Source organism: Cervus elaphus, chromosome 19 (genome assembly GCF_910594005.1).
Source record: "Cervus elaphus chromosome 19, mCerEla1.1, whole genome shotgun sequence".
In the NCBI taxonomy this organism is placed as follows: Eukaryota; Metazoa; Chordata; class Mammalia; order Artiodactyla; family Cervidae; genus Cervus; species Cervus elaphus.
The window spans coordinates 35,305,336-35,843,878 of NC_057833.1; the positions used below are offsets into that span (position 1 = coordinate 35,305,336).

Genomic DNA, 538,543 nt, shown 5'->3' on the forward strand with positions numbered 1-538,543 from the left:
TTTACAATGGTGCTAGCAAGTCACCACCTCAAATGAAGTTAAATTATCTAACTGTACACAGATGAAGAAAATGAGAAACACACAAAGGTTCATCTCAAGTGAAATAGTTTCCTGATCAGAAACAGTAAGAAGCAGCTAAGCATAGCCTTAGATCTGGGCTTACTGAATTTTAAGGTGTATCAAACTCTTACCTGGAGACCTTGTTAAAACACATGGCTGGGTCCCCTTCCCAGAGTTTCTGATTCTGTAGGTGTAGGGTGGGGCTGAGGCTTTGTATTTCTAAGAGGTCCTCAGCTATTGTCCATTCTGCTGGCCTGGCATGCTTTCTGAGAACCACTGAAGCATGCTACTCAAAATGCGATCCCTTGGCTAGGTGCCTGGGAGTCTGTTAGGAACAGAGAATCTCAGGCCCTCTCTAGACCAGTGGGATCAGGATCTGCAGTGGTTTGTAGGAACATTACACAGATGCACTGGACTAACTTGTCACTCCCAAAGCTTCCTGGGGCCTTTGTTAACTATGAAGAATGCCAGTCCTTTCCCTTAGAAATTTATTCAGAAATCTGTTCTTGTCAAGGGCTCCAAGTGATTCTTATCAGGAAAGTTTAGGGAAAATAGACTAATAGCGGTATTAACAAATCCAAAGAAAGAATATATTTAAAAAAAAATAGGAATGAGCAAATGAAAAATTTTTAAGTGGGAAATCCCAGGGGAGGAAATTGGTAGCTTGTCTTCAACCTTTTGGGGCTTTGGAGCCAACAGTATACATTGCTTTTGTGGAGAGAGACACATTAAATTGTCAGGTCTTTTACCATGCAACAAACTCCTTTCTTCTGGGTTCTTGCTCAACAAGAAGCTTCAACATTATGATTTGGCTTCCAAGTGTTTTTCACACCAGGAGAAACACACCAGTCAAATCAATACACATATTCTGATTTGTGACAGGTATATTTCTGTGAATCAAAAAATAATTAAGGTATTGATACATTTTTCTGTGGTTTCTCTTAGTGTCTCTAAGAGATCAAACCACTTTTGTTTTAATAACAAAATTAAATTTCTGGGCACATGTGTATGCTATTCTGTTGGAGGAAGGGACAAATATTTTTGCCCATAGGCAGGGGTTTGTGCTCAGTCGTATCTGATTCTTTGCAACCCCATGGCTCCTCTGTCCATGGGATTTTTCAGGCGAGGATACTGGCGTGGGTTGCCATTTTCTCCTCCAGAGAATCTTCCTGACCCAGCGATTGCAGGCAGATTCTTTACTCGCTGAGCCATCGAAGAAGCCCCTTTGCCTATAAAGTTTTCTTATATGTAGATTCCACTGTGTAGTTTTAATATTTTAAATGTTTTCATATATTTAAGCAAGTCAGATTTTTTTTGAAAGGAGAATCACATTAGCAAATAATAAAAGTATGCAAACTAAATAAGAAACAAACATTTTTAAAAGTTAAGAGTTAAAGAAATTGTCTTAAATTTTAATTCTTTCAGTTTTATAAGTGAAATGCTGGACTTGGTGAGTCCTATGTTTTCCCTTAATCTGTTTTCACATTCTCTAGGAAAAGGGTGAAATTCTACCCTTCTGCTTAGAAGACCTAAACTGTTACTGAATCTACCTACATTTTCCCCCAAATGTCAGATGTTTCCAAAGTCCTTTCAAGGATCATAAATCTCGGAGAACTGTGGACCTCATTGCCTCCATCTACTGTCCAATCCCACAGTTTTCAACTGGGAAATTAACAAATTGCTTGTCAATGTTGAAACATGGTATTTCTATTAAGGTTTCAAGTGGATAATCTTATTCTAGAAATGAGGCCATCAGAGGATCCGTTTGTTTGGAGGATATTTTAATGTTAACCCCCATTCGGAATAGAATAGTTTTTATTTCCAAGGTTTCAATTCCACCTTAAGTTACACTGAGTTTTTAAAGGCATCTGGCCAGTTGCATGACTGGGATCCTCTGGTCAAGCAAACATGAGGGCCCTGGTACCATTAAGTTCTCTGGGTGGAGATTGGAAAGCATGAAAAAATACTCAGCCAAGGAGGAAAGGTTTTCAGAAAATGGGTAAGAGTGTAACTGTGCAAGACCCTATGGGCACTTCGGGGGACAGACTCCTCTCCCATATCCTCTGCTTTACTCCTCTCTGGAGTACCTAGATAGTAGTGTCTGAGGCACATTTCCTGAGTTATTTTACATTGTAAAAGTCAGTTCAGTTGCTCAGTCCTGTCTGACTCTGTGACCCCATTGACTGCAGCACACCAGGCCTCCCTGTCCATCACCAACTCCTGGGAGTCCACCCAAACCCATGTCCGTCACGTCGGTGATGCCATCCAACCATCTCATCCTCTGTCATCCCCTTCTCCTCCTGCCTTCAATCTTTCCCAGCATCAGGGTCTTTTCCAACTAGTCAGTTCTTCACATCAGGTGGCCAAAGTATTGGAGTTTCAGCATCAGTCCTTCCAATGAATACTCAGGACTAATTTCTTTTAGAATGGACTGGTTGGATCTCCTTGCAGTCCAAGGGACTCTCAACAGTCTTCTCCAACACCACAGTTCAAAAGCATCAATTCTTTAGCACTCTGCTTTCTTTATAGTCCAACTCTCACATCCATACATGATTACTGGAAAAACCATAGCTGTGACTAGACGGACCTTTGTTGGCAAAGTAATGTCTCTGCTTTTTAATATACTGTCTAGGTTGGTCATAACTTTTCTTCCAAGGAGCAAGCATCTTTTAATTTCATGGCTGCAGTCACCATCTGCTGTGATTTTGGAGCCCAAAAAAATAAAGTCTGTCACTCTTTCCACTGTTTCCCCATCTATTTGCCTTGAAGTGATGGGACTAGATGCCATGATCTTAGTTTCCTGAATGTTGAGATTTAAGACAATTTTTTCACTCTCCTCTTTCACTTTCATCAAGAGGCTCTTTAGTTCTTCGCTTTCTGCCATAAGGGTGGTGTCATCTGCCTATCTGAGGTTGTTGATATTTGTTCTGGCAATTTTGATTCCAGCTTGTGCTTCATCCAGCCTGGCATTTCTCATGATGTACTCTGCATATAAGTTAAATAGGTGATGTATTCCTTTCCTGATTTGGAACCAGTCTGTTGTTCCATGTCCAGTTCTAACTGTTGCTTCTTGACCTTTATACAGATTTCTCAGGAGGAGGAAACCCTTCAGGGAGCTTTAAATTGGCACCTTTACAATAAATGCTGAGCTTTCCTTCACTGCAAACCAGTGTCAGTAGATTAACTTTACTGCAAATTGACGAGCAGACCCCAGTTTGGTGTGGTAATAAGGGGAATGTAAGTTTTTGATGAACAAAACTGCTAACCCACCCCACTCCCCCAGAAGATAGCATTATATAGTTAACAAAGAATTTTGGAACGAAAAGTCTTGGTTTCAGTTTTGGTCCCAACAACTACTGAAAATATGATTGTGTTGAAGTTTCTCATCATCTCAGTCCCTTCAAATTTTTATGAGGATAATAGTGGTGATGTGAGAGTTGGACCATAAAGTGGGTTGAGCGCCAAAAAATTGATGCTTTTGAACTGTGGTGTTTGAGAAGACTTTTGAGAGTCCCGTGGACTGCAAGGAGATAAAACCAGTCAATCCTAAAGGAAACCAACCCTGAATATTCATTGGAAGGAATGATGCTGAAGCTGAAGCTCCAATGCTCTGGCCACCTGATCGAAGAGCCAACTCATCGTAAAAGACCCTGATGCTGGGAAAGATTGATGGCAGGAGGAGAAGGGGATGACAGAGGATGAGATGGCTGGATGGCATCACCAACTTATTGGACATGAGTTTGAGCAAGCTCCAGGAGATGGTGAAGAACAGGGAAGCCTGGCATGCTGTAGTCAATGGGGTTGCAAAGAGTTGGACACGACTGACTGACTGAACAACAACAAAACAGTGGCGGTACCTCTCGGTGATGAAATGTCACTACATCCTAAAATGGGCTTTATAAATGTGAGTTGTTACTTGTGGGCACAGTAATAATACCTTCAACTATTTGGTGTTTTTAACTTAATTTTTCAATACTTCATTATTAGTCTTTGACCCAGCAATTCACTTCTGGGAATTTATCCTAACAGATATAATTGAGTACGGGAAAAAAAGATATTGTCACATTATTCACTGCAGCACTTCTTAATAATGCTAAAATGTTGAAAACAACCTAGATGCCTGCCAATAAGCATCTGGTTGAATAAATTATATCCATTTGGTGGAACAAATGGAATACCATGCAGCTGTAAAAATAAGGAAACTCCCTATATTTGGTTAAGGAAGGCTCTCTAACACACATGACTAAATAAAAAAGCTAAGTGCAGAACTTGACTTTTACTGTAGAAGAGAGGAATAAAGGGAAAGCAGTCAATAAACAGTTGTCAACAGAGTGCTCCTCAAGAGAATGTACTAACAATCTGATATATATCTTTGAGTTGTTTGCAGGAACTCTGGTCCTCACCCAGGTGATCCCAGACTAGTTGGAATCTAGGGAATGATGATGTTGACCTTTTCTGACCCTCATGACTTCAATTAACTAAAGCTTGGCCTGTCAATCTTTGCTCCAGTTCTATGCTGAAACTGCTCCGGCCCCTTCGTGAATAATGCATATACCACATAAGCCCCTTCATGCGTATGTAGTACACTGTTAGCTTAAAAATTCCCCAGGGACTTCCTTGGAGCTCCAGTGGTTAACACTTCATCTTCTAATGCACGGGGTGCAGGTTCGATCCCTGGTAGGGGAACTAAGATCCCACATGGCTCACAGCCAAAAAACCAAAACATAAAACTGAAGCGATATTGTAACAAATTCAGCAAAGACTTTAAAAATGGTCCACATTAAAAAAAAAATTTTCCCCAATTTTGTTGTTTGGGAGAGACACTGTTTTGGGAGAGATCCTGGTGGTCTCCTTAGTTGCTGAAAGTGAAAAATCCTTCCTTCTCCCAGTCTCTGGCTTGGTTGTATCTTTTGGAGGTGAACTCCATTTTCAGGTAATAAAGGATACACAACAAACAATAGTGGTTAACTAGGGAATTTCCTGGTGGTCCACTGGTTAGGATCTACTCTTTCACTACCCAGGGCACAGATTTGATCCTGCAAGGTAAGTAGTGCAGCCAAAAAAGAAAAAGTAGTGGCTACTACTGGTAGAGGTGACGGGGCTGTGTGGGTGGGAAGGAGATTTTCACTGTATATCTTTTAATATATATTCTTGGATTTTGAAGCATGGGAATATATCCAGTTCAGTTCAGTCACTCAGTCATGTCCAGCTCTTTGCAATCCCATAGACTGCAGCATGCCAGGCTTCCCTGTCCATTACCAACTCCTGGAGCCTACCCAAACTCATGTCCATCACGTCGGTGATGCCATCCAACCATCTCATCCTCTGTCATCCCCTTCTCCCACCTTCAAATCTTTCCCAGCATCAGGGTCTTTTCAAATGAGTCGGTTCTTTGCATCAGGTGGTCAAAGTACTGGAGTTTCAGCTTCAGCATCAGTCCTTCCAATGAATATTCAGGACTGATTTCCTTTAGGATGGACTGGTTGGATCTCCTTGCAGTCCAAGGGACTCTCAACAGTCTTCTCCAACACCACAGTTCAAAAGCATCAATTCTTTAGCACTCTGCTTTCTTTATAGTCCAACTCTCACATCCATACATGATTACTGGAAAAACCATAGCTGTGACTAGACGGACCTTTGTTGGCAAAGTAATGTCTCTGCTTTTTATATGCTGTCTAGGTTGGTCATAACTTTTCTTCCAAGGAGCAAGCATCTTTTAATTTCATGGCTGCAGTCACCATCTGCTGTGATTTTGGAGCCCAAAAAAATAAAGTCTGTCACTCTTTCCACTGTTTCCCCATCTATTTGCCTTGAAGTGATGGGACTAGATGCCATGATCTTAGTTTCCTGAATGTTGAGCTTTAAGACAATTTTTTCACTCTCCTCTTTCACTTTCATCAAGAGGCTCTTTAGTTCTTCGCTTTCTGCCATAAGGGTGGTGTCATCTGCCTATCTGAGGTTGTTGATATTTGTTCTGGCAATTTTGATTCCAGCTTGTGCTTCATCCAGCCTGGCATTTCTCATGATGTACTCTGCATATAAGTTAAATAGGCAGAGTGACAATACACAGCCTTGATGTATTCCTTTCCTGATTGGAATCAGTCTGTTGTTCCATGTCTAGTTCTAACTGTTGCTTCTTGACCTGCATACAGATTTTTCCACAGTTTCTTGTGATCCACACAGTCAAAGGCTTTGGCATAGTCAATAAAGCAAAAGTAGATGTTCCAAAATTAAATATTTATTTGAGAAGAGACTAATAATATTTACATGGCTGAGGAACTAAAGATCTATCTATGGCTTATCTTGCGTATACGATAGCAAGGAATGACTTCAGCAGGGGTCAGTTCTGGGAGAGGAGCAGGGAAGGTCAAGGGCAACTGTGGGTGAGAAGTCTGTTTAGACGGAGACATCAAAAAAGGAAGCTGTGTGTGTGGCCAAATATGTAACAGGAACAAACTTAGGCAGGTGCCAGTCTGCATGAAAATTAACACGAAGCCTGCTTTCAGTAATGGAGAAAACCATATGGCTTTTATGATATAGGAGGTAATGAAAAAGGAATAAAAACAATTGGGAAGACAGAGACATCCCAGGTTACCTTTGTTGTTGTTAGTGATTTTGAAAATTTTTTTCTGGTAGTGGGAGTGGTGTATGTGGAATGAGAGTTATTTCAAATGTAATCAAAGGGTTTAGGAAAATGCTAACCAGCAGTGGTAAGAACAGAGAATGTTAGCCTTCTTGGGAGGGAGGAAGTTACATACAGGCTGTGGCTGGAGGCTTCAGGGAGGGCAACTCAGTGCAGGAGACTGAGTCCGAACTAGAGGCACCAAGTCATTCTGCTTCCTGGAATCCAGTAGGTGGGGAGACAAATGTCAGGTTGACAGGGTAATCATTGGTATCAGGGCTATGATATCTGCTAATGGTCCAGGCACTCGCAGAAGAAATAGTGTCTCCAGGGTTACTCACAGGGTGTGGGGGTAGATAGGCAAGACTGCTCGTACCCAGCCAGAGACTGAGAGTTGTGAGCAGGGCCTCCTGGGATGCCCTATACTGAGTACAGTCTAACTTATACTCGGAGACTCAGACTCTGAGTCTACCCAGACTCTGAATTAGTAGTTAGACTACTAATCCCAAGGCTGCAGCTCCCTGGGGCCAGCCCTCAGGGAGCAGGGTGTCATTAGCAGGAAGGGACTAATGACCCAAGACTCCCTGCTCTGGGCTTGGAGCAAAGTACTTGGGGACAGCCATCTCCTCCAGTCTCACCATGCAGTTTAAATCACATTTTCCTCTTCCTGGGTATTTTGAAGCTTAGTGTGAATATCTACGAGTGCTTTTTGAGATCCTCCGATGAAAGGTGCAACAGAAATGCAAAGTATTACTATCAACACTGTAAATATTTTAACGGCAACAGCAGAAGTGCTATGTGTAGGCAGAAGATAGATGCACATTCCGACACCCAATATTCCTAAGGGAACCACTGGGGAGTCAAAAATGGTATTTGTGCAAGAGAAGAGAAGCCAGTGATAGTGGGGGAAAAAAAGATAGTTGAATTAAGTAAGAGCCCTCTCTACAATGCTGCCCAGTGGAATGGTAATGCCCACTCAAACAGGCTTCAGCCAGATACCATGATTTCCCCTCCAAGTATCAGCCACAAACATGAGTGACAACTGATGCGGACGGTGGAGCAGGTCCAGGCCCAGCCTTTGCGCAAGAGGCAAGCTGCTTCTGGAAGCACTGTTGTCCCATTAGCAGGCAGACAGGCTCTGGGACAAGCCAGCCTGGCAGCTGACTGTTGTAGAGGGAGGGGCTGATGGAGGCTTCCCCTGATAGCACCAATCTGCCTGAGGTCGACAGGTGCCTGGCTGACCCTGGAGCGGGCTAGAGCTGAGGGAGTGGGGAGAGGGGACAGAGTGGTGCATGACCAGGCAGGATTTTTCCTCCACCACAGGTCCTGGGAATTTTGCTGGCAAGAATAACCAGCTGGGCTTAATTTAGTGCAGTTTCTTAATTGCTCTTACGCAGTAACTGAAGTTAGAAATTACTAATAACTGCCAGGTGAGTATAAATGATGTTTCAAGCCCAGTGCTATAGTCAGCCTCTATATTTTCTCATTTAATCTTCACAACAACTCTGGGAGGTAGTGCTACTACCCTCATTCACAGGCAGAGCTCAGAGAAGTTGAAGGACATGCCCAAGATACTACAGTAAGTAGTCAGGCTAGGACCTGAATGCAGGAACTGTCACTCCAAAGCTGTTTTGTCTACAACGCTATATGTCTTCCTCAGTGGTTAAAAAGCAACCATCAGGGCTCTGAAATTTTGTTTTGTTATTATAGTCCTAAAACACTGCATCCAGAATGTTATGGTCAAAGATAAGGTAGCAAACAGCTTTCTTCCAACTAACAATATGGCTCAGGTTTTGATCCACGCCTACAAATGGATCTTATCCAAAAAAGAGCTACTTTGAAGTCAAGGAGACATGAACATGGACCCCCCACCCCGGCCAGGCTTCCATATTTGGTGCCTCTTTCGGACTCACTGTCTCCAGCCTCTTTCCACTTTCCAATCTATATTCCAGACCGTGGCCAGAAATAACTCTGAAAAACCTGTCTGTTTGAAAATCTCCAGGGCTCCCAACTGTGTTCAGAATAGAGCCCGTCCCCGATGGGCAGCCCTGCTCGGCCACGCCCACCGTGGCCCAGCCCCTGCTGGATCACCCTGTGCCCCAGTGTGCACCTTCACACCTCGCTGTTATTATTAGCCCTGCTAGTTCCTTTCCCTGCAATGGCCTGGTCTTACCTTCTTTCTGCGTCTGGCAAATGGCTTTCCTCCAAAGGCTGGTTCAAATGTCACTGCTGCTCCCTCAGCTTCCTGACCCAAAGTAGAATTTATTACTCCAGTCGCTTGACCCTCCCCCCTGAGGGCACCTGGTGCCCAAGCATATTATACTACTTACCATCAATTACAGTACATTACTGGATACAGCTGGATCTTGTTTCCCGTTAATTGAGGCAAGGGCAAAAACCATTTCTTACCATCTTTGCTTTCAGAGGCCCGGGTATACAGCAAATGCCCTAGTGTTTTAGAAGAAATAGATGTAGTCATGTGCAAAGGAAATACTCACACAGCACCACAGCAGTGATCTCAAAGAATGTCTCCAGTTTATGGGTAACTGGGGTAGCTGGCTTCCAATTCCTTCTCTACACATCATTACTTGTGATCCACAGAGCTCCTCCACCATGAAATAGAAAAGAACTTGTGCCCCTGAAGGGTATGAAGGGGGCCATACAGCAACCCCAAATTTCTACCAAAGCACCTTTGCTCTTCCCTCTCGTCAAAATAGGAAGTTTTGTTTACACAAGGGAAAAGGCTGTGTTGCTAAAAGTATAGTTAAAAGCACTGGTTTAGGATATTCCCTGGCTGTCCGGTGATTAGGACTCAATGCTTTCATTGCTGAGAGTGCTGTGGCACCACCAAAAAAAGCCCTGGTTTTGATGGTCTCTTCCTTTACTTCCTCATGACTATCTGTAAGCATCTCTTCCTAACTGGTTTTCCAGCCTCTAGTCCTTTTCTCTTCCATCCAACTTGCAAATTACTGCCAGAATAAATTTTCTAAAATATTACTTGAATCATATGTAATGTATGTGATCAACCAAACATCCAGCCGTACAACTAGGACACTAAACAGTAACCTGCATCTACCTGTACATACTTCATACATGTCAACCCCTTGCTTAATTACCTGGAGCTAATCACTGTCTTAATTTTTAATTCTACTTTTTAAAGAATGTTTTATTAAAGGGGAAATGGTGGGGGAGGGGTAAACTAGGAGCATGGGATTAACAGATATAAACTACTGTACATAAAATAGATAAGGACTTACTGTATAATACAGGGAACTATATTTGATAATCTGTAATAACCTATAATGGGAAACAATCTGAAAATAATAGATATAAAACTGAACCACTTTGCTGTATACCCGAAACTAACACATTATAAATCAACCATACCTTAACAAAAAAATATAGTTTTATTATATATACATATGAATATAGTTGATTTTGCAAATCTGTAAAGATAGTACCATACTGTGTATATCTCCTGGTACATGCTATTTCACTATTATGAATTCAAGATTCATCCATGTTGATGCTCTTAACTTGTTTATTTTGCTGTTACATAGTATTCCACTGTGTGCCATACCAGTGATTTATTCCTTCTCCTGCCAACCAACTCGGATCCTTTCCAACGCTTTGCTATTACGGGTAACGTGGCTATCAACATTCTTGGTGCACAAGTGTGTTTGTGCATTTCTGAACTGGGATGTTAGGTCATAAGGTATACAAATGTTCACCCTTATAAAATAATGTCAAAGTTTTTTTTTTTAAACAGACTCTAATAAACCAGATAAAATTTTCCAAAATCACTGCTTTCCCTGCTGAAAAATAATTCAGTGGATAACTACAACTTGCAAGATAAAATCTAAACCTGTCATTCCATGCCAGTTACCTTCTGGTCCCAACCTAAATTTCATACTTTATCTCTTATTGTCCCTACTCGCCCATCCAAGCACCTCCCTCTCCAGTTGGGCAGATTTGCTCCTGAATATACCCAACTTGCTCATTTTCAAGTGTGGGCTCTGCTCCTTCCTTTCTAGTGTATAATTTCCATGCACTCCTGCTACTGCCCTTGGGTTCTCCTTCCTTAAAAAAAACCTACCCTGAGCACACCTGCCCACTGAAGTCTCTTCCCCCAGCTCCTGAAGACCTGTATTCTGCACATCATATGCCATCAGCCTTCACCCAGACCCACATCTTAGTGTATTGAGTTTCCTGCTGCCTTGTTGGAAAAATGGATGTTCTAACTACTGTGTGATCAGATTTACTTGGGAACTCAGCATTTCCAAATTTAGTATCTAGTACCTTTCTCACCCTTCTCTTGACAATGGAATTACTTAATTTTGGATCTGATTGTTTTCCACATGATGTTTCACATGATTATCTTATTTTCCCAATTAGGTCATCAGCATTTTAAAGTACAAAGACCATATTTTAAAATTTCATTGTAGTCTCTACAACATTTAATGCAGTCTCATCTGTGCAGCAAGAACTCAATTCAACAAATATTTAACACTTCAGAAGATACCTGAAAATGCAGAGGCTTGAAAGTGTGTTTCTAGAAAAATTATGTTCTAGCATACAATTTAAATATTATATATACGTGCATAAAATACATATACACAAAAGCTTAAGTGTGTCTATATACATTTGTACAAGCTTAGCAAGTACAATAAAGGCAAAGGCGGTCTGGATAGAAACTTTCCAATCACAAAAACAAGAAACAAATAACAACCAAGCCTTTAAACTGCCTAAGAAGTTACTCTTTGGCAAAAAACTCTTAGGTTGAGTTTAGTGCTATGGCATCTGTCTCTGAAATATGTTAATATTCATTTTTCTCATGACTGTGATCGGGAGATAACTCATTCAGTTATGTGACCTTTTCTCTCTCAGTTCTCTTTTCATCAAGTTGCTGCACACCTGCCTAAAAACAATACATGGTAAAATATTTGAGGCAGAAACAAACCATACTGTCTCCCAATTTTAAAAGTATACTCTAATTTTATTAGTATGAAATATTTTGAGAGAATTTATTGTATTTGTGACCCAAGTACATGATTTTTAAACATGAAAGGGTTTTAAGTAGAATCATACAATCATTTAGTAAAAGTGCTAGTCGTCAGATCCCGAGAAAAGCAGGAAGGCACTTTCTCTTTTTGGTGTGGATACTGTACTGAGCATGTTGCTTAACTGGCTGTTTATTTGATGGAGTTTAATCTGCTTCCCTTTTGTCAGAGTCTTCCTCCTCGAACTCGACTAACTGAGCGTGTCTGTTCGCCTGAGAACCTTCTCCGTAGAATACCTTCTTGATCGTGCCATCCTTTGGTGCCTTTATGGTATGCTGTAGAGACACAAGGCATGACGGACAATGGCTGTGATACTAACGAGGGTTGAGCACACACCAAGTCAAGACACAGGAAGAGTGAAAAATGAAGTCAGCTGCTTTGATGTTTCGTCATGTATCAATGCTTCCTGACCTTTCTCACATCACAGCACACTGAGAAAATAAAAACATGTTTATGGTGCACTTGGGGGTTGAGAGGAGTCATTACCTTGATACACCTGTAAACCGTTCAAGGTCAGTAATTGGGAAGCTCTGGATTAGCTAGTAATTCTCAGCCCAAGCTTCACAGTAGACTCTCAGCTGGGAAGCTTTTAAAAACTACTGATCCTTGGGCTCCCCTACAGGAAACCCCAAATCAACTGGGCTGGGGAAGGACTTTTTTCCCCCTGATATTTAAAATGGTCTTAACTTACAAAATAAAACAAAAGAAAAATTGGGACTGATAGCTCCCAAAGTTTACTTGGCAAGTGAACCCATGAATTTCACTTACTTCCATCTTCATGGCAATCATAACCATCAGAGAGTCTCCAGCTTTTACTCTGTCTCCAGCTTTCACAAACACCTAGAGATTCAGAGTGACAGGTTAATATTTAAAAACACAGAGGTCCTTTGTGATGGTCCACATGTGGTCTGAAAACCAGGTAAATTATACACCTGATTTGTGGTGCACAGAGTTGGTATATAAACGTACAGAGAAGTATGTGTCTATGTGCTTGTCTTGTCCGCCTTTTTTTTTTCCCTTTTTAAGAGATTGAAGGTTTGTGGCAACTTCATCAAGCCAAGACTATGGGTGCCATTTTCCCAATAGCATTTGCTCACTTTGTGCCTCAGTGTCACATTTTGGTAATTCTTGCAATATTTCAATATTCCTCCACCAGTAAAAAGATTATAACTTACTGAGATCAGTGATGATGGTTAGCATTTCTCAGCAATAAAGATTTTTAAAAAATTTTTATTTTATATTGGCGTATAGTTGATTTACAATGTTGTGTTAGTTTCAGGTGTATAGCAAAGTGATTCAGTTACACATATATCTAAGTATTTTTTAATTACGGTATGTACATTGTTTTTTTTTCTAGACATGATGCTATCGCACACTTGACACACTACAGTGTAATCATAACTTTTATATGCACCGGGAAACCAAGAAATTCATGTGACTTGCTGTACTGTACTTGGTGGTAGCTGCTGCTGCTGCTAAGTCGCTTCAGTCGTGTCCAACTCTGTGCGACCCCACAGATGGCAGTTCATCAGGCTCCCCCATCTCTGGGATTCTCCAGGCAAGAACACTGGAGTGGGTTGCCATTTCCTTCTCCAATGCATGAAAGTGAAAAGTGAAAGTGAAGTTGCTCAGTCGTGTCCGACTCTTAGCGACCCCATGGACTGAAGCCCACCGGGCTCCTCCGTCCATGGGATTTTCCAGGCAAGAGTACTGGAGTCGGGTGCCATCGCCTTCTCCGGTACTTGGTGGTAGGGAGCCTCACAAGTAGAGATACTGCAGTATCTCTACAGTGTGCCTGTACTGCACTTAAATGTCTGCATGATAGGCAGAGTGCAGGGTCTTGCCTGGCTTTCTAGTTTTTAGGTTGTTAAAAGAATTAAACTGAAAAAAAAAAAAAAAGAATTAAACTGGTTGGCAACCCAGAAAAAAAATCTCTATTTTCCTTTTTTCAAGTATAAATGAAATCATATATACCATATGGTTTTACTATCTTCTTGGTTAACATGGTTTTAAGTAGTTTTTAGAAACATCATACAGTAGAATTAGGTTCTGAAGTCAATGTGTTCAGGCAAAATTGTGAAAAATGAGAAACACGTCTCAAAGCCCCAAGATCACCCAATGCTGAATGATAGTTTAGTAGCATTCAATGAAATCAACAATCTGGGTTTAGGCCAGTTATGGGGGAAAAACTTTTTTAATCGTAAAACCTGTGTAGGGATGCCCACATTACGAGAGGCCTGTCGGGAACTGAGACTGAATGAGTGAAAGGCAAATGCAAGCTCCCCAGTCCACTGCCCTTCTGGGGTGAACATTTCCAGACAGGAGTAGTAGGTGATATTATTCACACTACTTAAGTAGTTGTTTTCTTCTTCTATTTGTTGGTCCCAAGGATTTTTATGACTTAAATGCAGTTGAGGGGACTCTATTGTATGCAAGTATATAAAAGGAGACTACTGATCTACCACCACTGGAAGTCATTATTAGTATGGATCTTATATCTGAATATATACCAAACATTCTTCACCAATACCTTTCAAATTTGGGATAATGCTTGGTGAATGTTCCATTTTAGTCAACTGAAGACAACCTGGGTTATTTGTACTTTGGTGGAAATTCCCACTTCAAAGAAAAGTGCTTATCATAAATTAGGTAAATTTATGATTCACTGATGACTGTAATATAGAACTTGAATCTTTGATAGATCTTCTTGTTTTCTTGAAATGGATGCTTTCCAATGAGCAAGATTTAGAGAGGGGGAGAAGGATATATACAACAAAGCTCAACAAAGACATTTATTGGGACTTACTGGACATCATTCTACATACATTCACGTCAATACCTTTTCAATAGTTCCAGTCATAGGAGCTATAGCACCCCCTTGGGTTTCTCCCGAGCTTGCTGAAGACAAGTATCGGGGGACTGGAATGCCAATCTGAATACTTCCATCCTATAAACAGAAATTATATTTACAGGATATATATAGGATATATATTTATAACATAAATTAGAAATGAAGTTAAGATCTTATCACTGTAGTTTGATGAATAGACCTGAGGTGATGATTATTTTCAAGCTATTTGTTAAATATTAGTCATATTTAATACCAGGGTTCCAACTAGCTTTGTGAAAGTGAAAGTCGCTCAGTCATGTCCAAATCTTTGCAACCCTCCATGGAATTATCCAGGCCAGAATACTGGAGTGGGTACCCTTTCCCTTCTCCAGAGGATCTTCCCAAGACAGGGATCAAACCCAGGTCTCCCACATTGTAGGCAGATTCTTTACCAGCTGAGCCACAAGGGAAGCCCAAGAATACTGGAGCAGGTAGCCTATCCCTTCTCTAGCAGATCTTCCTGACCCAGGAATTAAACGGGGATCTCCTGCATTGCAGGCAGATTCTTTACCAACTGAGCTCTTAAGCAAATTACTAAACCCCTTTCAGTCTTGATTTCCACTATAAAGAAGTAATGGCATATATACCACAGAGGGGATTAAAAGAATTAAGTACATAACTGTTGGTAAAAGACAGCCACTGATTACAAGCCAGCTTTAGTAGCATCTCCACTCTCAGGTCCTTAGTCTAAGCCAGGAATTCTTCGTAAGAATTATATATAAAATGTCCTTGATGGTCTCAATAACGTTATGAGGTGGGTATTGTTACTTATTCCTGTTTATAAATGGGAGAACTGAAACCTAGAGAGTTTAACTTGCTCAAGGTCAAGCAGATGCTGGTAGGGCCAGAATGTGAAACCAAACAGATTCACACTTCAAAACTCATCAGTTCAATTCAGTTCAGTCACTCAGTCATGTCCGACTCTTTGAGACCCCATGGACAGCAGCATGCCAGGCCTCCCTGCCCATCACCAACTCCTGGAGTTTACTCAAGCTGATGTCCATTGAGTCGGTGATGCCATCCAAACATCTCATCCTCTGTCGTCCCCTTCTCCTCCTGCCTTCAATCTTTCCCAGCATCAAGGTCTTTTCCAATGAGTCACCTCTTTGCATCAGGTGGCCAAAGTATTGGAGCTTCAGCTTCAGAATCAGTCCTTCCAATGAATATTCAGGACTGACTCCCTTTAGGATGGACTGGTTGGATCTCCTTGCAGTCCAAGGGACTCTCAACAGTCTTCTCCAACACCACAGTTCAAAAGCATCAATTCTTCGGCGCTCAGCTTTCTTTACCGTCCAACTCTCACATCCATACATAACTACTGGAAAAACCATACCCTTGACTAGATGGACCTTTGTTGGCAAAGTAATGTCTCTGCTTCTTATATGCTGTTTAGGTTGGTCATAACTTTTCTTCCGAGGAGCAAGCATCTTTTAATTTCATGGCTGCAATCACCATCTGCAGTGATTTTGGAGCCCAAAAAATAAGTCTGCCACTGTTTCCATTGTTTCACCATCTATCTGCCTTGAAGTGATGGGACTAGATGCCATGATCCTAGTTTTCTGAATGTTGAACTTTAAGCCAACGTTTTCACTCTCCTCTTTCACTTTCATCGAGAGGCTCTTTAAAAAAAAAAAAAACAACAAACAGACAAAAAAAAGAGGCTCTTTAGTTCTGCTTCACTTTCTGCCATAAGGATGGTGTCATCTGCCTGTCTGAGGTTATTGATATTTGTCCCGGCAATCTTGATTCCAGCTTGTGCTTCATCCAGCCCAGCATTTCTCATAATGTACTCTGCATATAAGTTAAATAAGCAGGATGACAATATACAGCCTTGACGTACTCTTTTTCCTATTAGGAACCAGTCTGTTGTTACATGTCCAGTTCTAACTATTGCTTCCTGACCTGCATACAGATTTCTCAGGAGGCAGGTCAGGTGGTCTGGTACTCCCATCTCTTTAAGAATTTCCACAGTTTATTGTGATCCACACAGTCAAAGGCTTTGGCGTAGTCAATAAAGCAGAAGTAGGTGTTTATTTTGAACTCTCTTGCTTTTTTGATGATCCAATGGGTGTTGGCAATTTGATCTCTGGTTCCTCTGACTTTTCTAAATCCAGCTTGAACATCTGGAAGTTCACAGATCACGTTCTGTTGAAGCCTGACTTGGAGAATTTTGAGCATCACTTTGCTAGCGTGTGAGATGAGTGCAATTGTGTGGTAGTTTGAGCATTCTTTGGCATTGCCTCTGTTTGGGAATGGAATGAAAACTGACCTTTTCCAGTCCTGTGGCCACTGCTGAGTTTTCCAAATTTGCTGGCATATTGAGTGCGACACTTTCACAGCATCATCTTTTAGGATTTGAAATAGCTCAGCTGGAATTCCATCACCTCCACTAGCTTTGTTCGTAGTGATGCTTCCTAAGGCCCACCTGACTTCACACTCCAGGATGTCTGGCTCTAGATGAGTGATCACACCATCATGGTTATCTGGGTCATGAAGATCTTTTTTGTATAATTCTTCTGTGTATTCTTGCCACCTCTTCTTAATATTTTCTGCTTCTGTGAGGTCCATACCATATCTGTCCTTTATCATGCCCATCTTTGCATGAAATATTCCCTTGGTATCTCTAATTTTCTTGAAGAGATCTCTAGTCTTCCCATTCTGTTGTTTTCCTCTATTTCTTTGCATTGATTGCTGAGGAAGGCTTTCTTATCTCTCCTTGCTATTCTTTGGAACTCTGCATTCAAATAGGTATATCTTTCCTTTTCTCCTTTGCTTTTTGCTTCTCTTCTTTTCACAGCTATTTGTAAGGCTTCCTCAGACAACCATTTTGCCTTTTTGCATTTCTTTTTCTTGGGGATGTTCTTGATCACTGCCTCCTGTACAATGTCACTAACCAGAACTCATGCTCTTCACCAATCCACTCTACTGCCTCTGCCATTATACTGTTATAGCACATAGACTATGGAAAGCAATGCCTGGCAAAATGAGATCATCCTTGACTCCAAATATACAGTTTAATTACTGGAATACTGAAGGCAGCTCATCACAAAGTACTCAGTCTGGAAGGTGGTTCTCAAGTGTGAGAACCTCTGAAGAGGTCACAGGAAATTTGATAATCCACTGCCTTTCTTCACCCATGCAGAACGCCAAGGTCTCCTAACAAGCTCCTAATCATATCCATGCCAAGCCTACCTCAACCATCCTTCAACTGCCAAGAGACCACCACTAACCCACATCCACCTCCCCTGTAAGGAACATCTGGTCCACAGACTCCTCCCACAATGGTCACCTCCTCCCAAGTCTCCATGATTCCCAGTGCCAGGAGGACAGTGGTTGGGGGAAGTGTTTAGGGTATTTGAGAATTAAAGCAAGAAATGGATATGTGTCTGTCAGTGAGAATCTGTGAGAACAAATGGGGTGAATGGAGAAATAGGGAGGTAGAAATGTGACAAAGATTCAGACTGAAAGGGAGATAGACAAAAAGTCACAGCAGTGAGAAAAGGACAGGATGTGTTGTTCGCCCTCATACCCCTGACTGCACTGTGTGGCATGTAGGATCTCTGACTAGAGATTAAAACCATGCCCCCTGCATTGGAAGCACAGAGTCTTAACCACTGGACTGCCAGGGAAGTTCCAAAACAGGATCTTTCTAATTTCTCAGTGGAATACTTCTGGTCAAGCAATTTTCTCCCAAACTCCAATAGTATTATTATAAAACAAAGACATTACCATGGAAAATAGGTAAATAGTGTTTTCCAGGATAATTAGCTTAGTTTTACTAGCAACTCCATTAACAGAAGATTTCAGATAAGTGCAGTCTCCCTCACTGCAAAGATCACCAAGGACATGGAAAGTTTTATCTTCAATCTGAAAAAACAGAAAATTAAGATCCTTAAAGTAAATGAACAACCTTAGAGAATTAAAATCAAAATCAATTCTTTACTGTTAATAGTTTCAAAAGGAAATAGGTAAAAACATTTTTTTAAATCATGCAGGAAATTTCCTAAGATTCATAAACAAAATAGTCTAGAAAGAAACAGCAGTAAGATAATTAAAAGAAAAAAAGTTATGTAACATATCTATAGTAGCACCATAATGCTACAGATAAAGGTTCCTTTAAGAACAGTAATAAGAAAGTGAAATAGAAATACGAATTAAAGTAAGAAAAATTATTAAAATTCAGTTGAGTATATTATATGTTAATACTCATTTCTGAGTATCCAAAGTCAAATTGAGTTTTACTGTGCAAAAGTTAGTGATGAATAAAGCCAGAATCTCATAATTAGATTGATTTCTTTTATCTCATCAACATGGAGATTGAATTTATGGGTTTTCAGTTATGATTTAAGAAGATAAGTTAGCTGGAGATTGAGCACAGTTTTCTTACTCTGAGAGACAGAGTACCAAAGAACAGATTTCACACTTAATCTTTTCAAGGTAGCTGACAAAAGGACATGAAATCATGCTGTTCTAAAGGATGTTTTCTCATTTATATACACAAGAAAAAATTTCCCTTATACACATAAAATTCATTTAAATCTTCTTTATTTTTCAATTCCCCTGTTAGAATCAGTCCTGTGGCTATTCTTTTCAAATATATTATACAGGTTAAAGTGAAATAGGTCACACTGCAGTATTTATACATGGTTCTCATCTATCCTAAGTTAAATATGACATTTCACTCTGCTTTGCAACCTACTAAGACAGCCATTTGAATGTCTGTGGAATACTCAGGATATAAAGGTTAGATTGGGAACAGTTTTGTTTAAAGACTTATAGAAGTGCATTCTAAATTTGTTAAGGTAGTTCCACGAGCAGATCAGAACAAATCTGCAATTTACTTTACCATTTACCAAGGGATAAGAAGGGGTCCCTAAACCAGAGGTACCAATACGAATTTCAACTCATATACTTAAGTAGATTTCCCATCATTTGTCTGAATCACAGAGAAGAGAAATCAATGTGTCTCAAAGTGTTGGGGAATCTAAAGAGCATCATCGATAAATTCATTTTGCTGGATTTGAAATCTTTTAGCTCATAGGAACAATGATTTATTCTATTCTCTGAATTTTATACTTACTATAGGAATTTGGTTGAGTTCTCACACTGGTTTTCAATCCTTTTGGCATTTTATTTTGCCAATGTAATGGATTTTTAAAAATCAAGGTCTATCACAAAAATTTTTACTAAAGAGCCTCAAAGTATGACCTGTGGATCCCCTGGGGTCCTCCAAGCCCTTTAAGGAGTTCCACAAAGTCAAACAATTTCTTAATAACATAATATTGTCTTTTTTATACCCTCATTCTCTTACAAGTATATAGTGGAATTTTCTAGAGATTGTAGGACACATGATAATGATATTACTCTGATGGCTAATGGAATGTGTGCTTGGTGATAATCTTTTCTCAGTTTATCCTGCAACTCAACAACAAAAACCCAGCCAGATTTTTTTAGAAAGGCAAATAACTTGAATAGATATTTCTCTAAAGAAGATAAACAAATAGGCAATTAGCACATGAAAAGATGCTTAACATCATTAGTCATTATGGAAATACAAATCAAAACTAAAGTAAGATACTACTTCTATACCTTAGGGTTTTTTGTTTTTAATAAAAACAACAACAAAACAAAGTAGCTAGAATATAAGTGTTGGCAAGGAAGGATGTGGAGAAATTGGATTTTTTGTGCACTGCTGATGGGAATGTAAAATGGTATGGACACTATGGAAGAGTATGGTAGTTCCCCCCAAAATTAAAAAGAGAATTACCATATGATACAGGAATTCTACTTCTTTGGGTACATGCCTAAAAGAATTGAAAACAGGGTCTCAAAGAGATATTTGTATACAGATGTTCACAGAAGCATTATTTAGAATAGGCAAAACCTGGAGGCAACCCAAGTGTCCACTATTCATCTATGTAATTAGATTGGATAAACAGTGTGATACATATATACAATGGAATATTATTCAGGCTTAAAAAGAAAGGGAATTTGGATGGATACTACAACAATGGAAGGGCCTCAAAGACATTATGCTAAGTGAAATTAGCTAGTTACAAAAGGAGTAAATGCTGAATGATTCCACTTATATGAGGTACCTAGAGCAGTTCAATCTGCAGAGACAAAGTAGAATGGTGATTGCCAGGGCCCAGGAGGGGTGGGTGGAGAAGGGGGAGTGGACTCTTTTACTGTTTAATTGGTCCATAATTTCAGTTCTGCAGGAGAACAGTTCTGCAGATGGATGGTGGTGATGATTGCACAACAATGTGAATGTATTTAATGCCATTAAATTGTATGCATAAAAATGGTTAAAATAACAAATACATATTATGTACATTTTAAAAACATTCATTAAAACAATAACAAATTTTTTTCTCAGTGTAATTTTCTAAATAGTAAATATTACTAGGTGTAACTAATACAAACAAAAACTCTTTGGGGAATCTCAATAACTTTTAAGAGTGTACAGAGGTCTTGAGACCAAACATTTGAGAACTGTTGCTTTAGATATAAATACATTCCCATAATTTAGGGGCTTTTTAGGTGTCTTATTCAAATATTATTATCATTTTTTTTTTAAATTTTTATTTTTTTTATCATTATTTTTTTAACCAAGTATTTATTCTTAAGGAAATTACAGCCAAACTGAGTAAATAATCAGAAACTGTATAGGGGATAATTTTTCCAAATTGGTCTGAAATAAAAGCTCATGACATTCTCCTAACTATAGTTATGATAATCAATGGCTTCAAAGAAAGTAGAGAGTGGAAACATACTCTACTCAGTATGAGAGAAATCAGATTCAGCTCTGAGCTGTAGAATAAAACCAAGGAGGCTTACCTGCATGCTATATGATCCATCACGGTTATATGTTACAGCTATGGCTACATCTTTATGGAAAAAGTGGGGAAATTGAAGAAAAGTTAGAAGACATTCATTTATTCAGTAACTGAGGTTCTGAAAACCTCACTTTCAAACTAAGGAAAACTGGTTTTTAGGGATATCAACATCTTTTAACGCCCTGACAATAAAGTTAAAAAAAATTAAAAAATCAGACAGGTTTCAATAAAGGTGAATTGCAAACTTTTCTTGTTTAAAACTGAAGTTTTAACTCTTTTACAGTTACAGGATATTTCAGATATTTCCCCCTCAACAAGAAAGGCTGTAGTGTCATAGTAGAAAACGTAATTAATTGGGAAAGAGAAGTTCTGGCTTAAGGCCCAAATCTGCCATCCATGGTATCATCATCTCTGTGATCCTAAGACATTTTAAAATCCTGCTTTTCTTAAAAGTTATATATGACAAACTCACAGCAAACATTATCCTCAATGGTGAAAAATTGAAAGCATTTCCCCTAAAGTCAGGAACAAGACAAGGGTGCCCACTCTCACCACTACTATTCAACATAGTTTTGGAAGTTTTGGCCACAGCAATCAGAGCAGAAAAGGAAATAAAAGGAATCCAGACTGGAAAAGAAGAAGTAAAGCTCTCCCTGTTTGCAGATGACACGATCCTCTACATAGAAAACCCTAAAGACTCTACCAGAAAATTACTAGAGCTAATCAATGAATATAGTAAAGTTGCAGGATATAAAATTAACACACAGAAATCCCTTGCATTCCTATACACTAACAATGAGAAAACAGAAAGAGAAATTAAGGAAACAATTCCATTCACCATTGCAATGAAAAGAATAAAATACTTAGGAATATATCTACCTAAAGAAACAAAAGACCTATATATAAAAAAACTATAAAACACTGGTGAAAGAAATCAAAGAGGACACAAATAGATGGAGAAATATATCATGTTCATGGATTGGAAGAATCAATATAGTGAAAATGAGTATACTACCCAAAGCCATCTATAGATTCAATGCAATCCCTATCAAGCTACCAACAGTATTTATCACAGAACTAGAACAAATAATTTCACAATTTGTACCTCAAATAGCCAAAGTAATCTTGAGAAAGAAAAATGGAACTGGAGGAAATCAATCTGCCTGACTTTAGGCTATACTACAAAGCTACAGTCATCAAGACAGTATGGTACTGGCACAAAGACAGAAATATAGATCAATGGAACAAAATAGAAAGCCCAGAGATAAATCCATGCACCTATGGACACCTTATCTTTGACAAAGGAGGCAAGAATATACAATGGAGAAAAGACAATCTCTTTAACAAGTGGTGCTGGGAAAACTGGTCAACCACTTGTAAAAGAACGAAACTAGAACACTATACACAAAAATAAACTCAAAATGGATTAAAGATCTAAACGTAAGACCAGAAACTATAAAACTCCTAGAGGAAAACATAGGCAAAACACTCTCTGACATAAATCACAGCAGGATCCTCTATGACCCACCTCCGACAGTAATGGAAATAAAAGCAAAAATAAACAAATGGGACCTAATTAAACTTAAAAGCTTTTGCACAACGAAGGAAACTATAAGCAAAGTGAAAAGACAGCCTTCAGAATGGCAGAAAACAGCAAACAAAGCAACTGACAATGAATTAATCTCAAAAATATACAAGCAACCCCTGCAGCTCAATTCCAGAAAAAAAAAACGACCCAATCAAAAAATAGGCCAAAGAACTAAACAGACATTTCTCCAAAGAAGACATACAGATGGCTAACAAACACATGAAAAGATGCTCAACATCACTCATTATCAGAGAAATGCAAATCAAAACCACAATGAGGTACCATCTCACGCTGGTCAGAATGGCTGCTATCCAAAAATCTACAAACAATAAATGCTGGAGAGGGTGTGGTGAAAAGGGAACCCTCTTACACTGTTGGTGGGAATGCAAACTAGTACAGCCACTATGGAGAACAGTATGGAGATTCCTTAAAACACTGGAAACAGAACTGCCATATGACCCAGCAATCCCACTCCTGGGCATACACACCAAGGAAACCAGAATTGAAAGAGACACGTATACCCCAATGTTCATCGCAGTACTGTTTATAATAGCCAGGACATGGAAGCAACCTAGATGTCCATCAGCAGACAAATGAATAAGAAAGCTGTGGTACATATACACAATGGAGTATTACTCAGCCATTAAAAAGAATACATTTGAATCAGTTCTAATGAGGTGGATGAAACTGGAGTCTATTATACAGAGTGAAGTAAGCCAGAAAGAAAAACACCAATACAGTATACTAATGCATATATATGGAATTTAGAAAGATGGTAGTGATAACCCTATATTCGAGACAGCAAAAGAGACATAGATGTACAGAACAGTCTTTTGGACTCTGTGGGAGAAGGTGAGGGTGGGATGATCTGAGAGAATAGCATTGAAACATGTATATTATCATATATGAAACAGATCGCCAGTCCAGGTTTGATTCATGAGACAGGGTGCTCAGGGCTGGTGCACTGGGATGATCAAGAGGGATGGGATGGGGAGGGAAGTGGGAGGGGGGTTCAGGATGGGGAATACATGTGAACCCATGGCTGATTCAAGTCAATGTATGGCAAAAGTCACTACAATACTGTAAAGTAATTAGCCTCCAATTAAAATAAATAAAATAAAATAAAATCCTGCTTTTCTGGTCCATTCTGATCCATTAACTGGGTATGAGAATGTAAATGATTGAATGAATGTGAAAGCACTTTATGAACTGTAACAGACTATAGAAATATAATGCAAAATGTACTTATATCATTATGTGACTAGAGAATAGGTTAAAGACTACCCTAGGACATGGAAACTTTGTGGGGTAGAGCATGCAGACCAAAGTCATTTCACCTACACCTGACACATTAACCAGCATTCTGAGGCTCCCAGCTCAAATCTGTTTCCAGCCTTGACCTTCCTACTCCAGAACTCTGGTTAGTCATTCCCAGCAGGATCCTCCACTGGCATCTTAAAGTAAACCTAGTGGGGCCAACAAGTCATCTCCCCCTTCCTCCTGCCTTCCCTCCTGACCTGTGAACTCCATGACTGACACCATTTTTCTCATCATCCAGGTTTATAACCTGTCATTCTTGCCTTATCCTCCTCCTTCGCTTTTCACCTCCAATAGTCACCAAAAAGCTGCCAAGTTCATCCCCCTGAAGACTTGTCCTTTACATTTCTTCCTGTCCATTCCCATCACTCTACTCTAATTCAGGCCCATGGCTTCTGGCCTGGCTGACTTAGAAGGGCCTCCCTCCCTAAATTTCCTGCTTCCTGTCTCAACTGTTCCAGCTGATGTGGCCCAGCATGGCCCCCCAACACTCAAAGTACTTGGCCTGTTATGGAAGGCACCAAACTCCCAGCCTTATTACCCACCATTCTTCTATATAGCCCTGTGTTACAAACAAATGGGAAAATGGGCCAATTCATATTCTCCACATGTGCCTCTGGCCTTCTCCACAATTGTGCATCTTTGCTAATGTGCCTCCTTCCCACTTTGCTGGTCCCCAGCCACACCACCTGAGGCTCCATCTGTCATTCACATCATACTCACAGTCCTTGGGAAAAGTCTGTTTAGGTAGAACAAATCCTCTCTCCTGTGAGTATTTAGACTTCTGCATATAAAGTGCCATTATGATTCTCCCCTCATCCAATTTTACATGACAGTGATTTTTCTCTTTATCAGTTGTTTTTTAAAATTGCAAAAAATATTCACAAAAGTTAAATACTGAGGTATATAAAAAGTGAAAGTCCCCTTTACTGCCCAGATGTACTATTAAACACTTTATTGTGTGAATCCTTGTAGACCTTTTTGAATGCATAAACTTATATTTTTCTTTTATAAAAATAAGATATTGCTATACATATTGTTCAGCAACCAGTTTTTAAAAATTAACATGTGACATACATATCTACTTTGCTCTTTCCATAGTAATGAAGAGATAATTTAATAGTAATGATTTTGATGGTGATAGCTACTGTTGACTGCTTGCTCTAGGTCATTCAACGAGCTAAAATGCTTTTATGTGTGTTGTCTCATTTAATATACACAACAACCCAAGGAAGCAACTGCCATGAGTATCTCCACTTACAGCTGTGGACACTAGATGCTTAGAGATTGTGACTTTCCAAGGGTCACAGACAAGAGGGGAGCAGAATTCAACCCATAGAATCTGATTCCTGGGCCTGCCGGAATCATCCTGCAGCACTACACCATCCATATTGTCAACATATATAACTTCTCCTTTGCCAAATGGTAAATGTCTTAACATCTTTTTTTACTTCTTTACATTACTCAGAATATTTTGTGTTTTCAAAAACTTTGTACTGAGTGTATGAATGAATGAAAGTTTACCTCCCTATATCTTATCAATATCTTTAAACTTTCTTAAGAGAAAATATATCCAATTACACCAGATCAGTTTTCTTTTAATTTATAAGATATGAAAAGTGTTTAACTGACAGGAATGCCAAAAGAATCATAGTCAAGACATTGCCAGGAAAACTATTTTATACATTATAGAGTAACCAAATTTGTTCCTCTCTCCTCTTGATACTTCTTAACCCCACAAGAGAACCTTAAATATCCTCTTGTAAATTTAATATGTGTTTAATATCCTCTTATATAATTATATAAGGTATATAAATTTAGCATGGTGCAGTGTTAGGTAAGCACATGTACCCTAGAGTGTGGGTTCAAATTCTGGCTCCACCAATTAATTTTAGTGTGACTTCCAGAAAACTATTAATCTCTCTAAGCTTTGGTTCCCAATTTATAAAGTTGACACTAATAATAACATTGACCTCACTGGCCTATTCTGAAAGTGCAAATGAAATAATCCATGGAAAGTGCTTAACAAAGGGCCTGATTTATATCAAACACTCAATAAATCTTAGCTACTATTATTGAGGGTAGGGCAGGGTTCTGTGAAACACGGCCATAATAACAAAGGAAGATTATTTTTCAAACTTTAAATATTTAAAATGCTGGGTTGTTCTTACTGAGAAGCTGGTTCTCCTTTAGATTCACAAATGCTTTTGGGCCCTTAGACTTCCTGTTTGGAGCATTCTCTTACTCAACCATGGTCACTACTGATTAGCATATATAAGAGACTCAGCATAACAGTTCTGAAAGCTGTTATATTCAGACCTGGATTATCATTGAAAAATACTACAAAAAGGATGTAGTGAACATAGCTCATAATGATTTCTCAATTATATATTTATTTTAAAACTGAAATGCAACGTAATTCAAAATACTGCTTAGTAAAAATTCACACCAAGTAATACCATTGGCTCATATGAGTTATAATCACACATGTGATTTTTCTGTTTAATTCAGGTTGAAGAGGCCACTGAAACTTTGCTGCTGATACCTATGTCCAGCACAGGGGAGTCTAGGGTAAGATACTCCCAGATTTTGCTGTTTTTTAGGATGAAATGAATAACTACAACAGCATAAAATGGATAGGTTAACCACTCACAGAAGGCTACTTAATAAGGGATCTTTGCAAATGTTCTTTCCATGTAGTCAGTGCAAATAGGGCAATGACCATCTAGGTTCAGAATGAAAAAATGCCTAAAGAGCTACTTATTAATGAGTGACTGGTATCTACCCAGAGTTGAGGGAAACAAAACCCTATTCTGTCCAGGGAGGAGGGTGCTGTGATGATCTGTTCTACTTGGTAGGCACATTCTGACAGTGGAGCTCCTGCAGTTCAATGAACCTCACACTCAAGCCCTCCCAGCTCTGGCTCTGCACCCCTCTGACTTCCCAGGTGAACTGTCCTGAAACAAAAGAGATATAGCCAGTTGTTGTCACAGGATTCTGGTTCCTCTGGAATACTGTTCCAGCCATAAGTTTACAAACCACCTTCTAGCTTAAGTGTCATCTCTTCCAGACTACAGTTACAATAAATCAGACCCCATCCTGGGCCCATCAATTAGTTGGCAATCAAAAATCAATTTTCTACTGGAAAAGTGGTGGAAACAGCACAGGGGTGAAGGCCAAAAAGACTGGGTGTCAGTCTTGGCTCTGCTACTTAATAGCCTTGAGTAACTGCACCTCCCCTGTCTCGGTTTCATCAGCAATAAGTGGGTCTAACAGTGACTCCCCCTCGTTAATGCTGCCTGGTGAGCGGTGGGGTGGGCAATCCTCCTTCCCTAGAGAAGTTTTGGTTATTTTCTTCTTTAAAAGTCATACACACTCACAGAAGAAAAATGGCAGAGCCATGAAAGTACAAAGAAGAGGAGGGAAAGAAGTGCCTCAAATCCCAGCATCCAATGGTAATCTCACTAATGCTTTGTATATTTCATTTCATTTTCCTATGTATGTTTTATGACCTATTTTTAAAATATTTACCAAGTATAGAACACGTGTGAAAAAGAAAACAAATATCATTAACTCTACCACCCAGAGCCAATCAATTGTATTATTTTGGCATGCTTTCTTCTAATGTTTAGGCTAGGGATCTTTAAAAATGTAATTGATCATGGCCAGGCTGAATTCTTTTTTTTCCAGTAAATGTGATGTATTTCTATGAAGCACATTTCTTTTTTAATAAAACATTACTTACTGTTTTTACCATCCCTAAGAGTCATGTTTCTAGAGTAACAGATATTCAGTCTTCTTCCACTGCTGGATGCAAAAGGAGAGTATTGATCTAGAAAAAATTTAAAATTCAACAACAAATTTATGAACATCAAGCCTACTAACAAAAGAAAACATAAAACAGAGGTCCGATACTGACAGCTCAAATATGCTTTCTTTATTCTATGCAATGCTTTAAATTTAGACACTTTTATTCACATCTCAGGAAATTTTACATGAAAAAAATCCCAGTTTCTCTTGAAAAATCAGAATATTTACAACCTCAACTTTCCACCTGTGGCAGCATAAACTGCACAGTGGTCACAAGTTTGACAGGGCAAATGCATTCCAGGTCACCCTAATCCTCACTACTCACTAGTTTTCTTTCACCTGGCCTCTTCTGCTCTTCTCTGTTACTGGTCTTCCCCTAGAGACTTGTGTGTTCACACTCTGTTAGACAGTCTCCAGGAGCTACGGAGTAGCTAAATTGAAGCAATTTATTCTGCAACTCCTCTCTGGGCTGCTTATAAATTTTAATTTAAAAAGGAAAGTGAGGGTAAGAGGACACTCCATTCTAAAAAAGCTAAGTCCAGGCTTAGGAATACCAGATGGGGTACAGGTAGATGAATTTATTTAATGTAAAAGGACAAAATGAGGACAGAGAACAAATCTCCAAATATAGCTGTATATTTTAACCTTTCAATATAACTTAAAATTTTACTTATTAATTTATTTATGGCTGTGCTGGGTCTTTATTGCTGTGTGGGCTTTTCTCGTAGTGGAGAGCAGGGGCTACTCTCTAGTTGCGGTGGGCGGGCTTCTCATTGTAGTGGCTTCTCTTGTAGAACACAGGGCTCTAGGGTGCAGAGGCTTCAGTAGTTGCAACATACGGGCTTAGGAGCTGCGGCTGCCAGGCTCTAGAGCACAGGCTCAATAGCGGTGGTGCACAGGTTTAGTTGTTTCACAGCCTGTGGGATCTTCTTGGACCAAGGATTGAAACGGCATCTCCTGAATTGGCAGGCAGGTTCTTTACCACTCAGCCACCAGGGGAGCCCTCAATATCACTTTCTTGAATGAATCTAGAAATTAAAGATCCCAATAATAGGATCCTATAATAATATAACAATCCTAATAATAATGAAGGGATAAATGGATTCAGGTGTTTTTTTTCTTTTTCCTGTTTGCTTCAAAGATTAGAGGTAGCCTGAGGAAATATTATGAAGCAAATGTGGGAGAGCTCAGATTTTGCTTAACCAAGTGGGAAGAACTTCTTAATGGAGAAGTGACTTAAACTGTAATTAACTAATGAATTTTCATCATGAATTTCCAGCTTCCTGAGGTGTTAGGAAGATGCTGGGCAACAATTCAGTGGGAACGCTGATGCAGGGATGCACACATATGGCAGCTAGGATGAATTTCTGTCATAGTCCCAGATCCTATGATATGCTCAGATTCTATGATATGATGAAACACCTAGGTCTCTAGCTAGTCAGAAATCTCATCTCAGAATAGAAAAAGAGAGGAATGGGACTTCCCTGGTGGTCTAGTGGTTCAGAATCTGCCTTGCAATGCAAGATACTCAAGTTTGATCCCTGGTCAGGGAACAAAGATCCCACACACCGCAGAGCAACTAGGTCCAATTGTGGCAACTATTGAGCCCACACACTCTGGAGCCTGTGTGCCACAACTAGAGAGTCCGTGTACCACAATGAAAGAGCGCATGTGCCACAACTAAAACCTGACTCAGCCAAATAAATAAATAATTAAATATTTTTTAAAAAGAGAGAGCAGAACTAACTTAATCAATTATGGGTAACTTAAGGGACTCTGAGCATCTCCAGCGCTCTCTTGTCTCTAGGACCAAGAAAGCTGCTGCAGGTATGGAGGATACAACAGAGCAGGGAGTGGTCAATAAAAGAAGTTGGAAGGAAATAAAAAGTGAATTAGAAAAAACAAAACAAAAAGAAGTTGTAAGGGATATCAGCATGAGATGTGGGGAGAACTAGTGTTTTCTTGAAAATAAGTCCATGTCTACGTTGTTTAGGTGACAGGTTAAGTTACACTGAATGGGTTAAAGCATGCTGTTGGGTGCATCCATATTATGTAAAGAGCTCTACTTGATACTAAAAAACACTTTAGCAGAGGATGGTGTCAATCACTGAAGGAAGAAAAGGGAGGCAGGAGTGGCAACAAAAGAAAGAAAACCGGGAGTTTCTGGTTGCCTAGTGGTTAGGATTCTGGACTTTCACTGCTGTGGCCTGGGTTCAATCCCTGGCTGGAGAATTGAGATCCCATTAGCCATGAGGCATGGCCAAAGAAAAAAAAAAATGCATGTTCAATGATTGTTCATAAAATTTTGCTAAGCAGAAGAAATAGAAAAATATTCCATACCTTGTGTCTGAATTTTGAAAACATCAGACACAGCCTTCTCCTTGAGGATGAGGCCCAGAGCTGCCTGGCATAAAAACTCCTTGGCTGTGTTCTTCCGGTCAGGCAACAGTTCTTTGCGGTGTTGAGGGATGAAATCAGTGTGCACATTCCCAGCTTCAAATTCCGGGTGGCCAGACAGGCTAATGAGGAAGTCAATGTTGGTATGCAGTCCAACAATCTAGGGAGGGAAAAAATGTGATGTCCCCAGTGAGTGGAGAAAACAACACACTCAGGAAAACATTTCTATGGCATCAGCTCTTTCTACTAAGTATTTTCGACCATGACTAACTCTCAGGAAAAATAAAACAAATTCATTTCACCATCATTAAGCATTTGCACTTCACATTACATTAATTTACTATGACAAACAGGATGTAGGAAATGGTGTTGGGGAGGTAGTGTGGAGATGTTTAATTGACTTAGGTTAGGAGAGCAAGTAAACATTAAGAAACTTAAATGAGATTTACATGCAAGATACTGAAGACTTGCTTCTCAGAACACTCCCATGAACGAGGAAGACTGCAGACAGAACAGGATTGCTACACACGGGAGGGGTAGGATTATATGACCCAAAAAGAGCTTCTTCTGAACACTAAAATTCAACTTGTACACACTGATATAAAAATAAGAAAAGGTATAGAATTAACCCAAATCCACCCAATAAATGGGATCTGAGACAAAACCAGCTGTCTGAGCTCTTAGGTTCATTCATTCATTTTCTCATTCATCCATTTATTTAATAGCCATTTACTGAGAGCCTTTTAGGTGCCAGGCTCTGACCCCAGTACTGGGGACACAGTGAGGAACAGAACAAAGTCCTTGCCATCACAAAGCTTACATCAAGGGACAAATAACAATATCTATAAATAAATATCTAATATAATGTCAGATGATATGAAGAAAAATAAGGCTGGCTAAAGGAACAGAGAGCAGCAAAGGGTCCTGTGGGGAGGTCTGGGAAGGACTCTAAGGATCACAGTGAGCAGGGCTGAGGGCGGTGAGGAGGGAATCACGGGGGGCAAGAAAATTCTGGAGGGAGAAAGGGAACATGTGGCTCCATGCTGGGTGTGTCAAAGGAGTCACAAGGAGGCCAGTGTGGGTGGAGCCACAGAAACTGAAGGTTTGATCAAATTCACAAAATATAGTAACTTGAATATCATGGGTTAATAAGAAATCCTTCTATGACACTAAATCAGTATGGTATAGGACTTAATTGCACCAAGGCAATGCATAGCTACAGAAAAGCAACAAACACTTTCAAATGGATAAAACTGAACATAATTATTTTCCTTGGCGGAAAATAACATCAGAGGATTGGCACACTTGTGTTGCTGGCCTTATCTACAGGTTGAATAGAAATTTCACATCGAATCCCATGAGGTTAACACTGATGCTAATAGTTTTAGTCCTGCAATCTTTCCTTTCTAGTTGAAATCAAGAAGTCTTTAAACTTTATTCTGACCCATGGGAAATCCTCCCATGTGAAATAATTTTGTTGTGACATATGGGTAATTGGTGGAAATAAGTTGACAAGGACAAAGGTCGACCAGTCGTAACGGACACGCTTGGCTGTAGAGATCCAGAGATCATCAGGGTCACTAACACAGCCCCAGCACACTCACATTGTACTGCCGAAGGCTGTACTTCAGTTTCGTCAAGGCTGCCTGGCGATCAGCAGCCCACACAACCAGCTTTGCAATCATGGGGTCGTAATGCACTGAAACTTCATCTCCTGAAGTTGAAAAACCACAGAAACTAAAGTTAAAACTTAAAAGAGAGAAAATATGATAAGCAAGACATTCTCCTGGGGCTTTCTGTACATTTCACACTTAATCCTCATGACAGATAGCATTACCACCACTTTATTCACGAGGAGCTGAGGCTCAAAGGGATTTAAAAACAGAAGTTGAAGGAGGGTATGGCTATCCAAGAGCACCATGCCCCAAAAGAGTTATCCCATGACACACAGGCTGGTTTCCCCATCCTAACTTCTTCTGAATCTTCTTTTCCCTTCTTATTTTGGAAGTCAGTGAAAACCCTCATATCACAATCACTTCTGTCCTTGGCGTTTCCTTGCCTCCAGCCCCTCAGTTTCCTCATCAGAAAAATAAAGAAAATAATTCCTCTATTCTATATGCTTGCTGGGAGGATTGACAATCAAGTGCCAAATGCCATACCTGGCAGAGCTGATAAACAGCAGCTATCATTACTGTGTCAGAGTCTCAGAGAACAAGAAACTGAACTATGCACATCTCACTGGTTAGAAATGGTCCAAGTCAAAAGGATGAGGTATATTACAAAGAATACAATTCAGAGACGTTTTTGTGATTTTGGCAGATCACTTGACCCCTCTGAATCCTAGAGTCTTCATCTGTACAATCAAGAGGTTAGATTACACTCCCTTATCCACCCATCCATCCATCCACCAACACATACGAAACACCTTCTAGGCCTCAGTTTGAGCAAAGCCCTGCAAATATAACATAAAAGACCTAGTTCCTCTTGTAAGACTCCTAGTCTAATGGAGAAATTAGACAAGGAGCAAGAGATCGTCACGAGATGATATAAAGGGGGAATGCCAAGGAATACACAAGGGGACACAAAAGAGGGTTGGGGAAAGCTTCCTGCACTCGATTATCCTTCCCAGTGTCAGGATGAATCAGGGAGTCTGTCTGAGAATTATATCTGTTATCCTTTGAGCACTTTCATTAAATTATACGGCAAGCTTTGCTTGCCTTAAATTCCTTTTCTTTCCTATTACAAGTTCCCTCTTCTCTCTGAAGTTTCACTGATATGCTAAAAAATTTACTGACTACCAAACTTGCTGTAGGTTATCTAGAGCTCTCAAAATGCTGCCAGTTTATTGTTGTAGTTATTGTTCAGTCACTAAGTCATATCTGACTCTGCAACCCCATTGATTGCAGCATGCCAGGCTTCCCTGTCCTTCACTATCTCCTGGAGGTTGCTCAGACCCATGTCCATTGAGTTGGTGATGCCATCCAACAATCTCATCCTCTGACACCCCTTTCTCCTCCTGCCCTCAATCTTTCCCAGTATCACAGTCTTTTCCAATGAGTTGGCTCCTTGCATTAGGTGCCCAAAGTATTGCAGCTTCAGCATCAGTCCTTCCAATGAATATTAAGGGTTGATTTCCTTTAGGATTGATTGGTTTGATCTCCTCACTGTCCAAAGGACTCTCAAGGGTCTTCACCACCATAATTTGAATGCATCAATTCTTTGGCACTCAGCCTTCTTTACGATCCAACTCTGACATCCATACATGAATACTGGAAAGACCACAGCTTTGACTAATATGGACTTTTGTCAGCAAAGTGATGTCTCTGCTTTTTAAAATGCTGTCTAGATTTGTCATAGCTTTCCTTCCAAAGAGCAAGTGTCTTTTAATTTCATGGCTACAGTCACCATCTGCAGTGATTTTGGAGCCCCCCAAAATAAAATCTGTCACTGTTTCCACTTTTTTCCCCAACTATTTGCCATAAAGTGATGGGACCAGTTGCCATGATCTTTGTTTTTTGAATGCTGAGTTTTAAGCCATTTTTTAATTCTCTGCTTTCACCCTCATCAAGAGGCTCTCTAGTTCCTCTCCACTTTCTGCCATTAGAGGGGTAGCACCTGCAATTTATTGTTAAGAAGTCCTAATTCCTCGTTTTGGCTTTCTAGACCCTATACGATTTGCTCTTATTCTATATCTCCAGCCACATCTCCAATTACTCACCACCCTGAATCCTCTTCTCCAGCCACATATTCTCTCAGTTCTTCAAACACACCTTTTGTTAAATCCTGTTTTCTTCACTTTTCTGTATGCTTTTAAATATGCCTCTTCAAATTCACTCTACACTTCCTCTTAGAAACATGTCCCGATTACACCAGCCTAACATAACTGCTATTCCTGAGAATTTCTATATTTTATCACGCACCATCTGTATAACTTCTCTGGCAACTAAAGTTAAGGTGGCAATAGATGGTAGTGGCTCAGATCATAGACCCTGGAGCCAGAATGCCTGAGTCTAAATCTTGGCTCCAATGGTGACCTTGGAGAAGTCACTTCTCTGTGCCCTGGTTTCCCCATCTGGAAAATGGAGGTGATCATAGGGTAGTAAAGGAGCCCATGTAGAAAAAACACCTAGAACAGTACCTGTACATAGTAAGTGCTAAATAACTGTTATGACCATGGTTATTAATCATATGCGAACTGTACTAGCTCTTGCATTGTTATTTTTTAACTTTTTAAAATTACTGCTTAGCTTGCACTAGGTTTATTAATTTTTCAGTTTGACTTTTAGTACCTTGAAGGCAGAGTGCCTTGGGCGGAGCAGATATCAGTCACCTTAAATTATATTTGGAACTAGGCAAAATAAAAATATAAAACAATACCAGAAAAATATTTGTTGCTTAGGTTTGACTAAGTGCTGCTGCATTTCAAAAAAGACTGCAGTACTGCTTAAAAATACTAGTTCTTCTTTTTTAAAAAAAATAAATATGTTTAGCCATCTGTTTTATTTTTATTTTTTATTTTATTCTTCATAATCAGCTGCAATGGGTCTTAGTTGCAGTATGCAGGATCTAGTTCTCCAACCAGGGATCAAACCCCAGTCCCCTGCATTGGGAACTTAAAGTCTTAGCCACTGGACCACCAGGGAAGCCCCAATACTAGTTATTCTTTAAAAATGACTATTCCAAAAGGAAAAGATTACTGAGAAATCAAAGAAATCCTTCATTTTGAAAACATACTAGATACATCCATAAGACACAGGAAAAGACTCTATCCAAAACCAATAATGTACCAAAAAATTTTAACCACTGAGACTTTGTCCTTTAATTTCACTTTACCTTGCCGTACTCCAGTTTCGATCCTAGTGGTAAGGTCTGCTCGAGGGGTGGAGAGATGCACTAGTGGTCCGGCCCCCGGCATGAAGTTATTGTTAGGATCTTCTGCATATATTCTAGCTTCAAAGGCATGGCCCCGCAGAGTTATTTCTTCCTGGCTCAAAGGAATCTTCTCTCCTGCTGCAATCTGGTAAAAGAAGAGTATGTGCTTCTCATGAAAATCCACCTGATAGCAGCTATGAGACTGCATAAATGGTCTTGCCTTTTTCTACGTAAAGTGGACATTTGGACTTTATAATGAAACCAATTAAAAACTCTTATTTTGTCCACCCACTTGGGTATTAAGCAAAAGCAAAAATAGATTAAAAAACAGATGCAGCCTGGAAATACTGCATTAATTACAATGGGTCTCTACAATTTTTAAATAGAGAAAACAGGCAAACTGATGACTAAGTTATAAATATCAGTATCAGTGCTTTATCAATATAATGAAAACTAAAATTTCTTACTGGCAAGATAGTCTTAGTTTTCACTTAAAATATTAGCACTCAGTTACCCTGTCAATATTTTCTTATAGTAAACTGTTAGTTGGTGTTTAGGACTATATTCACAGCTATGGCTAAAGTATGGCATTCATCATCTTTGTTATCTTCACCACCAAGTGATCAAGCAAAACAGGCAGGGGAACACGATGCTTTTAAATTTTGTTTTTTTACATATATTGCAGGACATCAGATTATAAACAGGATAATCGGCATTGTTAATCACTACTCTAATTATTATTATTTTGGCTCTTATATACCGATACAACAAAACTCTCTCTTCAACTAGAATAATTTGGAAAAGGCTATTGGAGGGCACACTGTCACTCTTCACTCTCCCCTTGAGTTTTCCTCCAAGATAAGGAAATGACAAATTGAAACGGCAAAAGATACAGGGAAAAACTCTAGTAACTTAGCAGCACACTGCACTCAATAGGTTAGCATAAAACAAGCAAAGCTTTCATCTCTCAAAATCTGTAAGTAAGAAAAATCAGGAACTACAACAGTGAAAATGAAAGGAAAATGGACTAAACTGCATGCCTTTATGGCATAGTGTTTGAAATCAGAGACTTTGCAGCCCTACTGCCTGGGTTCAGATTCTGTCTCTATACTTTTCCTGTTTCAGGCATACTCAATTCTGGGTAAGTTTCTGTAACCTCTTAATGCTTCAGAGAAAAATGCCTGGCATACAGTAGATACTTGGTGTTAGCTTTTATTTTTTCATTCCTACCCTTTATAATAAAATCCTCTGTAATGTTTTGGTAAGGAATTCTATTTGTTTTAGTATAAAAAAGAAAAAGAACGGCTATATGTTCCTATTCGAAGATGTGATTTTATTTCTGACTATATAGTTCAATTTCAACCTGACTTATCTTTATCTGTTTTCCTCTGAAGTTGGCTTCTATCTGGACCCAGAAGAGACTGGCCTAACCATGTTTCTGAGTACTTGGAAATCTGTACCATCTGAGTTCACTCAGGCTTAGACATTGACTCTTTGGAATCCCTTGGACATTTGGACCTTCAGCCCCTTGGACCTTGGACATTTCACCAGGCTCTCCTAACACTGGTAACCATCTGAGCCTGCAGCCAGGGTGCTCACATCACTGCACACTCACTCCAGGAAGCTGGTGACTCGAGAGATAGGCCCTGGAGCTTGAGCTCTTGATTCACCACATGGTGAGACCCATTGTTTTACCTCTGCTTGGAAGCCAGATTCCAAAGTGTCTTGAACATCATAAATAAGGTCCAGTGGCATCCCTAAGCTCGAGAAACCTTCCCCAGATAACAAAAGCCTATTTCTCTTTCTAAAGCTCTTACAGTTTCTCAACTTGCAGAAATAAATGCCTGCTGGTTCCCCCTAATGTCCAAAAGCTTTCTTTTTCTTCATTCTTAGAAACACTTACTCCCCATGATTTAAAAATCCTGAACTCTCCTGGTTACTACTCAAGAAAAATTATTTTCCTTGAATTCTGGAAACATAAGCACTCTTTCCAAAATTTCTAAACCCAATACAGTTTTCCTGACACTTACTAACACTTACTAGCCTGATGTGTAGCTCCTAAGGCTACAAAGGCCAGAAGAATCTTATGGCTCAAATAAAACCACCAATCATCCCCAAGGAACCAGCAAAAGGAATGTTATATTATTGTCCACAGAAATTTTGCAAAGATAAAATTATCAAAGTAATCAAGACTTTAGCATCACAACACTGAAAAAGTAATCTAGATTCAGGATATATAGAGAACAAAGAACCCTACAGAGATTAAGAACATTCATACTACTTAAAGACATTATTATATTAAAAAATAGACTGTAAAAATCTGTTTTTAATAAAGAGCACAAAACAGTCTAAGTTATTATCATTAATATTTGAAGCAATATGCTTTGTAAAACTCTGATTTAAGCCTATGAGGAGAAGCTGTAGATATAAAAGTTCAGTAGAATACAATAGATGTGTCATAGCAATGTCAAAGTGCTTTGACATTTTTTAGACATTTACTCTAAATGGCCACACTCATCCCTTTATGGGCCATCAACAGTGTGTCAGAACTTGCACAGAGACCACTCTGCAAATCTGAACTGTTCCTTTAGCTCTTCATTCTCAACTCTTCCTTAGCTTATTTCACCTTGGCAAGCATCTGTCCTGCCTCTAAAATCTAATGATGGCCTGGTCCTGAATGATGTGGCCTCAGGTAGAATGACAAGGCTTTGTGAGACAATGTGGTCACAAGTAAGTGACAGACTAGAAATCTGAGTCCATAAAGTACATCAAATGTAACGTCACCATTAACCTCCCATTTTCCTATACTTATGGCAACCACAAAGAATTGAACCCTTATCCAAAGTGACTCCTTCTGTTAAGAGGCCAGAAGGGAACATATTCTCAACACTGATCTTTTACAGAAAAAATACTCCCACCCTAAGCTGCCATTCCACCAAGTCAGTTCCTGTGATCATTTCAGTGACAGGATGTTCCACTTGCAGCCTTGTATTCATCTCCATAAAGTAGAAATTGTGCTTTGAGTCCATGATAAACTCCACGGTTCCTAAAATATAAAATACAGTGGTCACATTTCAATAGCATTCAGTCAGTAAGAATCAAAATCTTTCACAAAAGATCATATCAAGTTTTATGGCTACCTTCATTCAATGGTAGACAATTTGCTTTTCATGAAGAAAACATCTCACATTTTGCAGCAGCAAATGATTCTCAAAAATAGGGAGCCACATGAAATTTAACAATAGAAAAGTACACTCGAGGTTTTGAGCAAATGGCCAGCCCAAATTATGAATCAGTCTCAGCTTTCATAGCAGTGAGAATATGACTGGACCATGTGTTACTGCTCCTGTGCACCAATTCCCTAGAAACCTCACACTCTGACATCCCACCTCACTCTAACTTCGTGGAGAAAAATACATTTTTTTCTCTTGACTGTGGGCTTTGGAAGTGTCTTTTAAAAAGTCCTTCTTCTAGTGACCCACTGGGAGATTACTCAGTAACTAAACATTATGTTAATGTCTTTTTTTTTTAATAGAAATTTTCCTTTATTATTTTAAACTTTAAAAAAAATTATTGAGAAGAACTAAATAAATGGAGAAAAGTTCATGGATAGGAAGACTCAACATTATCAAAATGTCAGTTCTTCCCAACTTGTCACATAACGTTATCAGGGAAATGCACATTAAAACACTGAGATACACACCTATTGGAATGGCCATAACCTGGAACATTGACAACACCAAACGCAGGTAAGGATGTAGAGCAACAGAAGCTCTCACACACTGCTGGTGTCAATGCAACATGGTACAACCACTTTTGAACAGTCTGGTAGTTTCTTCCAAAATCAAACATACTCTTACCATGTGATCTAGCAATCATACTTCTTAGTATTTACCCAGATGAACTGAAACTGTGTCCACACAAAACCCTGTACATAGCTGTGTATAGCAGCTTTATTTATAATTCAGAAATGAGCTATCAAGCTATGAAAACATATGGAGGAAACTTAAATACGTATTACTAAGTGAAAGAAGCCAACCTGAACCATGTGAAAAGGCTATGTACTGTAAGATTCATTCAGGAAAAGACAAAACTATGGAGGCAATAAAACAATCAGTGATTGTCAGGGACTGGAGACAGGGAAGAGTATATTCAGGGCACTGAAACTCTTCTGTAAGATGCTACAATGGTGGATAAATGTTGGATGCATGTCATTATCTATTTCTCCAAACTCACAGAATGTACATCAAGAGTGAACCCAAATTGTAAACTATGGGCCCCGGCTGATAAAGATATGTATAAGCAGGTTCATCAGTTGTAACAAAAGAGCTGTTCTGGTACAGGATATTGCTAGAAGAGGAGGCTCTGTGTGTAGGGGGCATGGGAACTCTCTCAACTTGCTGCTCAATTTTTCTTTGAACCTAAAACTGCTCTAAAAAACTAAAGTTTACTAATTTTAAAAATTGCAAAAATATCATTTTAATGATTTTATTTTAAAATAGGGTAGAAAACATCAAATAGCATTAAATATAATTAGGCTAAGTACTGTTTAAATGATTTTTCCCCCAAATATACATGCATATAAACCAACACTTACGTTCACATACCGGATCTCAATGTAAAATGTATTTCTTAATCTGGATATAGTCAAAAGTTTGAAAGTCAATGATTTAAAAGCTATATATTTCACTTGCCTTTCAAAACACAAATAATTTTTCCTCCCCCTCTATTAGAAGCAAATCTTAACATACCTGCACCAACATAATTTACAGCTTTAGCAGCTCTGACTGCAGCTTCTCCGAGCTTTTTTCTTACTTCAGGTTTAATACCAGGCTATGAAAAAATATTTGAAATAAATTTCCATTAGTACTTTGTTCTACTAGAGGTTTCCATTAAGATTCAATGTTACATTTCTATGTCTCAAATACTACATTAAAGAGATAATAAGGATAAATATTTCATCATGAAATACTGTCTTATACCACAGTTCAACTGTCTGTATACCAAACTATAATGATTCTGTTAGTAATTTCTATGAACTGCAGATATTACTTAGAACCTACTAAATAACCATCTTTTCTTTCTTTTGAGCTGCGCTTTTTGGCTTGTGCGATCTTAGTTCTCTGACCAGAGACAGAACCTGGGCCCATGGAAGTGAAAGTGCAAAGTCCTAACTACTAGACCACGAGGGAATTCCCCAAAATAACCTTCATGACCATGTGTTCACTTAAAATTACTTGTATCAATATTAAAAATTGAACAATTTCTTTTTGTTTCAAGATGAATAAAGCAATATGGGTCATATGCCCCCATATTACTTTGGAATAAAGGTAAACCTTGAGATTGCAAGTTAATAAGAAATGTTCAAGGACTTCCCTGGCAGTCAGTGGTTAAGACTCTGCACTTCCACTTCAGGAGGTATGGGTTCAATCCCTGGTTGGGGAACTGAGATGCCACATGGCACAGCCAAAAAAAAAAAAAGGTTCATAAAGAGAAATATGTATCAAAAGTAGGCAAAACGTATTAACATTGTTCAGTGGTGCTCAACAGATTTCTATTTAAGCAATCACTGCTTGAAAATAAGGCTTTATTGAAATTGTTGACAATTACTTCAGACAGTTGTGCTCATTTCACATGCTAATAAGGTTATGCTCAAAATCCTTCAGCTAGGCTTCAGCAGTATGTGAACTGAGAACTTCCAGATGTACAAGCTAGATTTAGAAAAGGTAGAAGAACCAGAGATCAAATTGCCAACATTCATTGGGTCATAGAAAAAGCAAGAGAATTCCAGAAAAACATCTACTTCTGCTTCATTGGTTATGCTAAAGCCTTTGACTGTATGGATCACAACAAACTGTGGAAAATTCTTCAACAGATGGGAATATCAGACCACCTTACCTGCCTCCTCAGAAATCTGTATGAAGATCAAGAAGCAACAGTTAGAACCAGACATGGAACAGACTGGTTCCAAATTGGGAAAGGAGTACGTCAAGGCTGTACATTGTCACCCTGCTTACTTAATTTATATGCAGACTACATCATGTGAAATGCCAGGCTGGATGAATTACAAGCTGGAATCAAGATTACCAGGAGAAATATTAACAACCTCAGATACACAGATGATACCACTCTAACAGCAGAAAATGAAGAGAAACTAAAGAACCTTTTGATGAGGGTGAAAGAGGATAGTGAAAAAGCTGACTTAAAACTCAACATTGAAAAACTAAGATCATGGCATCAAGTCCCATCACTTCAGGGCAAATAAAAGGGGAAAAAGTGGAAGCCGTGACAGATCTTATTTTGGGGCGCTCTAAAATCACTGTGGATGGTGACTGCAGCCATGAAATTAAAAGATGCTTGCTCCTTGGAAGGAAAGGACAAACTTAGCATATTAAAAAGCAGACATGTTACTTTGCTGACAAAGGTTTATATAGCCAAAACTATGGTTTTTCTAGTAGTCATGTAAGGATGTGAAATTTGGACCATAAAGAAGGCCAAGTGCCAAAAAAATTGACGCTTTCAAATTGTGATGCTGGAGAAGACTCTTGAGAGTCCCTTGGACTGCAAGATCAAACCAGTCAATCCTAAAGGAAACCAACCCTGAATATTCATTGGAAGGACTGATGCTGAAGCTGAAGCTCCAATACTTCAGCCACCTGATGCAAAGAGCGGACTCACTGGAAAAGACCCTGATGATGGGAAAGATTGAAGGCTAGAGGAGAAGGAGACGATAGAAGATGAGGTGGTTGGATGGCATCACCGACTAAAAGGACATGAGTTTGAGCAAACTCTGGAAGATAGTAAAGGACAGGGAAGCCTGTTGTGCAGCAATTCATAGGGTCTCAAAGAGTCAGACATGACTTAGTGACTGAACAACAACTTGAAACAGTACAACATATTCTGCAACAGAAATTAAAGTTTGAATATAGTATGAGAATAACAAACTGATTAACCAGAAACTTTAGATCCCTGATCTTTTAGAAATACATATTTAAAAAATTCATATATAACTTTGGACAAAAAAGAGGTCTATAGCAGTAGCAGGTTGCAGAGAAATGTAAATCCCAAAATAGGTAATTCTAGGAGTAGGCCATGACCCAGAAAACAAGCTGAGCTAATTAAGAGGTAGTTTCAAAGAGATGTAAACAAAAAATTTGAAGGGGGCAAAGTTGCCAAATAAGAGCAAATAGCTCTCTTATACAATATAACGTTTAAGTTGGGAATACCATTAGTGTATTTTAGGAACATCTGAAGTAGCAGTTAAGGAGTCTTCTTCATAAAGAATACATCCAATTAACAAGACCCTTCCATTCCTCAAACATGCTAGTTAATTACAATTTAAAATCTGCATGGAAACAGTAGTTGTTCACTGTTAAGTCAGGTACCAAGTGGATCAGAGCAGCTTTTTCTAGACACTATCCAGAAGGATCCAAGCCCTAGTGTGCTCTCTGAACACCAACCTGCTCCTCATTCCCAGCACCACAGTGAAATCGGATTACTACAACTGAAGAGTGGCTACTCAGCAGCACTTTGGGGGAGACAGGAGCTTCACAGACTTCTCACGTGAAAGTCTGGGGTTTACAATATAGAAAAGTTGACAAATTTCTTTACAAGAGCCTTACCCCTGGGGCCTCTTCAATGATCTTCTGATGTCTCCTCTGCACACTACAGTCTCTTTCAAACAAGTACACGGCATTGCCATGGTGGTCACCAAACACCTGCACTTCTACATGCCTATTTAAAAACCCAATGAAAAGTTTCTATTTGTAGGCTGAACATTCAAGAAAAAAAAATTGAGTGAGAAATAAGAAAACTCAGAAAACACTGGAGACCATATCTATGACTTCACAGTAGGAGCAAGTAGCAAATACAAACTGACAAAGAAAAAACTGACAAAGAAAAAATCTGACTATGTCAAAATTACAAATTATAGCCGCATGTCATGTATCCTCAAAAAGTCAGTGACAACATTTTTTTAATGATTGGAGGATTTTTAAAAAGCAACTCTTACAGTCAGATTTTAAACTACAGCAGACTGAAAATTACAAGGGCTTATCCATTGAAAGGTTAGGAAATAAATTTACATAGATCATTAGTTTTTTAGAACATATTAACATTAAATCAAAAAATGAAAAAAGGCACTTTAATGTTGAGTGTAACATAGTATAATTATCAGGAATCATATTAAGAGTAAATGCATATAACACTTAAAAAAAGAAGGGTAACCCAGATCATTTGGTGAACATGAAAGCATTCTTCCCAGGAGATTCATTTTGATATGTTCACACTGTAGTTCATCTCACACATTCACCACTATAATACAGAAATGTTTTTTTCAGTTGAATTTTCGTTATTTAGTTGCTAAATTGTGTCTCACTCTCTTCCAGCCTGCCAGGCTCTTCTGTCCATGAGATTTCCCAGGCAAGAATACTGGAGTGGGTAGGCATTTCCTACTTCAGGGGATCTTCCTTACTCAAGGATCAAACTGGCGTCTCCTGTACTAGCAACTGAATTCTTTCCCTGAGCCATCAGGGAAGCCCTCGGTTGAGTTTTTAGAATAAAAAGTATCAAACATACAGGAAATTTTTTAAAAATCCAGGAAGTCTTATGATGTGCTATTTCAGCACAATGGCTCATTTCCCTTCCTTTTTGTTCACCTCATGGAACACTTCATTAAACCACTTGGAAGATATTTTTTTCCTTGATATATCACTTCTACTGAATGTTCTATTTAAAAATGTCCCAATTTGTCCAACATATTCTCTTGACAAAATAATAGGAGCTGATTTCTTCCTTTTGGATTTGCCTCCTTGATCTTCCGTTTTTATTTACTCGTAAGCTACCAACACCAAACTCATTCTTGCTATCATTATTTTGAATAAACTTATCTGTGAGATCAATTAAGAATCAAAAGCCCAAGAGATTCTATTTTTCCCCTAGCATTCTTCCTTTCATTATAGAGATCCAAGTTCCTGACTTTACCACATCCACTGACTCCCCCTTATCCTTTAACTGTTCCAGGAAAGGAAACACTAGAGCAGGAAATCCAGGTTCTGAAAGGAACACTTGAGGCCACACCAAGAACACAGAACAGCTCTTTTCTGACTTCTCAGAAATTGGAAACATTTTCCCTTGGCTCTTTACAAAGGATGCCCACTGAGGATCTGTGTTCTGTGAGGATTCCTACAGTTGTCAAATCACTCTTGCTATTTCCCTTTTTCTGATGATCCTTTTCTGTGTTGTTTTATCTAACGGAGAGATTCTGGAGCACCATGTCTGAGAACCAGGAAGTGCATCAAATCCCAGTCACTCCAATTCAGTCATTGCCGGGAGGGGGGGCGGGTCAGGCTAGATACACAGGTGCAGCTGGTTTCTAGTAGGAATGCCTTGATATTTTCTAAGAGTTCTAAAGTTTTTATTTTCCTATTTACACTTTTAATCCATCTAGAAGGTATACTGAATATAAAGTGAGGAAGGAGTTCTGATTTTTTTTTTAGATAAAATAATACACTTTGAAGATTGTTACCTATCCCAACCTTTCAAATAAGCTCAATAGTTCTAATCAGATATATAATACATTTTGATTTCTACTTTTCTCAGTTATTGGCACCACATTCTGCTGCTGCTGCTGCTGCTAAGTTGCTTCGGTCGTGTCCGACTCTGTGCGACCCCACAGATGGCAGCCCACCAGGCTCCGCCGTCCCTGGGATTCTCCAGGCAAGAACACTGGAGTGGGCTGCCATTTCCTTCTCCATGGCCCTCCATTAATTCAACAGATAATTATTTAGCAGAATACAAAATAGTGTGATTACCATGATATTGAAATGTTATTACTAGAATACACAGAAGACAAATATGTAGAAATGCTAATACTTATAATGATTTTGTTTTCCATCTCTTGTATTTTTCAAGTCTGTAATGTATTCATATTACTTTTCCTGATGCCTATCATGAAGATAATATTTTAAGACTGACTTTTTTTAAACTGTCACATTCTAAATGAATTTAATTTACTGTGCCATGCTCAGGGACAATTCTAAGTTTTGTAAGGCTTGAAACAAAAACAGTTTGGGAGCCCACTTTAAGAAAAGTACAAAAATAGGTATAGAATCTTCAAAGATGCCCATACAAGAGAAGGGACTAAAGCTTTAGCTCATCACCTTCAAGGTAAATCTCTTTCTGGTTATTGTTGCAAAATGAATTATTCTTGATAAAGTCACTTTTGACTTACAGACTTACAGGTTTGTATATGTGCGTGTCTGTATATTTAACACAAAAACTATGAAACAAGAAGCTTTTATAATCAGTATCTTATTTTAAGCAATACACATGAAAATAAAATTTCTAATAAAATAAATTAGAAATGCACATGGTATTTGCTATAGTGGTACCCAGAGAAGCAGTTTAGTGTGGTCACTGGGAGTGTGAATTCCGGAGTCAAATTGCCTGGGTTCAAACCTCACCAATTCCTAACTGGGAGACCTCAGGCAATTCAGATGACCACTCTGCTGCTCAGTATATTCACCTGAAAAAAGAGAACAGGGCCTACCTAATGGGACCATTGCGGGAATTAGATTAGAAATGGAAGAACAGCAAGATTACTACTTGTTTCCCTGGTGGCTCAGTGGTAAAGGATCTGCCTGTAATGCAGGAGACCTGGGTTCGAACCCTGGGTTGGGAAGATCCTGTGGAGAAGGGAATGGCAAGCCACTCCAGTATTCTTGCCTGGAGAATCCCCATGGACAGAGGAGCCTGGCAAGCTATAGTTCACGGAGTTGCAAAGAGTCTTAGTAAAATACTAAGATTACTACTTAGTACATGTAAAATACTTAAACCCTGGCACATGGTTAAGTGCAAAATAAGGGTGAACTATTAGTATTATTTGTTAACATATCACTTACAATTACAATTCAAGTTGGGTAACTATTTCCATTTTCTGAACATCTCAGATGATGCTTACAGAGTTCTGTAATATAAAGCTTAACTTCTTACAAGAATTTTACTTTGAAAAGACTAAATTCCATCAATAAGAAATGCAATGAATGAATTAATGATATATCTTTATCATGAAACCAATAAACAGCCAATAAAAGAATGAGGTATATCTATATTTACTGACAGAGAAAGATGTCTACCATATAATATTAGGATATATTATTAAGGTTCTATTTACTGTTCTTCTCTATGTATCTTGTATTCTGTGTGTCTATGTATAAATGTTTCTATTCATGTAGAAAATGCCTGGAGGAACACATACCTTAATATAGGTGGAGTGGAACTGAGGAACTTAATGTACTCATGCACTCTTAGAACTTTATATTTTACACAACGTGCTTGCATTTCTAACTTAATTTTAAAATTTGAGTCAGAAAAAAAGAGCTGAACCTACCTTGGTGTGTCCACAAACTTCTCAATCAGCATGGCATCATCATTGAAAGACTTCTTAGCTTCTCTCCGTGCTGATTCTAACTGCTCTTGAAATTCTTTTTCAGATCTAATGATCCTCATACCCTAAGATGGAAAGATAGTTATGACTATAGCATAAGTGAAACAACTTAGACTAGTCCAAAACGGAATACAACACTCACAACCTTACTTTTCCTCCTCCACCACGGACGGCCTTAATCATGACGGGGTAACCAATTGTCCTAGCGTGCTCTTTCAGGCATTGGTCTGACTGGTCCTCCCCGTGATAACCCTCCACAACAGGCACTCCAGCAGCAGCCATGATGGATTTGGATGTGCTTTAGAATAAAAAAATCGATATGCCCCAAAGCTATGAATTATTTCATACAAGAAAAACACAAATACTGCCAAGTCTATAAAATACAAAGGAACTTTAAAAAGAAAACACTCCATAGGAAAGGAAGGACTATAGTCTGAGACAACTAATATTAATACAATTGTTAAAATATCTACTAGCTTTTTCAATCCAGTTTTCACATGGTAGTTCATTCCATCCTGTTTTTTAATCCCCGAAAAACTGATCAACATATTGATTACCAACACAAATTATTATACTTGATACTTGAATGTTTTCTGTAATGCATTGTAGTGGCATGTAAATAAGTTATGCCTATGATGACATAAAGATATATTAACCTATTAACTAGGTCTATTGTAGGTAAAATAAACCATTCCAATTAACCTTCTTATGGCTGTATTTAAAAGATATAAACTCATACCTCTTTATACCCATGTCTCTAATTGCTGATGAAGGAGGACCTACAAAAATAATTCCTTCTTGCTTACACAGTTCGGCAAATTCCATGTTTTCTGAGAGAAAGCCATATCCTGGATGGATAGCCTAGAAGGGAGAAATGAATTGATAAGCTTTCTAGTGTTCCACTGGCAGACTGTGATACAGGTGATGGCATCTTCCTCTGAGGAGGCCTCTCCCTATGCTGCTGATAGGTACATATGGTCTCTAACAGAATATGTTTCCAAAGAGACGTCTGAACTTTATTTTTCTAATATATTTTTTAATGGAAGCATATTTGATTTACAATTGAATTTTCATACTAAAGTTCTGAAGCCTTACCTGAAACAGAAAAACCAATATTTCTTTTTATTGTGGTAATATCATATCAAATTTACATTTTAACCACTTTCAGTGTATAGTTCAGTGGCATTAAGTATGCTCACAATGTTGTGCAACCATCACCATCATCCATCAACCCCCAAATTCTATACCTATTAAATAATAATTTCCCATTCCCTGATAACCTCTATTTTATTTTCCATCTTCTCTGTACCCAATAAAAGGGAATCAAACAATATTTGTCCATTTGTCTCTGGCTTATTTAGCATGCTATTTTCAAGTATCAGAACTTCATTCCTTTTTATGGCTGCATAATGGTCCACTGCAGTTATAGTCTACATTTTGTTCATCCCTGCATCTGTTGATGGACATGCGGACTGCTTTCACCTTTTGGTTCTGTGAATACTGCTGCTATGAACATTAGTATACAAGTATCCTGCTTTAAATTCTTTCAGGTGTATATGAAATGTCAAGGAATATTTGCAGTTAGGAGTAAAGAACTTCAGGGTGGTGAGGCGGGTGGGTGGTGGTTTGCTCGGTCTCTCTACAAAGCTGGCCTAGAACTGAAACCATGTGCCCAAAAGTTGCAAAGAGCACCTTTCCACAATACTAACTCATTTAGCTTCAGGTCACTATCTGCTGATGCTGCCCTTCCAGAAAAAAAGCTAAGAATCAAAAAGTCGTATAATCAAATAGCATTAAAGTCTGTATATACTTCAGTGAAAAAGGACCCTCTCAGATTTTAACCTAATCACTTGCAACTTACTCAGAGTTTTAAGAAATTTACTTGGCTGTCTATCCCACAGAAGAGGAAAATCAGTAACTGAATGACAGCAAGATTTCTAAGAGAAACATGCTGACAGTGAAAAGGGACGAAAGAGGAGAGTAAGAAGTGAAACAGGCTTATGTGGTTTAGCAAGGAGTAAGGCAACTCTCCAACTTCAACAGTTCTGAGGGCATTTGTGTCCTTTTAAAATAATAATTAAGTATGTTAAATTATAACCAAGAGAATGTGAAAAGAAAAAAGCTTATCCAACCCTATTTCTAAAGAGTTATGTCCAAAGAACCTTTCAAAATAAAAGGGGTAAGCTTTAGACGTCTGGGAAACTCCTGTGACTAAAAAAACCCACATCTTAGTAACAGCAAATAGCAATATGCTAGATACTGAACACAAATAATCACATTTTGATGTCAGTTCAGAGTTTTGTTCCTTTTAAACCAAAGTTCGATTTGAGTCATTTTATGTGAAATGTCAAATATTATTTATGTCAGGCAAAATAAAACAGGTCTACATGCCAGTCCTACCTGATTTTTTAACAGCTTTTTTAAAGGTACAATTTACAATATGAAACATTCACCCATTTAATTTGATGAATCAAGTACATTTACATAACTGTGCTGTAACTGGACTGTGACTATACCCCAGCTTTAGGACACTTCTACCAGAATTCCTACATGCCCATGTGCATAAATGATGAATCCTTGCTCACAGAACCAGGCAACTACTGACTTGCTTTCTTTCCACATAATTTTACCTCTTTTAGAAGTCTCACATAATGGAACCATATAGTCCACAATTTTATATGTCTGGCTTAAACTTACTGTAATTTTCTGTGGTTCACCAGCAAAAAGAAAAAAAAGAAAGAGTACTGATGCATGCCACAACATGGATATATATACCACTTTGGTTTATAGACTATATGGCTATATCACATTTTTTAAAATAATTTTATTTATTTTTATTTAACTTTTGGCTGTACTGGGTCTTCGGGCTGCCTGGGCTTTTCTCTAGTTGTGGTGAGCAGGGGCTAATCTCTAGCTGTGGTGCACACACTTCTCACCGCAGTGGCTTCTCCTGTTGTGGAGCACAGGCTTCAGTAGTCGTGGCCACGTGCTCAGTAGTTTTGGCTGCCAGGCTCTGGAACACAGGCATAGCTGCTTCCCAGCATGTGGGATCTTCTTGACCAGGGATTGAACCTGTGTCTCCTACATTGGCAGGTAGATTCTTTACCACTGAGCTACCAGGGAAGCCCACACATTTTGTTTTTTATTAATTTGGGTTTTTCCCAGTTTTTGCCCGTTATGACTAACGTTATTATAAACATGCATGTACAGGTCTTTAATTTTTCTCAGAAATGTTTCATAGTTTTCAGTAGATAGGTCTTGAACTAACTTTTTACTAAGTATTTGACTTTCATTGATGTTATTGCAAATACAACTGATTCCTTAATTTCATTTTCAAAGTGTTTGTTGCTAGCCTCCCTTTTTGGGGAACAGATACTTAATTCAACAGAACACTGATTAACTAGATAAATACTCTCTCTTTGTAATTAAGAAAAGCAGCTGTCTCTTTGCAAACAATAATGTTCAAACACAGTATGGGAATGGCCTCAAGGAATTTAGCCAATTTCTTTTAGGGTGAACACTAATATATACAAACCACAGTATCCTCGAGCATTTGAATGGATTGAAAAGGAAACCTAACAATGCTACTACCACCAGTGGGCTAATTTTCCAGCCGTCAGGCAGGGGTTTAGCTGCTGACGCACCCTGGTGCCACACAGGCTACTGCTGCTAAGTCACTTCAGTCGTGTCTGACTCTGCGCGACCCCATAGACGGCAGCCCACCAGGATCCCGCGTCCATGGGATTTTCCAGACAAGAGTACTGGAGTGGAGTGCCATAGCCTTCTCCAGTGTGACTCAGGATTGCAAGCCTTTTTAGACTGTTCATCCTTTGGTAGTAATACACGAATAATACACGAAATAATACACGAAAGACAGAAAACTGGTATCATCTCCTACCCTTAAATCTCTGCCAAAATAATTTCTTCTATGTTTATAGTTTGTGTCTATTCTGCTCTGTGCTTGTTCAAGCATATGCATGGATACAAGGTTGTTGTTGTTATTACTGGCTCTGTCTTCAGCAAAATTGAGATGTATAAGCTTTCCATGGTGGAGCAGACAATTCATACTCCTCAAATTCTTTTTTGTGTGTGTATGATTTTGAAATGTCTCTAATAAAGTTATTTATTCCTTGTGGCACATTAAAAGAAATTGGAGCACCTTCACAAAACATTCGTGTTTAGGAGCTAATCCAGGTAACCAAGGGGATGGGTGAGGCCTGGCAAAAGCTTTTCACTAAATAATAATATACTTACAAAAAAGTAAGTAAGTTGCTCAGTCGTGTCTGACTCTTTGCAACCCTATGGACTGTATAGTCCATGGAATTCTCCAGGCCAGAATACTGGAGTGGGTAGCTGGTCCCTTCTCCAGGGGATCTTCCCAACCCAGGGATCAAACCCAGGTCTCCTGCATTGCAGGCAGATTCTTTACCAGCTGAATCACAAAGGAAGCCCCTTTACAAAAAAGTACACATTGTAAGTATACAGCTTTTTTAAACATAGTTTTCATAAACACTCATTTCAAGAAACAAATAATCACTGACATTTCATCAGACAGCAGAAAGCTCCCTTCCAGGTAATTTTAAGTCCTGCCCAAGGTACTACATCAACATTTCCTTTAAAAGGCTCCTCAGTGATTCTAATCTTCAGCCAGAGCTTACTACTCCTACCTCTTTCCCAGCCAGAGCAGCCCTGAGACAATTGACAATCAAGAGGACCAGTCGAATGAGCATGCTTACCACTGTATCTTCTAGATTCTCACAATACAGCCATGTCACTGAACAAATTACCAGAAATTTAGCTCATGAGTAAATTTTACTCTAGTATCTATAAAAATGCCTATGTCAAAATGGCCACATTTAGAATTCTACATGGAAACACAAAAGACTTCAAATAGCCAAACAATTTTAAGAAAGAAGAACAGAGCTGGAGGAACCACACTCTCTGGCTTCAGACTATACTACAAAGCTATAGTAGTCAAACAGTATGGTACTGGTATAAAAACAGACATACGTCAGTGGGACAGGATAGAGCCCCGAGGAAAAAAATCTACATACTTATGTCCAACCTACAACAAAGGAGGCAAACATTTACAATGGAGAAAAGGCAGTCTCTTCAATAAGTGGTACATATATAGCCCCATGTAAAAGAATAAAATTAGAACACTTTCTAACATCATACACAAAGATAAACTCAAAACGGATTAAAGACCTAAATGTAAGACCAGATACTATAAAACTCCTGGAGGAAAACACAGGCAGAACAAGCTTTGACATAAATTGCAGCAATATATTTTTTTTGATCAGTCTCCTAAAGAAAAGGAAATAAAAGCAAAAATAAACAAAAGGAGCCAAATTAAACTTCAAAACTTTTGGTCGGAAAAGGAAACCATTGCCAAAACTAAAAGACAATCTACTGAATGGGAGAAAATGTTTGCAAATGATATGAACTGATAAGGGATTAACACGCAACATATAAACAACTCATACAATTCAACATCAAAAAAACAAACAACCTGATTAAAAAATGGGCAGAAGAACCCAAAGGTCATTTTTCCAAAAAGGAAATGCAGATGACCAACAGGCACATGAAAAGATGCTCAACATCACTAATTATCAGGGAAATGCAAATCAAAACCACAATGAGATATCACCTCACAACTGTCAGAGTGGCTACCATCAAAAAGAACAGAAATAACAAATGCTGGAAAGGACATGGACAAAAGGGGACACTTCTGCACTGTTGGTGGGAATGTAAATTGGTGCAGCCACTGTGGAGGCTTCTCAAAAATCTGAAAAGAGAACTACCATATAACCCAGCAATTCTACTCCTGGGTATATATATGGAAAAAAAAAAAAATGAAAACACTAGTTCAAAAAGATACATGCAGCCCAATGTTCATAGAAGCATTATTTACAATTGCTAGGATCTGGAAGCAACCTAAATGCCCATCAATAGATGAATGGACAAAGAAGATCTGGTATATGTACACAATGGAATACTACTCAGCCATAAAAAAGAATGAAATGTTGCCATTTGCAGCAACATGAACGGACTTGGAAGGCATTATGTTAAGTAAAATAAGTCAGACAGAGGAAGACAAATATGATGTCACTTATATGAAGAATCTAAAAAATACAACAAACTAGTGAATACAACAAAAAAGAAACAGGGAATTCCCTGGCAGTCCAGTAGTTAGGACTCAGTACTCTCACTGCCAGGGTCGCAAGTTCAATCTCTGGCCAGGAAACTAAGATGCCACAAGCTACGCTGCATGACCAGGAAAAAAAAAAGCAGACTCACAGATACATAGAACTACCAGTGCGGAGAGGGAAAAAGGGAGGGGCAAAATAGGGGTAGGAGACTAAGCAGTATAAACTATTATGTTTAAAACAAGCTACAAGAATGTATTCTACAACATGGGGAATATAGCCAATATTTTGTAATAACTGCAAGTGAAATGTATCCTTTAAAAATTATATAAAAATTTTAAAAAAGAATTCTACATCTTTTGCAAACTTCTTTTAATATCACTATGCACACATTATTCAGTGTCCTTTATTAAAATGATCAATACGGTTCTTGTCAAAATGAGGGCAAGGTTTGCTCCCCTAATTGGCAAATAGCCTTTCAGTGAAGAACCATGTGGGCTTCCCAGGTGGCGCTAGGGGTAAAATACCTGCCTGCCAATGCAGGAGATGTAAGAGACACGGGTTTGATCCCTGGGTTGGGAACATCCCCTGGAGGAGGACATGGCAACACACTCCAGTATTCTTGCCTGGAAAAACCCATGGACAGAGGAGCCTGGCAAGCTATAGTCCATAGGGTCACAAAGAGTTAGATGTGACTTAGCATGCATGCAAGCAAGCAAAGAGCCCTATAAATTGTAACCTACCAAACTTCCTTTTTGATCAGGCAGCTTTCACTGGCCTAAGTTTTCTGACTTAATTCCAATCACTATGCCCCAATAATAGTCCCATATTACTTATTTCTTGCTTTTACTCTTAACCACTATCTGTAATGCTTGCAATTCACCTCAAATCTTAAATATCCAGGCAAAATGTGTGAAAATTATTTGTGTTACTGTAACACTATTTGTGTTCTTACAGGATCTAACGTAATACTAATCCAGATAGACATGGCATTGACAAACTCCCCAGAATTAACATATGATACATTTGCTATAGAGTCATTACTTACACTGAAAAATGGTCTCAGTGAACTGCCATTAAAAAGGAAAAGGATTTTCACCTCTTTGATTAGCAAGCAAAGATAAAATAAGGAAGCTGACTGGCTTACAAGAAGTTATTTCTGAAATTTCTGATTAAATAATACCTTCCTCTTTTCCAAAATGCCAGGCAAGGCTCAACCTGGTCTATTAAACAGAAGCTGAGAGTCAGGAAACTTTTGTTTAAATCTTTCTCTTTCAGTGATAAGACAAGTTTTGCTTTCAAAGTACCTGGGGACCTTGGGGGGGAAATGCAAATTATGCATAAAAATGTAAATTATAGCTGGCTAGGAGTGAGACCTAACAGCCTACATTTCAACCAAATGAAGCCATGGACCACACTTTGAATAGTGAGACTGGATGATTTTGGGTATCATGTATCCTGTGCATTAGATTTTACATTTGTAAAATGGTGGTAATAATACTGTATCATGTAAGCTCAAACACGCAATAGATACAAAGTGACAATTATGTTAAAGTGCCTGGATTCCTAAGGGCCTTTTACTCCAATTGATAATTAAAAAGTTTTAGAAACAAGCAAAATTACAGAAGAGCTGTGCCTTTCTTGGACCATTCCATTTTCAATTCTCAATAAAACAAGTAAGAAATATTTGAGATTGATCTAATGTGGTACCTTACAAGAATGTGTTTTTCTACTTCTATTTTTTGTATTAATAAAACATTTTGAATCAAAAAAAAAAGAAACAAGCAAATTTTAAATACCTGTGTTTACAAATTAATGTCTACATTGTTCAGTCTAGAAACTCTGATTCTAAAGAAGAGAACACTGATGCAGAAACACATAAACACAAAACAACTGCATACATTCATTAATTCAAATTAATGACTCCCTGTGCCAGGTAACAGGAATGTTGGGAGGTAGAGAATATAAGTCTCAGATGTGGGTTCTTGTTTTAAGCAGAGCACAGTGGAGTCAAGGAGTCGTGGCGTGCATTAAAATTATTAAACAAGAAAATAGCTAATTAAATCTAAAGATGACTGGAACTGGAAAGCAAATGCTAAAGGAAAAGGCAGACATCAATGTGACTAGAGGAGTCATGAAAGTAATTGTTAGAGGCAGGAATTCGGGTGCTAGTGAAGAGCAAGCCTATAGCAATGGACTCCTAATTATCCTGACTGCTGCCTTTGTTCTCACCCCACCTTTGCCCCCTTCCAAAGGCTGATTCCCCACCAGCAGCCACAAAGATCTTATTAAAATATAAATCAAATCACCTCCCTCCTCTGCTTAAAATCCTCCAATAGCTATTTAGAATGAAATGCAAACTCCTTACTAATGCTCTGAATAAGTCCTATAGTAGTCTAAAAGATGCTGCCTCTACCCTTCTCAGCTTCATCATCTACCACTTTCCTCCTGAGTCTTGCTGGTTTTCCAGCTCCAAACCCGACCTTCCACTGAGTTTGGCGACCAGCCTCTGCCAATTACCATTCTGGACAGCTGGTTCTCTATCAGGTTCTACCAGCAGGGGTCACTGTAGGGAAACTGGCAGCCAGGGAAGCTCTCTGTTCTTCCATAGCCCTCACCAGCAGTTGCGGTGATGAGCCTCTCCTGGAATTTTCGAAACCAGACTCAAGCTCCTAGGTAGGGCCCCTCCATAGAGAAACTGAGGAAGAGCTGTAGAAGGTCCTTCCTCCAACCTCTTCCCTGGTCAAAGAGGTAAGTTTTTATCACTAGGTAATTTCAACATACTTTTTTTCTCTTCTAGTCCTTCTAGACAACTGGTGGAACTAAACCCTAACTTAATTCCCCTCTGTTGAAATATCTAGTGAAATTTGTTTTACTAACTTGATCCTGAATGACACAGCTCTTCACTGCCTTCCCTCCATCCACACCGAGTATTTCTGTCTCTTGAACACCAACTTTATACTCATCTCAGTGTCCTGGCAGTCCCGTTTGACTGAACTTCTATGGCTGGCTCCTTCTCTTCTGGCAGGTCTCTGTTCAACTGGCACCTCTTCAGAGAGGCCTCTGCTGATCGCACTTTTAAATAAATATTTAAAAGCATTTCCTAACCAGTCTTGAACCCCTTATCCGGTTTTATTTTCTTCCTACCACTTACAACATTCCTAGTTATAGTAGTACTTTACTTGTTTCATTCACTGGAAAGGGTGAATTTAACTCAGATGACCCTTATATCTACTACTGTGGACAAGAATCCCTTAGAAGAAATGGAGTAGCCACCATAGTCAACAAAAGAGTCCGAAATGCAGTACTTGGGTGCAATCTCAAAAACGACAGAATGATTTCTGTTCATTTTCAAGGCAAACCATTCAATATCACAGTAATCCTAGTCTATACCCTGACCAGAAATGCTGAAGAAGCTGAAGTTGAATGGTTCTATGAAGACCTACAAGACCTTCAAGAACTAACACCCAAAAAAGAAGTCCTTTTCATTAGAGAGGACTGGAATGCAAAAGTTGGAAGTCAAGAAATACCTGGAGTAACAGGCAAATTTGGCTTTGAAGTACAGAATGAAACAGAGCAAAGGCTAATAGAGTTTTGCCAAGAGAATGCACTGGTCATAGCAAACATTCACTTCCGACAACACAAGAGAAGACTCTACACATGGACATCACCAGATGGTCAACACTGAATTCAGATTGATTATATTCTTTGCAGTCAAAGATGAAGAAGCTCTATACAGCCAGCAAAAACAAGACTGGGAGCTGACTGTGGCTCAGATCTAAATGCCTTAATGCCAAATTCAGACTTAAATTGAAGAAAGTAGAGAAAACCATTCAGGTATGACCACAGACCATTCAGGTTATGACCTAAATCAAATCCCTTACAATTATATAGTGTGGAAGTGAGAAATAGATCCAAGGGATTAGATCTGATAGACAGAGTGCCTGAAGAACTATGGATGGAGGTTCATGACATTGTAAAGGAGGCAGGGATCAAGACCATCCCCAAGAAAAAGAAACGCAAAAAGGCTAAATGGTTGTCTGAGAAGGCCTTACAAATAGCTGTGAAAAGAAAAGAAGCAAAAAGCAATGGAGAAAAGGAAAGATATACCCATTTGAATTCAAAGTTCCAAAGAACAGCAAGGAGAGATAAGAAAGCCTTGCTCAGTGATCAGTGCAAAGAAATAGAGGAAAACAATAAAATGGGAAAGACTAGAGATCTCGTCAAGAAAATTAGAGATAACAAGGGAACATTTCATGCAAAGATGGGCACAATAAAGGACAGAAATGGTATGGAACTAACAGTAGCAGAAGATATTAAGAAGAGGTGGCAAGAATGCACAGAAGAACTGTACAAAAAGATCTTCACGACCCAGGTAATCACAATGGTGTGATCGCTTACCTAGAGCCAGGCATCCTGGAATGCGAAGTCAAGTGGGCCTTAGGAAGGGTCACTACGAACAAAGCTAGTGGAGGTGATGGAATTCCAGTTGAGCTATTTCAAATCCTAAAAGATGATGCTGTGAAAGGGCTGCACTCAATATGCCAACAAATTTGGAAAACTCAGCAGTGGCCACAGGATTGGAAAAGGTCAGTTTTCATTCCAATCCCAAAGAAAGGCAATGCCAAAGATTGCTCAAACAACCACACAATTGCATTCATCTCACAAACTAGTAAAGTAATGCTCAAAATTCACCAAGCCAGGTTTCAACAGTATGTGAACTGTGAATTTCCAGATGTTCAAGCTGGATTTAGAAAAGGCAGAGGAACCAGAGATCAAATTGCCAACATCTGCTGGATCATTGAAAAAGCAAGAGAGTTCCAGAAACACATCTACTTCTGCTTTACTGACATTGCTAAAGCCTTTGACTGTGTGGATCACAACAAACTGTGGAAAATTCTGAAAGAGATGGGAATACCAGACCACCTGACCTGCCTCCTGAGAAACCTGTATGCAGGTCAGGAAGCAACAGTTAGAACTGGACATGGAACAACAGACTGGTTCCAAATAGGAAAAGGAGTACGTCAAGGCTGTATATTGTCACCCTGCTTATTTAACTTATATGCAGAGTACATCATGAGAAACGCTGGGCTGGATGAAGCACAAGCTGGAATCAAGACTGCCGGGAGAAATATCAGTAATCTCAGATATGCAGATGACACCACACTTATGGCAGAAAGCGAAGAAGAACTAAAGAGCCTCTTGATGAAGCTGAAAGAGGAGAGTGAAAAAGTTGACTTAAAACTCAACATTAAGAAAACTAAGATCAAGGAATCTGGTCCCATCACTTCATGGCAAATAGATGGGAAAACCATGGAAACAGTGACAGACTTTATTTTCTTGGGCTCCAAAATCACTGCAGATGGTGACTGCAGCCAAGAAGTTAAAAGATGCCTGCTTCTTAGAAGAAAAGTTATAACCAACTTAGACAGCATATTAAAAAGCAGAGACATTACTTTGCCAACAAAGGTCCATCTAATCAAAGCTATGGTTTTCCCAGTAGTCATGTATGGATGTGAGAGTTGGACTATAAAGAAAGCTGAGCGCCGAAGAATTGATGCTTTGGACTGCGGTGTTGGAGAAGACTCTTGAGAGTCCCTTGGACTGCAAGGAGATCCAACCAGTCCTCCTAAAGGAGATCAGTCCTGGGTGTTCATTGGAAAGACTGATGCTGAAACTGAAATTCCAATACTTTGGCCACCTGATGCAAAGAGCTGACTCATTGGAAAAGACCCTGATGCTGGGAAAGATTGAAAGCGGGAGGAGAAGGGGACGACAGAGGATGAGATGGTTGGATGCCATCACCGACTCGAGGGACATGAGCTTGAGTAAACTCTGGGAGTTGGTGATGGACAGGGAGGCCTGGCATGCTACAGTCCATGGGGTGGCAAAGAGTCAGACGTGACTGAACAACTGAACTGAACTGAACTGTTTCATTATTTTCTGCCTCACCTACCAGAGTGTAGCTTTAGACACAGGGTATAAACTCTGTCAGTCATTGCTGCACTCATACTTAGAAGCTGGCACAAAGCAGGAGACCAAATAGTGCTTGCTGAGCGAATAAATGCATGAATGAGATGTCAAGGGGGAAAGAGTACTTTAGGCACATAGAACAATATAAGCAAATGCTCAGAGAAATAAGCATGATGTGTTAAGATGGAGAAAAGTTCACTGTAGCCATAATAAAGAACTGGTGATGAGAGGTTAAGTTTTACAAATACTGGAGAAACTCTCAAATGCTAGGCTGAAGAGTTTGAACTTTATCGTGTAACCACTGGGAAATAGGATGAGACAGGGGGTAAGTTATTGAGAAAAAAATAAAGAGTAGGTGGTATTGATGAAACAAGTGTTTAAGAAACATCTGTCTATAGTAAAAGCAACTGCTAGCAGTGATCTGCCTAGCACAACTCATTGGATGGGCAGGGGATTTAGAAGTAGGGAAATCAGATGAGAATCAGAAAATCCAGATAAGAGATTGTAAGGACTGGCTGTGTGATTTAAAAGAACAACTTCTGGAGACAATTCAAAGAAAGATTCAAGAAAAGTTGGCTCCTGTTTTATTTTGAAGGATGAGCGACGTAATAACAGTGAAGTTTTGAGCCTGAGATATTGAAAAACCAGGGAGCAGGGCCCTGGAACGAGACTGGGAAGTCAAGATGGAAAAAGAATCCTTTTTTGATTCTACTTTTCCTTATAATTTAAAGCACCATCTATTTCTCCCAAAGAATCTGATGTTCCTAGGACCTGTCTTGGAAGATAGAGGATTTCTTGGAAGACAGAGGATCTCCCTCTTAAATATGTAATTAAAACCTCCCTCTACCTGTTTCCCCAAAGATCTAAAGTGCACAGGATTCAGTAAGAAGGTAGAGTGGCTGATGAGTGAGAAGGGACACGTTTTATTTACAATAACCCCATAATCAAATGTAAAAACATTAGGAATAGTTAAAAAGAGAGAATGAGTTCTATAAATAATAAGTAACTTTGTGTAAACTGTACAAAACTTATTCCTCTTGCAATGCAGATTTCTTCATGACTCTATTACCTGTGCGGCAGAGAGCTTGGCCACTTGAATGATTTTTTCCATAGAAAGGTAGCTCTGCTGAGAGGGAGCGGGGCCAATGAGATAGGCTTCATCTGCCTGTGGAAGGAATATTACAGGCTTAACAGACCACACAGCTAGGAAACATGAGTACACTGCACGGAACTGCCGGCTGCCTAAGAACAACGCAAGAACTGAGAAAGCAGCAGCAGCTCGTGTCTATGTTACAAAAATTAGCCAGTTTGGAATTTTTTCCATGAGATACCAAAACTTGGCTTTTTATGAATAAAACACACAGAGTGAAATTAAAAGTGCCCTGGATTAGGAAACAAGAGGCATTAGTCACAGCATTATTATTAGCAACAACAGTAACCTTAAATGTAGATAATGCCAAAAATGCAGTTTGAAAACAGACAAAATATACAACAGATGTATACAGCAAGAAATAAAATTACAAAGTTTTCTGAAGTTTATATAATTATTACAGTATGATAATACTCCTTCTATACATTTGTGAACTATTTTATACTGTCCCTTAAAACTGTCACATAATCATAGCATCTCTTGAAGCAGACCAGAAGTAACCCCTGTGGACATAACTTTCCATTTCCACATTCCTATTTATTTGAACATATTTATATAACCATACAACAGTTTTAGTTTTTGTTTTTACACAAATAGGGTTAAACTCTAGAGTCATTGTCTGCAATTCTTTTTTTCATTAACAGAACATCTTTCCTTGCTAGTACACACATCTACCTCATTTTCTGAAACAACTGCATAAAGTTCCACAGTAGGGAGGTACCTTAGTTCATTTAATCAGGTACCTCTTAACAGACATTTAAGCCATAATGGCAAATGGATGCCAGCAACATCTTGTACTTGACTCTGGGGGCACATGTATGAGTGTATCTCTGGACGGAGATCTAGAGGAGTGTTTGCAGGGTTGGGTGAAAGACGTGACATTTTAATCACTCCTGGTTAATCACCCTTTGAAATGGTGTCATTAATATACATTTATATCAGCAAATTAATTTCTAACCACATTAACCAACACTGAATAGTATCCATCTTGCATACAAGTAACATGAAAATCTGCTTTTCAAGCTATCAATCTGGCTGAAGTGTAGAAAATACTGTGGGAGGGGGTCAAGAGTAGAAGTAGGCAAACCATGTACAAGGCTACAGCATCTGACCAGGTGAAGACGACAGTGGTTCTGACTTAAGGTGCAGGTGGTAGAGGGCAGAGAGGAGTGGAAAGAAATGTTTGAGAAGCAGAATTAACAACAACTGGGGATTGTCTGGATGGGGCAGGGGGAATGATGTAGACTGGGAGTGAGGATGGGAGGTATTCAAACAACCCCCGAATCTCTGGCATTATTAGTTTTATAAGCAATGGTATTGTGATCTACTGGGTTAAGGAAGTCGGTTAAGAAAAGCAGCTTCAGTAGAGATGAAAGGTGATGAGTTCAATTTCGGACATACTGATTTGGTGCCCATCCAGGGGGAGCTGGACAGACACGTGTCACATTCATAAGGAAGGCTGGGCTAGAAACTCACTTTTGGAAGTTTTTACCAACAGAGCTGATGATACGATCTAGAGTGAGAGTGCAGTGAGAAAAGGAGAAAGTGGAAGATTCCTGGTAGGAGACAGAAGGATTCCACAGCACAGGGAGACAACTGGCCACGGATGGGGAGAGGACAGGTGCAGACGCAGTGGAAGCTCGTCCTGCATTCTCTGGGAACGGGGATCAGGTGATAACAGGTGGCAGAGGGAGACTCTGAGGCCAGAAGGGAGCAAGATGGGTTCCAGATAGGATCTGAGGGGAAAGTAGCCAGAGAGCTGCATGGGCCTGCTGTGCAGCGTGGACAGCCCAGGTGAAGCTGGTCACCAGGAATTTCTGTCAGTCTTTGGAGTCTTGCTGCAGCCAGAAAGAAGGCCAGTAGCTAAACTCATCCATGGTTGGGTTCTGTCTGGTGTTAATAGCTAATAACAATCAATAACAATCACAAACCTCAGGGGAGTAAGGTCCTTTAATTTATAGTTAAGTCAAGGCTCAGAAACATTAAGTGAATTGTCCAATATCCCTTGGCCAGTAAGTGGCAGTTGTGGAGTCTGACCTCAGTCCTTCCCCTGGTAAATCAAGGATCTGGATGTGCGCCACTGACAGTGGGGTCTGTGGGTCAGCCGCATTCTCTGAATCAACCCTTGATGAAACAGGACCTTGCCTATAAGTCAACGGCACTGCTGAGCACACAGTTTAGTTCCACTGGTGCATGTTTGGTTCCCAAGATAAATTATTACTGAGCAGGTTGAACTTACCTACTTAGACACTGTTAACACTAGCAAATATAAACTGTCAACCAAGAAGTAAAATACTGACACAATAAACAAATAAGTCACTTACAAAATTTGACTTCTGGTTTTTAAAAACGTACCATGTCAACATGCATGGAATTCCTGTCGGCCTCACTATAAACAGCCACAGACTGTACACCCATTTTTTTGGCTGTCCGTATCACCCTGCAGGCAATTTCTCCTCTGTTTGCAATGAGGACCTTGGAAATGTTTTGTCCTGTTTAAAATACCATGAAAACCATATACAAATATTACTAGGGAATTAAGGAATGAGAATGCAAAGTATAGTTGTCCCTCAGTATCTGTGCGGGACTAGTTAATTTCTTGGTGACCATGAGTACATAACCCCAGGCCTCCTAGAGCCTCAGGGCTGATAATGTGACATCACCCTGTGGCATCACCCTGTTTCCTCACCATCAGCCAGAGACTTGAGCACAAGCTCATCACATATCCTAAGACCCATCTCCCTCATCTGACTTCTGGGTGAAAGATGCTGTGCTGAAACTCTTCTGGGGAGCTTGGGGCTTTTTGAGGCATAAGCCCTGCAATAAACCTTTCTCTGCTCCAAACTTCAATGTTTTGGTTTATTTGGCCTCACTGTGGGGCACACAAACTTGGGCTAACGATTCAGCTAACAGAAATGCTAGCTCCAGGATTTGATCCAGGTTAGCTTCACTCCACAATGAGAGAAGCGCTTCGTCACTCTGCTCCATTGCTTCTATCCCTCTGTACACAGGGGTGTGGGTTAAGTATATAAAAATATTCTATTATGCACACATTAAATAATTAAACCTTTCCTTTTCTTACTTCACAATCTGAAACAAAGTCAAACAGAAGACACTGTCAGTACCTGTGGTTGTTGCATACTTCCTTGTTCTTTGCTTCCAAGCCCATCCCCTATAAAATGAATCCAAATGGAATTATAATTAAACAGGATATATAAGATCTGTCATTGCTTTTCCAGAAGAATCTCAATTTTTAAGAACCTGAAATCAAGTCCAGATAAGACCTTAGTTAAATCTAAAGCCTACAACATGATTTAATAAGATATTCTTTGTAGGAAGAAAACAAATCTAGAAATCAAAAATTACAGTTCTGACTGATTCCCCTGACACTCCATGTCCTTGACCAGACCACCTAACCTGCTCTGCTCACTCCTGAGTCTGGCAAAAGAACCTGGAGTCAGAGACAATTAGAAAGCTAAGGTACTTCAAGATCATCCAGTTGAGCTTTTTTTCCAAACTCTTCACTAGAACCCAAAGTAAAAACTATGTTCAACTTTACAATCCAATACACACAAAGAAGTTTCAAGAAAAATTTCCCTATGTTTCAGTAGTTCCTGTTCTATTCCATTTTATTAAATAAAACATTGATCAAAGTACAGTTGAAAAAATACTGATCTAATTCACTCCTCTGGTAAGACAGGTTTGCACAACTAAGCCCAGGGAAATAAAGGGAACGAGCTGAGCAAAGGCAGTAGAAAGAGTGCTGGTGACGCCAAGCAAGTCACTTACATCAGCGTTTCTCAATCTTTTTTTCATTACTCCCCCCTAAAAAAAAATATAAATCCTAAGGAAAAAGATTTTGTAGGAGGGGTTGAGCTTTGCAGAGCCACTAACAATAGTAATTAACATTGAAGATTTTTTCACTCTCTCAAGAAACAATTTTTATATAAATAAGAAATGGAAAAGCAGGGAGCCTAATGATTTGTGTTAACCAGGGAGAAGTTCATTAATGTCTAAAACAACTTTAAGTTCTAGGATACCTATTGATACAGTAACTTAACATTGAAACTAACCAAGAACTGATAGAAAGCAGGCCAGATTGATACAATGCCTATTAGGTGTCAGTTAAAAAGAATACACTGAGAAACCAACAAACCGCAGAAGTAATTCTACTTTCGTCCTTTCTGTCCATATCTGGAAGATCTGGCAAAACTATGGTTATAAAGAACTACCCATTTTATTTATTTACTCTTTTGGCCACACCACAAAGCACAGGGGATCTTCCCCAATCAGGAACAGAGCTCATGCTCCCTGAAGCGGAAGCAGTCTTGTGACCACTGGACCACAAGGGAATATTTATTTATGTGTTTGGCTGTGCTGGGTCCTTTTTGCAGCATGAAGGATCTAGTTTCCCAACCAGGGATCCAAACTAGGACCCCTGCATTGGGAGTACAGATTCTTAACCACTGGGCCACCAAGGAAGTCCCAAAAACTAAACATTTTAGATCCTTTACAAAGCAGGCCATAAAAAAGCACAACATATATCAGATACCAAAGAATGTTCAAACTACTGCACAATTGCACTCATCTCACACGATACCAAAGTAATGCTCAAAATTCACCAAGCCAGGCTTCAACAGTATGTGAACTGAGAACTTCCAAATGTTCAAGCTGGATTTAGAAAAGGCAGGGAAACCAGAGATCAAATTGCCAACTCTGCTGGATCACTGAAAAAGCAAGCGAGTTCCAGAAAAACATCTACTTTTGCTTTACTGACATTGCCAACGCCTTTGAACGTGTTCAGTTCAGTCACTCAGTCGTGTCCAGCTCTTTGCGACCCCACGGACTGAAGCACGCCAGGCCTCCCTGTCCATCACCAACTCCGAGAGTTTACTCAGACTCATGTCCAGTGAGTTGGTGATGCCATCCAAACATCTCATCCTCTGTCGTCCCCTGATCCTCCTGCCTTTAATCTTTCCTAGCATCAGGGTCTTTTCAAATGAGTCAGCTCTTTGCATCAGGTATTGGAGTTTCAGCTTCAACATCAGTCCTTCCAATGAACATACAGGACTGATTTCTTTAGGATGGACTGGTTGGATCTCCTTGCAGTCCAAGGGACTCTCAAGAGTCTTCTCCAACACCACATTTCAAAAGAATCAATTCTTCGGTGCTCAGCTTTCTTTATAGTACAACTCTCACATCCATACATGACTATTGGAAAAACCATAGCCTTGACTAGACAGACCTTTGTTGGTAGAGTAATGTCTTTGCTTTTTAATATGCTGTCTAGGATGGTCATAACTTTCCTTCCAAGGAGTAAGCGTCTTAATTTCATGGCTGCAATCACCATCTGCAGTGATTTTGGAGCCCCAAAAAATAAAGTCTGCCACTGTTTCCACTGTTTCTCCATCTATTTGCCATGAAGTGATAGGACCGGATGCCATGATCTTAGTTTTCTGAATGTTGAGCTTTAAGCCAACTTTTTCACTCTCCTCTTTCACTTTCATCACGAGGCTCTTTAGTTTTTCTTCGCTTTCTGCCATAAGGGTAGTGTCATCTACATATCTGAGATTACTGATATTTCTCCCAGCAATCTTGATTCCAGCTTGTGCTTCATCCAGCCCAGCGTTTCTCATGATGTACTCTGCATATAAGTTAAATAAGTAGGGTGACAATATACAGCCTTGACGTACTCCTTTTCCTATTTGGAACCAGTCTGTTGTTCCATGTCCAGTTCTAACTGTTGCTTCCTGACCTGCATACAGATTTCTCAGGAGGCAGGTCAGGTGGTCTGGTATTCCCATCTCTTTCAGAATTTTCCACAGTTTGTTGTGATGCACACAGTCAAAGGCTTTGATGTAGTCAATAAAGCAGATGTTTTTCTGGAACTCTCTTGCTTTTTTGATGATCCAGTGAATATTGGCAATTTGATCTCTGGTTCCTCTGCCTTTTCTAAAACCAGCTTGAACATCTGGAAGTTCACAGTTCACGTACTGTTGAAGCCTGTCTTGGTGAATTTCGAGCATTACTTTGCTAGCCTGTGAGATGAGTGCCAATTGTGCAGTAGTTGGAGCATTCTTTGGCATTGCCTTTCTTTGGGATTGGAATGAAAACTGACCTTTTCCAGTCCTGTGGCCACTGCTGAGTTTTCCAAATTTGCTGGCATATTGAGGGCAGCCCTTTCACAGCATCATCTTTCAGGATTTGAAATAGCTCAACTGGAATTCCATCACCTCCACTAGCTTTGTTCATAGTGATGCTTCCTAAGGCCCACCTGACTTCGCATTCCAGGATGTCTGGCTCTAGGTGAGTGATCACACCATCATGATTATCTGGGTCATGAAGATCTTTTTTGTACGGTTCTTCTGTGTATTCTTGCCACCTCTTCTTAATATTTTCTGCTTCTGTTAGGTCCATACCATTTCTGTCCTTTATTGAGCCCATCTTTGCATGCAATGTTTTCTTGGTAGCTCTAACTTTCTTGAAGAGATCTGTAGTCTTTCCCATTCTATTTTTTCCCTCTATTTCTTTGCACTGATCACTGAGCAAGGCTTTCTTATCTCTCCTTGCTATTCTTTGGAACTTTGAATTCAAATGGGTATATCTTTCCTTTTCTCCTTTGCTTTTCGCTTCTCTTCTTTTCACATATGTTTGTTAGGCCTCCTCAGACAGCCATTTGGCCTTTTTGCGTTTCTTTTTCTTGGGCATGGTCTTGCTTCCTGTCTCCTATACAATGTCACAAACCTCCGTTCATAGTTCATCAGGCACTCTGTCTATCAGATCTAGTCCTTAAATCTAGAGAGTTGGACTATAAAGAAGGCTGAGCACTGAAGAATTGATGCTTTTGAACTGTGGTGTTGGAGAAGACTCTCGAGAGTCCCTTGGACTGCAAGGAGATCAAACTAGTCAATCCTAAAGGAAATCAGTCCTGAATATTCATTAGAAGGACTGATGCTGACGATGAAACTCCAATACTTAGGCCACCTGATGCAAAGCACCGACTCGTTGGAAAGATCCTGATGCTGGGAAAGATTGAAGGCAGGAGAAGGGGATGACAGAGGATGAGATGGTTGGATGACATCACCAACTCAATGGACATGAGTTTGAGTAGGTTCTAGAAGTTGGTGATGGACAACGAAGCCTGGCGTGCTATACAGTCCATGGGGTCACAGACAGGACTGAGTGACTGAACTGAACTGATATTAGATACTGTGTAACTCATATGTGTAGCATATACGTATATCAATAGTATGTATAGAAATGTAATTGAATAGGACTAGCCTTTCACTGGGGCAGAGATGCAGGAGGCTAGATTGTTAGAGTGGACAACCAGAATTCATTGCCCTCTGATGAGCACTCGGTCAGAAGCTGACATCCACGAAGGGAAGGGTTCCTGGGAAGACCCATAGCTTTGGCACTTGAGTTCCACAAGACAGTTTTCTCAGGATGTTACTGCTTTCCCACATCTTCCCAATCACCTGACAGCTTTCTTCAGCTTCAATGGTGAGGCCAGGATCAAAGCCTCTTCCTATCGCAGTCTTCAGATAGGTTTACTGATAAGATTCAAGGCCTGTTCTGAACAAGTGTCTATAAAATTGCAATTTTTTAGTAAATCCAGCTAAAACTCTGAATCTGTTTTAAGGACATTGCTGAACTAAAGTTTTATTCTGCCATTTTCCAGGGTAGACATTTTCCAGTATAGACCCCACACACATCACTTAACTATAATCTTCTATCCCAACAATATTCTGACTGGTCTACTCCACCATTTTTCACCATTTACAATTTAAAATGGCTTAAAAAAGTTAAGAAGTTGCTTCATGTGATTATTGTACCCTGATTCAAGAATTTCTACACTAGTTTATCCTCATTTAAAAAATATTACCACTAGACTAGATTTCTTTTCTGAGTTACTACAAAATCATGACATAAAAAGATATGTAAATGCAAACTCATGGCTGATTCATGTGAATGTATGGCAAAAACCACCGCAATATTGTAAAGTAATTAGCCTCCAGTTAAAAAAAAAAAGATATGTAAAGAAGGACTTCCTTGGTGGTCCAGTGGCTAAGACTTGGTGCTCTCAATACAGGCCTGGGTTCGACCCCTGGTCAGGGAACTAGATTCTGCATGCTCCAACTAAAAGATTCTGCATGTTGCAACTAAGACCTGGCACAGCCAAGTAAATATTTTTTAAAAACGGAAATAAAATCTTTAAAAAAATAACAAATAAATAAATCAGATCATGGCACTCCCTGCTCAACTCCTCCTCCAATTGTTTCCCAGTGTCACCTAGAAGGAAATTCCAATTCTTAAAAAAGAAAGAAAGAAAGAAAAGACATGTAAACACCCTATATACTGCTAAGATTTTAGTTCTGCATGCCATTAACAACTCTAACATTTTCCAGGGTGGCAACTATTTGAGAATAGTTCTATACCTAATAGGTAAGGAATTCTGTTTGCTAAATTTGAGAGGGAGAGGGAAGTGAGAGAAAATGAGTCTGTGTAATATCCTGAAGAGTCCCGGAAACTTAAGAAAAAATCAGGAGAAAGAGAAGAGCACTAACACTGCTTTCACCATCATATTTTACTTTGGGGCTAGTCCTACACAATTAAATAACTGAAAATCTACATATATACAATAACTTTGGGACAATAAGAGAAAACAAAAAACTTGGGACTTAAATCATTGAGTCTGCAAAGGCTACATCTATGGATGGATTTATATGCATCAGATTCTATTTAAGAATAAACAAACAGTTCTTATTCTATTTAAGCCTCTTTACATTAATGTTAATTCATTTAATAAGCATAGTCCAAGATACTAGTATTGTTTCTTCTAGGGATAGTATCATCAGCTCCTCCTAGATAAAGAAATTGATGCACTGAAGTAGGTAACTTGCCCAAGATTACACACACCCAGTGGAGAGCAAAGCTCAGTCCTCTGCACTCTGACTGCATAGAGTCTGTCCCCTTAAGCAATACTATCTTTCCAGAATGATAAACGAGGAGAAAGCGGAGGAGGTGGGAAGAGAAGGCAAAGGAAGTTAAAGTCTGCTACCTGGAAACCTGGGGGTATCTTCACTGCCAAAGTTATTGTCGTGGGTGCGTGCTAAGTCGCTTCAGTCGCATCCGACTCTGTGAGACCCTATGGCCTGTAGCCTGCCAGCCTCCTCTGTCCATGGGATTCTCCAGGCAGGAATACTGGAGTGGGTTTCCAGTGCCCTCCTCCAGGGGATTCCGCCCCCCCACCCTCCACGCCCCACAAGGATCATGCACTGGCAGGCGGGTTCTTTACCATAAGCGCCAAAGCTTAAACTTTGAAACTCATCAGCAGTCTGGTTTGCTAGAGTGAGTCGTATCTGATATGTACAAAGCTGTTGACAAAATCTCTCAGCCCCCGGACGATAAATCTGCTGTTTTTAACTTGATTTATCTCAGCGAAGGGCAAGAACTCCAAGAGCCCTTAGCATCTTGGCGCCATTTCTTATTAAGAGTCGGACACGACTGACCAACTAACATACACAGCTGCAGCGCAATCTAGGGCAAGTCGTTGGCTCCTTCGGTCTTCACCAGAAGCGGGATTATAACAAAGCTCGCCGCAGACTGAAAGCAGTGAAAGCACAGTGTGAATGGTTAGCAGCCGTACAAGCGTTCTTCTCGCCCCTGTGGCGAGGGGAGCATGGAGATGGCAAGCCCAGCTCCACCCCCTACAAAATGGACAGAAGGCTGAAGGGTGGATGTGTGGAAGAGACACAGAAGGGAATCCCCCTGGGATGGGCTAGAATTTTTCTTCCTTCCTTCCTCCCCCTCGACCCCTTGGTTCCTCTGCGCCTCTCACAGCGCGCACGAGTCCATTCACTTCCGGCCGCGACAATGATCCACAGCCCCTCCGCCCCTCCGGCCGCCGTTACCTCGGCGGCAGCAGCAAGCGCGGGACTCGCTGCCACCGGTGCCTCTCCGCCGCCACGAGCAGCACCGACACCGCAGAGGCCGCTGCCATGTCCGGGCAGCGGCGTCGCTCTCTGACGCCTTAAGCTACGAGCTAATGCCCCTTCACTACAAAAACTTGTCTCGGCTGCGCAGCTCTGTTGTCCTCCGCCGGCCACCGTACAAGTCAACGCCAAGCAATAGGCCGACCGAAGTGTGGTGGGGGCGTCTCCACCAAAACCAATCAAACAACAGAGCAGGGCTTGGGGGCGGTGATTGGCCAGTCGGGTCTCCTGCCGCGGGGGTGTGGGAGGGTGGTTCTCCGCCCTTTGCACCAGTTCGTGGAGGGATCGCTGCTTCCTCAGTTTGTCTGGAATCAGGGTTGCTGTCCCTTCCCTTGGCCCTCGGCGTTCCTTGGTTCTGGAAGCCTCCTCCTGACCTTTATTATTAAAACCGCGAGGAAGCTGGTGAGGCAGAGTCATGGGAAAAAAATCAAATGGAGTGGAGAGCAAGATAAAATTCTCTAGTAGTCTCGAGAACGGTTAAAATAAATAAGATAATTAGCTAAAATTTAAAACAACCCGAGCTTTTTCAAAAGTGTTTTAATTATTGAAAAGAGGAAGTCAGAATAGAAATGAAGAATAGCTAGAAAATAAAAGTACTGAAAAGACTACATATAGATGCTTATTTGAGACAGCTAAAATCCGCGATTACAGGAAGATTATAGTGAAAGCAAGCCATCCTATTCAAGGGTTAGGGAAAAAATACATCAGCAGGGCAGAATAAAGTCATTAGTAAAGATTAAAAGAGAAATAAATGAATTTAAAAACTACTATCCAGGCCTCTATGCAGGTCAGGAAGTAACAATTAGAAATGGACATGGAACAAGACTGGTTCCAAATAGGAAAAGGAGTACATCAAGGCTGTATATTGTCACCCTGCTTATTTAACTTATATGCAGAGTACATGGTGAGAAACACTGGGCTGGAGGAGGCACAAGCTGGAATCAAGATTGCCAGGAGAAATAGCAATCGCCTCAGATATGCAGATGACACCACCCTTATGGCAGAAAGTGAAGAAGAACTAAAGAGTCTCTTGATGAAAGTGAAAGAGGAGAGTGAAAAGGTTGGCTTATGCTCAACATTCCAAAAACTAAGATCATGGCATCGGGTACCATCACTTCATGGAAAATAGAAGGGGAAACAGTGGAAACAATGGCTGACTTTATTTTTTGGGCTCCAAAATCACTGCAGATGGTGTTTGCAGCCATGAAATTAAAAGACGCTTACTCCTTGGAAGAAAAGTTATGGCCAACCTAGACAGCGTATTAAAAAGCAGAGATGTTACTTTGTCAACAAAGATCTGTCTAGTCAAGGCTATGGTTTTTCCAGTAGTCAAGTATGGATGTGAGAGTTGGACTATAAAGAAAGCTGAGCGCAAAAGAATTGATGCTTTTGAACTGTGGTGTTGGAGAAGACTCTTGAGAGTCCCTTGGACTGCAAGGAGGTCCAACCAGTCCATCCTAAAGGAGATCAGTCCTGGGTGTTCACTGGAAGGACAGATATTGAAGCTGATTGGTCACCTGATGTGAAGAGCTGACTCACTTGAAAAGACCCTGATGCTGAGAACCATTGAGGACAGGGGGAGAAGGGGATGACAGAGGATGAGATGGTTGTATGGCATCACCAACTCAGTGGACATGGGTTTGGGTAGACTCTGGGAGTTGGTGATGGACAGGGAGGCCTGGCGTGCTGTGGTTCATGGGGTCGCAAAGGGTCGGACACGACTGAGCAATTGAACTGAACTGAACTATCGAGGTACTAAGTCCAGAAGTTCAAATAAATCAATAAAAATTGTTAACCAATTAGAAGTAAAGGGGGAAACTGCACATGTGCTATGATTTTTTTTTTAAGTGAGGGAAAGGTGCATGTATAGAAAAAAAATTGTGAGACTATTTTGCTCAATTTTTATCAAAGTTTGAAAACCTGGATGAACTGGATGATATTTAAGACAAGAAAATAAAATGTACCCAAACAGGTTCGGAGATCAAAAATCTATGTACAAGCAATACCAGAGAAGAACAAGAGAATATTATCAAAGGCTTAATGTTCCTACTACCTTCATTTCCACTTCCAAAGCATGAGACTCACCTTATCTTACAAGGAAAGGCCACCAAAATAGTGAATATTAGTTGACCTCAATGCTATTGAGTCTGACTCATCAGTTCAGTTCAGTTCAGTTGCTCAGTTGTGTCTGACTCTTTGCGACCCCATGGCCTGAAGCACCGCAGGCCTCCGTATCCATCACCAACTCCCAGAGTTAGCTCAAGCTCATGTCCATCGAGTCAGTGATGCCATCCAACCATCTCATCCTCTGTTGTCCCCTTCTCATCGCCCCCCCGCCCCCTTTCCCAGCATCAGGGTCTTTTCAAATGAGTCAGCTCTTTGCATCAGTTGGCCAAAGTATTGGAGTTTCAGCTTCAGCATCAGTCTTTCCAGTGAACACCTAAGGACTGATCTCCTTTAGATTGGATTGGTTGGATCTCCTTGCAGTCCAAGGGACTCTCAAGAGTCTTCTCCATCACCACACTTCAAAAGCATCAATTTTTCAGTGCTTAGCTTTCCTCACAGTCCAATTCTCACATCCATACATGACTATTGGAAAAACCATAGCCTTGACCAGATGGACCTTTGTTGGCAAAGTAATGTCTCTGCTTTTTTGAACATCTGGAAGTTCATGGTTCACGTACTGTTGAAGCCTGGCTTGGATAATTTTGAGCATTACTTTACCAGTATGTGAGATGAATGCAATTGAGCAGTAGTTTGAGCATTCTTTGACCTTGCCTTTCTGTGGGATTGGAATGAAAACTGACCTTTTCCAGTCCTGTGGCCACTGCTGAGTTTTCCAAATTTGCTGGCATTTTGAGGGCAGCCCTTTCACGGCATCATCTTTTAGGATTTGAAATAGTTCAGCTGGAATTCCATCGCCTCTGCTAGCTCTGTTTGTAGTGATGCTTCCTAAGGCCCACTTGACTTCGCATTCCAGGATATCTGGCTCTAGGTGAGTGATCACACCACCGTGATTATCTGGATCATGAGGAATTTTTTGGATAGGTCTTCTGTGTATTCTTGCCACCTCTTCTTAACATCTTCTGCTTCTGTTAGGTCCATACCATTTCTGTCCTTTATTTTGCCCATCTTTGCATGAAATATTCCCTTGGTATCTCTAATTTTTTGACGAGATCTTGTGTTTCCCATTCTGTTGTTTCCCTCTATTTCTTTGCACTGATCACTGAGGAAGGCTCTCTTATCTCTCCTTGCTATTCTTTGGAACTCTGCTTTCAGATGGATAAATCTTTCCTTTCTCCTTTGCTTTTCACCTCTCTTCTTTTCACAGCTATTTGTAAGGCCTCCTCAAACAGCCATTTTGCTTTTTTGCATTTCTTTTTCTTGGGGATGGTCTTGATCCCTGTCTCCTGTACAATGTCATGAACCTCCATCCATAGTTCTTCAGGCACTCTGTCTATCAGATCTAATCCCTTGACTCTACTTGTCACTTCCACTGTATAATCGTAAGGGATTTGATTTAGGTCATATCTGAATGATCTCATGGTTTTCCTTACTTTCTTCAATTTAAGTCTTAATTTGGCAATAAGGAGTTCATGATCTGAGCCACATCAGCTCCTGGTCTTGTTTTTGCTGAGTGTATAGGGCTTCTCCATCTTTGGATGCAAAGAATATAATCAGTCTGATTTCGATATTGACCATCTAGTGATGTTCACATGTAGAGTCTTCTCTTGTGTTGTTGGAAAAGGGTGTTTGCTGTGACCAGTGCATTCTCTTGGCAAAACTCTATTAGCCTTTGCCCTGCCTCATTCTGTACTCCAAGGCCAAATTTGCCTGTTACTCCAGGTATTTCTTGACTTCCTACTTTTGCATTCCAGTTGCCTATAATGAAAAGGACTTCTTTTTTGGGTGTTAGTTCTAGAAGGTCTTGTCGGTGTTCATAGGACCGTTCAACTTCAGCTTCTTCAGCATTACTGCTCGGGACATACACTTGGATTACCATGATATTGAGTGGTTTGCCTTGGAAACAAGCAGAGATCATTCTGTCATTTTTGAGATTGCATCCAAGTACTTACCCATAACAAAGAAAAAATTGGAAGTCTTCCAAACTCTAGTTGTTATGTAGGAAGCTTAGACATGAGCAACTGTGGGGAGGCCTGGCTGAAAGTGATTTAAGCTGATCTCTAAACTCTATCCCAGACACACTCAGGAGAGCTCATAGATATGCTACAAAATACCAGAGAACAGAAACTTCTCAACTCCACACAAGCACCCTGGGCACACAATGGATACAAAATAACCACAGGGGCTTTACCAAGTAACCTTAGGCAGTTAGACAGTTAGGAGTCCATTAAGGGCTCATGAATATTGCACATCTAATTATAACAGACTGAATTAAGTGAAGACATAAACAGCACAGCATGCTGTTATATAACTTGTAATTGTCAATCGGCCTTAAAAAAGAAAAAAAAATTGTCAATCGGCCTTGAGCACGTGCTGTTTGCAGTCCCTTTCATTGATTGGTGGTGGATATAAGCCCTACTTTGCACTGGCGTAATCAAAAGGAGAAGACTGAAAGTATTAAAGGGGGACACCAAGCAGCTTGATCATCAAGAAGGACAAGGAGTGCCCCCTTGGGCAGATAGTATAATATCTGTTTGGTTGAACTGAACTGAATTGTAGCTTGTCTGTTGTTTTAAACTGTTTAGTCCATCACTCTAAATATTTGTTGTGATAAGACAAGAACCAAGGGAGAGGAATAAATCAACCTGATATTTTTATGAAGTGAGCATAACATTGTTACCAAAAACTAACAAAGATAGCACATACAACTATAGTTCAATTTCCTCACTTATGAATATTAATAGAAAAATCCCAAGTATATTATCAACTGAAGTATCTGGTAAGTATCTAGCAAGGTAATGCTCACAATCCTTCAAGCTAAGCTTCAAGAGTATATGAGAACTTCCAGATGTACAAGCTGAATTTAGAAAAGGCAAAAAAACCAGAGATCAAATTGCCAACATCCACTGGATCATAGAAAAAGCAAGGGAATTCCAGAAAAATATCTACTTCTGCTTCATTGACTACGCTAAAGCCTTTGTGCCTATGTGCGTGCTAAACTACTTCAGTCATGTCCGACTCTTTGAGTCCCTATGGACTGTAGCTTACCACACTCCTCTGTCCATGGGATTCTCCAGGCAAGAATATTGGAGTGGGTTGTCAAGCCCTCCTCAAGGGGATCTTCCCAACCCAGGGATCAAACCCACATCTCTTATGTCTCCTGCATTGGCAGGCAGATTCTTTACCACTCACAACAAACTGTGGAAATTCTTAAAGAGATGGGAACACCAGACCACTTTACCTGCCTCCTGAGAAGTCTGTATGCAGGTGAAGAAGCAACAGTTAGAACCGGACATGGACCAACGGACTGACTCAAAATTGGAAAAGAAATGCGACAAGGCTGCATATTGTCACCCTACTTACTTAACTTCTATGCAGAGTACATCATGAGAAACGCTGGGCTGGATGAAGCTCAAGCTGGAATCAAGATTAATGTGAGAAATTTCAATAACCTCAGATAAGCAGATGACACCACCCTAATGGCAGAAAGCGAAGAGGAACTAAAGAACGTCTTGATGAAAGTGAAAGAGGATAGTGAAAAAGCTGAGTTAAAACTCAACATTCCGAAAACTAAGATCATGGCATCTGGTCCCACCATTTCATGGCAAATAGCTGGGGAAACAGTGGAAATGGTGACAGACTTTATTTTCTTGGACTCCAAAATTACTGTGGATGGTGACTGCAGCCATAAAATTGAAAGACACTTGCTCCTTGGAAGAAAAGCTGTGACAAACCTAGACAGCATATTAAAAAGCAGAGACATTACTTTGCCAACAAAGATCCATATAGTCAAAGCTATGGTTTTTCTAGTAGTCATGTATGGATGTGACAGTTGGACCATAAAGAAGGCTAAGCACCAAAAAATTGATGTTTTTGAGCTGTGGTGCTGGAGAAGACTCCTGAGAGTCCCCTGGACAGCAGGGAGATCAAACAAGTCAATCCTAAAAGAAATCAACCCTGAATATTCATTGGAAGGACAATACTAAAGCTGAAGTTCAAATACTTTGACCACCTGATACAAAGAGCCAACTCATTGGAAAAGATCTTGATACTGAGAAATATTGAGGGCAGGAGAAGAAGGGGGAGACAGAGGATGAGATGGTTGGATGGCATCATCAACTCAATGGACATGAGTTTGAGCAAATAGTGAAGGACAGTGAAGCCTGACCTGCCACAGTCCATGGGGTTGCAAAGAGTCGGACATGACTGAGCAACTGAACAGCACCAAAAAAGTATCTGGTAGCATATGGAAAGAGTAATATGCCATGATTAGTAAGGTTTATTTCAGAAATGTAGAAAGATTCAGTATTAATATAAGTAATTAATCTTAATAGCTTAAAAGAGAAACAATCATATCATGTTCATAGTTGCTTAATAGGTCTTTGATAAAATGCAATGTTCATTCTAGATTTTAAGACTCAATAATTCAAGAGTGGTATTAGGACAAGTGGCAAACCCTCTAGGAGGAAAAAAAGTTGAATCTCTACTCACTCCTCACATCTAACATCAAAATAAGTTACAAATGGATAAAAGATTTAACACAAAAGATGAAAGGATAAAAGTGTTAGAAGATATCAAGGGATATCTTAAAGAAGGAAAGGTTTTTCTAAGTGTAACACAATACTCAGAAACTATAACAGAGAAAGAATTGATAAATTCAACTATTTAATACATAATTTTTTTGAAAATCTGCACAGCAAAGCATACATACCGAAAAAAATAAACGGGAAACAATTATATAACTTATCACAGATGGAGGTGTACTTTCCTTAATATGCAAATAACTCCTATAAATCAATAAGGAAAAAAGATCTATAACGCAAGAGAAAAACTTCAAAGAATATGAAGAGACCAAGGGGACAGAATAGAGAGCCCATAGTATATGATCAACTAAGCTTTGACAAGGGCACCAATTACATCCAGTGGGGAAAAGACAGTCCCTTCAATAAACACTATTGGGAAACCTGGATGTCTATATACAAAAGAATGAAACTGGACCTGCCTTACACTACTAGAAGAAAACATAGGGAGAATGCTTCTTGACATTGGTCTTGGCAATGATTTTTTAGATATGAAACCAAAATCAATGGCAACAAAGGCAAAAATGAAGTTGGGAAAACATCAAGCTAAAAGCTTCATCAGCAAAAGAAACAATCAACAAATAAAAAGGCATCCTGCTGAACAGGAAAAAGTATTTGCAAACCATATGTCTGACAGGGGTTAATATCTAAAATATATAATGAACTTATACAGTTCAATAGCAAAAAACAAATAATCCATTTAAAAATTGTGAAAAGACCCAAACAGATATTTTCCCCAAAGAAGACATACAAATACCTAACACCTACATGAAATGCTGCTCAGCATCACGAATCATGAGTGAAATGCAAGTTAGAACCACAATGAGTTATCACCTATTAGGATGGCTATTACAAAAGAGACAAAAGATAACAAGTGTTAGTGAAAATGTGGAGAAAATGGAACATTTGTACACTGTTGATGGGAAAGTAAATTGGACAGTCATTGTGGAAACTGTACTCAGATTCCCCAGAAATTTAAAAATAGAACCACCATATTATTCGGCAATCTCACTTCTGGAAATATATATAAAGGAAACAAAATCACTACCACCATTATTGCAGCTTCATTCACCATAGTCAAGATATGGAACCTAAGTATTTTATCAACTGGATGAATGAATAAAGATTATACACTCACACACATAACTCACACATGGCAATGAAATATAATGCAACCACGAGAAAGAAATTCTGCCATTTGCAACAGCATGGATGAACCGGGAGGACATTATGTTAAGTGATATGAGCCAGATAAAGATAAATACTGCATAATCTCACTTACATTAGGAATTTGAAAAAAAAAGTCAAACATAGAAACAGAGAGTAGAATGGTGGTTACCAGAAGCTGAGGAACTGGGAAAAAAGGAGAGATGCTGGTCAAAGGACTTTCAGTTAAAAGATGAACAGTGAAACAAAAAAAGATGAATAAACTCTGTGGATCTAATGTACAGCCTGCTGACTATAATCATGATATATTGTATATTTGAAATTTATTAGAGAGTATTAAGTATTAAGTATTCTCTTCACCTGAATGTGGTGATAATTTCACAAGGTATACATATACCAAATCATCACATTGTACATGTTAAATATACACAATTTTATTTGTCAGTTATACTTCAGTAAAGCTAAGGGGGGGACCTACAAGTATAAAAGGAGAAAGAGAAGAATGTGAGGAGTTCATAGAATGTGCATGTGTTAGTCGCTCAGTCGTTTCCTACTCTTTATGACTGCATGGACTGTAGCCCGCCAGGCTCCTCTGTCCTTAGGATTCTCCAGGCAAGAATACTGGAGTGGGTTGCCATTCCCTTCTCCATGGGGATCTTCTCAACCCAGGGATAGAAACTGGGTCTCCTGCATTGCAGGCAGATTCTTTACCATCTGAGTCACTGGGGAAATCCATACACAGAATAGGAAATATAAGTATGAAATCAATATAAAAGACATTTGACTTTATTCCAAATCAAAGAAATACAAATTAAAACTATAATGATATACATATCACATCAGCAAATATAAAAAAGTTTAATTATACATTGTAATTAGTGAGGGGCATGAGAATATTATCATTGAGTGAAAATTGGCACAACCATTATACAGAGTATTTTGGTAGTAGTTATCAAAACTGCAAATTCACAAACCTAGCAAAGCTATTTCTTAGAAATCACCTGAGATATAGACATTTGAAATAATGTCTGATTAAGGAAACTTACTGTTACTTTGTTGGAAATAATGAACTGCTTAAAAGAGACTGGTTAAATAAATGTACAGGTGTACATTTAATGGATTATTATGCAATCACTAAAAAAAGAATGAGACAGCCATATATACTCATATATTAAGATTGATTGATGAGTGAAAAAAGCAATGTGCAGAATCGTGGCTATTATTCTATCACTTGTGTAAAAATAGGAGAAAATATACATGCTATGTATGCAGCAATTTGTTGTTTTTGTTGTTGTTTTAGTTGCTATGTCATGTCTGACTCTTGTGACCCTGTGGACTGAAGCCCACCAGGCTCCTCTATCCATGGGACTCCCCAGGCAAGAACACTGGAGTGGGTTGCCATTTTCTTCTCTAGGGGATCTTCCTGAGCCAGAGATCAAACCTGCATCTCCTGCATTGGCAGGTGAATTCTTTACCACTGAGCCACCTGGGAAGCCAGTATGTAGCAATAGCCTCTGGGAAGGAAAAGTTATTCACTCCAGGACAGCAGTAGGATAGTGACACCTTTTTACTATGTACCCTTTTGCATATTCTGAATTTGGTACCTAAGCACATAATGTTTTAAACATTTTTTTTCATTTATTTTTATTAGTTGGATGGGGAATACCTGTAAACATTTTGTTTTGATGTAACTTCAAACTTACAGAAAAGTTGCAAGAATAGCACCCTTCTCCTCTATATCCCAAGTGTTCATGTTTTACAACTTGCTTGCTGTATCTTTTTCTCTCCATGTACCTAAACACACACACACACACTCATATACTCACATTTTAAAAACCCATCTGCAAGTAAGTTGCAGACATGATGCTCTTTTTTACTCCTAATTACTTTAATATGTATTCTGTAAAACACACACTCATATACTCACATTTTAAAAACCCATCTGCAAGTAAGTTGCAGACATGATGCTCTTTTTTACTCCTAATTACTTTAATATGTATTCTGTAAAACAAAGAGATTCTCTTACCTAACTATGCTCTCTAAACCGACTTGGGCTTGATCCTGGATGTCCATTTCTATCCCGCAGTTGATTACTACTAGGCCCATCCAGCTTATTGCTCGGTGAATTTGCCAGAATCCAGCTAAAAAATGATCACTTGTGGATATATGTTTGCTTCGTGTCCCAAGGTCAAGCGTTCCAGGACCCAGTAACATGCCAAGAGCTGCTTTTCAAAGCGGATATATTTTTCTGCTGCAAATGGCATGGTCTTGGCCTTGCTTCAGTTGCCCAGGGACTGTGTCATGATTCTCCCACTAGGGTTTGCCAAAAATTTTGTACTGTACCCTTGCCCACTACAGAAACCTCCACAGCACCATGAGGTCTTTCTAATTGTAAGGCTCAAGCAGCAGAGCTGATTGCACTGTGGCCTGGAGTTGTTGTGCTTGTTCCTGCCCTGGCCCCAAGCAAAACCAATCACTTTCTGTGTCACTTGGTAAATGGACCAGAGGAGTTTTCCTAGCTGTGGAATGTTGCCACCAGAGCCGAAAGAGGCCTAGCTGGCTCTGTGCTTCCTTCTTTGTGGAAAAGGTGCAAGATGAAAAATACCTGTATTTTATCTTGGAGGGGATATTCTGGTACGTCCTTGATCCTCTGGGTCTTTAAATTCTTCAGTGAGGTAGTCAGTCCCTGAATCTTCATACTTCCTGGAACACATGTGTTTAACCAAGGCCTCCAGCATAATAATTGCTTCGAGCTTGTCCTGTCTAATTAGCATGACATCATCAATGTAGGGTTCAGTGTGATATTCCGTGGCATATCTGTGTGGTCCAGATCACTTTGGATTATATTATAACAGAGCATAGGGGAGTTGACAAATTCCTGAAGCAAAGCTACAAATGAATTTTATAGAGCATGGACCAACAGCCTACCTTTGTAGAAAGGCAAATCAACCTGAGCAGCGGCTGGTTCAGACTACCAGCGCCAGGGCTTGACAGGTTGTTCTCCTGGGGGTGTGCTCCATCTGGGGCAGAGTTGGAAGCAGACTGGAAACAGCCCTACTACTGCTACCCTTTGTATAGGTTACTATTAAACAACTTTTCTTGGTATATGTACTGAAATTTCTATACCTGAGTTTCCCCCCCAAATGTAAATCAGTAATTCTGCCTTGACAGTGGGCATGGGGTAGATAGCATCCAAGAAAAGCTCCCTTGATTTCTGCCTCTCCTGGTCTTCACTCCTACATTGTATTAATATCAGGGATAGAGTTGGTGTGACAACAGAATATAGCAGAAGCGATGGCATGTCACTTCTGTGACTAGGTGGTCAGTCTCTCTCTCTTGTATCATTGCTCTGGGGAAAGCCAGCTGCTATGTTGTCAGCATGCCTATGGCTGTGCTACACGGTGTGAACTTTGAAGTGATCCTTCAGCCCCATTTGAACTTTCAGGTGACTGCAGCTCTGGCCAACAGGTGAACTGCCACCTGGAGAGAGACAGTGAGCCAGAACCAGCCACCTAAGCCACTCCAAGACTTCTGACCCTCAGAGACTGTGTGAGATAGTAAAAATTTGCTGATTTAATCTGCTAAGTTTCAGGGCAATTTGTTACATAGCTGTCGATAACTAATACAAGACCTCTTCTTATTTATCTCAGCCTCTGCCAGACTGTCTGTCATTTTGGAAGTCCTTAATCAATGTTGGTTGGACAAATGAATGAATGGTAAATTGTGGCAGCACTTAAATAAACCAGTAAATCAGTCAGGTAGTCTGGACAGAGAGTTGCGAAATTTAATTTGTATCTTCAATGTAGTTTATCTTCTCAGAAATTCAGTTTCTCTCAAATGGGTCTTCATGTCTAGTAATAATGTGGCAATGGAGAATAGAACAAAATAAATTATTGCTAGGAAGATGATTTAGCTTATTGATTGAAGCAACAACCTCCACTAAGGTTGTAAACAAAATTTTTAATAGCACAAAAACCGAATTATAAGAAATGAATGACATGTTAATCTCAAAAATAAGTTTTTATTACCAAAACTTTTAATACAATTCAATATTCTATTAAGACTAAAGTTAGGACTTTGCCAACAGTATTGAGACATAAGAGAGCAAATCAGGAAAGTGACTGTGTCCTCCAGGGTGACTTGAATTATTCATTTACTAATGAATGCTAGGGGTGTGTGGTCTTTTCTGTTAGTATTCTGACTTAGTTCCTTTCTTTGGTAGTAAGAACAAAGAGGAATAAAATTCTTGGTTGCTCTACAGAATAAAATGAACTAGAGTAGAAAATGTGGCCATAAAACTGCAGAAGAAGCAAGTTACCACAAGAGGGGGATCTATGTTCAAGAAAGAAAAGATGGTTAGCTGTTAGATTTCTCATTCAAAGAAATAAAAATACCTTGAAAAGCTTACTCCATTTCTTCATCTTTAGACTCACAGCTTAACAATCCCATAAAAATGGGAAACAAACATTTTACAGAGCCTCTCAATTTTCTTTGAGGGAGTAGAGAACTTCATCGAAGATACTCATTTCATTTTCTATTAAGTCCTCCTTTCATGTATTCTAATTGCTTGTCATTCTGGATAAAATCATTTCCTCTGTAAAAAGGAGCATATACCTGCATGAGTCTTCAGACAGCACTTAGTGTCATCATTCTTGTATGCAATTTGGGGTAGTGGAAAAACTGAGACCTTGGTACCAGACCAGAAGGAAGTCAAATCAAGCTTTCCTACTTGTTAGCTACGTGACACTTACATGGCTCTGCCACCTGTTAGCTGGGAAATTCCTCAAGTCTGAGTTTACTCATATTTAAGTTGTGAAATCAAATAAGATGTATATCAACTGCTTAACCTAGCGTCTGGCATATATGTGTTCAATAGCAAAGGGCCATTACTAATGTTTCTTGCTTCTTATTTAATTCTTTTGTCTGTAGCCACCTAATTCTTAGTCTTCAGTGATTCTGAAGCAGGAGTCAAGACAAAAATATAAGCTGATCTATTCCTCTTGGTGTCACATCAAAAGTCTAGACCACTATGATATGTTGCTCTTTTTGAGGATTTTTAGGAAACATTTAAAGTGGAAAAGGAAGTAAGTCAATTGCCAGGCAGATGTACATCACACAAAACATAGTAAAAGTACTGAAAGTATATTTTTTATGCAAAGCAGAAGCAGCTTTAAAAGTGGAAAAGATCAAGGGTAAAGTAAATTTCCCATGTGAACACAGGTAACATTAATTACAATTGATTCTTTGGTTTATAATATGGAGTATTTACCACCTTACATACATTATTAATTTAATGTATCTCAAGTGTTCAGTTTCTCTCAAGTAGGTTTTCTTACCTAGTAATAATGTGGCAATAGAGAATAGAACAAAATAAATTATTTCTAGCAAGATGATTTAACTTATTGATTCAATCAACAATAATAATTGACTTTGGTTAAAATATTTTCAATGAAACTAGAAATATTCTTAACTCCTCAGATCTTTCGTAAAACAAACAAAAATACTTTTAAATTGACATGCTGCTTGAACTTACATCAGAAATGATTTTTTGTTTTTTGTGAAAGATGATGGTTTACATGGTTGGGAGGATCCACACTCCAAGGGAAGTCCACAACATCCTGGAAACAATGAAAGAGTTCTCTAAACTCCATGCTTTTCTTTTCTCCTGGGCACCAATTAGATTCTCTGGTATCCAGAATATTCATGCTTTAAACGGATTGCATAGACAATACAACCCACAGCGAGGAGACCAACCACGATGGCCGCAATCACAGGAAGCACAACTGTGTAGTCAGATGAACATTCATCCACTAAGAGGAAAAACAAACACAATACAGCCAGTAAGGTTTAGTGAGGATAGACCAGAAAGCAGGCTATAGAGTGAGGAGAATATGAGCTTTAGAGTCAGACCTACGTTTGACTTTTACTTCCTGGGCAGGTTATTTAAACTTGCAATTTACTCATTTATAAAGGAAGCAAATAATATATAAAGTTGTTAAGAGATGAAATAAGATAACCTTCTATTCTCAGCAATTAATGAATGTTTAATAATTGTTAGTCCTGTTTTCCGGAGAAGGCAATGGCAACCCACTCCAGTACTCTTGCCTGGAGAATCCCATGGACGGAGGAGCCTGGTGGGCTGCAGTCCATGGGGTCGCAAAGAGTCGGACACGACTGAGCGACTTTACTTCCACTTTTCACTTTCATGCATTGGAGAAGGAAATGGCAACCCACTCCAATATTCTTGCCTGGAGAATCCCAGGGACGGGGAGCCTGGTGGGCTGCCATCTATGGGGTCACACAGAGTCGGACACGACTGAAGCGACTTAGCAGCAGCAGCAATCCTATTTCTTTCAGGTATTGTTCTCTGCAAAGTGGGTGTGCTTAGTTAAATAGACTGTCACCATAAGCATGATCTGTGGAAAATATGTGTTGTTTCTCCACTTTATTAAACATGTTTGTCACACTTACAGTTCTCTTTCATTGCTTTTAGTGAGAAAAAGCATTAGAAAATAGACCTATTTACGAGAGCTTAAAAGTGAAAGTTTGCAAATTTGTCAAAACTCTTTTCTTTCTTTATTACATCAGAGGGCACTTATTCAGTTCATTTAAAATGTTATCGGTCTTGACTGGAGAAGGATGGAAGGTCCTGGGAATAAAAGGGAACTGAATTGAATACAAAAAAATGAAAAAGTCTATCTATATCTTATTCAAGGATAGATGAGAGGATATACCCTTGAGACCTTCCATGAGCCAGTACTGAAATTGTGTTCTGCACGAATAATCACCATTAACCCAGTTCTCACCTGAGGTCCAAGAAAAAAGAATCAGGAGGACAGGGAAGAGGGAATAGTAATTAGAGACTCTGGGAAAAAAAACAAAATCCATACAAGATGGGAAATGTGCTTGTAGTACGCTATTTGATTTGACGGTGAAAAATATTTATACTATAATGATGCATACCTTATTGATTTAACAAAAAACAGTAATATAATCATAAAAAGGATGGCTTAAGAGTATGAAATCCTTATCTTCCATAGCAAGAGGTTTAAAGTTGATAAATTAAGAAATAGGATAAGCTTTTAATTATTTTTTTAGAGAATTAAGGCAACAGTTACCCTAAGACTGTTAAAGCTAGTTAAAGTACTTTATCTCTTAGAGGAGGGACAAGAAAATGTTGCTTTTCATGAATCCTTTTGGGTATATGATAAGTTTGTTAGTTACATACTTGTTAAAATTATATATAATTTTGTCATATATAATATTGTACACATAAATATCTATAGATTTCTTATATAAGAAAGAACATAATGTAAGAAGTTAAAATAATTTGGAAAAAAAATACAAAATTGTCAGATGTTGAGCTTCAAGTCAGCTTTTTTACTCTCCTCTTTCACCCTTATCAAGAGGCTCTTCAGTTCCTCTTCACTTTCTGTCATTAGAGTGGTATCATCTCATATCTACTTTCCATATAGTTTTATACTATTTAATAGGACACTGTTTAAACATCTTCAAAATACAGAAAAGTTAACAAAATAGTTTTCTAATCACCTTGTTTCTTCCTCTTGAATTAATCACTATAAATCTTTGAGGCATTTGTTTTCTCTGCACATATGTGTGTATGCATGTGTGTGCTCATGTGTATGCTTAAAGAAAAAGTACCATATTTTTAAAAAATGATATATGCTCATTAAAAATAATTAAAATGATTTAGAAAGCAGAGAAAAAGAACAATCTCCCCAAAACCACCTACCCAGAAATTATCATTGCTAAAACACGGACAACATTATTGCAGGCATCTTTCTTTACAACTATAAGAATAAATGGGTAGAAAAATAAATAGAAATAAATAAAATAAATTTAAAAATAAATAAAAATAAAATGGGATCATATGAAATCTATTTTAACCAAAATTGTTCATTGTAATGTTACTTGCATTTCAGAGAAGAAAAAAAATAAAACTAGAGGAATTACTGTGCCTGAAATAAATTTTTCTTTGTCATGGGAAATATTGTTACATAAAAGATGTCTTTAAAGTTCAAAAAAGATATAAAAATACACAATTAAATAAATAAAATATTATGAAAGGCATTAGGAGGTTATAAAATAGAGATGTGTTTTCTAAGTTCTGTGTTTCCAATGTAGATATTATCTATTGATTCTGTTTTGAAAGATTAACACTAACAGATTCTGTTCCATCTCTGTTCTTCCCAACTCAAATTCTGAAGAGCCAGCTATAAACATTTTTAAAAACATTGTTCAGATTTACATTTCAATTTTATTTGATGACTATGATTTCTTTGGTTCCTAAAAATTTGTTTCAAATACAGAACACATTCATTTTTTAAAGTCAAAACAATACAAAATGCTGTACCTTGAGAAGTATCACTTCTACCCTTCTGCCATCTTACTGGTTCCCCCGTCAATATTAGATAACTACTTAGTTTCTTATGTATTTCTAATGTTTCAGATAGAAGCAAAAGTGGAAATATACTTTATTTCCCACTTTTCTCACTATTATGCATCATACATTTTTTATTTAATGATATATATTGGATAATTTTCCTTATACATACATACATACATATGTATGTCATCTTTCTTTTTTTTTTTTTTTTTAGTAACTGTATAGTATTCTGTCGTGGGATGCATCTGTCCCAGATTGATGGACCTTTGGTTGTTTTTAATCTTTTGATATTATAAGTAATGCTGTGATGAAGACCATGTACATATATGATTTCATATATGAGAAGGAATGATAAAATCTCAGATCCATAACTGTTTAATGCTTTTTAAACTTAACTCTTCAAATAGATAAAACACATTAAAAAAACAAAACAAAACTGTGCTTTCTCTGTTCCCGAGAGATGTTTGCTGATATCCTTGTTTGTAATGTGGCTTCTCTCTGACCAAATTTCATTGCCAAGCTATATCTTTAAAGAGAGCTCGTTGGTGCTGTTTCCCTTGAATTACTTCATGTTTGAGGAACTCTGCCTATTAACTTTTTACTCAAATAATATCTTGGGGCCACACTTTCCCTTAGGATTTTTTACACATTGGTCTGTTGTTTGCTGGCTTTAAATGTTATTGCAAAGAAATCTAAAGCCAGTTTCAAATTTCCCCCTTTATAGATTATTTGCTTTTTTCAGAGGAAGGGGGAGTTTGTATGTCTAAAGAATTCTTTAGCTTTAAAGTTCTATGGCTTACTTTGGATATAATATTAATCATTCTGTATCAGACATTTTTTTTCCCCCCTGGGATACATTGTGCACTTTCAATCTCCAACTTCAATTATTTCTTTTAAGGAAACCTATTACATCTTAAAAGATATCATCTTTTTATTTTTGAACTCTGTACCTCAGAGGCAGCAGTTATCCCTACTTTAGATGATCTAAATACCTAGCAGCTTTCCTATAATGTAAGCTTAATTTTTATCTGCATTAACTGATTATCTCAGTCTTTTTCTCTATGAAGATAATTCAATTTTCAGCTCTACCTATTCTGCCTTTTACCTGTTTCTATTTAGTATGTAAGTGTGTTAATTTGATGCTCAATTTGTTTTCTTAGGCATGTAATGTCCTAGTCACCTCACTCTTTCATTACAACTTCTCCTTTACAAGTCCTAGGGCTTCCCAGTTGTCACTAGTGGTAAAGAATCCACCAGCCAATGCAGGAGACACAAGAGGCACCAAAATTCAGGGACACCTTGATACACATTTGTTAATCAATGTTTCGTATGTAATTCATACGTTATTCTTTATTCACATTATCATTGTGAAAACCTAGAAACAGTAAAAATTCCCAGTAATAACAGAATAGTTATGTAAATTATCATATAACGTTGATAGCATATTCAGGATAGCAGCCACAGTAATGACATGTTGTACCTTTAGCAGCACAGAGAAATGCTTATGGAACCAGGTAAAAGGGATACCAAACCATGTCCTCTGTGTGTTTCCAGTTTGTAAAGCAGTGTTCTTGAGAAGGAAATACAGTTGACCCTTGAAGGATACCAATTTGAACTGCACAGGTCTACTTATAGACAGATTATTTTCAATATTAAATATTCCAAATAGGAAAAGGAATACATCAAGGCTGTATATGGTCACCCTGCTTGTTTAACTTATATACAGAGTACGTCATGAGAAACGCTGGGATGGAGGAAGCACAAGCTGGAATCAAGATTGCCAGGAGAAAAAATCAATAACCTCAGATATGCAGATGACACCCTTATGGCAGACAGTGAAGAAGAGCTAAAGAGCCTCTTGATGAAAGTGAAAGAAGAGAGTGGAAAAGTTGGCTTAAAGCTCAACATTCAGAAAACTAATATCATGGCATCTGGTCACATCACTTCATGGTATATAGAAGGGGAAACAGTGGAAACAGTGGCTGACTTTATTTTGGGGGGCTAAAATCACTACAGATGGTGATTGCAGTCATGAAATTAAAAGACGCTTACTCCTTGGAAGGAAAGTTATGACCATCCTAGACAGCATATTAAAAAGCAGAGACATTACTTTGCCAACAAAGGTCCATCTAATCAAGGGTATGGTTTTTTCAGTAGTCATGTATGGATGTGAGAGTTGGACTATAAAGAAAGCTGAGTGCTGAAGAATTGATGCTTTTGAACTGTGGTGTTGGAGAAGACTCTTGAGAGTCCCTTGGACTGCAAGGAGATCCAACCAGTCCATCCTAAAGGAGATCAGTCCTGGGTGTTCATTGGAAGGACTGATGTTGAAGCTGAAACTCCAGTGCTTTGGTCACCTGATGCGAAGAGCTGACTCATTTGAAAAGACCCTGATACTGGGAAAGATTGAGGGCAGGAGGAGAAGGGGACAACAGAGAATGGACCAACACGATGGACATCACCATCGATGGACATGGGTTTGGGTGGACTCCGGGAGTTGGTGATGGACAGGGAGGCCTGGCATGCTGCAGTTCATGCGGTCGCAAAGAGTCGGACACGACTGAGCAACTGAACTGAACTGAACTGAACACTGCTGTTCTACTGGGGATTGTTGGAGAATACAGGTACAGAGGAAACCACCTAAAAGGTGGGCCAACTCTGTTTTACACAGAGATTTTCAGTTGTGGGAAGTAGGACTTCTCTAACCCCTGGCATCCTTCAAGGGTCAAGCGTACATCAAAATTAACAACGGATGGATGTCTCCAGGTGCATGTTAGTGAAGGTTTCTGCTATCTCTAGGTAGGTTGCAGAGAAAGAGGGTAATTTCAGTTCTCCATCAGCTGAAGGGAGAAACCGAGTTGGAACCAGCTGGATGAGCAGGAAGCAGGAGAGCCTAAGGCAAGGGACCAGCGCAGCAAGGGAGGATCAGAGGCCCCCTGTGAGGCTTCCTGGAGCCGGTCACAGCAGCCTACTGTGCCCAGAAGAGGATGAGCAGCCTCTGCAGTAACATGTCAGCTCTAAGAGACAGTGGAGGCAGCAAGAAGTGGAGGCGGGGCAGCCCCAGGGGATGGAGGAGGAGGCCACTTCCAGATGCCCTGTTTACCGCAGTCTCAATCCCAGTACCTTCCCCTGGAAGACCCTCTTGGGACATCACTGCAATAGTGGGCAGAACTGTCAGGCCATCATGCAGCCGGGCATTTATTTGCTAATTATTCAAATAAAACCTGTGTACTTTGTTACTAGAATGTTAATTCAAAGCAGTTTTAAAGATCATAGGTGTGGGGTGGGGGAAGGGATAGATCACAGGAGTCTAAGCAGCAGCCATCACTCTGAGTAACTCATTGAAGGTGGTAGAAAGGGAAATTAAACTCAAGTGAATTGCTTTACCTCTCTCTTTTTTATTTTAATTCAACTTTGTCTTCTATCTGCTGTGGAAGAAATTTCTATGCTAGAACCTTCCTTTAGTCGTTCTACAGGGCGGTTAACGGCATGTTGAATAAACAACCCGTGCTCTGCAGTACAGAACCTAACAAGTACACTTGAGGTTGAACTGGAAATGGGAGTCTGGCGCAGGTATGCGCTGCTGCCTGCTGGAAGGAGGAGATTGAGACAGATGGCATCTCTCCAAGGCCAAGCCCTTGCTGTTCAGCCCAAGTCACTTTGGGGAACACTGGGTCCTCAAGTCCTAGGTTTGCATCAACACCTCCTATTGTAAGGAGGAGACAGGAACTCCTGACCCTCTCTTGGAGAGCTCTTGAAGCTGCGGTATACCCTCCTTATCCCTGTCATTTCTGAGAAAGTGGAGAGAGCTAAAACACCTCAAAGGAAAGCTGTACATGTCCCAGATAAGTGGTGCTATAAAGTGGTTGCCAACTTTCATAAACTTTCTGTTAAAACTCATGAATGACACCTCTGGAAAATGTAGAAACATGACAACCATTTCTGTTAGTAAAAGTAGTTAAAAATATCCAGAAGTCCATTAATCTCCCCTCTCTCTGAAATAACAACCCAGTTCTGCTATTTAAATAGTCAATGTAATAGAAAACTATGAATAACTTTCCAAGCCACATTTTGATATAACTTTTCCTCTAGACACCAATCACTCCCAATCAGGAATTTTCCGATTTACAGTTTTTTGTTTTTTTGGTAAATGTTTGTTAAAAAAGGAAAGTGGGTAATAATCTTTTTAGGGGAAACACTGATTGGAACTGCCACCTGGCACCATAACAACCATTTGCTTGAGTTACTTTACAACAGGAGGATGTGGTAAGGACACGGAGGAACTAACAATCTACTACCAACTGGCAGAACTCCGTAAAGGTCAAAAGGAGACACCACATGTCCTACCAACCTCCCAGAATCCTTCTCACTGGAATCCATCTTGGCTGAACAATGCGTGTACCACCAGGAAGGACCCTGAGTCAGAACGATTAGCCAGAGAAAACCTGGAAACTAATCCTATCATGATAAAATCCCGACTGCGAGCCACGTGGCAGACTAGTTCTCCTAGGTTCCTTTACCCTCCTGCCCTCCACTAGGTGCCCCTTCTCAGCAAAGTCTCTTGCTTTGTCAGCACATGTGTCTCCTTGAACAATTCATTTCTGAATGTTAGACAAGAGCCCGTTCTCGGGCCCTGAAAGGGGTCCCCTTCCTGCAAAAATGGGTAGATCTCTCTCTTCTAGCCATCTCTGGTTGTTTAGATGCTTTGCTTACTTCCTCCTCCTACAATGGCCCAAGGTAACTAGTAAATCTACAAGGAGAGACTAAAATCAAAGAAAAACAGAGACAAAGCAGAAAGAAGATGTTATGCAGGTAGACAACAAATTAAGGTGAAGGAATTGGAGAACTAACCTTTATTAAGACCCTTGTTTGCCAAGATCTTTGGTATATCCTTTACATTAAAAAAATGAAATGTTGGGATGTTTCTAGTTTTTTTTTTTCTTTTTACTAATAATACATTTTAACAGTGTAGAATATGTCCTTTTAAAAGTGATGGTCTATTAAGACCATTGGTAATTTAAGTAAATCAGGAGGTGGGCAAAATTCAGGAGTTTATTTTTATTTTTTATTTTTTTTAATTCAGGAGTTTAAAATCACTTTAGAATTTACTTAGAACTGGATTGGTTTTTTAAAAGTAAAACAAAACAAAAGCCTAGCATTTGAGACTCTTTGAAGCCTATAAGAAAAATCAGCACAGTTTGAAAATGTCTTTCCCACAATTTTTCCTTTGGTGTTTTGCTTTCTCCATCTCACAAGACCCTGCTCACATCCGTGCCTCTTGTCCCTAATTCTCCCAGCCAGGTCCGTATTATCAGGTGTGGATAATGGAACTCAAGCCCATATGGCCTGGGAATAAGTGGGGTGGGGGCTACCCGTAGCTAGCTTTGACAGCCTTTGTTGGAAAGCTGGTTTCCCAGTTGGATTGGGAGGGTGGGGCTGGCAACTAGAAAATGTGATCCCATCACTTCAGGCTAAACATGCAGCCAGCATTTCCAAGGCCTTAACCTTGCACATTTTGAAGAAGGTAGGGCTTTACATGCGTTCATATCCTCTACTGGACCTCTTTCTGGTCACCAGGCATGCTGTTAGCAAAACGGCAAGCAGTACTGCGATACTCAAGCCCACGGCCACAGGGATTTCTCTCCTGTTTCTGTCACTGAAGCATTCATCCGCTGCAATTGAAGTCAGAGTAACAGATGTTACAGGCTGGCCACGACGCTGGGAAGTGATACTGCCCCCACCTGCCTCGGCTTCACAGAGAAGAGAGAGAGATGGAGGGACTGGGCTTGTCCCTGATGCCTTAGAGGCACAGGCAGGTGAAGATGAGAAGCGGAGGGGTCACTGCAACCCTCTGGAACTTGCAGGCCTCTGACCACCTAAGAGGTATATTATATCACAGATCCCTGGGCCTCACACCCAAGTAATTTTGATTCAGTGGGTCAGTCTTGGGACCCAGGTGATTCTGACATGACTGGGAGGCAGATTCAACTTTGAGAAATATTGGTTAGGGCTAGAGGTCAGGATCAGAACTGTGTCTCAGGCCAAGGTAAGCCCAGGAGCCTTGTTTCCCAACGTCAAAATCTGCACCAAATCATGTGGCCAGAGTACTCTACTTAAACTCTGTGGCTCTTAAAAGGGGCTGCCAGACGGCCCTGGCTCCTGACACCAGAGAGAGCTCTTGCAGGCTCCCAGAGTTTAAAGAGAAGGGTTTGAGAAGGGGGGGGGGGGGAGCAGGAGCCTACTGTTTGAGATGACCATTCTCTTTGACAAGGCTGAGCGTTCACACTTGCGGGATTCCTCTCCAGTTCTCTGAGCCCCTGGTGAAGGGCCAGCCATCGGTCAGGGCTTCTCTGACCTCCTCCCCACAATGCTGTGTCACACTGTCCCCTCTGCGCTCCCACAGCTCTTTGTACTTATGTCTTTTATAACACCATACTGTATGGTAACTTTCATTTTTTAACTGATTCCTTTCCCCATCTTCTCTTAGTCTTTGGTAGAAAATATTATTTGCAGGATGACATACGACTTCACACTTGAGCATCTTTAGTGAAATCTGAGGCACAAGGCCTGGGAATAAGGAGCTGAGCTGAAGTAGGGATGGTGGAACCAGAGAAATATTCTGGCGGTAGAACTGACAGGGTTTTGTGACAATTTATATGAGAGGGCAAGGGAGGGAGAGGAAAAAATGATGATAGCTTTCTACATCTCCTCGTGAGCACTAATAGCAGGCCAGGTGTGCTGCTGAAAGGTTTTCATTTCTCACCTCTGCCACTAAGCGGTTTCCCAGACCTGCTCACTTCCTTCTATACACAGGTTCTGAGGGGGAGGAAGAGCAAATGTGTGCACTATTTTTAGGACCACATGATTAAACACAGAGGTGTTTCAAGACTTCATAATGAATTTTTGAAAGAACTTTTCAAACTGGGTATTTTGAGGCAAGATGACAATGTAGGGGCAATACCTACTAGCAAATTTTAATATTTAATCTTAGATTTTAATCTGGACTGTGGTAAAGGTCTGGAATGAAGATAGAAATTGTAGGACTCAGATGAAACCTACAGAAATCAGGGGATCCACAGTAAATAACACTTTACTACTTCCTTTGCTAAATACTTTCACCAAGTGTTAATATATCAGGAGTTTTCTGCCCTCACATCTTCAACTTTACAGAAAATTCAGACTCACATTACAGAAATTTAATTTACAGCTAAATATCTAGCCAAATCAATTTTTGATAGTTGAGAGGTGCTCATATGTCATTGACATATTATGAGAGAGATGTTTTAGAAGCTAAAGTTCAATTCCTGCCCATATATAGAAATCCTTGTAACACTGTTTTCCCAGTGGGGAGAAAAGGACTTTTCTGGAAAGTTACCCTGGGCTGTCCCTGGTCTTCTTGCTACGACCTGCTTCCCTCTGTCGTGGTAAAAACCCAAAACAGAAGTTGCATGAAAACTAAGACTAACTTTGAGGAAGCACTAGTTTGGTGGCACAGCTTGGATTTGAGAAGAGGAGATCCAGTTGAGTGTATTTCTGTCTAGAATTATCACTTTCTCAGAAGTGTGTTTGTGACAACTCACCATTTCCAAAGTGGTCATCTTCAAAATCAAAGGCTTGAAGTTGGACGTTCATTGTTTTCAGCTGAAGGTGGGTTGAGAGCTGGAGGCTCTGTTCACTCACACATTTGAAGGAATGCCCGACCACAGTCTCAAATATCATCATCGCACATTTCATTCCTTGGTAAACTTTCTCTGAAAACACAACGGTGAAATAGAGACATGCAAGAATCCTGGCAAATAGCTGTTGAGCCCCAGCTGTTGCTTGGCGGCCCATGAAGCGTTACATGGCCTTTCTTACATGTGGTTTTCTGGAGTTCTGCCACCTTCGCATCATGAAACCTCACCCAGGTGCTCTCTGGGGACTTTTTCCTGGTGCTCTGTTTGCAGTATTTGAGCGTCATCCCACTTACACTTGAATATGATAACGCTGAAATCAAAACTTTTGGGAATCTTTTCTTCAGCTATTTTAAATCATTGGGGGCAGAGCTGATGCGGACAATTGTCAATGCTTGGGTGCACACACACACAAAAAAGTGCCCACAAAAATTTCAGAAATAAAAGAAGTAAGATTGTTCTCTGAGTCAAAATCACATGAACTCTTTACTAATAATTAATGAGAGTGGAGACATGCAAAGTTACTGAGTTGAATATTTGCATATCATCACACTGAATGCATTAATAGAGCAAAAGGAAGGACTAGGTCCATCATTGGGAGGGGTTGTTGCATCATTCAGGAACGCATGAAAAGGGAGAGGCTCATCTCCAGCCATCTGAGTGCTGATGGAGAGAGGGACCTACTCAAAGACTGGTGCTGTCTCATGCGGGTTACACCCTTTTCAAGGAGGTGAATGCTTAAGGCACATGGGGTTAAACATTTAAATCATATAATAACTCCACATGTTCTAATTCTACCTCCACAAGGTACCTTTCTGAATATACTTGGTTTCCCAAATGGGAGAAAGTTCATTGACCAAGAGGACCTAACTCTCTGGTCCCCTTGCAGTTACAATAAGAAACAATAGCATGATAAATGAACAGATTAGCATTCTGATTTTATACATCAGTTTATAACCTTGGTTTAACACCAGGTTCCTTGAAGAGACAGCTGCTAAGGGTGTGCTAAGGGCTTCTGGGACTGAGGACCAGACTATGAACCTCAGTGAATTCACCCACAGGCTGTTAGTGAAGCAGCCTGGAAGTTCCCTCCTGTCCTGCCACTGCAGGTGCATTCACCTGTGTCTGAGATCACATCACCCAGTGAGGGTCAGTCAGCTCACTGGGTCTGGCACTGTGCAAGTACCTGATGTGCATTTTCCTGTTTAATTCCCATACTAATTTTCCAAGATAGGTACTACTGTCACCATTTACAGATGAGGAAATAGAGGTGAAAACATTTGACCAAAACCAAAGAGCTAATAAATGGTGTTTGGACTCAAGCTGTCCAATTCTAGAGTTTGTTATCTTAACTACTGTGTTATTGTATCTCTGCCTGTTTCTCAAATGCAGCATCACAGATTAGTGAGATGAAAAATGAACTAACCAAAAACATAGCATCATCGCTGGTGGAACAGGCCTCTCCAACTACTTACCTGGATTTGAGACAGTCAAATAGGCTTCCACCTCACTGATGTAGTACGAATTTTCATCCTGTAAAACAGTAACGTGTCAATCTTTGGGTAATCTCTGTTTTTATGTTTAATCCTAGTTTACAGACTGGTTAGGCAGGATTCCAGGTATTAAATCATTGATATGAGAGTTTGGGGGTATGTTGTAATGGAACCATAATTGTGCTTGAAAACTTCCAAAAAAGTAAATGCATCACACAGTAAATAAATAATAAGTAATGGCTTGCCCCAGCTGAAAATTTCTCTACATCATGCTTGTTGCTAGAGCCTGAAATTCAAATTCCACTGGTAAAATCTGAGTCCCTTCAGCTGGGCCAGGTTTTTCCCAGGTAAAATGCAAATATATACGGAAGGTGAGTGGGTTGTGGGGTGAGGAGCAAACATTAAGCTGTTATTAGTAATTAGTATCTTGGGGTAGGGATTTAGACTGAGACCACTCATCCTTAAGGCTACTGTGGGTGGATTTGATGGGGTCCATAAATCCCCTGGCAAAAATAGTGTATGCAAAATAGTGTATGTGTGTGGATTTTCCTGGATAGGTTATCAGTTACTTTAAACAGATTAATGGGTTCATATCTCCAAGTGGTTAGATGGAAACATGAAGGATTCTGGAAAGAAATGGCTAACCTTGAGATTACTGACTACTCCCTAGAAGAGGACCTCAGGCTGTTGTGTTCAGAATTAGAAAGCATTTTATCCAGAGATTGTCTTTTAAGAAAAACAAAACAAACCAAAAAAACCCCTACAGAACAGCCCTATAACTTCCCGAGAGATTCAGAGTATGAAATGTCAAAAGGAATTGAATTGAGATATGAAAAGTTTCATTGGAAAAGGAGTTTTTATTTTTTTAAAGTAGGCTATTTATGCTGTTACCACTTTTAAACATTCATTAGAAAACCATCCACAAGAGTTGCCAAAAATGGTAAAGCAACCAAAATGAGAATCTGAAACAGAATTACTTTTAGTAGCCATCAAAGGAATTTGACAATAATAATCTTGACCACAACTAGTTTATTTGCACATTATTTGTGGATGAAAATGATGATTCCATACACACCAAGGGTTCCAGAGTATAAATTGTCCCAGTAAGGTCACTGCTATTAATGCACTGAACTCTGGTTCACTGAAGCACCTCCACATGCTGGCTTCTCACCTCGTGCCCGGCACTTCGACCTCGTGTGGGAGTCACCTCTGCCTTACACCTTATTTAACCCTCACAACAACTAGGAGAAGAGATGAAGGCTCAGTGACTTGCCCAAGGTCACAACTCTAAAAATAGGTGGCAGGGAAGATATGACCCCAAGCTGCCTGACTAGCCTTTAACTTTTCTTATATCCACCCCAGACCAGGCAGTGCTCTAGGTCCTAGGAGAAGAATAAGACCTAGATGATTCATTCAAGATGCTCAGTCTTGGGTCTCAAAGGCAAGTTGGACCATGTGCTTGGATCATCCATTTGTTTTAGAGAAAAACAACTGTGATCCAGGCCCTTCTTGAGTTGCTTTCAGATATAATTTATTCAGGTTATCAATTTTTTTTTCTCCCTCTTGGCCACACTGTGTGGCTTCTGGGATCTTAGTTCCCTGACCAGAGATTGAATCCAGGCCTTCAGCAGTGAAAGAGCAGAGTCCTAACCACTGGATCACTAGGGAAGCCCCAGATTATTCTTTTATTTGGGGTCTCTTCTAGCCAAAGAGAGTCTAGTACTACATCAGGGCCATGGTCACTGTTATAAGATCTCTGCCCCAACCTAAGGACTGAAATAATTCATTGAAGGGTTTTAAGCAGGGCAGTGATGTTTTTGGAAATTGGGCTGTAGCAAGAGACTGATCTAAGGAGCAGCAGAACAGTGGTGGTGTCAGTCTGAGCTCCCTGGGAGACCTCCTGGAGTCTCTCCTGTGGCAGCTCCTAGATCTATCCTTGTTGTAAAGAAAGGGGGCTTTGCATTTCTTTAAAGGTTTTACAGTTTCCTAAGTGCATTTTTTGCTTTCTTGGATCCTTATAACAACCCCTCGAGGCAGCATAAGTGTTCTTATCCCATTTTACAACTGAGAACAAAGAGGCTCAGAAGAGGCAGGAATCTACCTCTGATTCACAGTGTAGGTGAGTCAAAGGAAGATCTTGTCTATGGGATCTTGCTCAACATTTTCCCTTACAGGATATGGGGTTACAGAGAAAAAAAAATGTTGTGTAAGAATTTCCTTTCACATTCCCTGTAATGTAGTTGCCTGTACATAATCATCTATAGGAAGCAAGACTGGCTATATAATTTATGCATGCACACTCAGTTGCTCAGTGTCTGACTCTTTTTGACCCCATGGATTAAAGTCTACCAGGCTCCTCTGCTCATGGGATTTTCCAGGCAATACTGGGGCAGGTTCCCATTTCCTCTTCCAGAGGATCTTCATGACCCAGAGATCGTACTTGCATCTCCGGCGTCTCCTGCATTGTCAGGCAGATTCTTTACCACTGAGCCATTTGGAAAGCCCATATAATTTGTGGGTCTAGTTCAAAATAAAAATGCAAGATTAAAAATCATTAAAGGACTCTCCTGGTGGTCCAGTGGTTAAGAATCCACCTTGCAATGCAGGGGACGTGGGTTCAATCCCTGGTCCAGGATGATCCCACATACTGCAGGGCAACTAAGCCCATGCAACACAGCTACTAAGCCCACATGCTGGAGACTTCGAGCCACAGCTACTGAGCTCATGAGTCGCAATTACTGAGCCCAGGCATCACAGCTACTGAGGCCCGAGCACTCTAAAGCCTGTGCTCCACAACAAGCAAGGTCACCGCAACGAGAAGCCCGAGCACCACAACTAGAGGGTAAGCCCTGCTTGCCAAAACTAGAGAAAGCCCTGGTACTGCAATGAAAACCCAGCACAGCTAGTAAATGAATAAATAAAATTTTAAAAAATCATTAAGAATTCCAAGAAGGGAGGTGAAGCATTAAAGCAAGCATGGGCCCTCCCCACTGCATGCCCTGATGGGAACGGTTGTTCCTGCTCCAGAAGAACTGGGGCTTTATGGGGCTAGCGCCCATGGTGAGGCCCTCCAGAGCAGATGGCAGTGCCCACACTCACTGCAAGTTCATCCCATGATGTAACAGGACAGAGCCCCAAGCCTATATCCTTCTGTTTTGACTGAGTCAAAATTAGACAAATGTTAACAAAGCTGCTGTCTATCTTCATGGTGAAGGAACAGCATGTGTACGGCAAATTTATATAAACAAAAGATCAGAGGAATGTTTCGTTTCCTTGAGATTTCAAGTTTTATATAATGTATGCTGCCGATATTGAATAAGTCTTATTTAGATCATGGTGCCCACTTTTTCTGTGGAGTGGTGTTAAAGAAAATAGAATTGTCTTTCACTTAAACTGGAGCAAAGCATTTCTTTTGAAAATTCAGCATTTGGCCTAATTTGAATAGCAACAGGACTGAAGCTTATTCTGTAAGAGGGGTTGAAAAGTTGTCTTTTTTCTGCTGTAAAGAGCCATATGGTAAATATTTTAGGCTTTGTGGTTCTCTGTAGCAGCCACTCAACTCTACCATTCTAGCACAAAGGCAGCTGTAGATGACATATACTCAAATAAGTGTGGCCATATTCCAAAAATAAACTTCATTTATGGACACTGAAAATTTGAATCTTATATGATTTCCATGTGTCATAGAATTTTCATTTTTCCCCCCAACCATAAAAAATGTAAAAGCCATTCTTAGCTTGTGGACTGTACATTTTTTCAGTTGTGGGCTGGATTTGGTTGGAGGGAGGGGCATAGTTTGTTGACTCCTGAGTTACACCATCAGTAAAATACAAGGTTGCTGAATACATTAGTTGGTTATGAAATGTTTGAGCGATGAATCTCCTATTTGGGAGAATAAAGTGTTGCTAAGAATTTTTAAATATTATTTTAAAATATGTCTTTGTTCTCATGTAACCTAGTTTGAGTTGTTGAATCTTTGTGAACATTCCAAATATTTAATTTTTTACTTACTCAGTAGAAGAAAGGGGACAATAGTAATGGGCAATAGTAATCATCACATCTTAGGTTGATGTGAAGATTAAATGAAGGAATCATGTAAAAAACCGATCATAAAGTCTCCATTCAAATTTTAACTAGCATTGTTAACAAAAAGATTTTCCCTTCCCAGTAAACCTCTCTTGCTGAGGTCAAAGGATAATTTTTATCTATATCCTAGAGCTCAGATCCACCACCAACAGAAAGAGAGAACAAGCCAGTGAGCTAAGCTTAGTTAGCCCTATGGATTAAAGAACCTGGGTGAAACTTCAGCTCTCAGTGATGGGAACGGGGTGGATACAGAGAAGAGCAGTGGGGGTGCAGGGTAGGTTGAGAGCTTCAAGCAGGTGCTAACCCAAAGCCCAAGGGAAATTACATGCCACACATTATTCAATTTGTAACGTCTGCTTTCTCCTTTGTCACCCATCAGGTTAGTCTCTGCCAGATGGTTTCTCATTTGGGGTTGAGGCTGAAGAATGACAAATATCTACCATGACAGATTCTTGAAGACAAAGTAAAAAGCCTGTGTGTACCTATCAGCATTGATAAAAGGGGGTCAAGGACTCCTAAGATCCAAATATGGTACTTTAGCACTTACAGCATGTCCATTTGAATGAACCATTTTCTAAAGAACCATCTCACTACTCAACCAATGGCTGCTGACAATGTGGCTCCTCACTGTCAGTGTCTCTGCAATATCTCATCAAAAAGAGAACTCTGCAATATCTCATCAGAAAGATTTTAGCTCAAGGAACTTAAACATCCTCCTTAGCAAAGGACAGGGTCCAGAGAAAGCCAGTCTGTCAAGCCTGCCCAGGAAGGCAGCATGCCAATGTCTGTGATGCCCAGGGTCCTCTCCTCAACTTCTGCAAATTGTATCATGGGAGTTTCACGGTCACAGATGTTCAGGATGTGGACATCAATTAGGCCCCTTTTGCTCAAGGTATGGTTACCATGGGGATAGATGGGGGGATAGTTAGGGAGTTTGGGATTGACGTGTACTCACTACTATATTTAAAACAGATAACCAACAAGGATCTACAGTGTAGCAGAGGGAATTCTGCTCATTATGTAATAACTTAAATGGGAAAAGAATTTGAAAAAGAATAGATATATGTATGTGTACTGAGTTTTTGCTGTACACTTGAAACTAACACAACATTGTTAATCAACTATACTCCAATATAAAATAAAAAGTTAAAAGAAAAAAAAAGAAAGAAATCTCTACTCTGAATGTCACAAAAACTAAAGAAGCTGTTTACACAGAGGTGCTAATTTACTTTTTGACCCCTTGGTTCAAAGTTCTCTGTGAAGTTTAGATTTACTCCATATTGACTCCTTCTTTCATCAAACATTTGGTAAAGATATACTGTGTATAAGGACCTCCTTGATGGCTCAGAGGGTAAAGAATCTGCTCGCAACGCAGGAGACACAGGTTTGATCCCTGGGTCGGGAAGATCCCCAGGAGGAGGAAATGGCAATCCACTCCAGTATTCTAGCCTGAAAAATCCCATGGACAGAGGAGCCTGGTGGGCTACAGTCCAAAGGGTTGCAAAGAGTTGGACAGGACTGAGTGACTAAGAATAAGCACACACCATATGTAAAGTCAGGGCTGAGTACTAAAGAGTGTGAATAAGTAAAAATCTTGCCTTCAAGATGGCAAAATGTGTGGCAAGTGCATTAGTGGAGGTCAGGGGATATATGGAGGGTCCAGAAACCAAGAGAGGGAAGTGTCCCAGTTTACCTGGGATGGAGGTGGCAATTGAGGTGGGGAGACTTCCTAGAGTGAAGATGAATTGATATTTCATCTCAAAGGATGAATTAGGGATGGGAGGGGCATTCCAGGCAGAGGGAACCCCACAAAGGAAAGCATGACAGGAATGGTGGGCCACCAACTTGGGAAGCTCTGAACAGTGCCCCCTGAGGGTGTTAGCATATAAATGCTGATAACAGTTCTCAGGAGGCTGTAAGCTAAGACAGCTCCTAATGCCCCGAAAGGCTTTGGGGAAACACCAGGTGGTTGGGCACTCTGCTTTGTCCACACCTCAATGGCTAACACTGTGTCACCCTGGGGCTCCTCCCTCTGGGTGCCTGGTTTCTTCTAGGTCCCAGAGTCAGGGCTGAAGGCTCACAATGCCCTTCCAACCAGGTGGATGAGAAAGGGATAGTACCGAGAACAGAAACATAAAACTCTACACAGAGTTACTGAAAGATGTGTTGTTTTTAAAACAAACAATCCTGAGCAGGAAGGAAATTGTGGGTAGTAGAGGGTGAGAGGAAAAACATTTATCTTGCAGCTGAAGAGTTTGAACAACTCTCAGCATGTCACCTTAATCAAATGAGACATTGACATGGAACGGTTTTCAGTTCTTTAAAAACGAAACAGAGAGAAATGAGAAAGGAAAACCACCTGTCCTGACCCTACATGGGCCAGATGCCCCGCTCAGCTCTTTCACATACACCAGCCCAATTCATCCTCATAGCAGCCCCATCTTGAGAAAACAGGCTCAGAGAGACAGCTGTTGACTTGTCCATGGTCACACAGAAATGATACAGAAAGTAAAGTCTTGACTGAACAACATCAACAACTTCCCTCATAGGAGGGACATTTTTCTTTATGTTTTTGTAGCTGGCAATGTTCAATTTTAAAAGTTATGAGTTGTTGTATACAATTTGAAACCTCAAACTATTACCTATATTTCCTTTATTTCTCCCATTATGTCTAGCTCAGTGTTGGGGACAAAGTAGGTGCTCAGTAAATTCTTATTATTGATAAACTGGCTGAAAAATCAGTCTTGCTAATCAGCATCTATTTATCATTCTACAACTTGGTTCTCCTTTATAACATCTATTTATGGATGTGAGAGTTGAACCGTAAAGAAGGCTGAGCACCAAAGCATTGATGCTTGTAAATGTGGTGTTGGAGGTGACTCTTGAGAGTCCCTTGGATTGTAAGGAGTTCCAACCAGTCCATCCTAAAGGAAATCAACCCTCAATATTTAGTGGAAGGACTGATGCTGAAGCTGAAGCTCAAGACTCTGGCCACCTGATGCGAAGAACTGACTCACTGGGAAAGACCCTGATGCTGGGAAAGATTGATGGCAGGAAGAGAAGGGGATGACAGAGGAAAAGATGGTTAGATGGCATCACAGACTCAACGGGCATGAGTGTGAGCAAACTCCAGGATATGCTGAAGGACAGGGAGGGGAGCCTGGCATGCTACAGTCCATGGGGTCGCAAAGAGTTGGACACGACTGAGCAACTGAACAACAAAAATGATATAACTAACACGTATCCCTATTTTTTTAAGGCTCTTTTTTTCTCTGGCACACTTGTTCTCAATCTGGGGTGATTTTGCCCCTTGGGGGACATTTATTGGTGTCTGGAGACATTTTGGATCATTGCAGCTGGGGTTGGGTGTCACTAATGGCGTTTAGTAGGTGTCGGCCAGGGATGTTACTCAACAACCCACAAAGCACAGGGCAGCCCCCACCACAAAGACTCATCTGTATTAACCCAAGTGTTAATATTGCTGCTGCTGAGGAGCACTGGCGTAGAGGGTAGCAACAAGTGAAAAGTGACTCAACTGTTGAGCGCATTTCTCTTGCGGAAGAATCTAGACTTTCCTGCCTAAAGGCGTTTCACATAGTTCTCCTGTTAGGGCAGAAGGCACAGTGTCAGGGTCCTGAGGCCAAAACACGGGCCTACAACTGTGTTTCACTGGGTCAACAGTGTTCAGTTTTTACAAAATGTGTTGCTGCCTTTAAAAGTCATGTGCTTTTATTAAAAGATGTGGATTTCTGCCTTCTCTTGAACACTGGCAACACTGGATAGAGGTGGTATGTAAAATATTTAACTGGCACAGTAGAGTGGTGGCCGTTCAAGACACCTCACCATCCAGAATGAACGCTCACCATAAAAGACAGTGACAGTCCCCAGGGCTAGATGCCAGCCCTGCCACCAGCCTCCTCAGCTCTGGCTGTCCCCTCTGGGGAGGACTGGAGCTCCTGACCCATCCTTCCCGTCCCCTCACTACTGAGGCTGCTGCTTGTCCCTTCACATGTACTCTAACATTTTTCTTATACAGATTTAATGGAAAAATGAAGTCTTCACCAAAAGTGGGAAAATAAAAAATGATTGCCTATTTCAAGGCAAAAGATATTTTTCCTTTCTCGCTACTTTAGCTACTTCGCAACGAAGACTAAACATACATCAAGCTCTATGCTTAGCCCCTGTAATCTTGGGATATGTGGCCGCCACTTTGGCTGAAACAACTTCTCTTTTAAAATGCAGAAACTGGGACTTCCCTGGTGGTCCAGTGGTAAAGACTTTGCACTCCCAATGCGTGGGGACCTGGTTCCATCCCTGGTGGGGGAACTAGGTCCCATATGCCACAGCTAGAAGTTTGCAGGTTGAAACCAAAGATCCCGCATACGATAACTAAGACCCAACACAGCCAAATAACTTTTTTTCAAAATGCATAAATTCCCCAGAAGGCTAAGACTGGTGGGAACTTTTACTTTCCTTGGGACTTTTTGCCTTCTCCAGGGGCATAGCTAAGGCTGGTTTACAAACGCCATTTCTAATTCTCCCAAGGGTCCCACTAAGTAGCTATAACTAGTTCCATTTTATGGACAAGGAAATATGCCCCAAATTAGTCCAAGGTCATGCAGCTAGTAAGTTTTATGACTGGAAGTCAATCTTGATTTGTCCAATCCCAAAGTCTGTGCTCATTGCCCTCTAAGATCTGCTAACCAAGACCCTCTAACTTCAAGGGTCGGTTAGACAGGTAAGAAAGAGGCCTGCACCAAGTCCCAGCTGCTAAGATCCTCTCGGCCTGTAAGACACTTGGGGGCAATCAGAAAGAGTCTCTCCTTTGAGAGGGGGAATGACCATCACTGTGTCCCCGAGACATTTGCCCATTTCAGTCACTGTAACCGTAGCTACTAGCTAGTGCACACCCACTTTCTATGTATTGGATCAAGCTCTTTACAGGAGTGATCTTTAATTCCTTTCTCCCATTTTTCAAATGATAAAAAAATGAAACAAAAAACTCAAACATATTAGGTTGCCTGCCTGATGTCAAAAGCAGAACAGTAACAGAGTCAAACTGGTAGGCAAGACTCTGACCTCATGACAATGCTCTTCCACTATACTCTGTTGTCTATTCCCTTCCAGGATATGGCCTAGAAAACCCAGCTCCTGGTTAGTCCCTGAATTTTGCCTTCTATGACATTTGACTTTGGTGTTAGATTAATACTGCTTTTTGTGCCCACTGGAAATTTCTGTGGGTCTGTTCGTTTGTACAACTTCCTCCTTTGGGTGGTTTGCATAGAGCAATGTGGTCAGGTTCCCTGAGGCCAAGTTCCCCCCGAGGCCAAGTGCCCGCCAAGAGGCATCAAAGCCCTTCTTGGGCTGCACAGACGAGGCTGAAGGGGGAAGAGAGCAAACAGAAGATGTCGACACTTGCCTCCTCTCCATCTCCATGACCCTCATTCTTATCAGAGAACAACATCTCCAAAGGCTTTGATGTCTATTTCCTCTGGAATTTAAAGTGAAGTGTGGGATTGCACCACTGGCCCTGGTGGGGCTGGGGGTGGGCAGGGAAAGCAATGTTAGAGCCTGTTCGTGTAAGGAGCTCAGCCTCACCTTGGTAAATGTGAGATTCACAAAGCCACCTTGGAAATTCAAAAGGAGGTTGGATTTTCGGGAGCCACAGTTTCCAGAGGCTTGAGTTGCATTGGGGTCGATGTTGAAGTATTTCTGAGGTGAAAAGACCTAAACCAAATAAAATAGATGGCCTCAATGAAGAGAACACTTTAGTTGGGAGACCAGAAACACAGGCTAGAAAGGAGTCTGAGACTCGAGACTAGTGGGTGTTCACTGGGTAATTTCAAAGTCTGTGGAAGACACCTCTCATTTACAATCTGTTAAGATTTTTCCCCCCAATTATTTTTATTAGTTGGAGGCTAATTACTTTACAGTATTGTGGTGGTTTTTGCCATACATTGACATGAATCAGCCATGGATTTACATGTGTTCCCCATCCTGAACCCCCCTCCCACCTCCCTCCCCATCCCATCCCTCTGGGTCATCCCAGTTCACCAGCCCCAAGCCCTTGTCTCATGCATCCAACCTGGACTGGTGATCTGTTTCACACTTGATAATATACATGTTTTGATACTGTTCTCTCAGATCATCCCACCCTCCCCTTCTCCCATAGAGTCCAAAATTCTGTTCTATGTTAAAATTTTTTTAAATGAACGAGTGCTCTCACAGTGAGGAGTTCCTTGAGAGATAATTCGTGGCAGCTATATTCTTGATAAACTGTGTGAAATTTAGTTTTTGTTCAATCAAACATGCTGGGCACTACAGGAAAGGTTTTGCTGTCTAATTAACTTCTGTTTCAAATAAAAACCCAAATGTGGAGGTTTTACTTGCAATCACAAAAATGAAGCAAAATAGGAAGGATTTTTATAGTGATTCTTTCAGTAAATCAAATAATCTTAGCCCCCCACCCCCAACCCCTCCAACCAATCTTCTCATTAATCTGCATTTTTCATATTAATGTCACAGGTGGTTGGAACAACCATTGAATGCAAACCTATCATTTCACAGGAAAGTTGTTGAGGCTTGGAAGTCATCCAGAGGGACAGGGCCCGGCTGTGGTCAATGCTGGACATACCCCACACTCTGCCCATGATGGCTAAAAGTGAGGAGTGTGCATATTTAAAATTTTGGTGTGTGCTTTCCTTTGTTCATACAGTCATTATCAGTGTCTATTTTTATAGGTATTCTAAAACGGGTTCTCTTAATAGAGGACCTTGGAGAAAGAGGAACTCGCAAGTATCTGTTTCATTACAAGATACAGGATGCAGGGGAATGTTCATTTTTAGCAAGGCACTCTCACTCAAACTTTTTGAAGCTGTTGTTATGGTCCTATGGCCCCGACTTACCGACACGGAGTCTTGAACCGTCAGCTGTATCCCCATCTCTGCTTTGATACACAGCTTGCTTCCATTGAGAACTTGATAAATTCCCGTCTTGGGTGACAATGGCTGTGGTGCAAGGGTGGGCCTGGGAGCGATGGTGGCAGGCGAGGCCGTTTGGGTGGTGTTGTGTGCGGCTGTGGTTGGCCCTGGGGTGTGGGTGGGTTGAGTAGGTTTCTGACTGGTTGTGATGTTGTGTGGCAAGGTGGACAAAGTCGCTGGAAGGGTGGTCTGGTTACTGAGTTGGGTGGTTTTCCCTGTTGTGTGGCTGGCAGTCGATGGCCTGTTTCTAGTGGTGTGAGCTGTTGAGTTGACAGTGGCTGGTGGTGAACTGGGACCTACACTGAGGCCAACTTTAGCCTCGGTGACTGGAAAAGTCACGTGTGACTTATTGGATGTGGCCAGGGTTGTGACTAGGGTGTGGGTTGTTGGACTGGTTGGTAGGGTACTCTTTGTAGTTACTGGGGAAGTTGTTGCTAGAACTTCTATGGTTGTGTTTGTGGTTAGGGTCTCAGAGTTGGATGTTTTGGCAACTGTCTGAGAGGTGACATGACCATCTGTCAATCTTGCTGCTGCAGTTTTGTGAGGCACGTGGTTAGTTGGTTGGAGGAGAGAAGGTTTTACTGTGGCCTGTTCTGTTGTAGGTAAAGAGTAACCTGTGATTTCTGGAAACACTTTTGCTTTCCTATGACTGTCATAATACCAAATCGCTGCAAATTAGAAAAAAAATGTTAATATACCAACTAATAGTTCACATTTGCTAGTCCCTCCCCACTCCCACTTTAATGTTTCATTAAAATTAACATGCACTTTTTAGATATGGGGAAAATTTATGAGGATAGAATGGTGAAGTGAAGATCACTCAAAATTCTTCTATGAGGTCACAATTTTAACATTTTGGTTGCACCCATGTTTTCACAGGGTTGTGATCATACTGGGGTCTTTGAAGCAAGGATATTGAAGTGGTTTGCCATTCCCTTCTCCAATGGATCACGTTTTGTCAGAACTTTCCACCATGACCCTTCCATCTTGGGTGGCTCTGTATGGCATGGCTCATAGCTTCATTGGGTTACACAAGACTGTCATCCATGATCATACTGGAGATATTCTTTCCTTTTGTGTGTACAGGGTGTGGTACTAACAGCCCAGAGAGCATGCTCAGCTAGATATCTAAGTGTCAATGTTGCTTCATCTTCCATCTTCAGACATGAATCCGGACAGTTCCTGGGCAGAGTGTGTTCCTGGGTAGTATATTGCTGGGATGATCTGACAGAGCTGGGGCAGCTTGAATAACAGGAATAAAGATTTGCACAGACTTGTACAGTTTTCATAGAATCATATAATCCCAGGCTTGAAAGGGACCTTAAAGATTATCTAATACAAACCCTAATCTAATGTGTGAATTTTACTGTTGGATATTTTGTCATGTGTTCAGCCGATCTATGCATAATTGCCTCCAATGACAAGAGATTCAGTTCCCTTCCATTTTTTATTTTGCCATCAGTTTTCTAATTGTAGCCCAATTTCTATCATTCCCTTACTTAACCTTTAGAGTGGCCCAGTCTTTTCCAGCTAAGAAATTAAATTAACCCATAAAGGCGCTGATATATCTGGTGTGTGTGTCCTTCACAGTTTGGCTTAAATGTCGGCTCCTTAAAGAGTTTTCCCTGCCCTCCCCACAGAGAACAGCTCCCTGTTCCCATAATTCTCCATCATAGTGTTATTTTCACTGCCCTCACTGCACTAATCACAACTTGTAATGATATAAGGGGATGGCATTCAAATATTTAACAATAAGCCTGACCGGACAGTGTGTACCAGCCCTGATGATATGTTTATAGATTGTGCATCTCTCCCACTAGATTAAAGGCAACCTCAAGGTGGGAGCTGTGGGGGTTTTTTTTCCCACCACCAGGGCTTGTACATTGAAGGTATTCAGTGGTTACAGAATGAATGAATAAATAACTGAATGTGTAAGTGGTGGTTATAACACTGTAGACCTCCAACGATTATTCATATATTTATTTGGCTGCTTCTGGCCTTGGTTGTGGCACCCCATCTTGGTTTCCCAACCAGGGATCAAAATCACATCCCCTGCATTGCAAAGTGGACTCTTAACCACTGGATCACCCTCCTCCTATGATTATTAGAAGGCTCAAACAAGGTGGTTTGAGTAAAAGCCTTTCTGAACTATTAAGCAGACCTAGAATGTGTTTTATTGTCATAGGTTCTCTCCCAGGTCACCCTTCAGGGCCAAAGGCCTCTGGCTCTTTTTCAACCAGAAAAGTTCTATCCTTGTCTCCTTCAGGCACAGAGCAAACCTGAAAGTGGACAAGTGCGATGATATCTCAGGATAGCTTATGATCAGGTGCGCTGAGAGATGGTGCTGTTCAGTGCTATGGTTTCATGGTGTTTACCATTGTATTTTCACTCATTGGAGCGGGAGCTGCCCAGTGTCAGGCAGTGACTTGGAAAAACACGGGGAAAATGGAAAGAATGTTCTATGCTGGTGTTTATAGAGTCCTGAATTTCATATCTAATCAAAATAATCCACAGACTCCTTTACTCTTTCTCTTTTTCATCCAATATATTTCTAACTGGGTACTTTCCCCATAATAACAGCAATAAAATTTCAAGTTACTGAACACTTACTACATGGCAGACCTCAGATCAAGGGTTATCTTTCATCAACTCTTCTCAAAAACCCTTTCACAGGTACTAATCTTTCTCTGTTTTTCAGATAAGGAAATTCAGTTTTAGAAAATTCTATTAACTTGACCATAATTGTTCAACTAGTAAATTTTGGAGCTTTAGACCCAAGCCCCTGTCTGAAGCAAAGCCTGCCCTTGGATCTGTGGTTGGGTGGAGGTAGTGTGTATCCCTGGGAAGAACAGTGAGAGAAGAGACAAAATCAGAGGAGAGAAAAAGAGTAGGGTGCCCCTTCAGTGACCCCAGTTCACCAAACTTTCATCATGGTGGTCCTCAGTGAGGCTTTCAAAGGCCCACATGCTAAAACAGTGATCATTTTCCAGAAGAAAAGGCTAACTGTAAGTCCAGTACTAACACTTATCAATTATTTCTGCACAGCTGGTTTGTATAAGACATTATTAATGACATTAAATTACTTGAGACTATTACTAAAGAGTCTTTTCTGTTTCTAAAATGTTTACCTGGACAACTGAAATGTATAATATTTGAGAGTTATATCAATTGATTTTCTGGGTTGTAGGTTTACTTTGCAAATCTTTGTAAAATCACTCCATGTGGAGCCTTTATGCCCATATTGTAGAAGCTGGGGAAGGTTTCTCCATTCAAGATTGTTATGAAGGTTAACAGTTGTTGAAGATTTATCTTCACAATTCACTTGGGCTAAACCTGAGTTGCTGTTTCCTGGGTCAAGAACCCAATAGGAATCCCATTAGGATCATAGTATTATGATGGAGAAATAGAATTCATTCCCAGACATGGTGTCTAGGAATATCTGTAGTAAAAAGCAAAGATTGCTCCAGAGAACTCTGGGAGACTGAGAACCACCTGACTTTTGCTCTCCTGGATGATTAGGTCCTTGATAAAACCCCGCTGTGTTTACCTTATGCTTATAAGCTAAAGTAAATCTTTTCAACTGAGTAGAATTTCCTCAACTGAGTAGCACATGCTTTCAAAGGGGGAACCTTCCTGATAATGCAATTAGAACTCCTCTCTCAGTAGTGAATGAACTCAAATAAAGGGAAAAAACACACTGGCTATTCATGAATGCAGAGCACCCCAAACAGGATAAGAACACTCACGGGACCCTGTCAACTGTACTTGGTGTACAGGAAATCTTTGTGAGGTGCCCGGAAGTGATGGCATCTCCGTATGATACATGACTTTGTGGTGAACAGATGCCTGGGGCTGGTAGGTGACAGGACCAAAAGTGACAGAGTGTGTTACAGTTAAACAACTCTGGGAAATATTGTTCTTATATTCTCCTTCTCCAATCTAGCCCCTCTCCTCCTCTCCTCGTAGGAGTGTGAGGTATAAAAGATGGGCTGATGATTAGACGGAAATTTGACAGGGGTAGCTCTGCTGTGCATTGAAATATGTCCAAGAAACTTCATAAGTTTGTTAGGTACTCAAGGAAATAATACTCTGAAAAATACTCTGTCTTATAAAATCTATGTTTATGACCACACATATATGCCCAATCTTTGTCAAAATTGGGTCATAGTTTTTAAATGGGATCTTTGACCCCTAGAGGTTTAGTTAAGTTCACTGAGACCCACAAAGAGGGAAGTAGGCAGAAGCAAGGGCAGGGCATAACTCAGAATCTCTCAGCCCTCCTCCTGCTCAAAAGAACACAACCAGAAATCTGCACATTGATTTGTCAGACTCTCACTCCCAGAACCTGAGCATCTCCTCTCCAGGATTCAAGAGACTCAGAAAATGAATACCCTAGTGTCTTCACCCCTCTAGATGGTGAGCTGCAATGCAGCAAGCGGTGTGAGAAGGTTTGGATTTCCCTATAGCTCACATGAGGATCTGAGAGATAATCCATCAACGAGGCCCTGGGACAGCCAGTGACCACACAAGTACTACTTCTCTAGGTATTTCCCAGACAGTTGGGGCTTCCTAGAGAGCCTTAGTTTGGTTTTCCTGCCACACCCAATTCAGTGGATACACGGGAGACGTCACTGAGCCAAGCTCCTGGCCAGGCACTGGAGGCAGGTCTGTATTTTTAGGGGCTCAAAACCTTGTGAGGCAGATCCAAAAATGGACTACACACCTCAGTGTGACAGGGGTTATTATCGAAGCAGGCCCTCCGAGTGCTATGGGGTGGGGTGGGGAATCTAACAGAAGAAATTCCTCAGGCAGACAAGAGAGCAGATGGCGTCCTACAGGCAAGAGGAAGAGTTTGTGCAGACACAGGGGCCTCAGAGCCTGGCATGTCTGCAGAGCAGCAAGGGAGTCAACATGAAGGAAACGTGGGAAGGTTTGGGGAGGAGGGAGAGGTGGAAGGCCAGCAGGGAGTGGGCCTGGTGGGTTTTGGAGGCTACACTTTGCACAGCTGTAAGGAACACAGCTGGAGAGTAAATGGAGCCCCAGGGGCCATATCCAGGGACAGGGAACTGGGTATAACGCCCGAGCACTTTCTCTGGCACCTCCCTGGGCAGCAGAAGCAGTCCCAGCTGCATGAGGCAGGAAGACTGTTTCTGGATGTGTAGGGCAGCGGGGTCAGCCCTTGGCAAGAGTCTGCTCACAGTTTCACAGTTTAATCTTAGAGTATTTAGCAAAAGGATGCAAATCCTGTCTCTTGGGGGGACTTTCTGGGGGACTTGAGACTCAAAGAGAACCTTTGAACAGAAGGGGTTCCAGCCCTGTGTTGGAGACGGCTGGCTGACTCCCCCAAATTCAGTCTCTCCTTTTTCCTTCGTAAATAGAACCATGAGTTGAAGCTGAGTGCTTACTGCTTGGAATTCATCCCCAAGCCTCTTTCCAGATGGGAAGGATAGGAATGTGACTGAGTTCAGAGCAAAGCAGTAGAAGAGGTAGGGTCATATGGACCTTCTGGGAAGGCTGCTCGAAGGGAGCTCAGTCCCCCATGGGGCCTCTCTGTTGCCTTCCTCTTTCCTCCTTCAATCAGCCTGCAGGTTGTATGGGATGGCTAGAGCTCTGCAGACAACAAGAGCTGTTAGGAAGCCTCGCAGGTGGAGGTCATACATAGGGTGGTGGGTCCATGAGAATGAGTCCCCACACATCTGCTCTGACTTCCTCTTGACTCATTTTCACTTAAGAGGGAAACAAACATTTATCTTGTTTAATTCACTATTTGGAGCTGGTCTCTTGTGTGCAACTGAATCTAAATTTGATTGATACCAACTTAAATCCCCTTGTTTATTCAGGGGAAGAATTTGAGATCAGGGAAGCAAAGTGACTGGAAAAAGATTACCCAGTAAACTTACTTAAAAGCTATGCCTCTCCAAGCAAAATGTCTAATGCTTTTTGCTCATACCCAATTTAGCGAGTATTTCTTGAATATACGCATGTAGGAGTATAGTGCATAAGTGTAGAACATGGATCCCGATTTGTTAGCTGAGTGCCTGTGTTCACCTCTAAGAATGTGCAGCTCAGAGAGGAAACGGCAATGTGGGCATTTCCCCTCCACCTGCCTGGGCATTTATCACACACTCATTGCATTCTTGAATCCCCCAGTCACCTGCCAGTCATTGAAATTTTGCCCACACATAGCTCACTGAGGGCTCCTACTACACTGAGAACTTATGGTTTTTTATTAGTTTGCTCTGTTAATCATAATAATGACTTTCCATTTTTGCCTCCCAAAGAATGTGAAACTCTAATTCTGAAAGTGCAGCATGAAGGAAAACAGCCTGGATTAGGGCAGCTGGCCTGACTCTTCACCCAACTTTCATGATGAATTGTGTTACACTCCAGGGCAGGTGTGTCCCTCATTTGAGCACGTTAAATGGGGCCGTGTGGACAAAGCTAGTTCCCTTACACATTCAAGTCAGTGGTAGTATAAGGGATTGTGAATCAACAAGCAAGCTTTACAAAGTACATAAGAGGACCCTGTGTCCTAGGGAGAAAACGCTCCTGGTGAAAGCAGGGGATAGGGACATAAAAGGATCATTAAAAGCTTAGCTTCCTAGACAGTCTCTCTGACCTGAAATCCTTACAATTGAAAAATAAATCTTTGATGCCCTGGCTTACATCCTTCTGAGATGGTGCAGTTTGTCAGCCACATCTCATTCATCTTCACAACTTAGTGTTACATAATATAAATGTAGCACTTCATTTGAGAAAAGCAGAAAAACAAAGTTTGACATACTTTCCCCAGAGTGTGTGGCAAAAGCCCCATTTTTAAGTCCTGGCTCAGTTCTTTACCTCTTAAATGGGAGTGATTTCTACAAACTCTCCCTAATCAGGTGCCTAGAATCTATTTGGGAACCACAGGCAGTGTCTCTGCTTCCTGGGTTGATACCTACTCTGCCTGACTCATGGAAAACAATCCAAACAGTGGAAGCCTGTCCCCTTTGGGAAACAATGAAGTGTGCTCCCCATGTAGAGCAATAAAAAGACAGTCCCAAATCAAATACCCACAATAACTGAAGTCACTACAGCTATTTCCAGTCTGCCCTGTCCCATGTTGGTCACCGGCACTAGAATGAATTTACATTTAATAGGACCAGATACGGTGGGGTCACCACGGAAGGTCAGGTGTGTCACTCACCAGCCAGAGACACGAAGAGCACCACCACTGCAGGGATCTGCCAGGACATGACTGGGGAGCACTAGAGCCTTGCCAACAGAGGCTAGGCTCAGCACGGCTGGGTCTTCTGAATGGTGGGAGGCTGATGCCAGGGCAGGCTCCTTCTGCCCTTCACTCAGTTGTGGCAGAGAAACCAAAGTCACTTGTGTTATGAGAAGCAACTGAAAGGCCCTCCCAAGAGATGCACTGAGTGGGCGGGAAACCACAAGTGGCCCTCCGGTGAAAGCAGGCACTTTCGGTTCTGCCTTAAGTGTTTGCAAGGAATGGGGTGGGGGATGGGGCCTGTTCCCCAGCCCAGTTAAGAGCATCTAAGATTATTTTCCACAAGAGGTGGTGGATCTGTGTCAGTACCTGCTTCCTTCTCTCATAAGCTGGGTCTCCATTTTTCTCTAAGATCTTGAATCTACTTCTGTATAAACCCAGAGACTCTTCCCAGCTGAGAGAAAACCAATCCCTCACTCATGAGGAATGAGTAGGAGTCAAAACTCAGTGGTAGACCACTGTCTGTCTCTGTGTGTATTCACAAGAAGTCGGAGACAGCCCTGCTCGCTGCTCAAGGCAGCCTTATCTGGCACCCTCACCTTGCGGGGAGTGGGGAGAGTATGGTCTAAAGAGTTGGGGCGATCTGGGGTTTGAATCTGACCCTGCCAACTCAGCAGTTGTACAACCTTGGGTAACCTCTCTGAGCCTAGATTTCTTCTGTTGTATAATAGGGATAATAATGCCTGCTCCCAGTTGGTTTTTCTGGAACATGAATAATATTCAATGTCTTGGAAAGGTGACCTTTTCATCACTTATCTCCTTCCTCTATTAATTAAATGAAGCAATGATGGTCTCTCAGAGCTGTGAATCCCAGTCTGGAGGAATACGCATATAAGCAGTAGATCAGAGGAATGATGGCTTAACTAACCAACTTTACACTAAAAAATTACCTTGCAATACTGTCTCAAGTTTGCTAAGGAGTTTTAAAAGTTTAAAAATTAGTACTTTTAAAATTTAAAGCATAAATCAGCTCTTAACAATATTGTAGGTGGTCATTTGGGGCTTCCCTGGTAGCTCAGTGGTAAAGAATCCGCCTATCAATCCTGGAGACTCCAGATTCAGGTTTGATCCCTGGTTGGGAAGATCCCCTGGAGAAGGGAATGGCAACCCACTCTAGTATTCTTCCCTGGGCAATCCCATGGACAGAGGAGCCTGGTGAGCTACCGTCCATGGGGTGGCAGAGGCAGACGTGACTGAGACTGAACGACTGAACACACATGGACGGACAACTCCCTTGAGCTCCTGGCAGCGAGTGGCTATAGCCTGATGGCTGTTGGATCACAGGTATTCTCCTTCCAGAGTGCCCTGGAGGGCTAAAATCGCTGATGACTCTGACATCCTTCTTTACTGATACGGCAGGAAATATTCTATTTCTCAAGTCAAAATACTGGATTATAATTGTGGATTTGTTTATTTCTCTTTGCAGTTCTCTTTTTTGCTTTGTGTATTCTGAAGCTCTGTTATTGATGTGTAAACACTTAGGCTTGGTATGTCCTCTTGATAGATTTACCACTTTATTATTTTTAAGTGATTTTTATTTTTGGTCATATTCTTTGTTCTGAGACTCACTTTGTTTTTATATTAACATAGTTATTCTTTCTTTTGATTAGTGTTAGTATGGGATATCTTTTTCCATCCTTTTACTTTTAAACTATTTCTGTCTTTATGTGTGTGTGTGTTAGTCACTCAGTCGTATCCAACTCTTTGCAACCCTATGGACTATAGCCTGCCAGGCTCCTCTATCCATGGAACTCTCCAGTCAAGAATACTGGAGTGGGCTGTAATTCTGTTCTCTCGGGGATATTCCCGGTGCAGGGATCAAACTCTGGTCTCCTGCATTGCAAGCAATTCTTTACCATTTGAGCCACCAGGGAAGCCCTTGTGTCTTTATACTGTTAGATAAAATGAGGCATACTAAAATTTTTTTAAGTTTATTTGAGCAAAACTCAGTTCAAATTGGATAGGGTCAAACCAGAATTAGTTGGGAGAGCTCCACTGATAGAAGCTAGGGGAAAGATTTTTCTAGAGAAGAGGCAGAAGCAAAGCAAGGAAATTATTTGATTGGCTGTAGCTTAAGTGGTTGCATTCTTTGAGAAAGTCAAGCTGGCTGTGTGTGATTGGTTGTCTCTAGGTTTCAGTTTTTTTAGGCATTTCAGGCACAGGCTTTGGTTTGCTTATGTAGGCACTAAGACATTAAAGCCACCTCAATCTAAAGGCCTCCTTGGTTAACAATATTTAAAGTGGGTTTCTTGTAGGTCACAAGGGTGGTCTTTTTTCTTCTTCTTTTCTCTTTAAAATATTCAATTTGACAATAACCTCCTTTTAATTGGGGTGTTCAAACAGTATGATTGCTGATATCAATTCAGTTCAGTCACTCAGTTGTGTCTGACTTTTTGCGACCCCATTAATCACAGCATGCCAGGCTTCCCTGTCCATCACCAACTCCCAGAGTCTACCCAAACCCATGTCCATCGAGTTGGTGATGCCATCCAGCCATCTCATCATCTGTCGTCCTGTTCTCCTCCTGCCCCCAATCCTTCCCAGCATCAGGGTCTTTTCTAATGAGTCAACTCTTCGCAAGAGGTGGCCAAAGTATTGGAGTTTCAGCTTCAACATCAGTCCTTCCAATGAACAGCCATGACTGATTTCCTTTAGGATGGACTGGTTGGATCTTCTTGCAGTCTAAAGGATTCCCAAGAGTCTTCTCCAACACCACAGTTCAAAAGCATCGATTCTTCAGTGCTCAGTTTTCTTCACTGTCCAACTCTCACATCCATACATGGTTACTGGAAAAACCATAGCCTTGACTAGACGGACCTTTGTTGGCAAAGTAATGTGTCTGCTTTTAAATAGGCTATCTAGGTTGGTCATAACTTTCCTTCCAAGGAGTAAGCGTTTCATGGCTGCAGTCACCATCTGCCGTGATTTTGCAACCCAAAAAAATTAAGTCTGCCATTTTTTCCACTGTTTCCCCATCTATTTCCCATGAAGTGATGGAACCGGATGCCATGATCTTAGTTTTCTGAATGTTGAGCTTTAAAGCCAACTTTTTCACTATCCTCTTTCACTTTCATCAAGAGGCTTTTTAGTTCCTCTTCACTTTCTGCCATAAGGGTGGTGGCGTCTGCATATCTGAGGTTATTGATATTACTCCTGGTAATCTTGATTCCAGCTTGTGCTTCTTCCAGCCCAGCATTTCTCCTGATGTACTCTTCATATAAGTTAAATAAGCAGGGTGACAATATACAGCCTTGACATACTCCTTTCCCAATTTGGAACCAGTGTGTTGTTCCATGTCCGGTTCTAACTGTTGCTTCCTGACCTGCATACAGGTTTCTCAAGAGACAGGTCAGATGGTCTGGTAATCCCATCTCTTTAAGAATTTTCCACAGTTTGTTGTGATCCACACAGTCAAAGGCTTTGGCAATGTCAGTAAAGCAGAAGTAGATGTTTTTCTGGGACTCTCTTGCTTTTTTTATGATCCAGCAGATGTTGGCCATTTGATCTCTGGTTCCTCTGCCTTTTCTAAAACCAGCTTGAACATTTGGAAGTTCAAGGTTCATGTATTGCTGAAGCCTGGCTTGGAGAATTTGGAGCATTACTTTACTAGCATGTGAGATGAGTGCAATTGTGCAGTAGTTTGAGCATTCTTTGGCATTGCCTTTCTTTGGGACTGGAATGAATACTGAACTTTTCCAGTCCTGTGGCCACTGCTGAGTTTTCCAAATTTGCTGGCATATTGAGTAAAGCACTTTCACAACATCATCTTTTAGGATTTGAAATAGCTAAACTGGAATTCCATCACCTCCACTAGCTTTGTTCATAGTGATGCTTCCTAAGGACCACTTGACTTCACATTCCAGGATATCTGGCTCTAGGTGAGTGATCACACCATCATGACTATCTGGGTCATGAAGATCTTTTTTGTATAGTTCTTCTGTGTATTCTTGCCAGCTGTTCTTAATATCTTCTGCTTATGTTAGGTCCATACCATTTCTGTCCTTTATTGAGCCATCTTTGCATGAAATGTTCCCTTGTTATCTCTAATTTTCTTGAAGAGATCTCTAATCTTTCCCATTCTGTTGTTTTCCTCTATTTCTTTGCACTGATCACTGAGGAAGGCTTTCTTATCTCTCCTTACTATTCTTTGGAACTCTGCATTCAGATGGGAATATCTTTCCTTTTCTCCTTTGCTTTTCGCTTCTCTTCATTTCACAGCTATTTGTAAGGCCTCCTCAGACAGCCATTTTGCTTTTTTGCATTTCTTTTTCATGGGGGTGGTCTTAATCCCTGTCTCCTATACAATGTCATGAACCTCCGTCCATAGTTCATCAGGCACTCTGTCTATCAGATCTAGTCCCTTAAATCTATTTCTCACTTCCACTGTGTAATCATAAGGAATTTTATTTAGGTCATACCTGAATTGTCTAGTGGTTTTCCCTACTTTCTTCAGTTTAAGTCTGAATTTGGCAATAAGGAGTTCATGATCTGAGCCACAGTCAGCTCCCGGTCTTGTTTTTGCTGACTGTACAGAGCTTCCCCATCTTTGGCTGCAATGAATATAATCAATCTGATTTCGGTGTCAACCATCTGGTGATGTCCATGTGTAGAGTTTTATCTTGTGTTGTTGGAAGAGGGTGTTTGCTATGACCAGTGCGTTCTCTTGGCAAACCTCTATTAATCTTTGCCCTGCTTCATTCTGTACTCCAAGGCCAAATTTGCCTGTTACTCCAGGTGTTTCCTGACTTCCTACTTTTGCATTCCAGTTCCCTATAATGAAAAGGACATCTTTTTTGGGTGTTCTAAAAGGTCTTGTAGGTCTTCATGGAACTGTTCAGCTTCTTCAGCATTACTGATTGGGGTATAGGCTTGGACTACTGTGATACTGAATGGTTTGCCTTGGAAACGAACAGAGATCATTCTGTCATTTTTGAGATTGCATCCAAGTACTGCATTTTGGCCTCTTTTGTTAACCATGATGGCTACTCCATTTTTTCTAAGGGATTCCTGCCCATAGTAATAGATAAAATGGTCATCTGAGTTAAATTCACCCATTCCAGTACATTTTAGTTAGCTGATTCCTAGAATGTTGACATTCACTCTTGCCATCTCCTGTTTGACCACTTCCAATTTGCCTTGATTCATGGACCTAACATTCCAGGTTCCTGTGCAATATTGCTCTTCATAGCATTGGACCTTGCTTCTATCACCAGTCACATCCACAACTGGGTATTGTTTTGCTTTGGCTCCATCACTTCATTCTCTCTGGAGTTATTTCTCCACTGAGCTCCAGTATCATACTGAGTACCTACTGACCTGGGGAGTTCATCTTTCAGTGTCCTATCTTTTTGCCTTTTCATACTGTTCATGGGGTTATTAAGGCAAGAATACTGAAGTGGTTTGCCATTCCCTTCTCCAGTGGACCACATTCTGTCAGACCTCTCCACCATGACCCGTCCGTCTTGGGTGGCCCCACACGGCATGGCTTAGTTTCATTGAGTTAGACAAGACTGTGGTCCTGTGATCAAATTGGCTAGTTTTCTGTGATTGTGGTTTCAGTGTGTCTGCCCTCTGATGCCCTCTCGCAACACCTACCATCTTACTTGAGTTTATCTTACCTTGGATGTGGGGTATCTCTTCACGGCTGCTCCAGCAAAGCACAGCTGCTGCTCCTTACCTTGGATGAGGGGTATCTCCTCACGGCCGATCCTCCTGACCTTGAATGTGGAGTAGCTCCTCTCGGCCCTCCTGAGATTGCTGATATAGTTACCTTTATATCCACCATCTTGGCAACTGTTTTCTATTTTTTCCTGCCCATTCTTGATTTCATTTCTCCTCTTTCTCTATCAACTCTTGGTTAGTTACTTTTTAAAATTCCATGTTATCTCATCTGTTGACTTATTAGTTGTAACGGTCATGTTGTAACTAATATTATCTCATAAAGCAAAAACTCTCGTGTTTGCTTTAGAGTTTAGGGTATATATCTTCAAGGTATCACAGTGTACCTTCACATGATTTTATACCACTTCACACAGAAGAATCTTACAACAGTTTACTTCCATTTCTTCCCTCTTCACTTCTGTTGTCTTATCATACATTTTAATTCAGTAGATGTAATGAATCCCACAACATATTGTTATTCTATTTTTATTTAAATAATCAATTATCTTTTAAGGAGAGGTAAATGATAAGTGGGGGATAAGAGGCTTCCATACTTACTCATTGGGACTTCCCTGGCAGTCCAGAAGTTGAGAATCTGTCTTGCAACTCAGGGGATATGAGTTTGATCCTGGGTTGGGGAAACTAAGGTCCCACAAGCTGCAGAGCAGCTAAGTTTGTATGCGCTGGAGCCCGAGTGCCACTAGAGAGTCCCTGCACTGCAGCGGAAGATCTGCATGCTGCAACTAAGACCCGATGTAGACAAATAGATTAAAAAATAAATAAAATATTAAACAATAATTCTTTAAATTAAAAAAAAAAAACTAACTCATGTGATTACCATTTCTTTCAGTCTTCATTCCTTTTGTCAGTTGTTGCCACAGTTACCCTAAGTACACCACATACATCAAATTACTCAAGTGTTACCTGTGTTTAAGGTATGGCCTTGCTTTCTCAAATGCTTTCTCAGTGTGTGCTCCACCTCAGCTTTAGGTCTTCCCTGGTATGTAGTCTCTTTCTCCAGGCTTTTTAGCTCTCCTGGCAGATTCCACTGTTACTGATAGTCGCTGCTTGTTAGTCTGGTGCTGGGCACTAAGCCAGCAGGTGCTCTGTTCTGATTAAGTCTCAGTCAGGCAGGCACTCTGTCCCTGGGTTTTGAGGGAATGTGACCTTTGAATTGTTTCTATCCTTCCCCCAGCACATATGCCCACCTCTCTCCCAGGATCAGAGGTACGATTTTCATTCTGTTCTCTTTCCCCGACTGCAGTTGGGCTTACCAGCCTGTAAGTCTGTGTTTATCACCCCCGTTCTTGAGCAGTTGGATCTGCCTTTGTTCTGTTAGAAATAGGATCCGAGTATCGTTTCCTGTATTTCCTGCAGCAGCTAGTATTCCTCTCTCCTGGGCTATGCCGTGAAGGATGCTTTCTCAGGACTTTCACTAATTTGTGTGTGTGTGTGTGTGTGTGTGTGTGTTAGAGTGCCCAGTGACACCACTCAGTCTGCTACTGAATGCATATTTTCGTTACATCTGTGGATTTCAATTTTATCTTGCAAGCTTACACTAGGCCACTAACAAATTTAGCTCTCCTTGCCAACATGTAGCACTGCCTGCTCCAAGTAGGCAAGAGCTGGAGTTCTACCTCTCTGTGCAGGTGCCTGTCTTTCCTTGGACTTCAGGTTATATGGCTTCCCTGTGAACTCAGCTCTCTCATGGTCCACAAAAGTTGTGAATTTGCATATTTTCCAGATTTTCTGCTCTTGCAAGTGTGGGGAAATTGCTCTTTCTAGCTTTCTCCATAGTATTATTGTTAATAGCTACATAGAATTTCATTGCATGTCAGTATAATACTTTATCAACCAGTTTTTAAATTATTTAATATATTTTTAATTTATTGTTAACAAAATTTAGGAGCTTAAAACAGCAAACACTTGTTATCTCATGGCCCTCTGGTAATAAATTCAAGGGTGATTTCAGTGGGTTCTTCTGGGTCTGGGTCTCTTATGAAGTTTCAGCCAAGACGTCAGCTAGAGCTGAAGCCATCAGAAGACTCGACTAAGGCTGGAGAATCTAACCTCCCAGGTAGCTCACACATGGCTGCTGGCCGGAGGCTTCAGTTCCTACCACTCAAATCTCTCCTTCAGGCTGTTTCAGTGTCCCCTCCATATGGCAGCTAGCTTCTTCTCCAGTAAGTAATCCAACAGGGAGAAGGAGGAAGAAACCACAATGGCTTTTATAACGCAGTTTTGAAAGGCAACGAGCATCACTCACACCACATTCTGTTTATTACAGTCACTAATACAGCCACACTTCAAGGGAGGGCAATTTTACTGCACTCTTTGAAGGGAGGAGTCTCAACTTGTTGCAAGAAAAAGAGTGAGGTGCAGGAAAATGGTCACATCCCAGGTTACGTCTGAGTCCCTGGGACAGTCACCAAGTGTGGATTCTTGGCTTAGTGCAGGAAAAAATTCAAGAGCAAACCATAGTAAACTGAAAGCAGGTTGCTCATGGAGGAAACACACCCTATATAGAGTATAGACCATCTCAGAAGGCAAGAGAGGAGAGGGAGGCACCAGGGTACAGGGCTGTCAGCTTTTACGGGGTGAATAATTTCATAGGCTGAGTGGGATGAGTATTCCAGCTATTTGGGGGGAGGGGGATTTCCAAGAATTGGGCAAATGCCCACTTTTTGACCTATTAAAGGTCATCTTTAGAGCCATCATGGCACCTGCGATATGTCGTTTAGAGTACTGATGTTACAATGAGCGTACACTAAGGCTCAAGTCAAGTGGAAGTCAACTCACCTGCCATCTTGGATCTAGTTGGTTCTGATCAGTTTATATCATGTCCTCAGGCCATGTCATTCTTTTGGAGGTTGTGCCCCCTTCCTGTTTCAAATTTGGGGATAAAATGTAACACTACCACATTAGGTTGCTTCCCATTTCTCACTACTTGTTTTCCTCTTAAAAGTAAACCTAAGGAGGCAAGAATATACAATGGGAAAAAGACAACCTCTTTAACAAGTGGTGCTGGGAAAACTGGTCAACCACTTGTAAAAGAATGAAACTAGAACACTTTCTAACACCATACACAAAAATAAACTCAAAATGGATTAAAGATCTAAATGTAAGACCAGAAACTGTAAAACTCCTAGAGGAGAACATAGGCAAAACACTCTCCGACATAAATCACAGCAAGATCCTCTATGACCCACCTCCCAGAATATTGGAAATAAAAGCAAAAATAAACAAATGGGACCTCATGAAACTTAAAAGCTTTTGCACAACAAAGGAAACTATAAGCAAGGTGAAAAGACAGCCTTCAGAGTGGGATAAAATAATAGCAAATGAAGAAACAAAGGATTAATCTCAAAAATACACAAGCAACTCCTGCAGTTCAATCCCAGAAAAATAAATGACCCAATCAAAAAATGGGCCAAAGATCTAAACAGACATTTCTCCAAAGAAGACACACAGATGGCTAACAAACACATGAAAAGATGCTCAACATCACTCATTATCAGAGAAATACAAATCAAAACCTCAATGAGGTACCATTACATGCCAGTCAGAATGGCTGCTATCCAAAAGTCTACAAGCAATAAATGCTGGAGAGGGTGTGGAGAAAAGGGAACCCTCTTACACTGTTGGTGGGAATGCAATCTAGTACAGCCACTATGGAGAACAGTGTGGAGATTCCTTAAAAAACTGGAAATAGAACTGCCATATGACCCAGCAATCCCACTCCTGGGCATACACACTGAGGAAACCAGATCTGAAAGAGACACGTGCACCCCAATGTTCGTCACAGCACTGTTTATAATAGCCAGGACATGGAAGCAACCTAGATGCCCATCAGCAGACGAATGGATAAGAAAGCTGTGGTACATATACACAATGGAATATTACTCAGCCATTAAAAAGAATTCATTTGAATCAGTTCTAATGAGATGGATGAAACTGGAGCCCATTATACAGAGTGAAGTAAGCCAGAAAGATAAAGAACATTACAGCATACTAATACATACATATGGAATTTAGAAAGATGGTAATGCTAACCCTATATGCAAAACAGAAAAAGAGACACAGATGTACAGAACAGACTTTTGGACTCTGTGGGAGAAGGCGAGGGTGGGATGTTTCGAGAAAACAGCATCAAAACATGTATATTATCTATAGTGAAACAGATCACCAGCCCAGGTTGGATGCATGAGACAAGTGCTCGGGCCTGGTGCATTGGGAAGACCCAGAGGGATTGGGTAGAGAGGGAGGTGGGAGGGAGGATCGGGATGGGGAATACACATAAATCCATAAATCCACTACAATATTGTAAAGTAATTAGCCTCCAACTAATAAAAATAAATGAAAAAAAAAAAAAAGAATTGGACGCAACTTAGCGACTGAACAACAGCAACAACAAATATAAAGGTATGAATTGGAAAGACATATAAAATATAAAAATCCATAAGAAAAAAAATACATTTGAATCAGTTCTAATGAGGTAGATAAAACTGGACCCCATTATACGGAGTGAAGTAAGCCAGAAAGATAAACACCAATACAGTATACTAATGCATATATATGGAATTTAGAAAGATGGTAACCATAACCCTATATGTGAGACAGCAAAAGAGACACAGATGTATAGAACAGCCTTTTGGACTCTGGGAGAGGGTGAGGGTGGGGTGATCTGAGAGAATAGCATTGAAACATGTATATTATCAAGTGTGAAACAGATTGCCAGTCCAGGTTGGATGCATGAGACAAGTGCTCAGGGCTGGTGCACTGGGATGACCCAGAGGGATGGGATGGGGAGGGAGGTGGGAGGGGGTTCAGGATGGGGAACACATGTAAATCCATGGCTGATTCATGTCAGTGTATGGCAAAAACCACTACAACATTGTAAAGTAATTAGCCTCCAACTAATAAAAATAAAAGAAAAAAAAAAAAAAAGAATTGGACGCGACTTAGCGACTGAACAACAGCAACAACAAATATAAAGATATGAATTGGAAAGACATATAAAATATAAAAATCCATAAGAAAAAAAAAAAACATTTGAATCAGTTCTAATGAGGTAGATAAAACTGTGGGGGGGGGGGGGAAAGTAAACCTAAAATGAGCCCTGTACATATAATTCTTTGTTCATTTGTATGAGTATATCATTAAAATAAATTTCTAGAAGAGGAATTGCTGGATCAAATAATATACTTGTTTTAAATTTCAAAAACTGTCACAAATTGCCTTCTAAAATGCTAGCACTAATTTACACTCCTACCAACAATGCATGAGGGTGCTGGTTTTCCTATACTTTCTCCATCACTGGGTATTATTAAAGTTTTAAATGTTGGGCACTCTGATAATGAAAAATGATATTGTTTGGCCTCTTATCATCTATTTACTGGATTTTGAATTTTTTTCCTATGTATATTCACACCCTTTGCCTATTTCTTTTTCCATTGTTATTGATTTGTAAAAGCTCTTTATATAATACACCAAAGAATTTAGTCTTGTGCCACATGTTTTGAAAATGCATTTACCTTTTGAGTTTCAATTTTTCCTTTTTTCTACATATAAGTTTTTGCCTCTTGCATAGCTTAACTTGTCAAATTTTTCCTTTGTAGCTTCTGGTTTCAGTTTTTGCCTAGAAAGACTTTATTCTATTCAAGATTCTTTTTACAATGTTGTGATTTTCATGATTTCTTTAAGTCACACATTTGAGCAATAGTGAAACCAAGAAAGACCCTGTGGGGCTCCTGGGCATGGAAGCTTTTCAAACAGTTACTATTCAGGGAAAAGGGGATGCAGAGGCAAGAGAGGAGCAGTCAAGAAACTATAGCCTTGAGGCAGGGTCTTGGTTCTATCTCAAGGGATACACATAACAATATCTTTGAGCTCTTTATAGAACTAAAAATACCAGCAAATGGAAGATGTTAGCATTCCTCACCCCAGATTAAAGGGACCAGAGAAGCTCTTCAAAAGACTACCAAAGGCCAGACTAAAGGAGTGTAGGCCCTGCACACACCCTAATCTTTATAAGTAACTCTGTCCTTAAACCATTGCTAAAAACTCCTTACCAAGTCCCTCTGGGTTGGGGACACACAGTTTTTGAGAGGCATGAGCCTGCTGTGTCCCCCTTTGACTGGCAATGCAGTAAAGCTATCCTTTTCTACTTTACCCCAAACTCTTGTCTTAGAGATTTGATTTGGCATTGGTGCACAAAGGCTGAGTTTTGGGCATCAATATGAATGATTATAAGGGCTGAGATAAACTTTTTATTGTTTTTTCCATATTGCTATCCAGAGGTCCAAATACCACTTTTACACAAAATTTATCTTTTTGGTTCAGAACTAATTTGAAGTGCCTTTTTTTGTAGTGTACATTCTGAGATGTATTTGGTTCCATTTCAAGATTCTCTACTCTGTTCCTTTTGTTAATTTCCATGGTATATGGTCTCTGGCAAATTAAAATATTATGGTTGTTGTTGTTGAGTCTCAAAGTTGTGTCCATCTCTTTGCAACCCTATGGACTGTAGTATGCCAGGCTCCTTTGTCCTCCACTATCTCCCTGAGTTTGCTCAAATTCATGTCCATTGAGACTGTGATGCTATCTAACCATCTCACTCTCTACTGTCCCCTTCTCCTTTTGCCTTCAATCTTTCCCAGAATCAGGGTTACTTCCAATGAATCAGCTCTTTGCATCAGGTGGCCAAAGTATTTGTGCTTCAGCTTCAGTATCAGTCCTTCCAATGAGTATTCACGGTTGATTTACTTTAAGATTGACTGGTTTAATTTCCTTGCAGTACAAGGGACTCTCAAGAGTCTTCTCCAGCACCACAATTCAAAAGCATCAATTCTTTGGTGCTCAGCCTTCTTTATGAACCTACTCTCACATCCACACATGACTGGAAAAACCATAGCTTTGATTATACAGGCCTTTGTCAGCAAACTGATGTCTCTGCTTTTTAATACACTGTCTGGATTTGTCACTTCATTGCTTCTAAGGATCGAATGTCTTTTAATTACATGACTGTAGTCACGATCCTACAATTCTTGCTATTAATAATAGCCATATTCGAAAAGCTTATTCATAAAAACTGCTGCCAGATTAAAGATGCAATTGACAAATATTTTATAGAGGATTGGTGAAACTATATTTTAAAAAGCATTCTATTCTTATTTGACAATGAACTTGGAATTCAAGAGACATTTAATGCTTATTGCTGTTTTTGTTCAGTCACTGAGTTGTCTCCAACTCTTTGCAACCCCATGTGCTGCAGCATGCCAGGCTTCCCTGTCCCTCACTATCTCCCAGACAAATTCATGTCCATTAAGTCAGTGATGCTATCCAACCATCTCATCCTCTGCCAACCTCTTTTCCTTTTGCCTTCAATCTTTCCCAGTACCAGAGTCTTCTCCAGTGAGTCGCCTCATACTTGACTGATAAGCAAATGCTGGTGTGGTAACTTAGACTCCTTGCCTAAGAGTTGGAAGACTTGGATTCTAGTTTCTGCTCTGCTGCAGGCTGGCTGGGTGACACAGACACACAGTAGTAATGCTGTAGTTCGGCAGGGGCTTCTCAACCCCCCTTGGAGCTTGGTGTGGCCATTCAATACAGCTTTCACTAAGGGAATATAAGAAAATATTTTGTGTGCTACTTGCAGGCTGGGCCTTAAAACATTGCATATAGATATCCCCCAAGTTTCTTTTTCCTTCCTGCAAGATGGAAGCTGGATATTCCTGAAATTTGCTTTTGACTGTATAGACAAAGACAATGCTCTAGGGGATGGTAGAAAAACCAGAAAGGAGGAGCCTGGGACACTAAATGATCATGTGAAGCAGAGTAGACTGCAAGCTCAACCCAGGCTGTTTCACAGACAGAAATACTCTTTAGTCACTATATTGCTGGATCTCTTTGTTATAGCAGAATCTTTCCTTTTACTAATACACATTGGATGTCGTATTTCACAAAGAAAAGGGTTCTGTGGTCAAATAAGTTTGGGAAATCATGAATTTAACAAAAATATACAGACTTTCTTCTCGAAAGAGTTCTCAGCTCCTTTAATTTACTAGTTGGGATAAACCAAGACAGTAATATGTACTACTTATAAAGTATATTTATTTTTAGATAATCCTTTTTCATTGTGGGATTAACTCATTGAACTCTTATATTCTTCTGCCTATTCTGCAAAATATACTCTGGGAAATGCTGGTTTAGAATATCTCTAACTTTTCTAATCATTTCATAATGCATGGTTGTTCTTTACCGTGGACACAGACTCTGGCCAGATTTTACAGTTCCTATACCAGAGCACTTTCACCGGGGCTACAGCATTCTTTGCCAACAAAGGTCCCTCTAGTCAAGGCTACGGTTTTTCTAGTAGTCATGTATGGATGTGAGAGTTGGACGGTGAAGAAAGCTGAGTGCCGAAGAATTGATGCTTTTGAATTGTGGTGTTGGAGAAGACTCTTGATAGTCCTTTGGACTGCAAGAAGATCCAACCAGTCCATCCTAAAGGAGATCAGTCCTGGGTGTTTACTGGAAGGACTGATGCTGAAGCTGAAACTCCAATACTTTGGCTACCTCATGCAAAGAGTTGACTCATTAGAAAAGACCCGAATGCTGGGAGGGATTGGGGGCAGGAGGAGAAGGGGACGACAGACGATGAGATGACTGGATGGCATCACCGACTCGATGGACATGGGTTTGGGTGGATTCCGGGAGTTGGTGAAGGACAGGGAGGCCTGGCGTGCTGCGATTCATGCATGCGGTCTCAAAGAGTCGGACACGACTGAGCGACTGAACTGAACTGAACAGCATTCCCAATCCTAAGCAACCTGCTGAAATGACGCCCTCTAGTGGGCAACAGGGGACATGATGAATTGAGCAACTAGTATTCATAAAAGGAGGCTGGAGGATTTACCTGAAGGTTTTGGTTCCTTTACCTAAATAGAAAGATGACACAAATTTCATTCACAGAAGATTCAGCCTCTATTATTTTTCTGGTTTTTAAGAAGTCTAAAATTTTCAAAATTGCATTTCAGTTGCAGTAGCTGCAGTTTACCATCTTCCGAACACTTCCATAACTGGCCTCATCACATAGCAGCAGAGTCGTGTGTCACACAGTGTTGTGATCATCTATTTCCACATCTGACTCCCCCAACTGGACCCAGGAACCTCTCACTCATCTTCACAACTCCTTGGTCTTTCCTGATGCCAGCAGAGAAGTTAAAATCTTCATGATATCTGATTATCACTTTTTTCCCCCCATTGAAATTTCCAGTAACTGGATAGTACTTCCTTATATTAAATTCTTTCTGTTAAAATAACTAGTATAGTGTTTCTCTTGATTGGATCCTGACTCATGGATTAAATAATTCTAAAGAAATACTAAATAATTTTGTAAATAAAACTGAAACTAAAGTAATGAAAAATACAAAATAGAAAAAAACCTGAATGACAAAGACATGACTGAAAAGAAACGACTGAGAAAAAGTAACTCTGAAAATAACTCAAAAACTAAATATCTCAAAAGTTCTGAAAGTAAGAGATTCAAAATATAATGCTTAAGATGCAACAACTGAAAATAATTTAAAACCACATATTAATAACTAAAACCCTCCAAACAAATGAGTGTAAAAATAACCCAGACTAAAATAAATGAAAATAAATTACTGTGAATATAGGTAACTCTAAAACTAAATAACCAGGGGGAAAGCCCTAAAATAACTACAGGTATTTTATTCTGAAAATAAATAAAGCAATTAAAAAACTTCCAGTGAATGTTTACTAGTCAAATAAGTAGCTGTAAAAATAAACAATCCCCAAATAGCCAAGAATTAAGAATAGAATAAACATGAAAATAACTCAGATATTAACAATTGCAAAGATAGATAATTAAAAATAAATAATTCTAAAGGTAACTAATTTGGAAATACATAACTCAAAACAAAGTAACTATAAATGAGTAACTGAAAATAACTCAAAAACTAAGGAACTAAGTAAGATCAAATAGTTATAAACAGGTGGCTTTAAAGCTATGAGATTAAATAAAGAGAAAACTAAAAACAAAATGAATATTAACTAATAAAACTAAAAATAAATTACTGAAGATAAATGAAGCTAACTTAAAAACTAACAAATCTAAACGTAAATATCTGAAGTTAACTTGTAGCCAGTCCTCACTAAAAGGAAACAACCCTGGAACAAAGTAACCCAAGTATCACAGTTAACATTCTTGTGGGGATTTGGGGAGAAGAGCGCAGGGCTGCCCTGTGGAGTTTGAGCGGCTCGGATCAGAGGTTCTCAACCTAGCTCCCCACTCCCGCCCCAGCAGAAATTTGGCAATGTCTGAAGGCATTTTTTGATTGTCTTAATTTGGGTGAGTTGGGTGGGAGGTGTCCCTGGCATCTAGGGGATAGAGGCCAGAGATGCCCCTAAACATTCTACAGTGCCCAAGAGAGCCCCCATACCAGTTATCCCAAAGTCAAAAGTGCCAACATTCAGAAACCCTGGGCTCAGCTCTCCAGGACTGGATCCCTAACCTCCGTAGGCGCACGTGTGGAGCAGCTAGAGGTTCTCCGCGAAGTCCGCACTCTAGGCGCGTCTAGAGGGGCGCAAGGTTTTCCACGGACTCTGCGCCGTGTCCCTGCGCGGGCGCGTATCGGCATCTGCAGGTTCTCCAAGGGGTCTGGTCCGAGGCCCTGCGCTCGCGCGGCAGCGCGTAGAATAGCCCGAGGCTCCCCGCGCAGACGTGGACCGCTCCTCAGGCTCCGGGGAGATGGTCCAGTCGCCCCCTGGTAGGACAGCGGATCTGTGGGCTGTGAAATCCCTTTGCTGCTTCTGCTCCGCGCCCACAGAAGCGACTCCCCGGAATACAATCGGCCGGGGCGTCTCGGTGGTCTGGAACGAGTATCAGTTCTCCGCGGAGGGCGGCCTCAGGCTCCCTTCCTGGGCCCGCAATGCCTCTGCTCGGGGGAAACTGGCCTCCCCAGCAGGGACAAGCAAGCCGGTAGACATCCCAAGGCTCTCCTCAGTTTCGTTCATGGCCCTGAAATTCCAAGAAGAAAGTCAGAGGAGCAACTGCTAACAAACTGGCTTACTTTTCTTTCCGCTTTCCACTCACGTGTCCTCCTCTTGGCAGCCCTCTTTCTCTCCCCGGATGCTTTCTCCCTGCTGCTGACCAGACTTGGAGGTCTCGTCGTAACTGTCGTCCAACCGAAAAAGTCCCGAGAGCTGGAAGGGAAGGGACAGCGATGAAGTGTTGGGGAGGTGGGTCAGATGCACAAGGCGATTCCCGCTGGCAGGGTGGGGCCACCCCAACTCTCCCACGGGGTCACTCAGGTCCCACAGCAAGAGCCCTAACTCTGGCCCGAAACCAGCGCATCGCTAAGGAGCCGGTGATGCGGCACATGCTGGGCTGGGCATGGGGGGGGGGGGGGGTAGGGGGTGGGGAGTGGTGTGGGAGCCACCTTGCAGATCCAGTGACCTCAGCTTCCTTGACTAAGCCGGGTCCTTATGGGCGAGAATCGTGAAAGGAGGACGAAAGGAAAAGGGGAGAGAAAGAACGGGCAGTAGACGCTGATGAACAGGAGTGAGGGAGAATACGAAGGAAGTAAGAAGAAAATAAGTTACACTCAAGGCACTGTTCTCCTTTTCCAAATCTTCTGCACCTTCACAATTGACAGAGGTTTCCATGGAGATAAACTCCCTGCTTGAGCAACCTTAGGGAGGGAAAGGGAAGAATCTGGCCTGCTGTGGGGGAGGGTGTGGGAGGACATTCCCCCCCACCCCAACCCACTCCCCCATCCCGTCCCCTCCCCCCAAGCCCCCGCAGCCCAAGGGCAGGATGGAATGGGCAGCACAGGTCCCCAGAAACCCATTCTCCCCATCTCTCCCTCCTCTCCCAGGATAGGACTGCTTCCCCTGGACCAGGAGGAGGGGTACCTGTTCCAGCTCAAAATTCTGTAACTGTGACTGAGAAGAGGTGTCCACTTGGCACTCACAACTCCCTGTCCTCCAAGAAAACTCATTGTCTTTTTGTCTTGAGGACCCTCTTGCCACCGCTCCTTCCCGCCCTCCTGTCTTCCTGACCTCCTTCTCTCCGCTGATAACTGCTTGTTTCCCATCTCCTTGGCAGCCTCTGCGAAATGTCACTGCTCTCCCGGAGGGAAAATGAGAGGGACAGTAAGAACATCCTGCCTCTCTCTCCAGTGAGATTCATTTACCAGTTAGCAGCACCACTGCACCGGTCCTGCCAGGCCTGTTAAAGACACTGTGGGGAACAGCCACTCCCACCAAACACTGAGCCTGCTGTGTCTGCTGGGATGTCAGGCATTTACCAGAAGTGAAGCCTCACACAACTGTATGGACCTTAGCCCCATTTTACAGATGAGAAACTGAGACGAGAGAGATTAGTCACGAGGTTGAGTAAATTCCCTTGGCCTGTAAACACTGCATGAAAGTGAGTGAAAGTCACATCCAACTCTTTACCATCCCATGGAGTATACAGTCCATAGAATTCTCCAGGCCAGAATACTGAAGTGAGTAGCCTTTCCCTTCTCCAGGGGATCTTCCCAACCCAGGGATCGAACCCCGTCTCCTGCATTGCAACTTACCAATTGAGATATCAGGGAAGCGTTGTAAACACTGCAGCTGGAATCTACATATATATATTTTTTTTAATCACACAGCTTGGCTTGTGAAATCTTACGTCCCCAAACAGGGACTGAACCAAGGCCCTGGGCAGTGAGAGCTCAGAGTCCCAACAACTGGACTGCCAGGGATTTCCCTACACATTCCTACTCTTTACCCTATGCTCTAAAAGACATGATCCCTGTCCCCACAGTGCTGCCAAGTCAGCTTAGGTAGGTGAGCATCTGCAGAATGAGCCCACCCGACAGAGCCCCGGGTTGAGCATCAGTTGAGTTCCAGATCCCTCAGGAATCTGTGTACAGGAGAGAGATTTTAGTTCAGGTTAGAATTCAGGGGGAGGGCATTGGGGCAAGGCCCATGGAGGAGGGCCTTCTGGGCAGAGGACTGGCAGAGGAGAGGGAGTGGAAGGAGCCTGCAGTTGGAGTGGGGTGGGGTGGGGCACAGTATCTCTGGGAGCAAGCAGCCAGCAAGTGGGAGCTCCCAACCTACTGTCTGGAGGCCCCCCTAACTGTGTTCTGGGGCCTGGGGTCATCCCCAGAGGAGGGCAGTGGGGGCTGTGCAAGCAACATGGGGAGCAGCAGGGCAGCCTCCAGAAACCCGATGCAAGGGCACAGCCTGGTTTAATTCTGGCTCCTGGGAGGCGGTGGGGAGAGCAGAGGAGAGCCTGGCCCTGGGAGGTGCCTCCCACTGCCCTCCTCCTGATGTGACTTCGGGTCATTCACAGGAATCCCCAGAGATGCTTCTTTAGAGTGATCATCCAGCCTGGGTGCCTTAGACCAGGGGCAGACAGTGAGGACAGAGGGATGGTGGTCTTGCTGGAAGGTTATTAGGGAGGAACAGAGCAGCCATGTTCTTGACCACCCCTCTGTGACCCAAAGAGCTGTGTCTCCAGAGGCCGAGGTGTGAGTGACCCAGACAATGCCAGGTGCCAGGGACCCCAGAATGACCCCAGAGGTACCTGCTGGGGATGGGGCTGGGCCCTGAAGCCTCATCAGCCATAGAACATGGGCAGCCAGCCTGGGGTGATGGCGGGCTGGAAGGAAATATGGGAACTAAAATCCCTGAGGACAAGTTCCAGCCATTCCTCAGGGTAAGCAACTCCTGGGGTGATATGATGACCTGGTGCTGGGCCCCTCTCTGCTGCCAGCCCTGCAGGATGGGTGCGGGCAGGGGGCTTCTGTCACCCACATTCTCCTCACAATACCCTTGGAGGGAGCATTTCTTCTGAGGCAAGCCGCATCTGCCCTGGGTGAGCCCTCACATGTCTTCTTCATGGGCCCTGGGCTCTGGCAGTAGGAGCCACACCCTATTCACCCAGCCCCCCTGTGGCTCCTGGAAGGAACCCAGAACTCTTAGAACCCAGAAGCCTTGGAGAACGTCCCTCAGTCAAAGCCCCTGGTTGTGCAGGGGAGGAAGGTGCAGCTCATGGGCAGTCTTTTACTGTATCTTTGTCTTCTCCATATTTAATCCCTTTCTCCTGGATTCACTGGCCATGGACTCTGTGGTACTAAGAGTCTTGGGTACTAAGTCTTAGTACTCAAGTGGCAACACTGTGGGGACCCCAGAATCAGTCTGGCATGTTCCAGGCACCTCAGTGAATGAATGAGAGGCCCATTGCCTGGGGTAGGAGCAGGGGCTTTGGAGGCAGTCAGACCTCCAAAGTTTTGACTGTGCAGTTTTGACTTTGCCCCTCATTCACTAGCTGTGTGATCTGGTAAGCCACTTAAACTCTCTGAGCATCAGTTTCTAAAATAATATTTCTAAAATAATAATATTTATTTTGCAGTGTTGATATAAGAATTAGCAAAAATGTTTATAAAGCACTGTGGAATTTAATAAATAACACTTGTTACGATTACTGTTAATAGTAATTACAATAATACTAAAGAGAACATCTCTGAACTGCTCTGGGCACTCCAGTGTGCTATTATTACTCACGTTTTGGGGATATTTGTCTGCCATTGTCTTCATCTTCATAAACATCTGAGAGAGGAAACATTATAAAGGTTATAAAAGGGCTTTACCAGGAAGCAGAGCACATGCACACACACACACACACACACACACACACACACACACACACACACACACACACATGAAAAACCAAACCGAACACACAGACCCTTGACAAATATTTAGTTTGAGTACAGCAAAATTTCAAGTGATAGTTGCATTCTTGGAAAATGAACAGAATGACCCTGGTACCAGCACAGGTCCAACAGTATGCTGGGAAGGTTTACCCTGAGTCTGGGACACTCCCAGTCCATGTACAGAATGAGCATAAAGAGTGTTGGTGGAGAAGGAGAAGACAAATAGAACAGGTGAGTCATGAAAATTCATGCTGATAAGGACGGGTGTATTTTCTTTTCCTTCAGTGAATGATCTCTATAGCACATGCCACATAAATCCTAAAATATCTACGGAGTTTAGTTTTAGCACCTAGTTTTTAAAATCCTGATCTTTTATTTTGCTTAAAAAATGAAATTTACTAACAAGTGAGCCCATTAGTGAGTTTAAACTGTCCTCTTCAGATACATGTATATGTATGGCTGAGTCCCTTCACTGTTTATCTGGAACTGTCACAATTGTTAATTGGCTATGCATGCATCCTAAGTCAGTTCAGTAATGTCCAACTCTTTGTGACCCTATGGACTATAGCCCTCCAGGCTCCCCTGTCCATGGGATGGATTCTCCAGGCAAGAATACTGGAGTGGGTTGTTACGCCCTCCTCCAGGGGGATCTTCCTGACCCAGGGATCAAACCCGCATCTCTTATGTCTCCTGCATTGGCAGGCAGATTCTTTACCACTAGCGCCACCTGGGAAGCCCATTAATTGCACCCCAATACAATATAAAAAGTTAAAAAAAAAGAACACATGTTTCTCATAAACTATAGACTTTGAAGATAAAATTAGGGCTTTCCCCTTGCTGTCCACTAAGTGGCATAAAGGGACAACTGTAGGTCCTGCTAGTTCAGGGGCGGCTCTTACTCCATGGACTCCAAAGGGGTAAACTATTTCTTTTTTTTTAAACTGGAGTTTCCTTTATTCCTCTATTCCTTTAAAATAACTATCTCTATCATATAAGTTAAAGTATATCATTTTCACTTGGGGGTTGGGGAGTAGAGAGCTGCCTTAAAGCAATACGTAAGCCCCTGAGCTTTCCTTCCCTTCCCTGAAGGAGCAAACATGGGTAACTAATTGCTATTCAGTATGCTAACAGCAACCTAGGCACCAGCCTAGGAACTTCATCTAATTCTCACAACAAGACCATACAGTATCACTTCCATTTTGTAAAAGAACTGATGAGAGTAATGTAAGCACAAATAAGTTAAATAATTCACACAAAGAGATGGAGCTGAAGTCTGTTAGTCCTCAGTGCTTGGACACCTAACTGTGTGCAGTTTTGATAATGTGCTCTTTCTCTGCCTTCTAGGAGTCAACCAGTGGGGTCATGTTCTGCCTAATTCATCCCAATAGCTCTCCAGAGCTCATGACAGGTGAGATCTCCAGGGTGCTTGCACCAATACTAGGTTGGATTAAGATCTTTTGCTTGGTGCCCCAGAGTATGAACTTGGACACCTACGATGTGATCTCTACTGAAGTGTCCATTTCCTTTGCATACCTGTCTCCGGCCAGGTTTTCATTCCAATCCCAAAGAAAGGCAATGCCAAAGAATGTTCAAACTACCGCAAAATTGCACTCATCTCACACACTAGCAAAGTAATGCTCCAAATTCTCCACGCAAGGCTTCAACAGTATGTGAATCAAGAACTTCCAGATGTTCAAGGTGGATTTAGAAAAGGCGGAGGAACCAGAGATCAAATTGTCAACATCTGTTGGATTATAGAAAAAGCAAGAGAATTCCAGAAAAACATCTACTTCTGCTTTATTGACTACACCAAAGTCTTTGTGTGAATCACAACAAACTGTGGAAAATTCTTAAAGAGATGGGAATACCAGACCACCTTACCTACATCTTGAGAAATCTGTATGCAGGTCAAGAAACAACAGTTAGAACTGGACATGGAACAATGAACTGGTTCCAAATTGGGAAAGGAGTATGTCAAGGTTGTATATTGTCACCTTGCTTATTTAATTTATATGCAGAGTACATCATGTGAAATGCCACACTGGAGGAAGCACAAGCTGGAATCAAGATTGCTGGGAGAAATATCAATAACTTCAGATATGCAAATGACACCAACCTTATGGCAGAAAGTGAAGAGGAACTGAAAGTCTGTTGATGAAAGTGAAAGAGGAGAGTGAAAAAGCTGGGTTAAACCTCAACATTTCAAAAAACTAAGATCATGGCATCCGGTCCCATCACTTCATGGCAAATAGATAAGGAAACAATGAAACAGTGACAGACTTTATTTTCTTGGGCTCCAAAATCACTGCAGATGGTGACTGCAGCCATGAAATTCAAAGACGCTTGCTCCTTGGAAGAAAAGCTATGAAAACCTAGACAGCATATTAAAAAGCAGAAACATTACTTTGCCAACAAAGGTCCATTGAGTCAAAGCTACGGTTTTTCCAGTAGTTATGTATGGAGTGATAGTTGGACTATAAAGAAAGCTGAGCATAAAAGAATTGATGCTTTTGAAATGTGGTGTTGGAGAAGACTCTTGAGAGTCCCTTGGACTGCAAGGAGATCCAAGCAGCCCATCCTAAAGGAGATCGGTCCTGGGTGTTCATTGGAAGGACTGGTGTTGAAGCTGAAACTCCAATACTTTGGCCACCTGATGCGAAGAATTGACTCATTTGAAAAGATCCCGATGCTGGGAAAGATTGAAGGTAGGAGGAGAAGGGGACAACAGAGGACGAGATGGTTGGATGGCATCACTGACTCAATGGACATGGGTTTGGGTGGACTCCAGGAGTTGGTGATGGACAGGGAAGCCTGGTGTGCTGCAGTCTATGGGGTCTCGGTCGGACACGACTGAGCGAATGAACTTAACTGAATTCTGGCCAAGAGGAAGGGAATCACTCAGAAGCATTCAGTTGCTTTCAGTTTTCACATATTCTCACAGTACTTTTCATTTATTTTTGTTTGTTTGTTTTTAGTGCATATTTTGTTGTGGACGTGAGTTTGAGCAAACTCCAGAAGACAGTGAAGGACAGGGAAGCCTGGCATGCTGCAGTCTATGGAGTTGCAAAGAGTTGGACATGACTGAGTGACTGAACAACAACGAATTTTGTTGTCAGAACTCCTGACAGTTTCTAGAGCAGCCTGATCCTGCTGCCTTAGACTTTCAGGGCTGCTAGAAGCTGGGGTCAAAGAAACTTCACAGTTGGGAGACTATCACCTAGCTTAGCAACCAGCTGCCCTCTGAGGTGTCTAGTTGGGTTTAGCTGAAGCCTTGCCCATTTAATCAGAGATTTAGTGAGAATTTTCCCATAAGAATAAAATATAAAGCCCACCAGACAAAGGAAACAGTTGTCACGCTCCAGGAAGTCCTTGATCCTGATCATTAAGAGGCGGTCAGCCTGCTACCTAACAGAGGCAGAGAGGAGCACATCTGGTGCTCCTGTCTTCCACCAGGACATGTCCTAGCACTTCCCTGCCTCACTGTCACTGTAAATGGGCAAGTAAAAGGACAAAAGCCAGACAAGAGTCTGGGATACCCACTGTGTATGCCACCAGCAAAGTGCCAGGTGAGAGGGAAAGGGATGTAGAAGGGATGTGGAGGGAGATAATGACTGAAGGGAACAACCCAAGGACAACTTCAGCAGCAGGCAGCAGACATAGATTTAACTAGAACTCTTACTAAGTCCACTGGTGGAAATGTCTCCCCTTGGGAATTAAGACCTTCAGACCCACTGAGGCTGAAGTAGAAGGAATGGGAGGACAAATTCCCCATGTGGGTCACTTTGGGTGTGACAATGAATAAGGTCACAACTCATTCAACCTCTTGGCTCCCATATCCATATATTCTGCCTCCTGGGGTCCTGGTGCCATAAAGTGGCTGTTGGTTTAAGGTGTATACTGCATCCTGAGGTTAGCACACCAACCCCTCAGTCTCATGTTCAAACTGCTGTTCACAGGTGCCTTCAAGAGGTTCTATCAGGTCAGCAGCATCTGAACATGTGGTAGGATCAGTGGGCTGGTCCTGTGGTCACACGCCCATGGCTGTTCCTCTCTTGCCAGAATGAGTCTCTCAATCAAAGCACTGTTCTATGCTGTGTTGCAAACTGACGCAGATAGAGTAGGACAGGCACAGGTGTCAACCCCACTCACGGTGAATCACTGTAGTCTCCAGCCTGGAGGGCCTGATGAAATCACCTGTTCTCCTCAAGAGCTCAGCATGGGTCTCTGTGCTGGCAGTCAACACTGGCAGCAGCTAGACTGGTCTTGATGATAGGGAGCCCATGCTGCTGGGACCATGCACAGCCTTCCATTCTGCTGCCAAGACTTCTCCATTCATGAGCCCATTGTGCAGGTACTGGGGTGCCAAGGAAGAAGCTGGCTGACACCTCCTGGCTAAGTCATCCAGTCAGCTTGGTTCTTTGGTAACTTCTCTGCAGTGGATGTTCTCTGGGGTTGTTAAAGCATGGCACAAAGATCCTCACATTTTGAGCTCATATCCATATGTCTGTGTGCCTCTTCCCCAGTCAGATCATGTAATTTGATGCTATTTATCATTCAAGAAGGGGTTGGGGAAGGGTGATGGGGATGTATCCTGAGGAGGGCAAGCACTGTCTTGCACTGTAAGTCCTCTACATATGAACCTTCAAGTTGAGAACTTTCAAAGATGTGAACATGCGTTCACATGTCCAGTCACATAAGTTAGTTCATGTCTTTGGCGTACATTGTTGCATGTGTATAGCCTCTGAAAGTAGATGTGCCTTTGGGGACTTCACTCTACAGTACTGTGTAGAGTACAGTAGGACAGTATCTTGATTTCAAGCCCAGGACGTCTGGAAGCAAGTGTAAAAGCAGGGGTCATGTAGCTGGTACTGCTAAGAAGTGTCAAGTGATAATGATGGAAACAAAAGTGAAAGTAATTGCAAGAGTAGAGAGACAAGAGAAAGAACTGAAGAACCAAAGAGTTTCACATTGCAGGAAATGGCAAGGGGATTTTCTTTATTTGAGGAGGCACTGTTAGATTTTAAGACACAGGATCCAAACCTAGAATGGTAACACGAAGATTGCAGCAGCCATTCAGAATGCAATCTAGTGTTACTGTGTCATCTACAATGAAGAAAAAAGAGCTACTACCCAGATATCACTGGATTGTTTTTTGAAGAGGGTAGATCGAATTTAATCCAGCAAGGAACCTGAACCTGTGCCATCAGTCAGGCATGAGTGAAATTACAGTTTGCCTTCCATCTCCTATTGCCGATGATCCTTCAGCTCGACCATCTCCCACCTCCTCTCCCTTTTCCAGTCAGTGACTCTTCTTCACAGTGACTCTTGTTGACTCAAAGCCAGCCCCTGTATGCCAACTGTTGTACTGTACTTTTCAAGGTACTAAGGTTTATTTTTTGTGTGTTTGTTTTTTATGTATTATTTGTGTATAAAGTATTATAAACCTATTACAATACAGTATTATATAGCTGATTGTGTTAGTTTGGTACCTAAGCTGACTTTGTTGCACTTATGAACCAGTTGGATATAACACACTCTTAGAATGGAACCTGTTCATATTAGGGGACTTACTCTATGCCTTATCTGAGACTTCTGCATAATCTTGCAGGGAGGAGAAGGGCTGATCCTCCATCAAGGGGGAATGGCACCCTTCTGCCAGTCCAGGGGAACAAGGGCATGTACCCAGATATTCTCCAGTTTTTCAGTTGCATATCTTCCTTATCAGGGCCCAACTTGCCTGCTTCATCTGTTGCCACTAGGGACCCCAAATAATCAGGTAGAAGACTTGCCTAGGCTGAGAATTCATCCTTCTCTCAAGTATGCCCTCTGCTGTAGGTGATGAGGGGCTGAACACTGGAAAGAGGGCCTTCTGATTCTCACACTGTGCTTTACGTTGGCAGTTACCCTGAGTCTGCCACTGTCTTCACTCTCTTCAATGCACCAGTGGTGCTTAGCAGTACCCTCCCGGTGCCACGTTCCTGAGAGTTAATACCTTTCCCAAACCTCTCGAATGCTAGGGACACTGCGCCTGCCGATGCATCCCTGTCGGCCTGTATCTGAGCCCAGTTCACCACCGGGGAAGGCCTTAGCAATTGAACAGCTACACAGGCCAGTGTCCAGGACTCCCAACATTCCACCTACTGCAGTGATGCCTCATTGCCATCTGGCCGGCAGTGACCCAACACCAGAGTCCCATCCTTTCTAGGACCTCTCCTGGTACTGTCTTAGGTCAGGTTTCCCAGAAGCAGATTGTTGAGGAGAAAGGGCGTTCAACTGAAATGTGTAAGGCAGTGAGGGCAGAAGATAGAGCAAGGAAGAAGCCAGGGCAGATGAGGGTCCAGCCAAGGTCTAGCATCAGCCTGGTCACCTAAGAAATGCTGGGGTATGGATGGCACCACAAGTGTCCCATCTAGAGGTAGAAGGGTTAGCTTTTGTGCCCTGAATCAGCCAGAAAAGCTGTCCCAGAGAGAGGCCTTAAGCACTCACGTACTTCTTGGATGGATGGCTCTGGTTAGTTGAAGATCGCAACTGACTAACAAAAAGGATCAGGATGAGGTCTCAACAGCCTCTAATACACTACTGTGTGTGGGTTTTATAAACTAAAAAAAAAAGTAGGTTTTATTTTTAGAGCAAGTGTAAGCTTATGGAAAAACCGAACAGGAAGTACAGAGTGTTTCCATATGACCCTTCACCATTCTCTGCCCACAGTTTCTCTTATTATTTACATCTTGCGTTAGTGCAGTATGTTCATTACAATAGATAAACAAGTGTTGATACACTATTACTAACTAAAGTCCATAGTTTACATTAGGATTTACTCTTTGTGTTCTACCTTTTGTGGGTTTTGACAGATCCGTAACGCCATGCAGCCACCATTATATCACATAGAACAGTTTCAGTACCCTAAAAATCTCCGGCATTCCACCTACTCATTTACCACCCCCTACACTGAACCCTTGGTAACTGCTGATCTTTTCATTGTCTCTCATTTTTTCTTTTCCTGAAGGTCATATAGTTGGAATCATACAGTATATAACTTTCTCAGAGTGGCTTCTTTCACTTAGCAATATGCATTTGTTTCCTCCATATCATTTTAAGGCTTGACAGCTCATTTCCTTTTGCTGCTGAATAATATCCAATTGTATGGGTGTACCATAGTTTGGTAAATATTTAGGTAAGTACCAAGGAGTATGATCACTGGACCACACGGTAAGATTATTTTAACTGTGTGAAAATCTGCCCAACTCTTTGTACTATTTTGTACTCTCATCAGCAACAAATGACAGTTCCTATTGCTCCACATCCTCACCATATTAGCGTCCTACACTAATTTTTACCATGTTACATGTTTACCGTGTAACTCTCAGTTTTTTGCTGCAACAGCCAATCGTTTGAAGAGCTAACAGGTTTTTGTGAAATTAGCTGGTGAAAAAGTCACCAAAGCTCATGTCAACCTAAGAGTTATTAACATTATATCTTTCTGCCTCCTGAAACCAGCCTGCTTTCCTGGCATTTAAGGTGTGTGCATGCATGTGTATGCACATGCATAAATATATACATAAATACATATGCATAAATATATATGGACACAGCCTACAACCAAGCCTAGACTGGAACACCCTTAACCTAATGTCAGCTGCTTACTTCATGTCTTTGGGTCTGATGACCTCAACTACCTGGAGAGAGACAGAAGGAAGAAAAGAAAGGCACCTGTACAATTTGCATCTTTATGCTTTGGATAAAGGAGGAGTTATAACTTTATTAACAGGTTCATATCTGCTCATTTGTAGATTGTACCAATGTTGACTTGTCTGTCCTCAAGCAAAGGATCTTTTGTTTTCTTCAAGAGATTCTTGAACATGAAACACCTCAAGAACAAAACATACTTTATGACTAGACAAAATTGATAAACTCAATTTTCTAACAGTACTTGATAAACTGGAGTCACCGGTTAAGTGGGCAGCCAAGATATGACTTCACCAGAGATAGTATTGGGGAATAAAGTCAATTATTTAGGAGATGAAAATCTGTTTTTATCTTTTCTTAAAAATGCTTTTTTCCCCATAAGTTAATACAAAGTCTCCACAGTAAAGAAAAACAAAAATTTCATACCGTCATGAAACACCTCAAGAACAAAACATACTTTATGACTAGACAAAATTGATAAACTCAATTTTCTAACAGTACTTGATAAACTGGAGTCACCGGTTAAGTGGGCAGCCAAGATATGACTTCACCAGAGATAGTATTGGGGAATAAAGTCAATTATTTAGGAGATGAAAATCTGTTTTTATCTTTTCTTAAAAATGCTTTTTTCCCCATAAGTTAATACAAAGTCTCCACAGTAAAGAAAAACAAAAATTTCATACCGTCTAGAGATTCTGCTACATGGAGGGACAGGCCTTATCATACAAAGAAAACTTAGGGATTTTATGCTATGAACTTTCATCAGCCATAATTTTTCTCAAGCCTTACTTTTTCTGGTCTGTACTAAGAAGAAAATATGTAATTTTTCATTTTTCAAATATAAAATTTTAGAACACACATATACACCCTAGTTGAGAAGGATTGCCTAATTAAATGCCATTGCCATTAATATTTGTTAACCAAAATGGAATATTCAATTTCTTAATTATGTGGCTATCTTCCTGTTAATTTGCCATTTCATGATTATTAGCATCCAAGGCTCTAGAAGTCTGAATAAGAACATAAACTAGTCAGCCTTGTTCTGGAGTAGGGGTGGGCTATGCATGTTTTGTTAATGGCTTTTTGTAATTTCAGTCAGGCAGTCAGTTTAGTCACTCAGTCGTGTCCGACTCTTTGTGACCCCATGAACCGCAGCACGCACGGCCTCCCTGTCCCTCACCAACTCCTGGAATCCACCCAAGCCCATCGAGTCAGTGATGCCATCCAACCATCTCATCCTCTGTCATCCCCTTCTCCTCCTGCCCTCAATCTTTCCCAGCATCAGGGTCTTTTCAAATGAGTCAGCTCTTTGCGTCAGGTGGCCAAAGTATTGGAGTTTCAGCTTCAGCATCAGTCCTTCCAATGAACACCCAGGACTCATCTCCTTTAGGATGGGCTGCTTGGATCTCCTTGCAGTCCAAGGGACTCTCAAGAGTCTTCTCCAACACCACAGTTCAAAAGCATCAATTCTTTTATGCTCAGCTTTCTTTATAGTCCAACTCTCACATCTATACATGACTACTGGAAAAACCATAGCCTTGACTCGATGGACCTTTGTTGGCAAAGTAATGCCTCTGCTTTTTAATATGCTGTCTAGGTTGGTCATAACTTTCCTTCCAAGGAGTAAGCGTCTTTTAATTTCATGGCTGCAGTCACCATTTGCAGTGATTTTGGAGTCCAGAAAAAGAAAGTCAGCCACTGTTTCCACTGTTTCCCCATCTATTTGCCATGAAGTGATGGGACTGGATGCCATGATCTTAGTTTTCTGAATGTTAAGCTTTAAGCCAACTTTTTCACTCTCCTCTTTCACTTTCATCAAGAGGCTCTTTAGTTCTTCTTCACTTTCTGCCATAAGGGTGGTGTCATCTGCATATCTGAGGTTATTGATATTTCTCCCAGCAATCTTGATTCCAGCTTGTGCTTCCTTCAGCCCAGGGTTTCTCATGATGTACTCTGCATTTAAGTTAAATAAGCAGGGTGACAATATATAGCCTTGACGTACACCTTTTCCTATTTGGAACCAGTATGTTGTTCCATGTCCAGTTCTAACTGTTGCTTCCTGACCTGCATACAGGTTTCTCAAGAGGCAGGTCAGGTGGTCTGGTATTTGTAATTTATAGGTGCTCAATAAATGTATTTTGACCTAAAACTCCTTTTAGAGGCCTTTTCCAAATAAAGTATATGCCTGAAGACGTCCCTCATGTCCCACCGATCTAATCACGTGATAATCTAAAACCAAAGTCTGAAATACTAAATTCCTAATACTTCGATTACAGGCAGTAGAAAAAGCATAAAGAAGGTATTTTGGGATTTTCTTTAAATAGTCAAGGAAAAAAATGACAACAAAAATAGCACATTCAAGCCTCATAGGAGAAGGCAATGGCACCCCACTCCAGTACTCTTGCCTGGAAAATCCCATGGATGGAGGAGCCTGGTGGGCTGCAGTCCATGGGGTCATGAAGAGTTGGACATGACTGCGTGACTTCACTTTCACTTTTCACTCTCATGCACTGGAGAAGGAAATGACAACCCACTCCAGTGTTCTGGCCTGGAGAATCCCAGGGACAGAGGAGCCTGGTAGGCTGCCATCTCTGGGGTCACACAGAGTCAGACACAACTGAAGCAACTTAGCAGCAGCAGCAGCAAGCCCCATAAACACACAATCTATCATGCCATTAAAATACAAAATATAAAAATGCCTCCACATTTCTTTTTGACCCCATGCCCAATTCTGCCTACCAGAAAACTGACTGATCAAGTGTTCCTAACCTTTTCAGGGAAAGCTTTGGGAGGAGGTGAAATCCAAAAACCCTGGATACAGCAAAAAATATAGTGCCCCCATTCAGTGTCTTCTTCCAAAGCAGTGGCATTCTGGCAATGCTCTTAGCCTACAACCATTTCCTTAAGAGGACAGCTCTTCCAATGAGGAAATTACTTCTCAATGTGAAATATTTGCCCTCATTTTCATTCTGGCCTAACTGGATCTATGCAAATGAATAGCAGGAAGTTAATTTTATACCTTTCTTCTTACTCACATGATTAAGGAAGGGCTGAGATTCAGGTACTATCTTCCTCAGCTTCTAAGCAGCTGGTGTCACCCCCATTGATTTCATGCTCCACTCTACTATTGGATCTTACCTTGAATCCTACATGTGCCGGGGACTGAGTCTTCCTTGCTACTGGTAGCTCTTTCTATATTTTCAATCCAGGGTACAAATTCCACTTCACTGCCTTTGCTTTAGAGAAATACACGTGAGCTCCCTACACTGGTTCTCTATGGGAGGAGTGGTATTGACTCACACCAGATTTTCCCCAGCTAAAGCTTTATGGACCTGCTTCCTATTCCTCCTCGACCTGTGGTCTAAGACTTGCCCCAGATCTCTGGATGACATTTAACAAAGGAATGTTAAAGGGATTCCACCTGCCCGATTACATAGTTAACACCTAACTGGCTGCAAATCTTGAAATGAGAGAGGTTCATGCTGTTCTTACAGAGTCGTTTGCTAGCCTGATGTGATTATTCAATCAGTTCTTTCATTTATTCACTAAACATTTACGGAGCATCTAATTGAGTGCCAGGTTCTTGTATAATATGAAGCCTGAGGGAAACTAAAACTAATAAGGCAACCTCTGTGCCCTAGAGAAAACCCATGGTCTAGTGGGGAGAAAAAGTTAAACACATCATAAAATTATAATACAGCACATTCAATACTGTGATAGGGGTACTCCTTAAGGGAGTGAGTAGAGAGAGGAGGGAAAGAGACTCGACTGTCCACCAGAGCCCTCACCCCTTCCCATCACTATCATCTCTCGTTATTTTAGGGGAGCCTCTACTAAACAGGGTGTACCTGAACTGGATCCCAGGCTACAGGTTTATTCAGCAAGTGTTTATTGGGTACTTCCTGAGTGCCTTGGAACAGAGAGAGGAAATAGAGATGGAGAGTTTCTAAGTGGGCAGAAATAGATGGCAGAACTGAACCCTGAAAGAAGTATGAGTGTATCCTCCTCCAGACAAGGAGGAATGCAGAGAGGAAGGACGATGATCAGGAGAGCCCCGAGTAGAAAGAGAGAAGCTGAATGAATAAACATCAGAGGGTACACTTGCCTAGTCAGCAAAGTAGGAGGCAGGGCAGCCAGGTGACAATAGGAGTAGAATTGGAGGTCATAGAAAAGTTACAGAAAACAGCCAGGGGCAAAAGCATTTACAGCAGGTTTCAAAATGGCAGGTATGACTCAACTGCAACTCAGCAACCTAGCATTGGGAAAGATGCCCGAGGCTGGCAGTGGGGCCAGGGAGCTAATATTTTTTAATTAGAAAAGTTAAATTAAATTGAAACTTAATTGGAAATCCCTTGTAATAAGCTAAGTGATGAACAAAATCAATGATAGCAATTATGTAGATGGGGGTGTGGCAGAGGATTAGATGGTTGGATGGCTTCACTGACTCAATGGATATGAGTTTGAGTAAACTCTGAGAGAGAATGAAGGACAGGGAAGCCTGGCATGCTGCAGTTTTGGGGTTGCAGAGTCAGACATGACTTTGCAACTCAGTTCAGTTCAGTTCAGTCACTCAGTCGTGTCCGACTCTTTGCGACCCCATGAACCGCAGCACGCCAGGCCTCCCTGTCCATCACCAACTCCCGGAGTCCACCCAAACCCATGTCCACTTCGCAACTGAACACACACAATTATTTAGAATCAATAGAAACTGTCTGCAACACTGGACACCTCTTAAAAAATGAGTACACACCTAGTGCTTGCTTCAAACTGTAGATTTCCTTGGTATGAAATTTAAAAAAAAACACCAGCACTCTCAAACATAGCTTCCCCGGTAGCTCAACTGGTAAAGAATTCACCTGCAAAGCAGGAGACACAGGTTCCATTCCTGGGTTGGGAAGATCCCTGGAGTAGGAAATGGCAACCCACTCCAATATTCTTGCCTGGAGCATTTCATGGACAGAGGAGCCTGGGGTCGCAGAGCTGGGTATGACTGAGCTACTAACACTTTCACTTTTTAACTCTCAAACATAAGCCAATTTGAATAGATTTTACACATTGATTTTATACACACGCAGACACATAGAATACTATAAAAATTTATTAAAGTGTGTAGGTCTTGGTATTTTCTTAGTCTTTTGGAAAACCTTTCTGCAATCCTGGCTTACTTGGGCCTGGCATCCCTCCCACTTCTCTGGCCATCCTGCCATTCCCTGTGTGCCTTGACTCTTGGTCCATCTAGGTTTCTACAGTGAGCTCCATTAGCACTGAATAAAGGGGTAAACAATGTGCACATTAAGTGCTCATTTTTTCCACCTGAGCCCAAATTAGCTGACTCGGTGAGGGAAACAGCATGAGTTTCTGGGACAGTGCTAAGAATCACATTCTTCATTTGGGTGTTGCTCCAGCCTGTGAGAACAGCACCAGGTCTCAACCTCCAGTGGCCCTCACCCTCACCGCCTACACTTGTGTTAAAGCCTAACCCCTCAGTCTGATACTGGAGGTTTACCTCCCTCTATCTCAACCTCATTTACTTCCACTCTACCCAGGAACCTCTCAAGCCTGGCTGCAGGTCATCACTGAACATGGTCCCTTGGAGGCAGCTTGGTGATTTTCAAAGGTTCCTGGGTCCACCTTCATTACCCATGAGATGGGTGGAAGTTGCCCAGGTGCTAGGATGGGCCTGTGGCCTGGATTTCCTGCTTTGGGCTCTGGAGCCTGCCAGGACAGGGAGAGACCTTATACCAGGCACCATGCTGCCCTGCAAAAGCTGTCTGTGGCCAGAGCCCCTTCCCAGTGAGCCTGATCTTCTTTGGTGTCCCAAGACCTCCTGGTCACAAGGGGTCAGGCCACAAGGGAAGGATGTGCAGAAGTTGTCCCAAAGCACAGTGCCTGCTGCCCTCCTTGACCTGCACTGCTGTGTCCCATGCAAGGGTCACACTCTTCTCTTTCCAGCCCACAGCCTCTCTGACTCTGTAATTCCCTTTAGTTAAGAGAGTGGGGTGTGGCACTGTAGGGATGAAGCAGGGTGCAGAGCTGTATAAAGTTCTGGAGGTGAGGTCCTGACCTTTCTGATCTGACCACCTCCCTGAGGAACCTCCCTCCCCTATTGCCTGATGTCCCTGCATCTATGCTCCACCTGAAGTCTCATCTCCTCGCAGGGACCAGCCCAAGGCCCCACTCCTGCTCACTCAGTCACAGAGTGCAGAGGCCTTTCTGAATTGCTAGAGCCCTTGCTGTTGGCATCACTTGAAGTGACATTTCATCAGACCTTCTTGGTGAGCCAGGCTCAGGGGACTTGGTTCTGCTGCTGGAAAGTTGTGTGAAATTGACCCTCTGTTTGCCTGTCTGAAGATGAAAGGAGCCGGAACCACACCTCTGGGCTGATGCTTCAGTTCAGTTTGATTGGTCTTTTCAGTCTAAACTACTTGCTAGTGTCTGTTTCTGCTTCTTGTCTATACTTTACATTTCTGTCACAACCTAGAGCATAGGGCTTGAGGAAGACTTAAGAAATTTGTTTCTGAGTTATTAACTGAATGAATACCAATATCTTACAACAAACATGTTTTTCTGTGGGGCAAAGAAGAATTGGGTAATCTAGTTAAAATTTAGATTGTAGATTAAGCTCACTATTGTTAAGATATCACTTCTCACCAAATTGATCTATAGATTTTACACAATCCATCAAAACTCCAGCAAGGTTTCTTGTAGAAATTGACAAATGATTCTAAAATATATACAGAAATGTAAAAGATATAGAATAGCCAAAACAACTTTGAAAAGGAAAAACAATGTTGAAAGACTCAAACAATCTGATTTTAGACATTATAAAGCTACAGAAATCTAGGATAGTAAAGTATTGATGTCAAGATAGAAAACTAGATCAATTAAACAGAACAGAGCATCCAGCAATAGATGCACATATATGAATAGCCAGTTGGTGGAAGAAGAGTCTTTTCAACAATGGTATTTAGAGCAATCCTTAATGTGCACAAAACTGAACTTTGATTGACACTTCATAGCCAATACCATAAAAATCCCTCAGAATGGATCAGAGACCTAAGTGCAAAACTTAAACTATAAAACATCTAGGAGAAAACAAGGAGAGAATCTTTGTTATCTTTAAACAAATATTTACTACACATAACACCCACAGTATGATCTGTAATTTAAAAAATATTGGATTTCATAAAAATTAAAATCCTCTTCTCCTAAATAGATCCTCTTAAGAGAATGAAAAACTAAGCTACAAACTGAAGGAAAATATTTGCAAATCACATATCCAATAAATGACTTGTATCCAGAATATATTTTTAAAAAACTCTCAAAACTAAATAATAAGAAAACAATGAACAAAAGATTTGAACAGAGGCTTCACCAAAGAAGATATATGGATGGCAAGGAAGCACACAAAAAGATGCTCAACCATTAATCACAGCAACTTAAAACCTCAGTAACACGCTACTACACACCTATTAGAAGGCTTAAAATGAAAAAAGACTGACAATACCAAGTGTTGGTGAGACATGGAGCAAGTGAAACTTTCATATACTGCTATGGGAGTATAAGATGGTATAACCATATTAGAAAAGAGCTTAGCAATTTCTTTAAAAAGTTAAACATGCACCTGCCATATGACCTAAACATGACACTCTTAGGCATTTACCCAAAAGCAATGAAAACATATGTCTGCAAAATGATTTGTACCCAAATCTTCAAAGCAGCATTAGCACCTCGAAAGTGGAAAGAAACCAAATATACATTAAGAGGTAAAAGGATATGTAAACTGGGGTGCATCCAAACAATGGAACTCTACACAGCAATTAAAAGGAGTATACTATTGCTACACAAAGAAATATGAATGTATCTCAAAATAATTATGCCAAGTGGGAGAAACTAGACCAAAAAAAGTACATGCTATATGTTTCTTTATGGAATTCTAGAAAATTCAAAATAATCTATTGTGATAGAAGATCAGTGATCACTTGGAGAGCTGTAAAGGGATAAGAGAGGTACAAGAGAAAGGTAATAAAAAGAAACATGAGGAAAATTTGGGGGGTGAAAGAGGTGTTCATTATTTTGATTGTGGTGATGCTTTTACAGGTGTGGACATGTGTCAAAATTTACCAAACTGAGTACTTTAAATATGTGCAATTTATTATGTCAACTATGCCTCAATAAAGCTGTATTTTTTAAATAAAGCTCTTTTAAAAATTGTTTAAGGCTTCTTCCCAGAAACTATAATAAACTACAATGCATATTTCCAAGCATAAATCCTAGCAATCCTAATTTTACAGTTCTAGGCTAGGACCCAGAAATCTGCATTTGACCCAAGCTCTTCAAGAAATTCCAGTGCAAGTTGTCCCTAAACCACCCTTCGTGAAACACTGATCTAGAGAGTAAGGACTTCTAGAACAATATTGTAATTAGAATGTTTGTTTCTGGGGAAAATAAGTAACTTTTCCTACTAGGGTTGTTGCATCTTTCTGTATTATGCCTCCAGAGCACTCATATTCTATTACCATAACATGTATTTAGCAAATTATTAATAGTTCAAAGGCAAAATTAAATCATGTCTTTCCCCCCATCTTATCTTTATATAAATTAAAATTAACTTCATGATCTTGTTACATTTCCTGGTAGAGGCCTACAATTTAAATTAAGAACTTAGGTCTCTTGGTCATGACTGAAAACTGATGTGCTAGTTTCCCAATCACACTTTTTAGTTTATCTTTTTTCCACATCTTATGACGCACATCCACCTGCACATCCTCCTGATGAGCTCGCCATCAGAGAAGACACAGAGTGAAAAATGGTTTCATTACTGCTAAATCTCTGAGAACAAAGTTATATTTCTACATTTATATAATTTTCCTCATTAAACAACAAAAACTGTTGCCAGTGTAAGTGATAGGAGATAGGTTTTTCACATGAAACTAGCATGCCTTAACCCTAGCAACATTACCTGAAAGAAATATTGGAACTCAATGGATGAAGCTTGTTTTGGATTTTCCTATCCAATATCACTTGAGAAGACACATGTGAAAGATAAAGCCTACTCGAAGATGATTTTTAGTGATTAAAGGGAATACAGTGAATAACATCTGTGAAAATGGTGTAGGCATAAAAAAAAACCTCCCAAAATTCGTTCCTCAATGAAAGCATGGAAAAAATTTGCAAAAACAGCCACAATATTTTCAGGACCCTGGAAATTAAACAAAGGCTTCAGGAGAGCTTTAGTTCAAGAAGATTGGATGAATCTCAGTATGACCAGTGAGTTTTGTGGTGTTTTAGTTACCTTAGTCCCATTCTACTCCTTTTTCTTAGTGGCAGCCTTGGAAACCAACAGCCTGTAATCATGGTGAAAATTAGCAAGCTGGCAGCTCTAGGAAGGGGCAGAATGGGGACCCCCATCAAAGTCTCATTCCCAGAAAACTGTCATTGTTTGATTGTCTGGGGTTCCTTGGAATATCCTACTTGCAAGGCTGTCTTTATTAACTGACTAAGAGCTTGCTCAGTGTGAAAAGCCTTTTCCCCAGGGCCCTTTGAGAAAATATCTAGAGGTGATTATTTAATTTCTTGGCTGCGTGAGGCACTGGATAACAGCTGGGACAAAAATAAGATAATCAAAAAGGAAAAGGAAAAACATAAGAATGCATAGTGGTTTTGAAAAACTCCAAATATTCTGGAGATTCTAGAAGGCCATTGTGCACATGCCAAGGGTTGTGCACACAGTCAGGAAAAATCTTAGAAGATCATATGCTCTCACCTCAGCTGATTTTGAGACTCTGCACAAAAAATAAGTGAAGGCTAAGGAAATTGTCACCTGTCTGACTATTAAAGTTGTGCTCTAAAGTCCACACAGAATTCCTTGGCAGAGACTGGAATGTTTATTGATTTCAGGTGTTTAAGAAAACCTCTGCCCAATCATGAACCAAGCAGACTTTAGTGACCACACATGCCAATGAATATAGATTTTATAGAATTATTTCATAAAAGTCACTAAATAAACCACAGACAGCAACAATAGCAAACACTGGAGATAAAGGAGAATCTGATTTCCAAAGTTGCCACATTATGTCATTTTAAATGTCCAATTTCCAAAGAAAAATTATGATGCATACAGAGAAATAAGAAAATATAACCCATACACAGGGGGAAAAAAGGAGTCAATAGAAACTGTCCCTGAAGAAGCCAAGATATTGCACTTTCCAGACCAAGAATTTAAGTCAACTTAAAAAAGAATGTTTAGAATGAAAGGAAACCATACATAAAGAACTAAAGTATGAAAACAAACTCTCATCAAATAGAGAATATAAAGAGAGTGAAATTATACTTATATATATACTTATATATTAAAAGGACCAAATAGATATTTTGGATTGAAAAGTATAATAACTGAAGGGAAAAATTCACTACAGTGCTTCAATAGCTGATTTGAGCAGGCAAAGAAAGAATCAGAGAACTTATATATGGATCAATTGAAACTACCCAATTTGAAGAATACAAAGAAAAAGAATGAAAAAAATAAACAGAGCTTTAAAAGCCTGTAGGACACCAACAAGCATATCAACATACACCTAACAGGAGATTCACAGGACAGAAAAAAGGACTGAAAAAATTAATACTTGAAGAAATAATGGCCAAAGACTTCCAAAATTTGAAGAGAACTGCTAATCTACACATCCAAGGTGATCTAAAAACTCCAGAAATAAAAACTCAGAGACCCCCACCTATACATAAAGTGATCAAACTATCAAAAGACAAAGAAAGTAGAGATAGCCAAGATGGCAGATTAGGAAGACAACGAGATCACATCCTTTCATGACTACATCAAAATTACGACTATTTATAGAGCAACTACAGATATGAAACACCTGAAGATGAGCAGAAAAGGTTATCTACAACTAAAGATATGAAGAAAGTAAAATGAGATAAGCAGGAGGGGCAGAAAAGCAGTAGAATTAAAACCCATACCCACTCAGCAGACAACCCACAAACAAGAGGATAATCACAATTGCAGAAGTTCTCCCCAAGGAGCAAGAGGTACAAGCCCCACACTGAGCTCCCTAGCTCAGCAGTCCTGCTCCAGGAAGATGAGCCCCCAGAGTCAATGGCTTTGAAGGCCAGTGGGGATTACTTTAGGGAGAGTTAGAGGGTACTAGAAAATACAGACTCTGCTCTTAAAGAGCATGTACAAAATCTCACATGCTCTAAGACCCAGGGCAGAAGAAATAGTTTGAAAGAATCCTGGGTTAGACCACTTGCTAATCTTGTAGATCTTCCCAGAGAGGTAGGAAGAAACTAGGAACTCCCTGGGAATACAGGTGCTGGCAGCAGCCATATTTAGGAACTCATTCTATCATGAGGATACCGATGCTGGCAAGTGCCATTTTGGAATCTTCCCTCTAGATGATTGGTTCTGGGAAACAGCCCCACTCACCAGCAGGCCTGATGCCCTAAGACCCCATGAATCCCCAAGTCATTCAGGGACCCAGCCTCATCCACCAGAGGGCCCAGGATTCAGACCCACTCACTAGTGGGCCAGCACTAGTCCTGGGAACCCCTGAGTCACAAAGCCAACTACACCAGGACCGAGTACTGCTTGCCAGCAGGCAAGGAGCATCCTCAAAGAGGCAGAGCCTGGCAGCCAGTTGGGATGGGGGCCAGTCCTGGCTACAAGTATGCTTACAGTAGTCAGCCTCACCACAACAGAAAAGTCCATACAGCTCACAGAGGAGGCAGTCTTAGAACACATCACTCTGGTGATCAAAGAGAATTTGGGCCCCATAGAACATCTCCTACATAAGGCACATCTCTGACATTGGGAAACATAACTGATAGAATGTATAGAAATAAAAACAGAAATTTAGGCAAAATGAGGTGACAGAGGAAAATGTTCCAAATGAAAGAACAAGAATAAAACCCTAGAAAAACTATTAAGCAATACTTATTGCTTATTTACCCAATAAAGAGCTCAAGGTGATGATAATAAAATGCTGTGCTGTGCTGTGTTTAGTTTGCTCAGTCGTGTCTGACTCTTTGTGACTCCATGGACCATAGCCCATCAGGCTCCTCTGTACATGGGGATTCTCCCAACAAGAATACTGTAGTGGGTTGCCATATCCTCTGCTGAATGAGCTAAAAAATAGATGAACATATAGAGTAATTTTTTTTTAGTAATTTTTAAAGAGTTAGAAAATATAAAGAACTAAGCAGAGCTAGACAATACAATAACTAAAATTAAATATATATTATAAGGAAACAATAGTAGATTAGATGATATAGAGGAGTGGATCAGCAAACTGGAAGACAGGATACTGGAAATCACCCAAGCTGGCCAGAAAAAAGAAAAAGAACTGTAAAAAATGAGGACAGTTTAAGAGACCTCTGGGACAACATCAAGTATATTAACATTTGTACTCTAGGGGTTCCAGAAGAAGAGAGAGAGAAGTTGGAGACATAATAGCTTAAAACTTTCCTAACTTGGGGAAGGAAACATACATCCAGGTCCAGAAGCACAGAGAGTCCCAAACAAGATGAACCCAAAGATATCCACACTAAGATAGGTTGTAATTAAAACGGCAAAATTAAAAGCATCAAGGAGAAAGCAACTAGTTACATAAAGTTGCAAGATACAAAGGTAATATACACAAATCTGTTGCATTTCTATACACTAACAATGACCTATCAGACAGAGAAATCAAGAAAAAATCTAATTTGCAATTGCATCAAGAAGAATAAAATACCTAGGAATAAATCTAACCAAGGAGAGAAAACTATAAGACATTGATGAAAGAAATTTAAGACAACACAAGCAAATAGAAAGTTATGCCATGCTCACAGACTGGAAGTCAATATTGTTAAAAATGACCAGGCTCCCCAGGGCAATCTACAGATTCAATGCAAGCCCTCTCAAAATACCAATGGCATTTTTTCACAGAAGTAAAAGAAATAATTCTAAATTTGCATAGAAACAAAAGACCTGAATAGCCAAAAGATTCTTGAGAAAGAACAAAGCTGATGGTATCATGAGCTGTGATTTCAAACTATATTACGAAGATACAGTAATCAAAAAATGTAGTAGTGGTACAAAAACAGACACACAGATCAATGGAACAGAATAGAGAGCCCAGAAATAAACCCACACTTATGTAGACAATTAATCTATGACAAAGGAGGCAGTAATATACATTGGGGAAAAGACAGCCTTTCCAACAAATGGTGTTGGAAAACTGGACTGCTACATGCAAGGGAATCAAAATTAACTACTTTCTCACACCATGTACAAAAATAAACTCAAAATAAATTAAAGACTTAAATGTAAGACCTGAAGCCATAAAACTCCTGAAGGAAAACATAGGCAATATACTTTTTTTTTTTTGCCCATGCTGTGTGGCATGCAGGATCTTAGTCCCCTGAACAGGGATTGAACCTGTGCCCCTTGCAGTGGAAGTATGGAGTCTTAGCCACTGCATTGCCAGTGAATTCCCAGACAGTATACCTTTTGACATATATTGTGGCAATATTTTGTGTATATAAATACTGAACTACTATGCTGTGCACCTAGAACAAACATAGTTTGTAGGTCAATGACCCTTTAATTAAAAAAAAAAAAAGAGAGAGAGAGAATCTAGAAAGCAGCAAGAGAAAAGCAACCTGTATCATGCAAATATTTTTAAATAAGTAAATAGCTTAACTCTTATTATAAACTATGGAGGCTACAAAATAGTGGGATGACAAAAGTGCTTTAAGGAAAAGACTGTCAACCAAGAATTCTATATCTATGGCCAACTGATTTTCATCAAGTCTGCTGTCTTAATTCAGGCTGCTGTAACAAAATACCATATCCTGGATGGCTTATAAATGACTGAAGTTTCTTCTTACAGTTCTAGAGGCTGGAAGTCTGAGATAAGGGTGCCAGTCTGGCTGAGCTCTAGTGAGGACCCTCCTCTGGGCTGCATATTGTTGACTTCTGATTGAGAAAATTGGGTCTGGGCAATTGGGCAGGTGAGATCATGTCTAAAAGGGACATACACACAATTACAAAACCCTTACACAATCTAAAGCAAGCACAGGTGCTTCCAGGTACTATGAAAATGTGCCCACAGTTATTTTCTAGGCAAATCATTTTCTTTAACAATATCCCCAATCTCCACACCTCCACACAAAGCTGGAATCAGTATACTCCCCAGACTGAAGTCAGCAGGGGTAACCTTACCTTTAATATTGTTTTGCTGTTTCATCAATAATTTACTTATTTCTGAAAACCAACAATCTCTGATTTCTTTTGAAGCTGCCTGTAATTACAGATAAGAAAATACTGAATATCATCACCTGGTACATTAATTGGACAGGACTTTTATTCTCTGGGTGACTTTTAGAATGAGATAAAAAACACTTGCTGAGTTATGGGAACATGATAGGAAAAGAGGAGAGACACCTATGGGAAAGGCATGAATTTTACCTGTAGGATGTATTTTTCAAGTCCATTTTGGTTGGCAATTTCAAACTTTCTGTTGCTCCCCCTTCCAAGTTGGCGAATTGAAAGTGTCATCAACTATTGTAAACAAAGAAGAAAATTTTCTATGCCGTATCTTCCGATTTAAGAATTATCCCTGTCTGTCACTCCACTTCTTTCTACCCTTGATCTGTTTTCTTCCATCTTTCTTGTAAGTGTTTTTCTGTTCTCTGTTAACAACCCCAAGGAACATAAAACACAATCTTGTGTCATTTATCTTGTGTGTTTCAGAGGACAACACAGATTATATCACTCCACAGGCACAGCTATAGCCTTCAACTTTAAGCAAAATGGTGATCTCTCCTTTAATACCTGAGTATTTCACAAATCTCTACATAATAGTAACTGAATTAGTGTCCACTATGAAACATAAATAAAAAGCACTATGAATACATCAACAATTTTAATCACAAGAGTGTGTATGTGTATATGTGATCGCTAGCTATGAAATATTTCTCATACAAGCAAGAGGCAATGCTTGGTGTGGACAGGGGTCCCTAGACCCCCAGGATCAGGTGTCGCCTACATTTGTATGAAAAGATGCATGGTTGAGAAGATGAAATTCAGCCCTTGCTCTAATCTCCAAGACTTTCAATCCTCTGCCTGGATAAAAGAGGGTACTGTTTAATTAGTTTGTCTAGATAGGCTGCCATAGGGTCCCTTTTCTCAACCTAGTACAAAGGCAACCTGTACCAGACCTGGGCTTATCTAGTGACTGACTATAAGCTCTGACTCTGGAATCAGACCTGGGTGGATTCTCACTCTGTTTGTGGCATCTGACAAGTTAACCTCGCCTCTCCAAGCTTCAGTTTCTTTATCTATTAAGTAAAGATAAAAATATTTCTCTCCACAGGGTTGTGCTGACTCCCAAGCGCAATAGGACAACTTTACCTTCACAGACTTCTTAAAGCTGTAGTGAGGGCACAGGCCCTGGTCACTGGGCTCCATCTGTATCTTACAGAACACTATTCCCTGTTCAAACAGATAGATTTGCCTCTGGCTGGGCTTGAATCGAATTAAATCCTTCATCTTATAACGATCTTTGTGAACTGTCCAAACGTTGAAAGAATCATGCATCAACAACTTGCCGAGTTTTCCAATATCATCCTTTGGGAAACACAGATACACACAAAAAGGAGCTGTTAAATTACTTGATGAAAAAGAAGCTGTCAAATTACAGAGCATGCTTATTTGACGTTTACAATCTTACAAGTGCCAGTCAGGCTAATCTGTCACTTACCAAAACTACAATTTTATGAGCTTCAATGAGCATGGCGTCATTCAGTTAATAAGGAATAGTGCAGCAGTATAAGGTAATAAACAAAAAGCATGTTAGAAATACTTTGAACTAAAGGTATTGGTACTCTGATATTTTTATCTTATAATTAATTTTAGCTAGCAAAATTCCATTTCCTTTTCTTTATTTTTGATATGACACTACCTAATAAGGGCAAGATATTAATATTTCAATTATGTTTGGGAGAGCCAGTATCTTTGGTAATCTGTGGGTTCCATCCTAATTCAGATGTATTTTAACATCTGTTTCAGCAACATGAGAACATAAGAACAAGAGATTTGTTCTGAAAGAGAAAGCTTAGGATGAATTAATCTTTATAACATTGTAAAGGAAATGGTAATTACATTCAACTCTGCATTTTGGGCTTCCCTAGCGGCTCAGTGGTAAAGAATCTGCCTGCCAATACAGGAGATGCAAATTCTATCCTTGAGTCGGGAAGACCTCCTGGAGTAGGAAATGGCAACCCACTCCAGTAATTCTGGACTGGAGAATTCTATGGGCAGAGGAGCCTGGCAGTCTACAGTCTGTGCGGTCTCAAAAGAGTTGGACACAACTTACCGACTAAACAACAACTGGATTTTTCAGAGTGAGTGAACAGTTTACACTGTTAATCCCAAATGACAATTTTTTTTTTTGGTCTAATCTTTTTGGTTCTAAGGCACACACTCACTATGATGCCTCTCCTTCCACCATCAAATGTCTGGCTGAAAGTCCAAATGAGGTGATCCTGCCTTCTCTGAGCTCTCTCTAAAAGTAGCATAATGTGATGAGCTAGAAATGTGGTATTTATAAAAAACTATATCACTAAAGTAGATAATCAAGAATTTATTTCCCCGAATCAAAACACCAAAAGAAAAAATTATTTGAATCAGACCAGGACAGAGATATTTCCCTAGCTAAGATAAATCCTCACAATTCAAAAGTTATTATTAGATATAACGCACATTATGTACTCTTAAATGCAGTGTACATCATGTGAAATGCTGGGCTGGATGAATCACAAGCTGGAATCAAGATTGCTGGGAGAAATATCAACAACCTCAGATATGCCACTTTAACAGCAGAAAATGAAGAGGAACTAAAGAGCCTGTTGATGAAGGTGAAAGAGGAAAGTAAAAAAGCTGGCTTAAAATTCAACATTCAAAAAACAAAGATCATGGCATCCGGCCCTATCATTTCATCACAAATAGATGGGGGAAATGTGGAAACAATGTCAGATTTCATTTTCTTGGGCTCCAAAATCAATGCAGACAGCAATTGCAGCCATGAAATTCAAAGATGCTTGCTCGTTGGAAGAAGAGCTATGACAAACCTAGACAGTGTATTAAAAAGCAGAGACATCATAGTCAAAGCTATGGTTTCTCCAGTAGTCATGGACGGATGTGAGAGTTGGACCATAAAGAAGGCTGAGTGCTGAAGGATTGATGCTTTTGAACTGTGGTGTTGAAGCAGACTCTTGAGAGTCCCTTGGACAGCAAAGAGATCAAATCAGTCAATCCTAAAGGAAAACAACTCCAAATTTTCATTGGAAGGATTGGTGCTAAAGCTGAAGCTCTAATACTTTGGCCACTTGATCAAAGAGCCGAATCATTGGAAAAGACCCTGGTGCTGGGAAAGACAGAGGGCAAGAGGAGATGGGGATGACAGCAGATGAGACGCTTGGATGGCATCACTGAGTCAATGGACAAGAGTTTGAGCAAATTTCAGGAGATAGTGAAGGACAGGGAAGGCTGGTGTGCTGCAGTCCATGAGGTCATAAAGAGGTCATGTCTGACTTAGCGACTAAACAACAACAACATCATGAACCATTAAATAGGCGTTAAAAAATATTATGTATATTGAACTGTAAATACCTTTTAAAAATGACTGTATATCTGAAAGTCTAAAATAGAAACTTCAAGGCAATAAATTCTAGTCATTTTTATGGTGTGTGTGTCATAATTTCAGTACTGTTTTTCTCTTTTTCCTTTATAAAATTTACATGCAGTAAATGTGGTGAGTGAAGTCCTCACTGAGGAGTAAGAATCCCAGTCACAAGGCCTTCTCTCCTAAAAGCATGATGTTCCTGTTGCAGGTTGCACAAACTCAGCTTGACTGTGAACTAAGACAGGTGGGTGATGGGTTCATAAGGATCTGCAAAAAGTTACTCACTCTATCCACATACTTCCTGCACCCACTTAAGTATAACCACTCCAGCCCTCAGTGAGTGCTGTCTTCTTTTACAACCATTTAATTTATATTACTCAGGCATATATAGTGCAGGAAATATGTTTAGTCAAGGCTGGCAAAAGAAGGTGTTTAATACCTGCCACAGGAACAACTGTATTTAAAAACTGATTTATACTCCATCTCATTTCAAAAATTAGATCAGTTCAGTTGCTCAGTTGTGTCTGACTCTTTGCAACCCCATGGACTGCAGCATGCCAGGCCTCCCTGTCCATCACCAACTCCTGGAGTTTACTCAAACTCATGACCATGTCATGAGTCAGTGATGTCATCCAACCATGTCATTCTCTGTCATCCCCTTCTCCTCCCACCTTCAATCTTTCCCAGCATCAGGGTCTTTTCAAATGAGTCAGTTCTTCATATCAGGTGGCCAAAGTATTGGAGTTTCAGCTTCAGCACCAGTCCTTCCAATGAATATTCAGGACTGATTTCCTTTAGGATGGACAGTTTCATCTCCTTGCAGTCCAAGAGACTCTCAAGAGTCTTCTCCAACATCACAGTTCAAAAGCATCAATTCTTTGGCACTCAGTTTTGTTTATAGTCCAACTCTCACACCCATACATGACTATGGAAAAAGCATAGCTTTGACTAGATGTACCTTTGTTAGCAAAGTAATGTCTCTGCTTTCTAATATGCTGTCTAGGTTGGTCATAACTTTCCTTCCAAGGAGTATGCCATCTTTTAATTTCATGGCTGCAATCACCATCTGCAGTGATTTTGGAGCCCCCCAAAATAAAGTTTCTCACTGTTTCCATTGTTTCCCCATCTATTTGTCATGAAGGGAAGGGACCAGATGCCACGATCTTAGTTTTCTGAATGTTGAGTTTTAAGCCAACTTTTTCACTCTCCTCTCTCACTTTCATCAAGAGGCTCTTTAGTTCTTCTTCACTTTCTGCCATAAGGATGGTATCATCTGCATATCTGAGGTTATTGATATTTCTCCTGGCAATCTTGATTCCAGCTTGTGCTTTATCCAGCCCAGTGTTTCTCATGAAGTACTCTGCATGTAAGTTAAATAAGCAGCCTTCACGTACTCCTTTCCCGATTTGGAACCAGTCTGTTGTTCCATGTCCAGTTCTAATAAAATATATATTTTCTGTCTGTCTATGTAAAATAGGCAGACAGAAAATAACCAAGGAGATTAGGGTGAAGAAAAAAATAAAGCTTAAAACAATAAGATGAAGATGTACATAAAACACATACAATAAAGCCATGTGAACTTGCTGCAGACTAGGCTCTAATCTAGCAGGCAGTACACAGGAAATATGGAGAGCTATACAATTCATTATGTCTAAAGACTTACCCAAACCAGTTGTTCAGGAAAAGCATGTCAACTTGTTAATAAGATATGAAAGAAATTTCTCCCATGGGTCTTCATAAAGGATCACTGTGTCAAATGCTGAGCCCACTGCAGTGAACCTGGACTCCCTGCATTGGGAGAGCAGAGCCCTACCCACTGGACCACCAAGGAAGTCCCGGCACAGCCTTTTGTTTTAAAATTAATTTATTTTAATGGGAGGCTAATTCCTTTACAATATCATGATGGCACTTGTCATACATCGACATGAATCAGCTATGGGTAAATATGTGTCCCCCCATCTTAAAACCCACTCCCACCTACCTCCCCACCCCATTCCTCTGGGTTGCCTCAGAGTACCAGCTTTGGGTGCCCTGCTTCATGCTTCAAACTTGCACTGATCGCCTGTTTTACATATGGTAATATACATGTTTCAATGTTATTCTCTCAAATTATCCCACCCTCACCTTCTCCCACGGAATTCAAGTATGTGTTTTACATCTGTGTCTCTTTTGCTGCCTTGCATATAGGATCATTGTTCAGTTCAGTACAGTCGCTCAGTTGTGTCCGATAACTTGCGACCCCATGGACTGCAGCACGCCAGGCCTCCCTGTCCATTGCCAACTCCTGGAGTTTACTCAAACTCATGTCCATTGAGTCGGCCATCCAACCATCTCATCCTCTGTCATCCCCTTCTCCTCCTGCCTTCAATCTTTCCCAGCATCAGGGTCTTTTCCAACGAGTCAGTTCTTCGCATCAGGTGGCCAAAGGATTGGAGCTTCAGTTTCAGCATCAGTCCTTCCAATGAATAGTAAGGGCTGATTTCCTTTAGGATTGAATCGTTTGATCTCTGTGCAGTCCAAGGGACTCTCAGAAGTCTTCTCCAACACCACAGTTCAAAAGCAACAATTCTTCAGCACTCTCCTCAGCTTTCTTTACAGTCCAACTCTCATATCCATACATGACAACTGGAAAAACCATAGCTTTGACTAGATGGACCTTTGTCAGCAAAGTAATGTCTCTGCTTTCTAATATGCTGCCTAGGTTTGAGATAGCTTTTCTTTCAAGGAGCAAGCAGCTTTCAATTTCATGGCTGCAGTCACCATCTGCAGTGATTTTGGAGCCCAGAAAAATAGTCTGTCACTGTTTCCATTGTTTCCCCATCTATTTGCCATGAAGTGATGGGACCAGATGTCATGATCTTCGTTTTTTGAATGTTGAGTTTTAAGCCAGCTTTTCACTCTCCTCTTTCACTTTCATCAAGAGACTCTTCAGTTGCTCTTCGCTTTCTGCCATAAGGGTAGTGTCACCTGCATATCTGAGGTTACTGATATTTCTCCCAGCAACCTTGATTCCAGCTTGTGCTTCATCCAGTCCAGCATTTCTCATGATGTACTCTGCATATAAGTTAAATAAGCAGTTTGACAATATACAGCCTTGACATACTCTTTTCCCAGTTTGGAACCAACCTATTGTTCAATGTCCAGTTCTAACTGTTGCTTCTTGACCTGCATACAGATTTCTCAGGAGACAGGTCAGGTGGTCTGGTATTCCCATCTCTTTCAGAATTTTCCACAGTTTGTTGTGATCCACACAGTCCAAGGCTTTGGCATAGTCAATAAAGCAGAATAGATGTTATTCTGAAATTCTCTTGCTTTTTCGATGATCCAGCGGATGTTGGCAATTTGATCTCTAGTTCCTCTGCCTTTTCTAAATCCAGCTTGAACATCTGGAAGTTCACGGTTCACATACTGTTGAAGCCTGGCTTGGAGAATTTGGAGCATTACTTTGCTAGCCTGTGAGATGAGTGCAATTGTGCGGTAGTTCGAGCATTCTTTGGCATTGCCTTTCTTAGGGATTGGAATGAAAACTGACCTTTTCCAGTCCTGGGGCCACTGCTGAGTTTTCCAAGTTTGCTGGCATATTGAGTGAAGCACTTTCACAGCATCATCTTTTAGGATTTGAAATAGCTCAACTGGAATTCCATCACCTCCACTAGCTTTGTTTGTAGTGATTCTTCCTAAGGACCGCTTGACTTCACATTCCAGGATGTCTGGCTCTAGGTGAGTGATCACACCATCATGACTATCTGGGTCATGAAGATTTTTTTTTGTATAGTTCTTTTGTGTATTCTTGCCACTTCTTTTTAATATCTCCTGCTTCTGTGAGGTCCATATAATTTCTGTCCTTTATTGTGCCCATCTTTGCATGAAATGTTCCCTTGGTATCTCTGATTTTCTTGAAGAGATCTCTAGTCTTCCCCATTCTATTGTTTTCCTCTGTATCTTTGCATTGATCGCTGAGGAAGGCTCTCTTATCTCCCCTTGCTATTCTTTGGAATTCTGCATTCAAATAGGTATATCTTTCCTTTTCTCTTTTGCCTTTCACTTCTCTTCCTTTCATAGGTATTTGTAAGACCTCCTCAGACAACCATTTGGCCTTTTTGCATTTCTTTTTCTTGGGGATGGTCTTCATCACTGCCTCCTATACAATGTCATGAATCTCCGTCCATAGTTCTTCAGGCACTCTGTCTATCAGATATAATACCTTGAATCTATTTCTCACTTCCACTCTACAGTCATAAGGGATTTGATTTAGGTCATACCTGAATGGCCTAGTGGTGTTCCCTACTTTCTTCAATTTAAGTCTTAATTTGGCAATAAGGAGTTCATGATCTGAGCCACAGTCAATTCCCGGTCTTTTTTTTTTTTTTTTTTTTTTTCAGCTGACTGTATAGAGCTTCTCCATCTTTGGCTGCAAAGAATATAAGCAATCTGATTTCAGTATTGACCATCTGGTGATGTCCATTTGTAAGGTCTTCTCTTGTGTTGTTGGAAGAGGGTGCTTGCTATGACCAATGTGTTCTCTTGGCAAAACTTTGTTAGCCTTTGCCCTGCTTTATTCTGTATTCCAAGGCCAAATTTGCCTGTTACTCCAGGTATTTCCTGACTTCCTACTTTTGCATTCCAGTCCCCTATAATGAAAAGGACATCTGTTTTGGGTGTTAGTTCTAAAAGGTCTTGTAGTTCTTCATAGAACCATTCAACTTCAGCTTCTTCAGCATTACTGGTCAGGGCATAGACTTGGATTACTGTGATTTTGTGGGGTTTGCCTTGGAAACGAACAGAGATCATTCTGTCATTTTTGGGGTTGCATCCAAGCACTGCATTTCAGACTCTTTTGTTGACTATGATGGCTACTCCATTTCTTCTAAGGGATTCTTGCCCATAGTAGTAGATATAACAGTCATCTGAGTTAAATTCACCCATTCCAGTACATTTTAGTTAGCTGATTCCTAAAATGTCAATGTTCACTCTTGCCATCTCGTGTTTGACCACTTCCAATTTGCCTTGATTCATGGACCTAACAGTCCAGGTTCCTATGCAGTCCTATTACAGCATCGGACTTGACTTCCATCACCAGTCACATCCAAAACTGGGTGTTGTTTTGCTTTGGCTCTGTCTCTTCATTTTTTTCTGGAGTTATTTCTCCACTGATCTCCAGTAACATACCTACCAACCTGGGGAGTTCATCTATTAGTGTCCTATCTTTTTGCCTTTTCATACTGTTCATGGGGTTCTCAAGGCAAGAATACTGAAGTGGTTTGCTGTTCCCTTCTCCAGTGGACCATGTTTTGTCAGAACTTTTCACAATCGGATCGTCATTACCATCCTTCTAAATTCCATAGGGGATAGTGATATGCTTCTCTGAATGACAATATCATTGCAGAAGTTGAGCACTCAGTGGAGTTCATGCATGAGTGCTAAATTGCTTCAGTCATGTTCAACTCTTTCCAACCCTATGGAATGTAGCCATTCAGCCTCCTCTGTCCATGGGATTTTCCAGGAAAGTATACTGGAGTGGGTTGCCATGCCCTTTTCCAGGAGATTTTTGCAACCCAGGGATTGAACTCACATCTCCTGTTTCTCCTATATTGGCAGGCAGGTTCTTTACCACTAGCACCACCAGGAAGCCCTAAATTCCATATATATATGTTAATATACAGCATTTGTGTTTTTCTTTCTGACTTACTTCACTCTGTGTAATAGGCTCCAGTTTCATCCTCCTCATTAGAACTGACTCAAATGGGTTCCTTTTTATAGCTGAGTAATATTCCATTGCGCATATGTACCACAACTTCCTTATCCATTCGTCTGCTGATGGACATCTAGGTTGCTTCCATGTCCTAGCTATTGTAAACAGTGCTACAATGAACATTGGGGTACATGTGTCTCTTTCAATTCTGTTTTCCTCAGGGTGTATGCCCAGCAGTGGAATTGCTGGGTTATATTGCAGTTCTGCATCACCAACTTGATGGACATGAATTTGAGTAAACTCCAGGAGTTGGTGATGGACAGGGAGGCCTGGTGTGCTGCGATTCATGGGGTCGCAAAGAGTCGGACACGACTGAGTGACTGAACTGAACTGGACTGAAATGATTGCAGTTTTAGTCCCAGTTTTTTTTTTAAAGGAATTCCACACTATTCTCCATAGTGGCTGCACCAGTATGCATTCCCACCAAGAGTGTAAGAGGGTTCCCACTTCTCCACACCCTCTCCAGCATTTATTGTTTGTAGACTTTTTGATGACAGACATTCTGACCGGCATGAGATGATCCGTCTTTGTGGTTTTGATTTGCATTTCTCTAATAATGAGTGATGTTGAGCATATTTTCATGTGTTTATTAGCCATTTTTATGTCTCCTTTGGAGAAATATCTGTTTAGTTCTTTTGCCCACTTTTTGACTGGGTTGTTCATTTTTTCTGGCATTGAGTTGCATGAACTGCTTGTATATTTTGAAGTTTAATTCTTTGTCGATTGTTTCATTTGCTATTATTTTCTCCCATTCTGAAGGCTGTTTTTTCACTTTGCTTATAGTTTCCTTCGTTGTGCAAAAGATTTTAAGTTTAATTAGGTCTCATTTGTTTATTTTTGTTTCTATTTCCATTACCCTGGGAGGTGGGTCATAAGGGATCTTGCTGTGATTTATGTCAGAGAGTGTTCTGCCTATGTTTCCCTCTAAAAGTTTTATAGTTTCTGGTCTTACATTTAGATATTTAATCCATTTTGAGTTTGTTTTTGTTTATGGTGTTAGAAAGTGTTCTAGTTTCATTTTTTTTTTTTACATGTGGTTGACCAGTTTTTCCAGCACCATTTGTTAAAGAGATTGTCTTTTCTCCATTGTATATTTTTGCCATCTTTGTCAAAGATAAGGTGTCCATAGGTGCATGGATTTAACTCTGGATTTTCTATTTTGTTCCATTGATCTATATTTCTGTCTCTGTGCCAGTACCATACTGTCTTGATGACTGTAACTATGTAGTATAGTCTGAAGTCAGACAGGTTGATTCCTCTAGTTTCATTATTATTTCTCAAGATTGCTTTGGCTATTCAAGATTTTTTTGTATTTCCATACAAATCATGAGACTGTTTGTTCTAGTTCTATGAAAAATACCATTGGTAGCTTGATAGGGATTGTGTTGAATCTATAGATTCCTTTGGGTAGTATACGCATTTTCACTATATTGATTCTTCTAATCCATGAACATGGTATATTTCTCCCTCTATTTGTGTCATATTTGATTTCTTTCATCAGTGTTTTATAGTTTTCTATACATAAGTCTTTTGTTTCTTTAAGTAAATTTATACCTAAGTATTTTATTCTTTTTGTTGCAATGGTGAATGGGATTGTTTCCTTAATATCTCTTTCTGTTTTTCAATTGCTAGTATATAGGAATGCAAGGGAGTTCTGTGTATTAACTTTATATCCTGCAACTTTACTATATTTATTGATTAGCTCTAGTAATTTTTTGGTGGCATCTTTAGGGTTTTCTCTGTAGAGGATCATGTCATCTGCAAACAATGAGAGTTTTACTTCTTTTCCAGTCTGGATTCCTTTTACCATCACAGCTTTTAAAAGCAATTCTAAAAGAGACCAGAAGAATGGGGAAGCAGGAAAAAACCCAGGTTATACTCTCTGATGACCTGCAGAGGGTGGGTGATATTAACTAAGGTGTCTGCCAAGACATGGGCTGTAGAGGCTGAAGAGGCCACCCTTGGCAGCAATGTTTTTGTCCTTTACAACCTCTACACTTCTCGTCCCTCCCACAGTCATGGCTGTGATTGAACAAAGGATGTGAATCCAGAGACGGGCCAGCCCCTTACCACAGAGGCCCAGTGTAAAAAAGATGTGCCTCATGGTCAGTCTGATCCCTGTGAGAACTGAGGAGATCTGAGGGGGAAGCAGTAAGCAGCAGTAATTGTAACTGTGAGATATGTTATGAGAGGGCTGGAGCTGGAATAAATGATAAGGAAGAAGAGGTATGGAGAAAGTAAGTCACCAGAAACTATGAGGAAGAGGAAAAGAGACTGATGGGGGGAAACCAGTCAGTGGGTGGTAAGAAGAGAGAACATACCCGGCATGTATAGGTAAAGCACACAGGTGAGAACCCCAGCTGATTTCCCAGGCCAAAGCCCTAGAGTTGCTCTGTGCCCTGGAATTGTTGAGTTCCCACATCCATGACCCCTTTCCTGTCGTTGTTCTGACTCTTCTTGAGGCCATATGGTTGCCTTTTCCCATTAGCCTGTCATTACTGGAGTTACTAGAGGAAATTGCTGTGTTTTTTGGGATGACTTGGAAGATATGGGTTGCATATCACTCAGGTCATCTTGCATCAACTTCCTCAGGACCACACTAGCAATGGGGTCAGACATCTCAATGCTTGAGGCCCATACTGTGGTGGCCGAGGGCATATGCTCTGTATAGCACTGATGAAGGACAGGTGTCCATATATTACCATCATGGATGCATGCCTGTGTGGAGGTCCCCCACTTCCAAAGGGAAGAGGGTAGGGGGATTGCTCTGAATGACCAAGCAATGACCAAGGATGACCTGTTGCATCTTTTCAACCTTATGTATCCTTTCTTTCCAATCAGACAAGAGTTGGTCCCAAGACCAGAGACCACATGCACAACTTCTTGTAGATACTTGTGCCCAAAAGTATTGAATCATTTATTGACAGTTAGTGAGGGCCTGGAGGGACACAAAACTAAATGCTCAGCACTGTGAGGAAGCCAATTCAGTGAAGACCTTGAACTGCCTTGAACAGTACTTCCCCCAAAACTCATGTCCACCCAGGATCTCAGAATGTGACTTTATTTGGAAATATGCTCTTTGCAGATGTCATTAGCTAAAACAAGGTCATACTGGATAAGGATGGGCCCTTATCCAGTGACTGATGTCCTTATAAGAAAAGAAAACAGAGACACACACAAGAGAAGACAGGATGACAAGCAGAAACTGGAATGATGCAGCTCTAAGTTAACAAAGTCAGAAGACCAGCAAGGAACAATTCTTTCCTAGAATCTTCAGAGGGAGCATGGGCCTGCCAACACCTTGATTTTGGCATTCTTGCCTGCAGAACTGTAAAAGAAAAAATTTTTGTGTTTTTTCAGCCACCCAATTTGTGGTGTTTTGCTATGACAGCTTTAGGAAATAAATATAGCCCCAACCCATTTTTCTACTAGTGATGTAATGGTGTGACCCTCACTTTGGTGTGTTGATGAATTTGATGGGTGTGAGCTCAGGGATACAAAACAGGGGCTCCCCCAAACAAATAAGCTAATGAAATGTCAGATGTCTCCTCCATATGGAAAATGATGGCAAAATAATCCAGTAAATGCTACCATTTTATTATATGCAGAGTATATCATGCGAAATGCCAGGCTGGATAAAGCACAAAATGAAATCAAGATTGCCGGAAGAAATATCAATAACCTGAGATACACAGATGACACCACCTTTATGGCAGAAAGTGAAGAAGAACTAAAGAGCCTCTTAATGAAAGTGAAGAGGAAAGTGAAAAAGTTGGCTTAAAACTCAACACTCAGAAAACTAAGATCATGATAGCTGGTCCCATCACTTCATGGCAAGTAGATGGGGAAACAATGGAAACAATGAGAAATTTTATTTTGGGGGGCTCCAAAATCACTGCAGATGGTGACTGCAGCCATGAAATTAAAAGACACTTGCTCCTTGGAAGAAAACCATAACAAACTTAGATGGCATATTAAAAAGCAGAGGCATTACTTTGCTGATAAATGTCCATCTAGTCAAAGCTATGGTTTTTCCAGTAGTCATGTATGGATGTGAGAGTTGAACTATAAAGAAAGCTGAGCACCGAAGAAATGATGCTTTTGAACTGTGGTGTTGGAGAAGACCCTTGGGAGTCCCTTGGACTGCAAGGAGATCAAACCAGTCAATACTAAGGGAAATCAGTCCTGAATATTCATTGGAAGGACTGATGCTGAAGTTGAAACTCCAATACTTTGGCCACCTGATGCAAAGAACTGACTCATTTGAAAAGACCCTGATGCTGGGAAAGATTGAAGGCAGGAGGAGAAGGGGACGACAGAGGATGAGATGGTTGGATGGCATCACTGACTCAACAGATGTGAGTTTGAGCAAGCTTTGGCAGTCAGCGATGGACAGGGAAGTCTGGCGTGCTGCAATCCATGGGGTCACAAAGGGTCAGACACAACTGAGTGACTGAACTGAACTGAACCATTTTCATATGTGGACATTTTCTAGGTAAGAGCTCTGATGTAAGAATTCAAAATGTGACTATATCAACCAAGGGGCTTCCCAGGCGGTGCTAGGGGTAAAGAACCTGCCTGCCAATGCAGGTGATATAAGAGACATGGGTTTGATTTCTGGGTCAGGAAGATCCCCTGGAGGAGGACATGGCAATCCACTCCAGTATTCTTGCCTGGATAATCCCATGGACAAAGGAGTCTGATGGGCTACAGTCCATGGGGTTGCAAAGAGTTGGACATGACTGAAGCAATGTGTCACAGCACAGCACAGTGCATATCAACCAAATGAAGAATTTGGCTGAGAGTGTGAATGTAGGGAAGAGACCTCTTTTCAGGGCTCAGGTTTTCACTCCTGGCAACAACAACTAAAGGGACAGAACTATGTATTTTTACGCAAAGAGGCAGGAAACATCTGGATAAATGAATTAACACAAAGCTTGATCCAGAAATGAAAAGCAGAAGCTGTGGGACACAGGGGCCTATGATTACAATTGCCAGAAGCAAAGGGGTTCCTTCCTTTCCAGCCTGATTAAGAACCCAAATAAGTCAGCACTGGGTTCTATATTCAGCATCTACCACCACCCAGGCATAGTGCTGGGTGCCTTATGATTTAATGTAGTCACATTTGAAATTCTTACATCAGAGGTCTTACTTACAAAATGTTCACACATGAAAATGGCAGCATTTACTAGATTTTTTAGGCCATTGTTTTTCATATGGAGGAGACCATCTGACATTAATTAATCCTCATTTACTCCTCACAATCACCCTTTAACATAGGTGTTGTGAGAAGCCCAAGGCAATTCTGCTGAGTCACCAAGATTATTTACTCACCCTTATTTCTGCAGCCAACACTATGGCAAGGAAAGTGGGAGCTAAAATAGAAAATAAAATACCTGGCCCTATCCCACAGTAAATTTGTAATAAAAATAATTCCTTTGTTGAATAACATAAATTTGTTCCAGAAAATAAAAATATTTCATTCAACCATTACTATTCAACTTTGGAACTTGTTCCTGGCAAGTAACAATTTAAAAGAACTCAAAATACATCTATATTTTATGCATTGGATTAAATAGGGGGAAAATTTTTTTTGTAAGGAGAAAGAAGTAAATGACATCTCAGTGTTCCACAAAACAAACTTTCTTAAAAACTTTTTTAAGCTTCTGTGATTAAATTAAACCCAAAACTGAGTGTACACAAAAGGGAAAAAATGTAAATATCAGAAGGGCATATTTTTAGTTGTTTTAATTATGAACTCACCCACAAACTTCCATTTCTTTCCTTCACAAAACCAAATTAATATTGGATGTCAAGTAGAGAAACTAAGAAGTTAAGGTCTGAATTTCTCTCTCCCTACAGCACGTGACTGTAAGTATCTTGTAATAAAGTTCTATGAAGCTGATGCAAAGAATCTCAAAATCACTAGATCTGAGTTAATAGTAGTTGAGTTGTTAGTAAACTCTAAACAGAATCAGATGAAGAATATGTTGAGAGGTTGGCACCCTGGATAGGGAGCAGAGATCAAAGAAATAGTCCTAGCTAATGACCACATGATTGGGGTGAGTTAACTCTTCTTTTCATGGACCTGTTTCTGAATCAGAAAGCTGAAAAATCCAATGTCTGCTCTTCCATAACTCAATAGGATTATATAAGACTGTCAAGATACATTACTTAATATACTAGATGTAAAGGAAGTTGAAGTCTTAGTGAGAAAGAAACCATAGAGTGTATGTTCTGAGGACACATGGGGAAGAAAAGTTCTTTGCACTGGTGTTAAAAAAATCTCTAAAATTCTATAAACTCATTTATCTTATTTGCAAACCAGTTTGGAGTGAAATCAGAGTAGATTGCTATTTACTCACATTTTAATCATTCTTTTCTCATAACTTCCTCTTTGTATGTTACTTACACTCAGAATAATAGCTGGGAGTTTCCTGCCCTGAGTACAGGTTTCAGGATATTCTTTTGATTCAGGAAAATGGATATGTAATACAGTTAGCTGACATGTGTTCAAAGATAAAAAGAACAGAAAGATGTTCTGAATGATTAAACAAGTTGCTTTCTTGGCTTTCCTTAGCCGAAGAAGGAAACAGTTATCAAGAAAACAATCCTCTCTGCCCCACGCTGCATGGTTCATGAATACCCTCTTAAATCATGCATCAGTAGTAAGCATAGAGTGTTTTGGAGTCCCAGGGGACAGTAACAGCATTGTTGCCCAGATCTCAGCAAACCCAGTGTAGCTGTTTCTGAGATGCTGGCCAGAGAAAATCCAGGAGGGAGGGAAATAAAAAATTAAGGAATTTTTTTGCTTGGTTTGATTTCTGACAAGGAAAGAAATAAAAGGGTCATTTCATCTATCCAGACCTCAATAAATAGAATTTTAAATTCAGGTAAAAATGAAAAGGAAGAAAAGAGAAGGAAAGTATCTGAAATATAATTCTTTGAATGCTTGATCCCCATGTGAGAAGCAGAATAACAGCCTCCCAAAGATGCCTGTGTCCTTTTAATCCCTGGAGACTGAGAATATGTTAAGTTACATGACAAATGAATTAAGATTGTTAATTGGCTGAATTTGAGATATGGAGGTTATCATGGATTAACCGGTTAGGCCCAATGTAATCACAAGAGTCCTTATAAAGTGGAAGAAGTATAGATGATCTTATTTGCAAAGCAGACAGAGACACAGAAATAGAGAATAAATGTATGGACAGCAAGGGGAAAGGGCGGGGGTGGGAGGAATTGGGAGTTTGTGATTGACACATATACACTGCTGATACTATGTATAAAATAGGCAACTAATGAGAACCTACTGTATAGCTCAGGGAACTCTACTCAATGCCCTGTGGTCACCTAAAAAGGAAGGAAACACCACAAAGGGGGTATATGTATATGTATGGGCTTCCTAGGTGGTTCAGTGGTAAACAATCCTTCTGCCAAGCAGGAGACACCGGTTCGATCCCTGGGTCAAGAAGATCCCATGGAAAAGGAAATGGCAACCCACTCCAGTATTCTTACCTGGGAAATCCCATTAACAGAGGAGCCTGGTGGGCTACAGTCCATTAGGTTGCAAAAGAGTCAGACATGACTTAGCAACTAAACAACATGTATACATATAGCTAATTTCACTTTGCTATACAGCAGAAACTAACACACATTGTGAAACAATTATACTCCAGTAGGGGAGAGAAATAGAAGAGATGGTCTGAGTGATGTGAAGCAAGAAGAACTCAACCCACTGTTGCTGGTATTAAAGATGTAGAAAGATACCATGAGTGGAGGAATGTGGGCAGCCCTTTTAAACTGGAAAAGGAAGTGAAATATCCTCTCCAAAAACCTCCAGAAAGGAAGGCAGACACCTTGATTTTAGCCTGGTGAGATAAGATAATAAACTTGTGCTATTCTAAGCTGCCAAGCTTGTGGTAATTTGTTATGACAATGACAGCAAATACATCTGAGTCAAAATCTAGAGTACTTCACAGCAAAAGCCAGCTGTATATTAATTATGTCCCAGCCCCAGTGAGATCATACAGTCTTAGTGGATAGTTTGCCTGGAATGCCTGGGTCTGGCCTGCTTGGGATTAACTCTAATGCCAGAGTTGAGATGACCCAGTCCCCAGCACTCCCTCTTTTGGTATTTTTCTTTAAGCACATGGATTAAGGAATATACAATACATGCTCATTGGACCTCTTCTTGGATCTGTGATGTAAAATGGGGTTAGACATTCACTCAGGATCCATTTTCACAGAGAAAATAAAGCTAAAGAAGGAAAATCTCTTCATATTTTAATGGTGCCATGAGTGAGAAAATAAATAACTTCTTTGCACTTTCTCCTGCCCAATATGCTCTGATCCCTGAGTTCCTGCTTTTTCTAGAATGTGGGTCAGTTTCAACATTCGGGACCCCAAGAACCACAACCCAAGATTCCTAAAAATGCAGAGGTGCTGCTTGGAATCCCATAGCACACGTGTGCTGACCGATTTAGATCACTTTGCCCAGAGTCAAATTCCTTCCCCACAGATCAGTTCTCTAACTTTGTCACAGTACCTCCTACATTTGTAGGACTGTGTCTGCCTTTGGTTAAAATGTCCCAACACTTGCTAAAGAACATACCGGACATCCAGTGACTGCTGCCAGGTCCATGGCCAATTCACAGGACTTGATCAAATCCTCCATCATGGCCAAAGCCTGTTGTAGGTCAGCTAAGAAGGCTGAATCCTTGGTCCTCTTTGGCTCATTCTGTGGAAACCAAATGCCTTGTTGGAAATCAAAAGGTAAACCATCTACCAAGTGAAGAAAGAAAACAGGACAGAGATAAGGAGCCATGGATCCAGCCAGCAGGAAGTGACTGAGAAGATAGGTATGTCAACCTGTTTCCTTGCTCCCAAAGGTGGCTAAGGATATTTGCTGGTTTAAGTATATCACACACACACACACACACACACACACACACACACACAAGCAAAATCACTGACTACATTTTCTGCACACTATACTAATGAAGAATGAAGTTCATAAAAGCATCGACATCATATTCTGGATATTTAAGAGATATCCTGAGCTTTTGTAAAGCATGAAAACTGTAGCCCTTTAAAAAGGCTGCTCTCCCTTTTACTCCCCTACCCCTCAGGGCCTATTGAAAAGTACAGGTTGAGTATCATATTCCCGTATTTAATGTGATAGTCTTTTCTTACAGATAAAATCATACTTAAAACCATTTCAGAGGAGGATATCTGTAAACTATACAAGCAAAGAATAGGCTGCCATGTGGAGGTTTACTAATGATTTTACGTGTAAACACCACAATGGCGGCATTTGCCACACTGAATCTCCCCATGTTCTGTCACCATTAAAGATGCCAAAGAGGTAAGCCAATGTGATCTGTACCTCCCAAACAGCATGAAGACCCAAAATTAAGGGGAAAAAGCTAATTTAAGAGACCAACAAATATTCCAATGATTACTATTGTGACACTTAGGACATGTTAGGGATAGTTGTTTCAGTTTGAAAGTCTTTCGCTTAGGATTTCTGTATTTTATTCCCCTGCTACCTAGATAGCATATTTATCTGTTTTCTGGTAAATACAAATAGAAAGCCTTAGGTTTTGTCCATTTTTAAAAAACACAACAGTTTCCACAACATAAAGCCCGCTTCTTCTTGTCCTCTCCTGTAAGACATAAGCAAAGGCTTGTGTGTTTTTTTAATCTCTGCTTAAACACTGAAGATTAGCATCTTTGAACCAGAGATATGAATGACAGGGCTGATGAATGGAGTGGAGCATGCTGCCTCCACTGAACAATATGCCATGGATTCTTACTTTCTTACTCATGGTAAATACACTCCAGGTCCTGGTGAAAACCAACAGACTCTCACCTGAGTTTACCACGTCATTAACAAAGGATTAAAAGTCCTTACACCAGGCATCTCCTTCTTTACTAAACACCTGAAACTCAACTTACTTTCAGAGACTCTATGGCTCCTAGTCTCTCTCCTTCCCACTAACCCTCCTCCCACAAGCATGATGGGGGGCAAGTTTTGTGTGATGTAGGACTCTTACAAATGTTATTAAAGCTCTTTACATTCTTACCTACATTATTAAACCCCTGTAACCCAGGCTAGCTCCACTTGCTCCCGGCTATAAAAGTATTACCTATCCCTTGAGCTTCTTTTAGTCTTAAGCCATCCCCACAACACCTTTTGACCAGGGAGGGCATGGAAACGACCACTCCTTGTGACACATGCCTTATGTTTTTCTTTTTATATCAGAATTTCATACTAGGGAAAAAAAAACAAACACAAAAAAACACTTCCAAGCCACAAGTTTCTTCCCATCACATCTTCCAAGAGAAACTTGGTTGTCTTAGAATTCACACACACACATACACATTTGGGAGGGAATAAGGCATAATGTATACAGATTTACTAAGGAGTACAAAGAAGTAAATATAAATCATTCATAATCCTACCATGCGGGAAAACAACTGTAGGATTTTTTTTTTTAATTTTATTTTTAATTGGAGGATAATTACTTTGCAGTATTGTGATGGTTTCTGCCATACATCAACATGAATCAGCCATAGCTATACATATGTCCCCTCCCTGTTGAACCTCCCTCACACCCCATCCCACCCATCTTGGCAAGAATCCAAATTGATACATCCACTATGGAGAACAGTATGGAGATTCCTTTAAAAATTAGGAATAAAACTACCATATGACCCAACAATCCCACTACTGGGCATATACCATTAAAAAAACCATAATTGAAAAGGACACATGCACCCCAGTGTTTATTACAACACTATTTACAATAGCCAGTACATGGAATTTTATTGTATTTACTTCCAGGCTTTTATGTGTGCATTTCACACTTTCACTTACTTTTGTATTACTGTGAAACATTTTTATGTGGAAGGAAGAAAGTATATTACCATTTTTGCTATTACAAATCCCCACTTTGAAATTGTCTTTAGTTTTTTTTGTTTTCTCCTGACTATGAATTACGGGATGAATATTATTTTAGAAAATTTACACAATAAAAATCATACACTAAGAATACAAAATCACCATAAGTCCTTCCATGTATAGACAAACACCATTAACTTCCCTGGTAGCTCAGACCATAAAGAATCTGCCTACATTGTGGGAGACCAGGGTTCGATCCCCAGTTCGGGAAGATGCCCTGGGGGAGGGAATGCAACCCACTCCGGTATTCTTGCCTGGAGAATTCTATGGACAGAGGAGCCTGGAAGGTTATAGTCCATGGGGGTCGCAAACAGACATGACTGAGCGACCAACATTCACTTCATTAGCAGTTAGTAAATAAAATAATATTTAATTTCCAGTACCTTAGCCGAACCTCCTTCTAGATCACTTGGGTCCATCTCCAAATCCTCAGGAGACTCAAAATCCAGCAGCCCCTGCATTAACCCAAAAGTCTTATTGAAAATCAAAAACTCAAATGGCAACTTAATCTGTTGTGCAAACAATCTCCAGCCAATGCTAAACTGAGGCTGTATATAAATTTGTCTGTTTGTCACTAGTATGAGGGAAAAAGCAAATGGAATATTCAGCACAAAGTTCTTTCCACAAACATAGAATCACATTGGACACACTATTTTGTAGCCTGCTTTTTTCCAGCAACTTATTATGAACATTTCCCCACAACAATATTTTTTTTAAACATGTTTTTAAATTGTGGCAGAGTATTGCATACTATGGGCTTCTCAGGTGGCGCCTAGTGGTAAAGAACCCACCTGCCAATGCAAGAGATGCAAGAGACTCAGGTTTGACCCCTGGTTGGGAAGATCCCCTGGAGTAGGAAATGGCAACCTGTTCCAGTAATCCTGCCTGGCATTTTCATGGACAGAGGAGCCTGGTAGGCTACAGTTCTTAGAGTCACAAAGAGTCGGACACGATTGAGCGACTGAGCACAAGCAGAAAGGATTGCATGCTATAGCTAAATCATAATTGATTAATTCCCCTCTCCTGTTAAATATTTATGTTAAATAATTTTTTACTACAATGATAACAATCTTTATACATTTTTCTTAAGGATAAATACCTAAAAGTTGAATTGTTAATGTTAAGAGTTGTGATACATGTTTCCAAGTTCGTTAGAGAAGGATTATGTCCCCATCAGTCATATATGAACATTTTTTTCACCATCCCGTAGCCTACTTGGAGTATTACTATTTAATCAAAAAGTTTTGCCAGCCAAATCAACAGAGCAATCCCACCTTACTGCTGTTTTGAATTTGAATTTCTCAAATAACTAGTGAGGTAGAACTCTCAAAAAAAAGTTTGTTATTAGCTTTTATTCTTTTGTAAGCTGCCTAGTTCCTTTGTTCATTTTTCTATTATTTATTTTGCTTTTAATTTCAGCTTTATTGAGGTATAATTGACATATAATATTTACAGTGTCTTTTTTTTTAAGAGATTTATACACAGTTTTAATGAAAATTTTGAGAGTAACAATGTCCATCACTTAACCATGAATAAGACAGGGACTTTTCATGACATGAAGGAGATAGAAATAACAAACTCTGAAAAGGAAGGAAAAAAAAAAACACTTCAGGCTAGTGCTTTGTGACCGTCAGAGGGAGGAAGCAACTCACAGCCAACAGAGAAGCTAAGGTGGTAAGATGCTTTGAATGACTAAAATTAAGGAAGCAGAAAACATCCTTAGACAGGAATTTATGTCCTAAGTTGCTTTAGTTGTGTCCGACTCTTTGTGATGCTATGGACTATAGCCCGCCAGGCTCCTCTGTCCATGGGACTCTCCAGGCATGAATACGGAAGTGGGTTGCCATTTCCTTCTCCAGGGTACAGCGTGTCTTGTAGTGATTTGATACATGTATATACTGTGAAAGTATTCCCCTGCCTAGTTGAATAACACATCTATCATTTCATTTCTTTTTTCAGTATGAACATTTAAATCCTACACTCTTGTCACATTTCAATTATACAATACAGTCTTATCAACTATAGTCGCTACATTTTACATTAGAATTTCAGACCTTATTCATCCTTTCATTTATTTTTTAATTGGAGGAAAACTGTGTTAGTTTCTGCTGTACAATGTGAATCAGCCATAATTATATATATTTAACTATATAATTAATTAAATACAATAATATCATTATATGTGTGTGTGTGTATATATATATATATAATTGGTAAAGGGTACAAACTTTTACTTATGAGATGAATAAGGAACTGAGAAAGTAGCATTGACATTATCCTGTGTAAAACAGATAGGTAGAGGGAAGCTGCTATATATTAAAAACACAGGTAGCCCAGACTGGTGCTCTGTGGCCATATATTATAGTATATTATATTAGCCCTCCATCCCCTCCCTCCCCTCCCCCTGATCCCACCCCTCCAGGTGGTCACAGAGTGCCAGTCTGGGCTCCCTGTGTTATTAATATATAGCAGCTTCCCACTAGCTATCTGTTTCACACAGGATAGTGTATGTATGTCAATGCTACTTTCTCAATTCCATATTCATCTCCTAAGTAAAAGTTTATACCCTTCACCTATTAATTTTTTTTTACACAGTGGTCTATTTAAGACATGAGTTGGATTACATAGGAAACCAGCATGACCACTTATTCTAGATCATCTTTCTTGTAATAAGCTAAACTTACTGTAAACAAATAATGTACCATTTTGCAAACCATATTTTATTAAAACAAAATCCAAGCAAGGAAAATTCTCTACATTAAATTTGATAGTTTCCATACATCACTTACCCTGTTTGACAGAAATAATGAGCTCATCTCTACTAATCTTCTAGATTTTGCATATGTGTTAATATACAATATTTGTTTTTTTCTTTCTGACTTTCTTCACTCTGTAGAGACTCTAGGTCCATCCACATCTCTACAAATGACCCAGTTTTGTTCTTTGACATATATAAACTACCACGTGTAAAATAGATAGCTAGTGGGAACCTGCCATAAAGCACAGGAAGCTCAGCTCAGGGCTCTGTGATGACCTAGATGGGTGGGATGGGGGTGGGGTGGGGGTGGAGGAAGGCCCAAGAGGGAGGGGACATATGTGTAGGTATAGCAGATTCACTTCATCGTACAGCAGAAATGAACACAACATTGTAAAATGATTATATTTCAATTAAAAAAATTAAGTAATAGCAAAAACAAACAAACAAAAAATCATGAGCCCTATGAAAGTGAGTTCTATTGTTCCTTAGTGCATCTATCTTTAATGTATGCTGGGCTTCCCTGGTGGCTCAGCTGGTAAAGAATCTGCCTGCCAATGAAGGAGGTATAAGAGATGTGGGTTTGATCCCTGGGTCAGGAAGATTCCCTGGAGAAGGAAATGGCAACCCACTCCAGTATCCTTGTCTGGAAAATTCCATGGACAGAGGAGCCTGGCTGGCTATAGTCCACGTGTTCGCAGAGTTGGACATGACTGAACACACATGCCTAATGTGTGCTGATAAATAATGTATTAGTATTATCTAGTCAACTTGCTATGACATAGACATTACGTACATTATGTACTCTGTCATGACTTTTAATTTCATAACATCTCAGAAAAAGGTATTAAGCATTTCACAGATACTTGTTTTTTATTTTTTATTGCTAATTTCTACAGGCTTATTATTAAACATGTGACCATTTGTCACATATCTTGCTAATACAATATTTTTCCCATTTTTTCATGTGTCTGTTTTTAATGGTATAATCTATCATTCCTTTTCCTTTTTGTTTTATACTTAGAAAGCTTTCCCACACCAGGATCCCATGAACCTTCCTAGGGTATGAGGCAGTTGGTCCAATATCCATACTCTCCCAAATAAGCTGATGGTAAGCACTGCAGCGGGGTTTCCCAGGTGACACTAGTGGTAAAGAATACTCCTGACGTGGGTTCAATCCCTGGGTTGGGAAGATCCCCTGGAGGAGGGCATGGCAACCCACTCCAGTATTCTTGTCTTAAGAATTCCATGGACAGAGGAGGCTGGCGGGCTATACTCAAAGAGTCAGACATGACTGAAGCAACTTAGCAGGCAGGCACTGAAGCATGAGCTCGGTCCCTCAGAGTAGAGAACACTCCAAAGTTCTTCCTCTCTTCATGGGCATGCCAATGGTTTACACTTGTTCTTCCAGGCAGGAAGAAGCTTAGCTATGGCATAACCTGGTCTGTCTTGAGTAGCCTCCCACGGTTTTTGCACAGACTCCCAAGGAATATTTTATAGTGATCTTGTCTCTTGTTTCCTCAGCGAAATGAAGCTAACAAACCTTCTAAGTATTTTTAACATGCATTACCTCACTTAATGTTCCCAAAAAGCATACTAGGAAAAGTACAATTACTACCTTCATACTATAGGTGAGGGACCTGAGGTACAGAGAGGTTAAGCAATTTGCCTGGTTTCACCGTAGCCTGGAAGCATCAGAGACAGACCACACCCAGGATGTCTAATTCCTGAGTCAGTGTTTCTAATCACTATGTCCTACAATCCTCCATGGAAGGTACAGACTTAGCTATTGCATCAACATTGCTTCTATGGGAAAGCTTGAGCTCTTCAGTATTGGGTGCACCAGGCCCAGGAGGTGAAGACCCCTACATAGGTCCTGCTCCCTCCTCACTGAGCCCAGCAGTAGGTAGGACTTCTAAAGTTAGGATGACAGTGAAGATGGGGCTGTCAGAGGAGCACAAGGCCCTAAGTGAATGCTTTATCAAGCATGCTCATAGATGCCACTCATGGAGGGAATCAGAGGGTCACCTTCCTCACTCCCAGGCTGGTATGATGACTTTGGGTATGAAACAACAGCTGCAGATTACATGATGGAAGCTTCCTGGGGGTCAGCCCTGAGCTAGCTCTTGACTGCGACTGTGTCACTCACTGGCTCCTCACTGAACCTCTGTGGGAGGGTGAGTGTCCTCACTTTACAGACGAGGAAACCAAGGCCTTAGAGGTCCCCTACACTGGTGGCAGCAGAGTCGGTGTAGCCGAGGCTGGGCCTACTGATGCCAAGCTGAGGGGAACTTGTCCTGAGGGCAGAACACTGGTGATAGCTTGACTGCCCTGAGCCTCTGTTTCTTCACAATCCAGAGCCTTTGGGCACATATGACTGTGGGGATTAAGTAAGAAATACACGTGGGAAGGTATTCAGTAAACAGCTTGCTTTCAAATTAACAGAGTAGCCACTGGGCAAGACCTGCTTATAAAGGTTAATTAAAAACAGACCTTGGAAGAGTGGCCCAGGCCTTTCCCCCAGCTTACATGTGGCAAAGCAGCCTTGACAGAGCTCCTGACCTCTGTGTGAGTATGTGTGTGTGTGTGTGGAGGAGGGGTCCTAGGAGTGTTCTCCTGCAGGTGTGCTGGTCTCAGAGCAAGAAAGAACCACTAAGGGGTTCCACAGAACAAAATTCTTCCTGTTATGCTGCTCTTGAGAAAAAGCCTCAGTCTAAAAGCAGAGGTAGATGCTGCTGAAGGAGAGAAGAATCCAGTGTTGCCTTCTCCCCTCTGTTTAAATACATGTAACATATTAACAGTAACTTCAGGCAATATCACAATTCTTTCCTGAAGCTCCCTGTCCCAGCTGTAAAATGGAGCAGATGGTATCTTACCTGTAAACATCTTATCAAGAGTAGTGGCCGGCCTGCCTCCCCACTCTCTAAGCTGCCAGCATGTGGTGGCCTTGTCCTCCCCCGCTTTCCTCCCCAGGACCCCTGCTACAATAAGTTGGGCTCTCCTTAGAGATCTCTGCTGGCTACACATTGGACTAGCTAGGCTTCCATGTCCCTATGATTCCTTGGTCTTACTCCTCATTGAGGAAGCTGATTGAGACCTGGGGACAGAAAAAGCCTGAAGTATAGACCTAGCTTCACCCTTGGAAGTTGAAGTTAGAATTCTATGTGTGTAAGGTAAAGTGCACCATCACACCTACATATATTCTCCCAGCATAGGAAGTACTGTCTTATCAACTTACCTTCAACAGCATCTGGTACTTTACAAGTCTCTGACTTGGTTCTCTCAGACACGTAAAAAGAGGGAGATTGTGACCCAGTTGACGCTGGCATACCTTGAAAAGCCAAACAGAAACAGCATGAAACAAAACAACACACACACACAGAGAACAGAAGCAGGAGCATTTAAATACGACAGAGGAAAGGGGACAGGCTGGGCTAGTATTTTTAAAGGCAAGTAGGGAAGCCAGGGTGTTTATTTCTTTTTTTTGTTGCTTGTTCTTTTATGTTGTATTGTTTTCTCAAGAACTCACTTTATTGTTTTTGTTTGTTTTAGGATTTTTTATTGGAGTATAATTGCTTTACAATGTTGTATTAGTTTCTGCTATACAGTGAAGTCAGTCCATTATATGTATACATATATGCCTATTTATTTCTTTTAGAAAGTAAGTCCATAAGGAGGGAGACAATGGGGCAGCCTTCTGAAAAGGAGGCAGCCTGTCTTCAGGTTGGGGCTTGGGGTGTGGGAATCTATTTAAGGGTACATGATAGGCTTATTGACATCATTCCAGGGATCCCCTAAGTGTGACTTAATTCCATTTTTAAAACCTATCCTAAAACAAACAAACAACAACAACAAAAAACCTATCCTATAAGGAAGCTGTGGTACATATACACCATGGAATATTACTCAGCCATTAAAAAGAATTCATTTGAATCAGTTCTAATGAGATGGATGAAACTGGAGTCCATTAATCAGAGTGAAGTAAGCCAGAAAGATAAAGACCAATAGAGTATACTAATGCATATATATGGAATTTAAAAAGATGGTAACAATAACCCTATATGCAAAATAGAAAAAGAGACACAGATGTACAGAACAGACTTTTAGACTATGTGGGAGAAGGCGAGGGTGGAATGTTCAGAGAGAATAGCATTGAAGCAGCTATACTATCAAGAGTGAAACAGATCACCAACCCAGGTTGGATGCATGAGACAGGTGCTCAGGGTTGGTGCACTGGGAAGACCCAGAGGGATGGGATGGAGAGGGAGGCGGGAGGGGGGATCGGGATGGGAAACACATGTAAATCCATGGCTGATTTATGTCAATGTATGGCAAAAACCAATACAATATTGTAAAGTAATTAGCCTCCAATGAATAAAAATAAATGGAAAAAATAAAAATAAATAAATAAGTTTTTAAAAAAACCTATTCTAGAAGAGAACTCCATTTTCTCACCAGTCTACAACTGTTCCTTACAGGTTGTATAGAGACTCAGGGCAGCATTGAAACTCCCAGTGTGTAATTTCAAAATAGGAAAGACTTTAATAAACATAAATCCCAATGCCAAATTCCTCTTCCTAGTTCATACTTTTAGATATCTTTAAAAATTGGATGCCTATGAACATTGTCCTGGGAAAAGAGTTTGTGGGAGACTTTAGAAATGCAGTGTTACCCCAAAGTAGGTGCAGTCTTGACATTCTTGCCAGATTGCCCTGGCTCGGGGCAGGTTCTTATGGTATTTAAAATATATTTGAAGATCTTCTTTCTGGGTGAGAAAAAGTTAGAACAAGTTAACCAGTTAGCATTTTTCAATAAAAGGATATATTGATACAGTTTATTCATTCACTCAATAGGCCCGAGTATTTTCATTGTGTAAGGAACTGGGGATGCACAACAAATAACCTTATGTTGGAGTGAGTGTGTGACAAGGAGGTAAACAGAGGGTTATAAACAACACAAATATGAATGGAGTACCATGAGAGAAGCTCTAGGACTCCGGCCAATAAATAACTAAATTCATGAACAGGAGTTGGATTTTCTCTTTATCCTTTCTCCTCTTCTCTTTATCTGGGATACCCAGATTAATATCTCCCCCAAATGGTTCTGCAGTGAGTAATAAACTGGACAAAAATGTGCTGGTGGCTGATGGCCCCTCCTTTCTCTCTCCCCGTGCGTGCATGCTAAGTCACTTCTGCCATGTCCAACTCCTTGCAATCCTATGGACTGTAGCCCACCAGGATCCTCTGTCCCCCATGTTATTCTCCAGGCAAGAATACTGGAGTAGGTTGCCATGCCCTACTCCAGGGGATCTTTCTGACCCAGGGATCGAACCCATGTCTTCTATGTCTTCTGCATTGGCAAGCATGTTCTTTACCACTAGCACCAACTTTACAGTCATCATGATGCCAACCCTGCAAATAAACCTAAGAAATAACTAAAAGATAGAAACATCCCAGAAGGAAAATATGGCAGTGGAAGTTTGAACACAAACTAAGTGGTCTGGGCAATCCCTGCCTCGGACATCACCTTCAACCTGCAGCACAAGACTTCCAAGACACGAAAAGCTACACCACTGTCTCATAGCTAGAGATCAAGAGGGATTCCAAGTGCTGTGTGAACTATATTCTCATTGTATCAAAGGCCATGAGAGGTGGGCACACATTTGCCAATATCCCAGGTAGAGAGAATACCCAAGCCTGTAGAGTCAGTTTGCCAGCTTCACCCTCTCCATCAGCAGAACCCAGTCCACAGCAGCTGTGCTTGCCACAGAGCCTGGACTGCTCTGGCAAGATGACCACATGACCACTTCCTTGTTGATTTCTGTGTTCTCTTGGTGGATGCTGAGCTGATACCTGTGCTCCTGAAGCCTTCACTTCTTGCTTCTGTGACTGTACTTTGAGCATCACAGAACATTACATGCCTTCCAGCACTGAAACACACTACTGACCTAAATTTGCTCTTCAGTCCAAAATTCTTTAGAGAAAACATGGGCACTAACCAGCAGCATACAAAAGTGCCTGATCCCCTTACTTCCTTATAGAATAAATCAGGAGGCTAAAAAATATTCATACAGGGAGACGCGATTGCTTAGGAATTGGGAAGACTGTTGCTCAGGTTCAGTTCTTGGCTTTGTTAGTTACAAACAAAGGTATTTGGTTATTTGGTCTGAGGTCAGTTACTTAACCTTCCTTCACTTCAGTTTCTCATCTGTTAAGTAGGCTCAAAACTGCAGTCAACTCCTATGAGTTCTGTGAGATTAAATGAGATGTATAGAACCCTCTCAACAAATGCCCAGTACATTCAGAGTACTCAACAAATGGTAGCTATTGTTAAAGCACTTATTACTTTGTAGAGCCATTCTGTGTGCAGTATTTGATTTCATTTCCACGACAACTTTACGTATTGGTATTACCAAGCTTATTGCAAGGAGGAGGAAAGTTGAGGTCATGCTGATAGCAAGTGGCTCAACTTAGATGAGAAGTTAAGTTTTCCAAGTGGCTTTCCTGGCGGCTCAGGCAGTAAAGAATCCACCTGCAATGTGGGAGACCTGGGTTTGATCCCTGGGTCAGGAGGATCCCCTGGAGAAGGAAATGGCAAACCACTCCAATATTCTTGCCTGGAAAATCCCATGGACAGAGGAGCCTGGAGGGCTACAGTCCATGGGGTTGCAAGGAGTTGGATACAATTTAGCAACTAACACTAAGTTTTCTGAGTCCCACCCCAGTGCTTTTTCATTTGTACCACATGAGATCTCAGAGCAAATAAAACTCAAAGTAAACGCTGTCCTAAATAGAGCTTGGTCTCTGGGGCAAAATCTTCCTGGGTACTACAGGCTATCCAATCTGATTAAAACACTTGACTAGAGCAATATTTCAAAGATTACATCCATGATTAGGGGAGGTCTCAAGTATTATGAGAAGAGTTAAACTGCTATAGTAAATAGTAGGTGGTGCGTCTGCCTTTTTGACTAACAAATACAGGTCTTAGCACAGCAGTGATAATTCCCTCAAGGATTCTCAAACATTAAGTAATTGTAGTTTTTAATTACTTCATTTGTCCCAGAGTAATAGCTTTGTACTTGATAAGAATTTCCTACTGGTATTTTGTCTCCAATATCATAAATCATATAGAATTATATGCAGGTTTGTGGTCTGGATATGAAAAGCTTTGTAAAACTTTAGGAGAGAAATTCTTCTAAGAAAAGATGTTCAGTTAACAATTTCCCAACCATTTCCTAAAATTTGGACAATTTTTATTTGATAATATCCATTTGTTTCCCACAGGAATTTGGTCCTTTTCTCATTCAACAATTTCAATAAATCTTTGCAATAATGATATAAGCAATTATGAAATATTACTAAATTCTGAAACTAGATTTCATATTAGTGGTTTGATGAGTGTAAAGTTGTAAAATGGTATAAAACACTATAGCAATGTTATAAAAGTAATTCAGAAAGGAAATTAATCAGATTGAATACAAAACAGTTTTTGAATTTTATTTATTTTTAATTGGAGGATAACTGCTTTATAATATCATATTGGTTTCTGCCATATATCATGAATCAGGCATAGATATACGTATGTCCCCTGCCTCTTGAACCTCCCTCCCACATCTCACCCCATCCCACCCATCTAGCTTGTCACAGAGCACCAGGTTTGAGCTCCCTGAGTCTACGGCAAATTTGCACTGGCTCTCTAATGTTACATATGATAATGCATATATTTCAGTGCTACTCTTAGTTCATCCCAACCTCTCCTTTCCCACCTGAGTCCACAAGTCTGTTCTCTATGTCTGTGTCTCTATTGCTTCCCTGCAGATATGTTCATCAGTACCATCTCTCTAGATTCCACATATATGCATTAACATATGATATTTGTTTTTCTCTTTCTGACTTACTTCACTCTGTATAATAGGCTCTAGGTTCATCTACCTTATTAGAACTGTGTCAAATGCATTCCTTTTTAAAGCTGAGTAATATTCCATTGTGTATATGTACCAAAATTTCTTTGTCCACTCATCTGTCAATGGACATCTAGTTTGCTTCCATGTCTTAGCTATCGTAAATAGTGCTGCAATGAACATTGGGGAACATGTGTCTTTTTAAATTATGGTTTCCTCAGGGTATATGCCCAGTAGTGATGTTGTTGGGTCATATGGTAGTTTCATTACTATTTTTTTAAGGAATCTCCACACTGTTCTCAAAGTGGCTGGATCAGTTTGTATTCCCACTAAGAATGCAAGAAGTTTCCCTTTTCCCCACACCCTCTCAAGCATTTAGTGTTTGTAGATTTTTTGTTGATGGCCATTCTGACAAGTGTGAAGTGACACTTCATTGTAGTTTTGATTTTCATTTCTCTAATAATGAGCAAGGTTGAGCATCTTTTCAGGTGTTTTTTAGCCACTGGTATGTATTTTTTGGAAAATATTTGTTCAGGTCTTTTGCCCACTTTTGATTGTGTTGTTTATTTTTCTGGATGTCAGTTGTTTCATTTGCTATTATTTTCTCCCTTTCTGAGGATTATCTTTTCACTTAGTTTATAGTTTCCTTTGCTGTGCAAAATCTTTTAAGTTTAAATAGGTCCCATTTGTTTATTTTTGTTTTTATTTCCATTACTCTAGGAGGTGGGTCATGGAGGATCTTACTGTGATTTAAGTCAGAATATTCTGCCTATGTTTACCTCTAAACCTTTTATTCTGGTCTTATACATAGGTCTTTAATCTATTTTGAGTTTATTTTTGTGTATGGTGTTAGGGAGCATTCTGATTTCATTCTTTAACACACAGCTGTCCAGTTTCCCCAGAACCACTTACTGATGAGACTGTCTTTTCTCCATTGTATATTCTTGCCTCCGTAAAAAAAATTAAGTGCCCATAGGTGCATGGATTTATCTCTGGGCTTTCTATTATGTTCCATTGGTCTACACTTCTGTTTTTGTGCCAGTACCATACTGCCTTGATGACTGTAGCTTTTTGGTGTCGTCTGAAGTCAGGCAGGTTGATTCCTCCAGTGCCATTCTTTCTCAAGATTGCTTGGCTATTCAGGGTCTCTCGTGTTTCCTTACAAATTGTGAAATTGTTTGTTCTAGTTCTGTGAAAAATACCATTGGTAATTTGATAGGGATTGCACTGAATTTAGTGCAATTTTTTGCATGACCCGATTTTATATTACCTGAAAGATTGCTTTGGGCAGTATAGTCATTTTCACAATGTTGATTCTTCCAGTTCAAGAACATGGTATATCTATCCATTTGTGTTGTCTTTTATTTCTTTCATCAGTGTCTTATAGTTTAATGCATACAGGCCTTTTCTCTCTTTAGGTAGGTTTATTCCTAGGTATTTTATTCTTTTTGTTGAAGTGGTGAATGGGATTATTTCCTTAATTTCTCTTTTTGATTTTTCATTGTTATTATATAAGAATGCAAGGAATTTCTGTGTATTAATTTTATATCCTCCAACTTTGCTATATTCATTGATTAGCTCTAGTAATTTTCTGGTGGCATCGTTAGGGTTTTCTATGTAGAGAACCGTGTCATCTGCAAACAGTGAGAGTTTTACTTCTTTCTTTCCAATCTGGATTCTTTTTATTTCTTTTCTTCTTTGACTGCTGTAGCTAGAACTTCCAAACTCTGTTGAATAATAGTGGCAAGAGTGGGCACCCTTGTCTTTTTCCCAATCTTGGAGGAAATGCTTTCAGTTTTTCATCATTGAGAATAATGTTTGCTGTGGGTTTGTCATATATGGCCTTTATTATGTTGAGGTATATGAGTTTGGGTAAACTCTGGGAGTTGGTGATGGACAGGGAGGCCTGGTGTGCTGCAGTTCATAGGGGTCACAAAGAGTCAGATACGACTGAGCAACTGAACTGAACTGAACTGATATTACTTCTATGCCTATTTTCTGGAAAGTTTTATTTTTTGGTCATAAATGGGTATTGAATTTTTTCAAAAGCTTTCTCTGCATCTATTGAGATGATTATATGATTTTTATCTTTCATTTTGTTAATATGGTGTATCACATTGATTGATTTGCATGTACTGAAGAATCCTTGCATCCCTGGGAGAAAGCCCACTCGATCATAATGTATGACCCTTTTAATAATGTTTTGTTGGATTCTGTTTGATAGAATTTTGTTAAATTTTACATCCATGTTCATCAGTGATATTGGCCTGTAATTTTCTTTTTTGTGGCATCTTTGTCTGGTTTTGGTATCTGGGTGATGGTGACCTTGTAGAATGAGTTTGGGAGTTTTCCTTCCTCTGCAATTTTCTGGAAGATTGAGCAGGATAGGTGTTAGCTCTTCTCTAAACTTTTGGTAGAATTTGCTTGTGAAGACATCTGGCCTTGAGCTTTTGTTTGTTGGAAGATTTTGGACTGCAGTTTCGACTTCCATGCTTGTGATTGGTCTATTCATATTTTCTATTTCTTCCTGGTTCAGTTTTGGAAGGTTACACTTTTCTAAGAATTTTCTCATTTCTTCAAGGTTTTCCATTTTATTGGCATATAGTTGCTCATAATAGCCTCTTATGATTCTTTATATTTCTGTGTTGTCTGTTTAACTTCTTTTTCATTTCTAATTTAATTGGTTTGGGTCTTCTCCCTTTTTTCTTGATGAGTCTGGCTAATGGTTTGTCCATTTTATCTTCTCAAAGAACCAGTTTTTAGTTTTATTGAGCTTTGCTACTGTCGCCTTCATTTCTTTTTTACTTATTTCTGCTTTGATCTTTATGATTTCTTTCTTTCTACTAACTTTGGGGTTTTTTGTTCTTTTTCTAGTTGCTTTAGGTGTAAAGTTAGGTTGTTTATTCCATATTTTTCTTATTTATTGAGGTAGGCATGTACTGCTATAAGCTTACTTCTTGGCACTGTTTTTGACAGATTCCATAGATTTTGAGTTGTTGTGTTTTCATTGTCATTTATTTCTAGGTATATTTTTATTTCTTTTTTATTTCTTCAGCGATCTGTTGGTTATTTAGAAGCATATTGCTTAGCCTCCATGTGTTTGTGCTTTTTGCAGTTTTTTTTTCCCCTGTAGTTGATACCTAATCTTATAGCATTGTGATCAGAAAAGATGCTTGAAATTCTTTTTTTTTTTTATTTACCAAGGCTTCATTTGTGACTCAAATTGTGATCTATCCTGGAGAAAGTTCCATGTGCACTTGGGGAAAAGGTGAAATCTCTGTTTTTGGATGAAATGCCCTATAGCTATCAATTAGGTCCAACTGGTCCAATGTATCATTTAAAGTTTGTGTTTCCTTATTAATTTTCTGTCTGGATGATCTGTCCATCAGTGTGAGTGGGGTAATGTTCCCCACTATTACTGTGTTACTGTCAATTTCCTCTTTAAAGTTTAGCATTTGTCTTATGTATTAAGATGCATTTTTATTTATAATTATTATATCTTCTTGGATTGGTCCCTTGATCATGATGTAGTGTCTTTCCTAGCCTCTTGTAACAGTCTTAAAAGTCTATTTTACCTGATGTGAGTATTGCTATTCCTGCTTCCTTTTGATTTCCATTTGCACAGAATATCTTTTTCCAGTCCCTCACTTTCAGCCTGTGCGTGTCCCTAGGTTTGAGGTGAGTTTCTTGTAGACAGCATATATAGGGGTCTTGTTTTTGTAGTATCCATTCAGCCAATCTGTGTCTTTTGGTTGGTACATTTAGTCCATTTACATATAAGGTAATTATTGAAAAGTATGATCCTATTACCATTTACTTTATTGTTTTGGCATTTGTTTTTGTCGGCCTTCTCTTTCTCTTGTGTTTCCTGTCTAGAGAAGTTCTTTTAGCGTTTGTTGTAAAGCTGGTTTTGTGGTGCTGAATTCTCTTAACTTTTGCTTGTCTGTAAAACTTCTGATTTCTCTTTCAAATCTGAATGAGATCTTCGCTGGATAGAACAATCTTGGCTGAAGTTTTTTCTGTTTCGTCACTTTAAGTATCTCCTGACACTCCCTTTTGGCCTGCAGAGTTTCTGTTGAAAGATCAGCTGTTAGCCTTATGGGAGTCCCTTTGTATGGTATTTGTTGGTTTTCCTTGTTGCTTTTAAGATTCATTCTTTGTGTTTAATTTTCATTAGTTTAATTAATACGTGTCTTGGTGTTTTCTTCCTTGAGTTTATCCTGTGTGGGACTCTCTGAGATTCCTGGATTTGGGTAGCTATTTCCTTTCCCATGTTAGGGAAGTCCTTGATTATTGTTGTTTTTCAGTTGCTAAGTCATGTCCTGCTCTTTGCAACCCCATGGGCTTGCAGCATGCCAGGATTCCCTATCCTTCACTATCTCCCAGAGTTTGCCCAAACTCATATCCATTGAGTCAGTGATGCCATCCAACCATCTCATCTTCTGTTGCCCCCTTCTCCTCCTGCCCTCAACCTATAATCTCCTCAAATATTTTCTCATACCATTTCCTTTTGTTGTCTTCTTCTAGGGCCCCTATAATTCTAATGTTGGTACACTTAATGTTGTCACAGTGGTTGCTGAGACTGTCCTCATTTCTTTTTATTCTTTTTTCTTTATTCTGCTCTGCTTCAGTTATTTCCACTATTCTATCTCCCAGTTCACTTGTCTGTTTTTCTGCCTCAGATAGTTTGCTATTGCTTCCTTCTAGTGTATTTTTAATCTCAGTTATTGTGTTTTTTGGAGAAGGCAATGGCACCCCACTCCAGTACTCTTTTCTGGAAAATCCCATGGATGGAGGAGCCTGGTAGGCTGCAGTCCATGGGGTCTAAGAGTCAGACACGACTGAGCGACTTCACTTTCACTTTTCACTTGCATGCATCGGAGAAGGAAATGGCAACCCACTCCAGTGTTCTTGCCTGGAGAATCCCAGGGATGGCGAAGTCTGGTGGGCTGCCGTCTATGGGATTGCACAGAGTCGGACACGACTGAAGCGACTTAGCAGCAGCTACAGAATTGTGTTGTTTATTGCCGATTGTCTATTCTTTAATTCCTCTAGGTCCTGGTTAAATATTTCTCATATCTTCTCTATCCATGCCTTCAGTCTATTTATCTGTGCCTCCATTTTGTTTCAAAGATTTTGGATCATATTATCATTACTCTGAATTCTTTTTTAAGTAGACTGCTTACTTCCTCTTCATTTGTTTGGGCTTAAGGGTTTTTACCATATTCCTTCATCTGCTGCATTTTTCTCTGTATTTTCATTTTGTTTAATTTACTGTGTTTGGGTTCTCCTTTCTGCAGGCTGGAGGATTGTAGTTCCTCTTAATTGTGGAGTCTGCCCCCTGTGAATGAGGTTGGACCAGTGTAAAGGTTTCCTTGTTGGGAGGACTTGTGCCTGTGTTCTGGTGGATAGAACTGGATCTTGTCTCTCTGAGGGGCACTGCTGAGTCCAGCAGTGTGTTTTGGGGTGTTTATGGGCTTGGTATAGCTTTGGGCAACCTTTCTGCTAATGGGCACGGCTGTATTTCTTTTTGCTAGTGATTTGGCATGAGGTGTCTGGTACTGGAGCTTTCTGGCCTTTGGGTGAACCTTGGTCTTAGTGTTGAGATGGAGGCCTTTGGGAGAGCTCTACTCAGTTAATGTCCCATGGGGTTGGGAGTTCTCTGGTGGTCCAAAGTCCTGTACTCAGGTCTCCCACTTCAGGGATTCAGGCCTGATCCCTTACTGTGGCACCAAGATTTCACAGGCCTTACAACACAGAAGATAAAACCCCAACTCAATAGCCAAGGTGAAACCAACACTCAATAGTCAAGAACACCCAAAGAAACTCACACACTTACAAAGGGAAAAGAAGAGAGAAAACAGAGAAAAAAAAAAAGGATTAAAAAAAAAAGAAGAGAGCAATCGAGAATAGGGTAAAAATGAATTTATTTAAAATTAAGACATTTTAAAAAATGGAAAAAGTAGGTTATGAAAAATAAAAATTTAAGGAATAATTTTAAAAAAGAATACGAAATAATATGAAAAAGAAAAGAAAAAAGGGTGAAAAGGTGAAAGGATGAAAAGGAAAGGAGGAAAATGTATATAGAATGGCAATTCCACCTCCACCTCCCTAGGAGTTCTTCCAAAACTCATCTGTTCTCTGGATCTGTTGTAGGGACAGTACAGACTCTAATCTAGCCCTATTCCTGTGTGTACTTGCCTCCAGTGTCCACAGTGGCCAGAGCTAGGGATTCTTCTTTTGTGTGAACACTCATTGTCCTTTTATATATTCCATAGGACTTCCCTGGTGGCTCAGTGGTAAGGAATCTGCCTGCCAATGCAGGAGACATGGGTTCGTCCCTGGGTCGACAAGATCCCGTGGAGGAGGAAACGGCTACCCATTCAGTATTCCTGCCTGGGAAATCCCACAGACAGAGGAGCCTGGTGGGCTACAGTCCATGGGGTCACAAAGAATTGGACGTGACTTATCAACTAAACAACAAGACGACTCAGAGTTTACCTACTTGACCGTGTGGATTTAGTCTGCAGCTTGTACAGCTGGTGGAAAGGTTTTCAATCCTCCTCCTTAGCCACTCTGCCCCTAGAGCTCAATTGTGGTTTTATCTCCATCTCTGCATATGGGTCATCCACTGGAGTTTGCTCCTGAGGCTGCCCTGGAGGACTTGGGTCTGCCCCAGCGAGGACTGGGTGTGGAGATGGCGTGGTTGTTTGGATCAGAGACCCTGGAAGCACCAGGTATGCAGGGGAGCTGGTGCAGGAGATACGGCTCTATTAGGGTTTTTTCTAGCTTCTGGCAACTCTGCCCCAGTGAGGACCAGGTATGGAGGTGGCTCAGCTGGTTGCACTGTGGGGAACCTGGTGGTGCCAGGTGTGCAGGGAAGCTGGTGGCTGTCGGTACATGAGATTTTCACACTATTAAGGGTTTTTTGTTTTTTTTTTTCCCTAGCCTCTGGCAGCTCTACCCCAGTGAGGACTGGGTGTGGAGGTGACACAGCTGCTTGGATCTCAAGGAACCTGGATGCACCAGATGTATAGGGAAGCCAGCAGCCACAGGTGCAGGATATAAAGTGCTATTAGAGCCTTTTTCTAGCCTCTGGCAGCTGGTGTTCAAAGGGCTTCCTTGGCTGGTCCTTCTGTGGTGCTTGGTGCAGCAGGCACTCAAAGGGCCACCATCTCTGGGGTCTTCCTCTATCAGCTGCTAGCATCATATGTGGGGAGAGAGAGAGGCTACAGTGATGAGGCTACAGTGCAGGCTACTCCCTGCTCTTGACTCAGCAGTATCACCCTGCCTCCAGGGCTGCCCAGCTTTCCTCCAAGGACATTCCTCTATCTCCTCCCTCACATCCCCTCAGGATGTCTCCCACAGTAAATAGCAATCCTTGTCCTGGGATTGCTCTCCAGTCCCTACCCAGCCCCTGCGCGTACTGGAAGACCTGTGTCCCTTTCTGGGGTATATAGGGCTGCTGCACAGGTTGTTTGTGTGGTTCTCACTCCATTCAGACCTTCACAGATCAGCTGCTTAATCCTCCAACAGCCTCAAATGCCTCCCCTTTGTCCCAAACTATTCCTCTGATGCGGGGATTTCACCCCTGCTTCAATTCCTCTACCCCATGGGTTCAGGTCCAGTCCTACTCACTCTCTTTCTGTTTTTTTCCCTTCCTTCCTTCATCCTACCAAGTTTTGTGTCAATCTATGTATTCCCTTCTGGTGGTCAGGGCCTTCAGCCAGCTCTCAGCTGGTACTCTGTGAGATCCTCTGCATCTGAAGATGTATTCCTGATGCAAGCACAGAGATATACTCTGAGTCCACCTACTGCTCTGCCATCTCATCATCTCCTCCAAAATAGTTTTTAATGTATCTTTAATTCTTGTTCAGGATGAAAAACCTATAATAAGGCTGTGATGGAAAACCCAGGTAGGGCTATGGAAGGGGTCTTCTAGGTTGGTTAAAGCTCTGAGGGTTGAAGACTCTATTTCTCCACTGTGTCTAATAGCTTGAAACCTGGGGAATTTTCATTTCCTTGCTTTCAGTTTATCACAAATACTGCTCTTAGACTTATTATTCCTACTTTGAGCTGCTGAAAAATGTTTGTTTGATTTATTGTCTCAGGCTCATTTAAAAAAAAAAGAGCAAGAGAATGACAAGAAGGGTTGATTGGGAGAGAAAGAAGAAATGCGAAAGACTTAGAAAGTAAAGGGCATCTGGATCAGGTTTCCCAGTGGCTCAGCAGTAAAGAATCTGCCCGCAATGTGGAAGACACAGGAGATCTCGGGTCAGTCCCTGGGTGGGGAAGATCCTCTGGAGAAAGAAATGGCAACCTGACCCAGTATTCTTTCCTGAAAAATTCCATGGACAGAGGAGCCTGGCAGTCTGTGAGTTGCAAAGACTCGGACACAACTGAGCACTGCACTGTACTTGACGTTGTAGAAAATAAAATGGAAGAAATATTTTCTGAGAGTTTCAGTTTCACAGTTCTTCTTTTGAGAGTGTTAATACAACTTTGATTGCTGATCACTGATTAGTGATCAATGCAAAGAAATAGAGGAAAACAATAAAATGGGAAAGACTAGAGATCTCATCAAGAAAATTAGAGATACCAAGGGAACATTTCATGCAAAGATGGGCTCGATAAAGGACAGAAATGGTATGGACCTAACAGAAGTAGAAGATATTAAGAAGAGGTGGCAAGAATACACAGAAGAACTGTACAAAAAAGAGCTTCATGACCCAGATAATCACGATGGTGTGATCACTCACCTAGAGCCAGACATCCTGGAATGTGAAGTCAAGTAGGCCTTAGAAAGCATCACTATAAACAAAGCCAGTGGACGTGATGGAATTCCAGTTGAGCTTTTCAAATCCTGAAAGATGATGCTGTGAAAGTGCTGCACTCAATATGCCAGCAAACTTGGAAAACTCAGCAGTGGCCACAGGACTGGAAAAGGTCAGTTTTCATTCCAATCTCAAAGAAAGGCAATACCAAAGAATGCTCAAACTACCGCACAATCGCACTCATCTCACATGCTAGTAAAGTAATGCTCAAAATTCTCCAAGCCAAGCTTCAGCAATACATGAACCGTGAACTTCCAGATGTTCAAGCTGGTTTTAGAAAAGGCAGAGGAACCAGAGATCAAATTGCCAATGTCCACTGGATCATAGAAAAAGCAACAGCGTTCCAGAAAAACATTTATTTCTGCTTTATTGACTATGCCAAAGCCTTTGACTGTGTGGATCACAGTAAACTGTGGAAAATTCTTCAAGAGATGGGAATACCAGACCACCTGACCTGCCTCTTGAGAAACCTGTATGCAGGTCAGGAAGCAACAGTTAGAACTGGATATGGAACAGCACACTGGTTCTAAATAGGAAAAGAAGAACGTCAAAGCTGTATATTGTCACCCTGCTTGTTTAACTTATATGCAGAGTACATCAGGAGAAACTCTGGTCTGGAAGAAGCACAAGCTGGAATCAAGATTGCCAGGAGAAATATCAATAACCTCAGATATGCATATGACACCACCCTTATGGCAGAAAGTGAAGAGGAACTAAAAAGCCTCTTGATGAAAGTGAAAGAGGAGAGTGAAAAAGTTGGCTTAAAGCTCAACATTCAGAAAACTAAGATCATGGCATCTGGTCCCATCACTTCATGGGAAATAGATGGGGAAACAGTGGAAATAGTGTCGGACTTTATTTGGGGGGGCTCCAAAATCACTGCAGATGGTGATTGCAGCCATGAAATTAAAAGACACTTACTCCTTAGAAGGAAAGTTATGACCAACCTGGACAGCATATTAAAAAGCAGAGACATTACTTTGCCAACAAAGGTTCATCTGGTCAAGGCTATGGTTTTTCCAGTGGTCATGTATGGATGTGTGAGTTGAACTGTGAAGCAAGCTGAGCACCGAAAAATTGATGCTTTTGAACTATGGTATTGGAGAAGACTCTTGAGAGTCCCTTGGAATGCAAGGAGATCCAACCGGTCCATCCTAGAGGAGATCAGTCCTGGATGTTCACTGTAAGGTCTGATGCTGAAGCTGAAACTCCAATACTTTGGCTACCTGATGTGAAGGGCTGACTCATTGGAAAAGACCCTGATGCTGGGAAAGACTGAGGGCAGGAGGAGAGGGGGACGACAGAGGATGAGATGGTTGGATGGCATCACTGACTCGATGGACATGAGTTTGAGTAGATTCTGGGAGCTGGTGATGGACAGGGAGGCCTGGCGTGCTGTGGTTCATGGGGTCGCAAAGAGTCGTACACGACTGAGCGACTGAACTGAACTGAATACAACTTTAGTGAAGAATTTAAACCTGCTGTGTGACTCTTGTCCTAAGACAATGTCAACCACAAATTGGCACTTGCCAAGGTCATTTGGCATCTCCCTCTGTGGAGACTGAATCCTGTGCTACTGCAGCTGTTGTGAAGAGTGAAGCACTCTGTGCTCCAGGGAAACTGGTGGAACATGTCTTTAGATAGATGTTTTCAGGAACCTATCTTATGATCCCAATCCTTGCATCTCCTCTTATCTAGAAAATCACTAAATCCCTTCATGGTGACATCAGCTCCTCATGACTAGCAGAAAACGTTTTGTAAAATAAGTGTCCGGTGGCATTGAACTCTCCTTTCACCAAAATCTTCTATACTGACCTTCCCCAACTACCACTTTGGAGAGGTTTCTCAGAGCTATCTGAGGTGCTGCCTCCTGGACTGCAGTCCTCATTTTGCCCCAAATAAAACTTAACTCACACTCTCACTTTGTGCATCTCTTTTTTAGTTGATGACAGTTAGCTTAGTCATTCAGAGGAGGATTATCTACCTCAGGGGTCAGGGGGGCCAGTCTTCCATTTCAGGGGGCTTTGCAGGAAACCAGGCTTGCAGTCCTTCCCACCTAGCAGGGTGAACTCAGTTCACACTGGGTGAAGTCCTGCAAAGATCTCCCAGTTTGCATTCAAAAGGCAGATACAAGTTTTTAGGCCATTTGTGTTTCCATTTGCCCTTGCCATTTACATAGACAATAAAGGGCTGACTTTAATCACTTGGTTATTTTGATTTTTTAGGCTCATAGACTTACTCTCTTGAGAAAGCAACGTGCCAGAAGTTCAGGGTTTTCAGTGCATTTTTCCAATTCTTTTAGAAAAGTCCTAGGGAAAGAAAAGTATAATATTGGTTGATTTTTATGTACATGGGGTTAACAAAAAATTCTTTTGAGGTAAAATCACATCATGCTTTAAGAAGTGCATAGAAAAATGTTGTTTTCCAGGCTTTACTGCTTTTGACTCATCTTCAACATGCTGATTTGAAAGAAAAAAATGTATTCTGTGACATTAATAGGATTCCATGAAACCACTCATACCTGTTTGGGTAATTCTAAGCACCAGACAGACTGGATACACTGATGATCTCTGCTACCTGATACTGACATTAACAAGAACTACTGTTGCTGCTGTTACTACTACTACTACTATCATTGAAAGCTGACTATAAATCAGGCATAAGCTAAGTGCTTTGCAAATAGTATCTCATTTAATCCTCCACCAAACCTTGCAAGACAGGGTTTCATAAGTGTGAAACCTGAGGTTCAAAGAAGCTGTATAACTTCTCCAGGAAAAGAAACAGAAATAGTATTTTTATTTCATCTTTGTGTCTGACCAATGGTCAAAGAAATGTGGTTAAGAAACAACTGTGATTCCATTTACCAAGCAGTCTCTTCCCTCATATCAAGTAGGTGTGAGAGCCTGGAGTCACTAGAATGGGTAAAGTAGTAAACACAAGATGTGCTTTTGTCATCTGTAAAATGAAAGAGTTGGAATGTGATTTCCAAAGTCCCCTCCTTTTCTCATTCTTTAGAATCCAACACCTTGGGCTAAAAGGACAAGAGCTATGGGCTAAAAGGACAATTGTCTGACTGCTTAGCATTTTCTAACACCCTGGTTCCCAGCACCCACCTATGATAATAGGTAAGTGGACTTGTGTCTTAGTCAAGTTTGTACTCCCAATGTGGAACACAGTGCCTGACACAGAACAGGTGCTCAACAAATGCTGATGTGTGAAGAGATGAATAAGGAAGGGAACCCACAAATGAATACAACATCTATGCCTGACACTAGTACATGCTCCATTAATGTCTTTTCCCTTCTTCCTTGGGGACCTTCTCACCTCATTCTCATCTCATTCCACCCCAATCCAATCCACTGAAGCTGAGTTTCAGTCAGTCCTTCCAATGAATATTCAGGACTGATTTCCTTTAGGACTGACTGGTTTGATCTTCTTGCAGTCCAAGGGACTCTCAAGAGTCTTCTCCAACACCACAGTTCAAAAACATCAATTCTTCAGCACTCATCCATACATGACTATTGGAAAAATCATAGCTTTGACTAGATAGACCTTTGGCGGCAAAGTGATGTCTCTGCTTTTTAATATGAAAAGCTCAAACTCCAATACTTTGGCCACTTGATACAAAGAACTGACTCATTGGAAAAGACCTTGATGCTGGAAAAGTTGAAGGCAAGAAGAAAAGGGGCCAACAGAGGATAAGATGGTTGGATGTCATCACCGACTCAATGGACATGAGTTTGAGCAAGTTCCACGAGCTGGTGAGGGACAGGGAAGCCTGGCGTGCTACAGTCCATGGGGTCACAAAAAGTCAGACATGACTGAGAGACTGAACTGAACTGAACTCATTTCCATCCTTCTCTTATTTTCCATTTTCTCTGATAATTTGAATCATTATATACCTGTTGTGAAATTCGTAAATTTCTCTAATGTTCCCAAAGAGAAACTCCTTGTTATTCCGCAGAACATCTGGAATTAGATGCTTCAGCCAAATAAAATCCATTGGAATGATATATCCCTGCAGAGGTGGAAAGAGGGTAGGTTTTACAAACAGGAACACATAAGAGATGATCTGAATTAGACATGTAGAGGCCAAAACTTTAATAATTGGGGAGTACGGCATACATGTTTCCTGCAAGCCATTCCTTCAGATACTTTCTTTTGATGTTATATTCCTCATTGGTCTATCTTCAGAATAAGATGGTTTAATGGCAATGATAATATGATAGCATTTTTACAGGAAGAACAAATTTATTTTTTAAATTTGCCACAAAAGTCAAATGGAAAAGAAAAAAAAACTTACCTCTTATTTTATGACCTGATGCAATTACTATTGTCTTATTTCCTTTATGGCTTTTTAAAAGCTTACTATGTATGGTTATAATCACAGTACATATATAATTTGTAGTCTGTTTTTCTATATGCATTTTAGACTCTGCTTGTAAATTTCTAGAATTACTATTTTTAATTTAATCTTACAAGCATTTATTTCAATGTTTATGTTATTATTAAAAGTAATTATTTTGTAACAGTTGACTAATACTTCATTTAGCATACATTTAACACTTCATCAACCATTCCCCTTTTTACTGGATATTTGGTTTTATTCTGATGTTTTATTATAAAAACTTTCCATTATAAGTTTATACAAATAGCTTATTTCTCAAGATTACTACCTTAGGAAAATAGAGAAAATATAAATTTTACTCTTAAGCAAAAAGAATGCTACTTAATACAATGAGAAACAATTCTATTTATCAAAATATTTAAATTATCACATCCGTTGTTGGCAAGCATATGATGAACCTAAGTGGGGCATTACTAGAATCATATGAGTTGCTATAATCCTTTGGAAGTTATTTTGTTACATGAATCAACAATCATAGAATGTTCTTATTCCGCCTGAGGAAAAAAAAACCACTTGTGCTATTATAAGACCTGAAACTTTGGTGGGAATTCTAGAGACATAAGGCAACTATCCTGAATTTCTTTCTACAACAAAATTTTTACAGTTTGAATACATGATTAACATCCCCCTTGCTCCAAATCTACTTACATCAATTATGTTCTTAATCTCTTTTATATAAGTCTCTTCAGTCTCAAGCAAGTCACGTATAATATGCCTAAATCAGCAGCAGGTGGGAAGATGAAAGAGAGAGAGAGAGTGGGGTGGGGGGAAGCAGTGTTTTAGAATTCTTTTAGAATAACAGTCATCAATACAGTTCCCCTCAGTGGCTCACCTACTTAGGTTGTAGTCAGTTCATTCTGTTCTACTGAACACCCAAGGGACAACATCTCACAAAACCACACTCTGATCACACTGGCATGAGAAGAAATGGCAAAGTTAAAGGACTCAAAATCCATGTATGCAGCCAGAGAATGACCTATTTGTGGGCCATAGCGTGGGGGGCAAGAGGGCAGACACTGGAGTAAGAAATAACAGGTTTGGTTTCTTGGTCGGGAAGGTCTGCCTGATCCCTACATCACACATGTGGTTTCCTAGATTTTCTCTCCAGCCTTCTCCTCTTTCATTGCTCACATCATGATCTTTGACCTATAGGGATGACTTTTTTTGTGCATGGGGTTAGAGGCCTGTCCTTCCCCCTTCCTCTGGCATTCCATGTTTCTGTGTGATTGATTTCCTACAGCCAGAAGACATGAGCTCTTTCTGTTTCCCTTGGAAAGGCAGGTGGGAGGTGTGGTATGCAGAATTCTAACATGGCCCGCAAGATTCCTGGCCCCTACTGCACATACACCTCCTCCCAGTTAGTCAATCAAACACTAACTTAAGTGAAGATATTTTGCCATTCTGTTTTGTTCCATATCAGTTGACCTTAAGACAGGTATATTATCAGGTTGGGCATGTCCTACTCACATGGACTCAGAATCTGGGTCAAAAAGTCAGTGAGACTGGAAGCACAAGAAGGATATAGCACAAAGGACATTCTCCTTTGCTGGATTTGGAGATGGAGGCAGGGTACACACCAAGGATCACAGGCAGCCTCTAGGAGCTGAGTGGCACCCAGCTAACAGCCAGCAAGGAAACAGGAACTTTAGCCCTATGGTTGCAAGGAACTGAATTCAGCCACAACCACACAAACTTAGAAGATACCTTGTAAGAAGTTCAACTGGCTAACACCTTGATTTTATCTACCCGACTTTGGCAATTAGCCAGTCTTGCTATGCTCAGGCTCCTGTCCCTGGGCAACAGTGGGCTGAACTGTTAAGTTTGTAGCTGGTTTTCAACTCAGCAATAGAAAAACAAAAGAAAGGCCAGTCCCCACGTCTATCTCCAGATTTTTTTTTTTCTCTCCTCAGGTTGTGTGGCCACACTTTCCTTTTAGGGCTATCTTTCAGGCCTCCAAGTGAATCAGTGTTTGTACAAGTGTTCACATGTAGAATATACACATTTGTGGTTTCCTGTGAGCTGCTCATGAGTTATCTATTAAACAGTAGTCTACCCTAGAAAATAGTTTATTTACCTCTCGTAAGAATAGATATGACAAATAGCGACAAATAATCAAAGGATGCGATCTAGGAAATTCACACAAATACACAAATGACTATTAGTCTTATAAAAAATGCTCAGTACATATGAATCCAACAAAAGCATGGTATAAAGAGGTAACAATTTTCAGCTTCTATAGTATGTCAGACACTGCAAACCTCAAAGGAAGACTGGCAGATGAAGATATGAAAACATGCTTAGATAATACTAGCAAAAGTATAAATTTGTGCAAGATACCTTAGAAATAACTCATCATGATTTAAAACAAACATTGACTGGTGTGTGTGACTTAACTCAGCAGTTTCACTTCTAAACATGGCCATTGTAATTAAAACAACAGAACCTCAACTACAATAAGACACAAACTGGAAATTACTTAAATTATGGTACATACATGCAATGAAATGCCATGCAGTTTTTAAAAAGAATGAAGCTGACTGAATCATGCTGATACGACACAGTCCAAGAGTTTTAAGTGAATTAAAAACAATCACCAAATGTACAACACTGTGTAGGATATGACTAGTTGTATAAAATTCACACTATTTGTGTAAAATGGGTGTGCATACATACATATATGTAAAATTATCTATGCTTAGAAAATTCATGCCAAGAAGCTTAAAACATTGTTAACAGTGATTCCCTTTAGAGAGTGATAACAAAGACAAGAAAATAGAGGAAAAAATTTTTACATTTTACTCTTAACACTTCTTCAATCTTTGATTTGAAAAAAAAAATTACGGACTTTCTTGGTGGTCCAGTGGTTGAGGATCCACCTTCCAAAGCAGAGGACGCTGGTTTGATCCCTGGTTGGGGAACTAAAATCCCACATGCCACAGGGGAACTAAGCCATCCAATGACAACAAATGAGCCTGCACGCTCCAGAGTCCAGGCTCTGCAGTAAGAGAATCCCATAGCCACAACTAGAGAAGCCCCATTCCCCATGTTGCAACGAGAAAAAGGATGCATGCTGCAATGAAGACCCAGTGTAGCAAAAATAAAAATTTAAATACTTACTGCTTTCATAATTTTAAAAAATGGTTTACATGGTACTTTAAAATGAATGTTACTGACAGTAATGACTTATAAACCCCATTTGAGAGATATCCTACAATTTACCCTATCCTATAACTCAACGATTATTTTTTCTTAAAATGAAAAATTTATATCTTTTTAAAAATGTTTGTTATAAGACAAAACTGATAAAGGACAGCCGTTGACCAAGGATACAATTTCAAGAAGTATAATTCTACCAAAAAAGTTACTTCAAGATCATATTTATTAGTAGCTAATGAGTCTCTTTTCATGGGGTCGCAAAGAGTCGGACATGACCGAGTGACTGAACTGAACTGAACTGAACTGATGAGTCTCTTAGTTTTCTGAATGTTGAGCTTTAAGCCAACTTTTTCACTCTCCTCTTTCACTTTCATCAAGAGGCTCTTTAGTTCTTCTTCACTTTCTGCCATAAGGGTGGTGTCATCTGCATATCTGAGGTTATTGATATTTCTCCCGGCAATCTTGATTCCAGCTTGTGCTTCCTCCAGCCCAGCATTTCTCCTGATGTACTCTGCATATAACTTAAATAAGCAGGGTGACAATATACAGCCTTGACATACACCTTTTCCTATTTGGAACCAGTGTGTTGTTCCATGTCCAGTTCTAACTGTTGCTTCCTGACCTGCATACAGGTTTCTCAAGAGGCAGGTCAGGTGGTCTGGTATTCCCATCTCTTTCAGAATTTTCCACAGTTTATTGTGATCCACACAGTCAAAGGCTTTGGCATAGTCAATAAAGCAGAGATAGATGTTTTTCTGGAACTCTCTTGCTTTTTCGCAAGTACGAAGTCAAGAAACACCTGGAGTAACAGGCAAGTTTGGCCTTGGAGTACAGAATGAAGCAGGGCAAAGGCTAATAGAGTTCTGCCAGAACTGGTCACAGTAAACACCCTCTTCCAACAACATAAGAGAAGACTCTACACATGGACATCACCAGATGGTCAACGCCAAAATCAGATTGATTATATTCCTTGCAGCCAAAGATGGAGAAGCTCTATCCAGTCAGCAAAAACAAGACCGGGAGCTGACTGTGGCTTGGATCATGAACTCCTTATTGCCAAATTCAGCCTGAAAATGAAGAAAGTGGAGAAAACCACTAGACCATTCAGGTATGACCTAAATCAAATCCTTTATGACTACACAGTGGAAGTGAGAAATAGATTTAAGGGACTAGATCTGATAGACAGAAAACTAAGATCATGGCATCTGGTCCCATCACTTCATGGCAGATAGATGGGGAAACAGTGGAAACATATATATAAATTAAAAAAACATTTATTTTTCTAGGCTCCAAAATCACTGCAGATGGTGATTGTAGCAATGAAATTAAAAGACGCTTACTCTTTGGAAGGAAAGTTATGACCAACCTCAGTTCAGTTCAGTTCAGTCGCTCAGTCGTGTCCGACTCTTTGCGACCCTATGAACTGCAGCACGCCAGGCCTCCCTGTCTGTCACCAACTCCCGGAGTTTACTCAAACTCATGCCCATCGAGTAGGTGATGCCATGCAGCCATCTCATCCTCTGTCATCCCCTTTTCCTCCTGCCCCCAATCCCTCCCAGCATAAGGGTCTTTTCCAATGAGTCAACTCTTTGCATGAGGTGGCCAAAGTACTGGAATTTCAGGTCCAGCATCAGTCCTTCCAGTGAACACCCAGGACTGATCTCCTTCAGGATGGACTGGTTGGATCTCCCTGCAGAGAACAACCTAGACCAACCTAGACAACATATTAAAAAACAGAGACATTACTTTGCCAACCAAGGTCTGTCGAGTCAAGGCTATGGTTTTTCCAGTGGTCATGTATGGATGTGAGAGTTGGACTATAAAGAAAGCTGAGCACAGAAGAATTGATGCTTTTGAACTGTGGTGTTGGAGAAGACTCTTGAGAGTCCCTTGGACTGCAAGGAGATCCAACCAGTCCATCCTAGAGGAGATCAGTCCTGGGTGTTCATTGGCAGGACTGATTTTGAAGCTGAAGCTCCAATACTTTGGCCACCTGATGCAAAGAGTTGACTCATTGGAAAAGACCCTGATGCTGGGAAAGATTGAGGGCAGGAAAAGGGGATGACAGAGGATGACATGGTTGGATGGCATCATCAACTTGATGGACATGGGTTTGGGTGGACTCTGGGAGTTGGTGATGGACAGGGAGGCCTGGCATGCTGCGGTTCATGGGGTCGCAAAGAGTCGGACACGACTGAGCGACTGAACTGAACTGAACTGAGCTGAATGAGTCTCTAAGTAAAACGTTCCTTTGATTTTTGTAAATCACCCTGAAATGATAATAATTGCTAGGTCAGAAAGAAATACAGGCCTCAATACCAATCTGTTTCTAAGAGCCATAACATTAAGTAGGACCACAGCAACAGTTAAGCATTCATAGTAAACCAGAGTACAGCCAGCCTCTTATGGCCCTGTGAAGCACTGGGCATAAGTAACTTGGCAAGGCTGTTTAAGGATGTATTGACAATTAAATAAAGTCACAAGGCAGAAATAACTAAGTAGTGGGCAGAAGTCAGTCTTATCATTCAACATTTATATAAGAACTTAGAGACCCCTAGGAGTCTTTAGCAATCTGACATAAGAAAATATTCAGAACTCAGAAGCAAAAAAAAAAAATCCCTGGTCAGGTCATGTTCCAATTTCAACTGCTTCATTTTAGTACTTTTTCGAGTGCAATGGATAAAACTCCCAAGAACAGGAAGTCCCCTGAACACTGGTGGGCTTCATTTCAGTTCAGGTTAAAAAAAAAAATTCTCACACCATTGTTAGTCATTCTTTTTCTTTTCTTCTCCTTTGTTTTCCTTTCAAATAACTTTATAAAACTGGAGAAAATTAATGATTCTAGCTGATGATGATTGCCTGCTTTATTATTCCAAAGCACTTTGTTCATAGGAAAAAGCTCAAGGATTTAATATCTAAAGTCATGAAGTGTATATAGTGTAAGTGAAAACATTGGGAGTACTCAAGTAATTTTAAAACCTTAAACAAGTAGAGCAATTTATGTCCTGGTGGATATCTACCCAGGGGTGGAACACTGTAATTGGGATGGGGTTGATGATGCCAGATCAGCCTGCATAAATGTACTCTACACTAAATGTACTCTCTGGCTTTGATTTACATGTAAAAATGGATCTCCCTTCACCCACATCCCCAGGTCATTAAGGAGGAAATGGTAAGGGACTGTTTCTTCTCTGAAGCCATATTTCAAGGTAACATAAAAACATAACTTTGGATGGCTGATTCCATCCTATATGAGACCTCCTCTTTGCTTCAGATGACACCACAACCAAGAGAAAGGAAAGGAAAGCTTTTTTAAAAGATGAATGCAGCCCTATTTTGTACACAAGATCATTAATGTAGTATGTATGTGTTAGGATTTCTTGGTAAGTTTCTTCTTTGCCCACACACCTTAATCTGTTCCCTCTTTTAACCCTTGCCCCCATCCCCTCCTCAATTTCCCAGCTCTCTAATAGAAGAATGTTCTTTTGAAAACCAGTCTGTTAGAAGTATATTTTTGCTCCTTAACTGTCAATACAATTTGCCATCAAAGGATTTCATTTACTCCTCATATTCTCTCATATCACACACATCAAAAGTATTATAGATTTTCACTTAAAAACAGCTAGTTTTCATCTCATACTCTCTTTGCAAAAATGAAGCATCTGTTTTTATCCTTTTCAAACCCAAAAGCTTCTGATGTGATGGATATTCATCTTCTTAAACCTTTCTTTTCCTTTGTTTTCTCTTTATTATTCAAGTTTCATTTACTACCCACCTGTTTCTTCTCTATTCCTTACTTGTTTCGTCTTTCTCCTTATGTCTAATGTTGCTGCTCCCTCAAGATCTGAATTCAAGTTTCCTGACTTCCTTCTCTCCTCTTCCCTCATGCTGTTGACTCTCCCACATCTTTATCTTCCTGCCAGATCTTTGGTCATGCTCAAGCCCATGTCTTTACCTGGATGCCTCACAGACACCTCAACACCTCGGGTTGAAGCAGAATTCATCAGACAGAAATAGCATACATATTGGTACTTACATGCTCCACCGCTCAGTCATGTCTGACTCTTTGTGACCCCATGGACTGTAACCCACCAGGCTCCTCTGTCCATAGAATTTTCTAGGCAAGAATACTGTAGTGGGTTGCCATTTTCTCCTTCAAGCGATCTTCCCAACCCAGGGACCGAACCCACATCTCTTGTGTCTCCTACATTGGTAGGTGGATTCTTTACCACTGAACCACCTGGGAAGCCCTATGCATATTGGTGGAAAAGTTGTATTCTAGTGTCCCTAAAACACAGTTGTTATTGCAAATTCTTCCCTGCTATTATCGCTTACATTCAATCTGTCAGCAGCAAGTCTTGTCTTTTCATCTCTGAACACACCTCTTGGAATTACTGCTTATTCTCCTTTTCCAGTACCTCCAGTACAGAGCAAACTCCCCTGTCTTCTTATCTTGAATAGTTTGGTACAATCCTAGCAGCTCACTTGTGCCCCTGAGATCTCATTCCCATCAATCTATTATACAGACCACCAGTTTATGCCCTTCCTAAAGCTCCAAGTCCATTATGTCGTCATTCTCCCTCTTAAAAACTTTAAAATAGCTTTCAATGTCCCTCCCAGGATTTTAAGACTCTCCATTCATGTGAAAAGAGTTTTCTTAGGGTGCTTGCTCAAAAGGTAAATACAGACCCAAAGATTCAGAATGATCCTTGCTGAGAAAGGATCTCAGTCTTGCTGAGAAACACTGAAGACAGGAGGAGAAGGGGGAGACACAAGATGAGATTGTTGATGGTTGGTGGCATCATCAACTCAATGGACATGAGTTTGAGCAAACTCCAGGAGATAGTCAAGGACAGGGAAGCCTGGCATGCTGCAGTCCATTGGGTGGCAAGGAGTCAGACACGACTGAGTGACTGAACAACAAGATTCAGAATGGGGAGCAATATGGTCAAAGAAAAAAAAAAAGACCATCAGTTAATCCTTATTTTACAAGTGGAAAAAGAAGAGCCCAGAGCTATGCATGGTCTTGCCCAATGTCTTTGACTTTGGCAAAGTTAATGTTCTTGCTAACACATTACGTTGCCCCTCTTGGCCTACGTTTGGGGGAGCATTTAAAATCCTGTTTGCTGATTATGAAATAAAACACAAATTGAAATGAAGCTAGCATGATGATATAAAAATACTGAATTTCAGAAAAATAGGTTTCCAGGTCTATCTCTGCTTCTAATATGCAGGGTAACTTTGAACAAACCATTTTCTTTCTTGGGGTCTCCATTTCTTCATGGATTAGATCATCTCGAGTATCCCTACTGGCTCTCATAGGTCATTTGCTAAATATCTTATCAGCTTTTCTAAAAATTTATTTTTAATTGGAGGATAGTTGTTTTACAATGTTGTGTTGGCTTCTGCCATATATCAACATGAATTGCCCCACAGGTATACATATGTCCCCGACTTCGTGAACCACCCTCCCACTTCCCAGCCCATCCCACCCGTGTAGGTTGCCACAGAGCACAGAGCTGAGCTCCCTGAGTCATACAACAAATTGCCACGGGCTATCTAATTTTCCATATGGTAATGAATATGTTTTAATGCCGCTTCCTCCATTGTATATCTTGTCATCTTGAATAAGATATAGGAAATGATCTTTGGTTTAATCACACCTTGCTTCTCATTTCTCACAAGAAAAGGAGCAAAGGTCATAGGCCTTTCGGTTAATGTGTGAATGCATGCACAGTAGCATGGCAAGGAGAAGGACTCAGCGTGGGCTGGAGAGGTCATGGAGGTGAGATCTGAACTGTCCTCTGTAAGAGGTGAGGACTTGCAGCAAGACAGGAGGGTGATCCAGGAAGGAGGAAACAGGAGCAGGGGCTAGGAGTCCTGGCTATACACAGGGCCCTGTGGGAACCAGGCTGCTGGGGCAGGGTCTGGTTGGGAAGCATGGGAGGCAGGGGGAGCCCAAATGCAGGAGATGGTCATTGTGCCAGGCAGTGGTGGGACCCGGGGAAAGGTGCAGGAGACTGAGTTGGCCAACAGGGCTGTTTCATTCAGCACAGAATAGGTCCTGAGGCTTCAGACTTATTAAACCATGCTCTTAGTTTCACATCCTTCTTCTGTTTTGATTAGGTGTTCCATAATTGCTTAATAAATTCCCAGAACTATAAATGGTAACAATATGAAACACTATGGATCCATAAGATGACCATATTGAAATTAGTGATACTTTAAGCATTAATAAAAGGTCTGATGAATATAAATAGTTCTCTACCTTCTGTAAGGCTAACAGTTACTAATGCGCCATCAGTTGAAAGTCTTGCTCAGTTACTGATGTGCCATCATCTCCTTCTCCTGTTTTATATCTCAGTTTCTATATTTGGTCTGATGTTAACTGGATTTGATCTCATTACTCTGATGTGTTTAGGGTAAACGACCTTAAATTCTTTTTAGAGCAGGATGGGGCACAAATAAATTATTATTAAAGTTTATCTGGATGAGTGCTCAGTTTTCAATATCACATAATAAATAATGACAAAGTAATTTCATGCATACTGCACTTTTTGAAAGAGGACTTACCAACACAATGCCATTTATCCTAATTCAAGCTAAAAATCCTGTATTCGTATAGTATTTTGGGAATTATAATTGTTTTCTTTTTGGCTGTATCACGCGGCTTGTGAGATCTTAGTACCCCAACCAGGGAATGGACCAGGGTTCTTGGCAGTGAAAGTATGGAGTTCTAACCATTGGACTACCAGGGAATTCCTCCAGTTTTTAAGAACTGCAGTAAAATACATATTACATAAAATTTTCCATTAATTTTTTAAATTTTTGGCCATGCCACATGGCCTGTGGGATTCTAGTTACCAACCAGGGATAGAACCCACAGCCTCCTACATTGGAAGTGTGGAGTCTTAACCATTGGACCACCAGGGAAGTCCTGAAATTTGCCATTTAAACAATTTTTAAGTATATGATTCAGTGGAATTAAAATATATTCACAATGTTGTGCAACCATCCACAGAACTTTTCCATCAACCTAAACTGAAACTCTGTCACCATCAAATACTAACAATAGTCCTTCCTCCTCCCAAGGCCCTGGCAACCTTCATTCCACACTCCACTTTTTGTTTCTATAATTTTGCCTAGGTAAGCAGAAGTCATACAACATTTATTCTTTTTCATCCGGCTTATTTCACTTAACACAATGTTTTCAAAGTTCATCCATGATGTAGCATGTACCAGATTGCATTCCTGTTTAAGGCTTTACATCTATTGTTTGCATAGATCATATTTCGCTTATCCATTCACTTGTTGATGGCCACTTGGGTTGTTTCTGCCTTTTGGCTATTGTGAATAATGTCAACATTAGTTTGTGAATCTCTGTTGAGTCATTGATTTCACTTCCTTTGGGTATATACTCAGAAGTAAAACTGCTAAATAATATGGTAATTCTATTTTTGATGTTTTGAGGAATCACCATACTGTAGTATTTTACATTCCCACCAGCAAGGCACCAGGGTTCCAATAACTCCACATCCTCATCAACACGTATTATTTTCCTTTTTTAAAAAAAACATTTATTTATATGGCTGTGTCAGGTCCAGACGCAACAGGACCTTAGTTGCATCATGTAGGATCTTTCTTGTGATGCACTGATTCTCTAGCTGTGGCACAGGCTTAGTTGCTCCACAGCTTGTGGCATCTTCCCAGACCAGGGATTGAACCTGTGTCCCCTGTATTGTAAGACAGATTCTTAACCACTGGACCACCAGGGAAGTCCCTATTTTCCATTTTTAAAATAATAGCTAACCTCACGATGTGAAGTACAGTTATTTTTTAAATATGCATATCATCTTCCTTGATGCATTCAACACCTGACAAAGAGCTCCTCCAGGACAGATATCATATCATCCATCCTTTGTCCCCATACCTTACAAGTAGGCAAATTCTCAATAAGTATTTACTGAATGGATGAATGGTAGATTTAAGGAGCAGCCACAAATTCTGTAAGCAGGAGCAGGTACTAATTGTTATTATCATTTCACAGAAGAGGAAATTGGGACTCAGAGCATTAAGTGACTTGATTGAGGTCAAACTACTGGCTTGGTGCTGCCAGAAAGAGGTCGTATCCAGGATGTCTAGCTCTAGAACTAGAGACTGGTGTGTCAAGGGTGAATGTCAGTCCACCGAAATAGTACCCGATATTCGGACTCTGCAGCATGGCTCCATAAGGGACAGGGCCCATAAAATAAGGACACAGGTAAGCAGGTTAGAGGAAAAGGGGTGGCTCAGCCCATCATCCATTTTTTGCCTGCGATTCAAGGAACCTGGTTCAAGTCTCAAAGCCATGGTGTATCAGCATATGTGCAATCCAAGCATAACAAGACTTCTTGGGAGAGACTTCTGGTACCAAGGAGATTCTTACAATACTGCTGATAGGGAAATCATTACTCCCTCAATTCATGGGAAAGGGTCGTATTGGTAGTAATTCCAACAGGAGTATCCAAGTAACTTAATGATTTTCCCGTAAAGGAAAGAAATTGTGAAACAGGTAATAAGCTTCTGCCTTACGCAAAGGGAAACCTATTGCAAAAAGGAAATTCCCAAAGATAAAGGAAAAATATGTGTAAAACAGTCAAAGATCAAGAATCACTGAAATGACAGATTATTTTCTCTACCCTGTGTACCTTTTTGCAGACCTATTTGTATCTTTATCTACCCAGCAGATATCCTATCTATTAATCCCTTTCCTCCCCAAATAGTCTGTTTGCTTGTTTGTTATGCTAGAAACTTATTTCTCAGAGATATTGCTCTTTCTAAGATTCCTTAGCCCTATATTTATAGGACCAAATAGGTGTTAATATTGGGCTTTATGACCCTAGACCATCAGACTAATCAAGACCAATTCATGAAAGGTATATTTTTTTCAGAGAACATGATTTATCAAGAACTTTAAAATTGGCTTTTGAAAAGTGCTGTTATAAGAAAAATCTCACTATAGCCATTTTTAATTCCTAACTAATGATTCATATTTTAAATAATCCTCAATACAAATCTGAGGCAAGCTTATAACTGCCTTTTAGAATTAATTTGAATAGGATTTGAACTATGTATGCTCCATAAAGCAGGCAATGAGAGTTTAATAATTATTAACTATTAAGAAAAGGGCAATGGAGACTTATATTTTAGTTGTCCCTTAAATATTAGCACCACCAAACTTAAGTGCAAAATTTCTATCACAAATGATTGCATCTGAGTCAAGCACGCAGTCCCCATATCATAGTCAATAACTATTTTCTGAACATCTCCAGGTACTGTGATTTTCTTCTTTTCCTCTATACTATCTCATCACAGGATCCAAATAGTTTTTCTCAGTTTAGATAATTGTGGGAAGGCTCGTGCCAATTGTCTTAAAATGTAAGTGTTAATCAGGTAGAATTCAAGACTGTCCCTACACAAGTATCAAGTGTCCCTCCTGGCTTGGAGAGAAAAACATGGCGTTAGAGGCAGCCCCTGGAATCTGTATAGAATGCTGCATGGCTCTGGGAGTGTGAAGTGAATGTCTGATCTTTAGGTGGAGAGGGGAGAAGAAATGCTGAGGATCCACTGGCAGGGAGTTGGTACCAGATAATTGTCACAAGTGCTGTTTGAGCATTTGCAACATGGAAAGAAAACCTGTCCCAGCCTCACTGCCACAGGCCAATCCTCTCCCCCCACTACCTTCCCCAAGTGAGGCCCACTCAATCCATAGCACAGTGCTACTGCACCAAGGAGGGTCACAGCAAGCAGGACCTGCATCTCCAAGACTGTTCCTGTTCCCTGTTGGACCCCTACTGAGGGTTTTAGGGGCACATGAGAGATGATCCCTGGGTTGGGAAGATCCCTTGGAGGAGGAAATGGCAACTCACTCTGGTATTCTTGCCAGGAAAATCCCATGGACAGAAGAGCCTGGCAGTCTGTGGTCCATAGGGTCACAAAGAGTCGGATGTGACTGAGCAACTAAGCATGCACATACGAAAGATGCCCTTATGTACTACGGGCATTAAGGAGGTCCCCCCCTCAGGCAGAGGAGAAAAACACAAAATGGGTTCTTAGAATGGCCTGGGGGTGAGTATCTCTTTGAGCTGTCAATTCCCTTCATCTTTCAGCTCTAGTTGTACCTAGTGTGGTTTCATACAACTGCCAAGATCCCAGGACTGAGGCAGGCTGTTGAATGGTGCCAAACCACAAGAGCTACAGCAAGAGCTGTAGGAAAGGGGATAGTGTGCCTCCAGTGTCAGCATTTGGGCCTTGTTGACATGGAAGGTGAAGTACACTGGGGCCATTGTACTGTGGATGAAGCTTCTTGGACCAAAAGGTTAAACTTTTGATGAATGTGGGAAGCATTCAGCAAAAAATTGAATTCAACCAGTGGTTAATATATATTCACTCTTTGCAAGGCATTGCGGAAGGGTTTTTTAAGGGAATTGGAGATGAGCAGGATGTAATCTCCACCTTTAAGAGGTTAGGTCATTCAAAGAGTAGGGAAAACAGATCCATAGATATTGATACAGTGATAAAATGCCACTGACTGTTATTGACATGTAACAAACACCCTGGGCTGGGTCCACTGGTGAGAAGGATTCCGGCTCTTGGGGTCATCCAACACCCATCCATTCATCATTTCACAAACCAGTATTTGATTATCTCATTTTAGACCTGTTAAGCTTAAGACTGATGTGACATACTTAAGACTTTCCAGTTTGGAGCTCAGAATCTAGATTAGAAATATAAATCAAATATTAAAGGCAATGAATGAGATCACCAAGGAGCAAACGTGGTGAGAAAAGAATGCCCAGAAGGATATATGTGTGGGTAGGCAGAGGTGGTAGGCAGCAAAGGAGGAGGAGGCAGTGAAGGAGATGTTGCATTAATTGCTGGTGCTCTACTAACAGAAACTGTATCTCTAGAGGTGTGAAACACAGCAGGTCCTTTTATGGCAATGATGCTTATAAGATAGGGCAGGAAGACCAGCTCACCAAGCCAGAGGAGCTTTCTGTAGCCTGTAATGATCATGAGAATGACATCTGTCCACCCAGGCCATGAGGTGCCATGCTCAGCATTTCGTACATGTTACTGCTCTGTGATCAGTCCTCACTGCACCCTTCCAGACAGGAATTACCATGGGGCACAGAGAAGTTGAGTCACTTGCCCAGATTGTGTGGCCAGCAGGAACTAAGTCAGGATTCCACCCCCACCTCTCTAGCAGCCCAAGCCTTGCATGAACTCTTACTGGCTTCAGAACACGTAGCCTGTGGTGTGTCTGAATTCATGGGGCACGGCATGTACAGGGTCTGTGAGGAAATCTCCCTACAGAAAGGGCAACTAAACAAGTCAAGCCTGGCACTATGTTGGTATGCTTCAACTGTGTTAGGCATTAAGCAATCAGTTCTCCTTTCATGATTTCAGTAACACTTCTCTCTTTGGGTTTCTTTTGCTCCCACCATCTCCTAGGTTCTCTTGTACTCGTTTCAGTTTTCTTTTGCCACAACTAATAATACATGCCTTACTCTCTGGTTCTCTCTCCTACATTTGCTTCTCCTTCTGCTCTTTCTTGGCCTTTTCTCCTTTCTAAATCTAACATGCAAATTGTAATTTCTCTCATCTTTCAAGTTTACCATCTTGATGCTACAGGTCTCTCTTTTCAAGCACTTCCCTAAATTTTCTAGTGCTCTGTGAAGCAAATTTCTGATGGTGAGATTAAAAGTCATTTATAAATCTAATTTTAGTTGACTCGGTTCACAAGCAGCTACTGTGGACACCGAGGGCAAGGTGACACTGTCCTCATCCTTTGTGATGGTCAAGTCGGCTTTGCTATCAGTTAATTTTATCTCCAACTAATTTCAAAAATTTTATGTACTCCCTCCAGATAAAACAGAGTACTTTGTTCTATACCATCAAGTCTACCATCCTCTTCCTCTCCTCCTGGAGTGGGACAGGGTGCCAGCTTGCTGTAAGAAATCCTCTCAGATGTACAAAGCTGCCTTCCCTGTGCATGTGTGGGCAGCTGGGAGGCATTCTGGACCACTTTGCTCATCCAAACATCTTATCCACACCCTCTCCCTGCCTCCCACCTAAAGCTCCACATCCTTTCACCAATCTCTTGACTTACTTTTGAATCATTTCTCTCTCTGTCTGGGTTGTCTATCTTCATATAGGTCGATGTGAATATGTGATTTTCACATATATTTATCAATGTTTCAGTCAGTTTGTATAGGACAGAGTCCTATGTGTGCAAGCATGTGGAATACACGTGTGATACCTGCACCTATGTGGGCCTAGTTCCAAATGACCTGATGGGAATATAATGGCAATTAAAAATTTGTACATAAATCTGACATACACAGATGATACCTAGGGGGGAAATATCTGCGGGTTTATCATCAGGATTTTATTTCACATAGGTAAAACGAGTGATTTGCACTGTACTAACAATAAATTAGCTTATTTATGCGTCACTGTCAGCGACTCCCTTACAAGTCAAAATTCCTGAATATTTCTGTCTGTGATAGGACATGCCATGAGGTCTGAGTAGATAATAGCAATACTGGGTCTGAGTAGATAATAGCAGTACTGAGCCACACTCTCTATACGTAATATATAAAACAAAATAATTGCATGGCTCCATATGCTAGGAGCTAAAGAAAGCGATTACAAAACCTCTTTAAAAATCTAGCTAGAAATAACAAGTACAATGTTGTGTTTACAATTTGAAATTGATTCCATAATCTACTTGCAAGTCATTACCTGCCATTCCTTTTACAATAACAAATCCAAAGCTTTTACTTTACTGAAGTAAAGGGTTAATTTTTTTTCTGTCATGTCATATATTCTTAAATATATATTGCACAATTACAAAATCGTTCAAAATATCACCACTGTTAAATGACAATAATTGTTCTATAAGGAGGATGCTAGAACAACATCTGGGGAATAAGAAACCAAACCCCAAAACGATTTTATACTTTAATCCCTTCAGTGGAAATTTATATTCTGATTTTGTCTACTATGTGTATTAAGTATTCTGAATGGGGAAAACACCTCAAAGAGGACAGTCACGCGGATCCTGGCTCATAGTTGATGATCTGAGTAGTGAAGTGAATTCGCTCAGTCGTATCCGACTCCGCGACCCCATGGACTGACTGCAGCCTACAGGCTACTCCGTCCATGGGATTTTCCAAGCAAGAATACAGGAGTGGGTTGCCATTTCCTTTTCAGGAGATCTTCCCAACCCAGAGATTGAACTCAGGTCTCCCGCCTTGTAGGCAGACGCTTTACCATCAGCCACCAGGGAAGTCCGATGATCTGAGTCAATGATCTCAATTAACTAAAGAGGTGTGGAGAAGCACTTCCTGGAGCTGCCTTGCACCGACAGGAATAGACAGGCGGGACGCATCACCTTCACCTACACGCTGGGGTGGTGGCTACCGGGTAGGCCAGGCTGGGCTTCGGAGTGACGCCAAGAAGTGCAGGAAACGCAGCACACTGCGCGCTGGCCGCGCCGCTGACAGGGGCCGGGGCTGCCGCGCCCCCGCCCTCCGCCGGGAGCCCCTGATTGGGTCCCCCAGCTATCCGCCGGCTCCAGCCCGCTTCCCGCTGGGGTAGCGAGCCCAGCCGAGAGCCAACTCCCCAGCCCCTGCCTAAGATTTAAAGCGAGTAAGTTTTGTTCCAGAGATCAATGACTTTAGATCCCATGCCGGAGGAGTGCCGACCTGCGATTTGGGAGTTTAAGGAGTTGGTCTTGGTGAGTTTTGCTTTAAGTTTTCTTTGAAATGAAGCTGGGCTTGAAAGTAAACTCTTTGGAGGGCGGAGTGAGTCTCTCCCCCCGGCCCATTGTATTCCTGAAACGAACCGCTGTCGCAAAGCTCTTTGCAGTAAAATTGAGTTTCCTTCTTTTGTCACCGAGGCCCCCTGAAGCTCGGGGGGAGGGGGCGGGCGTAAGTAGTGTGACAAGATCTCTTTTAAAGTCTAGCTTGCCCTTAGAACTCTCGCTCTGAAAAGGAAAATAAGGTGCTCAGAGAACTGCAACTCAATCAATCAAAACTTATCTCCCGTAGATGAGTAAACCGTTGCGTGTTCTGAACAAATGGATCACTTGTCCAACAAATTCTGTCTCCTAATGCAAAGTATATGGAGATCATATACTCAACATATAAACAACAATTCCAGTTCTTTCATATAGAATTAATATGTGTGATCGATCGTAGTCTTTTTAAAATGCTCCGTATCCCACCGCATCCTAACTGGGGCCCAGGCCCCCTGTAGGTGGAAATGTAGTCTTCTCTTCCGGATCACTAAATGGGGAAAGTTCCAGCCCGCTCGGCGGGGATAAATCGCACCTCCTCATCTGGTTTGTTCTTTGTGAGGGGAGACGGGTTCCCTTGGTCCGCAGCGAGGGCTCCTGGCCGGCCTGGCCTCCGCCCCGCCCCTGCCCGGCCGGGCCGCCTCGCCGCGCCTCCCAGCCGGAGCGGCTCCCGGGCTGCGGGAAAGGAGTCTGTTCTGCTTCCTCTGGACCAGGCGAGGTCGCCAGGGCTGAGAGGGGAGGAGAGTCGCTCGCAGGGCGGCTCCAGGACTTCAGATTGGAATGATCTCTGGGGCCGGGGAAGCGAGGCTGTAGCTGACCCCGGGCTCGGCGCCGGCTCGCGGCCCTGGTCCGGAGCGCGCGCAGCCGGGCGTCGGGAAGCTGGGGCCGCCCTATCCGCCGCGGGGCAGGGCTGCCCGCCGCCCGAGAGTGCGGCGGAGAAAGAGGCACGTTCCCTCCCCGGGCGCCTTTGTTCATTCGGGCCTGCGGGCGGGCGTTTGGCGACCGCGATCCTGGGCCGAGCCGCCGTCCAGATGCAGCAGGTAGGCTGGGGGGCCCGGAGCTCCGCGGCTGGGGGGGGAGGGTGAAGTTCCCCGGAGCCGGTCCCCATTCCTACGAGCTCCAGCGAGGCGGCCGCCGCGCCGCGATGCCGAAACCGGCCGAAGCGCGGGAGCCGGGAGGGTAACGCCGCGCCCTGCGGCCCTCGGTTTCCGGCTGGGGGCCCCCAACCTTACGCCCACACCTAGGCTGCAGGGGTGAATTCGGGTAGAGATCCTGCGTCGTGTTAGAGAAGTTGGGAAACCGCCAGACTGGGGAAGCTTTCAGTGAGTTACTGGCTGGGGCAATGCAGACAAGGAAGTAGGCAGGCGGGATAACTGGGAAATGAGACCTCTTTCTAAGCGGGGAGGTCCTGGCCACGCTTTCCTTTGACTTTGCCAAATTTTATTTTGCTTCCTGAAGTAACAGAGTCATTTGTTTACTCAGATGCCCCTTACGCAGGTCCAGAGTAGCAACTTTTCATCCGATTCTGACAACACACCCTATGTTTTTCTCTCCCAGTGTTGGTGTTCATAGGTTATGGGTCATGTTAAAGGGACACCAACGTTGTACCGCTCGGTGGCTGGTGGTGGCTTGGAGGTCGTATTTAGGGTAATTCTCTAATGAAAGCACATACATTAGAACTGGATTTGTTCCTCTGTGCCTTTATTTTGGGAAACTTTGCCTGGTCCCTATGGGGGCAGGGAGAAGGATGTGAGAAGCTGAAACTGACCCAGAAAAGGAAGATTGAAGATAGTTGCATTAAGTGGTGGTGCTGAAAAGATCCTGTCCTGAACTTTCTGAAAGGGGGACTGGTTATAAGCACCTGAGGTTTATAACTTTCTCATAAGAAACTTACAGTAGATTTTACATCTTGTCACTGTGCAGGGGTGGGGCTGCTTTTTGGAGTCAACTCTTTTTCTTTTAAAAACAATAAATTCAATATCTGATATCAATAAATTCAATATCTGATATGTTTCCATTAAATACATAAATGATTCTCCCCTCTTCCACTTTCTCTCTCTCTCCCATCTCCTCTCCCACAGACACTTTCCATGAGTGTTTACTGAGCCCCTCTGAAGATGAGGGTGACTCAGTCTGAGGAACCTCAGTCGCCAGGGGCTCTCTGTAACACCTGAAGATGGGAATGAGTGTTGTGACAGGGAGAGTTCAAGCTGCAGCTCAGAGAGGCTGTTTCTGAGGAATGAGAAGTGAGGGATGATTAGGAAGCATAGATGATACTGCACTAAATGTTCTGACCACACACATACACATACACATGCACAAACACAAATCATCAGAAGGTGGAGAAGAATTTTCAAAATAAAGTGCAGGCTTTAGCAAGGGAAAATGTCAACTTATATATTTCATTAAAATAGAGATCAAATTTCCCTTTTATAAAAGACTGATTCAAATGAGATTGTAAGAAAAGGAAATAACTTTCTAATTCTCAAATATAGAACAGCTTGAATAATAACTCATGGGTTTTGAAATGGGTCATCTTTTTAAATGGGTCACTTTGGCTAGAATCATTGCTCTCAGTGACTTTCAAATTGTCAGGGTAGAGTTCTTTCTGAGAACCAATTGGACTGTAATCTACATATCAGAACATAGGATGTGGTAAAAAGAAACTGGGAGCAATTCAGAAGGAAATTTTCTCTTAAAGTAACAAAAGGTATCCTTGTATATTTGAAACATTGTATATACTCAACTGAATAAATTTTAGCTTTGCATTTTATGGCACATTATACTTTTTGGGGGGAATACTTCCATAGCCATTATTTTATTCCATTGTTGAATAATCTTGTGAGGAGAACTATACATTGAATCTATGTTCCAGAAGTTGGGGAACAGCAAATTACTATAAGAGCTCTGCCATTAGATACAGAATTTCTGCCAGCAAAGATTCAGCCAGAACAGTGTAAATCTAGAATGGTTTTTTTTACAGTCTGCATATATAAAAGAGATAGAAGAATTCATGTTTAAAGATAAAAAACTCAATCAAGTGAGAAGTAAACTCTGAAAAAGCAAAAGTGACTTCTTTACATTTAAATGCTGGAAATTCAGAGATTGGCTTTGACCAGTAACTTATTTTTAAGATTTATCTTCCATAGTGAAGATTATAACACTAGAAGTCAGCTTTTTTTTTTTTTTTTTTTTTTTAACAGAAAGGAATATTCCTCTAAGTCTGAAGGCAATAAGCTCCCTAAATTCCAAGTTCAGGGTACTATTACACAGCTTTAGATTCCCTGAAATTTCATATTTTTTCTCTTTTATTCCTTTTCTACAACACTTTCGACAAATTTTTTATTGTGGTCTAAGAAAAGTAAGTTAAAAACTTGACTCAGGTTTCCTTCTCTATATTTTACAGGACCTTACAATCTTTTGACTGTGTCATTTGAAGTGTGTTCTTAAGTGCTTGTGGGAGCCATATTGTTCTTTCCTGTCAAGGATAATGGAAGACCATGTTCAATTAGGAATGATACCTTTGTTTTCAGTCACAATAGTGTTTGAGACATCTTAATAGCCATTAGCAATCAGATCAGAACTTAGAAAAACTCATATCTAATAAAAGTTTTTGAAAAGAATATTAAGAGTACAGCTCATCACTTTGAAAGGAAAATAACCCCTAAAGAATATCAGCCATCTATTAACTAAACCATCATGGTAAAGATGCATGAACAATTTCTAGAGAAAGGAAATTAACATATATCGAACACTTGATCTGGACCACATTTTATCAGTAGATCATCTAAAATGATCCTCAGAAAACACTGTTGGTACAAGGTTTAAAGACAAGTCAAGCTCATGTGACTAGTAAATGGGAGCACTAGGATAGAAATTATTTTTGTTCACCTTCACACTTGATTTTTCTATTCTCTTGCCCGCCCCCCTGCCTGCCCCCCCGCCAGATTCCAGGTTGCACAGGAACATTTTTTTTTTACTCTGTTAGTGGATCTACCCTGGAAACATCTCTGAAGCCCTCTCAGCATCCTGCCTGTGGCCTACCACACAGTATGTGATAATTTAATACTTGTTGAATGACTTAGATGTAGGTATTACCTACTTCAGGGCTGTACAGCATAATGTCTAGGACAGGGCAGGTGTTTAAATGGTAATTTACTTATTATAATAAATGCTGATCAGCTGAGATGGAAATGTGATATGTGTGTGTGTGTGTGTGTATCTTAGGTTTTACACCATTATTTATTTTTTGTATTCTGAACCCACAATCAAATGTTGCATTCACAACAGGACATATGTTGCCACTGGATAACAGGCCAAAGTGTATAGCTTATATAGCAGGCTTATATCAGGTTATATTGTCACCATATTTTGAAATCACTATTTTTCATATCGTAATTTAACCTCAGCTGTGTATGAATCCTCTCCTTTCATTTCATCCAATACTTATTCATTGAATACTTGCTTAAAACATCCTCTCTGAGTCATGTGCATTTTATTGTCTTCTCCTTCCCTCCTTACTTTTTTCTTTACTTCCTTCTACCACTTTGAGGGCTTTCCAGGTGGCCCTAGTGGTAAAGAACCAGCCTGCCAATGCAGGAGATGTAAGAGATGTGGGTTCGATCCCTGGGTTGGGAAGATCCCCTGGAAGAGGGCACGGCAACCCATTCCAGTATTCTTGCCTGGAGAATCCTATGGGCAGAGGAGCCTGGTAGGCTGTGGTCCACAGGGTCGCACAAAGTCAGACATGACTGAAGCGACTTATTAGCACACATGTACCACTTTGAATCTCCTCCCTTAAATACCCCAATCTTCCATGTGCAGGAAAGACTTTTTGTACCCAAAGTGACTCAAACTGTCACTTTTGCCTGTTGTCTGGTGCTACTGGGATCAAGGAAAGGAAGAAGGGAAACGAGATAGAAGGTTGGGAAAAGGCTGTGTTACAGAGAAAATGAAAACAAGTTCTCAGGCGAAATGCAGGTGGTAGCAAAACATAAATGACTCCCAACTTCAGACAGGGAAGCAAATCTTTTCCCTTCTAGGATTGGTTCTCTTGGTTCTGCCCCACCAGCTTCTCTGTCCTCCCATCACACTAGGAGTACAGCAAGAGCAGGTCAGGAACTCAGGGACAGGGCTGTAAAGGATCAGCTGCTTCTGAACTGCCACAGGGTCTGGAATTTATGGAGGCTACCGGGTTAACACCATGTCTCCATGCCTCCGTTTCTTCTTCTGAAAAAGGGGAAGATAACTTCTCCCTCATAGGTTGTTGTGAGACTTGAGAGAGCTACTGTCTACATAAAGCTCCGGGTGCACAGTAAACACACCATGTTAGCAACTGTTGCTACATGAGGCATAAGGAGAAGTTTGCTACTTAAGTAGGCAAGAACAAAACTGACAAAAATTACATTTATAAGAACTGGCAACCCTGTCAACCCAACCAATATGCCTCAAGAATGAACACAGAAATGAACACAGAATGAACACCGGCTTAGAAAAGCTAGTGCATGAGCTCTCCAAGACCCTTTTTATATATTCAGCTCTTTTTTTTTTTTTTTCCTTTTGTTTGCTTCAAATTCTGTATAATCAAACTGGTTACTGGGAAATGTTAGCAACCTTTAATATAATTCCTCTGAAATATGATAATACTCTATAATCCCTCTGTCACCAGTTTCCTTAGTGCTTATCTTTACTTGGAGCCTGTCTTTACTTGTTTGTTCATTTTGTATTTTCCTATTTTTAGTTTTCCCACAACCAGCAAACAGAAATCGACAACCATGTTTAACTTATAAAGAAACATATAGCATAGTTTATGTAAGTGGAGAGCAATTTGCTAGATTTACACTATACATTTTATAATCAACTTTTCCCACTGTCCCAGATCCATGCTTGCAGAGCTGGAATTTAAAGTCTTCAGACTAACAATGGATCAAGAATTAACTCTAAAATGTATTCTTTGTGGAGGAATAACAATTCCACATGGCTTTTAATCTTTGCCCAGAGCTTGAGCTTAAGTTTCATAGCTAGTCACAGTCACAAAAACACTTAAAGATAGCTGTTGCATGGAATGTGTCCTTTTTTTGTAGCCTTATATTGAAGACACTTAACTTTGATTAAAGAATAAAATATAATTGAGAGAATATCTCATTTTTCCCACTTAAAATGTGAGTTGTACATTCACATTTCAGGTTGCCACCTTTCTTATTGAGCAAATAGAAACAGACTTAGTGCTAAACAGTAACCAGTTGTGTTTCTTAGGATCAAATCCTATTTTACTAAGAAAAAAATCTATGAAGATCAAATCATAGCCTTTCTGGTAAATTCAGGGCTTTTTATACCTGATTTCTTTAACATGGCAGTTTGGTTCCTGAGGATTTATCCTAGCTATGTTTAATAGGGAATAAATGATCAGAGCAAACCAGGAAAAAAAGTACTTGGAATGTAAAACAAAATGTAACATAAAGATGAGAGAGAAAATGTTATCTTTCTTTCCTTTGAGTTATGTCTGGAAAGGAACCAAAAGTTGTGTCTCACATGGGACTTTAAGTCATAAAAACTTAAGCTTCAAAGTATCAAGTAGTAAGGCTTAAAAAAAAAAAAAAAAAAGTCTGTGACTTGCTGGAGGAGCAACATTAGTTTATAGTCATATTTTTATCACTTTTAAATTTTGTGCCCCAAATGAGTGCTTCACTTGCCTCTCCCTAGCCTGGCCCCTGACAGTGGTCAGTGTGCTGCATAGAGGGAACGGAGCAGGCTGCCCAGCATGGGGAATTCCTGAAGAGGAAGCACAGATGGGATGAGACGGTGACAATTGTGTGATGTCTTTTACTTTCTTTATGAGGTAGGAAGGGAAGTTGTCAGCTAAGAGTGAGCACTACACTTCCTCTCATCCTAGGAAGACGGGGGAAGATTCAGCATGGCTAGTGAAGAGCCTGGGAGAGGGAGAAGGTCCAAAACAGGTGGAGGACGGTCACACAGCACTAAGCAGTTGTGGCGGTACTGTCTGTCTGGTGCGTTCTGTTTCTCCAGGAGCCTGACAGGAATTATAGGGAATACGGGAATGACCCAAGGTCTGGGGTTGCTGGGGTGGGAGGACAGGAACCAGGGATAAGAGGACAAAGGTGCCAGGTGACCCTGCATCTGAGACAGGGAGGTGGGTAGAAGAAAAGACAGGAGACGGCTGGATGGGCCAGAGGTGTTAGGGGGCAGGTAGGGGGTGGGCGGAGGATTCCAGATGAATGCTTAGAGGTTGTGGTTGAAGAGGGAGTGGACTAGAATTTGAAATTTCAGAATAATGCAGTTCTAAATGAAGCCACATAAATGACTTTTCCTGCTGGTAAGTTGTCTTCAGTGTGTGGGCGGGAGTGTGAACAAACATCTACACCATAAAACAAGGGCTCCTTGGACTTCTGAGTGTCACATGTCTTCTAGGTAATATGTAGAAATACAGTTTTTCTAAGATTGGATGTTGTTAATGTATTACAATGGTGGTCTAAAATAGTGGTTAAGAAACAAATAGATGTTTCTTAATTAGAAACAAAAAACAAATAGATTTTTTTAAATTCAAACCCACTGGCTTTCTCTAGTTAACATTACTCTGGTCTAGATTTAGTGCTGCTGCTTTTCCTGGAAGATGCCTTCCCCAACCCCACCCATACCCAACCTTGAGAGCCCCCCAGGCTCCCAGCACAGCTCTCACTGTTTGCTCCAGGTCTGTCTTCCCACTTGAGCTCCATGACAGGCCTTGTCTGTCCTGCCTTCCGACTGTTTCCCTTGACCTTTGTTACCCCATCTTAACTTTCTGATGAACCAGCCCTTTAAAATAGTTTCTCTTTTTTTTTGACTCCTGCATTTTCTCCTTCCCCTGAGTTGACTGTTCCTCCAGGCCTTTGCTCAGCTCTGCTTCCTTGAGAGTTCACCCGTGTTCATGGCCACCATGTCTTTATAACTCAGGGCGCCCACTGGACTTCAGTGCTGTCTGCTCCCAGGCTCAGATTACCTGTTGGACTTCCCTACTTGCTGTCTCTCTTAACATCTCCATCAACACAGCTTAAAAGCAAACGTGTTCCCACCTCATTCCTGACTCAGGAAACCAGTTTTCCTTCCTCTGTCAGTAATGCTTGAACCTAGATTTCTCTCCTCTCTTTACTCCCTGTCCCAGGTCACTCATCACCTGCCACTGAGGCTTTTTTTTTTCTTTTTTAAATTGAAGGCTAATTACTTTACAATATTATAGTGATTTTTGCCATACATTGACATCAATCAGCCATGGGTGTACATGTGTTCCCGATCCTGAGCCCCCCTCCCACCTCCCTCCTCATCCCATCCCTCTGGGTCATCCCAGTGCACCAGCCCTGAGTACCCTGTCTCATGCATTGAACCTGGACTGGCGATCTGTTTCACATATGATAATGTACGTGTTTCAATGCTATTCTCATCCCACCCTCGCCTTCTCCCACAGAGTTGAGAAGGTCGTCTTTATCCCTTCCTCCCCTCCCTCCCTCCACCATCCTAGACTAGACCCTTTTTACCTCATTTTGCTTCAGTATGTGTGTGCTCTGTCGCTCAGTCATGTCCAATTCTTTTGTGACCTCATGCACTGTAGCCCACCAGGCTCCTCTGTCCATGGGATTCTCCAGGCAAGAATACTGGACTGGGTAGCCATTCTCTTCTCCAGGGGATCTTCCCAACCCAGGGATTGAACCCCAGTCTCCTGCACTTCAGGTGGAATCTTGACAGGCTGAGCCACCAGGGAAGCCTGCCTGCTTCAGTACAAGGTCCTGATATAACCCAGAGTCTGATCTCTAGGCATCCTGCATCCATCCTTTGTACCACTGCCAGATTTCTGCATAAAGCTTAATAAATATTGACAAGGGAGTTATCACTAAAAACAAAAAGAACTTGCTGCCCTGGGCACTCACTGTCTTCTCTGCCTTATTTTCAAGGTTCTCCATAAGTACACCCCAACCTCCCTGCTTTCAAACATTAATACATGCCTGTTTCTCAAATATTTGCCATATTGTATTTCTTTCCTTTGTTGCCTGAAACTGCTTCCTTGTCCTTCTGCAACCACAGAAATCCTGACCATCCTAGGTCCTTGTGATCTAGCTGTCACTGATTTCTACTCCTGGGGACACTCCTATTGTGCCTAGAGCAGGTATGACCCAGATTGGTGCTGACATACAGAGTGAACCTTACTGTGACATGCCTGTTGTTGTCCAGGCGAACTGTGTTTCCACATGCATGCTGTGTTGTCTCAACTAGATTGTTGGTGTTTTCAGAGCAGAGACCAGAAATACTACCTCATGACTGCCACCATGCCTGGTGTATTTCTATAGCAAACACTCACACACTTGTAAGATTAACTGAAACATTGAACACTGAGGTTGTTTAACTTGAAATTAAAATGCCAACCTCATCATCTTAATTAAAACTTCAAAATTTGTAGCAGGTTCTGCATAATATTTTAGGATTACAAAAGTAAACTCAACAAAGAAATGAGTTGACAGCAGGAGTGAAGTAGAAAAAAGTCAGGGTTCATTTTGGGAAACCTGTAGCCTCTAGATGCATTAATTGTTTTGTTTTCTGTTTTTAATCAGAGAAGTTTAAAGAGCTCTCTTGTGAAGAAATATTCTTGAGTGGTTGAGGGGCATAGCTTCCAGACTAAAAAGTATTTGGGGTGAGGTCTGCCACATTCTTTTCTGATATTCCTACTCAACTTCTTATTCACTCAACTTCTTATTCTTCTGACTACTTCTTTTGGGAAAGAGAAAACTGAGGGTATCTATACCTTCCTCTCAATCCAGATAGAAGCAAACCCAAGTTATAGTCCAAATATCTGCATATTTTCCCCTAAGCAGCTCTTTGTTCTGTTCTCTCATGAGCCTTCCCTGTTTCCTATTTTCAGCAGGCTCTGAAATCATCTGTAACTTTTGTATTCCTTCAGTAACAATACTTTGATCTTTGCCCTCAGTTTGCAGATTGAGTCACTAAAGCTGAGTGCAGTGAGGGGTGCCTGAGGTTATACAATAAACCTGGCCCCAAACCGGGTAGCCCTGGTTTCGGCAGTTGACTGGTCACCCAGCTGCAGTGTGGGCACAAAGGAAGCTGCACCCACAGCATTCTGTTGTGGACGGTTGCTGAGCTCACATTCATTATTGGGATCACTTTGTTTCCTGTGAGGTCCAGCATTTTCTTTCTCTAGGTCAGGCAGGCCTGTGGGCTTCACTGTAGCCCCCAGCCTAGCACTGTGAATACAGAAGCTAGAAGGTGTGCCTTAGAGAAGCTTTATGGACAGTGTGAACCCAGAAGGGTGAGCCTTGATTGCCTGTAAATGGTCTCCATCAGCAACACCAGGGTTGGGACAATGTTGTTTAGTTTTAACAGATGAATTTAGATCATGGAGGTGCTTTTGCTTTTGGTTGGAAAAGGCCATCCTAATAACTAAGTTCACTTTGGAGGAGTGGGGGTGTTCTTTTGTTATTAGAGAACCTGGGTTCTATGAATTCCCAGATCTTCCCCTCATCACATCAACACTCACATCATCACATCAGGGAGATTTGGTTGTGACTGACGTAAACAGTGGCTCCAACAGTTCAAGTAGCTGTGGGTGGAGAAACTGTGTCTTAGAACTTCACACACTGTGCTAAGCCTTAAGAAGTAGTGTGGGTTGTTGGCTTCATGACTAAGTTCTTTGTCATTTTTCAGAAAGCCGTTGTGACTCTTAGAGGCCAATTGGGAACAGTTGAAGTATAGGACAATGAGGGAAATATATATGTGGTGGGGTGGAAGGGGACAAAACAAATGTTATGGGCTGGCTGTTTGGTGATAGATAGTGATAGAGTTGCTATAGCAGCAACACTCCATCCAGATGAGCAATAGACCCATTCATGGGAGAGAGACTAGGGCCTCTCTGAGTCCAGGGTGCAAGTGGGTGCTGGCAGAGTTGGGCGGGTGGGCTGATTGTCTAGCAAGAAACTCTGGCTTGTAGACAACTGTGAATAGGCGCAGAGCAAAGTTGCCCTTGGAACATAATGAGCGCAGCTGCTCAGAAATGGGAAGCTAGTTTTGCCTGTGGTTCCAAAGGTTACTCTCCTTTTTGTTTCCTTCCCGGAATCTCTTGAGAGAAGGAAATGGCAACCCACTCCAGTACTCTTGCCTGGAAAATCCCATGGACAGAGGAGCCTGGTAGGCTACAGTCCATGGGGTCGAAGAGAGTCGGACACGACCTAGCGACTTCACTTTCACTTTTCAGTTTCATGCATTGGAGAAGGAAATGGCAACCCACTCCAGTGTTCTTGCCTGGAGAATCTCTGGGACTGGGGGAGCCTGGTGGGCTGCCATCTATGGGGTCGCACAGAGTTGGACATGAATGAAGTGACTTAGCAGCAACAGCAGCGGGATCTCTTGGAATAGAAACAGCAAATTAGTTTCAATTGAGATTTTTCTTAGAATTCTTAAACACTTAAGCTGTCTTAAAATCTGCCTTTAGAGATTCTGTTACTTTGCATGACGCCTCCAGTTCCTTCTGAGTGTATTGTGGAAGAGGCAGAGGGGCTGGGCCTTCAGAGGTGGGCCTTATCGAAGTGAGCACAGTTTAGACTGAGAGGAAGTGCCCCTCCCCCACTCCACCTCCCCAATGAAATCGATTTTGCAAAGTGTAAGCAGACATGCCACCATCAGAAACAGATGTTTCTTGCCATCTCTCACCCTTGTTATTGTTCAGTCACTCAGGCATGTCTGACTGTTTGCAACCCGCTAGGCTTCCCTGTCCTTCACTATCTCCCGGAGTTTGCTCAAACTCATGTCCATTGAATTGGTGATGCCATTCAACCATCTTGTCTTCTGTCGTCCCCTTCTCCTCCTACCTTCGATCTTTCCCAGCATCAGTCTTTTCCAAGGAGTCGGCTTTTCGCATCAGGGGGATTTTTGGAGCTTTAGCTTCAGTCCTTCAGTATCAGTATTGGAGCTTCAGCTTCAGCATCAGTCCTTCCATTGAATTTTCAGGGTTGATTTCCTTTAGGATTGACTGGTTTGATCTCCTTTCAGTACAAGGGACGCTCAAGAGTTCTTTCATCCTACCCTAGAGCATTCATTCAGTCTGCCACGACCACCCAAACCAAAGGGCAAATTACCAATATTGATCTAGCCTTCATAGCAGTATTCCTCAGTTTTTTACATTTTACCTTACAACAGAAATGCATTTTACTTTACAACCCTGAAGCTATTTACACACAAAACTTAAAATTTCACAAAATGATACTTAACTACTTTCAATGCACTCTGCCATTCTCTATTATGCTTTTCCTTTTTCTTTCTTTTTTTTTTTTTTAAAGCTTTTGCGGCTTCCTAAGTAGTGCTAGCAATTTAAAAATCTATACCCTTGGGGATAAAAGTTTACCTGTGCTGATCTCTGAATTATCGCTAAGGCTTGGTTCTGATCTCCTGTCCTCCTTGGGCTTTTTGCATGCAGTTATCACCCTCGTGTGGAGTTACCTTGGGGGACGGGAAATACAGCTGGGTGTGAGAGGCCCCACCACCCAGGCTAGGCGGGCACTGCCTGGTGCTCTCAGTGTGTGCAGCTGGTTTTGAACATGTTAAATTCGAGGTGCCTGTGGAGTTTCCAAATGGAAGAGAACAGAAACAAGACGACTGTACAGAAAAGTCACTTTGGTTAGAGAGTTGGGACTATGCTTTTGAGAAGTATATCTCAACTTCTTGATTATGAAACTTGGTTTGAAAAAAAAAATATTACTCCTATTTCTGCCTTGTCTGGGGCAAGCTTTAATGTATTTTTACTATTATGAACTTTCATTTCATTGAGTATTATTCCTTGAATTATAATAGCTGCTTTCATTGTGACTATATTCCAAGTCAATATATTCATGGACATACCCATTTAAGAAACTTGAACTTTAGGTATGTAAGATGACAGACATTTTGGAGGTTTTCTTCCTAGGCTTGAGAAGAGAAAAGGGTCTTTGTATTCTGAATGAGAAGGTAGAGGGTGGTTCTTTCCCTTTCCTTGGATTCCCCTGAAAAAATAAACAGCTGTATGCATCTACTCAACACCAGCTGCCCCATCACATTTTGTCCAGATCAGTCTGGTTACATATTGTTTTTAAGGAATTAAGAGTAGTTTGTTTCTTTCTGGTAACTCAGTAACCTATTCACTTGTAATTTTTTTCTCTTCCTGACTCTAATAGGTTGCACTTAACTTTCACAAAAAGGACTACACAGAATAGCTGCATAAGGCCAATCCTTGAACTTAATGAAGGATGTCAGAGTGGGAGCATTCTGATGTGCCAGCGTCATTCTGCGGTGTGTTCCGTTCTTTTGCCATCTCCGAAAAAAATGGTATTAAAAGAAAATATTTTATGAAATAAGGAGCTCCTTTTACCTTTTTAATGACCAACATGGACATCTATTCTACAGAATACACAGTCCTATGGTTTTGAAGAAGCAAGCACTCATTTAAAACTGACCCTAAATAAAAACAGACCTGGATGGACGTCAGAATGTTTGTTAGTGGCAGGAGAGTAAAAAAATGGCAGTTTATTCAGTTATCTGCCACTTGTTTTGTACTAAGCCTGATGTTCTTCTGGATATCGATCGATAATCACATCGTGAGCCATATGAAGTCCTACTCTTACAGATACCTCATAAATAGCTACAATTTTGTGAATGACAGCCTGTCTCTTAAGCGCAGCGAGGAGGGGGTTCCTCGTTACCAGTACTTGATTAACCATGAGGATAAGTGTCAAGCACAAGATGTCCTGCTCTTACTGTTTGTAAAGACTGCGCCTGAAAATTACAATCGCCGTTCTGCCATTAGGAATACATGGGGCAATGAGAAGTATGTTTGCTCTCAACTTAATGCCAACATCAAAACTCTGTTTGTCTTAGGAACACCTTCTGACCCACTGACAAGAGAAAGACTTCAGAGAAGACTGGTTTGGGAAGATCAGATGTACAATGATATAATTCAGCAAGACTTTGCTGATTCTTTCTATAATCTTACTCTTAAATTTCTTCTCCAGTTTAGTTGGGCAAATCGATTTTGTCCACATGCCAAATTCCTCATGACTGCTGATGATGACATATTTATTCATATGCCAAATCTTATTGAATACCTTCAAAGTTTAGAACAAATTGGTGTTCAAGACTTTTGGATTGGTCGTGTTCACCGTGGTGCCCCTCCCGTTAGAGACAAACGCAGCAAATACTATGTTTCTTATGAAATGTACCAGTGGCCGGCTTACCCTGACTATACCGCTGGAGCCGCCTACGTGATCTCTGGTGATGTGGCTGCCAAAGTCTATGAGGCATCACAGACACTTAACTCTAGCCTTTACATAGACGATGTGTTCATGGGCCTCTGTGCCAATAAAATAGGGATCGTACCACAATACCATGTGTTTTTTTCCGGGGAAGGTAAAACTCCTTATCATCCTTGCATCTATGAAAAAATGATGACATCTCATGGGCATGTAGAAGACCTTCAGGACCTCTGGAGGGATGCCACAGACCCAAAAGTAAAAACAATTTCAAAAGGTTTCTTTGGTCAGATGTACTGCAGAATAATTAAGATAGTCCTCCTTTGCAAACTGACCTATGTGGATACATATCCCTGTAGGGCTGCCTTTGCCTAACAGTACTTGAATGTTGTATGTTATCACTGTCACTGAGCCAAACCTGGATAAAAAAACTTTTAAATGTTTATCTATACCGTAAGTGAAATGAATATGAAGAACAGAGGAATATTTTGAAAGCCCAGTCTATCAGAATGTTTCTTTGATTCTAGAAGCCCTTCAATATAACTTACCTACTTCATTGCCTAAATTCATTTCAAGGAATTTAGATTTAGATGAGGTTCATATGAAAACAAAACTAAAGGGAATTTCAAGTTCTCAGTACCATGAGTATATCGAAGGAGTAGAAAAGTTATTAAGGTGCCTAGGTGTTAGAATAACTGCTTTTGGAAAATACCAAGTAAATGTATAGCACAACATTTCAAAGAAATGGATATGTTGTTGGACCAGGTACTTATTAAAGAGCACTTGATGGAGTTGGTAGGGGCAAGGGAGGACTGGCATGGAAGAATACACGAACCTGGTCAAAGAAAGTTTCCTCTTCTTCAGAGGAGACTTAGGAGAAGATACACAATTTCTTTATAATCCGCCAAATCACTTACTGTCACATTCATGTAGCTGTTTTACCCGGACAGTATTGGAGTCATTTTAAATATATTTATATATTTTTTCAAAGTTTAATGTGAAATTTGAGAAGTCATTAGCTCTGCCCTAACTAGTACTTTATTATGTTTTTTTTTATTATTATTAGACAATGACACAAAACATGGACAGCGTCTTACTCAGAGGGTCCTTTGCTAGATATAAATCATTGTTAATTCAAATAAGTTGATTTTATCAATAATTTAATGAAATTTCAACTGGTTTTAAAATATTCAGTATCAGTCTGTTTTTAAGGCAGCTATTTGAATGTAGTTTACATAAAGGAATATAATAATGGAGAAGAATTCAAAAAGAAAGATAGAACATTATGAGACTCTTTTCTCCATAATTTATAAAATAAAAGTTTTAATGTCTAAATTGTATTAATTACTAAAATCAGCCCACCCGTCTCCAACAGGGTCTCATAAACCAGTTGGTTTTGAGTTTAGCTTTTAAAACTCAGAGTATTAAACATCCAAACTGTAGTAGCTAAAAAAATCTATTCTTTCATCAAAATGACTATCAGAGGTGATATTCAACTTCTAAATATTTCAGAATGAAAGTGATAGGAAAGTTACCTGAATGAAGTTTAAAACATTTGTAAGGCTGTATGTTCCTTGTAATAAAAGAGATGTGGCTGAGATCCAATAGTGGAAGTTAGATTTATTTTACATGGCAGGATGAAAATGTGGCTGTGATACAAACAAGCTCCCCTCACTGCAGAAAGAACTAGGTGAGGTCTGTTGTTAGGGGGATTATATGAAAGGCAAAATAGTGACTTCAGCAAAAGCAGTTAAACTGATTATAAACCGTTTGTCTGCGGAGGTGCGTGTTAGGGAAAACTAAGATGTATCACTTGAAATGATGACATCTGAAACACAAAAACACTAAAAAAGAATTCTCAGTATACATAACTGGATGATGATGATATATATACAAATATATATATAATTTGTTGCAGGTAGCTTTTCATTGTTTACAGAAACTTTTTGTTAACTTTTTCTATTTTGAAAATCGAAGCGTGTTTACATTGATTGTTCAGATAATTTAGCATTTTTGACTCATGTCAAAACTACGGTGTCAAACATTCTAGTTTGTAGTTACTTTCAGAGTAGGTTCAGGGTTTTTAGATCATTACAATTTAAATTTTCTGACCAATTTTAAAAACTGTAGAGAACAAAAGCGCATTTTGACAAAGCAGGTTTGTAATTAATTTTTATTAGTCAATCCTTTAATACCATTTGCCCTTTGGTCATATATATGCCCTGTAACTGTTTAAATTTGCTATTGGTTGAGAACATCAGTGTCTCTGCCCATCAAAATGATCTTGTTTACATCAGTACTTTTGTGAAAGTTATTTATTTGTGAAAGAGTTCCCTTCAATTGTGTTCATCTTTTATTTTTCCTTAACATAGAATGAAACGTTTAAATTTAGAGGAGATATGAAGGCACTTCCTTTTTTTAATAAGGAAATTGCTAGATACTTCCTTCATCAGACTTAAAGTACTGAGAAGAATAATTGTAAATAAAGGATTCCAACCTTTTAAAAAGGAAGGAAAAAAACTTTCTGGTGCTCCAGTGCAAGGCTATCTTTTAAAAGTTATCAATAAAGGGAAAATAAACTTTCACCCTGGATGGTCAATTGATGGTTATATACAGTATTATTGCTAAAAACCTTTTACCTCTTGGTTGGCTTGCATCTATTTTCCTTATTATTAATTTTATACCAAAATATTATTTATATTATTTGAATTTTGCTCTTATATGGCAAAATAATTAAAGGGTTTTTAAAAATAAATCTATGATTTCCAATAAACAACTTGAAAATTGTCAACAGATGTGTATTTTCACAAAGGCTTTTAAACTCGTGGGTGAACACTATTTGTTTATGTCATCAACTGGTTCTGTTTAATGTCAGAGAGGCCTGTAATACGTGATCTTAATCCTGTTTCCTGTTCAGACTTGCTGCTGTGCCCAGAATAGAGGATTGCTGTGTTCTCTGCATTGTGGAGCCATCTAAAGTACTTCTTTTGTTTGTTGAAAGGTTTCTTCTGGAATGTCTAAGTGGGGGAAGTCTTCTCTCCTAATAGACTGTTCAGGAAAAGATGAAATAAGAACTATAGCCATAGTGCCTTAAGACACCATTTTCCTTTTATTTGGTATCATTAACTAGCCAAATGTTGATTCAAATTTAGCCCTAGTCTCTTTACGTTAGGAATGTTCTTAGGCCTGCTCTGCACTGTTTGGTATTTCAGTAGATTTGTGCATAGTATGTGCAAAGTATCATCTGCTTTTCACCTGATTCTTTCTTGATTCTTTAGCATACTAGATGGTGTGATTCAATATATATTTTTAAAACTCGGAAGCATCTGAATTATTTGGTTGCAGTAGAACTTTTTACTTGTGAGGCATGACTGGGGTGTTTGTAGTTGGGACTAAAATGATAATTATTTGGAAGAGTTGAGTTGACCTGTATTGGGGACTTTAATTGAATACCACAGCTACAGTGAGAATCAGAACAGAGAACTGCTGATATACAGGATTATTCGTTCTGTAATAATGAGAGAAATGTTAGATGTCTCCTTAACAATGTTTTCCCTGCAGTGACTGCATTCTGCAGTGGGACTAGCCTCAGCTTTCATTATGATGTTACTTTGCTCCAGAACTCAAAGGCTCCTTACTGCCTCCAGCATCAAATCCAATCTCTTCTACCTGGTTTTCAAGGTTTTATCTAATCTTCTCTTCCTCCTTCACTCCTTGTAGCCACCATTACCCATCACAAATTTCGTTCATGACCAACCTTACCTTGCATAAACTGGTTTCCCTTTTCAGGAACACTTTCTCCTGAAGCTGTTGAAATCTTATATCTACAACCCCAATTCTGCTCTTCCATTAAGCATCTCCTCCCCTCCCTGTAAAGTATTACTGAATCACATATATTATTGTGCTACCTAGGAATCATTTCATGTGTTTTTTCCCTAGCTAAAATATAAGTTCTAAAGGTAGGGACTATGCCCAGTATTATCACATAATGCTTAAAATCATTACTTTTCCCAAATATAATAAAGTAATGTTATTCTGGCAAGGGGTCCAAATGTGAAAAGAGATTAATTATTCAGAACCCTTAATGGACACTGTTGTAACATTTTACCTGTACTACTTAAAAGTTTATAATTTATTCAACAAAATCTGAATGCTTACTATATGCCAAGCATATTATACCTATCCAACTGTAGCCCAACAAATTTGTATTAGTTATGCATAAAAACTCAAAAGTATAAAATCAAAAGTAAAAAAGAAAATATAGCTTAAATTGTTACAGCAAAGGTATGATCTTATAGTATTTATTCAAAGCTTCTGGGAGAACAAAATGAGTAATCTCACAGTTTCTCCTATCTCCTGCTCAGTCCACTAGCTAATTTGGCCTTTTCTCAAAGTTCTTTTGTAAGAATCTTAGATAGTTTTGTTAAATTAAATGCTGTAACATTTCCTATTTGTATTTCTCATTAGAAGTATGATTTAATCATTGCTTTGTGGCACAGTCAGTAAAGAATCTCCCTGAAATGCAGGAAACCCAGGTTCAATCCCTGGGTTGGAAAGATCCCCTGGAGAAGGAAATGGGAACCCACTCCAATATTCTAGCCTGGAGAATCCCATGGACAGGTGCGCCTGGGGGGCTACAGTCCATGGGGTGGCAAAGAGTTGGACATGACTTAGTGACTAAACCACTACTATAATATAATAATTCACCAATTAACTTAAAGCATTCACTATAAGACAAACTACAATTATAAAAGTAAGTATGGTTGTAGTAATAGAGAAGTCCCCAATGATTTACTGTCAATTAAGGAAAACAACAGAATGCATTGCCAAGTGGTTCATCTCAGACACAACCCAACCTAATACACTTTCATATATGCTGAATTACGCCTTTTACTATAACTCAAAGGTTTATTTCAACCACTAAGAGCCCACATGTTTCCCTGAATACACTTTAAAGGGAAAGAATAGCAAGTAGTCTAATTAAACTAATATTAGCTTTAATCAAGAGGCAAGTTCCAAAAGATGTTTGTTCATTTCATTACAAGCATGTTTATGGAGGACTGCTAAGAGCTAAACGTGATAAGACTCTGGGGGATAAAAGCAGCTCATAAAGGAATTTATAAGTCAAATGGTGTGGGTTAAAAAACATGACAAATGCTAGATTAGAGGTAATGGTGAGAATTCTGAGTATAAAGATTTTTTAAAAAGTGAGTTTCCTCTCATGCTTTTGGTCTTCAGTTCAGTTGTTCGGTCGTGTCCAACTCTTTGAGACCCCATGGACTGCAGCAAGCCAGGCTTCCCTGTCCATCACCAACTCCTGGAGCTTACTTAAACTCATGTCCATAGAGTCGGTGATGCCATCCAACTATCTCATCCTTTTGGTCTTAACTGCCATAATATTTAGGCTTTCTGATCAAGAGAGCATTCACATGCATGCAGACACCTTTCTGTAGGCCAAAAAGCATCTGTGCTGCTGTCTAGTCATTGAATTGTGTTGACTCTTGTGTCAATACAATCAATACCCCTAGACTGTATTGTGCCAGGCTTCTCTGTCCATGACATTTTCCAGGAAAGAATACTGGAGTAGATAGTCATTTCCTTCTCTGGGGGATCTTCCTGACCCAGGAATAAAACCTGCATCTCCTGCACTGCAAGGCAGATTCTTTGCCACTGAGCCACTAGGGAAGCCCCCCAAATAGCATTACATTTGTATAAATTGTGTCTCTGGGGAACCTGTATCCTTTAAATGGTTTAATATCAATAATTCATATTAGCAATAGCTTTTCATTTACAATTTTCTTGTTAATCCAGTGTTTTTTAAAAGCCTTTGAAGATGCTATTTTTCAGCTCCTGCTTGTTGCTTTTATGAAGTTCATGAATTTTGTTCACGGGTAAAGAATGAAGGTTAGTTAGTATACAGAATAAATATGTGAATTTTTCTAGGAAAGATTAGTTATGAGATTTAAAAGCGAGTATATCCCACCTTCCTCCCCCTGCCACACTCACCCCTCTAAAGGGTTAAAATTACTTCTACAAAGGGATGTGCAATCTTACCTGCTGGGAGAAAGATTTTTGGAACTGTCAGGCTGCTCTGGCTCAGGGTTCTCCGCATCATGACTGCTTTCAAGTATTTCTGCATTCTAAAGTGAAAGAAATTTTGGTATGATCATCTATTTGTTTGGGGAGGAGGGCTCTTACCTTTATTTTTCTATTCCCAAATGTCTTCTCTTTCTTTGGTTAGAAATCAAGGTCTGGAGAAGTTGTGACCTGCTCAAGCTTAGAAAGAGAGCTAAAGGCAGAGAGAAGATAAGTCTGGGGTCCACTTTTCACAGGCTGGTAATCACAAGCCCGTTCCATCACACTGCCTCCGTGGGCAGTGCAGAGTGGTCACCAATGCAGCTGGTAAAGCCAGCTGATAGTTGGAAGCTCTGCTTCACTATGAGCTACCTCTAAGACCTTGGGCAAATTCACTGAATCTCTTGATTCCCCACCTAGAACATGGACCCCATGCAACTGCCTGCCTTGGCCGGGCACAATAATAACCACTTACATGAGCTGTCTAACAACAGAAGGTCCTGATAAGGAACAAAGTGCTGCTTCCGAGAGAATTTGAGAGGGGCCAAAAGGAAGGAGGAGGTGTCAATCCATAATATGTCCTGCCAACCTCCCAGAAACCCTTATGCTGGGATACATCTTGGCTGAGAAATGGTTGTGCCACCAGGAAGGACCTTGAGTCAGACCAAATATGGGCTAAGCAAGATGACTGGCCAGAGACAACCTAGAAAGGTAACCCCATTACCATAAAACCTGAGAGCCATGTGGCAGGTTTCCCTGCCATATCTGCCAAACCTGGATTTGCTTCCCCTGCTACTCTCCACTCAAGCGCCTTCCCAAAAAACTCCCTTGCTCTGTCAGTACGTGTGTCTCCTCGGACAATTCATTTCCGAGTGTTATAGCCCACTCTTGGACCGTGTGGGGGGGGGGTGGATGTGGTCCCCCTTCTGGTAATAGCACTATCTGCCACATAGGGTTGCAGATCTTTTTCAGAATAACACTGGACATTTTATTCTCAAGAAGAGACAAGACCCCCTACTCAATTTACTTTCAAGAAAATATTTTAACAAGGACGTGAAGTTGTGTATCATACTGATAGCGACAGAAGTATTATAATAAAGGTATTAACCAAATAATGAGCAAGTAAATAATTAGCCAGCATTTGAGTTCTTCCTGCCTGCTAGGTTCTGTTTAATTGAGTTATTTGACACTGTCACAAAAGAGAGTAAAGGTTTAGAAGGGGACCTCTTGCAAAAGTATCATTAAGGGAAATTTAATGAATAAACATAAGGATTCCTTGTAATTTGAGCTAAAAGTTGAAGGATGAGCTTTGCCCAGTCTCAGATGAGCTTGCAGAACAGGTCAGAGTGACAGGCTGCTCAGAAAGATGTAGACAATGCAAGAGAATCCTCTACCTGAATTAGCAGAGCGCAGTCAACTTAAGGTTGTTTTATTATCCACAATGCAGACTACAGAAACAGCAATTTAAAAATGTTCAGTGTATGAAAGAAAACCAAGGATTTTCTATCCTTTTATAGATATCTTCCCAAACCTGGTATCACATCCAGAAAGCAGGCTAACAAATAAAGGATTTAAGATACTAGCTTTGATAATTTAGCTCTAAAATATAAGAACAATCTTCCATTCAGTTTTTTTTTCTTTTAATATAGGATATCATTTCAATGAGAATCTAAATTTTTAGTTCCCTCTATTACATATATTTGACCAGAGACTAGGATTTATTTTTCATTTCAATCATATACAGAAGTTAAATACCAGTCCTTGGATCCAAACCAATCTAGGTATTTTCACCACACTATCAAAGGTCTTTCTTCACATTTTTTATGTAAGGTTGAGCAAATTACTATGGCAGTTAATGTTACACTGCATCCCTTTCTAGTTCCTCCTCTGTGATGTTACCACGATAAAAACACCACTAGACTTTGAGCTCCAGTCTTATTCACCTTTGAATCCACAACGTGCAATACCGTCAGAAAGAGTAGCTATCATTATTAACAAAACTCCCTCTCACTGTAAAACTCGCTTATGCTTGTGAAATGAACTGTGCTCTTTCTAACTCTAGTGATCTATTGTTAGTATGGTGGGTTATAGAGTCACTTATTTCATGACAACCTATTATAGTGATGGAAAAATAACAGTGACTCAAGGTGCAGGTGTGAAATTTGTCATCTTTTATACAGAATGATAATGCCCCTCTAATTTACAGACTGTCATGTATGAGAGGACTTCACAGGCTTGTTGAAATGGCTGGGTATGGACTTGGTTGTATCAACCTATGTTCTTATGGCCACATGTCAGACAGTTGGTGTCAGGGTGGAAGGAGAGTCCTCTGTCAATCAAGGTTGTTGGAATACAACACCCATGTTTTTGAGGATATATGGGAAGGACCCACAGCAGATCTGGGGACTCTTTTAATGAGAGCCTGCAGCTAACTGCACTGTATACCAGTGTTTTGCTAAGGTTTAGATGGATTAGTTTTGGTGCAGTGGCTTTCAAAATCTGACCACAGTCCACAGGAGAAATGTTTACATATTAACACACATATATATTGTGATTTATAGTTGAGAAATCGATATTTGGTTTTCATCCTATTTCTGGCACAGAGCTCCTAAAATTTCCTTTGTTAAGAGTGTCTTGATATTTATAACAAGTCCCTTTCAACCACACTTGGGTTTATGTTAATGAGGTACTTTTAGGAAGCACCTAGCCGGTTTCTCAGAAGCACAGGTGACAACTCGAGTTTGCCATTGGCCTCTGAAGGGGCTTGGGAGCAGTCTTAATAAGGCTGAGTCCTCATTGTTTGGAATCTGATGCTATCTCCAGGTAGACTGTGTGGAACTGAGTTAATTGTTTGGTGGCATTGGAAAAAACAGACAACAGATGTACATGTAACTGAAAAATGTTTGTGGGATTTTGTGATTGGATACATTCTATTTTAAATTCTATCCCATTGCACTCTATTTATTTATTTATAAATGCTAGTAAACCCACCTGAGTTCACTGTTACACTGTGACCTATACTTTGAAAATCTCTTAAAGAGTGAAAACTGAGTGAAAAACATACAAACCGAGGTATGAGAGGTAAATCTGGGTGGGAATCCCTGGCTTACTTTTTTTTTTAAGTGGCCTTGGGTAGCACCGTACTTCTCTATGAGTAAAATAGGTGTAATAACATCTACGTCAGAAGGTTTTTGTGATTGTTGTTCAGTCGCTCAGTCGGGTCCAACTCTGTGACCCCATGGACGGCAGCAGGCCAGGCTTCCCTGTCCTTCACTATCTCCTGGAGTTTGCCCAAACTCATGTCCATTGAGTCGATGATACCATCCAACCATCTCATCCTCTGTCATCCCCTTCTCCTCCTGCCTTCGATCTTTCCCAGCATCAGGGTCTTTTCCAATGATTTAGTTCTTTATAGCCAAAGTATTGGAGCTTCAACTTTAGCATCAGTCTTTCCAATGAATATTCAGGGTTGATTTCCTTTAGGATTGACTGATTTGATCCTTGGTGTCCAAGGGATTCTCAAGAATTTTCTCCAGCACAATTCAAAAGCATCAGTTCTTTAGTGCTCAGCTTTCTTCATGGTCCAACTCTCACATCCATACATGACTACTGAAAAAACCATAGTTTTGACTATACGGACCTTTGTTGGCAAACATTAAAATACTTAGCACAAAGGAAAAGCTTAATAAATGGCATTTATGGTTGGTTCTTTAATATCTTCTGGGTGGAGATTACAATAGGCAATTATGTAATGCACTCAGTATGCTGATCTTCAGTAATTGCTGGGCAGTTGCTACCTGCCCATGTATAATAGAGCCCCCACATTTGTTACTAGCTGGGAGATGTTGGCCATGTCACTTAATCTTCCTGGGTATCCATTTTCTTCTGTGTAAAATAAGGGAACTGTGGTGTTGGAGAAGGCTCTTGAGAGTCCCTTGGACTGCAAGGAGATCCAACCAGTCAGTCCTAAAGGAAATCAGTCCTGGGTGTTCATTGGAAGGACTGATGCTGAAGCTGAAACTCCAATACTTTGGCCACCTCATGCGAAGAGTTGACTCATTGGAAAAGACCCTGATGCTGGGAGGGATTGGGGGCAGGAGGAGAAGGGGATGACAGAGGATGAGATGGCTGGATGGCATCACCGACTCGATGGACGTGAGTTTGAGTAAACTCTGGGAGTTGGTGATGGACAGGGAGGCCTGGCGTGCTGCGATTCATGGGATCACAAAGAGTCAGACACGACTGAGTGACTGAACTGAACTGAACTGAAAATAAGGGAGGTGAGTAATTTGGCAATTAAATGTTCCTCTGTTTATAATATAAAATACCAACATAGGTGCTATTGCTTCCAATTTTGAGATGAAAGCCAACCTACAGCTAGAGTACTTTTTGGAAACTTTTGAATTAAGCTTCCTAAAAGGTCTATGAGGAGGAACATATACAAATAAATGCTTGCTTGTTTCCAAATATTGGTCCTTTGATTCAAATAATGAGCCAAGAAAACTGACCACAGACTAACCCACCAATTGCTGCTTTATTTCTCTGTTAGGGTTTCCTTATAAGTCTCACTGAATGAATTATAAAATGAGGTGATTTGAAAGCAGAACAAGTTTCTTGTGAAATCATATCCTGTTTTCCTTCAGTCACTCTTGACTTGGAAATACCCCAGGGCATCCCACAGAAGGGATTTTCTCAGTCAATTGGTGCTGTAAAAGGGAACCAACCCATAAACTACTCCTTTGGGAGGCCAGTCAGGTGGGGAACTCCCTCCTCCTGTGTGTTCACTAATGCAGGCAAGCTGGTAGCTGCTCCAGGCCCTGCATCACTCCCGGTACCTTAGCCTCTCCCTGGTTTCAAAGTGACACCAACCCACATGCAGTTTTCCTGAATTACCTTTAATTATGACTTCCTATATCTACTCAACATAGAATCTGATTGTCTTCTCTCCCATATTTTGAAGAAAGACATATTTTCAAAACTTGAAAAAAATAGGCTAAGTGCCAAACCTAAAGGAATTTTGTTAAAAATATTTTTTTAATCTCAATTTCTCTGAAGAATCTTTTTAAAACCTACATTATAAAAATTATCAAGAGCTAATTTTCAATTGATTATTAATATTTCCCCCCACCCCAAAAGAGACAGCAACATGTGAAACAGAGTCAAATTAGTTTTTCCCTGAAATTAACTGATTTCTCTTTATGATTTTAAGAATGCTCGGAGAGCAACTTCATCTCCAACTCTTTTAAAGAGATGGTATCTGGTAATTTAAAAGTATGGTTTATTATATTATCACATTTCTTAAAAAGGAAAGCTGCTAGACCTAATTCTGAGAGAGAAAATAGAAGGCAGATAAGGAGCTGAACCACCCTCTTCATTATTTATTTTTATTAAAAATATTTATTTATCTATGTTTTTAGCTGTACTGGATCTTAGTTGCAGCATGCAGGATCTAGTTCCATGACCAGGGATCGAACCTGGGCCCCCTGTATTGGGAGCATAGAGTCTTAGCCACTGAACCAGCAGGGACCCTATTTATTTAAAGTAAGAAGAGTGATCATTACAAAAGTGTTTAAGGTTGAGCCTCTTCTGTCATTGTAAATTAATAATGAAAACCCAAGAAAGCAAAAGAGGTATAGAGAGTAAGAACCTCTGAATAAAATAGATTGGCATGGCTTAGAGGAGGAGAGCAGGAAGGAAAGGAAAGGAAACCTCCAGCCTCAGTCTAGGGTGACCTTAAAGACACTGTGTTTGTCAGAGTGAAAAATATCAGCTTGGGAGGAAATAGCCTCCCTTCTCCATTGCTGGAACTACCAGGAAAGGGGAAACCCCACCCTGCTGATTTTTGAGGTTCAGTGGGTTCTAATGTGGAGAATAGGAAGGATTTTTGAACAGGAACCACTTAGACAATCTATCCTTCAAGGAATCCCTAACCAGCTGATTCATCCTATTTGCTCCCTCTCCCAGACCTTTTTCCAGCACACTTTTTCCTACACTTCACTGAAGAAGCCACAGCCTAAATATTCCTCTGGATAAAAGGGGCAGTCAGTCCCTTTTAAAAGATGGCAAGTATTTGCAGAAGGGTTAGGGACTGCCAGTCACTCTGCCATGCATTACTGTGAACTAGCTCCTTCAGATTTCTCTCACCTCTGATTCAGATCAGCTGCATTGGGAGGAAGCTTCCGAGAGGTAGGGGAGAAGAGAGAAGGCATAATAGGAAGGCTTTAGGACATTTTATAGATGGAAGCTCTTTGGAGGGGAAGAGCAAGCTTGAGGAGATGGGCATTAGTGGTCCAGAAGCTTTGTGGGAAGAGGAAACAACTAGAGAAAGATAAGGAAATGGGTCCCAGATGCAAACTTTACAAAGTTTTTCTAGGGTCTCTTTTATCTAAGATCTTGAATTTCCCAGCTAGAATTGTTAGTAATTAGTTCACTGTTCTTACTGGTTAAATTGGCTTTATAGGTTGGACTAATATCTAAACATTACTTATAATATTTGTTTATGGAAGGAAATGTCTTCTTAAAAAACTGCAAACATTGTTTTACCAATGACACGCAGGTCTGCAGTTCTATTAAAAATATCAGAAAGTAAGGAATATGTCACAAGATACCTTTCTGCCATTCCCCAACCAAGAAAATGTGAGGGAAATAAGTAAGCCAAGAACATTGAAAGGAAGTTGCCCATACATCCTAAATTTTCTCAGGCTGTTTGATTTCATGTGATTTTAACTTCAATGCATAAATGTTAGTGTAACAATTTTTGCATGTCTGTAAATTTTACTTGGGCTTCCTTGGTGACTCAGTTGGTAAAGAATCTGCCTGCAATACAGGAGACCCCCCAGGTTCAATCCCTGGGTCAAATAAATAAAATCCCTGATCCCTGGGTGAGGACAAATAAAGTCACAGGTTTGAAAAATGCTTTATTAGATTTACAAAAGTGCTTTAACCTAGTTCACAATAATTTCTACATAACCTCAAGGTCAACTGGCTGACTCTTGCTGGTGTGGGGAGGAGTGTGGGCTCTGGGGCAGAGTTAGCTCAGCCAACAGATAGTGTGTGAGTTGCTATTACAGATTTATGAGGTCACAAATGCTGGACTCAGCCTGCAGAAGTCCTAACTTTCTATTGCTCCTCCTGAGTGCTCTATTCCAAAGAATAGCAAGGAGAGATAAGAAAGCCTTCCTCAGTGATCAGTGCAAAGAAATAGAGGAAAACAACAGAATGGGAAAGACTAGCGCTCTCTTCAAGAAAATTAGAGATACCAAGGGGACATTTCAAGCAAAGATGGGCACAATAAAGGACAGAAACAGTATGGACCTAAAAGAAGCAGAAGATATTAAGAAGAGGTGGCAAGAATACACAGAAGAACTGTACAAAAAAGATCTTCACGACCCAGATAGTCATGATGGTGTGATCACTCACCTAAAGCCAGACATCCAGGAATGCAAAGTCAAGTGGGCCTTAGGAAGCATCACTATGAACAAAGCTAGTGGAGGTGATGGAATTCCAGTTGAGTTACTTCAAATCCTAAAAGATGATGCTGTGAAAGTGCTGCACTCAATATGCCAGCAAATTTGGAAAACTCATCAGTGGCCACAGGACTGGAAAAGTCAGTTTTCATTCCAATCCCAAAGAAAGGCAAAGCCAAAGAATGTTCAAACTACCACACAATTGCACTCATCTCCTACACTAGCAAAATAATGTTCAAAATTCTCCAAGCCAGGCTTCAATAGTACATGAACCGTGAACTTCCAGATGTTCAAGTTGGTTTTAGGAAAGGCAGAGGAACCAGAGATCAAATTACCAACATCCACTGGATCATCAAAAAAGCAAGAGCATACCAGAAAAACATCTATTTCTGCTTTATTGACTATGCCATAGCCTTTGACTGTGTAGATCACAACAAACTGTGGAAAATTCTTCAAGAGATGGGAATCCCAGATCAACTGACCTGTCTCCTGAGAAATCTGTATGCAGGTCAGGAAGCAACAGTTAGAACAGGACATGGAACAACAGACTGGTTCCAAATAGGAAAAGGAGTATGTCAAGGCTGTATATTGATTGTCACCCTGCTTATTTAACTTATATGCAGAGTACATCATGAGAAATGCTGGGCTGGATGAATCACAAGCTGGAATCAACATTGCCGGGAGACATACCAATTACCTCAGGTATGCAGATGACACCATCCTTATGGCAGAAAGTGAAGAAGAACTAAAGAGCATCTTGATGAAAGTGAAAGAGGATAGTGAAAAAGTTGGCTTAAAGCTCAACATTCATAAAACTAAGATCATGGCACCCAGTCCCATCATTTCATGGCAAATAGATGGGGAAACAGTGGAAACAGTGGCAGACTTTATTTTTAGGGGCTCCAAAATCACTGGAGATGGTGACTGCAGCCATGAAATTAAAAGATGCTTACTTCTTGGAAGAAAAGTTATGACCAACCTAGACAGCATATTAAAAAGCAGAGACATTATTACTTTGCCAACAAAGGCCCATCTGGTCCAGGCTATGGTTTTTCCAGTGGTCATGGAGGGATGTGAGAGTTGTACTATAAAGAAAGCTGAGCGCTGATGAATTGATGCTTTTGAACTGTGGTGTTGGAGAAGACTTTTGAGAGTCCCTTGGACTACAAGGAGATCCAACCAGTCCATCCTAAAGTAGATCAGTCCTGAGTGTTCATTAGAAGGACTGATGCTGAAGCTGAAACTCCAATACTTTGGCCACCTGATGTGAAGAGCTGACTCATTGGAAAAGACCCTGATGCTAGGAAAGATTGAACGTAGGAGGAGAAGGGGACAACAGAGGATGAGTTGGTTGGATGGCATCACCAACTCAATGGACATGAGTTTGTGTGAACTCCGGGAGTTGGTGATGGACAGGGAGGCCTGGCGTGCTGTGGTTCATGGGGTTGCAAAGAGTTGGACATGACTGAGCGACTGAACTGAACTGACCTGAGTGCTCTATGTTGGCTAACAAATTCATCTACTGAGGGATCCAAGATGAAAAACTTGAACGGCTCTTCAATATCTTCCTTTCCTTCCCCATTAAATTTATCCTCTTATTTCTCTGCCTTGATCTATTCCTTCATTAATCAAACTTGCTTGAACAGTCTAGAGTATTCCTGGGGGCGCGGGCAGCGGAACATCTGGACTAATGGGTATGAGCTCTACCCATCTTCTTTTTTTGCACTGCCATTAGTAGGCTCTCAACATCAAAGCCTCATCTAGACTGTGACAACTGCTGGCAGGTGGTCAGCCTGCCTGTCTTCATCTAATTTACTCTCCATTGCTGTATCCATGTTGTGCAAGTACACAGGTGCCCTTGTTGGCAAAAACCCTCAACCAAAGCCTTAAGCAACCTGTCTTTGGTCTACCTTCCAAGTTTTCTTGGACTATTCCCAGAATGGCCTATGCTCCCTTCAGATTTCTGAGGCTTTACTCCTTCCCCATCCTGGACTGGCCTTCTCTGTCTTATCTACCTTTCAAAGTTGCATTTCTTCTTTTTTTTTTTTAATAGGTTTTATTTTTCAGAGCAGTTTTAGGTTCCACGCAAAAGTGAGACAGCAAAAGAGACACAGATGTATTGAACAGTCTTTTGGACTCTGTGGGAGAGGGCGAGGGCGGGATGATATGGGAGAATGCATTGAAACATGTAAATTATCATATGTGAAACGAATTGTCAGCCAGGCTTGATGCATGAGACAGGGTGCTCAGGGCTGGTGCACTGGGATGACCCAGAGGGATGGGATGGGGAGGGAGGTAGCTGGGGGGTTCAGGATGGGGAACACATGTACACCCATGGAGGATTCAAGTCAATGTATGGCAAAACCAATACAACATTGTAATGTAAAATAAATAAACATTAAAAAAAAAAGTGAAGGGAAGGCAGAGATCCCTTGTCCCCAGCCCCCACTGTTACATCCCCAGAGGGTACAGTTGCTGCAAATGAGAACCTGCACTGACAGTCAGGTCATAAAGTACTTTCCTGCCCTAAAATTCCTCTGTGCTCTGCCTGTTTATCCATGCTCCCCACTAACCCCCGGGGACCACTGATCTTTTGCTGTCTCCATGGGTTCTGCCTTTTCCAGAACGTCCTAGAGTTGGAATTGCACAGCCTGTAGCCTTTTCACCTCAGTGCCTTCAACTGCATCATGTTCAAAGTTGCATTTATTCTTTCTTTAAAATTTTCAGTTGGAGGATACTTGCTTTACAGTGTTGTGTTGGTTTCAGCTGTATAACAATAGAAATCAGCTATAAGCATCTATATGTGTCTGATAATGGAAATCAGCCATAAGTATCTATCCCCCCCCTCTTGATACCCCCATCCCACCCATCTAGGTTGTCACAGAACACCAGAGGGAGAACATGGGACGAACTGAGAGAGCAGCACTGACATATATACACTACCACGTATAAAACAGCTAGCTAGTGGGAAACTGCTACATAACACCAGGAATCCAGACTGGCACTCTGTACTTAGTCTTTCAAGTTCAAATGCTACCTTCTTTGAAAAAACATTCCCGACATACTTGCTATGAACAGTCCCTTCTTCTGCCTTCTCAGTTCAGTTCAGTTGCTCAGTCGGGTCCGACTCTTTGCGACCCCATGGACTGCAGCATTCCAGGCTTCCCTGTCCATCACCAACTCCTGGAGCTTACTCAAACTCATGTCCATGAGCTTACTCAAACTTCTGCCTTCTAATACATGATATTCCTTTTACCAGAGGTATGTCATTCTGCTTTGTATTATAAATTATTAGAAATAGGTTGTTTCTCCCGTGAAACTTATAAGTTTTTTGAGTTTAGGTCCCATGTTAGAATTGTTTCCCATATGTGACCCATAGCAATAGCTTTGATATTTATTAAATTGAGCTGAATAAGCTACCCAAACTGGACACATCAAACATTTCAGTCAGGTCAACTTTGTATTGGTCAAAGAGCAAAGCCAACAGTGGTCTTCCTGTTATTCTTTTTTTTTTTTTTTCATGTAATTCCTTCAGTGAAAAATACATTCTCGTAGATGAATATAATCACATTCTCACTCTCCTATGTTCTGGACCCTGTATTAGCCTATGAGACCCATATTTACCTTAATAATTTCTTCTTTATCTGAATGGCCTACACATATAGCCTCTAGCCCCATGTGACCAAAAGTGCAGTCCTTATACCACCTGCATTCTAGTCACCATATGCACAAGTTAAAAATTCAGATTCCTGGGCCCTACCCCAGACCTCCTGAATTAGCATCTCTGTGGCTGGAGCCTGAGAATCTGTTTTGTGAATAAGCTTCTCAGGGTTGTAGTACATAGGAAACCTCAAGAATCTTCATTCTAGAGACTTATCAGAGAGCTTGGCTGGGGAGCTCAAGATTTGGTGGATTCTTTGAATTTCTTATTATCTCTAAGAATGACCAGACTTCAAAACATCACAGAAAGTGAACAGTGAAATGTGCTTATCATACACATAGTTCTCTTGGTGAGAAACAGGTAAATGAAAGATTCTGGGATTCAGAAGAGTGAGAAAGCAATGAACTGAATTTGGCCCTGATCTGTTATCATTTGGCAAAAAGATACATATTCAAGATTAGGAGAAACTATTTAAGACCTGAATCTGACCTTCATTCATCTTCTTTTCATCTCTTACACAGAGTATTCTATGTTTATTATGTTTATAAATAAATATAGGATTAAATGGGAAACTAACATTACTAAGAATCTTCTGTATGCCAGGCATCATGCTAGGTGCTTCCTATATATTACTCATATAATCAGCCACTTGGAGGAGGTCACTTTATCTGCATTTTGCAGAAGAGGAAAGTTAGAGGATGAAGGGTTAAGTAAATTGCTAGTAAGGTAGATTAAGTAAGTTATCATGTAGATAGGTTAAATTAGATAGAACAGTAAATGCAAGATTAAGTAAACTAATTTCAGGTTCCAGTTCAATCATTTACTGGATGTGTGAGCCCTGGGGAAACTCACTTAGTTCCTCAGAGTTTCAACAGCATCACAGATAAAACAAAGGAGGGGTTACCTTCCTCACAAATTGAGGACTGGTGATGAAGTCAGGTATACATAGGACCCAGCACAATGTCTGGCTCTCAGTCAGTGTAGCAACCATTCCCTCACCTCAGTTTTCTTTCTACCTTGGCTTTTTATGCTTTTAAAAAAATTTTATGAAGGAGCCTGTTTGCTCAGAAGCCTGAAAAGGCCTTGCTATTTTAATAGGTGCCCAGAAATACTGTTCGTGGTGCTCACGGCCAACAGCGCTTCCTTTTTCCTGAGGGTTGGCGTTCAAGAAAAAGAAACCCTCATCAACCTTTGGCTTCCTTACAGCTTCAAAGAGGCAGTGATATGCGCAGCCCAGGGAAAGCAGCCTCGGTGAGTCATGCTTTCAACTTCCAACTGGTGACATGAAGAACAGAAAGTAGCCACTTCACTACTGCCAGCAACCACAGCAAATGACTGCACTGTGGCTTTCCCAGAGACAGTGTCAGGGAGCCAAGCGCATGCCCTCACAGCTGCCAGACTGCCCCACGAGTCTCAGCAGCCTCCTCAAGTTGAGCTTGTCAAGTTCCTGTGAACTGGCACACCAGGGATCCTCCTGCCACAGGACAAAGGACACCTTTTTTGGGAATGAATTCTCTGATGACGATAAAATCGTATCATGATCTTACTTGCAGGTAGTATCAGTGATTCCAGCAGAAATCATGAATGGTTTGGGTTTAAAGTTTTTTTTTCCCCCCCATGAGCATTTCCTCTTGAGGGCAAGGAGGAACATTTATCACAACTTTATGATTCACTCTCCTAGACTGGCTGCGGCTTCATTTCATCTTTGAGTTCCTGGCCTAAGGCTTAAAAGCTGTCTGAATTGTTACCTGGAGGCCGATGCGTGTTCTCCTATCCTGGTCATCTGCTTTGGACAGTGGCCATAAAACACAAGCATCAGTGATTGTTCTTGTGTCATTAACCCTCCTTGTTCCTGTTTTGAACAATCCAGGCATGTATCTAAACCTTCTTTTCTAATTTACCTTTTTTCTTACTAGTTTACTTACATATTTTAGAATGATGATTTTCCTGGTTATACCACCCACCTTGGGAAACACTAATTGCATTTACTGATTCTAAATTGATTTCTAGGTTCAGGATTTGGGGCTTTAGTGCACAAATCTCCTATCTTCCTACTTATATTGTTCATGACTGTGGATTCTGCTTACTCTTCTCATAGCTGTGGGCTTTAGAAGCAAAAGTCTGACATGCCATTGTTCTCCAAAATGAGGAAGTTGGCAGCCTCTGTTCCTATTCTGCTTGCTTTTCTACCTTGACTGTTAACATATAAGTTCTTGTGAGAAAAGCCCTTCATTAAATGCCTAAACAAGGCAACAGCAAGGGAAAAAGCAACACAAGCACAGAAGGATGGCGATAGCCTGTACCTGTGTCTGCTCAGGAGGACCTCTGCTGTTGGTGATCTGCCTAAACCCAGTGGGAGCAAGCATCTTAGCAGGATGGGCTTGGAGCCTGAGTTAAACAAACAGCACAGCAGAAGAAGGAAGAAATCAGAAGTTTGGTCGTCAGAGTTTTCTGAATCCTACTTAACATTTTCCAACCCTGTTGGCCTCTGTCTAAAGCCACCCCTGTTCCTGCACTGTTTCTTTTTACTGGTATGTAACATCAGAGTAAATGATAAACATAGTTTATGGAAACCTTTGGCCTTAAATACTTTGAGGTTTTCCCTGAGGAAAGGTGCTTTATTTTACTGACAATATTTCCTTTTTTTCTTCTTTTACAACAAATAAAACAATAGCACTCATATTGTTTACAATTATTGAAATAATTTACTCTAATTTGAATTCTTATATATGAGAACCTTTACATACTGACAACTCCCATGGCATCTTTATAAAGTATGGTAAACCTATGGCTGATTCATGTTTATGTTTGGTAGAAACCAACACAATACTGTAAAGCAATTATCCTTCAATTAAAAATAAATAACAAAAAGGTGTGCAGGTCATAAATATGCTGTCTAAAGATAGGCAAAGTAGGTCACAGAGATATGAAATGAGTTGAAATCACAATGTGAGTCGATGCAATGACGTACGAGTTCAGGTACCCAATCTGGGCTCTGGTGCACTTGACACAGACCTCACCTTCAAGGATGACATTCTCTGGAGACCAGGGTACAGAAAAGGGTAGATTGATCCTCAGTTTTGAAGGTGATCATAGTTAAACCCTTTTTATATAACTTAATGATTTCACAGACTTCATGAATGTTAAGTCAGGTGAAGTTTAATTACATTTGCCCATTTCAAAAAATGTCTGACCAAGACTGTATGATACTATGAATAATTATATGCCAACAAATTGGACAACCTAGAGGGAATTGACAAGCTTTTAGAAACATACAGCCCACTAAAACTGAATCAAGAAGAAACAGATAATCTGAGCAGATTGATCACTGGAAGTGAGATAGAATCCATAATAATAATGAAAACTCCTTGCAAACAAAAGTCCAGGACCAGAGGGCTTCACTGGGGAATTCTACCACACATACAAATAAGAACTTACACTGATCATTCTCAAACTTTTCCAAAAGGCTGAAGAGAAGGAAACACTCCCAAAGTTATTCTATGAAGCCACCATTACCCTGATACCAAAACCAGACAAAGACATTGACCAAAAAAAAGTTTTTACAAGACTGTATGAAGTTGCAAACTGCTTCCTAACTCTGGAAGACATGGTGATGTGATACCTACAACTATCAGGGATTCTAAAACAGCAGTAACAGTGCCCTCGTCTGCCCGGAATACAGAAGGATGGCTGAACAAACACAGAAGAATGCAACTTTCTCTCTAAGAAAAGTCTGCTGGGAACTAGTTCCCACATTGTTTCTGCCTCCAGGAAGAAAAGCCTATGACTTGCTTTCTGCCTGACTCCTTAATGGTCAGTGGATTCTCTGTTGGGGGGACCTAGATTTGGACACATTAGGCACTGATGATGAATATGAATTATTGGTGAAGTACATTTGAGCCCACAGTCTACTGGCTTCTGTTTCAGAACCATTCAGTCAGCCAGATATTTAATTTTTCAGTGAGGCAGAGGAAAGGGGACCTGTTCTGGGGTTTCTAAACAGCAATATATATTCATAATTCATTTTGCTTGGGTTTTTTAATATAGTGTTACTTTACAATTATACAGTGCTTGGCCATTTTCAAATTTTCTATTGATGTTTGAAACAGTTTCAGGAGGTAGCTGTTGTTATTCAGTTTTACAGATGAGAAACAGGTGTAGAGAGGCCAGATTCCAAAGTTTATGCTTTTAAAAAAAAAAATTTATTTTGAAATAATTATAGATTCACATGAGTTTACAAATAAATGTACAGGTAAGTCCCATGAATTCTTCCCCCAACCTCCTCAAATGTTAACATCTCACACAACTAGCTGCTGCTGCTGCTGCTAAGTCACTTCAGTCGTGTCCAACTCTGTGTGACCCCATAGACGGCAGTCAACCAGGCTCCTCCATCCCTGGGATTCTCCAGGCAAGAACACTGGAGTGGGTTGCCATTTCCTTCTCCAATGCATGGAAGTGAAAAGTGAAAGTAAAGTTGCTCAGTCATGTCCGACTCCTAGCGACCCCATGGACTGCAGCCTACCAGGCTCCTCCATCCATGGGATTTTCCAGGCAAGAGTACTGGAGTAGGGTGCCATTGCCTTCTCCCACACAACTAGAGTATAGTATTAAAAGCAAGAAAATGACTTTGGCACAATCCACAGTACTTATTCCGAGTTCATCAGCTATGTGTGTGTGTGTGTGTGTGTGTGTGTGTGTATGTATGTGTAGCTGTATGCAATTTTGTCATGTTCTTTTATATATATATATATATAAAGCATACACTGTTCTACCAATTTTAAATATGAAGTCAGATTATAGGAATGAATAAAATGATTTTATCTTCAATAAAACTTTATTTATCAATAATCATGTACATTATGCTGTATGTGCTCTGCTAAGTTGCTTTAGTCATGATGACTCTTTGCAACCCTATGGACTATAGCCCACCAGGCTCCTCTATCCATGGGATTCTCTAGGCAACAATGCTGGAGTGGGTTGTTATGCCCTCCTCCAGGGGATCTTCCTGACCCAGGGATCAAACCCACATCTCTTCTGTCTCCTGCATTGGCAGGCGGTTCTTTATCACTAGTGCTACCTGGGAAGCCCCAAGTATGTTATGTATGACGAGACAGCTTTTCATTTTTAGTTGCAATTAAGAAAAGGAAGAAATTCTACAAAGCTCATCTCTTGGGAGCACTAGACTGTGCTATGTGCCTTTATGGGCACATCTTCTGGGGGTGATGATAGATATAAAATAGGGAAACACAATTTATTAGTTTATTGATAATTATGGCAGCACTCTTATACATGTCAGAAATTTCTATCAGTAAAGGAAAGGTGATCTTACCTTGACTTCAGATTTAGTCTCATTATCTTCCTTTTCCTCTGAGTTTAAATCTGTCTCCACATAAGGTTCCTCAGATGTTTTGTGACGAGGAACTAGAGAGATAAAGGAAACCTGCCATTAATTTGGCTAGTTGGCTAATAACTCAGAGCACTTAGCCTGACTTGGATCATGCTGATGTAGTTGATTAACAAAGCTTAATTGAGCTGCTACAGTGATTTTCAAAATAGTAGATGAAATTGGAGGTGAAGATGAGATGCAGAAAAGAAAGAGTCCTTGATCCCAGGCACTTGATCCAAAGAGAAAAAAGTCATACCCAACACCATGGAAAACATCAAATTGCAACCAGTCAATCAAGGTAATGTGGTAAAAATGATGGTTTCCATCATTCCCATTTTTAAGGCCCAGTTAAAAAGTTGTTTTCTTCATGGAGTCTTCCTTAACTATTCTAAGCTTCATGGATTCTGCTTATACACTGATGCTTTAGCATTTTCATTTGCAATGTATAACATTGCACTTGTTGCTCTTGGATTGGAAGATTGAATTCTAGGTACCACATTCTACTGAGTGTATTCTTTCCATTATACAGGTAATTAATTAGTGATTATTAATAGAAAATTTGAAAAATACTAAAATCTTACCATTTAAACACACTGTGATTATGTAAGAGGATAGAAATCATTGCTAATCAAATGACCTAACATTCCAGAACTGATGCAATCGCATTTATTAGTGGATAGGATGACTGTGTGAAGAATCTGCTGAGTCTGGAGGAAATTGGGCAGGCTTGCTCTTACTCTTAGCTCTCAATCATTCTCTCTCCCTCCTCTCCTTCCCACAGGACACTAAGACGCCTGGGAAACAACCATCTTCAACCTCCATGGTCATTTGGCAGTAAGATTGGGATTTGGGGAGGAGAAGCCCCAGTTAGATTTGTAGCTTTCTAATCCAGTTTTACCAGAACGCTGCCCTGGGGGTGATGACTACAAGACTAGTAAGTAGTGGTACTTTACATTCTAACTTGTCACCATCACCACCCTTGTATATATAGTTCCTTTGGGAAACTCACAGGATACATGCGATTAACCCAGGACAGGATATGAGCATTTCTAGGTCTGGTGGCCAAAATGTCATCCACCTAGAGTCACCAATACCACCCAGATGCTTATGTGTGGCACACTTGATGGAGGTTGACTGTCTTGCCTCCACAGGCCCTTCCCAAGCCTCTGTGAGCCAACTGGAAGCCCCTTGATCTTCCTGTGGGTTTTCTTTTTTTTTTTTTTTCCATTCTATGTAAAATTTTAATAAAAACATAAGAAAAATACAAACAAAATAAACAAAAATAGATCTGGTGGATCTGAATATCACAAGCAGGATTCAGGAATTTATATCTGATAACACCCCCTCCCCACTAACTACATAGCTCATCCATGTTTGAAATTACTGATGTAGATAGACCTTACCAGCTTTCCCCTGATTTGGTTTTGTTTTTCCATTTATTTTTATTAGTTGGAGGCTAATTACTTTACATATTGTAGTGGTTTTTTGTGATACATTGACATGAATCACCCATGGATTTACATGTGTTCCCCATCCTGAACCCCCCTCCCACCTCCCTCCCCATCCCATCCCTCTGGGTCATCCCAGTGCACCAGCCCTGAGCACTTGTCTCATGCATCCAACCTGGACTGGCAATCTGTTTCACACTTGATTATAACATGTTTCAATGCTATTCTCTCAGATCATCCCACCCTCGCCTTCTGCCATAGAGTCCAAAAGTCTGTTCTATACATCTGTGTCTCTTTTGCTGTCTTGCATATAGGGTTATGGTTACCATCTTTCTAAATTCCATATATATGCGTTAGTATACTGTATTGGTGTTTATCTTTCTGGCTTAATTCACTCTGTATAATGGGCTCCAGTTTCATCCATCTCATTAGAACTGATTCAAATGTATTCTTTTTAATGCTGAGTAATATTCCATTGTGTATATGTACCATAGCTTTCTTATCCATTCGTCTGCTGATGGGCATCTAGGTTGCTTCCATGTCCTGGCTATTATAAACAGTGCTTCTGTGGGTTTTCTAAACATGTTATGTTGAAATCTGTAGTGAAATGCACAGCTAGCTGCCCCAGGTGGTATGACTGTTGAAGCTATTTTATACCAATGTACAACACATTGGGCTCCTCATTCTCTGCAGGATCTCTGTAACCTGAGTGATTCTAGGCATAGTAACAGGAAGCTAGAAATGCATATACTGATTGGCAATACCCATGACCGAGAACCACTTCCCCTTAACTCTGTTAAGTACAGTGGTGGTACAGTGGTGAAGTTAAAGGCAAGGACGAGAGAGCAGTGTTGCCAGAGTTCAAGTTTTGCTCTTCCACATATGAAGCATACATTATCAAAGAGCCTTAGCCTCAGTTCAGTTCAGTTCAGTCGCTCAGTTGTGTCTGACTCTTTGGGACCCCATGGACTGCAGCATTCCAGGCCTTTCTGTCCATTGCCAACTCCCAGAGTTTACTCAGACTCATGTACATTGAGGTGGTGGTGCCATCCAACCATCTCATCCTCTGTTGTCCCTTCTCCTCCCGCCCTCAATCAGGGTGTTTTCATGAGTCAGTTCTTCACATCAGGTGGCCAAAGTATCACAGTTTCAGCTTCAGCATCAGTCCTTCCAATAAATATTCAGGACTGATTTCTTTTAGGATGGACTGGTTGGATCCCCTTGCTGTCCAAGAGACTCTCAAGAGTCTTCTCTAACAACACAGTTCAAAGCCATCAATTCTTCGGCACTCAGCTTTCTTTGTAGTCCAAATTTCACATCCATATATGACTACTGGAAAAACCACAGTTTTGACTAGACGGACCTTGGTTGGCAAAATAATGTCTCTGCTTTTTAATATGCTGTATAGGTTGGTCATAACTTTTCTTCCAAGGAGCAAGGGTCTTTTAATTTTATGTCAGCAGTCACTATTTGCACTGATTTTGGAGCCAAAAAAAAAAAAAAAAATAAAGTATCTCACTGTTTCCATTGTTTCCCCATCTATTTGCCATGAAGTGATGGGACCAGATGCCATGATCTTAGTTTTCTGAATGCTGAGTTTTAAGCCAACTTTTTCACTCTCCTCTCTCACTTTCATCAACAGGCTCTTTAATTCTTCTTTGCTTTCTGCCATAATGGTGGTGTCATCTGCATATCTGAGATTATTGATATTTCTCCCAGCAATCTTGATTGCAACTTGTGCTTCATCCATGCTATGACCACTTGTGCTCTTATCCTTCTCCATCAGAGGGCAGACAGACTGAAAACCACAATCACAGAAAACTAACCAATCTGATCACAAGGACCACAGCTTTGTCTAACTCAGTGAAACTATCAGCCATGCCATGTAGGGCTACCTAAGACAGATGGGTCATGGTGGAGAGTTCTGACAAAATGTGGTCCACTGGAGAAGGGAATGGCAAACCACTTCAGTATTCTTGCCTTAAGAACCCCATGAATAGTATGAAAAGGCAAAAAGATAGGACACTGAAAGATGAACTCCCCAGGTGAGTGGTTTCTCATGATGTACTCTGCATATAAGTTAAATAAGCAGGGTGACAACATATAGCCTTAATGTACTCCTTTCCTGATTTGGAACCAGTCTGTTGTTCCATGTCCAGTTCTAACTGTTGCTTCCTGACCTGCATACAGATTTCTCGGGAGGCAGGTCAGGTGGTCTGGTATTCCCATCGCTTAAGTTTTCCACAGTTTATTGTGATCCACACAGTCAAAGGCTTTGGTGTAGCCAATAAAGCAGAAGTAGATGCTCTTCTGAAATTCTATCACTTTTTCAAAGATCCAACATATGTTGGCAATTTGATCTCTGGTTTCTTTGCCTTTTCTAAATCCAGCTTGAACATCTGGAAGTTCATGGTTCATGTACTATTGAAGTCTGGCTTGGAGAATTTTGAGCATTACTTTACTAGCATGTGAGATGAGTACAATTGAGCGGTAGTTTGAGTATTCTTTGGGATTGCCTATCTTTGGGATTGGAATGAAAACTGACCTTTTCCAGTCCTGTGGCCACTGCTGAGTTTTCCAAATTTGCTGGCATATTGAGTGCAGCACTTTCACAGCATCATCTTTTAGGATTTGAAATAGCTCAACTGGAATTCCATCGCCTCCACTAGCTTTGTTCATGCTAGTGATGCTTCCTAAGGCCCACTTGACTTGGCATTCCAGGATGTCTGACTCTAGGTGAGTGATCACACCACCATGATTATCTGGGTCATAAAGATCTTTTTTGTATAGTTCTTCTGTGTATTCTTGCCACCTCTTCTTAATATCTGCTGCTTCTGTTAGGTCCATACCATTTCTGTCCTTTATTGTGCCCATCTTTACATGGAACATTCCCTAGGTATCTCTAATTTTCTTGAAGAGATCTCTAGTCTTTCCCATTCTGTTGTTTTCCTCTATTTCTTTGCACTGATCACTGAGGAAGGCTTTCTTATTTCTCCTTGCTATTCTTTGGAATTCTGCATTCAGATGGGTGTATCTTTCCTTTTCTCCTTTGCCTTTCGCTTCTCTTCTTTTCACAGCTATTTGTAAGGCCCCCTCAGACAGCCATTTGGCCTTTTTGCATTTCTTTTTCTTGGAGATGGTCTTGATCCCTGCCTTCTGTACAATGTCACAAACCTCCGTCCATAGTTTTCAGGCACTCTGTCAATCAGATATAACCCCTTGAATCTACTTCTCACTTCCACTGTATAGTCGTAAGGGATTTTATTTACATCATACCTGAATGGTCTGGTGGTTTTCCCTACTTTCTTCAATTTAAGTCTGAATTTGGCAATAAGGAGTTAATGATCTGAGCCACAGTCAGCTCCCAGTCCTATTTTTGCTGACTGTATAGGGCTCTCCATCTTTAGCTGCAAAGAATATAATCAATCTGATTTCAGTGTTGACCATCTGGTGATGTCTATGTGTAGAGTCTTCTCTTGTGTTGTTGGAAGAGGGTGATTGCTATGACCAGTGTGTTCTGTTGGCAAAACTCTATTAGCCTTTACCCTGCTTCATTCTGTACTTCAAGGCCAAATTTGCCTGTTACTCCAGGTATTTCTTGACTTCCTACTTTTGCATTCTAGTCCCCTATCTGTAAAGGACATCTTTTTTGGGTGTTAGTTCTAGGGGGTCTTCACAGAACTGTTCAACTTCAGCTTCTTCAGCATTACTGGTCAGGACATACACTTGAATTACTGTGATAGTGAATGGTTTGCCTTGGAAACGAACAGAGATCATTCTGTCATATTTGAGATTGTATCCAAGTACTGCATTTCAAACTCATTTGTTGACTGTGATGGCTACTCCATTTCTTCTAAGTGATTCTTGCCCACAGTAGTAGATATAATGGTCATCTGAGTTAAATTCACCCATTCCAGTCCATTTTAGTTAGCTGATTCCTAAAATGTCAATGTTCACTCTTGCCATCTCCTGTTTGACCACTTTCAATTTGCCCTAATTCATGGACCTAACATCCCAGGTTCCTATGCAATATTGCTCTTTACAGCATCAGACTTTACTTCCATCCTGTCACATTCCTAATTGGGTGTTGTTTTTGCTTTGGCTCTGTCTCTTCATTCTTTCTAGAGTTATTTCTCCATTGACCTCCAGTATCATATTGGGCACCTACTCACCTGGGGAGTTCATCTTTCAGTGTCCTATCTTTTTGCCTTTTCATACTATTCATGGGGTTCTTAAGGCAAGAATACTGAAGTGGTTTGCCATTCCCTTCTCCAGTGGACCACATTTTGTCAGAACTCTCCACCATGACCCATCTGTCTTAGGTAGCCCTACATGGCATGGCTGATAGTTTCACTGAGTTAGACAAAGCTGTGGTCCTTGTGATCAGATTGGTTAGTTTTCTGTGATTGTGGTTTTCAGTCTGTCTGCCCTCTGATGGAGAAGGATAAGAGGCTTATGGAAGCTTCCTGATGGGAGAGACTGACTGAGCAGGAAACTGGGTCTTGTTCTGATGGGCAGGGCCATGCTCAGTTAATCTTTAATCCAATTTTCTGTTGATGGGTGGGGCTGTGTTCCCTCCCTGTTATTTCAGTCAGTTCAGTTGCTCAGTCATGTCCAACTCTTTGCAACCCCATGAATCGCAGCACACCAGGGCTCCCTGTCCATCACCAACACATGGAGTTTACTCAAACTCATGCCCATCGAGTTGGTGATGCCATCCAGCCATCTCATCCTCTGTCGTCCCCTTCTCCTCCTGCCCCCAATCCCTTCCAGCATCAGGGTCTTTTCCAGTGAGTCAACTCTTTGCATCAGGTGGCCAAAGTACTGGAGCTTCAGCTTCAGCATCAGTCCTTCCAATGAACACCCAGGACTGATCTCCTTTAGAATGAACTGGTTGGATCTCCTTGCAGTCCGAGGGACTCTCAAGAGTCTTCTCCAACACCACAGTTCAAAAGCATCAATTTTTCGGCACTCAGCTTTCTTCACAGTCCAACTCTCACATTCATACATGACCACTGGAAAAACCATAGCCTTGACTAGATGGACCTTTGTTGGCAAAGTAATGTGTCTGCTTTTTAATATGCTGTCTAGGTTGGTCATAACTTTCCTTCCAAAGAGTAAGCATCTTTTAATTTCATGGCTGCAATACTATCTGCAGTGATTTTGGAGCACCAAAAAATAAAGTCTGACACTATTTCCACTGTTTTCCCCGTCTATTTCCCATGAAGTGATGGGACCGGATGCAATGATCTTAGTTTTCTGAATGTTGAGCTTGAAGCCAACTTTCTTACTCTCCTCTTTCACTTTCATCAAGAGGCTTTTTAGTTCCTCTTCACTTTCTGCCATAAGGGTGGTATCATCTGCATATCTGAGGTTATTGATATTTCTCCCGGCAACCTTGATTCCAGCTTGTGCTTCTTGCAGCCCAGCATTTCTCATGATGTACTCTACATATAAGTTAAATAAGCGGGGTGACAATATACAGCCTTGACGTACTCCTTTTCCTATTTCCTGTTATTTACCTGGGGTCAAACTATGGTGGAGGTAGTGAAGATAATGGCTTTAGCTTATTCATCTGCAAAATGGGGGATAATAAGAAAGCCAACAGTATGTATGTATGTATGAGGCCTTAGTGAATTAATATGCACAAAGTGTTTGGGTCTTGGTAAGCACTCAGTATATTTTAGCTACTATTATAGCCACAAAAGGGTGCTTCCCAGGTGGCACAGCGGTAAAGAATCCGTCTGCCAATGCAAGAGACACAGAAGATGCAAGTTCAATCCCTGGGTTGGCAAGATCCCCTGGAGTAAGAAATGGCAAGCCACTCCAGTATTCCTGCCTGGAAAACTCAACAGACAGAGGAGTCTGACAGGCTGCAGCCAACAGAGTCGCAAAGAGTCAGAGACAAATGGGCACACATAGCCACAAAAGAATGTTTTCACATTCCTTGTGTACTTCAGAGAGGTACAAAGTACCCAAGACACTTGGCTACCAAGAGTCAGAGCTGAGATTCCAGCTGCCATCTCTAAGTGGCCCTGACCATGTTCCTTAGACTGTGAAATGTAATACTTTATCTTGGCACAGACACAGTTACTAAGGAATCAGATGAATGTGTTTGAAACTCCTGTTATCAACCAGCTAGAATCCACACTCAGTGGTTAATCTCCAAAACAAAAGCATAGGAGCATTATACAAAATAAGCAAGTCGCCTGACCAAAGTCCACAGTACCTGTTCAGACATGTCAAAGATCTGTGGATCCTAGGAGGGTCATTAATTACTGTGAAGTCTTGTGTTTGAAAAGCTGAGAAACAATCTATCATTGAGCTTTGTTTATTTGTAACAAATATATGTCCTTTAAAATAATGAGGGAAATCCAAATAATAATAATAATAAGGGAAAAAAAGTCATAGAAAGGAGTATAATTAGTTTTGGGAAATTGCCCTATATAAGAAGTCAGGAAAACCAAGCCCTGTTTCCAACCATCCAAGAAGGATGTCTCTGTGTGTGCATGTCTGTGTGTATCTGTGGTGTGCATGCATAAGTGTGTCTGAGCGTACATGTGTACGTGTGTGTGTGTGTGTGTGTGTGTGTGTGGAAAAATTCTGGAAAGAAATTCACTGTGAATTTAGTGAACTAAACACTAAAATTATAACACTAAACTGTTATCAACTTTTTAATTCTAAAAAGCTTAATATGTGGTAGGAGACAGGGGACTGTAAATTGTATTAAATGGAGAGTTACCAAAAGACCCCATAATTTTCAGATAAATAAAAACTGAAAGAATTTGTTGCAAACAGACGTGCAAAACAAGAAATGCCAAAGGAAGGTTTTCAGCATGATGAGACAAAATATAGGATGGTAATTCAATAAGGAATAAAGAACATCAGAAATGGTGACTAGGAAGTAAATATAAAATTATCTATATATTTTTTCCATTTTTCTTCCTTTCTCCAAATTTTATTGAAAGATATTTCAAAACAGATATTTAGTGCTCACTTCAGCAGCACATATACTAAAAGTGGAATGATACAGAGAAGATTAGCATGGCCCCTGCATAAGGATGACATGCAAATTCATAAAGTGTTCCATATTTTTACGACCCAGAGGGATGGGATGGGGAGGGAGGTAGGAGGGGGGTTCAAGATGGGGAACACATGTAAATCCATGGCTGATTCATGTCAATGTATGGCAAAAACCACTACAATATTGTAAAATAATTAGCCTCCAACTAATAAAAATAAATGAAAAAAAAGATATATGCCTGTTTAAAGCAAAAATTATAATACAATACTGCGGTATGTAACATATGTTGATGTAATATTTAGGATAAGAATAGCACAGATGATTAAACGGCATATGCAACTATACTGTTGCAAATTTCCTTTATTTACACAATGTGCTACAATATTAACTCAAAGTAGATTGTGAGACATTAGGGACACACATGGTAATACCTAGAAGAAACACCTTGGGAAAAACAATGCAAAAAGGTATGTGTGTATGTATGTAAAAAGTCAGTAGAGGAATTAAAACAGAATACTAAAAAATGGCTAACCTCAAAAAAGTCAGGAAAGGAGATCAGAAGAATAAAAAAAAAAAATTTATGAGACAAACAGAGAACAAATAATGAAATAGTAGCTCTAAATCCAACTATATCAATACTTACATATTATGTAAAATCAATTAAACACTCTAATTAGAAGATAGAAGTTAACATAATGTTTTTAAAAGGTGAGACCCAAGTAAAGCTGTCTATAAGAAATATACTTTAAAAATAAAGTCAGAAATGGAAGAATGGAAAAAGTGTTATCATGTAAACACTAAGTACAAGAAAGCTGGAATGGCAATATTAATATCTGACAAAGTAGACTTCAATATAGGGCCTATTACTAAAGATAAGAAGGGAAAGAATGATATTTCATTATTATAAAAGGGCCAATATATCTGCAAGATAAAAATAATTATGAATCTGTATATGTTTAATAACAGTTGCAAAATACATGTGGCAAAAAATTATGTGTATATATATATATATCATATCCAAGAGTGTTTACTCAGAATGCATGATTGTTTTAACATATAAAAATAAATCACTGTAATCCACCATATAAACCAATAAAGGAGAAAAATCATACATAGCGCTTCCCAGGTGGCACTAGTGGTAAAGAACCTGCCTGCCAATGCAGGAGACATAAGCAAGGCAATTTTGGTCCTTGGGTTGGGAAGATCTCCTGGAGAAGGAAATGGCAACTCACTCCAGTATTCTTGCCTGGAGAATTCCATGGACAGAGGAGCCTGGCGGGCCATAGTCCATGTGGTCGCAAAGAGTCGGACATGACTGAGCAACTACTAGTAACTAACTATATGCACCAAACAGAGCATCTGAAAAATTCAACAATCATTCATGATAAAACTCTAAACAAACTGGAATAGAAGGGAACTTTCTCAATCTCATAAAGTATGTCTGTGAAAAACTTACTGCTAACATATACTTCAAGGTGAACAATAAGTTCTTTCCCTACAAATTGGGAAAAATCATGGATATCTGATCTCACCACTTCTGTTAAACGTTCTACTAAAAGTTCCAGCCATTATCATAGGGCAAGGGGAAAAAAAGCATAAAGGCTGAAACAGAAGTAAAATTGTCCTTATTTACAGATGATATGGTTACATTGCTATACAGAAATATATTCCTATTGATAATAGTTATATACGGTAAATTCCATTGATCATATGGCTTTTTAAAAACATGAAATATCTAAGATCTTTACACTCAAAACTACTATATTGTTGAGGAAAATTAAAGAAGACCTAAATAAATGGAACATTATAACATTCATAAGTTGAAAGATTCAACATTGGTGAGATAAAAGTTCTCCCCAAACTGAAATATATATTCATTCAGTGATCTACATATTCATCCCAGAAGAAACTGAAAGGTGATTTTACAATTTATATGGAAATGAAAAGGACCTAAAATAGCCAAAACGATGTTGAAAAATAACAAAGTTGGAAGACTTATACTACATGATCTCAAGTCTTATTAGTAGGCTATAGTAATCAAGACCATGAAAGACTGGTGTAAGGACTCATCTTTTTATTTTGTTCAAAGAACCAATTTTACCACTCTTTCGCTAACAGAATCTTGTTGGCCTTTTAAAGGTTCTTAATGAAGCTTATTTTATGCTACTGCTATTCATTCATTTATATTGTTCTTCTACTAGACTGTGAACTTCTCCTGGCATCCAACCATTCAGTTTTACCTAAATTTATAAGTCTTCAATGCCTGTGCTATTCTATATCTTATATAATGTCTGTTGAAACAGTGACCATTATGTATCTTAAACAAGCATAATCTAAATCCTCATGAGCATGGATGAAACAGAAAGCCACAAAACTTCCTTCCCAAATAACTCACCCAAGGTGGAGGGCTGGCTGATTTTTGGTGACACCCATTTTGGGGAGGACTCAGGATGGGGGGCCACAGGTTGCACTGGGCGAGTCTGTCTGGCTGCCAGTTTCATCAGACTCATTTGTCTCTTGTGAAATATTTCCTGCACATCACTCAGCTTCTGCAGAACTTTCTGGGCTTTAGCCTACGGGAACAAAGCAGATCATGAGCTGGTGGCTCTGCACTGAATCTGAGAACATGAGGCATTCCCTTTCTCCCATCTTCCCCTCTGCCCCTCTTCTCTGAGCATCCATATGCAGGTCATAGCATATCTTGCCTTGTACAGAATTGTGCTTCTAAGAGCCTATACCTCCCACTTGATTGTCAGAAGTTGTATTTTTCCACCACTGTATCTCCAGCACCTGGAACGCTGCCAGGCACTGAGGGGTTCAGTTCAGTTCAGCTCAGTTCAGTCACTCAGTTCAGTTCAGTCGCTCAGTCGTGTCTGACTCTTTGCGACCCCATGAATCGCAGCACGCCAGGACTCCCTGTCCATCACCAACTCCCGGAGTTTATTCACTCATGTCCATCGAGTTGGTGATGCCATCCAGCCATCTCATCCTCTGTGGTCCCCTTCCCCTGCCCCCAATCCCTCCCAGCATCAGGGTCTTTTCCAGTGAGTCAACTCTTTGCATCAGGTGGCCAAAGTACTGGAGCTTCAGCTTCAGCATCAGTCCTTCCAATGAACACCCAGGGCCGATCTCCTTCAGGATGGACTGGTTGGATTGCCTTGCAGTCCAAGGGACTCTCAAGAGTCTTCTCCAACACCACAGTTCAAAAGCATCAAATTTTCAGCACTCAGCTTTCTTCACAGTCCAACTCTCACATCCATACATGACCACTGGAAAAACCATAGCCTTGACTAGATGGACCTTTGTTGGCAAAGTAATGTGTCTGCTTTTTAATATGCTGTCTAGGTTGGTCATAACTTTCCTTCTAAGGAGTAAGCATCTTAATTTAATGGCTGCAATCACCATCTGCAGTGATTTTGGAGCCCAAAAAAATAAAGTCTCACACTATTTCCACTGTTTCCCCATCTATTTCCCATGAAGTGATGGGACTGGATGCCATGATCTTAGTTTTCTGAATGTTGAGTTTTAAACCAACTTTCTCACTCTCCTCTTTCATTTTCATCAAGAGGCTCTTTAGTTCCTCTTCACTTTCTGCCATAAGGGTGGTGTCATCTGCATATCTGAGGTTATCGATATTTCTCCCAGCAACCTTGATTCCAGCTTGTGATTCATCCAGCCCAGCGTTTCTCATGATGTACTCTGCATATAAGTTAAATAAGCAGGGAGACAATATATAAGCTTGACATACTCCTTTTCCTATTTGGAAACAGTCAGTTGTTCCATGTCCAGTTCTAACTGTTGCTTCCTCACCTGCATATAGGTTTCTCAAGAGGCAGGTCAGGCGGTCTGGTATTCCCATCTCTCAAAGAATCTTCCACAGTTTATTGTGATCCACACAGTCAAAGGCTTTGGCATAGTCACTAAAGCAGAAATAGCTAATTTTCTGGAACTCTCTCGCTTTTTTGATGATCCAGCAGATGTTGGCAATTTGATCTCTGGTTCCTTTGCCTTTTCTAAATCCAGCTTGAACATCTGAAAGTTCATGGTTCACATATTGCTGAAGCTTGGCTTGGAGAATTTTGAGCATTACTTTGCTAGCCTGTGAGATGAGTGTAATTGTGTGGTAGTTGGAGTATTCTTTGGCATTGCCTTTCTTTGGGGCTGGAATGAAAACTGACCTTTTCCAGTCCTGTGGCCACTGCTGAGTTTTCCAAATTTGCTGGCATATTGAGTGCAGCACCTTCACAGCATCATCTTTCAGGATTTGAAATAACTCAACTGGAATTCCATCACCTCCACTAGCTTTGTTTATAGTGATGCTTTCTAAGGCCCACTTGACTTGGCATTCCAGGATGTCTGGCTCTAGGTGAGTGATCACACCATCATGATTATCTGGGTCATGAAGATCTTTTTTGTACAGTTCTTCTGAGTATTCTTGCCACCTCTTCTTAATATCTGCTGCTTCTGTTAGGTTCATACCATTTCTGTCCTTTATCGAACCCATCTTTGCATGGAATGTTCCCTTGGCATCTCTAATTTTCTTGAAGAGATCTCTAGTCTTTCCCATTCTGTTGTTTTCCTCTATTTCTTTGCACTGATCACTGAGGAAGGCTTCCTTATCTCTCCTTGCTATTCTTTGGAACTCTGCATTCAAATGGGAATATCTTTACTTTTCTCCTTTGCTTTTTACTTCTCTTCTTTTCACAGCTATTTCAGTCACTCAGTTGTGTACAATTCTTTGCCACCCCATGGACTGCAGCAGGCCAGGCTTCCCTATCGACATCAGCAACTCCCAGAGCTTACTCAAACTCATGTCCATTGAGTCGGTGATGACATCCAACCATCTCATCCTCTGTCATCCCCTTCTCCTCCCACCTTCAACCTTTCCCAGCATTAAGGTCTTTTCAAATGAGTCAGTCCTTCACATTAGGTGGCCAAATTACTGGAGTTTCAGCTTCAGCATCAGTCCTTCCAATAAATATTCAGGGCTGATTTCTTTTAGGATAGACTAGTTGGATCTCCTTGCTGTCCAAGGGACTCTCAAGAGTCTTCTCCAACACCACAGTTCAAAAGCATCATTTCTTTGGTGCTCAGCTTTCTTTATAGTCCCACTGTCACATCCATCCATGACTACAGGAAAAATCAAAGCTTTGACTAGACAGACCTTGGTTGGCAGTGTAATGTCTCTGCTTTTTAATATGCTACCTAGGTTAGTCATAACTTTCCTTCCAAGGAGCAAGTGTCTTTTAATTTCATGGCTGCAGTCACCATCTCCAGTGATTTTGGAGCCCAAAAAAATAAACTCTGCCACTGTTTCCACTGTTTCCCCATCTATTTCCCATGAAGTGATGGGACTAGATGCCATGATCTTAGTATGCTGAATGTTGAGTTTTAAGCCAATTTTCTCACTCTCCTCTTTCACTTTCATCAAGAGACTCTTTAGTTCTTCGCTTTCTGCCATAAGGGTGGTATCATCTGCATAGCTGAGGTTATTGATATTTCTCCCAGCAATCTTGATTCCAACTTGTGCTTCATCCAGTCCAGAATTTCTCATGATGTACTCTGCATATAAGTTAAATAAACAGGGTGACAATATACAGACTTGACATACTCTTTTCCCGATTTGCAACCAGTCTGTTGTTCTATGTCCAGTTCTAACTGTTGCTTCCTCATCTGCATATACATTTCTCAGGAGACAGGTCAGGTGGTCTGGTATTCCCATCTCTCAAAGAATCTTCCACAGTTTATTGTGATCCACACAGTCAAAGGCTTTGGTGTAATCAATAAAGCAGAAGTAGATGTTTTACTGGAATACTCTCGCTTTTTCAATGATCCAACATATGTTGGCAATTTGGTCTCTGGTTCCTCTGCCTTTTCTAAATCCACCTTGAACATCTAGAAGTTCATGGTTCACGTACTGTTGAAGCTTGGCTTGGAGAATTTTGAGCAGTATTTTGCTAGCCTGTGAGATGAGTGCAATTGTGTGGTAGTTTGAGTATTCTTTGGCATAGTCTTTCTTTGGGATTGGAATGAAAACTGACCTTTTCCAGTCCTGTGGCCACTGCTGAGTTTTCCAAATTTGCTGGCATATTGAGTGCAGCGCCTTCACAGCATCATCTTTCAGGATTTGAAATAACTCAACTGGAATTCCATCACCTCCACTAGCTTTGTTCGTAGTGATGCTTTCTAAGGCCCACTTGACTTGGCATTCCAGGATGTCTGGCTCTAGGTGAGTGATCACACCATCGTGATTACTGGGTCATAAAGATCTTTTTTGTATAGTTCTTCTGTGTATTCTTGCCACCTCTTCTTAATATCTGCTGCTTCTGTTAGATCCATATTGTTTCTTTCCTTTATTGTGCCCATCTTTACATGGAACATTCCCTTGATATCTCTAATTTTCTTGAAGAGATCTCTAGTCTTTCCCATTCTGTTGTTTTCCTCTATTTCTTTGCACTGATCACTGAGGAAGGCTTTCTTATTTCTCCTTGCTATTCTTTGGAACTCTGCATTCAGATGGGTGTATCTTTCCTTTTCTCCTTTGCCTTTCGCTTCTCTTCTTTACACAGCTATTTGTAAGGCCTCCTCAGACACCATTTGGCCTTTTTGCATTTCTTTATCTTGGAGATGGTCTTGATCCCTGCCTCCTGTACAATGTCACAAACCTCCATCCATAGTTCTTCGAGCACTGTGTGTATCAGATATAATCCCTTGAATCTATTTCTCACTTCCACTGTATAATCATAAGGGTATGATTCATGTCATAATCATGATTCATGTCATACCTTAATGGTCTGGTGGTTTTCCCTACTTTCTTCAATTTAAGTCTGAATTTGGCAATAACGATTTCATGATCTGAGCCACAGTCAGCTCCCGGTCTTGTTTTTGCTGACTGTGTAGAGCTTCTCCATCTTTGGCTGCAAAGAATATAATCTATATAATTTTGGGAATGACCATCTGTTGATGTCCATGTGTAGTGTCTTCTCTTATGTTGTTAGAAGAGGGTGATTGCTATGACCAGTGCATTCTCTTGGCAAAACTATTAGCCTTTGCCCTGCTTCATTCTGTACTCCAAGGCCGAATTTGCCTGTTACTTCAGCTATTTCTTGACTTCCTACTTTTGCATTCCAGTCCCCTATCATGAAAAGGATATCTTTTTTTGGGTGTTAGTTCTAGAAGGTCTTGTAAGTCTTCATAGAACTGTTCAACTTCAGCTTCTTCAGCATTACTGGTCAGGGCATAGACTTGAATTACTGTAATGTTGAATGGTTTGCCTTATAAACGAACAGAGATCATTTTGTCATTTTTGAAATTGCATCCAAATACTGCAAATACTTTGGACTCTTGTTGACTGTGAGTTAATATATGCTGAGTGGGTAAATGCTCACTAAGCCAAATCCATTCATGGTAGAAAAGGATGTCACAAGGCAACTTACAAAAGAATGATTCCAAAATGAGAAATGTAACCTGGATAAAGCCCCTGGTGGAGAAAAGACTGTAAGTATTGTAGGGGAAGGGGTAGCTAAATTCTAAGGCATGATCAAGTGAACCACAAGGATGTGTGATGAAAGGATACACATTTCAATTTTATTCTGCGAGACCTCTTCTCTCTATGTAAGTAGGAAAGAAATAAACTGATGAAATTCCAGGGGAAAGATGGAACTCAAACATGTTCTCATAAGAGACTATGTGTCCTAAGGCAGAGGTTCAGGAGAACAAGAAACCAGAACTGTTTCACCTGGGTTTCCCCAAGGCCTGAACCCAGCTGAAATACATTTCTTTCAGCATGACGTCCCTTCAGCTCTGGTGGGTCAAGGAAGTGGGTAGCTTTCTCTTTGTCCCGCTGACTCTGACATCCATCCTGTGTATGATTTTAACCACCAAAGAAGCAACTCAGAAGAGTTGAACCACCATAACCCATGCAGGGTGGTCTGAGGATGCCAAATTCCAAAAGTACAGGCTCAGCACACACCCAGGGAGGTTGCCACATTTTGCAACTGGAAAAAGTTAACTTGTCTTTTCTATGCTGAACCATTCTGAGGGAAGAGCAAAGATCCCTGAGGACTGGAATGTTAGCTATGGAACAACTCTTCCCCTATAGCCCAAGACCCTGTCAAGGCTGACCTCTGCACTAAGATCTGTGGCTGGTCTCACTCTTTGGAGGGTCTGAAGGCAGACCTGAACTGTCCATATGGTACCCACTGGCCACATGTGGTTAGTGAGCATCTGGAATGTGGCTAGTCTGAATTGAGCTACACTGTCTGTTTAAATACGCACTGGATTTTGAACATTTACTTGAAAAAAGAACATAAAATATCTCATTAAAATATAATTAATTATACAACAGTGATTGTATGTTGAAATATTTTGCACAAAGGTGGAAGAAAACATTATTAAAATTGATTTAATTTGTTTCTTTTTATTTTTTAAAATTCAGCTACCAGAAAATCTTTAATTACATATATGGTTTATATTATATTTCTATTGAAAAGTTTTGATCTAGACCACGGATTGGCAATTTTTTGAAAAGGACCAAACAGTAAATATTTCAGGCTTTACAGATCCTCTAGACTCTGGTGAATCTGCCAAACTTGGCTGTTTTAGCATAAAAGCAGTCATAGATGATAGAGAATACATAAATGAAAGAGAGCAACTGTGTTCTGATAAAACTTGATTTATAAAAATAGGTAGCAATCCCTTATGATTATACAGTGGAGGTGATGAATAGACATACTCTTTTCCCAATTTTGAACCATGTTCATGTTCATGGAACATTGTTCCATGTCCAGTTCTTAAGTATAAGTTACTTCATGGCAAATATAAGGAGAAATAGTGGAAGCACTGACTGATTTTCTTTTCTTGGGCTCCAAAGTCACTGCGGACAGTGACTGCAGCCATGAAATTTAAAGATGATTGCTCCTTGGAAGGAAAGCTATGACAAATCTAGACAGCATATTAAAAAGCAGAGATATCACTTTGCCAACAAAAGTCTATATAGTTAAAGCTATGGTTTTTCTAGTAGTCATGAGAGTTGGACCATAATGAAGGCTGAGTGCCAAAGAATTGATGTTTTCAAATTGTGCTGTTGGAGAAGACTTTTGAGAGTCCCTTGGACAGCAAGGAGATCAAACCAGTCAATCCTAAAGGAAATCAACCCTGAATATTCCATTGGAAGGACTGATGCTGAAACTGAAACTCCAGTACTTTGGCCACCTGATGTGAAGAACTGACTCATTTGAAAAGAACCTGATGCTGGGAAAGATTGTCATTTCCTCCTCCAGAGGATCTTTCTGACCCAGGGATTAAAGCCACGTCCCCTGCATCTCCTGCATTGCAGGCAAATTATTTACCACTGAGCCACTGGGAAGCTTCCCATTAAATCTGTTAATATTTGCTTTATAGATTTAGGTTTTACTATACTAGGTGCATATATGTTAATAAGAGTTATACACCTTATATATTCTTGTATTGATCCCTTTATCATTAAATAATACCCTTCTTTGTCCTTTGTTATAGACTTTGTTTTAAAGTCCATTTTGTCTGATATTACTACCTTCTCTTTATTGCTGTTTCCACTTGTACAAAATTTCTTTTTCCATTCTCTCACTTTCAGTCTGTGTATCTTTAGCTCTGAAGTGAGTCTCTTGTAAGTCACATATAGAGAGGTACTCTTTTTTAATTGAATCAGCCATTCATGTCTTATGACTGGAGAATTTAATCCCCTGACATATAAAGTAATTATTGATAGTTTTGTACTTACTGCCATTTTGTTATTTGTTTTCTGGTTTTTGTAGTTGTTCTCTGTCCTTTCCTTCTTTTAGTTTCTTAACTTGTGGTTTTATAATTTTCTTTAGTGGAATGCTTGTGTTCCTTTCTCTCTGATTTTTGTATGTCTGTTGTAGCTTTTGATTTGTGGTTATTATGGGGTTCATATATGTTGATCTGTAACTATATTTATTTGTTTCAAACTGGTACTCATTTAAATTAAAACACATTCTAAAAGAGCTACACTTTTTTACTGCCCCTTCCTCATGTTTTATGTTTTTGATGTGTATTTTACATCTTCATGTGTATCCCTTCACTGTTCACTGTAGTTATGCTTAATTTTATGATTTTTTTTCTTTTAATCTTCCTACCAGCTTAGTTAAGTGGTTCATCCACAGCCTTCACTACATATTTGCTTTTACTATTGGAATTTTTCCTTTCCTATAGATTCTTACTTCTTATAGCATTTTCTTTCCACTTTGGACCATCCCTTTTAACACTTATTTAGTATTGATGAACTCTTTTAGTTTTTACTCATCTAATAAGTTATTTCTCATTCAATTCTAAAAGATAATCTTACTGTGTAGAGTAACATACATTGTAGGTTTTTTTCTTTCAGCATTTTAAATATATCATGGCCACTCAATCTGGACTGCAAAGTTTCTGCAGAAAAATCAGCCGATAGCCTTATGGGGGTTCCCTTGTATATAACTCTTTTTCCCCCCTCTTGTTGCCTTTAGAATTCTCTTTATCTTCAACTTTTGTCATTTTAATTACACCTTAATGTGGGTCTCTTTGGGTTCATCTGGTGTGGGCTGCTCTGTGCTTCTTGTACCTGGTTATCTGCTTCCTTCCTCAGGTTTGGGAAGTTTTCAGCTATAATTTCATCAAATACATTTTTGACTCCTCTGTCTCTCTCTCTCTCTTTTCCTTCTGGGGCCTCTATAATGCAAATGCTGGTATGTTTAATGTTGTTCCAGGGGTCCCTTAATCTATTTTCATTTTTAAAATTTGTTTTCTTTCTGCTATTCTGATTGGGTGGTTTCCATTATTCTGTCTTCCGGACCACTTGTGTATTCTTCTTTTTCACTTAGTCTGCTGTTAATTCCTTCTAGTGTGTTTTTCATTTCAGTTATTGTATTCTTAAGTTCTGACTGGTTCTTTTCTATACTTTTTAGTTCCTTGTTAATATTTCCACTGTGTTCACCTATTCGTTTCCCTAGTTCAGTTAGCATTCTTATTCCTAATGCTCTGAACTATTCATCTGGTAAATTATCTCTGTTTCATTAGTTGTTTTTTTCAGGTTGTTTTTTTTTTTCCTGTTCTTTCATTTGAAACAACTTTTACTGTCTTTTTATTCTGCTTAACTTTTTCTGTCTTTATGAAATTAGGTGAAACAGTTCTCTACCCTGGTCTTGAAGGGGTGTCCTTGTATGGGAGCATCCCTAGATAGTCTGCATGTGCCCAGTGGCTTTGGTGGGAGAGCTGGATCTGACATGAGCACAAGTCATATCTTTCCTCAGGGTGTGCTGGCAGCTAGCACCTTGGTAGGTTATTGGCTGGAGATGGAGGGATTGAAGCCAGAGCCAGGTGTGACTCAGATTTCCCCTCAGCTCAGTGGCCATCACTGCCCTGTTGGAAAGGGGTCTGGTCTCAGATTGCTAGAACAGAAGCCCTGAGAGTTGGGTCTGAGGTGGTTCTATTCTGTGTGCTCTTCCCCTTTCCCCAGAATTGGTAACTTTGCCCCAGAGGGAAGCAGTGCTGGAACAAGAGGGGTCAGACTGGGCACCTGGTGTGGACTGGGGTGTGTGCTGGAGTGGTCCCAGCACATAAGTCAGAATTCAGACTACTCTGGATCTGCCTCCTCCATGAGCACCAATAATGGCTTCCCTCGCCCCAGTTTGGGTGCTGTGCAGGTCTGAGCCACTCCCTCCCAAACCCCCACAACACTACTCTTCCAAAAGCTGTGGCAGCTCTTGCCCTAGTGTCAAGCTGCACCACAGAGAGCGAGAGCAGCCAAGTGAGCACTTAGCTTGGGCTGAGCCAGTCATTGGTGCAGTCACAGGAAACTAGCTAGAATCCTGGGAAATTTCAATGTGCTTCATCCACCTTGTTCCCAGGAGTTTTCAAACCAACTAAGGGGACACTTCTTCCCTGTGTCAGATCCCAGGGCTGGGGTGCCCATATGCGGTTCAAACTGCTCACTCCCTAAAAGGCCTATGTAATCCCCGTCCTGTTTTGTGTCCCCTCCCAGGGGTATGGTCCTGACCTAATTCCATGTGGATCTTTCTTACAGCTTTGGTTGTATAAGTGTCTTTCTGCCAGTCTCATTGTGGTTTTCAGTGAGAATTGTTCCACGTGTAGATGTAATCTTGATGTGTTTTTTGGGAGAGGTGAACTTTGTATCCCTCTACTCTGCCATCTTGATATCCCTCTCTAGGATCATTTTGTATATTTCCTTTCCTAGTCCTAGATATGGCCATTTCTCCAGGGAGCCCAGTTCTCTTTTACTGGAGAATGGTATGAGAAACCAAGATCTCAGAGGTGAGTGTGCTCACCCACTCAGAGGTGGGTGGGGTCTTGTTTTGATGCCTGGAACCAACTGTCCACCTAAGGTATCTAAACCAATGTGTGTGTATGCATATAATGAGGATTATTTCTATGTCAATAAATACCCATTTTGACAACCAAGTCATTACTCCTCAGTGGATAAAACTCTCTGACAGAATAGGATATCTGAACATTAACATCTAGAATTTTACTCCAAACCAAAAGAAGAAAAAGATGGGTTTGGGGGACTTGGAGCATCCATTTTGGGTTTTTAAAATAAATTTCTCTTCTGGTCTCCTCCCTCCTTCCTCCATGTTTCTGCCTATTTCCCAGAAGTGGCTTATTAAGCTTTATTCATTTTCTGGTGGGAGATGTGGTTATAAAGTTTGCCAGTGTTGACAAAAATGGCAACTGTGGCCACAAGTCTCCCTGGTTGACCTGATAAACTTGTTTGTGCAGCTAATGGATGTGGAGCTAAATGAGACTGTTTTGCTTTGGGAATACGATCTGAGGCTACCAAATCCTGGGTCTATAATATAGCACAGACGCTAGATGCACCTTCTCTTTGTCCTCTCTGCAGGGAAGTAGAAGGGTCCTTGTGTTAGGAAAAGGGGACCAGCCTAACTACACCCAACACCACTTCAAGATCATATCTTAACACCAAAACCCACCAGGAGGAGTCAAGGAAAGACTATCACTGAGGCACAGCCCCACACCGAGCTGCTCTCACTATACCTGGTCCACTCTGCCACCTGCCTGCCCATTTGTTCAACAAACGTGGACTGTAAGATACTAGCCACAGGCTAGGCACAGGAACACAGAGGTGGATGAGGCTCTTGCCTCACTGCAGCTCCCAGTATAATAAACAACACAGACATTAAAAATAAATAACTAGAATGCAGTTTGCTATGTATCATTTTGGAGCAAAGGATCTTAGCCTGGATCCATGGATATCCTTCAAGGTGTTCCCTTAAAATTAATCATAAAAATTATACATACTGGGCATTCCTTGTTTGCTCCCCCATTACATCTTCTCTATAACGCTCTGTGTCCCAGGAAGCTGACCTCTACTGTCTCCATCAGATGGGTTCACTAGCGGCCCATGGGCTTTTAGTTGGATTTGGCCAGTGAGATGTACCACTAGGAAATCTGAGAGGGAGAGAAAAGTAGGGCTATAGATTTCCCCACCAGTGGCAGCATTCCTCTGCCCAAGGCCACAGCTCTTACTGGCTATCTCTCTTACAGCCACAGATATAGTGCTTCTTGAGTTCCCCTTTGTCTTTCAGGCTTAGTGATGGTAACTGTTCCTTGCTTCTCGCTAGTCCAGAGTGCTTCACCATCCATATTGGGTTTCCTAAATTCTGCCCATATCTTTGTAAACAGTACCTACATCAAGTTCCATTCAATCATTCTGAGAGTACAGAACCCTAAAAATATATGTATCAGATTCTCAAAAAGGTCCATGACTCAAAAGAGGTTAAAAAAAGCCCCTTCAGCAGAAGTACATACAAGGTGATATGGCTCTAAAAGGAAAGTGTACCATCTATAATTCTGTTGGCTTCACAAGTGCTCCTCTCGAGATGCAAATCTGATCCAGTTATTCCCCTACTTAAATCCTTCAGTGGTTCTCAGAATAAAGACCAAACTCCTCCATATGCCCCACAAAGTCCCACCTCATCTACCCCTCTCTAACCTCACCCCAAACACTCTTTGTGTTCTGTACTCCAGCTGTTCTGAATTTGGGGTTCTGAACTTGTGTCAGGCTCCCTTCAGCCCTGAAACCTTGCACATGCTGATCCTTCAATCTGGAAAGCCTCTCCCATCTTCTCTGTTCATTTTCTGGGCCTTGGCTCAAGTGAATCTTCCCATGGAACTTTTCTGACCCTCAGTCCAGGTCAAGTTCCTCTGTTACATACCCAGTAGAACCCTGAATACATCCTCCAAAGCACTTATCTTAGTTTGCAATACAATTTTGTGTTTTGTATTTGATATTTATTCATGTCAGCCTCTCCCGTATATAAACTGTAAGTTCAGTGAAGGATGGAACCACATCTATTTCTGCTCATAATTGTGTCCTCGGCCTTCAGCACAGAGCATGATATGTCAGAGATGCTCATAAGTATTTGCAGAGAAATGAATGACTGAAAGTTATTTGAATCAAGCCATGAAGGGTCAGTTTTCCAGGAAGCACAGACCAGGAGTTTAAGGCCACCTGAGAGCTCAAAAACTGGTTAATCTGCTCAGTACATCCAACATAAATTTTCTTAGGCAACATGCAATGTCCCCCCACACCCCTTTCCCAACCGTGGATCAAAATAACTCAGAAACATTACCTTTATATCAAGAGTGAGCATCAGCTCATACTGGTTGTAAAAGTCCTTGGAACTGGGCAACTGGTACTCCTTCGCTGTGCCCAGGAATGTCTCAATGTCATTCAAAGCAATGTCAACACCCTCTCGGGACTGGCACTTGTCTACAGCTTGGGAAGCCAAGAGGTAGATTCCTGCTTCACACCACTGGCTGACCTTTTGGAAAGAAACACAGTGCTCTGTGCAGTTAGCCTGCCCACAGCTCAGCCACCACCATCCTCAGGAGGTCTAAGCTCATATGGGGTCCACAAGGATTCTGAGACAATAGGCAATTGTCATGGGATACCATGTCATCCCGTATCAAGTTTAGAGGTCCAACCACTGTAAATATAACCATGAGGTGGACAAGCCCAAATCAATTTTATATCTACACACTTTTCAGGAAAGCCACTTAATCAAAAAATACATCACATAAACATTCTTATCCACTGACAGTAATTGCCACATCTCTAAGAGGAGAGAGCTGAGTTATTTCTATGTTTGGTCTAACCATAGAAAAATACAACCAATGGCTTTTTGGGTCTAACCTCTAGGCCACTTTTGTTGCATCTTAATTGGTTACAAGAACACAGAGTGAAAAATGAGGCTTCAGACCTGGGCCCTCCATGCCCTCCTGACAGAGGGAATATCTCTTTTAACAATAATGACATTTCCCTCTGTCCACATTTCTATTTGTCTTTCAAAGGGAAGAATCTAAGGATGCAAAACTCTTGACTCAGGATAGCAGTACTTAAACTTTCCAGAATGTTGGGATGAAATCACATAGGTAAAGAATTCTAACAACTCAATTTTTAAAAAACTTAAACAGAAAGACAGGGGTTGTGCTGTCTGAATATTTATATGAAAAGAAGCTCCCCTTGCAAGTACATCTGCATTCCCATTTACTGTGTTACCTAAAGGGCTATGTAAACTAACTGTACAGAGGAAAAAAGATCCAAAGGGAGCTCCAAAGTAGTTATCTCTAAGTGCGTATAGGCAACTTAAGTCTGTCTTGACTTTTCCACTAAACTACCTACACTGAATGTGTACTACTTTTAGAATAACAAAGAAATCACATAAAGATATATTAAAATGAATGATTCCCACTGTGTGGGGATGAGGAGGGGAGTGGAATGTAAGTAGTGTCCATGAATAACTGTTTTCCTCCTCCTGATATTTTTGGATTTTCAAAATAATATGAAATTATGCTTTGATACATACTGTAAAAACTTTCTCTTTAAAATCATGCCTATATCTGCAGAAAACACTAGGATGGGGTCTTCTGCAGAGTCACAGCAGCTACTTGTTCACACACACACACCCTCGACAGATAGCATTAGGCTATTATGTCTGGAGCAGAAATGGAGTGAGGGAAACAGCAGCTAGCTAACCTTGCTAAGAGCACAGTACACAGCGCAGGCTCTACTCCAGGCCCTTCTGAGCCACTTGCTTCTGGAGCAGCTGTATTTCCTTGACACTAAAATCCCTTTGGCAACGGGATGATGTAAACAGCCTGGGCGGGAGCTCCCAGCTATCAGAGAGAAACAAATGTGGGAATGGAGCATGCTGACTCATGGTATGAGCCTGTGTTGGCTGGAACAGCTGACAGGGAAGGCTCCAGAAGTCACGGCCCCTGCTGACTGGCCACCTGCCTCAGAGATCACCGCTGAAGGGTAGCGGGGTGTGGGGGGAGGCACTCCCTGCCCATGAGCACTCTGCATACAGAGTTGCGGTCTTGGAATTTGGCCATCCTGACCTCAAATCTGCAATCCCCTAATTATCCTGTGTGTGGTCTTGGGCAACCTTTTATTCCAGGATTCCTCAGTGTTGTCTAGGTACCACCTGCATCAAATCACCTGGACAGTTGATGAAAATACTGATTTCTGGGCATCATCCCAGACTTACTGAACCAGAGTCTCCAGAGTGGTCCATCAGGAAATCTGCAATTATAGCACACTCACCTTATGTACTAAATGCTGTGACTCATTGACCCATTCAACTATGTTGAATATCAATTTCTGTCTCTTAAATGAGGCCATTATTATCTTCCTCACAGGTTATATTAAGGATTAGATAGATGATGCAATTATGCCCCAGTAAGAACATAGTAGGTGCTCAATATATGGTAGGAGTGTATAATGGTCATTATTACTTAGGTTTCTTTAAAAGGATTCACAATCTGATGCCTTTAATGAGGAGAAGCACTTTGCAAGTATAGTGCTTGGTTCTCTGTACACTTTATGGGGCATCAAGAAGGGCCAGGCCAGGTCAAAACACACTTTAAGTCTGAGTCCACACAGAAGACATGGATTTTTTTTCATTCAAATGGGATGTGGTGGATGGCTAGGGCATTTTTCACCTTCAATACTTCTATAACTTCGGATTGGTACAGTTTTTAATGTCTCTTGAGTGCTGTTCCACATGAAGCACTTTATCTTCTGAACAATAATGAGGAGTAGGGAGGGCAAATATGATTAAGACTGCTTCACAGGACATTTTGCATACATCATGGCCACGGCTTAGTTTTGCTCACCTTGTCCAACCTTCTGTGCAACTCTAAGGACTTTTCTAATATGTCATGTTTCTTTTTGTTTTCATTGATGAAGTCATCACAAAGGTGCCTGAGCTCCGCACACCTGGGTCTGATGGAGTCCACTGCATAATGGTGGCTTTGGATAAGCTGGTCCCCAATTACTGCAAGCAGCTGGGCCTTTTCCAAGAACTCCTGCAAAGTGAACATCCACAGCCAAGCAACAGAAGCTGAGTCATGGTGAGGCTTGGATTTGCCTGGCACTGTGTGTTTCAAATCTGGGGAGAGGCTAGGGAGATGGTGATCAGGTTTTAGGCTGAGAGCATGGGAAAGCACTGGGGTGGGTCAAGGTCCCCAGGAGGTCTAGCCTAGTCCAGGGTCATCTGCACTCTGAAGAAGAGTAAGTCATTCATTCAGATATTTGTTGAGTTCTGGGTTAGGCACTGAGGATATAGCATTAACAAGCTAGGATTTTTCAGTTCAGGGAAGAACTCAGATACTAAATGAATTATACAAATAATTAACTTATTACAACTGTGATAAGTTCCAGGGAAGAAGAGCATGAAGTGTTACACTGGACAAAATTGGAGACTGAATTATCCTGTCAACTGAATGGGAAAGGAAAAGGGATAGACATGTTGCCCCGAGAAGAGAGGAGAGTGAATTGAAATTGAGACAATGGTAAAGATCCGGTTTGGGCAATCCTATGGAGAGATCATGAGACTTAAGAAATATGTTTGTCTAAGCTGTTTCTTGCAGCCCACAAGGTCCCTGACTGCTCTCGACGCATCTGATCAGCAACCGCATCTCCTACCTCTTTCTGCACAGCTTGTTTTGTTCTAACCACATGTGCCGTGTTTTCCTGTTTTTAATTTATTCATCATATATTATTGAGGCAGAAAAGTTAGCACAGCAGCCTGAGACTGTCATCCTTAGAAAGGTCTGTTTGCAAGGCTGGGCCTTGGCTAGCACCTGGGAAAGTCAGGAGGGTTCCTATCATCCTTAATTAGAATGATTCAAGGGACTTCCCTGAGTCAACTCGAGGTACAGTGGATAAGAATCTGACTGCCAGTGCAGGCAGCATGGGTTCAGTCCCTGGTCTGAGAAGATTCCACATGCCGTGGAGCAACTAAGCCCAGGTGACACAACTACCAAGTCTGTGCTCTAGAGCCCTCAAGCTGCAACTACTGAGCCTGCATGCCTAGCACCTGTGCTCCATAAGAGAAGCCACTTCAATGAGAAGCCTGTGCACTGACCCAGAGCAGCCCCCCCAAAATTTTTTTTAAAAAAAGAGTGACTCATGATACCTAAACTGTTTGTGCAAAGAGTATGTTTTATGTTGAAGACCTGCTTTCTTCTGAGAGTCTGGAATTCTGGTTTATGCCAGGCAGAGGCCACCAACATGACACAAGAGCTAAAACCTAAAGTGAGGGACAACCATGCAGCACTTGGCAGAAAGATGGGAGCATGTTTGACATGTTCAGGCAGCAGGAGGAAGCCACTGGGGCTGCAGCAGAGAAAGCAGGGAGGAAAGGATGAGACATGATTAGAGAGGAAAGAAGAGGGTCTGACCAGGGAAGGCTTTGCTGCCATTGTGGGTGCTTTGTCTCTTACTCATTATGACATGGGGTGTGCTGGAGGGTTTTGAGGAGAGGATCTTATTCATATTTTTCAAAGGATTGCTTCAGCTGTGGTGTCAAAAATGGCAGAGAATAGGGAAAGCAAGGAGACCAGTTACAGTGCAACTGCAGTAATCCAGGTGAGCAACCAACTAGCTGCTACCTCGGCACCCTTCCCTGGGATGTTCCTCCCAGGTCGAAGCTCTTAGCCAACCTCCTCCCAGGCCCACTCACTCACTGTTTTCATTTTTTTAAAACCACTCACCTCTATCTTAAAGTATTTTCTTTCTTTACTTTAATATATGATTCCTTCTTCTTCCACCAATGCCCACAATTACATAAGCTTCCTGAGATCACTTAGCAGGCATCCCATAAATATTTGGCCAATAAGATAAAAGAACAAATGAACCAATGAACTAGGGGATTCAGTGATCTGCTTGGCTGGAATTGTGTGAACGACACTGACCTGAGTCAAGACAGAGGACTGCCATATCCTCAAAGGCCTCAGGACAGAAGGCCCACTCACACCCTCACCGACCATGTTGGGCATCCAAGCTGCCGCATTTGTCCTGGTTTAGCTTTTCATAGTAACACAAGGAAGCATGATGACCCCAGATGATGACAATGTGACACTCTATTAATTTACAGTGGTTTATGATTTCAACAATTTTAAAGCCCCTGCTTCCTACCCAGTCAATCATTCACCAAGTCCCACAGAACACACCTCCTTCTTAATACCTTTAGAACTCTGAGCCCTTCCCTACCACCTCCTTGTCACTGTGTGTGCAGACCTTGGTGCTTTCTGACTGGGATAGCTGGTCTCCTTGATTTCCTTTAAACTCTCCTTCAAGTCATGCTCCACACTGCTGATGAAGCAGCAATTCTCTCATGATGTCTATTCATGTCTATATCACTTGAGAGCCTCAGATCCTTTCCTGGCTCCCTACCGTCTTCAGGAGGAAGTTCAGACTCCTGAGGAATGCACAAAAGGTCTTTCACTACCTGGTTCACACCTGTGCCTCCTCCTTGTTCACTCTGTCACCCTGTCCTCTGCTGTAACTGGACTAATGACTCCTTTGTAGTTCTCCAAACAGTCAGATGATTTTGAGCCTCCATACCTTCTCTACTCACTCTTTCTGCCTAGAAAGCCCCATCCTTCCCTCATCAACCCTCCCCTTACCTCCTCACCCCTACCCACGTACCCACACTACTCTGGAACTAACTCCAAACCACCCTTCAGAGTTCATCTACTTCAGGAAACTTTCTCTGACTCCACCATTTTATACTGATGCCCCTCCTCTGTGCTCCCATAACACTCTATGCCTTTTTCAACCAGAAATGAACTTGACTGTGTTGTGATCAGCTATCTACTGCCCGCATTATCCCACAGACACTTGGCATGCACCAGCTCTTTTTCAGCTGCTCTTTAAGAGTACATAGCACATATTAGGTACTTAAGAACAAATGATTGTTGTGCAAAACAAAGGATTATTGTTTTGGGATAATGATATGGGAATAAAATTATATGAATCAAACAGGGTTATTTAGAAGAACTTAGAGACAAATACCCAGTGCACTTATTTAAAACAGCAAAGGCCCAGATAGACGCATTGGACACCATCACTCAAAGAAGGTTACAATGCTAATTCCCTGGGTAGTGATTTTGGACTGTTTTGCTCACTCCTGTGTCCAGAGCTCAGAGCAGTATGTGGCACGGTAGGAAATCAATAAATATTTACAGGATGAATATAAGAAGTAGAACTGCTCAGCCACTGAAGATTGAACCTAGGAAACATTCTACAGCCCAGAATTTTCCCCACCACCTCTGTGATATCAATAAAAACATTCACTGAGAGCTTACCATATACTAAGTACTGTTCTAAATGTTTACATTAACTATTCCTTTAACTCTTCACAATAAACCTTTAATGTAGGGGGGTGTTTTACAAAAGTAGAGTGGAGACACAATGGCCCAAGGTGACCTGGGTAGGAAAGAGAAGAGCCAGGCTTCAAACTCAAGCAGTCTGGCTCCAGAATCTAGCTGCGGCCAACACACACAGAGAAAAATGGCTGTGCTTGTCCTGCCCGAGCTCAGAGACCTCATTTGGTTGATTGAACCTGTCTGACTTTAGCCAAATATAGAAGCAGGAAAACTTGGCCAGGAAATCTCTGTTGACTTTTTTTTTCTAAGTCCAGCACCTAATTTATTAAGAATAGTGCAAGTTTTCTGGGCCCAGGGAACTTTACCAATGAATGCTCCCCAGGCGTCCTGTGGTGGTCACAGCTGCCCCGAATTTGGCATGCTGCATCACACCTTCAGAACTGTTCTTAAAACGCTTGCAATGTTGGAGGAAAGATGTGAGTAATAGGTCCAAATAGATTTGGGGAAGAAATCCATAAATACAACACATGAGTCAATACCAGATGGCTGGAAAATTACTGAAATGAATGGATATTATTAATAGCTTCTAAGCTCTGACCACCTACTACGTTCCAGGCACTCACTAAGTCCTTACTATACATCAGGTTAATTCACCTTCCCAGGGACTCCTGTGAGGTAGGAATCATTGTTATCCATTTTATAGATGAGAGGATACATCCAGAAAGGCTAAGAAACTTGACCAGTGTCACACAGTTGGTGGTTGTCAGAGCCGAGATTTGAATCCAGTTCCATCTGACTCCAAGGCCTGTGTCTTACCACCTTCCAGTCCACATGGTCTCCCCACACGTGCTAGAATAATGGCTGTACAGCCATGACTATCAAATCCTTTAGTTGCCTGCAAAGAACTTAACTGCAAAACCTCCAAATTGCAGCTTGTTTTTCAGTCTATACAGCTTCTGCTCAAGGTAATCAGGGAACAAAACCTCCAAAGTAAAAAAAGAAATAATAAGAAAGAAATAGCTGAAATCTAGCACTCTGATCATAAGTCTGCCTGACATCTTTCAGATGCTGAAAATTTCAGAAGTCTGGATAGTCAAGTTGCAGCTTGTAATTCAAATCCTTTATTGTAATAACAAGTCATCATACCCCCCACCCACCAAAGACTCTACTGCTATAATGGAAGATGGGCATGTCTACTGTAGAAGTAAATGGTGAAGAAGGGGTGATGCTGCCATATCAGGGAACCCAGAACAGATTCACAGATAGTAACAGCAGAGGAGTGGAGTGCATGCATGGGGAAATGAGCCAGGTGAAACAAGAAAGGCAGAAAGTTAATGGTTGTTGGAACTGAGCTGTAGACACATGGGGGTCCCTTGTACTAGCCAATCTACTTTTTTGTGTGCTTGAAAATTTCCACTACAAAAAAAAGTCATGTAGCTCTTCCAGCTACATTATATCTCTCATGTAGCCCTTCCAGCTACATTATATCTCTAGGTTAATGATCTGCCTTCTCGGACATAGTAGGGTAACTCCTGGCCTCTAGCCCTGGAGGGAGATGTCAAGGCTGATAAAGTGTTGGGTCTCACTGTTTTGTCTGGATTCATTCCTTGCTGGCCCATTACCAAAGGCCTGAGCATGCCTCACAGCCAAAAGCCTATAGGAAGTTCTGCTCTAAGAAGTGAAGGAGACTGAAACCATCGCTTCTAAGAATGAGAGCTGAGCACCCAAAAGACAATTAAACCCTCAAATCAGAACAGGGTAAAAGAGCAGGTTCAATTAGTATGCAAGAGGATCTGGTTAGAGAGTTGACTCAGAGGTAACCTGTGAGGATGATACCACTACACAGAATAAGGAACCTGGCAACAACCCAGAGATCAGTGTGTGGTTACGCTTCAAAAGAAGCTGACCCCAACTGCTGAGAAAAGACAAACCTCAAGCAGATTTTGGTAGATTCTATCCAAACATCACCTCTTTCCTTTAACAATTTACAGGACAAAGAGATTAGCCAAGCTCATATCACTTGAAGAAACAATTCCACTTAGAAGTCTGAGTGAAGATATGTTTAAAAAGTCCTGATTACGATTAGATGGCTTTGTTTGGATCACTCAAAGGCAAATGGAAAGGTCTACTGCATCCTTTAGAAAACAAGTGAAAAACCAGGGTAAACAAGGCACAGAATGGGTAAAACCAGTGCGGACTCTGTGGGTCATCTGCAGTGGGTGAGTCCAGCTGGTTCAGGAATGTTGCCCAAGAAAGATGTCCTGTGACCACAAGTTTCACCCCTACCCAGAGTCAGCGATTTTTAAAGTATGTCCAAAGATCACAAGTCTAAGGAGGTGGGCAGAAGAGAGAATGTGAATGCAGTCATGCAGAGATCCACACTCAGTACTTAAAACACAACCCAGAGCACAGTCTAACAGCTTTCCATTCCACCGAGAATAAAATCTAATCCTCACCACCAGTGCTCCCACCTGTTCTTTCCTAGCTCACCACAGTCCAGCCACACTACTGGGACTCCCAACCTTGTTTCCACCTCAAGACCTTTGTCCTTGCAGCTTCTCTGCCTTGGCTGCTATTCCCTAAATCTTTGCATGGCTATCTAGATCTCAGATCAAAGGTCTGAGAGGCCTTTCCTAACTACTAAAGTAGCACCCCCCACTCACTTTCTCTCATGTCCTGTAATTTTCCCCATCTCATTTGTCACTATCTGACGTTGATTTATCTGATTACTGTTCACTTGCCTGTCTCTCCCCAGTAGAACACAACTTGTGTGAAAATAGGGTCTTGACTGTCTGGTTCACCACTATAGTCACAGAATCTAGGACAAGGAATACCTGGTGATGAATGAATACCTTCCTATCAGATCAGCAGCTACCTTTGTGTATGTATTTATATATAAAACCATATTTTTCAAATCAAAAATGAAGGTACTGGGGTTGATGAGGCATATTTTTCCTAAAATACGAATGTACATAAATGAAAATACATAGTATCCACATTTAATAAGGAGTTCACTTGAAAAAAACTAAAATTACATAAAATTGAGACTCTGAGACTGAGGATCTTGGAGACTCTGAGAGACATAGATATTACATACACGAAATTCAGCCTTTTTTCACTGTTTAATAAACATTCCTCATAACTCATGCCTTTAGCACTAAAGTGATTAGCTGTCAATGACCATGGATAACAGGGGTGCTCATGAGGGAAAGGTGGGACTGCTGAGTGAGAGTCTGCAGGCACAGGTGGGCCTGTGTGCTCATGTACTGCAAAACACTTTCAGCTCAGAACTCACAACAGATAGCTCTTAAAGCCAGAGTGGCCTTGGCTTACATTTGTTACCATTTTTTTAGGGAATTTCCCCACTGGGTCAGCAGTAAAGAATCTGCCCACCAACGTAGGAGACGCAGGTTCAATCCCTGGGTCAGGAAGATCCCCTGAAGGAGGAAATGGCACCTATTCCAGTATTCTTGCCTGGAAAATTCCATGGACAGAGAAGCATGGTAGGCTACAGTCCATAGGGTCATAAAGAGTCAGAAACGACTTAGCAACCAAACAACAGCAAATGTCTCTAATAATAATGTGAATGTCAAACGCTTAACTTTAATGTGCATGTCAAACCCCTGGAGATCTTATTAAAATGCAGATTTTGATTCTGAGGCGGGGCCTGAGATTTCCCCATATTTCTAATAAGTTCTCACTGAGGTGAAATCTATGCTGCTGGCCAGAGGATCACACTTTGAGAAGTCAGCCTCTAGTACAATGAAATTACCATCTACCATAATCTAGAGGAAGGATGCCTCCAGATTAGCTCAGAATGGAAATGGCAACTATAGAAGACTTAGTTTCCAAGAGACAAAAAAGGGACCCTAATTAAAGGAAAGCAGAGAGGAACTTCTCTGGTAAGGACTGGTCTTTCTTAATTTGTAACAAGCCAAATCTGTAAAGATTGAAGATAGACCCACTCCTAAGTGCTGATCTGTGTACAAATCTGGGAAACTGTTTAACTTGGGGATGAGAATTTGAGGCATTTATTCCTTTACAAGTCTGATATTTACAACTCTTTGAGCATGAGAAAGGAGAAAGCTTTACCAATTCTGTGTAGCAACAGAACTAACGTGGACCAATTTCCCCTTTTTCACCATCTTGCTTATTATAAAACTAGGTTTTGTTTTTTTTTTTTTTTCCTGGTTTCTCCTTTTAAAGTTTCCCCTCCTTACCACCAAGCCCGCCTCCACATCCGGCAGTGGGTAACACACCCAGTGTGACCTTACTTCCTGCTATTCCTCCCTAGCCTTGTCACTGAATGAATGGGCAGGGCCACCTGGAACTCTCACCTCACCTAAGCCTCCAGCCTCAACTGGGTGCTCGGGCAGCCTTAACAGAACTCCATACTGCCTGCATTATTCCTCATAGTTGTTAATGTGCATAATTCCCTGGGGACCTGGAGGTGGGAGTGGGGACACTAAAAAGTCAGTATTTGGCCAATCCTGTGTCTTTTGGCAACCTTCTAACAATTAATGAGTGGCCATGATCTGTCACCATCCACAGGGACCTTCTTCCCAGTCCACAAAGATGGAAAAAAACAAACAAACCTGGCCTTCTCCTTCCAGTTTTTTGTGTTCCTTAAGAAGTTGTTCCACATGCACCACATTGTCTCCGATGTCTGAAAACTCTTCTTGCTCTGCCAACAAGTTGTTCAGGGCTAGCTTAACCTACAAGACATATTAGAAAGCCCAGAAATAAGCCAATGGACATCCCATCTGCAAGTATAGGCTTGTTATACTCTAGACAACTTGAAAATCCAAAAACGATTCAGGATATGTGCATATCTATATAGACTTTTTTTTAAACAGCTCATCAGCTTTCAGATTAAGCTGGGGGTACTGAAATGCCTTAATAAATACCTCATAAATATGATGAATGACTGAAGAATAAATTTAAAATGCAAATAATAATGTTAAAAGCATATCATCTAATCCCCAATTAAAGTAAATGAATTATGTAAAAAAAAAAACAACACACACACACCTGGGGGTGCTGAGACAATGTATAGATGGAATGTTGAAGCTACACTGAAACAAAAAGGAAGGTAAACCATCACTGAAATACCATGTGGGAAAAAGGGATTCTGGTACATTGCTACCCCCACTAAAAAGGTGAGAAGAGGAATCAAAGACATATGGAAAGGACTAGACTAGGAAGAAGATTCGGAGCCTGATACCCAGAGTTCAAGGGGAAAAAGAGAACCAGAAGTCACTGAACTATGCACTCCCCTAACAGAACCATAAAAGGAAGTTTTATTAAACAAGAAAATAACACCTCACAAAAATTGTGTTCAAAGTGCTGTAGTTGTAGGTATTGATTAAGCTTCAGGTGATGCTCAGACCAGAACTGACTAAAGGCTTTTTCTGTTTCATCCAACTGAACTAATAACCTGTCAAGAAAGAACAAGAAAGGACATGTGATTAGCATTCATTTCCATAGGCTCATGCAGATAACACCCATATTTTCAGTCAGGGTTACTAATTGTGATGATCTCCTCACACTGAAGTCTGTGTCACCTATGACTTTCTCATAGTTCAGCTGGTTCCCCTATTTTCCATTTTCAATCAGGATACCCTCAGCGCTAGGCAGAAACCTCAGATGCATCTGCCATGCTTTAAAATGTGCCCCGGGTAACCTCTAAAATGTGCTCCAGGTAATCTTACCTTTCTGCCTATTTCTTTCTACCTAAGAAGACAGGTGTGCAAACACAGCACCTAACCAAACAGTTTTTTGGCAATGAAGGCTCAGTAAATACTACCATATTCCTTGAAATCCTGGGATGAAAGCAGATCATAGGAGGAGGGAATGGCTTTCTCATAAAAAGATCTCTGTAGATGGATGCCAGAAGGACACTATGGTTTTTCCTTTGTTGTCTCAAATATTCTTCTTCCTTGACCCCCACCAAGACCCATTGGCAGCTGTTCCAATCTGTTTTTGGTTGTTTCACATCATCTGGTTCTATGTATTCTCTCCAGAAAAAGCAGATACCACCCTTGTCACTCACCTTTCCACAGTAGCTACATTCTCAACTTCATTGAGACTGAGTTTGCTGGTGGGACTTTTGGTTGCTGGTTCTTGCATGCATGACAGCAATGTGGCCCCTTGCTTTCCAAGTAATTTCAGCTCATCCTAGAGAAAGGAAAATATAGTCTCTCTTAGAAGGAATTAAAAGCAAATTCTAGGTAGACTTCAGATGAGTGCAGTGCAGTGATGCATGTGTGTATGCTAAGTTGCCACAGTCTGACTCTTTGTGACCCTACGAACTATAGCCCACCAGGATCCTCTGTCCTTGGGATTCTCCAGGCAAGAATAATGGAGTGGGGTGCCATTGCCTCCTCCAGGGGATCTTCCTAATCCAGGGATCGAACCCGAGTCTCTTATGTCTCCTGCATTGGCAGTCGGGTTCTTTACCACTAGCACCACCTGGGAAGCCTGAGTACAATGGTAAGTATATTTTTATTATATTATTATATTTAGCAAATTAAGTGCTAAGTAAAAGTCAAGCTATAGCTTTTTAAATTGATTAACTTGCTCCTAATAGATAATACAAACACATGATACAAAATTCAAAATATATAAAAGATTACATATTGAAAAGGGGCTTCCAAGGTGGTGTTAATGGTAGAGAACCTGCCTGTCAATGCAGGAGACATAAGAGATGCACGTTCCATCCCTGAGTCGGGAAGATCCCTTGGAGGAGGGCATGACAACTGACTCTAGTATTCATGCCTAGAGAATCCCATGGACAGAGGAGCCTGGCAGGCTACAGTCCATGGCATCGCAAGAGTCAGACATGACTAAAGTGACTTAGCATGCGCATATGTACATATTGAAAAACCAAGTGTTATATCCACAGCCCATCCACGTTCCCACTCCAAAAGCAAAAACTCTTAAATTTTGTGCATATCTCGTTACTATAAATTTAAAATAATTAGTTAATAAAATCTGTTTTTTAATCCAAGATAGTGGCCAGAAATAAGAAAATGACAGATATCAAATGTTAAGTGATGGAAGATGCCATACAGTTAACCATGAAAAAAACTTCATCTGGTCTCATCAATAAACACCTGCTAGTCCTGCCCCTACCCCAAAGTGTGGCCTTGTTCAACTATCAAAGTACAGAGGAGATGAGCAGCAATTTCAGTTTGACATGGGAAGATTCATATTTCCAAGCCAATTCTATTCTCAATAAGTCTCTCTATGGGGACTTAGGGCATTGCAACTGAGGAAGATGTCAGGTTATCTCCTTCCAAATCCAGTGGCTCTAGTCCTCTACTTGCATAGTGCAGGTGATCTCTCAATGCTCTGATCATTACATATAAGGTAGGCCAAAAGGGATGGACTATGGCCTAGAATTTTGCAGCTGTGAATTTGGGGTTTGGTTCATGGATCACTCAAGATGCTGGTTTGGTATGCCCTAAAGGTAAGAACAGGCCCATAATTACCAAGCAATCTCCTCGATGCACACAAACATTAAATCTCTTCCTGCAGGCCAGCCACCACCAACCTCACTGATGCAGAGCACATTCATTCCCTGTGGAAGGGTTTTATACTCTCTACTCCAGTCACACAGAAATCCAGGCCCTCTCAACCTTATACCTTTGCTCCTTGTCCCCCATATCACCTCAGGATTCACCCCTGGGAAGGCCTCCACTACCTACCCCCAGCCGCAAACTTGTCCTAAGATCTGGGCTGATGACAGATTTGACTCCTCTGATCAAAATTCTCTGGACAGACCCTGTGGCTCTGTCCTCTCCAGGTAATGCCCCAAGTCGGCGACCTGGCTGGTATTCCTGCCTGGGAACTGGACATACCCTTCTTTTCTACTCTCAGGTATCAGCCCTCATTTCTTATCTCATCAGTGCTCATTAAATATTTGTAGGTTGGATGAATTAAAAATAGTCTAAAGAAATTAGGTTGCAGATGGATTAAAAACAAGATATGATGGGGGAGAAAAAAGCAGTCATTAGTAAATGCTCTTAGCTTTTCCCTTCTCCTTCTCCCTATAGAAAAGCTTCAATAGGGTTACCAAAACCTGTCATAAACATGGAGGGAAAGACTGAGGAACTATGGTACTTGGACAGCATAAAGGTAAGTTGCCCAACCCCAAAATGAAGTTTGTCCTTGTTCACAGTGGTGACAATTCAAAATATTTAATACCTATATAGAGCAGACCACTGACAAATCAGCACAGAAGTCAGATACAACCTAATGATTGATGATTGTTGCCCTATTCATTTATTTCATTAGGGTTTTCTAACTCTGTTATTTGTTTACATTTATTAGCTGTTCCCTGTGGAAAAAAAAAAGAGAGAGAGAGAGACTTTTCATGTTTTAAACTTTAAAATTTTGAAATGAAAACAGACTTACCAAGAACTCCCATATACTTTTTCATCCCTATTCACCAACTGTTCACATTTTGTCACATTTGCTTTCTCTCTCCTTCCCTCTATTCCTTCTTTTCTCCCTGTCCCATAAATTGTTTCTGAACCATCTAACGTCATTCACCGATATCGTGCACCCTTTGCCCTAAGAGCATGACTTTTAAATACCCATAATAGCAAAAAAAAATCTAGATGTTTAACACTGATACAATATCTCATACGCAAATTTCATATTCAGATTTCCCCTGTTGTCCCAGTAACATCCCTTATAAAATTCCTTTTTCTATAATCCAGGGTCCAATCTAGACTTGAACACTGTATTTAATTGTCATATCTCTTTAGTCTTTAATCAGGACCAGTTCTTTGGCCTTTTATTCTTTTAATCACTCACATTTTAAAAGAGTATGGGCCACTAGATAAGTTATCTATTATTTGGGGGGTTATTATTACATACTCAAATTTTTTTATTTTTTAGTATGTTAGTTAATTGTAGTCATTATTGTTTTTGATGGTTAAAGTGTCCAACTTTGGTCATTGTGAGCCCCTCTTTGAGCTGGTTCTCCCTTTTTGATTGAGCCTTGATTAATCTTTTGGACCTTTCTAGGTTTTTGGCAAAACAAAATATTCCAGGTCCTTCTTGTATTTTCCTTTCTTGTCTTTTATATTTTCCTATTTCTCCAAGGAGTCTTGCTTTCTTTTGATAGAAAGTGATATTTATAAATAAAGATCTGAGTGCTAGCTGGCATATGCATTGTTACTAGGGTGTCTTTGCTTCCAGGTTCTTTTGAGTGGACAAAGCTAGGAAACATGTTTTCAAAAACCATCAGATTATATAGGTATTTTAAATTCCAAATAAAATTACCATTATTATTTGGATTTCCTGCAAACAAAATAGAGTCAAATTTACAATGCCAGCCCAGTTGTCCCTTGGTATCCACAGGGGATTAGTTCCAGGACCTGCCTTAGATACCAAAATCTGCAGATGCTCAAGTCCCTTATATAAAATGGTATAGTATTTGCATATAACATACAGACATCTTCCTGCATATTTTAAGTCATCTCTAGATTACTTATAATACCTAATACAATGTAAATGCTATGTAAGTCATTTCCAGGTGCAAGAAAATTTCCATTTTTCGCTTTTAGAAATTTTCTGGAATTTTTTTAAAGTATTTTCAATCCAGAGTAGTTTGAATCCTTGGATTAAGAACCATGAATACAGCAGTCAGATTGCATAGCCATCCTGGTAGGTGTATCATTGCAGTTTTAATTTTCATTTCTCTACTGACTAATGATATTGCAGATGTCTTCACGTGCTTTGTGCTCAGTTGCTCAGTTGTGTCTGACTTGTGATTCCATGGACTGTGGTCCACCAGGCTCCTGAGTCTGTGGAATTTCCCAGGCAAGAATACTGGAGTGGGTTGCCACTTCTTTCTCCAGGGCATCTTCCCAATCCAGGGATTGAATCTGTGTCTCCTGCATCTCCTGCACTGGCAAGCAGATTCTTAACCACTGAGCCAACTGGGAATTAATAAGTCATTTATATACCTTCTTTGGATATATGTATGCATGCTAAATAACTTTAGTTGTGTTTGACTCTTTGCAACCCACGTCTATTCAAATCCTTTGCCCATTTTTATTTTTTAATTTTTACTTATTTTTTGTTTGGCACTGCTGTGGCTTGCGGGATCTTAGTTCCCAGATCAGGGATTGAACCCAGGCCCTCAGCAGTGACAGCAAGGAGTCCTAACTACCTTTGCATGTTTTTAAATTGAGTTACTTGTCTTTTTATGGTTAAGTTGACAAGAATTGGTGTCATATCTATAAAACCATTGCTTAATCTAAAGTCATGAAGATTTACATCTGTATTTTCCTCCAAGTGTTTTATAGTTTTAGACTTTACATTTAGTTCTTTGATCAATTTTAAGAGAATCTTTATATATGGTATGAGGCAAGCCTCAATTTCCCTTGCTTCATGTGGATGGGAACTTGCTTCCCAGTGGTCCTACAGCCCAAGGATCTTTAGTTTTGTTCCCATGGAAAGAAAATATCCTTGGTTTTTTTTTGTTTTTTTTTACTGCTGGCATTCAGGCTGGAGGAGGAGCTCAGGGACTTGCTTGTGGGAACATCTATATATGTTTTTGGGAGTTTCAGTGAGTTTTCTCTTGTGCAGATAGGATCCTGTGGCAGCAGGTGAGTGTGGCCATACTGCTTGTACACTGAGAGATGGCCTGTATTCTGTCAAGGCTGCCTTTCCTCAGGAAATGAGAGCTCTCCTTGGAGAAGGATCCAATTTTCAGAGGAGTTTGGGGTCCCTGTGTGCACATGCTCTAAATGTATGCTCCAACTGTCCATCCATGTGCAAGAAGCACATACAGGGATGGGATGAGTGTGCTGAGTTATGTGTGCTTGTCTTGACTTATGAGGACCTTAGTCTCCCCCAAAAGAAGACCAGTACTGAATGTGTGTACAGGCCTCTCTCTTCCTTTCTCTTCCTCAGATGGTATAGCGAAGTGAAGTGAAGTGAAAGTCACTCAGTTGTGTACGACTCTTTGCGACTCCATGGACTATACAGTCTGTGAAATTCTCCAGGCCAGAATACTGGAGTGGGTAGCCTTTCCCTTCTCCAGGGGATCTTCCCAATGCAGGTATCGAACCCAGGTCTCCTGCATTGCTGAAGAATTCTTTACCAGCTGAGCCACAAAGGAAGCCCATGGTATGGAGAAATCACAGAGAAAATCAAGTTTTAAGTCTTAGTATGAAGCCCAAGTGCCCACAATCTGATTGGACAGAAAAGAGCACATATTGCTATTGGGAGCCTTTTTGATCATAAATATGGATTAAGAGCCAATGTGTGGCTCTGCCTTAAGGAAAGAATTTATGTTTCTTCTAGAGAAGAGCTCCTTTAAAGTGATAAGTTTGCTTGAAAGTTTGGTTTGTTTCTTCTGCTATGAATGTTCTGAGACTTTTTTTCTTTGTAACCAGATTGGTTTGATATACGAGTGTGGTCAAGACAGAAGAGATTCTTTTGGGATGATAATTCTAAAGAATGTGGTAACAACTACATACGGAATCACTGCAGAGGCTGTAAAAGTTCTCAAGTTCAACAACTCTCCTACTTTCATTGGCTGATTGTAGAGGTAACTATGTACTTATGTGAATCTAAAATAAGGGCTCTCAAAGATCCCCTAGGGAAAGGAAATCAAGAAATTAAACCAAGTCTCTTAACGCTGTGTTGTTCAGACAAAAACTCTCCAGGCCAGGAGGAAGCCATAAATCACACACTGTAACTTGTGTAGATATTTAAATGGACTTAAAAGTTCACTGTTCTGAGAATCAGTCTTACACTCTTTTTTCATTTGGAAAAGATGCTTTCTAAATAAAAAAAATATTCAATTAGTTATAGAAACTTTGGTTTAAAAATTAGGTAAAATACTCTAATCAAAATAAAATAAAATTATATATAAGTGATCATAAAACTGAGTTATTAGTAAAAGTTTAAACAGTGTTCCTTTTTTTGTAGTATAAATCCTTTCTCTCTCTAAAGCATTTTTGGATCAGAAAGAGGAAAAATCTAAATCTAGTTTAATGATTTTGGAATTTTTGCTTCTAATTTATAAGATATGAAGCAAAGAAATCAAAGTTGTACCAGGTCAACAATTAGTAATCACAGAAGAAACACTATGTATTGTCTTTAAAAGGATATTAATATTACTTGGTCAAATAAAGACAGAATAATTTAAATTTAACCCAAATTCACTTAATACTCTTTTTTCGTCCAGTTCTACTGAGATATAATTGACAAATAGCACTGTGTAAGTTTCAGGGTGTACAGCATAATAATTTGACTTGGACACATCCTGTTTTAATTCCAAGAACTGCTGGCTACTGTGAACTAAAAAAAAAATTATATTACTCCATCTCGGAGGCTGGTTCTTCCCCTCCCTTTACTTCTGTGGAACGCTGCCTGTGTAGAGATGACAGAATACTTACTTATCTACCTTCCCTATGAACCCTCACTGCCCCTACAGCTGGTTTCACCCCTCAGATATGTATCCTCATCTAAAATCCAATTTCTGTTTATCTTTTCTCCAGAGGCCTCCCTGATTGGCCACCTGGTCATCTTGATTCTTCTGCTGCAACCTCTCCCAACCCTTCTTGGAACGACACACAGAACACACTTGCTCATGAGCCCAGGCTGGAGCCCTGTTCACAGTGCCTTCCTATAGGCTCTGATGTTCAGCATCACACCCACATATTAACTGGTGCTCTGCAGTCTTCTGTGGTCTGTGACCTGTGGGCATGATCACCAACCCTTTTCTAGCAGACTGCAGAGAGGTGCCCTAGACCCAGGCTTCCACACCCCATGCCATCTTCCAAGAACCATGGGAGGTGAACTTGGCCAATATGTTTGGCAATGAAATAGGTCAAGCTTCTAAAAGGCATTTCCAGGGAATTTTCAGGTTTCTACAGTTTCAAACCAGACCTTTTGATTACTCAGAGTAATGCTGAGAATATATTTTGAACTCTTTTTGGTAACCAAGACCCTTAAAGACAGAATTAAACAGTTTTCCCTGACACATGGAAGAATTAATTTGCCTCAACTACCTGACTCTGACTTCCCTAACTAAACTATGTGTTCTTTGAGTTTGCATTTTGTTTGTTTCCTTGGAATATGATGTTAGGTCATAAATATATGTTGAATAAATAAAAACTCAACCACCTAGCAAAACAAAATTTTTGCATATTTTGGGTCACAGATAAGAGAGTTCAGCTCTTCTTATGCTCAACACAGCAAGAATACATGTAATGCTATGATGTGTCAACCTTCGATCCTTGATTTGCTGCCTTGTTGAGTCCTGGAGGGCTTGTGTGCTTAGTCTCTCAGTGGTGTCTGACTCTTTGTGATCCCAAGGACTGCAGCTGGCCAGGCTCCTCTGTCCATGGGATTTTTCAGGCAAGAATACTGGAGTGGGTGGCCATTTCCTCCTCCAGGGAATCTTCCCAAACCAGGGCTTGAACCTCCATCTCTTGTGTTGTCTGTAATGCAGGCAGATTCTTTACTCACTGAGCCATTGGGGAAGCCCTCTCTTGCCAAATAATAGCTTTGGTCTGTTTGTGCTTCTGGTGGCGGAAAGGGGCTGACACCCATCCAGTAAGCCCTGAGAAGATTTCTCTTTACTGCATGGCCTAAAAGAATCTGCCAAGATGCCTTCCCAGCAGGTTCTGACATGCTTTTATGAATCCTTTGATAAGTGCCTCTCCTTAAATCCAATTCAGAGCGCTTTCATAGTCCTATTTCTCAAATTGGTTCCCAACTAAAAAGACATATCCCTGAGAGAAGTGAAGCAATAAGTCAGCTTATTATTCTACCCCCAAACTTCACAACGACCTCAGGAAAACTTATGCTTCAAGAGCCAACTCCCATCCCTCCCTCCTTCCCTTCAATTTCAGTCCATTATATCCTGTTCTGTCCTGAGCAGATCATAGGAGTGTGCACCTTGAATGGATCCTCACACACCTTGTCTCACCAGCACCAAGCCAGAATGAGTTCCCTTTGGAAGGGCTGCTTTTCACAGGTCTTACCTTCAATTCTTTCACATGTACTACCAGTCATTCAAAGATTTTTCTCTACACAAAAATAAACTCAAAATGGATTAAAGATCTAAATGTAAGACCAGAAACTATAAAACTCCTAGAGGAGAACATAGGCAAAACACTCTCCGACATAAATCACAGCAAGATCCTCTATGACCCACCTCCCAGAATATTGGAAATAAAAGCAAAACTAAACAAATGGGACTTAATGAAACTTAAAAGCTTTTGCACAACAAAGGAAACTATAAGCAAGGTGAAAAGACAGCCCTCAGATTGGGAGAAAATAATAGCAAATGAAGAAACAGACAAAGGATTAATCTCAAAAATATACAAGCAACTCCTGCAGCTCAATTCCAGAAAAATAAATGACCCAATCAAAAAATGGGCCAAAGAACTAAACAGACATTTCTCCAAAGAAGACATACAGATGGCTAACAAACACATGAAAAGATGCTCAACATCACTCATTATTAGAGAAATGCAAATCAAAACCACAATGAGGTACCATTACACGCCAGTCAGGATGGCTGCTATCCAAAAGTCTACAAGCAATAAATGCTGGAGAGGGTGTGCAGAAAAGGGAACCCTCTTACACTGTTGGTGGGAATGCAAACTAGTACAGCCGCTATGGAAAACAGTGTGGAGATTTCTTAAAAAACTGGAAATAGAACTGCCATATGACCCAGCAATCCCACTGCTGGGCACACACACTGAGGAAACCAGATCTGAAAGAGACACGTGCACCCCAATGTTCATCGCAGCACTGTTTATAATAGCCAGGACATGGAAGCAACCTAGATGCCCATCAGCAGATGAATGGATAAGGAAGCTGTGGTACATATACACCATGGAATATTACTCAGCCATCAAAAAGAATTCATTTGAACCAGTCCTAATGAGATGGATGAAACTGGAGCCCATTATATAGAGTGAAGTAAGCCAGAAAGATAAAGAACATTACAGCATACTAACACATATATATGGAATTTAGAAAGATGGTAACGATAACCCTATATGCAGAACAGAAAAAGAGACACAGAAGTACAGAACAGACTTTTGAACTCTGTGGGAGAATGTGAGGGTGGGATATTTCAAAAGAACAGCATGTATACTATCTATGGTGAAACAGATCACCAGCCCAGGTGGGATGCATGAGACAAGTGCTCGGGCCTGGTGCACTGGGAAGACCCAGAGGAATCGGGTGGAGAGGGAGGTGGGAGTGGGGATCGGGATGGGGAATACATGTAAATCTATGGCTGATTCATATCAATGTATGACAAAACCCACTGAAATGTTGTGAAGTAATTAGCCTCCAACTAACAAAAAAATAAATAAATAAATAAAATTTTAAAAAATAAAATAAAAAATAAAATTTGCCAACCAATAAATGTTGACATTCTGGTAAGAGTTGAGCTGGTAACACACTGGAAGGGTGTTATTTAAAAACAGTTCATATTTTATCATTAGGTGCATGTAGCATTGATGTACTTACAAGGAAACATTTTCTATTTAGTTACTCTATGTTTAAAATTGAGGGCTTTTTAGGTATCTTTATTATTTTTTAAATTTATTTATTTTTTATGGAAAGGTAAATGATTTACAGAATTTTATTGTTTTTTTGTCAAACCTCAGCATGAATCAGCCATAGGTATATATATATATATTCCCTCCCTTTTGAATTTCCCGCCTATCTCCCTCCCCATCCCACCCCTCTAAGGTTGATACAGAGCCCCTGTTAATTTTCCTGAGTGTTTTTTTTTTAAGGAAATAAAAGAACAAGGACTTTTAGTGAATAAAAAAAAAAAAAAAACAAAGATTTTTCTCTTCATATATTGCCTATCTGGAAGATTAAAAATGGTTAGTGGCTGCCAAGTCACTGGAGAAGAGGGCTTACCTTTTAATTTTGCTCCCAGAACTCTCCAAGAAGCTGACCATCTGCCAGCACAGAGGCTGGCCTCCGACAGATCACTGACCACTCACCTGCAACTTGTTCTGCTGCCTCATGTGGGACATGAGAAGGTCTTCAGTGGAAGGGATGCTTCTGGGCAGCTCTGTTGTAGCCAGGCAGGCCCCAAAAGTCTGAAGCATCTGGGCAGTGGTCTTCAATGCCAGAGCAAAACTTTCAATGGCCTGGAAGGTCAGACAATCATAACAGTGTGGAGGGATTAACATTCACCATTATGCTGTCTTAATAGGACAGAAGTATTTCCTGAGTGTACAGAGTAGGCTATGCATTGAACTTTGTACTCTACATTTGTCTAGCACCTCAGTAATCTAGAGTGGGAGGTATTTCATCTCCAATTTATGGAAGAGAGAACTGAAGTTCTAGCAGGTCAAATGAACCGGCCAAGATCATATTACTAGGGCAGTAAGGAAGGAAAGAAGGCAGGATCCAGTCAACCTTTTTTTTCTTTCTTTTCAGGAGTTTTTTTTGAGGATTAAAAGGAATGGCAAATTTGAAAGGATCTTGGGCACAGATGAGTACCTGACAAATGTAACAGTAAGAGCTAAAACAATCAGGTGTGAGGCCTGGAAATGGCATCCTAGAAACAGGGGAAAGCCAGAGGTTTCCTGTGGTGAGTCCTATTAACAAAATAACTTGATTCCATGCATCTGATTAGTGAATAATCACTAAGTGGAAAAGGTGCAAAAGAACTGACCCTAATAGGGTGACTCAAAAAAGCTTGATCTTAGTCTTGGCTCTGCTACAACTTGACCCAATGACCTTAGATAAATTACCTCTTCACTCTGAAGGTCTGTTCCTTTATCCGTGAAATAATTATACGATGTTTTGCAGCATCCTTGGCCTCTACCCAGGATATGCCAGTTAACATCCCTCTCCCCAAGTTATGATTATAAAAAATGCCTGCCTAAAAACATTGACAAATGTCCTCTGTAGGCAATATCGCCTTCAGCTGAGAACCCACTGTGTTAGTCCCATTTTAACAGAGGAGCAAACAAACTTAGAGAGGTTTAGTAAGTCATCTGAGCTCAAACAATACGCAGTGGTGTCTACATTTAGACGCAGCTTCTTCTGACTTGGTAGGTTTGAATCTGTCTGTACACTAGAATTATCTGGGGAGCTTGTGGCCCACTAATGCCTGACACTCATCCCAGATCAAGTATATTTAATTCCTTGAGGTATAGCAGAGTATTGGTATTTTGCAAACTCCCTGGGTACACTCTAGATCAAGTCCCCCGAGACCACTATACCAGAAAATGAGGCAAGATCAAAGTAATCAGCAGGAGAAGCCCCAGCTTTTATCCTTCCACCCTTTCTCTCCCCGCAGCCTGTCACTTAGAAAACCCAACCTTCCCGATGTTAGGTAGTCATGGGCAATGACTGTCCAACAGTTGATCTTTAAGTCCCTGTCTCTAAAACACCAGGAGGGACACTGAAAAGGGCACGTAAGTTGGTACTCACGGTTCGATGATTTATCCACTGACTGTGGTGATATTCCAAAGTTCCCCCTAAGTCCTCTGTCAATTGGCTTTTGTCAATGTAGTCATGAAGGTCAGAAATGGAGTTTAACATAACAATCTATAACAGAAAAAACCTAATATATTCCTCACAGATAATTAAGTAGCTCATCAGGATTCTACTAAATAGTACTTCAACTTGGCCTGATCAGGTATTTATATCCAGTAGAGAAACATTTTAAAATCTCTTTCCATTTCCCCACTTTGAGGGAGGAATAGGAGTGTTGAAAAGCCTACAACAAAATGATGAATTCAGTTCTAAGCTACCTATAAGTCAGGTCTTGTTTAGCTAAATTTTTGTCAAAAGTTCCCAGGTTAAGATACACCCTTCAGTCACCAAAAGCAAATGCTCTGCTGAGACCTAAAAATCTGCAATGAATATTCCAATAAAGGGTGGACTGGTAAATAAGAAAATAAAATTATAACAATGGGACACATTGAAGAGTATAGATTGAGAAGATTCACTACACTGATGCCCCTTCTATGAATAATGGTGATATGCCCCCAACTAACCTTGTGTGGAGGAAGTCTGGAGGTGATAGGGAGTGGGTTTTCATAAATTAGTGAGCCTGCTGCAGAATGAATGCCCAGACATCTACAGAAGGATGACACACTCCAAATTGTCCCTTTATCCTCCTCTGCAGTGGTCGTGCAAAGGGCATGGTCCCAGCTCTGTCCCAAGGACCATATCATACCCCCTACTCACTCCATCTCTGAAACACACCCTACTGTAGCCTTTAACTAATGACTTATATTTCTTCAATCGTTGATTGTTTTGACCTGTGAGTATAATAAACTTCCTCCTTCAAAGCCTTGCCCTCTTTTCCTCCGGTGGCAGTACTAACTTTACCATGTCATATCCAACATATACATTCTTAGAACAGATTCTTGGTCAGAGGACATGAGAATATACACTTTTTCCCCTAATATTATATCATATTAGTCAAGTGATAAATCTACTTTAGAATGAAACAACATGAATATTGTTTTATGTTTTATGCTAAGTGAAAGAAGTCAGACTGTTTTATGCTAAGTGAAAGTCCAAATGTTTTATGCTAAGTGAAAAAAGTCAGACTCAAAAGGCACTCTCAGGAAAAGGCAAAATTCTAGGGATGGAGAACAGATCAGTGGCTGCTGGGGTTAGAGCTGAGTACAAGGGGCAACATCAGGAGATTTTGGAGGGTGACAAAACCAGTGTGTTTCTTTACTGTGGTTTTGGTTAAATAACACCATGCGTTTGTCAAAACTCATACAACTGATGCTGGGAAAGATGAAGGGCAAGAGGAGAAGTGAGTGACTGAGGCTAAGATAGTTGTATGGCATCACTGACTCAATGGACATGAGTTTGAGCAAACTCCAGGAGTTGGTGATGGACAGGGAAGCCTGGCATGCTGCAGTCCATGGGGTCACAAAGAGTCAGACCCGACTTAACAACAACATTCAACTCAACACCAAAAAGAGTAAATTTTACTGCACGTAAATGAAAAAAAAAAATGGAAAGGCAGTTTCATCATGAAACTTTTTTTCTCTTTGAATCTTTAATGGGTCAAGGAGGAAAAACATTTTAAATTCTACATAAGAGGGGAAGCAGAATAATTTCACTCATCAAACTCATAGAACACACTGAGTATGTAAACTTGGCCTTAAAATAGTTATTCTGTGTTTTCTTAGGTTCTGAATTTGTCTATTTGGCATCCTTTCATCATAGGACCAGTTATATTAACTAAATTAACTTATTTTCTGCATTCTTGATGTTCTGGCACTTATGGTCTCACTGACTGGGAAGAGGCTAATTAATTTTTAGAGGCTAATTAATTTTTAGAGATTAAAAAAAAGGACCAGAGGGAGCACATCTATCATACGAAAACCAATTCCAAGCCAGTGTTCCCCAACTACTTTCTTAACTAACTCTCACACAGCAAGTCAACATTTCTGCTGCCCTAAATCATCCAAGGGGACTTCCCTGCTGGTCCAGTGGTAAAGAATTCCCCTGTTAATGCAGGGGACATGGGTTCAATCCCTGATCCAGGAAGACTCCACATGCTGCAGAGCAACTAAAGCTGTGCCCCACAACCACTGAGCTCACGCTCTAGAGCTCTTGAGCTGCAACTACTGAGCTATGTGCTACAACTACTGATGTTCACTCACCCTAGAGCCTATGCTCTGCAACAAGAGAAGCCAACACAATAGGAAGTCTGCACATTACAGCTAGAGAACAGCCCTTGCTTACCACTAGAGAAAGCCCATGTGCAACAATGACGACCCAGTGCAGACAATTATAATAATAATGAAATGAAAAATTAAAAAAAAAAATCATCCCAGGGCCAGGTAACAGCTAGAGATTCACTTGCCCCAAAGCCTGCTGAAACTATTTCAACCAGTCAATCCTAAACTGGTTACCCTGCCCTGCCTTGCCTTTCCCATGGAAACCCCAGTAAAGGCTCTGGTCTCCACTTTCCCTTCCCCTCTGCTTCTGCCCCTGGTCAAAACTTGGTGCTTCCCTGTGGCCCTGAAAGGCATGTGATAACCCTCCAACCTCCTTTGGGACCTTTGAGTTTAAGAAATTTCTTCCTAAAAAAAAAAAAAAAAAAAGAAATTTCTTCCTTCAAAGCCTCCTTCCCATTTCCTCCTGTGGCTGGTACTGACATACCATTTCCAACATGTACATTCTTAGAGCAGTTGTTTTACATGAAGAATGTCATATTTTTTTTAATTTCAGTATATGCTTATGTTCTTATCTATAGTTTCTTAAATAGTTGTTTAAGTTGCTTTCAAAGACAACTATAATATTTAATTTTGAAAGGAGAGTTTCCTGTATTCTGTTGCAAGGTTCATTTTAAGAAACCAATTTGCATGTCCATAGCCTCTTTAGGGATTTTTGCAAGACTGCCTGGGCCACTTCACATAATTTTGTGAGTTAGCCATGAATACAGCTGTTCCAAGATAGACAAGTGCCAGCAACAGGCACTTGGAAACCACTTGCCATATCAAAGCACCCCTCTCCTCAAGTAAAGGTACAGCAAGGCTCAGTGACTTAATTGTAATTACAACCTTGGTCCACTTGATTCTTTTGAGTCATGCAAAATGAACTCCTTTTTCCTTCAATCTATGAAAATATAACTATTATCTAACTAGAAATAAGCAGGGAGATGCCACAGTAAGACAGGCCAGAGAGCTGTAAGGTAAAGTACTAATATTGCAACCATATTTTAAAAACAAAGTAAAGAAGACAAACCAACAACAAAACAGCTTGAACTGTCATTTAAAAGGCAAAATAGGTCTAGCAATTTCACTCCTGGATATTTACTTGAAGAAAAAAAAAAAACACTAATCAGAAAAGATACATATACCCCTATATTCACTGTGGCATTATTTACAATAGCCAAGATATGTATGCAACTGAAATATCTATCAATAGATGAATGGATAAAGAATATGCAGCATATTCATACAATAGAATATAACTCAGCCATAGAAAGAATAAAATCTTGCCACTTGTGACAACACAGATGGACCTAGGAAGTATTATGCTAAGTGAAATAGGAAAGGAATATACTGTATGATTTCACTTACATGTGGAATCTAAACAAAACAAATGTGCAAACATTAACAACACAGAAACAGTCATAGAAACAGAAAGTAAACAGGTGGTTGCCAGAGGGGAGGCAGATGGGAGAAGAAAAAAATAGGTGAGGGAGATTAAGAGATACACACTTCCAGTTGCAAAATAAATGAGTTATGGATATGAAATGTACAGTGTGGGGAATATAATCAAATACTATGTAATATCTTTGTATGGTGATCTAAGTAGACTTATCATCATGGTGATCAGTTTGAAATGCATAGAAATATCAAATCACTCTGTTATGTAACAGGAACTAGCAGTGTTGTAGATCAATTACACTTCAAAAACAAATAAGCAAATCCATAGAAAAAGACAAAATTGTGGTTACCAGAAACAGGGGTGAGGGGAGGGAGAATTAGATGAAGGTGGTCAAAAGGTGCAAATTTCCTGTTATAAGATAAAACAAGTACTAGGAATGTAATATATAACATGATGAAGATAATTAATACTGCTGTTTGTTATATATGAAAATTGTTAAGAGAGTAAATACTGAGTTCTCATCATAAGAAAAAAATCTATTTTTCAAATTTTGTAATCTATATGAGATGATGGATGTTCACTAAACTTATTGTGAAAAATCACTTCATGATGTACGTAAATCAAATCATTATGCTGTACACTTTAAACTTATGCAGTGCTGTATATCAGCTGTATCGCAATAAAACTGGAAGAAACAAACAAATGAAAAGGCAAAATATATGCTGATGTTTGAATACATCAAGCTTGGTAACTAGGACTCTGAATTCTGTAGTGCAACAGAGTGTGAGAGGAGCTCAGTCTCCTTTGGAAGGTGCAATGCTAGGCTATGAGGTAAACATTTTGCATTGAAATACATCCTACTATATGAGCCCATATTTTGGTGACTGAGAGCTTTTTTACAGCCTGAGATACCAGGGAAGCCTCCTGAGAGCTTTTTTAAAAGTTCATTTTAGGGTAAAATTAAAAGCATATTGATGTGGAGAAGACTCCTGAAAGTCCCTTGGACAACAAGGAGATCAAACCAGTCAATCTTAAGGGAAATCAACCCTGAATAGTCATTGGTCATTGGAAGGATTGATGCTGAAACTGAAGCTCCAATATTTTGGTCATCTGATGCAAATAACTGACTCATTGGAGAAGTCCCTGATTCTGGGAAAGATGGAGGGCAGAAGGAGAAGAGGGCATCAGAGGATGAGATGGCTGGAGGACATCACAAATGCAATGGACATGAACTTGGGAAAACCTCAGGAGATGGTGGGGGACAGGGAGACTCGACGTGCTGCAGTTCATGGAGTCACAAAGAGTTGGACATGACTGGGCAACTGAACAACATATTGGTAGGGAATCAATATACACCATCACAAATAGAAGCAGTTAAAGACAGTATCAAGACGAAGCAGACATTCATTCTCTCCTTAGTGTCAATGCACTACATGAAAAGCAAGGCATAAACCACAAATGTGTCTGTCAATATGTTATCACTTGCAGAGGTGTGTTTTATACACACCAGGGCAAGATGCATGATGTTTGTCAAATGTTCAGTTCAAAGTCCAAACCTTTTGAGTTACAAGAAGCAATTGTCTAGTCGTCACCTCTGACAGGGAAGAAAGCTTATGAGGATCATGGCAAGTTTATTAACTTCTTATAAGGACTCATCCCTTCTCTAATGTTAATTGTCACTCAATTCAGGAAAGCAGAATAAAAAAAAAATCCATGGCTCACATTTCCCTTAAACACTCAAATATTTTAAAATAAGTATTTACAATAGAATGGAAAATTCATTTTGATTCTGGTTAATACCAAAGTATAGGGAGACGGTATTTTAAGAAGTTTGATCATTAATACAAAATGGAACTATTAACAGAGGGAATAAGAATGGAAAAGAGAAAAATTCCTTGTTTGAGATGATCAGTTTTCACTAAGAAGAGCTACATATTTTCTCAGAGCAATTTAAATTAAAGTCGGGGTGTTTTGGGGTTTATTTTGAACAGACAATATATGTAGGTGGTAACAAATTCAAATAGGAAAAGACTCTACAGTAATAGAAAAATAGTGTTCTTCTCACCCCTCCCCATAGACCCCCAGCCCTACATTCCAACCACTTTCCTCAAAAGTTCCCTTAGGCCTCCTTCAGGTGTCCACTATCTCCACCACTAACAGTAGCCACTGTTTCAATTTTCTATCACCATAGCTTAGTTTTACCTCTTCTTGAAATTTATGTAAAAAGAACCACAGGGTATAAAATATCTAGCTTCTTTCTTTTAAGAGAATATTTCTGAGATAAAACCACATTATTACACACTTAGTACTTCACTCCTGTTTGTTTCATAATGTTTTTTATATTAATTTGCCACAATTTCTTTATCTATTCATCTATTATTGGGCATGTGTTTTCATTTCTCTTGGGTGGATCATGAGGCAGGTGTATGTTTAACTTTACAAGAAACTGCCAACTGTTTCCACCATGGTTGTACCACACCTTACCACTTTTGATGGCTGTAAAGTACTTAATTGCTTGGGTAGATCGTAATTTATTTAACCAGCCCCTTATTGTTGGGCATTGTTTTTTCCAACCATTTACTATCACAATTTGGTAATGAATATCATTATATATACAGTTTTATGTACATGTGTGATGTATCTGCAGAATAACTCACAGGTAGGTCAGAGAATGTGTACATTTTAATTTTTGATAAATACTGTCATTAGTCTCATATTAGTCACTACCAACTTCAATCCAATCAACAAAAGTCTGAAATGATGGTTTGCCCCATATCTCTGCCAAAATTAGAGGCAAAATTTTTAATCTTTTCATTTCAATTAGTCTTCCTTTTTTGCATGGGCTTCCCTGATAGCTCAGTTGGTTAAAGAATCTGCCTGCAATGCAAGAGACCCCGGTTCAATTCCTAGGTTGGGAAGATCCCCTGGAGAAGGGATAGGCTACCCACCCCAGTATCCTTGTGCTTCCCTTGTGGCTCAGCTGGTAAAGAATCCACCTGCAATGTGGGAGACCTGGGTTTGATCCCTGGGTTGGGAAGATCCCCTGGAGAAGGGGAAGGCTACCCACTCCAGTATTCTGGACTTGAGAATGATCACAAAGAGTCGGACATGACTGAGTGACTTTCACTTTCACTTGTACATATATCACAAGATTGGTTTTAATTTTTACTCACAGTTACCTATATTTTTCACCCCCATATTTTAGATCCTTATTTTCCTTTACTCATACTATTACAATTTCTCTTCCTTTTTCAATCTCTTTGTACAGTCTTGGATACCATTTTTTACATAAGACCTCTGGATTTATATAATTTCAGTACTCCTTTACCCGAGTCACTACCCAACTCAAAAACCTTCACTGGATCCCCATTGCTTAATGAATTCAATCTAGACCCTCTGTCCTTACACTTAAGACATATTCCATGTGCCTTATCTTTTCTTCCAAAAGATTATCCTATACATAATTCCAACAAGAATGGGGCTTCCCCATGGACCTCACATAAAGTGTGCACTTCCTGCTTCCATGTCCTTACACATGCCATTCCCTCTGCCTAGAATGCCCTCCACTTTCTCTACCTTCCTTAGAAACAAGCTCATGTGCTATCTTCTCCCCATGCCCTAAATAAATGCAGACAAAACAAAAAGGTCATGCTTACCGGCACTTTCATTTTAAATTCATCTCTATAGTACTTAATGCCAATGTCAGTGAATGTTCTCTGGATAAAGCGAGATGGACGAAGAATGAATATGAGCTTCAAGTTTCCTGGAAATGCTACCTGGAAGGATCATAAAAAGTGTCAACAAGAATGTCACATCAATCGGTCTCCTCTTGCCCAAGATTATAGATGACAAAGTTAAAGTGGACACCCTGGATGCCAAAGAATTAGGATATATTTCACAACTGAAAGAGATCTTACTGCTCATATAATCCAAACCTGTCCTTAAAAACCAAATTAACCAAACAAAAAAATTTTTCTGATTAAAAAAATAATTTACACTCTTTATAGAAAAATGCAGAAATTTATAATTAAGTATACATTAGAATAAGAAAACCACCCATGATTTCATAGCCATTCTTAATATTTCAATCTAATGTTTTTGTTGTTTAGTTACTACGTTATGTCTGACTCTTTGTGACCTCGTGGACTGTAACACACCAGGCTTCCCTGTCCTTCACTTATAGGTTATTTTCTTGGCTTAAATATCTTTACCATAAACTTAAACTGTAGAAATATTTTGCAATCTGCCTTTTAACTTAGTATTATACCATGAGCTTTTATTCCCGATATTAAAAATTCCTTGGAATGTTTTTATGGGTGTGCAATTTATTTAAACAATCCCTTATTGTTAGTGATTTAGACTCCTCCATACTTTTACTATCATAAATAACAGTAAAATGAAATCTTTACACATTTTGGAACATTCTTCTTGCTTCCTAGAAGAATTACCGAGTGAAAGATTTAGTATTTTAAGGGTTCTTAAGGCATCTTATTCGGAGAAGGCAATGGCACCCCACTCCAGTACTCTTGCCTGGAAAATCCCATGGACGGAGGAGCCTGGTAGCCTGCAGTCCATGGGGTCGCTAAGAGTCAGACATGACTGAATGACTTCACTTTCACTTTTCACTTTCATGCGTTGGAGAAGGAAATGGCAACCCACTCCAGTATTCTTGCCTGGAGAATCCCAGGGACGGGGGAGCCTGGTGGGCTGCCATCTATAGGGTCGCACAGAGTCGGACACGACTGAAGTGACTTAGCAGCAGCAGCAGCAAGGCATCTTATTGCTAAGTTGCTTTCAAGAAGCATTGCCCTCATCTTGAGGTAAGGTCCTGAGTAATGAGAAAACAGGTTCATTTAACAACTTAGTGGCAAAATTGGGAATCCAAGTTTCCCATTGCTCATGATTTTCCATTCTTTCAGGAGTTCTCAAGAACAACCTCCTGAAGTGTTTATTAAAAAATAACCTGGTTTTTACCCTGGAATATTCTGACTCATTAGGACTGGGATAAAGTCCAGATATCTGTATCTTTAACAAGCCCATGAAGAGATTCTGACTGGCAGTCATATTTTTGATCCCAGCACTACTGCATCTTTTACACATAAAGGTGATCACTGTAATTCTTGGACAAATTAGACTCAAGTATTAGATGATTCAAGTATTATCTATGAACCCTGGGAAACCAGAACTCTATAGAGGCCAAACCTTTTGAAAAGTCATGGGCACTGTCAACTGTCTGTGGCTGAGTTCATGTGGCTGAGTCCTTGGTCTGAGGTCCCTACAGGGAAAGGATGCATACACTTGCTGGAAGGGAATAAGTAGGGGTAAAAATCAGACTAATAAGATGGAAAAGGAAAACGATCCAAGGTGGTGCAATTTAATGCTAAAAGCAAGCTCATGTCATATACTGTCTGGTTTTGCTAGCATCTTTTGAATTTGTGAAAAAAATAATTTGAATACTAAAACGGAGACTGTCATAAAATAAAGTGATCCCCAAAGCAAACCTTAAAATGAGAATTTGGGTCTCAAGAGTTTACTGAAGAGGTGACCCCAGGAAACACAGTTTGGAGTATGGGGCGATGGTGAGACAGGATGGCTAGAGAGCCAGTGTATCAATGAGAGAAACTGCTATGGGCAAGAAGGGCTGCTGCTGCTAAGTCACTTCAGTCGTGTCCGACCCTGTGCGACCCCATAGATGGCAGCCCACCAGGCTTCCCCGTCCCTGGGATTCTCAAGGCAAGAACACTGGAGTGGGTTGCCATTTCCTTCTCCAATGTGTGAAAGTGAAAAGTGAAGTCGCTCAGTCATATCTGACTCGTAGCGACCGCATGGACTGCAGGCTACCAGGCTCCTCCGTCCATGGGATTTTCCAGGCAAGAGTACTGGAGTGGGGTGCCATTGCCTTCTCCGGCAAGAAAGGGCTAGGTCTTCTGAAATTCTGTGTGGAATATACCTCAGAACTGCCCCACTAAGGGGTGCAAATCCTGGGGTGTTTGTCCACTAATGCCCATAACGCAGTACTTGCAGGTCACTCCTGGAGCATTAGCTTCCCAGCACTCTCTACCTGCTCCTCTCCAGTGACCAGAGAGGTCAATAAGGTAGAGAGACTCATGCTCAGGTATGGTCTGCAAGTGACCTTTGTGCAGCAGAGAGGATATGGACGTGACACAACAACCTCTGCTACAAAGACCTTCCCACACTTGGCATAAAATAACTGCTACTTCCTGGTGACTTTGATGTGAAATAGTCGAATAGATAGTTTAAATTATCTTTATAGTAAAACATAAAACATAAAAATAAATATTTACAGCTATTCGTGTCAAGGATGCTTTTATGGAGCTCCACTTGTCCCTCCGTCTGTCGATGACAATGATGAACCCGATGCTGGCAGCCTCCATGCTGCAAAAAAGGGTGGTCAGTATCAGAGGCAGTGAAACACATGGATTCTGTTGGGCTCCCTCCGCAGAATGATTCCACTGCCTCCGTGTCACTCCAGGCTTGTTGTGTAAACGCCCTGCAGAGCATGAGGGGATAACCAGGTCTGACTTCTCCAAGAAAAGAACAGGCTTCCTTTCCTCATCTCACCTAGCAGCCTTCACAAGGCAGAAATATTTCATGTCTCAAACCCTCTCAAGGGCTCTATTTCTGGCTGGCAAATGTATGAAACCCTCAACAAACAGAAAGATTCATGTAAGTTGAGCACCACATGTCCCAGTGTAGACAGAGGACATTGAGGTTGAGCTTTGCTATCTTTCCACTCCTAAGACTGACGCTCATGGAGCTATCAACATACTTCCCTAGAAGTCAGTCCCACAGATGTCCAGAAATAACATACGTCAATGGGAAAAACAGCTCCTTTCCAGAGCCTGGTCATCAATGACCAAAAAACCGTAAGTACGAGGAGATATCAACTTCATTAAGAACAAAAAAAGCTGTTTGGTCCCCTCTGAAGTCACCACAAAATTCTCACAAAATTTTTAAAAACTAAAGTCCTGAAAGGGAAAACATTTTTCTTCTCTCTCTTTGGGAGGAAACTATGGGAGGAAAGAGCAAGAACTTTGGAACCTGGTTCAAATCCTAGTGCTGCCACTTTACTAGCACTGAGACTTGGGGCAATCACCTAACCTCTCTAACCCTATTCCCTTATCTGTAAGATGAGAAAGTGAAAGTGAAAGTCACTCAGTCGTGTCCGACTCTGTGATCCCATGGACTATACAGTCCATGGAATTCTCCAGGCCAGAACACTAGAGTGGGCAGCCTTTCCCTTCACCAGGGGATCTTCACAAGCCAGAGATCGAACTCAGGTCTCCTGTATTGCAGACAGATTTTTTTACCAGCTGAGCCACCAAGAAAGCCTGAACAATACCAATCATGAAGTAGTTATGAGCACAAATTCTGAAACCAGAATGCTGAAATTTGAAACATGAATTTACACATTTGTGTGTATGTATGTGTGTGTATATGTAAAATTTTCAACTCAGAAAGTGAGAATCTTTGGAGAGACACTTTATGATCATACAAATAGCCAAAAAATCACCAGGAACATAGATTTGACTTTGAAGAATTCAGCATCTGTTCTTTTCAAATGTACATAGGACAATTCATCAAATAGTCCATTATCCATTATCCCAGGCCACAAAGCAAAATTCAACAAATTTTAAAGAACTGCAATCATACAGGTTGTACTTCTGATCACCATGGAATTAAATTGGAACTCTATTATTTTGTTTTATTTTCAACTCCCTTCCTCCCTCCCTCTTCCTTCCTTCCTTCTTCTCTTTCTTTCTTTCCAATCTCCTTCCTTTTCTTTTCTTTGGATTTAATTGCCAGTATATTTTAACTTCTTAAGGTAGAAAATTATATCACTGATTTTAAACATTTCTTCTCTATTATTATAAGTACTTAAAGCTATGTGTGTGTGCTCAGTAGCTCAGTCATGTCTGACTCCTTGTGACCCCCTGGACTATAGCCAGCCAGGCTCCTCTGTTCATGGGATTTTCCAGGTAAGAATACTGGAGTGGGTTGCCATTTCCTTCTGCAGGGAATCTTCCTGACCCAGGGATTGAACCCATATTTCCTGCATTGGTAGGCGAATTCTCTACCACTGAGCCACCTCAGTGGTAAATTTAAAGCTATAATTTAAAGCTATAATTCCCTCTTAAACACTGCTTTGTGAGAGTTGGACCATAAAGAAAGCTGAGGGCCAAAGAATTGATGCTTTTGAACTGTGGTGTTGGAGAAGACTCTTGAAAGTCCCTTGGACTGCAAGGAGATAAAACCAGTCAATCCTAAAGGAAAGCAGTCTTGAATATTTATTGGAACAACTGAAGCTGAAGCTCCAATACTTTGGCCACCTGATGTGAAGAACTGGCTCATTGGGAAAGATCCTGACCCTGGGAAAGACTGAAGGATTGAGGAGAATGGGACAACAAAGGATGAGATGGTTGGATGGCATCACCGACTCAATGGACATGAGTTTGAGTAAGCTCCCAGATGGTGACTGGTGATGGACAGAGAAGCCTGGCATGATGCAGTCCATGGGGTCGCAAAGAGTCGGACACAACTGAGTGACTGAACTGAACTGAAACACTGCTTTAGCTATATCACTTAAATGTTGATATACTCTTCTCATTATTGTTCAGCTAAAAATGCTTCCTAGTTTCCTTTATGATTTCTTCTTTAGTTTATGGATTGTTTAGAGGTGGTTGCTTGGCTTCCAAATATTTCTTAATTTTTTCTAGTCAACTTGGGGAAGAGAAGGGGTAGGAATGCAGACATTGATAGAAAAGAAACCTTCTTTTCAGGAGGAAACCTTCCCAGTTGTCACATAGTGTATAGACAGGTATATATTCATCAAGCTATACAGTTGACATGTGTACACTTTATATAAATTATAACTTAGCTTTAAAACCCTAGGAATTAAATAAATTCAAGTTGTGAAAAATGAAAAATATTATATAACTTTAAAAAAAAGACCAAACTTAGTGAGTGCACAATAGGTATCAGGCACTGATCAAAGGGCATAAAACAATGACCAAAACCATTCTGTAGTACAGAAAAAACAAATAACAATAATTTGTTATTAACAAATTAATAACATTAATAACAATAATCTTAATAATAGCTACACGTAGCTTGAGTTCCTATCAGTTGTCAGGCATCTTTATGTTTTATCTCACTTCATCTTATGAAATAGATATTATTATCTCCATTTTACAGATGAGGAAACAAAGGCTGATAGAAATAAAATAACTTGCCTGACATCACACTAGCAAAACTGAATTTCAAAGTCAGAGCTCTCTGATAGTAGTGCTTATGCTCTTAACCCCATCCCATGGCACCCCTTCAGTTTTTTCTTATAGCAAATCTGCTTGTATCTTCTGGCAGTTTTATTTTGTATATTTTGCTGTTACTAGTGTTTCCTATGTCTTTTCTTTTTCCTTTAAAACAAAAAATTATTCAATTTAATGCTCCAAGGGTTGAAGTGGAGCTTCAACCACTTCTTTAAGTGAGGTGGAAGTGGGAGAGGCTCAGTAAATATAATGTAGTACATAAACACAGGATGTCTTTGATCTATGAAATAAACAGCTCCCTGCCTACCCTCCCTGAGGCTTCCCCAGCCTGGTTGAGGGTAAATGCTCCTCAGTTCCCTGCACACCAAAGCCTAAGACCAGAGCATCTTGGGTAAACAGGGTGGGATCGAACAGTGTCTTCTGACACAATTGTGTACAGGCCATAGTTCAGAAATAAGAGTTAATGAATCATGACAATAGTTTTGAATATAATCCTTCACATAAAGAATGCATTCTTAAAAACATGAAACTTATATCAGCTACTGAGGAGATTATTTTTTCTACCCCATCTAGTTCAACAAAAGAATCAAAACCTCAACAAAACCAAATGCACAAGAAATGGGGCTTCTAGACCATGTATTTCTTTAGGTAACACTTGGCTGTTTTAATCCCTATTGTTCTTGTTAACACGAAGATCCTATGATAGGTTAGCTGCATAAATACTATTTAATATAATCCTCACAACCACCCTCACAGTCAGGTTGGTGATAATATTTCCACTTTATAAATGAGGAAACTAGTCCTCAAGATGATTAAAATTATAATAACTTGTCCAAAGTCATACATTATGTGCAGAGTTAAGATTCAAATCTTCTGAATTCAAGAGCAACACTCAAGTCACAAAGTTCATACTCTCTTGGTATAGAAAATATTTTGATACTATATTCCTTCATTTCCAATCTTAGTAACTCTTCTATAAAAATATAATTGAATTTTTGATGAGTTAAAATTTTGAATATGATTAAGTATAATATTGGGTTGGCCAAAAAGTTCATTTGGGTGTTTCCCTAACATCTTACAGAAACCCAAAATAACTCTTTGGCTAACCCAGTACATGAGTGTAAGAGACTAAGGTAAATGTGTTCTCACCCCAAAATACCAGACCAGTTTTGTGGTCGATACAGCACATAGTTTCTTAATTTAGCTCTAGTACTAATATACTTTCTATGCTTTGCCTTTTTCAGTAAGCTTGGTATTTGTCGTTCAGTTGCTAAGTTGTGTCCAGCTCTTTGCGACCTCGTGGACTGAAGCAGAATCACCCCAGGCTCTTCTGTCCTCCACTATCTCCTAGGTATAGAAAATAATTAGCTAACTGAAATTATACCACATTGCCATAAGACTGAGTCAAATGTAGAGTAATCAACCATCCTGGTTTGTCCAAAATACCCTCCCCAACATGGGTGGGCATCATTCAACCCACTGAGGACCTGAATAGAACAAAAATTTGAAGGACGATAGGATTCATGCTCTTTCTCAATCTGACTGTTGAGCTGGGACACTGATCTGCCTTCAGTGATTCTGACTCTCAGGCCTTCAAGCTCAGACTAGAATTTACAAAACTGGCTCTCTGATTTTTAGGCCTTCAAACTATACCACTGGCCTTCCTGGGTCTCCTTCTGAGCCTCCATAATTGTGCCTTATAATAAATACCTACATCTACATATCAGGGTTCCTAGAGAAATGTAACCAGTAACATATATATATACACACACATACATATTTATAAAGAGATTTATTATGGAATTGGCTCAGGTAGTTATAGTGACCAAAAAGTTCCTTGATCTGTCGTCTGCAAGCTAAAGAACCAGAAACACTGGTGGTATAACTCAATCCAAGTCCAGGGCCACAGAATGGAGGAGCTGATGATTTAAAGCCTGATCTGAGTCTGAAAGCAGAAAATCCAGGAGCACTGATGTCCAGGGGCAAGAGAAGATGATGTCCAAGCTCAAGTAAAGAGAGAATTCACCCTTACTCTGCCTTTTTGTTCTGTTCAGGCATTGAACGGACTAGGTGATGCCCACTCACACTGGGAGGGCAATCTACTCTACTCAGGTTATAAATTCAAATGTTAATCTCTTATAGAAATATCCTCACAGACACATCTGAAAATAATGTTTTGCCAGCTGAATGGGCATCCCTTAGCCCAGTCAAGTTAACACACTAAATTAACCATAACATGTATGTAGATATCCTTGGTTCTATTTCTCTGAGGAATTCTGATTAATACATATGGACAGTCAAGAGAAGAGACGATGGAAATAAAAAAATTTTCCAGAAAAGTACACCCTAAGTGCAAAAATACTGAAAAGAGAGTTCTGGTACATCAGGGCACTGACTAGAGAAGAACTCAAAGAGACAGGGTTGGAAAGACAAAGCTCTGGGAGAGAAAAAGAAATGAAAAGAGAGGTGGTGAATGTGGTAAAGGCAAAAAGAAGCAAGAGGTAAAATTTAGCATCCTACATGACAAAAAAATAAATTTAGGCTACACATACTTTTCCTTAACTTCCAAAAAAAGGGTTTTATAAGTTTATTAATAAAGGAAACTATATTTAGAAACTATATATAGCATGGTATTAACCAGGAATCTTATAAACTACCCTAAACCACAAAACTTGTTTTCTAATTGCAAAGATGCAAGCAATATTCCTATATAAAAAGCTAATATGAAGGGGGGGAAAATATGAATCAAAACTTTTTAGCTTTAAGAGAATAAGAAGACAAGCCACAAACTGGAAGAAAATATTTACAAAAGATATATCTGATAAAGAACCATTATACAATAAGAAAACAAACAACCCAATTAAAAACTGGGCAAAAAACCAAAACAGATATTGAACAAAAAAATATATGCAAGTGGAAAGTGAGCATATGAAAAGATGTTTGACAATATATGTCATTAGGAAACTGCAAATTAAAACAATAACATTCCACTATACATCCATTATAATGGCCAAAATCCTAAACACTGACAATACCAAACTTTGGCAAGGATGTGGAGGAATAGGAACTCTTACTCATTTCTGGTGGGTATTCAAAATGGTACAGCCATTTTGAAATACAGTCTGGCAGTTTCTTACAAAACTAAGCATATTCATATCATGTGATTCAACAAGTGTAACTACCTGGTGTTTACCTAAGTGAGTTGAACACTATGTCCGCATAATAACTCATACATGGATATTTACATTAATAGAAAAGAAAGAAAGTGAAGTCACTCAGTTGTGTCTGACTCTTTGTGACCCCATGGGCTGTAGCCTACCAGGCTCCTCTGTCCATGGAATTTTCCAGGCAAGAGTACTGGAGTGGGCTGCCATTTCCTTCTCCAGGGATCTTCCCAATCTAGGGATCGAACCCGGGTCTCCCACATTGCAGGCAGACGCTTTACCATCTGAGCCACCAGGGAAGCCCATTAATAGAAGCTTTATTCATAACTGTCAAAACTTGGAAGCAAACAAGATATCCTTCAGAAGGTGAATGGATAAACTGTAGTATATCTAGACAGTACACTATTATTCAAAATAAATGAGCTATCAAGTCATGGAAAGACATGAAAGAAACAAATGCATATTAGTAAAGGAAAGAAGTCAATCTGAAAATGTTACATACTGTATGATTACAACTATATAACATTCTGCACAATGAAAAACTATGGAGATGGTAAAACTCAATAGTTGCTAGGGGTTGAGGGGTGGGAGCATAGAACAGATGAATAATAGGTGTAGCACAGAGGGCTTTTAGGTCAGTGAAACTAATCTGTATGATGCGATAATGGTGGATATAGGTCATCATGTGTGTGTGTGTGTGTGTGTGTGTTAGTTGCTCAGTCGTGTCCAAGTCTTTGCGGCCCCATGGATTGTAGCCCGCCAGGCTCCTCTGTCCATGGGATTTTCCAGGCAAGAGTACTGGAGTGGCTTGCCATTTCCTTCTCCAATAGGTCAGCATGCACTTGTCCAAATCCTAAGTATGTATAATACCAAGACTGAATCCTAATGTAAACTATGAACTAAGGGAATTGTTTTCAACTCAAATGAAAAAACTAAAGCAAGCCAAAAGAAATCTCAAGGAAGAAAATATTAAAGATAAAGCAGAATGAATAAAGTAGAAGACAGAAAAGCCATCAGATCTGATTAAAAAATCAGAATCCCATTTTTTTTAATTAACAAAATAAGACACTAGCTTACTTAATCAAGGGGGGGGGGGGAATGGACAAAGCACAGGTATACAAACTAAGATATAGCAAACAGAAAAATAAGCATTGAAACCCAAGAAAATTTAAGTTTAGAAATTACTTTGCATACATCTATTTAGATAAACTTGAAAACCAAGACAAAAATAGGTTATTTCCTGGGAAAATACAGTTTACCAAAACTGACCTCATTAAAAATATAAAGTTTAAACAGACTAAAGTCCATAGAGGAAACAGAGAAAGTTATCAAGGCACAAATTCACAGGGGAATTTCACAGGGGAATTCAAATCATCAAGGGTGATAAAGTCCCAATCCCGCAAGAATAGTTTCTGAGCCTAAAAACTGAAAGAGAACTTCAAAATGCTATTTATGAAGCAAATATGACATTGATATCTATATCTAATTCAGTAGCAAAATAAAATGACCAGTTAATGGATATAATAGTAGAGCCACTAGCAACAAACAGAAAATAATTAGGAATAAACTTAACAATAATACAAAAACTATGTCAGGAAACTTTCAAACACTGCCAAAAGACACAAAAGTGGATTTTAACAAATAGAAAGACTTTTCTTCTTCTTGATAGGATGATTTTAACACCATAAATATGTGACTTGTTCCTGAGTAAATTTATAAAGTTAATAGTCTCAATGAAAAGGCCAAAGAGTTTTCTTTCCTTTTTCTTTTTCTAAAAATGGAGGTATACAAATAGACAGAAAACAAGAAAGAACAGTAGAAAAACATGAAAAAAGTAAGTAAAGCTTAGGGACCCAGTAGGGGAGGGGGAATTAATCCTAGCAAATATTAAACATACTTAACTCCTCTTAGGGCTTCCAGGTGGCTCAGTGGTAAAGAATCTGCCTTCCAATGCAGGAGAGGTGGGTTCGAATACTGGGTTGGAAAGAGCCCCTGGAGAAGGAAATGGTAACCCATTCCAGTATTCCTGCCTGGAGAATTCCATGGACAGAGGAGCCTGGCGGGTTACAGTCCATGGAGTCACAAAGAGTCAGACACAACTGAGCGAATTTCACTTTTCACATACTTATATGATATATAGAATATATACATATATTAAAATGTAAAGTGATAAAGAGATGAAAAATACAAAAGAAAAATTAAAGACACAGAAGAGAGACTCAGAAGATGCATTGTCCCTCTAATTTGAGTTTCAGAAGCAGAGTTGTAGGAAAGAAATAAGCAGAGATAACAGGAAAAAAATTCTAAGCCTAAGAGAGACTTGAACCTTCCATTCAAAGACACAGCAGAATGAAAGAAAATGATTGAAATTTCAAACCTGCAAAACATAAAGAAAAAAGCCCCAAAGTTTCTTATGCAGAGAGACAAGCAGCTGACCCATGAAGGAATGACAGTCAGATCCTGTGACAAGGATCAACTTTGTTATCAGTAATACTGAATGCTAACAATCAATGGATCAATGTTATTTTCCAAAAAAAAGAAAAAAACTCCATGCTCAAATAAATTGCCAATCAACTCTGAGATCAAAATGAGCCATTTTCTGACATTCAAGATGTAAAACACACTTACCATATACACTTTCCAAAAAAAGAAATAATTTGAAAGATTTTTAATGAAAATAAAATCCCAAAATGAAGAATGACCTTCCCAAAATAAAAAACAATCCCAGGTTGACAACTTGCAGCAGGTTTATACAGCAACCAGCCTGTATTATGAATAGCTCAGAGAGGCTCAAAAGAATATCTCCAAGAAGAAAATGTATGCACTAGGCAAATTCTATGATAAAGAATCTATAAGATGTTAACAATATAATAAAGATACATGCCATGCTATAAACAAGAAAAAAAGAATGGCAATTAAAAATGCCAGGGGAAAATGTACATAAAAATCCAAGTCTGAAATAAATTAAATTATGGCATGATTTTGAGCAACCCATGGAGTATGAGAAAAAAGAACCTATTTTACCTTAACATTTGTAGCATTCTCCTTTGAGTGACACAGGTTTAAGGACTTAGGATTACATTTCTCATTCCAGAGGTCCAATCATATTACATATATAAATGCATTCTACTGATTTCTGTTATTTAGGATCAATCTATAATCAAAGAAAAACATTTATAGTGATGTGTAAAGTACATTATAATTCTTAGTAATGAAAAGTAGAATATAGGTAGAAGAACATAAAGGCTGAGAGTAAAGAAAGATGTAAATGCATAGTAGTAAAATCAACAGGTACAATTGGCCCTCTATATCTATAGGTTCCACATCTGTGGATATGAACAGCTGACTGTACTGTACCACTATGCATAAGCGACTTGAGCATAGGAGAACTTTGGTATGCTCAAGTTTCTCGGGATCAACCCCCTGTTTGTTTCTGATGTTAGATTGCATGAATTCTTTGTATATTTTGGATATTAACCCCTTATCAGATATATCATTTGCAAATATCTTCTTCCATTCAGTAAGTGAACTTTTCGTTTTATTGACATTAATATTTTCCTTTGCTAGGCAAAAGCTTTTTAGTTTGATATGACCCAGTTATTTACTTTTGCTTTAGTTTCTCTTAATGAAAGTGAAAGAGGAGAGTGAAAAAGTTGGCTTAAAGCTCAACATTCAGAAAACTAAGATCATCGCATCCAGTGCCATCACTTCTTGGCAAATAGATGGGGAAACAGTGGCTGACTTTATTTTGGGGGGCTCCAAAATCACTGGAGATGGTGATCACAGCCATGAAGTTAAAAGATGCTTACTCCTTGGAAGGAAAGTTATGACCAACCTAGACAGCATATTAAAAAGCAGAGACATTACTCTGTCAACAAAGGTCTGTCTAGTCAAGGCTATGGTTTTTCCAGTAGTCATGTATGGATGTGAGAGTTGAACTATAAAGAAAGCTGAGTGCTGAAGAATTGATGCTTTTGAACTGTGGCATTGGCGAAGACTCTTGAGAGTCCCTTGGACTGCAAGGAGATTCAACCAGTCCATCCTAAAGGAAATCAGTCCTGGATATCCATTGGAAGGGCTGATGTTAAAGCTGAAATTCCAATACTTTGGCCACCTAATGCAAAGAGCTGACTCATTTGAAAAGACCCTGATGCTGGGAAAGATTGAGGGCAGGAGGAGAAGGGGCTGACAGAGGATGAGATGGCTGGATGGCATCACCGACTTAATGGACATGAGTTTGGGTAAACTCCGGGAGCTGGTGATGGACAGGGAGGCCTGGCGTGCTGCAGTTCATGGGGTTGCAGAGTCGGACATGACTAAGAGACTGAACTAGTTTCTCTTGCCTGCAGAGACATATCCAAAAAAATTACAAAAACTATGTCAAAAAATATATAACCTTCTCCTAGGAGCTTTATGGTTTCAGGTCTTACATTTAAGTCTTTAATCCATTTTGAATTTATTTTGTGTGTGGTGTGAGAGAGCAATTCAACTTGATTCTTTTGCATGTAGCTATCCAGTATTTCCAGCATCACTTGTTTAAGGGGTTGTCTTTTCCCCATTGTGTATTTTTGCCTTCTTTGTCATAAATTAATTGCCTATTTGAATGTGGGCTCATTTCTGGGCTCTCTATTCTGTATCATTGGTCTATGTTTCTGTTTTGTGCCTGTATTATACTGCTTTGATTACTATAGCTTTGCAGTATACTTTGAAACCAGTGTGTATAATCCCTTCAACTTTGTTCTTCTTTCTTAAGATTATTTTGGCTATATGGGATCTTTCATGTTTACATATCAATTTTAGAAAACAAAATTGATGAACCTTTAGCCAAACTCATCAAGAAAAAAAAATCTAAATTGATAAAGTCAGAAATGAAAAAGATGTTATAACCAATACCACTGAAACATAAATGATCATAAGCAATTACTATGAACAAGTATATGCCAATAAAATGGAAAACCTAGAAAACATGGACAAACTCCTAGAGCTGTACAATCTCCCAAGACTGAACAATGAAGAAACAGAAGTATGAACAGACCAATTACCAGTAATAAAACTGAATCAATAATAAGTAAAATTCCCAGAAAACCAAGTCCAGGACCAGATCACTTCACAGTGATCTAAATTCTAAATTCTATCAGACATTTAGAGAAGAGTTAGCACCTATCCTTCTCAAACTATTCCAAAAAATTGCCCAGAAAGGAACACTTCCTAACTCATTCTATGAGGCTGGCATCACCCTGATACCAAAACAAAGATATCACCAAAAAAGAAAATTACAGGCTAATATCAGTGATGAACATAGATGCAAAAATCATCCAACAAAATATTAGCAAACCAAATTCAACAATACAATAAAGGAATCATACACTATGGTCAAGTAGGATTTACCCCATGAACACAAAGATGATTTAATACCCGGAAGTCAATCAATGGACAAAGGACAACCTAGAAGAAATGGACAAATTCCTAGAACTGTATAATCTCCTAAGACTGAACAATAAAAAAATATTTCATACCAATTACCAGTAACAAAACTGAATCAATAATATTAATATGGTATATTAACAAATTAAAGAATAAAAATCATATGATATCTCAATAGATTCAGAAAATGCTTTTGACAAAATTGAACATCCATTTATGATTTTAAAAAGACTCTCAACAAAGAATTATAAAGGGGACATAAAGGGGTTATAAAGGGTTATAAAGGGGACATACTTTGACATAACTAGAGTTATCATATGATCCTGCAATCCCACTCCAGGGCATATATCTGGAGAAAACCATAACTTGGAAAGAGACATGAGCCCCAATGTTCACTGCAGCACTCTTTAGAATAGCCAAGATGTGGAAGCAACCTAAACGCCTATGAACAGATGAATGGATAAAGAAGATGAGATATACATATATACAACAGAATATTATTCAGCCATAAGAAAGAATGAAATAATGTAGCAATATGAACAGACCTAGAGATTATCATACTAAGCAAAGTAAACCAGACAAAGGAAGACAAACATCATATATCACTTATATGTGGAATCTAAAAAAAAAATTATACAGATGAACTTATTTATCAAACATAAATAGACCCACATACACAGAAAACAAACTTATGATTACCAAAAGGGAAAGGGGCAGGGGGATAAATTAGGAGTTTGGGATTAACATATACATGTGCATGCATGCTCAGTCGCTCAGTCATGTCTCACTCTTTGTGACCCTACCGACTGCAGTGCATCAGGTTCTTCTGTCCATGAGATTCTCCAGGCAAGAATACCAGAGTGGGTTGCCATTTCTTCCTCCAGGGGATCTTCCCGACTCAGGGACTGAGCTCCTGCATCTCCTTGCATTGGCTGGCAGATGCTTTACCACTGACCCACCTGGGAAGCCCCAACATAGATATACTACCATATATAAAATAGATAACCAATGAGGGTCTACTGGATAGCACAGGGAACTATAATCAATATTTTGTAATAACCTATAAGGGAAAAGAATCTGAAAAAGAAAAGAGATACACATACACACACACATAATCACTTTGTTGTACACCTGAAACTAACACAACATTGTAAATCAAGAGAAGTAAAGTGTTAGTCGCTCAGTTGTATCCTACTCTTTTCATCATGGACTGTAGCCCATCAGGCTCCTCTGTCCATATAATTCTCTAGACAAAAATACTAGAGTGGGTAGCCATTACCTTCTCCAGGGGATCTTCCCAATCCAGGGATTGAACCTGGTCTCCTGCATTGCAGGCAGATTCTTTATGGTCTGAGTCACCAGCATAGCCCTGTAACTCTACTTCAATTGAAAAAAAAATTAAATAAAGCCCACGGCTAACACCATACTCAACCATGAAAAGTTTCATGCATTTCCTTCTAAGATGAGGAACAAGACAAGAACTCACTCTTGCCACTTTTATTCAACATAATATTGAAAGTCCTAGCCACAGCAATAAGATAGCAGGGAAAATTAAAAGAATCCAAACTGGAAAGGAAGAAGTAAAACTCTGTTTGCAGATGACATGATACTATACATAGAAAATCCTAAAGATGCCACCAGAAAATTAATTGGGCTCATCAATGAATTCAGTAAAGTTGTGGGATACAAAATGAATATTCAGAAATCTGTTGCATTTCTATAAACTAACACGAACTACCAGAAATAGAAATTAGAAAATAATCTCATTTATAATTGCATCAAAAAATATCTAGGAATAAATCTGACTAAGGAGTTAAAGGGACCATACCCAAAAATAAACTCAATGAAAAAGATCTAAATGTAAGACCAGAAACTATAAAACTCCCAGAGGAAAACATAGGCAAAACACTCTCTGACATAAATCACAGCAGGATCCTCTATGACCCACCTACCAGAGTAATGGAAATAAAAGCAAAAATAACAAACGGGACCTAATTAAACTTAAAAGCTTTTGCACAACGAAGGAAACTACAAGCAAGGTGAAAAGACAGCCTTCAGAATGGGAGAAAATAATAGCAAATGAAGCAACTGACAAAGAATTGATCTCAAAAATATTTAAGCAGCTCCTGCAGCTCAATTCCAGAAAAATAAATGACCCAATCAAAAAATGGGCCAAAGAACTAAACAGACATTTCTCCAAAGAAGACATACAGATGGCTAACAAACACATGAAAAGATGCTCAACATCACTCATTATCAGAGAAATGTAAATCAAAACCACAATGAGGTACCATCTCATGCCAGTCAGAATGGCTGCTATCCAAAAGTCTACAAGCAATAAATGCTGGAGAGGGTGTGCAGAAAAGGGAACCCTCTTACACTGTTGGTGGGAATGCAAACTAGTACAGCCACTATGGAGAACAGTGTGGAGATTTCTTAAAAAACTGGAAATAGAACTGCCATATGACCCAGCAATACCACTTCTGGGCATACACACTGAGGAAACCAGATCTGAAAGAGACACGTGCACCCCAATGTTCATCGCAGCACTGTTTATAATAGCCAGGACATGGAAGCAACCTCGATGCCCATCAGCAGACGAATGGATAAGGAAGCTGTGGTACATATACACAATGGAATATTACTCAGCCATTAAAAAGAATTCATTTGAATCAGTTCTAATGAGATGGATGAAACTGGAACCCATTATACAGAGTGAAGTAAGCCAGAAAAACAAAGACCAATACAGTATACTAACGCATGTATATGGAATTTAGAAAGATGGTAATGATAACCCTATATGCAAAACAGAAAAAGAGACACAGATGTACAGAACAGACTTTTGGACTCTGTGGGAGAAGGCGAGGGTGGGATGTTTTGAGAGAACAGCATCAAAACATGTATATTATCAAGGGTGAAACAGATCACCAGCCCAGGTTGGATGCATGAGACAAGTGCTCAGGGCTGATGCACTGGGAAGACCCAGAGGGATGGGGTGCGGAGGGAGGTGGGAGTGGGGATAGGGATGGGGAATACATGTAAATCCATGGCTGATTCATGTCAATGTATGGCAAAACCCACTACAATATTGTAACGTAATTAGCCTCCAACTAATAAAAACAAATGGAAAAAAAAAAAAAACCTGGAAATAGAACTGTCATACGACCCAGCAATCCCACTGCTGGGCATACACACCAAGGAAACCAGATCTGAAAGAGACACATGTACCCCAATGTTCATCGCAGCACTGTTTACAATAGCCAGGACATGGAAGCAACCTAGATGTCCATCAGCAGACAAATGGATAAGAAAACTGTGGTACATATACACAATGGAATATTACTCGGCCATTAAAAGGAATGCATTTGAATCAGTTCTAATGAGGTGGATGAAACTGGAGCCTATTATACAGAGTGAAGTAAGTCATAAAGAAAAACACCAATACAGTATACTAGCACATATATATGGAATTTAGAAAGATAATAATGATGATCCTATATGTGAGACAGCAAAAGAGACACAGAGGTAAAGAACAGTCTTTTGGACTCTGTGGGAGAGGCGAGGGTGGGATGATTTGAGAGAATAGCATTGAAACATGTATATTATCATATGTGAAACGAATCTCCAGTCCAGGTTCGATGCATTACACAGGGTGCTCAGGGCTGGTGCACTGGGATGATCCTGAGGGATGGGATGGGGAGGGAAGCGGGAGGGGGGTTCAGAATGGGAACACATGTACACCCATGGCTGATTCATGTCAATGTATGGCAAAAGCCACTACAATATTATAAAGTAATTAGCCTCCAATTAAAATAAATAAATAATTTTTTTAAAGGAGTTAAAGGGTCTGTACTGGGAAAATTATAAGACCTTGATGAAAGAAGTTGAAGACAATACAAACAAATGGAAAGATATACCAAGTTAATGGATTAAAAGAATTAGTACCATGACAGTGACCAAACTACCCAAGGCAATCTACAGATTCAATACAATCCTTATCAAAATACCAAGGCCATTTTTCACAGAGCTAGAGCAATTATCTTTTTTATAATCAATAATACCACTGAGTAAGAAAAGATTCCAGATATTTACAATCACTAGAACCTATGAATTCAAGCAAGAGGCTGTGTTTTGAATGTCTAAAAAAACCTGAATTATCAGAAAAGAGAATTTGAGCCCCTACCTCACAGGATAGATGACAAAAAGGCAGAATATAGCAGAAGATTCTAAAACAATCACCTAAACAAAAGAACAAATGTCTTATACACACTAAGTCATTCTACTAGGGAGAAATGTCAGATTCCCTGGTTCTTACATAGAGAAGAACAGGAAACTGGCATATTAAATTTTTTTCTTATCCTCTAATATAATCCATTCAAATCCTCCTAGTATATAAGACTTGCTTGCCAATGTCAAACATTTATTCATAAAAATCTATGGGATGTGCTCTAATTTTGAGCCTCACTTGTGTGCCTAAGGTTTGGTCTCTCAAGGTATCCTTCCAGAGGGCTCTGAAGCAAATTCACCCATCTTATACAAGACAACAGCCCAATAAGACTCCCCGCTCTGAACCTCTATCCTAGGAGTCAAATGAGTGATTCCATTTTCCTGATTTGGGGGAGCAATTCCACAGCCAGACCAGGAAACAACACATCTTACTTTAGCTACTCAATCAAAGCAGCACTTTTCCTATTTATAGTATTTAAAACTACTTAAAATAAGGGGCTTTTTCCACTGCTTTCATAATAGTAAGAAGCCCAGATCAAACTCACTTCTCTGATAAGGCTGGTTTTTAAAGCTGACAGATTGTTATAATCCCATTCAGTCTTTCAATACAAAGGAGCAAGTCTCTATAGAATTCACAGGCCAAATAATAATGCTGTCCTCCTCCCCTCCTCCCAAAGTAGAAATGTCAGACAGCATTCTATGAGACAGCATATCATAAAAGAGGATATGAGTCTTCTCAAGGACTATTCATCAGACTCTATGGGAGGAAAATGGATATGGAAGAATTTTTCAAACTTAAATAGGCTTCTCAACAGATTCATTATAGAAAAAGACCTTTAGAAATAGTAAATAATCATAAAATTATGAAATATGGCTCTTGTTTCTATCTAATAAAAGTAACTTCTCCAATCCCTCTCAAGTGATGAACACATAACTGTGAGTAAAACAAAGAAACCAAATAGAGGGTAGGGTAATAAAAATGTATGCTTAGTTATACAAATATGATTTTTAGAAAAGCAATTGGAATTTTTAAAAAGTCGGCCATTTCTGTGCCTCAGAATATTTTACTAATGCCTTTTCAAACCACTCAGCTACAATCTGTCGCCACTGAAGACATGTTTAAAATGAGACCTCAATTCCATGTGCCTAGACATGTAAAAGCATAAAGATCTGATTGTGAATAGAATTCCTAAAGCTAAGGATCACGGCTGGTTCCTCACTCTCCTTCCCCCCTCCACCAGTTCCCAGTGCCTGTTCTTCCCATCCATCCCCTTCTGTCTAGTCCTCTTGCCCTCAGCAGCTCACCCCTTCTTCACTTTGCACCTATTCCAGTAGTCATGTATGGATGTGAGAGCTGGACCACAAAGAAGGCTGAGTGCCAAAGAATTGATGTTTTTGAGCTGTGGTGCTAGAAAGGATTCTTGAGAGTCCCTTGAACAGCAAAAAGGTCAAACCAGTCAATCCTAAAGGACATCAACTCTGAATATTCGTTGGAAGGACTGATGCTGAAGCTGAAGCTCCAATACTTTGGCCACCTGATACAAACAGCCAACTCATTAGAAAAGCCCCTGATGCTGGGAAAGATTGAAGGCAGGAGGAAAAGGGGGTGACAGAGGATGAGATGTTGGATGGCATTACCAACTCAATAACCATGAGTTTGAGCAAACTCCAGGAGATAGTGAAGGACAGAGAAGCCCAGCATGCTGCAGTCTATGGGGTCGCAAAAGTCAGACACGACTTAGAGATTGAACAACAACAGGGCAGAAGCCCCTAATTGGTCTCCCTTCCTCCCTTCCTCCACTCCTTCTGGTCCATCCTGCACACCACCACCACATTCATCTGGTTGCCATTTTTTCTTCCTCAGAATGTCCAATGGCCCGGTCTTGCTCACTGTGCCTAAACTTCTTAGCATGGTGGAAAACACCTTGCCCAATCTGTTCCCAACTGTCTATCCAGGTCTCATTTCTCACTACTATCTGAAAAGGATCCTCACCCTGTTCTGGACAACCTCGATAGTCTGTAATTCCCTAAACAAGCTCTATTTAAAACTTCAAAATCCAGGGGGTTGGAAATAGAAGTCAAGTCACCTGCCCCAGATCACACAGCTAGCGACCATAGAATCTGGATTTCAATCCAGGTTTGAGCTGTGTCCAAAGTTCTTAAACACCATCCTGTTCTCTCTCTCTCTGGAACGTCCCTCTCTGATCTATATGTGGAAATCTCACCCATCCTTCAAGGACACTTCACTCCTGAAGCTTTCTTTGTTTCTTCCTGTCTGAAGTGCTTCTTCTCTCTTCTGAGCCCTTATAGCATTTTCTTCACATATTTCACAAAATATCATAACAACAGAGTCATGTGAGATTCAAGATATTGTTGTACGGTCTTATGGTCCTTTATGGCACCTAACATACCTCTCTACACACTGATGGCATTCAGCAAAGATCTGATAAAAAATGAGCTGTGGGAAGCCTTTCAGCACTCACCCAACCCAACCACAATGAGAGATCCTTATTAATTTCAGGCACAGAGCTCTCCTTTCCCTGCCCTGAGCATCCTGTCTTTCTCCTCTTCTAGTGCATCAGTTGTGCATACATTCCTTGTTGTATGTCATGCCACCTGCCTATAAACCATTGTGCAACTTGGGAAAAGTTCTGGTGTCTGGTAACCATTGCAACATTTAGGAAGATGCAAACTGTGATAAATACGAACCATAAAAAGGAACAAGAGTGGTTTCATTCTTTGGAACCTGAAATGGCAACTGGGAAACAAAGTTCAGGTCAAATTCTCCTTTCAGGCCTTCTTACTCATTATCTCCGTTTTATGTTGAAAGGAACAAGGGGTGGGGCAGTGAGCTAGTATGAACAAATGCCAGGAAGAAGAAAAGGGGAATAACTGGTCAGACAGTTACTCTTTCTCAAGAGACAAACTGCATTCTAGGAAAGGAAAATACTCCCAAGTTTACAAGAAATTATACAAGAGCACAGAGCAGAAAAGGTAAATCAGGCCTAAACAGTAGCCTCTTGATTTTTCTTTTTTTCTTTTTGCCTGTGAGATAGGGTTTCTACCCCTTAATGCTTTCCTTCCACACTGGGTCATGTGGCACTCAATGTCTGGTCCTCAGTGTGGTGACTCAGGAAAGGTTGCAAATACAATATGAAAATGACCCATTTAATTTAGCATATGACTCCATCCACTGAGTCAGTAAAATTAGACTGTAAGTTTAAAGCAATATAATGATAATGGGGAAGAGGCACTTCTACCTGTTACCCACTTCCCTGCTCACCCTCTTGCATGCTGCTCCTCACAGAAGTTGCTAAACTGATAGGTCAATGTTCTGGAAGGCAACTGAGCCAAAGAGGGAGACCAAGTTCAACTCCCTATAACCCTTGGAGGAAAAGGCAGGAGTAAGAAGTGGGGTTCCCCTCCGTCTCTCAGTGTCCTGTTTCTCATGATATAACAAACACCCTTTGATTGAAATGAACCAGATCGGAACTGGAAATTCCACCAACATTACTTCTTGAGAACCTACCATGTGCTGGGCTAGAAGGAAAAAAAAGAAAAGAAGCATTGGCCCCTATTCTTGAGTAGTCCACAGTCTAATAGGAGACACAGAAATAATTTCCATATACCATGGCGTTATACAAGGGGTACTGTGGAAATAAAGAGTCTGTGGAAATTAAGAGTCTGTGAGAGCAGAATTGGGGTCAGGGCAAATTTCCTTGAAGAAATGAGATCAGACTGAGGGCTGATGATTTTGCAAGAGTCAGACAGGCCCAGAAGGGTGGCAGAGGTGTTCCTGCAGAGAGAACTATGTAAGCAAAGCCCAGAGATGTACAGCATCCTTCTCTCAAACCAACAAAGCCCAAATCCTCTCCTGTCTATATAATGTCTACAATGCTCTTGTATCAGAGATAAAGAATAAGGTAAAATATAAATTAAGTACTGATCTTTGAAGAAATGCACTAAAAATAAATCCATAGGTTTCTCTGAAGAAGAAAGAAGGGTAAAAAAAAAAAAAATCTCTTAGAGTGGGTTTGGTTAAAGCAAACTAATTAACTTCCTAATCTCTGCAGGTGGGATCAGGCTCCAGGTGGACTTTCAATCACAGAGTTTACCTCTAAATCATATGAAGCAGATGGAAAGCAAGCAAAACAGCACACCCTGGCTGTGTAAACTCCTAACCACAAAGCATTTAAGTAACAGACAGTATCATAAGCGACACAGACCCATGGAAGGTAGGGCCTTTATGGGCTAAGTCTGCTCCCCAGGGAGTTTGGACTCCACAGCCAGCTCCACCTCTGTCTGTGAAATATTTATCACCAATATGAACTCTGTCCCACTTTCCATCCCTAGGAGATGTGGCTATTTATTGACTTAGTGGCATAAATATGTGAGACCTGGGCCCGAGAGGGTAGAAGTAGCAGATGCCCCAAAATATCTCTGTTTTGATCTCAGCTATAGGCACAGTTTTTATTTCTGGACTTTTAGTTTCCTTGCTCTGTGCCTTACTTTTTCCATCTGACAATGATAGTCATAAAATCTACCCTTAAGTTCTTTATTTAGGGAAAATAAATGAAGTGACTCCTAACTTGGCTTGAGCCTCTTGAGCAGAAGCCAGGTGTCTTAGACAACAGGCCCCAGGAAACCAGGATCACCTTAATCTAGAGCAATGAACCTGAAGGAACAAAATCAGCATTAGCTAGTCAATCAATTTTTCATTCATATAACAATTTTATTAAGTACTTCATATGTGCACACCATAATAAAACTGATGCTCTTGTAACTTTGTTTTCTAGTCTCTTTCCACATCCCTTGTTTTGACTGATGGATAAGTGAAATTGGCCATAACACAGTAGTGTGAGCTGGGCTCATGGAAGATCCCATCCCAACCCAGTACTACCACATGGGAAATTCAGGATAAACCCAGTGACAAGGAAGGCAGCAGAGTACTGTGTTCAGCTCACCTGGGGACACTAGTTAGGTAGGTCATGACATTCAGGAAGTCTTCATCTGGGATGTGCTTGAACCCCACAAACTCTGGGAAAGTGATGATGGGGGCACCATCTTTCCCTCGGCCTCCTGCAACAAAAATGGGTAGTCAAGATGTTAACAAAATGTTTTCATGTCACACCTCTGCAAGTAAAGGACTCAGGCTAATATCAACTTGAGATGTGCATCAATCTCCCCTTTTTTGTCTGTATTATTTTAGAGCAGGAGGCGGGAAAGTTGACACTGAATTACTTCGAACAAGCCTCTTTTCTCCTTCAAGCTTGTTCAGGGGTGTTGTGAGAATTCAATTTTTTGAATCCTCTGAAGATAGTTACTATGTAAAAGACAACACTGATTTATTTTAGTATAGGTGGAAATAGTAAAAAATGCCAACACAAATACATAATATTGCTCATTTATGTAGTTCAGTTTAGTCACTCAGTCATGTCCAACTCTTTTCGACCCCATGAACTGCAGCACACCAGGCCTCCCTGTCCATCACCAACTCCCGGAATTTACCCAAACTCATGTCCATTGAGTTGGTGATGCCATCCAACCATCTCATCCTCTGTCGTCCCCTTCTCCTCCCACCCTCAATCTTTCCCAGCATCAGGGTCTTTTCAAATGAGTCAGCTGTTCGCATCAGGTGGCCAAAGTATTGGAGTTTCAGCTTCAACATCAGTCCTTCCAATGAACACCCAGGACTGATCTCCTTTAGGATGGACTGGTTGGATCTCCTTGCAGTCCAAGGGACTCTCAAGAGTCTTCTCCAATACCACAGTTCAAAAGCATCAATTCTTCAGCACTCACCTTTCTTTACTGTCCAACTCTCACATCCATACATGACTACTGGAAAAACCATAGCCTTGACTAGACAGACCTTTGTTGACAAAGTAATGTCTCTGCTTTTTAATATGCTGTCTAGGTTGGTCATAACTTTCCTTCAGCAAATAACAAATGTAAAAGTATATGGTGGTTAAGAGAGTTGGCTCTAGGGACTTCCCTGGCAGTCCAGTGGTTAGGATTCCATGCTTCTACTGCAGGGGGCACAGGTTTGATTCCTGTTCAGGGAACTAAGATCCTACATGTTCAGTGTGATCAAAAAAGAGAAAGAGAGAGAGTTGGCTCTAAAATCAGACAACTTTATTCAAATTCTGCTTTACCACTTAATTTCTATGTGATTTTATGCAAGATACTTACTTAAACAGAAGTTTCCTTTATATACAAATATGTATCTATGTAATAGGAATATTACCTATACCTTCCTCAAAAGGTATTGTAAGGATTAACTGAGAACATATATAAAAAGCATTTTAGCAGACTATTTATTATATATAAGTGCTCCATAAATGGTAACCGTTATTATGGTTATATTCTTGCAAGGCAAGGCTTCCCTGGTGGCTCAGATGGTAAAGAATCTGGCAGCAATTCAGGAGACCAGGGTTCAATGCCTGGGTTGGGAAGATCTGCTGAAGAAGGGAATGGCAACCCACTCAGTATTCTTGCCTGGAGAATCCCCATGGACAGAGGAGCCTGGTAGGCTACAGCCCATGAGGTCACAAAGAATTGGACAGGACTGAGTGACTAAGCACACATTGTTAAGCACATTCTTGCAAGGCAGCTGCCCTTGAATAACTCATAAACAGATATAAGACATCCCTGTGAGAACAAAAGCATAAAATAAGTATTTAAATAGTTTATTCATTAAAGCAGACACCACTAAATAGATTCTATTTCCCAAATTAACAATAACACAATAATAGTGGGACACTTTAATATCCCACTCACACCTATGGATAGATCAACTAAACAGAAAATTAACAAGGAAACACAAACTTTAAATGATACAATAGACCAGTTAGACCTAATTGATATCTATAGGACATATCACCCCAAAACAATGAATTTCACCTTTTTCTCAAGTGCACATGGAGCCTTCTCCAGGATAGATCACATAATGGGCCATAAATCTAGCCTTAGTGAACTCAAAAAAATTGAAATCATTCCAAGCATCTTTTCTGACCACAATGCAGTAAGATTAGATGTTAATTACAGAAAAAAAAACTATGAAAATTCCAACATATGGAGGCTAAACAACATGCTTCTGAATAACCAACAAATCACAGAAGAAATCAAAAAAGAAATCAAAATATGCATAGAAACAAATGAAAATGAAAACACAACAACCCAAAACCTGTGGGACACTGTAAAAGCAGTGCTAAGGGGAAGGTTCATAGCAACACAGGATTACCTCAAGAAACAAGAAAAAAGTCAAATAGATAACCTGACTTTACACCTAAAGCAACTAGAAAAGGAAGAAATGAAGAACCCCAGGTCTAGTAGAAGGAAAGAAATCCTAAAAATTAGGGCAGAAATAAATGCAAAAGAAACAAAAGAGGCCATAGCAAAAATCAACAAAGCCAAAAGCTGGTTCTTTGAGAAGATAAATAAAATTGACAAACCATTAGCCAGACTCATCAAGAAACAAAGGGAGAAGAATTAAATCAACAAAATTAGAAATGAAAATGGAGAGATCACAACAGACAACACTGAAATACAAAGGATCATAAAAGACTACTATCAGCAACTACATGCCAATAAAATGGACAACTTGGAAGAAATGGACAAATTCTTAGAGAAGTACAACTTTCCAAAACTGAACCAGGAAGAAATAGAAAATCTTAACAGATCCATCACAAGCACAGAAATTGAAACTGTAATCAGAAATCTTCCAGCAAACAAAAGCCCAGGACCAGATGGCTCCACAGCTGAATTCTACCAAAAATTTAAAGAAGAGCTAACACCTCTCCTACTCAAACTCTTCCAGAAAACTGCAGAGGAAGGTAAACTTCCAAACTCATTCTATGAGGCCACCATCACCCTAATGCCAAAACCTGACAAAGTTGCCACACAAAAAAGAAAACTACAGGCCAATATCACTGATGAACATAGATGCAAAAATCCTTAACAAAATTCTAGCAAACAGAATCCAACAACATATTTAAAAGATCATACATCATGAATCCATGGGCTTTATCCCAGGGATACAAGGATTCTTCAATATCCGCAAATCAATCAACATAATATACCACATTAACAAATTGAAAGGTAAAAACCATATGATTATCTCAATAGATGCAGAGAAAGCCTTTGACAAAATTCAACATCATGATAAAAAAAAAAAAACCCTCCAGAAAGCAGGAATAGAAGGAACATACCTCAACATAATAAAAGCTATATATGACAAACCCACAGCAAACATTATCGTCAATGGTGAAAAATTAAAAGCATTTCCCCTGAAGTCAGGAACAAGACAAGGGTGCCCACTTTCACCACTACTATTCAACATAGTTTTGGAAGTTTTGGCCACAGCAATCAGAGCAGAAAAAGAAGTAAAAGGAATCCAGATTGGAAAAGAAGTGAAACTCTCACTGTTTGCAGATGACACGATCCTCTACATAGAAAACCCTAACGATTCCACCAGAAAATTACTAGAGCTAATTAAGGAATATAGTAAATTTGCAGCATATAAAATTAACACACAGAAATCCCTTCCATTCCTATACACTAACAATGAGAAAACAGAAAGAGAAATTAAGGAAACAATTCCATTCACAATTGCAATGGAAAGAATAAAATACTTAGGAATATACCTACCTAAAGAAACAAAAGACTTATTTATAGAAAACTATAAAACACTGGTGAAAGAAATCAAAGAGGACATAAATAGATGGAGAAATATACCATGTTCATGGATTGGAAGAATCAATATTGTCAAAATGACTATACTACCCAAAGCAATCTATAGATTCAATGCAATCCCCATCAAGCTACCAACGGTATTCTTCACAGAACTAGAACAAATAATTTCACAATTTGTATGGAAATACAAAAAACCTTGAATAGCCAAAGCAATCTTGAGAAAGAAGAATGGAACTTGAGGAATCAACCTGCCTGACTTCAGGCTCTACTACACAGCCACAGTCATCTAGACAGTATGGTACTGGCACAAAGACAGAAATATAGATCAATGGAACAAAATAGAAAGCCCAGAGATAAATCCATGCACCTATGGACACCTTGTCTTCGACAAAGGAGGCAAGAATATATAATGGAGAAAAGACAATCTCTTTAACAAGTGGTGCTGGAAAAACTGGTCAACCACTTGTAAAAGAATGAAACTAGAACACTTTCTAACACCTTACACAAAAATAAACTCAAAATGGATTAGAGATCTAAACATAAGACCAGGAACTATAAAACTCCTAGAGGAAAACATAGGCAAAACACTCTCTGACATAAATCACAGCAGGATCCTCTATGATCCACCTACCAGAGTAATGGAAATAAAAGCAAAACTAAACAAATGGGACCTAATTAAACTTAAAAGCTTTTGCACAACAAAGGAAACTATAAGCAAGGTGAAAAGACAGCCTTCAGAATGGGAGAAAATAATAGTGAACGAAGGAACTGACCAAGAATTAATCTCAAAAATATACAAGCAGCTCCTGCAGCTCAATTCCAGAAAAATAAACAACCCAATCAAAAAAATGGGCCAAAGAACTAAACAGACATTTCTCCAAAGAAGACATACAGATGGCTAACAAACACATGAAAAGATGCTCAACATCACTCATTATCAGAGAAATGTAAATCAAAACCACAATGAGGTACCATCTCATGCCAGTCAGAATGGCTGCTATCCAAAAGTCTACAAGCAATAAATGCTGGAGAGGGTGTGGAGAAAAGGGAACCCTCTTACACTGTTGGTGGGAATGCAAACTAGTACAGCCACTATGGAGAACAGTGTGGAGATTCCTTAAAAAACTGGAAATAGAACTGCCATATGACCCAGCAATCCCACTGCTGGGCAAACACACCAAGGAAACCAGAACTGAAAGAGACACATGTATCCCAGTGTTCATCACAGCACTGTTTATAATAGCGAGGACATGGAAGCAACCTAGATGTCCAACAGCAGATGAATGGATAAGAAAGCTGTGGTACACATACACAATGGAATATTACTCAGCCATTAAAAAGAACACATTTGAATCAGTTCTAATGAAGTGGATGAAACTGGAGCCTATTATACAGAGTGAAGTAAGCCAGAAAGAAAAACACCAATACAGTATACTAATGCATATATATGGAATTTAGAAAGAGGGTAATGATAACCCTATATGTGAGACAGCAAAAGAGACACAGATGTATAGAACAGCCTTTTGGACTCTGTGGGAGAGGGCAAGGGTGGGATGATATGGGAGAATGGCATTGAAACATGTATATTATCATATGTGAAATGAATCTCCAGTCCAGGTTCAATGCCTGAGACAGGGTGCTCAGGGCTGGTGCACTGGGATGACCCAGAGGGATGGGATAGGGAGGGAGGTACGAGGGGGGTTCAGGATAGGGGACACATATACACCCATGGTGGATTCATGTCAATGTATGGCAAAACCACTACAATATTGTAAAGTAATTAGCCTCCAATTAAAATAAATAAATTTATACTTTAAAAAAAAGATTCTATTTCCCAGTCTCTTTGCAGCTAGATGTATCCACAAGACTATGTTCCAGCCCCATGGTTCCCAAACAGGTATGCACAGTGAACTCACAAAAGTGCCTTGAGTATTTTAAATTTAGGGGGAAAACAGCATTAGTTGGCATCTATCAGATGCCATGCTTGCTACTAGCTTGCAGTAGTTTGGTATTTCAACATTAAATTATGCAGTATTCTTTTGAATGGCATTACATCTTTGGAGAGCTGAGGGTTTGGTGGCTGCTAGTGTTAAAAGCAAGTGTAATATGAAAATCAGTGTGAAACAGGAAGTGGTGATATCCAGACTGATTCCAAGGTTTGAGATCACTGTGGTTCTCTAAAAATGAAAGTTAAACCTGACTTTTTCTTTCAGCTGTATCTATTTTTTTCAAACAGCTACTAAGTTGTCAGGACATATAGACTTAAGTTGTTTAACCTGTCAGGTATTGCTTTTGGCCAAAAAGGGCTGTGAAAAAACTGACTGAGCTGCTAAGGCATTAAGGACTAAGGAACTTGGAGCACTTGTGCCCCAGGCAGAGGGACATTAGCTGAAATGCTGGGAGCACCTTCCATGCACATGGAGGGAGGCTACTTCCAGTGGAATGCAGCTCCCAAGTGAAGCCAACTACAAATGACTGCACCTATTTCATATATCTAACGTGAGTCATCAGTGCATGGTGTGGTTTAACGAGGACTGCATGATTACTGAGGGTGTGGAATCCATGAAGAAATTACAGGAAAGGGAGACTGAGAAGCAAAGGCAGGCACCTCTCCTAAGGAGACTCCTGGCCCGCTCTGTGGAGAATCCAGGTCATGTTGCCAGGCTATCTAATGGCAGTGCCATTAAGATCATCCAACCCACTCTGCTGCTCTGAATCCATACCTGGTATCTTCTGATTATACTCTGATAGCCCATGTACATGTGTTTGCTGGGAGAGAATGTGCTATCTAGCAAATGTGAGTGCTTCTATCGTGGAAAGAGTAAGTCAGCATTGTGGTCTTTCTATACAAGTCTTTTGTATGTATTGTTAATGTGAGTCTTGGGCTCTCAGAGACCAGTCTGTGATAGTCTAGATGACCAGTCATCTCTGGGAAATGCCTCTTGATTAATCCTGTACACTTAAACTAAAAAAAAAAAAAACCTGCAGATTAGGTGTTTGACAAGGAAACTGAGTTACCTTGTTATATTGACTGAAAACAATCTAGATCAGGATGCTATTAGCTTTCAACTAAAACATTCTTCTTCTTTCTAGCTTCACACTCACAGGAGTTTGCGAGAAATGTGAATTAAGAGAAGTTACATGTTGAGTAAGGCTAAATTTTGATGTATTATAACACTATACTAATTGTATAAACAATATCTGCCAAGAAAATGGCTAAAACATTTCAAGGAACCAAAACACTGTAAAATATTCATAAGGATATACCTTTTTCACGATTTAATCTTTTCATTAACTAAAATTAAAGGTATTCATGCCTAAATAGAGAAAGATGGGTGGAGTTTTCTCATATCATGGTTAACACTGAGAACAAACACCAGAAAGTCAGAGGGTTAACTGGGGACACCACAAGCCATTAACCTTTAGTCTGTTAGTCTTAGAGGCAGAAGCACCCAGGAAACAAAACTGGGCCTCCATTCACCACAGGGCAGTCAGCGCCACCTAGTGAGGTAGCGTGGGAATGCAGAAGGAAGAAAGATGGCAGCAAAGAAGCCCATTTAAGGTAAACAAAACCAGACTCCTAGAAACTAAGTACGATGGTGACTTAATAAAATAAACTTTAGTCCTCTGGTATCATTTCTGTACATTAAGAGGACTAATTTTATTTCAGGAAATACTAGCAATACTTGGCCTACCTAAGACCATTCCCTTCAGGGTGTGGGTTCGGAGGAGAATTTGGAACATTGAGAAATCCCATAGGAAGATGGTGAAGAGCAACAGTGGGAGAGACAGTGAGATGGTTACTGCTATTTGCCTCTCAGTATCTATTTTCCCTTTCTCTTCCCCTCTCCCCCCAAAAAACTGATAAATAAATCATGAATCAGGGGACTGGGGATCTGTTCTAACTCACATTGGCCTAACCTAAGAAACACATTGTTTAAGTGTGTAAGCCCTTCAAATAGTGTTTCCTCCTGCTATTATTTTTTTTCACAATAGTAAAAGATGTTTATCAGTTTTCACAATCAATAACCAGGCAAAAAATAAAAGATAATTACAATCACAGGTCATAATGGAAACGTGATTAACCTAATAATATAAAATAGTTATATACAATTTCAGGGGTTAAGTAGAGTGATGTGGTAAGTGAAAATGCATACACACACATGTTCTCATCTGCCCAGCCAGTTTAGTCTTTTGGTTGGTGCATTTAATCCATTTACAGTTAATGTTATTATAGATGAATATGATCCTGCTGGGCTTCCCTGGTGGCTCAGATGGTAAAGAATTCACCTGCAATGCAAGAGACCTGGGTTCTATCCCTGGGTTGGGAAGATACCCTGGAGGAGGGCAGGGAAATCCCTTCCAGTAGTTCTTGTCTGGAGAATCCCATTGGTAGAAAAGCATGGTGGACCACAGTCCATGGGGTCACAGAGTCGGACATGACTGAGCAACTAAGTACACATGTGATCCTACTGGGCTTACCAGGTGGCACTAGTGGTAAAGAACCTGCTTGCCAATGCAGGTAGACATAACAGACCCGAGTTCGATCCCTGGTTTGGGAAGATCCCCTGGAGGAGGACACGGCAACCCACTCCAGTATTCTTTCCTGGAGAACCACATGGAGAGAGGAGCCTGGCAGGGCTCAGTCCACAGGGTCACAAAGAGTTGGACACAACTGAAGCAACTCACCCGAATGCACACACGCACGATCCTATTGTCATTTTCTTAATTGTTTGCAGTTTATTTTGTGTATGTATTTTCCTTCTCTTGTGTTTCCTCCCTAGAGAAGTTAGTTCCTTTAGCATTTGTTGTAAAGCTGGTTTGGTGGTAATGAATTCCCTTAACTTTTGCTTGTCTAGAAAGTTTTTGATTTCTCCCTCAAGTCTGAATGAGAGTCTTGCTAGGTAGAGTATTCTTGGTTGTAGTTTCTTCCCTTTCATCACTTTAAATGTATCATGCCATTCCCTTCTGGCTTGTAGAGATTCTGTTGAGAAATCAGCTGATAACCTCATGGGAGTTTCCTTGTTTGTTGCCATTTTTCCTTTGTTGCTTTTAATATTTTATCTTTGTCTTTAATTTTCATCATTTTGATTACTATATGTCTTGGTGTGTTCCTCTTTGGGTTTATCCTGCATGGGACTCTCTGTGCTTCCTGGACTTGGTTGACTGTTTCCTTTCCCATGTTAGGGAAGTTTTCCCTATTATTTCTTCAAATATTTTCTTGGGTCCTTTCTCTCTCTCTACTCCTTCTGGGCCTCCTATCACACGAATGTTGGTGCATTTAATGTTGTCCCAGAGGTCTCTTAGGCTGTCTTACTTTTATTCATTCTTTTTTCTATATTCTGTTCTGTGGTGGTGATTTCCACCATTCTATCCTCCAGGTCACTTATCCGTTCTTCTGCCCAAGTTACTCTGCTACCTATTTCTTCTAGTGTGTTGTTCATCTCTGTTTGTTTAATTCTTCAGGGCTTCTAGGTCTTTGGTAAATATTTCTTGCATCTTCTCCATTGTTTTCCTGAGATCCTAGAGCATCTTCACTATCATTATTCTGAATTCTTTTTCTGGAAGGTTGCCTATCTCCACTTTACATGGTTATTTTTCTGAGGTTTTATCTTTTCCCTTTATCTGGGACAAAACCCTCTGCCTTCTCAGCTTGGTTAATTTTCCATGATGTGGTTTAGGTTCTAGCTGCTCTTGAGGCTTCCCTGATGGCTCAGTAGTAAAGAATCTGCCTGCAATGCAAGAGACTGCCCTGAATGCAGGAGACATGGTTTTGATCCCTGGGTCGGAAAGATCTCCTGGAGGAGCACATGGCAACACACTCCAGTATTCTTGCCTGAAGAATTTCATTGGCAGAGGAGCCTGGCAATCTACAATCCATAGGGTTGCAGAGGTGGACATGACCGAAGCAACTTAGCACTCATGCATGCTGCGGGACTGTGGTTCTTCTTGCTTCTTCTGTCTGCCTCTGGTGGATGAGGCTAAGCGGCTTGTCTAAGCTTCCTGATGGGAAGGACTGGTGGTGAGAAAAACTGGGTCTTACTCTGGTGGGCAGAGCCATGCTCAGTAAAACTTTAATCCAATGATCTGCTGATGGCTGGGATTGTGCTCCCTCTCTATTAGTTGTTCTGCCTGAGGTGACCCAGTCCTGTGGTCTATGGGCTTAATGGCGATCACCAAGAGGTCTTATGCCAAGAGGCCCCTTCCAGGACTGCTGCTGCCAATGCCCATCCCCACAACGAGCCACTGCCAACCCACATGTCCACAGGAGACTCTCCAACACTAGCAGATAGTTTTGGTTCAGCCTCCTGTATCCTTTCCCCTGTATCCTCCTGCTCCTTTCCCCTGGGTCTTGGTGGGAAGATTTTGTTTGTGCCCTCCAAGATTGGACTCTGTTCCCCCTAGTCCTATGGAAGTTCTATAATTAAATCCCACTGGCCTTCAAAGTCATATTCCCTGGGGATTCCCAGTACCTTTGCTGGATCTACAGACTGGGAAGCCTGACATGAGGCTCAGGACTTTCACAACAGTGGGAGAATTTCTCTGGTGTTATTGTTCTCCTGATTGTGGGTCACTCACCTGGCGGGCATGGGATTTGATTTTATCGTGACTGCAACCCCCCTACCATCTTGGTGCAGCTTCTTCTTTGTCTTTAGATGTGGGGCATCTTTTTTTTTTTTTTTTTTTTGGTTCCACTGTACTCCTGTTGATGGTTGTTCAATAGCTAATTGCAATTTTGGTGCTCTCCCAGGAGGAGATGAGTGCATATCCTTCCACTCATGAACCAGAAGCTTCCTGCTATTATTTTTAAAGGGATTAAAATTCTTGTTGTAAATGGCTACATGACACAGTTCTGGAATGAAACAAAAGCAGAAGGCTACCAAGAGCTCTAGGAAAGTTATTGCTCTCTTGGCAAAAGCAACAGAAGCCAGAATTGCTTCTTTTCCTTCTTCCTGCTTTGGATACAGACTTGATGTCTGGAGCTGTAGTGGCCATCTTAGGGTCAAGACCTACCGCCAGACCTCCTATTATGCATTGAGTTGGCCAAAAAGTTCATTTGGATTTTTCCATCTGGTCAACCCAATAGTTTAAAAACAAACATATCCTATAGTCTATGTTTTCTTGTAGCCAAATACTATGCTAAGCACTATCCTTAAAACAAACCACTTTACAGATGAGAAATCCTGCTCAGAGCAACCTACTAATTCTGTTGGAATATGAACCTAGATTGTCTGAGTTCAAAGACTAGTGTCTTCATCACACTAACCTGTTTATATTTTTTTGATTACTAGCTAAGTGCCTGAACTTAGAATATCCCAAGTTCATTGGGGAACCTGCAAGTTGTCTTCCATGGTCAGAGCCACCAGATACCCTAGCCCTGTCCACTATCCAATTCCTGCTGATTGCCCTGCTGGTATCACCATCCAGACGCTTCAAACCATCTGCCCACAAATCTGGATGAGGCATCATGCAATGAGCCCTGCTCTTCAACCAGCCAGAGGAGCACACTCACACAGCACAGCAGGCCAGGCACTTGTGGCCTCACTGAGAAAAAGGCTCCATCCTCTCTTTCACAGCATCCCTGGTTGATGGGGGTTCTGGCTGTCTCTAGATCTCAGTGGAATCTATAGGTAAGTCAGCAGCTGGAACATCTTCACCCTGCTTGTCTGAATCAGGAAAAGTGCTGTGACTCAGAGCAGAGGCCAGGGCTGGGCTGCCATGGAAAAAACCTAACTGAGGAGATTCCTGTTTTACAACCACAACTACCCAGGCACCCACAACAGCCCCGTTGCTGACATTTGCTGCCTCTGTCAGGTAAAGAGGGAAGTTAAAGATGAAAAACAGCCCTGCTAATTCCAAAAAAACCTGCTGACTCAGCGAACCCCATGGCTGCTGATATTTTTCTTGGCATGTGGCAAATTCTATCACAGCTTATCCATGCTTCTCTCTCAAAGGAAGGGCAACCTTGAGGTAACAAGCTGACAAGCTCAAAAATGAAAGGATTGCCTTTGTCCAGTCAAAGTGCCTTTCCTAAAGCAGGAGTATCCTCTTGGGCCAGTGTGAGTTTTCAGTTTTATGTTCTACATTAAAGAGTGAAAGTTAAGTTCTGACTTAACTGTGGTATTATATACTCTATCACTGTATGGTTTTGATCCCTTATAAAAACACTGTCATACTGAAAACATGTTTAGTAATATAAAAATAAACACTTTTGAGGGATTAGAATATATCAGGAAAAAAGAGCAAACATTTAATTGGCAGTTGCAATATTAAGCATTTTTCATACATTATGCTTTAGTCCTCAAAATTATGAGATTCTATTCATTACACAAAGTGAGAAAAGTGAAGCTTAGACAAGTAAATTACCCAACATGATACAGCCAGTCAGTAGCAGAATCTAACCATATCTAGGGCTGGCTGGTACCAGTTTACAATTTTCCCTAAACTGCCTCTAAGAAATAAGCATAGAAAAAAATGCCTCAATATTACTTAAAAGCAATAACTTTGGGTATTTAAGTGTATCAGTCAGCCACTGGATTCCTTTCCCAGATGAATCATTGTATAATTTTATATGCTAGAATTATGAACTGAGTTGAGGCATTACAGTTTTGGTGTAAGACTATAGGAATCTACCCAGCCCACCCCATCGTCCATTCCAGACCTTGATGCATGTTGGCTTTGGGCCTTCTGTGACACGGGGCCATAGCAGCAGTTGCCAGAAATCCAGAGACAGTCCCCATGCTGCCTTCTGTTGTGCACCATCCTAGGCTCACCTGCAGGAAGCTGGCCAGGCACTGCTACCAGGGTCAAGACAGTGGTGCCTAGACTGGGGATATGGGGAGCAGGGAGTCCACCAACCTCACAGGACAGACCAGGAGGACTTATATCATTTCAACCTCAGCAGATATTATGTTCCAGCCTCTGTTCTAAGCCTTAGCAATAGAGGAAGAAATTTTTAAAATGTGGTTGTTTGGTTGCTCAGTCATGTCCAACTCTTTGCGACCCCATGGACTGCAGCACGCCAGGCTTCCCTCTCCTACACCATCTCCTGGAGCTTGCTCAAATTCATGTCCACTGAGTCGATGATGCCATCCAACCATCTCATCCTCTGTTTCTCCCTTTTCCTCTGGTCCTCAATCTTCCCCAGCATCAGGGTCTTTTCCAATGAGACAGCTCTTCACATCACCTCATTTAAAAATGAGAATCCTGTATTTATGGAGTTTTTAGTAACTATCTAAACAATGACCAATGTGGAGGGAAGAGCAGAGAACTCCCCAGAATGTTCTGCATTGTGTAAGATGCCTGGGGATGACTGAGACTGTAAGTAGGATACCAAATGTGAAATGCAGAGTGATATCTTAATGTTGAAAATTGAATTTCTCTCAAATCCAGTAGGAGAGAATAGGAGTTTGTTGTTGTTTAGCCACTAAACTGTGTCTGATTCTTTGCAACCCTATGGACGGTAGCCTGCCAGGCTCCTCTGTCCATGGGATTTTCCAGGCAAGAATACTGGAGTGGGTTGCCATTTCCTTCTCCAGGGGATCTTCCCAACCCAGGGATCGAACCCGGACTGCATTGGCAGGCAGATTATTTACCACTGAGCCACTTGGGAAGCCCATGTGGAGTCTGGGGTAAACTAAAAAAGATTTAGAGAAAGGGAAAAAATGTGATGGCTTTTGCATCGTATTGTGTAGAATAAAATTCATGCCAACTACATTCTCTCTGTGATATAACTAAGATGACTTTATTGCTTTTTTTTTTTTTTTCCAGAACAGATACAAAGGGAGAGTGACTTGCCACCTTATTTCTCTGTGATATGTGCTGAGGACATCTAATCTCATTAACCCATGCTTCTAAGAAAGGTTAAACTATAATTCAGGATTTGGTCTGTACCTCCAATTTCAGTAAAGTCATGTCACCCTGGGCTAAGAGAATAAAAAAGAATAGTATTCTAGTAATGGCAAATTTTCAGGGCTATACATATGTTCAGAAAATTTCTAGCACTTTTTAAAAATTTCTTTCTCTAATTTTTGGTTGTTTTGGGTCTTTGTTGCTGCATACAGACTTTCACTATTTGAGGTGAGTGGGGGCTACTCTTCATTGCAATAAACGGGCTTCTCATTGCAGTGGCTTCTCTTGAAATTTCTAGCCATTGATTAATGTTAGTCTTTCTTTATTCCTAACCAAATGCTTAATGAAAATTGATGTATTTAAATTAGATCCATTAAAGATAAGAATAAAAGACAAATCTCTCAGAGAACAAATTACCTCAGCAACATTCATGAGCTCTTAAAACCAAGACTGTCTTAAGGTTGGATCTTGGTAGAACATTCAATGAGAATATTGGAAGGACATCATGGTGGCAGCTAATGTCAGTACTTATTTCTTTTTCTTTCCTCAAAATCTTTTCAGCTCTGTTGTCTACAACCTCAAAGAAATGTATTCCTTGGGAAAGATCAAATCTCATCCAACAGCAAAAGGAGTAACATCTCTGAGATCCCACCCTCCTCCTGCTGGACAATCCTCAGCTCATTCTAGTCCTGGGTGAGGCTTTGGGGATGACTGAGAAGTGAAGTGGCTCAGTTGTGTGTGACTCTTTGTGATCCAACTCTTTGCAATCCCATGGACTGTATAGCCTAGCAGGCTCCTCAGTCCATGGAATTTTCCAGGCAAGAGGACTGGAGTGGGTTGCCATTTCCTTCTCCAGGGAATCTTCCCCATCTGGAGATCGAATCCAGGTCTCCTGCATTGCAGGCAGACACTTTACCCTCTGTGCCACCAGGGAAGCCCGGGGATGACTGAGACTTGAATATAATGCTAATCAAGTTCAAGAGGCTGGGCCCTCCCAGTGAGACCACCCCCCCTCCTCAACGAAATCTAGAAATGCAAATGAATTTGCATCTTACCTGAAAGAATGGCAAATTGTCTGTGAAGTTGTTCAATTATATCCACTGCCACCAAGGGCCTGATTTCCTGCTGCATAATTTCATCTGTACAAATGAAATACAAATTAGGTTAAATTCCTACAAATTATAAAGAGAATTTAAAGGAAGAAAGGGAAGTTTCCACCACTAGGGAAGTTTGGGATGTGGTTATCGAGATATGGTTATGGGCACATTATTCTCTTGAGAACTCAATTCCTGACAGGCAGGGATGGATCTGGTTTGATGCTTAAACACATGAGCACAGGAATACATTTCTAGTGCCTCTCCCAAGGTTTAGGGAGGGATCAATGCAAGGAAGAAACCCTGAAGTTTAAGTTTCAGTAGCTTCACAGTAAACCTGCTAGTATGGTTTCATTACCAAGGCAGGTGCTTAGGGTCTGCTCACTCCTTTGGGTCTGTAGGACATGTTAAATACAAACAATGTAAGTAACCAGAGTTCATCTCAAACTGGGCATGAAACCAATCTGGGACTTACAAAGGTTCTTTGATTTTTATTCTTTTCCTCACTTCCTTCCTTTCTGCCTCTCTCCTCAGTCAACTCCATTCCTTTTTTTCCTCCCTTCCAGAATACTTCATGGAGTCTCTTCCAACTGGTAAACATGTTTAAGGACCTTAAATAAAGATTAAGTTCACTCCTAAACTCCTCTGGGCAGAGGAAGGCATTTTCATGATTAAATTCATTCCTAAAGATTAAGTTTGGTTCACTCCTCACTGAACCAAATGTTACAGGTTTCCAAAGCAAAAATTCAAATCTTTCAAGCACAAACTTACAAATGTCCTCTAACCCCAAAGAGTGATTTATAATCACTAAGACTGCTTTTACCCATTTGGGGAAAGGGGACTAGAGAGAAGGGAAGACTGAGTGGCATCTCCTAACCTGGCCTGGGCAGAGGAAGACATTTTCACGCTTTCTCTGCCTAGGACACTATTATCCTCATTTAACTATTTCCAAGGGAACCTCAAGAAATGAACTAGCAGTAAACATCAGGTTAGCTTAAGGCACAAACCAGATAACTTTGTATGTTGAAGCTAAACAGGTTATCTCAAGTGTTTTGGCATGGAGACAGGGTAATGTGATTTTCTAATACTGATCATCCGAAGGTAATATTTGGGAAGCTCCTCCCAAAGCCTTGGTTTTCACTTCTCAGCCTTGGTATATAGGTTACAGATGATGCATATGGAGATGTACCTAGTAGGCGCTACACAAACACTAGCTCTGTTCATCACTTGGAAAGGCCTTTCCTATATTTGCTTTCTGAGAGTCTTATAGGGGGTGGTGCTATTCAAACTCCAAGATGCTTTTCAGTGAATTCTACCACTTTTTCTGGAGGGAGGAAGGTAAACCCAATACACATTCCACTCTAAATTCACTAAAAATTCAGACTCCTGTATCACTGCCACAGGTGTTGCCTCCTACAATCAGTCTGCATGCAGTAGCAACACTAAAGTCACTATTTTACAAAACAGGAAGGGCCTTCTCTGTTAGAGTCACAGAGTAAAGCCTCTAACAGTAAAAAGATATGAAGTCTGAGATCTGCTTGAAAATATTCCAGAATTCCCTTCTGCCAAAAACTACAAGGAGTGGGAGATGGCAGGTGGGGTTTGGGGGAAGCTGAAACCAAATTGACAAAATGTGGATAATTGTTGAAGCTGGTTGACGGATCCTTGGCAGTTCATTATACAATTCTTTTGCATATATTTCTGTTTCCATAACAAAATTTAAATTACAAATGGACAACAGCACAGAAAGTTTAAGCAGAAATAGGAGTTATATAGTTGAAGAGTTTTTCAGATTACAATCTCCCAGTGATCTGGGAAAGTGGCATACTCAAAACTACAGCTGGGTTGATATTTTTCCATACCTGAGGCAGTCTATTTAAGGGAAAGTGACCCAGAGAAAAACCAAGATCATAAGATGCAATTTATTGTTATTTTACCTCAATATTTGAGGTGTGCTTTAAAGTAAACATTTTAATTTTTAACATTTGTTTATTTATTTGGCTGCCCCAGGTCTTAGTTGTGGCACATGGAATCTTTTAGTTGTGGCATGTGAACTCTTAGTTGTGGCACATGGGATCTAGTTCCCTGACCAGGGATGGAACTCAGGCCCCATGCATTGGGAACATGCAGTCTTAGCCACTGGACCACCAGGGAAGTCCCTCTAGCATAAACATTTTAAATTAAAGAGGTAAGATCTGAAAGAAACAACAGAAGTGAGTTAAACTAACCATCCCTCTGTCCCATCTCATTTTTTAAGTGAAGAAATGGAGAGATTCTGACCTTGCTTGTGGTCACACAACAATTTCAGTGTGGAGCCTGGGTCAGCCTTGGACCACATGACTCTAAGAGAGCAAGCGTGATGGAGTTTCTAGACCCCTCGGCCTTGAGGAGCACTGACTTCTGCCACCCCTGAGATGTTGACTGGTGTCTCTCATCTTGGAAATTGCCCAGTGCTCCAAAGAGACGTTTTCACCTGCCTCCTATGTTTACGAAAGGTACAATACTAAAACTGATGATTTGTTTTTCCAGGAATAGAAATGAGCTGATTTGCCTTTGGCCCCAGTTTTGCTGACAGTGTTATCCCTGAAGACTTCCCAGGTCTCAGTGAAGGGACCTCATAACCCAACCTGGCCTACTGCAACAGACCATGAAGATTTCTCAAACTCATTGCTGACTGAGCACTTGGAGGTGTGACCTCAGACACTGGCTTTTACTAATGCCTGACACCTGTGGGCCTTGCTCGGTTCGGCCTCATTCATGCTGTGTACTAGGAGAGACACACAAGACCAGTCCTTGCTGCTGGCAGTCCCCGCTACACACTCCTGTAGAGATGGAGCAGGGAGGGGAGTGCAGGAACTCTTTAGTCTAAAGGAACACCTCCCCCTGCAGTGAGAAGGAAGCTGCCTCAGGTCCACACAGCCCTGCATGCCAAGGGCTGGTTCTGCCAGTTTCTAGCCGGGCAACCATGGCAAGAACACGCTGAACCTGAGTCCACATGTATAAAATGGCTTTTCCTTCTCCAAGAACAGCTAGGCACAGCCAGTGACAACCCACTGACGTGGTGGTACCTGCTGCACCCGGCAAGTCCCTCGGTCCTATGTGGAGGCTTCCTGCTTGCTATTTTGGATACGTGTAAATTAAAGTTTGTCTCTTTATATCCCACACAAGGCAAAGGGAAGTGGTAAGTGAATTTCGACACAATTTCTATCCTATGCAAAGTTACAAACAGGCCTGGAAAAAACTTATCCCATTTTGGTCTCGGATATATATACAAACATGAGATTATATGCTACCCTGGACCCTCAGTTCCAAAAATGCAGGAAGCATCCACAAGGGCCTTGGAGGTGATGGAGTGTACCCCAGCACATCCACTAGGAATCCAGTCGTAGGCAGCAAGCAATACATCTTTGTTGTCCACCACCCCCCAGCCACCCCCCAACCCCTCTCTGAGAGCAATACAGACTTTGGGGCAGGACCCTTACTACTGACTGCAACCTCCTCCTCAGGGCAGAGGGCAGGAAACAGGCTGATAACACCTGATGCAGTTTAACTGTTGCAACTAGCAAGAAATAAAGGGCAATGAAACACTTAGCCTATGTTCTTGCTGTTCTGAGACTTGGGTCACACTGGGATTTAAAAGACTCAAGTATGGTCTGAGGAAAAAGGAACCAAAACATAAATAAATAAACTAGTCATGAAATTAAAAGATGCTTGCTCCTTGGAAGGAAAGCCATGACAAATCTAGAGAGTGTATTAAAAGTCAGAGATATCACTCTGCCAACAAAGGTCCATATAGTCAAAACTATGGTCTTTTCCAATAGTCATATACAGATGTGAGACTGTATGTGACTATATGTGAGCCCAAGCCTTTTCAGACTATAAAGAAGGCTGAGCACCAAAGAACTGATGCTTTCAAACTGTGGTGCTGATGAAGATTCTTGAGAATCCCTTGGACAGCAAGGAGATCCAACCAGTTAATCCTAAAGGAAATCAGTCCTGACTATTCATTGGAAGCACTGATGCTGAAGCTGTATCTCCAATATTTTGGCCACCTGATACAAAGAACTGACTCACTGGAAAAGATGCTGATGCTGGGAAAGACTGAGGGCAGGAGGAGAAGTGGGTAACAGAGGTTGAGATGGCTGGATGGCATCACTGACTCAATAGACATGAGTTTGAGCAACTCCAGGAGACAGTGAAGATAGGGAAGCCTGGCATGCTGCAGTTCATGGGGCTGCAAAGAGTCAGACACGACTTAGTGACTGAATGACAAAATAAATAAGGGGAAAACATATGAACTGACCCAAGAAGGAAGGCAGACCCTAGTTTGACAGACCGTGCTACGTGTCTACTTTGCACAGAGAATCTGGTAGGCAGAAAGGATGGAAGGATTCGCTGTTAGCTGAACTAGGAATGGGACCAGGATCTCCACTCAGCCACTGTTCATGACACTAATGAGGGCACTAGCTCTGAGCCAACCCTCACAAGATACTTTACAGATAACTCATTTTATTAGTTAATAATGACAGAAAAGGAATGCACCTAGAACAAAAATGAAACTCCTCTTGCCACTCCATCCTCCTAGCCCTGCAACTAGAACAGACTTCATTGCTGAGAAAACCCTTATAGACCAGAGGCTCTGAGGAATCAGTCGCTAGGTTGGTACAAAAAGCCACCATGGTGTCATGCTGTGTTTCACTTGTCTCTCTCTCTCTTTTTTTTCTTTTTGACTGCACTGGGTCCTCATTAGCTGTAGCATGCAGGTGGCATGTGGGATCTTAGTGCCCTGACCAGGGATCGAACCCACATCCTCTGCATTGGAAGATGGATTCTTAACCTCTGGACCACCAGGGAAGTTCCTCACTTCCCTTACTGGCTAGGTTAGAAAGAACACAAACTCATTTTCCTTCTTTTACTGAGTCCTGTGCTATAGCAATACTTAACCTGAACCAGATGAATTGGTATTGAAGTCTTGTCCATTAGTTAACATTGAAGAAGAGGCACTTGAAAAGCCTCTTGAGAATTTTTCAAGGAGAAATTTAGAAGAATTTTTCAAGGAGAAATTTAGAAGATTTTAAAAACCAAAAACACTAGAAAATGTCCAACTTCTAGTAGTCAAATAATGTAATTAAAAGAGCAATAGAATATCTCATTTCACCTTAAAGCAACATACTATGCTGGAGTTATGCTAGAAAACTAGTACTTCTGCCTAGCCTTGGAAGTGAAGCTGGTAGTGTCCTTTTAGAAACTAGTTTCACAATATTTTACTCAGTGATTATTGCAGAGATTACATACCAAACCCCTTATATATATATATACACACATACACACACATATATATATGTATCAATTTATTTAATCCTCAAAACAACTCTAACAGCAAGCAATATGGAACTAGATTTGCTGGTCCAAGGTCAAGCAGAATGAGAATTTGAATCTTAACCATTATAATACAGAGCCTCAATACACAGTCATCAAAATCTTCATAATCTTTTACCTGTTCATTCTATATCTGGAAATACATAGAATGAGAAAACAGCAAAATAAAAACTCTGCACATAAAAATGTAGACTAGAATATCACCTATAAAAGTGAAAAAAATGAAAGAATCATGATGTAATTATGAATATCATGTTAATAGAAAAAGATTTAAGATATAATTTCAAGAACAAAAAAATCATATGTATGGTAAGATCGAAGCCAGTTTCAAAAAGAAAGAAGAAAGCATGTGGTATGCGTGTGCACACATGGATCCCAGGCATCTGGGAAAGGAATACATAAAAGAGTTGTGTGAGATCCTGTGGTTACCCCCTTCAGTTTACATGGAGAAAAGTACATTCTGTAACCTTTATTTTTTATGCTTATTAGACTGTATTGAAGTACAATTTACATGCAGTACAATGAGCAAATCTTAAGTGTACAGTTTGATGAATTTTGCAACCACATACATACATTAATGCAACCACAGAAAAGATCAAGATAGGAAACATTTCCATCCCCCTAGGAAGTTCCTTGTCCCCTGTCCCAGGTCCTGTAGCCCTCCCTCCCATAGACCTATGTGTTAAAGATCACACAGGTACCTCTGTCCTCATGACCCAGAGCTCAGTACTGGTAGGGCACACTGTACCCTGAACAGCTACTCTCAACACCACTGGGGCCCCAGGGGAAGATGCCGCCACGCGTCTTGGTCTATAGCCTCAAAAGAAAAGGCGAACTGTATCCAAATGCTATGATGGCTTGTGGGCTGTGCCACTGCTGATGTCAGGGACAGACACTGCTTCAGAGTGCTGGGAGGACTGGAGCAGCGGAAGTGCTTAGGTAAGAGAAAAAACAAATTAATTAACTTGTCAAAGTCTTCCTCTCACATGGCAGGAATGCTGGAGATTCTTACATAATGAAACAAGCACTACCAACCATCAACATTCTCACATTTTTCCTTCCAATTAATGATGCAAATATATTCAGAATTCAAACTCCTTGAACACAATTACATTTTACTTAGATCACATTTAGTTTAGATCTCCACTCTCAATGGAGCTCAACTTGTGTGAAAATCTCAATTATAACAATACTGTGTTTGCTGACATGATGAGAAAAAAATAATGACTTATGGATTAGAGATCTCTTTATGATTCATCCAAATTTAACTGGCCCTTCAACACAACACTCAGATGTATGCATTCCATTTATTCATCTTTGCTATTTTCTGATTTTTACCCATATAAAATCCATACCTCTTTGCATATTTTAAATTTTGTTCTTATGGGGTATGTTTGTCGGAAAAAGATAAAACAGTACATTTTATTTAACTGTGGCTTGTGGGCCTCTATTTGTGTACTCTTGCCCCAGGCTCTGCAAATGGTGGTTTAAAATTGCTTTGAGAAGTGATGAAATATTATTAGGTATAAGGATTTCTGTTTTTGAACGCTTATCCAAATCTCTTTTCTTTTATTTTTTTCATTTCCAAAAAAAAAAGGTTTAAGTTTCTTGATTACTGTTGACATCCCACATTGTGCCCTTGCATGAGACAAGCACTGCACCAAGGTGGAAGTTTTTATGCAAAGAGTTTCCTTAGCAATAACAGATGGAGATGATGTTCCCCTCAGGGCTTCCCTGATAGCTCAATTGGCGAAAAATCTGCCTGCAACGCAGGAGACCCCGGTTCAATTCCTGGGTCGCAAAGATCCCTGAAGAGGGCTAGGCTACCCACTCCAGTATTCTTGGGCTTCCCTTGTGGGTCAGCGGTAAAGAACCCACCCGCAATGCAGGAGGCCTGGGTTCAAACCCTGGGTATGGAAGATCCCCTGGAGAAGGGAAAGGCTACCCACTCCAGTATTCTGGCCTGGAGAATACCATGGCCTGTATAGTCCATGGGGTCACAAAGAGTTGGACATGACTGAGCAACTTTCACTTTCTTTCTGTAGTCCTTCATAACTTCAGGAAAGGCAAACCAGCTCTGTGCCTGCTGAATATTGAATAAAAAGCAATCAAAGCCCTGCAGGAAATAAAGAAAATCTGTGAAAATAAAAAGAAAAAAGAAAATCTGTGAAAATACTTGATCCCTCTCCACTTTAAGGCTCTCAACTTTTTTTTTTTTGTTTTTTTTTTTTGTTTTTTTTTTTATTTTATTTTTTTTCTCCAGTGGGTTTTGTCATACATTGATATGAATCAGCCATAGATTTACACGGCTCTCAAGTTTTAGCACTAGGCTTCAAAGTGATATGACCTGTATTATAATCAATACTGCTCCAGAGCAATGCTCTCAAATTACAATGATATATAAATCACATGCATTTTAAAATGCAGATTCTGATTTAGTAGGCCTGGAATGGGCCCAGAGATTCTGCATTTCTAACAAATTCTCTTGATGCTGCTACTCTAACAGACAAGCAAGCACATGTTGAAATCTGATTTTAGACTATCCGTGTTTCTTCCCAGTTGCTTACAAAGATGCAGCTCAAAAACAAACAAAAAAAGCAACTTTTAATTTGAGTTTTCCACTAGTGCTTCTCTTATCATTCAATAAAAATGATCATCTATATGTATTCAAAGTATTTTTGAAACTGAGAGCAACATGGTGTAAACTTACATTTCCTTCTGTGTTGATTTTAAGATCAGCACCCTAGGAAACAAGCCAACCCTGCCATAAGCACTTGTTTTACCTCTCCTTCAAGCACCAAGTACCACCCTACTGCTCAATGTGGGCCCCTTGCTGCTTACCTACCCTTCTCATTCTAGGACCACTCCCAGCCTGGGATTCAAGAGAGAAGCAGTGTCTTGGGTACAATAATAAAATATGATCACAATAATAAAATATGATCTAATGTGATGAGATGAGAAACCTAAAAATATGACTAATGCTCATTCAACATGGCATTCTTCCATACATTCTTCCAAAGTTTCACATCTTTCTAAAGCTCTTAAGAGAGAAAAATATCTTAACACAAAGGAATCAAAATAGTATGACCTTATACATTTGAGCAATAGATGGATAAATTTATTTTTGCTTAAGAAAAATCCCTGGAGGCTCTGGCTAAACATTCCTTCCCTCCTCTCTCAGTGTATTTATTCATTCAGGTACTATAAAAGTAGAATGAGAAACTGGACTTGCATCCCAGCTCTGTCACTAACCAGCTCCTCGATCTTCAGGTTCTCCCTCCATAAGATGGGAATGAATAATAATAATATCTCCTTCTAGAAGGCTGTTGTGAGTATTATTACCATTTATTGAGCACTTTCTACCTACTGAGCACTGTGCTACATGCTGATAAAATAAAAATTCATATTGTACATGAAAAATTTAAACGTAAAAGTTTTTCCCTGCCCTTTGGCCTTCTCTCTCCCTTCTGGCATTCCTTATGCCTTAACCAGACCTCCACAATAGCAGAAAAACCTGCTCAGCCATAAAGATCAACTTTTCTACTATGGAGCCAGACATACAACTCCTTAGACAATAACATTCCTTTCTCAATCCTGTACCCTTGTCTGTGTAGACATCTTTGGTGAACTCTGTGTATATAATGTCAATATATCATTTCTCTTAAAGACAGCAACTGCTGCAGAACAGATTAGTCACCTGGGCAGATACTGGGCTGCATGCACCTAATGGGAGTTCTTAGCTTAAATACTTACTTATGACCTTATTAATGTTCAGTTCAGTTCTCAGTTCAGTCGCTCAGTCGTGCCAGACTCTTTGCGACCCCATGAACCATAGCATGCCAGGCCTCCCTGTCCATCACCAACTCCTGAAGCTTGCTCAAACTCATGTCCATCGAGTTGGTGATGCAATCCAACCATCTCATCCTCTGTCGTCCCCTTCTCCTCCTGCCTTCAATCTTTCCCAGCATCAAGGTCTTTTCCAATGAGTCAGTTCTTCACATCAGGTGGCCAAAGTATTGGAGTTTCAGTTTCAACATCAGTCCTTCCAATGAATATTCAGGACTGATTTCCTTTACAATGGACTGGTTGGATCTCCTTGCAGTTCAAGGGACTCTGAAGAGTTTCTCAACACCACAGTTCAAAAGCATCAGTTCTTTGGCGCTCAGTTTTCTTTATAGTACAACTCTCACATCCATACATGACTACTGGGAAAAACATAGCTTTGACTAGATGGACCTTTGTTGGCAAAGTAGTGTCTCTGCTTTTTAATATGCTGTCTAGGTTGGTCATAACTTTTCTTCCAAGGAGCAAGTGTCTTTTAATTTCATGGCTACAGTCACCATCTGCGGTGACTTTGGAGCCAAAAAATAGAGTCTGTCACTGTTTCCATTGTTTCCCCATCTATTTGCCATGAAGTGATGGGACTGGATGCGATGATCTTAGTTTTCTGAATGTTGAGCTTTAAGCCAACTTTTTCACTCTCCTCTTTCACTTTCATCAAGAGGCTCTTTAGTTTTTCACTTTCTGCCATAAGGGTGGTGTCATCTGCATATCTGAGGTTATTGATATTTCTCCTGGCAATCTTGATTCCAGCTTGTGCTTCATCCAGCCTGGCATTTTGCATGACATACTCTGCATATAAGTTAACTAAGCAGGGTGGCAATATACAACCTTGACACACTCCTTTCCCTATTTGGAACCAGTCTGTTGTTCCATGTCCAATTCTAATTGTTGCTTCTTGACCTGCATACAGATTTCTCAGGAGACAGGTAAAGTGGTCTGGTATTCCCATCTCTTTCAGAATTTTCCACAGTTTGTTGTGATCCACACAGTCAAAGGCTTTGGTGTAGTCAATAAAACAGAAGTAGATGTTTTTCTGGAACTCTCTTGCTTTTTCACTGTTACTAATTATATTACTTTTATTGTGCCTATTTTACAAGGTTATCTTTTCTTGCATTACCAAATGTGTGACTAGGCAACTTGAAACCATTGACCAAGTATATAGTTCTATAAGATCAATGATTGTACTAGTGTAACTCCAGATATGGGATAGAGCAATAACAGGGAACCATAACAGACTAGTAAGACAGCAGGTCCAGAGGATTTTGGCTACTGTTAGGAGGGCCTAGTCCAGTAATAGTACATTGAGTGGCCTATCAACAAAATCCATGCCTGACCTAAGAATGAGCATTCTTAGTGTCGTGGGACAAATTGGTCATGAAATGCCTTCCAAGCCTTGGTTGAATTAAGACTGAAAGGAAAGAGATTGTAAAATAAAGAATATTGTCCACCATGCAATCCTACAAGAATCAAGTCACTGCCACTGGCCTACAATACCCTGAAAGGAATTCAAGGCAAAGATGAGGACCTTCTTTGTGCTTTAGGAAAACTGAAAGAACTGGCCCTCAGATAGTTAAATATTTCCAGGAGAAAATTTTATGCATCTGGTTCTTTCAGCTTCTCATACTTAGAAAAGCACTAAAACCATTAACTAAGATATCTGTTCCTCGCAAATAGCAGTAACCTTCTACCAAGATGAAGGCTTGACTGCATGTACCCCTTCATCAAAATCATACATACACTAGCCTTACCACCCCCTCTTATCTCTTGAGAACAGTTCGCAAAGCTCTCTGAGAGACTGTCTCCTGGTTATAGTCCCCAGGTTGGCTTGAATAAAAATTTCCATTTCTTCCTTAGATTGACTATTAATTTGTTTCATTGATGATGCTTTACATACATTATCTAATTAAAATAGCATGTGAAATCAATTTGTATATAACAGATTCAACAGAAGCCAATTAAGTTTACCATTCAGTTCTTTGAGCCATGATCTTAATGATGCTGCAACACATTTTTCTCGAACACTCACATTACTGCCACCCATTGGTGATTTGGTTTGAAATACTGCTTGTAAATTTCCCACTGATATCATGTGACTTCTTTCTCTTTCACTGTGAACTAAGTATGATAGAACTTGTTATGTGCTTGGAAGAACTCAGGAGCAGAAAGGAAATTAGAATTAGATTGAAATATAATAGGGATGTAGTATACGGTAAAAGTGGCATTTCCCAGGACTTCCTTGGTGGTCCTGTGGTTAAGATTCTGAGCTCCCACTGCAGGGGCACAGGTTTAAATCCCCTGTCAGGAAACTAAGATCCCACAAGCTGACTGGTGTGGCAAAAAAAAAAAAAGGAAAAGAAAAAAAAATTGGCATTTCCCATGGGGCAAGAGGGAGATTAAAGATCCCCTCACTATCTGCAAGTCCTAGGAAATCTTTTGTAAGCCAAAAGGGTATAAAGCAAAGAGGTAATTACCTCAGTACACAATGCCTGCGTCCAAACCCTGGCTCTGCCACATATAGCAGAATAAACGCAAGCAAGTCAGTGAACTTCCCTGTGCCTTAGATTTCCTGACCTGAAAATGGGGGAAATTATAATACATCCACCTAGTATGGTTGTTGTAAGAACTGAGTTAATGTTAGAAAACTAAAAAAAAATTCTTAATATATGGTAGGTGCTATATAAAGTTATTTTATTATTGTCAAAAATTTTTAATTGTATCCAAATTTCACTTCTTGCATCAAAATAAACTCCAGCCATTATTGATTCATTAAATAATGAAATGACAAAAATACTAAAATATGGGAGAACATTTTTATAATCCTGGAATTGGAACAGTCTTTCAAAGTGTGACAAATTTCAGTAAAAGACTGAGTTAAAAAAAAAAAAGAAAAGACTGCATTAACTAATTTGTAAACGACTTTGGCAAGCCAAACACACCTTTAACAAACTCAAAAGGAACGTAACAAACTGGAAAACGTTACAGCACATGTGGCTAATAAAAGGCTTATTTCCCTAGAATATAAGGAGCTCTTACATTAATAAAATTAACAAGAAATAGGTAAAGTGGGTTGGATAGTCCCCTCCCCTCAAAAAGAAAAAAGATACAGCCATTCCTAATCCTCAATACCTGTGAACATTACCTTGTTTGGAAAAAGGGTCTTTGAAGATGTGATTAACGCTCTTGAGAAGAAGAGCCTCTTGTGAATTGTCCCATGCATGGAATGCAATCATATAAGAGAGAGGGGAACAGGAGAAGACCATGGAGACAGAGATTGGAATGATGTAGCCACAAACCAACAAAAGCACCTGGAGCCATCAGAGACTGGAAGAGACCAGAAACTGAACTTCCTCTAGAGCCCCTAGAGGAGTGGAGGGTCGGGTGGGGCGAGTACCTTGATTCTGGACTTCTGGCCTCTAGAACTATGAGAAAATAAATTTTTGTTGTTTTAAGCCATCAAGTTTGTGGTGATTTGTAACAACGACCATAGGAAACATACATCAGGCGTAGACTGAGAACAGACAGTTCACAGAAGAAACACAGGCAATGAATATGTATGTATATATAATGTTTAACCTCACTAATAAATGTAAATTAAAGCAGAATGAGGTCTTTTCTGCCTGATGGATTGGCAATTTTTTAAAGATAAATAACATACAGAGTTGGTAACACTGTAGGCAGATTCTCTATAGGTGAAATTATAAATAAATAATTTGGGGGGCGTTGTGCTGAGTCTTTGTTGCTGTGTGTGGGCTTTGTCTAATTGTGGAGAGTGGGGACTACTCTCTACTAGCAGTGCACAGACTTCTTATAGCAGCGGCTTCTCTTGCTGCGAAGCACAGGCTCTAAAGCATGGGCTTCAGTAGTTGCTGCACGTGGGCTCAGCTGTTGAGGCTCATGGGTTCCAGAGAACAGGCTCAACAGTTGTGGCTCAAGGGCTTACTTGCCCCTCAGAACATGGGACCTTCCTGGACCAGGGATGGAACTAGGGTCCCCTGCATTGCAAGACAGATTCTTAACCACTGGATCACCAGGGATGCCCATAAATAATTGTTACTTTTTAAAAAATGTTTATCAGTTTAGAAATATCTGTCAAAGTGTTTAATATTCGGTCTTCTGGCAAAGAATTTCCATGTCTAGGAATTTAATCTACGGAAATCTTATCACAAGTGCAAGATATGTGAGTACTAAGATGTTTATTATGGTATTATTCCTCTAGGGCAAATGTCCATTAATAAGGGACTGTTTAAATAAAATATGAAACAGCCAGACAACAGAATACTAGGCAGCCATTAAATACAGTCAGATAGAGCTATATGTACTAACCAGAGAAAAAGTTCAAACCATATTGTTTAAAAAAAAATAAAGCAAGATACAGTACAAAATGTAATCACTTATGTTGTTGACATATATATGTATAGAGGGACTTATATATTTGAATGTTTTTGCTATGAGATACTGAGGCAAAGATGGATAGCTCCCCACTCAACATTCACAGTTCCTCCTACATACAGTAGCATTACCATTGGAAGGCAGCTGTCTGGCCAGAAACTACACCTCCCACTCACCCTCCCCACCTCCAGTTCCTGCCAAGTAGCCAGCAAATGCCAGTGGGAGATGAGCAAAAATGAAGAGCTGGGGCATTTCAGAAATATCTGAATATCTCTTTCCCTATCTGCAGGCTACAAGGTGACAACTCTGAGCTAGCAGCTAACAGAACCACAAGACAGAAGTAGGCAGGGTCCCTGAAACACTCTGAGGGAAAAGAGCCACTGGGCCAGGAACACTGTGAAGTTGCTCAGTCGTGTGCGATTCTGCAATCCCATGGACTGTAGCTTACCAGGCTCCTCCATCCATTGACTTTTCCAGGCAAGAGTACTGGAGTGGGTTGCCATTTCTCTCTCCAAGGGACACTGTAGTGGAGTGCATTAATCCAATGCAATTTAGAAGTTGTTACAGCAGTTGGTGAATTCCCTGGTGGCTCAGTGGTAAAGAATCCGCTTACCAAAGTAGGATATGTGGAATGTGTGTTTGGTACCTGGTCTGGGAAGATACCCTGGAGGAGGAAATGTCAACCCACTCCAGTATTCTTGCCAGGAGAATCCCATAGACAAAGCAACCTGGTGGGCTACAGTCCATGGAGTCGCAAGAGTCAGACACGACTTAGCGGCTAAAGAACAATAGCAGTTGGTGTTACCCAAACTTACAGGTATGCATTCATTTTCTAACACTTTAAGTACATTTTCTTCTAAAAAGAAAAAAAATGGGCGGGGGCACTAGCAAGTGAAAAAGCAAGCCCCTAATTTTTGACTCTCCCTGGTCCGCAACAATTAAATAAAATGTGGGTCTTGATAAGCATGTATGTTAATCAATGTGTCATCTCTTGAGTTTCATGCCTTAGCCCCAAGGAATCAGTATTACACCAAGGAGTCTACCGACAGCCTCCCACGAACATAAGATGGTGTAACTGTCAGCAAGGCTCTTTAGATACTCATAAAACTTGCATTAAGAGACTCAAACTTTTGTTGTCTTGAGTCATAGAATGAAACAACTGACAGCCGAAGTATGTAGGCAAATATTTCACAACCTTTTATAATGGGGAAAGAAAGAAAAGCAACAGTAGTATATGCAATGCTGCAAGTTTAGGATTCAGAAATCTTCATATTCATCTTTCACATTACTTCCTCTCTCATGATCAACAAGACTGTAAAGCTCTTAGGATTCAACTCGAGTAAAATTAGGGCAATAATTTACACCTTAATTCAAGGCCTTACAAGGATTTGTGTGCATGCTCAGATGAGCACCTATGTGTTTTAAGAATAGATAGCAAAATCTGATTAACAAGTTGTTCTTTTCTTAAATAGCAAATATATAGTAGCCCTCCCATGAATCATGTCTCAACTAGAAAGTATACTGCAACAATGGAGAATCTGTTTTAAAAGCATACTTCTCCATTCAATAATTCCCCTCCCGTGAAGAAACAGGTTCTATGCACAGATAAAGAGTTATGAGAACAAAGACATTTGTTTTAATCATCTTTCCAAGTCTATGATCTAATGGGGATAAATGTATTGGTATTATAAACACTTCAAGGAAAAAAAGAAAAAGGCCGGAGGGAGGGGTGAGGAGGAATATACAAATAAGCCCATCCATGAAAGAAACGGTCTTAGAAACAAGCAGCTGCTTCAGCTCTTACAGCATCTGTCTTACTGGCTTCCAAAGCCATGTAAGGCATGCTTAGAAATGCTGTTCCTTCTCACCCAGCCCACGGAGAGAAGTGTTTTTCTTTTTTAACTCTTAAACCACCAGTTTGTTATCAGCTCATGTGTCTAACATGAAGTCTTAGCATTTCAGATTTAACGCTTTTCTTCAGACATAACATTTTTCTTTAGGAACATGAATTTCATAACCTGAATTCTCATTTTCATTTTACAAAAGCAATTGTGTTAGCTATTTTTCAAAAAATAAAAACTGCAACTAAGCAAAAAGTTCCCTACCATTCCTTCACCCCAAATTAGTTATCTTATGGGTGTATAATAGTATGTATACATGTATATACATACATGCTTTTAAAATGGGTTCATACTTACACATCCCATCCTACAATCTGATTTTTAAAAAATATTTGGTTATCTCTTTTTAATATGAATTTCTCAGTAAATGATCACCTTTGTTTTGTTGTTGTTCAGTTGTTAAGTTGTGGGTCTTTTGCGACCCCATGGATTGTAGCCCCCCAGGTTCCTCTGTCCTTGGGATTTCCCAAGCAAGAATACTGGAATGGGTTGCCATTCTTTTCTCCAGGGGATTTTCCTGACCTAGGGGTCGAACCCACAGCTCACATCTCCTGCACTGGCAGGTAGATTCTTTACCACTGAATCATTAGCGAAACCCCAAATGACCACCTACAACATTGTTAATAGCTGATTAATATTTTAAATTTAAAAAGTCCCTTTTAAACTCCTTACCAAACTTGAGACAGTGTTGCAAAGTAATTTTTAATGTAAAGTTGGTTAGTTAAATCATCAATCCTGTTGAGAACAAGGATGAATAACAAAACATAAGAAAAAGGCATCATTGCTCTCACAGTACCTTTTTTTGCCATATATTCTAGCCTCATGCAACTTCCAAGGAAATGGTAGTAAGCCCTCATCTCTGCCTCTGTGATCCCCACGGAGGTGCAAGGTAAGTATCTAGGGTCTTGCTGCCCACACCGCGTACACCAGGAGGCCATTGTATTCCGGAAGTTCTGCCCCTGTGCTCTCCTCGCTCCTCTCTCAGCACTGCACTTGCATAAACATGTGTAATCCTTTCTCCTGGCTAATCTCTCTGAAGTTCACTCAAGGGCATTTCATTGCTGACAGTTTATCCTGAGAGTGTTCACAGGATTATAGGCCCAACAGATGACCAAATCTCTTCCTCAGGAAACTGGGGGATGAGGAAGCCAGAGAGGGAAATCCTAACGCCAGTGAGAATTAGAATGTTTTTTCTTTTTTTAGAAGAATCACTTCATAAGATATACATCAGACCACTGGATATTTTGAAATAAGATAGGTACTTTCCTGGTGGTGGTCCAATGATTATGACTTTCTCCAGGTTGCCAAGGAATAAAATCTACAGAATTAACACTTCAACCAATAGAAGTCAATTACCTAAGTATGCCAACAAACACTGGCAAAGTTAAATGGTAATACTTCAGATCCTGAATTGGATGTCCCCAACCTTTTTGGCACCAGGGACCAGTTTCATGGAAGATAATTTTTCTGTAGACCAGGGTTGGGGGATGGTTCAGGATGATTCAAGCATATTACATTTATTTTGCATACTTTATTTCTATTATTATTACTTCAACTCCACCTCAGATCATCAGGCATTAGATCCCAGAGTTTGGGGACCCCTGATGTAAAGTGTCTGCTGAACTACTGCTACCAATCAGGTACAAGTACAATATCATGATTCTAAATGAGGGATGTTCTTTGCCTGTTGCAATCTGACTGAGATCCCACTTAACTACCACCTGGGGACATGTGAGTTCACTTTTCAGAACTGTGCCATGCAAACTGCTATACTCAGAAAGAGGTTGTTTTTCATAATGCATTTTATTTTGGTTCTTCATGCTTAATGTTTTTGTTTATTGATGTTAAGTTCCAAAGTTTAAAGAAAGGGCATAATGTGAACCATCCAATAAGTAAGTAATAAATAAGTCCTATACACAAACTTCTAATTTTCATTTGTATGATTCAAACTAATATTTCAAAGTATGACTTACAATTGGCCAAGGAGAAAACAGGAAAACATTTTTTACCAAAAAAAAAAATACTGTTTACTTTTAGAGACAGGGTAAAAGCTCCAATATTTTGGCCACCTGATGTGAAGAGCCAACTCACTGGAAAAGACCTTGACGCTGCAAAAGATTGCATGTAGAAGGAGAAGAGGGCAACAGAGGATGAGATGGTTGGATGGCATCACCAACTCAATGGACATGAGTTTGAGCAAACTCCAGGAGATAGTGAAGGACAGGGGAACCTGGCGTGCTCAGTCCATGGGGTCACAAAGAATCGGACATGACTTGGCAACTGAACAACAACAAAGTTTACACATATTAAAGTACTCAAATCTGAGGTATACATTTTAATGAATTCTGGCAAATGGATACATTCATGTAACATGTAACTCTTACCCTTTTCAAGATATAGAACATTTCCATCTATAGAAAGTATATACATGTCCCTTCCTAGCCAATCTTTGTTCCTAACCCCCAGGTAACCACTGTTATGATTTTTCAATAGAGACTAGTTTTGTCTGTTCAGAAACCTCATATAATGCAATCATACAGAATGTATTCTTCTATGTCTAGCTTCCTTCCCTCAATATAATGCTTCTAAGATTTATCCATGTTGTGTGCATCAGCAGTTCATTGATTTTTATGCTGAGTTGTATCCCATCCTATGGACAGTCACAGTTTGTCCATTCTCCTGATGATAGGCATTCGGGTTTTATTTTCAACTTGGGCTATTAAGAACAAAGTTTCTATAAATATTCATGTAAAGGTCTTTGTGAGGACATACATTTGCATTTCTCTTGGATGAATACCTAGGAGTGGTATTGCTAAGTAAAAAGAGAGGTGTATATCTAACTTGTAAAGTTTAAACCTTTTCCAAACTGGTTTTATCAAAAGGTTTTAAGATACTGGTTGCTCTGTTTAGTAATCCTCACAGTTGATTCTTTACTAGTGTTAATTTATGTGAAGTACTTTAAGACAATAGCTAAATTAAGAAAAATAAATTTAAATTGGGACACTAAAACTTTAAAAAGCTCTTTCTTTCCTACCATTAGGTACTGTATGTTGACTCCAACGAAATGAAAAGTCTGAACATCTAACACAAGGCAGCAAATACAGCAGCTTTCAAGCAACAGGTTATTACATAAAGCCAAACTTCCCCCAAATTGTTGTACCAGTTTGGATTCCCATCAGCATTATAGAAATGACTCCCCATATGCAGGTTATTTTTCTTACTAAGCATTAACTTCTTCAGCATTTCACTCAGAAACAAACAACCATAAATGCTTAACTGGAATCACAGCACGTAGGAACATCAGGGCTATCTTTGCCAACCACATAAACCCACAATGACAGTGTATATGGAACTCACACACCCAGCCATGACCCTAATTATAGGTATACCTCAGAGAAACTGAGGGTTCAGTTCCAGATCACTGCAACGAATGAATGCTGCAATAAAGCTAGTCACATGAAATTTTTAGTTTCCTAGTACATATAAAAGTTATCTTTATACTATTCTATAGCTTATTAAGTGTGCAATAACATTTTATCTAAAAAAATGTACATGCATTAATTTTAAAAATCTATTATTGCTAAAAAATTTTAATTAACCATCATCTGAGCCTTCAGTAAGTCATAATCTTTCTCAAAAGTAACAATTAAAGATCATTGATCACAGATCAGCATAACAAATATAATATAAATAAAAAGTTTGAAATATGAGAATTATAAAAATGGGACACAGAGACAAAGTGAGCAAATGTTAGAAAAAATGGTGCCAATAGACTTGCTCGACACGGGGTTGTCACAAACCTTCAATTTGTGTAAAAATACAAATATCTGTGAAGTGTAATAAAGCTAAGTGCAATAAAATATGTCGGTATATCTTTTTGCAGCTTACAGAACTCTAGGCAGAAACAGGCTGTAATCTTAGAAACTTTATACATTTGGATTATATGAACAAACTGCACAGTTCTTACAATTTCTACATTCCATGCACTGGCCTTTATCATTTGACTAAGATCAAGTACCTAATAAAGGACTGTATTTTCTTTATGTCTAACATCAGACTTGGAGATAACTAGGTACTGTACTAGGTAACTCTCTTTAGAAAAGAGCTGATTATCTCAGTAGTAATGGCAATGACAGATGAATGTTTCCCCTATCTTCTCCCCAAGAAACTACCATTACAGGTTTTGTTTGTTTGTTTGTTTTTTAAAAAAGCTTTTCTTAGCACTTCTAGGTGGCAGAGTAGGAGGACATGGAGTTCACATCCCTCCATGAACACATCAAACAGACATCTACATGTGGAGTAATACTCACTAAAAAGAGACCGGAGACTGACAAAGACTCTTATACAACCACAGCTGTACAAAAGACCCACATGGAGCAAGGTAGGAAGGGAAGAGAAGCCATCAGATCAGGTCAGGTGCAGAAGCCCCCTGTACCCTAGGAAGCGGATTACGTGGATTTGGAGATCTGATGTGGGGAGTGAGTGGTTTGAACACATAATGGGCACCCCAGCTCAGGGATCCAACACAGGGAATACAAGTCCCCTTAGCTGGGGAACAAGGTGGATGAAGCAGATTGAAATTGCCCAGGATTCTGGCTGGTTTCCTTCATTGCCCCAGTGACTGTTCCAGCCCAAGCTTAGTGCCTACTTGGCCACTCTTGCTCTGTGGTATAGCTTCATACTAGGGCAAGAGCTATCACAGCTGATGGGAGAGTAGACTGGGAAGTGGAGCTGGCTCCAACCCAAAAGAGCATCCAAATTGGGTGAGGGCAGCCATTACTGGTGCTCATGGAGGACACAGATCCAGAGTAGTCTGAACTGATGTGCTGGTACCACCCAAGCACATACCCTGGCCCGCATCAGATGCATACTCTGGTCCCTCTGGCTCTAGTACTGCTCCTCTCTGGGGGCAAAGTTAACAGTGCTGGGGAGAAGGAGCACACACTCAGAATAGAACCAGCTCAGACTCAACCCTCAGGGCTTTTGTTCCAGCAATTTGGGACCAAACCCCACACTCAATAGGGCCGTGAGGGCCACTGAGCAGAGAAGTCCTGTCTCATATCTGGCTCTGGCTTCAGGCTCTCCAGTCCCACACCTAGCAAGGTGTGCTGGCAGCACACCCTAAGGAAAGATATGACTTGTGCTCATGTCAGATCTGGCTCTCCCACCATAACCACTGGGCACATGCAGACTATCTATGGATGCTCCCACACGAGGACACCCCTTCAAGACCAGGATAGAGAACTAGTTCACCTAATTTCATAAAGACAGAAAAAATTAAGCAGAATAAGAAAACAGAGAATTTGTTTCAAATTAAAGAACAACTACTACCAAAAAAACCCTGAAAAAACAGTTAATGAAACAGATAATTTATCAGATAAATAGTTCAAAGCATTAGTAATAAGAATGCTATCGGAACTAGGAAAAAGAACAGATGGACTCAGTGGGAATATTAAAAAGGAGCTATAAATTTAAAAAGAATCAGTAAGAATTGAAGAATCCAGTAACTGAATTGAAACACTAGAAGGAATTAACAGCGGGCTAGGTGATACAGAGGCCTTCTCTGATGATAAAGAATCTGCGTGCCAATGCAGAAGACCCAGTTTCAATCCCTGCATCAGGAAAATCCCCTGGAGAAGGGAATGGCAACCCACTTCAGTATTCTTGACTGGAGAATCCCATGAACAGAGGAGCCTGGTGGGCTGCAGTCCATGGGGTCACAAAGAGTCAGACATGACTGAGCAGCTCACACACACACACAGGTGATACACAAGAACATATATGTAATCAGGAAGACAGAATAATAGAAATCACCTCATCAGAATGGCAAAAATTAAAACAAATTTTTAAAAGGAGAATAGATTAAAGGATCTCCAAAGGAATAACATCAAGCATAACAACATTTGCATTAGGGGTCCCAGAAGGAGAACAGAGAGAAAAAGGAGTCAAAAATGTATTTGATGAAATCATGGCTGAAAACTTCCCAAATCTGAGGAAGAAAATAGATATCCAGGTATAAGAAGCAGAGAATCTCAAACAAGATGAACCCATGGAGACCTAGATTAAGACAGATCATACTTAAAATAGCAAAAGTTAAAGAGAGAATTCTAAAGGCAGCAGGAGAAAAACAAAGTCACATGTGAGAGAACCCCCATAAGACTACCAGCAGATTTTTCTGCAGAAGCTTTGTAGGCCGGAAGGTAATATGATATATTTAAAATGCTGAAAGGGAAAAACCTACAATCTAGAATACTCTACCCAGCAAGATTATCATTCATAATTGAAGGAGAGGTAAAACTAAGCAAAACTAAGAGTTTATCAATACTAAACTAAACCTAATAGAAATGCTAAAAGATTTTCTCTAAGTGGAAAAAAGGTTACAAGAAGTATGAATCTATAGAAAAGGAAAAATCCTACTAGTGAAACAAATAAATAATGATAGCTATATATATTTGGACCAGCCACTTAAATGGTGTTTTAGTCCCTAAGTTATATCCAACCCTTTCTCAATCCCATGGACTGCAGCCCTCCAGATTCCTGTCAGTGGGATTTCCCAGGCAAGAATACTGGAGGGGGTTGTCATTTCCTTCTCCAGGGGATCTTCCCAGTGATCATTGAACCCAGATCTCCTGCACTGGCAGGCAGGTTCTTTATCACTGAGCCACCAGGGAAGACCAACAACTTAAATAAGTTGTTTAAAATATTAGAACAAAAAAATTGTAAAAATATAACTACAATATATTGTAAAGGGATAAACATGAACATATAAAATATGACATCAAAAACACAAAACATGAGAGAAAGGAATAAAAATATTATAGGTCAACATATATAAACTCCATGGTGACCACAAATCAAAATTCTACAACAGTTACACAAAAACTAAAGAGAGAGGAATGCATGCAAACCACTAAATAAAATTATCAAACCACAAAGAAAGAAACTAAAAGGAGAAGAAAAGAACAAAGAAGAACTACAACAACAAAACAAAACAAGTAGCAAAACAGCAATAAGTACATACCTATCAATAGTCACTTTAAATGTCAATGGACTAAATGCTACAACCAAAAGACACAGGTGGGGTGGCTGATGGGGTAAAAAAACAAGATATCTTTTGTTGCTCTCCAGAGACTTACTTCAGACCTAAACACACTCACAGAAAGTGAGAGGATTTTAAAATATATTTCATACAACTGGAAACAACAAGAAAGCTGGGGTATTAATACTCATATTAGACAAAATAGACTTTAAAAATAAAGTCTATAACAAAGGACAAGAAGTACATTATATAATGAAAAAGGGATGAATACAAGCAGAGAATGTGATACTTATTAATTTATATGTACATAATATAGGAACACCTAAATACATAAAACAAGTACTAAGATACATTAAAGGGGAAATTAACAATAGTGCTAGGGGACTTTAACACCCCACTCATATTAATGGACATATCCAGACAGAAAATCAATAAGGACACAATACTGACTCTTTGGACTTAATAGATATCTATAGGAAATTCCATCTAAAAGCAGAATATACATTCTTTTCAAGTACATATTGAACAGTCTTCAAGATAGAATACATGCTAGTCCACAAAATAAGTCTCAACAAATAGAAATTATATCAAACATTTTTTTCTGACACAATGGTATAAAACTAGAAATCAATTAAAAGAAGAAAAATGGGAAAAACACAAACACATGTAGATTAAACAACATCCAACTATAAAACCAACAAGTCAATGAAGGAATCAAAGAGGAAATCAGAAAATACCTCAAGACAAATGAAAATAAAAACATAAGTTTCCAAAACCTATGAGACACAGCAAAAGCAGTTCTAAGAGGGAAGTTTATAGCAAAGAGGCCTACCTCAAAAAACAAGAAAAATCTCAAACAACCTAACCTATCATTTAAAGGAATTAGAAAAAAAGAACAAATAAAGCCTAAAGCCAGCAGAAGGAAGGAAACAATAAGAATCAGAGAGGAAAGAAATAAAATAGAGACCAAAAAAGAAAAGATCAGTGAAATCAAGAGCTGGTTTTTTGAAAAGACAGACAAAATTGATAGGTTTTTAGCCAGGCTCATCAAGAAAAAAAGGACCCAAAGAACTCTATGCAATCAAGGTTAAGTCTATTTAGGTCCATGTTCCACTTTGAGTTAATTTTTATATGTAGGGTAAGGTATATGTCAAGGTTCACTCTTTGAACATAGAGGCCCAATTGCCCCAGCAACTTTTGTTGAGATTGCCTTTACACTTTTCTCCACTGAATTGCCTTAACACCTTTGTCAAAAATGAATTTGCCATGATTGTGTGGACTATTTCTGGATTCTGTCTTCTCTTCCAATGATCTGTATGTCTATCCTTTTGCCAACATCACACTGTCTTGATTACTTTGCTTTGTAGAAAATTTTTTTGCCTATTACAGTACTTTTTAGCTGATTATAAATTTTTAAAATCAGCTGATTTCTACCCCCAAATATTTGATAGACTTATGATCGGAGTTTTGTTTAATTTATAGATCAATTTGGGGACACCTGATATTTTAACATTGACTTTTCCAAACCGTAAACACAGGTCATGTATTATTTTAGTAAGCAGAGTAATTAAAGCCTTTATGAAATAACACATAGTGTTCATTCCCCTCTCATTTCTTCTGTTTCTTTTTTAGATTATACCACAAAGCCGTAAAAAATGATGACTATGATCTTTCTCTTTAAAACCTGGTTTAGTTTTCCCGAGGCACACTGAGAGAGAATATGTTCACACCACACCTGAAGGGCAAACCAGGTAGCGGAATTTTCCTCCTCATCTCTGCACCATATGTCAAGGTCTAAATCCCATTTCAGAGCCTGAGAAAATTTTCCTGCTTTGGAAGCGAAGCTGCTTTTGGTTGCTGTAGGGGGAAGAAAAAGTGTGTCAGAAACACATGAAATGAAAAGCAGAGGGATGTGAGTGAGGGTGTTGTTCATAAGACCCATCCATCTAGTCCAGGTCCTGCACCAGACCTTCCTCAACAGTGGGGGAGAAAAGAGAAGAAAGAATGAAACTAAAACAGTACTGTATATAAAAAAAAAAAAAGTTAAACAAGTAAAATAATAACTATGGAAGGTGATTGTTATGTTAGCTACTTTGCTATAATTATTTCACTATATATATATATATATATATATATAAACATCACATTGCACATCTTACATATATACAATTTTTACTTGTCAGAAATAAACAAGTAGGGGCCTCCCTGGTGGCTCAGTGGTAAAGAATCCGCCTGCCAATACAGGAGACAGAGGTTTTTTTTTTTTTTTTCAGGAGACAGAGGTTTGATCCCTGGTCTGGGAAGATCCCACATGCCATGGAGCAATTAAGCCCCTGCGACACAAGTATTGAGCCTGTGCTCTAGAGCCCCAGGGCCACAACTGTTGAGCCTATGCACTGCAACTACTGAAGCCCATGTGCCTAGAGCCCATGCTCTGCAATAAGAGAAGCCACTGCAATGAGAAGCCTGCACGCTGCAACTAGAGTAGCCCCTACTCACCACAACTAGAGAAAAGCCTGCACAGCGATGAAGACCCACACAGCCAAAAATAAATAATTTTTTTAAATAAATAAATATATTTTTATTGGAAAAATAAAAAAGAGAGACAGAAAGAAGCCATGAGGGAGGGAAGAAGCCAGTGAAATGGAGACGGGAAGGGCCTATAAAACCCCCCAGGAGCTGGAGGGGCCACAGGACACTTTAAACACAGTGATACCTCCAGCTCCATTTCAGTGTCTGTCTTTCCAGACCATAAACACCTCCTCTCCCATCCTCAGAAAACTCTCCTGAACCCTCTAACCTTCTAACCTTCTATGTGCATGAGTTTTGAGATACTGAGGAAAGAGTTGAGTTTCACAACTGAATCTCTAGGTGCATAAGCAAGGCAGCAGATGGACAGAGAAGCAGAGAGGCTGGGAGACCACAAGGAGAGAAGCCTGTGAGATGAGGGAGGAACTGAGGAGTGATGGCTAACTGCCTAAAATTTTCTCCTGGAGCTCACACAGCTTACCATCTGCCTCCCTGTCAGACTGTAGGCTCCAGGAGGACCTTCTATTCCTCCAAACCCCCAGTACACCTGAGGAGTGGTATAGGGCACCCTGGCTCTGGCCTTCACAGGGCCTATGGCCACCAGCAGAGGTCATGGCTGCTTCTTCACATGCCGACCCCAGTACCTGGCCCAGTGCCCAACTCTGGAGGTTCTTAGTAAATGAGGTTAGCCTTATAGGGGGTTAGATAAGGAGAAACAGGCAGACAGATCTCTTTCCCCTTTGTGACTGAATTAATTCTACCTTCCTTAGGTACACAAAAAGAAAAGGGCTAAAACGAATTTAAACTGATCTGATAACAGATTTAAGAAAAAAAAAAAACAACAACACTGATAAATAAACTAAAGCCTGGTAGGATAGGGCCTGGGATAAGATAACCGGACAAAGTAGTTCAGAATTAACCCTTCTAAACCAGGAAAGACCAACGTGTGCAAATATTTTGGGCACCTGAAGTTTCTCAACCGGTGTATATGTTGTACTTGAATATTCTTCATAGTAAAGTCCTCTAAATATAGGGATTCTTCCATACTAAGTAAAAGAGCACATTGGTGCTGTTGCCTTGCTATGATAACTGGGAGTTATAACTTTATTACATTTTTTCCCCCTAAAAGCACTCTAGTGCTCCACACAGAAAGTGCCAAATAGGCAGCACTCCCCAAAATATCTTAACAAAGTTTAATTCTTGTCTAAGTGTTACACATTGCATATTTAAGGTGTATGTGCTTAGTTGCTCATTCATGTCCAATTCTTGCGACCCCATAGACTGCCTGCCAGGTTCCTCTGTCTATGGGATTCTCCAGGCAAGAATACTGGAGTGGGTTGCCACTTCCTTCTCCAGGGGATCTTCCCGACTGAGTAAAGGAACCTGGGTCTCCTCCATTGCAGGCAGACTCTTTACCAACTGAGCTACAAGGGAAGTAAATCCTCAAATTTTAAATGATGGCTTTCCTTTGGAAGAAAGTGATTACTTACTAATGAACATTTCAAGTGGCTAGTAAAATACTCAGGGAACTAATGCTTTTCCCTTCCATCAGGTTTTTCGAAAGATTTTTAAAATTCATTAATAATGGGTCTATCATGTACTGGTTTATATTCCATTCTGCAATGGAATTCTGTGTGACAACACATAGGCCTTGAAAACAGCCAACACTGACCTTTGCATTCAGTATGATCTTGGGCAAGTTTCCTAACCTGTTTAATCCTCCAATTTCTATCCATAAAAATGGACTATACTGCTGATTAAATTTAATTAAATCAACAGTATATATACAGCACAATATGTGACACTAAAGAGGCAGAAAATAAATGATAGCTATGAAAACATAACTTTTAATATTACTTCCATGTCCTCTAGCCTCTCCAGCTTCTTTCCCCCAAAAAAGAATCTATGTGTATGAAGAAAGAAAAGTGGTAAGACACATAGATCTGTTTTCCACCTTGAGGTCATTCTTTCTTCCAAGGCAAAGTTTCTCAATTGTCCAGTAGAGAGGATCACTGACCAAGGAGGTCTGAGCAAAGAGTGGAATAAATGAGACAATCAGCATAGGAAAACCAATGCAGTTACCAAGGTGGCCATTCCTCACCCCACCCCTCTCCACCGACCTAATTCCTCTCCTTCCATTAGGATCCAGCTCAAGTCACACACTAGTGTGAAGCTTTCTTGGATCATTGAGGCTTACAACTTCAGCCTACAAACTCACAGCACTATCTGGATTAGCAACCAGTCAGAGGCCAACTTGTGACTTTTTTGCACTCTCTTGATATAACTATCAGATTGTTCCTCCTACTCTCTTCCAGTCCAGAGGCTTACAGGCCTCCTCCCCAAACCTCTCAGGTCCTCTGTTAGCTGGGTGCCACAGGGGCTGGTGGATTACCTAGTTGGTGTTAGACTCAGGCCGCAAATTCCCCGTCCAACACTCTCCCCACAACAGCTCATGGGCTGTAGGCCTGGCACAGTGATTTGTTCATGCAGGCACTTTCAATCTGTTATTGACCAGTTGGTATCATGATGTAGTTGTGGTATCTACACACACGGGTGGCCACAGAAAGATAGTGGGCTTTGGAACAGACCCCAGAGAAGGAAGAAGCACACTGAAAACAAAGCAAGCTTCTGTTTTGCCCAGAGCAAACACTTAAAACTGCCCAAGTATTTCATACCCTTACTAATTCTAAAGTTTGGACGCATAAGGCCAAGTTACTAGATTTGTTTTCAGTTGTCTACACAGCCGAAGCCCTGTTCTTTGAAGATTTCCTCCCTCAGTCCAAAGCCAAGCCAATTTTTGAGCCCACAGCTGATATGATCAGAAATGCCTAAGCTTCCTTTGAGCTGAGCCGATCAGATTCTCCAGAAAATGAAGTTGCACAGAGAGACCCAGTCTCTGGATCTGAAAGGGGACAGTGGCTGGGGATGGCCACATGGGGTTCATACCCACTGATATATGAACAGAGTTAATCTGCAAAGACAAGCAGATGGAGTGGTCCAGACACCAGAGGGAAGCAGAGACCACACACTAGTTGACAGAGGGCAAGAAGAGCCACCTCTGTTCCTGATGGCGCACTCTGCTGATGAGGCCCAGTAGAGCTTCCTGCTCTGAGATTGTGTGAGACACCCCACAACCCCAAGAGTATGGACTAGAAATACTGATAGTAGTGATCAGGAATGCAGCCTCTGGAGCCAAATCTGACTAGGTTCAAATCCTGACCCCTCCACTACTAGTAGAGTGCTACAAAACAAATTATTTTGTCCTTTGCTAATGTGAATTATATACATCTTTAATAACATCAATGTGTTAAATTCCAAAATCTCTTAAGCTTATAATCATCATTGCCTGCTAGTAAGAAATAAGTGCTTGAATTCAGTAAGCCTGTGATAATGAATGACAGCATCTTCCTTTACAGACTCGTTCAAATCAACTAATTCCCATCTCTCATAGTAAGCAGAAAACGAACCTATACTTGTTTGGGAAGAGTTAGTCCATGGTGCTAGACTAGGCTCAGAGGCTCTCTGGCTGCGCCATACACATTAACACCTAAAAGGGAGCAGACATGACAATAGCCTCACCCTTCAGGAAAAATTCCAAGATGAGAAAGACCATTTTCATTTTGATCCTCAAGGATTTCAACTACTGGCAGAGATTTCTATTTTTTTTATTCTTTTTCTCTCTCTCTCTTTTTTTTTTTATATTGTAGTGGTTTTTGCCATACATTGACATGAATCAGCTGAGATTTTTAACTTATCTATATAAGTGTAATTCAGCAAAATTTTCAGGCTACTTAAAACATTTTTTAAATATAGGGAATACAGATGAGCCTTTGTAGCACAAATATAGGTCCTTGGCCATAGTAGACCAAAGGAAGCCCTGGTGGGGTGCCAGGCATCCAATGACTGTGCCCAACACCCCTGGCTCCCTGACATGAGATCCCTATGATTAGTTGGCTGCTGGGTAACAGAGGGGAGGAAGCTTTTTTTTTTTTTAGCTCTCTTAAAAATGATTATTTAAGAGTTTCAGTTGTTTAACATTCAACGTCCCCGATATCTGGCAAAGCACAGAAGAAAATGCTTGAGACCCAGTTTACTAGAATAGTTTGCAAAGGTCCTAGTACAAAAAACTAGTCAAAAAGAATTCATTTGAATCAGTCCTAATGAGATGGATGAAACTGGAGCCCATTATACAGAGTGAAGTAAGCCAGAAAGATAAAGAACATTACAGCATACTAACACATATATATGGAATTTAGAAAGATGGTAATGATAACCCTATATGCAAAACAGAAAAAGAGACACAGAAATACAGAACAGACTTTTGAACTCTGTGGGAGAATGTGAGGGTGGGATGTTTCAAAAGAACAGCATGTATACTATCTATGGTGAAACAGATCACCAGCCCAGGTGGGATGCATGAGACAAGTGCTCGGGCCTGGTGCACTGGGAAGACCCAGAGGAGTCGGGTGAAGAGGGAGGTGGGAGGGGGGATCGGGATGGGGAATAAGTGTAAATCTATGGCTGATTCATATCAATGTATGACAAAACCCACTGAAATGTTGTGAAGTAATTAGCCTCCAACTAATAAAAAAATTAAAAAAAAAAAAAAAAAACAAAAAACACAGCAGCCTGCCTGAAACAATACTGTGATGAAGGAAGGCTGTACGGATGAAGCACATTTTCTCTGTGAAATATACACAAGGTAAAAAGCCATTCTGCTTCCCCCCTGGAACCCAGAATGTTAGAAAGAGGTTCACTTGCATCCTAATAACAAGAAAAGCCAAATAAACTATAACCCATCTTAAACCCCATACAAGTAAACATGAAGAAATCACCTAAAAGTTTTCAGTGAATTGTGAAAGATTGAACCAGGATGCAAGGGGCATTCACAGCCACCTGCAGCTTTTCTCATTGGATTGAGGACTAGGTGGGAGACCAGAGAGAGCTTCCATAGAGGGTCGATCTGGAGGAGGAGAGGTGCCCAGTAAAGCACATTTCTCCCTGCAGACCATAGTCCCTTCGCACATGATGGCTTCACCATCTCCACAAAGCCCTGTGTGACAGGCATGTTTTGAGGTGGCCTTGAATTACTCTCTCTCCAATACCCAGGACTGCTGAGGATAGTTGCAAAGAAAGAAGCAAGGAGAGCAGTTGATTCTCAGCATAGAAGAGATTATTGCACAGTCCCTCAAGGCAGCCGCTCACAATTTCCGCTGCTGCCAGGGCTGAGGTGTGGGGTCCCACAGCCTCCTCATATCCTCCGCCACCCTTGCCTCACTTCCTCTGCCCATGTCAGCCTCACTGCCATCTCCTGAAAGCAATGAAGCCTCTTGTTTTCAGCCTGTGCCGCACACGGCACTCTCACATTGCTCAAGTTGTGGCTTCCAGTTAGTACAAGAAACTTACTATGCCAGTAGATTTGAGGGACAATGAAACACTCCTTCCATGCTTTTCCTGCTAGTCCATAAAGCAACAATTGGGATCATTTTATATTCAGAGTCCCTTTTGCTATAGTCCTCACTGGGGCTTCCCTGATGGCTCATACAGTAAAGAATCTGCCTGCAATGCAGGAAACCTGGCTTTGATCCCTGGGTCAGGAAGATCCCCTAGAGAAGGGAAAGGCAACCCACTTCAGTATTCTTGCCTGGAGAATCCCAGGGACAGAGGAGCCTGGCAGGCTACAGTCCATGGGGTCACAAAGAGTCAGACATGACTGAAGTGACTAACTGTGTCACTTCACTTTCAAAGGATTTATTTATTTTTAACCATTTTCAAGCATATAGTATAGTTCCACTTATAAAATAAGCAGAAGGACCAGCATAATTATTACCCTACCTTAGAGATGACAAAATTCCACTTATTCAAACATGTTTTTCTTGATCTCCTACTACATGGCTAATTTATTCTACCAGGCCATGGAGCAATATTAGTTGGTATTTCTGTCCTGAAGTAAGGCATGGTCATGTTATATTAGAAAAGACTCTAGCACATATTCAACCAACAAACGAAACAAGTGCCAATATTTGGAACAAGAGAAAAATCCAAAATAGACTGCAAGCAAATGCAGAAAAACACAAATGAGATGGACACCAACTATTATAGGTGCTCAGAAAGGGAAAAGAGGCTGGGCCCAACCTGGCCCAATCTGTGCAAGTCTCCTGGGGGAGGGAAGGCTTGAGACAGACCCTGGAAGATTCAGACAGGCAGGCAGAGCATTCCTGGTGAGAAGAATCATAAGTGGGACTGAGACAGAGGGAGAACCCAGGAAGGCTAAGAGACTGAGACCAGGGCCCTTTTCCAAACCACTCAAATAGAACAAATAAAAAGAGAGCTTTTTCATGAATAATGCCAGGTACTGAGCTAGACCTAAGCATAAGATGAAGTAGACATCATTTCTGCCCTCAGAGAGCACACAGGAAGTAAGGCAGAAATCCTTCCCCAGTACCAAACTGACGTAATATCCACCCTCAAAATTATTTTCAAGCAGCAAAAAAAAATGTCTGCCCTGATATAATAGAAAGAACATAGGCTTTGACATTAGACCTCGGTTCCAATCTTGACTCCACCTCTTAGCAGCACTGTAGCTGTAAGCAATTTACTTAATTCAGTTTTTTTATTCTTAGTTTTGCCATTTATCAAAATGAAAGTAATAACAGTTACTTTCTCAAGCTGCAAAGATACAAAGGTACATGTGAAAGGGCACTGCACTCAATAAATGTGAGTTTTCTTTTTCAAATGGGTAGTAATAATAATAATAATAATAATAGAATAGAGAAGTTCCTCTCATTACATCTTCCTTTACCCTCCTCTTCTGTAGCCTAAGGTCTAATTTCATATTACTTTTAAGCATTTGTCAGTATATTAGTTTATATGTATAATGTTATCCCAGAAAATACCTATTTTAGAACCAACAGAGACAGTTATCAGAGATCTCTCCCCACCAATATCTTTTGATGGCTAAATATCTAATATTTGAGCTTCTTCTTGGAACTTTTGCTTATAATCTGTTATGTTAAGTTACTAACCCCACAGGTATTTTTCAAGGGCAGACAATGTAGGATCCTAGTGTGGACACCAGCATAGTGAACTGGAGGACTGAAGCTTTAGGGATGCATTCCTTGAAAGCAAACCAAACCCCTGGGCAAACAGGTTCAGCCATGACCTGCATATACATTAGAAATATGAAACCTTTGAAACCTTCAGTGGGAGGTCCTCTCTGAGACCAGGAGGATAATACTTGTTGGAGGGAATACTCCCCTTTCCTGTGCTTTTCTAAACTGTCCCTCACACCAAGAAAGCTTTGAGGGTGTCCACAATACTGAGAGTCAGCAACATTCAGGTGGTCGGGTCCTACTTCTCAGTTTTTGTTTGGTCACCATAATGGAAAAAGCAGAGGGGTGGCGCCCAGGAGCAAGAATGTACACTCTGCTCTAAAATAGAAAATTCAGGCCTGCAACCCTGCCAGAACAGATGTAGATAGGCAGAAGCTGGGGAGGAGCAAGAGGAAGAGAAGTAGCACTGATGGTGCCTACAATGGACCAGGGCAAAGGACAAAGTGGGAGAGGATGCTGTCCTTGCATCTAAAGCCATTCTCACTATCTCTGCTTCTGCCCTCCAACAAACACTAAGCACTTACAAAGTACTATTTAGACATTCATCTTCTACTGGTCCTGTGGAGTGGGTGTTATCTTCATCTTACATATAAGAGAACCAAGACTCAGAGGCAAAATAACATGCTACATAGCTGTTTACTGGCAAAGCCTGGGTGCAGCCTGCTTCACATCTGAAAAGGTAGGAATTGCCATTGATATTCTCCATATAGAGAAAATGATCACCTCTAAATCAATGTTATTTAGACACTGATTCTAAGGAATCCTGATTTCATAAATGACTGCTCTTCACAACACATATCATTATTATCACCTATGACAATATTATCACATATGACAATATTTCGGTTAATATCTGCTGGGGGGTCAGGGCATGCATGCTCAGTTGTTCAGTCATGTTTGACTCTTTGCAACCCCATGGACTGTAGCACATCAGGCTCCTTTGTCCATGGGATTATTCAAGCAAGAACACTAGAGTAGGTTGCCATTTCTTCCTTCAGGACATCTTCCCAGCCCAAGGATTGAATCCATGTCTCCGCATTGGCAAGAGGAATTTTTAATGGAGCCACCTGGGAAGCCAAAGTCTGTTTGGCATTCTTCACCAAAAGCTGGCATTCACAAAATAAACACAGTAACATCCATTCAGCCTTTAGAGCACCACATTATCTCTGAATAATACTTTTATAGTCATTTAATTATCTTTACTGGTACTATTTGTTTTTCATGTGGATTTGAAGGTTCATCTAGGGTCACTTGTTTTTAGCCTGAAGAACTTCCTTTAGTATTTCTTGAAGGTGACTCTGTTAGCAACAAATTCTCTATTTTTGCTTATCCAGGAATGTCTTTATTTCACCTTTATTTTTTAAAAGATAGTTTTGCTGGATATAAGATTTTTTTTCATTTATTTTTATTAGTTGGAGGCTACTTATTTACAATATTGTAGTGGTTTTTGTCATACATTGACATAAATCAGCCATGGATTTTCATGTATTCCCCATCCCGATCCCCCCTCCCACCTCCCTCTCCACCCGATTCCTCTGGGTCTTCCCAGTGCACCAGGCCCGAGCACTTGTCTCATGCATCCAGCCTGGACTGGTGGTCTGTTTCACCCTAGATAATATACATGTTTCGATGCTGTTCTCTCAAAACAGCCCACCCTCGCCTTCTCCCACAGAGTCCAAAATTCTGTTCTGTACATCTGTGTCTCTTTTTCTGTTTTGCATATATGGATATAAGATTTTGATGGACAGTTGTTTCTCTTAGCACTTTGAACATGTCATCCCACTGCTTTCTGGTGCCCATTGTTTCTGATGAGAGTCAGCTGTTAACCTTACTAAGGTTCCCATACACATAGCGAGTCATTTTTTCTCTTAAAGTTTTCATTTTTATTATGATGTGACCAGGTGTAGTTCTCTTTGTCTTTATTCTATTTGGACTTAACTGAACTTTTTGGATGTGTTAACAAACGCCTTTCATCAATTTGGGACTTTTTAAAAGTCATTATTTCTTTCAATATTATCTCTGCTCCATTTTCTCTCTCTTCTTTCTGGTATTTCAATTTCATGCATTTTCAGTTCAGTTCAGTTCAGTCACTCAGTCGTGTCCGACTCTTTGTGACCCCATGAACCACAGCACACCAAGCCTCCCTGTCCATCACCAACTCCCGGAGCCCACCCAAACCCATGTCCATTGAGTCAGTGATACCATCCAGCCATCTCATCCTCCATCGTCCCCTTCTCCTCCTGCCCTCAAATTTTACCAGCATCAGGGTCTTTTCAACTGAGTCAACTCTTTGCATGAGGTGGCCAAAGTATTGGAGTTTCAGCTTCAGCATCAGTCTTTCCAATGAACACCCAGGACTGATCTCCTTTAGGATGGACTGGTTGGATCTCCTTGTAGTCCAAGGGACTCTCAAGAGTCTTCTCCAACACCACAGTTCAAAAGCATCAATTCTTCGGCACTCAGCTTTCTTCACCATCCAACTCTCACATTCATACATGACCACTGGAAAAACCATAGCCTTGACTAGACGGACCTTTGTTAGCAAAGTAATGTCTCTGCTTTTTAATATGCTATCTAGGTTGGTCATAACTTTCCTTCCAAGGAGTAAGCATCTTTTAATTTCACGGCTGCAGTCACCATCTGCAGTGATTTTGGAGCCCCAAAAAAATAAAGTTTGCCACTGTTTCCACTGTTTCCTCATCTATTTCCCATGAAGTGATGGAACCAGATGCCATGATCTTAGTTTTCTGAATGTTGAGCTTTAAGCCAACTTTTTCACTCTTCTCTTTCACTTTCATCAAGAGGCTTTTTAGTTCCTCTTCACTTTCTGCCGTAAGGGTGGTGTCATCTGCATGTCTGAGGTTATTTATATTTCTCCCAGCAATCTTGATTCCAACTTGTGCTTCTTCCAGCCCAGCGTGGGGCATTCATGCATTTTGGTATACTTAATAGTGTCCCCACATTTCTCTGAGGCTCTGTTCACTTTCTTCATTAGTTTTTCCCTCTGTTCTTCAGATTGCAGTATCTATCGATCTATCTCCATGTTCCTTGGGTCTTTCCTCTGCCAGTTCAAATCCACCATTCAGCTCCTCTAGTGAAATTTTCATTTCAGTTGTAGTTCTCAACTCCAGAATTACCTTTTGATACTTTTAAAATATTTCTATTTATTGATAGTCTCTGGTGAGAAATTGTCATTGTACTTTACTTCTTTAATCATGGTCTCCTTTCATTCTTTGAACGTTATCTATAGTGGCTGCATTAAATTGAAGTCTTTGCTAAATCTAACATCTGAATTTTTTTTTTTTGAACTTTCTTACAGTTTCTTCTAATGCCTGCTTTTTTACTCTTGTTCATGGGTCACACTTTCTTTTCTTTTCTTTTCTTTTTTTTTTGCAGATCTTGTAAGTTTTGGCTGAAAACTGGATGTTTTAGGTAATATATTATAGTAAATTTGGATTCTGATTCCTCTCTTCCCCATCTCTGGGGCTTGTTTTTACTTGCTGGTATTTGTTCACTTGTTTGCCTAGTGATACAGTTAAGACTATTTTAGTGAAGTCTGTTTCTCTTGCAATATGAACCCTCTCATATCATTCTTCAGACAGGGCTGCCTTGGAGCCTTGGACATGGTCTCAGTCACTCTTAGATAACAGTAGGTTTAACAGGGCTTTTTTGCCTGTCTCTTCTACAGATCTGTTAAGTTGTCTGCCTCTTTTGATATCACACCCAACTGTTAGGCTCATTCACTGCCCACTGCTATGGCTTGAATGTTTATTGTCCCCCCCAAATTCATATGTTGAAATCCTAACCACTAAAGATCAATGTAATAGTAAAGTGGGTGGAGGCTTTGGGGAAAGTGCCTAAGTCATAAGGATAGAACCCTCATAAATGGGATTAGTGCCTTACAAAAGAGGCTCCAGAGAGATCTCTAGCCCCTTCTGTTGTGTTAGGATATATTCCAGAATCTGTGACCCAGAAGAGGGCCCTCATCATGCTGGCACCCTGATCCCAGACTTCCAGGCTACAGAACCATGGGGATATAAACAAATTCCCTTTGTTTATATCAGTATAGGGAATATGCTATGCACAGGCCTGTACTATAATTAATGGGGCTTCTTTGAAAAATAAGAATGACTTGCTCATCAACCCCAGGTGAACGGCTGGGAGCAGTAAAAAGTACATTGTGGAAAGACATCTTGAAAACAAGATGTTGAAGTACTGATGTGACTGATGGAAAACCATTAGTGACTGTTCCCGTAACCAGAGCCTTGAGGGAGTTACTGAGAAAGGGCCTCACTAGCCAAAAGGCTAAAGAAAGTCATGAAAGGCCTGAAGGTTTGACATTGAGGACTGTGCATTGTATACCTAGAGCACGAATAAGGAAGAAGTTAACAATAAAAGGCATGCAAGGATTAGGATCTGGGCTTTTGCATGCGAAAGGCATCAGCCTCCTGATCCCCACTTCATTTCTGAGTCTTATTTTTCCTTATTCTTCTGCAGCACTGCTCCCCCAGGTAGGTTCGTTGTTGGGCTGGTCCCAACATTTGGTGCCTGAACAGAGACTTGAGGGTGCAAGTAGCTTTCGAGGCTCTTTTTTGACAGTGCCAGAAGACGTGGGGAATTCCAGCCAAGAGATTGGAGGACAGTGAAAGTACTTGGTGAGTACACCCCCGTGGATTTGTCAATCAGGGACACAATAGGGTAATCTCCTTCTAAGTATGCTGAATATATTGTGCTTCTAAAAACCTTACTACATAGCTCTGGAGTGAAAGTGAAAGAAGAGAATTTTCCAGGAATTATTTCAGGCAATTCATAACCACTGTCACTGTTTGGACCCAGAAAATGGGACTTCACGTCTTAATGAGTGGAAAGAAGTGATGTGCTGTTTGCATAGAGCCTATCAGTCTGGGGAGCCCATTCCTATAAGTGTGTGGTCTCTCTGTAACCTTATTTATACTACTTTGGCTCCTTTACAATCTGAATGGTCTGACTCTTCTGATTCAGAATCTGATACTCCTGATCCTCCTGCATTTCAGGAGTCACCTATCCAGCTGCCTCATATTTATGAAAATCTGGATAAAGGGAAATATAACCCTTTGGAAGCAGAGAGAGGGGCTCAATTTTTGAGTCCTAAATCCCATGTTAACTATGGTATTGAGCAACATCCTGAAGCTTTCCCTTTATCACCAGTCTCATAGCCTTCGGCTCCTTGGCCGGAGCCCCCTATAGTTCAGGAACCCCCTCCACTAGATCCTGATACAACATGGGATGATGGGGTATTTAGAGCTGCAGTCACAATACCAAAGACATCTGCGCCTGCTCTCTCATCTTTTCAACAAGCTGTATGAGAAGCGAGGCAAGAAGGTGACCTTGATGCTTTGGTTTTGCCTGTTATCATGACTGAGGTGCCCCCTAATGCTCAACTTCCACAAGGTGGGGTACAATTTGAACATATTCCTCTATCTTTTAAAACTATTAAGGAGATTAAACAGGCATGCACTACATGGAACTACATCTCGTTACATCACAGGTCTTATTCAGGGGTTGACTCAGTCTGAACAACTCATTCCATATGATTCGGAAATAATTGCTAGAACTTGCTTATCCACTTTGGAATTTTTACAGTTCCAAACATGGTGACAAGATGAGGCCTCTCAACAGGCTCAAAGAAATACAGCTGCTAATCCTCCTCTTAATATTACTGTGGAACAATTAATGGGGTCAGGGGCGTTATCAAGGGATTCAGAGACAACTACAATTCGATGATCAACTTATAAGTCAAATTAGATTAATTTGTCTTAGAGCATGGGAAAAGGTTAGCCCCCCGGGACAGTCTCATCCTTCTTTTGTTAATGTAAAACAATCCAATGGAGAACCTTATACTGATTTTATCACCCAATTAAAACAAAATCTGGTGAGAATTGTTGCTCAAATTGAATTAAGGGATATGTTATTACCAATGCTTGCCTATGATAAAGCAAATTCAGAATGTCAAAAGGTTTACAGCCTCTTAAAGCACAAGGAAAGCCTCTAGAGGATTATATTAAGGTTTGTCATGATATTGGATCAGAACCCTATAAGATGCAATTTGTTGGCTCAAGCCATTACAGGCTTGAAACAACAAGCAAATCAGCAGGTTAAATGTTTTAGTTGTGATAAGAGAGGACATGTGCAGAAAAATTGCAAGACTAATAAAAATACACTTAATAAGCCTACTCCCACAAATGAAAAGACACCTGGATTATGCCCTCACTGTAATAAAGGCAATCATTGGGCTACTCAGTATAGATCTAAATTTCATAAAAATGGATCCCCTTTGTTGGGAAACTGGAAGAAGGGCCCTGCTCAGGGCCCATCAAACAATATGAGCTCTCAACAAACCTGGAACACTGTTCCTTCTGTGTACCCAGCCAGCAAACACCAACCTCATCCAGCCCTTCCAAACCATACACCCTGATTGCCAACCTCCTTCCTGCAACATCCAGGAGCGCAGCATTAGATATTCCTGCCATTGATAATTTACTTCTTATGCCAGCTATGGGAATTTATAAAATCCCTACTGGAATTAAAGGTTCAATACCTAAAGGAAGTATGGGATTATTATTTGACACAGTAGTTTAACAAGTAAGGGAGTTCAAGTCCTAATGGGGACTATAGATGAAGATTATGAGGGCAAAATTTCTATTATGATGAAAACAGAGTATCCTTATCAAATAATAAAAGGAGATTGTATAGCTCAATTGTTATTATTACCTCATATCACTACTAGCAAATCTCATATTAAAAGAACTGGAGGATTTGGAAGTACAGGAAAACAGGTGTATTGGCAAACTTTGTATCTGATTCTAGACCCACATTATCTATATATGTTAATAATAAGCAATTTTCAGGACTTGTAGATACTGGAGCTGATGTTTCTATAATATCTAAAAAGCATTGGCCAACTTCTTGGCCTTTAACAGATGTCCCTATTATGTTATATGGAATTGGAACTATGCAAAATATCTTAAAAGGTACTAATATTTTGACCTATTCAGTTCCCGAACAACAATCTGCAACTTTACAACCTTTAGTTGCAGATACCCCTATTAGTTTATGGGGACAAGATCTATTGATGCAATGGGGAGCTTATGTAACAATTCCTACTATATCGTCTCAAGCTAAACAAATTATGGCAAATATGGGATATAATCCTGTTCAAAATACACAGGCTTTTTAGCGGGGGCCACTGCCAAACAACAAAAAACAGCACTTAGAAATGGAAATCTGATGAGCCTATTTGGACAGAGCAGTGGCCCCTATCACATGAAAAGTTACAGGGTCTTGAACAGCTAGTAGAGGAACAATTATCTCTTAATCATATTGCCTCAACTACTAGTCCTTGAAATTCTCCTGTCTTTGTTATTAAAAAGAAATCTAGAAAATGGAGAATGCTAACTGATTTAAGAAAAATTAATGCTATAGTTGAACCTATGGGTGCTTTACAACCAGGCATTCTGTCACTCTCTATGATATCACAAAATTGGAAAATAAAAATCTTTGATCTTAAAGATTGTTTCTATACTATTCCTCTACAAGAATCTGGTGATTTTTCTTTTACTGTACTGTCCATTAATAATAAAAAACCAGTGTCTTGATATTACTGGAAGGTATTGCCACAAGGAATGCTTAATAGTCCTACATTATGTCAATTATACATCTCCCAACCACTTGAATTTATTAGAAAATAATTCCCTCATGCTTATATTATCCATTATATGGATGATATTCTTTTAGCTTCTCCTTCTGCTAAAGAACTTCAACGTATTTTCTTAAATACAGAGATTAAATTAAAAGAATATGGGTTACATATTGCTGTTGATAAATTACAAGAGCAGGAACCATATACCTATTTAGGATATATATTGCAAAGAAATATTATTAAACCACAAAAAATACTAATTCCAACTGATTCCTTGAAAACTCTAAATGATTTTCAAAAATTATTAGGAGATATAAACTGGTTACAACCATCTTTAGAATTCCTAATCATTCCTTGACACACCTATTTCAAATCCTACAAGGAGACTCTGATTTAAATAACCCCCTGGTACTCCTTTCGGCAGCACGTATACTAAAATTGGAATGATAAATAACCCCGGTACTAACAGAACAAGCTAAACAGGAATTAGATCTTGTGAAACAAGCTACCCAGCAAAGACAACCTAAACAAGCAGATTAGACTGTGCCAATTTCTTTACTTATTCTTCCTACTTTAGATTCCCCTACAGGAATATTATGGCAACCGCAAGATATCCTTGGATGAGGATTTTTGTCCCACCCTCCTAAGAAAATAACGACTACTTACACAATGCTTATTTCTTTTCTTGTTTCAAAAATGAGATCCAGATGTATACAACTTTCTGGTTATGATCTGTATGAAATTGTTCTTCCTTTCACTAATGATCAAATCCATAGATTATTTGTTACCAGTACGGATTGGAAAATTGCCATTGCTGATTTCACAGGTGAGGTTCATAACCATTTTCCAAAGTCACCTTTGATTATTATTGCTGCTAAACACTGGAGAAGGAAATGGCAACCCACTCCAGTATTCTTGCCTGGAGAATCCCGTGGACAGAGGAGCCTGGTGGGCTGCTGTCCCTAGGGTCTCACAGAGTCAGACACGACTGAAGCGACTTAGCAGCAGCAGCTGCAGCAGCTGCTAAACACAAATGGATAATTCCTATTATCACTAAAACAATTCCTGTTATTAATGTCCCTGTTCATTTTACTAATGCAAATAAAACTCTCAAAGCCAGTTATACTGGACCCACAACAAAGGTGTGGCAATCTAGCCTAACCTCTGTTCAACAAGCCAAATTAGAGGCCATTGCTACCTTATTGGGAGAAGGCAATGGCAACCCACTCTAGTACTCTTGCCTGGAAAATCCCATGGACTGAGGAGACTGGTAGGCTGCAGTCCATAGGGTTGCTAAGAGTTGGACACGACTGAGCGACTTCACTTTCACTTTTCATTTTCCTGCATTGGAGAAGGAAATGGCAACCCACTCCAGTGTTCTTGCCTGGAGAATCCCAGGGATGAGGGAGCCTGGTGGGCTGCCGTCTATGGGGTCGCACAGAGTCAGACACGACTGAAGCAACTTAGCAGCAGCAGCTACCTTATTACAGGATGTTTCTACAGCATTAAATACTATATCAGATTCTCAATATGCTGTATGGATAACACAAATTATTGAAACCATATCTCTGCCAAAGGCGTCTTCTAAATCATCTATTATTACAATATTATCTCAATTACAAAATATAGTAAGGCTTTGTTCTGCCCCTTTTTACATTACACATATCAGATCTCATTCTAAATTGCCTGGACCATTGGCAAAGGGCAGTGATTCCATTGTCTCTTTGTTAATTCTTTTCTTACTCCTTATAAATTTTATTAACTTACACATATAAATACACGTGGCTTGATGAATAAATTTCAATCATCCAGACAAGAAGCCCAAAATACTGTTTCTGCCTGCCCCACATGTACTCTTACTCACCACATTCCTACAACTACAGGGGTTAATCCCAGAGGCCTTTATCCCAACGATATTTGGCAGGTTGATGTTACTTATGTCCCTTCTTTTGGACGTTTGGGAGTTGTTCTTGTTTCTGTGGATACTTATTCAGGCATGACTTATGCTTCTGCTCATTCTGGAGAAACATTTACTCATGTTATCTCACATTTTTTGCAAGCTTTTTCTTACATGGGCCTACCAAAACATATTAAAACTGACAATGGCCTTGCATATATGAGTCATGGTTTTGTGAAATTTTTATCTGATTGGAATATTTCTCATTCTACAGGTATTCCACATAATTCTCAAGGTCAGGCTATTATTGAACACACTCATCTTACTCTAAAAAATACATTATTTAAACAGAAAGGGTGAGAAAAGTATGGCATATCAATGACACCAAAAGAGAAATTAGCCCAAGTTTTATTTACTTTAAATTTTTTGGATTTAAGATTGGATCATACAAAGCCAGCAGCAACATTGCATTTTCAGACCACCATTTTTAGTGAAAATTATACTCCTGGTCAAATGATTGCAGATAATACTCCTGTATAGTGGGAAAATGCTATGAACAATTGGTGTAAGGGCCTTAGGCTTAGGAAAGGATGAGGTTATGCTCTTTTCATTTCAGATGATGGACAACATCACTGGGTACCAGGAAGGCATGTCAAAGAAAGGAAAGAGGAGGACATGGTTCAACATCGATCCTCCCGGAGAGCTGCCAGCGATGGGGAAAATAAGACTGACCATCAGCAACTGCTCTGAACCAGCTCCAAGGACCAACAAAGCCAAACCACCCACTTGGGGTCAATTGAAGAAATTGACCATTGAAGGGGAAAAATTGGTCAAAGAACAAGGATAGCCTTTGACCTTGACTGCCTTGTTCTTGGCTATGTTATCTGTGGTAACTACCACAGTAGGTGCCAATCATACTTATTGGGCATATGTGACCAATCCTCCCCTATTAAGACCAATTATGTGGGAGGATTCCTCTGTTCCAATTTTCATAAATGACTCTTTTTTGGTTACCCGAACCTTTTGACCCAAGCCTTCCTTTAAAACCAGAAGAAGGCCGACAACTTTCAAATGTTAGTGTTAATTATACTGTGGGAACAGATCTTACCCCTATATACATGGGGGCAGAAGCGCATTGTCTTAAAAGAGAATTACAAAGTTGGCTATCTATAGTTAAAGAACCTCGGGTGAACAAAATTCATTTTTTCTTATTAGAAGCATTTTTCTTTAATATCACAGGAGAAAATACTACTATGTTTCCGCCCCATCTACCTAACTGTATTATTTCTATAAAATCTGAATAGAACATTGGGTACAACGGAAATTATGTAAAGCTAATACTGGACATATTATGGCCAATACTTCTGATGGAGAAATTTTGATTGGAGTCCCAAAAGAGATCCTTTGGATAAAAATAATAATTTGGATTTGCCTATATTATTAAACAATACTTTAGACTTCATGAATAACATTGTTAACAGCTCTATATATTGGCATGGAGGGAGTTTCTCTCCTCCCTTACCTCAATTACCTTATATGCCTTTACGTTCAGAATTGTGGAAAATATCAGCTGCCTTACAACCCATAACAGCATGGAAGGGGCAATTTAATTCAACAGTATCTGGTCATTCCTTACATTTTGATAAAAATTCAACCCATTGGATTAAAGCATGTGTTTGTTTACCTTTTGTATTTTTGATAGGAGCTACTTTTTATAATGCCTCTTCTGTGCTACTTGTCAAAATTGTTCCTTTTACACTTGTATTAATTTTTCTCTTCAATTTCAGGATGGCTATTCTCTATATATTCTAAAAACCAGATCTGGAGTATGGCTTCCTGTAAAAATGAATAGACCATGGCAGACATAGTCTGTATTGTAGAAGAAATCCTTAAGAAAGTGTTAAAACACACTAAATGGTTTATTGGACTGTTAATTGCTGCCATTTTAGGAATTATTGCTATAGCTACTACAGCAGCTACAGCAGGAGTGGCATTATATCACAGTATACAGACTGTGCACTTTGTGCAAGAATGACATAAAGATTCTGATGTTCTTTGGTCTACCCAAAGACAAATAAATGGAAAATTAGCTGCACAAATGGCTGATTTACAACAGGTTGCTATACTACTAGGTGATCAAGTAAATAGTCTGCAAAAATAGATTCGTCTTAAGTGTGATTGGAACATTACTTCTTTTTGTGTCACTCCTCACAAATACAATGAACCACCATTTCATTGCGACAAAGTTAAACAACACCTCTTAAATCAAGGTAATCTATCTTTGGATATAAATAACTTACAACAAGAGATTATGGAAACTTTCTTTCAGGAACTACACCTTTTGCAAGGATCTAATCTGCTGGATGCAGCAGCAGATGGGATTTCTCAGTTAAATCCCACCCCTCACTTGAAAACTATCGGAGAATCAATGGCTGGTTTCATGTTAATTTTTATATGTCTTTTTTTTCTGTTTCTACACATTCTGGCGGCAAATCACCAAGAAAGTCCACAGATAACAACAGCAATTAGCAACTATTACTTTGGCTTCCATGATCACCAATAATCACCAAAAAATAAAAAAGGGGGATATGTAGGGAATATGCTATGCACAGGCCTGTACTATAATTAATGGGGCTTCTTTGAAAAATAAGAATGACTTGCTCATCAACCCCAGGTGAACGGCTGGGAGCAGTAAAAAGTACATTGTGGAAAGACATCTTGAAAACAAGATGTTGAAGTACTGATGTGACTGATGGAAAACCATTAGTGACTGTTCCCGTAACCAGAGCCTTGAGGGAGTTGCTGAGAAAGGGCCTCACTAGCCAAAAGGCTAAAGAAAGTCATGAAAGGCCTGAAGGTTTGACATTGAGGACTGTGCACCGTATATCTTTATCCCTTATGATCTGAGATTGTAAAGAACAGATATCTCTAGAACACGAATAAGGAAATAGAAGTTAACAATAAAAGGCATGCAAGGATTAGGATCTGGGCTTTTGCATGCGAATGGCATCAGCCCCCTGACCCCCACTTTATTTCTGAGTCTTATTTTTCCTTATTCTTCTGCAGCATTGCTCCCTCAGGTCGGTTCCTTGTTGGGCTGGTCCTGACACCCAGTCTGTGATATTTTGTTATAGCAGTCCAAATGGACTAGACACCCACTGACTGCTCTAATGTTTACAACAATGCCCTGATTTGTCAAATGCTCCACAGTCTGACCCAATCAAATTTAGCCAGAGGTAGTTTTTGAGGCTTTGATGCTTGTTCTGACCTCAGGAAGGCACATCTTAATATCTCTTTCGCTGGTTCTCTTGGTAAATAAGCTGGCCTATCGCTTAGCTTGCTGCTCTCATAGAGCTATTAGCCTCCTCTTAATTGCTACCACCAAACTCTCCATTGTTTTCAAGAGGGTCTTTAAGTTTCAGCTTCCCCCACACTCTGTTTCAAGTCAGTTCCTTTGGGGAAGGCTTTGTACTCATTATTCTCAGGGAACGTCTCTCTCCTTGAGCAAAATCTCTGAGCCAAGGGCATAAGCTTCTGATCTTCTTAGTATGCCTCCTCATGTCAAAACTCCACCCTATAAGAGAGCTAGGGCAAGATCAATCAGGGTTTGGTGTTCTTTGACTCCAACACGTGGGTTCAGTTCAGTTCGGTTGCTCAGTTGTGTCAGACTCTTTGCAACCCCATGGACTTCAGCACGCCAGGCCTCCGTGTCTATCACAAACTCCTGGAACTTACTCAAACTCATGTTCATTGCATCAGTGATGCCATCCAACCAGCATCCTCTGTTATCCCCTTCTCCTCCCACCTTCAATCTTTCCCAGCATCAGGGTCTTTTCCAACGAGTTGGTTTTTCTCATCAGGTGGCCAAAGTATTGGAGTTTCAGCTTCAGCATCGGCCCTTCCAATGAATAGTCAGGACTGATTCCCTTTAGGATTGACAGGTTGGATCTCCTTGCAGTCCAAGGGACTCTCAAGAATCTTCTCCAATACCACAGTTCAAAAGCATCAATTCTTCGGTCCTCAGCTTTCTTTATAGTCCAACTACACATCCATACATGACTACTGGAAAAGCCATAGCTTTGACTACATGGACCTTTGTTGGCAAAGTAGTGTCTCTGCTTTTTAATATGCTGTTTAGGTTGGTCATAACTTTTCTTCCAAGGAGCAAGCGTCTTTTAATTTCACAGCTGCAGTCACCATCTGCAGTGATTTTGGAGGCCCAAAAAGTAAAGTCTGCCACTATTTCAATTATTTCCCCATCTATTTCCCATGAAGTGATGGGACCAAATGCGATGAACTTAGTTTTCTGAATGTTGACCTTTAAGCCAACTTTTTCACTCTCCTCTTTCACTTTCATCAAGAGGCTTTTTAGTTCCTCTTCAGTTTCTGCCATAAGGGTGGTGTCATCTGCATATCTGAGGTTATTGATATTTCTTCCAGCAATCTTGATTCCGGAAGCTTGTGCTTCTTCCAGCCTAGCATTTGCATGATGTACTCTGCATATAAGTTAAATAAGCAGGGTGACAATACACAGCCTTGATGTACTCCTTTCCCAATTTGAAAACGGTCTGCTGTTCCATGTCCAGTTCTAACTGTTGCTTCTTAACCTGAATACAGGTTTCTCAGGAGGCAGGTCAGGTGGTCTGGTATTCCCATCTTTAAGAATTTTCCACAGTTATTTGTGATCCACACAGTCAAAGGCTTTGGCATAGTCAATAAAGCAAAAGTAGATGTTTTTCTGGAACTCTCTTGCTTTTTCGATGATCCAGCAGATGTTGGCAATTTCATCTCTGGTTCTTCTGCCTTTTCTAAATCCAGCTTGAACATCTGGAAGTTCACGGTTCATGTATTGTTGAAGCCTCGCTTGGGAGAATTTTGAGCATTACTTTGCTAGCCTGTGAGATGAGTGCAATTGTGTGGTAGTTTGAACATTCTTTGACATTCCATTTCTTTGGGATTGGAATGAAAACTGGCCTTTTCCAGTCCTATGACCACTGCTGAGTTTTCCAGATTTGCTGGCATACTGAGTACAGCACTTTCACAGCATCATCTTTTAGGATTTGAAATAGCTAAACTGGAATTCCATCACTCCACTAGCTTTATTCATAGTGATGCTTCCTAAGGCCCACTTGACATTGCATTCCAGGATGTCGGTCTCTAGGTGAGTGAATACACCATCATGGTTATCTGGGTCATGAAGCTCTTTTTTGTATAGTTATTCTATGTATTCTTGCCACTTCTTCTTAATATCTTCTGCTTCTGTTAGGTCCATACCATTTCTTGGAGTACAAAGCAAAGCAGGTGAAAGGCACATGTGGGTTAGAGATTTCATCTTATGAGTGAGGACGGGGTGGGAAAGTAGACCGTAACCTTTCAGTCACACTCACCAAGAACTGAGCCTCTGCAACCTACAGTTGGAGAATATAAGAAATGCTGACACCTTGCCCCTCCTGGTGAAATACTATATCTCTTCATTGAGAACTGAGGGGAGAGGAAGCCCTGTCTTCTTGGCCACGAGCCAATCAAGAGTGGAGCTTCCTTTATACTGAGCTGAGAGGGAGCAGATCGCAGCTCAAGTACCACATACTCACTGTTTTTACCAAGATTTAGTAGATTTCCTTGACTTTATTTTTTTTTTTTTTCATATTCTATATGCCCTTAGTACAACTTCCAGAGACTTTCAAAGGTTATTTATTTTACAGTTTTCACCAGACTTTACATATGTATCACTGGGAAATGGATCCATGGGGTTCTTCACACTGGCATTCCAGCAGTGGCATTCCAAATATGCACTGCTTTTAATGTAAGAAAATATTATTTTATTGTGAGCATTAACACATTTCTTAAATTTTATTTTGCAATTTAGTTGTCAATTATTTTTTTTAGGGTGCAAACAGTTTTAGTCCATAAGCCCCAGGCACAGTGTCTAGAGAGCTTAACAGAAAAATGGCTCAGATCCAGTTAATTCACTTTTAGCATAGGTGAAGTCACTACTCCAGCATGTCTAGTTGTCCTCACAGCAGGTAATCCCATCTGAACAGCAGATCTGCTCATTAGACTCTTCCCTCAGCACCAACTTTAGCTGAGACATAATCTGAGGCATTCAGCCACTATTCCATTGTATAGAATAAAGAATTGTGAGCTGAATTTCTTAGTTTAGTATTCTTCTGGTTGCCTATTACTAATGCCAGTAGTGTCCTAAACGTAGCGACCTGGGTTACAAATCAAAATCCTACAGCTTTTATCACTAAAACAGCCACCAATCCAATCTCCAATTATATAAGCATATCTCAAAGGATAGTCCCTTCTGCGTCACAGTTTAATTGGGCATGGACAAACATAAAATTATTTTAGAACAATGATAAAGTCAAGTAAAAATAATTACTTCTAATATGAGATGACAAGGTGGAGAGTGACCTGAATTAGAAATGTGAAACCTGCATGGGGCATTACCAACACTGATCGGCTGGATGACTAAGGGTTTCCACTGAATAGAAGCTCTGTGTTAACCACATGTGCCCTGTCTCTCAAAGTTCTAGAGCAATGTGAGATGCATTAAGAGAAAGTTCATGATTTCCTAGGCAGCACCTTTGCATATAAATAGCAGTACAGTAAAAGTTGCAGAGAAGATTAAAGACTTGAAAGGGATGGGATGGAGAAAATCATAAAACACTTCTGATTCTGAAATTCTGTAACTGACCAATGTGACTGTACAGTCCAGAGTAAAGGTGAGAGGATGGTCCTCTTTTGTGCCCTACATGGGTAAAAACACACTTGGACACTGTTCACATGTGAAGTGCATATTTTTATTAGGTTCCCTGACAAACTAACAAAATCCAAAGAAAGAGATCCCACAGAGAACCACATCATATGAAGAACACTTGAAGGACTTCATGTCTACCTGAAAAATCGGGTTTAGGAAACAAAGAGTTATTTACAAATACTTCCAAGCTGTTCTTAAAAGTGTAAAAATTGCCTGGCATTACTAAGTACTCAAAGTCCAGTTCAAGGCACAACAAATCACTCATTTATTCAGTAAACATTTATTCTGTACCTCCTTAAAGGGAAGTCCTGTGTTAGGTGAGTGTCTAGGCCACATGGATAAGTAATGAAGAGTCTAGGAGCAGAGATACGCACATGAATAACCAACTAACCATAATACAAGGGAGAGTATGAGAGGTGTCATGTGGGTAGAACAAAACCTACTTCAAATTCAAAGGCAGGAATCAAAAAAAAAAAAAAAGCAGGAATCACTATGTCCTGATATCAGGATCAGAGAAGGCGACATTGATTCAGGACTGAAAGGTGTATGCTATTCGTGTGAGAATAAACATATTAGGAGGTCACTGAAGGTGGTTGGAAAGCAGAAGCAAAAGTTTAGAAGTGGGAACAGGATAGAAAAATATAGTAGAACAAAGGTGAAGAACAGAAGAGCCTGAGTAAAGCAACCATAGGTGTAGAAATATCAGGTATTGGGGAGTAAGACAGGAAGGGTGCCAAATAGTACAGAGCTTGTACTCCAGGCTACAGACAATGACTATGTATGGGTATCATTAAAGGTTCTAGAATACACAGTGGTGTGTGTGTGTGTGTGTGTGTGTGTGTGTGTGTGTGTGTGTGTGTGTGTGTGTGTGTCTGTGTGTGTGTGTGTGTCTGTGTGTGTGTGTGTGGCTTTGCTGTTGTTTTTATTCCTGGTATAGATTAGAGGCAAACACAAGAAAGGCAGGAGGCTTGCACAAGGGTTAGTCAGGAGGAAATGACATTCTGAAGCAGGTCACAGGCAGGTAGCAGGGGGAATGGACAGAGGAAAGAGACTCATGAGATATTTCAGAAACTGAATCATCAGGCCCCAGACCTGAACTGTCAAATCTAAAGGACTGTGGAAAGAGCAGAAACCCCAGCTAGAGGAGGAAATGACTGAGAGGCAGAAATGGCTGAATTAATATGAAAGCACAGCACTATTGCCCAGTTGAGTGGGTAGGACAGGACCAGGAAATGTTCTACATCTTGCTCCAAGCACTTCTCAATCCTTGCCCAACTCATGATCACACCCCCTCACAGGTTGCTCACCAAGGAAATGCCCGAAGTCAAATGCAGAACCAATCCTATACTTCAAAACACAAACTTGTAGAAAAAGAGATTAGATCTGTGTTTACCAGAGGAAGAGGGTAGGGGGAAATGGGAACTGGATGAAGGGAGTCAAAAAGTATAAACTTCCAGTTATAAGATAAATAAGTACTAGGGATATAATGTATAACATGATAAATATAATTAAGGTTGCTGTATGTTATATATGAAAGCTGTTAAAAGAATAAATTCTAAGAGTTCTCATGACAAGTAATAAAAAAGTTTTTTCTATTTCTTTAATGTTGCATCTCTGAAGGAGGCCATGGCAACCCACTCCAGTACTCTTGCCTAGAGAATCCCATGGACAGAGGAGCCTGGCAGGCTACAGTCTGCAGCCCTGGAGAGAGTCGGACATGACTGAAGCAACTTAGCACACAATGTTGTATCTCAATGAGATGATGGATATTCATTAGACTTATTGTGGTTAATAGTTTCATGATGTGTTTAAGTCAAATCATTATACATCCCAAACTTATACAGTGCTTGCTGTATGTTAATTACATACCAATAAAAATGGAAGAAGGAAAAAAAAATAGAGCCAATCTCATCTAAGAGAAGCTTTACTAGCTACACAGTTCAGTTCTCCATGAAGGCCAGGGTAGCTTCAGGGTTGGAGAACCCCTCAGTAAGATCCTCAAACAGAACATCTGAAAAGTACCTTCTAGTCCTAAGCCTGCCACTGGTTAACCTCTTGAAACCTTAAATGATGGCCCTCCTAAGTCTCAATTTCTTTGCTGTAAGATGGGAGTGATAATGTATACCCCACCTACTTCACAGGTTTGTGGGATTACACAGGAAGAGACGGAATGTTGCAAAGCACACAAATGCCAGGGGTCATTAGAAGTTCTTTGAGGTCATAAACTACAACAAATTGATGTTTGTATCCTACATAGAGCTGACTATGGAAAGAGGGAGGGAGCAAGGTGGAGAAGAAAACACCATAGTCTGGGCCCCACAGGCAGCCTGGTGTCAGCCAAGGAATATACTGCCTACCATATCTTCAAGAAGATCCTACATCCAGAGAAACAGATGAGAATAACTGTCCACATCTACCTCCTCGTTTAACTGATGGGAAGCTTCACCCTGAAAGAGGCCCAGTGATCTGCCCAATATCTTTAGTGGCAGAGGGTCCAAGAATAGGACCAATAACACAGTCATAGGTTAGATGGTGTTTTCACCCACATTATCTTACAAGCAGACTTTGAGCTGGGTGGGAAGGATTATTAAAATTCCCATTTTCCAGTCTGAAGTTGAATGACTTTTCTAGGGCAGGATTCAAATCCAGACAGTCGTACCCCCAGTTCACTGCTCTTTCCCTGTTGGTATTAGCACAATCATCTCAGCATTCAGTATATTTCAGACTCGCAGTTCTGTTTTATTTTATCCTGCCTTCAGCAGTATTTCACATTCAGTCTTTCCTGGTAGAATTCTACTGACCTTTTGTCTTAAAATCCAGTTCAGTGGCCACACTGGGCACCAGAAACAGTTTTAAAACTGAATCATCAAAACTGAGCCTCCCCATGTATCCATAAATCATTTTCCAAAGTACATCCCCACATGTGTATCATTCCATAAGTATGAATAATGTATGTATCATTATTGTACTAAATACATTGACCTAGGGTGCTCAAAGAGCACTGATAGCTAATTGAAGCAGTATTTATCACATAAATACCAAGAAGGCAGTTTTAACAAATGGGTGGAACAATGAGATTGAAAACTTACTGACTTTATCAATGAAAACTGATTTGCATTCACAGAAGGACCTCAAAGTGAAGTGAGCAACAGGGAAAATGATCAGGATAATTCTAGTCAGCTACATTCAAAAGATCTGAACCTGAATGCGTTTTCTATTTAAGGAGGTCCAGGGAAGACGCAGAGGTGGGAAGAATGATAAAAAGAATTAACCTTGCCACCATCTCAATGTCCTGTCTTTCCACCATAACCCTTATTTCAGGAAGAAGGCATGCATGTTTTGCTCCCCTTTTTTAACTCATGGAAGAGGATTAAAACTGCTCAGTCTCCCGGAGCTTGCAGAGGTTTCTGAGTGGGTTTCACCAGGGATGGGGCGACACCTCCAGGCAGCACTTCCACGGGACAGGCCAGGGAGCAGGACGGCGCAGAGGCCCTCTACTGTGGCCCGCACCTCGGCACCCTGTACCCCAGTGTCTTGGCAGCAGTTTCTGCTGGAAAGCACCGGCCTCCCTTCCTCCTGTTCCCTCTCCTTTCTAGTCGCGTCAATTACGACACAACTCGCCACCCTTGCCCGCGGTCAGCAGCGGGTAACAGATCCTAACCTCCAGGGAGCCCTCGGTGTAGGGTTCAACAGACTTGGCAATTGCCTGGTGAAGACACCTGCCCCACAGCCTACCCCGGCCCCGCCAGACGCGGCGGACCCGAGGGCTGCGAGCGCTGCGCTCCAGAGATGCCCGTTACAGAGCAGCACCCAAGGCAGCGAGGTCCACACCCAAGGCCATCCTAGGGCTGCTGTGAGGGGTCGGGGGAGACTAGGCCCCAGACAACGCCCCCACCCTCCATTAATAAAAGGCAAGATTTTTAAAAAAGCGTCATTTACCGACATGAGTGATCACTGTGGCCAGTCGCCGTGTGAACTCCTGAGGGGCCATTTCTTCTTTTAACCAAAACAGCATTTCACCGAAAAACCACTCGGTATAAACAAAACAAAGCAACACAAAGCTGTTTCTATCGCTGCTATGGATGACTATTTAAAGGCATCTCCTCCAAAGGAAGTTCGGCCCTCACACTCTTGCTCTCCTAAGGCACCAAACGAGAGTCACTCCCAGTCAAGGCCAACTCTCCACCGCCGCGCGGCTAAAGGACGTCAGCCACGCCCCGCAGGGGGTAAATTTAAAGAATCGGTTGAGCAGCTCTCCCAACGCGACGACTGCCGTTGGGAGACAGAAAAGTAGCAGTTCCTAAGGAGAGAAGAGCACGTCGCCCCAGTCTCGCCGTAACCCTGCTTCTGGCTTCCTGGGTCGAGGGGGTTGAATAGGTTTCTGGATCTGAGGTCCGATCTTTGGCTCTGCCTCCTGGGAGGGTCGGGATGAAGTATACTCTGTCAGCCCACAAGAGGCGCGCGGACTCGGCGGTTGCGGAGAACTGAAGAGCTGAGGTGCTGAGGGACCTGGAGGCGTGCTCCGCCCCGCCTACGCCGCCTCACAGCGCGTTGCAGAGCTTCCCGCCTCCGCGCGCACCTTTCCCCGCCCGGGGGGCGGTGCCCGACGCTCCCGGAGAGGTGCGCACGCGCGTGTCCTTATTCAGGGGAATGATGTGCCAGCTCCCCTAAGTGTTAGTTGCTCATTGGTGTCCGACTCTGCAACCCCATGGACTGTAAGCCACCAGGCTCCTCTGTCCATAGCATTCTCCAGAAAAGAATACTGGAGTGGGTTGCCAGTTCCTTCTCCAGGGGATCTTCCTGATCGGAGGATGGAACCCAGGTCTCTTGCATTGCAGGCAGATTCCTTACTGTCTAAGCCACTAGGAACCTATCTTGAATCGTCCCTTAAGACTGGGGGCGATTCAAGATCTGTCCTCCAGCTGTCGGGGAGAGGAGACAGCGACTTCAGTTTGGTATCCCACCCTACCCCACCCCCACCCTACACCCCGCCCCCTCGCCTGGTATCTGTGGAGAAGCCCAGGCAAGAAAGGGACTGGCAGGAAGTTCTGCGGCCGCCCGCCGGTGCTCTGGGAGAAGGGCTGTATGAGGTACAGTTGACCGTCCCCTCTCGTGACTCCGGGGACCCAGGGGTGGCTAGAGTTTGTTTCTCCCTGTTAGGGGTTGTCTCGTTCAGTTATCAGCGTCCACTGGACACACTCGCATTTGGAGCCGGGAGCGCGGGCTGTGCTGCAGCTGGGCTCGGCAGGTGGGTACGTACGAGTGACTCCACCGTGTGGGCCTTTTCCTTTGTGCAGCTCGCCAGCGCTGCACCAGCCAACAGTCAGGCGCGCCAGCGCTCCCTCCAGGAAAGGCTCTGGCACAGCGTCCTTGCGAATCCTACCTGTCAGCCGCAGGAGCGTCTGCTCCGCAACTATCCAGTGGTAGATGCCGTCGCAGGGCTTCATTAGGTGGCTCCAGATACTACCTGACAGACGGAGTAACCGAATTAAGAAGCCCACGTGAAAAGCCTGAGCAAATGCAAATCTGGCCAGGTTGTCCCCCCAATCCATTCTTAAAAGGAGGGACCCGGTCGCGAGAGTGCCAGGATCACCCACAGGTTCTGAGCCAATTCTGGAGAGCTCAGGTTTCCTCTTTTTTATGTAAAAAGCCAAACCCCAAACACCTTGGATGAAATTTCTAGGAATAGCCCCTCAACCCTGGCGTTTGGAGATGTTCTTCAATGCTTTCTGCTAACAGTTGTGGGCTGTGGTTAAGAGATGGTATTAAGCCACCTTCAAAGTGAAATTTGTGCAGAGGTTCTTCCCTCCTATGACTGGGCTGTTTGCACTTTGCCTGCACAAGTAGAGCAACCATTTTCATAGCAACCCCTTGCAAGAAATTCAGAGAGGGGTTAAAGACCCAAAGGAGTAATATAGCTTTGGGTTGTGTTTCCACAGTAGTTTCTGGCTCTTCAAGGATGACAAGTAGTTTTGAGGAACCAGATGAAGTCTTTCCTGTTGGTAGTAGTAGTATCCGGTGCCCAGTCAGAGCCAACTGTGAACTGGTCCCTAGAAAGCAACATATTGCTGAGGAGACTGATAATGTGGGACTTTCTAAAATTTGCAGATTCAGTGACCTCAGCTTCTTGGGTTAAGTCAGGTTCTTAATCACAGATGGAAGGGAAGCGAGAAGGGAAGAGTAAGGAGAAGCTTATGAATAGGAATGAGAGAAAAAAGAAAGAAAAAGGAAAGAAAGAAATCACACTCAGAAGGTAGCTCTCCTTCTCACATCTGTACCTTCACTATCTTCAGTCTGTCCCCTCATCTTTAACACACACTCTCTCTGGGGCCTCAGCTACTCTACCTGGGCCATAAGGGAGTAGGTTTGTGATCCCCAAGGTCCCTTTTGCAGTTCTGAAATCATATAACTAAGCAGAAATGAGCATAGCTTTCAATAGCCCATATCTCCTTGTTCCTTCAAGAAAACAGTCATTATCTCCATTTTTCTTGTGAATATGGACAGGCTTCCTGTCTTCTCTCCTCCACAGCCCTCCTCCATTCTGTACCTCTTTTTATCTATCCTAATTATGATTTATCTCTTGTTGCTGACAAATTACATTGCTTTAATGATTTCCCTGGTGGCTCAGACGGTAAAGCATCTACCTACAGAGGGGGAGACCTGGGTTCGATCCCTGGGTCAGGAAGATCTTCTGGAGAAGGGAATGGCAACCCACTCTGGTATTCTTACCCCCCTCTCCAAAAAAAAAGGGGCTCCAAGAAATGTATGGAAAAATCAAGGAGCAAGTCAGAATAGTCTGCCTTCCTCTCTACTGAACAAATTAATAATCAGTCACATCTATTGAACATCAATTATATGCGGAAGGTTGCGATGTGCTTAGTCGCTCAGTCGTATCTGACTCTTTGCAATCCCATGAACTGTAGCCCACCAGGCTCCTCTGTCCATAGGGATTCTCCAGGCAAGAACACTGGAGTGGGTTGCCATGCCCTCCTCCAGGGATCTTCCCAACCCAGGGGTCAAGCCCAGGTCTCCTGCATTGCAGGCAGATTCTTTACCATCTGAGTCACCAGGGAAGCCCATGAATACTGGAGTAGGTAGCCTATCCCTTCTCTGGGGAATATTCCCAAGCCAGGAATCAAACTGGGATCTCCTGCATTGCAAGAGGATTCTTTACCAGTTGTGATAGGCAGTGTCAATTACAGCAGCTATCACCACCATATAGTAAATGACTGCTCTGTGCCACCTGGTATGATGGCAGGCATTTCACAAACATCATTTAAGCCCCACAGTAACCCTGTATGGCTTTGGTCTCATTTTGTAGATGCTGTTGGTATAAGAACCAAAGTGTGTATCACTAAACATATGAATCTAGACCATTCTCTGCTTTCAGGTAAGGATTTGCCTGAGCTTAGAAGACAAATCATCCTCCAAGCACTACCAAAGTAGATTCTACCTCCCTTTTGGTGGATTGTCAGCAATGCCTCTGGCAATGAAGAGAAAGTCAAAGGAGGTGCCACAAGTGAGGTGAGGTACCTGGTTTAGTCTAAATCAGTGGTTCTCAAACTAGCAGAATCACCTGGAAATATAGATGAATTTTTTAAAAATACAAACTCCTAGTCCTTGCCTCCAGGGATTCTGATTCAGTAGTGTGGGATAAGATCTGAGAATGTGCATTTCTAACACATACCCAGGATTGCTGATGCTGCTGGTCCACAGTGAGCACCACTGACTACAGCAAAGCTCTTCAAACTTCTTAGACTACAAACCATAGCATGATATAAATTTTACCTCATGATACAGCAGACATAAATATACATAATTAAAACAAAATGAAAACAATTGTTGTATGGAACAATTTTTTCCCCTCAGAAAATTAACTCAAAATGAATCACTGACCTAAATGTAAAACACCAAACAATAAAATTCCCATAACAGTTTTCATTCCAATCCCAAAGAAGGGCAATGCCAAAGAATGTTCAAACTACCATGTATCTGCACTCATTTCACATGCTAGCAAGGTAAAGTTCAAAATCCTTCAAGCTAGCCTTCAACAGTACATGTACTGAGAACTTCCAGATGTACAAGCTGGATTTAGAAAAGACAGAGAAACCAGAGATCAAATTGGCAACATTCACTGGGCCATAGAGAAAGCAAGGGAATTCCAGAAAAACATGTACTTCTGCTTCGTTGACTATGTGGATCACAACAAACTGTGGAAAATTCCTAAAGATGGGAATACCAGACCACCTTACTTGTTTCCTGAGAAACCTGTATGCAGGTCAAGAAGCAACAGTTAGAACTGGACATGGAACAACAGCCTGGTTCAAAATTGGGAAAGGAGTACACCAAAGCTGTATATTATCACCCTACTCATTTAACTTCTATGCAGAGTATATTGTGCAAAATGCCAGGTTGGATGAATGACAAGCTGGAATCAAGAGTGCTAGGAGAAATATCAACAACCTCAGATATGCAGATGATACCACTCTAATGGCAGAAATTGAAGAGGAAATAAAGAGCCTCTTGATGAAGGTGAAAGAGGACAGTGAGAAAGCTGGCTTAAAACTCAATGTTCAAAAAATTAAGATCATGGCATCCCGTCCCATCACTTAATGACAAATAGAAGGGGGGAAAGTGGAAACAGTGGCAGATTTTATTTTCTTGGGTTCCCAAATTACTGTGGATGGTGACAACAGCCATGAAATTCAAAGATGCTTGCTCCTTGGAAGGAAAGCTATGACAAACCTAGACAGTGTATTAAAAAGCAGAGACATCACTTTGCCAACTAAGGTCCGTATAGTCACAGCTATGTACGGTAGTCATACCAGTAGTCATATACGAATATGAGAGTTGACCATAAAAAAGGCTCAGCACCAAAGAATTGATGGTTTCAAATTGTGGTGCTGGAGAAGACATTTGAGAGTCCCCTGGACAGCAAGGAAATCAAACTAGTAAATCTGAAAGGAAATCAACCCTGAATATTCATTGAAATGGCTGATGCTGAAACTGGAGCTCCAATACTTTGGCCACCTGATTCAAAGACCCGACTCATTGGAAAAGACGCTGATGCTGGGAAAGACTGAGTGCAGGAGAAGCGGGCAGCAGAGGATGAGATGGTTGGATAGCATCACCGACTCAGTGGACATGAGTTTGAGCTAACTCCAGGAGATGGTGAAGGTCAGGGAAGCCAGGTGTACTGCAGTCCATGGGACTGCAAAGAGTCGGACATGACTTAGCAAATGAACAACAAACAACAACATAACATAGGAGAAAATCTAGATAACCCAGGATTTGGTGAAGACTTTCTAGGTACAATACCAAAGGTATGTACCATGAAAGAAAAACTTGATAAGATAGACTTCATTAAAATGAAGCTTTTCTGCTGTGTGAAAGATACTATTAAGAGAATAAAAGGAGAAGTTATGGGTTGATAGAAAATATGTATGAAAAATATAACTCTGTTAAAAAAAGGGGGGGGGGCTATTATCTAAACCATACAAAGAACTCTTTAAAAAAAAGGACTGTTAAAATACAAGAACTCTTAAATCTCAATAGTAAGAGTATAACCTGATTTTTGTAAGTGGGGGGAAGGGTTAAGCTCTATCTTATACTCATTATTGCTGTAAAAATAGTCTACCAACTTGCAACTAGAAGACTAGTAAGTTCTAGAGATCTAATGCACTGCATTAGTGATTATAATCAACAATACTGTATCATGTACTTCAAAGTTGCTAGGAGAGTAGATCTTAAATGTCCCATCAAAAAAGAAATCATAATTATGTGACATGAAAGAGGTGTTGGCTAATCCTACAACAGTAATCATATTGCAATACATAAAGGTATCAAATCAATAGGTTGTACAACTTAAACTTATACAAAGCTATGTGTCAATTATATCTCAATTTTTTAAATGTGACATTACAGAAAAAACAAGTTTATCTTAAAATTCTGTAATTTCAATTTTGAGACGATTAAGAGGAGGATTTGTTTTAAATACATGTTTTTCACATTTGGGGAAACATTATAAAATGTTGTATTTTTCATACCCCACACCCTTTTAAATCAGGACACTCCCCCTTTCTTCTTCCCCTCAGAAAACTCTATAAGATTAAGAGTCCTGTAAGGGCTCTTCGCCCTGAAGCCCATGAGAGAAAAAGAACCCCATAAACCACAGAAAGAAATATCCATGGGGCACTCAGGTAGCCTAAAAGGTCTGAGAAAAGCAGGCCCTACCCTAGTTGGATCCCACCCGAAGGAACGAACGAAGCAGCGACCCCCACGGGCACGCAGCCATCTCCAGCACTGCAGCTCTGCTCTCTTCTTTGATTGGTTTTAGCGGTGACGCCCCCTCCCGAATGCCTCGCTCGGATTGGCCTACTTCTTGGACCAGACTGGACGGTGGCCAGCGGAGGACAAGAGACTTCTAAACCGTCTGGAGGGACGATTTGGGTCACATCCGAGACGCAGTTGCACATCAACAAGCGTCCGGGCTCCAGGGACAGGGCGGCGGCCTCTGTGGTGTCGGTGCTGCTGATGGCGACTGAGAGGAACTGTGGCAGCTAGTCCAGAGCCCGCTGCTGCTGCTGCTGCCGCCCAGGCAACGGTGGGTGGAAAGGCGGCTGTGTTCCTGCCCAGGGATGGGGGCGTGGGGTGTTGGCCCGCCTGAGCGGTGCGAGTTTCGGGGGTTCGGGAGGCTCGGTAGAATCTGCTTGTCAGCGGATTCTGCTTTCAGCCCCACCCGTGAGAAGTCCTCCTCCTCCCAGCCCTCCCCTTTCTTCCCCTTCTCTAGATTCACTCTTCAACCTGCCCTTTGCCTTAGTTTCTCCCGTTAGGGGTAGGAGTAGGGGGAATGGAACTGGGCCTACCATCCTCCAGGCCCTCCTACCTATGGGGGCAAGAATAGGGTTGACAGAGTTAGCGATAAAAATACAAGATGCTAGTTAAAATTTAAATTTCAGATAACACAATTTTTATTGTAAATGTCTCCGATATCAAGTCAAAGTAAAAATATAAAACAGTATTTGTAAATTGTCTGAAGCTTAACTGGGCGTCCTGTTTTTTATCTGGCCAAGCAAGGATAATCCAATCCTAAGCAAGAATAACATTTATACAACTTCCTAACCATTTACAGTGTCCTTTCTTAGCACTCCCTATATAGGGAGTATTATAATCCGTGTTCTGATGAAGCCCAAAAGGTCTAACACAAGATTATGCAACTAGTAAGTAATGCGGCCAGAACACTTTAAAAGCCATTTCAGTTCTGCTGGCCCTCTCAGATGTGCATTTCAAAGAAAGAGTCCAGGAGAGCTCTTTTAATTGTTAGAATGAACATAACAAAAGCAAATTTATCTTTCAGAGGGCCTGGAAAGTTGTTTTATATTTAGGTTCTTTGCTGTGGCATTTACCTTATATTTAAGGGAAGAGACTGTATTAAATTGTCAAGGAATATTGACTTACTGTGTAATGATGAAAGTTTATTATATATGTATTAAGTCACAATGGCCCATCATTTGACTTTGATATCAGTGGATAAGGTTATATTCATGCAAGAGAGCCATACATCATTGCATAGGTAATGATTAAGGCGGTGAAGGGTATTCTGGAATGAAACACACCTGTGTTCAAAACCTAGATTTCACACTTTGATGGCAGTAGGCAAGTTACATAATCTTTCTGGGCCTCCGTCTCCTCTTCTTTAAAGTAGAAATGATAATAATTGTATCCACTTAATAGGATTGTTGTATTAAATTCTTGTGAAGTGCCTTGGACATTGAAATTTATTAATTTTATCTATGATTAACCATTACACTTTAACTTTTAGTGAATGTGAATTTTTGGCATAAATTATAGATAATAAGTATTTTAATTTTAGTTTTAAGTTGAAAAAAGATGAGTAATTAAGAATATAATGAATACTGTGAGTTTCAGTGCAAAGAAACATACTATTCAATAATAGCTAAAGCAGATATTTTAGACCATAATATACCAATTTTACCAAATCACAAATCTGTAAGCCAGGCTAATATAATAAAAATTTATATTTTAGTCTCAGAAATTGTTCCCTATGTATAACCTTACATGCTTTAATATTCATTGTGTTATAAACAGGAAGAAACATTAGCACTCTCCAAGGGAAAGAAAATGACTATAGGGTGAGAAATAAAGCCAAAAAATAGGTTTATGGTCAGTGGCTGTTTATGGTGAGGTAGGCTTAGTATGTTTTAAAAACCAAATGTCAAGCTTTGTAGGAGTTTTATATTTCTTTTTATTTCCTTAGTGTTTACAGTGTTAACATAGTTCACTTACAAACTATTCTCTAAAATTCCTCTTGTGAACTTTTCCCAGTTTTTCTCCAGAAAAACCTTTCCACCACCTTGAAGAGAACGAGGAATTATGAAAATTAAAGGTCTAATCTTAGCAACTATTGACTGTTACCTGAGTGATAGTAAACAAGTCATTTAACATTTCTGAGCCTTGGTTTATCTCTAAAATCATAACTACCAAAAACCTGTTCCACCATCCCCAAGGTTTATTAATGCTATCAATTATTATGAGCTGTCACCCACCAGAGAAAGCTTCAACCAGGGATGAATCCAACCATTTGTATTCTTTGTGCCTGTAGCAAACCTCCTCAAAGGGCTACAGAAATTTGCACACTGGAAAGACTTGTAATAAAATAAATTCATAGTAGTCCACTTCACCTGGGCTTTCAGCAGACCAAGAAATTAAAGCTTTCTTTCTTTTATGGGAGACAGGATCTATGCCCTTTTTGTTATTGTTGTTAAGTTTAAATGCAATTTTGCAACATGAAAACTGCGGTCTCTGTAATTAGAAATCTTTGTCACTTGTGATACATCTGTTGCTTGCTATCTGTTTTCAAAGCTTATTGCTATATTAGCTCTAAAATAAAGCTTTTCTTAACAAAGCTATAGGCTTTATTAAAATCAAGTCTGCCAATTAAAAAACAATGGGGAAAAAAACTCAAGGCTGTATAAGTTTCCTATTGGAAAGATACTTATTTTTGAAGTGGCTGATAATCAGTGAATACATATCAGAACAATTTGCCATGGATCTATAAATATAGAGCTTGTTTCCCTACTTATGTGTCTTGTACATAAAAGAATAATGTAGAAAATGTTTGTTTGGGTTCTTTAATTATTTAGCTGATATATGTAGGGAACTGAGGATCCCAAGTTTGAAAGGGCACAAAAATCTAAAATTAAAAATGAGATGCTTAAAAGGATTTTATCTTGAAGCAGTTTGATTTGTCTGCCTTGTAAGCTTGGAAGTGATTCTACATTGTGCTGCATAAAAACTGTTTGCAGACCAGAATTTTAAACTAAATATAAACAGTTTAACATTTAGCCATGTACTTTGAAAGTCATGTGTTGGAGGCTTTATTTGCAAAACATAATAATTTAAGCTTTTGACTTTTAGGTCCAAAAGATACTTCTAGCGCTTGGATACTACCTGGGAGCAGCTCGTCATGCCTGCGTTGTATGGAACAAGTGTTCAAAATAAAATGCAAAAACTGCAAGCTGATGGAAGAGGCAACACACAACATCCCTGGTACTCCAGGCAGAACATTTGATATAGAGGATATCTTTGTATTGGCATATTTTTCCTAGGGCATTTTTAAACCAGTGATATTTAGGGTATGGGAAGGAAAATAATTATCCTAATTGTTTAAGCCATGCATGAATATCTAGAGATGATACTAAGACTTTTCTTTAATAGGCTTTATTTTTTTGTTTTAAGTTTACAGGAAAATTGGGATGAGAGTTTCCAGGTTCCTATATTGTTACAACAACTTATATTAGTTTGGCATTTGTTAAAATTAATGAACCATCATTGACACATTATTAATTAAAGTCCAGAATCTATTCAGGCTTCCTTAGTTTTCACCTAGTGTCCTTTTTCTGTTCCAGGATCCTGTTCAGGATACCATGTGACATTTAATATGTTTCCTTAAGCTCTTCTTGCCTGTAACAGTTATTCAAATTCCTCTCCCCCCACCATTTTGTCTGTGTGTGTGTGACCTTCACCATTTTGAGAAGCACTGGTCAGATAGTTAGTAGGATGCACTTGTATTGGAATTTGTCTGATGTTTTTCTCAAGGTTAGACTGTAGTTAGGGGGTCTTGAGGAGGAAGACCACACAGGTAAAATACCATTTTCATTTCATTCTATCAAAGGGTTTTACTATTGGTGTTGACCTTGATCATGTGGCTGAGATAGTTTGTCAGATTTCTTCATGTAAACTTCTTCTTCCCTCCCCGCTCCTTCTGTACTGTGGTCTCTGGAAGGAAGTCTCTATGCACAACCCACTCTTTAAGTAAAACTTTTTTTCACTTTCCCAAATGGACCAAGATGCTTATTTTGGATGAAGCTGATAAAAAATATTGAGCCAAAGGATTAAAGGTCAAATCCATGAGTTTTACCGGAAATCGAATACAAGGACTCAGGTGTGCATGTGATTTTTTGCAGAGGGCAGGTTGGAATAACTGTTGCAATATAGCTGTGATGTGCTATATTGTCCTTTCCCCTGCCAAAAGCAATTGTTTCCTACAATCTCTGTCTCACTCAGTTCTGTAGTAAGACAGGGACGCTTGGTCTCAAACATTATTCCTCTAAGTATTATTATGAAAACTGTTATAGTTGATACGTCATCATAATTCATCATTGTCTCTTTTTGAAGGTTGTGTCCCTTTCTGCCTTAATGCCAATCAATATGCTAAAGTCCTCAAAAAGTTCCTGAGGGATCCATTTCCAATTCTAGTGAAGAATGAGCTGATCTTTGAAAGGTATATATTATTGTATCTTATAATAATTTTGAAATCGAGTAATGTTTTTCTAATTAATGTACATAAAAATTATAGCCAGGATTTTTTTTTTACCTTCTTATTTAAGCTCTGTGCTAAAATTGCAGTAACTAGTATCTGCAGTGTCTTAGTGCTTGTAATAAAGTTAACAGAGTAAACACAAGGAGAAAAACAACCGTACCAGATAGTAGAAAAACTGCAAGTAACTAACTCCAGGGTATTTTGTTCTAAAATTTGGTACAGTAATATCAGTATTTTGACAGAATTAAAAGAATGAATTTCTAATGGGTTCCATCCAATGGTAGGAGTAAGAGTGAGAAGTCAAATGGCTTTTTATTCTGACTCTGATCTGAATTAACATTTTCCTCTCTGAAATACTGTAAGGAAGGAATTGTATGCTGTCTATGACATATGAGGGACCAGCCAGTACACAGGCTGTTCTTTTTAAGGACTCAAGGCAAAGGGTAGACTGGATCTGAGAAAACGCATGTCAGGATTTCAGTCTCTTATGTGGCAGGATCTGTTCTTCCCTGGTATTGCTACTTAAGACACTGTTAATATCTCATTATTTCCTTAAAAAACTGAAGCAGGATCTAATTACAACGTAGCTGAGAAGTGCTGCATTGTCTTTGCCCCCTGCTCAAAATAAGACTGTTTCCTTTCAAGTCCTGTCTGCTGTAGCACCCAGGGATGCATGGTTTCATACACATTTACTAATTTAAACCCTGACTCAACAAATGACTCCTGAGAGTTAAGGCTTATTAATATTTTTCAGGTGCTGACAGAAAGAAAGAGGCATTACCAAGAGGGAACTCCTTGATAAGGTACAAACCACATTTTGATACTGACTTACTGGTATTTAATTTCATTATGTTATTTATACTAAAAGTTGATTTTGAGGGAAAGATTTTTCATTGTCTTTGTCAGCTCAAGCAATGTAGGGATATAAAGACCATACTCCACAGATAGCGGTGTGATTTATAGGAATTCATTACAATTTTGTGTCCTGAAAGATTGTATAGAAGTTGCTTTTGAATTAGAGTTTGAATATATTATCATATCTCAGGCTCATGTTTTTATGTACAACTAATGTTCATGGTTATGAACTACGATCTGCCCACTTCTTGTGAAAATTGTATTCTTAGTTGAGTATTTGTCATCTTCACTGAATTACTTGCTTTTATTCTGGAAAAATAAATCATGTATTGTTTTTTCAAGTATGATTTTGTCAGCCAGACAACCTTGAAAATCAGGTAAATGAATCAGGAAATGTGTTGATGAAAAGTGGTATTTAAATTGTCCTTAGAAAGATTTGTGATTAATCAGAACACAGTGGGAAAACAATGTGAAATGTAGTTCAGATTTTGGACTTTATATAGTTTATATTCAAAGGGGACATCACTAATGCTATTAGATCTGGTTGTCTTTCTTAACTTATACACAAGTCTTTTTTCTTTTTGGTCATGTTTCTCATATCTTGTGCATTCTTGATGATTTCCTGTATAATTGAGATTTTTCTTGGCATTTTCTGGTAGCAATTTATGTTGACCCAGGCTTAGTTATAGTAGCTTTATCACTTAAATAAATTGAAGTATGTCTTGTTACTAATATAAAAATAACTTTGTCAAAAAACATAGTAGTAGTTGGTAAGAATAGATGATGAGGTGATGCTCAGAAATGGTATCAGCCTGATTTAGGACACAGACTCTTAAGTGCAACAGCATGTTGTTTGGATAAAGAGCAAGTCAGTGTTTTCCTATTTGTTTTCCTCTTGTCCTGGTTATTTGATATTTTAAGTTGTTCCAGCCAAGACATTTTTGATTGGGTCTGTCATCTGTTTTAGTAGAGAGCTGTGGCAGTAATTAGTGATACAGTGATACAGTCAATAGTGTTACAGTGTATGGGGTGACCTGAGCAGAAATCAGCGATAAATATGGGTTACCATACAAATTTTTTAGAGGTTCCCCCCACACGGAAAAAGTTTTAAGTCCTGAACCAAGTCTGTCCAGTAGAACTTTCTGTAGTGAGGGAAATGTTCTATATACATGCTGCCCAACACAGTGGTGACAGGCCACGTGTGTCTACTGAAATACAGTTAATGCAACTGGGGGTTACATTTTCTATTTTATTTAGTTTTAATTTAAATAACCACATGTAGCTAGTGGTTATTGCCTTGGACAGAATAGTCCTAAGCAATAGTTAACATTCCAGAATTTATATTTTCAATTTTTAGTTCTAAAAGTGTGTCAAAATGGATCGCACACCTGTTCCTTTTGTTTCGTCTGGTATTTACGTCTGTCCCAGGCTAACACCTGCTCTTGGCTCACTTTGGCACAGGCTTTAATTTCACTACCCCAAGCACAATTCTGTGGTCTGCTTTATAAGTAATAACACTCAGGCTGCCTGATAGAATCTGATCTTGCAGCCAGATGAATCTTTTAGAACAACCACAAAAGTAATATTTTCTTTTTCTCTAGATTTTGTGATTAGCATCTAGTGCTCTGATTAGAAGCCCTCCAAGTATAATCTTGGCAAAGAAACAGCCACTGGTGGTTAACAAGTACTTCATATCATTTGTACTTCATGTAATTCTTGATAACTGATATTCTGGTGAATAATTTTTCTTTTGTTCAGAAGTGGAAGCGGGAGTCAGTTTGGGAGGAAAACTGTGGCCATAAACATTGAAGAAGACAAGAAGATTCTTTGTGACACTGAGACTTTCTACCACACCATGGTGGAGGAAATGCCAAAGACTGTGGCTGACCTAATTTAATTCCTGGAATGAAATGGTTATGAATGTAGTGCTTGCTGTTGCTGAATAGGCAATCACATTGTGCACTGTGTTTCTTTTGGGGATATGTGGAGCTTGTCTGAGTGCTCACAACAGATTAAAAATACAGATTTTGATAGCAAAGCAACTTCAGACATGATTTCATGTGAGGGTAGTCATTGGTTTTATCCTCTTGTTACCTAGTTCTCTACACATGGTTGTATTGAGTATTTGCCATCATTTAATAATATGGACCGAAAGATATAAAAGCAGCTAATTATAAAGTTTGTCTGCCTTTATTGTATTAGTCACTAACTGAATAGAGCTAACTTTAAAATGATTTTCTAAGAAAATACTTAAATTTATTTTGTTTGGTATCATTTTTTTCAGCAAGGCATTTTATTAGCAGTTAGTTGAATGTTTATTGAATGTTCAATAAATTACAGTGAAGTATTTTTTTCTCTGAAGTTGTTTGGTCCTTATTTTTTAAAGATTTGTGCTTTTTTAGCGCCATCTGCTCGCGGCGCCGCCTCCTGCTCCTCCCGCCGCCGCCCTGAGTCACTGCCTGCGCAGCTCGGGCCACCCGGCTCCCCGCGCTCGCCACCGGAGAGCTGAGCTGGAAAACGAAATCTGTCATTTTTGAAAATATTTGGCATTTGTACAACATGGCAGACATCGACAACAAAGAACAGGCTGAACTTGATCAAGATTTGGATGATGTTGAAGAAGTAGAAGAAGAAGAGACTGGTGAAGAAACAAAAATCAAAGCGCGTCAGCTGACTGTTCAGATGATGCAAAATCCTCAGATTCTTGCAGCCCTTCAAGAAAGACTTGATGGTCTGGTAGAAACACCAACAGGATACATTGAAAGCTTGCCTAGGGTAGTTAAAAGACGAGTGAATGCCCTAAAAAACCTTCAAGTTAAATGTGCACAGATAGAAGCCAAATTCTATGAGGAAGTTCATGATCTTGAAAGAAAGTATGCTGTTCTTTATCAGCCTCTGTTTGATAAGCGATTTGAGATCATTAATGCCATTTATGAACCTACAGAAGAAGAATGTGAATGGAAACCAGATGAGGAAGATGAAATTTCGGAGGAGCTAAAAGAAAAGGCCAAGATTGAAGATGAGAAAAAGGATGAAGAAAAAGAAGATCCCAAGGGAATTCCTGAGTTTTGGTTGACTGTTTTTAAGAATGTTGACTTGCTCAGTGATATGGTTCAGGAACATGATGAACCTATTCTGAAGCACTTGAAAGATATTAAAGTGAAGTTCTCAGATGCTGGTCAACCTATGAGTTTTGTCTTAGAATTTCACTTTGAACCCAATGAATATTTCACAAATGAAGTGTTGACAAAGACATATAGGATGAGGTCAGAACCAGATGATGCTGATCCCTTTTCTTTTGACGGACCAGAAATTATGGGTTGTACAGGGTGCCAGATAGATTGGAAAAAAGGGAAGAATGTCACTTTGAAAACGATTAAGAAGAAGCAGAAACACAAGGGGCGTGGGACAGTTCGCACTGTGACCAAGACAGTCTCTAATGACTCTTTCTTTAACTTTTTTGCCCCTCCTGAAGTTCCTGAGAGTGGAGATCTGGATGATGATTCCGAAGCCATCCTCGCTGCAGACTTTGAAATTGGTCACTTTTTACGTGAGCGTATAATCCCAAGATCAGTGTTATACTTCACTGGAGAAGCTATTGAAGATGATGACGATGATTATGATGAAGAAGGTGAAGAAGCGGATGAGGAAGGGGAAGAAGAAGGAGATGAGGAAGATGATCCAGACTATGACCCAAAGAAGGATCAAAACCCAGCAGAGTGCAAGCAGCAGTGAAGCAGGATGTATGTGGCCTTGAGGATAACCTGCACTGTAATAGCCTAAACACAACTCTTATTTACTTACAGCCTTATGTTTTTGTATTTTCTTGGTAGACTCAGAAGTTTTTTTTAAAGGAAAGGAACTGATATTTTAAAGACCAAATTTGTTCTACTTAACATTTTAACTAGTTTTTCTGCCAGCTGCATCGAATGCACAGAATCTCTCACGCATGTTCGTCCGTTGCTATATAGTTTGGTTCTTCTTGGAGTATTTTTATCGTGTAACTGTTAGATTAAAGCTATGAAAATGAACAGAACTGTGAAATGAACTAGATTTTTTTGTCTTGCTAAGTTTTTTTCCTGAAGAACCAAAGTATTTTTTTCAGCTGGTTGAATGGGTTTAAGTTTGCTTGCAAGAGCTGTGCCTTTCATTACTTTGTTACAGAAATACAATGACTTACATTAAGACAATTCATCATTTAAAAAGCAAAACTTGTCAAGTAAAGTATATGGTTAAGAATTTCCAGTAAGACTACACCTGATAATTTAGATTAACAGGTTTTTGTATGTCAGGTGACATTAGTTACTATAAGAAAAGCTTATTAACTAATAGTGTGGTTGTTGGTTATCATAGGGAGGTGAATAAAACCTAGTATTTTCAGAAGTTATGCCTCATTATTTTTAATTGTACTTCTAAAATTTAACCTCCATTAACTAAGCATCTTTTCTTTGTGGTAGGATCTACCTTCTGCTTTCCTGGAAAGGATGAATTTACATCATTTGACAAGCCTATTTCAAGTTTTTTGTTTGTTTGTTTGTTTGCTCATTTTTGTTTTTGCAGCCTAAAATAAAAATGTCATATAATTAAAAAAAAAAAAAAAAAAAGATTTGTACCTCTTGCTATAATCCATATTTCCAAAGGAAAAGGATAAAACAGCAGTCTATAGTAATATTTTACTCCAGTTATAAAATTATACACAAAAGATACAATGAACATGGCTTTTCATAAAAAGGTTTAATAGTTCCAAGTTAGCTGCTGCTTGTCAGTAGCATGAAGACTGAGCAATTGCAGATTTCACCAGTACCATCTACTAAACAATATCCGCTTCTTCAAGAAGAAAGAAGCAAAAATGTAAAATTCCTCCCTCTTCTGGTATGACAAACATTTCCTGGTACACATCATGTAACTGCTCAACAACAAGGTTTTTGTTAATAAACTAATTAATCAATAGATTTCTTTTTCCATAACAATAACATGGAGTTGCTATTTGTTGTTGTCGTTTAGTTACTAAGTTGTGTCCTACTCTTTTGTGACTCCATAGACTGTAGCCTCCCCGGGCTCCTCTGTCCAAGGGATTCTCCAGGCAAGAATACTGAAGTGGGTTGCCATTTCTTTTTCCAGGGGATCTTCCTGACCCAGGGGCCAAACCCAAGGCTCCTGCATTGGCAGGCAGATTATTTACCACTGAGCCACCTGGGAAGCCCTGCGTTGATATAATTATTGACTTTACCAAAAAACCTGCACAGCCCTATTTAATAATGTGGATTTTATTCAGGACCAAAGTCAACCATTATCTCCACCTAAAGGCACGTTTGATTAGTTTCTTGAATGCAATAGCTTCCTCCTGGACACTTCTGCCTCCCGGGGCTACACTCTCACTTTTCTTCCTCCTACTTATGTGGCCCTCTGCTATCCTCTTGTCATTCTTCCTGTGTGCTTCTCCAAGTACTAGACTGACCTCTCCCTGGCTATCAATCTGAGGACTCTGGCACTTCAATATGTTCAAAAGCAAACTTAACCATCTTGTTCCAGTAATGTTTAGCTCATTACCTTGTACCTCCTTCTCTTATCTGGGCTTCCCTGGTGGCTCAGACAGTGAAGAATCTGCCTGCAATGCGAGAGACCTGGGTTCAATCCCTGGGTTGGGAAGATCCCCTGGAGGCGGGCATGGCAACCCACTCTAGTATTCTTGCCTGGAGATTCTGCATGGACAGGGGAGCCTGGTGGGCTACAGTCCTTGAGGTCACAAAGGATAAGACATGACTGAGTGACTAAGCACAGCACAACAGATTTGGAGATCATTTGGCAATGGTTTCCAAATTTGTCTCCCTGCCCTCGGTCTTAACTTTATCCAACCTATGTACTACTTGGCCCTCAGGGTGATCTCATAAAAATTTAAATTAGTAAATAGCTTTCCTTTCTACCTGGGATAAAGTCCAAAGTCAATAGCTTTCCTACCTTTGGTTTTGCATCTAAAAGTTATCACCAAACCTAAAGTCAGCAAGATTTTTTCCTGTGTTATTTTCTAGGTGTTTTATATTTTTGTGTTTAATATGTAGTTCTGTAAATCCATTTTTAGTTAATTTTTCTGAAAATACAAGGTCTAGATTTATTTCTTTCCATGTGATATCAAATTGTTTCAGCACTATTTTTAGAAAAGACGATCTTTTCTCCATTGCATTTCCTTTGCACCTTGTCAAAGATTGGATCAATAAAATTGACTATATTTATGTAGGTCTATTCTGGGATCTTGTAGGGGAAACTTTTTCACCTGTACTGTCAAAATTCTACTCACAGAATACTTCATTTCTAGGCACTTCCAAGAAATCAGATGTTGTTTTTTTCCCAGTATCCATAAATGATTTCACATCTGATTCTTCACATGCCTGCCTTAATCTGTTGGGACTGCTATAACAAAATACTACAGACTTACATTTAAAAAAACAGAAATTTATTGATCACAGTTCTGGAGGCTGGAAGTCTGAGATCAGGGTGCCAGCATAGTCAAGTGAGGACCCCGTTCCTGGTCAAAGACTTCTCATTGTATCCTCACATAGTAGAAGGGGAAAGAGAGCTCTCTTGGGCCTCTTCTATAAGGGCACTAATCGTATTCATGAGGGTTCCACCCTCAGGACCTAATCACCTCCCAAAGGCCCCAGCTACTAATACCATCACATTTGGTATAGGACTTCAACATACGAATTTGGGGAAGATCCAAACATTCAAATCATAGCAAAGCCCAATCCCAAATCCTTCTCCTTCTATTGTGGAGAATGGACTGTTTTGGTTATTAAATTTCCTAACCCAATTGTAATTGTCCTTCCATCTGTCACTAAAAATAATGCAATCCTTTAGCCTTCTTTTAAAGTGATGTTTACATCATGCCAGCTTTGGTATGGTTGTCCTTCTCATGATCATTGTCTGAACTCTTGGCAAATACTGTCATAGTGTCGAAATTAAACTCGTACTATCTCAACACAAAGCACAATAGTCAATCTACAGTCCAAGCCAAAGACAACCACTAACACTGATATTCAAAGTACATTTAAGTTGTACACTTCAGGTGCATCACTTAGAGTAATATACAAGTAGATAATCAATTATTGCAAACTGCAAATCATGACTGTCAACATCAGCATGCAAGAACAACAACAGCAGGAAAGCAACCCCAACTCTGGAAGACAGATCATCTATGCCATATCTATTTGATGCTAAAAATAGTGTCACTTTCAGCTATTTGGGAAGCTGCCACAAGGATTTATACTTTTCCCCCAACCTTAAGCATTTATTGCCTAAAACTGGGACTATTTCTGTACCTGTTTCCAGAGATGCAGGACTTCCAGTGCTAACGCAACAGTTCTGGGCAAATCAGAACAGTTGGTCATTCTCCTCAGTTCAATGTAGTTGAAGCTCTAAAACCAAGCCTTCCCATCTACAGCAACTTCAATTGTTTGGCCACTGTTTGCATTAACCATAACAATGCCATTGACCGTGTTGATGTAATGAAGGGAAGATCTAGGAAAGGTAAACTCCTCTTTTATAGTACTCAGCTTCTCTTTCATGACAAAAGAACACCCAACTCTTCTAAGGTGAATATAGTCACCAGGCAGCCTTTCCCAACACAAAGCAAGAGCCTCCTCCTCTCATGTGTTGTATGTTGATTTGACATGATTTCAAACCCACTTGTCTATAACTTAGATTGTTTTAACCCACTTGTTTATGACAAAGACAAACAAACAAAAAATAGTTGCTTTTAAATGTAAAGTTTCCACATTAAGAATGAAATCAACTGTGTCAGGGTGTTATCATCTCATCTCTGGGTTAAGGAGCACATAGAGACCAGCTGGAGAGGGGCTGAGTTCCATTCAGTTCAGTCACTCAGTCGTGTCCGACTCTTTGCGACCCCATGGACTGCAGCACACCAGGCTTCCCTGTCCATCACCAACTCCCAGAGCTTACTCAAACTCATGTCCATCGAGTCAGTGATGCAATCCAACCATCTCATCCTCTGTCGTCCCCTTCTCCTCCCGCCTTTAATCTTTCCCAGCATCAGGGTCTTTTCAAATGAGTCAGTTCTTCACATCAGGTGGCCAAAGTATTGGAGTTTCAGCATCAGCATCAGTCTTTCCTATGAATATTCAGGACTGATTTCCTTTAGGATGGACTGGTTAGATCTCCTTGCAGTCAAAGGACTTTCAAGAGTCTTCCCCAACACCACAGTTCAAATGCATCAATTCTTCAGTGCTCAGCTTTCTTTATAGTCCAACACTTAACATCCATACATGACTACTGGGAAAACCATAGCCTCGACTAGATGGACCTTTGTTGGCAAAGTAATGTCTCTGCTTTTTAATATGCTGTGTAGGTTGGTCATAACTTTCCTTCCAAGGAGTAAACGCCTTTTAATTTCATGACTGCAATCACCATCTGCAGTGCTTTTGGAGCCCAGAAAAATAAAGTCAGCCACTGTTTCCACTGTTTCCCCATCTATTTGCCATGCAGTGATGGGACCGGATGCCATGATCTTAGTTTTCTGAATGTTGAGCTTTAAGCCAGTTTTTTCACTCTTCTCTTTCACTTTCATCAAGAGGCTCTTTAGTTCTTCACTTTCTGCCATAAGGGTGGTGTCATCTGCATATCTGAGGTTATTGATACTTTTCCTGGCAACCTTGATTCCAGCTTGTGCTTCATCCAGCCTGGCATTTCGCATGATGTACTCTGCATAGAAGTTAAATAAGCAGGTGACAATATATAACCTTGACATACTCCTTTCCTGATTTGGAACCAGTCTGTTGTTCCATGTCCAGTGCTAACTCTTGCTTCTTGACCTGCATACAGGTTTCTCAGGAGGCAAGTCAGGTAGTCTGATATTCCCATCTCTTTAAGAATTTTCCATAGTTTGTTGTGATCCACAGAGTCAAAGGCTTTGGTGTGGTCAATAAAGCAGAAGTAGATGTTTTTCTGTATCTCGTGTGCTTTTTCGATGATCCAAGAGATGGCAATTTGATCTCTGGTTCCTCTGCCTTTTCTAAATCCAGCTTGAACATCTGGAAGTTCATGGTTCAAGTACTGTTGAAGCCTGGCCAGGAGAATTTTGAGCATTACTTTGCTAGCGTGTGAGATGAGTGCAATTGTGCAGCAGTTTGAACATTCTTCGGTATTGCCTTTCAGCAGAGGGGCTGAACTGAGGGGTTATTAGCATAAACACATGAAGAAGCAACTAAGATGAGGGGACATTTGTACTAAAAATACCCAGATTGTGTCTGGAAAATCTGAAAGTTCTGATCTAGGCAAAGCTAACTTTTGCTGGTCCAGCTCTCTGAAGACTGTCAACAAAAAATTAGCTAAGAGTTGATCTAAAAAGAAATAGAAAGTTTTATCTAAGATGACTTGATGACACAGTCTTTCATAAAGCTCTAAGAACTGACTTGTTTCACCTGTTAGAAGTGAAAGCACAGTTGCACACTTTTCAAAACAAAGGGTTTTTTATTTTATTTTTTAATCAAAATAACAAATTAACAGTTTACATATTCCACATCTGCACATACAAGGGGAATAGTGGGTGATCGTGACCCCTTACAGGATTTTTTTAAAAAGGAATATTTTCTCCTAAGGAGTTACCTTGCTGGCACCAAGAGGAAATTGCTCTTTTTGGTAAAGCAGGCATTCTTGTGTCTTCTAAGAAGATCTGGTTAATGTAAAATGCAGTTGCACAACGCACATGAAAAGGAAGGAGCTAGTAGTAGAAAGAAGCAGGGAGAGAATTTTATGTTTGAATTGTTTTTTCTTGTCCTGGCTTAAAATAATTTTATTTCATCAAGACCTTGGGGTCTTGACTCCTGAGGTGGTAAAGGCCACTCTTAACTGTAGTGGGGAAAGCCTGAAGTGCCCAGTCAAGATCATCTTGCCTCTAATACCCCCGCCCTCGTTCTCTGCAACCTGCTATAGCAACTCAGGACTTTTCACTTTAGGTTCGCAGGTAGCTGGACCTCAGCTCTCAATTGGTTAAGCCCACTCTCCTGAGAACTAACATCAGAGAAAACGTGTACCTCGACTGAATTTGGATTTTGTCATCTCACTTTGCCTGCAACAATAGTGTAATTAATCTATCATTTGTTTGGAGTGTTCCTTTATTTATTGGCTTATTAAGAGTTGTTATCCTGTATGCCACTGTCTGGTGAAATTATAAATCCCACAGTGAGCGAGTGTTAATTAAACTACTGATAAAGACAGTATCTGTTTCTGGGTATAATTTGACACCCCAAAAAAACACCATGATCTGAATTCACTTGTTACAACTAAATGACGTTTCCCCAGGCCAGGCTTTGCTGCTAGAGACCACCAACAGGCAATCAAGGCCCACCCTTCCTGTTCCATGGTCCTAAAGCTTCTCTAGAGTACATCCTCTAGCTTCCTATTCAAACTGCAGGGGAGGGAACTGGAGGAGGCCCACAGGCCTGCCTGACCTGGAGAAAGAAATGCTGAGCTTACAGGAAACAAAGAGATCCCAACAATGAGTGTGAGCTCAGCGACTCTCCACAAGAGAATGCTGTAGAATCAGCTTCCTTTGCGACGGAAGTGCGGCTAGGTGACCAATCAGCAGGTTAGAAACTCCAGGGCTACCTGGTTTAGAGCTACCTGGTTATCATGTGACCTCAGACACCCCTCCCTACACGCTGATCTGGTGGTTTAATCTGCAAATTGGGGATGAATATCAATGTACTGTTACTGAGGGGGTATAAAAATTACATGTGACTTCAGAGCCTGGTGAAAATAGGAAACAGGAAAGATCATAGGAGAGAATAGATGAAAATATGCAAATATCTGGAACATAACTTGGGTTTATCTGTGTTTGGACTGGAGACAGATTTATATCCTCTTTTTAAATAGGGGACAGTCATCAGAAGGATAAAGAAGAGGAGAGTAAAGGAATTTGGGGAAACAGGTGGTAGACCCCACTCCAAGTCTTGGAACCTCACAACTGTTCAAAAATATACAAGGGAGTCCTTTAACCTTTTCTGGACAAAAGTAGTTTACCTACAGTCACCTCTCATTTATTCTATCTCACCCCTGCTGATAAGTCATTTCTTTGTTGAGTCTACGTTTGTGATCATAATATATATGCAGAACCAACTATATTGGTCAAAATTGTAATTAAGATGACAAAGACTGCATTTTAGTTTATAGTTAAACTATGGCAGTTTCCAGTACTTCAATTCATCCTGTAAGTATTTGAGTACTTTCTATGTAAGTACTTATACTAGACACAAAGGAAAATAACAAACTAATAGTGGTCACCCTCAAAATATTGGAAACAAGTAATTGGAGTCAAGACAAAATCACAGGAAAAAACCCAGCACATCCCTGTAAGGTACAGGTGGGTCAGGGTTAACTTGGGCACCACCAATGGCAGGCCCAGTAGGCGTGTCCTGAGGATCAGAGATCAGAGAGGGTTGAATGAATCATAGAATTTCAGAAGTGCTTGAGGATTAACAGAATTTAGATAGTCTCAGAAGGAGGAGCAATCTTTTGTTTCAGGTGTCAAAAATAAAGTCAGGTTTTAGTTAAAGCGGTGGACACAGGTTTTATCCAGTAACAATAATAACAAAAGGGATGAGCTGAGCTCCACCTTGATTTGTGCAGAGGTGACAGGGTGCTTTTAAAGAGAGAATGGGGGAGCAGGGAGGGGCAGTGGTTGGGGGTTCAAGTAGTCAGGGAAGTGAACTGGAATTACAAAATGTGGGTAAGAGTGGATGAGTATCAGTGTGATTAGGCCAGCTGTGTCTGACTACTGGCAATCTTAAAATTAGGAGTCTGTCTTCCCTGATGATTCCACATCAGAGGAATGGCTTTCAGGTGCTTGAGAAACAATTCTCAAATAAAACTAATTTTTGCTCAATTAAAACTAAAATAAAAAAAAAACTAAAATTAAAACTCAAACTTTCTTTTGCTCAAATAAAACTCCTTTCTATTCCTGTTATAGATTGCTGATTATTCCTGTTGACAAAGCATTACTAACAGAAGTGAGAAAACTGGTTTCCTGAGTCAGAAGTGAGGAGTGAACAGGCTAACTTTTAGGCTGTGTTGACAGAGGTGTTGGAAAGACAGCAGGTGGTCTGCGTCTGGAGGCAGACAGCACTGGAGGTTGGGTGGACACCCTGATGGTAAAGATGATGGCAGCTATGAACACAGGTGAACTCTGGAGGAGGGGGAGCTGACAAAGGCCTGAAGAACAGTCAACTCAGGGGAAGAAGAAGGACAAGTCAAAACAAGAGGAATTATTTTAAAGGGCTGGTTCATCAGAAAGTTAAGATGGGGTAACAAAGGTCGAGAGAGACAGTCAGAAGGCAGGGCAGACAAGGCCTGTCATGGAGCTCAAGTGGGAAGACAGACCTGGAGCAAACAGTGAAAGCTGTGCTGGGAGCCCGGGGGGCTCTCAAGGTTGGGCTTGGGTGGGGTTGGGGAAGGCATCTTCCAGAAGGCGCAGCAGCACTAAATCTAGACCAGAGTAATTTTAACTAGAGAAAGCCAGTGGGTTTGAATTTTAAAATGTGCATTTTTGCATCCATCTATTTGTTTCTTAACCACTGTTCCTGACCATCATTGTAATACATTAACAACATCCAATCTCAGAGAAACTATATTTCTACATCTTACCTAGTAGACAGGTGACACTCAGAAGTCCAAGGAACCCTTGTTTTATGGTGTAGATGCCAGTTTGTTTACATTTCCTCCCACACACTGAGGACAACATACCAGCAGGAAAGTCATTTATGTGGCTTCACTTAGAACTGTACTTCTTCTGAAATTTCAAAGTCCAGTCCACTCCCTCTTCAACCACAACCTCTAAACATTCATCTGGAATCCTCTGCCCACCCCTAACACCTCTGGCCCATCCAGCCATCTCCTGACTTTTCTTCTACCCACCTCCCTGTCTCAGATGCAGGGTCACCTGGCACCTTTGCCCTCTTCTGCCTCATTCCTGTCCTTCCATCCCAGCAACCCCAGACCTTGGGTCATTCCCATCTTCTCTACAACTCCTGCTGGGCTGCTGGAGAAACATAACACAACAGGCAGACAGTACCTCCACAATCGGCAATATCCAGCTGTGGGCAGAATGCTCAGTGCTGTGTGACTCTCCTCCACTCATTCTAATCTAAATAATATTTTAAAGAAGTACTTTTAAAAAATCAAAAACAACGCAAAAAACCCATGGTGAATGAAACATCAAAGTTTTAAAATAGAGACAGGCTCCAACTCCACACTTACTTAGCCCTGCCTCGCTCCCCTCACCCTAATCGCATCCTGCTGTAGGTAGCCCACTGGTGCTAAACATTGCTGACTGGAAAGTGATCTTTACTCTGAATTATATATATATAAGAAACAAAGTTTCACCAAAAAACATTTACATTTACTAATGCAATACATATTTTCACTTAAAAAAATTTTGTTTCGATGGTAACCCACTAAATTCCATAAACCTTTGAGTGGAGAACTGCAATTTGAAAAAGTGACCACTAGAGGGATCCAAAGTATTCTCCTACTGTACTGTGATCCTGGCCCAAACAAAAACAAACCCCAAGTTCCATAAAGGCACTAATGTAATCGAAAGGGAAGACAAGGGGACTGCAATCAACAGATATTATATGACTGTCAGGAAAACACTAAGTCATTTAATCATTCCACTGTGATGCCAGGTTCCTCCTTGTTGGGGAAAAAAAGGACTCTAGTGATAATCTGCCCCTCTGAATGGCCGTATATCATCTCTATGGAAACATTCTCAAATTATAGGCCTCTTATTCTAGTCTGGATAGTTTCATATGAATTAGGAAAAAGAACTGTCATCTTCATGAAAAAAATCAATCTGATATTCAAAATATCGATGAATCATCAGTATTAAAGATTAAAGTGGCAGGTAAAAGCTATGAACTTAAAACGGTCCTCTTGGAAGCCACAGTAAAAATCAGTTTTACTACTTTCTACCTTCTACTTTTAGTCTTTCAAGTTTCATGGTAGGACAATTATTGGCTCTTGTCCAGGGATGGAAAAAGAAAGATAAAAGTACCTGTAAATTATTAATGCTACATAGATTCCTATAGTCTAAGGTTTTTTCCCCCATTAGCTTCTTCTGGTGATCTAAGCTAAGCTAAGTAACTTCAGTCGTGTCCAACTCTGTGCAACCCCATAAACCACCAGGCTCCCCCGTCCCTGGGATTCTCCAGGCAAGAACACTGGAGTGGGTTGCCATTTCCTTCTCCAATACATGAAAGTGAAAAGTGAAAGTGAAGTTGCTCAGTCGTGCCCAACTCTTAGCGACCCCCATGGACTGCAGCCTACCAGGCTCCTCCGTCCATGGGATTTTCCAGGCAAGAGTACTGGAGTGGGGTGCCATTGCCTTCTCCATCTGGTGATCTACTCCTCATTAAACAAATTTGCCCCTGCTAAAACTAGTCCAGGAGCCAAATGAGCATATTACCAGAAGTCACAAATCACCCAGAATCTATTGGAAAGCTTGTAATTTCAATTTTGTAGATTTTTCTCAGGAAACACATTGTAGCAAGTAATGCTGAGAAGCATATATGCTTCCTGCTAATGGTATAAATGTTTCATTAATCTTGTTAATGATATAAATGCTTCCAATTCATGGTAATAGCTTACCCTATCTGCCTAAGAAGGAAGAGAACAACCTAAAGTATGAATTTATCACCCTCATTTTATGTGTGGAAAATTATGTGTTCTCTCCATTGTTATATCACTTATCAATCCAAATTTGATGGCTTCTAATTTGTTCATCTCCTCCACGCGGGGGGGGGGGGGGAGGTGCCGGGGGGGAGGTGGGGGGAACTACTGAATGGCTGTCTTCTCATGTTTTGTGACTGTGACATAAGCTTTGAAACTTTAGCTCACATCATGGGCAAAGATACTTGGGGTATCCCTCCACAAAGAATACATTTAGAGAATTAGTTCTTGATTCAGCCTTAGTCCAAAGACTTTAAATTCCAACTTAGCATGGAGGTGGGACCGAGCAGAAACTTGGGTTAGTCACCATTTCTCATTGTTGGCCACTTGAGACCTGCCAACTGTGTCCAGCCACAAAATCCACACCTACATAAACCATTACTTTCTTCACAAGATACATACAGGGTAGGTTTCTATTCACTGACATGGAAAAATAAAGGCAGTGAAATGCCAAATGGACAAATAGGCAAAGACAAGCCCTGAGTCTTTACTAAGGGAACTGGTGGTACAAGGATTGTAGAGCATTATGGTACTTTAAAGAACTTAGGTCTTCATGCTCTGTCCATCACCATTGCTATGAAAGGGCCTGCTGTGTTTCACGTCCTGGAGATACAGTTTCTGCCACTTACGGAGCTGCGCTGCAGAGTCAGAAACTGGCTGCTCTTTCGTCCTTGACTCATCAATTTCCCTAATGGCCTCTAGTCTTAGAGCCAGGAGCCTGGACTTGACTTCTCAGCCAGCACTTTAACCTCAGTCAAATCACTTAACTAGTCCGAATCCTGATTTCAATGGTATGTTGGCAAATATTTTAAAACTGGCTCTCAAGGGTTGGAGGGGAAGGAGTACTGACTTAGTCTTTGCTTACTTTCTTGGTACTCCCACAGTGGCCAGTATCAAGCTGCCAAGGTGAAGTCACTTAATGGAAGAAATAAGTGCCATTGTTAGCAACCAGGGTCCTTGGACTCTTTAATCAATATAAATTTATATATATATATATATAATATTTATTATCATATATTATTATATTATATATATTTTTATATATGTATTTTTACATATTATATATATGTCTTATAATATTATTATATATTATATTATATATATATAAATTGATTAGAGGTCAGAGAAGGAATTTGAGCATGGCTTTATTGGGATTTGTGCTACAGCAGGAGGGAACAAAAACAAGAGGTACCCTTGCTCACTCCCTGAGTGTGTGTTGCGGTGGCGGGGGAAAGAGCTGTTTCCTTAAATGAGGTGAGAGTATGGGCAGATAAGTGGATTCAGCAAAAGCGTGGCTTGGGTGCTCTGCCCATGCCATTGGCCACGCTGCATGTGTAGGGATCACACATAGTACCCTTGCTCCTGTCACCTCGGAAGTGACAATTGGGTTTTGGCCTTCTTTGTACCTATTGTTCATGACTTGCCCCAACCGCATGTGCATGCAGTCATTTTTAGTCCCATAGAGTTTGTGTTCTGTTGCATAGACCTGTTCGTTCAGGTGCCAGCAGTGTAGTAATGGGTCCCGAGTCCCACCCTGTGTCATCATGACTCCAGCACAGCACTGCTTCTTCCTCAGTGAAACAGAATAATGATTAGTACATATTTCTGTTCACAGAATTGTTATTTCTTACTTTATTCATTCATTCTTTCAGTAAGAGTTTGTTGGAAACCTACCTATACCATAGGTACTGTGCCAGGTATTTGAGACGAAAAAGAAAAAAAAAAAAGAGCTCACTGTCAGGAAGTTAGTAGCTCAAATAAAATAATGCACATTAACCAAAAAAATTCCCACATTTTTAATCCTTAAAATGCTATACCTACAAACACAGGGATTGTTAACTTGAATTAGGTTTAATAAGTTGGCTGTACAAAGGACTTCAGATTTTCTGTCCAAAAGGTTTTATGTATGAAGACTTTTGTCATTATTCAGTATAATGAGATATTGAAGACCATATAGGGAAATTTCAATAATAATTTATTTGTGTTCTATCTACTCCCATAAAGCAGTTGAAATAGTTCTTATGGAAAAAAGAAAATGTTAGAAAACAAACAAGTGATCATAGAGACCAGAAACAGACACAGAAGGAGAGACGAAGGAACAGATGGAAGTTCGGCCACTGAGCAAAATTCTCAAGAGTTAACTTCCTTAAAACCAGGAGAGTGTCTATTTCATCAGATTGTTAAATTAATGCTCAAAAAAAATGTGAAACAGATTGCCAGTCCCGGTTGGATGCATGAGACAAGGTGCTCAGGGCTGGTGCACTGGGATGACCCTGAGGGATGGGATGGGGAGGGAGATGGGAGGGGGGTTCAGGATGGGGAACACATGTACACCCATGCCTGATTAATGTCAATGTATGGCAAAACCCACTACAATATTGTAAAGTAATTAGCCTCCAATTAAAATAAATTAATTTAAAAAGAGCAATGATTTCAACAGTCATTGCATGGGTCCATAGTGTTTCATGTTGTTACTATTTAGAGTATTAACTTCTCGGAATTTATTAAGCAATAATGGAACATCTAATCAAGCAGAAGAAGGATGTGAAACTAAGAGCATGTTTTTATAAGTCTGAAGCCTCAGGACCTATTCTGTGCTGAATGAAACAGGCTCCTGACATTCCCTACACTGTCAGTCAACTCAGTCTCCTGCACCTTTCCCTGGGTCCCACCACCGCCTGGCACAATGATCATCCCCTGCATTTGGACTCCCCCTGCCTCCCATACTTCCCAACCAGACCCTGCCCCAGCAGCCTGGTTCCCACAGGGCCCTGTGTATAGCCAGGGCTCCTAGCCCCTGCTCCTGTTTCCTCCTTCCTGGATCACCCTCCTGTCTTGCTGCAAGTCCTCACCTCTTACAGAGGACAGTTCAGATCTCACCTCCATGACCTCTCCAGCCCACGCTGAGTCCTTCTCCTTGCCATGCTACTGTGCATGCATTCACACATTAACCGAAAGGCCTATGACCTTTGCTTCTTTTCTTGTGAGAAATAAGAAGCAAGGTGAAATTAGACCAAAAACCACATCATCAACAGAAATACATTTATAGAATGATCTTAGAGTGAGGAGGGATAGTAGAGGACCTAGTCTTACTTCATCCCCACAGTCAGATGTGCCAAGATTTTGGAGTGTGAAAAAACTGAGGCTCAGCGCTGTTGAGCTCGCCAATGTTTTGCCCTCAGGACAAGTTCCTCTCTCAGCTGGGCATCAGCAAGCCCAGCCTCGGTTGCACTGGCTGTGCTGCTGCCAGTGTGGGGTGACTGGACCTCTCAGGCCTTGGTTTCCTCATCTGTAAAGTGAGGACACTAGACCCTCCTGCACAGGTCAGTGAGGAGCCAGTGAGTGATGCAGACACAGTCAGAACTGGCTCAGGGCTGACCCCCAGGAAGCTTCCATCACATAACTTGCAGCTGTTGTTTCATACCTGGAGCCATCACACCAGCCTGGGAATGAGGAAGTTGACCCTCTGATTTCCTCCACGAGTGGCATCTCTGCACATGTTTGGTACGGCGTTCACTTAGGGCCTTGTGCTCCTCTGACATCCCCATCTTTACTGTCATCGTAACTTGAGAAGTCCTACTGCTGGGTTTGGTGAGCAACAAGCAGGCCTTACATAGGGGTTTCATCCCCTGGGTCTGGTACACCCAGTATTGAAGGTCTTGGGCTTTCCCATAGAAGCAATGTTGATGCAATAGCTAAGTCTGTACCTTCTGTGGAGGGCTGTAAGGCATAGTGATTAGAAACACAGACTGTTGGGCTATTCGCCTCATGGAATCTTGATGTGTGTGTGTGTTGGTGTGGGGGGGGGGAAGTTTCTAAGAATAAAACAAGGAGAAATAATGATAGAATACACCATTAAAAAAATTACAAGACAAATGGAAGCTGAGGGAAATATTCACAGCATATACACCCAGTGGCTCAGCAGTAAAGAATCTCCCTGTAGTTCAGGAGCCACAGGAAATATGGGTTTGATCACTGGGTCTGGAAGATCTCCTGGAGGAGGGCATGGCAACCCACTCCGGTATTCTCTCCTGGAGAATCCCGTGAACAGAGGAGCCTGGTGGGCTGCAGACCATGGGGTCACAAAGAGTCGGACACCACTGAAGCGACTGAGCATGCACCCATACTACAGAAGTTAGTGTCCTTGATGTAAAATGAGCACTTGCACATTAATAAATAAAAGACAAAGGACATAGGCAGTTCACAAAAGAAGTAGAAATGACTAATAAGCATATGAAGATACGTTCAATCTCCTTAGTTATCAACCAGCTTCAAGTTATAACATCAATGAGATAGAATTGCTTTGTTTATTCAACTGACAAAGGGTTTTTTGTAAAATGATAATAACCTAGGTAGGCTAAAGTGAGAATTTAACCTTGTTCTAAGCAATCTTGGAAACATGCATCAACCCCTTACTGTCTGCATACAGTGGAACCAAGCAAGTCCACATTTATACTATTGGAAACAATGCCCAATGATTCTTATGATTATTAGAACAGATTAAAGTTTACAAACAACCTGAGTGTTCATTAGTAGAGGGGACTAAACCAATTATGTTTTTATCTTTAGAATGGAATATTCCACAACTATTAAAGAACACATTTTAGAAGAATTATGATAACATTAAGTGGGGAGCTATTCATGATATATTGCTGAGTGGGGAAAGCAAGCCGTAAAAACAGCATGTGCAGTAAGACTGTATATTTATGGAGAAACCTCTGGGCTATATGTGTCATGAAGTTTCTCCCTCTTACTCAGGAGAGACAGACAAATTTGAGCATGTTTTCAGTCATTTTAGCATTGGCTAGAGGTTTTTTGCCAAGTAGATTTACTTGGCATTCTACTTTCTGATTTTCAGCATAGCTCCTAATACAGGGTCTGCTGAGTCTGGCATCTACTGAAGTTTTGGAGGTAGATCCAGGAAACCTAGGAGGTTTGAGACAATGGATATTAAATACGAATGTTTATGTGTAACTAAATATTACTGGTGCTTGTCTATGGGTGAGGAGACTGACAGCAATTTCATTTTCCTTATTTATATTTACTACCTAAATTTTCAAGAATAAATATATATCCTATCATTTAGGCTAAAAATGATATTTTAAAGGTAATTTTGAAGTGAGGATATCTAGGAGAGTGAGAATTAGTATTTTCTTCTAGATAAAAATATTTAATGAAAATTGAGGGACTTCCCTGGTGGTTCAGTGGCTAAGACTCCATGCTCCCAATGCAGGGATCCCTGGGGCGATCCCTGTTCAGGGAACTAGATCCCACAGTCCACAACTAGGAGATCCCATGTCACAACCACAACCAAAAGGACACATGAGCCACACACAACGAAGGTCAGAGATCCCGCATGCTGCAACTAAGACCCAGGGCAGTCAAATTAACAAATAAATAATAAATATTTAAAAAAGAAAATTCACAGCTAAGCTTAGAAGTAATTACATATATGTAATTTTTTGTTTGTTTGTTTTTGTTTTCTCACAGGAGACCTTTTATTACAACTGCACTCTGAGGGCTCAGGCACCGCCCTGCCTCCGGCCCTGGAAGTGAGGCTGGTCTCCCTGGAGGACAGGACACGGGCTTTGCTGCGCTGCCCTCCTGGTCCGGGAGGAGCATCTTTTCTTTCAGTGATGCTCTCTCCGAGGCCGGGCGATGCACAGGGCCTTCCTCTCTGGAGACGCCCAGGGTCACACAGTCCACTTCAGGCACCTGGTCTCCTGGTGGGTGCCCAGACAGCGCACAGTACAGTACCGGGCACCGCAGCTGACCCGGGTGTAGGGGGAGGGGAAGCCGCAGACAGCACAGAAGGGGCGCTGGGGCCGGGATGGGGGTCCCGCACAGGCCGTCAGGTAGTTAGGACCCTCGGCCACACTCAAGTTCTGCTCCCCCAGCAAGGCCTGAGGAGCTTAAAATGATCACCTTGTGTTTTCTTTTTCTTCCCAGTGTCTGCGTCGTCATCAAACTGAGGCAGCCGCTTGCCCAGGTGGGGGAGGCCCGCGTGGGGGTCGTCCTGGAAGTTGTCATTCTCCAAGGCCTCGAGCTGCCTGTTGATGCGGCGCTGCCGGGCTGCCGGATCCAGCACCCGCCGCTGACCAGGGTCCTGGGAGCGAACCGAAGTTTTCTTCTCCACCATTTCTACAACACAGCTCTATATATGTGTAAATTTATATATAAAAGACTAGAAGTAAATATGCCAAAAATCTCCAAAGTGGTACCCTGCTAAGATTATTAATAGTAAAATTATGAAGATTAATAGTTCTTCTCTATACTAAATATAATCTATATACTTATTTACATACATATGTAACACATATATAGAAAGACCACATCAAAATTCTCTTGGAGGAAACAGGTGACCAACCACTAGGTTACAAGGAAACATGTGGCTTAGCAAAGCCTTTTTTTTTTTTTCCTACAATTCCTGTATCTAGGGCTCCTCTGTGCTCAGAATACATGTTAGGGATCCCTTGAAATGGCCTCAGCTATGTTCCAATAAAATTTTATTCACTGATGCCAGAATTTGAACTTCATATAATTTTCATGTCATGAAACAGTTTTCTGGAGGCTTTTTTGAACCATTTAAAAATGTAAACACCATTCTTGTTGGCTGTACAAAAATGGGCATTTGATCCACCCAAATGTATTTGTTGTATTTGCTGACTTCTGATGGAGAAAACTGAAAGAGGTGGGGAGAATTCAGAGAGCAATCTCTTCTTAGCTGTAGAATTGATGCATTAAAATAGAAAGGAAGAAACCAGATGAAGTTAGAGAGAGAAACACGGTAATGCAGAACCAAACTACATAGGATTTTAGGAGAACTTTGGTTTTAGGGACGCGGTGAGGCATTAAAGGGGCTTGCTAGGTGGTGCTAGTGGTAAAGAATCTGCCTGCCAATGTAGGAGATCCTGGCCAGTTAACTTAGTTGGTTAGAGTGCAGTGCTAATAACGTCAAGGTCACAGGTTCGAGCCTGATCCTTGTGTGAGCCAAGTTTGTTTGACATTTTGGGCTTCCTCAATGACTCCATGGTAAAGAATATGCCTGACAATGCATGAGACGTGGGTTTGATCCCGGGGCCGGGAAGATCCTCATGTCGGAAATATTCCCTGGAGGAGGAAATGGCAACCCTCTCCAGTATTCTTGCCTAGGAAATCCCATGGACAGAGGAACCTGGTGGGCTATAGTCCATGGGGTCGCAAAGAGTCAGACACAACAGCACACATACACAAAGCAGGAGACGCAAGAAATGCGGGTTCAATCCCTGGGATAGGAAGATCCCCTGGAGCAGGAAATGGCAACCCACTCCAGTGGGTTTACAGGGTTTACAGGGTCTTGCCTGTAAAATTCCATGGACAGAGGAGCCTGGAGGGCAGAGGAGCCTGGCAGGTTACAGTCCATAGTACTGCAAAGAATTGGACACAACTAAGTAACTGAGCACACCGAGGCATTAGAGGGTTTTTAGAAGAGAAATGCCATGACGTGACTTAGGCCTTAAAATTATAAAGTCCAAATTTAACCTGGTTTAGTAATAGGAAGTAGTTGAACTTGAATGGCTGAATTCATAAATAAAACACCTAGAGAAAATTCCTTTCTGAGTTGATTTTTCTCCCAGCTGGGCAAACTCAACTAGTTCTTAGTTTAGCTAAATCATAGGAGAAAACACTTTTACAAAGATAGTCTATGTGGATCTCAACCTGAATGAAGTTGATTTCTCTCCATGTTTCAAAGGTTTTTCTCTATTGAATCCAATGCCATAAAAATGTATTCAAATTCTGTTTAGATGCTGACTGGTCACCAGAAAACTCCAAAGTTTGAATACTCAGGCTGAAAAAAACTGTTTTTCTTTTCTGAGACTAGTTTCTGTAACTTAGCAATGGAAGTATTTTCATTGCAAGGGAAGGACCATTATATTTCTACTTTAGTCACCACTTCCCTGAGCTGAATGTTGACTGCAGAGATAAGACTGAATAAATAATCTTGATGACAGTAGAATTGCCTTGTGCTTCTTTCCGCCTTCACAACACCTACATTAAAGGGTAATTGTGAGGAGTAAATGAGGATTCAATCATAAGGCATGCAGCACCGTGCGTGGCACCTATAGATGATGAATAAAGGACAAGTTTGGACTTATTTGGGTTCTTAATCAGGCTGGAGAGGAAGGCACCCCTTTGCTTCTGGTAACTGTAATCACAGGCCTCTTTGTCCCATAGCTTCTGGTTTTCATTTCTGGGCCAGGCTTTGTGCTAATTCATTTATCCAGATGTTTCCTGCCTCTTTGTGCAAAAATACATAGCTCTGTCCCTTTAGATGTCATTGCCAGGAGTGAAAACATGAGCACCCAAAAAGAGGTCTCTTCCCAACATTCACTCTCTCAGTCAGATTCTTCACCTGGTTGAGGTGGTCACATTTGAAATTTTTACCTCAAAGCACTTACCTACAAAATGTCCACAAGTGAAAATGGTAGCATTTAAAGAAAATGAAAATGACATTTTCTTGTCTCCCTGTGAGGAATGAATAAGATGAAGCTCTTAGCACAGCACCTGATTTAAGGTAAGCTTTCACTACCGGTACCGTCAACTGTTCCTCGGAGGTAAGAGGAAAATACCTGGGGTCCAGGCCTTCAGACCAGGAAATGGCATACCTCCATTTAGCGCTCATTTAATGCTAGAAAGGGCCCTTAAAAAGTTGTGCATAAAGTGTTTAACTTTCTATTCTGAAAGGAAAAGAAATTTTTTGGATGAAACCAAAACAAAAATAGTTTCCTCACTCTAATCCTATAGTAGGAAGAGCCACTTCTGAACTAGTGGGATTAGAGTGGTCCCATCTCGCCATCTAGGGAGCTAGGGAAGAGCCAAATTTAGAGCAAGTTGATCAATCTAGTTTTAATTTTGTTTTCCAAGTCTGTAATTCACCAAAAATATGTTTTCTAATACGAATATTTTAAAGTCCCTATTAGATTCACTAGTGAAGAAATTTCAGTCAAATTGTCAAAGCAAAATGAAAACACTAATATTTAAACTCTAAGCCCCAAAACTATCTAAATGAAGACGTTCTGCTGAGAGAAGAGAAAATACTCCCCAGGATTTATCAGCATAAATTTCCATGGCCATCAATCCCATTCATCTGGAACTTCTCTAGCAATAGACTGCGTTTATTCTGGCACATGCACTGGGAGTGTCCCAGAGACCAGGGCTACGTCTTCCCAGAACACTGCTAGACATCTACTGGGACTAGAGTCATTCCATTCATTTTCCAAGAATGCAACTGCCTTTTGTAACCAAGATCCTTGGCAAGGACCTGTGTTCTTGGTTTGAGGTTGTGTGTGTGTGTGTTTCCTCTCCTTTTATTACTAAGGCTGTTCATTACAGTTATAACCTGCTCTCTCCCCTTAGGTGTTTATGAGAATTTTCTTTCTCTCTAGAATGAAAACAATGGCAGTAAGATTACCTCCAAAACTAAGTAATAGTAGCATATGTGAAATATCCAGAGTTGTTCTGAGACCCTCTAGTTAGTGTTACTATTACTGTAATATTAACAACGATGTCTGAGGAGGCCTTACAAATAGCTGTGAAAAGAAGAGAAACAAAAAGCAAAGGAGAAAAGGAAAGATATACCCATTTGAATGCAGAGTTCCAAAGAATAGCAAGGAGAGATAAGAAAGCCTTCCTCAGTGATCAGTGCAAAGAAATAGAGGAAAACAATAGAATGGAAAAGACTAGCGATCTCTTAAAAAAAATTAGAGATACCAAGGGAATATTTTATGCAAAGATGGGCTCAATAAAGGACAGAAACAGTATGGACCTAACAGAAGCAGAAGATATTAAGAGGTGGCAAGAATACACAGAAGAACTATACAAAAAAAGATCTTCACGACCCAGATAATCACTATGGTGTGATCACTCACCTAGAGCCAGACATCCTGGAATGTGAAGTCAAGGGGGCATCACTACAAACAAAGCTAGTGGAGGTGATGGAATTCCAGTTGAGCTATTTCAAATCCTAAAAGATGATGCTGTGAAAGTGCTGCACTCAATATGCCAGCAAATTTGGAATACTCAGCAGTGGCCACAGGACTGGAAAAGGTCAGTTTTCATCCCTATCCCAAAGAGAGGTAATGCCAAAGAATGCTCAAACTACCACACAATTGCATGCATCTCACATGCTAGTAAAGTAATGCTCAAAATTCTCCAAGCCAGGCTTCAGCAATATGTGAACTGTGAACTTCCAGATGTTCAAGCTGGATTTAGAAAAGGCAGAGGAACCAGAGATCAAATTGCCAACATCCGTTGGATCATAGGAAAAGCAAGAGAGTTCCAGAAAAACATCTATTTCTGCTTTATTGGCTATGCCAAAGCCTTTGACTATTGTGGATCACAACAAACTGTGGAAAATTCTGAAAAAGATGTGAATACCAGACCACCTGACCTGCCTCTTGAGAAACCTGTATGCAGGTCAGGAAGCAACAGTTAGAATTGGACATGGAACAACAGACTGGTTCAAAACAGGAAAAGGAGTACATCAGGCTGTATATTGTCACCCTGCTTATTTAACTTATATGCAGAGTACATCATGAAAAATGCTGGGCTGGATGAATCACAAGCTGGAATCAAGATTGCCAGGAAAAATATCAATAACCCCAGATATGCAGATGACACCACCCTTATGGCAGAATGTGAAAAACTAAAGAGCCTCTTGATGAAAGTGAAAGAGGAGAGTGAAAAAGTTGGCTTAAATCTCAACATTCAGAAAACTAAGATCATGGCATCCGGTTCCATCACTTCATGGCAAATAGATGGGGAAACAGTGGAAACAGTGGCTGACTTTATTTTTTTGGGCTCTAAAATCACTGCAGATAGTGACTGCAGTCATGAAATTAAAAGATGCTTACTCCTTGGAAGGAAAGTTATGACCAATCCAGACAGCACATTGAAAAGCAGAGACATTACTTTGCTAACAAAGGTCTATCTAGTCAAGGTTGTGGTTTTTCCAGTAGTCATGTATGGATGTGAGAGTTGGACTATAGAGAATGCTGAGCACCGAAGAGTTGGTGCTTTTGAACTGTGGTGTTGGAGAAGACTCTTGAGAGTCCCTTGGACTGCAAGGAGATCCAACCAGTCCATCCTAAAGATTAGTCCTGAATATTCATTGGAATGACTGATGTTGAAGCTGAAACTCCAATACTTTGGCCACCTGATGTGAAGAGCTGACTCATTTGAAGAGACCCTGATGCTGGGAAAGATTGAAGGCAGGAGGAGAAGGGGCCGACAGAGGATGAGGTGGTTGGATGGCATCACCAACTCAATGGACATGAGTTTGGGTAAACTCTGGGAGTTGGTGATAGACAGGGAGGCCTGGCATGCTGTGTGGTCCATGGGGTTGCAAAGAGTCAGACACGACTGAGTGACTGAACTGAACTGATAGCAGGTGCTATTTTTGAGCTCCTAGGCATTCTTTTTTTTTTTTTTTCGATTTGCAAAAGGAATATTTTATTTATTTTCTTTTTTTTTTCATGTATTTTTGTTAGTTGGATGCTGATTACTTTACAATATTGTAGTGGTTTTTGCCATACATTGATATGAATCAGCCATAGATTTACATGTGTTCCCCATCCTGATCCCCCCTCCCGCCTCCCTCTCCATCCCATCTCTCTGGGTCTTCCCAGTGTACCAGCCCTAAGCACTTGTCTCATGCATCCAACCTGGGCTGGTGATCTGTTTCACCCTTGATAGTATACTTGTTTCAATGCTATTCTCTCAGAACATCCCACCCTTGCCTTCTCCCACAGAGTCCAAAAGTCTGTTCTGTACATCTGTGTCTCTTTTTCTGTTTTGCATATAGGGTTATCATTACCATCTTTTTAAATTCCATATATGTGCGTTAGTATACTGTATTGGTCTTTATCTTTCTGGCTTACTTCACTCAATATAATGGGCTCCAGTTTCATCCATCTCATTAGAACTGATTCAAATGAATTCTTTTTAATGGCTGAGTAATACTCCATTGTGTATATGTACCACAGCTTCCTTATCCATTCATCTGCTGATGGGCATCTAGGTTGCTTCCATGTCCTGGCTATTATAAACAGTGCTGTGATGAACATTGGGGTGCACGTGTCTCTTTCAGATCTGGTTTCCTCAGTGTGTGTGCCCAGCAGTGGGATTGCTGGGTCATATGGCAGTTCTATTTCCAGTTTTTTAAGGAATCTCCACATTGTTCTCCATAGTGGCTGTACTAGTTTGCATTCCCACCAACAGTGTAAGAGGGTTCCCTTTTCTCCACACCTTCTCGAGCATTTATTGCTTGTAGACTTTTGGATAGCAGCCATCCTGACTGGCGTGTAATGGTACTTCATTGTGGTTTTGATTTGCATTTCTCTGATAATGAGTGATGTTGAGCCTCTTTTCATGTGTTTGTTAGCCATCTGTATGTCTTCTTTGGAGAAATGTCTGTTTAGTTCTTTGGCCCATTTTTTGATTGGGTCATTTATTTTTCTGGAATTCAGCTGCAGGAGTTGCTTGTATATTTTCGAGACCAATCCTTTATCTGTTGCTTCGTTTGCTATTATTTTCTCCCATTCTGAAGGCTGTCTTTTCACCTTGTGTATAGTTTCCTTTGTTGTGCAAAAGCTTTTAAGTTTCATTAGGTCCCATTTGTTTATTTTTGCTTTTATTTCCAATATTCAGGGAGGTGGGTCATAGAGGATCCTGCTGTGATTTATGTCTGATAGTGTTTTGCCTATGTTCTCCTCTAGGTGAGCTCCTAGGCATTCTAAATTGTGCTAAGCCTCATACCAATTCTGCAAAACAGGCTGTAGTATTCCTGTTTTAGAAGGAAACTGATGCTCAGAGAAGTTAAGTTGCTTACCCAAGATCATTGAGCAAGTAAGTGTGGGACAAAATCAAAACCGCACTCAGGTCTGACTGACTCCAAAGCTTCTGCTCCTACCCCAGGCGATGGGCCTCTCATTCATTCACTGCCTGTGACCTGCCCAACCCTGATTCTGGGGTCCCCTCAGTGCTGCCACCTGGGTACTAAGACTTAGTACCCAAGACTCTTAGTACTATGGAACCCATGGCCAGTGGATCCAGTAGAAAGGGATAAAAAATGGAAATGATGAAGACACTGTAAAAGACTGCCCACGAGCTGCCCTTTCCTCCCCTGCACAACCAGGGGCTTTGACTGAGGGATGTTCTCCAAGGCTTCTGGGTTCCAACAATTCTGGGTTCCTTCCAGGAGCCACAGGAGAGGCTGGGTGCATAGGGTGTGACCCCTGCTGCCAGAGCCCAGGGGAGACACTCGAGGGCTCACCCAGGGCAGATGCGATTTGCCTCTGAAGAAACTCTCCCTCCAGGGGTCTTGTGAGGAGATGGCGGGTGACTGAAGCCCCTTCGCCCACCCGTCCTGCAGGGCCGGCGGCAGAGGGGGCCCAGCACCAGTCATCATGTCAGCCCAGCAGCTGCTTCCTCTGAGGGATGGCCGAAATTTGTCCTCAGGGGTGGTCAAGGGCACGGCTGCTCCACTCCTCCCTAACAGCCTCCCAGCAAGACCGCCATCCCTCTGTCCTCACTGTCTGCTCCTGGTCTAAGGGACCCAGGCTGGATGACCGCCCTAAAGAGGCGTCTCTGGGGGCTCCTGTGGATGCCCCGCAGTCACGAGGGGGAGGGGCAGCGGGAGGCACCCCCCCTCCCCCCCCCCGAGCCAGGTTGTCCCCTGCCCTCCACCCCTTAGCCATTCCCCATATATTAGTAATCTTAGGCTGTGTAACAAATTTCCTACACCTTAGTAGCTTAAAACAACAAACATTTATCATCTGGACTTCTTTCTTTCCTTTTTTGTTTGTGGGGGTGGGACGCTGTGCCACATGCCTGGCTTGCATGATCTTAGTTTCCTGACCAGGTATTGAGACTGGGCCGCAGGAGTGAAAGAGCCACGTCCAAACCCCTGGACCACCAGGGAACTCCCATATTATCTGTTTCTGAGGGGCAGCTCAGCTAGGCTCTCTCCTGGCTCAAGGTCTGTCCTGAGTCCAGTAAAGCTGTTGGATGGCTGTGATATCTGAAGCCTTAGGACTGCAGGGCCACGTCAAAGACAGCTCGGCTCAGCATGTCTGTTGGCAGGAGGCCCCCATCTGGAAACTTTGTTCATTGCTAAAGGGAAGGTATTAATAAAATGGTACAGTAGCTTTGGAAAACAGATTGGCAGTTTTCTCAGAATGTTAAGTATAATGTTACTATGTGACCCAGAAATTTCATTCCTAGCTTTATACTCAAGAGCAATGAAAATATATGTTCACACAGAAACTTGCATGAAAATGTTTGTAGCAGCATTATTCCTAATAGCCAAAGGTGGAAATAATCTAAATGTTATTTTCATAAATTAGAATGCTTTTCAGCTATAAGAAGGAATGAAACATTGATACATGTTTCAACATACAGGAACCCTGAAAACATGCTAAGCCAAAGAAGCCAGACAGAAGACCACATACTATATTAATCCACTTATAAGAAATGTCAAGAAAAGGCAAACCTATAGAGGAAAAAAGTAGACTAGCAGTTGCCTAGGGCTGGGTGGAAATGGCAGTGACTGTAAATGGGCATAAGGTTTCTTTTGGGGGTGATGAAATTGTTCTACAATTAGATTTTGGTGAAGTTTGCACGACTCTGTAAGTATACTTAAAATCACTGAATTCTATAATAAATCAGGTGAATTTTATGGCATGTAAATAACATCACAGTAAAACTATTTTTAAAGGAATGAATGTGTCAATGCACCAATGATGAATCCACGATAACTTCTGAGTGAAAGAAGCCAGGCAAAAAAACAATGTCTGCTGTATGATTCCTTTTATATAAAGTTCTAGAACAGGCAAACTGCTCTATACTAACAGAAAGCAGGTCATTGGTTGCCTGTACAAGGTGGTAGAGGAACAGGATGGTTGAGAGGCAGAGATACCTAGGGGCAGGAGAAACTTTGGAGTAGGTAGTTTTATTATTAATACCTTGTTTGTGATGATGGTTTCACAGATGTATGCTGCTGCTGCTGCATAGTCACTTCAGTCGTGTCTGACTCTTTGTGACCCCATGGACCGTAGCCAGCCAGGCTCCTCTTATCCATGGGATTCTCCAGGCAAGAATACTGGAGTGGGTTGCCATTCCCCGCTACAGGGGATCTTCCCAATCCAGGGACTGAACCCAGGTCTCCTGCATCACAGGCAGATTCTTTACCACTGAGTAGATACATCTGTTAGTGAAGCCCTCACAGTTGTATACATTATGTCAAACTTATCAAATGGTACCTTTTAAGTATGTGCGGTTTATCGTATGCTGCATTTTACCTCAATAAGGCTTTTCATGATAATGCTATGATTTGGCATTGAAATGAAAAGTTATCTGTACAGAAAAGCAAGGAAACAGAGTGGTGGGACATAAATTTTATATTAGTGAAATAGATATTCATTAGAGGAAGAATGACCAGAATCTCATATTTTGCAAAGCAAAAACAAGTGCTGTAGGACACCTAAGTAAATGATGCTATAATAGACCTTGTCACTAAGACAATGTGTAAAAGTCACCAATATTACGCTAAGGAACGCAGATGAAGGGTAAGCACATGGCCCAATTTCTGAGGGTGAGGAAAAGAAATTTTAAAGCAAAGAAAAGTTGGTGTTACCGGACTCATAAAATATGAATGCCTATCATTAAGGCATGGTTTCATCTTTCCTTTGTTAGAGCCACCTAAGATAAAGATTTGTCTTACAGTTTATACTGTCTTAGACTTGATGACTTTTTGAGATAGAACAGGCCACAGTCCCTCTAAGAGCTCATTATGAGAGAAGAAGTCTGGTAGAGAACTGGGGGGACAGAACAGAGTGATGGGGCTTGGCAGTTCAGACCAGATCTTACTTTTTTAGGAAAATAAACCCTTGAGAGTCCTTGGCTCTGCCTCATCACCAAAATGTAAGTAAGGAACTTGTCATCTTTTGCCTCATGTGGAGCCTTTGAAAGTGCAGTCTTATCTCCTGTAGAGTCTGTTAGGGCTGGAGGTCAACTTAGAGGACATCTCCATCGCTCATTGTTTTTTCTGGCAAAAATCTCTGGCCTTGCACAGATCACACAGTGAGCTAGTAATACATTATTTCTAGATTTTTCAGAGTGACTCTAGCATTGTGAGATGCAGACCAAAAATGCTTAAATCCTAGAAGCATGGAGTTACATGGGTCCCTTGTCATAACTGCAGCAGTAGTGGGCAGAGCAGAAGCAGCACCAGCTGGAGAGACCACAGTGTCCTGTCCCAATGCTTGGAAGGTACTCAACATCTGGGAGCCTCACCTCAGTTTTCTCATCCACAGAGCGTCAATTTACTTCTTAGAGCTCCTTGCAAGAACTAAACAAGAGAGTGTATGTCAGAGGCTGCAAGCTCAAATGCCTTTGGGGCCAATCAAGTCAGTGGAGTCTGGCAGACTGGAGAGCACAGCCCCTTTCTATTTATTGATTGATTGATTTTTGGCTGCACTGGGTCTTTGTTGTGGCGTTCGGGCTTTTCACTGCTGTGTGGGCTTTCTCTAGTTGCTGCACTTGGGGCCTACTCTTCCTTGCAGTGCGCGGTCTTCTCATTGTGGGTGGCTTCTCCTCTTGCAGAGCACAGACTCTGGGAAGTGTGGGCTTCAGTAGTTGTAGCTCATGAGCTCTAGGGTATGGACTCTGTAGTTGTGGCACATGGGCTTGGTTGCCCCACAGCATAGTGGGCTCTTAGTTCCTGGACCAAGGATCAAACTCATGTCAACTGCACTGGCAGGTGGATTTTTAATCACTGGACCACTCAAACCTTTTCTAAAGAGAAGTTTCCTTACTCTGTACTGACCAGTTGTTATGTAGAAATATGGGCCCAATGTTGCCAATTTTTTAAAATGTTGCACAGTCCAAAGAAAGATAACTATGGTTTTTATCATTCAAACTGTGATGTGTGAAAGGTCCAGGAAGTGATCAATATGGTATGGTAATAGTTGAGTGGCAGCTTCTCAGGAACCCCTTCCCCCACTCTATACATTATTCCTGGCAGGCAATGAAGCAGCAACATTCCTTGAGTGTTCATATGTGTGCTGGCTCTGTGCAAGGTGCCCTAGATGCAAAGACCAGCAGAGAAACAGCCCCTATTGCAACCTTCCTTTGAAATCAGGGAAGTTGGTGACAATGCTGCAGCCTAGTCTAACCCACCATGTCTCCAGCCTTGGTTCCTAGTGAGAATTCTAACCACCTTCTGGGATGACATATTCTCTAAAATCATCCAGAAATAACACTGCTAGAACCTAATTTCTAGTTCCCATCTGAACTGCCGCACGTCTTACCTAGATTTTTTAAATGCCTTATTGGTTTGCACTTAACCACTAAGGATTTTTATTTGTTTTATATTGCACTGAGTCTCAGTCTACATTATTTCAAGATATAAGAAGTTTTAGAAAATCATCTAGGCTTCCTATGAGTGAGTGAGTGAGTGAGTGAAGTCGCTCAGTCGTGTCCGACTCTTTGCGACCCCATGGACTGTAGCCTACCAGGCTCTTCTGTCCGTGGGATTCTCCAGGCAAGAATACTGGAGTGGGTTGCCATTTCCTTCTCCAGGAGATCTTCCTGACCCAGGGATCGAACCCAGGTCTCCCGCATTGCAGGCAGACGCTTTAACCTCTGAGCCACCAGGGAAGCCCAGGCTTCCTATAGGTCACTGATTTTAAAGGTTCTGGCTTATATCCTGCTTTACCACCCACCAATATCACCACTGATGGTCTCATTTTCACCAGATACCCATGTGTCTGAGTGTTACTATTTCCATTTACACAGGGAATGTAGATAATCATCTGAGAGGCTGTCCCCAAAGCCCCCTGGGCTCATGTGACCAGGCAGTTGGGAAAGTCAGCCCCTAACCCACCTTTATGAGACCACACGGGGCAGGGTCAGAAAGACTAAAGATTTGGAGAAATCTCAACAGGGCTTCCCAGGTGGCTCAGTGGTAAAGAATCCACCTGCCAATGTAGGAGACGCAGAGATGTAAGTTCAATCCCTGGGTCGGCAAGATCCCCTGGAGAAGGAAATGGCAGAGAATCCTCATGGACAGAGGAGCCTGGAGGGCTACAGTTCATGGGGTCACAAAGAGTCGGACACAACTTGAGCATGCACACACACACTGAGCAAGTGCACACACAACACAATGTTTCCTGGGTTCACAAAAAAGTTGCTTTCAGCAGTCACTAACTACAAATTGCCACTGTGAATGTAGCAGACTTGAATTTGCAACAGCTTGGGTATGTAACATTGGTGAATCTGTGTCATTTCTGAACTTGTCTTTGCTCTACCATCTTCATCTGGTCACAGACAAAGTTCTTACAGTGACCTTGAGACCCCTTACCATCGCTCAGAATTCACTCCAATCACCAAGACCTTCCTACTGCCCTTTGAATACACTGAGCCTCCTGCCTTAGGGCCCTTGCACTGGCTATTCCCTCTACCTGGAATATGCTTCCCCAGATACTCTTTCACTCAAGTTACTTTATCAGAAAGAGCATCTATTCACCCTGTTTAAAGTAGCATGCCTACCTTGTTGTTGTTTAGTCTCTAAGTCATGTCCAACTCTTTGCGACCCCAAGGACTGCAGCATGGCCAGATTTCCCTGTCCATCACTATTTCTTGGAGTTTGCTCAAATTCACATCCATTGAGTTGGCGATGTTATCTAACCATGCATACTCTGAACCCTGCTTTACTCCTTTTCAAGTGTCTATATATTGCTTAACATTGTATTAAATACTTGCTTGTTGTTGTAACATTCTCAACTGGGATGATAGCTCATGAGAGCAGGGACTATTGTTTTGTTTGTGGATATGGAGCCCTGGTACCTAGAATCCTGTCTGGCACAAATCAAGTACTCAATCAATATTCATTGCACTGTTTCACAAAGACTCACTCCTTACTAATGTCTAAGTCTCAGACAGAACAATGTGTAATGTATTGTTTTTCTTTCAGGCTTCTAGAGTGACCTTTTTTGGGAATGTAACATTCTACTAGGATGCAGTTTGATAATTAAAAATCCAGCATTTCTACCTAGACAAATTTGTCACTGTCCCCAAACTATTTATGACTCTGTCCATATTTCTGGGAAATTACTCAATAAATGTTCCTATTACTATATTTTTATTGTGAAAGAATAGAATTTCACCCACAAAAATTCTGTTTGTCTAAGGTCAGAGTCATAGCTTTCTTTGTGCAGTCAGATTTTTCCCTCTGGTTTCTGCTGCAAGTGTTTAAGATTTGCAACCTCCATTCCCCTCTCCCCTGCTCTGTCTTTGCCCAGGTCTTCACCCTCCACCTTTGTATTTTCAAGTGTGACTTGGTGTGACTTGTGACCCACTGGGCAGACTATCAGGGATGGGGCATGCATGGCTATCAAGGTCATGAGTGTCATTCAGGAATCAATAACAAAGGAGACAGCCGAGCAGGTAAGAAGAAAAGGAAAATCCCCAGATGCCAGACACAAATGTGGGAGTGAAAACTAGAGTGATTAGTAATCAGGCAGCCTGGGCAGTCTGGGGGCGGGTGAGACCTGATTCAAATTAGTCCCCATCACCAAGAGTCTTGAATGTGACAGCATACAGAAAGAGAAAGTGTGGCATGAGCCCACTGGAAGAGGGGATGGGGACTGAGACCTTACATAAAGGCCACAGCTCCAGTGAAAGGGAGGCTGGTCCATCAGAGGCCACACCCCAGCAGAGCACAAGGAGCAGAAAGACAAGCCAAGGAGCGCTGGGCATATGCCAGGCCCTGGCCAAGCTCCCCAGGCATAAGATTACCAATTAGATCCAGTAGGAAAATTGGAGGATTCGGCAGTGAAGTTAAGGTCAAGACCCCATTTTGACTCTCAGCTGGTGAACTGCCTCTTGGATCCATGACCCAGGATTGACTCCAGAACACATACAACCCGTGGAATGGGACTGTGTTTCCCAAGGTTTTCCACTCAGAATCCATAAGACTGAGAAGTGAGAACTTCTGTCTCTAAGGAGGCCCAGAAAGAATGGTCTAAAGCCATTCATGTGACTGCACATTTCTTTAAAGCCCCAGGTTTTCCTTTCTGATTGCATAGTATCTTTGTATTGAAATCCAAAAGAAACTAAATGATGACAAGTTTTCCAGGGCTCGAGAGTCACCGCTCTCTGGCTTATGTTCCCAGTTTCACGTGCTCATTTTTGAGAAGCACAAAGGTTGGTTAAGGCTTCAGAGACTACACGGAGATGTTGGTGGAGGCAGGGCTGAGAAGTTAGACCAGAAACCAGAAACCTAGAAGGAGGCCTCCTGCAGGAAGGCTTCAAGTCAGACAGGATGACAGTCACACAGATTGGTAAACGCTGGCTCCCAGAGGCAATGAGGCACTAGGGAGGAAAAAGCTGTCTACTTTTGCCATTCTGTAAACCAAATCTGATTAATTTTAGCATGTGAGTTTATTTAAGCCCCCTGGAATCAACTGAAATGTTTCAAATTTCCCCTCCTAAATTAATTTCTATTCAGATACCGCTTATTCATATCAACCAAAAAAAAAATTCAGCTAATAATTCTATATAAAATATTCTTATTTACTCCACACATACACCATACATACTAATAAATAAAAACTTTATTTGATTTTTACCTACAAATGGTATCTTTAGTTTGATCACTTAAAAAAAATACATCTTCATGAATCAAAATGCTTGAAGGATTTGGTTAACTAAGGATTTTGTTAATATTTTTATCTAAAAATATGAAAATATGACCTGTCAAAATTAGTTTTGTAGTAGCCATGTTTAAAATATTTATAGATTTCCATGAAAGTTGACTCCTCAAATGAGGAGATCTCATACAACACCCAGATCAGATACTAAGGGGAAAAAGGCTTTTGCAACCCCAAGTTAGGACTTTACATAAGAAATTCTAGTGGTGTTTACCCACTTTGAAAATTTTACTGAGTATTTTTCTTTTTCAAAATCAAGTAGGATAAGTAAATAACAACAGTACCTCAAGGACTTTCATAAATAGCAAAGCTCTATTTTCACAGCTATAAGCAAATATTTGCACTTCCCTGAGAGCACAGCTTCTTTGAGTTCAAGAGCTCTGTGTGTGGTGGGGGCGGAGGGGGGAGGGGGGCGGTGTTTCCTGAGGCCAATGCATGCAGAACATGATGAAAGCTAAGAAGAGAATATTTATCTGTTGATGTTTGGGTGAGCTAAGCTTCATTTCAGATCAGCCTTGGCAACTGGGGCCCTTTAACCTCCCTGACAGATTCCACCTCATCAGAGCCTCTGGGCCTCTCTCTCTTGGTCCAGCAAGACAAGAGACCTAGCCAAGCACCCCAGAGGCCCCACAGCAAACAGGTCTTACTGCTGGTCTTGCTCTAATTTTGCCTCACTTCTAAGAAGTGGGTTCCTTATGCTCCTCTCCCCCTTCTTGAGAATGGAGTCATGCTCCCAAACTCCAGGGCCCCTGGCATCACTTTCTAGACTTGTGTCCAAACCTGACTTCCTCCTCCTCCTACCTCATCCTCTTCCTTCCAGTCAAGGGTTCTCTATCCACTCATGGGAACTGACTCAAGATCCAGTAGGCTGTACCAGGACATTCTGCCTGAGTCCTAGGGCCCTTTGTCTCTGACTCATCTGGCACCAACCTGCCTCGTCCCCCTGCTGGCAGTATGGCTTATGACAGTTAACTTCCTGTGAATTAGGTTTTTGTTTTTTCATCTAAAAACGGAAATTAGATTTTAAGAGCTTCCATCCCTAGCTAGGGCCTAGAAATTTAAATCCTGATGATACAGAGTTTCCCCAAAATGACTTGAACTTTTTTTTATATCCCTAAAAGTTACAGACTGGCAGCTTCAAGTGCAGAAATCTGGATGTTCTTAGTAGGTGTATCTGTCTGCCAACCCATTATTGACAGCCAGGTTTATAACACAGAGATCCTAAGTCCTCACTTTCCCAGCATAGGGTTGACCTGTTGAAAATTTGGGCTCAAAATTTGCCAATTGCTCTCATCAAAGGACAACCAGGACAAGGAACACATTCTTTCTGAGGGGAGGCTCTCTGTGTTGCCAATGATGCTGTCATTGAACTTTGAAATTTCTTTCCTGAAATTGTCTTTGAAATACGACTGATTCCTCCCAGAGCTCATAAGTGGTTTCTGAAGGCAATCCCAAGGAAAGACAAACATGTAAACAATGGCTGTATCATTGATCTAAAAGCACAGCTTCCCAAGGAGATCACTTGGAAGGGCAAGAAAGACCTGAATGCAACCTCATAACTTCATGTACATCTTTTCTCTAGCTTGATGAAAAGAAAAATTATAATATTGACAAGTGGCCCATTTACCTACTTATTGAGTATTTCTAGGGTGGAGATTTGTCTTGCTTTTTGGAGTCCCCAAGGCTTGCCAAACATAAAAATTTCCAGGAATGTTTGCTGAGTTGAAGTAGTTTAAATTGTTTCATTTGAGAGCTTCATTAAGGTTATCAGTGTTCATGGGTAAGTGAGGTATGAGTACTAAATTTCCACAAATATGTTTGTATTTTCCCACCTCACTTTTCACAGCAGGGAGCTAAAGTGTCATACCTGACTCTAAGACACAGAGCTTCTCAAACATCAACATGCATTTATATTTATCCTCAATGATCTATGCATAAATAGAATTTTCAGTTGTAATTTTCCGAGTCTGTTTTATCTGCTTTGAGGTGTAGCTTCTTCTAACCATAACTTTTCTATGAAAGTTAAATTCACTATCAACTAATACCTCTATCTTCCCAAACTGCTGAGATGTACAAGCACAAAATGGCACATCTGACATGAAATAAAATTCTATAAAGAGAGTTGAAATCATATGACGAAAATAAAGGACATTAGGTAATGCAGTTACTATGTCGTTACCATTATTGTTGCTTTTTAAGTACAGCATCTGAAATAGGATATCTTAATCTGTTTCCCCAACTCAGGGATTAGAATGAATTTCCAGTGAGCTCATTTGAAAGCTCTATCTCTGAGAGTAAAGAACAGACTCTGTTCTTTGAGTCAAAACTGCGCCAACCTGATCCAAAAACCAAATAAGAGGGATTAAAAGGATCCTAAAAACGAAGCTTACAGGCAGGTGGAGTCACAGGGACATAGACTCAAATCACTGTCTAAAAATTAGAACGTATACTGTCAAGAAGAGCCAGTCATTCCTCAGCGGCCAGCAATGTAAGGATGTTTACACACACAAAAAAAACAAAAAACAAAACAGTACTCTGAGTCTCTGGAAAACCCTTTTCTACATTGCAATACAACTGTTGGACATTAAAAGGCTAGGGCACTGGACTGTGCTGAAGGTACAATTCTGTCCGGCAATGACAGTTCCAGGCTACGATGGGCCTCCTGTGATCATAAAAAATAGAGGCTTTTGATGAGGAGCACAAAAGTTTTTTACATGTTTCAGAGCAAACAGTTCTTCCCAGACCCATGTCCCTAGAACTGTCAGATGGAACAACCTATGATACACTCTTGACAAGGGGCCCAAGGTTACCACACCAAAGATCCCATGTGGTTTAAATATAAGGAAAAGAAGAAGAAAGAAGAAACAAAACAAAACAAAAAACCTTTATTTCCCTGCCTTGCTGAGTGACTCCTCTAGCTAACCTGTCAGACCAAAAGATGAGCTGTTTTGCTTTTTGTTTTCTTGCTCTGAGATAGAAGCCTGACAGAACCTACACTGACTTCGAGATGGAAAGATCTGGGTTTAAACTCCTGGTTTAGCTCCTCAGAATTTGACTGACCTAGGGCAATCACTTAGCCTCTCTTAAGCTCGGTTTCCTCATCTGTCAAATGGGAGTTTTAATATCCAGTAATCAGGTCATCAGGACAGTGAAAGGCATTGGTGTACAAAAGCGCCTGGTATAGAACCTGGCAGGGGACAGGTGTGTCTTGCATGTTAAGTATTACTCTTCTTTCCTCCTGAGGTAGGTCTCGCAACCATTCCTGGCTGGTCTCAAGTGTCCCAAAGCTGTGACTTCCGAGGAGCCCCCAGGGGGAGCCGCGGTGAGCCCCTGGTCCAGCCCCGCCGGTGTCCAAAGTAGGATCGAAGGGCAGGGCTGAGGGAGGCGGGCTCCCCGCGTGATTCCGCCCTCCGCGCACCCGCGGTCAGACCGACACGGCTCCGGGCACGATCCTCCGAATGTGGGTGTACGACTTCCTGATGGTGACGCTGCCGTGGTGGGACACTCCCCGGGGCAGGACGCATTCCTCCGTCAGTTTCTGGGCCTCGGGGTCCCAGCACAGCACCGTGGCGATGACCTCGTTCTTCTCGTCCCGCCCCCCAGTGATGTAGAGCCGGTTGTTGCAGGGCGCGATGCCGCAGCTGGCCCTCTCGTGGCTGAGCTGGGTCACCAGGCACCAGCTGTCCTCCAGGGGGCTGTAAGCGTACAGCGCTCTCATGGCCCCTCCTGAAGAGGAAACACCGTGAGCGTTTCACTATTTTTCTGGTTTTCTCCCCATTAACCACTAAACTACTACTGGTTAGGTCAAGTCTACCACCTTGCCAAAAGAAAGAGCAAATTCATGGCTCTCAAGAAAGCCAGGATGGGTAACTAGGGGCGGGAAGTCTCATGCTGGAAATAGTTCACAGCCCTTGAAACTCTGCGGCCAGGTGCTAATCAGGTTCTAAAGGACACCTGACTTCCCATGACTGCCAAAGTGTACCCTAAGACTGCTTTCTGGAGGAAATACCAGGTGGTGCCTCAGGCAGGCCTGGCTCATAAACCCGGCTCTGTCACTTTGGGATCTGTAACCACGAGCACCAAGACCATGGTGGTTATGAGAAAACAGAGGGATCACGCACATAAAGCACCTGGCGGAAAGCCTGGTACAAAGAAGTCTTGTATTGATATACATGACAGTGACTAAAGGTGGGGGCATCTCTAAACTGAGCATGACGGGGAACACCAGCTCTAGTAACCCATCTTGAGATCAGACCTTTGAGGCAAAGTCATGAGTCTGACCATTAAAAACACAGGAAACCAAAAAATAAATAAATAAAGGAAAAGGAAAAAAAAAAAAAGAAAGAAATTCCCATTAAAAAAAAAAAAAACACAGGAAACCTGAAGCAAGGGAGAAAAGGGATTTTGCCTTAATCTGTTCCCATATTTTGTATTCAGGGAGCCTTCTCTGGTTAGCTCTTACTTGCTGAGTTATTTATTTTTGGTATTTCCTTAATCAGTAGTTCTCAGCCCTGGCTATACTTTAAAATCACCTGCACGTTAAAAACACCTAGCACTGTGGCCAGCATCCTCCTCATTCTGATATTATTGGTCTGGACAAGCCCCAGGTACCCATGTTTTTGTAAAAAAAAAAAAAAAAAAACTCCACAATGAGTAGTCAGGGTTGAGATCTATCATCCTTAACAATTACGTGCCCACTGTGGTCTGGCTGGTCAGGCTTTCCTTCTGGCTAAATGCAACCTTTCAGAGCCCTCAAAGCAAGTGGGAGAATAAAATTTCCATGAACACAAAGTAAGAAATAATAGTAGCTGCCATTTACTGGGCACTTATACTGTGCATATTCAATTTCTGTGCAATTGCTAATGCTTACAATACACTTTGTTCCCATAGCAACTTCTGGCTCCCCCTTCCCAGGGCCCCATTGTCTATCTGCTCTGCGTGTCTCCTAAATGTGGGCTGTTCCTGTCTCCAGGACTGAGAGATAAATTCCACCAAGGCTTGGACCAATCTCATCTTCTCTTCTGTTTCAACCCCACCCACATTATACCATTTGCTTACTTACCAACTACATAGATACGGTCCCGGAAACTCACTGCATTGATGCATTTAGCCTCTACTGGCATGGCCGACTTTAAATTCCACTTATTGGTTGAAGGATCATAACACTGAGTCTTGTCCGTTGCCAGTTTCCCATTGGGCCCTCCGCCAATCACATAGAGCTTCTTCTTATGGCTGGTGGCTGCGAAGGAACTGACGTGGATAAGGAGGGGTGCAGCCTGCGGGGACACACAGGCACCAGGAGAAGCTCTCAGTCACACTGCCCAGATTGTTGCAGTGGTTCACAGGACACAGGCCAGGAGTCAGGGAACACAAGCCCAGGCATCCTTAGCCTGAAATCATAAGGCCTGTGAGCTTGACTCCCTTGAGATACAGAGAAGATCAAAGCATACATTTCCCACCCTCCCCCCTGGCTCTGGTTCCTAGTCTATTTCTCCTTGAGTCCAGCTCTCAGGGGAGATGGGGTGTAGACAGCAATAAGTGTATATGAGATGAAACCAGCCAATGTTGGAGGAGATTGCTTTCTCAAAAACATATATTCATATTTATTCATGTGTTCCTTCATTCAAAAAGTATTTACTGAGTGCCTACTATGTCCCAGGCATTGTCCTTAGCACTTATAGCTAGGAAGAATTGCTGGTATACGGGTTCCAGGTGTTGTCTATAGGCAGAACTGGTTCATTTTGCATAATTGAAACTTTATGCCCAATGATGAACAATGCTTTGCCTTTTCTTGAGTATGATATGTACCTGAGATTGTATTGCTAAAGTCTTGTATGAAGATATACACATGGTTCATTGTTAATAGGCACATGAATAAGGGCTGACTCCTAAATACTACCAAATAACTCTGGGTTTCAACAAACAGTGTAGTCAAGGGATCCCTGTGTGCCCAGTGTGGAGAAGACAAGGGCAGATGGTGTCCTAGGAGACAGAGATTCTAGACCAAGACATGCAGACCAAGATAGGATTAAGCCTGCACTCCACATCTGAGGTACTGGCCAGGATAGGACAGGTGCCCACACAGAGTTCCCCCACCTGGAAGAAAGTCATTTCTGTGACCTGACCAGAAATGCTGAATCTATGGTACCACCAAAAATACTCTCAGTGGGAGGAGAAAGATCAGAAAGCCATATACCTACGTTGGCAGATACCTTTTTTTTTTTTAAGTTTTGAAGCAACCATACAGAGTTACTCATAGAAATAACCTATACCTCTGACCAGCAGTTGTGGAAGGGGTCATAGGTCTCCACGTTGTTGATCCTCTGCAAGCCGTCGAACCCTCCAAGCACATAGACCTTGCCCCCCAGCACCACCATCTTGTGCCTCCAGCGGCCTATGTTCAAATACTCAATTTGAATCCATTTGTTTATTGAAGAATTATATTTCCAAACATCGTGCTGTGTTTCTTTACCACCTGGAAGACATATAAAGCATTTAAGAAACCACAAGATGTGTAACAAGTACAGCTTCTCCTATAATTTCCCACAGGCCTGTAAGTGTTACATCCCCAAACCAACACCAACCCCCACTCCACCAACCCACCCAGGCAAAAGAACCCTTGAAGTTGTGTGCGGTGCGGCTGGGGAGACAGAGCCAACACAGGGAAACAGGGAGACACCGTGTAAGGCTGTGCCACGTGTCACCTCTGTGCTGCGAGAGTTTGGAGAAGAGGCTCCATGAGCTAAGTCCAGAGACGGCTTCAGGGAAGTGGTACCCAGGTCTGCCTAGGTAAGTGGGCACCAGCAAGAGCGTGCTGTCAGTGTTTGTATGGCCCAGGAGCAAGAGGTCAGGCAGGACAGGTGAGGTTGAACGATTGTGGGTGGGAATAGTAGGGTCTTATGTGCTCAATCAGTCATATCTGACTCTTTGCGACCCCATGGACTGCAGCCCACCAGGCTCCTCTGTCCATGGGATTCTCCAGGCAAGTGTACTGGAGTGGGTTACCATTTCCTACTCCAGGGGATCTTCCCAACCCAGGGATTTAACCCATGTCTCTTGCATCTCCTGCATTGCAAATGTGTTCTTTACCACTGAGCCACCTGGAAAGTCTGGTAGGGCCTTGACCAGCATCAAAATAGAAAGCAGCTTAAGTTCTATGTTTGCTTGTTTATTAATATTTAAACAAATACAAGCCTGGAGAAATCACCATGAAATCTTAGAAAATTCTTTGGTTCATATCTCTGATCCATATAAAAACATAAGTGAGGTTTGTCCTACTTTGAAATTATTTCTGTTGGAACTGAATGAGATGCTCACAAGAGAGTGATGAGCTGGTAAAAAAAAATTTCAAAACAATTCAATAAACAGAAAATACAGATTTCAGTTAGGGAGAGAGACCAAGACAAAGGAGAACTGACTTTTTTGGTGACTTTAATAAAATATTTTAATGACTTTGTATTTCCTTTTTCCCCATCAGCACAGAGTACTACTAATGATTAATACTTAAAAGATGTAGCTTTCAGACTTTCAACTGTGCACTAGTGTGGAATTATCACTGATGAGGCTCTGTGTCATGAGTGTTTCTCAAGGGTGGAGCCCCGAGGTAGGATTCCTAGGTCAGGGACGTGCCCACCTTAATTTTCATAGGTGCTGCCAAAGAGCCTTTAAAGCTGTCCTGGTTGGCCTTTCCTCATACCCCACCCACAGCAGATATCAGGAGGGTTTTTTTGGTTGGTTTGTTTGCTTTACATCCTGATAGAGAAAAATGATGTCATAGTTTGGTTTTTCCCTGCTACTAGGGAGATTGAGCTTCTTCCTCTTCTGTGAGCTTTTTGTTCGTATAGTTTAACCATTCTTGGGGAGTGGGATTGTGCACCTTTTAGAGTTCTCTATTCAAAACACTGTGATATTGATCCCATTCAGGTAGTATCCAAAATTATAAAATACTATACACTTCCAAAGAAATGTATGCAAACTTCATTAAAAGGAGGAGAAAACCTACAACTTTTACTTCAGGATGTAAAAGAAGATCTGATTAACTGGGCAGGCGTATCGTGTACACAGATGAGAAGACAGGTTATTGCAAAGATGTCAACCCTTCCCAAGTTAACCTCTATGTTGGGTGTCTTCAGGGCTTTTCATGGATTTCAGGACGTGAAGTGACCATTCTAAACTTCATTTGGAAGAGTAGTTTGGGGAACATTTCTAAGAAACATTTGAAAAAGAAGGAGTGAGAGAGCTTTCCCTGGCAAATACCAAAATAAATAAATATCAAAATACCAAAAAGCTATGATAATAAAGACAATGTGCTACCAGCATAAGATGAGACAAACTGATCAATTAAAAGCAAGGTACAGAAATAGACTAAAAGATATAGAGATTATCAAAAATGGCATTAGAACAACTGGCTATTTGTTTAGAGAAAAATTAAGTTAGATCCCTATTTCACATTACACTTAAAATTTACATGTAAATGCTATAGAAGTAACTGGAGAATATATGATAGAAGATGTTAAAGATCTTGGGGGTGGTGAGGGGCTTTCTAAGCATGACAAGAAACCTAGAATCATATAGAAAAGAAAGTTAGTATTTAAAATATAAAAAGTTAAAAGACAATCACTATCTGAGAGAAAGTATTTACAATACAAATAGCTTCCCTGGTGACTTAGACAGTAAAGAATCTGCCTGCAATGCAGGAGACCCAGGTTCCATCGATCCCTGGGTTGGGAAGATGCCCTGGAGAAGGGAATGGCAAACCACTCTGGTGTTCTTGAAATCCCATAGACAGAGGAGCCTGGCGGGCTACAGACCATGGAGTTGCAGAGAGTCAGACATGACTGAATGATTAACACTTTCACTTCCATACATTAAGAACTCCAAAAATTAATAAGAAAGAGACAACCAACCAACAGAAAAACAAAGGATAGGAACAGCTCATTTTAAAAAATCATACATTTAACTGATAAATAGATGAAAATATATTCAATCTCACTAACTTAGGGTGTAAATTTAAGCATTCAAGTCTATTAAAATGTAATTGATAATAAAAAATGTTAACAAGGATGTAGAAAATTGGCACTATCATTCATGATTGGTTGAACTGTAAATTGGTACAAACTTTCTGGAAGACAATTTAACAATATCTACAAAAATTCTAAATTTACACATCTTATGACCACTTCCAGGAATCTTTCCATATAGCAGCACAAGTTCATAAATATATATGCATGAAAATGTCTGTTGTGGCCTTTCTTTCAGGGGGAAAATAGACATTGAAAAAAATTCATTCATTCAACAGACAGCCCTGAAACTGGTAAAAGAGCAACAATAACAGTCCTCACAGTAATGATAATGATGAGTAATACTGTTGAGCTCTCACCCTGTGCTTGGGATTGTGCTGTACTTTATGTGTATTATACACTTAATACATATAGTAGATCATGTAATGATGTCCAAAATAGATCATTGAGTACAAGTTTCTGTTGATTTAGTATAACAAGCATGCTTTTGTGTTGCTTGTATCATTTTTAAAAGGACAACAACAAATTGAAGACAGAGAAAAGAAAAGTTGTAGAATAAAATAACATGTATCATATATGTGGCAAAGACTGACTGTGACTACCAAACCTGTCTTTTCCTCCTGAGCACTGTGACTAAACTACATTTCCCAGCCCCACATCATGGGGTTGCAGGGAGGGCATGTGGCTGGTTCTTGCCAATAGAATGTGAGCAGAACTGATGCCTCGTGTCCAAGCTGAGGCTGTTGTGAGCAGGTGTGCTTTCTCAACTTGTTCAGTTTCTCTCTCTTCCCCAAATGCATCAAGCTTTAAGGTCACTTGTGGAAACAGCTGCATCATGAGATGGAAGGAGCCTGGGTCCCTGAAGAACCGAGTGGAGCAGGTGCTCTCCCTCAGCCCCCATGTACTTCTGTGCTAATTCACTGAGATTTAGAATTGGTTACCGCAGCTAGTATTACTTACTCTAAGACAATACAAAACCATTTTTGTAAAAAAAAAAAAAAGAAAAAATGTAGGATTGTAATGAAACAGAGAAAGTGCCATGTTTTCCTTTATATTCCTTGTATTGCTTAAATCTTCTAAAACAATTAAAAATATTTCTATAAGACAAAAGAAAGCTGAAATCTAATCTGTGGTATTAATATATTCAAGGAAGAACTGACCTGCCCTTTATTCTGAAGGAGGCCAGCTCTGGGAATAAGCTCTTCCCTAAACAAGTTTAGATTAGAGAAAACCTCCAAAAGAGGGGATGGGATGTTTGTCTCTTCCCTTGACACCTCAAGAAGTGCTAGGTGGCTTTTGATGTCATGGGAGAGCATGAGACTGAGAGAAGATGGATTGGAATGTGTGACTTTGGGTAACTTCAATACTTTCTGAGCCTGTTTTCTCCATTTGTAACCTGGAGATTAAAATCACCTACCATATGGAGTGGAAGTGAGAGGCAAATAATTAAACACTACCAAAGTGTAAGTTTATTTACACCTTGTTTATTTACACTAAGTGCTGTAAGAGACTGTGTCACTCGATAGTTATTGAACATTTACTATGTGTCGAGACACAGTGCTAGGTGTTGGGAATACAGTGTTGACTCACGGAATTCAAGGGCTAATGGGAAACAGGCATAGAGTAATTACAAATAATTAAGCAAACAACTTAGAAGTAAGAAATGAAAAAGTATTGGGTGCTATTGCAGCATCTAAAGGTAAAATCTAATAAACTCAGGGGAGGGGTCAGATTTTTATTCACTACTGAATAAATTACTGAATATTCATCACTGTATTACCAATGCTCAGTGACCTTTGCCTACAGCAGACACCAGATAAACTCTAGCAATACTTTCCTTCTTCCTTTTCCAGAAAGTACAGGACCTGTCTGCCTGTTCCCCCAGTTCTTAGGACAATACTGCTCAAGGATTAGGGTTCGTTTAGTAATAATCCCCTCTCCACGATAAGACCATCTGAGTGCCTGGTTTCCACATTCTGACACAGTCAGTGCTAGATCAGTGCCATCTACACTAATTCTTCTAGGATGGTTGCCTGGCTCTCACTCAGGGAAGCACGTAGTGCCTTGGGAACTGGCTTTGGTATCAAATAACTGCTGCTTACCTGAGATGTAGACCTCATTTTTTAATGTCACGCATGCAAACTCCACCCACTTCTTATTGTCACTGTCCAGCTCATGCTCTGTCATGGGGAGCTTGGCCACCTCCAGGCGGCTGCGCCTCAGGGGATCCAGGCAGGTTACCTCCGCCACAAACCGTTCATCCTTCGTGCAGCCGCCAATGATCATGAATACCTCAGACTGGAACTCATGCATCCTGGGCTTGGTGCGCTCCGAAATGATCTGAAAAACCAGCGGGAGTACAAAAAGGCAGAATGGTACAGTGGTTCAGAGCTCAGGTTATGGAACCAGGGCAACAGAACCCAATTCCTAACTCTGCTGGGTATGACCATGTGACTTCACCTCCTTGAGTATCATCTTCTGTATAATGGAGATTTTAGTGGTGACAACCTCATAGTTTTGTTAGGAAGATTAAGTGGGCTAATATACTTAGTGTGCTTGGCCTTGGGCCTGATGGATAATAAATACTCAGTAAAGGTTATCAGTTGTAGATTTTACTACTTTTTAAGAAGTTCAGATCTGTTTACAATCAAATGCACTTCCTGCCTCTTCTCTCTTGCTTGGTTGGAAGCACTGAATCCTAGAATTTAATTTCTGACCACCTTCCACTGCCCCTTGGTTTCAATTTCTTGATGATATCCCAGACTTTGCTCACTACCAGGCCTCTTCTGGAAGAGAAGTCCTGACTGGGCATATAAGAGTATCCAGAGACTTAGGAGAAAAGAACCAAAAGGGAACAGAATGTATCCAGGGAGGTCGGGGGACTGGGTCCCAACATCAAGTATATGACCCTTCAGAGCCCTGAACAAGGGAAGAAATTCATACCACAGATATTTGAACACAGCTGAAGGAGCAGAGGTTTGGGGTCAGATACACCAGAGTTCCTTCCTGCTTTCACCACTTATGGCCATCTGGCCTTGGAGAAGAGACACAGTCTCTGTAAGGGCCTGTGATCACACCTCTGCCACCAGGCTGTTGTGAGCATGCATGAGGTTGTAATGTAGAGGGCTGAGTCAAGCATCTGGCACATACAGGGCCCTTGAAAGCTAGTCAAAGGGGACAGTGGGAGCAGTGGGAGATATCATGTTGATGTTATTAATGAAAAGGGAGAGGTACCCTCCTCCTGGTCCAGCCATCCCTGGGCTTGATGGGGGAGGTTCTACAGGTCTCGGACCTTGATGGGAGACAGAGAGGCAGCACCCATTTCCCACGTGACCAAAGCAGCTGCTTTTTCCCACAAGGTTAAACTGACCTAATATGGATCATGGAACTTCAGTCTTGCCTACAGATAGTGACACACAGGTTACAATAGCAAAGACTAAAGCCCACAAATGGTGAATCCAATCAATAGTCACATGCAATCAGGTCAGCCAACATCCAGCATCTACTTCCCAGAAGAGACTTTATTTTTCTGTGCCAATAGTCAGGTACAATAAATTTTGATCCTCAGTTCTTGAGGCCGAACCGTGGCAGTAAGGGTGTAGCAGGGCTCTCTTCTGTGGGTCAGCAGAAGGGAGTATGACTGTGTGTGGCAGGACAATCCTGGGCTGAGCCTGCAGCGCTGACAGTGGAAAGGCCAGCTGGGATGAGGGTAGGGGTGGTCCTGAGAATTTGGAGGCACTGTGAGAATACCAAGCTGGTAGGAGAGGATTGAAAAATGCATTGGCATCAAAGACAAATCTGTCCCACCTGAGATTTCTCCCTCCAGCCTCTAAACCATCCTTCCCACAGTTGAGGTACAACCTCCAGCACCAATCTGTCCTCTTTCAGGGAGGATTTAGGGATTATAGAGCGATGTTTAGAGGACAGCACCAGCCTTCCAGAATTGGTTTCCTGTGACTCTTACTCTGGTTCAGAGAAGCAGGCCCCAGCTTCCCCTCTTTAACCACCTTATGCACAGTGCCTGCTCTGCTGCATCAACAGCCTGCTAACTAGCCGGGGACCACACTAGCCGTGATCTTACTCCTGACTCCCAGGCTGGCATCCTAGTCCTGCATCCTGGCCTGCAGAAGACTTTGTTCCCACTGACTGAATCCTGCATTGCTGCCTGCTGTCAGGATCTCCCCATACCTGTCCGCAATTTCCCACACTACGTCCTAACCACTCACCCTGTAATCTTTTTGACATTATTGTCAATGTCACTTTATTCTTTGCCCCGGGAAGCCATTCTAGCCTTTCCACACATGCTCCCACAGTCCTGAATTTCCCTATCACAGCACTTTTCACCCTCATATAATTTATTCTAATGTCCCTCATGGCTGGAATAGCCCTTTTCTTCAACAGGTCTCAGCACCAAGAACAATATCTGGAGCTTGTGGGCTTCCATAAATGATGGCTGAATGAATGAATGAAAGAATGGGCAAGCTTGTTGACCTAGCACCTGATAAAGATTTTTTTTTTTCCAGTCTAGATCATTGTGGTAACCAGCTTCCACAAGGGCTCCCAGCAATCCCCACCTCCTAGAATTAACATCCTATGTTGTTCCCTCCACATTGCTCCTGGGTTGGTCTCTATGCCAATAGAATACAATAGTGATAGTATACTACTTCTGAAATTAGGTTATGAAGGCACTAGGATTCCATCTTGATTGCTGTCTTTCTTGGTTCATTTGCTCTGAAGGAAACCAGCTGCTATGGAGGGGCCAACCGTCAGCAAGGATGTAACACCTGTCAACAATCTTGTGAGGGAGCTTGGAAGTGGATACTCTAGCTGGCTCCGAGCTTTGAGATGACTAACTGCAGCCCCAGCCAATAGCTTGACTACAACTTCAGAAGAGACCCTAAGCCAGATCCACCCAGCTAAATCACTCCCAGATCCCTGACAATTATGAGATAATAAATGTTTGTTGTTTTAAACTGCTTTTTGGGATAATTTGTTGAACAGCAATAGATAATGCAATCATCCAGCTCATGGGTCAGTCTGGGTATTGAGACCTGCCTTCCCTAGTGGCCCAGAAGGTAACCAGGGTCAAATCTCTGGGTCAGGAAGATCCCCTGGAGAAGGAAATGGCAACCCACTCCAGTATTCTTGCCTGGAAAATTCCACAGACAGAGGACACTGCCAGGCTACATAGAGTCATAAAAGAGACATGACTGTGTGATTGAACACACCCGTAAGTTCAGCTATACTTTACAAAATATTAACCTCAAAGGCATGACAAATGCCAATCAGACATCAGAGATGTGCAAGTTTGCAGATACAGGTAAATGTTTGCCAGTGAATCACACACAACAATCAGGTCTACCCAGTTTATTTTCATATTGTTAGAAAGAGCAAAGGGTTGTACCTTCCTGAGTACTTTTTGTCCAAAGAGCCCATATGAGAGGACTGAACAGAAGTAGCCAAACTACTTGGATAAAGTTCACAGGGGTGAGCTTCTGACACTCTGTCCTCAGGAGTAAGGCCCCTGACAGCACACATATCAGAGCAGCATTTGGTATAGATCAAGTTGGTCCCTGGAAACTTTGGAGGCAATGAAATGAAGGGGCAACTTTCTCTGCCCCAAAAGACCTCTCCCAATGAAGGTACCAGCTACTACTCCTAGATCAAAAGTAAATTGACATTTGCCTTTAGGTTCTAACATTTGACTCTGTCACCACCACCGTGGGCTTAAAAGGAGGAACAAGGTTAAGTGTGGGAAAGGAGGGTTAGGAGGAGAAGGATGTTCACAGTGTATCCTCCAGACTTCCACTTGAGTCATCAGGAATAAAACCAGGCTAATGCAAGCAGTGAGAAGACTGAGAATTTTAGAAATCAACTAGCAATGAGACCCAACTCAGAGATCACAGTGGTTGGTTGGCTCAGTTACCTAGACAATAGAACAAGAATAAGAAAGTGCCCCGAGCACTTGGGGCAATAAGACAGTCCTAAAAAATTTAGGACTCAATGGAAAGAGAGATTTTAGCCTCAGAGAAGGAAAATGCTTAATGCTTGATTGTGCCATAAAGGAACTGAGTGAGAATAGGAACAGTCTTTATTTCTAGGACACTTATCATCTGTCAGACACTGTGCTAACACATTTCATTCATTATCTTATTTAAGTCTCAAAACAATTCCATCAGTTGGTAGGTATTATCTTCCTCATGTTACAAGGGGGAAGAAAGCTGAGAGCTGAAGAATTGATGCTTTTGAACCGTGGTGTTGAGAGTCCCTTGGACTGCAAGGAGATCCAACCAGTCCATCCTAAAAGAGATCAGTCCTGGGTGTTCATTGGAAGGACTGATGTTGAAGCTGAAACTTCAATACTTTGGCCACCTGATGCAAAGAGCTGACTCATTTGAAAAGACCCTGATGCTGGGAAAGATTGAGGGCAGGAGGAAAAGGGGACGACAGAGGATGAGATGGTTGGGTGGCATCACCGACTCAATGGACATGAGTTTGGGTAGGCTCCAGGAGTTGGTGATGGACAGGGAGGCCTGGCATGCTGCGGTTCATGGGGTCACAAAGAGTCAGACACAAACTGAGCAACTGAACTGAACTGAACTGAACTGAATTGATGTTCCAAGGACTGAGCTTTAGGGCAGCTAAGTTGTTTTCTCAAGGTCACACTGTAGGTAAATTGTGCAATCAAGATTAAAGTCCAGATTCACCTGACTAGAAGTCCAAGTTTCTGACACTGGGGACTTTTCTAGTTATCAGTATTCTCTCTGGTCCTAAATCCAAAGCCTATAATCTCACTCCCCACCCCTCCATCACAAATACAAAAGGCAGAACAGTTTTAGCAGCAGCAATTTTGCAGAAGACATAGTAGGGACAATTTATATAAGAGGAAACCCTTTACATCTGCCTTTCAGGGAGTTAGGAAATGGGAAGCAGAAACAAAAATTACAAGAATGTTGTCAATTGATGAAGACTCTATGCTTTAAATGCTGAAATGAGAGCAGTTGCAGAGATTGGTCTCGTCTTCAGGAATATGAGGGCTTTCTCAATCCTGAGCCACCTGCCAGTGACCGCATTTCAACACAGGGCCCTTGTGGTGGTCTGGTTCTCTGTCAGTCTACTCATCACCCTTCATTTGCTTAGTGTCCTAAGAGAAGATAGGGGAGTTTATTAAGGCAGAGACTGTTTTGTGGTGTTTGGTGCCATGTCTGGCATATAGCTGGTATTCATGATTTGTTTGTGAAGAATGAAAGTATAGCATATTAAAATATATAGGGTGCTGCTGAAGTAGAACTTGGGGGAAAATTATACCACTAATGACAATATTAGAAGAAAAAAAAGAAAGATCTCAAAATAATGACCTTCAATTCCTCCCTAAGCAACTGGAAAAGGAAAAGAAAATTCAATCTGAGGTAAGCAGAAGAAAGAAAATAATCAGTATTAAAGTAGAAATAAGGGGAATAGAAAGTGTAAAGACAATAGAGAAAGTCAAACGAAACCAGAAGCTGGTTCTTGGAGAAAATCAATAAAATTGATAAAACTCTAACCAGACTGATCAGAAAAAAAAAAAAAAAAGGAGACACAAATTACCAATATCTGGAATAAGAAATATGACATCACTGCAGATTCTATAGATGTTAAAGAGGATAATAAGTGGACAACTTTATGCCAATAAATTCAACAACTTCTTTGAAATGGAAAATTCTTTGAGAACTACAAACTACCAAGGCTAATTCTAGAAGAAATAGAATTATAGATATAGATATTAAATATAATTTGAAGTTTTAAGTTTAAAACCTTCTCACACACACACACAAATTCCTTCTGGTTCTGATAGCATCACTGATATATTCTACCAAATATTTAAGAATGTGCTTGCAAAGTGAATAAGTGACAATGGATCTGAAGACAACACAGAACTAGAAAAGTACACATAAAAAAAAAGGGGCTCCCAAGGGGCCTCTGAAAGACAATTCCTAAACTATCTTGGCTAATATTTCTACCAATGGCATAATGAAGAAGGCTTGGTAGCCAACCTCAGAACTGCTGTATAGTTGTATATATGTATGGTATATATGGGTTGTATAGTGATGTACATGTGAGGCTGTTCATGCGTACAAACTTGACAAGCTGTCCTTCTATCATTACTTCTTGATTGTTCTGTTCCTCTCCACTAAGCTTGTTCTTATTTTTTTTTGTTCTTATTTTTATAAAGTTCTGAATATAACATTTCTTCAGAAATTGTTAAGCAGAACCAGGTAGATACAAATGATACTTTTATTTACCATCTTGGTACCCATTTATTCATCCAAAAAACATTAAGCAATCCTTTGCTATATATATCAAGGACTCTCCTAAGGTCTGGATGAATAGTCCAATAAGATATATTTCCTACCATAACAAGCTCCCTGTCTTGAAATATTTATAGATGAGGAATTCAGTGGTTAACAGGCAATGGTTGGTGCTATGACGGAGCAATGCCATGATGTTTTAAGAATGACAGGGGCTTCTGGAGAAGGTGATGCTTAAACGGAGTTTTGAAGCTGAAACAGAAGTTAACTAGATGAAGAAGAGGAAAAAGTCATTTGAGCAGCATCTGCATTAGCCTGAAGGCTGAAAAAGCATGTCCACCTTGGGGAATTACAAGCGGTGCATTAGGACCAAGAGGATAGCAGGAGAAAGAGGTTGGAGATGACATCAGAGCAGTGAGCAGGAGGCTGGGCTCTGAGAGTTTAGGCAGAAGTGTGGGCTTTATCCTGAGGGTGGTGGGGAGCCAGAGAACAGACTAAACCCAGGAGAAAATGATTAGGCTTGAGTTTTAGATCAGCAGGAAGGCCAGATGAGGGGCAGGAAGTTGAGTTTTGAGAAGTTTTCAGTTCAGTAAGGAAATAATAAGAGTCTGAACCTAGATAATGTCAGAGGAGATCTAATGTTTCCCCCAGAATGGGCAAAGTGGGAAAACAGCAGCCCTGTGGAGTGGTGACTGGACTGGACCACTGGATAGGGCATGCTCCCTGCTTATGTGTGGCTCCCCACCAAACTCCTGTCCTTACACAACTGAAAGAGGAAGGATGTGCCAGGCATGGAGCTAGGTGATTTCCAGATCTCACCTAATCCTCTCAGTAGCTGTCTACCCTGTAGTATCATCCCCATTTTACAGGTCAGAAACCTGGAGCTTCTGGACTGCCTGACTCAAACTATAAACTTAATAGCATCTTCTTCTTCATGCCCTAAGGATTTGTGAGCCAGTCTCACCTGTATCTCTGGGAGGTCTGCTAATCCCTTCACTTTGCTGGTTATCTATAGCATCTCTCATCACCAACTCACCTCATTGCCGGAAAGGTGGTACATCCTGGCTTCCTGGAGCAGTGGGAAGACCTCCGGGCACTGCCTGATGAGAGGATCTGCTTCCACCATCTCCACAAAGTACCACGGGTCCAGAAGTGGCAAGCGCACGTTCTCCAGCACGTAGGGGAGCAAGCAGAGTCGTTCTGACTGCTTGTGCCTGACCCAGCTCATCACAGTCTCAAACACCTGAGCCTCCTCTGTCACATAAAGGTCGTCACTCTTCAAGATGTGGTACAGAGTGTCCACAGGAAGTTCCAGGAACTCCTCAGAGTTCAGGATCTGCACAAAGTTCTGGATGATGTAACTCTGAACCTGCTTCTTTAGACTGTCCAAGGAATGTGTGTCTGCCAGCCTCAGGATTCCAACACAGTTTTCTGGGTTCAAGGCTTCCGTGAGGAAGCTGGCACAGGCATCCACCATCCGGAGAAACTAAGAGAACAGAAGGGTAGCAAATCAGGCCAGAAAATGACCAGTCCACAAGGAGGTTGATCAATGAGTTGTATATAGTAGCAAAAATTTAGAAAGAACCCACGTAACCCAAATAGGGGACTAGCTAAATAAATGAAAATATCTTCATATTTTTGATAATTCTAGGGTCATTAAGAAAGTGTGCTGTATTCAGCACAGCCAAAAATAAATAAAAATTTAAAAATTAAGTTAAAGACACGGAGTATACTTGGAACCAGAGAGGTCATGATGGGTCTGGAAAAAAAAAAGAAAAGAAAACGTGTCATAGAAAAATATTAAATGACATGGAAAATATTCATAATGTATTGAGTTGAAAAATCCATTCACTGAATCTTGATCAAGTGTCCAAATTTAATCAGCAACTTACAGGAAGCACAGGTGAAAAAGGAACATGTTCAATGATGCCATGGGAATACAATCAGCAAAACCCAGACTGTGGGAAACTCTACAGAACAACCAGTTCAGTTTCTTCAACAAATACATCCGAAGGGGAAAGAGAGAAGTGAGAGGGGGTGGGCAGGGAGAGAGAGCTGAAGCATGAAAAGAGATTTAAAAGATACATCGACCTACTACAAAGTATAGCACTTTATTTGGAACACTAATTTAAACAAAATAATTTTAAAAGTCAGAAAAATATTTACAATGACCAACATTTGGTGATATAAAGCAACTATTACTTTTTAAATTTATGTATTTATTTTAATTTGAGGATAATTACTTTACAACATTCTGATGGTTTTTGCCATACATCAGTATGAATCAGCCATAGATATACGTGTCCCCTCCATCCTGACCAACCCCCACCTCCCTTCCCACCCTATCCCTCTATGTTGTCACAGAGCACCAGCTTTGAATGTCCTGTAAAGCAACTACTATTAATTTTAAATATGGCAATAGTGTTATGGTTATGTTTAAAGAAGTTTTTGGGACAATACACTGAAATAGTTTCAGGTGAAATGAGAAGGCACTTCACAAAAGCATATGTGTATTATGATAGTTTTATTTTTATAAAGAAAAAAATTTTTTGGTCATCACAACAATAATCTTCCCACAGAAACAAGTCCCATAGGAATGGATGAAATATACTGTATAAACTATATAAGGCACCACACTCTGTAATGACGCTGTGAAATTTTTTCTTATTTTGTTTATTTATATACTTTTTAAATCCTCTAAAATGAATAAGTAACCCTTTTGTGATGAAAAATTAATTTTAAAATTAATTGGCTTCCATGTCTTATTTTTAAATTATCATCCTCTTCATAAGAATGTGAATCGTATGTGTACAGGACTTTACAGTGACAAAGTCCTTTTGTGTCCAATATATTATTTAATACTCGTTTTATAGATGAAGGGTCTCAAATGCACCAGTCCATTCTATTTGCTGCTCTCTGGAGCTTAGCTTTGAAGGAGTCAAGTTCTCAATGTTATTGTATTGATCAATTAGAGGAAAGATGGAAAGAAGGAGACTGAGGGGACAGGGCCTGGTGGAGAGGGTTGCTCTAAAGACAGGGCCTAGTCAGAGTACAGACAGGTAGACCTGACCGGGGAGTAGGGGTGCAGCCTGCAGACAAGAAACTCTAATGATGGGAGCTGGGGATGACAGGGTTTGGGGGCCTGAAGGGAGTGGGCAGGACAGGTCTTAGGGTGGACCACATTGACTTAGAGTTTGTCCTTCATTTCAGAACATTCTAGGAGGTACAGGTTCCTGATAGGAGGGATAAATCCCAGTGGCAAAATATTATTTTTCCCTTTCACACTACACTTTTCAATTGTCAGTTTAGAAATCATTGACCTGAGGGTAAATGACCTGAGGAGCAAGCCTAAACTCTGCCTCAGACCACCCGCTCTGCTGGCCCCCACCGCCTGTAGATCTGCTCCTCGCATGAGCAACTGTGGAAACAGTTGAGACAGAAATCTAACACCTGTTTAGTTGTTTGCAGATTTTCGGTTCAAAGAGTAAAAATATACAACCGAGACCAAGCCTCGCTGAGCCCTCAGAAGCTGTAACCAGAGCCCTGTGAGGCTCTGCCCACAGAGACCTCTGTGAGGGCTGAAAGGGAACTCACTTGAATGGCGGGCTCTGGAGCAAAGCGGCAGGTACACCTTGCCAGCATTTGCCTGAGAGAAAGGTGGTATGAAAATCAAATCGATTTTCTAAATAAGTAGACTATCTCTGGGAGGCCACCTCAGAGCCTGGTAACAGTGGTTGCCTTTGGGGAAGGAAACTGGTGGCCTGAGTCAGGGTGGAGAGGGAGAATTACTTTTCACTGTTGCCTTTCTGTATCCCCTCCAGTTTCGTGTCTTGTGGAGGAATTATCTATTTATTCTATCTACACTCACAAATAGAGAAAACACTAGAAGGGAATACATCAAAATGCTAATGGAGGTTATCTCAACTAAGTTTTGTAGATTAAGTTATTAATTTGTGTATTAGATTTTGCTGTAGACATCAAGTTTTCTGCACTGAGCATGAAGTTGCTTTCAAAATCAGAAAAAAATAAAATAAATATTTTCTTGTGATTTTCAAGTACACAATGAGAAAATAAAATGTAAAAATAAATAAGTAAATAAAGACACATACTATGTGCCAGTCCTTTCTGTTAACCAGCTCATTTAATACATACAACATCACTATCAAGTAGAGATTTGTTATTATATCATTGCTGTTTTATAAATGAGGAAACAGTTTCAGAAAAGTGAAGTAATTTCTTCAGAGACTTAAAATGAGAGGTATAGCTAAAATTTGAAAGTCTTATCTTGTTCCAAAAATATATGTTTTTACGTTATTTCAAGTCACCTCCAGTCAAATAGTGTGTGCACAGGACAAGGGCTTGTGTGCAGATGGCAAGGGCGATTCTCACTGGAGAACTCAGATGGTCTGATCTGTCCAGATCCAGGAAGGCCCAGCTGACAAGATGCCAGTACTTACCCTAGCATGATGACCACTGATGAGCAAAGAAGGGAACCAGGAAAGAGAATAAAATCAAGCACCAAAGTTCACATGTGTGAGAAACAGTGACCCACACGTGTCTTTCCCCACTCAGAAACCGTTCATCCACCTGTTCTTCTCCCTAATATGTATTGAGCATCTGTTAGATCATAGGCCTTCAGCTGGGGGTATCAAGGGGAGCAGAAAGAAACACAGTGCCCAGGCTTATTGGAAAAGGCAGACAGTGGGGGAGGCAGGTAGGGATCAAATAATCATACAGACTGTGTACAATTACTGCTGGGATAAATACCTTGTAACAGAGTTCAGTGATGCCACTGCCTAGACTGAGAAAGTCTACCCTTACCCCTCAAGCCGCGCCTATGCAACAGCACTGGGACTCTCCCTGATGGAGTCACACCTGTCTACTCACCTTCCAAAAATATCCCTAAGCTTACCTGTCAGCACTATCACAGTGTCTTTCTATGATCACACCATTTTGTCAGCCAAGACCACCTTTGTCCCTCATCTCTACCTATTAAAATCCTCTTCCCATCACCCAAGCAAGTTTGACTCTGGAGCCCCACTTTTAAAGAAAGGATTCAAGAGAGTTCATCCCATCTACAACTGAGAAGTCCCCTTTTAAGTTTCCCTCCAAAAGGAGGAAGAAATGAGTACCATAGCCAACACTTTATCTACACAGGGCTGTTTTCTTCATTCAGAGTTGTTCAATCTGGGACCAGCGGATGCTCTTGCAAGTTTTTGAACCCCTATATTGTGTGCAAAAATTTGTTTGCACACATGGAATTTTTCTGGGAATTGTGTTTGCAGGAGACACTGAGTTGCTCTCTGATATCCATCCACCTGAGGACAAAACCAATACAAGAGGGACAGCCAACCTGAAGGACCAGAAAGACACAGAGCCAAAGTCTTAATCAGATTGTTCTTGGAGTCTTCCCTGCCTCTGGACATTTTTTATTCTGGGTCAATACTTGGTTAAAAAGAAAGGAGGGAGACAGAAGAGAAGGGAAGAGGAAAGAAGCGGAGAAATCCTATCTATTCATGAAGTTCTTTCTCAAAAGCCACTTCCTTTTTCATGACTTCTCCAGCTACCCCACATGGAATCAATTTCTCCCTCCTCTGGGCTCTCCTAGGCAACTCACTGCCCCTCTAGTAGAACAATGATTACATTTCTATTTTGTACTATGGTCCAGTATCTCAAGGGCAGGTACTAGGTCATACTTGTGTTTTTATTTCCAGCAGCACTTAGCACAAACTCTGACAAAAAAAAAGGGGAGAAGAGATAGAGGAAGAAAATATTTTTCCGGGACCTAGTATGTACCACGATCTGTGCTAGATAACTTCTCATGCATTATTTTGTTTAATGAATACATTTTCTTTTTTAATGAATATATTTTAAGTAGATATTAATATAACTATTGGTACAGAGGATGGAAGAGAGAATTCAAAGAGTCAAGTGTGTTGCCCAAGGTCACACAGTTGGTAGGTGGTAGAAATGATACTGGAGACCACCTGGCTAGTTCTCCTCACTGAGCATCACCTTGCCTTTGTAACTGTTGCATTGTTAAGCTGACAAAATTCCAGGAGAGTCCAAAGAGGACTTGTAAGGACAAGGGTGAATGGAGGGTCTACAAGTTGCCTACATTCCCCCCAGAATGTGCTTCAATAAACAAACACTTCTGGAAACTCTGGAAAATTCTTAAAGAGATGAGAATAACAGACCACCTGACCTGCCTCTTGAGAAATCTATATGCAGGTCAGGAAGCAACAGTTAGAACTGGACATGGAACAACAGACCGGTTCTGAATCGGGAAAGGAGTACATCAAGGCTGTATATCGTCACCCTGCTTATTTAACTTATATGCAGAGTACATCATGAGAAACACTGGGCTGGATGAAGCACAAGCTGGAATCAACATTGCCAGGAGAAATATTAATAACCTCAGATATGCAGATGACACCACCCTTATGGCAGAAAGCAAAGAAGAACTAAAGAACCTCTTGATGAAAGTGAAAGAGGAGAGTGAAAAAGTTGGCCTAAAACTCAACATTCAGAAAACTAAGATCATGGCATCTGGTCCCATCACTTCATGGCAAATAGATGGGGAAACAGTGGAAACAGTGAGAGACTTGATTTTTTTGGGCTGCAGAATCACTGCAGATGGTGATTGCAGCCATGAAATTAAAAGACGCTTACTCCTTGGAAGAAAAGTTATGACCAACCTAGACAGCATATTAAAAAGGAGAGACATGTGCTCGCTTCGGCAGCACATATACTAAAATTGGAACGATACAGAGAAGATTAGCATGGCCCCTGCGCAAGGATGACATGCAAATTTGTGAAGCGTTCCATATTTTTGGGAAGACTCAGAGGGACTGGGTAGAGAGGGAGGTGGGAGGGGGGATCGGGATGGGGAATACATGTAAATCCATGGCTGATTCATGTCAATGTATGACAGAACCCACTGCAATGTTGTAGAGTAATTAGCCTCCAACTAATAAAAATAAATGAAAAAAAAAAATGAAAAAAAAAAAATAAATAAATGAAAAATAAATACAAAATAAATTAAAAGGAGAGACATTACTTTGCCAACACAGGTTCATCTAGTTAAATCTATGGTTTTTCCAGTAGTCATGTGTGGATGTGAGAGTTGGACTATAAAGAAAGCTGAGTGCCGAAGAGTTGATGCTTTTGAACTGTGGTGTTGAGAGTCCCTTGGACTGCAGGAGAGCCAACCAGTCCATCCTAAAGAAAACCAGTCCTGGTATCCATTGGAAGGACTGATGTTGAAGCTGAAACTCCAATACTTTGGCCACCTGATGTGAAGAACTGACTCATTGGAAAAGACCCTGATGCTGGGAAAGATTGAAGGTGGGAGGAGAAGGGGACGACAGAGGGTGAGATGATTGGGTGGCATCACCGACTCGATGGACATGAGTTTGAGTAAACTCCGGGAGTTGGCGATGGACTGACTTGCTGCAGTCCAGGGGTTTGCAAAGAGTCGGACACGACTGAGCGACTGAACTGAACTGAAACACTTCTGAGTGTGAGGGTAGTGTTAGTCAGAATCACGGGATCCTAGCCACTGGCTGGGAAACTACTGATATGCGGGTCAGTCATGGAGGCAAGAAACTCTTCTCTTTAAAAATATCTGGTTTTGCTTCTTCATATTCAAGATTATTTAGGACTTTAGGGTAAGTTTTCAGACCTCGGTCTGTCCCAATGACACATGAATTTATTTATTAAACCTGAGTGATGACAGATTTTGGTTAACAGATAATCAACTTCCTATTTGGGGTGGGCGGCATGTGAGTAAAAGTTTACACCCAGGCACCTTACTCTCAGAGCAGGGAGACTAAAAATATAGTCAAAGAAACCACTTGAAACATGTTCGCAGTTCCCATGAGAAGTGTCTGCCTCAAAGAGAATGCACCTCCCCCCATCCCCACAGCCCCTCTGCTGCCTCCCCGAACACTCTCCAGAACCAGGCATCCTAAAGGATCTCACCACTGTGATTCCACATTTCACTAGAAGTTCCTTCAAATCCACTCCAGAATAACTTAAGTCCTATTTTGGTCCAAATCAGGAATCCTATTGACCACAGTCCCGGTGTGGCCTTGGAGTCCTTGCAAATGATCTATAAAGACATTATATTTTTAACTTCAAGCCCCAACAAATCAGTATATGTGAAGAGTGTGTTAATTGTTGATGAGATTAACAAAATTAAAACTTATTGGAAAGTGTTTCTGAATTTATTGTAAATATTTGTCACTATTTTTGTCTTCCCAGACAATAGATACAAAACATCAAGCCATTCTCTTGTGGGGTCTGTATTGGTAATAACGAGCAGTCTTCATACAAACTGTAAGTTACCACTGATTCTAATCATTTGCCTCTGCTCCTCTTGCTCAAGCCAGACACCCACCTAAGACTCTATGGGAATACATTCTCCCACCTTAGGAAGCCATCTGCTCCCTTCAGACTTTCAGTCCTTGCTCTAAACTTGGCTGAAAGATCTGCTGCTTCCTGGAAGCTATACAGGGTGGGCAGGAAAGGAAGAAGCTAAGACCTGCAAAAGGCCCACTCACTAAGGCGGGGCAGGTGCTGGGAGACTGAGGCGCATAGACACGCACTTGCCTCATAAGTGGAATCAAAAGGAAAACAAAGGGGCAGTGCCCAAGGGTGTGGCCAGTTTGGTAGAGATTCAGGCAACAGACAGCCCCTGAGTTCCCCGAGGATACAACGGGGGCCCCAACAAGCTAGTGGCATGCAATAGGGAGTATATGTGGGTCACACAAAGATTCAAGGGGCAAGTGGTACAGCTGTGGCTTAGTGACTCAGCCCAGGGAGAGTGTGAAGGCCAGGGAGGGACGCCATTATAAGGATTAAACAGAATGATGGCAAAGCTGATGCTCAACATTTTGGGGGACTGGGTGTGCATGGGTGTGTGCTCACGCATGTGTGTGTATGTGTGTGAGAGAGAGAACACTTGACAGCACAGAAGCATGTAAATAAGTAGAAGCCAGGTCCTAAGAAGCAGGTCCATGCACCCGGCTGCAATAAGTGGGACAGCAGGTAGAGAAGGTGAAACTTTCAGTCTTTGTTTAAGAGTTCCTTCTGCCTGAAATACATTTTCCCAAACCCAGCTGCCACTTGTTGAAATCCTACCCATTCTATGAAGCCCAACTTCTTCAGAGCCAGAAATTTCTACATTCTGCCTTGGGGTCTGGAAGCTCATTGGGAATCCTGGTTTTTGAGTCTTCAGCAGTAGTAATGGAGGCAGGTACAGGAGGCCAGAAGTTCTGGGTTTAGACCCAGATCAAAGCTCTGCCACTCGATGAACTGAACTCTAAGCCACATCTAGAAAGTGGTGGGAATAATAAACCCACCTTACAGTCTCATTATCAGGGTATTACCTGGCCTGCTCATGCTCAGAACTACTGTCAATATCAAATAGGGTCATGTAGGGGAAAGAATGTGATAAATTGCTACTTAAATGTGATCTATGCTTACAATTTTTATCTTTATTTCACCCTGAAAGCTACTCACCAAGTACCTTGCACATGCAGATACTTAGTAATTTGTGTAGTTAGGTAGCAGAAAAAGTCAGAATCTGGTAGCATTGTGGATTACATTACAACTAAAACCCCACATCTCACTTCCTTATTCCACAACTTGTAAACAATAAGTAGGGCATTCCAGGCTTACTGACTCAGAGAAGGGCGAGAGAGCAGATAAAAGAAGACAATTTTGGCTTTTGTGTTTCTAAATATACTTTTAGAACTAATACTAGAAAAATAGTTTTGAAACCACCAATTAGCAGTAGTAACTGGGCCTTTTGACCTTCAAACTCCAGAATACTAAGAGCATGGGCTTAAACTTTATGCCAAAACAGTAGAAATAGGAGATTGGATAATAATATAAGATTCAGCTTTATCAACAGGCTTATTAGAAGGATGAACTAAGGTATCTACCAGGATTATTTTTGTAATCTGGTCCGTTAATAAACAATTGAAACAAAAAAAAAAAAAAAAAAAAGATTCAGCTTTTCTCACACGGGAGGAAATACCAGTTCTCTTGGATGAGACAGGAGAAAGTAGAAGTCTAGCAACGGAGTAAGAAGTAGGTGTGGGCCCCTAGGATGGTTTCTGCCTCTCAAAGCAGGCCAGAACTCCAGAGTGAGGTGGGTGCTGGAAGCCCTTAGAGGTTGTGGATATGAGGATAAAAGATTGTGTGCCTTGACTGCCAAGATGAAATCAGAAAAGCAGCAGTCCGGAATAGCAGCAGCAGAAGAGAAACTAGAACATGTTGTTTCTAGACAAATGGGGCCTAGGGCAGTTGCTCTGAGTTCCCTGTAGTTAAAGATTCTCACAGGAGAGGAAATGGATGTTTCTTGTGTGCCCCTTAGAGGGACACGGAAGTAGCTGAGAGTACTGGCAGATTGAAGAGGCCTTTAAAACAGGACAAGGAAAATGAAAACTGACCAGCAAGGACTGATGGCCAGAACCAGATGGATCTAAGGGCTTTCAGTTGATGCCAGTAGGGAAGTGGTTGATGATCAAGAGAGAGACCGATGGGAATATAGACTTCCAGCAGGTACCAGCGTGAACCAATGATGCTCATGGTAAGCCTGGACCAGATACCTCTTTATACAGTGTCCTGCCACAGTGTAAATGCACCCTGGAACTATCTAAGCAAGCCAAACCCTGAATTGATAAGGCTTTCCCGAAGTGAGTTATCATTATGTTGACTACAGTTTCTGCCACTGGTAGAATGGGGAGCTCAGAACAAGAGATTAAGTTCAAAATTAGAAAACTAACAGACTGAGAAAGACAAATATATGATATCACTTATATGTGGAATTTAAGAAAATGTTACAAATGAACTTATTTACAAAACAGAAATAGACTCATAGACATAGAAAACCAACTTATGGTTACCAAAGGGGATGGCAGGGTTGGGGGAGAGACAAATTAGGAATTTGGGATTAACATATACACACTACTATATATAAAAATCGGGCTTCCCAGGTGGCGCAGTGGGTAAAGAATCTGCCTCTAATACAAGAGATGCAGGAGATGTGGGTTCGATCCCTGGGTCAGGAATATCCCCTGAAGGAGGGCATGGCAACCCACCCCAGTATTCTTGCCTGGAGAATCACATGGACAGAGAAGCCTGGTGGGCTACAGTCCACAGGGTCTCAAAGAGTCAGACACAGCTGAAGCAACTGAGCATGCAAGCATGCATGCCACAGCAATGGACCTTTGACCCAAGGGCAATCAGAGTCAATAGGCCAGCAACTTGTGAAGTGACCTCCCATGAAAAACCCTTGTCAAACATCAATAGTGGTGATTGGCTTGGTCAACTGAATTCTCACTTCTGCCTTTCTGGTCTGGGAAATCCTCAGAGAGAAGCAATCAATGTTTAACAGGAAGAGAGTAAAAGGAAACCTGAGAAGAGAATCAGAAAATTAGAGAGCAGCTGAGTCACATCAAAGGTGTGACAATTAACAAACCTTTACTACAAGCTGTGGTAGGGAAACCAAGGTAATCTGATTCATGCTGATTTCAGTCCCACCGTCAGGGTGGTATAGACTTCTGTGGAGGTTCTAACATGACAAAATAAAACGCCAACTCTGGCATACTTTCCCTGGAAGGTAGCCATTATTGTCATCCTAATTTTACAACTTAGAAAGCTGAGTCTCAGAAAATTTAAATAACTTGTCCACAGCCACACAGAAAACAAGTGATTGAACTTGAATTTTTTTGGTGGGGGGCATGTATTGGGGTATTGGGTCTTAGTTGCAGCACTCAGAATCTTCAATCTTCATTGAGGTATGCAGGATTATTTTTTAAGTTGTGACCTGTGGGATCTAGTTCTCTGACCAGTGTTTGAACCCAGGCCCCCTGCATTGGTAGCACGAAGTCTTAGCCACTGGACCACCAGGAGAGTTCCCTGAACTTGGATTTAAAGCTAGGTTCTGCCTGACTCCAAAGCCCATGTTCCTTCTGCTCTGCCACCCTGCCTTATAAGAGATTATTATAGATAACTGTATATGTTTGACATTTAAAGAGATCCCCAATTATATTATCCAGCAATGAAAAGAATAAGACGGATCTACACATCCTGACTTGAAACAACCTCCAAAAATTATAGTGAAGCCAAATAAAGCAAGACATCAAAATGGAGGGTTTAAAAAAAAAAAAAAGGAGGGTTTACTGTGCCAATACTTTTGTTTAAAAAATGGAAGCAATGAATGAGGGTAATATATGCACATTTATCCTGGTACATGCATAGAATAGGAAGGATAGCAAGACAGGAAGAAGAAAATTATCAGTAAAGATGGCAAATGTTTCACTGTATCTCCCTATATTTCTGATTTAGAATAGATATGTTTTATCTATCAAAAAAATAATATTTTAAAACTACAGAGTGATTTCAACAACTTATAAACTTCTGTTCCTTATGGTGCCTTCAGGCATGAAAATATTCCCAGTTTTCTATGTCTGATACTTTAAAGAAAGTATCCAGAAGCAATAGCAATCAGAAAGTGGGTTAAATAGATGTCCGAAAGCTCACAGCACTCTTCTTTTAATTTCATAAGAATTAACACTCATAGGAAGATTAGTAAAATAGCCTTAGAGAGAAACTTACTATTTTTTGCCTAGAAAGTAAACGAGATTTGGAAATTTTTGAGGTGAGGGATAATCAGAATAGGAGAATCAACAATATTAACAAAGCCTGGGATTTCCCTGGTGGTCCAGTGGCTAAGACTCCATGCTCCCAATGTAGGAGGCCTGGGTTCAATCCCTGATCAGGGAACTAGATCTTGCATGTTGCAACAAAGATTGAATATCCTGCGTACTGCAACTCAGACCTGGTATAGTCAAATAAGTATCCCCCCCAAAAAAATAGGAGCCTCCTTTGTGGCTCAGTGGTAAAGAATCCGCCTGCCAGTTCAGGAGACAAGGGTTCAATCCCTGATTTGGGAAGATTCCACATGCCATGGAGCAGCTAAGCCCATGCACAGCAATTGAGCCTGAGCCCCAGAACCCTGGAGCCGCAACTACTGAAGCCCATGTGCCCCAGAGCCTGTGCTCCACAACTAGAGAAAAGGCTGTGCAGAAACAAAGACCCAGCACAGCCAAAAATAAATAAATACATAAAATTATACATATATAAAAAGCAATAAGCAAAGTCTGCTCTACTTCTATCACGTCTCCATCCTCCTCTCCAATCTCTCTCATTAAAGCTCATTCAACTTTCCATTGAAGCTCACCCCTGGTGGGGAAATGAAAAGAAAAAGAAGACAAAGAGTAAACAACTGTATGCCAAAATAATTTCCAGATATATTAAAAATTTAGGTATCGAACCTTTAAATGTAACAAGACTCATTAGTCTGTGAGTCAGTACATAGACTTGTGAGTCAGTACATAATCAAGCAATGAGGAAGGTCATTCTAAAAATGCACACCAAAGGCAAAAACCATCAAAGACGTGATCAACATTATCTGACTAAATACTAGTCTTAAACTTTGTACATTAAAAAACTATAACTAAAAATTATGAGTTACACAATCAATGGAAAAAATTTGTAATATTATCACAAAAGATTATTTACCATCTAAAGGGTTTTTATAGGTCTTGCTTGGAAAATCACCCCAAACTGAAAGGAGAACAAGAAACAGAAACACAAACTCCATCCTCAATGAAACCAAGAGACATCAGTAACCCCAAACCACACAGTATGAAGGTTGGTAAGTGACTTTGCTGAGACAAGAGAAGGCAAATCTGTCCCTCAGAACCCCCCAAAAGCAGGAATATTAAAGTACCCCCAAACCAAGAATTCCAGGATAGATGGAGGCTGATAGCAGGGAATTGGTTTAAGAAGTTAAGCCTTCTGCTGCTTCTTCCTACTCCTTGCAGTCTAACAAGATTTATCCAATGGAGAAAGGTTCTGGGCTCAGGGACACCATAAACTGAAGAAGACACATGAGGACATCTTACTTAAAGTAAAGGGGTTAAGTAAAGATTTACACACACACACACACACACACACACACACACCTCTGTATACCTGGTCTCTCCTATCTTCTCTTTCCTTGGTGTTCCTTGGTTTGGATGTCTTATTGACAAGGAAATTGGAGCACAACAAAACTGTGAAACACACCCAAAGCCACACAGCCAGTAAGCAATGGAGCTAGCATTGAAATCCAGCAATCTGGCTCCAAGCTTTGCTCTAAGCTGCTAACTCTCTCTGTATAAGTCACTGTACAGAAAAGGACCTGAAGTCTATACACCAAGGAAGCTGCCATATTGTGTCTGAACAGAAGGAGGTTGTAGGTAATTTTTATGGTTTTTTTTTTTTTGCTTGTTTGTATGGGTTCCTAATTTCTGAAATGAGTGTGTATGTTATTACAATTTATGCGTTCCTAATTTCTGAAATGAGTTTGTATGTTATTACAATTTATAAATATTAAAAAACTGCATTTTGAAAAACAACATTATCTCCTCAGCCTATCATACAGGACCAACTTTCACTTACTGGGAAAAACAGAAGACCTGGTTACTAGATCCAACTGTCACTCAAAGCACATAGTAAGTGCTCAATAAAATTTATATCCATTAAGCATCTACTCTGGTGTCAGGCACTATACCTGAAGCCATAATTGCTATTACTATTATTACTGTCAGTGTTACCTGTCCTTCTTTAGACAAGTCAACTACCCTTTCTGGGTCCCAGGAAAGGAGATTAGCATGAAGGCTACAATGACAACTGTGACTTGATTGAATTATGGTGGATGAGGTGATTCTCTCAAGGTTATTGGTCCTTGGGAGGCATCGGTGAAGAGAGGATACTTGCCTTGTAAGAGAAAGTTCTGAAAAAGCATAAAAGCTGAAGTAGATCCATGACACAAGAAGGATTTCCCTGAAGTTAGATTGGCAGAATAGTGGGTAGAGGGGATGCTGAGCCTGAGGTTGCTAAGACCCTCCCTCCACATAACAGGATATTTCCCTGCCAGTGAATAAGGCTGCGAGTTTAAGCAGACAATAACAGATAAGGGCAAGGGGCTAAGTGTACAGATGGTAACTGACTTGGTGACATTGCCAGATAAAGTGTGACTAGTCCTTTGGGAAATAACTTGTTCTCAATCTTTAAAACATCCTGAGGAAACTGAGACAATAAAATTGGTTAACCCTGCAGAGACCCATTGCTTAGAATCATAGCGCCTTTTCATGGTTGATTTTTCTCCCTCTTTCCACTTTCCTTCCCTTGCTGGGCTTCTTAAATCCTGCCTCAACTCCAACCTCAACAAAGATAATCCCATTGTCCCTGATCTCTGCCCTAGACCCCTCTTTCCCCACATTCCCAGACTCTGTTTTCTGTCCCTTTCCACTCCTGACCTGCTGATTATCCAAGAGTATGCCAACTCCCAAACTCCCAGACAAGATCTGATGCTTGTCTCCAGTCCCTGGGAATGATCTTGACCTGTCCCTGGACTCTGTTTATCATAAATCAACATCCTCAATGGGAGAATCTCTGTCGTAACCCAATGGAACTGAGTTCAAAGTGTAATCTTAGACCTAGGCAAAGATGGTAACTCAGGATGGAATTCCTATGATAATTCTAGACACAATTGACAGAAGCTATGGGTCTAATCATTTTGTGAAACTAAATATAATTATTATAATCAGACTGAAACATAGTTAGATGTAAACAATAAGACAGTTTTGAGGGTTCTCTATTTATCTTTCATGACACCCTTCATGAGAAGTGCTCTTCTTCACACCCACCACAAATTGCTGACCAGTGAAGTTCCCACTTCCCCTGAAGTCTAGACACTGATCTCTGAGAGGCTGCATGTGTAGTGGAAAGTAGGTGGCCTCTGGGCTCAGAAAGCCCAGGGTTCAAATCTCAGCCTTGTCACTTATTCTCTATGTGTCTAAATTTCCCCACCCATTAAGTGGGAGAAAGTGACTATACCCCTGGGTTGTGCTAAGGAGTAGAAGGTACACATGTGAATTGGTGACTGCAGCTCCCCCAAATCCCCCACACTCTAATTATGCTTCTGTAAATCATAGTCATTGCTCCTGGAGTCAGGAACCAAGTATAGGTTCTAAGCACCAAGCTCCCCTGACTTCATCTCATTAAGGAGTCAGTGACTCAGCTCACCATCCCTCGGGACATTTCAAGTGAGCACAGGCCCGGCTGCGTGTGCATGCGTGTCCCAGGTACAGGCCTGGGAGCCAGACCAGGCAGATCTCCAGAGAAGTGCTGCTTTCTTCTCTCCAGAGGAGAGCATGAGGCCGGTTTGTTCACACACCTGGAAGAGGTTAGCAGCTTCCAGGACGCGCTGGACATTCTGTTTGGTGATGAGAGCCTTGCTGGTGTACGTGTAGTCCAGAAGAGTGTTCATGGTTTCTGCATCCACCCCTTTGATAATGATTCTCTTCTCATACTTCTCCTTTAAATCATTGCAGAACATGGCCCTAGGAGAGAAACGCGTGAACGTGAGTCCAACTGAGACCCTTGGCTCCAAATCTAAACAGACTCCCTTCAGACCCGTCTGCCCCTGTGGGACAGCAAGATGCCCAAGGTCAGGACCTGGAGTGACTATCGTCTGTCCCTCCATGCCCAGCACACACCAGACATCCCGTGAGTGCTTAGGGAACTGACGTGTCCTGCTCTGCTAGGCCCAAGTGTGGTTCCCAAGTCAGTCCCAGACCTCAAGGGACACCAGGAGCCCTACTGGCTCAGCTGGCAGGATCTAGAACTACTTCATATTGGCTCAAAGTGTGGGGTTCTTCTGGAGGCTTGTGACAATGCCAAAGCCTTTTCCCAGAAACTGTACTCACTGAGGCAGGATCCACCAGGATGGAGCCCTGGTGACAGAATGTACTTTCTAGAAGGGGGACTTTCACCCCAACACCGAGGACATTATACCTCTAAATTCTCTTCCGGCTCCCTTTGCCACACCTCCTATTTATCTCTGGAAATCACCGGTCAGTTTCTTTCTGCTATTTCCTCATCTACAAAACAAAGGTGACTGCTTGTGGTTTTCTAGGAACAAACATCAAAAAATCAGAAAGAGAGACACTGAGAAAAGAGAGGAAGGAATTACTTGACCAGTTGAGTTTTTGAAACTTTTGTTTTCACCAATGAGATCTTCTCCCCTGGGTCTCCCTCTGTCCTTCTTCCTGTCTTTGTTTTCATCAATAATAATCCCCTACCCTTCTCGCTCCTCTTCTCTCCTCCCTCAACTGGCCTCTTCACCCTTCTCCCTCCAGAATATGACAGCATGACACAGACAGTAAATGTGAATTCTGTAAAGTTAACAAATCTCAGGCTGGAACCAGAGAAGCAGTCATGTCCTTTGGACAGATGACTAATTTACACGCCAATTTTTTCAGCCATAAACTCTCTTGGCCAGAGGGGCACAGAGTCATGTGTGGAACCACACACCTTGTAAAGTGTGATCATGAAGCCCTCTTGCTACCTCCTGATTTCAGAGAGAACTCTGCCATTACAGCAACCACACAGTTTCTTAGCTCAGCCTGTCTTCTTAGGAGGAGTTGGACAACCTCACTCCCTAAACCTCCCTTTGAGTCTCTAGAGCAGAGCTACCTGATAGAAATCTGATGCAAGCTACATGTGTTATTTAAAATTTCCTAGTAACCATAATTTTAAACATAAAAAATGAGATAAAATTAATTTTAATCTTTTATTTAACCTAATACATACAGAAATACTATCACTTCAACATGTAGTAAATATTTTTAGCCAAAAATGAGATAATTTACATTCTTTCTTTTTTATACTAAGCCTTCAAAATCCCTCATGTATACTTTACACTTGAAGCACATCTTAGTCCAGACCAGCCATAATTCAAATGTTTAGTAGCCATGTGAGGCTAGAGGTGAGTGTATTAGGCAGTGCAGCCCTAGAACATTAATTCTGAACTCTGCTGTTGGGTCACCAAGATCTGCAAACATCCCAGAGGGTAAAGTCAAAGTCACCCACATGAATACATACACATGAACACATGGGAAACAGAATATTTAGATGGAGAGGGTGGGCAATGATAATGGGGTCAAATGAAGCTTCATGTAATTGAGGCAGCATATCACTGGAATCCTACCAAGGTGAAATTTAGAAATACTCCTTCACCTGATGTGTGACTTTAAAATTAGTAAAAAGTGACTTTGTTGAATCTGTATGGTCTCAAACATTCTAAGGAAAATTGAAAAAGTCTACTCTACTCTAGACATGTTTTAATATTAAATGAGATAGGTATGTAAATTGTCTAATTAAATGCCTTGTACTTTGAGGGGCTCTTATGCATTTTGTGGGTCCCAGATGACATAATTATTGGGCTCTCTGAGATCATTTGGACTTTTCGTGGGGCTGTTAACTGCTAGACACAACTTCTGAATTCTCTGTTAGAATCAGTCACCGAACAACATCCTGCCCCAGTTCAGCTAATACATAACCAGGTGTCTGAATCTTCCAGAAACCAACCCTCAAGAGCTAGTGATGTATTAGGGGTGTGTGGGAGGGAAGAAGAAGGAGGGGAGGAGGCCAAGCAAAGGAAAAATCATACAGAAAATCACTTTGGCCTAGTCCTGCAGGACCTCTGAAGAAGACATTCCAGAGTATTCCCAACGAGAGGCAAAGTTGGGCTGTGATACTCTGGCACCTCTGACAGTTATGGGCCACCGCTGGAGTAGGTCAATTCCCAGGCCCCTCTGGGTTTTGATATGTGTGGGTGACAAGCACTCTGCAGAAGCAGAGTGACCCCAGGAGCCTAGGGAGGGTGGAGAAAGAGCTGCAGTCCTGGTTGTTGGAATGTGGAGAGGGCTGTGATGTCTAGGTTCCAATGCTATCTCACCATGTCGCGAGTGAGCAAACCTTGGTTTCCTTCTCTGTAAAATGATTTAACAATAGTCCCTACCCCAGTGAGCTTCTGGGAAGAACAAGATAATGCTCACAAAGAAGTTGGAACAATAGCCAGCACTCACTAAGGCAAGGCATCTCTGGCCAGGTCAGAGGACTCAGAAGGCTGTGGGAGATGCTTGGAGCAGACGGCCAACCCCAATCTATCTCACAACCCTGGACCTGCCAGCATTGGGCTTGGTTCCAGTCAGGTCCCTGCACAGCTGTCTACCACCCATTCAGCGTAGAGTGAGGGCCAGGGCTGCTCACAAACTGGTCTAGGGACAATAGCATGGTGTGGGCACACAATAGGAGCTCAATAAATGTTCACAGGAGAGAGAGAAAGGACGTGCTGTAAAGACTGTGTCTTTAGACACAGAACCCCCTTGGAAGTTTTTTTCTTTTTCCTGGTTTGGATCCCAAAGTGCCAGTATTTCTCTGCTTTTCTCTGAGACTTTTTTCACTGATTTTCTGCCACTTAAATAAACTCTCCTTGGCCACAGACACCGTGCTGAACACAGATAAGATGAAATTAAGGAGAAAACTATGTGTTTCTCATAGACCAAACTCCTAGGCCTCCTGCTGCTCTCTGGGAGATACACAGAAACACTTTGGCAAAGTTGTGACCCCATGAAAGGTCCAAAACCCGGGCAAAGTGGGCCCTGGATTTCCACTTTAATAACAGTAATCTCTTACAGTTAGATTTATAGCATTTGCAGGCCAAAGAGCAGAATCTCTTTTGATTATTACATCCATTCTAAAAATTGTTTATTTATTTATTTATGGCTGTGTCGAGTCTTAGTTATGGCTCACAGGCTTCTCTCTAGTTGTAGCATGCAGGCTCAGTAGTTGTGACACACGGGCTTAGTTGCCCCTGGGCATGTGGGATCTTAGTTCCCCAACCAGGGATCGAACCCGCCACCCCTGCATTGGAAGACGAATTCTTAACCTCTGGGCTGCCAGGGATGTCCCTAACATACCCATTTTATAGGTGACAGACTGAGGTAAAAGTTAAGTGAATTGATCAAGACCCTACAGATTGTCAGCAATAGAATGGGACCCAGAACCTAGGGACTTTGATCTGGAGCTCACCAGTGCACTAACATCAAGGAAAACAGCAGGAGTTCAAGGCCATCTTTAGGGGATCAACTAGTGTCAGCACTGAGTGAACCAGGCCACATTTTGCTCCCTGAGAGCACAGCTAGGTTTGTTGCTAACCATTTACCCCTTAGCTTCCGCAGGAGACAAAATTTTTGTGTAATAAAAATACTTTCTAGACAGACACTGACCAAGTCTCATGAGATTCTTGTAAAACAGAGGTAGTTATGAAGATCCTCTTTTCACAGTTAGAAATAGTCTCAACATAGGGAGTCAGTTGCCCAATACTTCAGCAGTGAGTCAGTGCTGACCCTGAAATAGAGTTCATCTCCCACAACAGCCATGGAAATAGCCATGGACCAAAGTCTCCTGGAATGAAGTCAGGCCATGGCCCCATCCTTCTGTCTGGGCTTCGCTCCCCTCCAAGCTCTGCCAGCCTCAGTCCCGACTTTATTCAGGTCTCTACTCAGATGTCACTGCCTCAGGGTGACCGTCCCTGACACTCAGTCTAAAATAATCACACCCTAATGTCATCTCCATTGTTTTTCTTCACGATCCTGTACCAACCTGAAGTTATGTTACACATCTATTGTTAACAAGTTTAATAATTGTCTTTCTGCTAGAACATGAGCTGAGTGAGGGCAGGGGCTATGCTGTGCTTAACACTATATCCTCAGGGCTAGAATAGTGCCTGGAACCTAAGTAGAGACTCAGTAAATATTTGAGGAGAGAATAAATGAATGAACAACAGCAAACATGTGCTTCTAGATCTTCCATGTTTGCTTTTGACAGGGCTCTGCCCCTCCAAAAATTATCAAGCATTCTACAGGCTGAGGCCCCAAAGAGACCTGCCCATAGAGAACACCCATCACACCCCTGAGTCCAATGCCTGGAGCTTAAAGAAAACACACCTACACCAAAACTTCCCACTCACAAATTCAATGAGTTCTTCATGTTCCAACAGCTCCTAAATGTCATCCATTCAGAATTTTCAATCAGCCCAACTTTGCTTTGGTTCCTCCCACCCCCCAGGCCTCCACACTTGCCACAGAACTTCCTGCCTCCTGAAGCTCTAACCCCAATCACAGTACAATAAACAAATATCCACCTCTACCACCACCCCTGTCATTCCTAGACCAACTACACTCATGTTGCCCCCATCCTGTTCTTCTTCTAATCCCTTCACCATCACATTTATACCAAAAACTAACTCCTCTGCATCAATGAGGTATTCAGGGTTGGAACAGCTCTAACGTTGGTTGCAAACTTAGTTAAATTCTACTTAAGGATATATGTACTCTTATAGCTGATTCACATTGTTGTACTGCAGAAACCAACATGATATTGTAAAGCAATTATCCTCCAGTTAAAAATTTTAAAAAAGGATATATGTCAATATGCATACAATTGGCTAAAAATGTTTTTTAGATTAGCAATCTTGTGCTGCTCAATGAACACTATATTGTTAAGAAAGGACTTTTGAGGGACCTCCCTGGTTGTCCAGTGGCTAAGACTCTGGTCTCCCAATGCAGAGGACCTGCATTCAATCCCTGGTCAGGGAAGTAGATTCCACATGCTGCAACTTAAGAGTTCACATGTGCAACTAAGAATTCTCATGCTTCAACTAAGAATTCGCTTGCTACAACTAAAGATCCCACATGCCACAGCTAAGACCTTGTGCAGCCAAATAAATAAATGTAAATAAATATATTTTAAAAAGAAAGGATTAAGTAAACCCAATGTGGCCAGTCAAAGGGGTTTCCTCTGCAAAGGAAACACAGAGTCAGTGGAAGCAAGGGTGACCCTAGCACTGGATGACATCACTGTCTATGGTTCCCAGTACCTCTTGCTAACGGCACCAAACCTTCCACCTGCCTTTTCCTAGGCAAAAGACCTATGTAGACATGTGGCTCAGCCCACTTTCTGAACTCAAGCTATTCCCTAAGCCCTACCATGTAGACCCTATCCCAGCACAGGAGTCCTGTCCACACCCCTGGCCTGCAGGCACTCCAGCCTCAAGGATGATGGGTCTCAAAGTATATGCTACACACAACTTGCATCAGAATTTCTGGGTTGTTTATTAAGAAAGCAGAATTCTGAACCCCACCCACCCTAGACCTTCTGAACAAAATTTCTGGCAGTGGGGCTGGGAATATAAATGTTACTAAGCTCACCCAGCCCCCACCCAGAATTGTTTTGCAAATCAAAGTTTAAAAATCACTGCCCTAGAGAGAGGTCACCTCATTTCCCAACCCAATTCCCCTTGGCTAACCCCGAGAAGGAGATTGGACTAAAGTCCAGGTCAAGGAACTAACTGGTTGTGGTTCTGGGACAGATATGCCCTTGACAGTCTTCCCTCCCTGTAGTTTCTTCTTCTCATATTCTGAGATCCAGACCTCCTAGAATTCCATGAGGCCTAAGGCTGCCCCCTACATTGGGAGTTTGTGGGGCAGGAATAATAGTCCTCCACCACTTCCCAACCTGGTGGGGGTTCAGATGGAAGCAGGCCTTGTCCTAGCCTCTTAAGTCTTTCTCTAACTTAGCTGTTTAGACAGGGCCCCTGCAGCTTACATTCAAGTACCACATTTCACTAGACCTAGGAGTTCTGAAACAGGATGTGGTGGCAAAGCCCTGTTAGTAACAAACAGTGTGCAATTCCTTGTTCTTATCTGCTGCGTACATGTAAATCTCATATACCTGGAGGGTGCCTTCAAAGAAGGATTTGGAGGTTCATGGCCATCTCTCCTTCCACTCTAGAGAAATGACCAACAGTACTCTGCTGTCTCTCTTCAGGGCCTGGAATCAGCTCCCTGAATTCCCAGCGGCTCACTCAATATTTGCTCCAAATGAACAGACAGACTGGAACCCTGGAGCTGCCCCCACCTGACTCTAAACACCATCAGACCTCAAAAGAATTGTCTCTGCCAAGCCCCTTGCCCAAGTTCACCACTCCTTAAGGATGCTGCACATGTACCTCTATGGGACCGAACGCCAGCCTTGTTTCTATAGAATCAGCCCTCCCAGCCCCACTGGACCATTGCTGAGGCCTCTGCATGGCATCAATGGCCTCAGCCCATCCAAATTTATGACAGAAAGAAGGGCTTGTACTGACCTGCAAGGTCAGGCAGAATACACATCAGTCATCCATTTGCCATTTTTGTCTTTTCTGAAATTTTTGTCACCAAGAAAGGCAGGATTACAATTTTTTTCCTTCCAGATTGAGTTGATACAGTATATTCTTGGTTATCAAAATACTCATAGCTTTGGGACTTTGAAATGGTAAAGATTCATGATATGTGAAACAGCATGATATACAACTGTATGGTCTTAATTACATAAAAAAGGATGCTTAGTTGTGAAAATACACAAATGAGACCTAGAAGGACACATCAAAGGACGCATCGGTAAACCGATGGCGATTATGAATGACTTTATTTTTAGCTTCTTGTGTTTTTTTATTTCCTGTTATGCACATGTTAAATTTTAAGAAATAAATGTTAGTTTTAAAACCTTAAAACAACAGCATCAGTCACAGCAAATGCTTGTGGCCAGAATTCAGCAATGATTCAGTCACAAAGATATAATGGAAGTTCTTATTTTGGCTACCCAACATCATTCCTAATCATTTTAGGAGGAGTGCTCAGATTTTCCTTTGAGGAGCTATCCCTCCTCCAATAGCAGTCTGGGAAGGTTGTATGGAACTAGTCCTACCTCTTAGACTAAGGTTAGCATAGTCCATATGTCTTCCAAGCCACAGTGCCTGGGTCACAGATGGGCACATGAAGAAGTCAGTTCAATTGAAACCAATTCCAGAACTTTCTCCAGAATTATTGGGAAAGAGAAACTCTTCCCAGTGGGGTTGCTGAGCTGAAAGAAATAAAAGTTCTGAGAGGCTAGAGACCTTCTTGCTTCCATGTGTGAAGACTCCCTGAGAGAGAGACCAACACAAAGGAGAGTAGAAACAAGAGACAGTGAAACTGAGTCCTGATGACATTATTTGAGCACAATGATCCAACTCACCCTGAAACCAATACGGTTGGACTTTCAAATCATGTGTGGAAATAAATTATTTTTTTAATGTGCTTCAACCAGTCTGAACTGAGTATCTGCCAATTGCAATGCAGAATCCTGACAGACACAACCAGACAAGAGAAATCCTGAGTAACAAATGGGACCAAATGCTAAAGAAGATTGTATAACAAGTGCCCAGAAAAAGAAACACTAAAGTACTCTCAACATTACTTCACATGGCCCTTCACAGTCTGATCTGTGTACTCTGCTTCCCCATCCCATAGGTAGCAGTTTCCAACATGTGCCTCTGTTTACATCAAGACTCTGGGTTACAGACAGGACACTGTACATTCTACAGGGCCTTTTTTAAAAAAATTATTAATTTTATTTATTTATTTACTTGTCTGTGCTGGGTCTTCACTGGTGCTTAGGGCCTTCAGTAGTTGCCGCACGGACCTTGTAGTCATGGCACACAGGATTAGTTGCCCCGTGGCATGTGGAATCTTCCCAGAGCAGGGATCAAACCTGAGTCTCCTTGCATTGGCAAGCAGATTCTCAACCACTGGATCACCAGGGAAGTCCAATAGAGCCTATTTTTACTGTGCCTTTTCCCTCTATTAGATTCTTAAGGATCTTAGAGGCAGGTGTTGGATTTTATTTCTCTCTCAATTCTTATTTACTGGCCTATTGTTGGATGGATGGATGAAAAGGAAACTACATATGCAGTCCTGTACTTGGTCCTGTAGGCCAAGTGAACTCCCCTTGTCTCCAAACCCACGCTTCTCCTCTAACTGCCATGAGAATAAATAACAGTGACCTTCAAGACTGATTGATGGGAGCAAGGTATGTGTGTGAAGAGCTATGTTTTCTAGTGATTCTCCAAATTGGGACTCCAGTCCCACGGTGTTTATCCTAAGCCCTGCTACCCAAGATTTTACATTACAAAGCATGGTGATTGTTTTTCACTTTAATTGCTTTTCACATTCATCTCTTTGCCCAAAGGTTCCCCTGGCTTCCCCTAAAAAAACACCACTTCCCTCACAACCCTCTTCAGTGAGATCTGCTCTGATTCTCACTTCCCTTGGGCTGGGAGCAGAGTCAGCATTTGTGCTTGCTGTCTACTGCCACATCCTGACTAGACTGTTGCCCTGGAGGCTCCTTATCATCCTCTTTTCCCAAACATTTTCCATCTCAGCCCCCTAGAACCCCATTTCTTATGGTCTCCATGCCATTTTCCAGAAGTTGAGACTCAGCCTCTGCTTTGTGAAATTTTTCTGAGCACTCACTGGCTCTGACCATTTAAAAACACGTGGACTGGTCCCAATCTTCACCCCAAGGTGATAAAATGTTGAGGCTTCCCCAGTCCTAAAAGTTATCCATCTTGTGATAGGACAAAGATGACTATACATGTGCTCCAGACTTCTCCTACCACAGGCTGCCAAAGAGGAATATGGACCTCCAAGACTGTTCTTTGGGCTTTTATGACACAGAATCCAGGGGGAAGGGTGAGGGCGAAAGATGTTCTAGCTGGGAATGGAGAGGAATTTTGAAGCAAGAGGTGAAGGAGAAGTTCCCTCAGGCCGGGCTACCCTCAGGGCCACCCGGATGCGGTCAGATTTGGGTTGGACCTCCAGCTGCACTCGCCAAGCCTTGAGCCCGGACATGGATTGCTACAGTCCCTAGGGAAAGGAGCACCTATTTCTAACTGGTCTGCCCAGATAAGACTTTTTTTAAAATTCATACAAAGGTATCCAAAAAGTCAGCAGGTATCAGAGATGTGGATAAGAGAGGGGAACGGGTATGATGTGTATATCCCTCAAAGTGGTTTTAAAAAGAAGTTCAGAATTTGAGTTGACTTTGATATTACTTGTTCTGTTTCTGAGCTCTGCCCCACAATGGAGTGGCATGGGTGGATGAAGGATTGAAAGAGTTAAACTACCTTCTCTTTCTTTTTCCAGTCTTGAAGCTCAGAGAAGTAGGGTTTATCTTCCAGTCCCCCAGCCTTGTTTTTTTCTTCCCCTTTTCACCAACCAATGCCACCCTCTTCCTTGCTGTCTGGCTGCCCTGAGGGCCCTCAGACAGGACTCTGAATGTCTCTTGAAACTGTCTCCTCATCCCCACTGCCTTAGCCTTAATTCCAACCTAATCTTCTCTACCTGTAATTTCTGCAGTCACCTGAGGGTGCCCTAGGTCAGGACCTCCACATCGCAGACCAGAGGGTTATTTTAACAGAGAGACTGGATCACTTTCTCACTTTCCTGATTAAAAACTTTTCCCTGGCTTCCTACTTCCTATAAGATACATTCCAGACTTTTCATCCTAACCCAAAAACCTTTCATGGTCACTCCTGCCCATCTCTCTTGGCCTTATTGGCCCTTGAAATATTCTTTACTCCAACCCTACCCTTCTTCCTGTGGTCCTGTGCTTAGGCTGCAGGACAACTGTAACCCCTAACCCTCCCCCATCTCTGTGTTCACCTATCTGTTCTCTACACCTGCATCTGTATTCCTGCCCTGCAGATAGGTTCCTCTGGACCATTTAGCTGATGAATGGATAAAGAAGAGGTGGCACATATATACAACGGAATATTACTCAACCATAAAAAGGACTGATATTGGTCATTTGTAGAGATGTGGTTAGACCTAGCTAGAGTCTGTCACACAGAGTGTAGTAAGTCAGAAGGGGAAAAACAATCATATATTAACACATATATGTGGAATCTTTGTCGTTTCGTTTGTGTGCTGGGTCCACCAACCGCACCTTCCTGGAATTATTCACGAGGCACAAACCCTCCCCTAATCTCCCCAGCACCAAAATGCCCTTTATATAACAGCCCCCTGCAAGTCTGAGCTTGCTCCACATGACATATGATCTCTTAACAACAGTCAGCCTTCAGACCTGAGTCATTATATGCAAAACTGCTGATGGTTACTTTTTATGGATCTCTGAGTGTCTCCTCAGAAAAAAGCCATGATGCAACTTTTGGTTTGATTGTGTTTTAGAGTCATAACATATCAGCATTCCTGCAATTATTGTAGCCTTTCCGAAAATGTTGAAGCTTTCCAAAAATGTTACATGTATTAAAAGAATAAAAGAATCCTTACAGCTGACAGAGGACATGTAGGTTGGCTAAGAGATATTCTTTCATAACAAGGGAAATTTATCTTTTTATACATAAATGGCCTCTCTGAAAGAGCTTGAGAGGGCTTATACTAAAGCAGCAGAGGTATTATAAAACACAAACTAACACAAAAGATAAGAAGATAAGAACTAACGGATTAAAGTAGGAAAAGACTATATCACTGAAACCTAGGCTAAGGAAACCAAATGCATTGAGCTTCCTGACAGTCAAAGCAAATCCAGAAGTGTAACAAGTTGGTTAATTAAAAAGTAAGCCAGGATCTGTTATCTTTATTTAATGGAAATGTACTTTTCCTTTTGTCCAGTTACCCCTATTCTTTCTAGAAAATGCTCTTCCTCCCACCCAGGTTCTACTCCAATCATGTGGTTAACGTAGGAGCTCTCACCGTTTTACTGACCTCTCTCTCTGTTTATCACACACACAGACACACACACACAGACACACCTGTCTGTCCATCAGTGGACTCCTGAGCTGAGCTGGGCTGACTGTCATGCCCTATGTCCCTGCCAGTGATTACTCTCAGATTGGGTAATTGAATGGAGCTGGCTCACTCAGTCTTTCTTAGGGGCTTTCCAAGTGCAGCTACCCCTCCATGCTCTCTGGAACAAAAACCGAGAGAAGTGAGATTCAGAGCTGCCAACAGGCAAATTCCCCCTTGTGAGGCTGCAGTGCACCTGAGCAACCCCACCTGAGCAACAAGCCAAGTGAGGGTGGGAAGGGAGCTCCCTGACTGCCTCCAAGGCCTTGTTCCTCTTCCTCCTGGGCTCTGCTGCATCCCGGCCCTTCCTATGCTCTGGTTACGTGGCCAAACACCTTCCTCTTTTGCCTAAGCTGGTTGACTTTGAGTTTCTATCCCTCACAACCCAGAGAATGCTGACCAATATAGAACACCGAGCAATGGCATGGATGGTGAGCTCCAAGGTGGTTTTATCAAAAACACAGGTATTCTGCATCTGGCCCTCTCATCCCAGGGGCTGTTTGGTGTTTACTATATTAGAATCTAGCTCTGTAAAGGCATTTTTCATAGAGGGACAGTTACATATCTGTGTATTTGATTCAGAGATAAAGGTCAGAACTTGAGATGTAAATGACGAAATTATTTCTCTGTTGTGTTTTAGTTGAATGCTAAATGGAACATTATTCAAAACTGGAGAAGAATATTTTTTTCTCTTCCTGATTGAAAGAAGATCCCTATGCCCTAGATGCTAGGGTAGGAGTGTCAGAGATGACATTTTATTGAGAATTCAAAAGACCTGATTGCACTTCTGCCCTGAGACAGCAACCCCTGCCAGCATCTTCCAAAGGTCTGCAGGAGTCTGTAGGCATGGCACATCTGTGCCCAGAGGGTCACATGAGTGGCCTGTTGAATCCACAATGTACTGAAGCATTTTGGATTTCCTAACTGCTCCTGCTAGTTTTTCCTGTGGTGACCACGCTTTATCATCCTTCCCTTTTCTGCAGTTGTGCAATGGACTCCTGACACTCTGAGTTCTTCCTGCTCTGACCAGGATGCCACTTAATCAGTGACAGAACCTGCAGGAGGAATATCAAGTTTTTATTCACGTCAAACATTTACAGGGTGTCTGCTTCTGCAGCGGCAGTTCATCACACTTTCAAGCTGATTCCAGTTCCATATAAGATGGATGATGCCTTCACGCCACACATTCTCACAGGTATGTACAGTTGCCGTTGTTGTTCAGTTGCTCAGTTGTGTCTGACTCTTTATGATCCCAAGGACTGCAGCACACCAGGCTTCCAAGTCCTTCACATCTCTCAGAGCTGGCTCAAACTCAAGTCCATTGAGTCGGTGATACCTTCCAACCATCTCATCCTCTGTCATTCCCTTCTCCTCTTGCCTTCAATCATTCCCAGCATCAGGGTCTTATTCTAATGAGTCGACTCTTGGCATCCAGTGGCCAATGTATTGGAGCTTCAGCTTCAACATCAGTCCTTCCAATGAATATTCAAGACTGATTTCCTTTAGGATGGACTGGTTGGATCTCCTTGCAGTCCAAGGCACTCTCAAGAGTCTTCTCCAGCACCACAGTTCAAAAGCATCAATTGTTCAGTGTTCAGTCTACTTTATAGTATGCAAAGGACTACCTACAATTTGGAGGGAAAGGAGGAACAAAAACACAAGTAATGGTCCTCTTCTCTTCTAAGATCTCAGAAGCTTTATTTCTGGTGCATATGTGACAACAGCAGTGAAATTCCCTAATACTTGTTTAGCTCATATTACTTTAAGCCTTGTTCTGTATCTAATGTAGGCCTGTCACATAATAGCTGCATGTAAAGAATCCTTGGCATTTTTTGGTTGCCCAACACCTGAAACCCTCCCTAGGTGTGGCACAACTCCATTTGAATAAGATGGTGTGTGGCACAGAAGCCACTTCCCTATCCAGAAGCTACAAAAGGCTGATGCTCACTTTCCCAGCTTCTGTCACAGCTAACAACCTAATGTGTCTAACTCAGTCTTGACCAATCAGATAAACCATCCCCAGGCTCTGAACTGGGTGCTGGTAACACAAAGAGGCAGAAACAGAGAACCTATTCTGGTAGAAGCAGCAGAAGTAGCAGCAGCCTCCAGTTTCCCAAGACAGCAGTGGAATTGTGCCAGGGGCCACAGCTGTGCTAGCATTGGCTTCCAAGTCCTCCTCACCACAGGTTAGAAGTGGCTTTAGGCTCTGGTCCTGGACACTGCCTGGCCTCCCTTGCTGCTGTCTGTTTTCTGAGTTTGGTACTCCAGCCTTGGGGAGGAGTTACCCACATAAATCCCTTCCCAAAAGAGTCAATTGATTTCTATTCCTTGGAACTAAGAAATCTGACTTATTACCAAGAATAAAATGTTGAGAGAAATACATTTATAAATGAATCTATTTTATTATGTGTATGTCAGGCTAACTCACCAGAAGAGGTAGATGCAAATCATTAGCCTCACTGTGTTGTTGATAATTTGCTGAGCCTCAGAGAAGCCAAACAATTTCTCCAGTATTGACACAGCCAAGAAGTGGCAGGGGAAGGACTCAAATGCCAGTGACAGAACTTTGAGATGGTGTTCTTTCCACTCTATCAGTACTTACCGATTCCAGCCCCAGTGATGTCCCATAGGTTCTGAAGTCCTGTGCTTTCAAAGCATAGTGTCTCTTCACCTCACACCCTGACCTGCGTGTTTATTTCTTACTTAGCCCTTTGACCCAGGCCAGTACCCTCAGGCATGCTGGGTCTCTGCTACCAGGATCTGTCAGCTCAGCCCCCAGACTCAAATTGGGTGAGCATTCCTACTGTATCCTGCCTGTGCATGTGTGTGTATGCACACAAAGGCAATAATTTTTACATCTTCTTGTCATTTTCAGCTTATGTGGACCACACTAGTGCATGGCAGGGAGAGGGAGTTAATGGTCTTTCACAGGCAATGTCCTAACAGCCATATTTCCGCCCAATGGAGAGGTCTACCTTCAGTTTGGGTCCCAATATGGAAACCATTCTTCCTATTGAAGTGAATTCCCTGGAGGGTGAAATGGAGACAAAAGCCATCAACTTGTTGTTATTTAATTGCCAATATTTTTAAGATTAAATCAAATAAAAAAGAATCCAACAAAGTTCCTGGCATGCAATAAATACTCAAAAAATGTTAGTTTTACATTTCCAAACTGTGAAAAGCACTTAATGTGTATGCATGCTTAGTCACTAAGTTGTGTATGTTACCCCATGGACTGTAGCCCACCAGACTCCTCTGTCCATGGGGTTATTCTGGCAAGAATACTGGAGTGGGTTGCCATTTCCTCCTCCAGGGGATCTTCCAAACTCAGGGATCAAGCTTGCACATCCTAAGTCTCCTGTATTGGCAGGCGGTTTCTTTGCCACTGAGCCACCTGGGAAGCCCTAAGTACTTAATACAAGGTGTTTATTACCACATACTTTATAAAAACAAAATTTTGAAAGCAACCTATATTCATAATGAATGACTTTCATATTATGCATCTGTTAAAAATGGTAGCTAAATAAATAAATAAATAGTATTTATGAAAACTATGGAGCACTATAGGTTAAAGATAACAAGAAAAAAGGGTGCAAAGCAAGATGCAGATTATATGGAAACTATGTTTACAAGTATAAGTATGTAATATAAGTATAAATTCATTGGAAAAGACTCTGATGCTGGGAAAGATTGAGGACAGGAGGGAGAAAGGGACAAAGGAGAATGAGATGGTTGAATGGCATCATCGACTCAATGGACACAAGTTTGAGCAAACTGTGGGAGACAGTGAAGTACAGGGAAACCTGGTATGCTGCAGTCCAGAGGGTCACAAAGAGTCAGACACAACTGAGTGACTGAACAACAACAAATAAGTATAAAATATACAGGAAAAAGGTAGAAGAACCACCTCCAAAATGAAAATTAAATTTATCAGAAAATCTCGTAACCCCTTACCGCAAAATCTTGCAGCCAGATGTGCTCTGGCATTCAGAATTGTTCGGTTTTTACCATATCATGAATACTACACAGCACCTCCAACACTCCTCAATTCAACACATTAGCACACACCTCAGCAGTGAATATATGAATAGTTGTCTTAAGGAAAATAAAGAGTCTAAGTAGCCTCCTCTCAGTTCAGAAGCTATCTCTTCACCAGGTGAGGGGAGTTCCAGTTAGATTTGGTGATCAAATAAATTACGGAAAACTTTCCCATTTTTAGGACTTTAGGGATTTTGAAATTGCAGGTAAGAGACTATAGATCTATAGTACTTAATTATTAACCACCATAATGGTTCTGTCAAAAGGATAATATTAAAGGTGTAAAACACACAACCCAATGCTAGAACAATTATCAGTTCATTTGAGTTCACCAGCAGCGCCCAGGGTGGCAGTAGCAATCCTCGATGTATTTGCCATTAGCCAGAGTTTAAATCCAGACTCAGACGGCTGTAACTCATCTTTGTTTATTCTATCACCTGCACTTGCTGGCTCCTTTCTAGATAGTTTACATTATTATGGAGAAAACGCAAAGAATTACATCTAAACAGAGCTTAAGAGTAAGCCCAGTTTACCCTTGACCCCCTTTCTGCCATCCAGTAATTGGCTAATATAGAATAATTATTAATAAACTGTACCCACAATACCCTTCCCATTCCTGGCCTTGGGCTTGATTTTTGTAGCTAATGGGTAAAGTCCCCTTATCACAGCCTCAGGGAACCAGACCCACAGACTGAGTACTCAGACCCAGGTACTGAGGTACAAGGCAGGGGCCAAGTCCAGGCAGAGATTTTAGGCATCAGCAGCAACAAAGGAGCTTGCTGTTGATAGCCTCAGCCTGGAAGCTTATATATTCACATAGGAAGAGTGGCTCATCACGTGGGACTAAGAGTAGCCTGACAACCCCTCCCTACATCACTGGTACCCTGCCAACCCTGGGAATCACAACACGGTTGCCCTCATGGGTCAACATCAGAATTTGCCATATTCTGCAGTGAGTTGCTCACCTGCAAATGGACAGAACCACTGGCTTAAATGGAGATCATTCCATAAGTGTGGCCTGGTATGCAGGATGCACAAGCCCTCCTAACGACTTTGATTTGGGGAACTGTCCAGAAGCAAACACAAATGGCAGCTGAGTAGCAATCTTATAAAAGACACTAGAAGTCTCATAAAAGTTTTGAAAACATTGCTATAAGTGTTAAACCTGTACTTCCCTAAATTTTTCTAAGCTTTATTCTCCCTCACCCTTTTCTCAGCCTCAACTCTACTCTAGTGTTTTCCCAGCTTCCTCATTCCACTCTAGACTTTTAAATAGGCCCCCAAAGGGAACTACATTGTCTGAGTTACTAATATAGTCCCTATTTACAGCCACTGTGTTTACATAAGCAGCTGGACAGTAGCTGGGCAGCAGGTTCAGAGAAGCTGTTTGGGATAATGGGAGTGATAAAGATGCTGGGGGTGGATAGAACTGACAGATCTTCTGATGCATTGGACCGCATGAAAGATAACCGTGGAGAGGCTGTGAGCAAAAAATACCCCAAAAACTAAGCAAATGGAAAAAAAAAAAAAGAGTGAGTTATTAACTTCAGGAAAGAAAAAAAGTTTTATAAGAAAGAAAATGTAACCGTAACATACAATTTGGCTCAACAGAAAACAATGTTTTCATAGGTATAATGTACACTTTTAATACAAATGTATCAAAAATGTGATAGTATTACACTGAGAGATTATAGGTAAGGGAGATGGGTTTAAGTGCTAAATCCTTATCAGACACACTAAAAAATTAATGAATGATGTCTAACATTGAAAAATGAAGAAAGAGCAGTATAAGCATATTTTATAGAAATATAAATATAAAAAAATTTTTTTAAGAAATATAAATATAATAACAGAAGAAACAGTAACAGCTAAACATCAAAAATGGACTCTAGTGACCAGGACTGACAGGAGGAGGAAGTGAAGAGGAATTTTTGGTTTTCATTATTAGCTTTTAAATACGATTTGGCTTTTTGTTAAGTATTTGCATGTAGTATTTTGATTAAAATAATTTTTTATAAAAATAAATTTTATTTGAAAGGCCATGAAATGATGGTTCACAGAAAATCCCATGGACGGAGGAACCTGACATGCTACAGTCCATAGGGTTGCAGGGTGTTGGACACAACTGAGCACAAAAGAACCGCAGATGACCCTTATACATATGAAAATATATTTGGGCTTCCATGGTGGCTCTGTACCAAAGAATCCGCCTGCCAATGCAGGAGACGTGGGTTCCATCCCTGGTCCGGGAAGACCCCACATACCAAGGAGCAATTCAGCCTGTGCACCGCAACTGTTGAGCCGGCACTCTAACTGTTGAGCCCAGGACCGCAATTACTGAAGCCCATGCACCCAAGAGAAGCTGCCACAATGAGAAGTCTGCACACCACAACCATAAGACAGTCCCCGCTCTCCCCAACTAGAGAAAAGCCCATGCAGCAATGAAGACTCAGCACAGCAAAAAATTAACTAATTAATTGAAAAAACTTTCAAAAACATACCCCCAAAAAAGATATTTGACCTTACCAAAATTGAGACATGCAAATTAAAACTACCCTGAGATACTATTTCTCATCTATCAGATTGGGAAAAACCCCAAAGTTAGACGCTATCCTGTTTTGGGAAGGCTGTAGGGAGCTCAAAATTATTGAGCCCCTATTACGAAGAATTTGGCAATGGCCACTAAACTGCAGCTGCATTTCTCTTTGACTCAGCAAACTGTCATCTAGAAAGGCTCCCCCAGACATTTCTGCATGCATATGAAAGGACATAAAAGATTATTCATTATAAACATTGTTTATAATAGCAAACAATTAGAAACAATCCAAATGTCTGTCGATAGAGGACTGGTTAAATAAACGATGGCTCCATCACTGAGTGGAAAATATTTATATTGTCAATGCATAAGAAAAAAAAAAAACCTACATAACTTTACAACCAGCTTCAGGACCTCCAGAGCATAGGGGGCTGTGTCTGAAGCCTCTCAGACAGAGCAGACTCTCTGCCCTTTTGAAGCCTGACCATAAGAGGAACTTGGCTCCCAGGCCCTTTCAAAATCTTAGAAACAAGCCAGGTGGCAAGGGAATGTAAGACTTGATGTCAGTCTTGGGTCCCAACCCCACTTGGGCACTGTGTTAACTGAGACACTCCAAGCTTTCGTTCCTCATCAAGAATAGGGGAGACAATTCCCCACATCAGGGGGGCTGTCATGAGGACTAAGTGGGACAGAGTATGTGACACAGGTGGCACAGGGCTTTACCTACAATAAGTGTTCAACAACACAAGTTATTTTAAACAGTAGCACCGGAAAAAAAGAATCCTGTCTCCAGGATTGCATTCATTATAGGGGAACAGTCACCCTGGAAATACCAAGATAAGAATAAAAAAAAAAAGAATGGAAGGAATTCCCCTTCATGACCAGGCAGTTTGGGAAGAGACTTGTCATCCACCGGCAGACACATTCACCATGTGGCTGCCTCCAGCTTTTCGTTGCCCTATGGCTGTCTCTGGGGCTGGCATACACTCTCCCGCACACACTCTCCCTAAGTATTTGAGATCATCAGGCTTGGAAGGACCTGAACCCAAACACCTTCTGTCTGGACTGAGAAACCCCTGGACTAGAGAAACCACTGATGTACGCAAAAGCATATGTCTGGCAGTCCTGTTTCGTAGCCAGGTCAAGCAGCTAATGAAACTGGTAATCAGGTACATGTTTTATGATAGCAGTTTTCTAGTGACTCAAAGCAAAAAGAATAAACCTGAAAGTAAGTGCTCAGCTCATATATAGGCTAAATTGACTTTCATTCATTTCTGAAAGGGATTGTGATCAGTGTGAAAGCATATGATCTATACTGGTGGAGTAAGTAATGTGTTTATATACGTCAACCCAGCTTTATGGCTGTGCCTATATGTTACCTTTTACATGCTTCTTGTGGAGTAAAGCCTCCAATTTAGGGGCAGTTTGTATTGCAATAAAAACAAAAATTTCTAGAATGTGCCCAATCTGTGCTCCAGCAATGACTAGATATGTCATGTTGGGTTTCCATTTCCTCATCTGTAAAAGGGCATATCAGGCACTTTCATCATGCTGTTGCAAAAATAAAATCAGATAACTGTCTGCTTGGCACATAGAGACCCTACTTCCTACAAACCCAGATATCCCCTTGCCTGGTCTACATACAGGAACTGATCAGTCTCACAACAGCATATAGACCTTGCTCTTTGAATTCCAAAGATTTTCCCCTAAACATCTCAAAAAATAAAATAAAATAAAATACCTTCCATGATATTTACATAAGAAAATAGCTTTTAATTTCCTCAGCCAGAACCAAGAGTTAAGAAGAATCTTGATAAGAAGAATTACAATTTTTATTTCTTCTTCAAGTTCCCCAAATAACTTTTGCATCTGCATTTCCCTTGGGGACTGGTTCCCACCATGTCTACATTGATCTGGAAAACTCTGGATCCAGCCAAATTCACAGGGTTCCTGATTCTCCCACATTCTTTCTCCCAAGAATTTGCTCACTACATGGTTCTTAGCTGAAATAGAATGAGGTGAAGATTTCAACAGAGATATATCAAGCATTTACTAAATTCTAAACTTCACTGTGTGAAACTCTTCCCTCTCACATTTAATTATGACAATAATCCTGAGACGTAAGCATCAGTGTTCCCATCTTACAGATGACAAAACAGAACTCAGAGCATTAAATCACTTGCCTAAAGTCCGGGCTCAGGAAGGGGCAGAGTGGGTTGGAACCCTGATCTCTAAGTTTGTTATAACTAGGGGTCTCTAATTTCTAAAGCACCTTTGTAACTGCTTTCCCTTCCCACCCCACTGCCTACACAACAACAGAAGCCCCTGCTTTTCAGCAAGTCATTGGCTAACTTTAAGAGTGGCCACATCATTTTCTCCATGTCTGTTGGTGAACAAAGACAGCATTATCTTTCCAACACAGTAATCAGGTGCTGGGGGAAAAAGTCCCATAACTTCAGTAATTTTCCACCCTCTGGACTAAGACATATACACATTAAGGCTCACCATAAGGTATAAACATTGCTTTGAAATGATGCAAGCTCTCTTTTAGTAGGACTTAAATTCTAAACTCTAAGGTTTAATAGCTTCCTTTTTTGTACATATCTTTAATAGACACACAAACCTAAACAAATAGACAAACCGTCAATACAACAGCCAACCAGTTCGATCAGACTGTCACATCAATTCAGATTTCCCTCACTACCTGCACCCAATTTGACTCTAGTCCTAGGCTGCTGACCTGAAATAGTTGCTGGCTGCGGCAAGCACCACGCGGTGGCAGGAGAATTCCTGGATGTCCACACACAAGATGACGTCGGTCAGAGCGTTTTCCACACGCAGGGTCTCCAGGCCGTTCTGCAGAATTAAGGAGAGTCCTGTGTCGTCAAATTTTACCTTATCCCCATTTAAGATTTCTACCAGGTCTCCCCTTTTCTCGGGGGGCTCATCTGTAGAAGATGCCAAGGGCCCTTCCAAACTCTTCTCTACCACGTCGTCCATGGTCCAGGTGCCCCTTTGTCCTGCCATCAACACTCAGACTGAAGGAGCGCCCAAGTTTCAGGCAGGTCACATTGCAGAAGCTGGGCGGATTTCCTGTGCAGGGCCCTCCACTTATCACCAGCTGTCACACACACATAACAGGAAGTCTCGCACTTTCTCATCCTGTTACTACAAACGCCAGTAACTTCTATTCTTCTTCTTTCTGAAATCATCACAAGGTTAGAAATTACTTAGAAGGGTGTGTAGGAAGGGGCTCCATAGAAAGGAGTGGCTTCTCAGAGTCTTTTATTAGTGCCGTGTGGCTATTTTGGTCCACCTCCCCCATCATATCCGTGATCAGGAAGCCTCTGGTTCTGGTCATTACATTTGTACTTCCGGTGCTTCTATATCCCAAGGTGTCAATGACGGAATGGACACGGGACATTCTAAATCCTCTTCCTCCTTCCATCCAGGAGTCTGGGACCCCATGATGAGCCCCCCACTCAGTTCCTCAGTAACCTTGGAAAGCCCTACATAGCTCTGACATTCTCATTTCTGTCAACACTGCGTGTCATCTGTCTTTGTCTTCTTCCCTGCTCAGGGGAAAACAATGTCATGGCAATTATTAGTGATCCCTTTCCCCCTCCCTATTGTTTACTGTTTTAGATATGCCTCTGGGGACAGAGAAGAAATGGCCTCTAGAAGCTCCATCTCCAGGGTCTTCTCTCTTGGAAGACCAATCCAGGTAGGTCAACACCAGATTGCCCTAGGAAGTCTCAAATTGGCCTGACCTCACTCAGCATCTATTGGTCATGCGTCTAGTAGTGGATTGTCAAGTATTTTCATTGCATCTGCAGGTCTCCATTAAATAGAAAAAACTGTCTTTTATTAACCTCTTGCTATATCCTAGGAAATTTATAGGAGGTAATATATTTTAATCCTTATAACAACCCAGTGGTGTTAATATGACTTACTTCATTTTACAGCTAAAGAAAGTGAAGCTCTGCTCAAGTGAGTGTCAGGACCCAGTTCTCAACTCTAAAGCACCCATTTCCTCCACCACAGCCAGGCTATCAGAGCTGTAATATCATGTTGACCCTGGCTTCTTGTATCCCAGGGAGAGAACTGCTGCACTTGCCTACTATAGCTACCCTAGTGCTCGGCACCTCACCAAAGCGGCTTCTGCTGTCTGCACCTGCACTCATTCCTCTTGTGGCAGTGGGCAGCAATGATCTGCAAGAGTCCAGTCCTTTCTCTTTTCTGGTCAATGGTGACTCCCTCTCCTGGAGTCCCAGTTCTGCCTCAGCTCTTCTTTTCTTCCATGGATACTTACTCCTAAAATCGGGGCCTTTGATATTCCCCCCAAACTAGTTCTTCATCCAGAGCTCTGTTAATCAAGGTGCTTTGGGCTTCTGGGATCCCTGGCAGATGAGTGGTTAGGATTCCATGCTTCCACTGCAGGTGGCACGGGTTCAGTCCTTGGTCAGGGAACTAAGATCTCACAGGCTGTGCCAAGGGCTTTAAAAAAAAAAAAAGATGCTTTTGGCTTCAAAGATAGAATATCCCATCAAAAGTGGTTCAAACAATAAGAGTCTCACATTATAAGAAGCTAGAAGTGTGGAGTCCCAGGCTGATCCAGAAGTTCAGTGATGTCATCAAGGTCAGAAGATTTTCCCATCTCTCACTCTATCTCCCTTGGAATGATAAAGGTATACTGACATGGTCACACAATAGCCGTCGCAGTATAAAACACCATGTTTTCACAGAACTCTGGTCCAAAATCAGGACAAAAAAGCACAGGTCTCTTCTCCTCCATCTCTCTCTTTTTATTAGAGAGAGAAGTATTTCCTGAAATCCCCGTGATACTTTTCCAGGCCACTTGGCCACCTCAGACCAAACACCAGGAAATATAAATTGAATACTATGATTGGTTTGCATCAAACACAATTCATCCACTGGCACTAGTCCATCTCCCCAAGATCAAGAAATAGCCATGTGCTAGCTGAACAAAGTTACAGCCTGTGTACAGGCTTTGTATACACAGAAGATGGGCTGTGTATACAACTAGTTCCCTGTGCCTGCCACAAGGACGCACACAAGCCAAACTCCTCCTGCAGGCCTTGGCCAGGAAGAGTTCAGAATTTCACCTCTATGACTCTAAACACCTCCTCTAGGGGAGCTGAGGACCACACATGACCCAGTGCCTTTCATGGCATTTTGTCCTCTACAACCTCTCAGGTTATAAACAACATTGGCCGTATTCAATTCCACCCAACCACTTCAAATACAACAAAATTAAAAATGTAACTCAATTTTTTGTTTCTGAAGCATTGTATCAAGGCCAAATCTTGTTCTTTAAACTTAAAGAAAAAATCTGTAACATTAATATATAGCCAGTGATTAGACATGAACAAACAATTTAATAAATTATTGTAAAGACAAATGTAAGTATAACCTGAGCATATGAGGCATCACCAGGAGAGTACCCCGTGTGCTTCTTCCTAGTCCTAATCACTTTCTGCCACCTACAATTAACCATGTTGACAGTTTCATACTTTCTATTATAGATTTACCAACTAAATAAGCATCCATAAATAATATAGTTTTTGTGTATAAAATTTTTAATGCATATAAGCATAATTATAGTTATGTACATTTTGGTGTGCCTTCTTTCATTCATCTTTCTCTTTTTTTAAGATTCAACCATATTTCTGCCTGTTTTTTATCTTAAGAAAACATGGAATTGTTCCTTCAGTCACATCCACGTGCATCTTCTACAACAAAGGTGATATTGTAGACATCATGTTCAAAAAGGAATTCCCCACAAATGTTCCCAGAGTGAAACTGGGAGAGTCTAGTGTTACCCAGCATGCTGTTGGCACTGCTGGAAACAAACAAGTTAAGGGCAGGCTCTGGACAAGAGAATTAATGTAAACACTGAGCAGGTTCAGCCCTCTGAGACCTGAGATGGCTTCCTGAAATGTGTGAAGGAAAGTAATCAGAAAAACAGACAGCCAAGAGAAAAGTACCTGGGCTGAACTGAAGCACCAGCCTTCTCCCCCTAGAGAAGCATTCTATGTAGGAAGCAGTGGAGAGGAGCCTGAGCTGCTGGAACCCATTCCCTACAAATTTGTGGTGTAATAGGTGTAAAAAAAATAAAATAAAAGACCTCTGTGTTGTGTTAGTCACACAGTGGTGTCTGTCTCTTTGCAACCCCATGGACTGTAGCCCACCAGGCTCTTCTGTCCATAGAACTCTCCAGGCAAGAAAACCAGAGTGTATTTTCATTTCCTACTCCAGAGGATCTTCCCAATCCAGGGATCGAACCTGGGTCTCCTGCATTGCAGGCAGATTCTTTACCTTCTGAGCCACCAGGAATGCTCCAAAGACCTCTGGGCTGTTGGTGGGGGGAGGATATTAAGGGCTCTGGTGGCAGGCCTCAGGTTTGAAATTCATGGAAGAATGTTAACCCTGGAAGACATCAGAGAATTAAGGCAAGACATTAGACCTGGAGGAACAGCAATACCAACAACTGGGCTCAGAGTACAGAATACTGTAGACGGGCATAAGGTCAGAGCAAGGTCAGTTGGTTATAGTTTATGGAAAGGATCTAAAAAAACACAGATCAAAGTCTCAGTTTCTGTATCTGTAAATTGTAGCTAATAACAGTATCCACCTTGATGTGTTGTAAAGAGGGGGAAATGAGTTAATATGTGAAGCCTTTCACACAATGCCTGGCATACAGTAAGCATTAGCTATTATTATTCAAGCATTTCTGTAGAAAAGAAAGTATGTGCATTTTATTCTAAATCTGGCTTCTGGCTCCAGACCAAAGAACTCCTTCAGTACAATGGTCTTTGTTAGTATCCACAGGCTGTTTATTATCCCCCTGTTATCTTGGATCATTTCCATATAGTCAGTGCAGAGGGGCCCATAGACCACCATCTCCCCTGGGGAAATAAACATTCCCATCACTCCACCCTGTGTGTCAGAAACATTATTCTCCCGAGAGTCACAATTTACAGAAGTATTTGGCCGCCTGGGAAATTCTTCCCAGAAGTAAACCAGATTAAAAAGGTGATTTGAAAAATACATTATTCCAAATGTATATAAAAACATATTATGTGTATTATACTTTTTAATATTTATTTATTCATCTGCGTCACCTGAAATTTTTCATTTCAGTGCATGAATTCTCTCTTTGTAGCACCACAGTAGTTGTGGCGTCCAGGCTTCATTGCTCTGTGGCATGTTGTCTCTTCATTCCCTGACCAGGATTGAACCCATGTCCCCTGCAGTGCAAGTCAGATTCTTAACCTATGGACTACCAGGGAAGTCTCTATTATATTTATAATATAAAAATGCAATTTTTTCAAAGAATGTGTTAAAATACATAATATATATTAATATATTCATTATAAACATTAATTTATTATAAATGACATTATTACTATGAAGAGAAACATTGTCATGTTCTTGGGTTAAGTATCCTGTGTGCTTTATCTTATCTTATTTTCTTTTTTTTTTTTTTTTATTTTCCATGCAGTATTTTATTTTATTTTTTTTCCTTTTAAATTAATTAATTAATTTATTTATTTATTTTTTCAGTGGGTTTTGTCATACATTGACATGAATCAGCAATAGATTTACACGTATTCCCCATCCCGATCCCCCCTCCCACCTCCCTCTCCACCCGATTCCTCTGGGTCTTCCCAGTGCACCAGGCCCGAGCACTTGTCTCATGCATCCAACCTGGGCTGGTGACCTGTTTCACCATAGATAATATACATGCTGTTCTTTCGCATCCCACCCTCACCTTTTCCCACAGAGTTCAAAAGTCTGTTCTGTACTTCTGTGTCTCTTTTTCTGTTTTGCATAAAGGGTTGTCGTTACCATCTTTCTAAATTCCATATATACGTGTTAGTATGCTGTAATGTTCTTTATCTTTCTGGCTTACTTCACTCTGTATAATGGGCTCCAGTTTTATCCATCTCATTAGAACTGGTTCAAATGAATTCTTTTTAACGGCTGAGTAATATTCCATGGTGTATATGTACCACAGCTTCCTTATCCATTCGTCTGCTGATGGGCATTTAGGTTGCTTCCATGTCCTGGCTATTATAAACAGTGCTGCGATGAACATTGGGGTGCACGTGTCTCTTTCAGATCTGGTTTCCTCGGTGTGTATGCCCAGAAGTGGGATTGCTGGGTCATATGGCAGTTCTCTTACCTTATTTTCTTATATCCTGAGAATTTAATAAAATAGGTTGTTTTCCTCTTTTTACAGTTGAGGAAACCAAGGCTTTAAACTGAAGTTGGATTCACCTGAAACTATCGACATTGTTAATCAGTTATAAGTGTCAAAGTGTTAGTCGCTCAGTAGTGTCGACTCTTTGTACTCCATGGACTGTAGCCCACCAGGCTCTTCTGTCCATGGAATTCTCCAGGCGAGGATACTGGAGTTGGTGAACATTCCCTTCTCCATACCCCAGTAGGAAGGAAAAAAAAATTGAAGTTGGGTGTTTTGTTCCAGGTCACACGGGCTGTACCAAGTAAGTCAGTTACAGCATCTGATTTGCCCATGCCCTATTCTAATGGAAAGTTTCCAGTTCACCTCTTCTATTGCCCAGTAAGTCATTTTTGGGATTGTTACTAACTAGAAGTGGATGCCCCCATCCAAAGACAGCGACGTGCATGTAGACATTAGTTCAAGGACACATGGAGCTGGCTCAAAAAGATCAGATGGGACAACTAGAGACTCTCTAATTTGAAAAAAGAAACAGAGTTTTCCGTGAGAACCAAAATAAGAGGCAAAAAGATGTATCAAGAGATGCCAAAGATTGAGTCAGAACCATGCCAAATTAAAGCTGTTTGGAAACCAAACTTCTGAAAAGCAAACACTGTAAGTAAGCAGGGGAGCTTCGAAAGTTAAAGTGGAGATCAGAGCTGATATAGAGAGAGTGGCTGAGACAGGTCACCCTGAGACTGGGTGGAGAGCCATGGACTCCTTTTGCCCAAATCCCAAGGCTGCTCTGAATCTGGATCGAGTTTCTAGCTCTAGTTGCAGCTCCACTTTGGATTTTAGAGAGATTTCTGCCTAGATTCCACTTTTACTGAAGTAACTTAATTGGAGACTCTTTTCATTGTATTCAAATGAGCCTAACTGGGACTGAAGCAGAGCAGTGCTGAGCAGCTCATCTCTCTGACTCCACATACCAACCACTGGGCTACCCTTCCTGTACAGACCAGAGATGTTGCCAGGTGCAGACATGGGCCTTGGAAAAAAGGTCAGAAGCCATACAGCAGCCAGTACTAATTCAGGTTTACTGTTTATACACAACCCTGAAGTCGACTTTCCAAATGAAAAGTCAAGGAGTAAATCGGAAACAGCAAAACGTCCAAAGAGTGGGATTTGTCAATAAAAAACAGCACCCAAATGTTTGCCTATAGCTAAGTGCAGGAGAAAAGCTATAAAATCATAGGTACAAGATGTTTCTATTTTTGCGAACATGAGAGCATATGAAAATAGATAAAAGACCAGAAGAAAACGTATTCATTCATTCATCAAATGTTTCACGAGTGTGTTCTAGGTGCTCAGGATACAAGGGTGAGCAAAAAGTGACACAGTTCCTACCCTCAAAGAGCTTCTGTTCTAGTGAGGAAGACCAACACATGCACTGTAATCATTCTAAGTATTTGAGGGAAATGCACTTGGAAAACTTTATCATTGGCAATGTGATCTCATCAGAGAAGTTAGCAAGGGCTTCTCTGATAACTAAGTTGTGATAGATAAATATGCAGTACCTGCATGAAGGTTTGTCCAGCCAGAGGCTACAGCATGGGCAGAGTCCAGTGAGGAGGGATACTTGCCCTTTGGAAATAGTTGTCTCTTGTGTGGATAACAAATTACTAGGAGCCAGTATGGATGAGCAGGAAGAAAAGGAGGCCAGTGTGAAATCTGTCACAGTGATCCAGGTGGCATAAGATGACAGCAGCATGGGCCGGGAGACAGGGCTGGGGACAGAAACAAGCTGATGAATGGGAAGCATCCAGGAAAGTCAAAATCAATAGGAATTGATGATAGATTGGATATGGAAGGTAAAGGAAAGGGAATTTTCAAGAATGGCTTAGGTTTCTAGTGTGAATAGCTGGATGAATGGAGTTACCAACACTCTGATATGGGGAACACTAGAAAAGGAACAGGTTTGGGGGAGAAGATATGAGTTTAGTTTCTAGTTTTGCAAAATGAAAAGAGTGCTAGAGGGACTTTGTTAGTGATCCAATGGCTAAGACTTCATGCTGTTAAAGCATGGGGACTCATGCTGTTAAAGCATGGTCAGGGAACTAGATCCTGCATGCTGCAACTAAGACCTGGCACAGCCAAATAAATACATATCTTTTTTTTAGGCAAAAAAAAAAAAAAAAAAAGAGTGCTGCTGATGTGTTGCACAACTATGTGAATAGACGTAAAATTATTGAACTCTGCATTCTCAAATGGTTAACGTGGTTAAAAAGAGCAACAACAACCAAAAGAAAGAAGTTTTCTTGCTAGTTTTAACATATTGGGGATATTGGGCCCAGGATATTCCAGAATTCTGAAAGTATTAACATCAAATGCCACGTTTCAAAATCTTCTTAGATGAAACAGTACTGAATATGCACTTGGGTTCGAAATACAAAATTAATCAAAGTTGAGTCCCTTGAGTTGAGATATTTAAAACAACTAAGACAATTTTCAATTTACGTGTAAATGCATCTAGCACAAAAGTGATATTAAAGATTTGATTACATTGTTCCCCCCTCCCAAAATAGCTATAAAGAACACTGTAAGGAAAATTTGAATGTGAGCTGTGCCCAGTGACATTACAGCAAGGTTAAATTTCTTACATGTGATCAGGGTATTGTGGTTATGTAGGAAAATGTTTGTTCCCAGGAGATAATGCTCTTTTACAGGTGAAGCATCATAATACCTGCCACTTAGTTTCAAATAGTTCAACAAAATAAAATGTTTCATATAAAGATAAAGCAAAGAGTGTGGGGGAGCTCATTATACTATTCTTTTATGTTTTAAATTCAAAATGTTTGGAGGAGGGTATAGGGAGCACACAATCTCCAGCTTAGATGGACAAGGAGGTTTGAAAGGTGCAGCCAAGAACAGGCTCAGAATCACTCTGAAGGATCAGAGTGGTAAGAACATGACTTTCCTGGTAAGAACACTGCTTTCCTTATGCCTGAGTTAAGATGCTGCGCCTTGTTCTACTGACACTGTTAATTCAGGGTGGGGATGCTACTGCCAGAACTTCCCCAAGGACTCAATCTTACAACCATCTCCCAACTGAGTAAATAAATCCAGCAGAGAAGGTGACCTCTGGATGGACCATTAGAATTAAAAAGTGTGAACCTGAATGGCTGAGGATAACTCCACAGCACAGGGTGGGGTGGGGGAGTTGGGGGACGGGGACTTCCAATCAATCTCATTTTGAAACATCCAGGTGGCCTTCTCACGCTTAAAACACTTCATCTAGCGTGGAAAAATGTGACCAAGTCTGTGTGACATTTCACGCTACAGAATTTCAATACATCTTTAGATGAAAGATGGAAAACATTGGGTTCATGAAGTCCACTCTCTATATCTCCATTTCAAGGGACGCTTTCATGTAGTCCATGGATATATCATCCACATTATCCAGAGATTCTCAGATTAGCCTAAATTCTTTTAAACCTGACATACTGGAAACCTAATGCCATAAATATGATTCAGTAGCTCTGATCTTTTGTGATTCTTAAAAAATACGTAGAAACATTTTAATACATACCAAAGGCATTCAGGAAGGCCCTTTAGATGATCTCCAGTCTGGGTTAACAACACTGCTGCTCAGGATTGTGGATATAATAAGATGTGGATGTGAGAAGATAAAATATTATTGAAAGGTACTGTGTATAACCAATAGTTTATCCATAACATAATCATCTTATTAACCCTTCTAGGTACAAATACAGCAGGAGATATTGAAGGGAACAGTACAGAAAAGTGAAAGTCCCTGCTCACTTCTGAATCTCACGCTGCCTCTGCAAATAGCCTCCTTCAGTATGAGGTGTGGAAAGGTGTATACTAACTTAAACTGGGGACTGGAGAACTTAGCCATCACTTTCTCAGAGAAATAACAGAATTTGAGGGCTTATACCTGGAGAAAGGATCCTAGTGTGGAGAGCATCAGGAGATCTACCCAAGGAGCTTAGGGGTCCCGTAGAACCCCATCTTAATTGTCTAGGGTTTCTGCTTGAACAGGAGACCAGAAGACCACTGGAAAGGACCAAACCGAAGTCAGAAAGACCTGAATTTTAATTCCAGTTATTGCATTTCTCAGTGTGGCAGTGACAATTTGCTTAGCTTTGCAGAGCCTCAGCTTCACCTATAAAATGGGTTACCTATCTTATAGCATTGTTGTGGCTATCAAATGAGAGAGAATTTTGTAACGTCCTTAGCACTGAACCTGACATACGTTAGTGTTAAATAAGTAACAACTATTATTAAATAAGGAAAGTTTCAAACCCTAAGCATAGAAGAGCAGAGACATAAATTCCCTCCAGACATGAGAACCATTCGGCCACTGCCTGACTGACTGATATGTAAATTATGTCTAGCGCTCTCAAAATAATCCACCTTAACGGAAAGTCGTTTCTTTGTCTGAAGTCGACAAAGTACATTTCTCTGCACATTTAGGCTGCCCCTTTCCCTGGAGGCTCTGTCCTGGGTCATTGACAGATCCAAGATGACACTGAGGATGGGGAGCTGAAATCGGCCCTTTTCCAGAATTAAGTTCAAGTTTAATCAATATTATTAAATGTCAAGTATGAACCAGCCACAGTAATGGACACTAGGGGATACAGAAAGGACTAAATATCCCCCAACTCTACCTCAAGGAGCTCCTAGTCTAAGGAGACCAACATGAGAACAGAAAATCTCTAAGGAGTGTGCGAAACATGCAGGTTACTGTGAGAAAATCAGACATTCGAAATTACATGAAGCCTTTTAGATCCAATCTTTATATATCTTCAACATTTTATTCTGTTCCTCTATTTAGTGCTTTTCCTTAGCAACTAAACTCTCAGCAAATGGGCTTAAGTCAATGTATATTCAAATGAGAAAACAAAGTCCACCGCACTGTTTGCTTCAGAAGTTGCCATCTTTGTCTCTGAGTGCTGAGGGCTGAGCTGCTCAGCCATGTCCGACTCTGCAATTGTATTAATGAGTTCTATGATTCTTGTCTCTGGCACTGGAGGAGAGGTACCTAGTACAGTCTGAGGTACTCTATTAGAGGTACCTAACACTACTGCTGCTACTGCTACTGCTACTCGAAGGCAATGGCACCCCACTCCAGTGCTCTTGCCTGGAAAATCCCATGGACGGAGGAGCCTGGTAGGCTGCAGTCCATGGGGTCGAGAAGAGTCAGACATGACTGAGCTACTTCATTTTCACTTTTCACTTTTATGCATTGGAGAAGGAAATGGCAACCCACTCCAGTGTTCTTGCCTGGAGAATCCCAGGGATGGGGTCGCACAGAGTCGGACACGGCTGAAGTGACTTAGCAGTAGCAATACAGGGTTATGCCAGGAAGGATCTTTCTGTCATACTCTCTGTGAGAGTCTCATTGGGGATTAGAGGTTTCAACATATGAATTTTGTGAGGATGCAATTCTGTCCATAGTGTTCCAACCCTGCCCACCCCACCCCCCAAAATCCATGTCCTTATTGCATGAAAAATACATTCTTTCCATCCCAACAGCTCCCAAAGCCTTAACTCATTCTAGCATCAATTTTAAAGTCTAAAGTCCAAACTCTAAATATCAAAATCAGATGTAGGTAAGACTAGAGGTAGGACTCGTCCTGAGGCAAAACAGCTCTCCAACTGTGAACCTGTAAAACCAGGCAAGTTAAGTGCTTCCAAATACAATGGTGAGACAGGCTTTTCCATTCCAAAAAGGAGAAATAAGAAAGAAGGAAGGGGTGATACATCCCCCCAGACATCACAACCCAACAAGGCAAATTATATTAGATCATAAGTCTCGAGAATAACTCTTTGGTTTGATGCACCGCCTTCCAGACCCACTGGGACAGCAGCCCCACCTCCCCAGCTAGGCAGCCAGGGTCATGCCCACAAGGCTTTTGTCATTTTAACAGAAAGAATTTAATACAGGGAATGTTTAACTAGATAATAAAGAATTGCTAACTAAAGGCAAAAAGAGATTACTAAGCTCTCAGAGAGGAAGTAATGGCAGAAAGCAGTTCCTAGGCTGGGAGAACCAAGGGAAGAGGTTGGAATTATTCAAATTTAGGAAGATCCCCTGGAGGAGGAACTGGCAGCCCACTTCAGTATTCTTGCCTGGAGAATTCCTAGGACAGAGGAGCCTGGTGGGCTATAGTCCATGGGGTCACAAAGAGTCGGACATGACTTGAGCGACCAACACTAGATGACTAGGGATTTGGAGGTGAGTCCCAGTGGACCGGGACCCAGACTTCGGAGGAAGCAGGGCCAGCCAACAGTGCTGGTATCTCTTCAGGGACACCATGTTGGCTTTGCAAGTTGGCAAAGCTTCAAACTGGACTGAACTGTATGTTACTTGCTAGGCTTGCCATAGCAAAGCACCACAAACTGGGTAACTTAACAGAAATGTATTGTCTCACATTCTGGAGGCTAAAAGTCCAAAATCAAGGTGTTGACTGGGGCTCCTTCTGAAAGCTCTGTGAAGGAAGGGTCTGTTTAAGACCTCTGTCCTTGGCTTATAGATGGTCTTCTTGTGTCTCTTCACATTGTTTTCCCTTTATGTATATTTTTGTGTCCAAATTTCCTCTTCTTATAAGCACATCAGTCATATTGAATTAAAAAGCCCACCCTCATGTTAACCTGAATACCTCTGTAAAGACCCCATCTCCAAATAGGGTCATATTCTGAGGTTCTCGGGGCAAGGACTACAGCATATGAGTTTGGGGGAGCACATCTCAACCTGTAACAAACTATTTCTGGAATGAACTACCTCTGCCAGAGTGAAGGAGCAGCATTGCTGGATGCTGACGACAGGAACAGGATGCCAGCCAGAAATAAACCAGAAGCAAAGAGGAAAATGTCTCTTCTTCCTCATCTAGCCCTGCAGTCTCCCCAACATCCCTCATGGACAGAGCCTAAGAGGAAGCAGCTGGCCAAGAAAAAATGTGGCTTGTACAGTCCCAGCCCCAGTATCACAAAGCAGAATATAGAAGAGTGGGTTTGAAAGCTGAGAGATCATAGTTTAAAGACTGACAAAGTGCAGAATAGTTGCTACTTATTAATCACTAGCATCAGATCTTGTATTTTCATTTTCCACACATTTTATAATATAAAAGGAAGAATTGCAATAAAATATTTAATTGAACAAACATACTGGCTATGCTGCTAAAACTGTACTGACAGCTGATGGGCTGGAACATCTCCGTGCCTTAGCTCACATTCTTTTGTGCACTAATATACAGCGCTGTACTGGTGGCCTTCAGAACTGAGCTACAGAAGGCCAGTGTGTAATACGTGTGGTGTGTGAGAAAATGAAAAAAATGGAAGTCAAGTTGTTAGCAAGTGTTGTTTCCGTTTTGTAGTTCAGGCTGTGAGAGTTCAGAAGGAGAGGTCATTTGCCCAAGGTCACACAGCTAGTAAGAGACAGAACATGGATTTGAACTGGGACCTGATTGTCTGTGTCTCATCTGCCAAATGAAATTAATAGTACTTACTCCATAGAACTGTTCTAAGGATTAAACTAATATGTATACTGTGCTTGAGACACAGCCTGGGATGTCACAAGAGTTCAACAAATATTGCCTGAGTCTGGGGCTTTTTTTAACCATCCCAGGTTGTCCCATTACACACACTCATCAAAACTTTATGGCATTTGGAGGACAGAACTGCAATGAATAGAGACAGAGTTGGGAACAAAATTCCTTTAAGTTTTTTAAAATCATAATATATTTTTCTATCCAATCTCTCCACCCGCAATCATCCCTTTTGGACCCCCAGGATCTAGACACAAGCATTGACTGAGCACTGGCCACGTGGTAATCACTGGAGATATAACACTGAGACAGAGAGAGTCCCGCCTTCAATGACAAGCAATGAGAACACAAAAAAAGGCCATGGCGGATCTTTCACGTCTGGGTTTCCCTGACACAGGTGTGGGAGCCTGTATTAGGGAAACCGGATGAGGACCTGAGGAAGAGAAAACTTCCATGGAGGAAGTCATGTTTGAGGTGAAATCTGAAAGACAAGTAGGAGATTGTAAGCATTTCAAACATAGGCAAGAACTTGAGAAAAAGCCTCAAGGCAAGAGGGAGCAAGGAGTCTTTGAAGAACTGAAGGAGGGTGACTGTGGTGTAGAAGTTAAGGTGACAACAGGCAAAGCTGGAGAGATTCCCCAGGGCCTGTTCCTGCAGGGCTCTGTGAGCCACAAGACCCTGGACATTATCTGGGTGATAGTATAGGACCACGGAAGGGTTTTAAGCAAGTGAGGGACAGTAAGACATGGACTTTAAGAAGATCAGCTCTCAGAACTTGCCTGGTGGTCCAGTGGTTAAGAATCCACCTTGTAATTCAGGGAATGCAGGTTTGCTCCCTGGTCAGAGAACTAAGATCTCACACGCTGTGGAGCAACGAAGCCCCTGTACTCAGCCACTGAGCCCGTGTGCCGCAACTAGAGAATCTGTGTGCACAAACGATCCCACGTGATGCAGCAACTAAGATCCAGTGCAACCAAGTAAATAAATAACTGTTTTTTAAAAAGAAAGAAGATCAGCTCTGGATGTGGTAGGGGGGACGTTTGGGAGTGAGGTAAGAGAGGAGGTGGGGAAATCAGAAAAGCTGCTGCTGCTGCTGCTGCTGCTAAATCACTTCAGTCGTGTCCGACTCTGTGCGACCCCGTAGACGGCAGCCCACCAGGCTCCCCCGTCCCTGGGATTCCTCAGGCAAGAACACTGGAGTGGGTTGCCATTTCCTTTTCCAGTGCATGAAAGTGAAGTCGCTCAGTCGTGTCTGACTCTTAGCGACCTCATGGACTGCAGCCTACCAGGCTCCTCTGTCCATGGGATTTTCCAAGCAAGAGTACTGGAGTGGGGTGCCATTGCCTTCTCCGAGAAAAGCTGCTACCTGTCAGCAAAAGCCAGGTGAGAGCTGATGAAGGTCTGAGATAAAGAAATGTCATGGGGATGGAGAAAAGTAGATGGACTCAAGTAATATATGAAAGGTAGAGCCCACAGCATTTGAAAGCTGATTAGAAATAAGGAATGAGGGGCAAGGAGAAGAAACGGGAGAAATAAAGGAAAATATGAAAGCTTCTACTTGGAGCAACTGGATTGATGGTGATACCCTTTGCCAGGATAGGGGCACACGAGGCAAAGCAGGCTTAAGGCAGAAGAAGATGGGTTTAGGTTTAGGGCTGAGTTTGAATTGTGCAAGTCATCCCGATGGAGATGATTTCTTTTTTTTTTTTTTTTGAGATGATTTCTAAGTAGCTGGATTCTTTGTAAACCATCATGTCTTATTTTCCCACTTCAACTAGTGACCACAGTCCCACCTCTCCAAGCAGCCGAGCTCTCTATGAATCAACCAATAAGTGCCTTGAGTACCACCTGCTATAAATGAGAGTATTATTAGCCTCTCATTTTAATAACTGATAAATTTAAATTTGCTCCCCTCCAAAATTCATCCTTAGTGAGAACAGGATGTGGGTGTATGCAACACATAATTACATATGTACTGTGAACTCTATTTAAAATGAGACCATTGTTACTCAACTGTTAGATACTTTCTAAACCCAAACCTATTTTTTGCTCTTTATGTTGCTACCATCAGCTAGAAAAGAGGGTCCCATTTTTTTTTTTTTGTAATGTTGACCTGTTATTCATCTCAAAATTAAACACTAAGAAATGGAACACAAGTTATTTGAATTTTTATTCTGGAAAGGAAAATTCTAAGCTTCACAACATCAAATCAGAAGTCTTAATCTGAGAATACGGCCAACTTAGAATCAGAAAACGTTATGGCTAGATCATTTAAATGAGTGGGTATTATTTTTAACTCAGAAATCCCTATGTACAAGGCTCTGTTCAACAAATTTTGGCATCTTTTGGGAGGAAAACATCTAAGTATAATTCTGGTCTCCTCTACAGTGGGTCAAGCAGCAACTGCAGAAGAATCAGTGTTGGCCCCAGGCAGAACCTCTAGTGGGACTACACCTCTGAAGACTGAGTGAATAGGAAAGCCACAGCCCACTCAATTCAAAGGAACCGTGTATGTTGAGAGAGATTCAAAGAAGCCATTTCCTCCAGGAGGCCGTCCCTCATTCCATTCAAGCTGGGTAAGATGGGCCTCTTGTTTGTTCACATTGAACCCTGGGCGTTTCTGCCCTGGCATTAGACACCCATTACTGGAAACATCTGTTCTAGTGTCCATTCCTCTGCTACACCAGTGTGCAGTGTGAGGGTGGAAACTCTGCCTTGGACATGTGCATCTCCCTAGCATTGGGCACAGTAGATACTCAATTGTTGTTCAGTCACTAAGTCGTGTCTGACTCTTTGCGATCCCCTGGACCGCAGCACATACTCAATAAAATCTGATAAAATACTGAATGCCCTAGTCACACATTTCTCAGACAATTCTAACATCAATAAAGATACTTTGATGCTCAGAGCTAAATACTTAAAAACATGTAATTTTCTAAAATCTTACTCTTAGCTCTACTGTTGTAGAAACAAACTCATTCAGAAGGACAATGCAGATAGTGAAGTTTATTACACCGGCAGGCCCAAGGCAGAATCTCCTCTTAGCCAAGGACCCCGACCAGTTTTTGTGAAAACCTTATATACCCTAAGTGTACGTGCTCGACACCCCCCCTCCCCAAATTCTCTGAAACTAGTCTGAACAAAGGAAAAGAAAGATACAATCAAAGTTAACCTGTGATTTGTATGCCTTAAACCTGTGGTTCGTATGCCTTAAGCCTAGGTAGTTAACAGTGGATAATTATCAATAGGCCTGTGGTCATACCCCAATAAGCATAATAGAATTTATGATTCTATTTGGTTACACAGATAATTAGGTATTCTTTTAGGTTGGAGAGTCTAGGTAGGAGCCCTGGGCTCTTCCATCTGTGGGCCGAGGGGCGGGGGGGGGGGGGGGGGGTCGGGGGGGGGGGGGTCCTGGTTTTCCAGTTGGTATGTCGTTTCCATAGATACTGGGCATATAGCTCAAAGTCCACAGTCCAGCCCGAGATGGAATCCTGCTTTCAAGATGGAGCCTGTTCTGTCTGTTTCTTCCTTCACTACTACTAATGCAAACCCAGCTCCCTGAAAATTCCTTTTAAAGAAAGGATTAAGATGTGCTCCAAATAAATGTGGATTTCACTTGATCAGCCACTATGTGAAGTTTATCTTTTCTCCTCTGCTCTGATCTACTTCCATGGGGCACCATTTATGCATCCTTCAATTCAGATGTATTTATTGATTACATACTCTATGGCAAGCATTGTACTAAAAGCAGGACGTGCAGCACTGACCATGAAAGAACCAGGCCCAGCCCCTCATGGAGCTTACAGCCAGGTATCCACTGGCACCTATTCACCTACAAAACTCCAAAGACCCTGAGACTGCCACGTGGACATAATACATTTTTATCTTTAAGCTCTTGAAAATGTAATGCATTGAAAAAGCAAGCTCATGCTAATTCAGGGATATCTAGTAGTCTGCCATTCAGAGTTAAATAACAAGTCTGCTAAATATTTTTAAGTTTCCCAAGCCAACTGGGAACCGACCAATACACAAGAATTCATATCGAGGCACATCCAAGTTCCCCCTGGCCTCCCTCAATGCAGGCACCTGCACGGGAATATCCGTCCTGAAAAGCCAAAGGGAGACAGCGATGCCCACATCGTGCAGCATCATTTGCTAAGGTCTTTCAATCGCCTGCTTACAGGCCTCCCCTCTGTGAATTCAGGAAAAGGCGCCCCCTCTCGGCAGGCACATTAGAAAAAGGCGTCCCTTCCTCCCCAGCCGACCGGGTGCATGGCGGCGGCGGGAGTGGAGCTCAGCCAGGATTTCAATCCCAGCATGCCCTTCAGCAGAGTTCCACGCTGAAGTTCTGCTACCAACTCGCTTGTCCGTGCACTGGTGCAAAATGCATTAGCGCGTTTACATCACGTCTGTTTAATGTTCATAACCAAGAAAACCAGTTTTTCTGGGAAATTACTGAACTATGTGGAACGCCTTTCCTAAAATCGCAGCAGCAGTCATAGAAACTTTAAGCACAATTCAAACGCATCAAACTTCTTCTAAGATCACTACTCATTTCTGCTAAATAACTCTCTAACTCTTCAAAGTCTATGACTTCATTGAGCTGTGAGCAATTCAGAAATGGAAAATGAGCAGAGAGTCTCCAGTTGTGTGGTTTGGGATAAAGCCCAGCACCTCCCTGGACAAATAGCAAGGTCAGTGTTCCCACAACTCGCCAGTCGCTTCACTGAGGAAGTGCCGGCTTGGTAGCCTTTGAGCCTCTCAGAACTTGAATTCCCAGCAAATCATTTTGTGTGATTGACCCAGAACCAGCCCCTTCACTTGTGACTCTGAGAAGCAATTGTGAAAATGAGACTGCGGTGGGGAGATGTTACAGGGCTGCCCTACACCAGCTGACGTGCGTGTGGACGGCCTGTTCTCAAAGGTCCCTCAGATGCCCGGCACCGGGCATATCTCATGACCACTTCCAGCCCAGACATCCTGGCCTTGTCTGTGCGTCTCCCTCCTTCTCCTCTCCCCACCTGCTAGTCACCACCACCACCCCGGGTCCAAATTGTCCTCTTGATTTGAGATGAGCCATTCATTACTCCCTTCCCAAGTCACCCCAGGCCCATCTTCAAGCAAACACTTCTAAGGGCTCTGCTGAACAAATAGGTTGTATTACTGTTTCAACAGAGGCCTTGACTTTATAAGGTTTTTTTCTTTAATAAAATTCACCATCCTTGAAGACAGCTGTGGTTTCAAAGAACCATCTTCTCTTTTGTTTTTCTGACAAATGGTACAGTGGAAATCAGCTGCTTGAACCTCCTTCTTCAGCTTGATTGAACAGTGGAAACCTTTTTTCTCTCCCAGACCACACTGGTGTCTGGTCTATGGTCAGTGCATTCAACTTTTCCAAGCTTAGACTAAAGCCCCCAAATTACAAATCGGCAGGTGGTTTATCCCTACTGGTTTAGCGTGCTAGCTATCTAGGTTTACAGACTGAAAGAGTTTAGTTTAAAACCTTGGTCGAGTCAGGGTCCGAGATCTGGCCCCCTAGCGTGGCCACTCAGTGGCTCCTGCCCACCTGGACATTTGATGGACTGCACAAGGCAAAGGACTAGCCTTGTTTGCCCTTGTGGCTTCTCTAGGTGACGGTCATTTTGCTGTTTCCTCTGATCCTTCTCGGCCATCCCTGCTCACACATCAAAAGCAGAGAGCGGGCAGATTCCAGACTCAGCCTTCCATTCATGCACCCTGTACAACTACCTGAAGGCCTACCTGAAGGGATGGGAGACTTCTTCCTAAACTTGCTGTTCATATCCTTCCTTTTGCACCAGTCTCCTCGATCCATTTTCAAACTTTATTCCATTCTGATGAAGCTGCTTGTTTGGGGGATGGTTTTGATTCTCCACCCTGGCCACATGACCTCAGACTGCTTCAAGCAAACAGCTCTGCCCTCTCTGACCCACCTGGGATCCTCGAGCCCTGGCCCCCTTCTTGGAAGAACATTCTCCTGTCCTGAGAACGGCGTTGGACCAGCAGGAACCCACAGTCCCAGGCCCAAGAGCACTTGCTTCTCCCCGGTTCCCTTGTCCCACCCCCTAGAAGCCCCCAGCAACACCTCACACCAAGTCTGCTGACAGAGCCCTGATAAAAGGCCTCAGCCCCGTAGGCTGAGTGATGACAGCTACAGCGGCATGCACAGTCCTGGGGCCACTCCTTGCCCAATGCCTTTGCTGGGGCATTTTTCTAGCAAATGAGTGCAGCTGCTTAATTTCTCCCTGCAATCTGTGCTTCCGTGACTGTGAGTCTCCGGAGAGGCAGAATGAGTAGTGTTTTGGTTCTCTGCCTGACGAAAGTGATCCACATCCAAGGACACATTCCTTATGTGATATGTACTGTGTCTCTAACTCTCTCTGGCAATGGTAAGCTCAGATAGCAGAAAACGCCACTGCTCATGGCAAGGATTATGAAAAAGATACTCTGCAACTCAAAGAGTTCATGCTATCAGGGAAAACACTCCCACAAAGACATGCAGAAGTTTTCTTCGAGCCCTTTGGATCCCTGCAAGCATGAAGCCAGCTAGAAGTCAGACCCAATTTCAGGCAGCACCAGGAAATGAGGCAGCAGCTGTTACAAGGTAATTAAGTTAGGCAAAAGGCAGAGGGGCCAGGAAGCTGGTGTGAGGTCAGGCAGGGTCAGAAAGGACATGGATCTGCTCAGGCCTGTAAAATGCCCATTAGCTGCAGACATACAGGAATGGTCCCTGTAAGCACTGTCAACAGTGAGAAGACTAATGCAAGTATCTAACAAGTCTTTGTAGGACCCCAACACCAGATCCATTCTCTCTTCTACTGCAGGCTGCTTTGAGGAGGCTGAAGAATCCCTGTGTCCTGTTTTCGGATGATTTTACTAACAGGAAACTCTTTTTTCCCTAGTTGGTGGCATATTGAATAGATGAATGGACAGATGAATGAACGAATAGGAGAGTGAGAAGTAGGAACAGGTGAATTTTGTAGTTAGAACCAGTATCAAGGATTGAATTTAAGGCCAGGATTTATCACACACACCCCAAACCAATATCTCTGAGGACCACATTAACCACTGAGTTTCCAAAGAGGCTGGGGGTGTGATTTTCATGGACTGGCACTTAACAGCAATGATAATGTGATCACTTGTCAGAGAGCTGCTGCTATGTACCAAACTCTGTGTCACATGCTGTATTAGATAGGACTCTCCCATGTTCTGTGCAGCCACTTTGACAAGAGTGTTATTTCAGGAAGTGGATGTGAAAGCTGTTCTGTAACGCATTTGAAGAAGTGTTTAAAAACACACATAATAAAGATGTTCATAAGAGTTGAACATGCAGGATACTTTGAGAAGAGTTATTTCAAGGAATGAGCATGATAGCTCTTCAGTAATCCATTTACAGAAGTGTTTATAAACATTTGTAATAACTATATTTATTAAAAAATGGTACCCACTTGGGATGGGATTCCCAGGTGGTGCAGTGGTAAAGTATCTACTTGCCAATGCAGGAGACACAGGAGATGCAGGTTTGATCCCTGGGTCAGGAAGATCCCTTGGGGTAGGAAATGGCAACCTACTCCAGTATTCTTGCCTGGAAAATTCCATGAACAGAAGAACCTGGTGGTCTACAGTCCACGGGGTCACATAGTCAGACACAACTGGGCAACTGAGCACGCACCCACTTGGGACAAATAAAACAATTTTTTAAAGTGAAAAAATAATAGGTCTTTGGTTATTTCACTTAACAAAACCCAACTCAAATTGATACAAGCATAAAAAAAGAAATTGTTACAGGGAGATCGCTTTGAACTCATGACCAGGAAAGCTCCTAGATTTTCCTGGGGCAGGGAATGAACCAGTAGACAGTTTCTTCTTTTAACATCTAACTTACTATTTTTCTGAGACTGGCTCTTTTCACTTCTTTATCCATGCGGTAGAAAACACGACTACCTACCAACCACATTTATGTCCAATCTTTTCATCTCTTATTACAAACTATTGCTTGAGTGGATATTTAAGATAATATTCGTAAAAGGCTAGAAAAAGAGAGTCTTTGAAGAAATCGAATTGACATGATAAGATAATTAACATAGTCTCATGGCCTGTGGAAAACTTTTTTCTATTTGTCTACCAAGGAACTGACCTGACCTAGATTGCCACTCCCCTATTTCAACTTAATCTCTTAAATCATGATTCAGCCTGCCACCTTACAACCCTACTGCTTCTTGGTGACTGCCTATCCCCCAGAATTAGGTTTCCTTTTCTTTCCAGCATGGATTACAGGTGCTACCAAGTCTTAACATACACTAATAATATGCTGGATATCAATCTTTACCCAATAATTTACATTTTGGTAATAGAAAAACAGAAAACAAAAGAAGTCAACAAAGAAGTAATCAGATTATTTAAATTTGTGATAAGTGTTATGGATAAAAGAAATAAGGCAATCAGATGAAAAGTAACAGAGTTCTCAGGAGGAGCTACTTCAGAAAGCTTACTCAGGAAAAGCCTTCTCAAGGGGGTGATATAGAGCAGAGACCTGAAGGTTAAGAAGAATGCAGTCTTATCAGAGTCAGTAAAGAGGAGAAGGGGATGATAGAGGATGAGATGTTTGGATGGTATCACCAACTCGATGGACATGAGTTTGAGCAAGCTCTGGGAGTTGGTGATTGACAGGGAAGCCTGGCATGCTGCAATCCATGGGGTTGCAAAGAGTTGGACATGACTGAGCAACTGAACTGAACTGAACTGAAAGGAACATTCCAAGTAGAGAGAACAGAAAGTGCAAACTCCTTGAGATAAGCAAGAGACTGGGTCATCAAGAAAAGGTGGTTGTAGCATACTGAGTGGAAGAGAATGAACCATATGAACTTAAGAGGAAATAGGGACTAGATTACAAAGGCTTTTGTAGGTGATGGTTAGGCATTTGAATTTTATTTTATGCAAAATAGGAAAATAATAGAAGATTTAAGCAGAGCATTGATATGATTAGATTTAAATGTTTAAAAGTCACTCTGGTGATGTAGAAAACAGACTAAACATGGGAACAGTGGAAGGAGGGAGGCCAGATGGGAGAGTGGCAGTAGCTCAGGAAAAGCTGATGGCACTTTGGAGTAGGGGGTGACAGAGATAGAAAGAAGAGGATGGACTGAAGCTATAGTCTTCAGGTACAACTGACAAGACTTGGCTATGGATTGAAAGTAAGGAACCAGGAAAGGGAAAAACCCAAAATTCCTCTTAGATTTTAGGTTTAGGCACCTGGCTGGAAGGGGGTGCTTTTTATTACTATAGGAAAGAACTGGAGAAAAACAAATAGTAGAGATGAGAAAAATTGGGGCATATTAAGATGCCTATTAAGGGCTTACGTGGTGGCTCAGTGGTAAAGAATCTGCCTGCAATGAAGGAGACATGTGTTTGATTCCTGGGTCAGGAAGATCCCCTGGAGAAGGAAATGGCAACCCATTCTAGGATTCTTGCCTGGGAAATTCTATGGACAGAAGAATCTGGTGGACTATAGTTCATGGGGTTGCAAGTGTCAGCTACAACTTAACAACTAAAGCACCACCTCCAAAACACCTATTAGGCTGGCAATGAGGTACATTGCCAGTACTAACTGGATTCATATTCTGGGGTTCAGAGAAAATGTTTGGACTAAAGGTACACATTTGGAAGTCACTGGCATAAAGCAGGTCAAAAGCATAAAATGGAAAGGGAGAGTATATCAAGAAAATGTAGGCAAAGAAAGAAAGAAGACACAGGGCAGGTTTGGGGCATAACTTCATTTAGAGATTGGATAGAAGAGGAAAAAGCCAGTTTTGAATACACTGAGGAAGAGGGATGTACTTGGAATAATCAGAAAAACATTTTATTCTCCATGATGCATTCAAACCATTCCCTTGGTTGAACTAGCTGTTTCCTGCTCCTTGAATAAAATCAAGTACAATTTGTGGTGTTTGTAGATGTTCTTAAGTAGTAAAAAGCCATCCAGTCAGCTTTGGCCAGAGACATACCCAAATCTAATTTCAGTAAGTAATATTAATGGCCCAAAATAATAGCCAAACCTTCTAAATTCTTGAAGAGTTGAAGCTTCTGTCCCTTAGGCAAGCTCCAACCTGGCTGCCTCAAGTGGGAGAGGAGGGTATAGATGGCTGCTTATTTCTCTCCCCTAAAACATGCAGTCCTCTTTCCCCTCATGAGGCTGCTTCTGGTTTCTCAGGGTAAAGCAGAGTGTGGAGGGAAGAAAAGGTAGAAAGGCAGGAAAGATCTTACTTGACTAGTCTAGTTATGAACTAAAAAAAACTACCTGGGTTTGGCAGGTATTTAGAGATTATTCTTTTTCCCACGGGACTATTTATGGGTTTTTTTAAGAGACTCCACCCTCTCAGGAAATCTTTCAATGGCAGTCCTCTTGCTGGAGGTAAAGCATCTGCTAGGACAGATCATTTGAAATTCTTCCCTCACCACCTCGGAATTCAGAAGTCTATCTCTGGGGTTTGTTTGTGGTTTGTTTTTCTCCAGGGAACCCTCTTGGGAGGATCTAAGAAAACTCCATGCCTGCTCTCTACATGTGTATACCATGTCAGGTCCATGGGAAGCACTCAAGCCTCATTTGCCCAAAACTCTGGGAGAACAGCCATCTCCAACACAACATCTCTTTGTCATTAGAGGCGTTGCCACAGTCAGACTCCAGTCCTCTGTGCCCCATTTTCTAGGTGCTCCCCAGTAAAGCCCCTTTCACTAAGCTGGCAGTGAAACTGACTGGTGTCATTTCCGGGGGGCTCCAAAGAGCTCTGCTATCATAGTTCTTTCTGTCTCAGTGCAGAGAAGAATTCAGTGAGAGCAAAGTGGTAGATAAGAAGCGATTTATTAGAATAGGATGCTCATGAAGCTTACAAGCAGGTGAGCGAGAAATGCTGCGCCCCAAGAACTTTGTGGGCTACAGTTTTATAATCAAAGGAAAAGTGGGAAGGGGGAGAAGGCCTTCTTTGTCTTTCTTGAGTAGACATCATGTTTTCATCATTAACTCTTCCTCCAGGTTGAACAGGGGAGTTTTCTTGTCTCTGCGTGGTCAAGTTAGGTCCATGTATTGTTTTTATGTGTGCAGAGAGTATGTCCTCACTAACTTACTGAGCTCACTGGGCACAATGTATGTCTCATGCCACCATTGTTTTATTGTTTTGGGCCACGTCCTGTGTTCTGTTGCATGGTTTTGTGGCTAAGCAAGCCTGCTTGGTTTTGTGGTTAAGCAAACCTGCTTTCTTGAGCAATCATTAACATACAGGGGTCTCCTATATTTTTCTACTTATAATCCCCTAGTGGGATTGACTATTTAATCACCTATTTTGTCCCTCCATCCTGCCCCTATCAGCTGGAAGAACAAGCCCTCTCACTGCTTCCATACTGTGGGGAAAACTTATTCTGCACATCTATCTAAAGTAATTTTCTCTCCAATCTTTCATGCACTTTGGTATCATTCAAACTTTTTCATAAGCTGGAGGTATTTAATCTACCAAGCAACATAAAACCCACCCTTGGCTTATCCTTTTCAAGTCCTGGCTAATTATCTCCTTAATCATTTTCTAAGATCGTGTAGGGAAGACAAAGACAAAATAGAACAAGTCCTGTTTTTCAATCCTGTATACACAGAAAACTGAGAAAGAGCAACCAAAAAAAAAAAGGAAAACCAGGAGAATACGACATAGCAGAAGTGAAGGATACCCAAGTAGTCACATGTTGCTAAAAGGTGGAAAAGATGAAGACAAAAATGCTCACTGAAGTTGTGGCGTCGTGTAGCTCCATTTCAGTGTAGTGTTGGGGACAAAAGTTAAATTGACATGTTAGATACTTCCCCAGAACTTGTTCTCCCCTTCTTCCTTGCAAACAAAATCGCTGAGGCCAGCTGCATTGTAAGTCTGATTGGCCCAAACTAACTACTATAATCTATTTTCCTCTGGCAATGATTCATTTAGGAATGTGCTTGTCATACAATTCTAGCCAAAATGTCAGGGGAAGTCTGTTGGAAGATTTCTTAGAGGTCTCTTTTTTCTTAAGAAGAGCCAGAAGGAGAGGGCAGCTCATCTCTTACATTGGCTATTGCCATCTCTTGGAGGAGGAAATGACAACCCACTTCAGTATCCTGGCCAGGATAATTCCACAGACAGAGGAGCCTGGAAGGCTACAGTTCAGGGGGTCGCAAAGAGTCAGACATGACTGAAACTGAGAACAAACATTGTCATTTCTACATGGGACATTTAGCTGTGGAAATCACCTTGGTAAAAGCCTGAGGATAAAGCTAACGCCAAATAGGAGGAAAGAACCCAGATACCTGCCATGAAGCAGAGCCAGAGTCCAAACCCAGAGCCCACTCTTCCAGTGGGGTTCTTGTTATTTAAACTCATGAATCAAAAATAAATAAATAAATAAAAATAAACTCATAAACCGCGATTTTAGTTTACACAGTTGATTCAGAGTTTTCTGTTATTTTAATGCCAAAAGAATCTCAAAGATACAAAGTAGGCTTAAGGGAGGTGAAGAACTGGAGGCAGAGCATAGGTGATTCTTTTGAGATATTTTTCTGGGAAGAGAGGCAGAGAAATGGTCTAACAGCTAGAGAAGGATGAGGAATCTAGGGAAGGCTCTTCCAAAGATGGGAGACACAATAGCCAGTTTGTGTGTGTGTGACAACTACTGATGGGAATTATCCAGTAGAAAGAGGAGAAGGCAGAGCTGTGAGTATAAGCATCTTCTTGCCACCTCACTTCAAGTGCACAGCCTCTCCTGGAGTCTCTTACTTATCTTGCTGATGCCCCCACAAAGAAGGGCCCCAGTTGTCACAGTATTGTTTCCACTGTCTGACTACAATTGCTTGCATGTTCCCTCCCGAGTGGTCCGTTAGTGGAATCCCTCCAGCCATCTCTGAGCTTTTTATTTGTCTGGAGTAAAAATAATAGCTAGTCTCAGCAAGGCTGGTCTCCCTCAGACAACCTCTGCTCAAGAAAGGCTGGCCAGAGTTCAGCTTTTCATTTTCTTGAGGTTCTTCCCATGGAGATTCCAAGGTTACAAAATTTTACTCCCATTCACAAAGAAACACAGGCTACCCAAGAACCCAGCTTGTAGTTAATTGCTTATCCTCCAACCTGAGCCTACCCCTAATTCCTCCCTCACCCAGGGCTGCAAGCAGCTCAACTTAATGAAGTTTGTTGTTACTAAATCCCCTCTTTCCTTAGGGGTTTCACCGGTGGCTCAGATGGTAAATAATCTACCTGGAATGCAAGAGGCCCCAGGCTCAATCCCTGGGTTGGGAAGATCTCCTGGAGAAGGGAAGGGCTACCCACACCAGTATTCTTGCCTGGAGAATACCATGGACAGAGGAGCCTGGTAGGCTACAGTCAGTGAGGTCACAAAGGACATTACTGAAGCAACAAACGCTTTCACCTTTCACTCCCTCCTTAACATTTTACTTTCCAATTACAATTGCACAAAAGGACACACACTCATGCCTGTTGGAACATATAGCCCGTCTCCTCCAAGGTAGAAATCTTGGTATCCAAGTCAGCAGCACTGTCCCCTTCCTAGGCTACTGAAGCCATATGAAAATTAACTTAGAGTGCAGGGTCCTTCCCAGGGGAACAGAAAAACTCAGTCCCAGTTGGGGCTTGAGCTATATCTGACTGTGAACGTACTGAATAACTAAATGGTGATCCAAAAAGGCATTGCTGTAAAGCATTTCCAGTAAAAATATAATCACAGTGCAAAGGACCAAGTCAAGAACAATGTTGATTTGCCTTTCTATTGCTTCCTGTCCAGAGTAATAATTTGTTCCACATTTCACTTCCCCTACTCATTTAGCAGTAAAACAAGATGTGTAGCCTAAAAATGTATAATACCCATGCCATGAGGTATGATTATCTACACTCACACAGAAACACCTGGTAAAAGCCAGACAACTGAGTTTCATTTCCTTATGAAACTTCAACAATTCGTTAACAAAACATTACAATTGACCAAAATATGTTAAATATCTAAAATCAGCTCCCTTTGTTGACTAAATTCAAATTAATTTACTGGTTCTTGTTTTCCCATATTTTCTTACTAATGCAATTTTGGCTGAAATATAGACTGCATTTAAGAAAAACCAACCAGCCAAATACTTACTTTCTCCAACCAGTCAAATACTTTCTAAAATCGTAAAACCTGTAATCAAGAGGAATGAGATTTCCCACTTAGAACAATAATTTAAGCTAAGTCACATTTGAAATTTTTAATGATTTAGAGTAAAGTCTTTTAGTGCTAAATTAATTTACTTCCCCGGTTTATTTTATTAAAATTTGCACCTGTGCATACTTTAAGATTTAGCCACCTCATATCATTTTTTAGAATATGGTAGTTATTAATTAAGTACTTTTGTGATGATCTTTCTCTGGATGATGAGTCCTTGCAATAAACAGTAACAATACATGATTGTTGAAGAATCCTTTGGGGATTCGCCTCAGAACTGCCCTTTCTCATAAGGACAATTTCCACAGACATGTTCTTGTTGATTTCACTTTTTTGACCACATTTGATTGGTCTAAGACTAGACACCAAGCCAAGCTGGGCCAATCAGATTTCCTCTTACATAAATTTGAAATTATATTAATATACAGCCATTCTAGTCAGGCTTTATGGGTACTTTAAGAGGATCGATGGGACATCAAGCAGACAAAGAAGCAAAGGAAAGAAAAGAATGAAGCCCATGAATAAAAGACCATGGAGCTTCAAAAAGAGAGGGAGAGGGAGAGACAGCTTTCTGGTGGCTTCCCAGCACCTAATCTGGTACTTCACAGGCTCTCTTTCATTAGATTCTCTAAAACACTCCTGTAGATTTGTGTGTCTGTTTAGTTCATGCAGGTTTAAGTGAGTTTCTGGAACCCTGAATTAAATTTTCTCTAAAATGACAAAGAAGCCCTCAGGGCCCACTAAAGCAAGGAGAGACTGGCCACAAGAACAGGCTAAGTTGCTGAGTTCTTGGGACTGATCTCTGTCTCTTTGATATGTAAAGCACTTATGTAGATTGAATAATGCTTTCAAAATGTTTCTGACCAGAACACACAGAGTGACGTCATCAAAATGGTGAAAAGAATTTTCTGTCGTCTTTCCCCTAAAGGTAACTGATTCTGACAATCACCCATGGACAAGAGTGCCTTTGTGGAGGTTGAGGAAAAGTAATAGCACACAGGTGGGGGAAAACAATCTAAAGCTGGACACAGTGAAGACAGAAAGAGGGAACAGTTTTACTTTTCCCGGGTCATCCCTCCCTGCAAGGCACCACAACTTGGAGATAATAGAGACCTACTCGGCCTATTTCTCCCATAGGAGAGGGAGAGTGTGTGTAAGTACCCATCTTCCTCAGCTGTGTATGCATGCGTGCTCAGTCGCTCAGTTCTTTGCGGCTCCATGGACTATAGCCCGCCAGGCTCCTCTGTCCATGGAATTATCCTGGCAAGAATACTGGAGTAGGTTACTATTTCCTTCTCCAAGGGATCTTCCTGACCCAGGGATCGAACTTGCATCTTCTGTGGCGTCTGCATTGGCAGGCAGATTCTTTACCACTGAGTAGGAGATGCTGCCAAAGATATCCACTTCTTTCTCACTCCATCTAGAATACTGAAGAGTGCTGCATGACTTTAGGGCAGAAAGTGGCTGGTAGATCAGCAAATAGAGCTGTTGGAGGGCATCAAAGGGATAGAGGTCCAATTAACTGTGTCATGAACTCAGGAAGCCTTTCCATGAGCTGTTGGGAATGCCTCACCTGTAGATCCCCCAAATGGCCCAGAGGAACCCCCAGTGCTATACATACCTCACTTGCACATACCCCACCCCATGACTGGCTCCCTCTATGCATTACGCTGGGCAGGGAGAGTGAGCCTTTGCAGACAGCTAGTGAGCACACGCAGAAAGCTGGCCCAGCACTTCTGGATTGGGAGAAAGCAAATACCACTCTGTGTGCTTAGTCGCTCAGTCATGTCTCTTTGTGATCCCAGGGACTGTAGCCCACCAGGCTCCTCTGTCCATGGGATTCTCCAGGCAAGAATACTGGAGTGGGCTGCCATTCCTTTCTCCAGTTCAGTCAGTTCAGTTCAGTCGCTCAGTCATGTCCGACTCTTTGCGACCCCATGGACTGCAGCACGACAGGTTTCACACTCCCAGAGCTTACTCAAACGCATGTCCATTGAGTCGGTGATGCCATCCAGCCATCTCATCCTCTGTCGTCCCCTTCTCCTCCTGCCATCAAACTTTCCCAGCATCAGGGTCTTTTCCAATGAGTCAATTCTTCACATAAGGTGGCCAAAGTATTGGAGTTTCAGCTTCAACATCAATCCTTCCAATGAATACTCAGGACTGATTGCCTTTAGGATGGACTGATTGGATCTCCTTGCAGTCCAAGGGACTCTCAAGAGTCTTCTCCAACACTGCAGTTCAAATCAATTCTTTGGCGTTCACCTTTCTTTATAGTCCAACTCTCACATCCATACATGACTACTGGAAAAACCACAGCCTTGACTAGATGGACCTTTGTTGGCAAAGAAATGTCTCTGCTTTTTAACATACTCTCTAGGTTAGTCATAACTTTTCTTCCAAGGAGCAAGCGTCTTTTAATTTCATGGCTGCAGGCACCATCTGCAGTGACTTTGGAGCCCCCAAAATAGAGTCTGTCACTGTTTCCATTGTTTCCCCATCTATTTGCCATGAAGTGATGGGGCCGGATGCCATGATCTTAGTTTTCTGAATGCTGAACTTGAAGCCAACTTTTTCACTCTCCTCTTTCACTTTCATCAAGAGGGGATATGGCAAATCAGGGATCTAAGAGGTCTCCTGAATTGCAGACAGACTGTTTACCATTTGAGCCACCAGGGAAGCCCTAAGCACCACTTTAGGGGAAACAAACAGGAAGCTGTCAGCCTCCAGCCTGGTTTTGCATACAGTCTAAAGAATTAACCCCACCAAGAGTGAACAAGAATAGGTGGAGCAGAAATATCCATAGAAAAGGTCTGGAAAAGTGTTCAGAATCCCTAACAAGGCTGACAGAAGATACTTCTATTTCTCTCTCAATCCAATCAGCAAGAATGGAAGGAGGTGACTGCTTCTTCAAATGCAAAGATAGAAATGCAAGACTTAAATGTACATGAAAAATCAAGGAAACATGACACTACCAAAGGATTATAATTTTCCAGTAACTGACCCCCAGGAGTTGGAGAACTATGATTTGCCCAATAAAGAATTCAAAATAGTTGTTTTAACGAAGCTCAGTAAACTACAAGGAAACACAGAAACACAATTCAACATCAGGAAAACAATAGATGCACAAAATTAGAAGTTTAACAGAGACAGAAATCATAAAAAAAAGCAAAAATTATAGCAATGAAGAATACAATGAATGAAACAAAAAACACATTAGAGATCATCAACAGCAGACTGGATGAAGCAGAAAAAAATCTGTGCTTAGAAGATGGGTCATTTCCCAGCAATCCCACTTCTGGGCATACACACTGAGGAAACCAGATCTGAAAGAGACACGTGCACCCCAATGTTCATCGCAGCACTGTTTATAATAGCCAGGACATGGAAGCAACCTAGATGCCCATCAGCAGATGAGTGGATAAGGAAGCTGTGGTACATATACACCATGGAATATTACTCAGCTGTTAAAAAGAATTCGTTTGAACCAGTCCTAATGAGATGGATGAAACTGAAGCCCCTTATACAGAGTGAAGTAAGCCAGAAAGATAAAGAACATTACAGCATACTAACACATATATATGGAATTTAGAAAGATGGTAACGATAACCCTATATGCAAAACAGAAAAAGAGACACAGAAATACAGAACAGACTTTTGAACTCTGTGGGAGAATGTGAGGGTGGGATATTTCAAAAGAACAGCATGTATACTATCTATGGTGAAACAGATCACCAGCCCAGGTGGGATGCATGAGACAAGTGCTCGGGCCTGGTGCACTGGGAAGACCCAGAGGAATCGGGTGGAGAGGGAGGTGGGAGGGGGGATCGGGATGGGGAATACGTGTAGGTCTATGGCTGATTCATGTCAATGTATGACAAAACCCACTGAAATGTTGTGAAGTAATTAGCCTCCAACTAATAAAAAAAAAAATAAATAAATAAATAAAGAAGATGGGTCATTTGAAGTGATCCAGAGGAGAACAAGGATAAACGAACGAAAAAGTTTAGGAGATCTATAGAACACCATTAAGGTAATATTCTAGGCATTATCAGAGTCACAGAGGAGAAGAGAAGGTGAAAGGAGAGGAAAGCCTATTTAAATAATAACAGAGAATTTTCTAAATCTGGGGAGAGATTAAACCATCCAAATTCATAAAAATAAGAGATCCCCAAAATAGTTCAACTCAAAAAGATATTATCCAAGATATATTGTAATAAAATATTTTTAATTCAAAGATTTAAAAAAAATTTTTTTAAAGCAGCAAGAGAAAAAATTCCTCACATACAAGGGAACTCCCATAAGACTAACCAGTGGATTTCTCAGCAGAAACCTTGAAGGCAAGGAGAGAGTGAGATGGCATATTCAAAGTACTGCAAGAAAAAATACTGCCAATCAATACTTTACTGTCAAAGATGTCTTTCAGAATCACCTGGAGGTCCAGTGGTTAAGATTTTTACCTTCTAATGCTGGGGGTGTGGGTTCCATCGCTGGTCAGGAGCTGGGACATGCCTCACAGCCAAGAAAACAAAAACAGAAACAGTATCGTAACAAATTCAATAAAGACTTTAAAAATGGTCCACATCAAAAAAAGCTTTTAAAAAATGAAGAAGAGAAAAAGACTTTCCCAGACAAGGAAGAACTGCAGAAAGGAATGTAGTTCCTTACAATAAATGCAGAAAGGAATTCTTCAAATTGAAAGGATGTTATTACTAACATGAAGATATACAACATGCTGGTAAAGGTTAAGTATACTATCAAATTCAGAATACTCTAATATTAGAACATGGTGGTATGTTAATAACTTAACTCTAATATAAAGTTAGAGGAAAAAGTATTTTAAGATAGCCATAGCTCTAATAATTTGTTAATTAGTTCAGCTCAGTCGTGTCCGAAACTTTGCAACCCCATGGACTGCAGCACACCAGGCTTCCCTGTCCATCACCAACTCCCAGAGCCTGCTCAAACTCATGTCCATTGAGTCGATGATGCCATCCAACCATCTCATCCTCTGTCATCTCCTTCTTCTCCCACCTTCAATATTTCCCAGCATCAGGGTCTTTTCCAATGAGTCAGTTCTTCTCATCAGGTGGCCAAATTATTGGAATTTCAGCTTCAGCATCAGTCCTTCCAATGAATATTCAGGACTGATTGCTTTTAGGATTAACTGGTTGGAATTCTTGCAGTCCACGGGACTCTCAAGAGTCTTCTCCAACACCACAATTCAAAAAGCATCAATTCTTCGGTGCTCAACTTTCTTTATAGTCCAACTCTCACATCCATACATGACTACTGGAAAAACCACAGCCTTGACTAGACAGACTTTTGTTGGCAAAGTAATGTCTCTGCTTTTTAATATGCTGTCTAAGTTGATCATAGCTTTTCTTCCAGAGCAAGCATCTTTTAATTTCATGGCTGCAGTCACCATCTGCAGTGACTTTGGAGCCCAAAAAATAGAGTCTGTTTCCACTGTTTCCCCATCTATTTGCCATGAAGTGATGGGACCAGATGCCATTTCTGAATGTTGAGTTTTAAGCCAACTTTTTCACTCTCCTCGTTCACTTTCATCAACAGGCTCTTTAGTTCTTCTTCACTTTCTGCCATAAGGGTGGTGTCATCTGCATTTCTGAGGTTATTGACATTTTTCCTGGCAACCTTGATTCCAGCTTGTGCTTCACCCAGCCCAGTGTTTCTCAAGATGTACTCTGCATATAAGTTAAATAAGCAGGGTGACAATATACAGCCTTGACGTACTTCTTTCCCAATTTGGAACCAATCTCTTGTTCCATTTCCGGTTCTAACTGTTGTTTCTTGACCTGCATACAGACTTCTTAGAGGGCAGGTCAGGTGGTCTGGTATTCCCATCTCTTTAAGAAGTTTCCACAGTTTCTTGTGATCCCCACAGTCAAAGGCTTTGGCATAGTCAATAAAGCAGATGTTTTTCTGGAACTCTCTTGCTTTTTCTATGATTCAGCAGATTTTAGCAATTTGATGTCTGGTTCCTCTGCTTTTCTAAATGCAGCTTGAGCATCTGGAAGTTCACAGTTTATGTACTGTTGAAGCCTGGCTTGGAGGATTTTGAGCATTACTTTGCTAGCATGTGAGATGAGTGCAATTGTGTGGTAGTTTGAACATTCTTTGGCATTGCCTTTCTTTGGGATTGGAATGAAAACTGACCTTTTCCAGTCCTGTGGCCACTGCTGAGTTTTCCAAATTTGCTGGCATATTGAGCACAGCACTTTCACAGCATCATTTTTTAGGATTTGAAATAGTTCAACTGGAATTCCATCACCTCCACTAGTCTTGTTCACAGTGATGCTTCGTAAGGCCCACTTGACTTCACACTCCAGGATGTCTGGCTCTAGGTGAGTGATCATACTGTTGTGGTTGTCTGGATCATGAAGATCTTTTTTGTACAGTTCTTCTGTGTATTCTTGCCACCTCTTCCTAATATCTTTGCTTCTGTTAGGCTCATACCATTTCTGTCCTTTATTGTGCCCATCTTTGCATGAAATATTCCCTTGGTATCTCTAATTTTCTTGAAGAGATCTCTAGTCTTTCCCATTCTATTGCTTTCTTCTATTTCTTTTCACTGATCACTGAGGAAGTCTTTCTCATCTCTCCTTGCCATTCTTGGAAGCTTTGCATTCAAATGGATATAGCTTTCCTTTTCCCCTTTGCCTTTAGCTTCTCTTCTTTTTAAAGGCCTTGTCCGACAACCATTTTGCCTTTTTGCATTTCTTTGTTAATAGATTTATCTATTTGTTAATAGATATATCAAAAACATAAAATGTTGGGGGAGAGCAAAAGGATAGAGTATTAATATATGATCAAAGTTAAGTTGTTATCAGCTTAAAATGAACTATATATCTATAATACGTACCTCCAGATACCTGGAGTAACAGGCAAATTTGGCCTTGGAGTACAAAACGAAGCAGGTCAAAGGCTATTAGCTTTGCCAAGAGAACGCACTGGTCATAGCAAACACCCTCTTCCAGCAATACAAGAGATGACTCTACACATGGACATCACCAGATGGTCAATACCAAAATCAAATTGATTATATTCTTTGCAGCCAAAGATGAAGAAGTTCTATACAGTCAGCAAAAACAAGACCAGGAGCTGACTGTGGTCAGATCATGAACTCCTTATTGCCAAATTCAGACTGAAATTGAAGAAAGTAGGGAAAACCACTAGACCATTCAGGTACGACCTAAATCAAATCCCTTATGATTATACAGTGGAAGTGAGAAATAGAATTAAGGGACTAGATCTGATAGACAGAGTGCCTGATGAACTATGGATGGAGGTTCGTGACATTGTACAGGAGACAGGGATCAAGACCATCCCCAAGAAAAAGAAATGAAAAAAAGGCAAAATGGTTGTCTGAGGAGGCCTTACAAATAGCTGAGAAAAGAAGAGAAGCTGAAGGCAAAGGAGTAAAGGAAAGATATACCCATTTGAATGCAAAGTTCCCAAGAATGGCAAGGAGAGATAAGAAAGCCTTCCTCGGTGATCAGTGAAAAGAAAAAGAGGAAAACAATAGAACAGGAGAGACTAGAGATCTCTTCAAGAAAATTAGAGATACCAAGGGAATATTTCATGCAAAGATGGGCACAATAAAGGACAGAAATGGTATGGACCTAACAGAAGCAAAGATATTAAGAAGAGGTGGCAAGAATACACAGAAGAACTGTACAAAAAAGATCTTCATGATCCAGACAACCACAACAGTATGATCACTCACCTAGAGCCAGACATCCTGGAGTGTGAAGTCAAGTGGGCCTTACGAAGCATCACTGTGAACAAGACTAGTGGAGGTGATGGAATTCCAGTTGAACTATTTCAAATCCTAAAAAATGATGCTGTGAAAGTGCTGTGCTCAATATGCCAGCAAATTTGGAAAACTCAGCAGTGGCCACAGGACTGGAAAAGGTCAGTTTTCATTCCAATCCCAAAGAAAGGCAATGCCAAAGAATGTTCAAACTACCACACAATTGCACTCATCTCACATGCTAGCAAAGTAATGCTCAAAATCCTCCAAGCCAGGCTTCAACAGTACATAAACTGTGAACTTCCAGATGCTCAAGCTGCATTTAGAAAAGCAGAGGAACCAGACATCAAATTGCTAAAATCTGCTGAATCATAGAAAAAGCAAGAGAGTTCCAGAAAAACATCTGCTTTATTGACTATGCCAAAGCCTTTGACTGTGGGGATCACAAGAAACTGTGGAAACTTCTTAAAGAGATGGGAATACCAGACCACCTGACCTGCCCTCTAAGAAGTCTGTATGCAGGTCAAGAAACAACAGTTAGAACCGGAAATGGAACAAGAGATTGGTTCCAAATTGGGAAAGAAGTACGTCAAGGCTGTATATTGTCACCCTGCTTATTTAACTTATATGCAGGGTACATCATGCAGAATGCTGGGCTAGATGAAGCACAAGCTGGAATCAAGATTGCTGGGAGAAATGTCAATAACCTCAGAAATGCAGATGACACCACCCTTATGGCAGAAAGTGAAGAAGAACTAAAGAGCCTGTTGATGAAAGCAAAAGAGGAGAGTGAAAAAGTTGGCTTCAAGTTCAGCATTCAGAAAACTAAGATAATGGCATCTGGTCCCATCACTTCATGGCAAATAGGTGGGGAAACAATGGAAACAGTGACTTGGGGGGCTCCACAGTCCCTGCAGATGGTGACTGCAGCCATGAAATTATTTTTTTTTCTTTTCATTTTTTATTTTCTATTTATTTTTATTAGTTGGAGGCTAATTACTTTACAATACTGTAGTGGTTTTTGCCATACATTGACATGAATCAGCCATAGATTTACATGTGTTGCCCATCCTGATCCCCCCTCCCACCTCTCCATCCCATCCCTCTTGGTCTTCCCAGTGCACCAGCCCTGAGCACTTGTCTCATGCATCCCACCTGGGCTGGTGATCTGTTTCACCCTTGATAGTATACTTGTTTCAATGCTGTTCTCTCTGAACATCCCACCCTCGCCTCCTCCCACAGAGTCTAAATGTCTGTTATGTACATCTGTGTCTCTTTTTCTGTTTTGCATATATATGGGTTAGTATACTGTATTGGTCTTTATCTTTCTGGCTTACTTCACTCTGTATAATGGACTCCAGTTTCATCCCTCTCATCAGAACTAATTCAAATGAATTCTTTTTAATGTGCAGCCATGAAATTAAAAGATGCTTGCTCTGGAAGAAAAGTTATGATCAACATAGACAGCATATTAAAAAGCAGAGACATTGCTTTGCCAACAAAGGTCCATCTAGTCAAGGCTGTGGTTTTTCCAGTAGTCATGTATGGATGTGAGTGTTGGACTATAAAGAAAGCTGAGCGCAGAGTTGATGCTTTTGAACTGTGGTGTTGGAGAAGACTCTTGAGAGTCCCTTGGACTGCAAGGAGATCCAATCAGTCATCCTAAAGGCAATTAGTCCTGAATACCCATTGGAAGGACTGATGCCTAAGCTAAAACTCCAATACTTGGGCCACCTGATGTGAAGAACTGACTCACTGGAAAAGACCCAAAATACCCAGATATAGATTCATGATACCAGACCTGAAGCACCTACTATACACAAAATAAGTAACACTTATGGAACATTTAATATTGGTAAATGAATTAATATTAAGTGTTTAACACCTACTGTTCCCTATTTTAAGCTGCTGATGTATTAAAGAACCAAACATGTTGAAAGCTTTTTGTATAAGATGGGAATTTTTATATATAAAATATATATTTCAGTGCAATGAAATGGAAAAAGAGCCAACTACAAATGATGCAGACTGGGAAAAAATATACTAGGCAAAGGGGATTGAAAACACTTACAAAAAGTCTGAAATTTGGAGCCTTACATAAAAGAGAAGGTCTCAGCACCCATCACAAATGTAAATATTTTTAAAGTATCACTATTTCCAAGATTTTGGAAATAAATACACCCGGATGTTAAATTTGCATTTCAATTTGGTCCAGTTTTTCTCAGTACCAACTATTATACAACTGTTTACACATTTGACCTAATCATTTCACTTCTAGGAATATAGCACCAAGGAAATTTGCATTCAGGGCCAAAGCTTTTTTGCTAGCACTGTTTTGAATAGTTGAGACAACAAACCTTAGAAAATTTAAACATTAAAAAAAAACTACGGCTACAGAAAATATTTAATCAAACTAATATATTTTAGTTTGCTGGGATACTATACAAAACAATATTAATCATTTTAACCATCTATTGAGCACCTGCTATGTGTCAGGTGCTGTTCTGGGTGTTTTATCTTATTATATATTTGCATTTAACTGCTTAATAGTCTGTATCTTAGGTACATATTTACAGATAGGGAAATTAAGGCTCAGAGAAGGGCTCTGCAATTAATAATAGCAGACAGATAAACAGGTCTGTCTGACTCCAATTTCTGTGAAGGGGCCCAGAATGCCTTTGATACATGGAAGGCATGAATTTAAAATGTAACTGATGGTGGAGGGAATGTACATTTTTAAATGATCTGAGAATCATCTGGAAAACCTTCACATACAGATTGATAATGAAAGAGGAGAGCGAGAACCTACCTGTATTTACCTGGGACTGTCCACACGTGAGAGACAGGACTTAGTGAATTCTAATCTCTAGAAAAGTGTACTTTAATAGTGGAGGATGAATTGTCCACACTCTGTCATAGCCCAGCTGATGCACACACACTCACAGGACTGAAGTCAAAAGGTACAAACAGGAAATGGCTTTGTCTCCTAACATGGTCCTTTAACATGCCTCGCCGGATCTCTTTTTTTAGTCCCTGAGCAGGATCTCAGGAAGATCTTAAAGTTTTTCAGGCTCTTGTGGTTATAGGAATAACCTCAGCTGGAGACTTTAAAAAAAAAAATCCAGTCCATGGTAAGGAAAAAAAAAACCAAACTCACATCCAGCTCTGCACTGCTCTCCACCCCTCAGGCTTGACCTGTGGCTAGGGGATCAACACTAGATAAGAAGGCATGTGTGGTCTGCAATTTCACTCTCTCCTTTCACCTCATCTTCTGGCTCTTCCAGGATCGGTTAGGGGAAGGGAAAGGTTTTTTAAC

At 40.9% G+C, this 538,543-nt stretch overlaps 6 protein-coding genes, 4 non-coding genes and 1 pseudogene across 29 annotated transcripts; 6 read left to right on the plus strand and 5 right to left on the minus strand.

The window, feature by feature from the left end:
• Positions 1-11,650: 11,650 nt before the first annotated feature.
• Positions 11,651-70,296, minus strand: MCCC1 (methylcrotonyl-CoA carboxylase subunit 1). Of its 5 annotated transcripts, XM_043874707.1 has the most exons (19): positions 70,088-70,296; positions 63,299-63,345; positions 62,529-62,665; positions 60,093-60,188; positions 47,641-47,762; positions 47,052-47,199; positions 46,845-46,966; positions 43,078-43,189; positions 40,207-40,288; positions 38,374-38,501; positions 35,417-35,600; positions 32,188-32,297; positions 30,527-30,743; positions 28,122-28,208; positions 21,473-21,522; positions 18,362-18,499; positions 14,582-14,689; positions 12,511-12,582; positions 11,651-12,017 (listed from the first exon to the last, which is right to left on the minus strand). In XM_043874707.1, exons 1-19 carry the CDS (start codon positions 70,174-70,176, stop codon positions 11,889-11,891), a joined length of 2,178 nt encoding a protein of 725 aa, XP_043730642.1. In that variant the 5' UTR covers positions 70,177-70,296; the 3' UTR covers positions 11,651-11,888. The 5 variants fall into 5 exon arrangements, with proteins under 5 accessions (XP_043730642.1, XP_043730644.1, XP_043730645.1 ...); XM_043874709.1 differs by lacking the exon at positions 62,529-62,665 and having other exon boundaries at positions 70,088-70,228; XM_043874710.1 differs by lacking the exons at positions 62,529-62,665; positions 63,299-63,345 and having other exon boundaries at positions 70,088-70,214.
• An 11,744-nt stretch (positions 70,297-82,040) lies between these two features.
• LAMP3 (lysosomal associated membrane protein 3) lies at positions 82,041-114,055 on the minus strand. Of its 2 annotated transcripts, none has more exons than XM_043875144.1 (6): positions 113,865-114,034; positions 106,604-107,346; positions 105,297-105,425; positions 95,595-95,652; positions 94,027-94,197; positions 82,041-83,849 (listed from the first exon to the last, which is right to left on the minus strand). In XM_043875144.1, the coding sequence occupies exons 1-6, from the start codon at positions 113,911-113,913 to the stop codon at positions 83,716-83,718; spliced, it is 1,284 nt and encodes a 427-aa protein (XP_043731079.1). In that variant the 5' UTR covers positions 113,914-114,034; the 3' UTR covers positions 82,041-83,715. The 2 variants fall into 2 exon arrangements, with proteins under 2 accessions (XP_043731079.1, XP_043731078.1); XM_043875143.1 differs by lacking the exon at positions 82,041-83,849 and adding an exon at positions 91,293-92,118 and having other exon boundaries at positions 113,865-114,055.
• A 15,767-nt stretch (positions 114,056-129,822) lies between these two features.
• Positions 129,823-399,307, minus strand: MCF2L2 (MCF.2 cell line derived transforming sequence-like 2). 6 transcript variants are annotated; one of them, XM_043874174.1, is made up of 29 exons: positions 398,678-399,305; positions 346,170-346,253; positions 331,536-331,650; positions 310,772-310,862; positions 308,123-308,242; positions 300,807-300,923; positions 299,363-299,512; positions 289,405-289,529; positions 288,675-288,789; positions 287,948-288,067; positions 279,855-280,046; positions 277,307-277,498; positions 265,054-265,231; positions 254,130-254,221; positions 237,653-237,738; positions 200,975-201,041; positions 199,821-199,936; positions 198,158-198,227; positions 183,857-183,949; positions 182,423-182,515; positions 176,813-176,884; positions 174,078-174,203; positions 157,440-157,655; positions 156,495-156,587; positions 156,249-156,327; positions 134,193-134,237; positions 131,235-131,323; positions 130,726-130,835; positions 129,823-130,650 (listed from the first exon to the last, which is right to left on the minus strand). In XM_043874174.1, the coding sequence occupies exons 1-29, from the start codon at positions 398,751-398,753 to the stop codon at positions 130,515-130,517; spliced, it is 3,258 nt and encodes a 1,085-aa protein (XP_043730109.1). In that variant the 5' UTR covers positions 398,754-399,305; the 3' UTR covers positions 129,823-130,514. The 6 variants fall into 6 exon arrangements, 5 of the variants coding, with proteins under 5 accessions (XP_043730109.1, XP_043730112.1, XP_043730111.1 ...); XM_043874177.1 differs by lacking the exon at positions 131,235-131,323 and having other exon boundaries at positions 398,678-399,306; XR_006335262.1 differs by lacking the exon at positions 129,823-130,650 and having other exon boundaries at positions 130,778-130,835; positions 131,235-133,287; positions 398,678-399,307.
• B3GNT5 (UDP-GlcNAc:betaGal beta-1,3-N-acetylglucosaminyltransferase 5) lies at positions 216,798-296,435 on the plus strand. Of its 5 annotated transcripts, XR_006335263.1 has the most exons (6): positions 216,798-217,265; positions 279,928-280,091; positions 280,396-280,532; positions 291,410-291,491; positions 294,770-294,924; positions 295,880-296,435. XR_006335263.1 is itself a non-coding variant. In XM_043874182.1 (3 exons), the coding sequence occupies exons 1-3, from the start codon at positions 217,820-217,822 to the stop codon at positions 230,536-230,538; spliced, it is 660 nt and encodes a 219-aa protein (XP_043730117.1). In that variant the 5' UTR covers positions 217,726-217,819; the 3' UTR covers positions 230,539-230,832. The 5 variants fall into 5 exon arrangements, 4 of the variants coding, with proteins under 4 accessions (XP_043730113.1, XP_043730117.1, XP_043730116.1 ...); XM_043874182.1 differs by lacking the exons at positions 216,798-217,265; positions 279,928-280,091; positions 280,396-280,532; ... (1 more) ...; positions 294,770-294,924; positions 295,880-296,435 and adding exons at positions 217,726-218,365; positions 221,273-221,375; positions 230,528-230,832; XM_043874178.1 differs by lacking the exons at positions 279,928-280,091; positions 280,396-280,532; positions 291,410-291,491; positions 294,770-294,924; positions 295,880-296,435 and adding an exon at positions 230,528-234,197 and having other exon boundaries at positions 216,847-217,265.
• On the plus strand, positions 262,624-262,730 carry LOC122676199. Its single transcript, XR_006335483.1, has one exon. It is a non-coding gene; the product is annotated as a U6 spliceosomal RNA (small nuclear RNA).
• Positions 399,308-409,632: 10,325 nt separating the features above from the next.
• On the plus strand, positions 409,633-409,807 carry LOC122676283. Its single transcript, XR_006335551.1, has one exon. It is a non-coding gene; the product is annotated as a small nucleolar RNA SNORA81 (small nucleolar RNA).
• Positions 409,808-410,143: 336 nt separating this feature from the next.
• LOC122676243 lies at positions 410,144-410,267 on the plus strand. Its single transcript, XR_006335516.1, has one exon. It is a non-coding gene; the product is annotated as a small nucleolar RNA SNORA63 (small nucleolar RNA).
• A 2,556-nt stretch (positions 410,268-412,823) lies between these two features.
• LOC122675768 (nucleosome assembly protein 1-like 1) lies at positions 412,824-415,038 on the plus strand. 2 transcript variants are annotated; one of them, XM_043874844.1, is made up of 2 exons: positions 412,824-414,178; positions 414,893-415,026. In XM_043874844.1, the coding sequence occupies exon 1, from the start codon at positions 412,995-412,997 to the stop codon at positions 414,168-414,170; it is 1,176 nt and encodes a 391-aa protein (XP_043730779.1). In that variant the 5' UTR covers positions 412,824-412,994; the 3' UTR covers positions 414,171-414,178; positions 414,893-415,026. The 2 variants fall into 2 exon arrangements, with proteins under 2 accessions (XP_043730779.1, XP_043730778.1); XM_043874843.1 differs by having other exon boundaries at positions 412,825-414,206; positions 414,893-415,038.
• A 15,594-nt stretch (positions 415,039-430,632) lies between these two features.
• On the minus strand, positions 430,633-431,334 carry LOC122675184 (annotated as a pseudogene).
• A 14,429-nt stretch (positions 431,335-445,763) lies between these two features.
• KLHL6 (kelch like family member 6) lies at positions 445,764-519,242 on the minus strand. Of its 5 annotated transcripts, none has more exons than XM_043873619.1 (9): positions 519,176-519,242; positions 503,784-503,894; positions 500,185-500,300; positions 479,533-479,698; positions 464,269-464,718; positions 457,047-457,284; positions 452,197-452,399; positions 450,987-451,200; positions 445,764-449,650 (listed from the first exon to the last, which is right to left on the minus strand). In XM_043873619.1, exons 4-9 carry the CDS (start codon positions 479,692-479,694, stop codon positions 449,349-449,351), a joined length of 1,569 nt encoding a protein of 522 aa, XP_043729554.1. In that variant the 5' UTR covers positions 479,695-479,698; positions 500,185-500,300; positions 503,784-503,894; positions 519,176-519,242; the 3' UTR covers positions 445,764-449,348. The 5 variants fall into 5 exon arrangements, with proteins under 5 accessions (XP_043729554.1, XP_043729552.1, XP_043729553.1 ...); XM_043873617.1 differs by lacking the exon at positions 519,176-519,242 and adding an exon at positions 518,985-519,163; XM_043873618.1 differs by lacking the exon at positions 519,176-519,242 and adding an exon at positions 507,228-507,247.
• On the plus strand, positions 469,960-470,066 carry LOC122676314. Its single transcript, XR_006335573.1, has one exon. It is a non-coding gene; the product is annotated as a U6 spliceosomal RNA (small nuclear RNA).
• Positions 519,243-538,543: the final 19,301 nt, after the last annotated feature.

Bases quoted from the DNA above. Each gene is read 5' to 3' on its own strand.
- MCCC1 (XM_043874707.1), bottom strand. From the start codon at position 70,176: ATGGCAGCGGCCTCTGCGGTGTCGGTGCTGCTCGTGGCGGCGGAGAGG. The intron at 62,666-63,298 runs GTACTGACAGTG...TATTTTAAACAG, and splicing joins GAAGTATGCAACAACCACAG to GACAAAACATTTCCAAGGTC. The intron at 47,763-60,092 runs GTAATAGAGTCA...TCTCCCTTCTAG, and splicing joins CCAAGCTCTCTGCCGCACAG to GCTATCCATCCAGGATATGG.
- LAMP3 (XM_043875143.1), bottom strand. From the start codon at position 113,913: ATGTCCTGGCAGATCCCTGCAGTGGTGGTGCTCTTCGTGTCTCTGGCT. The intron at 95,653-105,296 runs GTGAGGCTGAGC...ACTGTTTTACAG, and splicing joins TGAATCTCACATTTACCAAG to GATGAAAATTCGTACTACAT. The intron at 92,119-94,026 runs GTGAGTTGTCAC...CTTCAATTGCAG, and splicing joins AGATGACCACTTTGGAAATG to CGGATGAATGCTTCAGTGAC.
- B3GNT5 (XM_043874178.1), top strand. From the start codon at position 230,828: ATGGACGTCAGAATGTTTGTTAGTGGCAGGAGAGTAAAAAAATGGCAG.
- MCF2L2 (XM_043874173.1), bottom strand. From the start codon at position 398,753: ATGCTGTTTTGGTTAAAAGAAGAAATGGCCCCTCAGGAGTTCACACGG. The intron at 254,222-265,053 runs GTGAGTTATTTG...TTATCTCTCTAG, and splicing joins CAGCCAGCCCTCCACCTTGG to TTCCTCGTCACAAAACATCT. The intron at 174,204-176,812 runs GTACTGGAAATT...TGGTTTCCACAG, and splicing joins TAGAAGGAGGTTCGGCTAAG to AATGAGCCAAAGAGGACCAA.
- LOC122675768 (XM_043874844.1), top strand. From the start codon at position 412,995: ATGGCAGACATCGACAACAAAGAACAGGCTGAACTTGATCAAGATTTG.
- KLHL6 (XM_043873616.1), bottom strand. From the start codon at position 500,471: ATGGCAGGACAAAGGGGCACCTGGACCATGGACGACGTGGTAGAGAAG. The intron at 479,699-500,184 runs GTCAGCAGCCTA...TTTCTCTCCTAG, and splicing joins GCAGCCAGCAACTATTTCAG to GGCCATGTTCTGCAATGATT. The intron at 449,651-450,986 runs GTAAGTAAGCAA...TTTCCTCTTCAG, and splicing joins GGACCGTATCTATGTAGTTG to GAGGGGCCATGAGAGCGCTG.